Source organism: Haliotis asinina, chromosome 6 (genome assembly GCF_037392515.1).
Source record: "Haliotis asinina isolate JCU_RB_2024 chromosome 6, JCU_Hal_asi_v2, whole genome shotgun sequence".
NCBI lineage: Eukaryota > Metazoa > Mollusca > Gastropoda > Lepetellida > Haliotidae > Haliotis > Haliotis asinina.
The window spans coordinates 22,303,285-22,809,128 of record NC_090285.1 but is presented as its reverse complement, the minus strand read 5'-3'; the positions used below and the strand labels follow the sequence as shown (position 1 = coordinate 22,809,128).

Below are 505,844 nucleotides of genomic sequence, written 5' to 3'. Positions count from 1 at the left end.
ACCCCGTAAGCAAATGTGATAATTTCAACAAATGTTGTGTGAATTAGTTATTCATAGTGTTTATGAAACTCTGCGAGTTTTGCAATCACGTTACATGTACAGTTAGAATGTTTGAAATTTATTTGCTTGTACATTTTATCTAGCTGTTTTGAGTTTGCCAGTGGCAGTATTAGGATGTGGGAAATGTTTTATGCTGGAAGCTGGTGATGAAAGAATACGTGAATAGTGCCTGGATTGGGTGTCATTAAAAGTGCTAGTCATTAAGTGAGTGGTAGGACATAGTTGGAACGTTGCGTTGATCGTTTGAGTTGCATTTCGTTCCCTTATGTGCAATGTGATATGTAGACAGACATCTCTCTCGGTGCTCTGACTGACAGATGCTAAACTCCGCCTCCATACAATCTTGGCCAACCAACACAGAGAGCATAATCAACTAGTCACATGGTCACTGGCCATTGACCAATCGGAAGCGATCTCGCTGTCAATCTCTGGGAGTAAATGTAATCTTGTCAAACTGCTGACCCTTACCCATCATAGGGTCCCACTTGTGCCAAGGTCAGGATAATACAGACTAGTGAAAGACTGCTAGCTTGCCTCGTTCATGGCCATCTGACTTAATTCAACATAGAGCAAGCACCAAATAGCATGTAATATTTGCACCTTTTGAGATTAAGTTCTATTTAAGTCATTTAAGCATTGTTTATACTTCATATTTTGTATTCCTGAACATTTTTTTTTACCAATCTGTATATATTCATGCATTTGTAAATAATGTTGTACATTTTCATATGGAAATTATTTATTATATCAAAACCCCTTATACAAAGTATATTTTGTGATCACACAGATCTCAAAATGAGATTAAGATTTTATATGCAGCATATGTTCTATTTTTGTGTTGTCGTGAGTGGAAGAAGAGTGAAAGACAGTGTGCATGAGTTGAGTGACTATTTCGTCTTGATGAGTTCAAGGTACCGTCATGGCTGCTTTCTCCCTCTGTCTTACGAGGGAGTCACTTTAGTACTACTTACTACAATCAACTGAAGTGCTGTTTTGGGAGAAGGCATTCACTTGTATCAACCTTCCCAGCACTAGTCCACATAGATCAGGTAAGCAGTGACCTTGGCGAGCACAAACACTCGTACTTAAACTGGTGGTTTTGCCAGGTATTTTACACTCAAGGTCACTGCCGATTTCAAGCTCAGAGTTGTAGGCATGATATCTTGTTGGTGATTGGCTCCAATATTTGAGTTATGTGCACCAGCGCTATCATGAATGTCAACTGAGGTCAATGTCAGGTCAAGGTCACTCTTGGCTTGACCCTGCCCAACCCGATGACGTTAATGTTAAGCTTCCTTAGGTGACATGTTGGATCTAAGGCTTGCATATGGCTGGAATTTTTTTGCCGGACCACAAGATAGCTTGCAGACAACTCACATATCAGGAGCCAGACTCTGCAAATAAAGGTCCTTCAGGATGCCTCTTTTGGTGATGTCTTCAGTGGAATCAGCTAAAGATTGTGTCTGGGCAGCTAGTTCCAGAATCTGGCCCTTGTGTCTGCTGTCTGCCGTGATTGTTGTGATAAACTGGCATGCACAATAGTTGACGTCTGCTGTCTCAACGATGTTTAGGTGATGTTGTGATGGTGGCAACAACACCCAATCATCGATGTGACTCTGACCATCATGCTCCCCGCAGTGACATGTTGGACTGCGGGTCTGCATGCCACGCTCACTAACAAGCATGGCCATTTCAGTCATACAGCACAATGATGTATTTTATGCATTTTATAGCACTAACTCTGTACAGACTTGTCTATTAACTCTGTAACGCTTTTTCTTAGAAATGTGCTACTTTAGAGCCATAGACCTGGTTGTGCAGAGTGATAATATGTACTTTGCATAAGGGTTTTGATATGATCAATCCCATATGCTTATGTACATGTTATTTCTTGCATGTGATTTGAGACCAAATTACTAAGCAGTGTTGCTCAGCATAGCCTTTGCCCAATTAATTTTATTTTGCACTACTGATTCATTAACAAGACTACATTCAGAGTAGCTTCTGCATACTGGAAACTCCGGCCTCAAATCTTCGCGATTCAGGAGTTAGTGAGCTGCTGTACATCACGTGATACTTGGTGTTGATCTTGAGGACGGTTGATGTCAACCCAACTACAAACGCAACTCCCAGTATTCTTCCTTGAATGACACGTTGGATCCAAGGCTTGTATAGTGCACTACTCATGAACTCACAAGATAACAGTCCGAGTTTACGGCATGCCTCAAATGTTTTTACCATAATGATGTTCTTTCAACCAATCTGCATGTGTCGCTCCTGCTTCTTGTTTGCATTGACCAAGTGGCTTTGTTGCTATGACAATAATGGATCCAACTGGCCGAGTGAACCTTAGGCAGTGATGGGCCTCGGGGTGACATGCTGGACCTCGAGCTTGCAAATGAGTTGAAGAACGTCTGTGGCAGTTTCGGTCAATGAATATTTTTTTAAAATCAAATTTGTCCAGAGGACTTTCTTTGAATGTTACCTTTACCTGATCTTGAGAGAATGTATCTTTTAGGACTCTTCATTTGAAACAAGAGGCAAATTTGTGGAAATTTTCATTGAAATTGTACCATATTTCAAACAAAGTCCACTGCCTTTTGAGTTTCTGTTAGACGCTTCCCACAAAGGTTATGCTGATCTTCACAGTTTGGGCTTTTGTTTTGTTGACATTTGTCAACAAATATGCTCAGAAGATTGGGAACATGACTTTCCATCCAATTGGTGCTCTTTGCTTGATAACATACTGGCTCTATGTAAAAGAGCAGTTCAAAAGTTCTAGTGGCACCCTATCTGCATTTGCTTGAGAGCATCAAGGCAGCTAGCTAATCCTTAGTTGAAACTGTACAGAAGTGGGTCAGTGAGGAGTTTTGGAGGTGTGCCTTGAGGTGACCCAACAGGTGGTCTTGAAAAAAAATCTCCATTGGTCCCCATTTAAGACATAAGGATCTGTAATGGATCCTTTTAATTACATTGCCTACATTTAGCCAGATTTTAAACATAACCTGGGAAAATGAGGCTGATCTGTGTAATGAAAACATCAATGATCTTGGTGGTAGTGGATGATATTTGGATCATCAATGATATCTAAGGCCTTATTGTACAGCTGATGTGGCTGGATCATTTTTTGGTGGTCTTCAAAGTGACTGGCGCTGCTCTTATTGGTCCAGCTGATGATCTCGGCTCTCACAGTACAGGGTACAGTACTCAGCACATAGATAGCTGGCAGTAGGGAAATAGGTTATGTGGCCTGTCAAATAGTGATACCATAGTGATTGGGGGGTTTATCCAGTTGCTGTTACTCCTATGATGGATTAAATATTTATGAAGTTCGAGGACAAGACTCATTTTCAGGCTCTTTGGTTCTTGTATTTGGAGTGTTAATTTATTGAAAGTTTCATCTAGTGCTACACATGACATAGTGCTAATGCTTGTTATCTGATGGAATGGAGGAGTTGGTTGAAGAGCCTGGGGAGATATGTTCCTTGAAGACTTGGTCATGTTGTGCCCTCTCATCTCAGTCTGTGATTTGTTTGATTTAGGAGAAGACAGGCCACTACAAGATCAAGGCTTTCATCTTAAGACAAATGTAGGTTACACATTACAGTCAATCCAGTTAAGATATCAATCTTCAGATTTTCAGTATACCACATCAATAATACAGTTTAGTTAGATGTGAGAGTTTCCAAGAGGCATAGAATTCTCTGACAGAGCAGGGAAGACATTCTTAACACTGGCAGTGGAAGATTGTCTGTCCTGAGCTGGGAGTACTGTAGATCATAGACTGAGACTTGTGATGGCAAGTGTAGCTGCTGACACTTCTGGTGTCCAGAGAGTAGAATTGACACTATCAGTGTCAGATGTGTAGTTAATATAGCTAAAGACTGCCTTACTTGCAAAATAACACAGAAGAAGCTTAGAAACTGTGATGTATCTTATCAGAAACATGGGACCTATGTAGAAGTGTTGCTATGGAGACTTGCATAATTATTCGGGGTTGCTAGAGATGTTGGTTGTGGGGGTTCAGATGGTGGTTACAGAGAGAGGTTGTCTTGCACCATAATATGATGTCTGCACACAGACTTGACCTAACTGTCGGAGGATGTTGTGATGTTGTATGCGGTCAGTCAGAGACCGCTCCCTCATTCACCATTTTGTGAATATGTGTTAATTTTGCATCAGTAATGATTGTAACATTAGGAATGTATAGCACTAAGATTACCTACCCACTTAAATAAATTTGTTTGGGGTTTCCCTAATTAATCTGACTGTGTCTTTTGTGTTTTGTTTATAGAAGAGAATCTCAAGGAACACCTGCTTATGTGTTAACACATCATGTTTACAAAACCAGTATGTTGACATATTGTTTCTTTTGGGCAACCAGCATGAAGAATAGACCTAGCTTGTCCAGCCGCCAGACAATGATGACTGAGTAAGGACTGAGTAAGAGGAAGGTTTGGCATGGGAGATTGCTTGCACATACTGTAAGTCTGATACAGAGTCACTGCAATAAAATGATACTGTGAGAATTGAAGCAGAATAGTTCATGGGGTAGCTAATGAGGATTGCTCATGTGACATGGATGGCAGTGTGTCGCTGTGGCCAGTGATGTGATTGTTGCCTTTGTTTTCAACCACTGATTTGCCTCCTTGCCCAACAGCTGTCTGACTGTGAGGATTAGGTTAGGCATGGGCTTTCATGGTGTTGGTTTGATCCCTTGTCTGTCATACCAGAGGTCAATAAAAGACATATGCTGTATGTATCCTGTATTCAGGAGACTGAACAAGTGTTGCAGGACACACAAACAACATGTGCATAGAAGGGGAACCAGTATTGTACTGGAGTCCAACAGAATGCAAGAATATTTGCTTTGTGGATTGAAGCCTTTCTAAATCACTTCGAGGACAAATGTGGCACTTGAGACAGAAATCAACTTCGAGAAGATTGCATGTGTGCTTCTATGAATGCTTGACCCCCTCAAATAATCTCGTCTCCTGATCACTGATCATCATGTCGAACATATAGTTAAGGATACTGTTGTTTGGTGTTAGTTTAAGGTCACGAAAGCAACGAAAACGGTCAACCATAACGGGCAAATTATGGATTCGAAGTAACATCCATCGGTTTCTTGCTCATGCACGGGTGACAAATCTGCCCAGTGACTAGGGAGCCTCAAGCCACTAAGACATTCATGACACCCATGGATCGTACCCATTGGTGGATCCAGAGGTGGGGATTCAAACCCCTAACCTCCACCCCCACCCCACGCTCTCATGATCACATTGAAGGGGGTTTTTTTCTTAGGCGTTGGCGGAGCCAATGGAGGCTTCATGGGATTCGAAACCCCTGAAACTCTTCCTTTCAATATTCCTGGATCCGCCCATGGTTGTACTAAGTGATACCTCAAAGGGGATAGGCACATGGGCGATTATTTTGTTTCTTACGGATGAGATGCGTCGTTTGTCAGACTTGTAATGCATGAACCAAGGGTAAACTACAAGCACCATGATAATTCACCCGTCCCTTTTCGACGCATGCTTTTACACCACTGAGTACGATTATTATAGGGGAATTTGGTCTGGACAATCATCTTTTCTGGATTAGAGATTCTCCTACATTCAATACATCTCAACTGAGGGTTACATTATGTCAAAGTACAGGTCCCATCTCATCGTTGTGGGAATCGACGCGTATCCGCGCACAACGGTAAGGAAAGTAGATATACCATGAAAAGAGAGGTCGCCGTCTCACGACCTCACTAGGAAACGTAAGCAATATAGCACGCCCGTTGACTTCATTAAGTGGCGGTAGGAGTTACTCGGGCATTCAGGATGAGATAGTTTGTGTATTTTGTGTCATCTCGGACACAACTGGGAATTGCTTCAGTTTGTCAGTTCCTCCAGGAGTCGGGATGGAAATGGGATGACAGACATATTTCGAATAGAAATAGGCAATGTGTTTTTGTGTCTTAGATGGCTGGTGAAATGTCTATTTTAATGTTGTAAATAAAGTATTTTATCTCCGATGACCTTAATCATCTTGGGCAAACTCAATGTCAAATAACATCAGGGCTGAGGGGAAGGTTTATGTTTTGCGTTGCTTTGAAATATTTCTTCAATACATGAGTGTTGAGCTGGTCTTATTCGTCAAACGGGACTAACACTTGCGTGACTCACGAGGTGAGGACTAGATGCTTGTCAGAGGCAGATTATTGCGTATGTAAGCTATATATTATATTAACTTTTATCTGAATTTCAAACATTTAACATGATCTTTATTCAGATCAATTTATTTTTACAAATTAAATACATATTATCGTTTAAGATATTTAACATTTTGGAATACGAGTTCTAATGTTCCACATTTTAACAATAACAGAGGGTAAATGCGGTCGTTGAAGTCATACACCGTTGTGTCGAACATACCCTTGTCTCGAAGTAAAACTGCGCATCCTGCTTGTTCCTCCTTTTGCACTCGGATACCTCGCATTATCGACACTATGATATTAGACTGCAGTTAAATGCGACGTAAGAGAGTACAAATTAATACCGACCAATCCGTAATATACATAGTATGGTATGAAGTTGTCAACATTCCTCCATTTCAGAATTTGCTCTGGTGACATCTATTTGTTCACTTGGTATAAGGCTTCTTGGTATCGAAAGGTCAGAACATTACACCACCAGTAAAGGGACAAGTCCCATCAGGACAATCCCCAATCAAATATGGACAATTCCCCCTTCACGCATTTTTCCACAAGGGCATCTCTCCACGAAAGAGGACAATATTGCCTCATCACACGTTATCTCAACAGGTCATCTTATGTGGCATATAATATAGTGACGATTCATCGCGCTGACATTTCACCATCAGTGACGAAAAACCTCGTCACATGTCCCCACCAATAAAATGACAATTCCCAAATGATTCCCACGCTGACATTTCCCCATCAGTGACGAGAAACCTCGTCACAAGTCACAACCAATAAAACGACAATTCCCAAAAGAAATGCCCCAGTAATTAAAGCGAAATTCCCCTTCTCACATTTCCCAACAGGACAATTCACCACAAGAACATTCCCCTACCAAAAGTAACCGTGAAGATCCAGGTTAGAACTGATCTTCACTAACCCGTGCTTGTTTTAAGATGCGTCTAACGGGATCTGATGGTGAGGCTTACTGACTTGGTTGACACGTCATCGTATCCCAATTGTGTAGGTTGATGTTCGTGCTGTTGATCACTGGTTGTTTAGTCCACATCGCCGCAATATAGTTGTTATGTTAGTTAGTGCGGTGTTAACAAACCAACCAAACCAATCCCACCAAAAGGACAATGTCCTACACCAAACTCCCAACTTGCCCTAACAAAGAGGGGAAATGTATCCAGCCAGACACCATCAGGTGAATGACATGTATGTTCTATCACATAGTGTATATATAGAGCTGGTGTAATGTCTGACGCACCTTCCATGACAGCTCCGTGCACGTCCACCAAGCGAGGAGAGCCCTCGGGGCAGACAGTGCACGTCAGATGTTGGTGTCAGACATTAACACGTGATTCGGACACCTGTGGCGCTCCAGCCATAGCAACCAGATAAACACTGCATGCAGACATGCTCAAGAAAGGAGAGGGTTTGTCAGTTTCGCTGTCATATTTACTGCTTACATTCACCTCTTTTGTTAATCCTCGTATGGATAATAGTTTATTGCTCAGAAAAAACCCAGACTTTGTGCAACCTACTCTCTATAATGATTTTAATATGCAGGTGTCACGATTACACCAGGTATAAGAAATGTGTGTCTGTTGTCTTACCTTTTACTGGTAATAATCTTTTTGTCTGTTTGCTGATTTAAATTCGCGTGGTCTTAGAAGGAGCTCTTCTGGAAGTCCTGTCAAATACTCGTTTACAGCATATTTGAGCTCGTCATTACCGGCATAGCGTTTTCCACAGAGATAGTTTTGGAAATAGGTGAAAGTCGCTTGGGTCAGGTAAGGTGAATATGGAGGATGAGGAAGTTCTTCGAAGCCACATTGATTTACTGCAGACTTGACCAATCGAGATGTGTGAAACGAAACGTTGTCATGCAAAGTCAGAATTCCAGCCCACAACAAACCCCGGCGCTTTTCTTTGATAGATGCTCTCTATCTGTGGCATAGATCAGCGTAGTAGACACCAGTGATAGTCTTTGACTCTCCGGGTAGTCAACATGAATGATGCCCTTCGCATCCCAGAAGACTGTGGCCATAACTTTCTTAACTGACCTTGAAGACTTGAACGTCATGGGTGGACGACAAGTCGGGTGGTGCCACTCCATGGATTGACGTCTTGACTCCGGGCCCTAGTGATAAATACATGTTTCATATCCTGTTGCTAATCTACTTTTAAAATTTTCAAAATCATGCTCCATCAATTCAAAATTTTCCTTTGAAATATCACTTCTCTTTTTCTTCAAATCAGCATTGGGAAACTTTGGGACCCATGGCGCCGATACTTTATTCATGCCCAAATGATCATGGATACTTCTTTGAATGGATCCATGGCTTAAGCCCATTTCTCGTTCAGCTTCAGCGATAGTCACACTTCTGTCTGCAAGAATACATTTCTCCACAGCCTCTACTGTTTCTTCATTAATGGCTGTAGACGGCAGTCCACACCGTGGGTCATCAGCTAGACTTGAATAAAGCAGCCCATCTCTTAACTGTGGGGTGTGAAGGACAATCATCCCCCTTACACCTTCAACACAAGACCATGCACTTCTGATGGCTGAATGCCTTCCGGTGTCAAAAACGTTATAACAGCATGTTACGTTGAAGCAGATATGTATACCCCAGTAGGCTTCAAGGACATGTTGCTTTCGAATTAGTTGATCTTCTTGAGTATAATGACTGGAAATAGTGAAGACGAACACTGTCCAACAACACTCCTAAAATTAGTTGGTGTCACCAGTCTAGAAGTTATGTAGGCTTAGAACTTTTTGACCAACACTCGCAAATACACAGTGTACAAGTGAGTGAGTTTACACCGTTTTAGTCATATTCCAGCAACAGAAATGGTCTTCACATATTGTGCCCATGGGGGGATTGAACTCGGGTCTTCGGCGTGATGAGCGAACGCTTTGACCCTTAAACTATCCCACCGTCCCACCTAATGTAAGAACTGAGCAAAGCATAGCAACTGACGCCCCTGTGTTATAACACGTGCACTGGATGATAATCCATCGGGTTTCGGTTTTAAGGGGTCCAAAATATATTTATATACCTAATACAGCTCAAGTCTACAATACGTGGCAAGACTAGAGTACCACCAAAGTCAATTAGTTCCTTCGATGATACATTTTATGAATATAATTTAGGAACTCTTTCCCTGCAACATATGTAAAGGCCAGAGCCTAGATATTAGTCTGGAAAACCGAAGTTTGACTGTATACAGTTTACATAAGCTTCTCTCTTCAAAATGTGAACAATACCAATGTTTTGTTTCGAGTGACCGCGTTGTGTTTTCAGAGAACAAAGCCCAATACACTTGTCAACACGATGTTTAAAGGATTAAGGTGTCTGGACAGAATTATTCTGTTAAATGTCTGACCACAAACCATACACTTTCGTTACAAAAACGAGACAAGAGTCACGAGTAGGCGCTCCCGTGTGTAGACGTTTTAGTGGAGGTCAGTCTACGGAGATCACGTCTCCGTGTTGTCACAACGTGTCCCAGCACCACAAACGCACCGGACTGTGCGCGGATGGGGGACTTCACTTCACTCAACAGATGCGACAGTCTTGCAGCACCAACTGGTAAACATGGCGGCACGCGTTGGATATTAATGTATCGTTTTCGGGTCGCTCGTTCATGAAATAATCTGTACCCGCTAAAAACGCCAGAGTCTCCCGTAGCGTAAAGATGACAAAGTGATTATAACCCCGACCAAATGAGCATTCATCGTCGACGATAGACATTTCACCTCCGGATGTTAACACCGTCACACCTGCTGGCTAAGCCCTTGCACACACTTCGTGAATGTAGCGGCTACTCACTCCACAGGCCTCTGTGACCTTCAGACAAGTACACAACGTTCATATTTATTTACCGAACGTTCATATTACTTACCCAACAGATTATCGTTTATATATATTTAAATAAACAATTTTAAATCGTTCCCAAAGCTGAAAATATATACTACTCAAAACACCCAGCCCGGTCTTCTGGGGGAAAATATATATACTACTGAAACACCCAGCCCGGTCTTCTGGGGAAAAAAAAATATATACTACTCAAAACACCCAGCCCGGTCTTCTGGGGGAAAAAATATATACTACACAAAACACCCAGCCCGGTATTCTAGGGGAAGAAATATATACTACTCAAAACACCCAGCCCGGTCTTCTGGGGGAAAAAAATATATACTACTCAAAACACCCAGCCCGGTATTCTAGGGGAAGAAATATATACTACTCAAAACACCCAGCCCGGTCTTCTGGGGGGAAAAATATATACTACACAAAACACCCAGCCCGGTCTTCTGAGGGAAAAAATATATACTACTGAAACACCCAGCCCGGTCTTCTGGGGAAAAAAAATATATACTACACAAAACACCCAGCCCGGTCTTCTGGGAAAAAAAAAATATACTACTCAAAACACCCAGCCCGGTCTTCTGGGGGAAAATATATATACTACTCAAAACACCCAGCCCGGTCTTCTGGGGGAAAAAATATATACTACTCAAAACACCCAGCCCGGTCTTCTGGGGGAAAAATATATATATACTACTCAAAACAGGTTTAGGAGCATCCGGCATTTCGCCGTCTGACTATGATACTTACCTTGCCAGGGCTTTAACGGACTCACGTTTGTTGTTTCTTAAATTCTTTTGAGCGGTATAAAAACGACGGCATACAAAATACCACCTCTCTGCAGGTTGCCTTATTCAAATAACTGTAAACTACTCTAGAGACTGTTGTGTGTGTTGCATTCACTCACAGATGATACTTCCGGCAAGATCATCAACTGACTGCTTTCCTAACGCGAGTAATCAACTGATAATAATGATATAATGAGCTATGTAATTTAATTTGGTCATCAAACCAACAATATCTTCCATTGTATGAATTTTGATAAATTATGTGACTGTTTTTTAATTGGGGCGTACAAAATACAGATACATTAGGCAGGGGATATTCCATCCATCTGTTTCCATCCATACGCTTGTTCAGGGCAACAGCATTTGTTACGCAACGTCGCGCTCGGCATTGTTAGGTTTTATGATGGCGGGCTGTAAATAGAGTCTGGACCAGTCAATCCAGTGATATTGCAAGCAACGTCCATCGTACCACGCAATCAATCATGTGAAAAAGCCAGGTCATCCGATATCCTTCTCTGCCTAACTCTTCCGCCACCTAAGACATCCTGCACTTACAAACACCGTCCGCATTCCGATCATGTAACGGGTCGTGGTGACCTTTAACCCCAGAGTCCACCGGTCAGGTCACACCTACATGTCAGAAGCCGGTCTGAAATGCAAATGGGCCAGGTGAGAAACCAGGTGAGCGGCCACACGAGTTCCTTCAATCTGTGCTGTGTCGTAACGAGAGCCCGTGACTCATCCGTTCTCCAATGCATTGTATGTATCGGAGTACATGCGTAACAGTCATATCGAGTGTCCATACTTAAATTGTCAACACGGTATTATTTACAAGGTTTGATTGTATTGTTTGCTTTCACGAATTTCAGACTATCCACTTATGTAACATAAGCAGTCATTTATTTGAAGGTAGGGAGGACTAGTACTTTTGGGACAGCATATATTAGTCAGAAATGTGATGTAATCGTTTTATGTTCCAGGGACCTAATGCTCCTCTTCGTCAAAAGACATTTATGAAAGTGCACCCTCCCCATTTAATGCACTACTCAGACTCATATTCATGAGATCCCGTGAAGATCCGGGTCAGAACTGGTCTTCATCAACCTGTGCTTTTCATGAGAGGTGACAAACTTGGTAACACTGATGTTTGTCATCGTATCCCAACTGCGTAGGTCGACGTTCATGCTGTCAATCACTGGATTATCTGGCCCAGGCTCGATTACTTACAAACTGCCTTTGGAACCGATCAGCACGTGCATGCTGCTGATAAACCTGGAACAATTATCACGTCAAACCGGGATTCGAACCCAACTTCACGTCAGTCTACGACACAGCAACTTGCAGCGCCCAAGAAGGCTTCACACCTAAGTAATATGACAAAGAATATCTATGTTGTATCATAACTAACACCCAGTTAGGACTGATCAGTCAAAACGTTTTACATAGGAACCATATGTCATTTTGTATCAAGATTAAATCAACCTTTTTATGAGGATTGTCAACGATCGTTTTGTTTCAGTCACAAATAACGAGAGATGTTGTCTCGGTATATGAAAACTGACATTATCATCATAATGTCTTGGTATAGGTGAGTGAGTGAGTGAGTTTAGCTTGATGTCGCACTCGGCAAATTTCCAGCTATATGGCGTCGGTCCGTAAACAATCGAGTCTGGACCATACAATCCTGTGATCAGTTTCATGAGCACAGATCTACGCTATTGCGATATGACGACATGCGTCAACCAACACAGGAAGCCTGAATATCCGATCTCGTTAGACGCCTCTTACGATAAAATGGGTTACTGAAGATCATTTCTAACCCGGATCCTCGCGGGTTTCGAGGTATAGGTTTAGGTATAAATAATCGAAGGAAAATCAGAATAAGGTTGACAATATATGGACTGCATCATAATGAAATATATAGATGGGATATGAGGACATTCTAAAAGTACGTTTCCGAATGTTCACGGAAAATAAATAAGATACATGAAAATACTTTCTGTGTGCTTTTAAGATGAAACTTAACAAATAATCACCCTACAAGATAAAGGTGAGCTTTCGTATCTCATGTGCTCCTTTGCGTGTTGCTATTGAAATGTTCTCTTTCCGTGTGGAGGGATGAACAGATCAAGGCCAGGATATCAAATACAGAGGTGGGTTCATTAGGCATTCTTGCTTTTCGTGTGCTTTCATTTTTTATCTTGTAGGTGTTATATTCTCCATTAATATTCTAAGATTTTTAGCCCACAGACAGTAATGCTTGTACTTTGAACAGAGTAGAAATAAACTATTCAGATTGTTTCTGAAAACGTGCACATGTACTGACACATACGTAACGTGTATGTATGGCGGTTGGTTTAAGTTGTTTTACGCCATACTCAGCACTATTCCATTAATTGTTGGGGCAGTCAGTAAACAATCGAGTCTGGACCAGAGAGACCAGTGATCAGCAGCGTGAGCATCGATCTACGACATTGGGATACGATGACGTGTCAACGAAGTCAAGGGGCCAGACCACCCAACCCCGTTAGTCGACTCTTACGACAAGCATGGGTTTCTGAAGACCAAGTTTAACCCACATCTCCACGGCAGACTGTGTTTGTATGTATGTACCGTGTGTGTGTGTGTGTGTGTGTGTGTGTGTGTGTGTGTGTGTGTGTGTGTGTGTGTGTGTGTGTGTGTGTGTGTGACAGAGAGAGAGTGTGTGGAGGTGCGTGTATGGATGAAAGAATTAATGTCACAACACTGACACAACAATGAAATTCAGTATGCTAACTCAGTTTTGTCTCCATAATACGCCGGCCGCCAGAGTAACATCAAGTACCATACTTTAAAATCTTTTTGAATGGTGCGGGCAGGAACCTTACCTTCTACTGACCGGGCGAACACCTCATCCACACCACCATAGAGCTAACGGAAAACAGTAACTATACTTCGCACAAAGTTTACGAAAAATAAGTCTATTCGGAATTTAATTAATGCATTGTTCAAGGTATACTAGGTATACTTGTAAACATATTCGTACATCATGTAAACTGTCTTATGTCACCATCTCTTGTCAACATAAAACTGATCACCAAACGCATGTGGCCGGGAGAATAGTTGTATAAATCTAGCACAAGTGTGCATGGTTTTGTGATCACACAGCCTTTAATTGCATTACATCAATTCAGAAGTTATAACTGCATTACGTCATTGCTGGGTTTTGTTCGGTGATCAACCTGTCAACTCCATGACTGATCTAACCGAGCTGCCATGTACATTGTCATCAGCGCGTGATATCTATGACCATATAAGGTTAATTACATAAACAGCTACACACAGTTGCTACAAGTGGCAATGGGCCAGTCATCAGGTGCTCTTTGTGGTTATCTAGCAAGCCTGTCACCTGTCGCTGAATCTGTTTTACTCACCCCATTAACGATACATCAATCTATTGGATCCCACAGACATGCCAGCCCAGCGTGTTGCACTAAACTAAATATCAAAAACACCATTGTTTGAGTAATATGCTACGTCGTACTTTTTCTGGTTGTTACATAGTTTCAGAGTTTATTACATAGTCCAACAAGCGAGCGAGCAAAACAAGCATTTTTCCGACTGAGATTCTTTTCATATATTCACTTGACATGATTTCCAAACATGTGTCCCAGCTATAAATCTGTAATTTTTTTAATCTCGGGCATTTCATTTACAATGGATTTACCTGAGGTCCTCGAACGTGTCCCTAGCCTTGTTCTCTTTTATGAAAGTCGACTGTAGCTGTCCTCAAACAAAAACAACCTTTTCCGATCGAATAACAAAAAAAAAAAAAAAAAAAAAAAAAAAAATGATTGACACGATTTTCAAAATATTTGTTTTAACTGCAATGTGTGTGTGTGTGTGTGTGTGTGTGTGTGTGTGTGTGAGAGAGAGAGAGAGAGAGGGAGAGGTAGGATGAGTGTGTGGATGTGTCTCTTGATGCATGCATGAACGTTCTTTTGTGTGCAAGAATTGGGATGTAAGTGCAAAATATATTTGTTATTTATCTTAATTGTTTAGCTGTGATATATGGTAACATGTGTCTCAAAGGCCAAATGGCCGGATACGATGTAATTCTTTTTTAAGCGTGTCATGCACCGAATACTAGCATCTGACACATTAATAAAATATTTTTTTATCCTTCTGTAATCCCCGTCTTCTAATCTCTGACAACCTGCACGTATACAATGCACTTACCTGAAGTGCGTCATTACTATCTCATACACTATGAAAATATACACCTGTGTTTGATCACTTCAAGACATGCTTTTTCGTTGGTACTTTATCTGGCACGGGTGTTACAGATTTGTTTCTGAGCTCATGTCTGTAGTATTTCGGTATTCATCACAGTGTCTTTTTGATAACGGTTGTAAACCTTTTTTAATCAAATCCAATTTTACTTTCGACCGAACTTTTATGCTTGCCCCTTATTCGCATTTTTCTGTGCAGCATATGGTACGATTTTCCCGTTCTATACCTGATCATATTTACACACCCTAGTCGGTTAAATTGTTTGATCGGCATTGCAGAAATAAATAGACAATAATAAAGCATACAACCTTTACCATGAAAACGGCGTAAGAATCTACACGAAAGCGTCGCTCAGTGCATTAAACAAGTTATTACCCACAAGCAGTTATCAAAAAAAAGTTCTTTATTATTCTGTTCAACCTCACTTCGAAAATATCCTGAAAAAATATTATATAAATAATTGTTAAAAGATTTGATCTGTAACTTGTAACTTGATTAACTGTCTCCGCATAAAAAAAAACAACATGCTCGTCTGTTCATTACCTCGAGCTAAAGAATGTGTCCGTTGCAATTGAAATATAATCCATCAATCACATGTCACTCATTAGCGTGTCTACCTGTCATGTCACTGACGATGCACATGGGGTGTACCACCTCAGCGGCAACCCTGGTCCAGTCCTTATATGTCGGGGAGTGCTTGGTATTCATGCTGAATATGTTAATATTCCATTATGAAGACGCTCAACGTATGAAATAAACAGGCACCGTCATTTTGATTTCGCGCGAATGTAATATATGTAAGTAGGTATTTACCTAATAGTTTGACACACTGCACGTGACTAATCGCCTTATGTTAGGGTGGAGCTAATACTTACCGATCTTGTGGTAACGCCCGAATCACGCATTTAATAATTTGTTTAGGCATGTATATGTGGAATGTGTGTGTTTTAATGGTTTCTAAATTTGAACACACTTTGAGTGGAAACATACTTATATGATGAAACATACAGCCCACATGTGTAACATAATTATATGTTACAACCGCAAGCTTCAACACACGCTTGTACTTTCATTCATCGTGTAGGTATTTCTCACATCTGTATTCCCAAGAAAGAGAATGGCTATTTATGCGAGTGTGCGTGCATGCATGCATGCGTGCTGAGATTAGGAGGGGTAATTGTAGTGAAAATGACACAGCGAAAGCGGATTGAAGTTAGTGTCGGTAAAAGTTGGAGGGGTGATGGGGGGTGAATTAAAGAGTGTTTAATTTTTTTCGAATAAACTCACTCTAAAAATTTGTTTATTTTTGTCGAATAAACACATTGCTATAATAAACGTAATTCATATTTCTAGAGAGGAGCACAGGCCATAGTGAATGTTACAGATAAGACGGGGTGGGGTGCTTGGGGTAGGAGTCGGGATAAATGGAACACAAACCCATGGGACCACTTACAGCGAATCGACATGTCTAAAGCGACAAGTTTACTTGAGCAATATTATGCGGTTTAAAAGAGGTTCGTAGTTTCATATCATGTTTCCAACTGAAACCAGGCGTTTTCGATTGACCTGTACAACGGTATGTTATTTTTCTTATATGTGAAAGTAGTAAGTATGTTTTTTGTTGTTTAGACAATAATCATTCACAAAACGTGTGTATATTTTTACTTGTTGAATATACATATTATAAGTATCCCAAATCGAACTAATTATCATAATGCTATTCCTTACTAATCAAAATGCGCATCACTCTGAAAAGTGTGAAACAAGTGTCGACATGATGTCATCATCATATATCACAAGAGGAATAATGATGTCTGTCTTTCAGTTCATCAAGGGGGTGTTACCTGAAGCGAGACGTTGGGAAATTGTCGCAACATTTCTCGTACCTTGCAATATGACGTTGAAATGGTGACGTCATGTTGAAGGCAGGTGCAAGTGAAAACGAGGCAGATTACGGGAAGCATTATTTTGTTTGATCGTCTATTTACCGAGAACTTGTGGGCTACAATCGATAAGCAACGCAAATTCATTGAGCGGACTGGATTCCTGATGAATAGTTGTACACGGTGCTTCATTTTCAGCTGGCTATGATGACGGAGTGAATTTATCTTGTATTTTATTGAAGTCGAATTTGTACATTTGCTTGTCAACATGGCGTCCAGTTCAGTGAGTCAAGAGAGCCTAGACATGGAGGACTTTGAAACGACGCGACAAAGAAACAGGATAAGGACACACCGAGGGAGAGGAATGTTTTACAGGGGGGACAGGGACGGAGGGGATCATTTGGATCGTGAGGGTCGGGACCAAAACGGGGAGGGAGGGGAAGGCCATCCAACCTCGTTCAGTCAAGACCACGATTCGCCCACGCGTACTGTTGGCAGAAGCAAAGATAAAAGAAGCCGACCAAATCACTTACATAAAGGGAAATTACCGAAAGACAAGAGAAAGTTGAGGGAGAAAAGGAGGAGTACCGGCGTCGTCCACCTGCCGTCAACTGAGGTATGTTTTTTGGCAGATAGCCACCGCCACATTTGAATGTTTTCCTCAGTACTGTGACGGGTACCAGCTGATGACCAGCTACATTGTAAGCATTCCGATGACATCATACTAACTTAGGATTATATAATTGTTGTTACAGCGTTGCTAATGTTGTGCATCAATTGTCATTTTCCCGTATTCTGATTCTATTGGTGAAAGTGGTGTTGTTATATTATTTGTTAAACTTTTAATCACCTGTTCGTGTGACATTTTTGAGTCAGCTATGTCATCCCGGTGTTCACACCTATTTCCCTGACGAGGCATGCTTCTGTTTTCTCCTGTTTTACATATTTCTTAACAGTTTTGCTTCTTTGTTTTGTTTTTGTTGTTTATGTCTGTATGTCTCTTACAATTGTGTTTTTCTACAGCTGTCTGTAGCCGAAGTAGGGGTATGAAAATCGTACTTTACTGTATCTCTATCACTGCTAGAACATGTAACTATATATCCAACATTGTGACATGGCTGATTATTGTTGTTGGTACATGAATGGAGACTTAACTGTTTTTAATAAAATTATATATGTCCTGTTTCTATTTTCTAACCATAAACACCTGTCATGTAGATGGAATATTGCTGAAAGTGGCGGTAAACAAACACTGATACAAATTCTTTTCCAAATTTGTCTCTCTTGTTTTGATTGTTAGTCTCTCAGCCGTTTTAAGTTGTAGCAATATCTTCTTGTGAAGAGTGTAGATTACATTACTCAACATTATAAATGATTTCATGTGATATCAATTAACAGAAAAATGCCTCTTTCACTATCTCTCAAACCCACACCTTTTGCCATTTCTCTGAGTGTGGTAGATACTAATAGATCATTTGGCCACCAAATATTTCAACAAATTGAATTATGATTATTTAATACAAAAGGCATTGTAATTTTCGAGACCAGCCATGTCACTGCATACCTAATATTATCCTCTCATTTGTAGTCTTTCCAACCCAGACGTTAACTTTCATTATGACATATTCATGTTAACATGTTTCCATCAGCTTGTGTCTCTTACTAAATATGTTCCTCTATTATCAGTGCAGAATATAATTTAGGCTTCAAAAACCTATACTCCATCATTCAGTATGAAATGTATTTTATTGCTTGTGTGTTTAACAATGTTTCCACCATCAAATGATTAACAAAGTTACATCAGTTAATAGAAAGAAAATTGTGAAGTTGACCTACCTTAATTTTCTGCTGCACATGGTTATTTACTGAAGAGTTGAAACTAATGAAATAAAAACATATCCCCATCCATTTCATGCTTTTAGATAAACTGCAAGAGAGATACATAAGTATTTTATGCTGTTTGGGTTAAGTGACTTTCAGTCATTTGTTCTGTAGGATCTTCACAGTAATGATATCACAGTTATGTCTGCCATGTGATTCATTTCTTAACATGCTTTGAAGTAATGCTTCTTGCTTCACCTCTAACATTTTAAATATGTCTAGTGTATATCTCTACAACTAAATAATGTTGACATGACTATCTTGTATCAATTTACTGCCTGGTATTTGTAGGGGTTGTGATGGATTCTGGGGTATGGTCACTTAAGGCAAACAGCTGGTTGCTTGTTATCTACTAGGGTGCTGTTGTACCACCCAACCTTAGTGCTAAGCCTACCTGGTATGGGAGTTATGGTCACCTTAGCGCTGACATCACTTAGTACAGTAGCCAGGATGTTTAGAACTAGATTGAGCTTTGTAATGATTCGAAGTAACTTGTACAGTCACGTGGTACACTTCAGTACGCAATGCCATGGTCTTAATGATACAAGTACTGTCAGGTCACTTATTAATACTAAGGTTGGATAATGAGCTGATTACAGTGGCATCACTCTACAGTGAAATGTGACTGTATTACCTGTCTTGTACAAGACACTGGTAGTCTTGTTATCATTAACTCAAACCTACTCAAGGTTTCTTTGTTTGGCTTCAATGCATCATCACAGATGATGATGGCACTAATCTCCTCATGACCTGTTTGTTGATGTCATGTCTGTTGGTATGTGTTGTGGTATGACAGTCTGCCACAGCACAACCTCTGCTGATACATGTCATGTTATGAAGAAGTGTATCACAGCACAACCTCTATTGATACGTGTTGTGGCATGAAGAAGTGTATCACAACACAACCTCTACTGATACGTGTCATGTTATGAAGAAGTGTATCACAGCACAACCTCTACTGATACGTGTCATGTTATGAAGAAGTGTATCACAACACAACCTCTACTGATACGTGTCGTGGCATGAAGAAGTGTATCACAGCACAACCTCTACTGATACGTGTCGTGGCATGAAGAAGTGTATCACAGCACAACCTCTACTGATACGTGTCATGGCATGAAGAAGTGTATCACAGCACAACCTCTGCTGATACGTGTCGTGGCATGAAGAAGTGTATCACAGCACAACCTCTGCTGATACGTGTCATGGCACGAAAAAGTGTATCACAGCACAACCTCTACTGATACGTGTCATGGCATGAAGAAGTGTATCACAGCACAACCTCTACTGATATGTGTCATGGCATGAAGAAGTGTATCACAACACAACCTCTACTGATACGTGTCATGGCACGAAAAAGTGTATCACAACACAACCTCTATTGATATGTGTCATGGCATGAAAAAGTGTATCAGCACAACCTTACGGTTAATTTGTTGTGGCATGACAAAGAGTTTCGCAGCACAATGTCTGTTGATATGTGCTGTGGCATGACAAAAGCATATCAGCACAACCTCTCTGTACATGTCATGGCACAAGCTCTGTAATGTGTTGTGGCATGACTAAGTGTCACAGTACAACTTCTCTGTTGATACATGTCATGCCATGACAAAGTATATCAGCACAACCTCTCTGTTTGTATGTGTCATGGCATGACGAAGAGTCACTCTGTTGATATGTGTTTTTTCAAGATGAGGTGTATCACAGCACAACCTCTGTTGATATGTGTTTTGTCAAGATGAGGTGTATCACAGCACAACCTCTGTTGATATGTGTTTTGTCAAGATGAGGTGTATCACAGCACAACCTCTCTGTTTATGCATGTCATATGACATGTATTATTACATCCCTACTCGTGCTTTTTATTAGGAGTTGATCTTGGCTGTTACCATGTTTCATCGAATCATCATTATTATTAAGAATTAGAATGATTTCTAATCATTTTCATAATACCTTAGCATTTATGTAATTTGTAATCCAGTGGCTATATGTTATCTTTGACTAGTTCATATAGTGTTAGAGAGCTATATTTGAAGAATCCAAGCAAACAGTCAGCAGGCTCAGAGCTTTGGCATTGGAATGATTTGTGGGCTTCATTGCTATAATTGGGCAGTGCATTTGTTTACAAATGTAGAAGCATTTGTGACAAGTGTACTCTCAACATGGCAGGAGTTTTACAAATATTTTCTAAGCATAACTTGCTTGTACCAATAACAATGTTTAGCAACAGTCCTGAACAATATGGCTAATTCATATGAAAATATTCCAATGTAAATATTGATTTCTTCTATTCCATTATAAAGCTTATTCCTAATTGACATGCCTGACATGGCTTGAACAAGTTAATGACGAAGAGAGTATTTATTATTAACCAAAGCCCAATCAGCGGGAACTGTGTAATTGTGATGGACCGAAGAGCTGTTGTGTGGATGTATATTGTGTACCGTGTACCATGTACCGTGTACCGTGTACCATATGTTGTTCATGAGGATGCAGCTGGTCAATTATTTTGTTAGTATTTTTGCATTTATTCTCCGTTAGGTTGCATGGCACAGTGAAGTTAAGCATGCCAAGCATTTTTATTTTTAACGTATTCTTTGTTTATGCTTCATTAAGAAAACGTATAGACAGAATACAGGGTAGGTCAATGGTTAAGGTGTTTGCTTGCTTCTGGAAGACTCTGGTTTGTTGCCTTCATGGTCACTGAGATTCATGTTCGCTTGTCACATCAAAGACCAGGAGCCCGTTTCACGAAACTCTCGTAAGCCTAAGATCTCGTAACTTTTCTCGTAGCATCCATAGCTCCTGTGTTACAGTATAGGAGGTACAATTTCTACGAGAAAACTTACGAGATCTTAGGCTATGAGCGTTTTGTGAAACGGGCCCCTGGGTTTGATTCCCCACATGGGTACGTTAAGTATGAAGCCCATTTCTGGTCCCCCTCGCTGTGATATTGCTGGAATAATTCTAACACATTCATGAAACAGGGAAACATGTAATATAGCATCACTAATGCATAACATCTATCTAAACACGATGTTGTAAGTTAATTTGGGTAGGTTTGAAATTCAGTGTTGACTGAAATGGAAATGTTTTTATCAAGATAACAAACTGCTTGCCAGCTACTTCATCAATTTGAAATGAAATTTAACCTCCAGGGATGTTAGGCTTACACGTGTCACAACAGTTTTTCAATTGAAAGAATATATTATCTTCGAAATGTATTTTATTAGCTGAACTCAGAGTTCAGAGGTGTTGCAGTTGTGGATCATATACGATTGTATGCAACCACGTCTATTGTTCAGTGCCTTTTGAAGTCATTGATGACAGTTTTCAAGGCTTTTATTATGTCATGTTGTAGTTGTCTGTATTTGCCACAGGTGGTGCCATTCTATCAATGCCGACTTAATCAACTTGGAGACTTATCTGCAGTAATGTTTTTGGCTCCTGTTACTGATAATGAAAATGAACATACCAGTCTATGTTATATTTCTTTTGTATAGAGATCTTTCAACAAAAAAACCCCCAGACAACACCTTTGAATTGCCTCATGATTAATATGAACAACCTTTACAAGAATACACGTGAAATTGTACTTGTCTGCTTGTGACAGTAGCTGTAGCATCCAGTTGGGATGATTATTAAAGGGGAAACAGCTAATGTGATAGTGCTAGTCTTCTTGCCATCAACTATTGAAGTCCTATTTCAGTAGTTTTAGCTCCTTTATTCTCCCATTTGAAGCCATTTCCCAAATTAATATGAAGTTTATATAAAATAAAAAGATGAAGTAGTTTGTCTCTTTTGATAACTGACAAGACACATGAAATCCTGATCTAATGAACAATTAGACCTTAAACTCAGGGAAGCTGCAAGTCTGCACCAAGGTAATATAAAAGTATTAAACAAATACGTGAAGGTCCCGGGGTGGAATAGGCCTTCAGTAACCCATGTTTGCCATAAAAGGCGACTATGCATGTCGTAAGATGTGACTCACGGGATCGGTTGGTCAGGCATGCTGAGTTGGTTGACACATGTCATTGGTTCACAATTGTGCAGATCGATGCTCGTGATCTTGATCACTGGATTGTCTTACCTGCCGCCATATAGCTGGAATAGTGCTGAGTGCGGCGTAAAACTAAACTCACTCACTCATTCACAAAACAACATAAATATTTGTCACCAAAAGTCAGTTACTAAACTATCAATGGTCACACATGCTGTTGATAGATTTTCATTTCTACCACTGATTCTTTGATTTTAGAGCTTCAACAGTAGACATTGTATCCAGGCAATACATTTGCTGGGTCATCAAGACAAAGACAGTATTCATAGCACTACAACAACTGGAAGTGCAGGTCCATAAACTTGACATCCCTAATCTCCTTCAAACAGATCCAGATTTATATTGTTTTTCATTAACTCATGCTTGTCGTAAGAGGCGATAAAGGCTTAGACTGATGCTCATGCTGTTAATCACTGGATTGTCTGGTCCAGATTTGATTATTAGATGCTGCCATATAGCTGGAATATTGCAACCACCATGTGGCTGGAATATTGCAGCGTAAAACTAAACTCATTCTCGCACAACTTCAAGTTAAATCAATTTCACAAAGTTTCCATACCATTATCATGATTATATCAAGAATAAAGAGCCAAACTTTGCTCATTTGTTCGGCTACCATGTTTAACAATGGTTGAATGTAGGGCCATGTCATGTGTACCTCATCCAGTGAACATGGTGAACCACCATGGTGCTTTGTTGCTGTCTGGTATTTGTCTGGGAGATCAGCATATTTGTTTCATCAATAATCAATATCATTCATCTGTGTGGATGGTGTAGGAACAATATATATGATGTTCATGTGTAGGCCTGGCCAAAACATAGACTTGTGCTTCATGCCTCCACAAAAGTGAGTTAAGGTGGGAAAACAAATTGTATTTATAAATAATTTGTTAGCATTATTTAGTAATTATATATATCTATATGACTTGGTTTGGTATGGCCCCAAAAGAGGTGTGGGGATGAAATTTTTGTGATGTCATAAAAGTGATGTGTTTGTTTATCTGATATAACAGTCTTAGTGTCATGGATACAGTGATGTGTTTGTTTATCTAATATAACAGTTTTAGTGTCATGGATACAGTGATGTGTTTGTTTATCTAATATAACAGTTTTAGTGTCATGGATACAGTGATGTGTTTGTTTATCTGATATAACAGTCTTAGTGTCATGAAAGTGATGTGTTTGTTTATCGGATATAACAGTTTTAGTGTCATGGATACAGTGATGTGTTTGTTTATCTAATATAACAGTCTTAGTGTCATGGATATGGTGATGTGTTTGTTTATCTAATATGACAGTCTTAGTGTCATGGATACAGTGATGTGTTTGTACATTTCAGAGTACCGGAGACTCTTTGGATGAAGATGACGATGATGACAAAGTTGCCATGGAAACCAAGAAAAACACAGCATTTAATGAAATCACAGATAAAAACAAACCAGTTCATGAGAGACATGATGTAAGTAGGGACAGCAGTCGATAGTATGTATGCTGTTGTTTGTGCTCAATGCCATGGTCAGTAAAATTACAGGTTTAGTATAACCAAATCTGGATGAGACAATCCAGTGAATAACATAGATTTATATTTTTGAGTAAGAATTGTCGCAAGCATCATTCAGTATACCATTACATCATATAACAGTATTTAAGAAAATCAGTGTATACTCTTTACATGTTTTAGGGCCTGGAAATTCATTTCAGTGTTGTTCTGAATTTGGCCAGGCTATTAACACCATAATTCAAGGAATTTCTGGCCCATTGCTTAAGGTACTCCAAAAGACGTGCAACTGATACCATTTAGATTAGAAGACATCAGTAGTATTGTGTTAACAGAATTCTCGAAATATAGAAGAATGATAAATGTTGCACTCTGCCTGAACAAAGGAACTTTGAATAGGACCTGTATGTAATGCTAAGTATTCCCATAAACCACCAAGGCAAATCCTCAGGTTGTCACAGCCATCAGTGTTATGAGACCGTGAGCGATCCTTGTGATCAATGCTAGCCTTGTTGTTTCCCAACATTCCATTCTGCCGCTTGTATATCAGCTGCATGTTATGTACATATTGTACTTAATGGGCCTATTTATGGTGTTATCAGACCTCAAGCTGCTACAATGTATGGCTGTTAACAACATTGTTGTACTTGAGACCCAGGCTATCTGAAGTGGTGCTTGAGTCAATGGATAGCGAAGTATTGTTAGTAACCACTTCAATAGATATAGCATCACACTGTAAGTGTCGCCCACCATCAGGATGGGAAGAGATTATATTTAGTTATACATTTCATGTACACGATTCATTACAAGTGTTTTCGATATGGAAAATAGGTCTTACTTCAGGCTTGGCAAATACAGAGCAACAAAAGGAGGCTGTTTCCATTATTAAAGAAGCATGTGTGTCATTTTCATGCAAGAGTTTCCCTTTTATGAGGGAGCGGTACGGTAGCCAAGTGGCTGCCTTAAGCGTTCACTCTGCACGTTGAAGACCCAGGTTTGATTCATGGGTATGTGTGAAGTTCATTTCTGGTTTCCCCAGTCTTGATATTCTGGAATATTGTTAAGTAGCATAAAACCAAGGTCCCTCACTCCCTCCCTTTTATGAAATAAATGCCTCAAAATTAACTCTAGAAACATCTAGATATATATTGTTTGCAGTGATGCATGTTTTCCATTCTGCTGTGAACCAAATTACACAGTCATTTAACTCCTTTTTGGCATGTTCATTCACCAAGAAAGAAGTTCCCCAGATTAAGTTAGAAATGCTTCACTTGTACCTGAAACAATGCTGTATCATGGGAAAAACAATATTGCCTGATGTCCTAGTCCAGTGGATTTTTCAGTCGGGCAAGCAAATTTGCGTATCATGCTGTTCCAGTGTCCACTGTCCAGTTGACTTTGAAAAGTTAATTGTGTTGTTTATTTAAAAAATGACTAAGAAGATTGTCTGGGTAGTGGAAAAATTGTCAGGTCAATCAATTTTTCAGTACACTAGCACTTTTAAAGTTATTTCCTCCCCTGTTATATCTCTGATATAATTTCACTGCTGTTTCAGTTCTGGTTAACTAGTCTGTATGTATAATTTGCATACATGTGTCATAGACTTTCATGGATAAATGCTTTAGGTAAATGATAAATGCTGACTCAGGTTTTAGTCATGACATAATTCTTGAGGTGATGTTTACCACTGCCTGGTTCTCAATTAACAGGATGTAAGATGAGTCAGATATTTTCACCTGTGAATTTGCTCACCTGTAAAGCACTAATATAATGGCAGCCCCACAAACTGTAGAGGTCAAGTCTAGTGGGTGACTTAAACTGGTGTTAGGCATACTGACTCTGGCAAGTGTCATGGTGTAAATGAGATGTGCTCATGCATACATACCAGTCACAATATCATCTATCGCACCTATGATATACATGATACATGATATGATAAAATCTTGGTTACCATGGTTACCGTTGTCATATTTCCAGTTGCTGGTTGTTTCTGCAATCAAATATACAATTAGTTTATTGTTTGCTCATGATACTGTTACATTTGTTTGATGCTACAGTGTTAGGTTATGTCAATATCAGTGGTTATTGGACAGCCTGTGGCAATGGGTAACCTTGGTAACATATGTTGGTGTCTCCCACTCACTCATTCACTCAAACCCACTCACTCACATGTCATCATATCCCATCAGTGTAGACCAATGCACATAATATTGATCACTGGATTATCTGGTCCATACTTGATTACTTACAGAGTGGTGCCATACAGTTGGAATATTGCTGAGTGTGCTAAACATCAAACAAACACCCACACACCAGCTGAGTCAGTGATGTGACTTCCGTACTCAGCTACATCTGTTTACAAGGGACTTAAGTGATTACCAGTGGTTGTAGTAATAAATGTAGGTGTTCCATTCAGAGTTCTGTAACCATGGTAACCCTGACTGTTCAGTGTGTCATTACAACATCCTCAATCAGTCTCCCCATCATCATCTCAGGATTCAGCACTACAGTCCAAATCCACAATTTTCTGTGATTATCACTCTTGTCCATCATTCCAGCAGGTAAGACGTTTACAGATTTCCTATGTCATTAGAAATCATTTTCATGCCTCGTCTTAACCAAACCTATTCCTCTTGTTCCAGGGCCATGGTCACCATTCAAGCACATTCACAACAAGGAGAAACAAGAGGTAAGATTGTGCACAGGTTTGTAGCCACCGGACTGACTGGTGCTCCTTGCCTCACCTGTTGCAGGAATTACCATCTCAGAGCCAAATGTTCTGCTTTGCAGTTTGCAATTATGGAAATATTACCCCAGAAAAGCTCGATCAGAATTGGTCTTCAGTAACCCATTTACAAAGTTTAAACTAATTATATCAAGTAAATTCGTGTTTATTGTAGGCAGGTAATATGTGAAGTCGATTCAGCACCTTGGTATTGCTGAAATATTGCTAATAGCAGTGTAGGACTCACTCACTGACTCAACATGTTAAAACTCAATCACTTGTATGCTATTGAAGGCTGACTAATGATACAGATGTGGTCATATTTTTATTTCCAGTCCATCTGATCTCGAGGCTGATCTGGAGGACAACCAAGATTACGACAGTACTGTCAGCCATTCAGAGACAAATCTCACCCTGATTGGTCGATCCGAGTCATCTGACACCCACATGTCCCAATCTCTCCTGGACAGGCCTGTAGGAATTTCCAAATTTACTCGGTGTTCACCAGAATCTACCAAGTCTTTCACTTCAACGCATATGGCCAATATTAGTGATCAGGAGGCCAAGGGCTCAGTCTCATCCATGAACAGTTCCTCTGTTTTGTCTCGGTACAGGGAATCAGAAGCCCCACTAAGAGACATTGATCAAAACAGATCCAATATTTCTAAGATGAGAGACAATAAAACTGAATCTTCATACGGCTATTTATCATCTCGGTTCCGTGATAAGGATCAGTCTCATGGTTCGTCTCGCCTCAACTACCACGTCCCACGACCGTTCATGACGCAGAACAATGACAATGCTGCTTCTTTGGACAAGGTGAAACAGGTGACTCATTTACTTATTTGCAGGGTGGGTGCAGAATGTTCCTGTCTCTCCAGGGTGAAGGACCATCTGACTTCAAGGCACAGTAGTCGTCCATCTGTCTGTCACCATATTTCAGAGGATGTCTGTCCCCACAATCTAAAGTTTGTTAATAATTTGATGTTTGTACATACATAATGGGACTTTTGATATGAAAACCTTATTGATAGATTGATATCTGTATAATTAAATTAACAATCTTGGACAATTGTGGAGTCTCAAGTATTGACACAGTGGCATTCTGATGTATCCAGAATGTGAGAAAATGCAAAACCGGTTATCAGAAACATTCCTTCAAGGCTTAGATATTAGCTAAAGGAATATGAACACATAATCACATGTAAGAACCCTTTGATTGTGAAAGGTGATTAATTGATGACAAAGGTTGTTATCTTGGTGTTCTCCTTGTTAACTTGGTGTTTGCTATCACTGGGTAATGTCTTTATTAGTGGAGAGTTTGCTTTGTTAAATTATTAACTGAGTGTTATTGCTGTTATTTCACTCTCTACAGATGGGTCTTCCCATCTGAGTGTTCTCTTTGGCAATCTTGTGGGATATTGCTTTCATATGGGTTAACAATTAATTACCAGTCATAATTACCCTACAGAAACTGGGTGTTCTGACTGGTAATAAGATGTTCTTTGTTAGCTTGATTCCCCATATTAAATTGGTGTTTCATTCTTGGTGGTTGCTGGTGGTCCAGTGCTGTGGTCACTGTATGCTGACTAGGTTGTTGCTGTTGCAGCTGCTGGAGAAGGAGAAGGAGGAGAACAAGAGGCTGCAGCAGTTGCTTGACGACAAGGACCGCAGGATAGCGGAACTGGAGAAGGAGGTGTCCCTCCTAAATAAGGTAGGATATTAGCCTTCCTCATCGTACCTTGGTTCAGTGATAGACAAGGAAGGTGGCGGATTATAGCAAGCATCAGCCAATGAGAGGTCTTGATTTGACCACACCCCTTTATGCGGCCAATTGTCCTTGCAATCATCTGCCATTTGTGTCCAGATTGTGTAGTTGAGGGTTAAAATCGGCTTTCAATTGACTTGTAGAAGTAACAACAAAGAACTGGTAGATGTCATGAGTGGTGATCAATAGGCCAGTCATCCATGATTATGTTTAGATGAAGTTTTAATTGATCGCATGCGATGGTAGCGTAGCTATCAGCTAAGCAGGCAAGTGGGGTACACCAAAGTGTTGGGGGTCATCTAAAAATTGTCATGTTTGAAAAAAGACTTTAATCCTGGCAATGACACCAGCGCCTGTGGACTCCATATGATGTATTCATGTGTAAGGATTGTATGTATACTGACCAGCCAAAGAAACGAGCTGAACTAAGTGATATTGGAGAAAAATTAACTCATTATTTCCCAATCAAGTATTGCAAGAAGTTAACTGTTTCACTATCTTTAAAGTCACTGCCAGATTGTTTCCTTTAGTGATGTTGACAGGAGCTATTTTTCAAATGCAAAAGTTATTATGTAAGTAAGTTCTTCATAGCAGAAATTAAGGCAGTTACGACTCTCTCAGGATGATTAAAGATTAGATGAAAAAAAACCCAATGTATTCAGCAATATTTAATTAACATTGGAACAATGCATGCTGTCAGTGCTGTGGGATGTGTATTACATGTGACCTCTCCTATTGCAGTGTTACCATTGAGGAATAGGAAAACAGGGTAATGATCAGTGATATAGCATGGTTGTTATTGATTCGTATCTCCCCTTTCTGTTGGCATGTCATCTTCAAACATTTGTTGTCAAGCTTTCATTTTCTTGTATGGAAGTCATAGAAACAGCTTCACAGACACTCATCAAAGTTATCAAACGTTCTGTTAAATACAATGAAAAATCATGAAAGAAATTGAGTGAGTGAGTTTAATTTTATGCCATACTGAGCAGTATTCAGGCTAATGGTGACAGTAGCAGTTGAAGATTTTCTCGGAGGATATATGCTTAGAGTAATGTCTGAATGTGTAGATCTCGAAAGAAATATCATTCTTGACATTATAGAGTTTTAACAAATGAGAGCATTTTATGACATTTTTCTTTTGGCGTAATTCCTGAGCTTGATTGTGTCTATTGTGATTTCATTTGTTGTTGTAATGCAAAATTCTAGTCACCTCAGAACCCTTTGCATGGAAGCTCTGTGTGTTTGTAACCTGTGATTATCATCTCCCTTTTACTTATCATAACAGCTTTTGGATTTGCATTTATTGGAATATTTCTTAATGGAAGCCACCCATCTGTAATACTGTCTCAGGCAAAGGCCACTGACCATCAGCAACCTATGATGCATGTAGGAAATGCAGTCTGTTAGAAAAAAGAAGCCTGAAAGATGCTGCAAATGGTGATATTCAAAACATACCTTTAATCAACTTTATGATTGCACACAAGTTTGCACAATTACAGACATCTGAACAATTTCCCTACACTGCTAAGTTTATTTCTGCTGGTTTCTCCACTACTCAGGTGTACATCGTGATTTTAATGCATCTTTGCTCCCTCAAGTTAGGCATTTTATCGAACTTTGTAGCCACATAAATTTTGTATGCTACAAACCTTCCTACAATAAAGGATGGACCCAACACATGACAACCTACAGCTGAATGTGATAACCAAATTATGATTGTGAAAGGTTTTTGTGGCTTAACTACAAACTCGCTGCAACAGCGTGAAGTCAATTCTATATTTCTGTGAATGTCACTGTCACTGACTGTGAGCTACAGTGCTGCAGAATCTCCTTCAGCTTAAATTGAAAACTAACACTATTATTTGCCTTGTATTTTTGTAGTAGATGCATCTACATAGATATGTTTTTGAATTTTGTGCATTTTGAATGTGTGTAAGTGTCGTAGGCTCCACCTTGAGTAGAAGTAAAAGGGAGATAAGCAGTGGTGTCATTGACTCAACATGATACTCAGGAATTGATGGATTGTTCCTATGTATTTGAGGAGATATGATATGATTTAATTCTTTAGTGTACTGTACACTGTATTTTTCTCTAAGTGGGTATTATGAATGTTGAGTGGGTATTTCATTTTGTGTTACCTACTGCTTTCAAATATGTGGGTATTTCAGTGATTTTAATCACTTAAGTATATATCATATAGAAAGTTTACTAAGCAGGTATGTACTATGTTATGTCAGAACTATTCAAAACCAACTTAAATATAATGGAAATGATTTCATAAAAAAAACACACTCATCCCATAATGACAGTACAACGTTAGTCCTATACTAGCAGTACAACATCTTGATACCAATGATAGCATTCAGTGTCTATTATTTTGGGCAAACGAGTTTTGTAAATCTATTCTGTATGCATATGTTTTAAAGTTTTTGCGCATTTAACTTTTTAAATGTGTAATTGGTACCTAACAATTATTTTTCAATGTATAATTGGAAATTTTCTATGCATATTTTATCTGGATACACATCTTATAATGGGCATCTGACATGATAGTTTCACTATCTGGTTAGTTTTTATCTTTGAGTTACTGCAGCTTATCAGACATCACCTTCCAACTGACAGAGAAAACTGGGTACAAAACAATCCAGATTTTGTAAGTCATGACCTGAATAAAAACAATACATCATGTGTAGCAGTGAAGCTAGTAGCACTCACGGTGATATTGTAGGGACCATTTCATCTACTTTTGACACCAGTTTAGGTTGTGAGTTCTGTATGACTTGTATGTCAACAGGACTAAAGGGAACTATTCATTCTAGGTTTTGTTTGTACTTGATAAGAACAAATGCAAACCCACAAACCAAGACAAAACAAAACAAAAAAGAAACCAGAGAGTTTGGAAAGGGAGATAACTCTTTTGCTTCATATCACTGCATTGGTGTGATAGGATGTTCTTTGATAACATTGCCAAATTTGAAATATTTTTATAGTCAAGACGCTGCCAGGAATTCACTTGTTATTTGAAAGAACCAGGTCCACATTCCAAAATTTATACACCATGTGGTAAATGTGAGTTTCAGACAGATTCATCTGTGCCAGTTGTTGTTGACAGACTGTAATTCAGTCACAGTTCAAGTTACTATTATGGCCATATTGAACTTGGAAGTTTTTCCTGCACTAATTTACTGTCTTCTTCTTTTCAGGAACTTGATGAAGTTGAAGATGAAAACATTAAACTGGAGGAAGACAAGAGTGCTTTAATCAAAGCCATGTCTCAGCTTAGTACCAATGTCTAGTGATCATCATCTGTGTTACCATGGTTACTGAGGTTTAGCTGAGGGATGGTGTGAGACCACCTCAACAGGGCCTCCTGGCCATAAAGTGTTGTAAATAACCCCAAAAGGGCCCCATGTGTCAAGTTACACACATGTTTATTGTGTTCATGTGCTGTGCCATTTAACCTGTCACTTCAAAGATGAAATAGATCAATGCCAAGACAATGTTTTATCACTTTAGTTTATTAGTTCAATGTGATTCATCTAAGGACATTACAAAATTATGCTAACAGTTCCATATTGAACCAAAGACCATCACTAAGACTGTATATTTCATTTAACTCACAGATTGGAAAAACATTTTCTCTTCATTTTCATACGACATCTGACTTCTTCACAAGGTGGCCATTGAAATCATGGCACCATCTCATTTTCATGTAAAAGATATTGTTAGAAAAAGACATATTTGCTGTTTTGAAGTCACAGGTTAAAACCGCAATTGCCATTAGATGCTTGTGCAGTTCAAGCGATATATCCAACTTGTGCCAGTTAGAACCAGTGTCTACTGGTAGTGGTCCAGTTACTAGCGTCCATGTTTACTGCTATGGCTCAATGTTTCAGATTATCTTGGATTTGTTCCAGTTCTAGATATTACAGTTTGTTTTTATCATGGGATGCCAGTTGATACCGTTCTGTTGACAGCTTGATGTTAAGCCCAAGGACGTAAGGACATCATTGTTTGGATCAGAGTCCTTTGAAAGGAAATTGTTTTACCCTGTTTCTTGTGACAATATCACATACTGTTATTTCAATCATATTTATATTTATGAAGCACGTCTTTACAAATGCTAGGATTTCTGAGAAGGTATTTTCATTTATTTTCTGAGTTTGATCACTTTGACTAGTTGTAGGTAAATGTCTTCCTATACTTGAATGAGGGGCAACAAGTGTAGTTGTGATACAGATTTAGCTATTGATATGTATCTGTGATCTTTTGTATGTGAAGTTTAGCAGTGTCTTGTGTGGCACGTTTTTGAAGATATTTGTCCCATGACCATTGTGAAGATTAATCTGCCTTATTTCTTATCACCAGTTGACATAAAGCTGAATATTGCGGAGTTTGGTGTTAAAACTAGACTCACTCATTCTTGTCACCAGCAGGATCAGTGTGTATTACTAGCGTGTGGTAATCAGTCAGGTGCTGGTGACAGCCTGCAGCACTGAGACCCTCTCTCGGTCTGAAATTATTAATTCATAGTTGGGCACTACTGAAAGATTTGAAACAACACTGTAATTCGGAGTATACTAGTAAGTTGTGCTGATGAAGTTCAAGCAGGTATGTTAGAAAACCCATACTTCACAGGCCTAATTTATTCTCTTCCTCTTTCCTTCTTTAAATATTGTTAAGATAAAGTACATCACCCTTTTCATATTTTCTTTTATAAAGAAATGCTTCAAATGTTTTCAAAGTGGTAGGTTTAAGAATAGGTGATGATTTGAATATGAAACAACATTTAAATTACGTGTCAGTGGCGTGAGTTGTAGGAAAAGTATATTGCTAAAATCAACATAATCCCCACCCGTATGAAATAGCAATCAAAACATACCTTTTACCTTACAACAATTCCATTGCCTTCTGTAGGTCACACCATGCTATTTCTTGGCATGATAGATTAATGATAATAGTATGGATAAATGATAGGATCCTTGTTTTGAAAGGTAGATAACTGGTGTGGAGTGCTTTTACCGCCTGGTGATGCTGCACCTTACAGTACCGTCAATAGTAGGATCTTTCCAGGTTCCCTTCAATAAATATGATTGAAAATGCATTTAAAAGTTATTAATTTAGTTTCTTTTACATTTTTTGTTTGTTTATCAGGCTTATATTGTGCTTTATTTGCTTGCTATTTTTCTGTTTCCATGTCAAGTGTTCAGTAGGATACAAGCACAACACAGCCAAATGTAATTGATCAACATTAGCATGAATGTTTTTGGTTTGTATGGGCATTGCATTGCTCCGGGGAAAATCTGATCATCTTCGGCCTCACTCCTTCTTTTTGTTGCACATCAAGTGCATTCTGCAAACTACAAGCCAAAGAAATTTTAAAATAACTTTTGCTCAACTATGCATGGTTGTGAAAGATAACTCCTGACGTTTGTGGTGTACATCTTGTTTTGTGGTTTGTGTAATTTAGGACTGCTCCCAAGTTTGCATAGTGGTACAAAGTTCAGTACACCTTCCCATGTTATTTTTGCCAACATCTTCTCTAATGCCGTGATATGTCTAAGACGCTTCTATGACTTTGTGACATTATGGTTAAAGTTGACTTGTCACACTAAGACCCAGGTCTGATGTCCCACATGGGGTACAATGTGTGAAGCCCATTTCTGGTGCCCCCTGCTGTCATAATGCTGAATTATTGGTACAAGTGACGTAAACTAAACACAGCATTTCACTTACGTCATGGTGTGTCAGCTTGATGTGGAAGTGGGTGGGGGTCATGGTGGGGATGATGCAGGGTCTATACCCGAAGATGAAACCGTGAGCAGGGGCTAGAAACATGTGGATTAATTTGTGACCAATAGTCAGAGATATTGCTGGAATTGCTGGAATATTGCTAAAAGTGGTCTAAAAACCAAACTCACTCTGTGGCAATTGCTTGTCATGTTGGGGCACAAGAGGTCGAGTCCTGGAATACCGAGGAATGCGCTTCCATAAATGCATCACTCACATGTGTTTGAAATCTGTAACTGTGGGTTAGAATTTTGGTTTGCAGTGATTATATTTCTAGGGTTATCAACCCTGCACACATGCTCGTATATGATACATTGTAACCAGCATAAAACTAAACTCACCAATGCAACATAGTACCCCAGTGATGATAGGCTTGATGACAATGATCAGGCTCGCTGACTTGGTTGACACATGTCTTCTTATCCCAGCAGTGTATATCAATCTCATGCTGTTGGTCACTGGAATGTTTGGTCCAGACTCAGTTATTTCTAAGAGTGGCATTAATAATAAACAAACAAACAAACTGAGGATGTGTTCTATTCTCTGTGTGGGAATGTTGTGTGCTGATCTTAGTAAAGGAGTGTCACGCGTCGTAAGGTCCCTGGAACACCTGTGTTGGCTGTTGCTAGTTTTATACCATCATCATGACCTCTTTTTCTTATGGTATTTTGTCAACCACCGACATTACAGTCTTTCAAAACAAAGAAACAAACCTTTAGTAATCATAACATCCCATTTTTTAAAAAGTTATTATTGATGGATTTAATGTTATTTGTTTAACATTTGTCTTGTAATGAAACTGCATTTTTAAATGTGATAAGTTGCTGCCTGTCATTATAGAAGATGAATCATTATATTTTGCACAATGTTTGTTACCTTTTCCTGTGATTGATTCTGTCTGTTTACAAGATTGCCCTGTGTTCACTCTTTGTATATGTCATCCCTGAAAAGTTAATGCTTTTACTTATACAGATATAATCAGTTTACTGAATCTAATGAAGTTGAGAAAACATTTTACAGTTATATTTTCCTGTCTCTCTTGAAGCAGCTAGAGAGCAAACAACTTTGTGTTGGATTGTGAGTTTGGTTGTGATTTTATTGTTTTGTTTATATTTTTCATTTCTAATGTGCCATTTACTTTATGAATCTAATACAGTATATTAATACTTTACATATCGTCTCTGCAGTGATTAAAGATTACATTGCATGCACCTTAATAATAGACCTGTTTAACGAGTTCTTGACTTTGTAATTTACTCAGTGTATTGGTTCGAGTAAATGGTTTCAAACACTATGTGTAAGATTATTTGGCATGTGTGATTAAGAATTTCATGTCAAGGTGTTTGAGTTATTGATTAATATGGGATGAATACAAGGGGACATACAGATATCTGTATAATTATTGTTACATCTATTTATTGAACTTCGAGATTTTTTTAGGATGTTATGAAACAGGATGAATGGAGAAAGAAAATTTTACAGTGTTAAGCTTTTTATCAATTTTTTCAAAATACATGATTTTATTTCATATTTAGAATATTGTTTTGTGGAGTTGACAGATTCTGGAACAGACCCTTGGATGTGTCTTGAAAGTAGCCTGTTGGATGGAGATAGATTTCAGACCCATCATGAATATTTTGATGAAAATTATGTCAAAGATTCAGAATTGCAGCATTGTGTGAAAAATTGTTAATACACTCTTCCAAAAAAGTAGAGGGACAACTTTCAATGCATGATTGTCAAAAATGGGAGATATATGTGATTGAATCAATGTTGATACAATAATAATGGATGTTTTGAGAATGCATCACCACTTGGATTTCATTCAGTGCAAAGCTGTTCGTTCAGTTATCCCCCTTGTTAGGTCACTGAAGTATGACATGAAAATTTCAGGTTTACAATTTGCCATCAGTAGTGTGTGATTTGACCCTGAAGACCCTGACCATGCACAAATGCAAGAAAATCATCGGAAAAAATGGTCTACAGTGATTTATTGACCTGCCTAAAAAACGTCAAGATTCATAATGAGAGCCCATGCATGTGTAGGAGACTCCCACGTTGTGCATGTGCTTCCCATGCATTGTGTTTGCGTGTGGTGATAACGTGAAATGATTCTGCAGACACAAGATGAATGTCATTGTAACGTTCGTCAATGGGTTCTCTTTCTACCAGACTTCAAAGTTCAGGTTCCCCTACTTCTTTTGAAGAGTATAGAAAAAATATATATGTGTTTAAGATTTTCATAAGTGACAGTTTTCTAGGTGGGTTGTTCAAAGACAATCACATACTTTATGCTTGAACCCAAATGGTATAGAGATAACTTAGAGTAAAGAGGATCATTAGTAGTGCATGTTTTGCAATAATATGTGATATTCTTTTTTATTTGTGTTACTTGAGTTTCTCTTTTTGAGCTCTGAATCAAACTGAGATTGATGAGAACCTGTAATATTCATAGTTATATAATGGTTGCTCATTAGAAAGTATCCATATTCTGGCAGTCTGAGGAATCGAAGTATGGGTCAATATGTTAATCACAATATACAGCAAACTAGTGTGGAAGGCACTGCAATGTGTGCACGGTCTCAGTTGTCATGGAAGAATCTCTTATTTTACACTTCAGTTTATGAATAACAATATGTCTGAAGCTGCATCTAGTCTTGAACAAAAATGCATATTCAAGTCACTTATATGTTTTGCAAAATTTGAATTGCAGATTTTGAAAAATGGATGATTAAAGTTACATGGTAAATATATGAATGTTACTTTCTGGAAATCTGGGACATGGAAGGGAAGGTAGGTCAAAGGTCAAGGATACTTTGACATTCATCTCAGTATATGGATGATTGTGTAGCAGTTCATGTTAGCAGCTCTTGTCATTGAATTCTAGAGATTTTGACATTTTTAAGTCCATTTTTAATGTTTGTAGTAAAACATACACTTGCAAAACACCGGATATAGTAAACTGTCATACCCATCAAGAGGTGCAATCTTAGGTCTGTAAATAAGGGTTTTTTCGCTTTATGAGCATTGTAGTGTTTATCAAGATACTATAGAGAGCTCGATGAATAATAATTATCATTCTCATAGCAGTCACGAAGATGCTATTTATATCAGTCTTTACAATGCAGTCCATGCTATTGTGTGACGATTAATATGCATGTTCAGGGTACTCCTGTTATACTCATAAGCCCTGACAGTGGCTAGTACAGCTGTTATGTACACAGGGTATGAATCGGAAAGGACTGAGTAGTTTGTACAATACCTGAAGATGCTATTTAATGTATTTATGTTGTATAGTCTGAACTATTTTGGATAATATAAGCTGCTGTACATCTGCAATAATGTAAATCCATGCTGATATTTACAAATGTATTCCAACAGTATATTAACATATCAGATTTAGAGATGTGCTACAGAACAATGCTTGCCAGTACTGAAGACCTAAATCAAAGGAGGAGGATAACACCTAGTCTATATTCTAGTCTCGGCTCAGGGACGAACCATTTTTGTTTGGGGTATGGATAGGAGAAACCTTCAGACATTAGTTCTGATAAAATAATATTTTGTATCGAATCTATTCGTGCAATTTGAAATGAAAGAATATTTTCAGACATTCCCAAATTGGTCGAATGCACTTGGAATGCCCCCTTGCCCTAAAATAGAATGGTTTGCCCTGACTGTTTTATATCACAGGAGTCTGATATGGATTGAATAATTCCAAAAATTTTGACTAGTTACAAATATGTATGACGATGTTTAAGCTGCATCAAGTTATTTATGCTGCAGTTTATATCCTTTGTGCAAGACACTGATACATTCACCATTCTGTCTGCCTGTGTTACAAGTACATCACAGCTATTACGAGTTTTATACACTAGGACGTTTTGTTCTATATTGTCATTCATCTTTTGAAACATCTTGTACCAAATATTATGAATGATGAAAGTTATGTGAATCATTAGGTGAGGGTTTGATGAATGACTAATTAGTATTTTCTGCAACCAAAGAACTAGAAATGAGTGTGTGAGATTGGACAGAACGTGATGACGACTGAGTATAGCATGGTGCCAAGCGTAATCAACCATGTGTCCATGTGGTGTTCAAGAGGTTCATGAGGTGAATTTTGTACAGTTACTATGGTTACAGTTTCCAATCATCCCAGGTATGTTTACTGAATCATTATTTCTCAATGTCCAAATGTTTTTACTCAGTGAAAGATATTTGAGTACTCAAACAGCATTAGATATGGTGGGGATACCTAGTCGTCAACCCATACACTTATCACTGGAAAGGCCTGGGTTCAATTCCCAATATGTTTGAGGAGATAATTTTTGGCATCCCCTCCTTTGATAATCGAGACAGTGGGGTAGCCCAGTGATTAAAGTGTTTGTTATACCCATAACCTAGGTTCGATTCCCCACATGGGTGCAATGTGTGAGACCCATTTCTGGTGCCCCCACGTCTTGGTATTGCTGGAATATTGCTAAGAACAGTGTAAACCACAACTCGCTAACCCTGTGATATTGCTGGAATACTGCTAAAGGGTCATAAAACAGAGTTCGCTCCCAGACACAAAAGGACATTTGGATAGCCTAGTGGTTGATGTGTTCCAGTTGTACACTGAAGGTCCTGGAATTGATTAGAATGAATGTTTTCAGTCCTGCTGATCCTTCCTATCAAGTCTTGTGAAATGTGATGGGTTAATGATTTTTAAGTATTAAAGTCCAATAAATAGTAAATAAACTAGTAAATTTTGAAAGTTGTATACCAGACATCAGATGAATTAGCCTGGGGGATGATGGAGGAATTGTAATTTGCCTGGGGGATGATTGAGGAATTGTAGACATGGAAACTTGATGACAAGAATGAAGTGAAACCCTGCAGTCACCAAATGGATGCACAGAAGATTCTGCTAGAAGTGCGAAACATTCTGTTGACTGTGATTAGTAGTAAGTTTTGTGGATTCTGAAGGTTTTGTGGTTAGTAGTATGATTTGTGATGATTAGATGAATTTTTGATCAGTAGACTGATTTGTAAGTAGGACAGTTTTTTGTGCAGATTTGTGGTTACAAATTATCAAACAGGTAGATATTTGTTTTAATATTAGTTGTTGTGAAGTTCTTTTTCGCTGGGAGTTTGTAGGGCGCCTTAGATTTGAGCAAGCCCGTGTATGTGTAGTACATATGGTCGTGTTGTCGTCAGTGATATTATATTTCTTGCTGTCAGTGAGGGTAACAAAACTAAGAGATGCTGTACAGCTTTGGAGATATATTTACATTTTGGAGATAATTTATCCTGTAGAAGTAATATGTTGATACTGTAAATATGTAAGTATTTGAAAACTTTGTACATTTCTGAACACATATGTGGGTATGAAACACATTTTTATTGAAAATTTGACTCAAAATTTTCTGAAGGTGTATCATATCTTTCGAGTTCTTGTAATTTTGGTAATTTGAAGGCATAGATTGTATTTATTTGTTGAAGACACTGTAAATTCCACTCTCTGATCTCACTGCTATAACCACTGGAGTGACTATGTTTGTCCTGCATAATGTGTCTCTGGTCTTTCTGCTCCATGCACTGTGCTTACACAGTATTGATTTGTGCTTAGGTTGTGTTTGGGATAGTTTAATGGTTAAAGTGTTGGCTCATCACACAGAAGTTCTAAGTTCGATTCCACACATGGGTACAATGTGTGAGGTCCATTTCTGGAGTCCCCTGCCTTGTCATTGCTGGAATATTGCTAGAAGTGTCATAAAACCATACTCACTTACCATGTTTGGGCAGGGTATACACACAGGAACGTTCATATCTTGAAATAGTTAGGGCCCTCATTCTAGAAACGTTCTTAGCCCTATGAATTCTTAACTTTGATTGTAGTCAGTGTGTTAGGAAAGGGCGAAAGTTCATAGGGCTATGAATGTTTGGAGAATAGCTTGCCAGCTTTGTTTCTTTCTTTCCTGTCTCTCATAGATGCACAACCAAACACAACCTGAATGTCATACTGTTTCTTTATTTAGAGCTAAGATATAATGAACCTAGACATTGTGTAGAGAGCACCATATGGAAACCATTTGTCAGAGGCATCATGAACACCGCTGTCACATATATTTGACAGATGTCAGCTTATGATTTATAATATATTTTTATAGTGTCTGATATCCAACTAAAAGCTGGTCGGAGACACTTTGATTTAACCTGACTGAGACATCCTCAGGATCTGGTTTCTGAGAATGTCATCAGACAGGATGAGCCTGCCATATTGATGTCACAGTGACCATTAACCACAGCTCCCAGCTTGGATGTCATTGGTCAAATGACTGGTTTGAGCCACTCGAGTGATTCAACTGACAGTTGGCCTTAGTTCATAGATTTCAGCTAGCTACTGTGATTGATCATGCTGAAACCTTTGTTTACGTGTTGGACAGCAATAGTGACAGTCATGGTGGCTGTAGGCTTGCATTGGCCACAGTGTTATTGATCAATGAATATGTCAGTTTATCTGTTATTCATTGTGAATTGCACTAGGTATCACAGCTACATGGTTAGTGTGTTTGCTTGTCACACTCAAAACCTTGTTTCAAATCCCAACAAGTTTATTACATGTGTACAGACTGTTTGGCAAAGAGAGGCAATGGGTTTGCCTTGTGGTTGAAGCATACACTTGTCACACTGGAGATCTGCGTTTGATTCCCCTCATGGGTACAATGTGCGAAGCCATCTCTGGTGTTCCCTGCCCTGTTATTGCTGGAATACTAGTGAAAATGTGTTAAGCTCATTGTATCGGATTGTGTCTACTGTTTGCATGATCCAAGAATTTGTTATATTTCATGAGAAAGATTAACTGTGTATGATAATCTTCTATAAATGGTTTCCATTGTGTGTTTATGAATTCTTTAGTATAGATATAAAACTTACCACCCTAGACCATAATAATCCAACATGGATGGGTATAATTCAATTCTTCAAACATAGATGTGTGATATTTAGCAATGAATAATATTTCTATTTATTGAGGATATAGCCAGTTATTTAAGACCCAAAGTGTTCTATTTTTTGTTCCTTGGTTATAGTGTAATATGTCTAGCGTCTACTACAGAAGGGCTAAACTCATCATTCCAACAGTATGTTAAATAGGATAGCTATTTAGGGAGGACTATAGGTTACTACACATTTCAAATCTGACACATATTTTGGGGGATAGCATGAAGAGTAACTTTTGAAATGGGATATTTTGTACATGATAAAATGCTTTTGAAATATGCACTACCCGGGTTGTGATCCACAAAGCTTTTGTAATGTTACAACCTGTCATAACTCTATAGTTTACTATAGGCTTACGAATGACGTCATACTGTGAACGCTCAGAGGGCCAGTGGAAACTTTTATAATCAAATTACTAAAGACTCCTTATCTACGTGTCTTGGTTATAATAGGTAGCTCCAATGGGATTCTAAGCATTGCACCCATCCTGTAAGTGATGAGACTGTTAGGATATGTCAATCTTAGGCTGCATAAAAAATTAAATGTTTCTTGGGCACATTTCTTTCAAAGTGAAGAGGGTGGTAGTACTTTTATTTAAATTTTTGATAGAAAAATGTGATGAGGGAGGAACACACTTTTATTTTTTATCTCTCAGAAATACAATGTTGGAAGTTTAGCAGATGTTAATCAGTTGCAGATTCAGTCTCACCCGTACAGACACTCATTCTTAAAGTGGACAAATGGATGATCGGGACGCAGCCAAGTCAAAATTACTTTTTTTAAATGGCAATAAAAAAATGTTGCGCACACAAATAAAAGTGACACATGGATGCCCGAGACACCTTTCACTTTCCTAATTTAGCCGTACCGCAGTCACCAGTCTAAGTCTGCTAGAGGCTACAGGACTTCCAGACCTACAAATACTGTTAAAGTGTCAAGACATTCTTAGAACTGCATCTGCTTGTAAAGCTGTTGACATTGATTTAGCTTGACATTATGTAAATCATAGGGCTCCTACTCTTGTGTGCTGACAGTCATCATTGTGGGAGTGCTGTGTGACAGGAAGACGTGTGATGTTACACTTCAAAGGTATGCCTAGGCTGTAGTGCTTAGTGTAGAAGCATTACCTGTCAGATATTGCATTGTTATCATGGCTCATCTCAAAATGTTATATATATTTTAAGTCTGTGTTATAGTAGATAAGCTGTTTGTCATTTGTTATTTTCTTGTTGCATTTCTTTGTGCATTTGAGGAAAGCAGGTACATGTCATCATGTAAAACATGGTGGATAAATTTTAGAAGCATATGATCCTTCGATCATGAAATAGAAAATTGCAAAGCTACTTTTGTGTGGTAACTTCCAAAGTACCTTAACTGATAGACACTGCAGATGTCAACTAAGACTACTTGAGTTGTCTCCCCTAATGCACAGTGAGATTTGAAACTGTTTTATTGTCCATTCCTTGCCAGAACTGACTAAGATTAGCGACTCCACATTGCAGAGTAGATCTGAATTGTTCAAGTGTCAAGTTATGTACAGCAAGAGAATATTTACTTTTTTGCCATATTTCAAACTAGACGACAATAAAATTATGTAAGCCTAAATGTTTGTTATTATTATCAGTGTGAATGCATCCCCAGTCAGCCATGTGGGTTGAAAGAGGTTATGGTTGATTGCATGTCATGTAATCTGGCAGCATGGAATGTTGATCACAGAAACCGGATGGCATGGTTGAGGTTTCAGTATAAAAATCAGCTCCCCAGCTACCTCTGCTGGTCATACAAGGCTATGGTTGATTCTGTGACCATGGTGATGAGAGGCCACATGACCCAGGTGGAGTGGATTATTGCCCATGTCGGCCCCTTGATTCTTTTGTTTGGACTTGATTATGTATGACAGATTTCCCAAACCCGATGGTTGTGTACCAAAACTGAGAAGTGCTGTCTCTCACATATATCCCGTCAATAATGATGGATAATTACAATGTAGATGATCACTTAATGAAGCTACATAACAATAACTGATGCACATGTAAAATCAATTTAATCAACTATAAGACAATAATTTAACCCCACTACCTTTGTTGGCAAGGTTGCCGTGCAGTAGGGTGTCTGCCTACTATTCTGAGAGTTGCAGTTTCCATTCTCGCTAAGGAAAACTTTTGTCCTTTGAGCATAATCTTGAATGACATTTTTCATTTGACTTCGAACACTCATATCATTTGAATATTGATGTCCCTATAAAGTCAGGAAAGTAAAACCTGGGAAGAGATCTTACTTACGAAAAGCAAAACCTGGGAAGAGGTCTTTCTAGCGAAAAGTAAAACCTGTCCCTTCAAAACAACCTAAAATGCGGTTATTCTGGGAAAACGAGATGACGTAATATATAGTACGAAGCACACTTCAGGTTTATATACATGGGCCATTGTTATCTTGGCAGGTTCAGCCAACATAAATTATACACACTACGACCCGTGAAGGTTCCGGGGTAGAATAGGTCTTCACCAACCCATGCTTCCCATAAAAGGCGACTATGCTTGTCATAAGAGGCGACTAACGGGATCAGGTGGTCAGGCTCGTTGACTTGGTTGACACGTCATCGGTTCCCAGTTGTGCAGATTGATGCTCATGTTGTTGATCACTGGATTGTCTGGTCCAGACTTGATTATTTACAGACTGCCGCCATATAGCTGGAATATTGCTGAGTGACGTGTAAAACTAAACTCACTCGCTCAATATACACACTACTGCGTGACAGATGTGGAAAAAGTACATATGGTGAAGGAACAAATGAAATGTGAATTTGTACATGTGCAGTGTTCTAAGACAAAATAAATGTTAATAAGCAATAATAAACGCATAAAAACATGTCATAAAACAAACTTTATTCCACATTACTATTTATGTATCATTATCACATACATATATCTGGATAATCTTGTGACCCATAAAATAACAATGAGAATTGCAATATTTGAGTTTGTATGATGATAATGACTTGTGTTCAATGCAGAAGCAGCATGCTTGTGTAAATTTGCACTTTTTCTCCTGCAAAACACCGTTCAGGTATGAACTTACCCTCAAGTTTCAAAATAGTGTGAAAATGAAGCACATTTTTTCTTAGCACCACAAACACTGCAGAATAAATGCATTGCTGATAATATGACTTTAAAGGAACATTATTTTCAACAGGCACATATTTCAAAACAATACTGTCTACACAAAAGGAAGAATATGTATTGCACATCTTAAAAACATTAAAACAGAAAAAACAATTACCATGTTTGCAGTTGCACCTTAATAATTATTACACTTGGTGAAACAGTCCTGAAAACCTAAGATATAGCAAGATGGCTTGAAGATGTGTACTGGAAAACTGGAAACTAGCTGTGCAGACCCTGTTCATCCAGAAACCTGACAATTACCACAGGACCCAGTCTCGACATTCGTTAATCAGGAAGACATCTGAGGAGATGCTACATCCACATTCACAAGGCTCCTTTGTATTCAAGGCAAATGCCACTCTTTGCAGTATGTTATGTAGAAGTCAATCCTGCACATCTTAGTCTTGTTGTATGAAGTTACTACAAGCCTATGTATGAGAGTTCCCTTAGAACTTTGTTGCAAGTCTATATTAAAGTATGAAAGTTAAGATCATCTTAGTGCCGTGCCTACTTTGTGAATGTGGCCCAGTTCAGCTCTTGTAAACCAGTAGTGTATAGTAATAGGTCTGATTTTCATGGATTTGGCTAGCATAATGATCCTCAATCACATATACACAATTCCAAAGTTTACTGATTTTTTCTAATCATCACACAGTTAAAATCCTGTGACAGCATGATAATTAGATGATAGATTCATTGAAAATTGTTATCAATATATACACCAGCTTCATGTTAAAAAGAGATTTTGTATAGTAGTAGACTGTAAAACCAAAGTATAAAAGAGTAAACAATTCACTACACTTAAAACAGTCTGAAGTCAAAATAGATTGTTCTGAATATGGAAAATATGGAACGTTTTCAGCGTCCAAACTGGAAGTCTAGCTCCTTAAAATAACCCTAAAATATTGCTCACTGTATTGGTAGAATTGAGACAGCATAGGTGGAAAGTCAACAAAGGGAGAACTGTGAATAGAATGGAAGCCATGTCGTTTAATATTAGTTTTGGCAATAATGTTTTGGCAAATTACACTGCACCAATGTAAGTTGTAACAGGATATAAAACTTCAATGTTGACATCACTGACATGATGCAAAAAGACCATTTGTGTTTAATATCATGATTAACAGTATGACTAGTATAACATGTATTTAAAGTGTGACTTCCTGAGGCCTGACAGGCTGTCATAACATGAAATCCATGTTGACGGTGGTTCCCTCTCGGACGTGGACAACATGCTTCTGCTGGTTCTGGGTGCCCCATGCTCCAGCTGACACAGCGTACGCTCCTGGCTCTACCAAGATGTGGACATCTTCTGTCCGTTGAAGCTGACAAAAAGCAAATGAGTTAACTTTAACACTGCTTTCATTACTATCAAAAAATTGAAATGTTTCTCTGGCTTTGGCGTGTCACTTACATTTATGCGCGTAACATTTTTTATTGCCATTGAAAAAAAATAGTTTTGACTTGGCCACGTCCTGATCATCCCATTTGTCCACTATAAGAATGAGTGTCTGTAAGAACTGACTATGACTGAATCTACTACTCATAACATTCTAAACTTCCCAAGCTGTATTTCTGAGAGAACAAAATAAAAACGTGTTCCTCTCGCATCACTTTTTGTACAAAATATTTTTAAAAAAAAGTTTTTCTGCCCTCATCACTTTTGAAAAAAATGTGCCTGAGAAACATTTAATATTTTTCATGCAGCGTTACAGGTACCAAGGGTATCTCTGCTTAATAGCTGAGAGAGTTGTAACACTGGTTTGAACAGTATTTCTACTATGTGACTGTGTGTTAGATAACACTGGGAAGAAGGCCAGATGTAACAAAGGACTGAGGCACTGACCATACTGGTGGATCCCATGGACATTTGAATGGTCAGGGATTTATGGGATGCGAATTCCTGCATCCTATACACGTAAATATTAACAATGGATGCAACAATATTTATTAGCACCTTCACAAGGACACAGAAAAAGTCCAAATACTTTTTGTAAAAATTTCGATCAAAGTAACAATAAGTTATCACCCAGTCTGCTACTAGTCGGGTTATAGTATCATTTGCAATTTATTTGCTCTCACAATGTGGTTATCACGTTACACTTGCACAATAATAGCAACTGCAAGACAACTATATCATATCATTGCACTGATAATATTATTTCAAGAGCCTGGGACCCAATTTTGTAGCCCAGGGGCTCCTTTCACAAAGCAACCTTAACTAAGGTTAACCTTAACTCCCGTTCTTTAACACTGCACTATGGTTACCTAAGTCTAAGGGAAATTCCTTATTTAAATCCTCGATCATATGGTTCTGAGTGCTCAACAGAGAGAACTCTACACAGCAACTTTCAGTGCCTTAGATGACTGGGCTATCCATTCCTACTAATAATTTGACAGAAACCTTCAGTGATGCAGGTTTCAAACGATTCATTAAAACTAATCAAATCGTTAATGCCACTATTATTTCTATGGGTTCTTCATTTCTAATGCCACAATCAGCAGTACAACAGTTGTATGATGGCTGCAGGTGAATAATCAAGTCTCCAGTGTGATTATCACTGAAGAGATATTCCACATCTACACATATCAACGACCTGCGACTGACAAGTGCCATGCGCATCATCACAAAATATCCTGCAGCACATTACAGGATAGCCTCGCTTTCTCTTTTTAACAATTTGGGATGAATGACTTATTTATCTGGAACATTACTGGCCCACATTTGGGTTTTTAATAACATGAAAATAATAATAATGTATTTATAATGTGCCTAAAATCCACCATAGAGATGCTCAGTGGCGCAGTGACTACATTAACATTAACGTAAACTTCATGAAAGGAAGACATGTAAGATGTTAATCAACAGTGAGTGAGTGAGTGAGTGAGTTTAGTTTTACGCCGCACTCAGCAATATTCCAGCTATATGGCGGCGGTCTGTAAATAATCGAGTCTGGACCAGACAATCCAGTGATCAACAACATGAGCATCGATCTGCACAATTGGGAACCGATGACGTGTCAACCAAGTCAGCAAGTCTGACCACCCGATCCCGTTAGTCGCCTCTTACGACAAGCATAGTCGCCTTTTATGGCCAGCATGGGTTGCTGAAGGCCTATTCTACCCCAGGACCTTCACGGGTCATCAATAGATGAGACATAATCAGTGTTATTATGATATTATTATGGCATCTAACTTCAAATAATCTTTCATTAAAATCATTGCTGTACAAATATGTATCATGTTAGTAGTGAAATTCCTGTAAGTATGGCATAGTGACGTTTGTGCACCAGTTCATCCCAGTGACCTACTGGGTTTGTCTTGTGTGTTGCAGCGTACGCTGGGGCGTGGAATCTGTTGCAGTGGATGTTGTCTGAAGCACTCCGTTGAGATTCACCAATGCTGTTGTAGTAACGCTGTAACAAAATACAAGCAGCCTCAATAAGAACAAGAGTCATAAGAAGATGACACCCCGGTCCTCACATATTTGAAAGGACAAATGATATGATAGTTACTTAATGTTAAAATTGTTTCCATGGCAACTGAATAAAATAGAAATGACAAAAATCAGCAAGTAGCTAAAAAGCATCACTTTAGGTACATCTAACAATTTTTGTGAAAAAGAATATTGAACAGTTCTTGAGTTATGTTCCGGAAACAAAAAAATTGTAGACAGACAGGGGCCTGGTTCACAGAACTCTCATAAGCCTAAGATCTCGTAACTTTTCTCATAGCATATGTACCTGGTATACTGTAACATAAGAGGTGAAAATGCTACGAGGAAAGTTAAGAGATCTTATGCTTGCGAGAGTTTTGTGAAATGGGATCCAGACCCATATTTCCCCCTACATTAGATCCCTGGGAATATAGTCAAATCCTGCTCTTGTCATTATTTGTTTGATTGACATTGAAACCTACACGTATTGTCATTAAAACAAATTTACAAATGGAATAATTAGGCCACAGCAGTGTTTTCAATATAAACTAGGTTCCCTGTCAATCTGAGACCAATAAACATATTCAGGATGAGGTCTAGTAGAGCACTTTCTTTTAACCTTCTTTACAGTGTTAAAATAGCAGTAAATTGATACAATAGTTTGGTCACTGAATTTCTATGTTTGAGCTCACCTTGCAGTTCTTTGTTGTCACTGACATATAGTGCAGTATACTGGCCAATGCATCATCTAGCGATGTGTGTACATGAGGATCCTGTGAGACACAAGAGTGAGCGAGTTTAGTTTTATGCAACTTTTAGCAATATTCCAGCAATATAATGGCGGGAACACCAGAAATGGGCTTCTTTACACTATACCCATGTGGGAATCAAACCTGGGTTATCGGTGTGACAAGCTAACATGTTAACCACAAGACTACCCACTGCCCCGTGAGGCACAAGAAGGTGACCAGCGAGTTGTAGGGCACACTGAACACTATTTACTTATTAGGGCTAGTGGTGTTAATTGATTTCATCGATAACTGATTGGTAGAAAATAGTAATCAAAGTATATATATCATAATATTTATGGTCTGTGTCTTTTCAGTTTGGCCAGTTCACAAGTGAACAAAAAAAACCCAAACTAATCTCAGCTTTGAAGCCTTAGCATGTCGACAAGATGATTTTCCTAAAAACAAGCGACAGCTGTTGCTAGTCAACACTTGTGTTTAACATTTTACTCCAACAAATGTTGCTAGCTGTGTTGAAAATTTCTTGGAAATATTAATACCTCTTGTGTTGAAAATGCTCAATGTAAACAATAACTGCCTCATTTAACTGGCTGATATTAAGGTTTAAGGAAACATGCTGATGGCTGACTGTGGTTGTGCTAAAAAGTTCAGTGAAAACAGTTGCTTGTTGTGCTGGCTGTCCGATAGTTCATGTCGTACTTGTGGTTGTTTGCAAAACACAATATAACAAAACAAGTGCTGTGACTAGTGTGAGAATGTGTATTTATTTTGCTTTTACAAACATGTTTGGCTGAAGTTAATCAGTGATTGATCATGTTGATAATCAAATAACCTGGGCATGTCACCTCTATGTGGGAGGAATGATCAAAGTAATGCAAGTCTTGGATCAGTATTGTACTGACAAACCTTGGATTCCGACCTAGGATGACGGGAGGTCAGGAAACACCACTCTCAGAACAACCACGGCACACATAGTGACAACATTCACATGATGACTTTAATGAGACGTGTACTTCTTTGTCAATATGACTCAAGGTCTTCAGGCTATATGTTCTGATAAATCTCTACTAGGACCTTGGATGCATGCTATGGCATATAGGAATAATTTCATTACCTCCCTTTGCTGGCTTTCTATCCAATCTAGGAAGTTGAGCATACCAATCACAAGGCTTATATCTCACTTGTGTTTCTTTCATAAACAGTGCTGGTGGTGGTGTCATCTTGCTTCAACATAGAAAACTTGACTCCCGTTCTAGTAAAAGAGCAAACCTTTATCACTCCAGCTGCAATTTCAGCTCATTTATCTGACTGGCCATTGTGAGAGGGCAAAGCCAGAAAAGGGAGGTACAAATATTATCGAGCTGAGCTTTTGCAGAATATTTTCCCTTAAAATATAAACATTGTTTAACAAACCATCATTAAAATATTGACACAGTTCACTAATTGGTATGAGTGATACGTGCCGAGGAAGGGACAGCCAGGTGTGCAAAAAAGCATGGAGATAGCACAGCACAGGTTAATGCATAAGTAACTTTCTTGGCACTTGTGCACGTGCTTCTCGACCACCTGGCTGTGCCTTTCTCTCCACTCCTAACTCGTAATAAACAGTGAACTGTATCAATACTTTAATGATAGTTTTTTTGAACAACTTTTTTTTTTATTTGGACAAAAATTCTGCAAAAACGTCACAGAGTGGGTATTATGTTTTGATTATGATCAGCGTTTTATTGAGTATGTTACACTTATTTGTTTTTGAGTTACATTGCAATTCATTGGTCTGCTTTTGAGCCAAACAGACTATCATGTATCACAAAATGAATGCGAGTACCAGTGTCTTGCCTAAAATGCATCACGAAATTAATTCGAGGTCAGGAATCTGTGTTGATGCTAAAATGTGACATCCTGAATCTTTAAAGTTCCTTTTCTTTTCACACTTGTTATTTACCATTTAACCTGAAGTGAATCTTGTTAAGCAATGAATGGAAGTGAGCTGCTGGTGTTGTCATTATGCTGCATGTTTAATCCCACAATTGCTTACTAATACATGTCTAAATAGTAATAACAACATTCATAAACATAATCCAAAAGGTCAACACTGCTGCTACATATTAGTGATCTGATGATGAATAAATTCAAAGGACAGCAATTAGTGTCATGGAAAATATTGTTTGTGAATTAAGTTTGAGAGATGTCTAAATTGTTGTTATATTCTGTATTGCTATGATAAATACTAACCTGAAGATAATAAAGATGACATGGGTTCTAAATATTCTGAATTGGTCAGACTGAAATGCATCATTATAATAATGCATGAAGAGTACAAACGCATTTTTCATAGTAATAAAATGCTCGCATTAATTTCATGTTTTACAGTATTTATAACAATAATAAAAACATGTGCCATGTGCTGGGTGTTACATAATAGGCCTCCGCCACTTCCGGAAAATATGCAAATGACTGCATAGTTATCACAGTGTTTCTCTTGATAAATTAGGTTTATTTTTTCATTCATGCAAGATGCAATGGCAACAGGGGTGATACTAGTTTCAAAATGTCCCAGAACTTATTGCAAAGCTGAATATGTTGATATTTTTACCAGTAGTACATTCAAATGAAATGAATCACTATTTCATATGCCATGAACTGTTACATGAACTGTACATTAATTTGCATATGTACACAGCCCACTCACGGCGTGGTGTTTCTGCTTTCCTGATGCTTTCACGTGCCGCCAAAAAGTCCCAGTATACATGCACCTAGGATAAGTTTTAAATATTCTGTCAGACAAAATATCTATCGACTGATCAAGCTAATGTTAAACAGAAATAATCAAGAAACCTGTTTATACACGACTGTCAATTAACCACCATGCTTGGGGATTTTGCAGGACCCTTCAATTACCCCACTCCGTGTTCGCACTCAATGGAATTGGTGATTGAATTAATTTGGGTGAAGCATTCAGTTAGTACTGCGGAGCGCACAGTCTCGTGAACAACAGACAATAAACTGTCTCGTGTACACGTTACGTCTCAGACTGATAAGTGGCATCAGGATTGGGACACTTGTCAAGCATGTGTCTACACTGAAACCCAGTTCTAGTTTCCTCACCTGTACAGGGTTGTGGCCATACTGCTTGTGTGAGGGCCAATCCACCTTCCTTGCCCTGGTTCTTTCGAGTACTTCCTGCCCTACCCGTGACGCTCGCTCTAATGTGTTCTCAGCCCACATGTCTCCCAAACATGGCTGAAAAATAAAAGAAAGTTGTAGGTACTACACTGAAACATTATGTTAATAGTAGATAGTATTAGTAGACTGTAAAGGATGAGCATACATACAAATAATCCATTCCAACATATATGCACTAATAAATGCTATTGAAAATGTAGCTAAAATAAAACACTAGTAATTTTTCAAGAGAGTGCACTCAAATGATGCCTTAATATTACCATTACCATTACCATTACCAAACCCTGCAAATAGAGACTCTTAATATATAGGAAGGGAGCACATGCTGCTAGCACCCTTTGTGTATTCATACAGACTTCCAGAGTATAATGTTAATAATTCTGCTGGAAGAAATTTCCTTATGTTGGTTTAAAAAAAGTAAACAAGCCACTGATGTCAGGCTGTTGATTTACGTACAAAATCACCTCTAAAAGGTGTGTCTGGCATGTAAAACCGGAAATACTGATTTGCCATGATACCCTGAATGCTGCAATACAACGATTTCCGAGTATACATTGCCAAGTGCCATTCTGGGTGATGAGTGGTAGTTAGTGCAACCACTCACTGCTGATCCTACCCCGATCAGTACATCAAACATTTGAACTAAAAAACAACAGGTAAAAGTTCCTCTCGATCTGCAATCCCAAATATTATTTATAAAATTATATATATTATGGGTATACATGGGAATGGTTAAAGGGGCACTGATGCAGAGCGAATAATGTTTCTCACAAACGATCTAAGTGAGTTTAATTTTACGCCGCACTCAGCAGAATTCCAGCTACATGGCGGCTGTTTGTAAATAATCAAGTCTGGACCAGACAATCCAGTGATCAACAACATGAGCATCGATCTGCGCAATTGGGAACCGATGACTTATGTCAACCAAGTCAGCAAGTCTGACCACCCGATCCCGTTAGTCGCCTCTTACGACAAGCTTAGTCGCCTTTTATGGCAAGCATGGCTTGCTGAAGGCCTATTCTACCCCGGGACCTTCACGGGTCTCTAATATTATGAAACCAAGCAGCAATTTGGTCAGCACTCACTCCCTCGACCATGACGGACAAAGGGACTGGGCTCCTGTCCACATTAGCAGAATTTCTTCACCCTAAAACATCGGATGACCATTTGTTTCACATAAGTCAGAAAGATTGCAAAGCTTTATATTTAGATAGTTTTGAGGGTTGGTCCAGCTGTCATAGCAAACATCATACGTAAATTTTGGTAGCTACGACCCTGGTTTATTATCTATGATAATAAACAACACACAGTTGATTTATCTGAATTCGTAAATAATAACAATGACTTTGCCATTGGTAGAGAAATCTGAAAATGTTCTTAGGTTTCAAAAAACTGATTATACCCATTTACCCAAGAACACAGCAAACACCTATGTGCATTTTTTATGTAACAACGAAGTTCCGTTGGTATCCTCAAAACAGTTTTGGCCCAAAGGTGTTTTCAGGCTGCATGCGACACAGAGATTACATCTTCCTTGCTGTAACTCGCGTTACAGTTAATGAATTTATAACAGGTATAAATAGTGATAACACCACTAAAATTACTTGACATAGGTTCCCATTTGGCATTTCTCCTGTCTGGAGTAAATACTCAACATTATAAATTAAGGTCTGTAGTGGCAAATGTATTGCATGTTATGTAATATGTACATGCAAGTGATGCCAGAGGGTTTATCAGCTGAGTTACAAAAAGAAACATCGATCACAGGATTAACCGATAACACACTGATTGATTAATTACTTCCACAGTGGATTTGTCAAAAAGGCAATGTTTATGAGTGTAGATTTTAGGTAATCTATACTGAATGCACCCTGTCGTAAAGTATGAGTGTAAAACCAACATCCTTCCTACAAAGAATTAACCGCCATTGCCTTGACTGATTGATTGATGTTCATTATTGGCTAACTAATGGCGGACATCATACAGTTCGTTGCCAGGTGTGCCAGGTGGATGACCTGTGAGTTTATGTATACACCAGTGTGAAAAATTCTCAAACGGTGTGTCACCTTTTCGCATGTTAGACTGTTGAAAGACACAAGACATAGAGCAGGATTATTTAGCAGCTGCAGATGAATGGAATATTGTTCTTTTATAAGGATTTTGATGGATACATTCCTGAACCAGGTAATAGCATGACATTGTTGCTATAACTTTCGTCTGTCTTAAATTTAATATTTGCATTTTGTTTTAATTTACTTCTTGTAACATTCAGCCAGAGACCATATTATATGGTCTCTGATTCAGCATAATGTATATTACAAAAAACATGAACTAGGTCGCGAATAGGGTGTGTGTGAAATATGATTCACGTTGGCAATCTATACGATGTTTAGATATTAAAATCATGTGAGAAATTCACTGTAAGTATAAGCAGACAGTGTGGGTTTTTTAATTAACTTTCACAATGCATACAAATGTGACATGGAACTAAATATAAAGACATACACTGACTTCGTTATTTTTCAGTCCTAACGTTGTTTTTTTTCCATATCACTGGCAGATGAGTAAACTTCAAGGTGTTTGATTTGTTTTCATAATAACGACTTCATCTTTGTTGATCAGTCTACACATAAACTATGAATTGCGCATATGGGAGGCGCAGCAGAGATCACAAACCAGTCACAAATTCTGGGATATCATCCGGGTACTCACGGGAGAAAAACAATAGCAAAAGAAACCACCAGTCCACGGAAATTGTTCCGCATCTGTGCCCCTTTAATAAAACCTAACGCAACACTTATTAGACTGGACTCACACAAACAATTTAACGTCCAAAAATTAAGAACAGTATATAGGCTTTTTTCAATTAATGTTAGCTCTGTAATTCTACGGAAGAAAGAAAATGGGGGAACGGAGGGAACTTGTTTCAAACAACTATAACTGACAAAGTCGTATCTGAGATGCTTGAAGTTGAAATCGAATCAAATTTGCCGCGGCTGCCAAACTCCCAAAGTTTCCATAACTTATTTCAGTCATAACATGCTTACCGACCAAATGAAACAAAATGAAAGATATATGTAATTATCCCAAAGAGTGGAAAAACATCAATAACCTTGAAAGACATTTTAGAAAAGCGATTTTGTCCTGGTTTCGTTGTCAACTCTTCTTCTGACTTCCCAACTTCGTCAACGGTTTGGAACTTGTTTACCTCCCTTCTTTCAAGGGAGGTAATTATCACAAACTATGTATTGGCCAGCCACACATAAGAACACATGTTTTAAAAAAACAGGTTCAGTTGATCAAAAAGGAACACGAAATAAAACTCAGTTTTCTTGATTTTTTATTTTATTAACACAACCAGAAAAGAACACAGTACAGATATAGAAAGTTGATACATGGTTTGTAAGTACGCTTCAATATCTGGAGGCATCTTCATTTCTCAATGCGTAGGAAATACCGTTTCAAGTATAGCTTTGAACTCCGCGTGACGGAGGCATGCTCTAACTGCACACAACATAATGCACACGGGACTTCAGTTCTGCCCTACAATGAAGCACACGTACGTAGCATCAACATTGCACCTCTGTTCTCCCAGCAGAAAATAGGTGGAATTGGTCAGGTGACAATAACCTTCTAGAGCCTCAAAGCGGCTATCCGAGGTAATAATGAACTATATATGCTATGAACATGTTGCCTGTGTTGACTAATTAAATAAATTACATTCAACATGCAAGAAAGGAAAAACCGTACATTCAAGACCGCAGGAGACAACAGCTCCATACTGAATAAGAGGAACTGGATTGAATGTCAATCTCTTTATGCAGTAGCGGGTGTGATATTTTCCAGTATTTGAAAACATTGGATGGGCACTGGAATCATTGGTTCCAAACGACTCTAGATTCGTTAAATGTACGGTAAGACAGTGACCTTGAAGCAGGGAGCCTGTTGTAGAGCATCCCTGCTTAAACTGAATTCTGACGGCGTGACGGCTTACTTTGAAAATAACGCCCACATACATGGATATAAATAATTTCGTCGTGCCAGAAGGACTCCCACTGCTCAGGTTTATATGTATGTATATAGATTACACTGGAGAGTGAGTCATCGTACTATGTATGACAAAAATACCCGCAGTGGAATAAAGGTGGCGAGTAATCAAACAAGACAATTCATATTTACACCTGGACGAAGGATTGGAATTACAACACGATGAGTAGGTGCCGTGAAGGCTTCTCAAGTCGTAGATGTACTGGTCAGAATCTTATAAACGTTCGTCGGATGGTCTGTAAATAATCGAACCTGGGCCAATCCAGTGATGAAACAACATTCAGTGTAATTTACAGTCGTGGGTAGGATACAGTCTTATACACCTGCTAGCTGCACTTGTCGTGGTAGGGAAGCTTGAAGATCCGGGTTAGAATTGATCTTCAGTAACCCACAAAAGGCGACTAGCGCTTGTCGTAAAAGGCGACTAACGAGATCGGGTGGTCAGGGTCGCTGACTTTGCTCACATAAGTTATCGATTCCCAAATCCGTAGATCGATGCTCATGATGTTGATCACTGGATTATCATGTCCGGGCTCGATAACTTACAGACCGCCGCCGAAACATTGCCGAACAAAGCAACCATCCATCCATCTTCAATGTAATTCACTGCAGTGAAGGTACCAGCTGGACTTGTCTCAACAAAGTTGAGGACCGTCCTCAGTGTATGTCTACTAGGGCAGTCTATGGAAACTGCTCAGTCTCAGTCAATAGTGGAGTGTAACCCAAAGAACTGAGACTAAGTCTACTTAGACTGGCTAGTAGGGGTGATGACGATTGTTATGGAGGCGCATTACAATGTGAATGTCCGTACTCACTGTCCCCACCTCCGAACGCGCGCCATAAATTATGACCGGTACCAGAATCCTAAGACTGAGATTTTCGATCCGGCATCTCACTAATCATGCTTCCTCGTCTGGCAGAACTCGGGCTCGTGGATTAAGCCAAAGATCCGCACAAGGCTGGACTTTCATCCTACAAGCTGTCATGTCGGCAACCATGGTCATTATGTATCACACGTAAAAACAGCCTAGCATCGTCTGTCGTGACTAAAATGTTCCCGACTCCATCATCAACGGCAGGAATAAATGTGTAATAATAAATTCACTGACAGCGCGTAATCAGCAACAAATGGCGTGAGGACACTCAAGGACACATGCACCAAATGGGACATTTTTGATTAAATGTTATTTTTTGTATACTTACCTGGTTGAAAGCCAACATTTGCCCTAGCCCTCTCCGATGCGCTCCATCTCTCTACTTATACCACAGAGAAGAGAGACGACCCCGTACGCAGCTGGGTCGCGACCCCCACAGGTCACGTGACCCCTTGACACGTCATTCCCTGGCGGCGACAGAGGCCACCCACCTGAGAGGGGAGGAGGGAGGAAAATCGCTATTTGTTGGCTTTCAACAAGGTAAGTATAAAAAATAACATTTAATAAAAAAATGTCCAATTTTCTTACATACTTATCATAGTTGAAAACCAACAATTGCGCAGGATTCCACAGTAGGAGGAGGGCTAGAGGGGGTTAAGACCCAGATCGTCTCTCAATCTGTAGTAGTGTAAGTGGTTCTGATGAGGGAGACTGAAAGTCGGAAGGAAGAGCGACCCGTTCCTTTCACCCCTGTATGTGACCCCATCTGTGGTGAGGATCCCGCATAAGGAGGAACCATTTAGGAGGGAACTAAAAGTCCAACCGAAAGGATAACAGAGAACGAGGAAAGATTCGAACGTTTATAAACAAAGAATCTCAGATTGCCCTGCACCACTAGGAGACCTATGTAGGTCTTACTGTGTTTCGTCAGTGACCCCGAAGTTCTCTGCTGTGTAAAGACCTGGGGTCCTAACCAGGACACTCCCACCAATCTTCATGCGATAGTTCCCTCAAATAGTGGTCGACAAAGACTGACCTTGACCTCCAGAAACACCCGCCGAGGATGTTTGTCACAGCAATATTGCTGTAGTATGCCAAGGTAGCCGATGCCGCCCTGATTGTATGTGGGTTGGCTTTCGTAGGCTTCTATCGCCGCTGAGCGGAGGTAAACACCCAGTGCCCTTTTGTCAATTTCCCTTTTGCTCCTTTGGGAATGAAGAGGAAAAAACCTGCGTCGACCCCGTCTCAGGGTGCGGGTGCAGTCCGTGTATATGCGCAGCAGCCTGACCGGACACAATGCATTCTCACTGGGGTCCACCAGTGGAGTCAAAGAGGCGATGTGGAAAGTGCGGTCGAGTTCATCCGCCTCTTGATTTTTACACACAAAAGTGGGATCGAGCCCTAGAATAGCCAATCCACCATCCGCCAGTTCGAACCTGAAGAGGTCCGCATGAAGTGCATGAATCTCGCTGATCCTAGCGGCTGAAGCCATAGCTACCAGAAAGGCAGTCTTGACCATCATCCTAAGGATGGGGGCTTGCTGGGGACTCATAAAAGTCCGACTTAAGGTGGTTAAGGACTAGGCTCAGGTCCCACTCGGGGGCCCTGGGTTTGCATCTGCCATGTGCCTGCCTGAAGCTCTTAATGAGCTCCTTGAGTACCGACACATCCAACCCTGGGGACCGTTTCCTGATGACGGACACGATGCCTGCCAGGTTGATGTTGATGGAAGAGGTCTCTTGCGGTACGTAGATGGACCAGATAGTCCGCTACCTGGGGAAGGGAAGCAGTGTCAGCACAAAACCCCTGACCCTCGCACAAGGAAGCAAACGCTTCCCACTGGAAATCATACAGTTTCATAGTTGTCACCCCCTGCGAGCCTGCTATGGCAGAAGCGATCCAGTTGGCGTCCACAAAGAGATTGAGTGACGAGGTTAGAGGACGGAGGGGGACACCCCTGAACACATTCTCATCTTGGTTCCACCATTTGAGCAAGTGGAGAAGATGATCCGGGAGTCCTATGGGGTGGGTACAGATGTGATGGTTCAGGATGATCTGAAGAGGTCGGAGGACGAGTCGCCTCCTGACCGTTAAGTCTTGTGCGGATGTCAGAAGACCCAGTAGCTTCTGCCACTGATGGAAGGACAGAGGTCCGTTCAGAGCTTGGGTCCACAGACACTTTAGTCTCGTCATTCGCTCGTGTGGCACGAAGGCTCTGAACCCTGCTGTGTCTAGGATGGCCCCGAGAAACTGTAGAGATTTTGTAGGCACTAGGTCCGACTTGTCCAAGTTTACAAGCCCTCCTAACCGCCAGAGGAGAAGAATAACAAAGGCCCGTTGTGCTTCCAGAACAGCTGGCGAATGGTCGTGATCAAACCCATCGTCCAGATACATGTTTGTGAAGGAAGTGGACAATTTGTTGAGTTACTCGCATGAACAGCCGTGGGGTGGAGGAAATCCCGAACGGAAGAACCTTCCACTGAAAGTCTGGACCTCTCATGATGAAACAGAGGTACCTGCGATCGGATGTGTGTATAGATCGGAATGTGCAGGTACACATCCTGAAGGTCGAGGGATATCATGCAGTCCGAGGGCTCCAGCGATTGCATGGCTGATCCAAATGTCAAGAGTCGAAAATGTGGTGGCTGTACGAGGAAGGAGGAGCTGAACTCCTTCAAATCGTGAATCAGAGTAATAGCCGGGAGTCAGATTCTCGAGAGGGAGTTCCTCCACTGAGAGTTTCCACCTGTTCGGATCGGGAAGCTGTTCGACTAGTTGGCAGGTGAGAGGTGGAGGGGAGGAGACAGGGATGTGGAAGCCCGACTCCAGAATCTGACATTCAAACTTGTCTAAAGTCCGAGCTGACCCCAGGTTGGTACATATTTCGAGAGGCGACCAACTACAGGCCCTATGGAATGATCTACTATCGAAGGGGGGAGGACAGGAGGGACCCACCAGTCAATTGTGCTCCGGGATTCGGGCAGGTTTGCCTCCGCGCTTGGGCCCACCAAGTTTCTTCCCGGGAGTGGAGGAAGGGGTGGAACCCCTGTGGCCTTCCTTCCCTTCCCCTTCCCAAAGGACACTTGGCCTGTCCATTTTTGGGGAGTAGACTGGGGGGTTCGGTTGGATCACTCCAGTGGCTGCGAACGACATCTCCCTCTGGTCGAGGCGAGTCTGTTAGTCAACTCCTGTTGCTGAAACTCATGCCTCGAACGAAGGGCCTTCAGAATCTCTCCTGCAAAGAGAGTTCCCGCGGAGGGGGAGGCTTGGTGGAGAGAATCCCTGATCTCTGCCGGGAGATTCGTTCTTCCCAAGAACCCCTCATGTCGGAGATTAGTGATGCCTGCCGAAATACGTTCTGCAGACAGGCAGATTTGGGCTATGCTTCAGGCCACGGAACTGAATGCACGGTATAGAGGCTCTGCACCATCTTCCATGCCTGCTTCCCCGGCAAAAGGCCTGACTGGCATGGGCTAAGTAATTGGCCGAACCTAAGATAGACCGAGCCTCCTTGTCAGGGTGTGATAAGTGTGCATCGGAAACCTTATGAGGTACCTGCCAGGTACCTTATGATGCCCTGGTCCAACGTGGCGGGGTCTAGTGGTAGTGGGGAGTTAGTCAAGGGGATGTTGCTACATTGTCTTTCCTCTGTAATGGAGGAAGGAGACGACCAGGTCCTGCGGCGGCCATCTCCGATTGAAAGTCACTTCCCGCCTCCTGAAGGAGACGATGGGGTGGGAGGGCCTTCTGAGGGGAACGGAGGGAATCCTCGCCAAAAAAGGAAGCTACCCTAGCCTTCTTAGTGGAGGGTGGGTGGTCCTAAAGTTCCACCAGAGGTACCCCTGAAAATTCCGCCACAGGCGCCCTCCCGTAGGTGGAGGGGTAGCGTCCTCAGCCTCCGGAAGGATGCGAATGAGGGGAGGGTTATACATATCCACCTCATCTGGAGGGTTAGGCTGTCTGATTCGGGAAACCAACCATACCATCCTCCAGGGTGAATGGGAAGAGTCCCGTAGAGGGGAGAGGGACCTTGGCTTAGGGTTCGGAGGACCCAGCTGTTACTCTAGAAGGCTCGAGACGTCTTCACTGAGTTGAGTACCTTAGTGGTCAGAGAAACTTCATTCAACCTACTCCTTTTTGGATTCCGGGTCAGATAGATCCTTACATTCCGAACAACGGGAATTAGCCGCACACGTTGGTTTGCACCCCTTGCAGACCGCATGAGGGTTTTCCCGCATCTCCCACAGTAGGGGTGTAGACCCGATCCATAATAGGCTGAGTTGCGGACATCCGTGGTGCAACTACCCGTGCGAGTACGGACCCTTAATACCCCGAAGGATTCGTCCACACACAAGGAAATAAACCCGCAGGGTTCAGTACCCGAACGTTCGGTTCACGGAGGGCTCGTTGCACGGAGGGTTCGGTGCACGGAGGGTTTGCTCACACCAGCCCGTGCAATCCGGGACGGTAGCTACCTGTCGAACAGGTGAAAAAGTGGGTCACAGCTACCTGAGACTAATGAAGGTTAATTAGTCAATAATACAAAGTCGTAACACCAATCCTAGTAAACCTACCTAAAGTAGGGGGTAACAGCCACGTGCTGGAACCCCAAAAGAGGACAAAACCCTTATTAATAAGCAGATAGAGAGCGAATTTTACAGGCTGAGACAAAATGGCCTGTCGCCACCAATCTCTAAAAAAGGAATGACGTGTCAAGGGGTCACGTGACCTGTGGGGGTCGCGACCCAGCTGCATACGGGGCCGTCTCTCTTCTCTGTGGTATAAGTAGAAAGATGGAGCGCATCCGAGAGCGCAAGGGCAAATGTTGGCTTTCAACTATGATAAGTATGTAAAAAAATGGAATTATCAACGAGGCTTTGGTTTTACTGACAGCGTCAACGTGGTCGACTGGAGGAGCACTGCCGATAGGATTTTACCATATATAATTAACGTAAAAAGCCTCAGGCTGAGATCGTATACTGTCCAGATTATCTCTTCAACACGTAATGAAACGACATAACAGGCCCTGATTTGTCTTGGCATTGTATTACCAATTACCAAACTCCAAAATAAATTCCATAACCAAACCCAAAAATAAATACTATTACCAAACCCAAAAATAAATTCTGTCACGACGTGAACCGACATCCTGAGGAATATACAACATTCATATACAATTGGACGACAGTACGGTAGCCCAGTGGTTAAAGCTACGCTTAAAAGGCGAGTTCTATTCTCCCACACGGATACAATATTTGAAGCGAGTTTCTGGCGTTTCTCATCCGATCCTGCTAAAAGCGGTGGAAAAACAATTTCTGTCAGTAGAAAATGACCTCATAGTATATTCACTCATGAGCAAAGATTTACCCGAGTATGTGGTTAGATATATCTAGAGCTGTCGTTAATGTGGTGGTATATGCTCCTGTGCGTCTGTATCAGCTGAAGATAAGGTTCGCTGGACGCGGAGAGTATTTGGATGGGTGACCGTGTTTGGCAGTTTGACGCTTGACACTTTCTTGGACTTCACTCCTGCCCCCACGACGAAGCACATGCATTATATGCAGTACTGTAAGGAAGCGAGCTGTTCAAAGTTGTCTAGGTCAACCCTGCAGGAACTTGGGCACATGGTATAACAAAAAAGGTGGTGAGAAGTTGAACCTTGAGCGTCTCACAGGAGACAGGATGTATTCTCCACAGGGTGTGTTCTGTACTCGTTGACCAAGGGTAATATGTCAGCTCTTTGATAAATGCACACTATAAATGGATTGTTAATATTGTACACCACGCAAATACGGTACATGCCTACTTATTGTGTCAGGTGCATCTATAGAGCTGTAGAGGATGCGCAAGCCAAATACTTTGCAAAACTTAAGTTTAAGTATTGAGGGCTTGCCCAACCTTTTTAGTAAACAATCATTTGTAAGCCCTTTTTTTGTACTTGAGCTACGCCCCTGGGTACAGTTCTTCCCTCTTGCCGTGCTAAGTGATTCCCTGATTAGCATGGATTATCATTGTCATAATTATCACCCTTCACGAAAGACATCACAATTACCAGCTCAGTCGTACAAGAGTCGTACCAGAGAGTTACGGCGACATGAAACAAGACATATAGCGCATGACACATATTGTTATATACTCTACCTCATACAATAGCATCTGAAATATATGACTGAATATTTACGAACATTTTATGCCGCTTTAAGCAATATTCCAGCGATATCATGGTGGGGAACACTAGAAATGGGCTTCACACATTGTGCCCATGTGTAGAATCAAACCCGGCTTATCGGCGTTGCGGGCGAACGTTTTAACTACTATGCTACCACACCATCCGAGCGAAACAGGTGACCATGAAAACGAAGGAAATCACCACAAACTGGAAAGATGGAATGATTGAACCTGATATACGCTGGGGTACTATGTCCCTATAGATCTTGTTTCATGGATGGGATGGCACAATGGTTAAACTGTTCGCTCGTCACACCCCGGTTGGACCCCCAACATGGTTGCAATATGTGCAGTCAATGTTTATGCATGAGATTACACTTATTGATGGAATATTGCTAAACAGGGATTGAGCCGACTGGATGTAAAGACTTTGCAGTCAAGACAATACACAACCGTTACACTTAAAAGAACCCACGAATCCATTGAGAAATGACCAGATGGTGGCCGCATGAATACATGCAAACATTTAAATTAGTTGTAGGTACAGCATCGTGCTGTAAACATGGACAAAGTACTGTGACTATGTGTCCCAGTCCACCCAGCTGTGAATTGATATCTCGTAAGGATGGCAAAGCCACTTTAACTCGGTACGCCTAATGACTGCAAGAGATGAGTGATCCCCAGGGTGAGTGAGTTGAGTTTTACGCCACACTCAGCAATATTCTAGCTTTATGGCGGCGGTCTGTAAACATTAGAGACTGGACCAGAAAATCCAGTGATCAACAACACGAGCATCGATCTGCGCAAATGGGAACCGATGACATGTGTCAACCTTGTCAGCGAGCCTGACCACCCGATCCCTTTAGTCGCCTCTTGCGACAAGCATAGTCGCCTTGTATGGCAAGCATGGGATGCTGCGGGACATTTCTACCTCAGACCTTCACGAGTCTGTTCCCCAGGGAGTTGAGACTGAAAATACGACGTGCCGTTCAGTATGACATCTAGTGATGGAGGAGAAAAACAAAGCTCCTTTAGGCAGCTGATCTGGATATCGGCGCTATACAAATGTTAGTACAGTAATAATTTTATTATAGATAATGAAAACATCAGTGGGATAAAAAATGAACAAATATCAACTAGAATATTGTCAAATGAAGGAAAACAGAAATCTGAAGACGGTGAATGGGCGACAAATAACAGTCAGGGTACACGAGGTTTATTAAAAAAGACCTATTTCATCCAAATTAGCGATGTCACGTTTCGATTAGTTAAATATAATTGCGAAATGAGAGTTGTAAATCATGTCCGATGTCCTGGAGAAAAACTGCGATCAGAACAATGTGCATTTGGTAAGGGAAGATAATAATTCACGTTGTCATGCATAGAGCTGAGCAAACCCATTAATCAGAGTTAACGCGGAACTGTGCTTTGTCGAAGATGATCTATTGCTTCTGTCGTACTTGGGCGGATATGAATTTCCTTTTGGAATTATTTTTACCATCTCCGTTTGTGGCATAAGATTATCTTCATGAGGTGAATTACAGATTCTACGATCTTTTGAGAGTCAAGCTAAATGTTCTTGCGACTGTTTTGGTTTGAAGCTGGGGAAGAAAAAAGTTCACAATTTCTTGTCTGAAAAAACTTGAACACATGAGCAGTCATTCCAAAAGGAACTGTATGTGAGTGAGTGAGGTATTAGTCCTTCGGAGCTTGTATTTAAGCATATCATAGCAGTTGACACAGGAAGGGGTATGCTACGAATGCGGGCTGGAAACTAAACTCGAACCTTTGACGTGTAGGGCAAAGTTCTTTAACCACGAGGCTACCAAGACACCCCTTACTTGCCCAGGGTGTGAATTCTCATCATTATTATTTAATAATTATAATAATCAATATTTCATAAATCCATGAAATACGGAGAGTCGCCTCAGCTGTCCCCTCTTTCTAAGAAAGATTTCATTAGTAATGCGAGGCATAGACAGAAATATATCGTTGACTAAGATTCATAAACTAACGCGCACATATGACTTAAAGTAAAGTCACTCCAGGCATGTTCTTTCTCTTTTCATCAGATATGGCCGTTGCTCATATCTTTGTGAGGAATCGAACCCGGGCATTCAGTGTGGCGAACGAAGTCTTTAACCACTGCAGTACTCCACCGCCCTTCATTTGTAATATAACTGACGTTTAGCGCCTTGCTCAACGGCTCCGTTCCTTGAAGCGATCGTAACTCCTATACATAAACTTACGACAGTCATAGGGCTACGAGGAACAAGGTCACTAAGCCGATCGTAACTCCTATACATAAACTTACGACAGTCATAGGGCTACGAGGAACAAGGTCACTAAGACGATCGTAACTCCTATACATAAACTTACGACAGTCATAGGGCTACGAGGAACAAGGTCACTAAGCCGATCGTAACTCCTATACATAAACTTACGACAGTCATAGGGCTACGAGGAACAAGGTCACTAAGACGATCGTAACTCCTATACATAAACTTACGACAGTCATAGGGCTACGAGGAACGAGGTCACTAAGACGATCGTAACTCCTATACATAAACTTACGACAGTCATAGGACTACGAGGAACAAGGTCACTAAGACGATCGTAACTCCTATACATAAACTTACGACAGTCATAGGGCTACGAGGAACGAGGTCACTAAGCCGATCGTAACTCCTATACATAAACTTACGACAGTCATAGGGCTACGAGGAACGAGGCCAGTAAGACGATCGTAACTCCTATACATAAACTTACGACAGTCATAGGGCTACGAGGAACGAGGCCACTAAGACGATCGTAACTCCTATACATAAACTTACGACAGTCATAGGGCTACGAGGAACAAGGTCACTAAGACGATCGTAACTCCTATACATAAACTTACGACAGTCATAGGGCTACGAGGAACGAGGCCACTAAGACGATCGTAACTCCTATACATAAACTTACGACAGTCATAGGGCTACGAGGAACAAGGTCACTAAGACGATCGTAACTCCTATACATAAACTTACGACAGTCATAGGGCTACGAGGAACAAGGTCACTAAGCCGATCGTAACTCCTATACATAAACTTACGACAGTCATAGGGCTACGAGGAACAAGGTCACTAAGACGATCGTAACTCCTATACATAAACTTACGACAGTCATAGGGCTACGAGGAACGAGGCCACTAAGACGATCGTAACTCCTATACATAAACTTACGACAGTCATAGGGCTACGAGGAACAAGGTCACTAAGACGATCGTAACTCCTATACATAAACTTACGACAGTCATAGGGCTACGAGGAACAAGGTCACTAAGCCGATCGTAACTCCTATACATAAACTTACGACAGTCATAGGGCTACGAGGAACAAGGTCACTAAGACGATCGTAACTCCTATACATAAACTTACGACAGTCATAGGGCTATGAGGAACGAGGTCACTAAAGAGGTCGTAATTTTAAGCCCATGCTTTAACGTACAATTAGAGGAACAATCGTTCCCACTAATCGGGCCCAACGTGAGCCTATGATAAATACCTGAGTTACAACAGGTCGTACCGTTACCAATTTCTTGGTCGGGATCCTATCACAGAATCTATCATAATTTTTATGCTGGAATATGAAATTTCCCCCCAAAAAACTTGATTTAAAATTTCATTTGAAATTGTGTCAGATCAACGGATACAGTGTACGTTGTTGGTGTACTCTAACTGAATAAACACTCAGTCTTCACATGCTGTTGAAAGATCATTATTCAAAGTGGTACAGCCCCTATACACGTTTATGCTATTGAATGAGTGTGTGACTTTTTTTCTGTGGCGTGGATATTGGGATTTATACACACACTATAACATGCATCAGTAAATATTAATAGCAGATTCGTGTTCTTGGACCTAATGAATGTTGACGTTGGTTAGACGCAGGCCGATAACGTCATTGCCCGTTCTCGCCTGTAATGAATTGCAAACAAAGTGAAATAAGGCTTATAGCGGTTCTTGTCAGCCTTTAGTGGACTGTCTGGCATAGGTACATACCACTCTTGCAATTGTATTTACACAGTGACAGGATTGTAAATATACAGTTTGTTAAAGTCTAACGCCATATTTAGATGCCACCTGGCTTCCTATTTACAAACCTACATGTTCCTACAAACCTACATGCTTTAAACCTCGGAGCACTGCAGGTGGTTTTGTCGTTTTAGGCACAGCAGGTGGACACCAGTGGTTGTGGTTTCGAAACCTGGATCCGTCCGGTTATGTTTCTAGGTATTTCAGGACCAGACCTATTCTTTTGTGTTCGACCAATATTCAAGGATCGGTACAATTCGTTGTGGATATTTTTAGCAATATTCTATCTCCTGATGTCCACATGTCCAGACTCAAAAGGTACACTCAAGCATGTTCTGATCAAGGTTACAACAAGCCAAGGTTACAACATGCCTTGGCTCGGACAGCTTGTTCCAGTATTTGTTCAGGTGGACACTTTCCGTGCCTCTGTATGCGTTTGTGCCATCAGTGGAGCATGACACACTCACCAAGAACGTAAACCTTCTAAACCCCCAGCATCAAGTGAGTGAGTGAGTTAATATTTATCGTCACATCGGCAATATTGCAGTCATATCGTGACGAGAAGAAGTAACGACACTGTAGATCAAGAATATAAGAAACTAAAACCCTGTTGACGAAGAACAGTAAAACCACTAGTATATATCAGAGATATCCATTTAAGACTAGCATTTAAATCTAAAACATTTTAACTACAGAGGATAATAAAATATAAAAATGGGCTATAGACTGCTAACAGCTCAAGGCAGATCACCACACTAGGGACCAAGGGGGACGTACATTACTTTTGCTACCTGCATGTACCCTAGCTGGATTTCCAACCTTATCTCAGTCGTTAGCTAATTTAGGCACATCTAGCCATACATTTAAAAGGATACATATACTACGATTAAAATAGCGGAGAGTTTGAATTTACTTTAAATGTTTGTGGACTTACGTACCCTCTCCTCCAGCATCAACCCGAGAATAATCAAACATTGTCAAGGAATTCCGCTCGTGCGCATACACAACTAGCCTTGAAGTAGCCAGTGGCTACAGCTGTTGCTGGTCACACCAAAGGTTCTATTTACAGTTTATAGCAATTATTCTAACCTGTGGGGCCGCAATAATGTGCATTCACACTATTTAGTCACATCCTATGTCCAATTAATCATTGAGCTTCGAACAGTTCGGAGGAGGAACCGGGCACTTTGTTGAACGTGTTCTTGTTATTTCCCAAGGCGTATGTGTTTTACACGCTTCAGATCCCACGCTCTGTCAGTGTCATGTTACAAGGCGACCTCATCCGTCAGGTGTGTACATACAAAGTTCCATTTGCGTCTGATTCACTCTAGCATGGGGATGGATCCCAGTCATAATTACGGCTAATCAGAGACCATGTACCGATGCATGATCTCTGTTTTAATGCAGGTTTCACGCACAGGCGATCGATGCATAGGGTATATGTCCTTATACTACCATAAGAACAAGGTAATTCACCCGCCATATTGGATACTTCGATAAACTTCGATTCTCTCTAATTTCTCGCTTGACATGGATCAACATTGATATAATCCGTGACGTAAATATTCCTTTTGCTCTACAACTATGGCTCACCTTCATAAACACTTTTACTTTGCCTTATTACGCCGTTTCGACCGCTTATTGACCGGTGTCGCATCTCTGTAAGACAGAAGTTTCCCTTATGAGAAGAGATTGTCCAGTGCCAGCCTGTCCTAAAACAACTACATTTTGACCTTTTCTTATCAATTCACATGTAAGTGTCTGTTCAGCGTTTAAAGAATACATTTCCAAGAATATGACATCGATAAGTACCTATGTGCGTTGTGATCGTAATCTGGACCAATCAGAGATTTCGGTTGCATTCGGTGCGGAGTCCCCGATCGTGTAACGTAAACTTCCGTCTTACAGAAATGCGATACCGGTCTATAACCGGTCAAACCGGCGTAATAAGCCAAAATAAAAGGTTTTTATGAAGGTGAGCCATAGTTGTAGAGCAAAAGGAATATTTACGTCACGGATTATATCAATGTTTATCCATGTCAAGCGAGAAATTAGCGAGAATCGAAGTTTATCGAAGTATCCCATATAGCGGGTGAATTACCTTGTTCTTATGGTAGTATAGGGGCATACCCTATGCATCGATCGCCTGTGGTTTCACTTGGTAAAAAAAGAATACATGGAATGAATGCGGTATATTGAATGTCCCTGTAACAGTATTTCAGATGACGAGTCATCTTCGTGTTTGAGTAAGGCCGCATTCCAGTCTATTTATAGAGGCACAACGAAAGTGATTTCAAAGGCAGAAATAAAATGAAGACGGATCTGGAATTCACCGGTATGAATTAATTTCAGCGATCTGATATCATTCAGTAGAATAAACGATTAAAAACTATGCATCCAATGAAACAACCGCCTTTGTTACTTACACTACTCAAAAGTAAAACGTAGTGGAGAACAGCCCTAGGGTCATTGCCTTGAAGCGGTCGTAACAAAAATCGTAACTATGTGATATAGCGTAGACCTACGACCATCGTAGTGCTACGACAGGCTTTGTGAAAAAGGACATAGATTTTCGAAGTTCTCTTAGAGCTAACATAGTCGTAAGTTAACGTTAAAGTATGGCACTTACGACTATCTTAGCCCTAAGCGAACTCCGAAAATCTAGGCCTTGCTCCGTGGTCCGTCAAAACGACGTGAGCTTATTTCCCGAAATAACGAGACATTACTTCCCGTTGTGTCCTTTTCCTTAGGGATCTGTTCAAGTTAATTATGAAATGACTGAAATAAACGACCCGAGTCATTAAATTATCAAATCCTTCTCCTTACCCTTCATTACTAGCGGAAACAGAACACAGCCGACATACGCTGACTTCACCATTTAAATGAAATCAAACGATTTCTATCTCCACTCCATCATCCCACTGGACCTTAATGAAGTCGTAATGAAACGTAAAGATCATTCGTGACAATAAGCATTGTCAGCTGTCAACGTCTTGAAAAGCTGTTCTAATGGAAGATAATCCCTTGTTTCAGGCAGTGATTCCTACGTGTGTGTGTGAGTGGAGTCAAACAGCTCATCTCAAACATCAGCAGCGTCCATTAAATCACAAATGAAATGAACCAAAGCTATTATCCTCACGACTTACCAAATTGGACACCCATATTATTGGTTTGAACTGCGGGTTAATCCACTTTGGAGTCCTGTTATGCCATACACCAACAACGACGTGCAACCTGTTTCTATCGTCTATGGTCTGCAGAGGGGTACGGAAAAAGAGTACGGTCGGTCATGGAGACAGACGTGACGGACTGATTACATAGAGTGAAAAAGTGTGACACACAACAATCACGTGCAATAAGCCACGTGATGGCCCTAGGGATTGCACGAGCACTGGCAAGGTATCACATACATTGTTAAAGATGAAAACGCATCGAAACTGCAAGCTGAAAGAAGAACCGAGCAAACCACGTCTAAGAAAGTAACCATATCAAGGGCAGGCGTGATACGTGACAATTCATTGCAGTAGATGTGGGCCCGGTTTCCCAAGACGATCGTAGCGCTAGGGTGATCGTAACTCCCAAACTTTAGTATAAACGTAAGACAATCGTAGCGCTAGGGTGATCGTAACTCCCAAACTTTAGTATAAACTTAAGACAATCGTAGCGCTAGGGTCGCTTGAAGGAACGAGCCACATGCCCTCATGTCTTTGCGAAGATTACTGTTTAATTCGATAGTTATTAAGATCATAATTTGTGTCTGTATTAAAAAAGCGCAGTCTATATTGCATCATCTATTGAATTATGTAAGAACTTTGGGGCTGAATTATCTGCCCTTGGTTGGAGACTGACATGTAGACTGCCATAGTCAAAATGACCCAATATGGATTTCGTCATATTTATAGGTGTAAGAAAATGATCACATGTCCGTTCTAGACCAATCAAATTACGAGAAACAACGTCCGTTCGGTCCTGTTTTATTTGAGGGAACTTTCACAACATAAAATCACTGAAATGAAGACGAATTATCTCGGGAGGTAAACAGGAAGGAAAGTAACTATTTTTACCAATCAGTTAATTTGATCAAATTGATTTGATTAATTGCCTCCCAATACAATAAGATCAACAACTGCGTCTAACTACGTTTTGGTACGTCCTTGCTGTCTCAAAGGACGTAATGCAACAAGCAACATCAGTTGGGAATTATGACGGACAATTCAAAGAAAAAAAATTACAGATGTCTTTATAAACAGTACTTCACATATAACGCGTGACCTGCGTTGCCAGACTGCATCAGACAGAACACATTAACAATGAGCCGAAAATACAAGTGCTACAGAGGATGAATCAAACCTACATCCTGCAAGGACGAAGACTAGCATGTGTGAACTTCTAGTTCGAGTGTACGAGGAGACGTATGCTATGCACATGCTACGTTACTGACGTCTTCTGTTGCAATAGTTTTTCCAACAAATGGGAAATTGGAACGAAATGTACTGTATTCCCAAAGGTCGGACTTCCTGGACTGTATGTAGAAGCACAAGGTGACAATTTCAGAACTCGACATCCAGGATTGCAAAGTGGTGAGGTGAATGAAAAAGGCAGTTCCTGTCTGTTAACAACAAACCATTAGAGTTGGGGAATCTACTCGCTTGGCAAGAGATCTGACCACACCAACCAACACACAGCGCATGAGTAGATACACGATTTGTTACATAAGCATGCAAGGATAGGATGGTTTACAATATATCATTACAGAATGTTCTCAATGCAATCAGGGACCGTTTCACAAAACTCTCGTAAGCCGAACATATCGTAACCGTTCTCGAACATTTGCACCTTATGTGTTTCAGTGTACCAGGTGTTACGAGGTCTTAGGCTTACGAGAGTGTGAAACAGGCCCCTGGTATCAAAGAAAAAAAACATCATATGTAGATGTTTTGCACATGCTACATTGACATAGTTGTTCCGAAGATAATGTTTCCCTCGTGTCAGGTGGGTCCTTAGAAGACCACCAGACCCCAGAGTCGGCTTCCTTGCACACATCACCCGATTGTGTGAAGGATTCCTCAGTAGCGGCTACATCGCCTGATAGCATCTCGCTCCCAGGTTCCGTTACCGTTGATGCGACTTTCCAGTCGAATTTCAGTGGTACCGGAAGATGATATCGTCTATCCCATCAAGATCTCCTCCGTTGGACCTCCTATAGCTCCTACCCAAATCGACAGTTCTAGGTCGGGAAGGCCTACCAGACAGAGGACATGTCCTGCTACGGTGAGGAATGAGGAGTGGGTTACCAACTGCAACTTTGCAATTGCAGTAAACAATCCAGCCACCAGCCACGTTTTTGTATAGTACCATGGTATTATGCTGCATCGTGAGTGAGTGAGTGAGTTTAGTTCTACGCCGCAGTCAGCAATGTTCCAGCTATATGGCGGCGGTCCGTAATTAATCGAGTCTGGAGCGGATAATCCAGTGATCAACAGCATGAGCATCGATCTGTACAACTGGGAACCGAAGACATGTATCAACCAAGTCAGTGAACCTGACCACCCGATCCCTTTAGTCACCTGTTACGACAAGCACTGAGTCACCGTTTATCGCAAGTATGGGTTCATGAAGACCTATTTTACCCCGGACCTTCACGGGTCTATTATGTTATATATAACTTTCAGTAATTTCAGTCGTGAGTTGCTCAGGGTGTCTGCCTGTTTTCATTCAATGATATCAGCGTCATTGATAGTTGTGATGTCCTTTGTTGAATTTTGAGTGTATCAGTTCCTTTGATTTGTTGTCTTGGAATTATTACCAAGTGTTCCGTTATTTCTAATAATGACTTCTTCTCACTTCTTCTCACATGTTCAATGTTGGGGGAACATCATTTGCTGAAGGGAGAAATATGTCGCCAATAGCCGTATTTTTTCTTTCTTCTTTCCTACGGATGCCTCTCAACAATAAATCAGACGAACAGGTAATTCCTGGGCTTTTGCTTTTGACGACAGGACAATCTTAATTCAATTGCCAGCTATCAGTCTCGGACGACGGCAGACAGATGTCAATATTTCATGATGTTGACGCTTCTAATTACAGGAAAACAAACAGCTTTTAAAACACCTCCGCCTCCTAATATTTGTCTCCGATAATAAGAGACCAAAACGCGACATACGGTAAACATTCAAAAAGATACAATGTAATGCAATTGTTCAATACTCGACACACCACCCCGTAGACATTCACACATTATTAATTCTTCATTCAAAAGAGAATAATATTCACAACCTAATACAATAGTTAAAATACCGGATACACTCTATACATTCCATAACAGTCACAAAACAGATTAATGGTAACCAGTATTGAATAAACATTCCTGAACAGTAATGCAGAATTTTCGGGGGATATTTAAGGATGTCTCGTTCCTCATGAATCTGAAGGAAGTGCCAAGTTTAAGAAACAGTAAAGCCGTAAGACTAAAGTTGACACAGAACCGTAATGGTAAAGATTTATTCAACTTGAAGAAAGTAAATACGTTATGTAAGTGAATTTACTAGACAGCCATCCTGTGATTTGTGACTGTCGTCCGTATGTAATACCTTCTCAAGCTATCGCAGATAATCGCGTTTACAGATAAAACTACAACAACGTTGTAGTTGTGAACGTGAGATTATGTCATCTAGTTGGACCAAAAGCAACGATGGCCAGAGGTGAGAATGCTACGAAGGTGTATGAGGCTCACACGTGTGTGTATACACGTGATTTGACCGGTGTGAACTACAAAAGGCCGTAAAGACAGATAAAGCATTGCTCCTCTATTAGCGTATTGTCATAGACTAAATCATTTCAATAAGTTTCCTTAAAACTTCATTTATTCAAACAATCTATTTGTTTCAATCTAAGTCCAAAGTGCACCGAAATTCTATCCCCTTTGTCTATGTAATGCATTCGGCAAACATTCGGTGTATCCCCTCTTATCATAAACCCCCCTCCGGGCAGGACCCTTAATTCTCAAACGCTATCAATACATGTCAATTAACACCTCCCTACGTCGGCGAATCTTACGTATGTACATGTGCATGGGCCAGTGACCTTGCACAATGTGACGTAAGGGCCCTGTGTATAAAAACCTGACTGATATGGTCAGTCGACAGACCATCCAGCGAGACCATCCAGGAGACCAACCGGCAAGACCAACCATGGAGACTAGATCATCGACAGAAGTGGACGGATTGTGCGTCTAGTCGGGGTGTCGGCCAAGGCCGTCGCCCACCTACGACTACGTCGACGATGAAGAATCGCCGTCGGACTTCTAATATGTGTGTAAGTGACAGAGCGGGTCTCCACATCGGGATCATTGGCCATTCAGTCCTGATGTGCGTTCTGTCACATGTTTACCACTGTATTTACCATTTTGACCATCCTTCGACCAAACAGTAATAAAACATGGCTGCTGCTGTCTTCATCTCTACCGCTGAATTTTGTCTACCGTTATTCTTGTCCACCATCCTAAACTACCACCCGAGAGCGACCACGACGATCGCTCTTGGACAGTATTATGAAATACTAGTCTAGGATTATGTGCAAAGCTAGTATTCAATGTGGCCCCTGGTAGGTTTCAAGTTGAAGAAAGTGGTCAGTTAGCCAGTAACATTTCCAGTTTTACACATATCGTTACAAAACATTACATTTCTTTGCATGACATACTGTGCATTGTATTTTTACTGCATCGTACCGTAACACATATCCGGGATCTATATACTCAAAAGGCAAAGGCTATAGTGTCACTGATAATGGTGTGAAAAATTTTTTGGTCGAAAAACGTCGAACAAACGCAGGTAAGCAGTTGTTGTTCCAACTGCACAAAGTTTGAAAGACGCATCGTATATTCGAGAAAAATGGTCATCAATGTAAACAAACAACCAGATGCTTAGCATTCCCTCTCCATGCAATCCTACAAAGATGGTGTAGGCAAGTTTAGTTTTACGTCTCTCTCAGCAACATTTCAACTATGTGGCGGCGGTCTGAACATAATCGAATCTGAACCATAAAGTCCAGTGATCAACAGCATGAGCATCGATTTACGCAACTGAAATAAGATGACGTGTCAACTAGGTCAGCGAGCCTGACCACTCACCCCCACCAGTCGTGTCGTATGACAAGCATGGCTTACTGACGATCACTTCTAATCCGGCTTTTCACTGGTCCAATCTTGGAAAGTGCTGCATGGTACCACGCCAAAATGGCAGATTTAGGTACGCTAGCGACTGGTACATTGCAGCGTGACGTTGCCAGTCAATAACAACACCATTTGGCACGTATGGCAACGTAAAACAGTGAAGTTATCGACCGTTCCCCCGTTCCACCACGTATAGACCGATGGATTCGAACACCGCACCCGTTCCGGCAGTTCTCCCAAACATACCCAGCAGCATTAATGCACCTGTGAGGACATTACGACGACTGAGTGAATTTAGTTTTACACCGCACTCAGTAATATTCCAGCGATATGGCGGAGGTTTGAAAATATGGAGACCCGACAATAAAGTGATCACAGCATTAGCATCGCTATACGCAACTGGGATGCGATGACATGTCAGCCAAGTCAGCGAGTCTGACCACTCGAACCCCTCAGTCGTCTTAGTCGACAAGCATGACTTACTGAAGATCCATTCTAACGCGATCTTCACGAGTTTTGTCACCCATTGAACACGTCTGGAATGAAATTGCAGCGACGCCACCAGAATCCTCCGACGCTAGAGGACGTCCACATCGTTCTTGGGTTCGGAATGACCTTCTACGGGACTTTCTTTCATTTTTAGTGACTTTTGAATGCTGCAACCTTGCTCACAAAACGTCTGAGGAAGAGTATAGTAGAACAGTCTTTGAAATCTTCAAATGGAAATAAATATCTTTGCAAAGAGGCCTGCATTAACGCACAAGGTGGGCACACTCGTTACTGACCATCTAAAAGTTCTTGTGAACCCCTCTTGTGTTTGGTTCCTATGCATACACGAGCTAGGTGTGTTTTTAGCTGATGGAGTGTTGATCGTCACCATACCTTGAAAGATATGTTTTGCCATGTATAATATAATATTTCATTTGCAGCAGAAACTGTGATTGTCAGTCAAGAAATATACATGATGCGCTTTACTGAATTTCTGTGTTAAGGATTACCTTACCGTCGTTAGTACAAAAATAGCGATTAAATAGCGAGTAAATTAAGTGAAAACCTCAGTATCTCTGTAACAAAACAACAGTTCGGACATACGCGTACACTAATGCGTGTTAAAAGCTTTTATTAATAGTCAAATGACAATCGGATAATTAATGTCACCAGAGTTGTTTTCTGTGTACAGAGTGTTACAACCCTCCAATTTGTCACTGAAAAATGCGTTATGCCAACATATAATGGACAATTTTCAGCTTTTCGATGCAGGGACAACATAATCTGACGTGTTAAAAAACTTGACGCCGCTTTATATCGGCGTTGGTTTACGAATCACATAAGGTGTGTATGACGTCATCTGTTTGTGTGCAGATCGATATTCGTGTCTTCAACCCGCGAGGCAGCAGACGACAGCAGGTATTGTTCAGATTAATTATAGTATGCGATTCTCTCGACAGTAAATGGATACCTGATACATGCTTCGTGACAACAACTTACAGGAGAGAGAGACCTTCCAATGTCTTGCATGCAGTCAGCAGCGAGGGAGGCTCCTCAGAGAGGCAGCGAGCGATTGTCTAAGCGGGATTTCACGTTGAAGGTATTCAAACAATTGTTATGCTTTCAGAGAAATGAAAGTGACTTGTTTCTACAGTTAACTCATGTTTAGACCATCGTTGAAGATTAACTCAAAAGTACTACGCCAGACATATGAAAGGAATTTCGAAATTTGACTCATCACGGGCGAAAATGATGTCGGATGCAAATCCCTATTTTTTTACTTGTACCATGTGTTCCCCGTTCGATTTTGTTTAAGGTAACTGATTGATTAAGATGTGATTATGACGGGTGCTGCAATGTGGTCCGCATACGCTCACCTGTTCGCAGACGCCTTGCATTATCCCTGTTTGAAAACGATTCATAAATACTCACTACTGTTAGATACGAAATCCTACAATCGAGGTTTTACCTGAAATTTCTTGTGAATGGTGAAATGGTATTGTCGCGTTTGTTGAAAGAAATTGTTGTATAGTTGCATATAAAACTTCATGTTGTGACTAGGAACTTAACTTCTTACTTCTGATTGAATGTGTTTGTCATTTTCATTTTCATGGTTTAACTAACGGGTGCGACAGGCCGTATTTCTAAAGTAATATTTGGGACAAAGTTGAACCACAAACTTGATTTAAACCGCAATACGAATTTGGGCAAAAAATGTAAGCGAAAGGATGTGGTTTTGTAGGCGTGTTCACGAAACGTCACAATAGCCTGTTTATGAAAACTGTATAAATATCGGATTCGTTTCTATGAATTCTTCTCTAGTATTAACAATGACGCTTAAAACTGAGGCAAAATGCCACCGCCTCTATTTCGCAGTCGTTATTATATGGAGTCTGTTATCAGTCTCTTTCACTGTATGACATGGATAGTAGTATAAAAATGTATTCCATGGCATTCACCGTAACTGCTTCATATGAAAAAGGCAACAGCAAAGAATGGATATCTTTGTCGTGCTGCTAATTGCCAAACTCTTACTGTTGATTATCGATATATTAACAGAAGGGTGTATGGATTGTGTTTGATGTAATTACCCAATTTTGATTTGTCCTTTTTGTCTCATTTATTTTCAGAACAGTTGACTTTTCTTTGCATGTATTTAAACGGGTGCCACCGGCGTTACGTTCACCTGGTATCATCACTATTTCACATGGTTCCTAAACAGCGTTAGGACAGACTCGCTTCTGATTTCGTTTGTTTGTCTATGGAAAGGGTTTTGTCGCTTTTATCATTAATGAGTCCATTGAGTTGGGTCGATAAAAGTAATTTACCATAAAATGTTTATCAGATCGGATACGATACTCTGTTAGGACAGATACTGAAGTTGGTGTACAAACACGACGCTAGATAAGCTGACTCTATTTACCAGATTTTAACGCCGCTCCTATTGTCATGACAATACGGTGTAGAAACATTAACTCTGAAAACTAGAAGCAAATTTGCAGTAGGTACATTAATCTGAATATTTTAGTGTGTTACCTGGATCGATTTTAGTGACTGGCTGCTCAGCAGTAATTACAACACTGGAGTTATTTGGTTTCACTAGTACTTGGTCTATTGGCAGGCTTCACTGTGAGGGGTGGTATCTGTTGATAGAGAAATATCAACCATAGGCGGATAATGACGGCTCTTCCTCGTGTGGTGAATAAATAGCAAACTTTAAGACTCAGGTTATATTTAATTTGATACTACTTGGTTGTGATTTATGATGGAAGTAAGGTTTATTGACGATATAAGGTAGATGTAGGTGCACCAATAAGCTCATTAAGCCCCTGTGGTGATTGATGTAGCGTGTAATCAAACTTGACTTCTACCAGATATCAGTATCCAGGGCAAGTGTAGTAGGTCGTGTTGTATGAGGCGCCGCATCCACCTAAGAGCCACCAGGATCCGCTCGTTGCAGCGTACGATATTCAGTTATGACCCTTCGCTAGTCAGTATCTCGGGAACTCGGTGGCAAACCAAGGGGGTCGACTAAATGGAGTAGGTGTCATCTATTGAGTAGTGAGGTGCTCACTACATCGATCAGTTGATTGGTCCAGACTAAATTATTTACAGGCCTCTGTCATATACTGGACTATAGATGACTGACACGCTAGACAGCAAATACAACAGCGTACGTAACTCACCAGTGAAGACAAGACCATGTGTGTTACAATGCTCTGTGTAAGTTAGCATGATATTACGCCGCTGAAAATTGTCCATTATATGTTGTATCTTTAGTTTCTTTCATCTTTCATCTTTAATTTAGTCAGTGCAAATCAGTGAAATCAAAGTGAAAATCGCTATTTTTGTACTAACGACGGTAAGATAATAATTAGCACAGAAATTCAGTAAAGCACATTATGTATTTTTCTTGCCTTTCTTTCTTTCTTTTGTTAAAAAAAAAGAATTCTCATGTCCCAAATCCGTAGCAAGAAATTAATCAGTGAATGAGTGAGTGAGTTGAGTTTAGGTCGCTTTTAGCAATATTCCAGCAATATCGCGGTGGGGGACACCAGAAACGGGTTTCACACATTGTGCCAATGTGCCGAATCGAACCCGGATCATCAGCGTGCCGACCTGCTGTATGTAAACAGCATGTGGTGCGTCAGTATGGATATATCTCCAAAATGAGCTGAAACGCCACGAACCTGTAATGTGTCATCATTTTATCGTTCTGGAACAACCCGGCATAAATCAAAAACACAACGTGGGCATATGCTCAGAATAATACATTCAGAGGATATGTGGCCAGTGTTGTGAAAGTTATCTTGATCTGAAGATGTCAAAGTTTCATAACTTTCACGAAACAGGTGCATCAAATGCTATTTGACAAGAAAATCCAAATGGCCTCAGACTGTTCTTTTCCTTTTTAATCCCGGAGAGACTAAAGTTGTATCGGAATATCTCGTATGTCACTCGAGCATGAAAATTTGACTGAATATATTTAGATAACGAAAACATTCTTATACAGAAACTATTGTGGAAGTGACATGTACATGATAGCTGACGCAATAGATGCTGAAATGTCTCTGGCGCCTCTGAAAGGTTGTCCGTTTGTTTTTCTGTTTCCACCAGCGCTATTGTGATCTATTTCCTGATGTGATAGAAAATATTCTTATACAAGCACATTCAGGTCAGGTCAGCTTGATCCTTCTTCATCTGTCCTTATGAAAAAACGTTTCCCAAAGCATAGCTACTCGTTCTACATCATAAAGACTAAATTGTAAAAATGTATAAGCTTAAATACATAATTAGCGAAATGTATATTTATTTATTTTATTTTATTTATTAAGTTTTTTTAACCTACACGCTCACCTGCTTGCTAGTTTCAGATGAGCCAATACAGATAGGATGGGCAAATTCCGAGCCATTATCACGTAGATGATCCACTTTTCATCGCTCCCTTGCCCTTTCAGGAAATATACCCACATATGCACATTTGATCACAGCTGTAATCAATACATACACTATCGATGTGGATATATAGGGAGATATACAACAGAATGTATTTAATATACAAATGCTTCATGTAAACATTCGCAACATCGTGTCGTCAACTGACAAACACTACAGCTGCAAGCCTACATTTTGTCTAGCGGGATTTATAAACACCCTTTTAACTGCCAATGTAATGTCAATATTCTCTAGCGGGATTTATAAAACACCCTTTTAACTGTCTATTTAATGTCAATATCCTCTAGCAAGATTTATAAAACACCCCTTTAACTGTCTATGTAATGTCAACATTCCCTAGTGGGATTTATAAAACACCCTTTTAACTGTCTATTTAATGTCAATATTCTCTAGCGGGATTTATAAAACATCCTTTTAACTGTCTATTTAATGTCAATATTCTCTAGTGGGATTTATAAAACATCCTTTTAACTGTCTATGTAATGTCAATATTCTCTAGTGGGATTTATAAAACACCCTTTTAACTGTCTATGTAATGTCAATAGTCTCTAGCAAGATTTATAAAACACCCTTTTAACTGTCTTTTTAATGTCCATATTCTCTAGTGGGATTTATAAAACACCCTTTTAACTGTTTATCTAATGTCCATATTCTCTAGTGGGATTTATAAAACACCCTTTTAACTGTCTATTTAATGTCAACATTCCCTAGTAGGATTTATAAAACACCCTTTTAACTGTCTATTTAATGTCAACATTCCCTAGTGGGATTTATAAAACACCCTTTTAACTGTCTATTTAATGTCAATAGTCTCTAGCAAGATTTATAAAACACCCCTTTAACTGTCTATTTAATGTTAATATTCTCTAGTGGGATTTATAAAACACCCTTTTAACTGTTTATTTAATGTCCATATTCTCTAGTGGGATTTATAAAACACCCTTTTAACTGTCTATTTAATGTCAACATTCCCTAGTAGGATTTATAAAACACCCTTTTAACTGTCTATTTAATGTCAACATTCCCTAGTGGGATTTATAAAACACCCTTTTAACTGTCTATTTAATGTCAATATTCTCTAGCGGGATTTATAAAACATCCTTTTAACTGTCTATTTAATGTCAATAGTCTCTAGCAAGATTTATAAAACACCCTTTTAACTGTCTATGTAATGTCAACATTCCCTAGTAGGATTTACAAAACACCCTTTTAACTGTCTATTTAATGTCAACATTCCCTAGTGGGATTTATAAAACACCCTTTCAATTGTCTATTTAATGCCAATTTTGTCTGGCAAGATTGATAAAACACCCTTTTCACTGTATTTAATGTCAGTATTCTCTAGCAAGATTTATAAAACACCCTTTTAACTGTCTATTCAATACTAGCCAATAAGGTGTAAGCGTGAAATAACGGCATTTTTCGCAAACAAAGAGATTCTTTCAATCAAGTAAGAGTAACGAGTTAAATATAAATACAGGTAACCAATAAATCGATTGGCAGAAATACTTCAGCGAGTGTTGCGTTGCGTTCAGATACAGGAATAGAAATGTTATAGAAGGTTAGAAAATGTAGTGCAAGGCAACGCGTGTTCCAAATGTAGAACAGCAGTTGAACGATCCTTGTAGCAAGTGACAGGAGATATTTTATGTGCCAAGTGAATTAGGATGTATTTGTCATTGAGTGACGTATAAGACGTGATATTTTCGAGTCACGACTAATGCTCTTGATTCGTCACATGGAATAATCCTATTCATATACTTCAAAATTGTGGTTAACTATATTTAAACAGTAACAATCGGCGGAAATTTCGATTAACGACATACAAATTCCCCGGACTGTCAAATGAAGGCTGTTTACTTGTTTGTTTAGGCACACACATGAGATTGAATCGGTATTAGAACAGAACATACACATCGCCAGCATTTTATTGGCAACCTATGAATGGAATCAGAGCTTATAATGATATCCGTCACACAAGCCTTTTGGTCATAGCATAAACGTCAAAACACCAGGAATGGGATTCACATTTGTGGACTCGAACCCGAATCAAACCCGAATCGAATGCTTAAACCACGAGGCCAACCCCACAGCCCTCACACGAATACTGCGAACAAGGCGCACTTGGAGTAGGGAATATGGTGCGATTGAGAAACAAAATGTGTTACTGTGTCACTTAGCATAAATACAGGTAATGACCTTTGCAAATCGAATGAAGTAAAGTCACATAAAATGTAAATTTTGAACTTGCCAGGTTTTCACTAAGCGAAGCCTGGACTTGACACAGCGACACAGCATAGCCTCAGTATAAATTCAATGGGCGACTCGGCGATCAGCTGATGTATGTGTGTGTGTGTGTGTGTGTGTGTGTGTGTGTGTGTGTGTGTGTGTGTGTGTGTGTGTGTGTGTGTGTGTTTCTTTACTGTCCAACTATGCATCTGTTTACATTGTGGTTATGTGACATGTGTGTATGTACAGGAAGCCAGATAGTTGTGATATATATGGTATGTACAGGAAACCAGAGAGTTATGGTATATATGGTATAAACAGCAAACCAGACAGTTGTGGTATATGTGACATGTACAGGAAGCCAGACAGTCGTGATATATATGGTATTACAGGAATGCAGACAGTTATGGTATATATGGTATGTACAGGAAGCCAGACAGTTGTATATAATGTATGTAGAGGAAGCCAGACAGGTGTGTTATATATGGTATTGCACTAAGTCAGAGAGTTGTGGTATATACAGTATGTACAGAAATGGTATGTACAGGAAGCCAGAGAGTTGTTTATAAATTGGATTAGTGAGGGAACTATATTAGTGAGTGTTACCCTACTAACTCCTAAATGAGTATCAAACGTCACTGACCTCGTTTAACCTGTGCACTGTTTGTACTCTGCATATGATATTCACGCGCGGGTTACTTGACCAAAAAGCCAATATTGCTGTATTATTCATGCCATATTAAGCATAATTTCCTAAAGTAGAATGTAAGAGGTAATCGATGTCACAGAAAAACTCTTGATTGGATACGATACAACAGTTACCGTTACTCACAATGTCAAGCTTACAATTCGTAGTTATTTGCGGGCTGCACCGAGGTGAATGGCTCCTAATATGAGAAATAGATGAGGTGTTAGTGAATGTAGGAGAGGGGTGTATTCCGGGTTCTACTTAGAGAATGCCGAGGAGGGTGATGAAAATGACACCAAACATCAAATAACGATCACCATAGCCGTAGATCGCTTTATACAACTGCACCCGGAACGAAATGCATCTGAACGAAAGAACATATATGACGTATAATCTGAACGAACAAGCATATGTGACGTGTACATATAACATTAAATGTTTGGAGACAGTATACATTATTTTTCTGAGAACGCCCGATGTAAGGAGGTATCAAATATAGTTACCTCAGGTGACCTCATTTGCATATGTATTGCATTGGACAGCATTGATGATGGTAAAACTGATTACCGACTGTTCTTTTTCAGAGGGCCCGGTTCACCGATAATCCGGAACTTGAGTCAAAGAGTTGCAGTCAGAAGAATTTCCACTGAAAGGACAACGTCATGTGAAGTGGAAACACGACTGAATTCTGTGAAGGGTTATGATAAACGGCCATGGCAGATGAAGGGGAATTTCACGTTGCCTTTGTTGTCTTGGCTTCAATGCTATTAATATTAGAATTTCTCTTAGGACTTTCGTTTAATATCATCGTACTTGTTATCAGTCTGAAGTCTTTGAAAAATACTGACGAACGTGGAAACACGTTCATATCGAATCTGAACGTCGTCGATGTAGTGATATGTCTGACGGCTGTTCCGATGACACTGACAATGGTTCTGACGTCCCGCTTCAAGGGTGCTCTGTTTTGTTTCTTCATGGAGGGTATAATATCACTTGTGTGTGTGGCGAGCTCCATGACATTGCTGATGATATGTCTAGACCGTTATTATGCTGTCGTGACGCCAACCAAACGACAGGTCTTCACAACGAAAGTGACTATTGTCATTGCCCTTATTTGGAGTCTGGCGCTGTTTGCATTCTGTACACCCTTTATCGGCTTTGACCAATCAACGATTAATAGTCTGAGCACAAATAAGTCTTTCAGCTGCAACCAACTAATGTCCTCCTTAGGACCCTATTATTTCTACGAATTGTTCTACGTATTAACCTTTGCCATCACAACCATCGGCATGATTATGTTTTTCGTCGCCATCTTGCGCGTTGCTCGAAAACGCGTTGCAATTCAGGCTGCCATTGTTGTTGTATCGTTATCAAGCCAGGGCCAGTCTAGACGGGAATTGGCGCGTGATCAAGAACGAAAATTACTACGCCTGTCATTGGTGGTTGTCGTGACGTTCATGTGCCTATGGGGACCTCACGTGGTCGTCACTGTGCTTGAGATGGTCTTAGAAGGAAACCTAAGTTTGGAAACTGCACAGTTGTGTTGTCAGGTCGTTGCATACTCGACCACCATCGCCCATCCTCTGCTGTACGCCTTTATGCGCAAGAAGGTCAGGAAGGCGTTGCGTCAGAAGTTGACGCGAGAGGCCACCATCGTGCAAAGTACGGGTTCCGCTGTGAACCATAACGCAAGGGACAAACAGTCTCAGTGACGAACGTTGTCGCTATGTGTTTATTGTGGTTATTTGTCTATATTAATATTTTCATGGTCCGTGATATGCCTTCAGGAAATCAGTGTCTTGAATTATGGTCCCAAAGAATTCAAAGTCCGTCAGATGCCAACCGTTGTAGTTCCCTGCCGTGCGTGTTTGTATATATGTAATTGTTTATTCACTGAAATCCTTCTCAAGGGTTAACATGTTGACAATGTATACCTGTTCCTGGTTGAATTCAAAACTAATTAAAGTAGGTTTTCACAAAGTATAGACTTCACAATTATTGTTCGAGTCTATAGCTATATGCTGCTTGTTATACAACTGACGTCAGGTGTAAAAGAAACATTCTTCCACGACAAAACAATGACACATTAATAAGGGTACCAGAAAAGACTGCTTACAAATGATTTTTACATAGTCTTTGGTTAATCGTTTTCTATTCACAGTTAGTTATTCAAAATCTAATTTCATTCTCGTTTGTGTCCCAATATGCTGTTCTTTTTTATCTTTAGAGATTCCATTATATGGCAGCAAGACAGCGTTCCCGGAGGTGCTTAGCCGATGTACATATATTGGGGGTCCTTTGTCCTTCATTGATGAATCCATCTGTTGTACTTTTTGATATCGAATAAACGTAGACTGGTGACTGGCAGACTGGCAGATGCGTTAAAACAGTTCACTGTCCTTCAGTGAGCATTAATTCTAAGCTTTTCAGCCAGCCTACTGTGATGCGACCTAACAGGACAGGTTGATGTATAATGCCACGATGGGTTTTCCGCTACATCACTAACGATGTATCAGGTGTAACTACATCTTCAAGGCGGATTTATCGCTGACTTTAATAGTGACCGTATCCAATGACAAATACTGGCCAAAATGTACAATGAAGGTAGGACAAACAGTTTAATTAACTGTTCCTTAAACTGGTTTGATGACGATCCTTAGTGCCAAATATGTTCTGAATATACATGTATGCATTGTAGGATAGTTTAATGAAACGAAACAGATGAACCACTCAACCCTTCCTTTCTCTGCGAAACCGGTTTGCGGATCTGGACAGAGATTTTCAATTACCAACACCACAAATCACACACTAATGTACCCAACTCACCTCACAGCGACCACGCTCGACGCGTGTAATGCTATATAATGTTATTTTTGTGACATCGGGTAAATGTGTTTTGCTTAATGAAAGTGTAATATATGACTGCCTGTAATGACGCCTGGACCACAAATCAGTTGTTGATGCAGGTGATCATGACACGACAGCCGTCCAATCCCCAAATCAATCTGTTCCTGTAATATACACGCATGCAATATACGCCGAGGTCAGTACTCACACCTTGGGATTGCATTGGTATGGTGGTGGGTTTGAATCTTGAAACTGATGATGATCAATGGACTGCCAGCATCGAGTCATTGCTCACGGTGCCACGTTGAAAGGACTCATGCTTCATGTGATGTTAGCGATATGATAAAACGAGGAAACTCCAAGGTAATTAAGGTAACATTAAGGTATTGATGTATAAGAAAATCACAGGGCTTTTCTGTCTGCAAACGTTTATTTCTCGATCGCCCTTCGATGATCATCACAAAAGGGTTTGCCCCGAGGCTCGTAAAAGATAATAGGTAAATACCATGCCAGTGAACACACCTGTCGCATCGCCCTTATGTACAGCAGGCTAATCAATGTGAGAATTGTATGCTTTCAAGGACACTCTAACATCCTGGCTGTCCTCACAACGACCAGTACATCTTTGCGTGATTACGCATACGGTAACATTCCGCCATTGGATACGGGGAAAGTTGTAGATGAAATAAAGCCAGGCAGCATATACGTATGTTTACTGACCTGTTTTGGGTTCGACGGCAACACGTATCCCTTAATTTTGTGATTTATATGACATGAACTGATTGTTCAAAATGTGCAGGGAAATCAATATTTGTTGACAGGTTTATCAATAAATACGGTATGTTATGGTAAATAATAGATACGAAATCATTGCGCTACTTCAAGCGCAATGGAGAACGCAGCTGAGTCTATGTGACGACCTCTTTGCGATTTCGATCTCAAACGTGACACACGAAATAACCTCGTTTACTGAGACATGAAATCTGTTTGTGTTAACTATTCAGTAGTATTACAAAACTGAGTTGGTTTGCAAACTCTCCGTGCATGAATACCTCAGATGGTAGATGAGACGTACGATGGTCATCTGGGACTCAAGCCTCGATCAAGCATATACCAGAGGTCATACTTTGAGGTTAACATCAGTCAGGTGTAATGGTCGTTGTTGCATGAGTAAAATTAGATTTGAATATATGAACGAGAAGGTTTGAGACAACAACCTCAAATAAGTGACGCCTGTCTATTCTTTGCATATTTATATTAATGACCCTTTGGTTCAAGACGACTCAAGAGCGGAGTTGCATCTAAAAGCAGTGACAGCTCGTACGTTCGAATCTATCATTCTCCCGGTTGAGATTCTGCATCTGTTCGAGTGAGTGAGTTGGATTTTCCGCCGGTTTTGGCAATATTGCTACAATATCACTACGGGAACGGGCTTCACACATTGTGCCCATTTGGGGAAACGAACCGGGAACGAGCGAAAGCTTGAGCCATGTGTATCGTCCATACCGAAGTTGTAGTGTTGTACTTGCCCACATAGCTGCTCAGAGGTAGCCACCAACACACGGGAAACTCACACGAGCGCCCAAGTCTTTGTTTTAACCCTCTTCTCTACTATTAACAACCGTGAAAATCAGGGTTAAAACTGATCTTCAGTAACCCATGCTTGTCATCGTATTCCAACTGCGTAGATCGATGCTCATGCTGTTGATCATTGGTTTGTCTCGTCCAGACTCGATTATTTTCAGACCACCACCATATTGATGGACTGTTGTGCGGGGTACAACTAAACTCACTCATTGTGTACCGTAAAGGCTGAGCGCTGTTGAATTTACCTGGTTCCATTTAGCGTAGTTTGGCAGGAAGCGACCAGGGACCAAAACACAGACCTTCCGCTCAGGGCGCATACTATCCATGGCATCACGACAACAGTATCTGAAGTTATCTTGCTGTGACATGTATCATTCATCGCAACCGGTTTTAATCAATACCTATCTAATGTTTCTTGATTCCCCGTATTTAGACGTATTTCAAGACAAAGTCGATAACTGAAGCATAGATCCCATATAATCCTAAGATTTGTGGACTCTCTCAATTATTCTGCATAACCAAAACATACGGACAAAAGACTGCGGCATTATATAGCCATCTACATCGATACTATCGATTTCCTAGCTGTCTGTTAGTCGTCTCCGTCAAGCAAAACCAGATAAGCCCCTTTCCTCGTGTCAGTATTCAGTATTGTTCCAAGTCTTGCAGATCGATAGTTCGTATCCAACTCCACTCGGGTGATCATTATATTATTTGTCTCCGGAGAAGTACATGGGAGCAATAGACTCTAGAGCTCGGGTTGTTGATTAATGAGCAAAAACCGAACCCACATGCAGTGATTTATATGAACACGCATGCAGGTCTTGCGAAAAGCTCCTGTTTGTGACGTCTGTAGATATATTGCTTCCGTGTCCTCGGCTTTGATCACATTCGTCTTGTAACTGAAAAACACGTGAATTCCATGTTGTTCTGACTATCATGTTGCACTTGCTCGCACTGGCTTTATATTTTTAAAATATCCAGATATAATTACATCTTTGTTGTTAATTTGGTTCCTTATATATCATTTCACCATAGATTTGTATTTGTCAGTGTATTATGAGACTATCTGTGTACCGGTTCTGGCTTGCCAGGTATTACGGTGGGTTAATGGCTTTAGTTTTGCGCCGATTCTAAACAACATTCCACCAATATGACGGCGCGGAAGAACAGAAATTGCCTTCACACATTGCACCAATGGCTGTAATCGAACCTTCGGTGTGACGAGAACCTTACAGTTGCAAGGGACAACTAGGTCCCTTGGCTGGTTGGTTGGTGTGCCACGGGGACATATATGTCCTTCCTCTTCAACCCTCACGTGCAAGTCCAATAAAATTCTAAATATATTTTGTACATTAATATACTTCACAGTTTTGAAATCTACGGGAAATTTCCTGCTTCTTGATAGCATCCACTATTAATCTCAGAAAGCTAAAGCGATTAAAATAGCCTCTCAAAATTGGCTTCATCGTAAATGTCGCCATTTTTACCACGATACAAAATCGCGATTCACCGGGCTATTTGCTGTATGTTTGGAAATATGTAAATAGGATAATTAATGGGAGTACTTAGCTTCAAAAATAGCACATTAGTGATCACTGGTATCAAGTTTTCATGTAACCATGATAATTCTGAAACGTCGCCCTTGAATCCAGAATCGGTTAGGATGTCATCGAAAACACACACGAACGCCGAAGTACCCTTTCCGCCATATATATTGAATAGTGTTTACAAAATCACGTTTCGAGAAGGCCGGTATTGAGACGTCTATAACAACACTCATACTTCATAGTCAGCTGCAATAAATGCATCGTTGAATTCCCCATACATCTTCGAATCAAATTACAAATTGTCTTTGTCACCAATGCCAACTGTCTTGATAAAACAAAACGAAAGATACTGGGTGTTAAAACAAAAAAAATCCGATCTTACACTGTGTAGCATTTACGGAAATTTTCCGACATCCACCCGTCTAATCACTGCTTACAACAGTTCGATACGTTTTAGTCCAGGAAGAGGCAGCTGAAAAATCTGATGTCGTAGCCTCCCCAGTACTGATTTGGTTTGACACTATTTTCAGTTAGTATGACGTCCTGGGCTCATGAAAGGGCCTGTAATACTCTCAGATTGTGGTATCAGTTTTATTTTCCCAGGCCATTTTATGTGATGGGGGTCTGTGAGCATTTTCATGTCATTTGGTCTTGCTACCCGACAACATCTCAAAGTTAATCATGGATAGTTTTACTACTATCAATCTGATCACTTTCATTTTGACTTTTGTGTATTGGTAAAGGATGTATAACTTTTTTTCACATATTTTTGCTTTTAGAAATAATCAAAATGGCCTCCATCTTGAATTATCGTGTGTTGCCTTCTCGGCAGTTAAATTTACATAAAAATTAACACCGAATGTGTCCTTTTACATTCAATGTCCACTTGTCTCTTCTAGAGTGGTGGCTTGAGCACAGAACAGGTAATTTTGTATGGTCATGTCGTGGTAATATAATGCTTATTCAGCTTATATAATATACAGCTTATTCTTCGAGACGGGATTTTAGCGATTCTCCGACTTTCATGGAAATGTGTGGTGGTGATTTATTTATTGAAAGTTTACATTATTCTTGCAACTAGAATCAGTTGCTTTTGTTTCCTGTTTACTTCTAGAGTGACAGCATGTTATATGGAATTATTTCATATTATCCAGAATTCAAAATGGCTCCCAAGATGGCCGTCATTGTAGTTTTACTAGTTGTAAAATAGCAGAGGACTAAATTTGTACTGATCTATAAAACAATCAATTCATTTGGTGTCACATGTTTAACACAGTATAGAAAAAAAATCAAAGTTATAGTTAATAAAAGTTTCACATTCATAAAATATTTGACGAAATAACATTATCCAAGGTATTAGAAAACTATATGCTTCATGGTCGATAACTGCGTCTAAGCTGTTGTTGTAGCTATTCAAATGGTCTGTCAGATAACTCTTAATCACTTTTGATACATTCAGAAGATTACAATTAACTCTTCTCTTCACTTTCTTTCATATCATAAGTTACACCATGTCATCTACAAGCAAAATCTGTTCGGACAACAATCATTTTCCATACAAAAAGACATGTCTCTGTGCACAATAAGTCAGTTCATCTGCATTGACATAGATCTCTCTGTTGGCATACTGATTTTATTGCATTTACTCTATGTCAGTTCAACCAATCCACGGGGAGCAGAATCTCTCGACATCAGAACACCAGAAAGGGATAAGCTGACCATCACAAATGCTCCAACCATGGTCAAGTGGTGAAGGAATATGATTGGCTGCAGATACTGTTTCCAAACATGCACTTGGTAGTTTACTTGCTCAATGTGACATTCTAGACTGTTTGTGGAAGCTTTTCATTTAATGTCTTGTCTCATCTACAGACATCACTGGATTGTTTGGTACATGCATTGAACTAAAGGTCTGTGCGATGTAATCTGGTAATGTTGATAGGCTTTTGTATTGTAAGTTCTGGTTTGTAGATATTATAATACGCCCGTGTACTGATGTATTTTTCTTTTAACGCTGGACTTGTTTCTTGATGTGTTTCTGTGTTGGCAGTGTATGGCAAAAACAAGCACTCATACGCGGCGATAAAGTTGGGCACATGCGATTGCAATGGACAGTTCTTCTCGAGTTCACAACTTTCCAAAACAAAACAACAAAACAAACAAGTACAATTGGACCATCTGTGTGGATTACTTTTTGTAATGTCATCATTCCCAACATGGAACAGTACCAAATCCTCGAACACAAACACCAAAATTGTTGCCAGAGAATGTGTGTCTAAACTGACCTTGTTCAAATTTGAGATTTGAACAGGGTCAAAGGTACCTGAAGCCCGACACGTAAAACCACAGATAAAAAAAAAACTTTTATGAGAACCGTGTTCCCGAAAACGTATGCAACGCTACTTATTCTCCTGGAGGGTTTACAGTATAGACACGCATAGTACATTGTCATAAAATGTACGAGGGGATGTCAATAAGTTTTGAGCCTTGAGTATTTTTCATACCCAGGTGTCACAGCCTATGGTACGACATTGAACCTTGGGGTGTAGCTGATGTGATATATAAGTTTTGGTATCCTACTCTCAGAAGTTATTGAACAGCTCACATTGACAGAAAGAGACCCCCCTCACGGCAGTGAAAATGAATAAAATGGAGTATAGAGCAGTAAGCAAGTGTTTAGTTTTTGAAGGAAACTCGGCGAAGAACATTGAAGAAAGGCTTTCAGCAGTTTATGGGAAGTCTTCCCCTTCATCTGCTACCATCAAACGATGGGTCAATGAATTTAAGCATGGCAGAGAGAGTCTTGAAGATGACCCCTGTCCAGATCGCCAACAACAAGCACTAGTCAGGAAAACATTGACAGAGTGCATAGACATGTGATGGAAAATCGTCGAATCACACTCCACGACTTAGAGGAGACCACAGGCATTTCACATGGATCCATCGACACAATTCTTCATGAACATCTCGTCATGTCTAAGGTGTGCGCAAGATGGGTGCCAAGAATGCTTACAGATGAAATGAAGCAAACAAGGGTCACCATAAGCAACTCCATGCTAACCAGATACAACAAGAATCCAGAAGATTTTCACTTTAGGCTAGTAACCTGTGATGAAACCTGGATCCACCACTATGAGAGCAAACAAGAATCCATGGAATGGAAACATGTCACTTCTCCCAGGACCAAAAAATTCAAAGCCTCCAGATCAGTGCAGAAGGTAATGGCGACAGTCTTCTGGGATAGCAAATGCATCATCCACATAGATTACTGACCAAAAGGAAGAACAATGAATGGGGAATATTACACCAAGTGATTACCATCTGTTCCCAAATCTCAAGAAACACTTGCGTGGTCGTAGATTTCAGGATGAAAATGAACTTATTGCTGCTACTGAGGCTTGGTTTGAGGAACAAAATGGCGCCTTCTACAGAGATGGCATCAGCGCCTGGCAGAAAAGATGGAAGAAGTGTCTTGACTCACAAGGGGACTATGTTGAAAAATAAATGTGGTTCATACCAATATTTTGTGTTTTTCTATGCAAGGCTCAAAATGTATTGACATCCCCTGGTACGAACAGTAAAACATCCACATCCTGCTCCAGAAGAATCCTTGATCCACTTCTGTCCATGGAATGTCTTCTTGGCAGTCGCTCTGCCTCTGGGGGGACTTCAGGGTCCAATGTTGCTTCCAGGACGATGGTATCCACGTTCCTAACAGTGAAGATAACGAATAGGTTAATGTTTCATATCACTGATACTTACTCCATAGATAATGAATATCAAAAGTATATGCTTTTTCATGAGAAAAACGCTGTAACCTGAAACACAAGTTGTAACTTGCTCATGACGTCATAGTTTTCTTCCAAATAGAGTTGGAAACACCTGCCTGTCTGGTCCTCTGTCGCCCTTCCGACGAATCCTTGGTCCACGTCTGTCCATGGAATGTCTTCTTGGCAGTCGTCCTGCCTCTGGGGGACTTCAGGGTCCATTTCCGCCCCAAGAACGATGGTATCCCTGGTAAAGTGAATATATTGGTACTTACTGTGCGTATAAATGCAAGTTATATTCCTACACGTGAAAAAATCTCAAACATGAAACTCAAGTTGTAACTTTGCAGTAGACGTCATGGTAAACAAGTATGCATTGCATTTTGTTTTCTTCAAAAGATTGTTTGAAAGAAACAGTTGCTTGCACAAGCTACGGGCGGTTCTACCAAAAAGAGCAAAGAACACCTTACATAATTTATGCTTCCCACACAGATTATGACTGCGTACCTTTTACACCGCCTTTAGCAATATACCAGCTTTTTCACGGTGAGAAACAACAAATACATGCTTCGCACATCATTTCCACATGAGAAATCGAATTAGGGTTGTTTGGAGCGTCCTGAGCGTCCTGAGCATCCTGAGCGAACGCTTTAACCATTCGGTTATTCGACGATCCCCATAGATTTAAAAGCAAAACAAATGTCGGGACTTGAAAACAAAATTTAATGTAAATATTAAACTGAAATATTGAAATGCTTTTTACCAGCAGGTGGCCGCGCAGTCGGCTAGTACACTGACTCTCAAAATGACCATCCGGGACTTGCTTTGTCTCGAGCTACCTACTGAAGGACAGAATGGTGGGTTAACACTAAGTTATGTCATCAAAAGATACCATCTTACAGGGCATGCACGAAAGGGGGCCTATCTACACTACCACCTAAATCTACCAGTCAAGTTCAGTCAGCATTGGGCCTACTGGGGATACTGAAAAGACTGGGGCCACAGAGTGCGCCACCCCTAAACTAGCTGGGTTGCTCTAACAAACGTCCTGACTGTACAATCAGGCCCTAGCACCGAACCTTCTCCATGTACAGTCAGCGAGTGCGGACATGCTATGAAGCCACCATGGGACAAAAGCTCATCCCATCGGTCCCTCGGAAAGCCAGGTGGAAGGGTTTAGAGGGACACAACACCAAATCCAGAATGTGCCAGGGTTCCTGCGTCTGAAAGAAATGAGTCATGCATAAGCATCAGGAATCACATTTCTCGCGTATGTAGATTGGTTCAACAACAGCGAGTAAGTGTGGTTTTATGCCGCTTTGGCAATATTCCAACTACGGGCCTCAGAAGTAGACGTGAGCCATGGTATTTAAGTGGGGACTCGAACAATGGCACTGAACGTGGCGTGCCAAGACTTGAACAATTACGCTATACTACCACTCCGTTTACATGCAGAAACCAGTATCAACCTTTCCTGTCTATACCGTAATGGCTGTATACTATGAGAGAATGTGTGTGCACTGTATATTAAACAAACATTCATGAAGACGCATATTTTCTTCCAAATACATTTGGAAACACCTGCCTGTCTGGTCCTCTGTCGCCCTTCCAAAGAATACTTGAAGTCGTCCTACCTCTACAGGATCTCAAGACTTTCTGTCCCCCAACGAATCTTTCACATCATTGTAAGTCGGTGCTCAGACCGAGTGAGTGAGTGAGTGAGTTTAGTTTTACGCCGCTTTTAGCAATATTCCAGCAATATCACGGCGGGGGACACCAGAAAATGGGCTTCACACAGTGTACCCATGTGGGGAATCGAACCCGTGTCTTCGGCGTGACGAGCGAATGCTTTAACCACTAGGCTATCCTAACTTGAATAAAATTCTATGACTTAAATTTTCATTTGGCAAGATAAAATTACGTGGATTCGAAATATTAACTCCACTATGTCTGGTTTACGTTTAGTGTAAAGTGAGAAATCATCTCAACATCGGACACCACCATACATGTACATGAGACACCACCGTCACATTCACCAATACATGGCGCACCACCACCTGCATTACATGGGTACACCACAACATCTACCAATGCATAGGGCACCAACACATGCACCCCTACATGTAGACACTATAGCCACAGATACAACATGGGACGCAACACAGCCACCACTAATTACGACAGAACTACATCCACCACTACACCACTGCCAACACAAAAACCACATCTATTACTGTATGCATGTCATCATAAAGATGTGGTGCTATGGTGGACACTGAAGTATTTTTAGCCCACCATGTTTAGTGGTGGGTTTGTTCATCCTTTCCTTGTGCAAACTAGTTCTAAAGATGTGCTCTGGTGCGACATGCATCCTAGAAAGGCATGGTAGGATCATACCTTTTCAGTGATTTAAATCTCTCGATATGAATGAATTTGACGTTAAAGGAATATGCATTTGAAACCACAATATTGGCACCTAGGTGATTTACAAAGTACATATGACATCCTCTCAGTTTTGCGATATTCCAAAAACAATAACAATATAACTTTACACACATTATACGTTTTATTGATAACAGTACTTCTTTTTATTCTTCACACGACGTTTCAGAGCTAATTCTTGCTCCTAGTCAGCTATTTTTTCCAGGTGATAAGATGTTATATTTACTAGCCAGTGTTTAGAATACCTCTTGGCTACATTTTCAGGTACATGCTCTTTTGCTGAATCAGCTGTCACGTAGATACAAGTCATGGTGTGGATACATCTTCCAGTCATCGTACATTGTAGGTTAAACATTTGTGGATTTAGATCTGGTTTTAAATGATCGTAAGATTCTACATCTGTTTATTCAAATTTGCATCTAAATGATCGTAGATTGTACATTTATGGATTAAATCTGGTTTTGAATAATCGTAATTGCCTATGCGCGTATTAAGATCTGGTTGCAGACAATAAAACATATAAATTAATACATGTTTTATATGATTGTATCGAATTCCGATTTATTCCCTTACAATGTAAAGATATTCTTGTGAAATTCCGATGTTTTAATGACTTTTTTGTGTCTTGTTTCAGGGAAGGGCATATTCGGTAGATTGAATCAACTGCACAAAATGAGGACATAATAATATAGGACTTCACTAAACTTGAGAATCCTTGAGAATGGCTTTAAAACTAACATTTGGGGGATCGAACCTACACTAATTGTCAAAACGCTTCACTCACTCACTCAATCACTAAGCTATTCTGGACGTTAGGATTTGATGGCCACGTTGTAAGCGTATACAATCTGGAGCTTTCTCTGACATTGTCTGATATTACACTGAAGTGTTTTGACCCGTTTCCAAGGTTTTGACCTGTCAGGTGTAATGAAGATACGATTTGGGACGGTGACGAACGGAATCGCCGTACTTAAACTTAATGGGGATGTGTGCAGACGCAGTATACGAGGGGATATCAATAAGTTTTGAGTCTTGCTTAGAAAAACACAAAATATTGGTATGAACCACATTTATTTTTCAACATAGTCCCCTTGTGAGTCAAGACACGTGTTCCATCTTTTCTGCCAGGCGCTGATGCCATTTCTGTAGAAAGGCGCCATTTTGGTCTTCAAACCAAGCCTCAGTAGCAGCAATAAGCTCATTATTATCCTGAAATCTACGACCACGCAAGTGTTTCTTGAGATTTGGGAACAGATGGTAATCACTTGGTGTCAGGTCTGGAGAGTAGGGGGGATGCGGCAAGATTTCGTACCCGCATTCCTGGACAGCAGCGGCTGCAGCGCGAGAGGTGTGTACTGGAGCATTGTCTTGATGTAGAAGAATACCACGCCTGATCTTGCCCCGGCGCTTCTCCTTAATTGACTGTCGCACTTGCCTCAACAAGTTAGCGTAATATTCCCCATTCATTGTTCTTCCTTTTGGTCAGTAATCTATGTGGATGATGCATTTGCTATCCCAGAAGACTGTCGCCATTACCTTCTGCACTGATCTGGAGGCTTTGAACTTTTTGGTCCTGGGAGAAGTGACATGTTTCCATTCCATGGATTCTTGTTTGCTCTCAGGATCATAGTGGTGGATCCAGGTTTCATCACAGGTTACTAGCCTAAAGTGAAAATCTTCTGGATTCTTGTTGTATCTGGTTAGCATGGAGTTGCTTATGGTGACCCTTGTTTGCTTCATTTCATCTGTAAGCATTCTTGGCACCCATCTTGCGCACACCTTAGACATGACGAGATGTTCATGAAGAATTGTGTCGATGGATCCGTGTGAAATGCCTGAGGTCTCCTTTAACTCGTGGAGTGTGATTCGACGATTTTCCATCACAAGTCTATGCACTCTGTCAATGTTTCTTCAATGTTCTTCGCCGAGTTTCCTTCAAAAACTAAACACTTGCTTACTGCTCTATACTCCATTTTATTCATTTTCACTGCCGTGAGAGGGGTCTCTTTCTGTCAATGTGAGCTGTTCAATAACTTCTGAGAGTAGGATACCAAAACTTATATATCACATCAGCTACACCCCAAGGTTCAATGTCGTACCATAGGCTGTGACACCTGGGAATGAAAAATGCACAAGGTTCAAAACTTATTGGCATCCCCTCGTATGTCAACACTGTGTGCATTACGATATGACACGGTAGGGTACACAGACATGCTTTTTTAACATGTTCTCCATTTCTGCCTGTGAAACATGAACAAATTTGCAGCTGTCAACATGCTGAATGTTTATTTGCTGGAATTTTTATTGGAAGCAGAAGAAGAGTACAATGGGTTGGTAGAGCAAGAAAGGAGGAAACGAACAAGAACTTGTTGGGTGAGAAAGTGGCTTTAACCTGAGAGGCCAACAGCTGTGGAACATTTCATCAACTGACACAGGATCTCCGCCTGGAAGATCATGAGGCCTACAATTTCTAGAGAATCACCCCACCCATGTTTGATGAAATTCTTAAATGCATCACCCCTTCATTAAATAAGATGTCTTTCTCGGTCCACCCTCATTTTTCTGTGGAGGCATGGTGATGTCGACGTTTCCACCTTGAAACTGATAACGGAAATAAGAATGGGCTGGGTACTTACAGAAATGAAACCAAGACATGTCTACCATTACCACTCCACACCCTCAGAGTGAGAATGTGGTGCGAACGGGAAGAGGTGTCCGAGTACGAGCTGTGTAGTGCATGTTAAGAACGTGGTAGGTCTAATTCAGAACGGATATAAACGCTTGAAAACGTTGTTCACACCGGGTGAAGGCGCATGTCTTCCCAGTGTATACGTAATACCAACTGTCTGGGAATTGGGCACAGATGAGGTAGACAAAATGACAACTGTTTATGATCAAACAAGTATCGTAATTTATATGATCATTCCACGTTCAATCCCGTTCAATCTCTTTTCACAGTCATCGTCAATACAGGTCAGGACGTCCTAAGAACTACAAATGTACCTGGGTGTGCCGCGGGCCTACTAACAGGTAAGCATGGCCGGACCAACAGAAGTCCATCGTTCAAGACTAGACTTGTTGAGAGGACCGCTGATTTGCCCTAATGTCATGTTAGTGGTGTGTTTTTACAAACAATGTTGACTTCTTGTGCAGTTGACGATCACCTTTGATTCGCTCCCCTACTTCGACCGACTCTTGCTTGGCATACCTGACCCAAACTGCATCAGCCCTAATACAGTCAGTTCTATTCCGAACTTATCTCAATGCATGTCAGCCAAGTCTCCAAAATTTAAAGCAGTTCCCTTTCTGCACACTTGCAATTTTGCCATTCCATTAACTAAATGAAGAGCCAGCATTCTCTCCCCTGCAAGTAGGCAATGGAGGACCAAACACTCCCGTTTGAAGTTTCCCTTATTGTAAAAGGAACACCAGAAACGTCAATGTGCTAATCAGGATTGATGGGAAATCCATTCTGTCTTCCAAATTAATGACGTGTCATGTCTGCATCTTATGAACATTGCAAGTGAAGTTGTTGTCCTAAAGGATATAATTCACAGCTTCTTGCACGTTCAACAGAGCAAAAGGATTAATATCATATGTAGTCTGCTGAACTCTTCCAAGACAAACTTTTGGTCACCTTTACATCTACTGAACCTGAAACTGAAAATCTACTCTTCTGCATTGATTCCCAAAAAGTGTATAGAGCCCAGGGATGAGAAGCTCAACACAACAAATGGGTCACAATTTTGGAGTTCACGACGCAGTTACCGACCTTGAAGCTTGGTTTTCTAACACTTTGGATGGTGTTATTACTTCAACTATTTTAGGTAAATGACGCTTTCATAAACCACACCATTGCAATTTTGTTCTTTTTCGATACTGTATAAAACATTTGACATCAAATGAATTGTTTGTTTACATATCAGTACAAACTTAGTCCTCTGCAATGCATAAATGGCGGTCAAATTTGATTACAGTGGAAGCTGTCTAATTCGGACTCGACTGGGACCGACTTTTGTGTCCCAATTACGGGGAGTCCGAATTGGACTGGTGAGAGTCAAGAGTTAGCTCCCTTGACCAGGAGATACGCATGCACGGTACTTTTACCATGGTGTAGCGTGTTTTTGGGGCAATAGCGCAAAAGATGATCATGGACATTATTGCGTATCAGTAGATTATCAAAACTGTAATTCCGTCAATAAATATCACGTCATCTTTTTAAAATAATTTATTGTTAGAATTGTCCGGTGGTTTCCAATGCAACACTCATTTCGTGTCTTGTCCGTAAGCACGAGCGCTAGAAGTGACGTACCAATGTAGTTTCAAAAGCAGAAATAAGTATAAAAAAGTTACACATCCTTTACCAATACACAAAAGTCAAAATGAAAGTGATCAGATTGATAGTAGTAAAACTATCCATGATTAATTTTGAGATGTTGTCTGGTAGCAAGACCAAATGACATGAAAATGCTCACAGACCCCCATCACATAAAATGGCCTGTGAAAAAAAAAACAATACCACAATCTGAGAGTATTACAGGCCATTCCATGAAGCGTCCAAATATTTCTTCTTGCAAAAACTCCTTCATATCTTACACAAGATCTTTCGCCGTTCAACGGCTCTTTAGGTAGTAATGGTTAATGGTCGTTATAGGCGACGCACAACTGTATTAGATATGTCGTCATCATGTTGTGACGTCATAGTTAGAAACAATAGAGGTGAATACGTATGCGTTATGGTTTCAGTGGACAGCGTGAGGTTTTAAATACAAAATTTAGAGCTATTATAATTTTGTTATATACCAACACAATACGTTTATCTCCATTCTACCATTACCGTGTTATTCAGACTTTAAACAAATACTTAACATGTTAGGAAATCAGAGGTATATAACGTGATTATATACCTCTGGATGACTTTGATTAACCAATGACAATCCAGTATTTACTGAAGTCATGGTAGAATGAGTTACATTAGGAAGGTTACAAAATCATACTTTTGAATTGAGCTTAGGGTTAAACAGAATTATGAACATTTTGTCCTTTTATCATCCGTAGTTGTTTATAATTTTTAAGCAGTTGATAAAACGGAAAGTTAGAAAACCGGTCATTTCTGCATTCATCAATGTGTTTGCTTATATTTATACATCGCACATTAGGATCTCGAAGTGGCTGTCTGTGTACAGCGACTCGGTCCTTTAGTTGTATTCCAGGTTCTCCAATATAATGTTCACCACATCCCGCACATTTTAAAACATATACAACATTTTTGCTGCTGCAGTGTTTGTTTTGACAGTAAATAGTTTGTCTTCACAAAATGCATATCTGCAGTCTTCGGTTATGATGGAACAAGTTCAACGTTGAGGTGTGTGACATTTTGTTACAATGACAGTGTTTGTACCTTGTGAATGTTTAGACAGACACAGGATTTGTTTTAGATTTTTAGGCTGCCTAGTGCTACGTATAAATTTAGTCTAGGATAAAACTTCTTTCATCGTATCACTTTGATACAAAATTGGAAGGTTTGCTTTTTTTAATGGGCATAATTGTACAGTCATTAAGGTTGTAAGTGGAACAAATGGAAGAATGTCCATCTCTGTATTTGTTTCTTTTGTTTTCAAAAGTGTCTCTTGGAATTTTTCTTGCTTTATGAACAGCATTTTAAACTACCTCACGTGGAGATCCTTGTAGTTGATGATATGTCTTCAATTCTTCTAATCTCACATTTCTTGTGTCCACATTCGAAACAAAAGTGCGATTGTTTCGAATGTGGGCTCAAGAAATGTACTATAGTACTATTGTTTCGAATTCGAAGCTGTGAGGGGAAAGAGGTAAATAATTCTAATTTAGTTCCCTCAGATTGATTATTGCTTACACATATTTCCCCGAGGCTGGAAAACTGAGTAGAAAACCTAAACAGTGTCTGAAGTCGGATTCCTCTAACGAGGTCAGCTCCAAAGTCACGAACCTTATGATTGGCAAAGTTTATGGTGAATTACCTGTCAGATGAAATATTGTTTCTCCTTACGGCGAGTATGTGAGGACTTGAAAGCAGAGGTGTTTGTACTTTCATTCTGTTACTTCGAGTAGCCATCTTTGGGTGTGTATTAACCTTGAAGATCCGTGTTAGAATAGGTCTACAGTAACTCATGCTTGTTCTTAAGGCCTGTTATTGTATCCCGACTGTGTAGATCAGTTTTCATGCTGTTGATCACGGGATTGTCTGTCTTGTAGCTGGAATATTACTGAGTGCGGGGCGTATTGTGCACAAAGTCTGGTTGGCGATGTGTGGTGATTTGTATAATTAGTCCAGCAGAAAGGTCGACAGGACTGAGAGACGTCAAACATCTGCTTGGCGTCAACTGCAGCTGGGGCCTCCTGTGAATGCTAATCTGAACTCACGCCTTGTTTGTTTAAACACAAAGATCTTTAGTAAAAGTCTAAATATTAAAGTTCCAACTGGTGTTCCAATACAGAACAAATCAGCATGTACCTCTATATCTTTAAAAACTGTTGTACACCTAAAAAGAACTGTTTAAAACACATAGTAACACTGCTTGTGTAGTCTTGCAATTTGTTTTCATCTGGAAGAAACACTAGAGGCTGTTCCAACTGTTGGGCGAAGACAGTTGCCAGAGGGCAATTATTCAAGACTTTCTCAATCAATTAACGTGCAGTGTTGATCAATATTGCTTGTGGATCTTCAAACATTTCTGAAGCTTGTAGATGTTGAAATCATTGTGACGTTTAAACGCTGGTCAATAAAATTGGCTACTAAATTGGATTTCATTTGCTTGTGTTTACAGGCATCCATTAACATTGATCCATGAGGCAGTTTTACCACGAAAAATACAGATATCAAACATGACGAAGAAGAGTTGAGATTCCGTAATTCCACATACACCACTGCTATCTGTAGGGCTAGCACGCAGATGTGTCTACATCAGTCAGGGTCTCACCATCAGCTTTATAGGAGCTCCGTGGAAAGGGTGCGGGGCCTAAGCTTTAACTCCAATATTTGAACCTCATATCACAACTCAACTTTCCTTGAATCCTGAGCGAGTGAGCTGAGGTCTACACTACACTTACCCAATATGTTTGGGGGCACCAGAAATTGGTGTCACACGTTGTGGCAATGTGGTGAATCAAACTTGGGTCTCTGGTGTGACGAGCGAACTCAGTAACCACTAGACATCCCAACCACCTTCTTGAAGTTGAATCCTGAAGTTGGAGTATGTGTCACACATGTCAAAAATAATATGACCCTTATATCTACTTATGCACTTACAGCTACATTACGTGTTGTGTGTGGTTTGTTGCCAGTTATGTATCAGCTTCACACAGTAAGAAAACAGTGACACTGGTCAGATAACGGAGAAGAGTTAAAGTTGGAGAAATGGAGAAAGTTGGAGAAATGACGGGAGAGCAATAACAGTAGGACCTCCTGAAAAATCAGGCAGCCAGTCACCAGGTGACGTTCAGAAAATGTATTTGAAACTAATACCACACGACATACAAATAAACCTTTGGTAAAGGATGAGACAATGAGGTGTAGCTAGGGAGGATGACAATATATGGATGAACAACTACTTTATTGCTATGACAGCGACCTTTCAGTGTAGGTTGTAACACCGTTATCAAGCAAGTGATGAACAGTATGAGGAAGGGGAGCTTATATACAGATTAGTGGATATGTGTGTACAGGTTGACTGGGGTAGGAAGTCAGACAGATTAACACCACATGGGCTCTGATAGGGTGTTGACAAACGAAGCCTGTAAAGACTAATAGGGGTAGTGAAGCCTGTAGTATACATAAGCGGGAGTTGATAATATGCAGGAGGTATGTAATAACCCTGGTCACGGTTGATTGGTGGCTGAAGTCTTTTGATGTGGATGGCTTCTTGGAGTTTCCTGAACTTGAAGTCTTTGAGGTTGCTTGCAAGAGTTTGGGTTCTGTCCCACTGGATAATAAAGTCGTGATTGTCTTTGATGTGATCTGTTAGGGCTGATTTTGAGTCAAATTTAGATACGGAAGTTTGGTGGTCTTTGATTCGGGTTTTGGGGAGTCTTGATGTTTTTCCTACGTATGTTTGTCCGACATCGCATGGGACGTGGTAAACTGTTCCAAGTGATTGTTGTTTCTGGCTGGTAGGTGGTTTGCCATTCGCTTTGATGGTGTTCACGATGGTATTGTTCTTTCTTTTGAAGACGACATCTACATTGGCCTGTGGTTTTAGGGGTCTCTGGACTTTGTGGTTCAGCACGTCCGCAGGATCTGAAGCTGATGACAAAGGGTGCAGTCTGTTGACGGGTGGTTTCCTCTGTTTTGTTGTTGAAGTTCTGTATAGATTGTTGCACAAGCTTTTCGGGGTAGTTGTTGTACTGTATGAAGACTTGTTTTAGGTGCTGCTTGGTAGAACAGACGTTGTAGGCTCGTCGTACTAGGGTGGAGGTGATTCCTTTCTTGACTTGGGCTGGATGGTTGGAAGCGTAGTGAAGGTACTGGTCTGTGTGGGTTGGCTCACGGTATACTGTCGTAGTTAGTTTGTTGCTATTGTGTCTCAGGACCAGTACATCAAGGAAGGGCAATTGACGGTTGGACTCTTCTTCCATGGTGAACTGGATACGTGGGTTTTGAGAGTTGGGGCCACTGTCAGGCTTAAGGACGACAAAGGTATCGTTCACTTTGCGGAACCAGCAGAGGGGTGTTATGGGCAATGTTTCCAGGGCTTTTTCTTCCAGGTAGGTCAAGAAGATATCCGTGATTAAGGGCGATAGTGGGGAACCCATGGGGAGGCCGTGGGTTTGCTGGTATACTAGTATGTTGTCTAGCCAGGTGAATGCATGTTGGTGATTTTAGTTTTACACCGCACTCAGCAATATTCCAGTTATATGGCGGTCTGTAAATAATCGAGTCTGGACCTGACAATGCAGTGATCAACAACATGAGCATCAATCTGTGCAATTGGGAACCGATGACGTGCCAACCAAGTCAGCGGGCCTGATACCCGATCCCGTTAGTTGCCTCTTATGACAAGCATAGTCGGAATGTATGTGGAGGTGATACAGGAGTGTATCAGTTGGATGATACTGTCGGTTGTTATATGGGTTTCTTGGGATGGGCGGAATTCATCAATGCGGCCTCTGATGACTTCAATGGCTTAGTCACATGGCACATTAGTAAACAGACCCACTGCGACATACATAGCACATTAATTTTCCAGGTTGGTTGATGTCATGGATTTTCTTGCAGAAATAGGATAAAACTGAGATGAATGATGGCAGTTTTTCCGAGGGTGCTAGCAGGCGGGAGAGGTATTGGGCTGTATTGTAGTGGACAGTATCCCTGCTACAGACTAGGAGACGGGCTTTCACTGGGTCCTTATGGATTTTAATGGTGACTTGGGGTGGAGTGTGATGAGCTTTTTTTAGGGTCAGGCCGGTTTTGTTGTTAAGACGTTTGTTGAGTAATGTCTTGTGCTCTTTTTGTAGAGCTTAGGTGGGGGCCCTCTTTAGTTTCTAGTAGGTAGTCTGGTCTTGAGGGATGGTGTCAGTCAGGCTGTTGAAATGAGCTGTGTCCATAATGACCGTTGCCTTGCCTTTGTCTGCAGGGATTATGGTGAGAGAGAGATACATAATCAAGTGAAGAAGGTGGGCTTTACACCAATTTTTGCTATTTCTCATAGGCAAACTCCAGAAATGGGTTTCAAACATGTATGCATGAGGAAAATTAAACCCATTCTTCAGGTAAGATAATCAAAATGAAACCATGAGGCCACCTAACCACCCCTGTGAGTTGTGTGAGTCAATAAAAAAGGAAACATGTTTGTAACTGTTTTACATTTTTGTATTTACAATTTACAAGGAATAGCAGTGAATATATACATAGCTGATATACACAACTTAAGAACATTTACAAGAAATCACTAACATCACCTGGAAATGTGGAATTCTAAGTACAGTATATACATTAATCCACATATATAATAAATAAGCTAAAACCAGGTGCCTTTTCATTTAATGGTTCTCATGAGAACTATAAATTTGCCATTTCCAATCTCAATTCACTGGACTGTGATCTACAAAAAAAGCCTGAGTCCTTGACACTGGCATCATTTGTGGGTGAAAGGTCAACTCACAACATGCCCTTCCACAAATGACACTCAGTAGGTAATCTACTCTTCCATGTTAACCAAAGTGACTATGTCAGATGGATCTACTTCCCATACAACAATATTTCCCTTACATCACAGCCTGTTACCTTCAAGTGAGTGAATAGTATTCAGCTGGTTGTAGACTCAGAGCTCCAGACAATATTTCAGGCAATTGAGTCTACAAAGGTCTTCTGAAGTCCCATGGGGAAAAGACGTTCAAGTCCAAGATTGAAGGTCATCTATCCCTCAAGGAGGTGCACTTCAAATCCTTCCATCTCAATGTGGACAAGGTCAAAGACTTCAGTTGATAGACTGAAGGTCATCTACCTTCAACCAGGGGCATCTTGACATCTTACACACCAAACATAGGGTAAACATGACCAACAAGGTCAAATACTTCAAGTCACAGTTTGAAGGACATCTACCCTTCTACCAGAGAAACCTCCACATCTTTGCCTCCCATCTCAGGGTAGACATGAACTTGCTGAGCCAAGCTACTGTTGTACACTTCTCCCCTGGAGAACTTGACAAATTCAGGAGGATCAGCTGATATATCATTACCATTCTCCTCGATATTTGATTGGTCTGAAAGACAATGTTGCAATACTGTAAAAAAAAAAAAAAGGTTTTCACAAATCCCAATCTATTACTGAAAAATTGCATGCCTACATTTCATTATACTCCACTGTCATTCTAACAACCACAAAAAGCATACTTAAACTGAGCCAGTGTTGTTTAATGCTGCAGTCAGCAACATGAATATTCCATCTGTTGTCATTCAGTAGTGGCAGCAAGGAAACATGAACTGTGGCATCTTACATAAATATGAAAAAGTTGATGTGTATTGTTTTTGTTTGATTTAGAAAAAAACATTCTGCTAGATCAATGCATCATCACATCATGTCTCTGACTTGGGGAATACAACCTTAATTGGGACTGATAAAACCCTGTTTTTCCCTGGACACAATCTGATAACTTCTCATGAATGTTAATATCTGACTCACCAGCTCGGTACTTGTGTATGTGGACCAAAGGGAGATGAACGAAGCCTGCTTTCAAAGCCACGACATCCAGGACAGTCTCATAGTAGTCATCCTTGAGGGAAAATATCCCTGTACACGAACAAGGCTGATAGTTAGATATGCAGGTATGTTTACACAGACCGTCAACATGAATTACCCAGATGTAAGTCATCTGTATGTATACCCTTCCCACTGATGTAAAGTCACACCAACACACATAACACAGGACCCTGGTCTTTGGCGTGATGAGCAAAAGCTTCAACTATTGGGCTACCCCACTGCCCCAAATGAGTGAGTGAGCTCCATCTACTTCCTGCATACAGTATTGCAATAATTCATCCAGACCTTGATTCGATTTTCTATAGAGGCCCCCGATTCCATCATTTTTCAGTCAGCTTTCTTGGTATGAAATCCATTATGAAGCTGGCAATGTCTACTAACAATAATTGATACTAGATAATTAAATCAGTATCAACCAAACACATTTCGCCCGGTGCAGTGAAAACTATTCTCGCTCACTGTAATGTGTACAATAAAAATCATTACTCAGCAAGGAAATATGAATCAACAAACCAAATGACCTAGTTGTCCCTTGTATCTGACGTGGCATTCGCTCTTCATGCCAAAGATCTGATTCCACACATGGGCATAGTGCGTGTAGCCCATTTCTGGTCTCCTCCGTCATCATATTGATGGAATATTGCTAACAGAGGCATGAAACTAAACTCACTCTTTCAAGGGAGACAGTAGTAAAATAAAAAAATAGAAACTGACAATATTTTATGTTTGAATTTTTCATATTTGGGGAACCCTGATCCCTCTATCTCGTAATGTCTGGTGACTCACTCTGCTACAGACAATCATTATGATGTATGACAGGATCTAGAACCCTACACTGCTCATCACTCACCTGTAGACTTGCCAACAAGTGCCCAGGTGTCTGTGTCAGACTTCACATCATAGACCAGAATCTCGTCAGGGTTGTTGTGACCATTACATTTCTTCACCTGAAGCTTGAGAGCCACAGTCTTCCCTGTCTTGCACTGCTTATCCTCCTCGCGGGATGACACATTGTAGCTCAGGATGTACTTGGTCTGGAAACATTTAGCTTCATTCATTAAATCTAGACTACACTGACCTAAGTAATAGGTTACAAGTGTGAGACACAGAATGAAGATAGAGCCTCAGTGCCAAATACTCTACAGGTGTACAGGTATTGGCCTGTCTGGAAGTTCTCCACACTACAGGTGTGCAGGTATTGGCCTACATGGAAGTTCTCCACACTACAGGTGTACAGGTATTGGCCTGTCTGGAAGTTCTCCACACTACAGGTGTACAGGTATTGGCCTGTCTGGAAGTTCTCCACACTACAGGTGTACAGGTATTGGCCTGTCTGGAAGTTCTCCACACTACAGGTGTACAGGTTTTGGCCTGTCTGGAAGTTCTCCACACTACAGGTATACAGGAATTTGTTTACCTGGAGGTGGCGGTTCTCCACACTACAGGTGTACAGGTATTGGCCTATCTGGAAGTTCTCCACACTACAGGTGTACAGGTATTTGTTTACTGTTACGATAGTCTATTTTCTGGAATTTGTATTATTTTTGATTAAGTTAAAGTTGCTATTGGGTCACAATGTTCAGAGTTCTGAGTGATAGTTATTATGGCTCATATTTCTTATCACAGTAATAGAGTTTTAGCGATACTCCTTTAAGGCTGTGTTTTAGATTTGCCTCCCTTTGGTGTGTAAACATGAGCCGATCTCGAAGATTCCATACTATGCTGGAATGCTCAAGAATCAGTGACTGTGTATATATAAGGCTGGTTGTTGTGTTGACGACACACAGACGGATTCACACATGGACTTATACAGGAGTTGTGTCACCATTTGACCTATCTACATCTGCCTCATCGCCAAGTCTAGCCTACAGTCAAGATCACTTGCTAAAGATTTAGTAGAACTCTTTCTCACTGAAAACCAAGACTTCGGTGAGTTGATGTTATATTTGTGACCCATTACTTTACATTTGATTCTGCTGCATAGCAATAAAAACCTCTATTGTGAATCTTTGTATCTTGCTCTTTGGTCAATACATAATACTGAATACTTAAGACTGAGGGGGTTTCTCATACTATTTGTCACAGCACATTATTAACTGTAACATTATCCAGAGGTTCTCCACATTACAGGTGTACAGGTATTTGTTTACCTGAATTTCTCCTCATTAAAGGTGTACAGGTATTTGTTTACCTGAATTTCTCCACATTACAGGTGTACAGGTATTTGTTTAAATGAATTTCTCCACATTACAGGTGTACAGGTATTTGTTTACCTGAATTTCTCCACATTACAGGTGTACAGGTATTTGTTTAAATGAATTTCTCCACATTACAGGTGTACAGGTATTTGTTTACCTGAATTTCTCCACATTACAGGTGTACAGGTATTTGTTTACCTGAATTTCTCCACATTACAGGTGTACAGGTATTTGTTTACCTGAAAGTTCTCCAAATTACTTTTGTACAGGTATTTGTTTACCTGGAAGTTCTCCACACCACATGTGTACAGGTATTTGTTACCTTGAAGTTTTCAACACTACAGGGGTACTGGTATTTGCTTACCTGGAACTTCTCAACACTACAGGGGTACGGGTATTTGTTATCTTGGAAGTTCTCAACACTACAGGGATACTGGTATTTGTTTACCTGGAAGTTCTCTACTCAACAGGGGTACAGGTATTTGTTTACTTTGAAGCTCTCCACACCACACGGGTACAGGTATTTGTTTAGGTTCAAGTTCTCCCCACCACAGGAGTACATGCATTTTTCACCTTGAACTTCTCTATGTTACAGTTGTACAGTTATTGCCTACCTGGAAGTTCTCCACATAACAGGTGTACAGGTATTTGCGGGGTGTAGTCTGCAGATCAAGTGGACAGGTGTAGAGAAAGCTGAACTCTGTCTCCAGTCGGGGAATGTTTGGAATGTTGCAGCGGATCTGCCACAAGATGGAGGCTGTCTGGCTGCTATTCACTTTCTGGAAAGCAGATTACTAAATGTCATATTTTTGTATTTGTGTGAAGTAGACACATTATAAGTTGTTAAGAAAAAGATAAATGCTTCTAGATAAAGTCATAAATACATTGACAAAGTCTTTAACATGATTGATTTTTATTGAAACTCTGGCATGATAAAAACCATTCTTCAGTCAAACTATCCCCTGCTGATTAATTACTATTCTGTATCTGGATGGATAAAACTGAGCTTAATAAGCCATTCCACAAATCATACTTCTTCTCCAACAAGACATGTACTGGCATGTTGCTACCATGGTGACACAGCAGTGTTCTCTTACCATCTGCTGTCCTGGTTTGTTCATCAGCTGCAACTCCACATCATTGGAATTGAGGGCAGATAACTCTGGTTGACTGACTAGGAATTCTGTTTTGGTATTGCCTTTGATGGTGATTTGAAGATATTTTCTGTAAGACACAGCTACAATATATGAGCCGTTCTTGGTGTACCTTATGATTATATCAATGCATAAAAAGTGTTTGATGACAACAAACAGCCAAGCCTTACACACACATGTTGTCGTATCAAGACTGCTTTGAAAACTAATTTTGCTTTGATCATTTCTTTACCAATGGCAGCAGAATATAGACACACTGATAGTAATTTAAATTATAGGTTTTAGGTGCTGAAACTTAAATTAAGACTTGTGAAATGCTGGTAAGAATGAGTACTAGTGCTTTTATATAAAGACGGCATATTTCCCAGATATATCATGTAATATGTAACCTGTGAAGATCTGGGTTAGACCTGATCTTCAGTAACCCATGCTTGTCATAAGAGGTGACTAACAGCATCAGGTGTGCTGATTTGCAGTACTGCTGAGTGCAGCATAACACTAATCTCACTCACTGTAATAAGTAAGAAAGCATTCATCATCTAGGTAACATGAAATAAAAAGCTTACTTTTCCTTGCATGTATGTAAAACATGTTCCACTTTGAAGGGATGGATAAAGGTGAGATGAACGTCAAGTTTCTTGTCCCATACATCAACATGGCATGTCAGCTGAAACAACAGATCACAGTGAGTGAGTGAGTTGCTTGGTTGGTGGGTGTTAACCCTGATTTCTCCAAAGTTATGAAAAGCCAACTCTTGCACCACTTGGCTAAAATACAAAGCAGATTCATAAAAGTACAATGGTGACAGCTTTAGATAATATGTAACATTCATGATTAAGACAATTACCTTAGTATCTGTAGAACCATCAAACGTTTGTCGAGTGTGATGGAGGACAGTTGTACAAAAGTCTGACGATTGATCAGCTTCCAGTGGTGAAAGCTTGAGGACTGAGTTACCTTCCCTTGTAAAGACTTCCAGGTTCTCGGCAGTCTTGAACTGAGCACTGCAGCCTTGCGGGAGTGCAAAGCTTCCTGTCAGCAAGGTCAAGGTTGCCTCTTGCTTTATACCAGCAATGAAGTGATCTAAGAAATTGAAGTGAAATGAACTGATCAAATTGATCACTTAAAACTTTCATCTGTTTTCTCCTGAATGAAATCTCTGAACAGCTAATCTGTGCAAATTCTCTTCTTTGGAAGATCATAGAAAAACAGTTCAGGAACATTACCCGCTTTGCACTGGCAGACATTTCTTGCCATCTGGGGTTTTAGTATGCAGATATTTTATAGTAACCAGGGTCAGCACAACAGACTAATGGGAACAGATGGTGAGGCTTGTTGACTTGTTTGACACATGTCATTATATCCAAATTGCGTAGATCTATGCTTGTGACGTTGGTCACAGGACTGTCATGTCCAGACTCGATTAGATACAGACCACTGCCAAATGGCTGGAATATTGCTAAGTGGGGTGGTAAACAACAAACCATCAAGTACAACAGCAACAACAACATCAGTACATTATATATAGGCATGGATGATGTGCCATTCAGAAGGTGGTGTTGTCACATGACATCAGTGTCGTACCTGACTTGACAGGCTTCAGCTCCACTCTTGGTTGGTCACAGACGACCTTGAAGAACAGGTCCCAGCCACTGAGAGACTTGAGGAAATCTAGATGCTTCACCTCGTAGCACAGCTGACTTAGGTAGAACACGCCCTTCTCCACTGTCTGTAGGAATATGGTTCACTTATGACTTTCATAACATTTTTATATATGCTCAACAGCAAAAGAAATGTAACTCTAACTTTTCCTCAAGTTTTTAAATAGAAGACACAAACATCTTGCTGTTCAGTATATATTCTCATTTGACAACAGCACTGAACTGATCAAGTGAAACATGAAATACTTAAGTAAAACTTTGTCTGTGTTGATAATTCAGATTCTTCATTGGAAAAGTACACAAGTATTAATACTGTCCATGGCCTCATAATATGCTCTGGTTGTCTGGCTGTCCAGAGCCAGTAATGGAGTGAGTGAAAGAATGCTGGTCAATAAACTGGTGATACTAATCTTGTAATATTTTTTATTATCTTTCTCAAACTGTATGTTGTAGAAGATATTATATTCAAAACACATTTTTGTCTTAAGACTAGAAAAACTTGGAGAATGAAAAATCTGTTCAAAGTAGCACACTTTGTCTATAAACCAACAAAACAACATGATGTGGTGTGAAATAAAATATCCCAAACTCTCAAACCCCTCAAAAAGTTACACTTTTGCTGCCAAATTGTTGAGTACCATATACTTATACTGGAACAGATATACAAAAAAAACCGTTGACAGAATATTTCAATGATATAAACTCTTCACCATTCTAAAATGATATGGAAAATCACACTCAAATATATTAAAAGACACCCAATTCTAACATACTGTAGTATACATAAGTAGGAGCTACACCCACCTTCATCTTGAGCTGTACATTATTCTCGCCTGGCTTCAGCTCAACGTCCTCTGCTAGAAGGCTCACTGTGAAGTCTCCCTTCATTGTGTGGTCCACATCACTCCCTGCTCCTGGTCCACTGTCTGTCCTCTTTAACAATTCATGAGCATTCTTACAAGTCAGACCCGCCCCCACAATCTTCCCCTGCCTTTTCTCATAGGTGGCCACAGTGTCAATCATTGCAGGCAGCTGCTTTCTGATTGGCTGAAAGTTTGCTATGTGTTCAGGCTTGTGAATGGTCAAGCTGGGGGTTCGAGTGTGGGAGATTTTCTTCTTGGAGAAATGAGAGGAGTTTGGCTGTTTCTCTGGTGGGCAGTGAGAGACAGACATGTTGATCTTACTGCATGTGATGGATCTTGGGAAGTGGTTGTAGATCTTTGTGTCTATGACAAAGTCTTCATGAAGGATCACAGTTGGTGTCAGAACTGCTGCACTCTCCAGACTAAGAATCTTGGAGGCTTTCAGGATGCACATTTCTATGTTACAGACAAAACAACATGACAAGAAACTTACAGACTAGACTACATACTTCTAGTGTTACTGCCATACAAAACAATCTGAATGATTTAATCAATACAATCAACTAGATACATAATTACTTTGTGGCAGGTTGGGACCAGGCAAACAGCATGAACATCTATTTCTGGGTTCACCACAGTCTCAGGGAGTCATGGCCTGGTATAGGGTTCGTTAGAAGGTGACGGCACTTTGCGAGACCTTATTACTCCCGATGGCAAACAGCATACACTTGGTATGGTCTAGTTGAGTCATATTTAGTGGTCATGCAATTTGGAACCAGAATTGGTTGTTGAATATATGCTTGTCACTGGAAATCTGGCTTTGGAAGTATGCTGGGCCCCCTCTTGCTCATCACAAGTTTGCGCACACAAAGATAACAAGGGGCCAGCTCAGTACTGGAAGTCAATCCTCACGAGACTTACAGGCCCTGTTCACACAGAGTTGATTCTGCTGAGACTGCCTCTGTCTGAAACCTTACTCACCATCTTTGTCTTCAGCTATTCTCATCACTTCACTGAAGTAGTGCTCCCTGTCGGCCATCTTGAGGTGAGGGCTGCAGGCAATGTGGCAGGCTGTCTTCAGAAATCTCACTTAGTCAAGGAACTGAGTGAGTGTGTTTAGTTTTACTCTGCTCTTAGCAACATTCCAGCAATATCATGTCGCGGGACTCTAGAAATGGGCTTCACACATTGTATGCATGTGGGGTATCAAACCCAGGTCTTAAACATGATGGGAGAGTGTTTTAACCTCTAGGCTCCACCAACGACCATCAAAGAACTGAGAATACCTATTACTGACATATGAAACTAGGTGTAAAGGACTACTGTTTCGTCCACAACTCCTAAAGGAAACAAATAACAGGACCAATTACCTTCCATATCCTTCCTTTTCTAGAATTCAATAATAACTAGCAAAATTACTTTTTAAAGCCATTACATATAGTACACAGAACCAAATAGTCCATAATGAACGGTTCTCGGGTTGTGCTCCAGAAATTAAGATCTTTCTTCCCTTTAGACCAAGTTCCATGGAAACCAAGACAAAAAATGCCAAAAATCTGTAAGTATCAAAATATCACCACTTTAGGTTATGTTTGATACATCTGCCAAGTCTTGAAGAAAGATATTGAACATTTTTCGAGTTGTGCTCTGGAAACAAAGGTCACTCCTCCCTTTTTGGACCAAGTTCAAATTGATTCCATGGAAACCAAGAAATACAAAAATCACAAAAATCTGTAAATAGCAAAAGGTACCACCTTTAGGTCCTGTTTGATATAGCTACCATGTTCTGTCGAAAAACAATGAACAGTTTTTCAGTTATACTTCTGAAACAAAATGATTACCAGCAGACACATAGATGAGGTGTTGACTATATATCCCAACATCACATGCTGGTGGGGAAAAAAAGAGGACAATTAGCATTTGACAACTCTATACCCCTATTAATCTAGAACTGTTTTGAGAAACATTGTCCAGCTGGGAATATAGCTAAGGGGAGTTAGATTATTGTTTATGTGTAATCAGTTATTTTGATGTCTGTCTGGTGACATTATCACTCCAGTCGAACAGATAAACATGTTCATAGCTCTGAAGCAAGTATCATATTCCACCTGCATGGATATGGTGCTGACAAATCCAGAAATGGTATTCATATGTATCAAGATTTGAACCTAAAAGATTTGCACAACAAAGGGACACAACCCTTCTCACAGAGGATACTTGGCATTGTCATCCATCTTGGCCTGGCAGACGGCAAGCTCCAGCATGGTGCCATCTGCCAAGTGTTCCCAGTGCTCCTGTCGGTACATCTTGATGGCATCCAGCAAGAAACCCTCAGCCTTCTGGGGCTCCCCCAGCAGCCTGCCAAACAGAGGGGGTGAATGTTAATTATTGCCAGCATACAAAGTTTAATCACTGCTTGAAAGTCAACAAAACTATGACAGAAAATTACATTATGGACACTATTCTGTAAGAATATTTACTTACATATAGAAGTCAGCTAGGTCTCTGCCTATTATGCGTGCTGATCGGAACCGACAGATGTGTTTGTATGTTCCCATGGCCAGTTCACACATTTCCTGTCATTGAGAAAATGATTACTGAAATCCTTAATGCAAAGAGAGGGCTGGAAAAACATTTCAAGCATTTTCAAAACATCTTAATTTCTCAATATAGGCAGCTAATTATTTCCCATGTATGTTATGTTATGCTAGCCTACAAACCAGTTGCTGTGTTGTGCATACTATGTAATTGAGAGAATTCAATGTAATTCATGAGAAAGTTTTGTCACATTGATTCTTTATCTTTTTTGAGCTGAGGTGGTGTTAGGTTGTGAGGTACCTTGGTGTGGTGCGGTGTGGTGTGGTGTGGTGTGGTACTGGCATATAGCATAATACAAGTGCATTTTGTAACATCTTTCAGTAAGAAACAGATTGGGAATTGAACCACTGACTTCAGTGTTCTTTGGGAAGTTTCTTTTGGTCACTCTATCCATTACACCAAAGGCAGTGCATGAGTACATGAACTTACCAGGTAGTGTTTCTTGTAGGACTCATCAGAAGACAGGGCTTGCCGCAGTCTGTCTAGAGGTGTGATCTTGTCAGTAGGTGCTACAATTTGAAACTACTTATTATTTTTTAAATATTTATCTATCATTTTCAGTTTTCAAAATCAGAACATCAACAAAGCTTCAGAAATATAGAAATAATTCCTGTTCTTGCAAAAGTGTACTGAAACAAGGGGTACCTAACAGAACAACAATGTTCTATCAAATGTAAAAACATCTGTAAATATGAGTCACAAGTAACTGACCCAACAACTGATCTTTGTCTTGAGTGTTCAACAGAAAGAAGCTCCAACAGTAACCATGGTTACACAGACACTTCTACTGACCTGTCTCTTCACTGTCCAGTGTGACCATGCCTGAGGTGAGATCCACTCGACAACTCAGCTGCTTGGATGTTGGCATGGTCCCAGGAATCAGGCCACAAACGCTTCCTAGTTCCCTCAACTGAAACATTCACTCAGTTGCTTTACACATCCCAGCAGTACAGGTTATCAAAATTGATGAGACAATTTTAGTAATCTAGTCAACATGTGGTTGCAACAATGAAAATCCAGTTTGCTAGCACTGCCATTTTGTATGGGATAGTAGGTCAAGAGATAGGGGTCCTTGCATGTTATTAATGCTTTGGCGAGTACAGAACAATGCTAAGAAGAATTTCTAAGGCATCTTGGTAACTGCTATTTGCTGGCCAGAAAGTGTAAATACCTTGGTAATTTGCCTTAATCCTTTAGGATGCACCTTAACTTGTGTCCACGACTGACTCACCTTCCTCCTGGCATAGTCCCATAGACTGGCAGTACACAGGGAATTCTTGCTGATTCGTGATGACTCACTGTACCGCTCACATGCCTCCAGCACTGCTAGGCTGCTGAGGAACACCCAACACCAGAGGGCGCCTTCCGGAACCTCCACCTGTTGACACAACAGTAGAGATTGAAACACTAACACTACTGCAAATTACTGTACATATCTTTGAACACCTGTATTTGATTGCATAAAGGACATAAGGACCATATAGCTGGAATTTTGTACCTTAGGAATAGTGAGAACAAACTTTTGGCTTCAATCAAGTTGTTGGTAGCAGAGGGCAGCATTCAAAATACCTGCCTCACTGCCCGGGACAGGTTATTTTCAACGCAGACTGCCAGATTCTCAAATTCACCTGCAGGATGGTTGGATTAAAATTTAGACATGTATATGACAATATTTTGTGGGAAGGTAGGTTTTGGTTTGGTCAGGACTGGCAATTTCACATCTAACCAGCCCTGTGGTCTGGCAGATTGTTTTTGAGTTTCATACCCTGCTAGGTGTGTCAGTGTCATCAAAGTCGTGTACTAATTGCATGTGGCATCACATCATACCACGTTGCAACTGCATGACCACCAGGAAGTCAAGGAGAGGAAGCATGTGGCATCACATCATACCATGTTGCAACTGCATGACCACCAGGAAGTCAAGGAGAGGAAGCATGTTGGTGTCTGACTGAATGAATGAGCATCATAATTCCAACGGTCCAGCATAGGACACCAAGAATAGGCTTTGACACTGTCAATGTGTGTTATACAATTGTACACTATGACAGGGGGTGGTTTGGTAGCCTAGTGGTTAAGTCATCTGCTTAAGACCCAGGTTTGATTCTTCACATGGGTGATATGTGTGAAGCCCATTTCTGGTGTCCCATGCTGTGATATTGCTGGAATATTGCAAAACGTTGCATAAAACCAAACTCACTAACCCACTGACAGGCAAATTCTTAAATCACAACCCCCAAATCCAATTTAGTAAAGAAATCTACAAGTCAGGATAATAATTTCCCACATAACATTATAAAGATGAAACATCTAACCGTACAAGCTACAAATGAGACTAACCTCAAGTGCAATCATCTCCTGTACTGTGTAATGGAGGTAGTCAAGAGCTCTCTGGGCCACATCCCCGGGGCGCTTCATCAAGAACAACAGAGCACACTGGCGAGAGAAGAGGTAGTTTCGGAACTCCAACACGCTGGCCTTGTTCATCTTGATGGTGTCCCGGAGCTGGTGGTTCAAGGCCTTGGTGAGGGACAGACCACTCCAGTTGCTACATGGCTTTATGAGAGGGGCCAGCCATTTCACATGAGCTGTGGAAAACAATATGACAGAGTCATATTCTCTAAAAGTGTGACACAACCCACCAGTGTGAGACAATGCCTACCCTAGTTTCTCCCACAGCCAACATTAGTCTGTGACACAGCTCACAGCCTACTCCAGTGTGTGACACAGCCTACTTCAGTGTGACAGCCTTCTCCAGTGTGACACAACCTACCCCTGTGGGACACAGCCTACCCCAGTGTGGGACACGGCCTACCCCAGTGTGGGACATGGCCTGCTCCAGTGTGTGACACAGCCGACTCCTGTGTGTGACATAGCCTACCCAGTGTGACACAGCCTATTCCCATGTGTTAAACAACCTACCCCAGTGTGTGACACAGTGAGGAGTGAGTGAGTTTAGTTTTACGCTGCACTCAGCAATATTCCAGCTATATAGCGGCAGTCTGTAAATAATCGAGTCTGGACCAGACAATTCAGTGATCAACAACATAAGCATCGATCTGCGCAATTGGGAACCTGTGACATGTGTCAACCAAGTCAGTGAGCCTGACCACCTGATCCTGTTAGTCGCCTTTTGTGGCAAGTATGGGTTGCTGAAGGCCGATTTTACCCCGGACCTTCACGGGTCATGTGTGACACAGCCTACCCCAGTGTGTGACACAGCCTACCCCAATGTGTGACACAGCAGACCCCAGTGTGCGACACAGCCTACTCCTGTGTGTGACTAGTCCCATGTGTTAAACGACCTACCCCAGTGTGTGACACAGTGAGGAGTGAGTGAGTTTAGTTTTACACCGCACTCAACAATATTCCAGCTATATAGCGGCAGTCTGTAAATAATCGAGTCTGGACCAGACAATCCAGTGATCAACAACATAAGCATCGATTTGTGCAACTGGGAACCGATGACATGTATCAACCAAGTCAGCGAGCCTGACCACCCGATCCTGTTAGTCGCCTTTTGTGCCAAGCATGGGTTGCTGAAGGCCTATTCTACCCCGGACCTTCACGGGTCGTGTGTGACACAGCCTACCCCAATGTGTGACACAGCATACCCCAGTGTGCGACACAGCCTAGCCCTAGAGTGTCATACAGCCTACTTTGACACTGCCTACCCCGAGTGTGTGATACAGCCTACTCCAGTGTGCGACACAGCCTACCCCCAGTGTGTGACACAGCCTACCCCCAGAGTGTGACACAGCCTACCCCCAAAGTGTGACACAGCCTACAGCCTACCCCCAGAGTGTGACACAGCCTACCCCTAGAGTGTGACACAGCCTACCCCCAGAGTGTGACACAGCCTACCCCAGAGTGTGACACAGCCTACCCCCAGAGTGTGACACAGCCTACCAACAGTGTGCGACACAGCCTACCCCAGGGTGTGACACAGCCTACCCCAGAGTGACATACCTCCTGCTGCATGGTTCTCGGCAAACTGTGTAAACAGAGCATCCAGCTCGTCATACTGCAGCAGTGCATCATCGTACACACCCAGGATCTCAAACATAAAGGCCAGCTCCTCCTGCAAACAAACACCACACAAACACTTCTTGTATACAGCTGCACTTCAAACTATGATAATGTCTTGTTAAGATATGACAGGATCAGACAATCCAGTGACTAACATCATCAGCATGAACAACATAGTGATATAGTGACACACAGTCTACCAAGTCAGCAAGACTGACCATCTGTTCCATTAAGTCCCTTCAGTACTAATACAGCAATAGAAAAGTTCATCTTGCATGTAACATATACTGAACAGCAAAAGAAACATAGGTCTCTTTTAGTCAAGTTGTTCAATAGAACACATAAACATGAACGCTTACTGTTATGAGATTTAATTTCTTTAAACTTGTGTTTCCTTTGCTGTTCAATATAGGTATTGTACCATAAAACACACTGATCATAGATGTAATAACTTATTCAGTATAAAACCTATAGATATAATGACTTATTCAGTATAAAACCTATAGATATAATGACTGAGTCTGAGTGAACTCATGGTGTCTGGTCTGTTAAATCCATTTTGAGCTGGTAACATTTTGAAGTTACCAGCACTGATGTCTGACTGGGTTTTGGGCTTATTTCATACTTCATATTACACACTGGGAAAAACTAAAAATGATAAATATGTCACCTGCACAACAAAATATTCCATGTAGTTCCACCCTGGTTCATTTCGTTTCTCTCTCAGTGCCCGCATGTTGTCCTCAAAACGACCCAACTGCCGATTATATGCGGTCAACAGTAAGGGTCGGAGCTTGGTGAAGAAGTTATACCAGGATTCAGCACTCTTAGCGTCAGTCTTCATTGGCTCTGTCAGCACCAGACATCTGCAAACAAGGTCACTCACAAGTGGGTCAAGGTCAACAGGTCAAGAAGCGCCACCTTCCAGTGAAGAAAAGTGTCATCTGGATCAGTGAAGTTGACAAACAGTCTGATATAACCATGATATATATGAAATACTGTGTTAAGTAGACCTAATGTCACTCACTGTTTGATGTATTCCACTATCAGAAATCTCACCTTTCCTGTGCCTTGCTGCAGAAATCACTCTTGACTTTGTCTATCACAGATGACCTTGGCAGAATTTTGGATTTGAGTTTGCTTTCATCCATGACTACCACTACAATCAACCAGTCTGGGATGTTCTTTCCCTTCAGTGCAGCCTGCCATTCAGCAATATCTTCTTTCACAGTCTGCTTGTAGCCTTCTAAGTCCTACACAATACAAGATATTACATCAGAAAACATGGCAGACTGATACTATGTATCACCACCCACTGGTGTTTAAGGAACAGGGCCTTGATTTTCGAAGCTCTCTTAGCGCTGCGATAGTTGTAAGTGCCATACATTAACTTAACCTTACAACTATCTTAGCGCTAAGAGAACTTCGAAAATCTAGGCCCAGCACTCATGCGACCATGATACTGTACCTAAGGAGAAATACAGAAAGAAAACTAAACTGGTCATGTTTCTTTACTATTTGTCAAAAGGGGAATAACTCAATATCAAAGTAATAAGTTACCGGTTTGGTTACATTACGGTTAGAACCCAGGTACCCTGAGTGTGTATATGTGAGTTATGCACCCAGCAACACTGAACATTTATAATGGCAGCCTATACATTATCAAGCTTAGACATGATAATCCAGTGACAAATAATGAAAGAAATGATTCATCCTGTTGGGGTAAAATGACAAGCAATGAACCAAGACAGCAAGCCTGACTACCTGAAACATTAAGTCTCCTATTCTCATCAAACTTATGTTGCTGGGAATATACATCTCAATCTATTATGAATGCAAGAGACTTTCAGAGGATAATAGTACTTCCCCTGGCAATAATCACATTTCCAAGCTTACCTCATTACATGCACTTACACAGTCTGTCCAGTAGATATGGAAGTATGGTCTACTGATGAGGACTCTGTCATCTTCTTCAGGGAGGATGTCAGCATCATAGGGAACAAAACTTGCTTCAAGTTGTAAAGTGCGAGGTGCTCGGCCATATGACCTAAAATATTTAATTATTATTATGTTAACATTAGTATAGTGTCGATATCCAGTTCATCTGCTCAAAGGCACTTTGATTTTCCCTAAATCAATGGATGTATATTCAATCTCAACTCCCTGGCAACCAAACAACATTCATATGATTAAAATAACCATGAGTACACAACATATACTTGGTTCAAGTTTGAGAATGCCTTTATTACTGTATAATGCTGTATAGTTTACTTGTAACTAAATGGTAAGGAGGGGTGGAACTTGACACTGTGTTAAAGATTTTGCAATTACAATTACTATCAGCATAATCATTTGTCATAAGAGATACCTTTTCCATTCACATGATTCTTTTGGCAAACCACTGAGAACCATGGGATGCAGTTGGGAAAACAAGCTTTGGTCTCCATGGCCTGCAAAAACAAAACCTGGGAGATTAGAACAGTTCTGGCACCACACAAGTTAATTTCTGAGTGTGTCCTTTGCAATCGCACCCTATCCATTACTTGTTGCAAAAAATCATGTTACTGGTTTCCCTCAAATTATACGTGATTAAATCTTTGGGAGTCGTGCACTTTACCGGGCAATTTTTCAGATTTTTTGGGGGATGGATATAATTGCACCAAAGGTAAGCAAACCCTAACCTTTATTCTTTAACCCTAAGGATCTAGAAGGAGGGGGGTGCCCAAGGGCTAAGGATCTAGAACTTGTAGAAGGGGGTGCCCAAAGGCTAAGGATAGAGTAGCGCGCTCATTAGCAAGTGCTCAGTAGTCCCCAGGTAGCGCGCCGGGTAAACTGCACCTAGCCAATCTTTAACACTGTTTAAAAGAGGGAGATTGAGACCAACACCATTTCTCTCCAATCTCAAAACAAACTGGATCCTAACCAATCCTTAACTGACTCAAAGAGTAACGAATACAAGACATTCATATTAGTTCTGTGAAGCAAGAACCACAGTGGAAGATAGTAGCACCTGCAGTTTTAACCACCTATCAATGTTAACAGTACAGATGACAGCCCCTTGCCTGATCAACACTGACAACAATCTGGTCTAGACTAAAGAGTAGAGTGCAACCAGTCGTAGCGTTTACATGTGTCGCTATAACACAAACATAATTCTACAACAATTTCAGCACAGCTTAAATTCGAATAGATTTCGGGGCGTGCTACGTACATGTCACAATGGGCTTAGCCTCCATATTAAGTGTGAAGTGAGAAAACACCTCAATTCGTCCGACTTCCTCCCATTTTGGATGCACAGAACTATGTCCTTCACCTTGCTTTTGCACTAAGTAAAGCTAATGTAACGGAGAGATAGAATCGACTTGGAAACTTGAACATTTTAGCAATAACAAACCACAAAGATAATGCAAAGTGAATTTTAAAGTTTAAAATAACAATTAAAACCCCAAACAAATTTTTCTGACAATTGACGGAGTTGTATTGGGGAGCCAGCTTCAATGTAAAATGCGGCTGTCAGAGAGAACTTAAAATGGCGGATGATTTAGGTGACGAGTGGTGGTTGAAAGGCGATAATGCACCACGTGGTTAGTGTTTTTGCACTATTTGCTCTAAATGTCGCAGAATGTGTTTATGATGCCCTAGTCATAAAAACAGGTATCACACGTGTAAGATATGGGTTTATTCTCTCCAGGTTTTACTCGGGTGACTATCTTTGTATACACATGTTTTGCGTTTTCGGACACTTAAAGGGGCACTGATGCGGAGCAATTTCCGTGGACTGGTGTAAACTTTTGTTATTGTTTTTCTCCCGTGAGTACCCGGATGATATCCCAGAATTCGTGACTGGTTCGTGACGTCTGCTGCGCAGTCCGTGAGCGCAATTGATAGTTTAATTATAGACAGATCAACTGAGGTGAAGTCATTTTTACTTCATTCCAAATGTATTATGAAAACAAATGAAACACTTTGAAGGTTAATCATCTGCCCGTGGCAGAAATGGTAAAAAACTATTAGGACGGAAAACGTCTCTATATTTTGTCTCATAACCCTAGTTAGTTTATTGTCATACTTGTATGATTCTGAAAATTAATAAAAGAACACACGATCTGCTTATACTCATAGTAAATTTCTAACATAACAGCAACATTTATACATTGTATAGAATGCCAATGTGGATCCTATTTCACACACATACGCGATCTAGTGTGTTTTTTTCTGTCATACAGATTCTGCTGAATGCTACAACAAATAAATTAAAACAAAATGCAAAAAAATGAATGTAAAACAGACTAATTTTATAGCAACGATGTCAGGCTACTACCTTGTTCAGGAATGTATCCATCAATATCCACGTAAAAGAAATCGTATTCCATTCATCTGCAGCTGGTAAGTAATCCTGCTCTGTGTCGCGTGCCTTACAACTGTCTCATTTGCGAAAAAGTAACACATCGTTTCACGTCTTTCGTTGGTGAAAACCAGATAAACCTCTGATTGGTCTCCCAAGATAGCACACCTGGCAACTAATTGTATGATGTCCACTATTCTAAGTAATTTAGTTAACCAATAATGAGCAATCAATCAATCAACGCAAGGGTGGTTAATTCTTTGAAGGGAGGATGTTGTTTTTGCACTCACACTTTACGACAGGGTGTAGTCATCTACACACACTGCCTTTTGACAAATCCGCTAAAAGAAAAAAGTAATTAATCAATCAGTGAGTTATCAGTTAATCCTTTGATCGATGTTTGTTTTTGTAACTTAGTTGATAAACCCTCTTGCATCACTTACATGCACATACTACATAACATACAATACATTTGCCATTACAGACCTTAATTTATAATGTATTTACTAAAGACAGGAGAAATGCCAAATGGGAACCTTTGTTGAGTAACCGAAGTTGTGTTACTACTAATTATACCTGTTATAAATTCATGAATTGACCATAAAGAGAATGATGACAAATAACACGTGTAGGTTTACACCATCAAACGCGAGTTACAGCAAGGAAGATGTAATCTCTGTGTCGCATGCAGCCTGAAAACACTATTGGGCCGAAACTGTTTTGAGGATACCAACAGAATTTCGTTACATAAGGAATACACACGGGCATTTGCTGTGTACTTGGGTAAATAGGTGAAATAAGGGTTTTTTACGTAAGAAAATGTTCAGATTTCTCTACCAAAGGCAAAGTCATCGTTTTTTGTTTACGAATTCAAATAAATCAACTATGTGTTTTTATTATCATAAATAATAAACCATTGTAGCTACCATAGCTACCAAAATTTTCGTAAGATATTTGCTATCACAGCTGAACCAACACTCAGAATTACCTAAATATAAAGCTTTGCAATCTTCCGTACTGAAACAAATGGCTACGTGCCTGTAGACATCATATTTTCATGTAACATGATTAAATATCAGGTTAAAAACACTGAAATAGGATCAAATTGGATCAGTAACTATACCATCCAAGCATCCGAAAAGAACTACACTGCTGGGATATTTGGTTACGATCAAACAAGGAATACCATGGATATTTTTAAAGAAATGGCATATGATGGGCATCCGGCCTCCCGACTGTTTAGGTGAAGAAATTCTGCTAATATGGACAGGAGCCCAGTTCCTTTGTCCGTCACGGTCGAAGGCGCGGGCGCTGACCAATTTGCGGTTTGATTTCGTAATTAGACCGTTGGCGAGAAACATTATTCGCTCCGCATCAGTGCCCCTTTAAGAACGAATTGCTGTCACAATTATCGGGTAAGAGTTCCACCCGTACCCCCAACCCCCTCCAAAAATCAAAATTACAAGCTGACATGCATACCTCATCTTAATATGCATTCAATAAATTAGAATATAAACAGTCAGTGAACTAATTTCAGAAATTCAGTGCTGGAATATCACACAGAAGAGGAATCCCCCTTGAGGAAATTTACTATGTAAAAAGAGTGGGATACGAGAGAAACTTTCCCAATTATCGCATGTCACTTATTGCTGATAACTCACAACTGTGACTGTGTCATTCAGTGTGTAAGAGTTCCGCCCATAACCCCACTAAAATGTATTCCAATTATACTGGCGTCTCCTATTCTCGCGGTACTTACTGATGTTGGCTGAAAAAATAATGCAAACAGTTTTTTTCGTATGTATGCTTGTTTTTAAATGAAGAGATTCCCCCTCTAACATCTGCAACTATCAACTGCTTGATCCATCAGGTGTATTATCGCACTTGAGCTCGATGAAAAACATGGTTGTCTGCCCCTGACTTTTCTAGGCGTCTCCCATTCTTGCGGCATAACAAGAAAATAATGTTATTAGGTGTAAGGAAGGGGAATCCTGTCGGAAAGGGTTGGGAAAAGATACTATTTTTCCAAGTTGGTTAAAACTCATGAATATTCGTTACATTGCAAAATTTTGATAATTCACAGGCTTGGGCCACTTCCCAGTTCCCAGTCAGTGATGTAAACAACTGCTAAGTATCACGCATCGGCAGTCTAGGCAGAAAATGTGTTTACTGCGAGAATAGGACATGGCCTGTATTATGATTATTTCTAAGGGTTAGGGTTTAGGTTTAAGATTTAGTGTTATGTTGGTTAAGATTAGGATGGATTTAGGGTTAGGGTAGGTTTTCTGAGAAACACAACTGCTCTTAAGGCACAAAGTGGTAAAAGAAACAGGGGTTACAGGCGGAAATCTTTTCATTCAATGATGCCCATATTAAAATGTATGAATCTGATCCTGCCCAAGCATATAAGAGAAAAACACACGTTTTGATTGATTTCCTGACCATGCTCACCATTAGATAAAGAGTATCTCTCTCACTAGCACTGCCATAGTAATGCTGTCTATAGATGTTCAGGACATAGAATATGTATGGTATGTAAGTGTTGTGGTTGTAAAATGTCCTTTTTTGTCAAAATCGATCTCTCTCCCAGAGATACAGTGGGGGATACAGCCAATGCAATACTCTGCATCAAGTGTGTGAGATGCAGTTTAAATCCTGATACACTCACAACCTTGGCTTGGGACACAGTAGGGCATTGTATTGCTAATGTGGCCCATTTTTGATATGTTTGTTTTCAGGCCCACATTGAAATAAGTCATAAATTTTTCAGACGAAAAGTCCAGTGATTCAGCTGATGAAACTCCAAGGACCCCTGACAAGAACATTCAGGATGTAAAGAGGAAAAAGGCAAAGAAAAGAAAAGCCAATGATCAGGATGGCAAAAAAGATGAAGTAAATGGAAAGAAAAAGCAAAAAACATTTGCTAAAGTTGAAGAAGCTCTCGTAAAATCTGATGAGGAGAAACCAAAGAAGAAAAAGAAGAAAAAGCGTGTTCGGGTAATGAAGTGTTATTTACCACCTTTGTAGCAGACACCAACATTAAACAAGCTAGCAAAACAATGATTTCGCCAGCATTTCTTCAAAGAGTGTGTCACTTTTATTCGTATTCGTATTTGTTTCGTATTGCTGTTAATTCTTCCCTCCCAGTCCATTATTGTCATTATCCATATGGAACTGTATTAGATCTCCTTGTACTAGCAGACGATGTTTTATCGTCCATTCACAGGAAATGACAAATTGTGTCAAGTATCAAACATCGGAAGCAGTAATGTTATACTTATGTGCATGCACACTGAGTTGACTGGTTCTTTGTCACAATTTTAGTGACGAACAAAAGCTGTGATGAGCATTTTGGGGAAGGTAAAATACTAGTATGGGTAAGTTTACGAGTGAAAGTGCTCAAGTGGAGATCTGTCTTTTGAAAATGGTGACTAATAAATGAACGTAAGCAGTTTCACGGAAAGAATATCAAGTAGCAAATTGTTGCTTCTGTTCTGGTTTCTGTAGGTAGCATAATATGACTTTGAATGGCAAATTTGCTACCCCAAAGTGTTAATTTCGAACCCAATGATCTCAGAAACAACTGAAACAAACCCATATTCCAAAAGCAAAGATCTTATTCAGGTTATACCCACATTTGGCAGTGGGTATGAGTGTAACCAGTCATTAGGAAAATACAGTTAAATATCACCCTGATGTATGGATAAAACAAATGAAACAAGACTTTCCCTTTTCAGAAAAGGATCTCTGAAGAAATATCAGGCAAAACATTGACTCCAGCTGTTAAAGATGACTTTCTACAGTTACTAAAGTCAACATATGAGGGAAAACTATCAGCAGTTGAATGGGATGAAATCCAGTTGGAAGGTAACAGAATGGTCATGCTTGTCAGCTAACTGGTTGCAATAAGTGGTGGTTTTAACTGATATGCGAGTGTAATTTTGTGCTGACCAATATCGCTAATTGTTATAACAGTCTGTTAAAAAGTAGGCTTTCATGAAATACGAGAATGAGTGCCTTGTGGAGAATTTCGAGGACAAATTTTGTCCTATATGCTTCTTACCAGGGGAACTGACAAGTAGGCTGGGTTGATTGCATGTCACCAATGTCACTGTCAGTTCAATACTCAATCTGCCAGCCGCCATAGAATTGGATCCCTTGCCCTGACTGCTGCTTCAGCGTCACCATGTGAGCTACTGAAATCCTTCCTGAATCTGCTGACTGCCATATCTTAGTGTTTGATGTCACTACTCATCAGCATGATCAAGCTATCTGCTGGGAGAGTTGCTCAAACGTTCAGCTATCAGATCCATGTTATGCTTGTCCTGACTGCTGTTTGTATTTTGTGTGTTTCATCTTGGTTGTGTTACCTAATACCATGGCAACATAGATCTTTGCTCCTATAGTATCAACTCACTTGTCAGGTTCAGACTTGATTTCAGTTCTCTTTGCGTTTTGCAGTGGTATTAAAATGCACCCTGTCTGTCCGTGCACAATATCTTTTCCGGAGCAGAACTCTAAAACCGTTCAGTATTTCTTTACCAAACTTGACACATAGATTGGTCTAGTGGTATACTGGCGCCTTTTGATAGTTTTGGAATTCTTAGTAAAATATTTTTGGTGTTTCCATGACAACAAGTTTGACTTCAACTGAAATTGGAGGTAATGCGGGGGATATTGATGACTTTGTCTTCTTGTTTAAATTTTGGTTTGTTCAAATGAAAATAATTATTTAGCTTTCTGATGTGTAGATGGATGTTTATGATGGGAATGTTCTTAAGTGGAATCTCCAGGCATTTGTCAAAAGTTTCATATGTATATTTATTCTTCAGCTGCCGACTTTCTTGTGAGCAACCCATCCTCAGACGGGACAGCGCCATGTAATTACCTGGAGTCTGTGGTGCCGAAATGGCCCAGTATGGTGGCAAGTACCAACCAGAAGCCAGGGACTCCATTCATGTTGATTATTGCCAGCTCAGGGGCGAGAGCTGTTGAACTCAACAGGTATATCATTTCATCAGCATTTGTAGGTCTGTATACTTCATTTGTAATGAATTTACTCACGTGTACAGGTTGTATGTTCCCATATCTTAATCTTTACTGAATTTCACTCGGATAGATGTGATTAGATTCGGGTAAGCAATACCATATAGTTGTGTGTGGATGACATCTTTTCTTTTGGTATAACCAACACTGCCCTACACACCCAGTGTGAGAAGGTCTTTGATGTTTATTGTGTACTGTTTCAGGGATATTCAGAAATTCAAGGGCAAAGACTGTAAATGTGCAAAACTGTTTGCCAAGCATTTTAAGGTAAATGGAAGTGTATATATGATGCTACAGGTTGTCCTGATTGATACCAGTTTCTATATTGCATGAAAGTAAATACATGTGCACTATTTCTTAAGCCAGGTACATTTGACATGCTCATTCTAAAAACAAACATCCTATGTATCAATGTCAGCCCATTCAGAATTGGTTATAGTTTTGAACCAAGATGTGTATCACTGTTTGATAATGATAATAATTCACTTATATAGCGCCTAGTATCCATCTGACCAGTTGCTCACTGGATGCTGTAATCAGAATCTGATTATCATTACCCCGGATAACCCAAGCTGCCCTCTTAAGCGCTAGAAGGTTATAGTCACAAGACTCTATCACCGGGTACCCATTTTCTGCTGGGTGAACAGAGGCAAATTTGAACAAACTCACTTGCCTAAGGTGAGACCACATGTTTCCCATGTGCTTCGTTGTGGGGCAGGACTGAAGTCCTAGAAACTCTCAGGAGTTAAACTGCCAAACACGGCCACCCATCCAAGGACTGTCCGAGCTCGACGGTGCTTAACTTCAACTGATGGTGACCTGAGCACTACGCACAAGACCACTCGCCACCACACAATAGGACGGGATGTAGGCCAGAGTGGGGAAACTAGATATCATGATTCATTTTGTATTTTCTGATTACGTAAACACATTGACATTTTACCACCATATATGAGGTTATTTTATTCAAGGATTCATTGTCAAATATTTTCGATTTCCAGTTAGCTGAACAAGCAGAGTTTTTGACGAAGAAAGTCTGTCATCTCGGCATCGGCACACCAAACAGAATTGGAGCATTGATAAAGTCAGGTGCTGAGTTAGTTTTCTTATTTATAGAGTAGAACAGCATCCATGAGTTTTGAGAAGTGGGTGATACACATAATCATGTCCAACAGATAGCAAAAAAGACTCCTCAGGCAATTTTCTTGGTTGGGGGGAGGGGTGCATTGAGAAAGTGGGGATGTACAGCTGCCCTCTCCTGTCCCTTCCCCTCTTTTCTCTCTCCGCCTCATCCATCTTTCATTTCGACTCCTCAATGGGTGGAACAAAATGTTTGTGTTGTTTGTTTTGACATGTTTTTTTTATGGTGTAAACTGTATCTCGTCTCAGAATGAATTGACTTCAAATTCCTCATTAAGATGTTTTATGAGGCCAGACCCTGTTAGTATACATTCCTAGTTACGAAACCTTTTGCAAAACTTGTGAGAGATACAAACTAGAATGCTGTGTTTAATTTTGAACTTTATTTCCAGGCTCATTAAAACTGGACAATTTGAGGTATGTTATAGTAGACTGGAACTGGCGAGACATCAAGTTTAAGAGAATTACTGATATTCCTGAAGTGAAGAAAGACTTTCTGGAACTGTGCAAGAGTCACCTGATTCCACACATACGAGACAGTTCTTGTAAGATTGGGATACTCTGATGAAACCGCCATAATGGACTTGCTCTTGTTGAAGAAACCAATGTTTATAAGGAAATGATCACAGAATCTCCCTTTCTTCAAGTGGCACTGAAATAACGACCTTATCAGTGATGTTTTGTACAGAAGTATAAGATGAATGAGACCTTAGTTGAAATGGAGGAGAATTTGAAAATTTGTTTTGAAGAAAATGAAGCTCCACAGACAGTGTGAGCATTTCAGAGCTCTCTTCAAGATTTCCACAGACATTGTGAGCATTTTAGAGCTCTCTTCAAGACTTCCACAGATGTCATGATGTTGTTTTGTTACCCTCTTACCCTCTTGTTTTTGGAAGTATGAGAATGTTTTTCATCATATCATAATGTTTTAGTGGTTATATTTGTGTATATTCAAAAACTGTATGAATATTCAACACGACTTAAGTGACTCATGATCATGATTATAATTTACTGCAAATAAGTATTTTGCCTTTTAGAACTTGAGCCATTTATGCTTGGTTTTCAAATATATTTTCACTGGAAAAGATATATATTTCACATATGGTGCCATATGGTGCAGTATTGCATTCCATGTTCTACTTCATGTGTCATAAGCCAATATATGCAAATTAGTTTTCGATATTACAATCAATTTAAATTCGATTAAAACATATTGTTATGGCAGGATATCTAACTCAAACAATATTTATACGAAAATTGTTCAAATAAAGAGATCCGTTTAAACAAAGTACGATTGTTATGAAAGTTCATTAAAATTCAACGAAGTTCACACTAAGAATATCAGCTTTGTGTGATACCATAAACATTTTCTTTCATTTCCGTCGTTGGTTGGGGCGGTGGGGTAGCCTAGTGGTTAAAGCATTCGCTTGTCACGCTGACGACCCGGGTTCGATTCCCCAGATGGGTACAATCTGTGAAGCCCATTTGCTGGTGTCCCCCGCCGTGATATTGCTGGAATATTGCTGAAAGCGGCGTAAAACTAAACTCACTCACTCACCCCTTCGTTGGTCAGTCTGTCAAGGATCATTGGCATTTCCGTGTGTGATAAAACGGAGAAGCAAGTGCAACCTGAATGTGAAAGACCCCGCCTAAAAGTTATGTACAAAGTAATTAATTTGTAAAATATATCACGTGATAGGAAGTGACTGTGTCATCAGTGCACAGGATCGTTGCACCACGCAAAATGTCACGATTCTGAAAATGAGATTCACCTGTAGAACGCAAGTAGGGAATCGAGTGCACGACATGAAGATGCCTTAGACAGAGAGCTAACTCACTAGTACGCTGACGTTTTGACGATAGGCCTCACACTCTAGTTAAGTTAAGTGAGCAATATTCCAGCTATATGGGGCGACCTGTAAGTAATCGAGTCTGGACGAGACAATCCAGTGATCAACTGCATGAGCATCTATTTGCACCATTTGGAAGCGATGACATATGTCAACCAAATCAAGTGAGCTTGATCCCCCCGATCCTGTTAGTCGCCTCTTATGACAAGCATAGTCGCCCTTCGTGGCAAGCATGGGTTCCTGAAGAACCTATTCCACCTTGGATCTTCACGTTTGTTAAGTTAGTGTACTACAGCCGTATCATGAAAAACACCTGCCTATCTTTGTACACGTGGAAATCGTATTGGAACGCAAGATATCATTGCTATGCACATGCATGCATGACATGGGGTAAGTGTGGAGGTATACTGTAGAGCTAATGTTCGGACTGATGCCAAACAGATTGTGCATTAACACACCTCATTACGACCCTGTGAAACGTCGAATTCAATAGGCTGATGCAAAGAAAGGACCATCTCTTTGACTGAACATTTCTGAAGGTTTGACTGACTGACGGGCGACAGACAACGCCAAGTTTGACCTCAGTGTACGAGGACGTCTTCACGTGGTTATGTAATAGTCACTTACACAGAACAAGAAGCTGTTTCTCACGGTCAGCAAGCACAGGGTGGACTGTTACAGGTGAGAGAGTTTAGTTCTGCGCCCCATTTAGCAATATTCCAGCAATATCACGGCTGGGGGTCCCAGAAATGGGCTTTACAAGTTGTAGCCATGCGGGGAATGGAACCCCACCGCTGGACTGTAATGAGCAAGTGAGTGAGTACAGTCTTGTGCCGCTTTTGACAATATACCAGCAATATCAAGGCGAGGCTTCACACTTTGTACCCATGTACAAAGCGGGTTAAGCGTTCGCTCGTCGCGCTGAAGACCCGAGCTCGATTCCCTCCATGGACACGGTGTGTGAAGCCCATTTCTGGTGTCCTCCGTCGTGATATTGCTGAAATATTGGTAAAAGCGGCACAGAACCAAACTCTCTCTCTCTTTCTGTAATTGGTTGAACGCGTTTGTAAACTTAAAGGAAGGGGTTAGCTAGATGTTCAGAGCTTTGTGTTGAAAAAATAGACAGAATAAGTTCGTTTCTTGGGGAATTCTAAGATGCTTCAGTGAAAGATCAAGGGCGTCGATTATACTTTATCAAACGATAATGTGGACTTTTTGCATTTCGTCACAATGCGTTGGCGTCCCTGCGCCATTCTAGTCTGCCCCCTCGTAATCGAATACTTTTGCAACCTCACTATGCAACCGACGTCATATCAGTAGCCATCGCGTGGTACAACCTCCTACAGTATACTTCTCCGTTGCATTCCGTTTCTTGGTTTGCATTGACGTTAATGTTAGCGTCATTGTATTGGAGGGAAACACGTGCGCATATACACACAGACGCTTGCATTTCACCTGTACCGCCACCATCATCCAGTGAAGGTAGACTACCGTCCTCGTCCTTCAATTATAATAGTTCAGGGCAAAACTATACTTTATTACAAAATACATTGGGGTGGAGCGAACTTTATTTCCTAATTACATTATAAACCACAGCGTAATTAGCGAGAGTTGGTTTACTTTTACGCCGCACTCAGCAATACAGCCTGGTTCCCTGGGTCTGTTGCGCCTGCGCTAACTCCCCGACACTGAGTATGGGAGCTTTAGCGCAGGCGCAACAGACCCAGGGAACCAGGCTGTCAGCAATATTCCAGTTACACGGTGGGGTCTATAAATAACCGAGCCTTGACTAGACAACCCAGTGATTAACAGCATGAACATCGATCTACGCAACTGAGTGAGTGAGTTTAGTTTTACGCCTCACTCAGCAATATTCCTGCTATATGGCGGCGGTCCAGCTATCAACAACATTAGCATCGATCTGCGCAATTGGGAACCGATGACCTGTGTCAAGCAGGTCAGCGAGCCTGACCACCCGATCCCGTTAGTCGCCTCTTACGACACGCATAGTCGCCTTGTATGGCATGCATGGTTTGGTGAAGACCTTATACCCCGGGACCTTCACGGGTTTTTACGCAATTGAGATACGCTGCCATTTATCAACCAAGTCAGGGAACCCGACCCCGTTAGTCGCCTTAATATTGACTTATTTTGCGTGACGTCAATGCCTCTTGTTCAGGCATTGTAAAATCTTTTGTTAGACAGTAATTTGACAACCTGGATATGAGTATCTGAAAGTAATAGCCCAACCATGTAAATGAAATCAATTTCAGGATATCAATTTCATAGAACAATGTCGACTCAGAATGGCAATTTATATCCACATTTCTGTAATGGTAACCATTTGGACGTTATCGCTAGTTCCATGTAACAGCTTGGCCACACGTAAGATTGTAAATGGTTACGCATGGAAATGATTTTGAATCGACATGACTGAGTCCACATAATTCACCCTTGACCCCTACTGACACTGTACCTATGATTCGGATGTCATTCATTTAAAGGAGCAGTAACGTCACAGATTGGCAGCTGATGTCGCTAATTGTTAGTGGCATGTTGTTTGGTTCATAATAACAGACAAAAGGTTGCCAAGTTCAAATTAAGTACAAATTCAACTGGCCAATAGGTGTGGACAAAAGATTTGTTCCAGGTGTGTTTTTGTTACAGTTTAGTCTCGGCTCAACAGTGTTATTATACTTCATAGAGGTAAATATTAATCCGCAAATTGTAATTTAGTCAGAACTGTACTTATCTGTACTTCCGATGAATTGATGTTATTATATACTAGAGTGCAATGTATACATGTGTATGGAATAATAAATAAATATCTATTTCAGAAAAAAACCCAATGATGTCATTTTCCATAGTTACCTTTACGTAACCTAGTTATATATTCAAATGCGTAACAACGTGTTCCATGAGAGTAACAAGAGAGCCTGCATATTTATCTGAATTCCTTGTAACTCCAACATCGGATAACTCCAAGTTTTTGTCAGTCCCTTGAACTTCTAGTTAACGAGGTTTCAATGTACTTTATTAAGTTGTCGTGAACGTGGTCTATATGCATTCGTAACTGCTCGTGTCATTCCGGCAACCCGGATGGCGTCTCGTACCCATCTCTTGGCCATGTTTACGACTGAGTCCTGTGTAAGCGCAAACGGGCATAGAGATGAACATAGTCAAGTACTATTATCAAGGGAAGATAACTCTCAATTTCCTAACATGGCTCTCAGAGGTTACACAATACCAAATGTTTTCACATAGACTTCTATAGTAACCTTATATCTTTTAAAAAAATATCCAGGATATCAACAGCCAATCCATATACATAGGGGTACAGGCTGGCCTTTAAACAACAATAGAACACATTCTGTCCAACTTGTCCTGCGCTTTTTCCCAGCATAGGAAGCAGAAGACATCAACCCTCCATTGGGCACCAAATGTCACCTACTTGAAAATATCGGTGCACACATACGCATAAGTCATGATGATAAAAAATGACAGCACTGAATACTTAAAATTGTGGTCAGTTTTAATTACTGGATGGATGTGCTTTTAAAACACAGACATCTTACACTATTTCTTCCAATCACAGCTGTGACAGGCCTCTGTCTGAGTTGTTTCCATACGGTCCTCGCTCGGACTGCATGTGATGTTGATATAGTGCAGTGGAACGTAGAATATCCTACATTCGGTATGCAAAACAGCAGTACAATCTCATTCCCTTTGCAAATATGTTTCAGTGCCGAAAGTTGTTCATCATTTAGTTCAAAGTTTATGTTTAAATTGTGCTTTGTATAGTTTAGCGAAGTTTCAAAGTTCAACGGTTCCGCCATTTTCATGTTTTGAAATGCGTTTTACCACACGCGATTTGATTGATTTGCCACGATTCTTGGCAATGATGGCGTACAAGAGTGGTACGAGTCTTCTTGTAGGTCACGGAAAGAGAAGAGTAGTTACGAATGGGTCTATGTGGTCCTCGACCAAGCGCCCACTTCCGACTGCATTTTAGACATCATGGTGAATAAATATTGTGTGAAGCTTTGATAAATACAAAGAGACCCCCAGACCCCACCTCCATCTCACACAGGTCTACCTTCACTGGATGATGGTGGCGGTACAGGTGAAATGCAAGCGTCTGTGTGTATATGCGCACGTGTTTCCCTCCAATACAATGACGCTAACATTAACGTCAATGCAAGCATGAACGTCAACTGATATTATTCGACATTTACAGTAAGAACATTCTTTAGATTTAGGTAAGTGTTCATTTGTTCTATAATCCCGAAAATTCGTTTTCGTGTACATCCTATCCTTTTCAGTACATCCAAACTTTATACAAGTTACTACTCTTTCAAAAATATTTCTGTTCCAAAGAAAAAGGGTGATTTTAGTGTGGTTGGCACGACTCCCAACCTGAACTGAAAGGAAGAAGGGTACACGACAGCTGTGCCATGTGAAAACAATAAAGCTTGGAATTTGATCAAGAAATATACCGAGAATAAAAAGTTAAAGTTTTTAATCATGCTTTCTCCTTGATTTCAAAACCAAGATGTGAAGCTGTGGAAATGTTAAACTGAACTAATTGGGAAGACCAATCCATATTTAGAGAAGGTTCATCTGGTAACTGATTTAGGGATGCCATAATCATTTGTATTTACAAACAAAGGAAATGATGACAATGCTTTTTGAATCAAAATATCTATTCCTAGGCCTGTTGTGCTTATACAAGACTATTAAACTTCAGGTTTCACTTGTTAAAAGTGACAATCCTGTGACCATACAACAGTTATTCCTGATTTTCACTAACCTTTTTGAGGAAAACAACATGCATGTTTTCCAAAAGCGTATGCATCCTGTTGAAAGTAAAAGATAATTTCCATTATGGCTTTGTTTTTAAACTAAAAGTACTAAACCAAATTATGATAGCTCGTTTTTCTTCTGACAGATTTCCTATGTGCCAACCTTTTTTTTGGAAAAGATACTGGGTGGCGCTTAACTTTTTCACGGTATACGTTTATTGTCAGTTCATTGTATTGACATTTCACACCGTTTGCTGACAAGTGACTTTCCTAAATGAAAATGAAAGGGTGTCATGCTTTCTCCTTGATGTACACCTGAGACGAAAAGTATGAAAATTAGTTTGTACTTGTCCGTCACTACGGTAAGAATTTTTCATTAAAATCTAGGGCTTAATTTTTAAAAATATTTTTTGTTTGGTTGTTTTTCTGAAAAAATGGACAGTGACATAGAAGTACTCGTATTTGAGTGAGCAGTATTTTACTGTATACTACTGCAGAAAAGTTCTCAGTGAATGAGGTCAGCGCTGGTGAATAATTACGGGAAGTAATATTGTATATCATTGTATATTAATTTAAATGATTAACAAATACATTGTGATGCATCATCGCGTTTGAGTTTACTTATAAATGAAAGATTGTTTATGCTAGCGCTGGGACTGATTTTAGCAATCGGATTTTGACCAACTGTCAGATGAGTACTTTAAAATTGTGGAGAGGAAAGCACCCCCGTCACAAAATCGACGCAACCCCTTGTCACGAGATAAGTAACCTGAACATCGACTCGCAAGATAACGTGTCGGAAAAGTTTTAACCTCCTGAGACATTCTAATTCAACTGCATATTTATAATTCTAAAAATAGCAATCATTACGGAGATAGCTGACGTTCATTTTCAAACACTAATATTCGCGGAAGTCACGTGACCCGAGCAGACGACAACAGACTCGTTGTAATCAGCCGAGAAAGTATCACTGTCGTTCCGTAACCGAAACACAGACACATGTGCTTATTCCACGCCTTTTGGATTTACTGTATCTGCTGAATACGGAATCACTGTAGATTCTGTTGCTGGGGCTATAAATATTCAGCATTATAAACATCGATTACGGAGAGGTGGCGTGTGAGAAATACCGACGTGAGTAGCTAAACGCTTTGGCTTCATCTTCAACGGACCGTGTCGTTGTTGTGTGAAGTTGAACCTTTGACCTATGGAGGGGAAACGTACTGCGTTTGCTGGTAAATTTAGGAGGTACTCTTGATGAGACTGTCTTAGTGTTTCAGTGGATCTCTGCTAGTCAGTCATTGACTTCGTGCTGTAATGAATGTGGCCTGATATGCCTCTATCGCGTGAGACTGAGCGTTAACATACCGGGCGGGAATAGATAACAGTGTTTTTCTGTCTTCGTTTTCGGAAAACATGGCGAACTTCGACGATATTTTACGACATCTAGGGGAGTTCGGCAGGTATCAGAAATGGGTATATTTTCTGTTGTGCCTCCCGGCTATTCCCCATGGAGTCCGGATGATGATCAATGTTTACCTTCTCAATGTCCCCGATCACAGGTAAGGGGTTTTCTCAGTGTAATTGTGTATGTTTGTAACAGTGAATTCCACCTTGTATTCGTTTGACAGTATCAGTTTATACGTACTTCATATTGTATTTGTGTCAAGCTCGGGATCATTACTTTGGAGAATGGTGGGTGTATGCGTATGCGTGCGTGCGTACGTGCATGCGCGTGTCTGCATACTGCAAACAGTATATTTTTTATCATGAAAACCTGCCACCCACTTAGCTTGTGCGAGATCAACAACTGTATTGTCACAATGGTTTAAAAACTTCAGTTAATGAGCTCACAATGATTTGACATAGCTAAGATTACAGCTGACAGTGCTATGACGTCACAAAGTTGATGTCACCACAGTGCCATGACGCCACAGTGCTGTGACCTCACTGAGATCACTGCTCAAGAAGCCTATAATTAGGAGATAAACATACTGTGTTGGAAAATCAGAGGTATACTAGTATAACGAAATTGTAATAGCTCTAAATTTCATTTATAATATCATTATAATAGCTCTAAGTTCTCTATTTAAAACCTCACGTTACGGTTTTAAATCAGATTTAGAGCTATCATAATCTCGTTATATACGTCTGATTTTCCAACACTGTATGTTTATCTCCTAATTATATACCTATGAATGACTCTGATTAACCAATCACAATCCAGTATTTACTAAAGTCATGGTAGAATTACAGTTTTGTGTTGAGATAAATTCATTCTTTTAATGACAACTGATGAAGAATGATTTTGGATGATAAAGAAAACATGATCCTTGTGTTTCCTGATTTTAAAGTATCAATACTCGTTGATTAAAATAAAATAAATTTATAACTTTAATCAAGGGATGGGATTAATTCTGTATGTATTTCACAAAACAAGTTGGGTTTGCAAACAGTGTGAATTCTTTAGGAAAAATAATATTATGACCAGTGTTCTTGTGTGCACACTTAACCTCTCACGCAAATCCCTTCCTTGAACTCATCCGCATGCTGAATCCCGAAAGATAAAGGGTATCAGCATTCGCTCAGTCAGGTCAGTGAGGACTTTCCCCTAATTAAAATATATGTTATGTGACGTGGTAAAACGTGTCTCGATACATGTAAAAAAAAGACATGTAAAAACGTAGGCATGTTTAAATACAAATCAGTGATTCCTCTTTACATAACACAGCATGCCAAACGAGCACTGAAACACCTGCGCTCCGTTGCTTGAGCAACTCTCCATTCCTTAAAAATAATGAAGTGCAAAAACAATAGAATGGCCCTACAAATGTAATTTAATCATCGTTATGCTCGCTATGCTATGTCCAATATGTACCAGCTAACTTTCACTGAGATCACCTTCTCAATCACTATAGCACATTTCCGTTACACCTGAGCGATTACAAGCTGATGGCGACAGATGTCAGTCAGCACATGTATTGTATATTACTGATGCAGACGTCGTTTTTTAACTCGGATGCGGACGTTATATGAAATAGGTTTACAAAGTTATGGTCGATATGAAGCGTAGAATAATGCTCAATATCAGGAGCCGAGGCCATCTTCACTAGTTCAAGGATTGCAAACTTTAGTATAAATATATTCTTTGGGGTTTGGGGGTTCAGCCCACCCCACCTCACCAAGTGACCGAGAATATTAAAACATAAAACCCAACCACGTGCAAATTTTGTTAGTTTCTTTTCCCCCTCTGTTCATATTTGCGAAGGAAATAATTCCTGACAAGCCTACACTACGTGTCTAATGATATATCGGTGTAGATATTTCAGAATTATAATAAAATCCTGTTCCGGACGCGTGACATTCGTGTCGGCAAATATTTCCCGTCTCCGTTCTTGTTGTGTAATCCCCGACGCTTATTCTTAAATAGATCCCACATTAAGCTCTCCTGCACGGTAACAGCGACTATAGGTCCTTCGGTTAGAGGACGGTTGTGGTAACCTAGTGCTAAAGGTGGGTTGGTCGTCACACTGAAGACCCGGGTTAATGAAGTAAAAACACTTTTTTCCATCAACATATGTTCAAATGTTGCAATGTAATAACAGGTTGGACGGTGTTTGATTCCGGACATTGGTACGGTGGAACCGGATTGCCACGTTAATATTTCAAGTCAGCACCATTCTTGTATTGGGGGGTTTCACAAAAGTTGTAAACTGTAGGTAAACGATCTGCACCACTTTCGGCTTGCCATGTGAAACTAACACTCCTAGACGTAACCGGAATACCAGGAAGGAAGGCTAACAATATATGGATGAACAGCTCGGTTATTATTACAGCGAAAGCTATTTTTCGGTGTGTGGGGCATTTAGGTAGCCTAGTGGTTAAGGCGTTCACTCGTCATGCCGAAGACACGGGTGATATTCCTCACATGGGTACAATGTGTGAAGCCCATTTCTGGGGTCCCCCGCAGTGATATGGCTGGAATATTGCTGAAAGCGGCGTAAAACTAAACTCACTCACTCTCTCGTCAAGTGGTCTTACATTGGTCTTAAATCGGATAAATTCATGTGTGATTAGTCATGTATTGTTATTAATGCAACAAACCTATCCCATGAGCTTTCTGTCAAGATAACCTGATTCATGTCGATCCGATAAAAGACAAGTAATTCACCTTGTCACTGTAAGCGTTACATGTTACAACATGCATGAACTACTACCGCTCAACATCATGCAATAATTGCCCTCTAGTGAGGCCGATCGACCTTGGACATGTGATATTCACCGAACTGACGTCTTGGTTTGTTATATCAACCTGTCGCTACGTGGTGAGGTTGCCATCACATATCGTCAAAGGACAAGCGTTATGGATGACCAAAGCTGATAAGGACAAGCGTTATGGATGACCAAAGCTGATAAGGACAAGCGTTATGGATGACCAAAGCTGATAAGGACAAACTTTATACATGAACAATTTCTTTATTCAGGTGAAGCGAAGTTTCGATACAGATTCTTGTATCGTTGTCAAGCAAGAACCGGTATCGAAACGTCGCTTCACCCGAATATAGAAGTTGCCCATCCATAAAGTTTGTCCTTATCTGCTTTACCAACATCTAAACATGCCACTAAAAATGTAGATAGGCGTTTCTCGTGTGGGAAGGCTTATGTGACAAATGAGTCTGAACTGGTCACATTCACTGTATCGCCGAATCACAACACAGCGTAGTAATTTGGACGGTTCACCAACCACTGTATTGTTAATTTGTCTGGTGTTTGTCAGTTAACTTTATTATGTCATGCCCATATTATTTTAGAATTACTGCCCAAACCTGCATCGATGAATTAGATTTTCAAAACTTACCTCTATATTCCCTTTAAGCTTTTATAGGTATTTTCCCTGTTACTAATGTGTATATATTTATTGCATATTTTATGTGCATCGTTTTACGTTTTATAGTCTCTGATAACCCGTAGGGGGGTAGCTAGCTCATCATATGCACATTATCATGTGACCTTATTTTATTTGTATTTTTGTGTATCATATCATAAATGTTTATATTTTATTTGTATGAGGTGAGACTTGAATAAAATACATGTCTGTCTCTATTCCTAACCAAGCGAGCCTGGCTTTCGCTCTGTAAAGGTTCGCACTCCACTGAATAGATGTGAGGGATTTAGCCATTGTAAGCATAATATACACGGGCGGTTCGGTCGAGCGCTCTATACCAAAGCTGTTTCTAAAGACGCTGTTGTCAATGAAGCATGTCTTAACTTCAGTGATTTTAAACATCATATCCCGGAGTGTTGCTGTCTCGTAAATATCTCGCATATATTCTGATGAACACGTCATTTTGCCCCAGACATTTCAATAGCCTATGCATGACACACACAATACGAAAACGTTCGAGTCCATATTTTGTATCGCCCCCATGCCCAGGGACCATTGTGTGTGTAATTTGAATGTTGAGTACTGGAAGAACAACTCGGCAACATGTGATACAATCGTTATATGCAGATGTTACATGTACACGTACTTATATGCACCAACCTATATAGAAGTTATCTAGGAATATTCTCTGCTATTAGTCATTGGTTGGTTCATGTATGTGTGAAAAATAATCTTCGTCCATATGGACTTTGTATACCTCAGGTAATTATATTTTGGGTGTGTTTTTGTATGGGTAGACACCCATTTCCCTTCCTCTTAATGGAAACGGAATACCATTATCTAACGCATGCCATAGAAACAGCCACTGGGGATACAACCACTGTGTAGACAATAATTTCTAAAAATAAACAGACAATAAATAAATCTACATCTTGGCAATCAAATGTTGTTTTTATATCTTATGATTAACATCAGTTTCAAATTTGAACAAAATCGGCGAAGAAATAAAATCCTACCACTATATTAATTTAATAAAATACACGTGTATTTCATGTAGTGATTGTAACAGTAGGATTTGTGTCCAAACAGTTATTCGAACCTCAGTGGAAACAACCCTGTTTCCGAAGTATCTGAGAGAAAATAGTTAGTCTCTACGTTTTGCGAAAACAGTTTTATTTCTCATTGCAGTCAAAATGTTTTTGAGTACTGCCTATAAACAGATTCCGTTACATCTATGCGTGCATCTATCGGTTATGTTTCCAGCGTTAACTGGATGGCACAGATGTGCCCTGAAACATATTTCCATACCCTGCTTTACTAGGCACACACTGCGGATTCTATCAACAAAAGCTACAGGGCAAGAGGTAGTTTACAAACCTCAATTGGACTTGTTTCAATAATTCCAAAATATCATGGAAACATTACCAGATTGAAAACAGGCAACAAAACACGAATGGTACCTGTAATAAATACCTTATACTTTATTCCAAAACAGTTTTATGTTTGTATTTAGCCACCATCAAACACAGTTTCGTTACTCGGCAGTAAATGAGGCTTGACCGTTCTGGCTGACAGGACAAGCCCCTGATGGGGCATGAATGGCAATTCTTCCAGAACCCCAAAAGAAAAAGAGCTTGAAATGCCTTAGCGGCAAACCTCCAGTGCACGCACAAATGCACAATTTGTAACATCCCGTGTCTGTAACTGATAACGACGTATTCAGACCTATTTTTGTGACCTTAACGAATATGTATTGTTATTTTCATAAGAGCCCAGATTTGCGTGAGATAAATAAATTTTCTGCGACATAAGTAATTAGTATAACAAAGGCGTAGGTCTCATGTCTAAAGGCATTTAATGCGCAGACACGTATGGGTGAATACAAGTAATTAGTTGTTATTATGCAACAGCTGCATTCCGGAGTCAAACATATTTCTTGTTGCAGTCCACCTGTGCATGTTAGCTGTGGCTAACTATACAGTTGGAAATTAATTGAGCAACACCAATTTCTAAGACCTGTAAATCGGAAAATTAAGAAAGAAGACAATAGCCCAATAGCCCAGTGCGCCGCACGAGGTTTAAACGTGAAAATCAATGCAGGACCAGAAGACGAGTTAAGTGCACTATGGTTCCACGACACATCCAGGAGACGGTTCCTTTTGGCGAAGGTTCAGTAATGGTGTGGGGACGCATTTCCTTACGTTGTAAGTTGGACTTCATCACCGTTCGAGGTACCCTTACTGGGCCTCGGTATCAATAAGACGTTCTTGAGAGAACAGTTGATATTTCAGCATGGCCAATGAAAGTTAAATTCGTATTGTTTTGGAATTAAATGCTGCTGCTTCAAATCTCTGTCATCATGATGTTACAAACAACGTAACGTCACCACATTCACATTACTATTCACACTATGGACATGCTTCCCACAATAGACGTGGAAGTTGCTCGATGGGGACAACTAACTAACTAACTAACTAACTAACTAACTAACTAACTAACTAGGAGTTTGACCTTTAATTACATGAAAGATTAGAATCGATTAGATGTATTGATGGAAAAAGTGTTAGCTCCACATAACCTCACTGTCATGCATACATTTGCTTATGGATCTTATCTTGCTTACCTATGAGACATCCACAAGTGAGAAGGTGGTCATCCGTTGCCTTTGTGCCAGTGATACAAAACACATCAGTTTAGTAACTCCTTGTAGAGGCAAGACTAGTGCAGGAACTTTAAATATCACAACTAACTTACTTATAACATTCTCCTGAAATGGCATGAAACGTAAGTTTACCTTCCCAGATATACATTTTTCGATTTTTGTGAGTGACTTGAATGCTACGCCGACTTTAGTAATATTACTGCAATATCACGGCGGAGGACACCAGAAATGGGCTTCACACACAGTACCCATGGAGGGAATCGAAACCGGGTCTTCGGCGAGACGAGCGAACGCTTTAAGCACTAATGTACCCCACCGCCCCTAGTTATGCGACAATGAGGTAGTGTACTAGCTAAATTGTTCCACTGTAATCCCGAAGACTCGATATCCGACATGCGGAAATAGAAGTCCATTTCCGATGTCCATGTCATGTTGCTTGCTGGAATATAGCTAAGAGCAACGTAAAACACTCATTTCAGTTGATTCACGACTCAGAAGCGCGAGTCATTAATTTAGGTTCGGAGAAGACATGTTTCTGTCGACACAATTCGTTTAAGGCGCTGCGATTAGTGACGAAGAGATAAGTATCGGTACCCAAAGTTCGAATTTCAAATCTCAGGTTCCAAACTTGTATTAAACCCAACCATCCCTTTCTCGTTTAAATGTTCGAACTGAAGGTTCGAGGTTGTCCACTCAATAAATTCTTGATCCAATGTTCGAACTGAACGTTCGAAAACAGTGTCAAACCCAATAAATTCTTCATCCAATGTTCGGAAAGCTATTCCATCACTTTTGATCAAAATGTCGAACTTCAGGTGTCAAAACCAAACACCTTAGTCTTGATCCAATGTTCGAACCTTAGTATCGAAAACCGTGTCAACCCAACAAAGTCCCCCATGCTCAAATGTTCGAACTTCAGTCTCGGCAACTGTGTAAAGCTAACAAACTCTCCCTTGATGACATGTTCGAACTTTAGGTTCGAAAGGTTTCTGTTGATTTAGAGGGTTTCATTTATCCCATGAATATGAACGATAAGTTGAGTGATACCATAATTGTTTCAGATGCGCGATCCCCGGCTACAACAACGACACTTACGCCGTCCAGTCAAAGTACCACGCCGAGCTCATCAACAAGACCATACCCTTTGTGGAACGTGACGGGAAGCTCCAGTACGACCAGTGTCACTTGTACTTCTCCAGTCCTGGCTCCATCAACAGGACCATCATAGGATGCAACAAATGGGTGTACGATAAGTCCGAGTTCCAGTCAACCGCCGCCACGGAGGTAAGCTCTGCATATGACCGTGACGCTCCAAGCTACAACCAAGTTACGTTCGCCTCGTTACAGAGCTGGAGGATTTGCGTAATGGGATAAGGTCTTCCTGTAATACTGATGCTGGTCTTGAACCCAACCTGACAAGGTCGATGATTACGATCTGTGACCAGGGCCCCTTTTCACGAGGCTATCGTAGCGCTACAACTGTCATAAATCTTCTTCTGTAACACTTACAGAAGAAGACTTACGGCAGTCGTAGCACGATAGCTTTGTGAAACGAGGCCCTGTCTGGGTGTGACCTTTGTGACCAACTGTGCAGATCTCTGCCAACCATTGGTTTGCCTAACCTAGATTCGCCATTCACCAGTAACTGTGCTTGAATACTGCTGAAATTTGGCTAAAAGCTGAATTTACTTCTTATTTTCTCTCTTTGTATTGAACTACATCAACCCATGCTTGTCGTAAGAGGCGACTAACAGGATCGGGTGTTCAGACTCACTGACTTGGTTGACACATGTCATCGTATCCCAAATTCCGTAGATCGATGCTCATGCTGTTTATCACCGAATTGTCTGGTCCAGACTTTATTATGTGCCGATGTACCGACCGCAGCCAGAAAGCTGGAACGCGCTGAGTGGGTTGTTAAGCATACAAAACATGAAACAACGCTAAATGAATATAACCCCTCATCGTTGTTTCCATACAGCTGAACATGGTCTGCAAGAATGAACTGCAGCCTTCCAACGCACAGATGATCTTCATGGGGGGATATTTTGCGGGGGCATTTATATTCGGTGCCTTGGGAGACAGGTAATTAACGCTTAGTTTCACAGGTAAATTATTCCGACATGACAATATGTGACTTCTGTTTCCGACACATGACAAATTTAGAGACATGAATGAATTCATTTAATATAACATTTAATGCCCTGCACACTGGCAAACGAACCCGACAGGCCACATCAGTAATTGCCCCTGGTTCAAAATATGTGACTGAAATAAATTTGAATGTACTTGCGAAGTAGATTTATTTTGGATTTTTCCTAACCTATTTACCGTTAAACAACTTTTAAATTCATTACTGACTTCGTTATTGTAGCCCATCGACCAGAAAGAGGAACATCTATTTCATCTTATTTTGACACTTGATATACATTAGATTTATTTCGGCAATTGGCCACATGGTTTTGGTAAAGGAATGGAAATAGAAAGCAGGTGGTGTTTCCCTCCTCGCATAAATATAGACACTATCGACTGCATTAGTTCATGACTGTCAGACATCCTCTGTTCTCAGATTCGGACGCCGGAAAGCGCTGTTCCTGTCTATTGTGATTCTGTTTGCTGGTGGCCTTGCGTTGAACTGGGCTAACAGCTACGCCCTCTTTGTTGTAATCCGCTTCATCAACGGCGCCAGTACTGCGGGAATGTTCACAACCTGCTTCGTGATTGGTGTGTTTTACTTGCCGGTGCTTGCACCCCGTGACGATCGGGGTTAGAATTGATCTTTAGTTAAACATGCTTGTCGTAAGAGGCGACTGACGGGTGGAGAAACTCGCTGACTTGGTTTACACATGTCATCCGTTTATTAAATTATTGTGATGATGTCAATGTAACTTAATCTACAATGTTTTCACCGCGGAGCGAATGTTCCAACCTGTGAAGGTCCGGGGTAGCTTGTCGTAATGGACGACTAACGGGATCTGTTGGTCAGTTTCGCTCACTTGGTTGACACATGTCATCGGTTCCTAATTGCGTAGACCGATGCTCATGTTGGTTATCACTGGATTGTCTGGTCCAGACTGGAATATTTCCAGACGGCCGCCATATATCTGGCCTTATACATTTTGTATCTATGAATTTTGTTGGTCAAGTCCTTCACCTTCGCCTGTGTACGTCTCACGCCGCTTTTAGCAATATACCAGCAAGATCATCTCTCGTGTGCATGCATGCGTGCGTGCGTGCGCGCGTGTGTGTGTGTTATTGTGGGGTGGGTGAGGGTAGGGGTGGGGACAGTTTTAATGAGCTTCACACATTATATCCGTGCGGGCAATCGAACTCGGTGTGACTAACGAACGCTATAGCCATTTGACTACCTCACCGCCCAAACAGGGAAATCTATGTTGGACATTAACAACTACGTCTGTTTACTTTGTAGGGATGGAATTTGTTGGTCCTTCCAAACGAGTATGGGCCGGCATCATCAGCAGCTTTTTCTTCACCAGTGGCTACCTCTTCTTGACGGGAGTCGCCTTCTTCATCCGAGACTGGCACACCCTGGAGCTGGTCATGGCGACACCTGTAGCAGTCTTCCTGATATACTGGTGGTAGGTCGGTTTCCTATTCAAATGTAATAAGACAGATTGCTTCAAGTGCCTTACCTTAATGCCGCATGATCGTAATTTCAGTTATACCAAGGCTTCAAGTATAGGAAATGTGTGAGTGCCCTAAAGTAAGAACCTCTATGCAAGGGATTTCAGTTGCCATCACGTGATGTGACTTGACGTCCTTTAAACACCAAGGCGGTGAAAAGGATGATCTGAATGAGGTAGTAATGAGCTTTCAGACAAAAATCGTGGTATTACCTGATTAGCTGCTACTAGATTGTCATTTAGCCTGATTTATATACTGGTGGTAGGTCGGTTTAACATTCAAATGTAATAAAGGATGTTAATGCCCCATGACATGATTTCAGTTATAACAAAACTTCTGGTTTTCAAATTGACAAAGCCAACGCAATGTAGATCTTATACCTAAACCATTTACCTACAAATGTTGTGGCTTAGCTTTTGGCCCCAAGATCACTAGTCACTTGTGGCTATGTGGTATTGGTGACAAGAAGGCATTTTGGGTCCTGTAACCTTTGAAGACTTGGCGAAAGCAAGGACGCGAGTCCAAGTGAACAATGTTGCAAAACACTTTCAGCCAAAACTTGTCTTTTTGTGTTCTGTGTTTTACTTGTTTATCAACGCCTATTGTTCATTTGGGTAATTTAAATTGTTTTAACATAAGTGAATGGTTTCGGTATTAAATTGTAAATGCAAAGTTGATAATCCCTAATGTGAACCTAATATCTCTACTTCGATCAGGATTATTCCAGAGTCGCCAAGATGGCTGCTCAACGTCTTCCGGTTGGAGGAGGCGGAAATTATCATACGTCACGCTGCACGTGTCAACAAGGTCACAATCCCCGACAGTGCCATGCAGTTTGAAAAAGAAGACATGGATGCCAAACTGAAAATGCCAAAGACCAGCATCGTCCAGTTATTCACACACAGGACTTTATTCTTCAGAACAGTCGTTCTGTTTTATTCCTGGTAAGAAATTGCATAATTTTCAGTATTGGTTAGTTTGGATGAACACCTCTTCATATGAAAATTTGGCACCGTAGTATATTAAAGCTCCTGGTAAAGTGGGCGAAACTTCAGATTCTACGAGTGAGTTCAGTATTCTAGTTATACCAAGGCATGTCAGATAATTATGGGAGGAAATCCCGATGTGATGCTGATCTTTGTGACGCCCACAATCAATGGCATTAAAGGCTTTGGTCCGATCCCATTCCCTTATGGCTGGTTAAGATTCGGGGCACTACTCTCTGCGAACGATGACTTGTTTCCATGCTTGTCATCGCATGCCAATTGCTAAGATCGATGCTCATGATGTTCTGCCCAGATAATCCCTCACAAACCACCCTCATGCACTGGAGTGCGTTGTTAACAGACAAAGACAGAAACAAACAATTGACAGTTTGTTGGGTCATGGTTTGTTTCAGGATGACAGTGAGTCTTGCCTACTTCGGCCTATCGTCCAACACTGACAACCTCGGTGCCGGCAGTCTGCACCTCAACTCCATGTTGGCCTGTCTAGTGGAGTACCCAGCTAACATCCTCTGTCTGCTTCTCTTGGACAGACTCGGGAGAAAAGCACTGCTGTGTGCCTTCATGACGCTAGGGGGCGCTGCCTGTATGCTTTCAGTCGTCACTATTTTATATGTGGACGATGGTATGACATATGATTCTTGTGTTTCATTTGGTTAAGGCTACGGAATATGGCTACGTAATATGGCTACGTATGTAAGCCTGATGTTTGTTGACCTTTATATTTACAGTCGTAATAGCTGGGTAATTTGGGGATGGCTACATAAGAAATTTGTTATTCCTGCTAGGACTGACCATCATGAGACCATTTGAAAAGGTATGAAACGTTCCTTGTCACCGGAAGTATTAAGGTCTCGCGAAGTGCCGAGACCCACTTACAGGTCCTCTACAAACAATATTTCAGATACAGTAGCATAGTTTTGCACTTTTAGCAAAATATCGATTTTACATATTCACTCGTTTTTGTTTTCACAGCCAACCAGTGGAGCACAGTCACACTGTCAATGATTGGGAAGTTGTGTGTCGCGGGCGCATTTAGTGTGGTGTATGTGTACTCAACGGAGATCTTCCCTACTGTTGTACGGAGTTCAGCACTTGGGCTGAGCTCGTCTTTTGCCAGGATAGGCGGCATGGTGGCCCCTTACTTCATAGACCTGGTAAGTTAGTACATGCATGAGTGAGTAAACATGTTCTATGTTTGAGATCAACACATCACATCCTGCTCTTATCCCCAAAACAAGCATTCAGTTGTATGTTTGATGTTTAAAGCCGCGCTAAGAAATACTGCTGTTTTATCACTTTGATCTATAAATAATCTAGTTTCAACCAGACAATCCAATAATTGACCTCATCAGCATCAGTCTGAGCATTTGAAAAACGATGGCTGGTATGAACTAAATCAGCAAGCTTGACCACCCGATCTGTTAGTCGCCTCTTACGACAAGCATATGATACTGGAGACTGCTTCCGTCCCCGATCTTCATAGCTGTATTCTGTTTGAAGTAATGTTCACATGATACCCCATCCAGACGATGTATCTTCGTGAATGTTACTCTCGGAACATTGCATTCGAAGAGAAAATCAGTAGGATGAGTACAGTCCTGATAGAAGGTTTTGTGAGTGTGTTTACGAACGTTTTGTAAATTGATATTTCTATCGCAGTTTCCTTGTGCAAGGAACCCGTTAATCCAGACATAATCCTTCATCATCATGGCTTACCTTCCAGGGCAAAGAGGTGGAGGGCAAGTGGGGGCGGGCGCTGCCTCTTCTCCTGTTCGGGGTTCTGTCTGTTATAGCGGGTCTCCTCGATCTTGCTCTACCAGAAACTCTAAACAGAGATCTGCCAGAGACTATTGAAGATGCCAAGAACTTTAGCAGGTTGGTGAATAAATATATCAATCATATCTCCGGTAATAACACGTGGGTGACAGCAGGGATCGAATACATGTGATTGGGACGGGATCATATGATATCAATTAAAGTATCACAATATCATTAATATAATGATATTATTTGACTATTTGTCACGCACCAATTTGCAATTAGCAAATCGATACTCTTGTCATGTGTTTTTATCTTCATGATGCTGGGCCCGTAACTAGGTCACCCCACTTCGCGAGTACTTCTGGTGACAACGTGTCATGCCATTTCGAATGGTTGTCAGATGACAGTAAGGAACCGGTAACATATTTACGACCATCTCCTAATTAGCCAACCATTACGACTGTCAACAACTGTGACAGCTAAGCATGGTTGTACTACTTGGTCCGGTCTAGTAAAGTCATATTTGGCGGTCGCGCAGTTTGGAAGCAGGACTCTTTCTTAAATTTATTATGCTTGTCACTGGAATTCTGGTACCGGAAGTAAGCTGGGTCCAGTCTCGCATTTCGCAACTTGCGCGCGCAAGGAGGCAGGAACAACCAAATATCGGAAGTAGCGCCACGCGGAGCTCACGGGCGAATACACATTACAACAGCTTCAAATCTAAACTGAAAATGAACAAATGCCTCATACATGAGGCTTCGACAAAGCTTTACGAATATTCCACAAACAGATTTCGTTCATAACAGTTTCTACAGTCTAGAGGGGTCTGTAGCAATGTACTGAATTGATGTTGTATGAGTATGGTCATATTTACGCTGAGACGTGGGATAAAGTTAGCGAGTGTGTCAGTACGTCTTTATCCCGCTTTTAGTAATATTCCATCAATATCATGGCGGGGACATCAGAAATGGGCGTTATACAGTACACCCACAAGAGGGATAGAACCGAGTCTCGGGCTTGTTGAGCGAGAGTTGTGGTGAGGGCAGAGGGATGAGTGGGTTTAGTTTTAAGCCGCCTTTAGTAATATTCCAGCAACATCACGGCGGGGGACAAAAGGAATGGGTCTCACACGTACCCATGTAGAGAATCGAACCCGGGTCATCAGCGTGACGAACCAACGCTTTACACAGTAGGCAACCCCACCGCCCCTGAGGACAGAGTATCCCCCCACCCCGATGCTGTATCAAATAGTTATTGTTGAATGCCATCGAATTAAACTTAACATAACGTGTTTGAACTATGGATTCAAACATTCATTCTTTTCAAAACAATGTTTATGATATGTAAATAAGGTAGCAGGGCACGGTTTGCCAGTGAAGTAAATCTATCTGAGGTCAGCTACCGGTATGGTAACCTGACTCATATTGAGAAGTAAAGTGACGTTATGATGTCTCAAGGGTTGGTCACACATATGCTGAACAGTAGATATGATACAGAAATAGTTCATTAACCGCTGCCTCTCTTTGATCTACAAATCCATACAAAGAGGTGAGCAGTGATCTGTTTCAAATTAACAACAGACTGTCGAGAGGTCGGTCCCCCCGGATCCGCCACTGAATAATGTCAGAAACCTAAACTATACAACAAGATTTAGGATTTAGACCTCAATTTTCAGTGACTTCGAGGGAATACGCCATGTGCTTGTTTATGGCTAACATCTGGGGTCATTTTATGAATGGTGGTTTAATATCGCGGGTACAAGAGCACTGATGCCTTTTGGTGCATTTCCTCTATTGATAGTCATTACATAATCATTGAGCTGTCCTCAGGGGCGGTGGGGTTGCCTAGTGAGTAAAGCGTTGTTTCGTCACGCTGATGACCCAGGTTCGATTCTCTGCATGGGTACGTGTGAAGCCCATTCCTTTTGTCCCCCACCGTGATGTTGCTGGAATATTGCTAAAGGCGGCTTAAAACTAACCCCCACACTGCCCTCACCACAACTCTCGCTCCAACTCTCACTCCCATCCTCACCCCTGCAGCATATCAACGAGACAAAAATTGAATTTCGGACAATGGGGAGTCTGTGCATGAATTATACCCTGGACTTTATCCAGTCTATGTTAAATACTTGAATTAAGTCGTTGTAGTATATCATCAGATGGTGCATGTTATTACCGGGTATACCTATTCTTGTGTCTAAAACACGTCGGCTTAGGCCTCTCTAACAACGGGTGCCCTTGGTTGCAACAATTTTGTACGGGTGGGTTTTCAATGAATATTCGTCATCTTCATCGCAAAGTTTGTGTTTTGAGCGTTGAACCTGACATAGTGTTGACACCTCAACATGAGGTCTTCTTGCTTGTAAGGTTTTCCAAGTGTACATAGTATGCTGGTGGCATTCATAATCTGTTTTCAGGAAAAATCCTTATTCCCGCCTGAAGAACGATGGCCAAGACGGACCAGAATCATGTAGTGCAACCCGGCCTCTCCTCTCTAAGGATGGAACTACGTCGTCACCTACAGTCCAAATGTGATCACGTCAACTGTGGATGGATTACCCTATCTGATGAACAACGGTTGCTTTTTAATGGCCGTCTGCTTCGTTCACAACAGCCTCTCCTGGAAATGTGGTGCTGGCAAACGAGCTGTGAACACGCCTTTACCAAACGGTAAACAACAGTGGTACACTTCATGTATTTACACTGCATTGGCATTGGACACAAGACAGTTGAATTATTATGAGACAAAGACACATCATAACGTTATTCGATGGAGGATTCGCCTCAGTCAACCTCAGTCAGCTTTGATACGAACGATTGGAGCAGTTATATGACATGAAGTATCTGCGCAATTATCTCTACTTGTGCATATTGTCAGAAACTGCAAAGTTGTTGTGTTCTCCATTACCAATAGTTCTGCCAAGGATTATGAAAGGACAAGTGGACTCACAGGAAAGGGGCACTCTGAATTTCAAAATGGCATTCAGCAAACAAAAAAGGCACAACAATTAAGGGTACACCAATTCATTCCAAATATGCCCTTGGAAACACTGACTAGTGTATTTAACTGTGATCTCTAACACTGGACAATGCTCAGGTAGAATATGTGGTCATGTGGCTGTGATTTCCAGAATGTGTATTATGACGTATGGACGCTGTGGTGTTTTCATCATATGACTTCACACATGAATTATATCGAAGATCATAGCGAATGTAATTCGTTGATCAGATCTTTTAAACATACCTCATTGTCTTTGGGACAAATTTTTCCGATACATTGTACTTGGCTACTTTGGGTGAATACACGTTTCATTAATATAGCACTTCGCACCTGCTATGCATATAATCAACTCAGGTCTATCTGCTTATGAAACGTTACACAATAGTGTCAGACTACATGATGCATTCGCTATGGCGAACAAGATACAACCACGAACTTTTAATTAATGCTTTATTAACACTGAAAAAAAGACGTGGTTTGTCGCATTGCAGTCTATCATGTAATATTTATGTATTATACTCATATACATAGTCCGCTCCCTTAAACATATAGACCTTGTCCCTATGGCTGGTCATTAGAATAGAAAGTTTTAAAGGTTAGGTAGATAGGTTCTTGAAGTTAGACAGGAAAACACTACTACGTAGGGATGATGCGGAACGTGTTAAGCTACAAAGTCTTTTGTTCTGTCTGATTCAGTTTGTTACATGAAATAATATCACAATGCAAGACTGACTACAAGAGTCAAGCCTATATAGGCATTGGCAAAATAATTCCACGGTTCTAGTAATACCGCATTATTTAGTTATTTTACATAGCTGTCATACATATGCATTAACGACGACCGGTAAAATGTAAGATATATCAACGATCCCTCTGCTAGTATCTGTTGAACCATTACCTGGAATTTCTTTTTTTTTGAAGGTGAAATGTGTTAGTGCGCGTGAAAAAGTTCTATCTTTCGTGTATGTGCGTGCTAGAAAGGGCTTGGTTTTAAAGGTATTCCCATACTGTTATGTTCGAGGAAGGACCAAAGTAAATCTTATGTTCACTCTGTCTCAAATATGTTTTTACAGGTTCAACAGTAGTAATTCTACCAATCCTTATATTTTCTTTCTTGAAGAATGTAAATCATGTCTCGTTTTAGGAGTGTATCTCGAGAAAGGTTGTGTATATTTTGTTTCATTAAACCTTCATGGTATGTAAATCTGATGTTTTGTATTGGTGAATGAACAGTAGTAGCTGGTGCTTGCCGTGAGAAACAACTGAAATGTGCCATTGCATATAATTGTGGATGAGTTTAGTTTTACGCCGCACTCAACAATATTTCAGTTATATGGCGTTTGGTTTGTAAATAATCGAGTGATCAGGCAATCCAGTGATCAATGTGTCAATCAAGTCAGCGAGCCTTACCACCCGATCCCTTTAGTTGCCTCATACTACAAACTTTTTCCTTTTATGACAAGCCCGGGTGGCTGAAGGCCTGTTCTAACTATTCTACCTCGGACCTTCACGGGTCGTATAGAATTGTGAGTGTGTTTGGTTTAACACCACTTCAAGCAATATTCCAGCAATATCTTAGCAGGGTAATCACACTTTGTACCCTGGCGTGACGACCACTAATCTACCCCACCGCCACTTTTAACTGTGAGTATAGATGCCACATTACTGATTGTCGTTTTAAGTGAGTTTAGGTTTACGCCGCAAGACTCTTGACCTGATAATTCAGTAATCAACCCCATGAGTATCGATCTGTAAAACTGTAAATCGATGACATATGTCAACCCAGTCAGCGCGCCTGACCACCCGATGCAGTTAATCACCTCTTACGACAAACAGCGATTATTGAAGATCAACTCTAAACCTGACCTTCACGGGTTTTACCTACTTATGTACGAGTGGTTCTTCAGTTTCACATTGCCGGACAATTCTGAATTTGTCCCTTCGAAACAGCAAGGTCTGGTCAAGAGGCTTAAACCTGTTCTTTGACGAGGTTCATACTTACGATTACCCTTTGAGATCAGTAGCATGTGTCTATGAATATTGCTGTGCATATAACTGAATGGAGCTAATGGGGTGGTGGGGTAGCCCAGTGGCTGGTCGTCACGCCGAAGATCCGGGTTCAGTTTCCCACGCGGGAATTTACGCCACATTAAGCAATATTCCAGCAATATCATGGCGAGGAACACGAGAAATGGGCTTCACACGTCGTACCCATGTGGGCATGACGAGAGAACGCTTTTACCCACTGGGCTACCCGGCCACCCGCCTCCCTAAAATTGTAAAGCTTAGAAGCTTTACTGAGGTCTGGTAGTCCGTGTATGTGATCAAACAACATTTTGAGCAAGAGTCGTTTGTGGCTGTTTCATGAACATAGAAATGGTTTGCTTGATCTCAAAGTAGACGCCAAGGCGTGGACAACTAGAATAGGTCAAGCTGTCGTCGTTACTCCCTATCAAAACATGAACTGAGCAATCACTTAATAACATTGATAATGGACATGTATGAAGTGCCTGAATCCACGCACTAGTGCATGCTCAAAGCGTTATGACATCATTACCCTGGTAAACCCAAACTACTTCTGAGGTGCTACAAGGTTAAGACGAATATATGACCTATCCCACCAGGTACCCATTTACTGCTTGGTAAACAGAAACACTTTTGAATAAGCTCACTTGCCTGAGACCACATGAGTCACGTGTGTTTCGTTGCGGTGCAGGACCGAAGTCCTAGAAAGTGTGCTGAAGATCAATTTTGATGACCCCCAAAGGAAAGTTTGAAATACACAACACAACGATTAGATAACCCATACAGGACCTCAGTTCAGAACCTGGGCATCTTGTTACCAGCACGCTGTGCACGGATTGTTTGGTTATACCGTGATTGGCACGTTGCATGTCATTATCAGCGAGTACAGCTTCGAAGAGAATACATTCAGTTAATTCTTCGTATTCTTGTTGGCATGGGCAAAATTACTATGCTTCTGAAAATGTAAGCTTACTGCAGCTCGCATCTCAGGAACATACCTTTCGAAACGAACTGAAGGCGAAGAGTGTGTTCCTGTTGTCATCTCAAAACCGTAGATCTATTATTGTGATGACTGCGAATCAAATAACCACATTGTTAGAAGAAAGTACCATGTTAATATTGGTGAAGGCACAAGGAAGTGGTTGCAGTCTTGGTGCAACGTCTGTGGGTATCACTGTGTCAGTGTGTGTAGTACTGGTCGATGTCATTCAGTTAATAACGAATCTCACCCAGTGTGTGAATAACCTCAGCAACGAAAGTATAACGTGAAATGCGTCTGTGTTGTGGACATTTACATATCGTGATCTCATAAACCAGTTTCTTACCTTCTCTCACTTTCGGAGAACATGGGCAACTTCGACGATATTTTACAACATCTTGGAGACTGCGGCAGGTACCAGAAATGGGTGTACTTAATGTTGTGTCACCCTGCTATTCCCCATGGAACTCGGATGATGATCAATGTTTACCTTCTCAATGTCCACGACCATAGGTGAGCGGCTTTCTCAAAGACAAAATACAGGGACTTGTAACGCTAAAAACAGCCATCAAGGTATGTATACTGTCACAAACAGGGTTTTAGAACTAAATTATAGGAATGGGGTGCAACGAGGTCAACACACCAAGTTAGATTCAGGGCGAATTCAACAATTGTCACCGTAAGTATGATGGTTTCCTGTTAAGAGTATTAGCAATGTCAAGCTAATAGATTCAGCAGTATTTGGGAGCTAGGGTCTTCGGAAGCACGAAAACTCGTGATTTCACGATTCCAAGCCCAAATCCCTGCTCAGAATTTGTAGCGGTAACTCGCCTGCTTTCTTGTTTATTTCACAGTATACACAAATGACGTGCACATAAACATGTTGAATTGACGGCTCCTGTCAGCACGCCTAATGCCATCCTTTCGGAGAATCTCATACCTTACAGTCAGAATGAGTTTACGTACATTTATTCATCGCGAACAGGATTGTGTCTTGCCATTGACGACTTAGGCCTTCTAACATACGTTATATTTGGGATAACACTTTCTCAGTAAAGTACAAATTCTTATACTTTTTTCATTTGAGTCCAATCCGGGGTTCCTACCCACACTCTCCGTATAAAGAATGGTGCAGTTCATTCTTCTGTATCTAAACATAATTGTGTGAATGGAACCAGGCATCAAATTCAATTATTTCCAGCATGACGTCATCTCATGCAGAGATTACTATCCTAGTGTATTTCTATCTACTAAGTAAAAACATCCGAAATGTAAAGGTGTTTTTCTCCAACCAGGCTGGTTAAACGTATTATGTTTCTGATATATGATATTAATGATATGGAAATACATTATACACATCTCTTCATATTTTCAATACTCTCAGTACATGGTTATGCTGTTCGCATATGGGGCTATTACGAGTCTGATGACACGTGCACAAGGCATGATGAAATGGTTATCTGCAGATGTTACCAAATTACGTCAAATTATACATTGCCATTGACGTCAAACTATACATTGAAACCAGATGTTACTGAACATGTTTCCAATTCTGCATACCGGTCAGCAAAGCCTTCGTAACGTTGTGACCTGTCGTAACTCAGTGACATATCACAAGCCTTCGTAACGTTGTGACCTGTCGTAACTCAGTGATATATCACAAGCCTTCGTAACTCAGTGATATATCACAAGCCTTCGTAACGTTGTGACCTGTCGTAACTCAGTGATATATATATCACAAGCCTTCGTAACGTTGTGACCTGTCGTAACTCAGTGATATATCACAAGCCTTCGAATGTCATTACAGACAGACAGTTTGAATGCCAATGCGCAACTAACACTTTGTGGATTCCTGATTTCTCTTGTTTACATCTTATTTGAGCAAAGAATATTTGGTAGGCACATGGAAACGTTAAACTGATTATGTTTTACGTTGCTGTTGTTAGTGTGCAAATCTTTACCCATCTTAATGGAGAAAACATGTAGCCTAACACACTGAAAATAATCCAATTTGTACCCGAAAATACCGGAAGAAAGTAATTCGTCTTTGACAGTGAGTAGTAGGACATGGTCGATAATCGAAGTTGTTCGGTTTTAGTAAAAAAAATGTCGTATTTAACAATGGAAAGTCTTTTTGTTTCTCGTATGTTTTTCCCTCTGCTTCTGCGAATGAAATAGGCCATTAGGCTGCAGTGTTACCAGCGTAAGCGTTACAGAGATGTCACTGTGGTCTTTCTATACTGAATACCCATGTCTAACGTCCGGACCAAGCGGAAAACATACCCCTCATAACTTGATTTTACCAAACAAGTACGAAAGATATGAAAACGTTACTTGGCTAAAAAGTCATCGAACCTCTGAAACTTCTGACCCCAAACACAGTTGTGATTGTCATATACAACAACTCAATGGCTTTTGTGTTTATAGTTCACTTTAATCCGCACTAAACATCAAACTTGGATTTTACCAAACACGTACAAATGATATGAAAACATGACATTCGCCGAAACACATGTATGATACCTATATAAACTGACCCGTGAAGGTCCCGGGGTAGAATAGGCCTTCAGCAACTCATACTTGCCATAAATGGTGACTATGCTTGTCGTAAGAGGCGACTAACGGGATCGGGTGGTCAGACTAGCTGACTTGGTTGACACATGTCATCGGTTCCCAATTGCGCAGATCGATGCTCATGTTGTTGATCACTGGATTGTCTGGTCCAGACTCGATTATTTACAGACCGTCGCCATATAGCTGGAATATTGCTAAGTGCGACGTAAAACTAAACTCACTCACTCACTCACTCCCTATATAAACTACCTTACTATTTAGGTTTTGAGGTGTATGCAGCCACTATCTTCAAGCAAAATGCAACGCAAAGAGTTAAAAGGTACTGCTCTTCCTGATGTGGGCCTCAATTGAGGGCAACAAAGTCTGTGCACCCCGGCGCTCTAACGGGACCAAGAACTCTCTGGTTTCCCTTCAACTGCCCCCAAAACCCAAGTCCCCTCCACAAATGGTCCCCGAATATATTTTCGCCCAAACTTTGCCTCGTCAATTTCCACAGTACAGTCCACACCTCCTATCTGTGGCACACCGGATTCCTCTATAGCATTAATGCACACCTCTCGGCAATAATTGTAATAATCAGCTATTGTCTCTCTACCAGTTCCTTTAGCCTCTTATGGAATGCTATTTTCCTGAGCACACAGTGTGAGTGTATAAGGAATAATTTTGGCAAAAGAATATAATGTAAGTTTTACGGACACTTAAATTGCTTGCCTCGACCACGTCCCTTTTCAACACAATTGCGTCCACCTTTTTGCACCTATTTTTATTACACTGAAATCTGTTTTGGGGATAGGCATGAGATTTAGCACATATTTTCTGGAGTTTGGTAATTGTGCACGAACAGTTACGACATATACCCCTCGTAGGAAGTAATCCCTTATTCTGGCAATTTTTAATCGCTGACTGTTCTTGGCATAATGAAAACAATACTTTCTCCTTTAGTTACAATGTCTGTAGTATCGGGGAATCGGGATGTGCTTGGGACGGGACAAAATTACTATTACTCAAGCCGAACCGCCCCCTGGATATTTAGCCCAAACTGGCCCCTGGATATTTAACCCAAACTGGCCTCTGGATATTTAAACCGACCAAACCGACCCCGCACCCGAACCGGTCCCTGTGACAATTAACGGTGACGATGGTTCGTTAATTATCTGAAAAGAAACTGTAATCCATCACTGACAACACAGGCAGATAAATATTTCAATTAATTCATTATATTTATACAAACACAGACATAATGATTTCATTTAATTCATTATATATTTACAGACACAATTTCATTTAATTCATTATATATTTACAGACACAATTTCATTTAATTCGTTATATATACAGATAGATCAAGATTTCAATTTATTCATTACATGTACAGAAATAACGATTTCAAATAAATTCTTATATATGTAGATATGCAGGATAAAACATACAGATTACAAGTATGTACTAGACAGGAGAGGTGGGGGACATACATGGGATCACCTACAGTGGACATAGCTACTTCTAAGTTAGGAGAGAGGTAACCAGAATAAGGGTCTGGGGTGGAGTTTTAATGCCTTGGGAATACTCTGTCCAGATGTCTTGTACTTGCTTATTAAATATCCTAGTCTTTTGCGATTGGTGGCGTGACAGTTGACTCCAGGCCAGCAACTGTGGTACTTGGGGTACGTACAAGCCTATTTGTGAAAGAGGTTCACCAAAAGGAAGAACTGAAGATTCCTTTTGCCGGCCGCCTGATTGATCTTCTTGTGCCGCCACCCTGGAACAGAGAAATAAAAAATTAAACTCACATAACATCAGAAAATGTTGCACGGCAAACTGTGTAAAACTCAGTGTTAAAATTTGGAAATTCAAATTTTTTGTAAGGGAACTTACCTTCACAATCGTTGTTGGTCCTGAACGTCATTCCATACACAGAACAGCTGATGATTGGCAAAATATTTGAAAAAGTCCAGGTATTCTCTGCGTACGTGAAAAGGGGATACAGCATAGTGTCTTCTGGCGTAGATTTGACGGTGGCAATGTGGAATGTTCAGGAATGTGGCTGAACATTCCTGAAGTAGGGCAATGCCACCAGCTTCGTTATTGTTCTGTGGGATTCTTGTCGTCGGTGGAATTTGTTCTGCAAATAAACAGAATAATGTATAATAAAATGTATAATAACCTGATATGATATTTATTATGAATATGCTGATTATTGTTTTACTAATAACGCACTGGAATATACTTACATCAAGACCAAGGACTTGCACGTTTCTGCGGATGGCCTGCTCCCAGTGAAATTGACATCCCCTGATCTCAACCATGGGTAGCAGTCCTCGGACAGCCTGCCACACACCGCGCTCGAAGTCAGCCATCACTCGCTTGACGAATAGAAATTCTAGCCCTCCCATCTCTTCTACAAGGGTAGAGAACACATGAAAAAAGACATTTGTTAACTAAATATATCTAAATATCAAACTTTGATCCACAAAGTTTTAATTGAACGTTTTAAAATTCAATTAATACGAAATTGTCGTAGGGTAGAAAATGTCCCCAAGAACTTACCTTCCTGTAATCGTTTTCCTGACGACGGGACATGAAAGCATATGCCATTGGAACTTGATTCATCTCTCCGTTTTCACCTAGGATGAAGACATAGATGGTGTATAGCTTTTTAAAAGGTTACCTAACAACTCTGAAAGTCCGATCCATATACCATGTTTTGGCTTTCTTCATCAATTCGAGTCCCGGGGTAGAATAGGCTTTCAGCAACCCATGCTTGCCATAAGAGCCGACTATGTTTGTCGTAAGAGACGACTAACGGGATCGGGTGGTCAGACTCGCTGACTTGGTTGACACATGTCATCGGTTCCCAATTGCGCAAATCGATGCTCATGTTGTTGATCACTGGATTGTCTGGTCCAGACTCGATTAATTTACAGACGGCCGCCATAGCTGGAATATTGCTGAGTGCGGCGTAAAACTAAGCTCACTCACATTCACACTCATCGATTCGAGTTGCTCCGTTGTAGCGAAGATGAGACATCTTGCTCCTTGACAACTCACACTTCCCCGTCAAAATGTCGCTCGTGAAGTGGTGGTGCTGAAACTGTAGAAATAACAATAAATAAATAAGTAAATAATACAAACAGCCAATAATATACGATATCTACATGCATATGTAAATTGATTGCAGGGCCCATTTCACTCCTACGTAATAGTAAAATAATTAATGGTGGGATAACACGAATGAATTTGGAATGAATTTGGACTTACTATTATAACTTTTATTTAGATTGTAAATGTTTCATGTTTTTATAATGAATGAATGAATTAATTACATCAACAGTTACTTTTGTGACTTCACCAATACCCAGTTCAGCATCATGAGTATAGACATGCTTCCCAGGTGTGAAGACGTCCCCCTCTCTGTAGGCATGTGGCCGTGCACATGAAGGATTTGGAACGCCGGGAGGCATCTCCAAACCACAACCTCACCTTTTTGTTGCAGATATTAGAGAAGCAAAACATATATAACAGAACCCATATGGAAAAAAGTAGGAAAATGAAAATGGTTGTGAGTTCAGAAATATTTATACTTAATATTACATTGAAATACAGATATTACAAAGTATGTATATGAAACATATATTTCATACCTTCTTAGTGTACTAATAACCGTGGTTCTCCACATGCCGACTCTTATTCAGCTGCGTACCAAAAGGAAAGATCGCGAGAGTCAAAAGGTTCGTTACTAATGATATCAGGAACAGGCCTAAAGTTATGCTCTCATCTAAGCGACGTGGTCGGGGAAAAAGATCCTCTGTTGATGTGTCAAGAAGGCGCTGAGGAGTCTGAAAGTTTGGACATGCGGATGCAGGAGATGCTGCGGATGATGGACGCAGTGATGGGAAACAGGGTGGTCGATGTATCCGGAGAACGGATCTTGTTGACCTGTTGAGGAGCCTCTTCATCCACAATGGCATTCTCTGGTGTCACCATCAGACGACATCCATGGCAGGCCCATTCACTCAGTGTTTCGAAACCTTTACACAGACGGCGATAAAAGGTTTGAGATATGCCTGAAATAGAAGAACTGATACATAATGAGTCAAAAACTGCTATATGTATTGCTCTTTCATCTTTAGCATTGCACAAACTGAAAAGTATTACTCCTCACAGTATTTGTCATAAAAATACGCCATCAATGAAAATGTACTCTCACATTTCCAACCCCAAGCTGAACAATTGTATTCAACATTTTAAGCGCAACTCGTGGTATATCAGACCGTTCTTCGCCTCCATTCCCCCTTCCAGTTTCCGGTTCAACGGAGTGAAGGAACAGGAGGGTATTATTCTATGTGGAATACTTACAGTTACCTCCCCTGCTCCATTCGCCCATTACGCCAAAATTGTTTTTATGTAGAATAATTGTTACGAAAATTCTACCAATAGCAACGACAGATAACACAAATAAACCCCGACAGGTTCATGATGAAATTAGGCAATGTGGTATTTCTTTCTAATTTCTGCTTATTCTCGATCCGTCACTCCGTTCAACCGGAAGCTGACAGGGATAATGGAGGCGAAGAACGATCAGAATACCACAAGTGACTGTTGAATAAAACATATTTCATGAGAGTAATTACTAAACATGGGGTAGGATATGTGAGAGTACAGCCAAGCGAGGAAATGGAAGTGTACTTTTGATGGTGGCGATATTTTATTTTGACATATTTTTCGATCCGAAGCGAGAAAAATACGTTTCCAGCCTTTGCTCGATTCGCTCGCACACAAGAAGACTTTTCATATTCTCTATGTTGCGCAACCTCATTTGCGCTACAGTTTGCCTGTGCATGGAAACTACGAAAATACGAAGGATGACATTATTTGTGAATTCGTTACAGGAAACATACTGGCATAACAAAGGTGAAACCTGAATTCATTATATTGGATTTACGTGCTAGTCTTACACTGAATGAATGTGTCAATTCTGTGGATACGATACAACGAAATTTTAAGTACACGATTTATTTCAGTTTTACATAGTATCGTTTTGAGGATTTATCTTTTAGATTTTTAAAAACGATTACATAAAATGTCTTCTACCACGGGATCTCCGTGATCAGTAGCACTTGCCTGATCACTCGCTTCTCATTGACACTAACATTCGCAAATATATTTCCATATGTCCTTGTAGAAATATGTACTTCTCAGGGCTGGTTTGGGTCAAATATCTGGGGCCGGTTCGAGGGTAATTCGTCTCTTGACGTTTGGTTTGAGCACACAATATTGGAGAGTCACTGTCTGTGTCGAATAAGTGGCGTGATCCGTCGTTTTTTTCTCTCGTCTTATACATACTCCTAAAGATACAGAATGTGCTGGCATGGCAACATTCAATTTATATACATCATGAAAAAATTACACTACGTGCAAAACGAAACTTACATGCCATGCCATTTCATGTTGGTGTTTTGGCCGCCATGTCGTTATAGAATGTCAAAACATTGACACCGTCTCGTTTCTTGCTGACTGGGTTCCGTCCTATTGCGCAACTTAGTGTAATAACGATTCCAAAATTTTGAGACCAACTCATTCAGCTAGATATATAAATATTAATCAGTGTTATTTAATGCATCTAATTACTTGTATATTGCAACACCACGCCCCTTCCAGTGAGCCAAATGAACTGTGAATTATTTTACGACCTCATCAAACAGGATCAGTCTGTGACGGGTTGGTTTAGGTCTAAACCTCGCCATAAAATATAGAAATATGATTTCATTAGAGTTTAGAATGTAAATTCATTAGTAAATACCATTTTCTTATAAAACAAGGAATTTGAATTTCGTCTAACCACAGTTGAGTGTAGAGTGTCTTTTCACCTTCACACGACAAAATTCAGATCGGTGAAAAGTTGGTCATTGTCCAAATTGGTTAATGAAACTCGTGGTCGGCTTGTTGCGTTTTCCCGACATTTTGGAATTTTTTTACCGTGCTTTATTCATCTCATACAAATTTCTTCTGGTGCATGCAGACATGAGAAATTCATGCTTTATTCATATCAGCAAACAAATACACTTTGAACGATGTTGCATCTATTCTTGAATTTCTAGTATTGTCGGTTCACTTCTAATGTGGTCGGTTCACTTCTAATGTGGTCGGTTCACTTCTAATGTGGTCGGTTCACTTCTAGTATGGTCGGTTCACAGCTTTACTTACAGGGACTAGTCTGGACAATTTCCTTCAACACCACAGGCTTCAATATTTAGATGGAAAGCCAAAGTGTGTAGCAAACTGAAGATAGTTTTGTCACTATATCTTTCCACATGAATGAAATATCGATGTTTCATATTTCAAGGGATACAGCATTCCATCGCTTAATTATACTGACACAGAAAACTGTAATCTAATATCACGCCCTGCATGATCGCTGCCATGTTTGATTAGTCATTTGAATAGTCAGGTAAAATTACAGGGTTATAATTACTGGATGTGTTCCCTACTTGTGTTGGGATATGTACACCGGAATATTAATTTATCTCTCTTAAAATATTTATTTAATATGTCTGTTAATAAAGACTGATAGGTAATTTGTTGACAATTAACTAAAATGCGTATCTGGTGAGTGTTACATTACATTAGTGATGGTTTTCTGTTATCACAAAGGAATGGATGTATATCAGACAACGCGTTTTATTCCACAGCCAACCAGTGGAGCACAGTCACGCTGTCAAAGATTGGGATATTGTGTGTGGATTCGGTGTGGTGTATGTGTACTCAGAGATCTTCCCTACTGTTGTACGGAGGTAAGCACCAGGTCTCAGCTCGTCTTTTGCCAGATTAGGAGGGACGTTGGCCTCTTACGTCATAGACCTGGTAAATGCGTCTGTGCGTGTGCGTGTGCTTGTGTGTTTGGTGGTACTTTCTTTCATAGACCTGGTAAGTGTAAACTATCATCTCAAAACAATATTTCCAATTATCACTGTTGAAGGGCGGTTGGGTAGCCTAGTGGTTAAAGCGTTCGCTCTTTACGCCGAAGACCAGGTTGGATTCCCCTCATGGATATAATGTGTGGAGCCCATTTGTCCTCTCTGACATAGTGCTGGAATACTGCTGAAGCGGCGTTAAACTAACTCACTCACTGAAACGTGTCGATCGGGGCAACATCAGTCAAGGGGACAACATCAAGGACGAATTACTTCCCTTAGGCCTCGAAAGACTCATGAGATTATTTACAGTTTAAACGGGTTTCACCAAACGTGTAGACTTCTCAGCCCCGTATCACTTGTGACTTCTTAACACAAAAAGCTGTCGTATAGTGGTGTTGGCGTAGAAATAAGAAGAAAGGGATAACAACAGAGCACACCGAACAAGAAGCATTGTGCTCTGACCTCGATATCCCGTTTGTCCACACTTCAGAATCTTCTACTTTTTGGTAAGTTCGCGAAAAGACGATTCGTCACTGGTAAGATTACAATCGTATTTAACGGATTCCTTTGAGTTTGAAAACTCATAGGGGCGGGTGCTGCCTCTGTTTGGAAGTCTCTCTGTTATTGCGGGTCTCCTCGATCTTACTTTCCCAGAAATGCTCAACGGAGATCTACCAGAGACTATAGAAGATGCCAATAACTTCAGCAGGTTGGTGAATTAATAAATCAATAATCCTATACACAGTAATACCAAGTGCAGAGACAGCAAGGATCAAATACATGTGTTTGGGGCTCGGTCATGTGATATCTGTCAAAAATGTCTTTTTCTAGAATTGAAGTTTTGGCTATTTGCCATAGACCAAATGTAAATGTCCAAGTCGATACTTGCTGAAAGGGTGTCCTGCAATTTCGAAAGGTTCATTTTCTGTATGGAACGTTGAAACAGTGTTGTTGACCCGTGAAGGTCTACCCGGGGTAGAATAGGCCTTCAGCAACCCATGCTTGCCATAAAAGGTGACTATGCTTGTCGTAAGAGGCGACTAACGGGATCGGGTGGTCAGACAGCTGACTTGGTTGGCACATGTCATCGGTTCCCAATTGCGCAGATCGATGCTCATGTTGTTGATCACTGGATTGTCTGGTCCAGACTCGATTATTTACAGACCGTCGCCATATAGCTGGAATATTGCTAAGTGCGACGTAAAACTAAACTCACTCACTCACTCACTCACTGAAACAGTGTTGATCTATCTGTCGCACAGCGTCTAAAACATGCAATGCTTTCAATAGAGGTACTCCGCATTGACGTATGTATTATTACAATAAATAATTATGCGGTGTCATAGTCAAGTGTATGGTGATGAATTACTGCTAGTGGTATTAGTGTCAAGGTGTGCACAGTGCTAATGACGGCACCTACCTCAGATCCGTTAGGTAACATGGCTGAGGTATCTGAGTAAGGTGATACGTTTGAGGTTTGTCAGCAAGTAGTATAACTGAAATCTGTCAGATCTGTCCGGATGCGCATAGCAAAATCCAGTTAGTTAGACAGTGTGGAAGAGGTTTTAGTACAGTAACCTGCATCAAAGCGAGGTTGAGGTGGTGGGGTAGCCCAGTGGTTAAAGTGTTGGTGGTCACCCTGAAGGCCCGGGTTCGATTCCTCACATGGGTACAATGACTGAAGCCCATTTCTGGTTTCCCCCGCCGTGGTATGGCTGAAGAAATGCTAAACGCGACGTAAAACTAAACTGACTCACTCACTCATTCTCTTTTGGAATAGTACAATTCCAAGGAAATATCAATAATGAAAATGTGACTCAGTGGTACAGATAAGTTGCGTATTTATTTGAAAACTCAATTTCTATTTAGTCTTTTGCGCAGTATAAGTACACTAGAACTGCTTGTAAATGCTAAAAAAATTGATCTTGCATGCATCCACACAAAAATGTTAAATTTTCACTTGCGTACCCGTGGTTAGATACAATATTTGAGGTACACTGAGAGGTTGTGTTTCAACCTCATGTGATCTTGTTAACTTGTTAGCAGTTTTTCTTATCGTTTGTCATATTACCGATGAAGTATAGATAGTAAACACGTAACCCAACATTTAAATCTTATTTCTATTTTTACAATTGTTTGAAAATTGCAAAGCACCTAGTTGAGTTTGAGTGACGTTTGTAAATGCTGAATATATATGGTAACTGTATTTGTGAAATAAGAATATGAAAAGGAAAGACTACTTTAAAAAAAATTAAATAATAACTAAATAATTAAAAAGAACCCATATTACCATGATCCGTGGTAGGATGTTAATTAGGTGCACTTGATTGTAACGGGGGTTTTTATTCGGTGTTTTTCGACAGTGTTTCGGCATGTGCAACGCAAGGATTCTCTTTTTACTATTGACGCATGAGCACTGGGGACGCCGTAGACCGCGTTCGAGTGCCCGCATGGGTACAATGTGTGAAACCCATTTCTGGTGTCCCCGGTTTTGATATTGCTGAAATATTGCTGAATCCATACTCAGCGCAGTGTTGATGCCCCGATTTGCTTGTACTTTTTTTAAATGTATGTAATATGTTGGTGATATGCACAGATTGCTTTCAGGGAAAGTCCTTATTCTCGCCTGAAGAACGATGAACCAGATCATGACAAAATCATCGAATGTCAACCAGCCTCTGCTCTCAAACTAAAGACGGAGATGTGTCGTCGTGGCCAGTCCCAGAGCAGTGTGACAAAATCTACTGAATATAGGCCACACATGATCCTTGCATTCATCCCCACTTGTACTACGGTAGCCTACTGGTTAAAGCGGTCGCTCGTCGCACTGAAGACCCGGTTTGATTCCCCACATGGGTATAATTCCTGGTGTCTGAGCTGTGATGTGGCTGCGATATTGCTAAAAGCGGTGTGAAAACCATACTCACTCACAAACTGCAAAGTTGTCGAGTTCTTCATTCGCAATCATATTCTGTATTGTGACATAAGAATGTTACAAGAACGTTCAACTTCGACACAGCAGTATTTGACGGTTTTATATGTTAATTTTAACATTTCTTCTTTAACCCAGCGTGCCTGTGTGTCAGTGACACGTTTATGTTGTTAATGAATTTACAAATGAATTATATACACTGATTCTAATTGTTGATGTTAAACATGTTTATGTGAGACAAGCGTTAGTGGCATTAAAAGAATGTTTTTTCACACAGTTTCATCTGTTGAAGGTTTTCAACCCAACATTTAAATCTTATTCTACTTTTTACATTTGTTTGAAAATTGCTAAGCACCCAATTGAGTTTGAGTGAGGTTTGTATAATATATTTGTTTACTTGCAGGAATACCCAAATGAGACGAACCCAAGGACCGCAAAAATTGTCTGTAGCTCTGGAGTCACACTGGCCACTGAGTTTAACGCTACGTGATTGAGAATGTAAGGTCAGCTAGATTGAAACTTTAGTGGAAGATGCAGGGCATATTTACAAATTTCTTGTGGTGTTTCAGCTGAAACCTCTAAAGAAAATTTGTAATACCACGTTTTTTTTACAATACTGAAATCTTACTTTATCTCTACACAAATCTCTACAATAAACAGTCCTAAAGACGACTGTTGGGCCGTCTCTGCTAATTCTAAAGTCTCTACAAACAGATAATCAAAGCTTCATTTGTAAATGGTTTTATGTTGAATAAATATCGCAAATGTATTTGTGAAATAAGGATATGAAAATGAAAGACTACTTTTAAAAAATAAATAATAAATAATTAATTTTTAAAAAATTATATTACCATGATCTGTGGTAGGATGTTAATAGATGCATTTGATTGTAACGTGTTTTCGACAATATTTCGGCATGTGCAACGCAAGGATTCAAGAACGATGAACCAGATGTGACAAAATCACCGAATGTCAACCAGCCACGGACCCGTGCATCAGAGACAAGGCGCGTGTTGGCACTTCAGAATATTACGTTTGTTCCTTCGAGAGGGTTCATTCAGGAGATCTCCACAAGTTCTTGAACAAGGTTAAATACTTACACTTACCCTGCAGATTGACACGACAACGTTGTATCTAACATACCCATTCATATTTCGAAGGAATATTACAAAACAGGATTCAATAGATAACATAAATCATGAGACAAGACCGCGAGTCAGACATGACGACTTTAAAGCTGTGGTTTCAAAATGAATGAAGAGTTTTATGTTAGTTTTACTTGTTTCCCTGCTTATCCTGTTTTCATGTAACGTTAACGACTCAACGCACACTGATACACTGCAGTGTGAGTTGTTCTGTTATAACCTTCATGGAAACCTATCGAATGTACAACCTGTCAGAATATACAAGCTCTCAGAATATACAACCGTTCACAACAAAAGATCGGAATGAATTGTACTCGACCGCAAATAGCGCAATAACGCAGAGACCAAAAATACACATAGGTGTCAAGAAATGTTTACCGAAAACACTGAACCTCTAGACAACTCCAGGATTGAACACGGATGTTTCAGTCTAACCACTGTCTGGTTTGCCCACCAGTTTCCGTAGCCGCCACGGTAACATGTAGCTTCCTCCAAGAAGCTGTCCACCCGGACAAAGGCATTCATGAAAGAGCTGCCATGATGACCATGGCCATTTCAAGGTGCACCTCCAGTTCACACATTGCACCTATGTGGGGAATCGAACTCGGATCTTCGGTCTGACGAGCGAACCACTACAACACTGACAATCTAACGGCGTTGATCAATCACGGCATTGTCTGGTTCGGTCAACAGTCGTGGATTATTGCTGAGTGCGGAGTTACAATGACGAATATACACATCATTGTGGTCATTCCATGCTTCAGTACACACACACACACACACACACACACACACACACACATACACACACACACATATACATACATACATACATACATACATACATACATACATACATACATACATACATACATACATACATACATACATACATATTGGTGATGCGGTCTTTAATGCAAGCTGTCTTATCCAAGTTGTGTGGATCCATGGTCATGCTATCAACAACAGTCCGTTTGGTTCAACAGCGGACCGGCAATGTAACTCGAAAACTAATAAACATGTAATACTCAATGAAACGCTGATCATGATCAAAACATCAGACCAGCCATGCGCGATTTTTGAAGATTTTATGTCCTAGAAACACCAAAGTTTAACAAACTATCATGATATTATGTATAGGGTAAAGTCCGTGTAACTCTCCATTCCTTAAAAACAATGCTCCTGAGGGGGGAAAGACTTATTGTGTTATGAAAATGTTGAGTTACGAGGATATTGCCCTACTTAAATTACTTTCTAGTTATTGGGAGTATTTCTGTTATCAAAAGTACATGACAAAATGAAGTCTTTAATTTGAAACTGGTTCACATCGCTCCATTCCTGAAAAGTAATGGAGCAAGCAGACAATGGAATGTAACAAATGTAATTTAATGACAAGTCGCCATTTGTGAGGTGACAAATGCAATGTGAAGATGGACAACCAGGTGTACGAAATGGAAATGGCCACAGTCGTTTAGGCTGTTTCAAAAGTCATCACGTCACACAGAAACTAAAAAAGAAATTTTGCATATGTGAAATGTACACCGACATCAGCCAATGATGAACAAAAACAGAGGACGTCCCGTTGAAGCTAAATAATTACCGGATATCAGTTCGCCGTGGTTTTCCTAATTCATTAATTCCCTTCAGAGAGGCTGTGTGATGTTTCACTCTCACAGTACCCAGTCTCCCCAGCCAGGCGACCTGCTCGGCTCGACACTGACTGATTAAAGTGACCTGGTAAGGCCTCATTTCCTTCATAAACACCGTTGTGTCGAACATTGATGTGTCGAACGTAGATCTCCCTTGAGCTAGAACCTGTCTCCCCGCGTATATCTAATTTAGTCATAAATTTTCAGTTATCTCGAACTTCGGATAGCTCGAAGTATTTGCATAAGAACCTTCAACATCGACACAGCAGTATTTGACGGTTTTATATGTTAATTTTAACATTTCTTCTTTACCCCAGCGTGCCTGTAATCGGTGTGTCAGTGACACGTTTTATGTCTGTTATCGAACAATGAATGGATATGTGTGAGTGTGTGAGTGAATTTAGTTTTCCGCCGCCTTTAGCAATATTCCACCAGTATCATGGCAAGAGACATTGGAAATGGGATTCTCAGATGGGGAATCGAACAAAGGTATTCGGTGACAGGAAAACGGTTTAACATATATATATATATATATATATATATATATATATATATATATATATATATATATATATATATATATATCACGTGAGCAGTCATTCTTGAAAGCAGTTGGAATATTGCTCGTCAATGAATGTTGACGTCTAGAGTTGAAGGAATCTCTCTTGTCAAACATTCCTATTTTGTTTTGTTTGATTGTGCTTTAACGCCCCTTTCACCAATATTCCAGCTACACACCTGTGGTTTGTAAATAATGTAATCTGCATCAGGCAATCCCGTGATTGACAAAATTAACATCAATCTGCGCAATTTGAATAATTATGATATGCATCAAAGACGTAAACGTGCTGACCACCTGATCCCGTCATTCAAATATTTCAAAGACACTTGGAACTCCTAAACTGTAACACGTGCTTGAGAACCTGGAAAACGTCTCACTAGCTGAACGGGCGCTAACCTGAATTTGTTTCAGGTTGCAGACGTGTTTGTGAATGTTACAGTGGCTCTAGTTCATCACAAACATTGCTATGTACAAAATAAGGGATCACATAAAACCACTAGTGTTCCTTTCTTTTTACCAGGTTTCTTCACAAGTTGTGGGATACAAAGCTTGTGAGGGAACCTGGAAAAAATAAAGGAACACTTGTGCTTTCGTGTGCTGCAATATTTTCCACCTCATTATGTAACTTGTGGATACTGTAATGAAACAGTTAACACGAAATACGTTTACTACACATTATAAAAATAATCTGGGGATTGGCAGCATGAACACCGATGTACGCAAACTGCGTCACCAGATCTTTTGCTGTGGTATGCCAGAAAAACAGTTCTGACACAGATTTCTCCGGGGAAACGTTGCGTGAATCAAGTTGATTGTGCATGAGTAACCTTTCTAAATCTGGGTGATGTAAACATTCAGTAAGGCACAATGAATGCTATGTATATATGTATATATATGTATATAACAAGAATATGTAAGAGTTGCTGTTGTGTTGCTTGATGTAAACAGGAGTATATCAGATTTAGTGAGTATATCAGATTTAGTGTTGGGTTGCGTGATGTAAACAAGAAGATGTAACAGCTGTTGTTGTGTTGCTTGATGTAAACAGGAGTATATCAGATTTAGTGAGTATATCAGATTTAGTGTTGGGTTGCGTGATGTAAACAAGAAGATGTAAGAGTCGGTGTTGTGTTGCTTGATGTAAACAGGAGTATATCAGATTCAGTGTTGGATTTCTTGATGTAAACAAGAAGATATAAGAGTTGGTATTGTGTTGCTTGTTGTACGCAGGAAGATGTCAGAGTTGGTGCTGTGTTGCTTGATGTAAACAGGAGTATATCAGATTAGGTGTTGTGTTGCTTGATGTAAACAAGACTTTATAACAGTTCCTGTCGTATTGATGTAAGCAGGAAGATATCGGAGTTAGTGTTGCGCTCATTGATGTAAAGATGGGGGAATCAGGGGGGTCTACACCAGTTTGTGAGAACTCCCATTTGTGAGACAGTGGAATAGATAATTAGTAAAGAAAACACAACATACTCCAGTATCTGATGGAATGGATAAACCCTGTCTAGTTATGTAACTGGACCTTGTGAACAGTATAAAACGGACATTATATTCTGAAAAATCACATAGAAGGACACAGAGAACATACAGCATATTGATACCTATTAAACCACTGAACATAGTCCACTTTTAAGAAATTTCGCAACTTAAGAATATTGCGTTAAATAATCACAATCAGGATGTTTACAGAAATACTGGGGAAGACATTGGGCATGTAGGGCTTCTAAGGGCATGTAGTGCTGGATAGTTTAATAACATCGTCCGGTTTCAATGGTCAACCTGTGCTTTGAAGTTCTAAATTTAGTTAACTAGCGTCTATAGTAATTAAGTAATTGTAACAAATGAGGTTCTAAAAATAGTGAATGTCTGTACATTATGCACTAATAACCTTTCGATGAGTCAGCAGCAGAGCGCCACAATAACCACTTGAACTGATCGTCCACACATAATACAATTCAAGGAAGGAGTGAAGGATACCCTTGACACTTGATAACAATGGAAAATTAAGATCAACATTTGACTCATATAAATTGTACGCAACATTATAACAATATTTAATTTGCCATTACAGCATACCATTTTGCTCAGTTTGATAACTTTTACGGATATACTGATTTGGTATCTGCTTCATCGGAAATAATAAAAACTGACTGCTTCACATTCTTCGACTGGGTACACTTCGATGCCCTGGGCTGGGGGTAACGTAATGAAACTTTAAAAGATAAATTAACTAACCTTATTTAAGTAAATGTCTTAAAAGATCAACACTTTGTGTAGGTAACTTCGTGATCATCGTTTGAAAGAAAAATTGATGCACCTACACAGATTTACGTGTTTAAATTATTTAACTGTAACTGTTTTATTTACTATAAATATATTTATCAACCTTTGACTGCTTTATTCTATTACCGTTAAATGACAGGCTTCAACTAGTACCGATGCCGATCTTACTGATTCTTATCTTTGATAATCTACTTCATTATTTCTGTATCTATCGATGTTCTTTATTGCAAACAATAAATGCTATGCCTCCTGTGCTTACTCTTCAGCAACTGGGCTGTCCCCACTTTCACTGTAGGGGTGTGGAGACACCACCTGAGTGCACCTAGCCATTACTGAATGCGTCTCACAACTGGGAGTTCTCACAAATGGGAGGGCAACATCAGGATGGTAGTTGTGATGGTTAATGTAAATGTCCGAGAGCGTCCGTGGTGGTCGCTCTCGGGTGGTAGTTTAGGATGGTGGACAAGAGATAGGGAAGACGTGAGTCAGTGGTAGAGATGAAGACAGCAGCAGCCATGTTTTATTATTGTTTGGTTGAATGATGGTCGAAATGGTATACACAGTGGTAAACATGTGACAGAACGCACATCGGGACTGAGTGGCCAATGATCCCGATGTGGAGACCCGCTCTGTCACTTACACACAATCAGAAGTCTGACGGCGATTCTTCATCGTCGACGTAGTCGTAAGTGGGGCGACGGCCTTGGCCGGCACCCCGACTAGACGCACAATCCGTTCACTTCTGTCGATGATCTAGTCTCCATGGCTGGTCTTGCTGGTTGGTCTTGCTGGATGGTCCCTGCGACTGACCACATCAGTCAGGTTTTTATACACAGGGCCATTACGCCACATTGTGCAAGGTCACTGGCCCATGCACATGTACACACGTCCGATTAGGCGACTTAGGGAGGTTTTAATTGACATGTATTCATAGCGTTTGAGAATTAAGGGTCCTTCCGGAGGGGGTTTTATGATAAGATACACCGAATGTTTACTGAATACATTACATAGACAAAGGGGATAGAATTTCGGTGCACTTTGGACTTAAATTGAAACAAATAGATGGTTTGAATAAATGAAGTTTTAAGGAAACTTGTTGAAATGATTTAGTGACTGACATAAACATGGTAAGGTGAGAGTTGATGTCAAGACGAAAGTTATCAGCCAGAATGGAGAGAATCAGGCTGGAGGAGAATCAGGATTCATTTTCCTTTGAGACATTAAAACACAAGCTTACTTACAGTTGCTTACAAATCAAACTTACAGGTTGAACTTATATTTAACTGGGATTAAACCTGAAACCCTTCGTATTTCCATTTATAGTGTGTGAACCACTTGGATTCAGTGGCGCTTTCAAACCAAATTCCGATGACAATTTCTGTATCAAGTACATGTGCGTCTGCAAAAGATGATGTATGCCTATTTTATAAAGGCGAAAACTTAAAACTGTGAGTATGTGTTATGTAGGATTGATTTTCGGTTAAATGTTTGCATAAATATAACACTTTTATATATCGGGTTTGGGTAAAAGTGTAAACACTAACGGTCCGGGCAAACCCTCTCCTCCATGTTTACATTTCCATCCAACACCCGGCGCCTATTTTATCCTTTGAATAAACAGTAACTAATGTATAGTAGAAGTTTTCGACGTAAAGCTGGAACAAAGCAATTTGATTCAGATGCTCCAAGTCTTAAAGTAAAACAGATTTGAACCTGGTGTTTTGAAGTAACGAACCAACGCTTTACCCACTAGGAGTTACGCCAGCATTCACTGTTAACCTGGTACATGGTCCTGACACCCTTTAAATTCATTCTAAAACATGCCTATGTTCAGCCATTGTATTGAAGATGTGTATGCTTCAAACTTCAAGCGTTAATCCGCAGATAACTTTTCCATAGTGGTTCCACTGCAGCCTACGAAATTGTTCGGGCAGCGAATTAGAGTAAACTTATTTTGATGAAGGCCAGTTATCCACACTAATGTCCTTGTTATGGTCAAGGTATAAATACCTAACTGGACAGTGATCTATCAGTGTTTTCACAAGGACACGGACGTTAACGTTTGTTCACACTCTCTGACCTTGGACACAGGCTCGCTGATGACTTGGATAGTGTGGTAAGTTCTATGTTCTACTACAGTTTCCAAACGTTTCCTTGAGGTGTTTTTCATACTGTAAGTAATGTAACCTACCTCCATGAATGGAATATTTTGTAAGAAAGGTCAGACGCTGGCATATGTTCATTGCGTTTGTTAGCAATAGCTAGATGTTGATCTGTGATGGCAGCTACTGAAAACAACTATCTGTATAGTGTATGGGACAGCATTCAAATCTTTAGATCTTTTAGATTAATTGAACCAAATCACATTTATGTGCCCGTGAAGAGGTATATACAGATATAAACATATACCTAACTGTTTCTCATTTTGACCTAAAATCAGAGTTAAATGCGCACCAGTACACAATTGCAGCTCGTTCTGAACGAATTATTCAGTCGACGAAAGTTAACCAACGCTGATGTATGACTGAGCACGCCCAACCTGTTCCGTATTTGTTCATTAACATTTCATTAACTCTCAATGAAATATTTGAAGGGGGTAAGAAAACAAACAAAGTTTTAGCAAATGCTTGAAGGGCACTTAGAAAAGGAATGCATAAAAAAGCAAGATTTATGGATGTCAACTGCTTTGTTGTGAATAATTCGCAGTGTTCGCTTGCTCCTTCATCGGACGGATTATCTTTAAACAGCAACTCAAATGTTGATGCGCATTATGTTGTTGTAAACAACGAAGTATCATCATGAATATACGTCATCCTCAACCAGCTCGATCCAGGCTAAAACGTTCAAGATATGCACAGTCATATGTCCATTTATATGTGTTTCCGTAGCGCCCTTGTCGGAAATCACCACAGCGTTTAATCATGGCGAAGAGTGTAATACTCTACAGCACAACAGAAAAGTAACATTACCCACACAAGGTGCTTGTCACCAGCGTTTGTATGTGTGAAAAGAAGAAACTGGGGTGGAGCCTGAAGCACACAGACTATTTGGAGGGAGGTACGTGAAAGGTAAAATGCAAGAGCAATATTCTGTTATTTACCTCGTGATTTGTCTTGAACTTCTGTTTCCGGCGATGAACCTTTTTGAACGTTTTGTATTTCCCGCAAGGACGTCTTCTGTTTTCCACACATGAACCTTTTTGAACGTTTTGTATTTCCCGCAAGGACGTCTTCTGTTTTCCACTCATGAACCTTTTTGAACGTTTTGTATTTCCCGCAAGGACGTCTTCTGTTTTCCACACATGAACCTTTTTGATCGTGTTCTATTTACACTTACGAGGTATGAAACTTTGATTTACACTTTCCGCTTACGTCCATATTTGAATTTAAAGGCAGTACACTTTCAAACTACTGACCGTGATAGATAACTACCAGGAGACAAATTTGTTACTCGTTCATCATCGGCATAGGTTGAGATGGGACAGTCCAGACGTTACGAGGTACGACATTGGTGTAGGCTCTTGGTCTGTTCTCTGTGTTTCCCATGTTATGCGACTAGAACGTTGTTGGAGTGGTCGTCAATGCAGACGTCGTCATTGCTCACACATCGTGATCACTATCAATGACAACCTCTTCACCACTGAACAAATTCTTCAACAACCTATTCTAATCGTAAAAGTAGACTATCGGGATCGGGTGTTCAGGATCGCTGACTTTTCAATAATAGCTGCGTAGACCGATGCTCATGATGTCAATCACTGGGTTGTCGGGACTCAATTATTTACAGATCGCTGCCATATAAATGGAATATTGCTGTGTGCAAACAAACAATAAATAAATAACAACCAAACAAGAAAGATGTTTCAACCACAGGGACTTGTATCGCTTAGAAACAGCGCTCGAAAGACATATATGTGTATAGACCATACCCTAGTACTATATAAAAGGAAAGGGATGTAACGAAGAAACCACCCCCTGTTCGATCAAAGTTACATGTCACCGCGTAAAATATTTTTAAGGCAACGTCGAGGCCAACGGATCGAACGCTAGATGATTTCCCTACAAAACGAGCCATAAATGGCCACAATCGGATCATTATTTCAAAAGTTATACTCCACGAATCATCGAAAACAGCTACCTCCGCAATTTCACGCCAAAATCATGGATCACCAAATACGGCGAAAACTCACCTTTTAAATTAGTTTATTAATTCCAGACACGTTGACAGCACCAGCGCTGGGCTGGATTCGATCGGCTGCGGCATTCCGTGGGTCGGAAAACTTATTGCAACACCTACATGTCATTTTCTCGACAGTAAGCAAACATTTTCACCAAAATCGCTGGCAAACCTACTCACTTGTCGGCCATACGTGACCTTGACATTCATTGAACTGAGCAGATCCGCGCAAACAGACTCGGGCCATCCGATTGGTGGGAAATAAAATATACAGTGGCAGTGGCCAGTCGGATGGCCCGAGTCTGTTTGCGCGGATTTGGTGATCCATGATTTTGGCGTGAAATTGCGGAGGTAGCTGTTTTCGATGATTCGTGGAGTATAACTTTTGAAATAATGATCCGATTGTGGCCATTTATGGCTCGTTTTGTAGGGAAATCATCTAGCGTTCGATCCGTTGGCCTCGACGTTGCCTTAAAAATATTTTACGCGGTGACATGTAACTTTGATCGAACAGGGGGTGGTTTCTTCGTTACATCCCTTTCCTTTTATATAGTACTAGGGTATGGTCTATACACATATATGTCTTTCGAGCGCTGTTTCTAAGCGATACAAGTCCCTGTGGTTTCAACATGGAAGGAAGGCAAAAAACCCCCAAACGCTTCAATTATCATTAATCCTCCAAACCAGAACAGGGTTAAAGTTACCCGGATGATGCTAAGCTGTCGTGCTCCATAATGTGTTCTGTTTTGGGTCTGATCGTGACCGTGTTTTATTTTGACGAAAATTACTACAATGTACTTACTTTACTATAAATGACAATTTAACCAGACCTATTCTACTTTAATCAGCACACACACTAACTAAAACAATCAGAAAAATATGGTAAAAAAATCAACTGAAAGTGGGAGTTTTAGAGAAATCAGAAAAAGCAGTATCTTATTTTATGTTTTTCAAATGCATCGCCCTAGAATTACCATTTAATTTACAATTTCTTGTTTATTTATTTTATTGTACAGCAGCCATCAAATACTGGTGCATACTTTCTTTTGCGTACCAGTATAATAATGATACTTTGATCAGTAGAAAATGTTCAAGAATAAATGTAATAATTATTTTCAAATTAAAACTGAAGCATACATAAAACACTACGTATGACGATGCACAATAAGTGTTCTAAAATATGCAATTAGGTTGAGAGTGATATATAGGGTTGTGATTACACATTGACCTGGGGACTTTCCCTGTCAGCAGCGTTCCCAGACAGAATCTTCCACTCACACACGCCACCCCTGTGTGAAAGGTGATAGTGTTATCAGGGTCCGTTCTCGTGTGATACGCACATCGGTGGATCTACCCGTCCCTTCTCGCAATTGGCTGGAGATATATCAAGTGGCACGGTATATATCAATTGGTTCCAACGCCTTGAATTAAAGACACCAGCCTCTACCTAATCATTAAAGTCAACACCAGCAACAACAGTGGCCATCGGCATTTGGACATTATTTTATCATCTTTAAATGCTCTGGGTATTGTGTGGACGGAGGGCGCGGGTGCGATACGAATATAAAGATGAGACTGAACTTCGACGATGTTCTGCGGCACCTGGGGGAGTTTGGACGCTACCAGAAATGGGTATACTTTCTTCTGTGTCTTCCTGGCATCGCCCACGGTATTAGGATGATGATCAGCGTCTTCCTCCTCAACATCCCAAACCACAGGTGAGTGGACAGACACGGATAAGTTCAATTATTGCATATATTTGACGAATGAACTCTTCTGTAACACTTCAAGGTTATGGATGCTCTTAATGGTATGTTCTATGCATGCTCTGTAACATGTCAGATATATGCTAGGATGCTCTTAATGGTATGTTCTATGCATGCTCTGTAACATGTCAGATATATGCTCTATTCATTTATAAACGCAACCCGATCCATGTTTATAAATATTTTAGTCTGTTTACAGTAAACATTGTAAACATTATTCTTCCACCTCCTTCTGCGACCAACGTATGATAACTGCCAATCTCATGGTTGTAAGTTTACTAAAAAATGAAATGGAATGTGTGTTAGTTTGGGTACAACAAATGAGGTTCCGACAGGTTTCAAGTGTAACAAGTAAGAGTAACTGCATGTTCTGACTGAATCAGTTAGTACATGGAATTTGTCGGCATGTAGTCTTGGCAAGGCCTTGTAATGTTCCTCCGCGACCTCTTCACCTTGAGAGTTGCGTTTGCGTGATCTTGACTTTGTATAGGCTCAGTATTTGAGTTTTACTGTAGCGTTTCAGCTGTATATAGGAAGCGAGTCAGAGTGAAGAAAGTTTCAACTTTGGCGAAACCGTCAAATATTGTCATGGTAACTCTTTAAAAACGAGAGCACCAAAGATAAACGTTCTATTGTGATGGAATCGACATTTTTTTATAAAATCTTATCAAGAATGACTGAAACCAAAGCAGCATGAAAGCTTATGAAATAATAATGTATTCTATGTAAATTTACTTTTTTCGATGCTAGTTCACCCGGGATGATATAGCTAGAATACCTATATCACTAGCAGTCGGTAGACTGACATACATAATTATGACACCGTACATCGGTCTCTGCCTTTTGAGATTTGTTACGATTATGATAATTATTATGGTTTTAAAAATGATTTTGTCGTTTATGAGTATGTAAACCTATAATATTCAATGGGCTGTGTTATAATTGGCTGTGAACCGATGGACATTAAAATGGCAGGCATTCATGCCACAATCCTAGCATACAGTCTGGTCACAAGTGAATGCTTTTTCGAAAGATAAATCTGAGGTATACCATTTATCTGAGGTATTCCATAAATCTGAGGTATGTCATTAATCTGAGGTATACCATTAATCTGAGGTATACCATAAATCTGAGGTATACCATAAATCTGAGGTATACCATTAATCTGAGCTGTACAATGGATCGTAGTCTCTCCATGTAGTCTTACAGTGTGTTTGAGCGAGAGCATGCGTGTGTGTTTTTCAGAATATATGCCCTCTTCAGTAAATCTCATCAACCAGTGGTATCATGTTTCCGTTACACAGTTTTGGAGACACAAGATCCCCTGTAATGTCCCCGTCCTCCAATATACATGAGTTTAGGGGATAAGAGTTGTATGACTTGATTCCGGGCGATGTTTGCCATGGGTATCGTTAGTGGACAAGTCTGACATGTGTGTCTTGAAGGTGAACAAGCGTCAACACGTGTTTATTCTTGACCCCGGGGAAATGTGCAATTTTGCGTGAAGTACAGTCGCCTCATCATGACCCCTGTGACATTCTTAAAGAAATAAAATTGTAACTGGGGTCTGCCTGCGAGCCGTGATAAAGCTGTATCAATCCTACATATGTCGTTCACTCACCCATCCACGTAAACATCTACATCGAACATCGACATCGCCCCAACGCCCACTCAAACATGTCTCTTATCTTCCGTTACCTCCGACACGTGGTCCATCCATCGACCAACTCACCTGCCTTTCTCCCTTACTTCCCACACGTGGTCCATCCATCGACCAACTCACCTGCCTTTCCCCCTTACCTCTGACACGTGGTTCATCCATTGACCAACTCACCTGCATTTCTCCCTTACTTCCGACACATGGTCCATCCATCGTCCAACTCACCTGCCTTTCCCCCTTACCTCCGACACGTGGTCCATCCATCGAAAAACTCACCTGCCTTTCCCTTTTATTTCCGACATGTGGTCTATCCATCGATCATTTCACCTGCTTTTCCCCCTTACTTCCGACACGTGGTCCATCAATCGACCATCACTAATGGTTTGAGAGAGTGAGTACAGTTTCACGCCGCTTTTAGAAATATTCCAGCAATATCATTTCAGGGGACACCAGAAAAGGGAGTTCACACCTTGTACCCATGTGGGCAACTGAACCTGGGTTTTCGGCGTTGAGAGCGAACGCTTTAACAAGAGGTAGCCAAGGAATAGTCATGACACGTCACGATGTAGACACGAAGTCACAGACATAATTAAGCACTAATTAGGCACAGTACACACCCACTACGTGCGTAAGTGAACATTGACCATCCAACTTCGGCACGCTTCATATATAATCTCTCATTTAATGGTTAATCTTCCATCTCGCTGAGAACGAAACGTGCCTCATTTGTACAGACGATGGCCCTTATTCTAGAATCGTCCGTAGCCCTTGGAATTTTTACTTTTGATCGTTGCCAGTGTGTTGAAATCGGATTAAGAAGCACTACGAACGTTTCGAGAATAGCCACCCAGTTTCTTTGTGGGGAACCGGGCGCTAGGGAAGCCGAAGACCCGGGTTCTATTCACATCGTCGGTACAATGTGTGAAGACCATTTCTGGCTACCCCAGCCGTGATGTTGCTGGAATATTTCTATAAGCGACATTCATACACTCATTCACGCACTCACTTTGAAGGGAACCAGTATAAATGCCTTAGTTTGATCGTTCAAACCATTTGAAGAAAACTGGTAATTCATCGGTGTTTAAGAGGTTAAGGATATATTGGAGTTCGAGGAAATATTTAAATAAGTTCTTTGAAGGACAGTGTACTCATGGCCGTTGAACTCTTGATCTTGTAACCAATACATGATCCTGTTTACAGCAGAGATTAGACGAACCCGCTGAAGGAGGTCCGTGTAACACCAAAGGTTTGATGTTCCAACTTAAACTATGACATTCATAAATGGCCACATCTAGCAAAGACTAAGAAGGTGAACTTTAGTAGGGTAGCTTGTAAGAAGGCGTTGAATCTCATTGCAATGTAAATCCGACACACAGAAGGACGGACCGCATTTAAGGTTCGGTTAAACAGGTATTGACCAGCAGCGTCCCAAGGGCATCTGTTTGTGTTGCTCCTTTGTCCACTACTCAAACAGCTTAGGCTGTAAACACCCGTCTTCTTGAACAGGATTACCTTGGACAAAGATCTCCTTAGTTTACTCTTGAACCCAGGTGATATTTGGATGTATACAGACCGTGAAGCTATCTGTTTATAGTTAATGTTTCCAAAGTAACCACAAAAGGGATATTCATGTCGAGCAATCATGGTATCCAGTTAACATTCACTGATAAATTTACTAAATTCAAAGGTTTTCTAGAATTAGATCTTTATTTCCATGTTTTGATATTCACACAATTATAACATTGGTTAGATTAGGGTTTGCATATCCGGTATAAAGACATATACGCGCGTATATAATAGCATGTCAGCGCCTTGAGCATGTGTCTCGTGCACGGAAAAGGCGCGTTACAAAAGAACATTTATTATTTTTAATCATAACGACATTGACAAACCATGAACAATACAGAGTTACGTATCTGGGCATAATTGTTCTCGATGCAAACAATCCCACTTCTGAACGACACTGACTAATATTGTTGTGTGTATAGTATTATTTGAAAGGATAGGTGGGTTTGCGTTTGCAGTTTGCAGTTGTCATCGACGGGCTGGGAAACGCTTACATCTTCGCGAACGCCTGATATCAGCATTAGTTCACAGTGATTCTTAAACACAGGCTATTGTCGACTTTGCCTTCCACTATTTACATATTATAACTTCCAACAACTAATCTTCAAAATATATGCCATGACAGAGTTCATAGTGAGTAAGTTTGGTTTTACGCCGCTTCTAGCAATATTCCAGCAACATCACGGCGGGGGACACCAGAAATGGGGTTCACACATTGTACCTAAAGTTGGGAACAGAACGTAGGTCTTGGGCGTGGCGAGGGAACGCTTTAACCACTAGGCCACCCTACCTCCCCGCCAGGGTTAAACAACAATCAATGAGAATATGCCATGGAACGTAATCAAACACTGTTACTATTTTTGAGTCAAAATGTTTGACGTACACCTCAGGAATATCACACTTGAACATGACTATCTACCAAGCATATTTAAAGTAAGGTAGAAAGGCGTCCATCTGAAGTGATCTCCCACCATTCGTGTTATTCCGGGATAAGCCGAATAGCGAAGGTAACTGAAAGAGGTGAATGGTGACGAATGATCAGGCACCTGATATTTGCACACGTCCATACGTTTACAAGTGGTGAAAGTATGATCATGTGATAAAAAAGTCTGCTGTAGTGGTGTAAAGTTACGTCATAGTCAGGAGTGACAGTACACATAAGTGGAAACATTGAAGTAGGCTTAACATCTAAATGACTGCGTAAAATGTTTAATGACGTCATAATAGTTGTGACGTCACGGATTATCGCAATTGTGGAAATACGGCGTCTGAAAAATAACACCTCTCACTCATCCCAGATCGTCGGTAGGACAGGCTTTTGGTTAAAGTGTTCACTCGTCATGGCGAATGTCAGGGTTGGATTCCCAACATGGGTACAACATTGCTATGTCCATTTCTACTGTCCACCGAGTTGATATTTATGGAATACTGCCAAAATACCGCGTGAAACTAAACACATTCCCTTACCTGATCATCACTGTATTGTCCTACAGGTGTGCCATCCCCGGCTACGACAACGACACCTACGATGTACAGTCTGAATTCCACGCTCATCTTATCAACGCTACAATCCCTTTCGTTACAAGGGACGGCGAACTGCAACGTGACCGATGCCACATCTACGTCAACGGTAAAAACAGCACCAAAGATGGCGTCAACCGTACCGTGGTGGGGTGTCAGAAATGGGTGTACGACAAGTCTGTTTTTGAGTCCACCGTTTCAACAGAGGTAAGTGTTCAGTCTCTAATATTTAAACCTGGAACTATTATATACTTGAAACTTTGACTTCAAAGCAGACTGACAATTCAGTCTAAACAGAAACATACTGATGCTTTCATTCAACTGAATTCAGGGGAGTCCAGGGACGTTTAGCACATTTCGTTCAATTACATATATTACCAGATCGAGGTGATGATCTAAGCGTGATGCTAGTGTTAAAAACGTGAGTGAGTATGCTTTTACGCCGCTTTTGCCAATAGTTCAGCAATATCACTGCGGGGAACATAAGAAATGAGCTTCACACGGTTTACCCATGTTCGGAATCGAACCCGGATCTAAGGCGTGACGAGCCAAAGCTTCAACAACTAGGCTACACCACCGCAACGTTAGCAGTATCGAGAATGAATACTTTTAGTAGTTTCTGTAAAGTGTGGTTGTTTCAGTCGACCTGTTGCTGTAATAGAGCTCATAACACGCGAAGTACCCACACTGCTTTAAAATGTTTTCACTTACATCGATACAACTTTCAGCTCAATTTCGTGTGTGACGACGCCATTCTTGCCACACATTCCCAGATGATCTTCATGGGAGGATACTTCTTTGGAGCATTTGCAGCTGGGGCCCTGGGGGACAAGTAAGTCCCAATATGATACCTTCTTCAGAAAACATTGCTCGTACAATCGTAAACACAAGCACAGTATTAAACGTGTCAAGCAGAATAGTTAACACAACAGTAAAAGATTAAACACGGTCCGTAAAATTGTAGATTTTACTCTAAATATATTTAGTAAAAACGGCCCTTACAGTCGTAATGAAACCTAGTCTGATCGTAAAATATAGTTTTCATGTTTTGTACAAATGTTAAAACGTATGGTATTGTAGTGTTTATTGCACTATAGTAAACATAAGCACAATACTATACATGTCAAGCAGAATAGTAAACACAACAGCAAAAGATTAAACACGGTCAGTAAAATTGTAGATTTTAATTTTGATAGTAAACGTGACAAATACAATCATAATGAATCAGATTTCGGTAGCAAAGTTACACTCTGAACCCTTAGTAACATATTTTTCATGTTTATTTTACAAATGCGAAGATAGATAGATGGTCAGGCTCGCTGACTTGGTTCCCATATCGTATCCCATTTGCGTAGCTCGATGCACAAGCTGGACTGTCTGGTTCAGACTCAATAATTTACAGACCGCCGCCATATAGCTGGAATATTGCTGAGTACGACATGAAGCTAACACACCCACTCAATCATCTATACATTTCCTTTACTTGTATTTGTGTTTTGTACCAGGATCGGGCGGAAGAAGGCACTTTACCTGTGCATTCTGTTCCTCATCACTGGTGGCATAACACTCAACTGGTCCAACAACTTCGTCATGTTCGTCATTCTCCGCTTCATCAACGGCGCCGCTACTGCCGGGGTGTTCACCACGTGTTTCGTCATAGGTAAATAGCAATCCCTCGCAAATGTACGTCTACGATGTCCGGCACAACAACAAGTAACGGTATCAATATTCAAATCCTGAAAGCTATGATATCACCACCTCCACAACCCTTCCTCTAGCTCTTCATGTTAGAAGCGGCGTAAAATCCCACTCAATCCCTATCTCGCCCTCAACAACTACCTAACCTATCACTCAGTCTCACATGTAATCCACAATTACTACACCCCGCCAAAATAATAACCAATCTACTACAACAATTACAACCATCTCGTTCAACCTACCCGGTTCACTCAAACTACCCGATAGCCAACCAACAAACCAACCAGGAAACACTAGTCATCAACCCAACTTTACCACCCAGTATACTTTTCAGTATTAATATGCCAGTCAATACACTACTCAATCAATAATCAATATACCATTCCATATACTATCACCCTACCACACAATCAGTCTATCCCTAAATCTATCAATCAGTCTACCAATTAATGAAATAAGAGCCCTCTTAATTGGTCCTATGTGTAGAGTTCAAATCACAATCAGCTGAAGTTCAGCAACTTTGGGCGCGGGGTGTCGAGGGTGACCGTGTTTGGCACCTCGACTCCTGAGACTTTCTAAGGCTTCGTGTGATAGGTGTGATCTCACCTCAGGCAAATGGTATTGTTCAAAATTGTCTCACAGCAGTATACTGGATACCTGGTATGATACGATGGTAGTTTCAATTTGAACATTTAGCAATGTGCATGAATAAATGCAAAGTATTAATGGACATTATAATCTCTACTACTTAACCATTGCTTCCATTCACTGACACTAACACTGACCATCACTGAGTAAGGTATGCGTTTAGTTAATGCTCCTTGTTTACATTGGTAGGAAAATGTTAAGTTTACACTGGTTACTAACACATATATTGAGAATTGATGTGATGTTTCAACAACATAACCTTATGTCTTCACTACTTCACTACTTCATTACGGAATAACGGCGATTATAATAAATCCAAAAGTGACCACAAAATTCAGTTAGTTATTACCTGAGGTCAGACATTTTGATGAAATATATACAGCAATTACCGGATAAAAACAACGTTCGGTAAATCCGTCAGCTCCGTTTAAGTGTGTTCGTTATAAAACTTGTTTACTGTTAATGATTAGAGAAAGATGACAACCCAAGGCATTCTGTCGAATGAGTCTCGATTGCTCAGCCTTAATGGGGCACTTAACAGTTTGCAAAGTGTGTTTTCAGTGGTCAATCAAATTACAGTTAGTTATAATCTAAGTACACAATTCGTACATGTATTTTGTTGAAAATATCAACCGTTCGATATATCCCTCAGTTCGGTATATGCGTGTTCCTCACAAAACTTGTTTACTGTATTTTAAAAGGTAATTCTGGCACACAGTCTTAAACAATCTTAAATTCTTTAAATGGTATGAAACTTTTCAGTCCAATACTCCACTTAACTCTGTTTCACAGGCATGGAGATAGTTGGTCCTTCTAAGCGTGTCTGGACGGGTATAATGATAGAGGTGTTCTTCGCTATCGGTATGACGTTGTTGTCTGGGGTTGCCTATTTCATCCGAGACTGGCATACCCTGGAGCTAGCCATGGCAGTTCCTGTTGCTCTATTCCTTATTTACTGGTGGTAAGTCAAATACATATGTTGCTGGGATAATGAATTTAGCCCTGTCACGATGAAACTTGAAGAAAACAGCAACATAATTTCCTTGAACAACTTCGTTCTTGTCCTTTATTGTAGCAGTTTGAAGGGGATCATTTATTAAACAATCATACTTCAAGCGTCTCAAAACAAATTAATACGTTAAGAAAGAACAAACGTGCCCGACATTAATTCTGAGATTCAAATTAATTAAATAACAAATAAAAATCAAGTTTACAAATGCAAGAGTTAAACGTTTTTAACTTATATATCAGTAAGCAGTACCAAAAGATATATTTTGTCTTCTTGGCAGGGTCATTCCAGAATCTCCAAGATGGCTGCTGAACGAGTTCCGGGATCAGGAAGCGGAAGTGATCATACGCCGCGCAGCAGACGTGAACAAAGTCACGTTACCTGACAAACTGTTCGATAATCAGACTTCAGGGATTGATGCCGACGATGACAAGCTCAAGGGCAGTTTCTTCGATCTCTTCACCAATCCAGTCATGTGTATACGAACTGTTATAATATTTTTTAATTGGTAAGATGACTTTGTGTCCTTAAGTAATATTTCTCACACGATAACGCTTTGATTACTGCCATATTTTGGGTCAAAGATGATATGTCAGTGAGAAGGCTTCAGACTAAATGACTGCTCTGTAGAAATTAGTACCTTAAGTGCTTTAAGCAAAAAAAAAAACCAAAAAAAACTACAACTGGACGCTATCGCTGTCTCACTTCTAGCTGCAAAATTCAAATGTACAGGGTATGCATTATTCGTGATACTGTGAATCATTCTAACGCGTTTTACACGGTCATACACACAAGCTGCAATGATACAAATCATTATTTCTTTGACAAACATATGACTTAATTAACCCATATCCTGAACTATATTGTCACAGCAAAATGACTCAATATATATTATCTACAGTATACCTTTCGGTATTGGCATAGCCCAAGTTTTCCATAAGGGTACTTGGGGAAATTTCAGATATAGGAGCCATTCGTGTTATATGTTCTTATGTTGAGCATATGTTTTGAAATATGCTGCTTATAAACTTATGTATTCCTGACGTATGTAAATGGTTAAGATAGACAAACGTATTGTAGAGTCTATGCAGTGATGCTGGTAACCTAATCTCTCGGCAAATCTACCTATTTCGATATAGTATATATTGCCTTCTAAAACGGCGGTGGGGTGACCTAGTGGTTAACGCGTTCGCCGAAGATCCGGGCTCGATTCCCCACATGGGTACAATGTGTGAAGCCCTTTCCTGGTGTCCCTCGCCGTGATATCGCTGGAGTATTACTGAAAGCGGAGTTGTTCACTCACTTAAACGGCCACTTACGCCAAGTATGCCTAGATTCTGAAATGTTGACTATTTTATCCCTTCTTCATTGTCATATATTTGATACCAAAACACATCAGAAAATTGTGGTCTTTATTCAGTAGAATTCGTCAGCATTATTTGTAAAATAAATTCTCGTTGTTTAGCATGGGTAAAGTCGTTAAAACTATTTTTGAGACCATCTACACATGCACTCTTAAACAAATTGTTTGAATTGGCATCTAGGCTGGTGGTCAGCATGGTGTACTATGGCCTGTCCCTCAACTCGGACAACCTAGGAGCTGGCAGCCTCCACCTCAACTTCCTGCTGGTGGGGCTGGTGGAGTTCCCGGCCTATGCTCTCTCAATAGGGCTTCTCGATAGACTAGGAAGGAAGATCATGCACTGTGCAATGATGATCATAGGAGGCGTGTCGTGCATCCTCACCATCTTCACTATACTGTATGCGGAACAGTGTAAGTAGACTTTGCCCTAACGTCTTGTATACTGACCAGTAGAGAAGTTGCTCGATTGTGGTGGTGGGTGGTCAGTTTAGTTTGTCCGTTGTGTACGTGTCATATGTTTTACCATGGATAAACATGACGTGAGTATAGTCTGAAGAAATTTCCAATGTTTTCCTCGACAGCATTGCAGTGGATAACGGTTCTACTCGCCATGATAGGGAAGCTGGGGGCAGCAGCAGGTTTTGCCATCATCTATGTCTTCTCGTCAGAACTGTTCCCTACTGTCATCCGGCATTCCGCTACTGGGGCCAGTTCCTCCTGGGCCCGTGTTGGGGGCATGATAGCCCCTTACATAGTAGACTGGGTATGCATACCAAACTGGTTTAGGTGTAGTGTCCATATTCCAAATCATTCTAGTGCCTCTAATCAGATCTGTGTTAGTTGTGTTTGCTGCTTGATTATTGAACTGACTCAGATGTCTGATTGTGAGGGAAACATAGAACGGGCAATGAAAGATGAGGGCAAGGTTTGGGTCAAGGTACTTCCGGTATTTTTATAAATTGTCTATCAAGACGCAGATGAAACAATATACGAAGATACATCGTCTGTGGGCAGTTGATCATAGTGTCAGATTCAAGGGAATAGATTCTATACATATGGAAATTAATTAAGCAACACCAAATTCAAAGACACATAAAAACTTAACAAAGTTTAACGAAGTAATTTTGATGATTGATTATTCAATTTTGATGTATTGACATACAGCATGAGCTTTTCATGGGTTGATATGACGCGCGTGAAGCTTGCACAGCGCACGTGCATTGCTTTAACCTCAACTTTCGAAAAATGCACTTTTTCCCTGGGGTGTTTACAAGCGCAGGTTGTCGATTGCATTCGGTTTTTCATTCATTTCAATGTCATGGCACGTAGGAAATTATCAGAGGCCACTCGTTGGCAAATAATCGGCATGAGGAATGCTGGTATGTCTCTAAGACAAATCGGGACTCAAATCGGACGACATCATTCCATAATTTCAAAACTTTTGAAAAAATACCGGGCCACTAATGAAGTTAAAGACCTGCCTAGACCAGGAAGACCCAGGAAGACCACAGTCCGGGAGGACAGAGCTTTACTGAGACTTGTACGGCGCAGGTCCTTCGACTCGAGCTCTCGGTTGAGACAGGAGTGGCTTCCAGGGAGACCCATCTCGAACAGGACTGTTCGGAATCGTCTGAAAGCTGCAGGATACCGGGCAAGGAGGCCAATCAAGCGACCCAGACTGTCTCCAGCCCATAAGGCAGCCCGACTGGCCTGGTGTAATGACCGTTTGCACTGGAACATTGCCTCTTGGAGGAAGGTCCATTTCTCAGATGAGAGCCGGTTCTTGCTGCACATGGTGGACGGTCGTACTCGGGTCTGGAGGCAGAGGAACACAGCAATGGCTCCACGGAACATCCAGGAGACTGTGGCCTTTTGGGGAGGTTCCGTTATGGTATGGGGGTGCATTTCCATGAACTGCAAGTTGGATATCATTACCATCCGTGGCAACCTTAACGGTGTTCGTTACCAACAGGAGGTTCTTGACAGGGCTGTGGTACCTCATTTTGAGAACCATCCTCTGGCAACGAGACCCATATTTATGGACGACAATGCTAGACCTCACAGGGCGCATGCTGTAAATGATTTTTTGCGGCAAAATGCAATTGACAGAATTCCATGGCCTGCCATGAGCCCTGACCTCAACCCCATTGAACATTTGTGGGACTTTATTGGCCGTCGTGTGAGGCAGAGAGACCCACCAGTCCATAATCTCAACGAATTGACGGCTGCCCTGCATGAGGAGTGGAACAGGATCCCCCAGAATCAGATCCGGAGACTCATCCAAGGAATGAGGAGGCGTCTGGAATCGGTGGTGCGTGCGCAGGGAGGACACACTAGATATTGATGAAAGTCGGTGTGCAGACTCTCAGATGACTGTTCTTTCTTTCCATGTGACATTTGTGTTAATACACCTGACAACAACGTCTGTGGATGAATAGTAAATTGTGTCCATTTTTTCATGAATTTAAGACAGTTTTAAGAATTTGGATTTCGTTGCAATAAAGCAAAGTCTTGATACTTTTTCCCTTTAAGTTGTTTGTCAGAGATCGTCTGTTGAATAAAAAAGTGTCAAACTATATCAACCCGGCATATTTTGATTGTCAGAACACTTCAAAGTTGCTCCAATAGAAAAAATTGGGGTGTTGCTTGATTAATTTCCAGGTGTATATATCAAGTTCTCCGGTGATGAAACGATATGAATAAGACGTTAAAAGCTGCCAAGAAGCGCTGGTAACGTATCTGAATGTCCTTTATGTGTATTAATAACATATGAATTATATGATGTTCACCAAATAGTTCGAACTGTTCTCATACTTGGAAATGTCAAAAATATGTCTCACATTGGAATTCAAAGTTGAATTTAACAATTATCCTTCCATTCATATTATGATATTCTTAACAGGGCAAGTTTATAGGCGGTGACTTCGGCCGCGCCCTGCCTTTGTTGGTGTTCGGCAGTCTGTCCGTCCTGGCAGGTCTGTTGGCTCTCCTCCTGCCGGAAACACTCAACCGAGACCTTCCGGAGACCATCGAAGACGGAATCAAATTCGGCAGGTAAACATATCGGAACGCAGGAGCATTCAACACTTCCGTTGACCTTGAACTCCCTGTTAACCCACAGTCGCAACAGACGTATTATTTTCGCTTGAAAGTACCTGAGCATCAAGATCTTAAATGTACATCATGCTAGTACTCAATGAAAGAAGATAAAAAAATTAGTTGTCGGAAAGTAAACAAGATTGTGTATGCTGAAACAGAGAATTCTTTTCATCAAAATACACCCATGTTCGTGTTCGATATTTATAGGGAACCAGTCCGTCACAGATCCACAGACGACGAAGGTAAGCTTCTGCGTCTTACAGGGACGGTTCCAGGATTTTTTAGAAGGTGGTGGATGGTAGGTGGGTGCATATCTATCACGAAATCCAGAGGCAAGGGGGATACGTCCTCAGGGAAATGTTTTCGAGGGAGAAGGGGTGCACAGCCCCGCTCTTGATCAGTCTCGATGGTAAAGGACGTTTCCTTGTAATTTCTTACAATAATGCTTGTAGCTCACCTTTACATTTCGGTGCCATTTACAATCCAACTCTATGGCGTGGAAGAGAGTTTTTATGGATGCCAACTTCTTGATTACGACAAAATCAACGTTCGCAGCGTATAGTCCTCCGAAATTAGTCCTCCGAAATTAGTGTTCCTCATGATGATGAAGCTGACATCAATCTCCTCCTTGTGTGTATCATATCGACATGCCTTTCAAAGACTCGGCTTAATGGTTTTTATGTCAGATCGGAAACGTATGTTCCTAAATCTTATTCTCAACTACTGTCATTTCTGGATTATGTTAAGCTTAAACTCTGTTGTATTAACAAAACCTTTCTGTCCATGAACCCGGGTCTGTTTTTCCCCCAGAAAACCAACGAAGTGTCCCGTTGCTGCCTATGCCGAACGACAACCACATTGACGAGAATCAATCACCTATATACAGAAAGCCAACAGCTCCTGATCATCCGTGACCTTAACACTGAAGGATAATGTGTCTTCTTGTAGTGACCAATGTGTAGTGGATGTCAAATGAATTCATCTCTCATTCGAAGTTCTATGTGTGGATATAGGCGTTGCCGTTGAAATATGATGTAGCCACTTATTCATTCAGCATTCTAGTCGAAAAGGAAGTTGGTAAATTGATCTATGAACAGTGTGCGAAATAGTTTCCAAATTTTGTTTGCCAGGCGGGTTATATAAGCCTGAAAATTACTAGCCCACAATTCTTTAACCCGAAGACACGCGTTTCATCATTCAAGTTATATATTATGAGTGCTTCTACCAGGTCATAATTTTGCATTATTTAGAAGTGTTTTAATTGATCAAGTCGGAGAGAGTGATATATATTTACAAAAAAAACCCGTAAAAATTCACTAGCCAGTCGGACTAGTTTACTGGCCCTACTGGACTTTTACTAGCCCCTACCTAGAGGACCAGTTACTATTTCGCACACTGAATGTGAAATTCAAATATATGAACAGCTTGTAATTTCTACTTCTGTATCCGTGTTTTATCCGTATATTCATTATCCCAACAGAACCACCAAATATTCATTGGTAATATGTTTGTGTAATTGTAGTCCGTCAGACTTTGTCTTCACATACAATCTCATACCTTGTCATACTCCGTGCCATCAGATAATCCTGGCTATTGTAGGCCTTTAAAACGACCGCTGATTCACATCTGTTCTGTCTATTCATCTGTCACACTGCCAGCGTATCCAGCGTAAACTGGTCGTCACATACAATCTTATACTTTGTCATACCCCGTGCAATTAAAAAATCTTGGCTAAATTGTAGGCCTTTAAAACGACCGCTGATTCACATATATTCATCTGTCTATTCATCTGTCACACTGCCACCGTATCCAGTGTAAACTGGTCGGTGGTATATATTAGACTTGATATAATCAGTCATTATTCGGATACTTCTTTGTTTTGGTCCGAGTAATTTGTACATCAAACAAGCATCACGCGTTTCAGCACTGAACACTTGCTGACTCCCTCGTATTCATACAGCATTGTACATTTCATGATCTGTCGATGGATTTTAAAGTATGACAAGCATTGTGGACAATTTACTACGAGCATTGCAATCCACGAACACGGCTTCCCACAAGGACAACCTGACCCCGGGACGGTGGGATAGCATGGTGGATAAAGCGTTCCCTCGTCACGCCGACTCGTCACGAAGGCGTCGTTATATTCCCCACATGGATACATTGTGAAATCTTGGAAAAAACGGCAAAAAGCAAAATCGACACTGTCACCTCATCCCAATGCGAAATTGAACACCACACGCCCGATGCTGCTTGTTTAAGGCGAATAGATCTGAATGGCAATAAACGATAGCGAACATTTCATTGACCCAAGATACCTACCATTCCATTCATTCATTCATTCATTCATTCATGATAGTTCGCATGGAAATGATCATTACTACATGGTAAGAAAACAAGGCGGGTATCAAAGAATTTCATTTTATGTTATGCCTAGGAAACTCACAATCTTCATCCCAATATAAATTAAAACACTGCAACCCCCAATGGTGCCTTATTGAGGCGAATAGTTCTGAATGGCGATAAACGATGCCAAATTATTTTAATACATTCAATTAATGACTGAAAATAGCCACAGCGTCATTCATTAATTCATTCATTCATGTACACATGGTGATAATGTTCATACAAATGATCTTTATTACATGGTACACCAAGGCGGGTATGAAAGACTTTCATTTTCATTTCATGTTATGTTATGCCTCGGGAAAAGTATGTTATTAGTTCTGATAAAACGCTTTTGGAAAGTGCCATTTCAGCTGCTGTTGTTACCCTATTTCTTGATAGATCAAGGTCATCATCTTATTTCGTGTCGAAACATTGAGAAACAGTCCAAAAATGCAATACATATGCAGCTATAGGCAACTAGTATTTGGCTTACTATCTGGACATTTTCCCGTTCCTTTATTAGAATAATGAATTATTATTTCCAGTTGTACACATAGTCTATTCGCACTTGTTAATAAACTGCAAACAGCTAATTTAGCTTCCTCTTCAGGTCAATCGTTGGCCTCCATTGAAGTAGTTGACGCCAAACTAGTAGTGACGAACTGCTGGACTGTTTGATATAGACATGTTTTATACAATGTTAACATGTAGGGGATATTCAATAAAAAAAGTTGTTCCAATTATTGATTTTTTACTTTTTAATGAGATAAAAGGTTTACGGTATAATGCGCACATATCACTAAGATATGTCTTAATTGTTGGCGTCAGATAGATGATCTTTACTGTCCATCAGTTCATCAACCATGAAAAGTCAGACTCACAAGACAGCCCCGGATTCGAATGGGCATCCTCCTAATCAAATGTCCAATGTGAGTTTGGTTCATGCAGTGGTTGGCGGTTGTGAACGATGACGTAAACGTCGACCAGTGATATCGATGGATGACAAGTCTAGACGGTTTGCTGACCATCACAAGGTGATTGTGTTGCTGGAGTTACAATAACAGTCACTGCATTGCCACCCTGACACAAAACGACTTTCGTGTCGGCCGCATTTTGCACAGCGTGTGAATCCAGAATGTTGTGAAGGTAGCACTGCCCAAAGATTTGTCCGTAATCATTGTATAACAATATCTTCTGCCACTACCAATCATCCCACCTCACACCTTACTTAGCACCTCAAAAACGATCGTTCTGCCTAACGTCAACGGCACAAAAACGCCCGTTCCGCCTACGCCACACGTTGTCAATGACGTCCGGAGTAAACCTTGTTTCATCTAGGCCATAATGGCCAACGACAATTTGTTAAGTGCTGTCGTTCTTGGCAGGACGTCTTGCAGTAATATCAGTCGTGGGATAACACGTGGACGAGGAGGCGCAGCTAATATTTGTGTAGTCGCTTCTGATCGAATCGTCTGTCCACTTACTCTAACGCCTGCAGCTCTGAAAAGCTAATCTTTGATTTGAGAGTCTCTTTGACCACGGTTTCGTAATATTGTCGTTCTGATGGGCGGTGAAACGTTAAGAGTTCGTGCCTAAGAGCTCAGCCTTGTTCCAACTTCCAACTTCCAACTTCCAACATCCAATTACACGTATCAACTCCTCACGTGGCATATACTGCATGTACCAAACCAGGTTATGAAACGTGAAAAGCTGACAAAACCCATTACAACCAAATGGTTCATGTTTCTTAAATGTACAGCAACACATTCGCACGTACAGTGGATCGCTCTAAATAATCATCTTCATGATTGCATCGTGAAAACAGCGTGCATGAAATTGGCATGTTTGCACGAAATTCATAACACATTGTGAATGGATAAATTACTGTCTAAATCTAAATATAATCCCAAATCATATCACCCGAAAATGGAATATCCCCCACTATTCAACACATTCAACGTACCAACTGCTCAGCTCCCCGAGGTGGACTGTTTCAATTAACAGCATGAACATCGCTCTACGAAATTTGCGATATGTGTCAACTATGTCAACGAGCCTGACCACCCGATCCCTTTCGTCGCCTCCTACGACAAGCGTTGGTTACTTGCTGAAGATCAGTTCTAGTTGATTGTTAGACGTTGTGGTTAAGATGAAGTCGTGTTTAAGATGAAGTCGTGTTTAAGATGAAGTCGTGTTTAAGATGAAGTTGTGTTTAAGATGAAGTCGTGTTTAAGCAAAGACGTATCAACCATAAGAGGAGGAGGAGAACATGGTGTACCGAATTCAGAGTGAGCAAAACTTTACGCCGCACTCATTAATGCTGCCATATGTCGGAGGCCTGTAAATAATCGAATCTGGACCAATATACATTCCAGTAATCATCAGCCTGAGCATCGATCTGCAGAAATGGGATGACATATGACAACCCTGTCAGCGAGTCTGACCACCCGATCACTCTTGGCGTACTAAAATATACGTATATGCATTTAATATGTATCATCTCATGTCACATTTGGTTTACTTGTTTTAAAAATGCACGTTACGTTTTTCATTGTTCAAGAACGACCCAAATGGCCACTAACTCTATTGGTAGTGGGCACATAACTTTACACTTAAAGAACCAGGCAAGCAACAACAATACTGACTGAAACATCTTTATTGGCGAGATGAAGAAGAAGATGCTATTTGATGAACATATTTCTGTTTCTGGGTTTCATCTTTCTATTCTTGAGTACAACATTTCCAGACTTGTTCTGACCCCGTCATCAGGTAAAACAGTTTGGAACATGTTTTACGGTCATTTTTGGGATTTCGCTTCGTATACATGTTAGCAGAACAGTTTCGGTATACAGCATTGCCGTGATCAAGGTCAGTATAGATAGCTTGATCGCTGATATTCTTTACTCAGTTCATATGACTGACATTGCCATATTTCCTTCTCCGCTTGCGGAACGGTTTCGTTAGATGATCAAGACCTGCCCTTGTTTATTCACCGGCTGTGGAACGTAGCTGACACAAATACTGATGATAATTTTAGCAAAGCCGAATCAGACCTGGGTCAACTCCGCACACATTATACTGTTCATAGCGCTGCATATTTGATCAGTGTGATGGCTAAAAATATAATGACTCAAAAGTTTAAAATAGAACAGTTGAGTAGCAAACAACAATTTCAAGTGTTTCAAAGCTCCAAGCAAAGAGTGAAATCCATTTGTAACATCCAGACCTTAGACCGACGTTTGTTTTTCCGTTTCTTATATATAATGATTGTTCAATTCTCTTGTTTTTCAGTCATCTTTTAGGCGGTAACAAAATACTTTGACCTATACTGTATGACCTAGATGCGCAAAACCTCCATCATATCATGATTGTTTCTAACGTTTGTTAGATGAAATGGTTATCTAGTACAGACAGTTAAGAAACAGGGTCAGTAGACTCACCGGTAATTGCTATACAACCGGGCAGTACGGTTCGCCTATAATTAGTTTTTACGGTCGTGTCTCTCTCCTATAATTGACCTATACGGACGTGTTCGCCCACCCTGGCGCAAGATCCAAGACAATTGTGCAATTTGGAGGCAACGTATACCTTCGTTACATTCTCTCTCTCTCTCTCTCTCTCACACACACACATATACAGAGAGAGAGATAGAGAGAGATTGAGAGAGAAGCCTTTCGGGGGCTTCTGTTCAGACATTAAGACCTCTTTGCTATGAAATCGCTGAAAGTATTGTGCAATATAGTTACAATGCAGGGTAATGAAATCTTACCACGTCAGCTAAATTGTTCAATTAAAGATACGTGATCGTCTCGGGCTTTCATTAACACCGTGACATAGCACATGTGAAATGAGCAGCTGACAGTGCATGTGATTACATCTCTCAGTCCCTTATCAGTCATCTTCTCAGTCCCTAGATACCATTGGAACTACTGGTGTTTTTCAACAATCGACCGTTTTGGCTCCAACGTAGTTTGATAAAAATACCGGAAGAATCTGTTATTTGTCTTCTGAATGGCTAGGATCATTGTTTTTAATATCGCGTCGAGATAACATTTCACAAGCAGAAGACCTTTTGCCTGTTTCAGGAATCGATAAAGTGAATACTGGGTGGTTACAATGACTGAACTATTCAATTGCCTGTCCTTGGTCCTGACCCCGCGAAAGGTTCTTTGACACACACGCTTATATAGTTAGAAGGTCCTTATGGCATGTAGCACTTTTTTGTAGATTCGTAAGAAAAGAAGAAATTAAAAAATAGTTTTATTTGTATCTTTTAAGAAGCTCTAATATTTCATCTACTATTTCAAGCGTTCACAAAACATCATTCCTTACATCTTGAGACAGTGCTGAAATACATGGTTCACATTTATTCACTTCAAGAGTGAGAACTACGTTTTTGTATTGAGCATAACATTTAGTACAAAACAACGGAACGTCTTCGAAGCAAATCTAAATAAATAAAAACACGGACAGGCGGTCTGTGGCAAGGAGGTCAACTTCGCCTCACTGTTTGTACGTTGATTGTACGTTTGTTGATTGACACCGATATCAGGAATAACCACTTACTCGACGGCCGTCATTGCCAATAGTGAGTGATATCATGAGCAACATCCGTTGTCATGACAATACCACTGGCAACTGACTGCTTTCAAGAAAGTATCTGAAACGTTCTGAAAAAATACACTTCCTTTTCTTTATCTTTCTTCACACCTTTGTGCACGTTAATACTGAATACATACAAACTTATCTGTGATGAAAAGTTTAAAATGTACATGAAAAGGAACGCCCAGTATTGACTGGTGTCAGTATCTAATAATAGCTGTTATCATTGTTGAGTTTGGTGATTTTCATCCAGGTCTGTGCAGCCAGTTATTGGAAGCAACGAAAGACCGTCTTGCTTTTCTGGAAAAGATAACATAGTTCATGGTCACTGCTAGTCTTTCGATATGTATATGTAGTATGTGAACTTTCGTGATAGACACATGTCTGATGTATAGTAGTACACCACAAAATACATACATCCTTGAATGAAACGATATTTTGTGTACGTGATATCTTGATGTTAAGGTGGGCATGATTTACTGGTCATTGAAACGAGATTATAGAACATGACTGAATGTATTTATGCATTAACATCCCTTTGGAACTCTACCATCACACAGGATACTTATTTGAAAGAGAGTAAGCAAACCTTTGCCTTCTGTAGATCTCGCACGAATGGGTTGTCTGTAAACATAGAAATAACGACAACTTAAATATCAATGGAAGTGATGATTCAAAGCTTTCGAATTTCAACAACCAATAAAGCCCACTCATGTTCATAGTCTGTCATACATGCAAATATACACAAGAAAGCCAACGCAAGTCTAGAAAATGTGGCATCTCTAGTTTTCCACAGCTCATGAAGAAAGTCTCTGGTCTCCTTTTCATTATATGATTTTTTTTACTATGGACAGTTTTTCGGTAACATATATTCATTTCAGAGTGTACTCTGGTGTCATCTCAATCTTTCAATAATTTTCTCTCATGTCATTTACGTAGAGATAACTTGTGAAAATCTGTGCAAGAGTAATGTCATTTCGAGAACTGGATGTCTGGTTTCATCTGGGGCCCAGATTGCGTCATATGTTATCATATCAAATGGTATCATGCATTATTGTAGACTTTTTGTCTCAGTGGTTTTGTGAATTGTTGTAGATCTTTGGCCTAAATGGTATCATGAATTATTGTAGACCTTTGGTCTCAACAGCATCATTGATGAAGTAGTGTCTGACTTTATCTCGAACTGCAAGATTGTTACCTTCCAAAGTTGATGCCGTCCTCGATGGTCTCCGGAAGGTCTCTGTTGAGTGTTTCCGGCAGGAGGAGGGCCAACAGACCTGCCAGGACGGACAGACTGCCGAACATCAACAGAGGCAGGGCACGGCCGAAGTCACCGCCAACAAACTTGCCCTGTGAATTGAGTACTTATTATTATCAAACAAAATAGCCAACAAGAAAACTGAATATCTACTCAACAGTATTGACATGCTAATTTCAAGGAAGCTTTATCCTCGTTTACGTCGTCAAAAGTAATCACCATTTTGTAGTAGGCGACATTCGTCTACCATGATTGAAACGATTGCCCTTATTTCGATACGTATAGCAAGGACATATCTGTTTGCCAAACATACCCAGTCTGCTATATACGGTGCTATCATGCCTCCTACCCGAGCCAAGGAACAACTTGCCCCGACTGCGGAGTGGCGAATGACGGTTGGGAACAGCTCTGAGGAGAATATGTAAATGACGACGAAACCCGTTGTGGTCCAAAGCTTCCCTACCATAGCCAACAGGACGGTTACCCACTGCAGTGCTGCAATGCAAACACTTGGTAAATATATCTTCACTTACATTAATGCATATTTCTTCACATTAATGCATATTTCTTCACAGTTTATTTGTTACTGTTTTCTAAACTATGAATGACAATATTACCAAGACTTCACGATGGCTTCTGTGAAAAATGAAAATTAGGATATTGGTATGATCCTGACAGAATCTGAGAACACTGTTTGTGTTCATGACATAACAGAGTGAAAGAATGAGGCTTTAGTGCCACGGGTTTGACAAAGAGCGGAAGAGTTAACACTTAGTATGCGCACACTGTTCAGCATATAAGATAGTGAAGATGGTGAGGATACAGGAAACCCCTCCTATTAGCATAGAAGCACAGTGCAAGATCTTCCTCCCTAGTCTGTTAAGGAGTAGCAGGACGAGAGCACAGGCGGGGAACTCCACCAGCCCCACCAGCAGGAAGTTGAGGTGGAGGCTGCCAGCTCCAAGGTTGTCCGAGTTGAGGGACAGGCCATAGTATACCATACTGACCACCAACCTTCATGCAAGAATCAAATATACACACGTATTTCATCTGATACTAATCTCATTGATATTACGTCAGTCTTGGTTATGTCAGTTCAGCATAATGAATGTCTTTCGTTTTGGTTCATCCACTGAAGAGTTAATATTAAGATAATAATAATCCTTCATATTTCTTATATTACATATTACAGTTTCATATTTTCTTCATATCAGCTATAGAGATTCGAATTGGTTGCAGGATGACTGTAACGAGAATTAGTTATAAAGATACAGCAATATGTTTTATTAGGATATGAAATAATACCACATTACCAGTTAAAGAATATAATAAGAGTCCGTATACACATGGCTGAAGTGGTAAAGAGATGGATGAAGCTGCCCTTGGGCTTGTCATCATCATCAGTTTCATCATCTGTTGTCTCTTGCGGTTCGAACATGTTGTCAGGTAGCGTCACTCTGTTCACGTCCGCTGCGCGGCGTATGATCACTTCCGCTTCCTGATAGCGAAACTCGTTCATCAGCCATCTTGGAGATTCGGGAATGAGCCTGGCATGAAGAATAACACTCTTTTGAGATAAATCAAATATGAGGCATGAAGGTAAATCATTTGATTGATTAGTTGTAGGAAAATTTATATGTTCATTTTTCATGCGGACAATACTGACTGATTCTAAATCTCCAAATTTAATCGTTTACATTCAGGGTAGCAATTTGTGGAAGATGAACCCAGCGTTTGTTACTTTTATCATGGCATAATATTCAGCACTGACCACCAGTATACGAGGAAGATGCCGACAGGGACGGCCGTGGCTAGCTCCAGGGTATGCCAGTCTCGGATGAAATAGGCAACTCCACACAATATCGTCTCACCAAGTGCGAAGGACACTGCAATCATTATTCCCGTCCAGACCCGTTTAGAAGGCCCCACTATCTCCATACCTATTAATGGGATTAAACAAGATTGAAAGTCCAATGTTTCTATTTGTCTGAAGGAATTGTCATACGACTTGGTTGTTCCACATGCGTGATCTTTAGGACGGCGAATGGGACTTCTTTGAGGAAGGCTAGACGAGAGCGCCACGACACAGACTGCGGCCTTCTGTGTCAGATGAGCTGTATTCATGGGAGCAAACCTGGGTGCTAGTCAAGACATTTGGGCGTACTAAACAAATACCTAAAATAAAACCTTTCTAACAGAAATGGGTTCTTAAGTCTTCAACTGACCCTGCAGTTCATTTCAAATGGAGTTGACTAGCAATTTATTGAGTACTCGGTGGATGGGTTAAATGAGCAGGAAGTGTTCAAAAATGGAATTGCGGAATCGAATCATAGCAGTCAATCCAACACATGGAGGGGTTAGTCCTCCCAATATAAAAATCCAATCAGTACTACAATTATGCGTGTTTACAGGAGTCGTGGCACGAAAGACTTTCGGAAATGTTTTGAGCACGTACATGGCAGACATGAATGATATGCAAAATATACGCATATGGCAAGCTGACGGTGAGCATGTTTAGCAAATCCTATAATGACTCGAGTTTGCTCTTTATTGACCAAGTATAGACCCGCTGGGTCAGTCAAAAAATAGCTTTGACATTCGAATGTATTTCGACAATGGTGGGAACAGGTTTAATTCCCTGGCATCCGGAACACATGGAATTACGAACGTAGGTTGTAAAGGTACATTCCATTCAAGACTGCGTTGTATCTTTAACTGCATATTAGGTAATGTCATAATGTCTTACCCATAACGAAGCAGGTAGCGTAGATTCCAGTTGCCGAGGCACCATTGATGAAACGGAGGATGACGAACATGACGAAGTTGCTGGACCAGTTGAGAATGATTCCACCAGTGGTTAGAAGCACAACACACAAATAAAGGGCCTTCTTCCTCCCAATTCTGGCAAAAGCCAACAAACACGACAGAGTGTTGTGATACACACTTGATATTAGAACATGCACTAATTGATCACGTTAATGCAATTTGTACCGTACCTAGATCTATTCTGAGAGTTAATTCATCAGGGGACCAGGTGAAGTGGTGGAACATTGATATCGGTTATAACCGACCAAGAAAACCTGATGGGCGGGACGTAAGTCAAAATACTGCTCGTATTAGCCAGACATTAACAATGAAAGGAAACATTTCCTAAATGCGAGTCTCAGGGTCTTAGGGCAACAGCTGAGGTCAATAGTTTCTTCTTTTCCAGTCAGAGATAACATCTGATTGTCAAGCAACGTGTGAAACCAGGATAGTTCTATCAGTTGAGGAAAGAGGGAATTAGTCGTATAGAAGGTCCTTAACAGCCTCGTCAACATGCTGTAATTATCAGAAATCCTTGGGTCTTAGGCGAAGTGATTGTTAATAAACACATTCTTTCAAAATGGTTATCTTTGATTCATTTGGGAACACCTGATTATCATTTCAATTACTTTGGGGGAGAACGCCTCACTACGTCCGTTGTACCTTTCCAAAGTGAGGAGTATAAATTTAAAGTCAGAAGTGATTTTACCAAAAGTGCAAGTGAAGGTGTGTCCCAGCTGACCAATGGGCGATACATCCTTTCAAGGAAAAATGTATAGTGTGTTCAACTACATCACCACATTTCTGCTATGTGAGGCCTAAGTTATCTGTTATTTTAGATAATTATACTGACTTTACTTTAGTTATTGCTATTATTGGACTGTACACTACGGACTCACCTGTCTCCAATGGCTCCAGAGGCGAATGCTCCAAAGAAGCACCCAAACATAAACAGCATCGTAGAATGAGTTGCTAGTATGGCGTCGTCACACACAAAGTTGAACTGAATGAAAAGAATGTGTGAACAGTTTATCATTGAACCGCTCTTGAGAGTAGATGCATTAAATTCAAATTGTTGCCGGATACCGTAGGATCTTTTAAAAATATTAATCCTTAAGGACAGGACAATGAAATCGTCCTTTGGCAAGTTTAACTCAGATAAACGGTTGGGTCTTTTTGGTACATTTGAGTATTGTATAAATTTATCCCAACATGAACGTTTACCTCCATTGAAGCAGTGACCTCGAAGACTGACTTGTCATACACCCACTTTTTACAGCTGAGGAACGCACGAGAGGCGCTTACATTGTTCATATCATAACTGTCAGAGTAGATGTGACAACGATCAGGCTGCTGTTTGCCGTCCCTCATGACGAAGGGGATGGTAGCGTTGATCATTTTGGCGTGGCTGTCAGACTGTACATCGTAGGTGTCGTTGTCGTAGCCGGGGATGGCGCACCTGTAGGACGGTACACAGTGTACATAACTTCAACTGGACACACTATGAAATTAACGATGTCGTTGCAGTTGTAGGTATCAGGTAATACAGACAGGCAAAATCTGCATATGATATCGTAGTAAGAAATGCAGGAAGATAGGCCTAATGCATTCTGTTTCTTGGCTGATGAAAGTTCCACCAAAACTAAGTCATTATTCTGAATTGTTGCCCAGTATTTAAACTGACCCTAAACATCCAACGTCAAATTCAAAACTGTAGTCCGTAGTTTTAAAATGGGATATTTAATATTAGTTTGCAGGACATTAAAATGGTTTAGCTTCAAACTACTGTTTAACCAGAACAATTTAACAAAATTGCTAAGATTTTGGTATGAATGCTAGGAACACCAAATATGTTATATTTTTTAGAAATGTTATAATACAATGCTCATTGTAGAATATATTCAGAATTGCAGGAAATGTATCGCTATGGCGTGAATACATATTCACGTATAAGCTTTAGATGGTGATGTGCACATTCACGATTTGACCTTATTCACTGTAATTAACTTTGCAAACTTGCCCAACTCACCTGTGTTCAGGTACTTTGAGGAGAAACACACTGATCATCATCCTGACACCATAGCTGAGTCCAGGAAGACACAGAAGAAAGTAAATCCATTTCTGGTAGCGTCCCAACTGCCCCAGGTGCCGCAGAACATCATCGAAGTTGGGTCTCATCACTGCTGTCTAGCTCGTGTTATAAGGAAAGGCATCAAATACAACTAACACACATTCATGACAAAAGCTGTGTATCACAGCTTCCATGTCATTGGTTAGACTGAAAAGCACGCAACGGCATGACTTGAATGAATACCATTCCAAATATGGACGATGAACGCACTGCTTGACCTGTGAGACAAGCAGGATAACTATAGAACATACATACCATTACTAGGACAATTTCATTGTGTTATTGTTTTCTGGAAAAGCTGAGTTTGAGTATTACTCTATAAAATCTATCTATCTATCAAAAGTAGCATAATGGTAGATGCTGCAAACCTTCTCATATCAACACGAAATTTAGTGGTTGTGCATGACAATTCCCAGTACACAGTGGACATGTGTATGTCTACCTCCCATCAAAAGTTTAGCTTAAATAGCGTAACTTACTTCAGGCAACTGTTCTGAATTACATTTTGCAAAATATTCCATACTGTTAAAAGCTTCTGCGTACATGTTTACACATGAATTGTTGTATTGTAAAACAAATTCGTAGCCTTGAAAACATTTTGGTATGAGTTCAGCAAATGATATAAATTAGTGAAAATTGACGTATTCTTAACAAACCTTTTCACCGAAACACGTGCAAGCCATTTGCACATGCTTCTTTAACGTTTTGATAGGAAGTATAAACAAAGGTGATCGTGTCCTGCTCAGCTGGTAGCATACGTCAGAATTACTTCACAAGCCAAGTGTTCACCTGAACATACACGCGAACACATGCTACAACTCCAAATTTGGATTTAGAGTGGGAGAGGGTTTGGGGACGAATATCTTAAAGCATATCTACCATAACAGCCTTGAACCACTGATCAAACACCCGTTTAGCAAGAGTAGTAAGACATTTATGTAGAAATGACAAGCTGCTCAAAAGTGCTGTGACATTATACAACCAAGGCCTAGAGGCTGTGGAATATACTGACTGCAGTGTCAGTGATATGGTAAGGGCGTATACATATATATATATATATATATATATATATATATATATATATATATATATATATATATATATATATATATATATATATTAAGACTAAATAAACTAAATTATATTTCACAGTTATCTGAATAAGATTCCATGGATTCATCCGGGTTTTTTTTGTTTCAAAATGGTGCCAGATTTCTCTCTGTTGCCAACAAATATGTGTACTGGTAGATGATAAAACACGAATTGACTTTATGAGGTTTAAATGTGCAAGGTTTAGTCCACTACATATAGCGATCTTAACACGACAGCTAATTCTGTGTGTTGGGTGTTTTGCATTTCTGCCAATATACATTTATATGTGAATGTTGTTAAATGTGTAACAAAGTTTTAGTGGTATTGTCCTTTATATCCTCTTGCGTTTGGTACGATTGCCTTGTTTAGATTACGACTGTCCTTATAGTTTTTGACAATTTCTGAATGGCAATTTTTATTCAGTCTTTAGGTCGCGTCAGCTGGACCAATTTGCACTTGTCAGAGGGGTACATGTACAAAATTCGTAATCTATGAGTCCTGACGACTAGGTACCTGACTCTGAGAGTGAGGCTTCGAATGCCGAATGGCACAAACCTAACAAAACTTCCAGCATATGTACATTACAATACAACACATATGTGACCATATTCTAAACATACATATTGTGTTCATGATAGAAAACCAATGATGCTTCTAAGTTTTCCATTTAATGCATGACAGATCTCTGACCAGATAATGAAGTTGTGGTATATTCTTAAAATTATAAAGATATATTTTTTATAAAACACGGTGTTTCAAATTGACTGTGCTACACATTAATGAACCATCACAGCTGTTTAATTACAAATTAAACTAATGACAGCGCCATAGAACACAGTTAACACGATGATATGAGGCAATGCTTCTTTGTAATGTCTTCAGAATGATGAGCAAGAGGTAGCTATGTTAGAATATTTTTAATCTCACATCGTGATACAGATCATCCAATTATGTCATGCCGGGCAAAATAGGCAGAATAGGTTTTCTATTTCCCATGCATGAGTGAAGAGTCTTCAAATGAATATTAGATGATTGGTTGAGCCTCCCGATGCCGCGAGGGGGTTTTCCAGGTGTGGCCTCAAGATTTAAAATGTTTGGATACTACAAGTAGAACGAAAGAGAGTGAATCCTTAACAGACACACACAGAGACACACACACACACACACACACACACACACTTCTCTGAGAACAGTCATCGTAAACTAAACTTCCTTTTCATATCTTTTCCACCTTTCATACTGACAATTGTGCTCACATACAAAAAGCATAAGTGCGGCTCCACATTAAGTGAGTTAGATAGATTTAACGTCACACCATCGGTATTTCAGCCATATTGTGACAATAAAAAAGTGGTTTAACTACAAGAATTATCTGTCACAAAAGGAAGTCGTAACAATTTGAGAATAAAAACTAACCATTTCAAATGATAACAGACTTTATTCTCACACAAAGACAATATTCCATGAAATGTTATTAAAATACGAGGTATCGATCACCAGACAGCAAAATTTTGACCTGCACATTAAGACAAACACCAACTATTGGTTTTATCCAGTGCCTGTTGTCTTTGCGTCCAGGTCTGTCGAATCAGGTATTGCAAGCAAAGAAAGACGATGTTCCCCTTCTGAAAGGTAAAATACCTTGTGTTCAACATCGTTATGGTTATCGATCAGTATCAATATAAAAAATTTAAAGTGCATCTGAACGTGCCCATTTTATTGCTAATAATACTAGTATTCCTTTTTAGATTATGAAAAACTGTCCTTTGTCCTCTGCAACATGAAATTTTCATTCCTGATTCTTATTGAAAAGAACTTACCTTCATCATCTATGGATCTATGACTAATGCGTTTTCTGTAAATATAAACACAGTTTTCAATTGCAAATACCAAAGACAACGTACATTGTAGGACAGATTATTTCATATGTTGAAGTGTGACAGGCACATATATGTGTATTCCTAATCTTGTACGTCTTTAAAAGTAGGTTTAGGATTGAGCAGGATTTCACAGTCAAACATTCGAATTGTTATTCCTTGCATTGTAATCTGTTTCACTGACATTGGGGAAAAATGACTAAGTATCGCCTTTGATGAATTCAGGTATGAACAATAATTGCCCGAGGTCACCATCGTCTCAAATGTTCCTGATTACACCATGTTTAAAAGCAAAATACATTTCTTTCTCAACACGAATGTCAAACCCTGAAAATAAATGACATGCGGCTGTACTGTTGCAACACACATTTATGTTCATTTATCTTGCTACGACACTAACAAAGCGTATTGGATACCGCTGGTCCCCTTATTATAACAGATAACGATTGATTGGTTTGAGAATGTCATCTGGTGTATATTATATTGTGAACCATTGTCACCTGCCGAACTTGATTCCGTCCTCGATGGTCTCCGGAAGGTCTCTGTTGAGTGTTTCCGGCAGGAGGAGAGCCAACAGACCTGCCAGGACAGACAGGCTGCCAAACATCAACAGAGGCAGGGCACGTCCGATGTCACCGCCAACAAACTTGCCCTTTCAAATCAGTATGTGCTGAGGTATACATGAATGAAATGCATTCACATTCAAACATCTGCCATTCGCTTTCACAACAGCAATTATTTTTTTTCTTTCGTGCTGTTCACGGAAAGTCCATGCCCTTTATCTAAAAAAATGACTATGTAGTCCAGACAAACCGTCGCCATATGGCTGGTTGCAAACAACAAACCGACAAAGTAGTAACTCGATCATGAGGGAAACATGTATTTTCACCTGGATAGCCGATATCTGTTTGCCAAACATACCCAGTCTGCTATATACGGTGCTATCATGCCTCCCAATCGGGCTAAAGAAGAACTTGCCCCGAAAGCAGAGTGGCGAATGACGGTTGGGAAGAGTTCTGAGGAAAAGATGTAGATGACAGCAAAGCCTGCTGCTGTCCCAAGCTTTCCTATCATAGCGAGCAGAACTGTGACCCACTGCAATGCTGCAATGCAAAACATTTCCGATACACATATCGCCTTTACTTGGTTTCCTTCATTAGCCTGAAGGTGACAAAGTTAAGTTTCAGACATGAACTATGCAATCAGCAATATTCCAGCTATATGGCGACGATCTGGAAATAGTCGAATGTGGACCAGAAAATCCAGTGATCAATAGCATTAACATCGATCTGTGCAATTGGGAACCGATTATATGTGTCAGCGGGCCTGACCACCCGATTCCGTTAGTTGACTCATACGACAAGCATGGGTTACTGAAGATCAATCTTCAAGCCAGGACCTTCACGGGTACATTAACTATAGTGGGAAAGAATAGTTCATGCACATGGTGAGGATCTCCAGGACTCACTCCCCGCATGACAAAGGACAGAATAAGGCTCGGTGTTCAATGCTCAAACAGGAGAAGAAAGGTTCTTTGACAATGAACAAGGAAAGGGTTTGACAGAGGAAGAAGTAGAGTCATGTTTACGTACACTGGTCAGCATACAGGATTGTGAAGATGGTGAGGATACAAGAGACTCCTCCTAATAACATAGAACCACAGTGCAAGATCTTCCTCCCTAGTCTGTTGAGCAGCACCAGGACGAGAGCACAGGCGGGGAACTCCACCAGCCCCACCAGCAGGAAGTTGAGGTGGAGGCTGCCAGCTCCCAGGTTGTCCGAGTTGAGGGACAGGCCATAGTACACCATACTGACCACCATCCTTCATGCAAGGTTTAAACATATATTTCACAGGATCCCTACTGAAAGTATGTTGCTGTTAATGACAGTTCCAGCCGAAGGTATCGTGTCCCTAGTATAACCATTAACGTGAACATAAATATGAAGACCTTTCGATTTTTCAGAAAAGATTCCTTTAGACTCGAAAGGACAATAGATGACACATGCACGTTGTCCGACGTAAGCAATCGCAACATACTTGCACGATGGCTGTAAAATGTATTATTTTTAATAAAAGAGTGGTAGTGTTATAATGTGACAATGATTGCCACAGTGCCAAATTACCAGTTAAAGAATATAATAAGAGTTCGTATACACATGACTGTGGTGGTGAAGAGCTGAAAGAAGTTGGCCTTGGGTGTGTCAATAGTTTCGTTCTCTGTCTTGTCTGGTTCTTCAAAGAGATTATCAGGTAGCTCGACTTTGTTCACATTCGCTGTGCGGCGTATGATCACTTCCGCTTCCTGATAGCGGAACTTGTTTAACAGCCATCTTGGAGATTCGGGAATGAGCCTGTAGTAAAGATACATTTTCGAAAGATCAAATACGGAACATGATCCACCTCCTTGTGCAAGTGAGCATATAAAAAAAGAAAGAACGAATAGTCAGGTATATTTATAGTGCCAATGGTTGTGCGGTTGTCAATGCAAGGTTAACGATTTCATTTTGTGCTTTTGGAAATTTATATATTCATTCTTTTCCGGGAGTGATCGGATTCTCAAAATTTGGCTAATTACCAACATGGAAACGTGATTTATTTCATGCAAGGAAAAATTATTTCAATTCACTCACTGGCTGCATATTTCAAAGCAGATGATGTCTCTGCACAAAGTGTTTCGAAAAATGAAATCTCAAAGTAAGCGTGCTTTTCTTTTGCTGTTCAGTATATTATCAATGGGTTACATTTAGTTTAGAAGTTGTTACAAGCTCAACCTTTGCTGAAAAACAACCCAGCATAATATTCATCACTGACCACCAGTATGCGAGGAAGATGCCCACTGGGACGGCCATGACCAGCTCCAGAGTGTGCCAGTCTCGGATGAAGAAAGCAACTCCCGACAGGATCGTCATACCGAGGGCAAAGAATATTGGGACAAATGCTCCTGTAAAGACGCGCTTTGATGGACCTATCACCTCCATACCTGTAAATGTATTGAAACGAAATGTAGTTTTGTACTAATTCATTGTTCCACATTTACCAAATTTTAATTCCTATTTAGTAACATATCTTCTACACTAACACTTCCCTGTCATTTTGGGATAGTGAAGGAATATACGGCCCTGATATGTAACGTTAGTTACAAGTGTAATGTGGTGGGTGTAGTAAAGACAGGTAGAGTGGTTTAAGCATCTTAAAGGCACACTATCACGCGACACTACTCTAAAAATATTGTATTTCTCTCGCTTATATTCCATATATGGTAAGTGTAATCTGCGTCGAGGTTGATCGCCTCGAACTATATGAGTCTAATAAGACTAATATGTCTTTCATTGTATAAACATCAAACTAGTGTGAGTGCGTATATCCCAGTTATGTATCACAGACCAAAATATTATCGAAAAAGCGTGGCATTATGCCTTTAAGAAGGTTCTCAGCATTCTTGGATCTGGACTCGTGGATATAGCCAAGCTGGCACATTGGAAGATTTGTATCAGGACACGTCATTCAAGAGTCAAGCGTATCTTTGAGTGTATTCAGATATTTTAATCACTTTATCACTTACCAATTACGAAAGAGGTGGAATAGACCCCGGTTGCAGAGGCACCATTGATAAAACGGAGGATGACGAACATGACGAAATTGCTGGACCAGTTCAGGATGATGCCGCCAGCAGTTAGCAGCACGATACACAGATATAAAGCCTTTTTCCGACCGATTCTAGCATGCCGTAAAGAAACATGATACTTGTATACACGTAAATGAATGTATTTATCTTACCGAACACCTCAATTTTATTTTTGAATTGTTTAAAGCACTGGTACAATACTGTAGCCATCGCCACACTTTGCAAACAAACCAAAAAAAAAAGATGTAGAGTTATCTCCCTTTCATCGATTTGCATTCGTGAAACACTGGTAATTTCCGTACACCATACGTCATCCAGTGTTATTCGAAGTACCAAATGAGTTCGGCATTCCAAGCGGGCTACATTGAAATAGAAGAGCGCCAATCACAAAGGATATTTATGTGCCAGGTAAGATAACAATACATGTATGTACAAATAGATGATATATCAGAAATCCAAATATTTTACGTATCTACAAATTTATTACACATATTCATTATTTTGGGCTAGATATTTTATGGACTCACCTGTCTCCAAGGGTTCCAGCAGCAAAAGCCCCGAAGAAACATCCAAACATGTAGATCATCTTACAATGCGTTGCAAGTATGGCGTCGTCACACACAAAACTAAACTAAATGAAGTGAGAGAGTGAGTTTAGTTTTACGCTGCAATAAGCAAATTGTAGCTATAAGGCGGTGGTCTGTAAATGATCGAGTCTGGACCAGACAATCCAGTGATCGACAGCAAGAGGTCGATCAGGCAAATCAGCGAACGAGACCACCCGGTCCTGCTCGTCACCTCTGACAACAAGCATGGTTTGCTGAAAATCGACTATAACCAAGATCTGCACCGATCAAAACTGAATGAAACAGTGACAGTTTATTTGTTTTAAAGAAGAATTTAGGAGTTGGATAAAAAAATCCAGTGTGTGGCTTAGAAAATGAACGTTTACCTCCATTGAAGCAGTGAACTCGAACACTGACTTGTCATACACCCACTTTTTACAGCCGAGGACTGCCCGACTGGCGCTTGCATTGAGCAAATCATAATTGTCAGCGTAGATGTGGCAACGATCAGGCTGCTGTTTGCCGTCCCTCGTGACGTAGGGGATGGTAGCGTTAATCAGGTAGGCATGGTGGTCAGACTGTATATCGTAGGTGTCGTTGTCGTAGCCGGGGATGGCGCACCTGTCGCACATCGAAAAATGATCACCATAAATGGTTCCTACATTCAACCTCTGCTCAGCGACGTGAGCCTTTGCAACAATGTGGGTACGAATGTCATTAAACCCAAAGATTCCAGATGACACAAACCAAAGGTAGGTAGACGTTTACAAGGATTTAACAGTTTGAGAAGTTTTGAGATCTGAATCTTTATCGTGATATCGTGGATCTTCAACTTAAATATCAATTTATATTTAGCACGGTCACATAGTCTCTGGGGGTCTACGAATAAACAGAGTCTGCTGATGTGTAACAAATTAAATGATCAGAATCCGAGTGGTACAAAGTGTCTTGAATAATAATAACTCATGTGTATCAAGTAAAGTTGTTTTAACACCGGTTGTAAATGCAAGATTGCATGTTTCAATATTCCATTAAATGTTATGTTTTAACATTGTTTAAAGTTTAAACTTAATCTTAAAGGTCACATGCAACGTAAAACACAACTTTGCAGATCCTTGTACCTTTCGGTATGCATTTACCGAAACAAATCATAAAAAATGCCAATTCAGCCTATAAAGTTAAAAAAACGCGATGAACAAAAAGCCCGCGAAATCGGAGTTCAAACGTTTCACTAAATTCCCCCAGGGCTCGGGGGAAAACTGGTTCCAACAGATGTGCTACGCAGCGCCCGTGACGCATGCGCAGTGAATAGGTTCGCGGAGCTTGAAACAGTATGTATGCCCAGCGTCTGAGGTTGTGAGCAGTAGTCAATTTTGGTTGTGTTCACAAACAAGTAAATAATCTACTCGTTACGTCAAAAAACTTGTTGATTGTGGTAAGCAGTCTCTGTCACAGAGAAAGCTCAGTGTCTGGTTTATTCACACCTATATGTCTACCTGCCTGTCTGCTAAAGACAACATGCAACACACAGCTTCGATCATTGACCACGTGAATTTGAATTTAACACCTATCAGACTATACGACATAAAGAAAATAAGTTGATTTATGACTCGTGCACCCGAGTCCCGTGTCTGCCACATTATGTAATTAGGCACGTGTGATACACATGTCATGTTTTTATGTCTGTGGGTTGCAAACATACTACTTTCATTTTTTTCGGATGACTGGATCTGACGGAAACTGGTGCAAACTCTTGTCAGTTTCAAGTCCTGATTTGTACTTGGACGAATGACAGATTCCAGTAGTTTATCATCTCTACTGAAATGATTTTTGATTGGATCGAGCGCAAATTCGGAGAACATGTATTTTCAAACTCAACATCTCTACATTCTTCATGGATAACGGCTTCTTTTAGTGTATATGATTTTGTTTGACAACAGTAGATGAATCCATACTGAAACGACGCATCAAGTACACAAAAAGAAGTTGTTATCCATACAGAATCTTACTTTCTTGTGACTGGCTATACTTCTAAAATGCCCATCAAGCAGATCATCTTTCTGTACACACAATGAACCCGTAGCATATCAGCAAATGAAACAGCCAATCGGAAGCCGTCGTTACACTTGAGTGCATATCCACCAGCTATGACTGGGTTCGGTCTCCCGAGGGCTTTGTTTCGGGGGAAGTAAGCCCAAGTACAAAATATTGCACTTTTGAATCGCGATTGTACTCTTATAATTTTGTTTATTTCTATTTTTAAAAGCAGCAATGTATATTGTATGTCATGAATAAGTGATAAATGTGTTTTAATTATGTTTGATTTTTTGGTTGCATGTGACCTTTAAACTCAGGATTACTGAAACTTCAGATTCAAATATCTAACTCGTTGGTCTAATGTTTGTGGATGTGGATTTATAATCCTAAACATACAGGTTCAAACCCCACTTGCACCTGCCAAAACTTTTGTAACTAATTTAGCTAACATTCATAATGTATTTAAATTAGCCTCGTTTCCAGCACTTGTTTATCACATGACATCCCTAAGGTAGCACATGGTCTAAAAAAGCATGCACTTCAGTCTGTGCCTGACCACCATGCGGGAAAGTTTCTCACCTCACTGTCTGCTAATTACTGCATGTTAAGGAACAATTTTTTAAAAATCTTATCAGATCTGAAAAGATTTCTTCATGCCCCTGATTCGTGAAACGTCTATCCTGACGTATTATTCAAGCATCCATCTATCAGTCAACGTCAACGAATGTTTTCAAGGATATATTGTAGCTGAATATGAATGTAATAACCTCTGATGCGAGTGTCGAATATTTTGTTCTTGCTTTTACACCGGTATTGTTTGCTCAAAGCACATCAGGACCGTGGAACTAGGCATAGTTGAACCTGTTTATAGGTGCGTCTATCTCAAATGGTACGATTGTGGTATATGTTCGGGGCGATGGGGGTAGGCTGCGAGTTAAAGCGTCCGCTGAAGAGCCTAGGTCAGTTCCCTATCTGGGTACATCGTGTGAAATCCGTCTCTGGTGTCATTAAATTCAACCTGTTTATAAGTGCTCTATCTCTCTCATATGGTTCGATGTTGATATATTTTCAGGGTGGTGGGGGTAGCCCAGAGGTTAAAGCGTTCGCTCGTCACGCCGAAGACCCGGGTTCGGTGCCCCACGTGGGAAACAATGTGTAACTCCTATACCTAGTGTCCCGTTCGTCCAAATATGTCCAAAAGCTTCGAAAAACCTCACTCACTCAGTCAAATTCATAAGCGGTAGACATGGGTATGTTGCTTCTAGAGTGAACGCTGTAGTTTCTATAAGGTCAATAATGTTTCCCGGCGTAAACGGCGAAGACATATTACAGCCCCCCACTTGATGCGAAAATATGTTCTTGAAATATAAATCTTGCTATCATACAAAATTCTTCAAACTGTTTAAAACGTCATCATGCTGCTAATTAAAAACAAAACAAAACAAAAACAAAAAACAAACTACGGGGCAGTTGCATGAATAATCCCGATGTAATTGAGTCACCATACCTTCAAGTACAACATCTATATGGTGATACAATTTAACATAATTTTTCAAGGCCGCTGAATAAAACTTGCTGTTTACCAACACACATTAATATGCTGATACTATTTCACATACATTTCCACTGATTTAAATCTGCCGTTGACCAACACACCTGTGTTCTGGAACGTTGAGGAGGAACACACTGATCATCATCCGGACACCATAGCTGAGTCCAGGAAGACACAGAAGAAAACACATCCATTTCTGGTAGCGTCCAAACTCCCCTAAGTGCCGAAGGACATCATCAAAGTTTGGTCTCATCTTCTTAAGTCTTGTCTTGACTCTCGCCTCTCCTTCCCACAGTTACAGCGACCACTGCATTTCGTGGACAGATAAAATTGTATCGTACAATGGCCTTCTTTATTCCATTCGTGCATTAACGCTACTGACTGTTTCGTATTAAAGACTGAATCGGTGAATGTTTGTATGGATAGAATTTACAGCATATCTATCTAAATCCGTGACCAAACCACGAAAATCTGGAGATTGAATGCGACTCAAGAAACAAATGAAGTCCCGACGTGATCCAGCGTGTGACTTCAAGTTACATTTAATATGTATAACATATGACGATCACGGAGAGATATGCCCTGAATATATATCAATCAAAACATGAGTCATCGTACAATTACGCGTGCAAATGGGCTACGGGTATTAGGATGTGAGGGAACACACACATTCACGATCCCGCAAGCTCCTGAAGACCGATTCTAACCCGGGGCTTCTTTGACTGAGTAGCTGACTATTGGAAAGTTGACGTCATAGATCTTGTCTTTCTGGTTAGATGTTCTTCTTTGTTCTTTCCCTTTTCTTTCTGGATCTTTATGCCCAGATTTTGTCTGTTGTGTTACTGAAGACCAACTCAAATCCGGTTCTTTATGGGTTGAATTGTCTTTTGAAAGTTGACGTCATGCCTCTTGTGTGTTTTGTGAAGTGTATTTCTCTCCCTTTTGTTCTGTCTGAACCTTTATGGGTACATTTTAATGTGAAAACGAGCCGTGTCTGTTTTATTGCTTGCTTTGTAATCTAATTCAGTGGACGTGAATTGGCTTTCTGATCATCATTGAATGATGTCAGATCATACCCATACCTGCAGCTTAAGCTAAACATCCAGGCCAATTGATATGTATGACAAAACAGATCAGATACATGGGGATAACTACTTCATCACTAAATGACTTATCACCAAATTCCACCTGGATGTTTTAATAAGGAAGTCAAATATTGCACATACTGTTTTCTTATGTGATGTTTTCATCATCAACAATTTGCTCTGGATCTCAGAGGATAGAGATATTACTACAATTACAGTCACCAGGTTTAATAAAATGTTTGATACTAAATCCTTAACGAGTTTAAAGAAAATGGTATTTCACGGACGCGAGTTTAGTATTCTGTTTATTACTCGCCAACATAAATTGACAGAAACTGCGGCGAAATTGCCTATAGTGTGAGGACTCTCAGCTTTCAAGTCAAGCAAGGTCTAGTAAAATCTCAACATTAGCATTGTGACGTCACAACTTTGAACCATTTTGACGTCATACGTCAAGCGATATTACACTAGTGTAATACTGAAGTGAAAATATTACACTGCAGTATCTTCAACGGGCGAGTAATAAAATGTCCTATTTTCATTAACCTTATCGCATGGATATCCCATCTGATGTGACTGGTTTTCATTGCGGTATTATGGGATGCTTGTTGTATGCCATTGTTGGAATATGGGAATACACGCAGCATTATTTTAGTGACCAGGTGCTGTAGCCCGTGCTACAATGAAACAAGTCATCATATCATAGTCGAGTGTAAGAACACTTCGAGAAACTTTGGAACTTTAACACCAAAATGAACAATCGGATGCCAATACTTCTTTTGGAACAAATATCGATATGATATTACATCTATTCATGTTTCTTCTGCTGGCAAAACAATCACACTAGACACTGAGCCTTAGATAACAATTCATGATGCTTTTGTGTTAATGTCAAGAAATTTAGAGATATCTTTAGCTCGTTTCTGTTGTTGATCTCACGATCTGTATATTGAAAATCGTAGCTTCTTGAACAACAAAAAAGAAAATCAGTAGATACTGTGATAATAATGTTGTAGAGGACGAAAAAAAGACTGACTGAGATAAAAACAAGCCTCTTTTAAAAACATTGTTTGAAATGCGTAAGATACAGGAAAAACAACGACTTTTCGATATAAGACATATATTTGCATAAATCACCCATACACACAATCATATTACTTAAATAGGAATCGTAAAAAATTAGAATGTTTCACCACATTAAGTAACATCCAGGACATACATAGTGTAGTGAAAATGTTTGGTGAAAAGCTGTTGTGTTAAAAACTGTTAACAGTTATCGTGTGTGACGAGACATATTGCATGACTCAGTGACTTTATTGTGTTAGCACTCTTTCTCTCGATTTTTATTTAACCATGACATTTGTTGATATTCAAACACCCACTCAATTAACTGGTCTGAAAACAGAGAAAAAAAATCAATAATGGATCATAAACATAATTGTTATTGTATATAAATACTTCACCGTTTGTTTCTTAGACACCAGGTGGATGACTGACGTAACACAGTAAACATTATGAAAACTGAGTCATAGAGGATCAGCTGATCACAAGCTAGATCAGTTTTACATTTTCAAAGCTATGAAATTGCTACTTTATCTGAACTATTTTGTACATAAATGTGTTTCGCTATTACAGTTACAAAAGCAAAAGTAAGGTTTATTTGCATGTCATCATTCATGTATTCTCTCCTGTTTCCTTCAATGTTACGACGTCACTACATAAATAGACACACAACATGGAATGCACCGTCACACAGAGACAGACACCATCATTGACGACATATAACTGTGTTGTTAAAATGCGCAAATAACAAAACATTAGTGACTTCAGTTACTGGGAAATGGACAAATACACCTTTCAGAACAATACTTCGTATTGTTCCGGGAAGAATATTGACAAAGCTTTCAAAAGTTCGGCAAACAAATGCATTAGGTATCACACATATAGATGTGTCTTTTTCACTGTCGCAGTCACGCTAAGAATGCTGCCTTCAAATACACCTCATAATAAGTGTTCACAAAATATCTTACATTGAAATCAAAATCAATATGTACATAAGAACTTTATTGCAGAGCTAGATCAGACACTAGTGTGTACATGAGTGACTTATGAAGAACAGGGAGTGAGTGAGTGTAGCTTTACGTCGCTTTCAACAATATCCCAGCAATATCCCAGCAGTATCACGGCAGGAGACGTAACGAGCTAACGCTTTAACCACTGGGCTAACACCACCTCCCCGTATTGTTTAAAGAACGTATGAGAGTACTAATGAATGATGTCTCATTCAATAAAAGTAATACTCAGTACTGGAGACTCATGTATCTGTTTGTTAAGCAAATATAGTTTACACTTCCTCAAGCACTTAAGAAGATCCGGGTCACTCCTGTCGTACTAATGGGATCGGGTGGCCACACTCACTGGCTTGGTTGACCAATATCATCGTATCCCAGTTGCGTTGATCGATGATTATAAATAATGTTGATCACTGGATTGTCTGGTCCAGACTTGATTATTTACAGTCATATTGATGGAATATTGCTGATTGCGGCGTCAAGCGACACACAAACAAAAACTCTTCCTAGGGATTATACGTTTTGGACTTCTCTATAAGGTCTAAGATGATAACATCGACAACATACACAAGAAATTATGTTGATGATTCCAACACACGAGTCTGTTGAGGTTATAACAGATGATGTAATCTTTAACCTTAAATTTCATGTACCAGTTAGCATTTAGACGTTTCAAGAGGGCAAGACTATGTGAACATGGTCTATGGGGGCTGCTAGAAATGTCACAGATGGGGACAATAACAGTAAATGAGGAAGTCACATCACGGTATGTAAGTAGGTTATTGCATTTGGAATGGCCAGAAATAGGTTAACAAATAATTCTTAAAAACACATCCATAAACCCAAATAATGCAAGATGGGGCATAATTTCTGAGGATCATTAGCTAACAAAATGACAACACTTTTGTACGGAAGCGTTTCAGGGACATTCTGTGTATTTTTTTCTGGAACTTTCAAGATACTACCTTGAATTTTCAAGTTGCTATTTTGAAATTTCATGATACTAAGTATACAGTTTATGATGCGAAGTTTACATTTCAAGGTACATATAAAGTTGAAATTGTTCAAGTTGATGATCTTGATATTTCAAAATGATATGTTGCAGTTTAAAGTTACGACCGCGATACGTCATGATAATTACTTTGATATTTCAAGAAAAACCGAAAAATACACAGATGGCCCTAAAAGGCGTCCATACTATTGGAATTCATTCATATATGTGTCACGTGCGTTGCCTCGTCACGCAGGTCCGTCCGCCTGATAACTCACAACCATAATTAACACAGACGGATAGCTGGAGAACCTTAAGCTAACCAACTCGAAATGTGCAGGTCTCTCATTAACGTCACATCACGACGTTAATTGTCATAGTACAATATTTCATCAGGAAATATTAGCTGCAATCGAGGAATTCTTCTATGGTTATCACAACCACAAACGATGAAAACGTATCATTTCGAATTACTGTCGATTACTTTAAACTGAATTTGCGATGACAATGGACTGCTAATACACTACATCGACACTAAGGTCAAGCCGTAACCGGAGCTGATGGTTTTCGGTATATAGGCGAATGGTTCTCGTCATAGTCTGTTGTTTCACGTATCGATAGCAATGGCAGACCTCGTTGTTTCTCTGCAGAAAAAAAGTATGTGGAATAAATTGCAAATTGTAACTTTGGTTCTTGATTTTTCGAGATAAATATCATTTTGAACTCCATTTTCTGGTAATACGTAAGTTTATCAATGGTTAATGCATACTCTACGCCATAACAAAACCATACAAATGGTATCACTGTCTCTAGTCTGGCGGCGAGGTTATGTTCATCCAATATTTGTCAAATCCATTTTAGAAAGTCACTTTTTTATATTGTTCCTTTTTTCATGTTTGCAAATTATGTTTGATAAAATAGAACATGTGCTACATACCTTCTTCATGTGTGGGTGCATGGTGGACGGGTTCCCTGTAAATATCAGGCAAAAGTAGGAAAACAGTTAGGTTCTCGTTCGTTTGCATAAATATGTTTTAACACATTTTGTGTTTACCACCTCATTATACAGTAAAATACAGTAAAATAAAGTAACTTTGATTATTGATAAGGAAACCTTTCCATAAAATGTATTCCAATTGAAAAGGAAATCCCAGTGAAGCGGGCAATTTAAAGCAGAGCATCTATTACCAGTAACGGACCGGGTTAGAAAATGTCTTGTGTAATCCATACTTGGTGACTGTATTTGTCGTAGGACGGGGCTAACGGGATCGAGTAGTGTGGCCCCTGACTGGGCAGATACATGGCATCGTATCCAATTTGCTTCGATCGTTGCCCGTGATGTCTTCCACCAGAGTCGAGTATTTACGTAGTGCTATCATGTAATCCGAACATCGCGTGAAACAACAAAGAAACAAAATATATGTTGCGTATACCTGCCGAACTTGATCCCGTCCTCGATGGTCTCCGGAAGGTCCCTGTTGAGTGTTTCCGGCAGGAGGAGAGCCAACAGACCTGCCAGGACGGACAGGCTACCAAACATCAACAGAGGCAGGGCGCGGCCAAAGTCACCGCCAACAAACTTGCCCTGTAAGATTTTAACTATTTATGTAAGAACGATCACCAGCGTGAATATTAACATAATCTGTAGACGACGGCAAGAAAAGTCATCAATTATTATTTTCAAACACATCTCTGGACGTCAAAGTAATATATTCTTGACTTAATTGTGGATAATATTCCTTTACAGCTGAACATAATCTCAAAAGGGCGTAAAACCAGGAATGTCCTCACAGCATATGCAATATCCAACTGCATTAAGCTAAGGAAGGAAGACAACATATGAATGACTTCTTTTGGAGGCATTTTGCATTTGGGTCAGTGAGGAAGGATGGATAATAGCTTAGTTTCCGTCATGGGTTGGTACATCTTACAGAACTGAATGAACCGTTATTGCAAACAATAAATTAAAAAATCCATCGCGTCACTAACAAAAAGAATAATTTCAAAAGTCTCGGACCGATTTCAGGAATATCATCAGTACATTTTCAACGATTGTTCATATTTTTCCTTGACCCTTATTAAACAGCTATAGGATGTTGCAAATTCTAATTTCGATTGCATGTTGGAGATTCTCATTTCGATTTACATATACACTTATTTAGGAAATATCACAGCAGTAACCGAATTTGTCCAAACACCCCCGGACCAATATTTCAAGAAGATTAAAATTCAGCAAGATTTCATACAAGCTGGTGAACTTATCAAGGGGAGCTGAAGGAATGCGTACCCAGTCTACGATATAAGGGGCTATCATGCCCCCAACACGGGCCCAGGAGGAACTGGCCCCAGTAGCGGAATGCCGGATGACAGTAGGAAACAGTTCTGACGAGAAGACATAGATGATGGCAAAACCTGCTGCTGCCCCCAGCTTCCCTATCATGGCGAGTAGAACCGTTATCCACTGTAATGCTGAAGTACAAAGAATATTGTGTAAATTACTGAAAAGACATTCTAGGATAATGAATAATATATTCATATTTGACAGTGAGGGGGACGTTTACGGCAGGTGTTGCAGAACAGAGCCCAGATATTCAGCCTATTACCATTATCAAAGACGAAGTCATTTCGCCAGTGTCATTAATTTGTCAAATACATATTTATGAGAAATAAGATTGGTCTACGAGGTTCAAGAAACAGTTTTCCGTGTGTCATATTCAAGATGATTACGTATCTAGCAAGATTATCATATCCAATTAATATATTCTTGGCCTACTTTGGATAACATTCCTTTACAGCTGAACATTATGGTGACGAATAGGTATTGTTCCTAATTTGGGAAACACAATTTTATGTCGAAACATAACTTCTTTGAGAAGTTGGAGTAGTTTGGAATGATAACAGTTTATGGAAGAGCAACGTCTTTACTACGGTGACGGCGACCTTTCTGTGCAGGTTCCAACACCGTTATGAAGCAACTCATCTGCTTGTAATAAAGAAATAGTTCATTCTACATCGTTACCCTTCCCTCTGTAAAAACATACTGAAAGAACAAGACTTCGTGGACAAATGGCATAAACTTATTTTGCCAGAAGACGTGGTACAGTATGGTTTCTTACACTGGTCAGCATACAGTATAGTGAAGATGGTTAGGATACAGGACCCGCCTCCTATGATCATCATCGCACAGTGTATGAACTTCCTTCCTAATCTGTTGACCAGTAGTATTGAGAGAGCATAAGCCGGGAACTCCACCAGCCCCACCAGCAGGAAGTTGAGGTGGAGGCTGCCAGCTCCAAGGTTGTCCGAGTTGAGGGACAGGCCATAGTACACCATACTGACTACTAACCTAAATGTAATTTTCATACATAGTAAATGGGATTTGTGAATACCTACATAGTGAAACGAAATGCACAGAACAGGTAAACTGTTATGTTTTTTTAATTTCCTGTCAAAAATTATGTATCGTTATTTAGATCTCAGGTTAGTCTCCAGAATAGTCTTTTGGTTCAATAAAATGACGTATGGAATGAATGATGAACAAAATGTCATCAATAGGGGAAACATGTTTTACCTTTACAGAATGTGCTTTTGAAAACGTCTTATTCCTGTTTGTCGAAAACAGAGAAGTTGAAGAGATACAAATTAACATTTTGGATGTGAAACAAAACCGCTGGTTTCAGACGCACGTACCAGTTGAAAAATATAATGAGAGTCCGTATACACATGACTGGATGTGTGAAGAGATGAAAAAAGTTCCCCTTCGGCTTGTCATCATCTGTTTCAATCTCTGGCGTCTGGTTATCGAACAGTTTGTCGGGTAACGTGACTTTGTTCACGTCTGCTGCGCGGCGTATGATCACTTCCGCCTCCTGATCCCGGAACTCGTTCAGCAGCCATCTTGGAGATTCTGGAATGACCCTATCAAGAACGTGTGCTCCTTAGATTATGCAGAATAAACAAACCTAAAAAGTTATACGGCTTTGTTGTTCAAAAGATTCAAACTGAGGCACTTCTGTACACATGCACAACAGGGGTTAGCACTATTGTACATAATACTTTAGATACTATGCATTCAGATATGGAAGGGGGAGGCATCAATTTTGTACATGGTATACATACACTCATATACTTTGAAACTCTGCACATACATTGGAGGAGGGGACCGGTGTGATGGGTGATGATAATTTTTATGGAGTTGTATATACGGCTCTTTTCGGACATATAGATGAGGTTCATTTCATTCTTTCCAAAGGTATATTCCCAGTTAGCTGCGTATGGACACCCATCAACTACACCATATTCAGCACTGACCACCAGTATACGAGGAAGATGCCGACAGGGACGGCCATGGCTAACTCCAGGGTGTGCCAGTCTCGGATGAAGTAGGCAGCTCCAGATAAGATCGTCATACCGATAGCAAAGAACACCTGCACCATCACTCCAGTCCACACACGTTTAGAGGGCCCCACTATCTCCAGCGCTAGTGTGAAGGGAAACAGATCTCACTGAATAATTCAAATAATTTTCAAAGTAATGATCATTTAATTCACAATGATACTTGAAATTTCAAATTCTTTCCTTGAAATTGCAGCTTATGATCTCGAAATTTCAAAATACGGAATATATTTAATTGTGTACATATTTTGTTAGTTTATTACATTAACTTGAGATTACAGGTAACAATACAACTTATTACATTAATATATAAAAAGATGTCGCTAAAAGGTTTCCGTATATAACTATTGATTTTTTACCATTATCTATGCTTTTTTAAAATAACAAAACCAGGATGTCTATCTGCCACATCTGTACTGAGAATACGATTATCCTAATCAACTGCCTGTTGCCTTAAATTGCCTTAGGTTCAGTTAGTCACATAAACAGGAAACGCTGAGAATATTCTAAATTATGCCAGATACTTGAATGAAAGGATGTGTCACCGACATCCTTGTACAACGGTCGGCTGGGTAGCCTAATGGTTAAAGCGTTCGCTTGTCACGCCGAAGACTCGTTTCGATTCCCCGCATGGGTACAATGTGTGAAGCTAATTCCCGGTGTCCACTGCTGTGATATTGCTGACAGATTGCTAAAACGTCGTAAAACTATACTCACTCACTCACTCACTGTAGACAGTTGACTTAGTCTTTAACTCTATAATGATTAGGTACATGGCAACCATCAAATGTTCGGTGTCGATGAGATGGTTAATTCATGAAACTGAAGGGTTGTATTAGAACGTTTTGCTTTCATGTAATGACAACCTGACAATCTTCCAACACACACGTGATTGTACACACCGCCGTGGGCGTAGTTGTGACAACTGAATTAATTTGTGTTGTCATATTCACTAGATCATCAGTATAGGAAGTCAAATTTCAAACAAAATCTGATATGGCATAACAAGCATGTGGCCCGCTTATGTGTCACAGTAAACATCACGCCATGAGGTTCGGACAGCGAGTGAGTGATTTTAGTTTTACACCGCACTCAACAATATTCCAGCTATACGTCGACGGTCTGTAAACAATCGAGCCTGGACCAATCCAGTGATCAATAGCATGAACGTCGCACTAATCAACTGGGAACCGATGACATGTGTCAACAAAGTCAGCGATCCTGACAACCCGATCCCGTTAGTCGCCTGTTACAACATGCATCGGTTTTGAAGATCAATTCTAATCCGGATCTTCAAGGCTGATATTCATACAGTTCAACAGCACTGCGATATTGACTAAAGCGACATAAACCGAACTCACAAACTACTAGCATTACTACCAGAATTTGTGCTATTTCCAGCTCAACCTTGGTGGATTGTTTAATCATTTGACCTCGACCTTGGCATTGAGAAGCCATTGTTCTTGCCGCTGGTGAATGTCTAACACATGTTCTGTGCTCGTTGACCGGATTTCCAAAGCTAGTACTGTTTAATGCGTTTTTCGCTAGGCCCAAGACATTGTCAACGTGATCATATACGGTCGGTGCGTCGACTGTGGATCGGCTCATGGATAGGATGACTGGAGAACTAGTTCATGATTTTGCGGAAGACAAATGAATACGTTCATGAAGACGAAGGCATAGATTAATTGTTCAAACTTCTTTAGTTGGTTTCACAAGACATGACAAACATGAATTACATGAATGAGGTGAACGGACTTCCAGCTCAACCTCATGGCCTTTCCTGCGAGCGGCATAATCCTGCTCGCAGTTGTCCCTACAAAGACAGTCGGAATGCCGGTCCCCACACTCACATCTCACATAGATGTGAGCATCCATCCATCCATCCATACATACATACATACATACATACATACATACATACATACATACATACATACATACATACATACATACATACATACATACATACATACATACATACATACATACATACATACATACATACATACATACATACAGTTTTCGTCAACAATGGACAGGCAAAGATTCAACACTGGACAGAGAGAAAAACAATAGCACTTCCTTGTACAGCTTGTGTGGTGATCGACACGGCCAAGGGGGGTGACCAATAAAGGCCATAAATGTCATATGCAATAATTAGTGGAAGTGACAAAGAGGAACAAGGTAGCCGACAAGACAATGTACGCTGTGGTAGTGATAAAAATTAAGAATGCAGATTAAATAACAACAAATGGTTATCATATGGCCTGGCTACATAGTTTTGGGGGTTTTTTTTAGAAATATTTGGATGATGGCTGCCCTGAATTTGACACTATTACAACTTTAAAGTATTGCATCTTTTATTCGATTTGATACAAGGTAGAACATGTCATCATGCACAATATGGCACACGTCATGTCATGATTCCAGGTAATGCACCGGTGAAGATCCGGGTTGGAATAGTTCTTCAGCGCTAACATGAGAGGCGACTGACGGATATGGTGGTCCGACTCGCTGTGTAGTCCAGACTCAATTATTTATAGACCGCCACCATATACCTATACTTTAATTATATACGGCGTCAAAACAACAAATAATGACATGCCCAATTTGTACAGCTGATACGTTGCTGTTTGCAGCGGCGTTGAACAATTAATACATAAACATGTCAAAAAGTGGTAAGCGCACGAACATAAATGCCGGACGTGTAAGAGAGGGATGTCGTTATCATGGCTTACCTATGACGAAGCACGTGGTGAAGACCCCTGCTGTAGAAGTTGCGTTGATGAAGCGGATGATGACGAACATGATGAAGTTGCTGGACCAGTTGAGGATAATTCCGCCAATGGTGAGGGAAATGATACAAAGATAAAGAGCTTTCTTCCTTCCGATCCTGCAAGAACATCGTGAACGAGTGAAGGAGGGAGGTGCGACTTTTCGCCACAATTTGAAATATCCCGCCAGGGAACTCTAGAAATGGGCTTGACACTTTTACCACATGTGGGGAATCGAACCCGGAACGTACAACGCTATAACTACTGGGCTATATGGGGCGGTGGGGTAGCCGAGTATTGCCTGGTCAAACCCGGGTTTCATTGTGTATAGCCCATTCCTGGTGTGTCCCGTCTCAATATAGCTGGAATATTGTTAAAAGCTAAGAACTAAACTCACTCACTCACAAACTGATAATATGTCAGATGCAGACTACCGCATGTCAGTTGACGATGCTGACATGTAGCAATGTTGGCACAATACACGTCAGGGAATTACACAAATGGATAAAGTAAGTGAATATGCTTACCACATAGTTTTCGGCAAGTCATAGCGGCAACGAAGGATTGTGTTTCTTGTTTACAGAAATATATCCTTGTCCTTGGTTCTTACCAAAACAAATCAGAGTGGCCTTACCCCATATTCACTCACGGGCCATGTTTACTGTTGTGTCGTCCATGTGCTTGTGGTGTGTACATTTGTTGTACTATTTACCATTACTATTGTCAGTTATTGTTCTTGTCGTGTGTACTATTGTCTTACTCTTCACCTTACCATGTTCCTATTGTGGTTGACGTGGCTATTATTGAGCGCTAGTGTTTACAACCATGCTGGTCAGATATACAGTGGAGCTATACATGATAAATTGTGTGTTAATTCTTTTTATTCAAATCACCGGCCGTTGGAAAGCCTAGTGGTTAAAGCGTTCGCTCGTCTCGCAGAAGACCCGGGTTCGATTTCAAATAGGGATAAGATGTTGGGAGCCCATTTCTGGTCTCGTCCGCCCTGATAGTGCTGGAATATTGCTAACAGCGGCGTAAAAGCATACTCACTCACTCACACTCACTCAAATCTCTGCATTCGAGTACTTATATCTGTGTAAGAAGGGCGAACAAAATTGTTACTCACCCTCACTTTTGTGAGCGTTCGTTACACGATTTCATTTGCTTTTGGTGTTTAATTTTGTGTGCTTATGTCTGGTCAGATACAGTTGTGCTGGTCATGTCTACTACAATGCGTTTGTGCCTACTATTATTCTGATCAGCTATAGCGTTGTGATTTGTAACTACACGCGCTATCACTTGATGTGGTAGGGTGGCCTAATGGTTAAAGCATTCGCTCGTCACACCTAAGACTCTGGTTCGATGTCAAACATACGTAGAATGCGTAAAGGTCATTTCTGATGTCCCTTGCCGGGACATGTCTGGAATATTGATAAAAGCGGCGTAAACGTACACTCACTCACTCACTCACTCACTCACTCACTCAGTTCTCTTGACCTACGCTTACTTGTCCCCCAGGGCCCCAGCTGCAAATGCTCCAAAGAAATATCCTCCCATGAAGATCATCTGGGAATGTGTGGCAAGGATGGCGTCGTCACACACGAAGTTGAGCTGAAAGAAAAATACATAAACATATTGACGTCTTTTGTTTTGATTATTTGTTGTTTAATGCCAAGCTCATAAATATGCCAGCTGTGTGGACGGAGCTTTTCGACATTCAAACCCGGAGATTGATAGTATGAACACCAGTCCACACCGTCGGGGTACTATGACATGCATTTGCCCAAGAGATCGATCTGTTCCCAAGGAATGAATATCGGATACGGGGGTTCATTTTGAAGTTTGTGAATATCGAAAACAAAACTGAACGTCAGTGGATTGTTAATATCGGATACAGGATTCATTTTTAACAGATTATTTGGCCAAATTCTTTATTCTATTGTATATAATTCCATAAATATTTGAACAGTGCTGTATTTATTTGTTTGGGGGTTTCTTGAAACGTTTCAACAAATAATACGCAGACGTGTCCCACGAAAGTTATTGGTCACCTCCGTTGAGACAGTGGATTCGAACACAGACTTGTCGTAAACCCACTTCTGACAGCCGACAACTGTACGGTTGGCGACTTCACTTGTGCCGTTGCCAGGGTCGTGGTAAATGTGACAGCGGTCAAGCTGCATTTTACCGTCCCGTGTGACGTAAGGGATGGTAGCGTTGATAAAATGAGCGTGGCTGTCAGACTGTACATCGTAGGTGTCGTTGTCGTAGCCGGGGATGGCGCACCTGTACAACAAAAAGAAGGTGATGCATCATAAACGTACAGAGCTATCCTCTGTCGCAGCTTCAAACCAACAGGTCACCTTTTGGGGTGAATTACGCGAAAGGGATTGCGGTCATTTGCCAGAGGGTCAGACCTGGGTGTCATTCATTTTGTCCACAGAATATAGGTTGGGGGCAGCTGTTTCGTAGAGATATTTTACATTATTAATACATATATTGGGGGGTGGGGTGGGGGGCGCTATTCAGAAAAAATATATAAATCCTCATCGCCCCCTAGTGATAAATTATGAACGGTCCCTTAGTTGTCTTTTCTTAGCAAGCATGGGTTGCTGAAGGCCAATTCTAACTATCCCAGAGTAGTGTGCATTTGTGTATTTATTTTTTTTGCTCTTGTTAGTGGTAGTGGTGATGTGTGTGTTTGCTGTTAGCGATGGTGGGCTTGCGTGAGTGCGTACGAGCGTGTGCGCATGTGCGCGCGCGTATGTGTAGGAGGCACGGTACAGCAAAGTGTATTTACTCTCAGATAATTTTCCCAAATTATTTAGTCAATACTTGTTTATAACAGTCTTAGCAATATTGTTCTTTCGTGCATTTCTTGTATTACACATTCGGCGTTGTTTTTGACAATGCAGTTACTTCCCCTTAAATACTGAACGTGATACACAATGTTTTTTTCCACCAGGCGCAGTACCATTGTCAGGCCGTGAACCTGCACGTGAGCACCGTCTGCCACACAATATACCGTCCTTAAAGGAAAAATAACGTTCTAAAAACAATATAAGACGAACACGTAACACATGCTCCGAAAATGGTTTTCACTGACTGTTGTACAAACAGCACACATGACGCCCTCTCCCTCATCCCCCATCGCTAATCCCGACTTGGAAAAAAACAACCTACAAATAGAACACACGATGCCAGGATTGCACTGAAGTAAGGAAGAAGATACAACACACGTTTACGCATTCCACTCAAACAAATGAACAAACAAACAAGTAAATAAGTCTCAAATATAAAGTTTAACATATTTTTTTCACCTTTTCAGCTACACTTTATGGATTCATGATGAAGTCCAGCTTTTAAAAAAACTAGGATTTCTATGAAATAAGTATCCATTGATATTGTAAGGAGTACTTTAAAAATGAAAGTGCTTATAAAAGTTTAGGTTAGTACTTGAACAAAGCTAAAACAGGTAAGTGCGATATTTTTGATAAACACGTGTGTGAAGAATACATCATGGCTTGTTTGCTGACCTTAAACAACAAACTCTGTTCTATCTGGAGCTTTAAAAAAGCTCCCTGAATTAGGTCTAACTTCCCGAAACGTCTACTTCCCACAGCACTAATGTCAAATGACACAGTTCACTTTAGGTACACTTTAAGTACAATGTCACTGCTTGCTAATAGTAATATTGTATTTTTGTCATAGCATGTCTACATATGGGTGGCGAAATGAGTGTTTTAATTCTTCAAACGTTTTATTTAGCCTTGTTGCAGTTTTATCCTTGCGGGCGTTGGGCAGACTAGTGGTTAAAGCGTTCGCTCGCCCGAGGCCCAGGGTTTGATTCCCCACATGGGCACTTTTGAGTGAAGCCCATTCCTGGTGTCCTGATATTGCTGGAAAATTGCTAAAGGCGGCATAAAACCCCACTCACACACTCACTCACTCACTCTATCTCCGCAGTGGGTTAATATTCTATGGCCTCATTTGCCTCTATGAACTCTGAAGTTTGAACCCCAACAAGATGATCAAGTGACATTCCTTTACATATATTTGTACACTTTTTCGAATGATTCGTTATAACAGGCTTTCAATTTGGTGGGATTCTAACTATGGGACCTGTTTGGATAGTGCGAATCAGAAATTTCAAAACCTCAAGAGCCAACTCTAACTACAATGTGGCATTCCCTTGTACTAGTGAACAAATGTTGGGATTTCGATTCCTGGCTAAAAGATGTCTGTAATGTTTTGTACATGACAACAACGTTTAACAAAATTAACACTACTCTCCCAGTAATCTGGTTCACCGACTGGCCCACTCAGGTGTACACTGGTATATCCACTACAGACCAACATGAAATCGGACATTTTTACTGTGCGTTGTCAAGATTACATTATACAGATCTAGGTTGTCCGGAGATAAGGGGTTGACATATTTTGATATAGGACTTAAGTTAATGGAAAGTTACTGCCTGAAGTGACCAACAGTCACACACAAAACACATGACTGCTCGACTTCGACGAAAATTGCAGGCATTTTGCTATGAATCACAATCCGGCGGAGATACCAGGTGATCGTGGGAAGGTGTATTTTTCAAAAGCATGCCATCTGTCACAGAAACATGCAAAGAAAAAGCAAGAGTTCACTCACAAAGAGGGGACATATCTTTTAACAGGGACACTTGGATCAGATAATACTGATACGTCAAAATTGGAAATTGTTCTTAATAAGTCTTGATCAAAAGTTGTTATGCAAGTGTCGTGTCAGGTGATCGCGAAAAGGCATTTGCTTATGGTGTATTTGTTTGCCGTTAAAAGTAGCAATCAGAAATAAACAGTTGTGTGACAGGCTCTGCAAATACGTCATTTCTTACCAGTCATTGCCAACAATTGGGAAACGATGGCCACCTAAACACGCTGGTCACACTTACCGAAGTTAACGTAATACATCCAATATAAGTATTCAGGGCGAAACGGGTTTTGTAAAAAGGCAATGACATGCGATTCCCGTATGTTTTTTTTTACACACTGGAGCCCATTTTAAAAACAGAAGATATCGCAGCGCTACGGTTGTCGTAAGTCTAGGTTAAAGTATGGGAGTTACGATCACTTCAGCGACACGATCGCTTTGTGAAGCGGGGCCAAGATTTTCGAATCTGACCTAGATTTTCGAATCTGTCTTAGCGCTAAGACAGTCGTAAGTTAATGTTAATGTATGGCACTAGTCGTAAGTTAATGTTAATGTATGGCACTAGTCGTAAGTTAATGTTAATGTATGGCACTTATGACTATCTCAGCACTATCGGGGCGATATCCTACCAACCTTTATCTTAACAGGTCTAGATGAAACGAAGCTCTTATTAATGAACGTTTGTGTGAGTAAAATATACATCGTTCAGAAAAAAAGTCACCACGAAGATATGGTACCGATATTCTTGCATCAGGCACAATAAAAATAAATATGAGGAAAGATTGAACTGGTGCTGTCAGTGTTCGGTATCGGCTTTCTAAGTAGCACAGGTATGAATGGACGAAACCGTTATCCAGTTGAAATGCAGTTTGGTCCTGTTATGAAAACAAGCCCGAACTAGTTTGAATAAAAAATATACGTAATGATCAAGTCGATGTAATGAAATCCCTTTGTCTTCTATATCGAAATATTACTGTTTGCAAAGTGCAAGGAACACACTTGAAATGCTAAAGACTAAATGCAACAAAGAGCAGTGTTGTAGCATGAATCGTATTATTTTACTAGACGCCATTTCTGTCCAATTTGTATGTCTTCAATACCCTTGACCGAATAAAATCAAAACATGTTTCCTTCTTGAGAGCATTTAAATGTTGTTGAGAGCACTTAATGTTAATGCACTCATAATGGTCAATGTACCTTAAAATGCCTCTCAGAGGTCTGCAATTGATGACACAAAACTGAACTGTCCATACGCATTCAAAAGCAAAAGTTTCAATGTCCGATCGTTAACGTTTTCTGCAGGTTCACTCACCTATGGTTTGGGATGTTGAGGAGGAAGACGCTGATCATCATCCTGATGCCATGGGCGATGCCAGGAAGACACAAGACAAAGACCATCCATTTCTGGTAAGGTCCGAACTCCCCCAGGTGCCGCAGAACATCATCAAAGGTGAGTCTCATCTTTTATGTAATAACTGTGTCCTAGACGTCTCTCAATATAGCAGGTCGTTTTAAATGTTGATAAGATAGTCGCTTGTGCCGGCCATGCACTGTCATTGGTCTTGGCTTGAAGGTGTCACTTTTGGCGTCCCTGGCTCGTTCCACTTTGGTAACGTTGAGACGTAATTTGTATCCTGTCAGTTATCTGTAGCGACTTGCCCTCTGTGGGAAACAAATGTTGATAGCATTATCACGTATTTGTCTGGTGTGTGTTCGTGCGTGTTTGTGTGTGTGACTCTGCAGTGCATGTGTGTATGTCAGGTTGTGCGAGTGCCAATGTGTGTGTGCGCGCGCACATGCGTGTTTGTGATGCGAGAGTGTGCCTGTTGGTGAAGTGTTCATGCGTATTTGTGGTGTAGTGGGTGTGCGTGTTTGTGGCGTGTATGTGTACCAGAAGATTGTATGCTGATGTTAACATCGATGGGACATACGGAACAATGAATACTTGTAATATTGTTTATGTATCAATATGAAAATGATAAGCTGACAGCTTGTAGAATCTCAGAGGTGTAATCAGATAACAAACCGATAGATATTGAACTTTGCCCTGGAATTGTCAGAGAGCTCCATAAAGAACAAACCGCTCCATTCAAAGAAACAGTTGATAATATTGTCGCCGTCTACCTAGGGAAGTGAGATATTGGAAAGTTAAAGCCTCCAAAGATTGTTTGATATATAACCAGTGGCAATTAAAAAATCTCTCAAAATATACAGTATATCATGGTGATTATCAACATATATCCGCTCCTATATGTTCAAGATCTAGAATTATACAGTTTCACTGATGGACAAAACAAGTCACATCACTGAAATGAAACCATTCCAAGTATGAAATTAAGAATCGCCTATGAACTTCCTAACAATTTATTATGTTAATTTATTTTTCTGTGCTCATACTCGAAGCATTTGCACTGAAATTAGTATAAAATTCTATATTTTGATTAGTAAGTCAAGATTTATTTTAGTCAACATTTTAAGCGCCACTCGTGGCAAGTCAGATAGTTCTTCGCTTCCATTCCCCGTACCAGGTTCCGGTTCAACGGGGTGACGGAAAAAGAATAAGCAAAAATTTAAAAGAAATACCATATTGCTTAATTTTATCATAAAACTGTTGTGTTTATTATTCTTATCTGTCATCGTTATTGTTTGATTTTTCGTAACATTTATTAACAAAAACAAAACAAACAAAAAAAAACAACCAAAAAAACCCACTTCTGGCGTAATGGGCGAATGGCGCAGAGGAGGTAACCCCGTAAGTATTCCATATGGCGGACACGTCCACGTATACTTAGATTTAACTCTCCTGTTCCTTCACTCCGTTGATTCGGAAGCTGGCATTGGGCATGGAAGCGAAGAACGATCTGATATACCACGAGTGGCGATTAAAATGTTGAATAAAATATATTTCACGTGAGTAATAATATTATTGTTAAGTATGGGGTTGGAAATCTGACAGCAAATCCCAGCGAGGAAATGGGCGTGTACCTTTGATGGTGGAGATATTGTATTTTGACATGTGAAATAATTTTCGACCCGAAACGAGGGAAGTACTTTGCCAACCTTTGCTCGCTTCACTCCCATATAAGAAGACTGGTCATTTTCAACCCTGTTGCGCTACAGTTTGCCTGTGGCCAAGTACTGTAGTTGTATGCGCAAGACTGACTTTTCTTGACAAGACAAATACTTTAATTCCATCTTTTATATTGTGTGGAAAGTTTTCATCACTATGTTCACACCAAAAACAGGGAGATAAGAAAGGAAAGCCATATTTAGAAATACTGCAGTCTTTGTCCATGTGATCAAAAGACTTAAGGCAAGGACACCAAGACAATGGACACTTACTCGGAAGGGAGTGTAGAACATTACGAGTTGTGTCGTTGTGTTGATATGTGTGTGCGTTGATGTGTGTGTTGATGTGTGTGTATGTTGATGTGTTTATGTGTGTGTGTGGAGGTGTGTGTGTGGAGGTGTGTGGAGGTGTGTGGATGTGTGTGTGTGTGTGTGTGTGTGTGTGTGTGTGCTTGCTTAGTTAGACCACTCTGTCCACGGGTGTAGAACATTACGAGTTGTGTCGTTGTGTTGATATGTGTGTGCGTTGATGTGTGTGTTGATGTGTGTGTATGTTGATGTGTTTATGTGTGTGTGTGGATGTGTGTGTGTGTGGAGGTGTGTGGATGTGTGTGTGTGTTGATGTGTGTGTCTGTCCACGGGTGGATAATGATAATATCATACTAGATAGTTCATAATGAAATCGATCGACTCAGCTGAGACTTGGAGACAGCCAATAACAGGGGAAAGTGAGTTACTTCTTGGCGTAAAAGGGAACATAGAGGAACACATCCTATTTTCATTGCTGGACAAATTCTTCAAAATACGAAAGTGTGATATCAAAGAATTTACCTGTCACAAAGAATGGCGAAAGTCAACCACACGGCGTTCGGACACTACCTCAGTTCATTTGGTCCTGACACGAAGGGCAATTGCTACTGAGACATGTATTTGTACAGAGAGTACCCATTGTGTGCACGTTGAGCACCTGGCATATGTCATGTTTCTTTTGTGTGGTGTTTTTATTTAATGTATATTTTGTGTTTTTGTTTCTTTTGTTTGTATGACACGAAATGAATTCTTAATTCAGTGTAACGTTATATGTTGAATTAATGTATATGATTTCTTGCACAACAGAAAAGTGGAATATAAAACAAAGCCCCTTATTCTTATACTGGATTAGGCTGAATATATTTGTTTTATACCTTAGCTACAACTTCAAATCTCCTTATTCTATATGATGAATTCAACTCTCGACTTTTTTGTTCTTTTTAGAATTGATTCTGTCTGGAGAACAGAACACAATATATTTTCCTTAATGTCTCAAAACTATCGAATCAAGGGCCTTTAATGTGCTATTAAATAACCACGTTAGATAAGATACACTGGAGTTGGGGGGAGAAATCGAAACAGCATTTCTTTTGTATTTTTTGTTGTCATAACATTTTTGTACTCTCATACATTTTGTTTATTGTACACTCAAAATACTGACAGCTACAGCTCTCTTACAAGATATAGTTTCAGAGTTCAGATATATGTCAATAACATTTGGTTTATCTCAGCATCTTTTGTTAAACGTTCTTCACAAAGTTCGTCATAAAATATCCAAGAAGGATGTCAACCCTAGCGATGTACATGTCACAAGCTACTGTAATCTAAAGTTAATGCCGGTCACCATGGATTTGCTTCTGTTTGGAGTCAGTTCATGAGATCGTACAACACGTTGACAGTTTTATCACAGGCTTGAGTAGTTTATATTTGGCCCCGTGTATAAACGAGCGCTGGAGTGCCCGCAAGATATCACATGTACTCGTGGATTGTACAATGGTACGTCCTATTTATATACGCTTTCTCTGCAGATTCCAAACCCATAATTTCCTGTCATGTGTGATGTTGTAGCAGATGCGTGAACTGTAAGCAGACGCCAGGAAAGACTACAAGCATGTACCAGATGACCTTGTTCTGTGGATAATTTATTAATACATTTAAATATAATGTTTCAAAGATGAAATAAAAAATATAATAATATCATCAGATTTCAATTCCTTGTCGAAATGCCTGCGCTTTCACTTCTAATAGTAAATGCACTAAACTGGCGACCTTATCTTGTAACGCTTCTTCCATCAATCAAACGAAGAACTCTTACTTTACTTAACATTATACTTGGCTTGTTGGAGAACATTTGTTTTTACTCCTATTTACAAGACGAACACATGTAGCGCCCTATTTCCCCTGATGTTGCCCCACACCTTCCGAGAGACGCTGAAACTGGTTTGGGCGCGTATTGCATAAACCATATTTTAGCTACAGGGAGATATTGGTCTCTCTTACTTTTGGTGTTTAACGATTGTTTTTCATGACGTCATAATTGGTTTTCATATATGTTCCACAACCTTGAACAGATGTGTTCTGTATTCATTATTTTTTATTGATATACAACCTGTAATATCAAGATATAAATATAACAACATACATTCAATTATTACATCACACATTTTGTATGTTCTATTTCAGATACACATTTCATATTAAGTAGAGCTAGCTAGTTTGGCTTGTCTTGGTTTTGATACATTTCAAAGCAGATATATGATAGCGAATCACTAGCAAATAATCTCTTCTACTCACCACCTTAAGAGTCATGGTCACTGATACCGCCAGGGGTCGCTGTATATCACCGGAAGGTAGGCTGACCAGGTTCCGTGCGTGGAACACGTGTTTTTGTTTAGGACTTTTACAGCTCTATTGTAACACGGCGCAGTACTACAGTCAATGTAGGTTACAGCGCATATTTCCGACACAGAGGGGATATATTTACGAGCCTGGTTGTACAACGATAGCACTCCTTGCCTGCTCCCGGGAGACAGATAGCAAATCTGTCATGACACCTCCGGGATAACATTGTATAATAAACGTGTGTCTGTTCGTTGTTCTCTGCCGGGGTCTGTGGGGTTTAGCACCTGACGGTGCCTTCCAAGTATGGAATGGTTTCATTATCATGTTTGTTTTGCATCTTTCTTGGTTAACGCATCCCTTAGCAATATTCCAGGTGTACAGCGGAGGTCTGTGACCTGGACCTGATAATCAAGTGATAATGAATAATGAGAACCAATTTACGCAAATGAGAAACGATCACATCGCTCAGGAAGTCTGACCACCTGATCCGGTAAGTCGCACCCAACGATACGCCTGGGTAGCTGAACATCAGGGGCGGTATTCACAAAGCTTCTGAGAATTTTCTTAGTTTTTCACTTACTTACTTCACTAATTCTTAAGTTTAAGAAAAATTCTTAGTTTCTCTTATAACCCAAACTAAGAAAAATGTCATAGTTAAAAACGTTCTTTCAACTTCAACTTTCTGAGAAGAAATCATACTTTTAGCTTGATATGTACCAGTATTAACGGTGCCCGAATGACGTTTCGTTTCCATGAATAACTAAGAACTTTGTTAACTAGTGTCCTCATGATGTTTCGTACAGGTAAGAACTAAACTAAGAACAAAATGACTTTAGTAAGTGTTTTCTTACAAGTTAAGAACATCGATATGGAAATTTAGAATTCTTTTCTTAAGAAAATTCTTAGAATCTTTATGAATACCGCCCCTCTTCTTACCCGGATATATCCAACAGCAGCAGCAGCAGCACTAGTGGTACTTTACTATCGACAAATGTATAGGCATCACAGAGAGTTGTACCATGATGTACTCAGAAAGACTGGTGTAGAGACTCTCTCTCTCTCTCTCTCTCTCTCTCTCTCTCTCTATCTATCCATCCATCAATCTAAAGCACACTCACAAGGAGAGAGAGACAGAGAGAGAGAGAGAGAGATGGTTATGTGGTCAATTTAATATCCGTGACACATACACATACGATCATTTTATATCAACCCGTCACAGATGCGATTAATTATATCCATAACTGTCTCCATAAGTATGTAATATGATACAATCTCCACGACTCCACTTATATTCATAGCACACAAGGTACCATTTATATCCACGACTTAAAAGGTACCATTAAGATACATAACACAAGGTACCTGAGAGAGCGCGAGCACCAATCTTAACCAAGCTAACAATACCAATAAAAGGACACCTCAGCACCAAAAGAAACAGATACATACCAGGCGCGTACTGTCGAGAAGAATATCTGATTTTCTCAAAAGAAGGTTCACAATCTCGCTGCAGCGGTCGTTCAGCTCTACCTTGAAAAAAACCTACTCTGTCGGTTTCGCATGAAACGCTCACCTTTTGTACCGCACAGCAGTCAAACCAAAATGTATGCAAGAGGTGAGAGTCTTTAAAAGGGAGGTCCCCCACGCTGTAAGAATTAACAGGTTTGGCACCGTCCAGCAGTACTGAACCATAAACAGAATCATGTTTGCAAAAATCCTACAAAGAGGTTTGTCTTAAATCCAACATAAATGCAACCATCAAGTCACTTAAAGATTTAAATAAAACGATGGAAAAGGTGAAAACGTGGCTGGTTGCCTCTGTTGCTTGACGTTACTCTTCGTGTGTTGTGTCTGGACGAAATAAGAAGACTAAGTAGTGCAAACGGTTGACCCTCAAGAAGAACCTGTGAAGATCCAGGTTAGATTTGGTCTTCAGCAATTGGTCTTCAGCAATTGGTCTTCAGCAATTGGTCTTCAGCAACCCATGTTAGATGTTACTCTTCATCCATCTGCAAGTAAATATGTTACTCATGTTTTGTATATTTTCGTTGATCGTATTTTCACCCTTTCCATAAAAGATCATTCTGGAACACCACACTACCTTATATTGGGTTCTGTTTACATTCATCCAGTAAAGTCATCAGTGCAGTGTGATTCAAGTATGTTGAAAGGATATGACTGTTTGGTACACTTATAGTCGTGTTTATCCGACATTGATATCTCGGACGTGCGATATATCATCATCGGTGATCTGAATGCAAGGACTGGGAACCTGATAGGCAATATTCTACGTGATAAACACATCCCCATTTACGAAGATAGGGAATACATCTCTGACAGTTTTTAAACACGTAGGAAAAGCAAAGCTTGTAAACTCTTATGGAACAGATGTAATAGACCACTGTTGTTCGTTAAATGTACACATGGTGAATAACCGATGTGAATCTGATCCTAATGGTGATGACATGTTATATATTGCCAGTGGCACCAACCTTGTTGATTATTGCTTGTTTTCCACGTGTCAGTGTGATCAAGGCAAACTGTAGCGCAAATGGGTTACGCAGCATAGAGAAAATGACCATTCTTCTTATATGCGAGCGAAGCGCAAAAAGGTTGGCAATGTACTTCCCTCGCTTCGGATCGTGGTATCGTGGTATCTCAGACCGTTCTTCGCCTCCATTCCGCTCCAGCTTCCGGTTCAGCGGAGTGAAGGAACAGGAGGGTGGAATACTTACAGTTACCTCCCTGCTTCATTCGCCCATTACGCCAGAGGAGTTTTTCATTCGTGACTACTCATCTCTTTCCTTGACCTACAAGAAGAAGCCATCGCCGGAATGAAAATTAGGAATGAAGTGTTTTTATGTTTAATAATTGTTACGAAAATTCTAACAATAGCGACGACAGATAAGGCAAATAAACTCTAACAGTGTCATGATAAGATTAGGCAATACGGTATTTCTTTGTAATTTCTGCTTATTCTTGTTCCGTCACTCCGTTCAACCGGAAGGTGGCAGGGGTAATGGAGACGAAGAAGGATCTGAATACCACGAGTATCGCTTAAAATATTGAATAAAACATATTTCACGTGAGTAATTATAAACCATGGGGTAGGGAATCTGAGCTTCGATCCGAAGCGAGGGAAGTACATTGCCAACCTTTTTGCGCTTCGCTCGCATATAAGAAGACTTGTCATTTTCTCTATGCTGCGCAACCCCATTTGCGCTACAGTTTGCCTGTGGTGTGATATAGATCATGACTTCCTGTGGAATGGACCAAGGGATTAGTGGTACCATTACACACACAAAGAAGGAAAAGCCTCAGAAGATACTTAAAAGAGATAATTATAGAGGCATAACACTTACATTATGAGTAAAGTATTTACATTTATTTTGAATAAGAGATTAACACTGTTTTGGCCTTTGTCTGAACGGTTACCTGAATCACATACAGGTTTTAGAGCTGGTTACAGCACTTTGGACAACATTTATGTTTTACGATCTTACAAAGATTTGCTGACTAGACCGGCAATCATTGGGACTGAAGGAATAATCCGGAAGAGACAAGGTACTGGATTGTAGAGCTGATGGTAAATGTACAAGCCATGGATGGGACTGAGATTGTACACTGGTGTCGACAACCTGCCGGATTGGACAAATGCCGGTTTTGACAGCTTCCACTGTATATTCAAATGTAAAATATGTTAAAATAACAACTTTGTCAATATCCAATTATTTTGATACACTGAGTGGCGTGAAACAGGGATGAGTACTTAGCTCTTTGCTGTTCTCATTATTTGTGGGAGAACTTGAAAATATGTTGTATGAATCCAATGTTGGGGTGTTTTTGTACGTCAAGTATTCATGGATATATTGTTGATATTTTATGCAGATGATGTGTGTGTGTTTGATGACAGTGTTGTTGGTTTGCAGGGAAGACAGAGATATTAGCGTTTAGAAACGGAACGGGGAACAGAAGGGGAACAGAAGAATGTATGTTTGGAAGTGACCAGGTTAAAACATCAACATATCAATAATATCTGGAAATTGTATTTTGTAATAGATTATGCTCGTCTAAAGCAATTAATGTGCTTGTTCAGGAAGCCAATAAAGTTTTGTCTTCAGTTGGACGCCTATAGTAGAAGCTGAAGAATATGTCTCTCGTTTCGTTTAAAACTTTTGACACACAGATTAAAACCAATTTTACTTTATTCCACTGAGATATGGGGATTTTCCAGAATTTGTTGAACGTTTTCACATTAAAGTTTGTAAGTATGCTATAGGCGTGAAGTATTATGTCTCAGCTGCTGCTGCTTTGAGTGCATGTGGTAGACGTGGTGTGTTTATTGATTATAAACGGTGTGTTACATTTTGGTTAATATTGTTAAATATCCAAACCAAAGGTATTTGTTATGTAAATCATTAGACGAATGTAATTGTATAATTTGGGCATCTAGGGTAAACCACCTACTATTTATTTGTAGCTCTGTGGCTTTCGTGTGGATCACACATGAAAAGGGTGATGAAAATACCTTTCTACCTTTGTAGAGACGTAAAGATTGTAATAAAACATTTGAGATTCAAGTAAACTAAGTACTTATTGTACTCATACTATTATTTTGTATCATGTTGTACATGGGCCGTTGGCCTTTATACCGAATAAAAAAACTGAAGTGAAATTGAATTGAATCAACAGCCCACGATTGTCGTAAGTAAAAGACAATTATCGGGATCGGGTGGTCAGTCTCGCTGTCTTGGTTGACACGTCATCGTATCCCAGTTGCTGAGATCGATGCTCTTGATCACTAGATTTTCTGGTCCAGACTCCTATTTACAGACCGCCGTCATATAGGTGGAACATTGCTGAGGGCGGCGTTAGAGAACAAACAAAAAACACAACTTCGTTTCAATTTTTGGTTCAGCCATAAATTTTCAAACATCTATTATCATGTAACATCAGAGAGATATAGAAGAGCCTTGAAGCGGGATCAAGTGCTAAGATCACGTTAAGAAGATCCTTGAATGTCTTGCCTTTCTCCATATAATCCTCCTCACCTCAGCAAAAGGCGGTATCTGAATGACACCACCATATGACAACATTCATCCATCCATTCATCTTTCAATGCACCTTCTTGACTACACAAAATACCTGGAGCTTGTCTTTCTACGATACTATAGGCTAACTAACTCACAGTCAGTGAGTGAGCGAGTTTAGTTTTACGACGATTTATTAATATTCCAGCAATGTCACGGCGGGAGACACCAGACATGGGTTTCACATTTGGGGAATCGAATCTGTCTCTTCGTCGTGACTGCGAACAAAAGCGTTAAGCACTGTTTTGGGTTTTTGTTTTGGGTTGTACTTTGGGTTTGTATTGTATTGTATTGTATTGTATTGTATTGTATTGTATTTTGTTTTTCTTTTAAGATCCACTACAATCAAATTAAAGTACTAACGGCAATTTCATTGCATTGTACAATGGTAATTGGAATGCGTTGTTGTTTATGCCTCGAACCACTAAAGCAGCTTCACAAAAATGATCTCTTATATTCCTTAGAAACATGCTTTAGTACACAAAGTCTGTGGTCACAAGCTAATATTTAGTGACATATGAAATGTTCATGTGTGATTATCTTATCTCAATCATAAATGTCGTTTTGGCTAAGTGCTTTTCGAATATTTTCAATGTACCCCACTTACAAGCAAGGTACATTGCAATGTACTCCGCAACTCAGTAGCAACTCATTCGGTACTTCGTGCAAGTACTTCTTTATCTCTTTACATTGAATAAGGCATTACGGAAATTTCCGATGTTTTGCGAATGCAATTCAATGGAGGAAACTTTAAATTTGTATTTCTTATGGCGTCTGCAGAAGCTAGAGATAGCTAAAAGATGTCCCTCGCCTCCCAATTAATAAAGCGTTCACATGTAGTCCCTGCAGACATTAAGAAGTGGCATTACACCGCGGCAATAGTACTAAGACAATGCCAATAGAAGATGCAAGGTTCGAAACGTTTGATTCACACAGGTTGACCGAAGTGTACGATCAGAAGTGTACAAGCTTCAAACAGTTCAAAATTAAGACTGTGTTATTTGGTAAGGTAAATGCATTGTTCACAGGCCCCTCGGGGCCCATGTGTTGATGTACCCTCAAGCAAACTGTAGCGCAAATGGGGTTGCGCAGCATAGAGAATATGACAGGTCTTCGTATACGCGAGCGAAGCGAGCGTATTTTGGCAACATACTTCCCTCGCTTCGGATCGAAAAATATTTTTCGTGTCAATATAAAATATCGCCACCATCAAAGGTACACTTCCATTTCCTCATTTGGCTGTGCTCTCACATTTCTTACCTTATGTTTAGCAATTACTCACGTGAAAAATGTTTTATTCAACATTTTAAGCGCCACTCGTATTCAAACCGTTCTTCGCCTCCATTACCCCTGCTTTGCACTAGTTTGCCTGTGATGTACCCTTCGGGCTTAGGGAACATAAACAAACATCGAGGGTACATCAACCCATGGCCCTCTCGTGACCAGTGAACAACTTACAATGTCTTGCAAGTTTGAAACTTAACAAACTGCCCCTGATTTGTTCAACACAACAAACACATTCCCCTACAAAGGTTTAGATATTGCAGGTGCCTTTGAGACCATGATTTTACGCCGCTTCGGGTAGTATTGTGTGGTTGTGGCAATTAACCAAAGGACCCGTATAAGCCGTCTAATTTCGATGATTGTGATCCAAACACGACATAACAACTTATCCAAGGTAGATCCGATTTAAAGAACATGTCTACGTCATCAGTGATGCCATGGCTACGTCACCATTGATGTCATGACTACGTCATCATCCATGGCCACAAAGGGCATAAAGGAATAACACCATTTCTCATTTACACTCCTGAAACCAAAAGGTACTTTCTGTTTTGACTAAGGTAATATGCATTTAGTGAAGAATTTAGCATTTAGTCACGCGTTTGAATTTTCTAGTCACGATAACAATATGCATGGTATTGAATGGCGAAACAAAATTATAAATTAGTTGATGAAAACAGCCATAGAGTGACTAACAAATAAAACATGCGACATGATTTAACAGCAGGTTAACCAATGGAATCTTCAAACTATATTTCTTACAGCAGGTAAAAAACAGCAAAACAATGAAAAATCGATAAATAGCTTCTACATAACAAAGTTTTACATGGCAAAGGACATATTCGTCAATAACTGAATAATAGATAAATGACCTTTGACCACTTAAATCCATATGTAATAGACAACGTGTGCTCTTTTTAATCGAAACTCTTTTGTGGGGGCTTCAAACCAGTATTTCGAACATGTGGAGTGCACATCAAGTAAGAAATTACTCTATTGCATTAAATATTCTTTGCTACTAATCCATTTGCTACTGTTTACTCCAATCTGATAAATATGTGCACGTACAATTGCCGTGAAACTAAAACGCATACCTAAATCAATGAAACCGAAGGTGACGGTCACACAATAATATACAGATGTTTAGCATATTAAGATTGGTAAATTGTATTTCACACATTCATATATTATCAAGAAACATCAGTGTGATCATTTGAATACATTACGTACTCAATAAAAGTTTTGCCACTTGTACATGCATTTGGGAGAACTGGCTCCCAAACTGTAATCTCTATCCTGGAGAGTTGCAAAACACTAACATTCGGAAAAGAAAAGAAGCGTAAGTAAAATGTGAAAAAGAACAGAATGGGCAACGGATTACAAGCATTGCATTGCCTTTCGTTATTAAGAGAAACCTTATGAAGATAGACAGTTTCGTTAAATGGTAATCCGAAGAAGAGGAGGTCAAATTTCCAGGCTTAATATTTTAGCAACATGTAGCATTATTACAACACATAAAAGTTTCAAAGGTAAAGTGCTTTAAGACTCAACCTGGTCACTGTGCCACTATTTACTGTGAAGCCTGCAAAGCAAATAGTACCTTGAACTGTACACAACAAGGATGTTCAGTCATCAGGTAAAATGTCTTCATGGGTATCCAGTGCTTCCGGTAGAAGAATACTGAGTGAGGGATTTTTTTTTACTTTTACGCCGCATTTAACAATATTCCAGCAATATCATTTCGGAGCACGCCAGAAATGGGCTTCACACATTGTACCCATGTGGGGAAACGAACCCAGGATTTCGGCGTGACGAGCGAACACTTTAACCACTAGGCTACTCTACCCCAGGTAGATGAATACACAACACAGATACACAGGGATCGTAAACCTTAGTTTGAAGGAAAGTATGGTATATCGCTAAGCGACATGTGCCTGGACAGTAGTCTTGTGGACATCACAGCTTATAGTAAAGTGAGTGGGCAAGTTAAGTCTTACGCTGTATTCAGCAATATTCCAAATATATGGCGGCAGACTGTAAATCAAAGGGCCATGGCCAGATAATCTAGTAACCAACGGCATGAGTACCGATCTACACATTTGGGATATAATGACATGTGTCAATCACGTCGACAAGTTTGACCACCCGATCCCGTTAGTCGCCTTTTACGACAAGCATTGGATGCTGAAGATCAGTTCAGACCCGGGTCTTCATGGGTGCCAAAGGTAAGGTCATACGTAGCCAATGAATGCTGTCTCGTCTTCTCAGTACTCTTCTGACCACATCGACGACATAACTCACCCAATGGATGCTGTGAAACCCGAGTACAGCAACGCTCTTTTCTACCACAGACTCTTGATTTTGAATCTGGACTCCCTGATATGATGTCTCGTAGCAGGTTTATGGCAATAAGTAGTATAGACCAACCTGCAACAACTTCACTGGCTATGTGTTTGGGATGACTGTTTCCTGAATTGTGGAATACTATCGACATTCAAGATCTTCTAATGGAATTGTTCTAAATTTTGGCAGAATGTATATAATTCTTATGTCCTGTAACGTTTGCATGTGAGACGTTTCGACGTGAGGATCAGAAAATGACGAGCTAGACCCAAAATTATAGACCATTTGTCAGGTGGTGTCAGGCCGTTGCTGGCAATAATACAAACAAAACTTGTTGGTAGGATGTGTATTTTAGATATTTAGGATGATGAAATACTCATTTAAGATATCACGATTTGAGGAAAGGTTTATTTTATATATTTGGATTCAGACTGAAAAATCTTCATTTGCGGATATTCAGTCTCCTCACAAAATTCCAACCGCTGCTGTTTGTCACTTAAAAACTATTTGTATATATAAAAAAAGTTTGAATGCAATAGGAAAACAGTCGCCCAAAAGCAGGTGTCGTTTTGTACGAATCTTGCATTTTTCAAAACGTGAAAAACGTAATTGTATGACAGTGGTCCAAATGCACGTGCATTTGTGGCATAAATAACGATGTGGGACAGAACATGTGTGCAGTAATAAAAATAACACAACGGATGTTCCTAGACTACGTAAGTGCAGAGATTAGTATGGCCAGTATAGGGGTAGTCATAACGTCAGGTGGCAATAACCTCCCACTACAGCCAGGCCAACAATCAACAAATTGATAAACTACTTCCAGGAAACAGGGCAGACTCAAATCCACCCAAGATCCTAAAGAACCCAGTAGATCCACCTCCGGACTGACGGTGAGAGCACTAGGACAGACCACGAGCAGACGAAGAGTCCTTCGACGAGTGCTTTTTACAGACGAAAGTCAGTTCAAAAACGATAGCAAAGTTTTCGTAAAGTAGCGAGACTGGCGCCAAACTGCGTTGGTATGGAGCTTCATTTGTGGTCAGAGAACAAGACCGGTCACCAAAAGAGGAAATCTGAATCTGATACAGGACTGAAGTGCTGAGACGGTTGGTGATGCCCTTTGCTACAACGGCCAAGAGGAGTCATTTTTCAGTACGCCATCGAACGCCATCGAACACTCCACCAGAAAGCGAGCACAACGATAACGTTGGCCATCGCGTAGCACCTCCAGCGAACCGACAAGAACTTGAACAGACTCTTGGATTTATGGAACAGGATTCCTGGTGACTTTTTCCAATGACTGACGACGTTGATGTGAAGACGTGTGTTGGCGTGTATGGATGGTCAGATCGGTCACACTCGCTATTGACGACGCGCCTCTTGACTCCTATCTCATTATGTGACTATTCATCCACTTTATAAATGAACTCTGATTTGTGTATTTTATATTTTGACCCATTGACTCCCTGTTAAGACCATCACTACAGTGTATGTTCAGTCAAATTATTGGACATTAGTTTCTGTATCATAAATCTCACATACGTCTCAGATTCTAGGTTTTGGTCAAGTGATTTTGGCGATAACTTTCTTCTGCTCGGTAATGTATGCACCAGCTGCCATACATCGAATATAAAGTGAACTGCAGATTCAGATGGAATCATTGATGGGTACCAACGTGTGAATGTTCAGTGTCATTGCTCTGTTGGGTCTATGCACTATTTTGCTGTTTGAGAGGATTAAAAAGTTTGTTTTGGGTGTTATAGTTCAACAGATGTACGTTTAAAATGCCGGAAAAGCGAAATATGAGTTCGTGTGCGTGTGCGTGTGCGTGTGCGTGTGCATGTGCGAGGTTTGATTGTAACAACGTTTCAGTGAGAGTTCGATATTCCCCAGAACTAGGGGAGGGTGAGGTAGCCTAGTTAAAGTGTTCGTATGTCACGCCGAAAACGCCAGTTCATTCACGACATGGGTACAATGTGTGAATCCCATTTCTGGTGTCCCCTGCCGTGATATTGACACCGATACAGAACGACAGATCCAGCGACGGGATAACAAGACGATGTCCAACATGTTGTCATTTTCCCGTTAAATCTATATATACGATTTGTGGTGTCTCATTCACTACCCATTAGAACCCAGTATACTCTTTCCACGAAAGGATTCAAGCTGAAGTCCCGAGTTCGATTCCCCACATGGGCACTTAGTGTGATATTAAACGGTGATGTTAAACTATATCTTACAGCATTGGACCAAAGTTCGTTTAATTAGGGTAACAAGATTCCACGTCCATTTCACATTGGAAACAGAAATTCCAGACATAAGAACGATTCCAAAATTGATGCAACAGTCATCGGAACTGCACAATTGTTTTGAATAAATTTGTTATGAATAATTTATAATAAACTGTTTTGCCGTATTTATTGATTTTCTTTCCTTTGGTAGGTTCCATTAGCAATCTGTGGACGCATCCATGTCCTCTTATTCATGTGGTGATGTCAGCCATGATTCTCACACAGTGGATTCAGGCCCTAATACTTTGAGAAGAAATCTCATTTTAAAATGTGACAGTTCATTACTTACCAAACGAAAAAGACAGCTTTTTGCTTCCAACGATCCGCGTTAAGGTAGCCTTATCATAGGTCGTCCGTTTCAAACACACGTAGACAGTGATGGCATGTCATCATGTGTTCGACAAATTGTTTTCAAGTATACTGAGTAGGAAAAGAAACGCAATTTACGAAAAAAGAACTCTCATAAAAATAAGCGTTCATGTTTATGTTTTCTATTTTAAAACTTGACAAAAAGCCAGAGTTGCGTTTCTTTTCCTGTTCAGTATATATGTTTGTGAACTAATGACAGCATTTTATTCCCAAATCGTATTGCTGAAACAATGTCGATGCGGGCTGAAGAGTTACTTCCCTACAGCCGACCGTTGAAGGAGCGTCAGACGAGCCTTACACAGCAATACATCAGTACCATATGGGTGTAAAAAATATGGAAAAAAGTCAGAAGAAAAGGTAACGCCAATGTAATTTGTAAGGGCGACAAGGCACCCATAGTCACTGTAAGGACCTAACTATGACGAACTGCCTCCTGCCAGTTGGGATTACAACTTTAAAATCACTTTTGATGCTGACGAAGCATATGAATGGTCCAAAGGAGAAGAGGAACCTAAAGAATGTCGTCGTTGGTAGAATGCACAAACTGAAAAAGAATAAACCTATTCTGTCCCTGTCATCTGTCATCCAAAGTCTAACTGCACGGAGGATATCTGCCAAAACCATTTGTCGGGTGTATAAACGTTTGTCTTGAAACATTAAGACATGTTTATTAGTTTTTGTACGGGATTCCAAAGCTACATAAAATCGGCACAAACAAAGATATATGGCCGGGTCCGGCAAATGTGCCGCCGAAACCCTGCCTAAAAGATTAAACCAGAATCCGTAATACTATCAAGGAATAACTTCAAAGAGGAAGTATTTGAGAAATGCGGCATTGATACCACGCGGATTCTTAAAAAAGTAAATTTTTACTATCTCAGAAACGCTCTGTCAAAAACATTTGACCTTTTCAACTTTGTATAACACTATCACAAATGGCAAACGAAACAAAAAAACAACAACGAATCCCTTGATCCATGCGGCTGTTGAAAATATACATGGTAAACAAATATATTTACACATCTTTCTTCAGAGGTTCAGAGTTTATCAAAAGTGAAAACAAAAGTCACGTAAGGTTTCCCGAGTAAATAATGGGTGAAATGCTGCAATTTCTCAATGATAACATCAAGCTAATATTGGGGGCTGAAACATTTCGACTAGAGGTAAGCATAACAATATTGACTTACCGATTCATGATGTAATTAGCCATAGTAAAAGTAAGTCTACAAAAGATGAGGTTTTGAATCACAGTTTCTGCTCAGGTTGGCAAAATCAAAACGAGTTAATATCGCTCAATAATCATCAAACAGGCAAATAATTCCCTTCCATCGAATTACCCACCTGAAGCTGAAATTTAAGGCCGGGGTTGAGACATATACACAAATATTTATGGTATTGCATTGTTAAAGCTGTCTTTTAAAGCAAGGCAGAACAGTACCTAAGTGCATTCTATTAAGTATAACAAAATTGACTTTCCGATTCATGATGTAATTAAGCCATAGTAAAATGAAGTAAGTTATGAACACTCACTGCAAAACGTATTGATGCAAGGTTTTGAAAATACATTTCAGTTCTTGAAATTCAGATTTGAATATCCCATTGTGTCAGTCAGGTGGCTAGAGAGATTTTCCAGATTACACATATATGTTACAGTCAGATTGTGAAATCTTGAAATGATTAAGAGGGTCGTTTTGCGTAACGATAATCAATATACTTCAGTCATTTCACGCGGTCATTTCATAACTTAATCTACAGAAGTGGATCCCAATTTCAACATCACTTCTTGTCACTAATAGTTAAAACTATTGTTGCAGAGACATGTTCACTTCAGCTTGGCCTTGAAGTATTTACAACTCTTTGTTCGACACTTTCTGTGTCCAGAGCTGCCAACGTATTTTGATTGTTGTTACGCAAAAAGACGCAAAATGGCTCATCCTCTTAGTCATTTTATGAAATGACCGACATTTCTAGTCATTTCACGAAATGACTGATTTTGGAATCTAACTCTAACACATATATAGGCCTTGAACTGTCGATTTGAGAACTGCAGAGCTTGCGATTGGACATCTCACCATACCTCCAAGAAAGTAGGCCAAAACCCAAAGAGTGCCTCAAAAATAACAGAAAACACTGGAGAAAAGGAAGAAGTTACACACAGCAGAAACCTAAGAACTTTCCGTTAATATCTGTCATGAAATCGGAACCGAATCTAACACTGATTCAGAAATGTTTGAATCTGCAGCAACGAACAAAAGGTGAAAATGAGAGACGAGTTTTACAGTAGAAGAGGAAAGCGAAGTTAAATGACTAAAGCATCATGCTCGTATGAAACTACTGACAACTGAAAACCATTTCTAAATTAAGGTTAAATGTATTTCCAGTTCTGTACGCTTCTGAGATATATTCAGTTTTCAAGTAACTACAGTAGAATGTATCACTCCGTTCTCCGTTAGCGTATGGTAACTTTTTCGTCCGGAAGGGTTTAGAGGGACACAACACCAAATCCAGAATGTGCCAGGGTTCCTGCGTCTGACTGGTTCTCTGTCGCCCTTCCGAAGAATCCTTGAAGTCGTCCTACCTCTACAGGATTTCAAGACTTCAATGTGTTGAGGGCAGCATCGTCTGGCACGTGCAGTGTGTTGAGAGCAGCAGCGAAAGGAGACGTCCTCGAGGTGGCTTCCTCGTCTTGTCGTCTCAAAGCTCTTTTGTTCATCACAAGATGGACTGCTTAATTAATGGCAGCTACACGATCTATGGGCAAAGATCCTCTATCATTCAATAATGTTTCACATTGCAGTATGCGTCTGATATTGTATTTAAAATCATAACGCTTTGCATCTAGTTAATGTCAATATCAATGCATTATATTATTGAAGTTCTTGAGAAGTTAGACGAATAACTTTTCTATGGATAAGAACTTCTTTCTATTTTTATACGACGTTTGATACATATTTCTTGCTCGTTCATTAGCTGTTTGAGCACAGCCGGTACCATTTTCAGTTACCAAAACATGTTTTTGTTTCATTTGTGTTTGAATGTTAATCACGATAAAATAATTTATTACAGATATATTTCAAATGCTGTCATGGTGGTATCATTAAAGTTACGAAATGTAAATGTTTGCCCGATTAATTTCTCTAATAACTTATGTTCAAGCTATGATATCTTATTCAAACAAAATCAGGTAGCGATAACTAACATTTTGTCAGACAACAGCTGTGGTTGATTAAAATAGCTGTGGTTGATTTGTTTTGCAAAAGGTGAGAAATTAATTCAGAGGGCATTTTGTAAATGAACTACTCTAAAGGAAACGTGGCATAAATATCGTTACGTTTATAAACTTGAATATATAGTAAACAGTAATTGTTTCTGACAGAAGAGTTGACAGCTGCCTCCATGACAGGTTTGCAGATGCGTGCTGCAGGAATCTCTTGCAGTCAGCCAAAACAATAACAATATCTTCATGTGACGCACTTTCAGGAACTGAAACGGAGACCAGCAAAATCTGTATGAAACTCTATTACCTCGCGGTTGTAGTGACAAAAGTGACCCACGAGTCATGTCCAGGTAAAGTAAAAAAAGAAGAGTCTTAAGAATCGAAAGATTAATTGTAATTCCAGACCATTCAGTGTTACAGAACATACAGGACACTTGGTGCCACCGGTGATATGTAAAGATGAGGCTGAGTTTCGACGATGTTCTGCGACACCTGGGGGAGTTTGGACGCTATCAGAAATGGATCTCCCTTTTCCTGTCGCTCTCTGGCATCACCTTTGGTATCAGGATGATGATCAGTGTGTTCCTTCTGAACATACCTAGGCACAGGTGAGAGGTTCTGATATTGACTGAATACATGACTGTGAAATAGACAGATTTCTTGACAGAACAGTAGTGTGACTTTCCATCACTCCTTTGGTACACTAGGGTGATGGGAGAATAGAACAACAATTTTAAGCTGACTGCCCTTCACCTCTTTTTGCAAGGGGCATTATACGTTGTTCACCGGTCACGAGGAGAGCATTGGTTGATGTACCCTCGATGTTTGTTTATGCTCCCTGAGTCAGAAGGGTCAAGGGAACATAAACAAACATCGAGGGGACATTAACTATGGGCCCCCGGGGACCAGTGAACAACATATTTATCTTACAGAACACCTCAATGTTAATTTTGAACTGTTTGAAGCATGGCTATCGGATCACACACTTCAATCAACCCGTGTGAATCAAACGATCCTAACCTTGCATCTTGTTGTTTTCCCCGCAGGCTTTGCCTTAGTAAAGTCGCCGATGTTCAGTTCCCCTTCTTAATATTCACATTTGAACGTTTTGTCAAAATATATTTCTTGGAATGAGAGACAAATCTTTTCGTAGCCTCGCTAGATTTTGCAGTCGACACAAGAAAAAACAGATTTCCTTCACTTCTTTTCACATTGTTGCAAGGGACATAAAATATCACTCTAAGCTGGCTTTCCTTTATTTCTTTCTACATTGTTCCAATGGACGTATAAAAATATCGTTTCTAAACAGCCCTACTGTCAGTTCTTTTTACGTTGGTGTAAGAGTAAAATAGAACAAGGATCTTAAAGCTAACTTTCCTTCTGTTCCTTGAAAGTGTGGCAATGGATGTATAAAAACTACACTGCAAACTGACTTTCCTTCACTTCATTTTACACTGGTGCAATGGATGTATAAAAACAACACTGTAAACTGACTTTCCTTCACTTCGTTTTACACTGGTGCAAGGGAAACATGGAACAACAACTTAAAGATGACTTTCCTTCATGTTTTTGTACATTTGTGGAACGGATATATAAGGAACACTATAAGCTGACTTCCTTCACTTCCTGTACATTACGGGAAAATGAAGCGAACTCATACGGATTATCCCGCTGTGATCGGAACCGAACTGATCGCATGTCTTTTATTCTGTAGGTGTGCCATCCCTGGCTACGACAACGACACCAACGATGTACAGTCTACCAACCACGCCCATCTTATTAACGCTACCATCCCCTACGTCATCAGGAACGGCAAACGGCAGCTCGATCGTTGTCACATCTACTTCGACGTTGCCACCAACGACATCGCAAATCGCACAGTAGTCGCCTGTACGAAGTGGGTTTACGACAAGACTGTGTTCGAGTCCACGGTGTCATCAGAGGTTACGTATGTTCATCACTGTAGTTATAGGACCTGTTTGCCCTGAAAATCCTTTGCCCCAAACAGAAAAAAAAATTTATCGACACATCTTAACTTGTTCTATTTCGACTGTTGTTTAAAACTACTGTTTGGTCACATCGTGCGGACGGTACTGTACCCTAGTTGTTAGATGTACAATGTCAGTGTCTCAGAGAACAATCATTTTTTTACCTACAGGCTGATCCCACAGATGTTTTAAAAGTTAATTCATGTGGCTAGAGATATCTGAAATGATACAGACTTGATCATATTTTTGGAATGCATTTCCATATTTTAACATTTGTAACATAGATTCGCTTCATTACAATTAAAAGGAATCTATATTTCTAATTAATGTGCGTTTAGTATGTCTTTCTCTATCGTTACATACACAGATATTAATTAATTCATTAATTCATGCCGTTATTTGTACATTCAGTTGGACTTTGTGTGTGACAACGCAATACTGGCAACGCATTCAAAGGTGATCTACATGGGGGGATGCTTGTTTGGATCCTTCGCAGCCGGAACCCTTGGGGACAGGTGTGTCGTGACCATGTGAAATAAAGACACGTCTTTTATGATCTTTTTTATGTCCGGTATACTCCGGTGTTACGTCACTTGATGCCACTATGCATATGCCTATCTATACATATACAGTCGAACCCCGTTTACCCGGACCCCACATATCCGGAAATCCCGCCTTCCGGACGATTTTTATGTGAAACGAAACTTGCGTGCATTGATTGTACTCGCTTAACCGGACCCTGCGCTTCCGGACGCGGACGGCAAATTTTCACACCATTCCCATAGATTTCCATTGAAAAATTATCCAGTTATCCGGACGGATATGTATGTATCTGTCTGTGTGTGTGTGTGTGTGTGTGTGTGTGTGTGTGTGTGTGTGTGTGTGTGCGCGCGCACGCGTGCATGTATGAATATATGTTTGTATGGTTTATATCATGTTGAGTTTAAATCTTTCATGATCATTTTCAAGTAGTATGGGACATTAAATAGATGTATAAATCACTTGAAGCAATCAGCAAAGTCACAGAGACTGACCTTTAATCACCTTCAGTTACAAAAAACGTTATCGTACTTTATAAGACACAGTGACACATCCTTTTGTATTTCCCAAGGATCGGGAGGAAGAAGGCTCTGTACCTATGTCTCCTTGTCCTCATCACTGGCGGCATCCTCCTCAACTGGTCCAGCAACTTCGTCATGTTCGCCATCCTCCGCTTCATCAACGGAGCCTCTGCAACCGGGGTCTTTGTTTCGTGCTTTGTAATTGGTAAAATGACGTTCATGTCATATTTGGAGATTTTATCTTTGCATTCCTTTGTGTTCACGCTGTTGACCACTGGACTGTCTGGTCCAGATTCAGTTGATTTCAGACCACCGCCATATAGCTGAGATATTGCTTGGTGCTCCGTTTTAACAACAAACCAACGTCACCAAAGACAATATTTTCTCAAATTAAACGACCGGCATTGACATTGAAACATGCTTTTGAAATTTTTTAGATACTGAAGTCTTAAAAGTGGTGTGTGTGTGTGTGTGTGTGTGTGTGTGTGTGTGTGTGTGTGTGTGTGTGTGTGTGTGTGTGTGTGTGTGTGTGTGTGTGTGTGTGTGTGTGTGTGTGTGTGTGTGTGTGTGTGTGTGTGTGTGTGTGTGTGTGTGTTGGGTGAACCCCCCTTTGGATCCGCCAATGTTATTTGTCGTTTGTGATCATTTTTTGTAATAAATCCTTAATACACGATAACACTGTTTCCGCTAATATTCAGGCATTGAAATAACCGGCCCTACAAAACGTGTTTGTTTTGGAGTGATGCTGGAGACATTCTTCGCCACTGGTATGGTGGTGTTGTCTGGACTGGCCTTCATCATCCGGGACTGGCACACGCTGGAGCTGGCCACGGCCGTTCCTGTTGCAGTGTGTCTTGTGTACTGGTGGTCAGTTGGGAACTCCGTTACACTAAACTTCAGTTATATACAGTGTGCGAAATAGTTTCCAAATTTTGCAAGGCATTTGGGCTAGTTATGCACGAAAGCCACGAAATCACAAAAATACGTTATAATCTTGCATGATTTCAAAGTGTATAATAAGTCAACAAGTAGGAGAGAGTGATATATTTACAAAATGACCCTGTGAAAATTCACTGGCCAGTCGGGCCAGTGATTCTTACTAGCCACATTCCCATTTCTGTTATTATAAATAGGCTACTATAGCATCAACAACTTCATGCCTTCTTCATTAGTAATAGTACAAAATTCAAAATATGCCATGTCACTGAATTCCTAAAAAAATGTCCTATAATTCCTGTTATTTTGCATGTATCTTTAGAAGACAACATATGGTTTACAGGATCATTCCAGAATCTCCAAGATGGCTGCTGAAGCAGGGCCGGCAAAAGGAAGCGGAAGTAATAATGCGGCGCATAGCAGATGTGAACCAAGTCACGTTACCTGACAACCTGTCACAACACGTGACTGAGACTGACGACAATCCCAAGGGCAGTTTCGTAGATCTGTTCACCACCCCAGTCATGTGTACACGGACTCTCATCATATTCTTCAACTGGTTAGTGACTAGGACTGTGTAATGACTCGGTCTTCAGCACCAGGGCGAATTCTCATCAGAGTAGTAGAGTGTGTAATGTCGGCGACGAAATTATTTGGTTTGGTTGGTCAGGTTCAGACTTCGTTGTTTACGACGGTGCTCGTCGTATCGCCGGACCAGATGTCGAGTCTGGATGTTACATTCCAGTGATTGACATCATGAGGGCCGATCTACCCAACCGGGATACATCAACTAAGCCTGCGAGCCTTACCACGCGATCCCGTAAGTCGCCTCTTAAGACAATCACGGGATGCTGAAGATGAGTTTGAACTCATAAAGATCGCTAGGCGATATGTTTCAGACTGGGTCATTCACAGTCCGCTGGGCCATCTCACTGGGGTGGATTGTAGTCAACAAAACAAAGAAACCAAAAGACCAGTTTCAAAACTACTTTAACAAGGAGATCCGCCACCCTGTATTGTCGATTTGGGTTTGAGATCAGCGTTGTGTGTGACACAGCTGGGGGTCAATACGAAACATCTTATTGGTTTGTGGTCAGCGATGTGTCCTTCGTGTCTCAGGTTAGTGGTCAGTATGGTGTACTATGGCCTGTCTCTTCACTCCGACAACCTGGGTGCTGGCAGCCTCCACCTCAACTTCCTGCTGGTAGGGCTGGTGGAGTTCCCGGCTTTCGTCCTCGTCATAACGCTCCTCAACAAACTGGGCAGGAAGACCATGTACTGTGCATCACTGTTCACAGGGGGAGTGTCCTGCATCCTCACCATTTTCCCAATCCTCTTTGCAGACCAGCGTGAGTATTCACAACCAGTCACTCATGACGAATTAACATTATAGCCACTAAGTCACCACACCGAACACTACTTTGAGGCTTCAGGACTTCAAATCCACAGTCAAACTTACTTTCAGTATAATTTCTAAAAGTCCAGCTTGCGTTGGAATGCAGTGAAAGGAGCGTCAGCCACCTACAAATCGATATTTGCACTGTTCAGCAGAAGATAAGATTAACCAGTGAAAAATCAAACGTATATTTGTAATCATATCAGAAAAGGGTGTCTTGTAAAAACATCTATCCTAAACAAAAACCTTAATAAATATAACTAAACTGGTGTAACAAATTATTAATTCATTCAGGCAGTCAAGCAGGATGCACGATTATACTATAAACTATTTGAGCAGAAAGTAGCTAATCACAGCTGGAGATATAATAACCAACCATATTTTACGTGTGAAAGGGCAGAAAGTTAAAACAGTGTTTGCATTACCAACATGAAGGATCTACTGACAGTGTACATGTAAAATATCAATCAAGTGATAGATATTGGTTAGTTTGTGTGAATATATATCTTATCAATGATTATTCACGTTAAAAATATCTTGAAGATGCCTGTGTATTCATGTATGTGTGTTGAACGCATTGAGATGCAATAACAACACTTTACATGATAATCAAACTTAGAAAAGTGCATTCTTTATGTGTATCCCTTCTACCGACGACACTGTTGTTCACTTGCATTCGTAGATAACTGTTATTAAGGGTATTCAAATATCTACAGCATAAATATCGAGGGTTACCCGATAAAGAGTAAATAGTAAATACACCATCGGATCATCAAGTCAGCAGAAAAGAAGAGAAAAGTACGAGAAAAAGTACAAATGTCTGTTTAATAACAAATACCACTAACTATGTTTGTACCTTGACACCAAATGAAGCTGTATAGAGGGGGAAATGCAAAATATAGATGTCGAATCGAGGAAAAATACCACCGACTATATCTGTACCTTGACACCAAATGAAGCTGTATAGAGGGGAAAATGCAAAATATAGATGTCGAATCGAGGAAAAATACCACCAACTATATCTGTACCTTGACACCAAATGAAGCAGTATAGAGGGGAAAATGCAAAATATAGATGTCGAATCGAGGAAAAATACCACCAACTATATCTGTACCTTGACACCAAATGACGCAGTATCGAGGGCAAAGTGCAAAAGATCGATGTCGAATCGGTGACAAATACCAACGAGTGTATGTGTACCATAATCAAATGAAGTTGTATAGAGGGCAAAGTGCAAAATGCAGATGTCTAATCGAGGACAAATGCAAACATTTATATTTCGCATTTCGCTCTTATCAGAAAAAATATTATACGTACCTTGACGTCAACCGATTAATGTAAAAAGAGACATATTTCTTCTTTAGCATTACAGTGGTTCACCGTTCTACTCGCTATGATAGGAAAGCTTGGATCCACCGGAGGCTTTTTAATCATGTACATCTTCTCCTCGGAGCTGTTCCCCACTGTCATCCGGCACTCTGCCACTGGTGCCAGCTCCTCTTGTGCACGGACAGGGGCCATGATTGCTCCTTACATTGTTGACGTGGTAACAAGATTTTCGATTATTAGGGGAGTTTGGGTCTTAAGGATTGATGACGTCTTGCTTATACATCATCTTGTGTTCTCGATGTAAACCTAGGTTTCGAGATGTGATTATGTTGAAATATGGTATATGTGTTATACACTGGGTGGAGAGGTTAGGGGTCTTTGGAAGAAGGGTTGCAACTAGCAACGATTTTCACTCAGCTGGATATCACGGGTGTTCAGGTCAGGATAATCACGAGCACAATAGCAACATACTGCCTTTTTGTATTCACGCACTGGGGCTTTCCCTTCACATGTATTCGCGCACTGGGACTTTCCCTTCACATGTATTCACGCACTGGGGCTTTCCCTTCACATGGCACCTGATAGAACTGAAACAACACTTGTGATAAGAGCGGTGTTATGTCAAATCCATTGCTTTCCAATTGACACACGTAATACCTGATAAGGTTTTCTTTCAAAGGGTAAGTTTGTCGATGGGGACTTCAGCCGCGCTTTGCCTCTGTTGATGTTTGGCAGTCTGGCTGTCCTGGCAGGTCTGTTGGCTCTCCTCCTGCCGGAAACACTCAACAGAGACCTTCCGGAGACCATCGAGGACGGAATCAAGTTTGGCAGGTATACAACAGCCAAGGTATCCCCAGTGTTCAGCCCTCGTTATGACGTCTAGGAATCCTCGTTGACATATGGATTGCTTTCGGTTATTTTGATTTTGAACAGACTACTGTCGCTATGGTAACACAGGGCTATATAAACAAGTGAATAGTGCATTAGTCGCTTGCATTTTTAATAAGGAATATGAATTTTTTTTTTTTGAAAGGCATTTTAGAAGAAACCAAGTTCAATGAATAGTGAACTTCTTCATTGCAATGAATGCGACGAGTTATGTGTATATATGAACAGCGTTATCAAGCAAGTTATCACCAGTTGCTGGATAACGGTGTTCGTACATACACCAGAAAGTCGCTAGCATTTCAAAAAAGAAGTTGACTATCCACAGAACTGTGTTTTTACTTAATATGAAATTCCCACTGCCGGGGAATTCTCGTTCTGAATTTATACACATCTCAATGACATTAATTCTTAATTGTACCTTGGAATATGATATGTTGTGAATGATGATAAGTGAATTGCTTCTGTACATTCAACACTGATATACCCGAGAAGATCCGGAGTAGAATAGGTCGTCAGCAACATATGCTTGCCCCAAAAGGTGACGGACACATGTCATCAGTTCCCAATTGGGCGGATCCATTTGGCTTGGATATTGCTTAGTGCTTCTTAAATATAAACTCACTCACTCACTCACTCCGATACTGATAATGAATAATACCACGTTGATATGGAAAACTGATTAACTGATCATGTTTTCTGTTTACAGACTGCCTTCTCGACCTACATCCGTAGGTGAAGTTTCGGAAGGTAAGTTGTTATGTCCAGATGTTTCTAAGACAGTAAATCGCATGTGAACCGTTGAGGGCGTGGACCGGACTTCGATTCCACTGCAGGATACAAGAACTTCCCAGATCGTGCATTAAATCTTCTCACTATAAATAGTCAATGTATTATATTTTTGTGTTTTTCAGGAAACCAGAAAGGTCTTCCATTACTACTGACAGAGGACTCAAGAAAACGTAAAGCCCCAACAACTGAACCGTCTACAAATTCTGCGCTGACTGCCCACGTTTGGTCGTAACTGTATATATAGTATGACCAGAAGTTAGTAAGAATTTTAGAAATCTGTTGAATTGGTTTTCTATTTTAAACAACATTGACCAGCTATCAAGTGCTTGTTTAGTCCTTTTTCATTACTTTGCGAAGAGTCCCCCCCCCCCCCCTTGTTTATTTACTAGCCGACGTCATTTTCTGTGATCCTCAGTATAGATGATTTAGAGAACCGGAAGTTGATTTTTTTAGAGTATTATAACAAGGACATCATGCATTGCTGCATTGCTGCCCATGGTACTTGACAAAATACTAACTAATACTCACCTGTCTTTGAATCTGGAGTTACGTTCTGTTCATATTCACATTTAATACGAATGATGCGAGTAATGAGTTAAAGATATTTACAGTCTTTAAACTCTCAATAATTTCTGGTCATATTATAAACTTAACTGTTCGGGTTTCTCAAAATTTCATCAAGTCTGAAAGTCATATTTGGTATATAGTTGGGCTTGGGCTTGTTTCCAGTTAATACTGAGTAGTCCGTCACAATCTTAGAACAATGCATTGTCTTTATTATCATTATACGGACTGCGTTCCATTGAGATGTGTTTTTGTTGTTGTTATTTTGTTGTTGTTGTTACAAAATGTTTCCAAAATGTTAACCAGACTAAGTAAACTTAGTCTCGGTACTTTTCGTTACACTCCACTACTGAGAGTCAGGTATGTGTGTACAGAAACAGTACTTTGGAAAACGCGGTGGCTGAGTAGGTTAAATCTGCGTGCTGGGCGATTGAGTCCTCAGAGATTATGGGTTCGCATCTCGTATGGAGTGGTAAGAAGATTGGGTAGGGGTTGTGGGTGCGTGTGTGTGTCTAGGGTGTAGGGGTGGGTGTACAAAAATATCAGGAAGTTGCAGTAGATGTGACTGACATCTCTCACTCATATTCACATTTCATTTGCTGACGCGTAGCACAAGCTTACAATGTGCATAGCTGTCCGTCAAAGAAAGTAGGTAGCACCACGTCCAACGGAGAAAGAAACATACATGAACCAAGAATCCCACCCATGGTTTATTTCACGGCGAGTCCGCCAAATCTGAAAGAAACTCTTGAATCGGTGCAGGTATTGGTGCAGTATTGGCAGACCCAGAAACGTAGTACGAGTAGATCTAGGATTTGAACCCACGACTGTAGGTTTCAGTGCGGCACAATATTGCCACGCTTGCCATACTTCTGCATCGTACAATGACTCTGACTACAATGACGCTTACTGGCATAATCTTTTCTATTTATTTACATCATCAAGATATTTACAAATTGGAATATTTCTACCCACAGACGCTCTGTATTTACAGTAATAACATTCACACATAACATATTGTCCATCGCATTCATCCTTTGCATAGAACTGTCACTACATGTAACAACCAGAGAACATCAGAGATCACCAATGTGAAGGTGCAAAATACAACAAAGGCAACATAATTTCTGAACATACTATGAGTGAGTCAGTTTGGTTTTGTGCCGTTTTTAGCAATATTTCAGCGATATCACGGCGGGGTACCCAAAAAATTGTACACAAATTCACAAACTGTACCCATATGGGGAATGGAACTCGGGTCTTCGGCGTGACGAGCGAACGCTTTAACCACTAAGTTACCAAATTGCTCCTCCTTATAATGAAAAGATGTGGTAGTGAGTGAGTGAGTATGGTTTTACGCTGCTTTTAGCAATATTCCAGCAATATCATAGCGATGGACACCAGATACGGGCTTCACACATTGTACTCATGAGAGGAATCGAACCCGGATCTTCGGCGTGACGAGCGAACGCTTTAACCACAAGTCAACCCCTCGTTATAATGAAATTATGTAGTGTGAAAACACAGGAGGGAAACATAAAGAACCATAACTATACCTAAATAGTCAAAGGAAGACACGCCAGTCAAAATCCAGCTTTGAATGATTTAAAGTCAATGTGGAAGGTCACTATGGTCGCTGTTGTTTAAACGGTCAACATCATATGTTGGAAGGACTGAGAAAGCCTTATCAATGAGCAGGTGTAACTGTGCGTTGTAGCACACAGACAGAGTGCATTTGTTCTGAACATGTGCCAGTGTTGATTGTTACAGATGTTCTTTAATGATGTCCGCAGCTTTCTCGGCAATCATGACGGTTGCAGCGTGCGTGTTGCCGGATACGATGGTGGGCATGATGGAAGCGTCCACGACCCTGAGACCAGACACGCCCTTCACCCTGCAAACAGTCAGTTGGGGTTTAGTATTTGTCGTACATCGACACATATGGCAAAATTCCAAGGATAATGACAGCGGTCTGTAAATATCGAGTCTGGGCTGTACAGTCAAATATATCTATATTGAATTCACTGTTTTCTGGGCGTGGAGATATACTTGTCCCAGAGAGTTTAATGAAGATAAATAATTCCGAAGATTTTATTTCATAAGTCTGCAATGTCCGAACTTAACATTATTGTTTCGTCTTTAGATGATTCGTCGAATTTGTTGAACATACTGGGAGCTGGTAGCAGTGGAGACAAACTGTATGCTACGACCACTGCGACAGTGGGGGCTATGACAAGATACATTTTCACATGAAAATGAACGTATCGCTAACTACTCATACCATTTCCATTTCAACAGCACAGCCTATGGAATAAGCATTCCAGGTGTAGGATATTTCCTGCATGAAAATTAATCATGACTCGTGGTTATCAAAATCTGTATAGGTCTCAAAAATACATCACAAATCGATGACCTTTTGCAAAGGATGACACCGGTTGTGTCGAAGTTAATGGACTCAGCTAATTAGTTACCCGTGATGCCACACAACAGGAAAATGATGAAATGGGCTGTACAGTCAAATATATCTATATTGAATTCACTGTTTTCTGGGCGTGGAGATATACTTGTCCCAGAGAGTTTAATGAAGATAAATAATTCCGAAGATTTTATTTCATAAGTCTGCAATGTCCGAACTTAACATAATTGTGTCGTCTTTAGATGATTCGTCGAATTTGTAGAACATACTGGGAGCTGGTAGCAGTGGAGACAAACTGTACGCTACGACCACCGCGACAAGATACATTTTCACATGAAAATGAACGTATCGCTAACTATTCATACCATTTCCATTTCAACAGCACAGCCTATGAAATAAGCTTTCCAGGTGTAGGATATTTCCTGCATGAAAATTAATCATGACTCGTGGTTATCAAAATCTGTATAGGTCTCAAAAATACATCACAAATCGATGACCTTTTGCAAAGGATGACACCGGTTGTGTCGAAGTTAATGGACTCAGCTAATTAGTTACCCGTGATGCCACACAACAGGAAAATGATGAAATAAAGAAAGTATAGGAAGGGGACCAGAAAAATGTAGGTTTGATACATCACAGTTCGACATGACACAGTTCGATACGACACAGTTCAACAAAATACAGTTGGACACGACATATTTCGATACAACACATTTCAACATAGCACATTTTGACACGACACAGTTCGACACAACGATTTTTGACTGCAGACCAAAATATGGTTCCTCGAACAAAAACAAGACACAATACTTGTCTTCAGAAAGAGTCTTCCCTATATGAGGAAATACTGCATTTCTGTGATCGACAATGGCGCTTGTTTTCTGTTGTTATAAATACATTTTCTCACCTCAGCAGCGGATCTAGCACAGACGTTGGGTCGTCTACTGTGCCCATCTTGCACGTACCGCTCGGGTGTGAGGATGGCACCGTCAGGCCCCGGATGTAGCACTCCCAGTACGCATCAGAATCGTACTTGAGATGCGTGCAGACAGACAAAGGAGCGTTCTCCAGCTTGGCGCCAATTTTACGGAGTGGGTTTGTCTTCAGGAGTTTTTGGATGGTACGAATTCCTGAAAAGATTTCCGAGACATGTATGCAAAACTGCTGCAAACAAACGTTTGCATGAGTTTAGTTTTAGCACGATTACAACAAAATAGTGCTCGTGTGAGGACTCGAACCCGGGTGTCTTCAGCGTAACGAGGGAACACCTTATCCACTAACCTACTCCGCTCTTCATTCAAAGTACAATTATATTACAAACAATCCTAAAAGAGAAAAAGGTATGCTTTTATGTCGCTATCGGAAATAATCAAGAAAGAACAACATGCAAGGAGACCCTCACACACTATCAGTAACTATAAATAAAGAACTTACTCAAGCACCCCCTGACATGTCTCACGATTGAATGAGCCCAGATCATACCAATTGGGAGTATATCTGGAACAGGACTAGTTGTGTTCAACAAAGTGATCAATCACTACAGAACCTGGCCCAACTGAAAGATGATTTACATGGGGAATGTCGTAGACTGCCCCTTCAGAGGATCAGGAGGCTGACAGGGGGTATGAGGAGGAAAGTGCATGTACAGTGGAGGTTACACTCGGTAAGAAACACCATTGAAGCTTTGCAGCCAGGAGGCCCAACAACAAAGGAACTATCCACTCATTCGTATACGTTTCATAGCACGAGTCTATACTAATCATTCACAGACAAACGGTCTCACCTTTAATGAGAATCTTTATTTCTTCTGGGTGTGACAGGTAGTTTGGGTCTATCAGTTGGTATTCAAGGGGGTTCGAGTCACGGAGTCGTACACTGCCCACACTTTGTGGTTTCAGTAACATCGGAAACATCAGAAATCCGTCTCCTTTCCTCCACTTCGTTTCCCGGATTACCTGTTTAAATATAATACTTGTAGTTGGATAGTTCGTCTGTATTAAAGGAACATTTGGACAGTCCTGATTCTTTCTCTCAGCATATATGGCTAAACTGTTAAGGCTGGTTGGTTTGTTGTTAGACGCCGCACTCGGCAGTATTCCAGCTATACGGCGTTGGTCTGGACCAGATAATAGAGTGATCAACACAATGAGCAGAGATCAACGGAATGACTTTCGTTTACGCCGCTTTCGGCAATATTCCAGCAACATCACGGTGGGGGACACCAGAAATAGGCTTCACACATTGTACTCAAGTGGGGAAGAAAGCGGGTCTTCCGCGAGGCGAGCAAATACACTAGTCACTATATAACTGGTAAGGACCTGACTAATCATTTGATTGACAACGTCCAGCGCTGATCAGGTCCCCATGACTGGCCATCAAACCGAAGCTGACCTCCCGACTCACTGGGGGGTGGTGTGATGATTTTAAAGGGGGTGGGATTGGGGTGTCACCCATTTTGTTCTTGGGGAGGTAGGAGGGTCAGGGGGTCTTCAGTTTTGTACACATGCTCTGGAGTGGGTTCATTGATATTGTTCATGACAAGCATGGGGGGTCACTTACTTTGTACATTAATGTTAGTGGGGGTGGGGGTGGGTGGGAGTAATTCATATTGTACATGTAACTCCATAAAATCATCATCACCCCATAGCCATAAATTATGAACGGCCTCTAGGTTGCTGACGTCCTGTTTCAACCATGAAGCACACCGGACATGTAACTTTACCTGATCATCAACGTTGAACAAAGTCTTCATCGTGGACGGCTGAAGCCACATCACCGACATTTCAATACCAAGATCAGGGACAGACAGTTCAGGACTAGTCCGCAGAAATGCCGCTGCTTCTACGCCATTTGCCGTCATATAACCTACAAATATACGTTTTGAGGGGTTTTAACGCCATTATGAACGATCAAAGACGTTGGGTCAAGATCCCGCAAGTCACACATTGTAACAATCTGGGTCTCGTTCCAAAAAAACACTCCTAAACGTTACTCCCTCATCTTGATATCTAATTACGATAGTTGCTGCGCTGAAATCACGGTGCTGACCTCATGGCGCTCAGTTGATCATAACTGACATACGACTTACGAGTAACTGAGCGCTAAGACTGTTTTGTGGAACGGGACCCAGGCCTTGTAGCTGTTAGTAGAACACAAACTTACTGCTTGACAAATATTAGATGAACCACGACCTGACAAATGCAATTTGCATGTATGGCAACGCCCTCCAGAACATTCCATTTGAAACAGGAGGGAAACAGGGTTGTCGTCTAAATATTGAAAAGTTCATTTTCCTCATGCGAATCATGTCATGATGGTGTTTTGCTGAACTAAATCGCTCTACGAGACACGTGTTAAACAGTAGCAGTATTGATTTCTCGCCACGGTCAGCATGTATTGCACGCGCTTAATTGCCAATCTGCCTGTAGCAACCAAGTAACCAGATTCCTTGCCCCGCCTGCTTGTGACAAACGCGTTTGCTGCGCTGGCTCATCTAATACCTGTCAAGCAGTAGCGCTAATACTGCCTCAGGTGAATGTAACGATATGGGAGTAACGATATCTCAGCGCAAAGGTCGTACAGAAGAACGGCATCCAGATTATCATTAATAGGGTACTGAGGCCTAATTTGAGCCTGTCTGAAAACGAGGCTCCTATTATTAATCGAACCTCTAAGTTTTGACTTGTTTTCGAATGTGGATGCATGTATTGAATCTAACGGATGAACTATGATACACACAAATAAAGTTCAAGTCTTGAAGTGAACAAAACACACAACTGGGATCATGTCAGGTGTCACAGCTCAGAGGGCGTAACTCCAACAACGTGCTATGTTAAGTGGACTCATAAACGCAGTAAATGAGACTGGAAAACTTACCTGTTTTGAAAATGAAATATTTCATCCACGTCAATATTGAGTCGGTTTGAGCTTGTGAGATCGACACTTTACTCTTCGTTAATATCCTGAGCGGAATGGTAACATGATCCTGTAGGTTGGCTCCAACCGGGAGGTCGACGTGTACCTGAATCTAAAAAGTGGTGACGAATTCTACAGTGCTACCTAGAATACCGACAGTTGGTCTATTCAACGTGGGTGATGCTATTGGGGCAATATTGACTTCATTCGCTATAAATATCTGATGCTGTGGAAAGCATTAATGAACTTTAAAACCTGCAAACATTTCCATTAACATATCGTTTTAGATGGCACATAGTGAATAGTGATACTCTACCGCGACGGTGATGGTCTTTAAATAATCAGGTCTGGATCAGCACATCCTGTGACTGATATCACTACCATCGATCTCCCTGCCTTGGCATTAATGGGTACAACAAAGACTGCTCAATTCGGACTCAGTATACTGTGTCTGAGTGGGGTCTTCATGCTTAACTACGGCACGGTATCTCAGTGGGCTACCACTATAAAACCAGCTTAAATCTGGGCTAGTACAAGCAGGCACACATACACGCTCACCCGCGTCGTCTTATGAGCGAAACATTCTTAAGTGCGACATTCAACGCCTCTCACCTCACCTCACCATCGATCTACGCATCGATGCAAGTAATCGAATCTGGATCTGACTATCAAGTCACTGGGATCATAAGATCCGACCTACCATAGAATCTACTAATCATGTCGGCGATCTTGGTTCCTGATCAAAAAAGTGTTCGTAGCATTACGACCTGTCGTAACTCTGTGGCCGTAGCACTACGAACGCTTTGTGGATCGCGACTCAGACCATCCGATTCAGTCCTTACGACATAGGTTCTTGAAGACGAATTCTTCCCCGCATTATCAGCGATATTTTAATTTTGTTGTTACATGCAGATTTCTCCTGAATTTAAGTGTGACACACTCGGAGTACCTTCTTTGCTTCCAGGTGTTTACGGGGGCCTATTCCTGAGAGCATCAGTAGATGCGGGGACCCCACTGCTCCAGCAGTGAGTATGACCTCCTTTCTGGCCCTCACTGTCTTCATGCTGTCCGCCTGGATGTACTGTACACCAACGGCCCGGCCGTCCTCAAGCAACACCTGCAACGACGAGTCGAGTCCACATCATGCTTATAATCAGTGAGATCAGCCAAAGTCTTGGTCACAAAACGATATTTGCACTATTATTGTTTTCACATACGTTAACTTAGATCTGCGATCTGCAACCCTATTCGTCACTAAGTAACATTTCCAGAATTCACAGACAACGTGCTTTTTCGTTTAAAATTGAATAACAATCATTGATTTTTAATGACGATTTCCACATGGTTCATTACGTCGTGAGTCGGATACAGGCAACATACAGACAGCCATAACGTAGGTGTAAGATATAAAAGACTTCAGTGACATGCATTCTTACAGTTCCTTCATCACAGAAGATTTAAAATGATTGTTACTCATGACATCACGCATTTCCTTCAAGGAAAAAGGGACCATTAGGTGAGTGAGTTTAGTTTTATGCCGCACTCAGCAATACTATATGAAGGCGGCTTGTAATAGTTGAGTTTGGACCAGACAATCCAGTGATGAAACAGCATGAGCGTCGATCGGCGCAATTGGGGACCGATGACATGTGTCAACCAAGTCAGCGAGCTTGACCGTTAGTCGCCTCTTACGACAAGCATAGTCACCTTTTATGGCAAGCATGGGTTGCTGAAGGCCTATTCTACCCCGAACCTGGGTTGGAACATTCGGTCCTGGGTGAAAGCATTGTAGATAAAGTTACTTTGACATTACCAATTATTTAAAGTTGGTTACCTTGGTAACATGCGCGTTGACGATGACGTGGAGCTTTGGTCGTGTCATGGCCGGCCACAAGTAGGCCCTGGACGTACTCATCCTTCTACCGTCCATGACCGTCGACTGCCCATAGCCGAACCCTGCAAGCGGGAACACGCATCACAGAATGGTGGAGCGATATATGGGGGTGCGTTCAACAGACTTACAGTCCTACGTGCATAATATATGACACTGAATCCGCATGGGTACGTGCCTGCTAGCGTGCCCCACGTACGTCGTCCGCCGGTTATCTAGTATTTGTACGTGTTCGTGTAGTTTGCTGGTGCTAGCTCGTAAATGATGAAAATTTATCATGAACATCCGGCTTAGACACATTTTACTCAAAATAGGCCATCCCTTTCATGCTGAACGCCGATTAAAACAAATGTTATCATAAAACATTTTGTGTACGACGACGCGGTCCAACCACAGACCTCTCTCTGACAGAATAACCACACAAGTAGAAGGTAATAAATAGCACAAGATTATTTCCTTTCTCTTGCATTGTCAAAACAGGGAGCTCAGAGAATATGATAATCATACGGCACACCTGTACCAGCATCCGAAATGTCTTTGATTTGGGGCGGCGGGACAATCTAGTGGTTGAAGCGCTGGCTCGTCACGCCGAGGCCCAGGTACGAATTCCCAGAGAAGTACAAGATGTTAAGTCCATTTCTGTTGTTTCCCGCAGTGATATTGCTGGAATATTGCTAAAAGCGGCGTAAAACCAGTCAGTCAGCCAGTATTTGATTTAGTCAGTGAGTGAGTTTAGTTTTACGCCGCTTTTCGGACTGTCCCAGCAATTTCACGACGTGACACACTAGAAATGGGATTCACACAGTGTACTTATGTAGGGAATCGAACCAGGGTCACCATAAGGATATCCCACCTCCCCAGTGTGACCAGCGAACGGTCTGACCACTAAGCTACCACAGCCCAGTTTAGTTAGAAATGAAATCACCGTGAAGAATTTCTGTGGGTATCCTGTATGTTCTTTTACTTTGTTTTACATTTGGGCACCACTGACTTACCTTCTTGGTTTCCATCATTGGTGTCAGTATGGCTGTATCCCAGATCCTGCCCCGCCTTCACGAACACCTCCCCTAGGGGTGTGAACCGGTCAGTTCTCACAGCCAGGGGTCCACGTCTCCCATGGTGTACTGGGAAAAACAACAAACACGTGAAGAGGGGGACACATTTTCCGTAAACATAGTTCTAAAGACGTATGCCTGTTATGTAGGAATGACATGTTTATGCAAATGTCACAATGTCAGTGTCATGTACATACTTGCAGGGTATTTCCCTCATACATAACAAACAAACTGGAGGGTGACGAAAAAAAAACTGACGTTAATGTTCTCACTACTACCAAAAATTTAACTTCGGATAAGGACAAACTCCTCTGGGGCACAATCTCACAAAAAGATCCGGTTGCGTGTACAAATACAGCATCAGTTTCATACACAGCGGCGTTCGAAAGACCTGCCTGCCCAACCACCCGGGGCGGGTTATTTTCAACATGGACTGCCAGATTTTCAAAATTAGACATGTATATGAAGATTTTCATCATATTACGGGATGATAAATCGTTATTAATTCACTCTTAACAATAATAATGAATTCCAATTAGATGATAAACTACGTTGCTTGTCAAACATAAAATATTTGCAAGCAGGCAAGTTTTGGTCAGGGCTGGCAAGTTTTACCTGTGGTCTGGCTGAAATCTGTGGGAGTTTATAACCTTAATATAGCCACGTGACTGACTCGTTTTGACGAAGTTGCATGTTCCTATTTTTATAGGTTTCACAGTACTTATAAAGTTGTCAAAGAACGGTGCGAGATAATATTCAAACCCCGGAACACCTACTGAGCTAGTCTGAAAAAACGCAAAACACACCCTTGAACAACTTTTCGAACCTGAGGTCCGTTCCTCAAAGTGATCGTAACGATATGATAGTTGTAATTAAGTCTATGTTAAAGTATGGGAGTTGTGATCATCTTAACGCTACGAGCGCCTTGAGGAACAGGCCTCAGGAATAGTCTTGTAACATTTACCAAAGCGACTATTTGCCTTTAATGATCCTCACAGTGTTGTCTTGTTGAAAGGTCCAAATGACATTGACCGGATTCCATGTTCAGTAAGAGGGTGTGAATAATCACCTGGGTGATTACTTCATTCTTCCGCGTTGTTCCGACCATTTGATACTCAGTATCGTAAGAAGAAATTAATTATTAAAGTGTTAATAATGCAAAATATTATCGAAATTAACGTACTCAGTCTCGCCAGGTCTGGATCTTGCATACTCTCTGACTTCTTGAAATACGGCAAGACATCCTTATAGCTCCAGCCTGAACAACCATTGGCTGCCCAGCTGTCGTAGTCATGGCGATGACCTCTGGCATACACCATATTATTCACCTGGCTGGTTCCACCAAGGACCTTTCCGGATACCAAACGAACTCTCTGGAACGGACTTCGGGATTTGAAAGTGTACATGACATGTATGTTTCTGCAGTGATATTTGCAATAATGTTTCTGACTGGAAACCTATCTATACACAGTTATTTGCATATTTGAAAATGAACACCCAACTAATCTTATGGTAGAAAGGTTCTTAAGCACATTCAAGGAACGGGTGGCCCAGCTGTAAAGAGCACCACAATTCACTGTGTAGGGTTGCGTCCCTTGTGTATGCAAAACACGAGTGTTCTGGGTTTGATTTCGGGCCCTTCGCGTAGATAATGTTTTAAGGTTATCAGCGCCATACACACGCTTGTGGGTGTCATCACACTGGCAAACGTCTGAGGACTAGATCACTTAAATTATACTATGGTGAGATATTGTTGAAAACCATCACAAGTTGTCAATCCAAGTTCCCGTGGACACATTTGCATATTCAAAGTAGTATACATGTTAACTGTATACATGTTAACTGTCTTAACATACTGCTACAGTGGCCGTTACAAATTCTGTCTCGGCTTTGCCGTCAGAAACATACAACGCTGAAAAAAATATTTGCATATTCTTTTACGAGGTGTTAGCGCTAAAAAGAGGAACAGACAAGAAATTAAGTATTTGCTGGTGGTGTATTTTCATCAAATCCAACTTCTTCACCATTGGATAACCATTTCTTGATAATTATTCGTATGATTAATCCCTTGAAAACTGGGGAAAAGCTTGACAAAACCTAATGGTTGCAAAGTGCTCTTTGAGAGACGTGTTCAAGCTCATCACTGTTCTAAGTTTGCATTTACATACCTGATCCTCCAGGGCCTTGCAGGAATGTCTCTGAGTCTCAGTGAAATACTCCCAGGTGACGTCAGACTTCCTAGTTTGATACGAAGCAGCTATAGGGATGTCTAATATCGGGCTGTTCTCATCTGAAGGACCCGCCTCCAAAACTAGTACCGTCACGTGACTCTTCTCTGACAAACGATTGGCTAAGACGGAACCTGCTGTCCCAGCTCCAACTACAAGAAAAAGAGTTGCAGTGGATCTTTTAAGTAAGTTGGTGAGTGAGTCTGGTTATATGACGCTCCTGCAGTGTCACTTCGGTCAGGGCAATGGGGTAAGAACGTGGATAAGAAAGTGTGTGAAGAGGAGGGCGGTGAGTCGAGGGACACAGACGTTTGAGCGAGTGAGACATATTACGGACGTATGAGTTTAGTTTAATGCCGCTTTTAGCAACATTCCAACAATATGACGGAGGGGGACATTAGTAATGGGCTTCAGACATTGTACTCAAGTTGGGAATCGAACACGGGTCTTCGACATGAAGAGCGAAAGCTTTAACCACTAGGCTACCACTAGATTCATGAATTTGCAGCAGCAGGAAATGGATTTGCCGTAGGAAGCACAACGGTTGAAGTGTACAACGACCAAAACTAATGGTTAATCTGTTCCTCGACCAGAATGTGATGATCAGCAGACATATTATGCAAGACAAAACTGTGACTCCCCGCCGTGACATAGCAGGAACACAGCACGAAACGCCAGCCATCCATATTCAACCGTTTCGTTCTGAACGAGTGAGTCAGTGTGGTTTTATGCCACTGTCAACAAAATTCCCGGAATATTACACACGTCCGTTGGTCATTGAGGACTGGGGTCCCCTCCAACAAAGCAACATAAAGGAGATGGTAAATCTGATACATTAAATAGCGTAGGCTTACAATCGTAGCACTAAGACTTCCTACGGGGCCGGGCACGAGGTAAGCCTAGGATCGACAACATCTGCAACACGCTACGTCCTCGATGTACGAGGTGAGCTGGGCCAACAACTATACGTACTAGTAAGGTCCAATATGACGACCTTAGGGTATTAGAGACATTCTGTCATGAATACTACTTAGGGCTGACGAACAGTGACGTTCGAAAGTAGTTTAGGTTACCCTGGTGGAGCAAAGCCTTTATCTACAGTCATGTGCTTTGCTTTGGATATCAGTCCAGATGTGAAGGCGTTGGCACGTCCAGGTTGTATTCCCAATGTTAAGTAGCAAATTGTGCGAAGCCTATTTCTGGTGTCCCCAGCTGTGATATTGCTGGAATATTGAAAAGCAGCGTACAATTAAACTCACTCGCTTACTCCACTACTCCACTGCAACTTTCAGTACGAATCATAACACTTAATGATGCTTAGTAGAATGTGGTTCACCAATGATATAGTCGTATGAGTCGTTGGCGTAGGCTGTGATTCTGGGTGAAGGACCACCAAAATCGAAAGCGCTATCTTCGTCGGGAAAGAAGTACACCCGTAGGAACGCTGCAATGACGACAGCTTGTGCGATGATCAGTATCGTTGGAGGACTGAGCGCCATCTTGGATCTGTTCCCCGGATGTAACAGTCATGAGGTGGGGCTTGTCTCCTGAAATAATGACGTCAAGATGATTCAAACTGAGGGGGTGGATGTTGTTTCACGCCATACAATTGAGTAAACATGTAAACAAACCAGGACACCCATGCAGTGACTGAAACGTTAAGCTTTTTCGATTTTACATCCGCACACTCACACTCTCTCTCTCACACAGGCACGCACGAACGCACGCACACCTCACTGTCAGTGTTAACCCATATTACACGGTGCAGGACGTTAATTACATGTGGAACTGCAACAGTTTGGGACCTGGGGCTGTTGGGTGGGTTGGTGTGGTGTGGTGATGATGATTTTTATGGAGTTTCATATATAAAGTGAATGACACCCCCAAGCCGTTAAAATCAATGTACAAAGTAAGTAACCCCCTTACTTGTCATGTACGGATCAAAGACATCAAGACATATTGATGGAACCTCGCCATATCCTACCTCACACACACACCTCCCCAGAACAAAATGGGTGTAAATTACTGTCAGAGTCCGATCTTTTCCGATTTTGAGGCGAATGGCCCTGGCTGGATCGGCATTTGTTAGTTTGTTTTGTTTGTGATTTAACGCGGCACCCAGCAACATTGCACCTATAAGGCGGAAATCTGTAAATAATTGGGTCAGGTCAGACCAATACAGTGATCAACAGCTTGAGCATATATTTAAGCAATTGGGAGTGAGTGAGTGAGTGAGTTTAGTTTTACGCCGCACTCAGCAATATTCCAGCTATATGGCGGCGGTCTGTGAATAATCGAATCTGGACCAGACAATCCAGTGACCAACAACATGAGCAGCGATCTTCGCAATTGGGAACCGATGACATGTGTCAACCAAGTGAGCGAGCCTGACCACCCGATCCCGTTGAAGTACGGTTTGCTGAGGACCAAATCAAACTTCACGGGCTTCACGCACATATATTACGGGGAATCGAAACACACCTACCGGCACAACTGTATGCGGGGAGGTGGGGTAGCCTAGTGGTTGTGGCGCTCGCTCCTCACGCCGACGTCCTGGCTTCGAAACCCATTTCTGGTGTCCCTTGCCGTGACATTGCCGAATATTGCTAAAAGTGGCGTAAAATTTAACTCACTCACTCACAAGTGTATACAGCATGCAAGCTGGGGAACACTATTGTGAACTCTCAGCATGACTTCGACTGTCGACAACCATCTACCTCGAGGCATTACATAGGGTCACAGCGTGCTGCAGGTGAGTCTACATTTTCTTATGCGTGGTTGCAAGAAGCGCCGACGGGTAGGATAAGTTCATTATGTTACGGGGAGGCCAGGTTCGAAACACATGAACTTAATTACCACAGTGGTCACTTGCGCATGTGATATCTCCAGATCATTATCATCAGGATCATCATGATTCAAGTATTTGAATCTAGTCACGGTGACTGAATTAAATGTATGTGACGTTGGTCCCATAACGCCTTCGGTTTCAAACTCTCCTCCTCCGCCCTACCCTCAGAATTTTTGTCATCCTTGAACTTGGACATGACTCACAAAACGAAGACAAATATTACATATTGCAGGGAATGCGCGAGCAACAGTGCATTTCTCCGTAGAATTAATCATGAAATAACCCCCGGGTTTCGTAAAAAACTCGGAAACAGAATGTATTTCATCGACGCTGGTGAACAAAATACATGTAAATATGTTCAATTGTTTTCCGAGTTACTTATATGACGGCGGTGGGTAATTAGATTCTTATCCAATCTGGACCAGACAATATCACCACTGACCAACGATACCCGTATGCATAAATCATGTCTGACCATTGGGTCCCCATTGTCGCCACTTGTGACAAGCATTTGGGTGCCCAAGACCAATTCTATCAGTACATTTACAGGGGTGACCGAAGTCCGACTAATGTCCGCTTTGAATAAACGATGAATCCAGGGGTCATAAATAAGTAAACAGTGAGTGAGTTTAGGTTTACGTCGCACTCAGGGATATTCCAGCTGTATGGCAGTGGTCTGTAAATAATCGGATCTGGGTCAGACAATCATGCAGCGATCAACATCATGAACATCGATCTACGCAAGTACGATATATGATGACGGCGTCAGCCTAATCAGCGAGCCTGACCGCCCGAACAAGTTAATGAACTCCGGTCATTTACATAACGACATATGTGATTTTCGAATACGGTATCTTGCGACATAAATGACGCTAGATTTTGCCAGGAGCAAAAACGCCCTCTGCTTTTACAGTCAAGGTATTATAGTCACGTGACGTGCTGCTATAAATAGCCTACAGACACCGGCTGCACTGCGGCGATATCGTCACAATGGTTGCAATCTGCATAATGAAGTCGCCGATCGATAACTGCTTCTACAAATGGCGTCGATCGGGACAGCATTATTTAGCTGAGTTTCACAGGACAGAATATGTGCCATCATTTGTGCATATCATCCAAATGACAAAGCTTGTCTTTATGTGTGAGAGAAGAGAAAAATGGTCTTATATTGAAAGTCATATATATCTCGTGGGAGACATTTATTAAATATCACTTCCAAATGGCAGTGTCGTTGTCCGACTTGTCCTTAACCGCAAAACACAACATACACAACGTTACTAATACATATACATCCATTGCATGCATAAACACTTGTAAGTGTCATAATAACAGTGTGCATACCTCTCTATAACGACTAGTCTTGCAGGGATGTACCAATGATCACAGCATTATGAACCGCGCGTCTCCTCGCTCACAGAAATCCAGTTGGAAACCATTCGCGGTGGTGGCGCGTTTTAACGGGGACCGGCTGGCATCCGCGATAATTACGCGTGCCGGACAAATACCTGTATTTCAGTTATAAAGAGGTGTTAATTACAAATTGTGCGTCAACAGCCCTGCAAGATGTGTGTATTTATCATACACACACATGGATAATGTACTCTATACATACGTATGTATATACTATAAACATGACAATTCACAATTCACAGATAATTGACTAATCAGAGGCCTGGAGTATGGTTGGGTTTTGTTGGGGTTTTTTTTCGTAATCTTTTGGAGGGAGGAGGTAGATTTCTCTTCTCAGTCGACTATTAAGGGAATAGTCTGTTTTCTATAATGCTGCCAGTCAATATTAACTCACCACTTAAGTAATTGTTACTTACCATGTGTATTTCAGTCTATTCAGGACAATCGTATGTGACAGGGTAATGGCTGTACCATAGCTTATGCACGTCCGTCAGCCCAGAGTCGTCAAGCTGCTGCGGATGTTGGCTTGGGACTGAGTGGGATGTTTCAATCGCTACAATACATCATTATTTAATAACTACAACGCATTGCCTGATGGAAGATGAAGTAATGATATAATTGTAACAGAAACCACAGCTGCGTTATAGAAGTGAATGTCAGGCAGGTGGTCATTCGCTTACCCCAAAGTTGTGACGGTCATTTTCCATATGGATACAATGTGTGAAACCGGTTTTGGTCTCCCCTGCAGTGGTATTGTCGGATGATTACCTAACGCTGTATACAGCCATAGGTAATCTGACTGACTGACTGACGCACTCACTCACTCACTCAGTGATTGACTCACCACAGCTGATTTCAGTCAGCCATTACTGTTGTTAAGGATGAACGTCATCATGCACATGGTGTGAGGGGCATTATTTGTAGGCATAGAGCCAGATAAAAAGCACACCGTGGTGGATATATAGAGTGTCTTGGATGGCACAGATATAGGGATTATAAGAGCTCTCAGGTGTCACGGATATAAAGAGTTCTTAGGTGACACGGATATAAAGAGTTCTTAGGTGTGATGGATAAAAGGGGTCTGATGGATATTGTGGATATAAAGAATATAAAGGGCGTCTTAGGTTGTGAGGACATATAAAGGATAATGTGCGTGTCGTGGATATAAAGGGTACCTTAGTTATGGGTATAAAAAGTACCTCAGGTGTCGTGGATGTAACGGATAATGTAGGTATCATGGATATCGAGGGTATGTAGGTGTTATAAAGGGCACGTTAGTGTCGTGGATATAAGAGTACCGTAGGTGTGGATGTAAAAGATAATGTAGATGTTGTGGATATAAAGGGTACCTTAGGTATTATAAAGGGTACGTAGGTGCCATGGATGTAAGGAATAACACAGGTGTCCAGGACATAAAGGATACCTTAGGCGTTATAAATGGTACTTTAGTGTCTTGGATATAAAGGATATTGTAGGTGATGTGGATTTAAAGGGTACCTTAGGCGCCATGGACATAAAGGGTACCTCAGGTGATGTGGATACAAATGATATGTATGTGTCATATAAATGGTATCTTTTGTGTCATAAATGAAGGAAAATATATGTGTCCTGGACATAAAGGGTACCTTAGGTATCGTGGATATAAAGGATAATATATGTGTCCTGGACATAAAGGGTACCTTAGGTGTCGTGGATATAAAGGATAATATATGTGTCCTGGACATAAAGGGTACCTTAGGTATCGTGGATATTAACGGTACCTTAGGTGGCGTGGTTATAAATAATACTTTGTGTGTCGTGGGTATAAATGGTACCTTAGGTGCTGTGGATGTAGGTGTCTTGGATATAAATGGTACTTTGTGCATCGTGGATATATATGGTACCGTAGGTGTCGTGGAGATAGATGGTACCTTAGGTGTTATTGATATAAATGGTACCTTGAGTTATGTATCTTAATGGTACCTTTTAAGTCGTGGATATAAATGGTACCTTGTGTGCTATGGATATAAGTGGAGTCGTGGAGATTGTGTCATATTACATACTTATGGAGACAGTTATGGGTATAATTAATTGCATCTGTGGTTGATATAAAATGACCATGGACCACATGACCATCTCTCTCTCTCTCTCTCTCTCTCTCACACACACACACACACACACACACACACACACGCGCGCGCGCAAATGATATCACAATCAAAAAGTAAAAAACAGAAATAATAGATCGATTTATTCAATAACCCAAGGTAGCATAATAACAATATGGAGTTTACATCAAGAGGTATGCGCACAGTATGATACAAACATCGCAGCTAACTAGCCAAGAGGAAGCTATACTGCATCATGTCAAAGTTTAGGTGTTTTGTTTCTTGTTTGTTTGTATGGGGTGTTTTTGCTATTACCAAATGATAATTTCATGAAACGTTTCTATTTTCCACACGGTCAAAACGTCCCATGTCCAGTTTAATTGGCACTAAAAAGACATGAACGCGACATTCCAGTGTGTGAATGACAGAGAAATGCTTTAGGGATGAATGATAAACAGAAACAATGAAGAGTAAAAATATGCTAAAACTCTCCAGCTACATCCTACAATACGTAAGTCGAAACCGCAAAACTAGTAAACTATGCATGAATGTAAAGGCTAAAATGTTTTGCAAAACTGTGTGACTCGACAGTCAGGAGTACTGTTTTGTAACTTAAACATTGATGATACGACATTGAATGTGCGATCTAAGACACGTGGTTAAATATATTCAACATAAGGCACTCATTGTGGCATGCTTGCGAAAAAAGATATCTTTGTACTCTAAACACAGAACTAAGATGTATAACGTATCGATACAATTTGTAATAAAGTCATGTTAAACACAATTTAATCAAAACACAAATGTCATCATCAGTTTGTGTATGTGCGCAATTACGACATTACTACCTGAAATTAAGTGTCAAATTATGAACAAGGTATGCTTGTATTACCTAACAAAAAAATTACAAACTAGTGTAAATGTAGCCAGTCACTTCATTCAACTGTTCTAAACTGTTTGCCAAATAGTCCATATTGTTTAAAGGAATGATTTACACATGTACTGATGTATTGTAAAACAAATTCGCAAAAAGATTATTGTCATGGGTTTAATAAACGATCAAAATTTGGCGAATTTGTTCTTAATAAAACCTTACCACCAAAACACAGCTGTTCGTATGCACAATATTTGAAGATACTTTCCAGCAAGTTGATGCTTGTTCCTTGTGCAATTCATTTGCATGAGGTTTGCAGTTGGTTCCCGTACGTTTTGGGGAGAAATCTGTTTTCAAAAAACTCCATTTTCGATGTAACCATAATTATGTATATACATAACATACAGTGAGCGCTTTAAGTGAGTGTAAACTTTTGATGGGTAGTATATAACATAAGCATGTTTAACTTTCATACAAAAAAGCTTCACATGTATATGAAAGTGGATTTAACTACAGTCAAACCCCGTTGTGTCGAACTCGTCGGGTCCAAGGGGAAAGTATATACGTTGATGCCATTACTATGAAACTCCTCTCCTCTGGAAAGTGCTACGATACAATGTTTCCTGTGTCCCTTAAACGACATGTAACTTGGCCCGAATTTTGTATTGGCATTGTTTGTGGTACTGACAGCAGTTGCAAATCCGAAAATGTAATTTGAAATATTTTCTGTTGCAATAGCCTTTCAGCACCTTCCACCTTCCCCGGTCTAAACCTTCCCAGGAATTTCACATACATGTAATTAGTCCCACATCTACCAGTCCGCAAGTCTGACGCCCTAACTGCCAATGTTCAGACAGATAGATCCACATCACTACGACAACCCACAAATATCCTGTCAGAATTGGTCTTCAGCAACCCATGCTTGTCGTAAGGTCGACTAACGGGATCGGAGGGTCATGCTCCTGACTTGGTTGACACATGTCAATGTACCCTTATTGCGTAGATAGACGCTCATGCTGTTGAGCACTGGACGCGATTATTTACTGACCACCGCCATATAGATGGAATATCGCCAATCAGCAACACGTCACTGAAACATTTCACAATGGATAGCTGGTATGAAATTATGTTACACGTATGCGTACATGTTACACATGTGTGTACAAAGCATGCTGCGTTTGTGCGAGCGTCATAAGTGATGGCTTACAACAGACAGTCCTGTCAGCAACAGTCAGTATATAACACACGAGTAATCCTCCCATAGAGGGTCAAGGTCTATCAGTTTTCAGTGAAAACGAGCACAATCCAAGAGAACTCTCAGTTTTGTAAAAATCACGTGGCTTTGGTGTAATTGCTCTCAACAGTTGAACCAGTGAACATTACTTTCCTCCTTATTCGCGAAACCTAAACATCACTCTCAGTTCTTAAAAGTTGATTTGACATTGTCGAAGTTGATCATTGGCGTGATGTAGCTCATGACACCGATCATACTCAGGATGACGATGATCAAGAACAGCCAGAAGAAGAGCATGTCGAAAGCTCTACTCACCCTCTTCCAGTTCATCTCAATCCTCTCCGGAATACGTCTGACCGGAAGTGGTCTCTTGGTCCCAAATTCCATCTCTCTCCCATTATGGGAGCACGGTTCATCTGCAGGAGAAACTTCAACGGTGGATGAGCTGGACGGTCTCTTTTTGCAGCATCTACAGAGGAAGATCTTCTCCATGTTCTCCACTACAGACGCCAGGGTTGGTGAGATGCCGTGGCGGAAGTCCTCGCGGGCGTAGATGGTGGCGGAAAGGATGCTGAGGAGGATGTAGATGATGCAGAACACCTCAAGGACAAGGAAGTAGTTGCCAATGGTGGAGGATGTGTTCCAACTTTGAGGCAACGTCTCCGCGGAATAGCTCATGAAAATGGCGTATGCCAGAAGGACCAAGATGCCAAACTGGATCTTCTCTCCGCTCTGGGAGGGGATGAGGAAGACGAAGACATTCAGGAGAGCGATTGCAAAGATGGGGGCCACGACATTTGTGATGTAGGTGCGGGGCAGACGTCTCAAGGTGAAAGTCAGTCTCACGAAGGGGTAGGATTTAGTATTGTTGATTCTCTCGGCCTTCTGATCTACAAGTTGCCAAAGATTATTCTCCACAAATTCGTCCATATTAAATTTCATACCACTTGAGAGCAGGAGATCTACCTCCGTTGGTGTTGAACGCCACAGGGTCAAGTCTATGTTGCAAACATGGGTGTCAAATGGGAACTTCGAGACGTCCATTTCACAAACAGTCTGGAACACGTCGCCGGGGTACCACAACACTTCCCCGTTTGCCGTTACCGTGGTGTACATGAAGTCGGCACGGAATGGCGTCGCTTTCTCAATGGAGTTTTTCACGGCAAGGGTCGGACGCCATATTTTGTTGGGATTTGGATAGAGGCTGCTTACACCGCTGTAATTACCTGCAGGCCAGTTCAGGAACTCATCAAGCCAGGTGACACCAAGATACCCGGATGAAGACATCGTCTGCGTGACGTCATCGAGGGAGATGGACGACAGTGAAAAGAAAATGATTGATACCTTTGTTGGGAGGTTGCTGTTTAGAGCAGGGCGTAGCCAGGGGTTGTTGACGTCAATCACTTCGTTGTACAGACGTCGAAGGTCGTCCACATAGGCAGCGTTGACAGACTGTATCATGAAAATACTGAGAAAGATAACTACGCGCATTTTAACAATCCAGATTAACACCGTTCACCACGACACAACTGACAATGATCGTCCCTGTTATTCTTGTAGAAGTACCAAGAACCAGGTCAGTAAGATACTGGCGCGAACAATGCCCAATGTCTTCGGACGGTTTCCCTCGATCAAAGTAGTGATGACTTTGATGTCGAAACGTTGTTGCTTAATAAATCTTGGTTAAAACCACACAAATCCCTACACAGCTTGTCATATCCAATCGAAGAACAGTTTGTATAGCCAAACACCCGTACGTCATATATATATATGGTTTGAAACCAAGGATACGAAACAAATAGACTGACATGTCCTATGGTAACGTAGCCTGGGGCGGATGGGAGAGCTCTCGGTGATAAGTATGAAGACTGGGAAATCGTTACAAACATGCCGATTCTTGAAACCGGGTATTTACCCAGACAGCGGAGGATGTGTGCATAATTTATTATACATTTTCTCCTTCGCACATAGTACAAAGATACTTCATGTGAGTCAAAATGAGAAAGTATTTACACAGTTTTGTTTCTTTTCGCGTGATTATGCGTTGCCATGGTACCGATTGATTCTGAAAAGTTTACTGTCATCTTTTTCTTGCTATGTGTTTGCTCTGGGTTGGTGTTAGTACCATGTTCGCAGGGAACGGGGTGAGGGTAGAACAAGTGTTTGACAAACGAAAACGGGGTGTGTCAAAGACATGGCCAACAGACGCCCTATTGAAATATTGACAGCAGTGCACTTCGAGGGTACATCCGTTGTCGGCAACGCGTTTGGTTTTAAGTTTCAAATTGTAAATAGAAGCTTAAGCATATACACTCTTCTTCATTGGAAATCGATGTCTTGACCTGTCTCTAGTGATGGTGGAGGTGTCAATCTAACCTTTTGCTGAGAGGAAAAGGATCCAAAACGTTAGCGTTTGTTTGGGTTGCTGATTGATTTAGCTCTGGTATATTCCAGCTATAGGGAGGCGGTTCGTAAATCATCGAGTCCGGCGCAGACATTTCAGTGATCAACAGCAAGAGCATGGGTCTACGCAAATGTGATTGCGATGATATGAGTCAGCCAAGTCAGCGATTCTGATCACCGGATCTCATTCGTCGTCTCTTATGAGTGAGTGAGTGAGTGAGTGAGTGAGTGAGTGAGTGAGTGAGTGAGTGAGTTTGGTTTTACTCTGCTGTTATAAGTATTCCAGCAACATCACGGCTGGAGTTGCCTCTTCAGACAAACATGGGTTGCTGAAAACCAATTCTAACCTATGTCTTTTACGGGTTGGACGTTAGAATATCATGTGATTTGTAAAACTTAAGAACTTTTGAAGGTTGATTTGGTTTGTTGATTTCCATATTGGTTACTGTTGTTGTTTATTTAACAGATCATGGAAAACAATAACCGATTGTTCTCTTTGTAGGTTCGTATTTCGGATTCACTCCAGTTTCGGCAATGCATCAATTATTCATCAATGAATGTGCGAGTTTAGTTTTTTGTCGTTCTTGGCAATATTCCAGCATATCATAGTGTTAGAGCGTTCGCTCGTCAAACCGAAGACGGATTCCCACATGGGTGCAACATGTGATGCCTATTTCTGGTGTCCCCAGCCGTGATGTTGTTGGAATATTGCCAAGAACGACAAAAAACTAAACTAAGGCGGCGTGAAACTTAACTCACTCACTCACCATTATATACAGTATCATTTCTATAACCACGTGCAACCCATTTGCGGTGTCCCCAGCTGTGATATTGCTGGAATATTTGCAAAGGCAAACTCACTCTAACACCATGTATAAATGTTTTAGTGTGAGATCGATCCATATCATAAACACAGCCACGCCAATGTTGACTGACTCTAACCTAGCACTAAACCTAACATCTAAGTGTTAAGAGGATCCTCCGGTTGTAATAGTCGATCAATATTATGACCGATTGTTTGCAAACTTCAGCTTTCGCTACATGCTTGATGAATGAGCGTTCAACATATTTCATTGTGTGTAAAACATGATACAGCATAAATTCTAGCATATAGAATCAGCATATCAGAATCGATAAACAGATCAGTTGATTTTATATGGTTATACACAATAGATTTCTCGAAGGACAGGTGTCTTGGCATGTATACACTCCCCAGTAGTGTAACTCATACATACATGCATGGGTGAAGCTCATTTCTGGTGTTGCTGGAATATTGCTAAAAGTGGCGTAAAACTAAACTCACTCACCCATATTTAGAATTGTACTGTCGCCGTTGTATGAAGTGTGTGTATGTATTGACATCTTGAGGAGTTAGGTTGCTTTGGTTTGTTTTCTGGGGTTTGGAATAACAACAGCGGGATAATTCAAATAAATTACGTACTAATCGTCTTTTTAAAGATGTTTTTTACACGCTGAACATTATATTGAAATGCTTCTACCTATAGCGTATTACCTTCTGTCAGTTTGGTTATGGCACATTTCTTTCTGACTATTTCTTGTCCAAACTCGACTGGGTGAGTGAGTGAGTTTAGTTTTTTTCTATTCCCGTCTGTGTCAGCAGTAGACAAAATGGTATTTTTATTTTGTTGATAATCAGTTTACACAAGTCACTTGCCGCACTCCATTATACATACTTTGTTTTTGAGAGCCGAAATATCTCGGCAGAATCGTTTATTCTGTTACAATTAATACTGTCAGCATTCATTTATCACCATGTTTGCTGTGTATATACATTGTTTGTATTAATGTAAGAACGCGTATGTTGTGTATGTGTGCGTCTGTGTGTTTGGGTTTTCGTATGTGTTGGTGTACACTTATTATCAATGTTTTGATATAACTGTGATAGTTATGTTTCATAGGCCATAGACCCGTGAAAGTGGACTAGGGTGGACTAGGTCTACAGCAACCCATGCTTGCTGTAAAAGGCGACTCAGCTTGTTGTAAGAAGCGACTAACGGGATTGGGTGGTCAGGCTCGCTGACTTGGTAGGCACATGTCATCAGTTCCCAATTGCGCAGATCGATGCTCATGTTGTTGGTCACTGGATTGTCTGGCCCTTCTCGATTATTTACAGACCGATGCCATATGGCTGCAATAATGCTGAGTGCGGCGTAAAACTAAACTCACTCATTCACTCATAGGCCATACGGAGGGATGCTGCTTCTTAAACCCGGGGAATAATACATTTTATTATAATTTAGCATTAACACAGCGATAACTTCATCTATGAGTATGCGCACGCGCGTGTGGGGGTGGGGTGGGTGGTGGCGGTCTTTAGTTAAAATATTTCTTAGATATATTCTATTTATATGAAATTTGGATCGGATGAGGCTAATCAATCAATACTTTCTTTGTACGGCATTTACAAGTGATGCACGTAAGGGCTAGAATTATTATTTGGATCTCAGCTTTTTAAAGGAACCCGATGAATTCTTTGTCACCCTTTAAAGTCATCTTTTTTATGATGAACACGGCATTTCGAAGTACATTTTATGTTTTTATTCAAGTAAAGGATTTTGACACTTTGACATACCGTTTATCCATTGACTGGGGTGGGACAGCGGTCTGAGCACCCTCGTTCATCCAGGCAGGGATACTCTACGACTCTGTATAGTGTCCCTGATCGAGGGTATGGATGTATTATGAACGTCGACTCTGCTTGGTGGAAAGAGAAAATACTATCCTTGTCCAAAGTGAACATGTAAAGAATGGATTCAAAATGCAAGTAAGACAGAGAATGTATTTAGCAAGTGTCATGTAGACACAGTATAGGAAATGCTGATTTTTAAAACTCCTTCAAGCTAATGTGTTATTTCAAGTTTAAAACGTTCGCTCGTCATGCCGAAATCTCGGTTCGTTTCCCCAAATTGTGTGAAGCCCATTTCTGCTGTCCACCGCCGTGATACTGCTGGATTGTTGCTAAAAGCGGCGTAAAATTAAAAGCTCTCACTCAAGGAGTGTATTATTGCAATCATGGCGGTTGAACAAATTCATGTTTAGAATATATCTTTCGGATTGCATTAAAATATTGCATATATATATATATATATATATATATATATATATATATATAGAGAGAGAGAGAGAGAGAGAGAGAGAGAGAGAGAGAGAGAGAGATAAATAGATAGATATTTCAGTGATACATTTCAGTATAATTAGCTGTAAAAGGTTTGTGTGGAATATATCCTGTACATATTTGTGAGATTAGGGAGCCTATATAGAGTTGTAGATTATCCCTGGTGAGACTAAGGTATATATCATTTACCACTAACGGGGCATGTGTTAAAAACCTAGTTCTCGATATAATCGTTATCAACTCAAGTTTTTCTGTGATGGAATGGGATTGAAGGTTGACACACGCCTATGTGTGTGAGTCTTTTATTCCATATAACAGCGAATGACTGTTCGTATTTTTTTTCTAATTAGATATTGTGCTTCAGGTTGTATCGGACATAGAGCAAAAAGGAAAGTCCATGTATAAGGCTGAATCATTCAAGGGAAGTAACTACACACGACCGGATGTAGGTGGCGTTAAATTTGAGCCGGCCACGTCCTTATTTGCGTGCATCAGAAGTGACTCTTTCACGTAGTGAGGTTATTACAGTCTTCATATTGTTAAGTCGTAAGTATATTTACTGTTATTTAACTTATCAGTGGTTTTACTTTTCTTGTGCAAGGCTGAGATGTGTTCGTGTTTTGCCAATAAATTAAAAGCAAGACTGGCAAATGTCATTCTGTTTATTCCTAATAGTCGTGTCACCACTGTTCAGGTTATGGTATTTCCCTTTAGTGTGTCAGTGAAAACTAAGACAAGACTTTCTTTTCTGGAACTTGATTTCATTGATTGACAGATAGGAAAGGAATAGAAAAAGACACTGTGTAGAATTCTCTATAGAAGCTCTGTCATGTGCCATTGGTGTACAGAATGTTGCCTCGCTCTTAAGAACAACTTACACGTTGAAGCATATGTGTTTATCATCATGATCATGTTTATGAATAAAATGATATTCTTTTGTCAATTTTAACAGGTTTAGTGGACGATTTGAAAAGTGTGCTATATGGGAGTTCTGCTCTTTACGAGCCACACATTTTCAGATTCCACTTATTGTTGCAGGAATATTTAAAACTGACAAATTCCATCCTCATTTGGACTTACGTATAGAATTTGCCCGTTTTAAAGCATGCAACCGTAAAAATCACACAAAATCAGTGCATTTTCATGATTATTGTTTGCAGTTTTGATAATTTATCCCTCCATATTATTTCACATATCCTACAAGGCTAAAATTGTATCAACTGTTGATGTCTGTCAATCTCAAACACATAAAAACCTGCCCATATACTTGAAAAGGAATCTATCAACTTGAGCTGTAGCACGTGAAATGCTTGAATGTACTTTCATGTGCTTTTGGCCATGAAGCCTTTATCACTGAATAGACTTCTTGTCGCTTTTTGTGTCATATGAAAAAAGTGTTTTTTGATGTGAATGTATAAATGTCTAATTTTTCATTCCTGTAATGGCTGTGAATTTATACATGATAGGCAGTGATAGATGAAGGCCCTCGAATCATGATTATAATTTGCAATTTTGGGATGTTTCATGTGTGTACATGTATGTGTAAATGCAGACATGGTATAGGTTACTGTAACAGTGATGATCATGAAAATACTTGATATTTCACATTAAAGTTGTATATGTATCTTCATTTTTATGTCCAGTATCAAGATACTATATACAACAACAAAATGTCGACATCAGGGGTAAGATAAAGAAAGCTGTATAGCCAATAGACACACCATTGCTCATGAATATGATACTAGCACCTTGGGCCTTGGTCTTCCTTCAGTATATAGAAGTAGAAGGATCATCCCTCGCACACATATGAAGCACCATGGATTTTTAGAATAATGTACACTTGATGAGATATTTAAGCTTTCTTAAAGTTTGATCACTTTTCTTACTTCATTTCTGTACCATGATGATTATCAACAATGTATGAAAAACTATGGTAGTCTAAATATTCATTTACCACAGTAGAGGTTAATTATTTTTTGTGCCAAACATAACCAGTGTACTCTTAACTTTGTGAAAAAATTGAACAGTCATGTATTTTGGGGCTTCTTTGAAACGTGGCATTTCAGCATAACTGTACTTGCTGTGAATATTCTCGTAACTGTATAATAAAATTATGGGAACTTTTCCACATTGATAAAGGTTATCTTGTACAAAATATGACATGTTTGCAATATTGAAGAATATTGTTACAAATGTTTAGCTGTTTCTTCCTTTAAACAATCACCCTGGAAAGAAATTGTAAAGCAGTACATATTTGCATTTTGTGATGACTGCATGAAATTCTGTTATCATCATGGCTACATATATATCCAATATACTAAGCATGTATATGATTCCTGAACAAAAGTAGACTGAGTATTCTAATGGTGCTACATATGTATAGAATGATATGAATGGTGGAATGGGTGATGGTGGTTGTGTGTTTTTGAATAATTCCCTTTTCAGCATGGGAATGATGTGAAGTGGTATTTCATGCCCGCAGGTCTGTGTTGATGTGTCAATGCCATGGACCTGGGTTTTCTGTTACCCTTGCCTGTCGTAACAGGCAACTAACAGGACTGGGTTATCAGACTGACTGACTTCATTGACACATTATCATCTACTGATTGTGTAGGTCTATGCTCATGCTAATGATTGTCTGGTCCAGACTCAATTATTTACAGACTGCTGTCATACAGCTGGAATATTGCTGAGTGCAGCATTAAGAATCAAACCAACCAACTGCTTGCTAAAACTTACACCATGAACATATGGAGCAGCAGGGTGCGCACGGGCCTGGAAAAGGCCTTAAATTTGACAGTTGCCTTGAAAAGACCTTAAATTTAGCATTGGCTTAAAAAGACCTTGAATATTTAAAGGTTGCCTTGAAAAGGCCTTAACTTTGATCTTAAAGATATTTTAAAAAATAGATCTATTACAATGTTATCGAAACGTAAAAGATCGGAAGTTGAACAAGAAAACCATAGTCTACATCCTACATCAGCATAAGTAAACTCGTGTCACAGTTTACATGTATGCATTGACTAATCACAGTTTGCCTCATCACAGTTCGGAAAACCACGAACATTCACGGAAATACTTTATTCAAAATGCTCACGCACAACCGCCAATCATCGTTGGTGACCTTCTTATCAACCAGTCAGATGTAGGTCATTGCAAAAAATAGACGCTCACATTGCATATTCATGGCCAAGTAAGCTCGAGGGTAAATGTTGGTTCCTGGCATATAAAACCTGTCTGTTTATGAAAATACTGTCAGTGTTTTCAAATTAGAAGATTCATGCAGACTTACACAGCCTTTAAGCTACATTTTTAAAATAAATTTTGATAGATTTCATTCACTGAAAGGATGGTGTTGAGAAACATTAGCATTTGTGTGCCACGAAACCGTCATGAAATTATGTTATGCATGTTTGGGGCTAATGGGATTTTTGAACAGGGATGTTGTATTTACATACCAAAGTATTGGTATTACCTGTCAAGAACATGGGCCATTCCATTTTTTGACTTCATGAAAAGTATCGGATCAATCTATTGCTGAATATAGGTAAGATGGGCAGCTTATGTACAAATTAAGAAAATATCTTGTAGTTAAATAATAATTCAATTAAATAAAAGGGAGTTGTTTTAAGTTGAACATTATGTATCCACAAAATGATTCCAGCAGAAAATTTTGATCTTTTAATTCAAGAATATACATATTGGGAATACTTATTAATCCAGTGCTCTATAACGGCAGCTCTAACACTTGTCTCGTATCCAGCTGGCATTGTCGGGCACTGTCATGTACAGGGGTCATAGGTTAACGCCACTGCTTTCAAACAAGTAGGAATTTCAGTCATTTTACTCAGCTAAGTATATGTCATTGAGTAAGTTTGCTAAACAGGTATTATTATTATGGTTTATACCTATCTGACAGGACAACGCTAGTCCTATACTAACAGTACAACTACATGAGAACCAGTGACTTGTATCAATGTATTTCATAATTAATCTTTTAAATCTTTTTTGTATCTATCATTTTAATTGTGTGTTTGGTACACAACAAATTTTTTTAATGCGTAATGCATATTTTACCAACATATGAAGCTTATCTCTAAAGCCTGGTTTGCTTTTTCTGTACCTGATCTTCAACTGTACATATTTTTGGACTACAACATAAAACCAACTGTTTATGTTGATACATATGGTCAAGTGAGATATTACTGTACCAAATTGTTGTTCAGTGGAATCAACACAATGTAATGTGTTGTTTGATTGACATTATCTTGCTAGGACTGCACATTTGATCTTACCAAGACACCCACGCCATAAGTTACATTTACACTATGTACACTGTGCACACTTCTCAAATACAAGACTCTGAATCAGCATGGTCAGCACATTTGCATAAAACCTGCAAAATTCTATTGCCATTATCCAGTTTGTTTTTGCTCGTATACAATACACATTTAACTATAACATTCTATAACTATATATTCTTTCAGCACATGTATCATGGATGAAGAATGTCAAACGTGCTGGAATAAGAATGTGTTTAAAGGCTGCTTTGTTCATGTTGCCAATGATATTTTGCTGCATGAATACGATGAATTCTTATTGTTAGTGCTGAGGAGTCATCATTTCTTTGGTGCATTGACAGCTGAGATGATTGCTATGCCATCCAACCATTTTTTATCAGAGATAGGTCAATGGAGTCATCATTTCTTTAATTTTCATATTCCTCATTTGATTGTGATTTTAAGGATTATTGTTTCGTTATTTGAGTTAATTGATTACCCAGTGTTGATTTTGTTTTGATTAGTAGTTTTCACAAAAAATATAATGTATCAGTCATCTTATAGTCTCCCTAGTTTTGTTAGTTTTGTGGAGAACAATGCTATACAAATTATGCTTGTGTCTAAAACTTAATGAAAACCGTTAATTAAGGTAATGAACATACTTTTTGTAGTAATCCTGACTTAGTGTTGACTGTGATGTGATGTATGTGTGGTTAAAGTTGTATAATATTCCCCTCTGCCATTCCAGGAACAGTCAGGCAAGATGTCCGACCAGGGCTGCTACACCCTTATCAACATCCCCACAGATGCAGAACCTCCAACAGAGCTGCAGCTCAAGCAGGACTTAGGTACTGTAGCTCAAGACACTTTTTGAACATTTATGGGAAAATATGAAAGTCGTTTACAATCACACAAAATTTCATGTTGTTGGAAGCGTTTTGAACCATTGTTATGGTGCACTTTACGTTGAGTTTTACTTCTGTGTCATTCCATTAAACTGGTTATTGTTTTGATTGATTGTGTTCTTTCTGTCTGTGTGTTAGGCGTGCTTGGCTTTTAAATGTTGGACTGGGATAAATGTTACCATTATGTCCAACACATAACTACACAAACAAGACATTCAGAAGTAGGCTCAGTTCTCACCTGTTAGGCTGTAATGAAAGAAATGAGTATTTAAATACTCTCAATTTTACAGAAAAGGGGGACACAAAGACCAAAGTTGAAGCATTGAAGAAGACAATTCAGCAGATCCTCAATGGGGAGAAGATGCCATCTCTCTTGATGACCATCATCCGCTTTGTGATGCCGATGCAGGACCACATGGTGAAGAAGATGCTGCTCATCTTCTGGGAGGTGGTGCCCAAGTACACCCCTGATGGCAAGCTGATGCAGGAGATGATCCTTGTCTGTGATGCTTACAGAAAGGTGAGCACATGATCAAACAATTACCTTATCTAAATGTTTATGCATAGTGACTACATATTGTTCCTTTCTCTGTGTGGGGCATTGGAATAGCCTAGTACTCGTAGTTAAAAGCGTTTACTCATATGACTTGATCAGCAGACCCAGGTTTGATTCTGAAAAGGTCAGGTAGCTTTATGGCAAAAGCGTTTTCTTTGTCATTCCGAAGACCTGAGTTCAGTACCTCACATGGGTACAATGTGTGAAGTTCATGTCTGGTTTATTCTGCCATGATATTGCTGGAATATTATTAAAGGCAACATAAAGCTAAAATGTCTTTCGCTGACTCACTTCATTTCCCACCTTGGTACAAAGAGTGACACCCATTTCTGGTGCAATATCTGACTTAAAACCATGCCTACTTACTCTTTTCTTTGCCTCCTATACAGGACCTGCAACATCCCAATGAGTTCATTCGTGGCTCCACCCTTCGTTTCCTGTGCAAGCTGAAGGAGCCTGAGTTGGTGGAACCTCTGATGCCTGCTATCAGACAGTGTCTGGAGCATAGGCACTCGTATGTCCGACGGAATGCTGTCCTTGCTATCTACACCATCTACAGGTAGGTCAATGGTTATGTCAAATGCAGAACATAAGCCTGAAACTGGTGGTGTACAACACTCACAATTCCTGGTATGTTCCCTGGTTTCTGGTTTTAGAATAGGTCACAACCATCAAGAGACAAATGAATAGGTTAAGTGGTCTGGTTCTGTTCCTTGTGTGATTATCCACTTGATTGCCAGGGCCCTGTTTCTAAAAGCGATCATAGCCGTAAGCGCTATGATTGTAGTATCTCTGATACTTTAACATAGACACAACAGTTGTAATGCTAAGATCACTTTGTTAAACAAATCCTTGAAATCTCCAGGGTATACATTCCGACATGTCTCCACTATACCCAGGATGCATCTACGCGGCTCAACCGGGTGAATTCATTACCTCCCTTGGTTGGCTTTTTAGCCAATCAGGTGTTTACCCTGGGTAGTTGAGTGTAGCAATCACAACTCACTTTCGCTTTGTAAGTTATCTAACCGATTCAATTTGGCAACACAAGTTATGCAGAGGTTCTGTGAAAGAGGTAGAGGGTGTTCTTGCATATATGTTTTGAAGTTTTGGACATGTCAATTTGTCTATGTGATTCCAAATCTGACTTGCACTGTGAAGACCATTCACAGCTGCAACCGCTACCTTTGTTGATTCTGGCAGGCTCGATTGTAAGTGCAGTTGAGCTGATTGGCTACCATGAGAATGCAGAGCCTGCAAAGGGAGGTAGTAAAATTATCAGGCTGAGCTATAGATGCATCCAGGGTATAGTGGAGATTCATCAGATCTATGCCCTGGAGATATTGAGGATGTGTTAAACAGGGCCCTGGTCCAACCTTGATTATTGCATATGGTAAGAATATTGCTGAATCTGGGTTGCCGTTTAGTATACCAAGAAAAAGAAGATTATTTATTATGTTCCTGAAGACTCCCATTACATGACAAACCTTGCTCAGGTTACCACAGTGTATGGTGACATCATACAGATACATCATGAAGATTTTTCATTGATTATTTAAGTAGTGGTTATTTCAAAGAAATCATTGTGTATTCTTTGATGTGTATTGCCTGGAAGACAATTTGCCAGTTACACAGCTGAAAACATTGGAACCCAATCATATTGATTCATATTTCCAGAAACTCAAATAAATACTTTTTCAATTGCTTCTTTAACAGCTGGGTTGTTCATCATGTACATAAAGTATGCCTAGCTTGCCTGACCTGTGAAAATAAAGGACAGACAATGGGTAAAACATCATTTAGCTACCCTCAGGCATAAGTTGTAACCTATATCATGTGCTTGAAAAATATTTTGTGTTTTTTGTTTAATTGAAATGTCAAGACCATAAATAAAACAACAGCTATGACTGTCCAGAATGAAAGTGTATGTTTAGTGAAGGACTGTGCATGTTTTTGTGATTTTATGTTGATGAAAGTGTTGTTCTTTTTCTTTCGCATCAGGATATGACAAATGTGAGCAAAATATATTCTGTGATACCTAATGTGAGTAAACAATAATGATGTTGCCAGTCTATCAAGCCAGCAAGGATCAGTTTCCATGGTAACTGACCTGCCCTGTTGATTACATATATTAATGTGAAAGGGCATACCATGTATTTATGGGTTATGATTTTATTTGTGACATGGACCCATGAAGATACGGGTTAGAATTGACCCATGCTTGCCGTAAGAGGGAGACTAACAGGATCAGGTGGTCAGACTTGTTGACACATGTCATCGATCAATGCTCATGCTGTTGATCCTTAGATTGTCTGGTACAGACACGAATGTTTACAGAACGCCACCATATAGGTGGAATATTGCAGAGTGCAGTGTAAACTCACTTGAATGGCTGCAACAGTGCAGAGTGTCTTCACATTTCTTGTTATCTATAATAACATTAACAATCTACTAATAGGCATCATACAAATACAAACTACATCACAATGTGTATTTTTTTAATTTGACTTTCAATACTTTGAATACTCATCAATCAGTTCATTAGTTATTGGTGACCTCGAGCCACCTTACGCACATTTACACCAGAATCGTATCCAGCTGATCCGTTCTCAAATCATGTATTTTACAGATGAACTCTAACTGTCCAGTCAAACTGAATAATCAATTTCACAATATGCACTGGTTTGTGTATGTAGTGTTCTCTGTAATCAATTCTAGTGTGCCATTCAGAACCTGAAACAAATATATCCATGAAAGCATATGCAAGTCTAGATTATGTGACAATTAGTTTGTAAAAATAAGAAAGTAATGGGCCCCCTTTCATTATATTCAATGATTTTATTTATGAACCATTTTTTTCTGTGAAATATGTTCATTTCAGAGTCTAGATGTACACAGATGTACACAGATTAAACCTTTCATGGCTTGTTAGAGAACCTGACTTGCTTAAAGGATGAATACTCAATGCAGTTTAGCAATAAGGGTGAAGCAATATGTCTCTGTGTTTGTAGACCCGTGGTATTTGGCCTTCATTTCGCTAAACCATAATTCAATCCAAAAATTCGATATTGTCAATTTTCATAGCATTATTTTGTTAACCTTTTCAAACCTTTTCTGAAATGTCTAGAAATACAGTGGAAACAGTCTAAAACTGCACTCATCGGGACTGAAGAAACAATCTGGTTCAGACAATTTGCCAGATAGTAGAGCTGATGATAAATGTACAAGCCATAGATGGGAATGGGATTTTATGCCGGTGTTGACAACTTCCCTGATTTGACGGATGCTGGTTTTGACAGTTTCCGCTCCAGATTCATTTTATCAAAATTTGTGCATTTCTTTGCTAGACCTCTGTTCTTGATTTTCTATTGCAATACATACTGTGCCATGGTAAGAGTCCCTGTGTAGAAAGTGGCCAGATGTAACACTACATTTGTGAGAACACTTTCTACTGTTCATTGGTTTCTGTAACTACAGCATCTGTTTGTGGTGAGCACTATCAAATCAGTAACAGTGAAATAAAACACTGTATGCAGTGTTACAAATCTCCATGAATCAACACTGGGCAGTGTCAAATCAGTAACAGTGAAATAAAACACTGTATGCAGTGTTACAAATCTCTATGAATCAACACTGGGCAGTGTCAAATCAGTAACAATGAAATAAAACACTGTATGCAGTGTTACAAATCTCTATGAATCAACACTGGGCAGTGTCAAATCAGTAACAATGAAATAAAACACTGTATGCAGTGTTACAAATCTCTATGAATCAACACTGGGCAGTGTCAAATCAGCAACAATGAAATAAAACACTGTATGCAGTGTTACAAATCTCTATGAATCAACACTGGGTAGTGTCAAATCAGTAACAATGAAATAAAACACTGTATGCAGTGTTATAAATCTCTATGAATCAACACTGGGCAGTGTCAAATCAGCAACAATGAAATAAAACACTGTATGCAGTGTTACAAATCTCTATGAATCAACACTGGGTAGTGTCAAATCAGTAACAATGAAATAAAACACTGCATGCAGTGAATAATCTCTATGGATCAATACTGAGGAATGAAATGATGTTTTGACTATTACCATGACATACTTAGTACATGTTTTAAAGCTTTAGTCCATATATTAAACATTAAAAGTTGTGGATAAAATACAGAAGTACCATTACACATTTGTAATTTTAAACCCTGCTGCCTTCATGCTCAGTTCTGTTGATGTTTCATTTCAGATTGCATATTTTACAATTTGCATTTTTTGGTATTCCACTGGGTTTGCTTTTACCAGCCCCCATTGGCTGTACATCTCTGAAGAACACATCCCTGGGCATTGCCTTGATCATTGCCCCGATGTTGACATGTTCTGTGTAGAAGACCTCCACATGTAGCTTATTAGTCACATAGATCTGGGATGGGGACAGAGGGAGAAGTTTGGTGTTTTTGTAGAGGAATGGGTTGTTGTAGGGATCAAGCTTCAACAAACGATTTTGGCAGAAAACATCAGCTGGTGACCCAGGCAGAGTGAGGACTAGAGTGACATAATGCACCTCATAGTGGCAGTAGAAGTCTGCGAAGTAGAGATTGGTTGCATCATGAAAGATAACATGAGCTGGAATGTGGAGACGCTGTCTGCCATAGTAGGAGAAGGCAGGAGGTAGTAGTGTTTTAGGATCAAGACCTGTCCCGAAGAACAAACCATCTATGTTGCCATTTATGGGTGAACCTCTATCACCATTGTAGTCTTTGCGATATGTTTCCATAACACCACCACGGTTCTTAAAGATGTTAGCATAGTATTCAGGGGGTTTGTTCCTGTAGAAATAGGGGATGGCAAAGTGACAATCGTTCTTTTTGTTCCTGGGTACCAATGACGTGGCTCTTTTCAGAAGCGTGCTCATTTCTTCCAAGGATAAATCTGAAAAAAGATAAAGTGCATTGATTTACTTGTCCTGGGGAATAAGATTTTGATGGTCACAGTCAGTACTTGCCCATCACAACCCCTCCTAGTACCCCAGGAATTCTAAGTTTCATATGGTAATGCTTATTACATCAACCATTGGTCTGCTGGACCCAATCCAACTATTTAATGCATGCTTTAAAAGTAGCCATAATTGTCCAACCTTACAAGCACTTAATCTTCTGATACACTCAATCAAAACCCCTTTTATCTGGACGTATTGGTTTCACTCGAAAATTGTCTGGATAGTGAGACGTCCGGATCAAACAAGCTAAACGTGAAAATTAAGAGAAGACAAAAAATGTTCATGTACGTATATCAATAAGTCAACAGTCAATAGTAGTAACAGTGAATCATCATAACATATAAGTGTACTGATAATATGTGGAAGGAGGAGCACAGGTTACAAGTTGTCTTGGATGAATCTTCAGGTGGTAAGTTAAATAAAAAAAACCCGAATATTTTTTTTTAATTTTTTTTTTTAATTTTTGAAGATGCATTTCTTGCCCTGAAAACAATTGACATTGCGTCAAACTTAGGCTGTCTGCAGAAAATAAACTTCTGGACTGGATCACATGACTGGATCATGTAGCAGGCTATTTTTGACTTGCATCGCGACAGGTAGTAGGGGTCAATTTAAAGGTGTAGTACAATACAACGTAGCTAACCATAATCCTACTTAACACGTGTTTTCATTTCTGACGAGATGTTCTCACACCCACCAAGTCCTAATAAACACCCCGAGTGACATGCGTCCCTAGTGTTTTGATGGCTAATTAATCAATTCACATTAAGTGCCTTCTGATTGATTAAGAATGAAATCACAGTCATGCGGTAAACAGTATTGACTTGACACATACACATGCACATGTGCACAGACCTTTCCATTCAGATAACAGGATAATTTTTCAGAAGCAAGAATCAAAGGTGATGAAATATACAATCCTTGTTGCTGTTGAATGCAAGTGTATTTGAGAGTGGTGATGTACTCACATGTTCGGAAATCAATTGTGTCTGATCTTCTGAAGACTGTGTACAATGTGTACTGGTCTGTCTGTAGCACTGACTTCATCCAGTACACTTTGGTGGAGAAGTCAGTCAAAGATGGCAGTGCAGAAGGAATCAGGACCCTAGGGCTGGAGGTTGATCGCAGGATCAGTGATTCTTCAAACGGTTCTCGCTGCTGAATCACTATCAGATACTGGTGCACGGCTGCCTTTTGTTTGCCTCCCGTTGTTGGCAGGTTGGATACATAGTACCAAGATGGTGGCTGCTGTTTGATGCCAATTTGAAACTCCTCCTGTGGGACAGCAACATGACCACAATCTCTTGCAGGGGATACTATTTCAGTAGGTGATGATGAATATTGTTTATTGCAGTGTTCATTAGTAATGTTTTTTGGGGTGTATACAAAGAAAACAGTGTACACGTGATAAGTATTTAATTTCAACTGAACACATTACTCATTTATTCATCATAAGTAAAATACCTTTTAGCGAGTAACACAAAAACAGTAATGGCACAACACAATCAAATACAATTTAATTACTTGCCAGTCATTTATATCATAAGATTATTTAAATGAAGCGTGTGACATACTGCTTCAACAGTTAACATGAAGAATCTCTCAAGTTATTGAGCAATGAAATTATTGAACTCTGTTCTCCTTCCCTTTTCATTAGTATGAAATTGTGTGCATGTGGGTCTGTTTATTTAGATAAAGTAATTACCACTTTTTCCTGGAGTTTAATACACGTGGCATCTTCAGTGTGCCTTGGAGATAACTGAACGATTACATTTCCCTCTAGTGTTTCTGAAACATTAAATATTTGTGCAAAACCTCATGATACACAAAAAATATTGTTCTATTAGAATGAAGTTGCAGAAGTATATGATACAGTTTTTAGTTTATTGTACTCAATTTTTCATAAGGATACTTTCTATGTTCCATGATGTTTCACAGTGATTATTAAATGTTTATATGATTGGTGTCATATCTCTAGATCTGTCAAAGTGGGACAGAGTGCATAACCAGTTTACATTTTATTTCAAGTGAAAGTCAAGGCAGCTTCAGTCACAAAAGTCATTTGATGGGAAAATATTTTACCATTGCATCCCTAGAAGCTTTCTTAAGCCAGAAGTCCGGGAAATAATAAGATTTTGTCCCAAAACTTTCCAAAGAATTTAGGTTTAACCTACCTGCAATAGCATTGGTAAGTCGTTTGGTACAACTCCCTGCAATGGTGTAATACTGACTTTGTCCTGAGTCCCTCTCAGCCAGTCCGTACACTACAAGCCTGACTGTGCCTGCTTCAGTATCTAGTTGAAGTGGCAGGTCCACAGTTGTCTCCCCTGGGTTCAAGGTCACGAACATGAGGACAACTTCTCCTGTTGTCACTGTACACATTGACACACACAGGCGGCAGATCTTCACTTTCTTCTTGCTCCACTCCACAGTGATATGTTTCATATGTGTTTTGGAGGTTGCACTAGTAAAGTTGAGCACAGCTCTCCTTGTCTGTAATTATGAGTTGGATTACTTTTTTCTTATTGATATGATAGAATCATGATACATTTAGAGAGAAGAACTGATATGATAGACTGTAGAATTTTATATTTTACCATAAAAACTATCAACACTCATATGAATTCAGATAAACCTTTCCAATTTTTTTGTTTATGGAACCTCCCGTAAATGAAACTAAATATTTTTTGTGATAGGGATCAAATATTTCTTTAGACAGAGGGAACGTTTGGAAAGTTTCAAGTTCCTTTTCAATAACAAAATAACTCTGATAAGCCCTTAACTATACTGTGCAAACATGTTGCAGAAGTATCCTGTATGTTCAGGAGTACAATAGGTTTGGCTTAGATGCACTGTGTAAGTGCACACATAATTCAAGCACTAAATGTGGTTGAGTGGATGAGAAGCATTTGATCCCGTCTCTAATATTTGAACACAAATGTCTAAATATCATTTTTCAACAACTACTGTCTAGTTTAGTCAAGTTTTACTCACTGTTTTGGATGTGGCCATAATTTCACCAAACAGGGTCTCCTTTACATTGAAGTGAGCTGTCCAGTGTATCTATCTTATATCAAGACTGTAATCCTTCCTGGAAACATCTGTATTGTAATATCATGTGTCAAGATCCCTTAATATTGGATAAGATAACCATTTCATATGTAGTCACTCCTTCTTGATAGCCTTTTACGTGGCAATTGTCCAGCAAACTCAAAAGTGAAAATAGATTCTAGCAGGAAAAACCCCTAATCTTAGAAATCTAAAAATAGCCATGCCAGTTAGGTTGAAGTCACATGACTGGTATTGATTCAGTCACTTAGTGGTAGTGTTATACGATGTTGTGCAGGGCTGGCTGACAGCTGAACTTGAAGTGATCTTCTTGTAGGTGATTTGTAAACAAACTTGGTTTAAATATGTCAGTATATCATTAAAATAATCTTATTTCTTACTGCTTTTGAGTTTTAGTTATATTTTTAATTTTAGGACCTATTTGTTATCTCAAAAGAAAATATTTTTTTTACATTTTTTTATTTTCAGGTTTCAATTGGTAAACATTCAATTATTTATTTACATTCAGTAACACAGTCTGACACATATTCTTCCTCTGTCCATGCATTACATACTGGGGTAGTTTTGGGTTTCACATTATAATATGTGTTTTTGCATTTCCTTGGCAACAAATTTAGCTTAGGCTGAACTTGATGTTGGTGCTCTTTTCTAGGGCTAAATATTGCTAAGTATTTCTGTACCAAACTTGTTTCAGATAGATAGATCTAGCGATGAACTGTTGCCTTGTGATTGTTTTTAATTTCTGAATAAAATATATTCAGTCTTTGACTGAAATTGATGGTGCTGCTCTTTTCTGGAACAAAACTTTAAAATCGTTCAATATTTCTTTACCAAACCTGGCACATAGGTAGGTCTGGTGGCGTACTGGTGCTTTTTGGTACTTTTGGATTCATAAATACAATATATTTTTCATTTCCTTGGCAGAAGGTTGTCATAGACTGAAATTGGTGTTGGTGTGCTTTTCTGGAGCATAACTTAAAAACCCTTCAATATTTCTTCATCAAACTTAGCACAGAGATAGGCCTTGTGATTTACTGGTGCCTTTTGGTAATTGTGGTTTTCTGAATAAAGCATATTTGTCATTTCTATGGCAAAAAGTGTGACCTCGAGGAAAATTGGTGCTAGTGTTGTTTGGTTTTTTTTCAAAACAGAACTTAAAAACTTTTCAATATTCTCCTTCCATGTACAATCACCGACTTGTTTGACAGATATCATTGTATCCCAACTGCATAGATCAATGATCATACTGTAAATCACTGGATTATCTGGTCCAAATTCTATTATTTACACACCACTGATATGACATGGCTCAAAATATTGCTTAGTGTTTCTTAGAACTGAACTCACTCGGACACTTCTTTATACACCAAAACATGTGACTTGGTCATAACTAGCTGACATATTCGTGAAGATTATTTTACCATTGCGGGGGATATTGACAACTTTGTCTTTTTGTTTGATTTGAAGATGACATGCACTTTCAGAATGTCATTATTTTTCAGAAGGGGAACAGCATCTGCCAACCCTACATAATTGAAAGGCATTTTGTATATCCAGAGAACATGAACACTTCAGTTATCTGTGATGCTGTTATATACATATATTATATATGATGCATGTAATATGTTTCTTTGTTTCTTTTTCATCTTCACACTTCACACTCAATAATTCATTTTCACCTGTTTTCATAAGAGTTTCAGTGATCATTTGGTAAACTGCCAAAGGCCAGACTTCAATTGTGAAACATGAACACAATGTGTTGGGCTAAGTCCTGGCTTATTCATGGTGTGCCCCCGTGTGACATTGCTGGAATATTGCTAAGAGTGTCTTTCTGTGCACGCAGACACACACACAGAAGAGCCATCATGTTTGTCACTTTCTCAGTCATGGCCCATCCTGTGCCATTACATACCCAGGTTTCACCTTGGTTACACAATAAGTTGACTGGCCACGTCACTGAACTGTAGCTGAAACTGGTGCATACACAACTCACTCTCAATCTCTCTCTCTTTTCCAGAAATTTTGACTTCTTGATCCCCGATGCCCCGGAACTGATTGCTAACTTCCTGGAGGGGGAACAGGACATGTCCTGCAAGAGGAATGCTTTCATGATGCTCATCCATGCTGATCAGGTCAGTTCAGTTTAATGAAGATAGGATCTGTTTGTAAATTATCTGGTATGTGGGCATGTATTTTTGTTTGCAAATGCTGACAGAGGTCTGTGATGTGAGGTAGTTAGGCTCTGAGTTAGATCATAAGTCCCATCATTACTGTGTTTCTTTCCCCAGGAGCGAGCCCTAAACTACCTGAGCAGCTGTATTGACCAGGTGACCTCCTTTGGAGACATCCTGCAGTTGGTCATCGTGGAACTCATCTACAAGGTAATACCTGGAGTCAACTTCCCCAATATGGTCAACCAGTGAAGATCCCTGTTAGAATCGATCTCCTGTAATCCATGCTTGTCGTAAGAAGCAACTTACGCAATATGGTGATCAGATGCATAGATCCATTTTCATGCTGTTGATAAGTAGATTGTCTGGTCCAGACTTGGTAATTTATAGAGTGCCACCAGCTGGAATATTGTGAATGAGGCGTTTAACAATAAACCAGACAACCAATAATGGAAGTTCTAGAGCTTGTCCCTTGTGGTAGCGTCCAGGGTAACTTGGGCACTGGCATGTTTTCCCAGCAACTATCCACTATCCAGCCTGTAGTTGAATAAACAATAGCTGAAACGATGTTTGCTAACAAAATGAATTCCTGACAAATTTTCTGAGTCCTTCGACAGACTTTCTGTAAATATGTGGGTTTTTTTGTAGGTGTGCCATGCCAATCCATCTGAGCGTGCCCGTTTCATTCGATGCATCTACAACCTCCTCAACTCCTCCAGCCCTGCCGTCAGGTATGAGGCCGCGGGCACCCTCGTCACACTGTCCAGTGCTCCCACAGCTATCAAGGTGAATATTTTAACTTGCCTCCTGTGCAATGTTAATTACAATTTTGTCGTTTATTGTTTCAAATCCATGAAAAAGATTGTCTTAGGTTTAGTTTCACTGTTTCATTCATACATAAGGAACATAATTTCATTATGAACTAAATGTACACCCTTATTTTAAACTGACTGTTGTGCATGTTTGTCATTTGATGGTTTCATTTCAAGAATATCAACATTTCCTTTGTGTAATGTTTGCTGTAATAGAAGTTGCTGTCAGAGTCAATGTAATGGAATTTCTTGGCGATGTTGTGTACATTAACACCTTACTTCAAAGAATTATGAGGTTATGTAAAATGTTTGTACTGTGGCTTCCCCATTTAGGCTGCAGCCAGTTGCTACATCGAGCTGATTGTGAAAGAGAGTGACAACAATGTCAAGCTGATTGTCCTGGACAGACTCATCAACCTGAAGGAGGTCGCTGCACATGAGAAAGTCCTGCAGGTCAGTGTCACTGCCACAATGCACAAATATATGTACAAGTGTCTTGTAACAAGAAACCTGTGACGATGCAGGTGAAAATTGATCCAGCAACCCGTGCTTGTCATAAAAAGTGACTAATGGAATCAGGTGGTCATGTCTGCTGGTTGACTCATGTCATCCTATCCCAATATGATGGTCGGTGCTGTTGATCACTTGATTCTCTGGTCCAGACTCGGTTCTTCATAGACTGCCTTCATATATTTGGAATATTGCAGAATGTGGCGTTAAAAAACAATTAAACTTCCACCAGAATGACCAATTCATGTTTTGTCTTTAGTTTTGTATGACACAAGACTACATAACAATTTTCCCTTGACATACTCATAGATACATGATTCCTTATGTGTGTCTACCCATGGCTGTTTCAGGAGCTGGTGATGGACGTGCTGCGTGTTCTGAACGCCCCTGACCAGGAGGTCCGGAAGAAGACCCTCGGACTCGCCCTTGACCTTGTCACCTCCAGATCCATCGAGGAGGTCAGTTCATGAGTCTCTCTTCCGCGTGGTTGTAAACTGTTAGAGGTGATGAGAAAAGGATGTTTATCAGTGCAAATTTGTTTCAGTCAGTCTTTCAACAGCATTGTCAGTAGATTTTCATGTTATTATGAGACCTTTTAACTGGGCTTTGTAGAACTTGTCCTTCGGACAGAATTTGGCAAAAGTAATTAACTATTTATTTAGAACTATTCTTTTTAGAAAATGTTTAGATGATACCCAGAAGAGAATGTTCAGCTATTACATGTTTATGTAACAAGGCATGTTCTCTGGCAAGCTAACTCAAGGTGCATATTTTAGTGTTTGAGTTTATTAATCAGACCTTTAACTGAATAAAAATATCCTTAAACACCTCTAACACCAACTGCAGGGCTGTGGTAATTGCAAGTCCATGTTGTTATAGTCCTACGCTCACAGCAGGTACTCTTCATGTACTTGCCACTGTTTGTGCAACATGGATAGAGTGAATGGTGTTGCTGCACAGACGCTGTCACAGCAGGATGTCTCAGTGTAGAGGTTGTAACATTCTGTGTTGTGTCTGTCAGATGGTGTTGGTGTTGAAGAAGGAGGTGGTAAAGACGAACAACGTTGAGCATGAGGATACAGGGAAGTATCGACAGCTCCTTGTCCGCACTCTGCATCAGTGCAGCGTCAAGTTCCCTGATGTCGCTCCAGTCATCATTCCAGTGGTGAGACACAAGCATCATCTCATTCAATCTCCATTCTCTTTACTAAGTATTAATGAGTGTACGTAGTTATGAACTATTCACTTGGAAATCATCAGTTACATTACTGCTGAGCATGGCTAAAAAGTGTTTCGTTGCCATGCAAAAGACCCATGTTTGAATCCGCGCATGGGTACAGCGTGTACAGCACATTTCTGATGTTTCCTGCCATGATATTGCTAATATATTGCTAAGAGAGAAATAAAACCTTACACACTCACTACTGCTATGCACATTGTCAGTTCTGTCATTCAGACAACCGTCACTTTGCACGTCTTATTGACCTCATATCTTTAATCTGTTTCCTAAGTTTAGGGTAATGTTAATCTGTCATGAGGACTTAGAAAGGGAAAACAGACTCGATGGCATTAAGTTTTTAAATGTTGTAAACACATATATATTTGTATGTGGTGTCATGAGATTACTATGAATGGTTTTTTGGTGTTTTAAACATTATATTTGATTTAGAAAATGCAAGAAATGCCTTTTGCACTAATATGAATCTTGTTTAGCTGATGGAGTTCCTGGGTGACCAGAATGAGCTAGCTGCCGCTGATGTGCTAGTGTTTGTACGAGAGGCTGTCCAGCGTTTCGAGCAGCTTCGTACCCTCATCATCAGCAAGCTGCTGGAGGTGTTCCCCACCATCAAGGCTATGAAGTGAGTCAATCTTGTAACCATTACTTCCACAAAATGATGAAACTCCAGCATTTCTGTTTACTATAAGTACCATGGCAGTGTGATAGAAAGACTTCTGTTTATGGTTGCATGTAAACATTTGTTGCAGGTGTTAACATGTATTACATAAGAAGTAGCTAAATATCTTAGATATGAATGAATTCATTGTAAACTATATTCCCTGCACAATGTAAAACATCTCTCACAATCTGTCCTGTCTAATCCATCTTTTTGACCTGAACATTGACATGTCTATGAAATATGTCAGTTTCATGGACCTAGTTCCCATGTGAGATTGCTTTGTGTCGGGTTCAGCCAAGTGGTTAAAGTATTAGCTCATCGTGCCAAATATCAGGGTTTGATTCCCAACATGGGTACAATCTGTGAAACCCATTCCTGCTGAACCCTGCCTTAGTATTGCTGGAATATTGCTAAAAGCAGTGTTAAACTAAAGTCACTCTCTCACCTTAGTGCTGCAACTGTTGTGATGTGCTGAATGTACAGCCAGGCCATGAATGAGATGTATGTGTGTTTACAGGATTCACCGGGCTGCATTGTGGATCCTGGGCGAGTACTGTACCAGCTCCGAGGACATCCAGCTGGTCATGACACTCATCAGACAGGCCTTGGGAGATGTACGTACACACAGCTGGCATCCCTGCAGTATATTTGGAACATTTCTGTATGGTATTCTCAGTCAGATTAATCATGGAAGACTCCCTAGTCCTTGTACATATCTCTCACTTTCCACTTCTATGTAGTGACCTTAGAATGTAGGACCAGCTCACAGTGCTCCTGTGCTGCTGTGATGTCATGTTGCAGCAAGGAGGGCATGAGCACATTGGAACTTTGGGTGAGATCTTGAGTAGGGAAACCGTGGTGGCAGATCTTGTTGGTTGTAGTTCATTTTCAGAATTTCTAAATTCACCCAATATCCAGTAGAGATGATAATTTTTTAATGTGCTGTTAATACTGCTGATTGTTTTGTAGATCCCAATCGTGGATGATGAGATCAAGAAGGCTGCAGGGGAAGTGAAGGAGGAAGGTGAGGAAAGTTCTCATCTCTATATTGAAACAGATTATAACTGTACCTAGCGCAGATTATGTAACATGGAGAGTGGGTAGCCTGGTTATTTAACATGACCAAGGTACTGAATGATGCTGTGCAGAGTTCTAGAAATCTTTCTACATCGACTGTTATCCTGGGTCACTCTGATAATGTCAGCACCATAACTGTAGGTTCCATCTGATTGGGAAACATAGAGGTCAGCATAATGTCAGGGCCACCTGCATCAAGTTGACTTACCATGACAAAACTCGAATACTGTTGAAGGTGTCGTCATGATGGTAATGTAGGACAACATCATTGCTGTGGGCTTCACAGTGCTAAATGTCTAACATCCTTGATCGATCACATCATAATATATGGAAATACTGCTGACAACAGCATCAGTTTCAAATCTTTATCCTTCCTGTGGTAGAGATGCAGACTGGTAGTGGAGTCCAGAGACTGGTGACAGCTGACGGGACGTATGCCACACAGAGTGCTTTCAGCACCACATCCAGCTCCAAGAAGGACGAGAGGTAACCAGGGTTATAACTTACTTAAAGCAACGGAAGTATATGTAACAGCTTTCATCATTAAACTGAACTACTTATTGCTGTCTTAGTAATCTCAATGTTGATATTGAACTCCTTGAGGGGAGGAGAGTAGCATCATTATACCAGCATTGGCTGATGATGCTAATAAACCAGGTTTGATTCCCACATACTGTTTTTGAGATGAAAGGTAGGACTGATGCATCTTTAGCAGTAATGCTGTAAGAATTATGACTGTGGTTGTTAAAGATTTTATGTGTTGAGGAACCATACATTTAATGTAACTAGCAATTTGAGGACATTTTGACATGCATGGTTAGTTGTAATGCAGATAGTATAAACATGATAATAGTTAATACCATTAATGTTACCATTATGCCAGCACAAGTTGTTACAGAGGACCACAGCAGTTTGTGGGTTTTGCTTAATGTGTTAAAGATGCACAGTCTGAACCTGTTTATGTGTTCCTAGGCCCACTATGCGACAGTTCCTGATGGACGGAGAGTTTTTCACTGGCGCTGCCCTTGCCACCACTCTCACCAAACTGTGTCTCCGATACATCAACATCACCAAGGATGTCAAGAGACAAAATGTGAGAACATTTACTTAACAGAAAGGAATGGTAGAGTAGCTTCGTGCATAGCGTGTATTCAAGTGCCCAGCAAACAGTGAGTGTCCACCCACTGAGCACACAAATTACCACACTCAAGTTGGACTATACTGAACAGCAAAAGAAACTCAGGATTTTTTTGTCAAGTTTTTGGATGGAAGACGTCAACCTAAATTCTTACTTGTATGGTATTTCATTTTTTCAAAAATTGGATTTCTTTTGGTGTTCAGTATATTTCTGAAACTTCTCATGCCATGAGAAGTTTTAAACACAGACCAGGGCTTTATATCATTTCCGTGCTTTTCAAAAGGATATAAAAATCCACTCAAAAGTTAGATTTCACACATACATTGTTTAACTACCATTCATCCCTTTCAGTTGTTGGTGTGCCTTAAATTGTTTGAGCAGTATAAAGTCAGTGTTAATGGAGCATCAGTGTGTAGAAACATATGAGGTATTGACAGTGATGTACAGGTGATAATGTACCCAATGACAAACCTTCCAGCAGCCTGACTCCACTTCTCTCTCTGTAGGCTTTTGTGGCCGAGTCCATGCTTATCATGGCGACCATCATCCATCTGGGGAAATCTGGACTTCCCACCAAGGTTAGTACTTCTACGAAAATATTGTACACTCTTACTTTTTTACGTCCATAGACATCACATAAATTTCAGTCAGAGTTTGTGAACGATCTTCCCTAGTCACTGTGTGTTCCCACATGGGTACAATGTGTGAAGGCCATTTCTGGTGCACCCTGCCCTGATATTGCAGTAATATTGCTAAAAGTTGTATAAAACCATACTCATTCAACCCCTGGCTCATATATTTAGTGATGATCTGCTGTCAAGGTGACATTTTACTTGAGTGAATGACATCAGTCCAGTCCGACTCAAGCTTTGTCTTCTCATGTTATTAACATTATCTTGTCTTGTACTGAGAGTTGATGTTTTCAGTCATAGCTCATGACAATATCAGTTTCATAATAACAAATGTGCTCTTGGTATTGAACTATGACATGAAAAGTTATCTGATGGCCAGTCAGTGTATGTGTTTGTCTCTCACAGCCCATCACGGATGATGACGTTGATCGTATTGCGATGTGCCTGCGTGTGCTGGCAGAGAAGTCCGAGCTCATGAATGACATCTTCAACAATCAGTGTCGTGGGTCATTGTCTTTGATGCTGGCAGCCAAGATTGAAGAGGAGAGGGAACAACAAGAGGTAATACATGTAGCTGAATACATCCAGAATACACTAAACATCGTTACACTGCTGGGCAACCACTGCCAACTTGGAATTGGAATAACTGAATAACATCTATAATATGTGACACATATTTACATAGGAAATGTTGTAGTCACTAGTGGAGTTCATGTTTCAGGCTGCACAGAAGAAAGTGGTGAAGGTCCAAGCTGATGACCCTATTGCCTTCACACAGCTCATCAACAGGGCTGACCTTGGCACAGGGGAGGTAAGTTTAACCTTACAGATGTCAAGCTACCCTACTCTAGGTACAGTCAAACCCCATTTAACCGGATGTTTTGGTTTCACTCAAAAAACGTCCGGATAGTGAGATGTCCGGTTAACTGGGTCAAACAAGCAAAACATGAAAATTAAGTGAAAGCAAAAAATTTTCATATACGTATATAAATTAATCAACAGTCACAAGTGTAATAACAGTGAATCATCATTAACATATAAGTGTACCGATAATACATGGAAGGCGGAACACAGGTTACCATTTGTCAGGTTTTCTCGGACGTAATCATGTAGCTTCAGGTGGTAAGTTGGATGAAATAAGTAAATCAATGATGAAAAATCTCTTTTTTGCCAATTGCATATTCTTTTAATAAAAAAAACATGGCATCGCCTCGAACTTATGCTGTTTGCAGAAAATAAACTTCCGGACGGGATCAGATGACTTAGATCATGTGGCAGATTGTTTTTAACTTGCATCGCGACAGATAGCAGGGGTCGATTTACAAGTGTTATATACACTACAATTACAGTGTAGTTTACCTTGATCCTATTTAACATGTGTTTTCATTACTAATGAGATGTTCTCACACCCGCCAAATCCTAATGCACAACAATCCTAATGAACAACAATCCTAATGAACAACCCGAGTGACACATGTCCCGAGTGTTTTGAAGGCTAATTAATCAATTCACATCAAATGCCGTCCGATAGATTAAGAATGAAATCACATAGTCATGCGGTAAACGGTATTGACATGACACATACACATGCACGTTGCACAGACCTTTCCGTCCGGATAACTGGATCATTTTTCAATGGAAATCTATGGGAATGTTTTGAAAATTTGTCGTCAGGGTCCAGAAGCGCAGGGTCTGTTTAAGGGAGTACAATTAATGAACGTAAGGAAGGCGGGGTTTCCGGATACATGGAGTCCGAGTAAACAGGGTTCGACTGTATTTGGATATTTTGCTCCGTCATTGTCTCTGATTGTGGACTTTTCTGTATGTTTGTGGACATGAAAGTTTGTTTCAACATTTTTCTTTTGTATTTTTTAGAACATGTTTGAGTTGACCCTGTCCCAGGCTCTTGGGATGAGCAGCAAGAAGGACGCCGACCCTGCTGGTGCATCAAAACTGAACAAGGTGAGGCTACACTTGGGTTACTTCAGTAAGATGGGCATAGATGGCACGGTTGTCTGTGGTGCCGAAAGTCATTATACACCAGGGGCAGTGGGGTAACCTAGTGGTTAAAGCATTAGCTTGTTATGCCAAAGAACAAGATTTGATTTCCCACATGGGTGCAATGTATGAAGCCAGTTCTGGTGTCCCCCGATTTGATATTGCTGTGATATTGCTGTAAACATTGTAAAACTAAGCGGGTGTGGGTTCCTGATTGTGCTTGTTAGTTTGTTCATGACTTGTCTCAGTGTGGGCATTAAGCACTCTGGCCATGATGTTACCTAAGCACTGTTTAAATAGCTTACTTGATCTGCTCAGTTTGGTTAGGACATGCTGTAGCTGAAGCATTCATTGTGTCAGTTTCTGCTGGTATGTTTTCACCATTTGTCAAATAAGAACAAAGAGGTACAATATGTCTTACACATGTATTGGTGTCTTCAAGGTGACCCAGCTTACTGGCTTCTCTGACCCTGTGTATGCAGAGGCGTACGTAAACGTGAACCAGTACGACATCGTTCTGGATGTCCTCATTGTCAACCAGACGTCGGACACCCTGCAGAATCTCACTCTGGAGCTGGCTACTCTTGGTAAGATCAACAGAATCCAGATGGCAATGTCTTGTTCATGTCTGTTCTGTATGTGCTGTGGTTTGATGCCCCACGGAGCATAGCCAAGAGTGTCCTCTGGATTATTTCAAGGAATAGTTTCCACCTTTGCCATTTCAAGCTTACTTTTCTTTGAGACAGAGAACATAACTTGTATACATTGTGTTGCGGCCCAAATTCCCACATTGCAGGCCCCATGCACTCAACATTACTGACCCTACCACCACAATGCAGGGCCTCATCTCCTGTACCTTCTGTGCGCCTGTCTCAGTATGTAATTACTGCACCACATTGCAGGTGATCTGAAACTGGTGGAGAAACCTCAGCCTCTTACCATGGCTCCTCACGACTTCTGTAACATCAAGGCTAATGTCAAGGTCGCCTCGACAGAGAATGGAATCATATTTGGAAACATTGGTAAGACAAGTTACAGGTGTTGTTTTGTGCATACTGTTTTGAACAGCATTTTCCTGTTGATGTATTTTGGCTATGTTGGTGTTTAGTTTCCTTGCTGATATGTATGGTACCATGAAGATTCGGGTGAGAACTGATCTTTATTAATGCATGTTAGTTTTAGGGGACTAACATGATTCAGACTCACGGGCTTGGTTGAAATAGGTTGATACTCATTTTGTTGATCACTTCATTGTCTGGTCCAGACTCGGTTAATTAGAGATTGCTGCCATATAGCTGGAATATTGCCAACTGTGGCATAAAACTAACCATGTAATGCCAGATTCTTCTTGTTGTTGTTGTTGTTCTTTTCTCGTGTTTTCGTTTTCTAATGTCCTGTATATGCAACATATTTGCTATATTTATAATCTGTTAATGACACATGTCTTGATATGTGGAAATCTTGAATGTTAGTTTTCTGGGGACAAATTTGATTTCACCTAGTATCTCTCCACTGACAGTGACAAGTGATTTAATCTGTCTGCCACATTCCTCCTTTCTGTCCTTAGTGTATGATGTGACTGGTGCAGCAAGTGACCGCAACTGTGTCGTCCTCAACGACATCCACATCGACATCATGGACTACATCGTCCCTGCTAGCTGCACCGACTCCGAGTTCCGGCAGATGTGGGCCGAGTTTGAGTGGGAGAACAAAGTGGCAGTCAACACCAACATCCTGGACCTCCACGAGTTCCTGCAACATGTCATGAGGACTACCAACATGAAGTGCCTCACCCCAGAGAAGGTACCGGTGCCAAATGCAAGTGGAAATCTTTTATTAAGCACGTGGGTCTTGTTCCCGGCAGCATGGTGCATGGCTGTTTCCTGTTCCTGCACTGTGGTGATGCTGCTGCATCATTTCTTCTCCTCCCATCAACAAGGTGGTATGGTGAACTCCTGTACTCATGAGTAGTAGCCATATGAGTCATTTATCTAGACTCCTCAAATTCTGGTATTCTGGTCTGCAGTAAATCTTGGTAAAAATCCTGAATTGGAATTACAAAGTTTTCAAGTTATGGTATAGAGTAACTATGTTATGACTTTGTAGAAGTGACTTCTTTTTCACTCATCTTTTTGACACCATAATTTTATTTCTGCAAATTGTCTGCTGGGTAGTTAGTTTACAAAGCTGGGTATCTCCCTGCAGAATGTGTTACATACAAACAAATATAGTGGGATGTATCCTTGTTCATTAAATGCACCATTGTCTGGTACCATGGTAGATGAATGAGTGGCTGTTTTTCCTGCCTTGCCACTCTAGCGATGTGGATCTTAACTCCAATATGCACTGACATGAGCATCATAGTAATGGTGCTGGGTTAAAAAAGCTTTGAAAATCCTGCCCCCAGAGTACTCATGACAATACTTTGAAAAAAGTGATTGAATATGTGGAAGTGGAATAGAAACAATTGCAAGCATTTTTGTCAGTGCATGAGATGTAGTCTTTAAATGGCCTTTAGAGTTTTGTTATCATACTGCTTGTGTGTACTGATGCTGCTTCTTGCCCATTCATCTGGTGTATGATTGAACTAGTATACAGAGTGATATACTGTCTGCATGACATTCTGTCATTCACCTGATAAGTGGACAAGAAGTAGTCTTGATATGAGAAACAGTCAGGGAGATGTTACCAGTGCAAGTCTTTATGTATAGGATCATTTAAAGACATCACAAATGAATTCATTTCTATGTTTTGAGGTGTAGATTTGTTCTCTGTAGGGTACTCTCTAGATTTGTTGAGTTGCCTTTGTTATGTTTTTTTGCTGCACTGAAACCACCTTTCACTCCTTTAGCTTACACAGTTACAGCTCTGCTTATGTCTTTCGCTATTACTTGTCCCGCACACCTTAAACCGAATATTGTAAGTTTAGGGTAAGCACATGGTGTCTCACTATAGATGTCCCTGTCATGGTCAGACATGATTTAACCTGTGAAGCTCTGGTTTGATTTTCAGTAACCCTTACTTATCATACGAGGTAACTAACAGGCTTGGATGGTCAACTCCCTGACTTGGCTCACACATCATCTCTTTCCATGTGTGTAGATTGATGTTGATGCTGTTGATCACTGTATTGTCTGGTCCAGACTCAGTTTTGTACGGACCATTTATCGTTGGGTGCGGCCTAAAACTGAACTCACTCACCCATTCAAACTTGATTTAAACAAATGAAATGAAAATGTATTTAGATTGTTGACATTTTTTAGGTGAAAGTCTTTGCAGTTGGACAGTGAGACTAATCATGATAAGATTTGTTGTTTTCTTATTTTCAATCCCGTTGGCTAAAGATTCTCTGAATAATCATCAAATGTCTCCCCCAGAAACTCAAAAATATCTGGTTAACTGTAATGTTCAACTGTAGAACATTAACATAATTGTACTGTAGTAATGCCTATATGTGTTGTGTGCATGAATTATTGTGTTATTTGATACTATGGCATTGTGTTTTGTTAATTGTCACATCTTTAACAGCTAACAAATATCTATTGTAGGTTGTGTTATCATATCAGATTGAGCTGTGGGCCCAACTGACTTGGCATTTTCAAGGGCCTGGACATTTCAAATATCTTTTCATTATTTTTCTTTTTCACCTTCAGCTTATTCAAATTTTGACTCCACCTGTAAATCTACTGGTATCGCAATAGAAATATGATCATGAATGTATTTTTCATTATTGGATGTATTTATGGAAGATATGGAAATATTGAAACATTATCCATTTTGAGTGGTCTTCACTGAAAACAGAATTATGTATTGAAGAACCTAATGATGAGACCAACATGGTACTGTTATATAATGTTATGTTTTTGAGAATAATCTGTATGTGATGTTAGTTTAATGAAATGATTGATAGCATGTTTACTCAGATCAACATGGACCTGGTGTCCGTTTTCACACTGTCAGCCATGAATCTTATCATGTATGAAAGATAGTTTCTGCAGAGTATAGACTGTGACTTTTTCCTTCTTTCCCTATACAGGCTATATCAGGCAGCTGTGGTTTCATGGCGGCCAACCTGTACGCTAGGTCAATCTTTGGGGAGGACGTGCTGGCTAACCTGAGCATCGAGAAACCAGGTCACCTGGGCAAGGATGCCTCTGTACAAGGTCACATCCGAATCAGAGCCAAGAGTCAGGTGGGTAGTTCTGAACTTCCATGTTCTGGTAGATACAGCCTCTGTTGGGAGATCAGGGATTCAAAAGGTTTTGAAATTTGGAACCTTCTGATGCTGTCTACAAAGTAACCCCATGTACCAATTGACATTGTCAGTGGCAATTTAAGTTATAAAGCTAGAGGAAAATGTGATATCTACTCCTTGATGCAAAGGAGACATCACCGCCATCACCTCTTCCATCCCCTCCAAAAGAAATATTCTCGACACTGTGGTATACAGAACTTGTGGGTAGATGCTGGGGTTAAAGCATTCACTTGTCACAACAAAGGCCTGGGTTTGATTCCCAGCATGGGTACAATGTGTGAGGCCCATTTCTGGTGTCCCCTGCCATGATATTGCTGGAATTTTGCTAAAAGCAGAGTAAAACTAAACTCACTTAAGTTTGCAGTCCATGTTTACATGAGGCATGGTATGTCAAGGCTCCTACATCTCTTGATAGATAACCTTGTATGTTAGCAAGTTCAGTAATGTGGCTGCTCTGTTCATTTCAGGGTATGGCTTTGAGCATGGGAGACAAGATCAACCTGTCCCAGAAGAAATCTCTCAAACCAATGGCTGCATAAACAAAGCAGTCACATCTCTGTATGTTGCTGAACATCATGGAACCTTAAGGTTTTTGTCATTTAGAATGGGCAACTATACTTTTTGAAATGTACAAGACATTATTCAACTATTAAATAGTTATTCAAATATTTAATCTTGATTTCAGCATGTTCTGTGAATGCACTAACATTCACAGGTGAAGTTGTGATTACTTGTAACTTGTATAGTATGTGATGTGATGTAGAACAGACATATATTGTCTGAGTTCAGGCTCTGGATTAGAAATAATCCCTAGCACTTTATCTATTAGAAAACAGGCAAATATGTGGAATACATGGTTAGAATCTATCCCCATTAATATGAATGACTTTGTTTATATTTCAACATGTGTTGATTGAATTCAAGTTCTGGGTTAGAAATAATCCTGCCTGAGAGAAGAAGGGCATGTGGATTTCTCAGTCAGAATTTACCCCCATTGAATGACTTTGTTGTTTAGATTGTACCATCCGACTGACGTATCAATGACTTGTCTGGTTGATTATTTACTCCCATACAGCTTGAAAACTGCTTGTGCAGCAATGAGAAACAAACACATTTGACTTTTCATCCTAGCTTGATATGTACATGTACACAGGAGTCATGTTTATCATTCCACTGAGACTTCCTATTTAGTTCATGGCAGTGTAATACAAACATTTGTAAATATTTTGTTTCTTCTTTGCCAATCTTTATTTAGGTTTCTCCATTCTGTCTTTGAAGAGCTGATTGCTTATTTCTTTAAAGTAATAAAACAAAATGTACATAAGGAGATTTATGTTGTTTTTTCCTTCTCCATCAATAAACAGGTGGACAGTAGTAGTCCAACTTCACACAGCAGGATTCTGGGTGAAAATAGCATCCATGTTCATCATAAACAGATTAGTTGGTCAGGAAATCATTGTGATTACACAGTGCCATTTAAAAACTAAGACGACTATGCTTGTCGTTAGAGGCGACTAACGGGATCAGGTGGTTCCCAATTGCGGAGATCGATGCTCATGTTGTTGATCACTGGATTGTCTGGTCCAGACTCGATTATTTACAGACCGCCACCATATAGCTGGAATATTGCTGAGTAAAACTAAACTCACTCACTCACTCACTTAAAAACTAAGAGAGTGGTCAAATGTAACCGGTCATATTTGGGATTACACTTTCTTAGTACATGTAGTCATGAAAGTCATGGTGACTGAGCGGGTTAGGTGCCTGACTCTGAGGGTGTGGGTTTGAATCCTGGATGGGACTCAACCTAAAAAGTACTAGAATTGTACTTTACTATGAAAGTGTAATCTCCAATATGACATGTTATAGGAAATCACTGGTTTGAATATTGCTGACATACATCTCAAAATGTCTGCTGTATTATTTCCCACAGATGCAAAGTTATGAAAACCTTACAGCAAGTGAAGATTCTTATTAAAAGTAGTCGTCCATGCTTGTTGCAAGACATGTTTAGGTGGATCAAGTGTGGAGTGATGTGGGTGTAAACTGACCTCAGGTGCACTGTAAAAAATTGCTAGTGCTAAACAACCCATAACACTATCTCAGATGGATACAGAATAGATCCATAAAAAACAGATCTTGTGAGTTGCTGAGGTTCTGTCTTTGTTGAGCTCTGGTCATGTTCATGAAAATACACAAGTTCCCATAGTGCCTGATACACCTTCAAATATGTTATACTGTGGCTGAAGATATTCAGCCATTCTTGATCAATAACAAACATATTTTAGTTCCAAATTCTGCAAAAGGTCAGAAATAAATGTGTTTATCAAGAAAATGTGTATATACATTTCCTTCATTTGTCGGGATGCTCATTTGGGACAAAATGTCATGTCTTCTTCATGTGGCATTTAAAAGCTGTTATGAAGAGGAACAAGGAAATTATTCTTGATAACTGGACCTACACCATAACGTCGCTAAAAGTGGCATAAAACACCGAACTCTCTTGAAGTGTAACATTTATTGCATTAAGGATGTTAATCCATAAAAAATGTTCTTCTTCAAAATGCCATGTACCAATCACAACAAGAAGCAATGAACATGTTTACTGTCTGTAGCTTTTATTTACAAAATTCATGTCATAAACAAGATAAATTTTCAAAATAATAATGCTTAATTACACATTTAATTACAATATGAAGAAAATATCACTGTAACGTAGATGTTGGTAGTGTAAACGAGTGTAATTATTCCAACATCTCCCTTAATATCCTCTCCAACCTTGGTTATCATTCCTATAGTGTTCCAAACTCCGACATACAAACTGGGGGAATACTTTATATATAGACAAATAGTATGATTCACTACCACCAGTCTTTTCCCGTTGTACAGATGATCCTGCCAAAGGTGCAAAGTGAAAGCCAAAATATGATACCCAATTTTGATAAAACTTTTGTAACTTATTTCAACATGGACAGGCTAATAATCCACATAATATTCACTCAGATATCCTGAAATACATACTTAATTCAAGATACGAAAATATTTTTGGATGCTACTTCTAAAAACCTATAAATAACTTATCATTCACCTTGTCTCTACTCAATCATCTCTATGTTTTGTCTCTTGCAGCTTGGTCAAGACTATCTGTAGAACACAGATTTTTGACTGGCGTGGCCTTAGGACACTACTGAAAGACTTCCGAAACTCATAATTACAGGGTAGCCTGCCCAGACTTGCTCATGTCACTTAACATACAATATTTAGGGCACTGATAAACAACATGCTCCAAATAACCATTGTTTATAAAGCTTTCATAAAAATTAAAATTCAAAATCTAAAGAGTGCAAAACTACGACATTTCACCCAAAACTCAAAACTGAAAAGAAAGTTATGTCTTGTTTCCACAGTTATCTATGGGATGCTATTAAACCTAAAAAATCAATACATAAAATCAATACTATCATGGTGTCAACAATTCCATTCACACTGTTTAAATTTTCATGTTGCAATGAACTTAAGTTATTTTGATTTATAGAGATCATAACAGTTATTTCTGAAAACATTTAGTTATTACTTTACAATATTCATGGTCAGTATGGGCTAGGGCGAAAAATGTATGAAAAAATAATGTTAGCGTGGGTATTTACAGTGATTTGCTTTAACAACAATCTCTAAATTTAAGGTGTAAAAAGCAACATAAATCAGTGCTTTTTCATGGTTTTGTTTGCTCTTTGATCAAAGTATGTACTTGTACTACTATGAGGATAAAGCAGATCAGTTTGTCTGTAATAACAAAATGTGAATTAGTCTTATTAAAGTTACTGAAGAATGTAGAACAAAGAATTCCATAGAAAAATATTGTAGAAGAAAACCATGTTCCTCAAATGATTTGTAAGATGCATATCCAACATGGACATAAAGCAAATGAATTACCAAAAACCAATATGTCGTACAAGATCTTTAAAACAAGTTATTGGCAATATATTTTGTGTATTGCTAAAATATGCATATGGTCTGTTAAAAATTTAACAAATAGTAAATTGGAAAATAATTATAGATTGAAAATTGTTATTTAAGTCAATATGTCATACAATTCATACAGTACAGATATCTAATTCTTCCTTTTAAGACCAGCATATTAGAAAGTAGTGAACGTGATAACTGATTATTCCTCAAATAAAGGAATTATGAAACAAAAAATGACTGCATGCATTCTGGAGTCTCCACAGGTTACAACCACACTATATGCCATGCGCAGCAATGTCTACTGGCAGAACAGGCTAGCTATTCTGAAAACATTCATAGTTCTAAGAACTTCACAAGCCCATTGTTAACATACCGGCTACAATCAAAGTTAAGAATTCTCAGGGCTACGAACATTTAGAGAATAACGACCAAAGTTATTACAGGCAAATAAAACAGCTGATGACCTTAATACATAAGTAGTTTTGGGTGTGTAGTATCATTAGCAAATACTGTCATAAGCAAAACTAGTTTACACTGAAAAGCTGAGATACATGATTGTTGTTGCAAATTAAATACTCGCTTGTATATACAGTATTTATGGTGGAGCACGTCAAAAGATGATGAAGCTGAAAAAAATAAGTTAAATTCTTAATCCTATTACCCACAAAAAGTGGAAACATTTCAAAGCAAACTAAATGGACATTGTTCAGACTGAATAAATGATGAATCCTGAAAGAGATTTTGAAAATAAAAATTGTGAATAATTTCTATTGTCAGATATATCTCCAAGAGAAACAAAAGAGTTCCTACAAGCTCTAATTATTTTTTTCAGCTACATCAGTGTTTTGACCAAACCCTCATGACTAGATGCATTATTTATTGACAAAATAACTACTTAAAGCCAATGTTTAAAAGCTGACCAAGGTAACCGTTAAGGTAGGTTCATATTATGAGTTGTCAAGAAACGTGTTTGCATAATCCGATGTCTTGATAGGACATGCTAACTACATTTACTGAAATTCACTGAAGCTACTTCTACTTCAAACAGTCTTTGGTTCTTTCCACTGGTCAAAAGGATTTCTTTGACTTGTGAGTTTCAAAAGCCTACGCATGATTCAAGTTTTCTCCCTCATTATTACACATACCAAGTGTTTTTCTCCCTGTTTTTTTTCAAACACTGTTGCATCCTTTAAACATCAACAACTAATGTCACTCAAAACCTAGACATTAGTTATAGCTTCATGAAACATGAAAAACAGATAAAAATGGGAAATCATTTAGCTACACCACTCAATTCTCCAGTGCTCAATATCAAATTTCAGTTCAAAATTCTGGCCACATCTTCCATCCAGAAGTGTGAGTGAGTATGTGAGTGTCTCTACAATATCATGGAGGGCACCAGAAATGAGCTTCACACACTGTACCCATGTTGAGAATCAAACCTAAGTCTTAGGTGTGATAAGTGAACGCTTTAATCACCCAAGTACCCCACCTCCCTTTCATTTCGGAATAAATGTCTTCTTGAAACAGAATTTCTGCTAAGGATAGCTATTTCAGGCTCAGAATGAACCAGTGATGGTTAAAAAAAAGAAAAAAATCAGTATCACAGTAGCAGAAGACACAAAGCACTAGAAAATTATGAATGTTGTTACTCCACAGAACTGCTTTTGGAGTAAATCTAACATCAATGAGAATTATTCATTTCATTTCTTTCAGTTTCATCCAATTGTAAAGTAGCTAGATAGTAAAACAAGTCTAAAGTTAGGGTGATAGTGCACGTACAGTTTAATGCCTAATGTATGCTACTTAGAGTCTGATCACACAACACAACAGAATGGTTAGGTTTCTTGCCTTTGAACAGCATAAAATCCTATGATATAACATAAGCTTACCAAAAGGCTGGATATTTTCAGCATACATACATCTAGTGATATTACACAGTAGTGACAGAGACATACTAAAATCTATTTATCAGTCAATCTGTTATTTAAAATCATTCAATAATTATCAAAGATACAAAATATCAGTTTAGTTTATATCATTGTATAAATCTCATGTCCAGTAATATAAAAGAGTTTTATCACAATATCTAGTCACGTGTTCCCACAATGAAGTGTCACCAGCAAATTCACACTTGCATGTATATTTGGCATAGCAGGTACTTTCAACACTGACACAAACACAGACACTTTTCCCACCCAAGTAAAGACAGGGTTATCTCCCTTGCATCACGAGTCTTATCATCACCTCATTTCCTTTCCTTTTTACAGCATCTTGAACCGACATGAGTCTATAAATCAGATCAGTCATCTTGGTGAAAAGATTTTTCATGATACTATTGACTGCTTCTACCAAGTAATGCAGTTCAGGTAAGTGTATAAACAGGCTATATGTGTACAAACAATCTAATTCATTGAGGTGAATCAGTTTGGTAAAAACACTTGGAACGGTTCATGGACATTTATTTACCACTTTGTTGAATCTGACAAGAAAGGCTAAATATGTCGACAGACCAAGGATCAAGATCAGGGCAAATCTCACATCAGCAGTGCCTGATGGGACAAAGGGACAGAACTCTGCACAGCGTGAAACCACATGGCCAACCAAGAATCACCTGAGAGGCAAGGTCCAATCAATAATATATACGTCAGTTTAGCCCATGAGGAAATTCAAATTATTTTGTGTTAGGAAGAGCAGTCAGTACTTTTGCAACCTCAAGTACATGTACTAATTATTTAAACATGCACAGACCAACAACAAGTGAATGGATTAGAATCAAGAACAGCATATCCCATTACACTTAAAGGTTTCAAACAGGCCTTTTTCTTCTTGAATAAAGAAATTTCATGCTAGAGACTAAGCACATGAACATTATTCTGCTTTCATAAAATATGTCAATAATTATTCAATACCAATTTTCTTTACTGTCTGTTTGGTTAAGCTTAATCTCAAATGTAATACACATGGTATAACGAGCAGGCAGATCTCAGTACAACTGAACTAAGTTACATAAAGCCATAAAAATGGTTCTCATCCTATAAATCAGGTCCATTCAAAACAGTGTTTTGATCTCATTTCCACCATGTCGTTCCACTTCCCATAAAATATTTCTTCATGTTGTCATAACATAGACATTACTATTTGTTTGTCTATCAATATGATGAGCAATAGCTAAGCTGTATAACAGAGCCGTTAGGTCTGGACCAGACAATCCAGTGATTGATACAATGAGCAACAATCCACTGTGTGGGTATGAATAACAACGTTCCTGATCCACCCAATTGTATAAAGCAATTCTAAGCTGGAATCACACCAGGCAAATTCACAATCAGATGAATCCAGTAGTGTCAGGTAAGTCAAGTATTTCAGAATTATGGAAAAAAAAAGATTGTGAGAGGGACTTTGACTTGTCAATAACATTTATCCTGCATTTCATTATAAAAAAAATTTAATACTTTCAAAAAATCACTTTCCTTACATTATGGTGAAAAATTAATCTTGGGACAAATTTGTTACTGAACCATTTCATGAGCTCCAGCTTAGGGTTGGGCAGATTTAGTTCAAGCAGAAATGAGAAACACAACACAAGAAATGTTTTGCTTGGCCTTAGGACAAATTTGCCACCAAACCATTTCACGAGCTCCATCTCAGGGGTTGAGTGGCATCATCAGAAACGAGAAACACAACATTTGTTTTGCTGGGCCTCATGACAATGACATGTGGCAGATGAGCTGTTCAACCATATGCAAGCCCACATGTGTAGTGCCTTATCATTTTTTCCCAATATATGCTAGCTCACACTCATCTCTGCTCAGAATACAGTAGCTGTTCACTGTTGACCCAGGCTAAGTGTTTAACACAATCTATTTGGAGCAAACAGGATTACCTTTAAATGTCCATATCTTCTCTCTTTTCTGTCACTTTGGTATAGAACAAGTTTTAAGGAAACCCTTGTCAAAATCTCAAAATGTATCAATGTCTCATTCATTACAATACAAAAGAATGCGATCCTTTGCAAAATTGACATAGTATTTAGCAACTTTTAATCACATTGTCCAGGGTTGACTACATCAATTAATAACCACAAAAATGTGTATTAATTAAAAGAATATGACAATTCTATGAGACGGCAAACAAAACATACGGAGTATGCGTATTTCTGAGAGATTAAGTAGCACTGATTATCGTACAGCCTTTTGATTTCCTTAGTGATGTTTCTACCTGCCAGCCTCCTCTGTACAGTATAACACACCAACATAAATTCTACTGGAATACTATCACAGGACCAGTGTGTTATGGAAATGTATTGAGTAATAGTTCATGTCTGCTATAATCAACAGCATGTTCACTAGCTATATTCCTGACTGGTGACGTCTTCCTACCACGATGTCATTACTGACAGTTAATTCAAAACTTTGAACACAATATTGCTGTTCTAGAAGCAGGAATTTCACTCTGAAACCTAAGAGCATAAGTATGGTGGTGGCAAAACATTCAGTGGATCCCGGTGCAGGTAAGGGAGGGAACTCTATATAATGGTCTGAAGTCAAGCTGTTGCATAAAGGGATCTTGGCAGTACAGTCATCGTAAGTAGCATATCTTAATCTTTTGACAGTCATGGTGCTAAGGTTGAATCGCACAATGACACCCAGGAGTAGAAACAGACCTCACAACTAGATACATGTACATCAGTAAGAGATCAACCATCAGTATCTTGAAGGAAGAGCAAGTTCTATGGATAGTCAACTCCTCTACTGCAATGCATGTGATGTTTTGCTTTAGGTACAAGTGAGGTCAAGCAAGTGAGGCACAGGCACTAACAACGTTAGTAGACTATGCTAGTATCTATGCCGAAACATCAGAGTCATTGCAGTATAGAAGTTGACTATCCATAAACATGGTCATCCTTCATCTTTACAATTTCTCATTACTGAGGCCATCAGCCTCTCATTGAGACAACCTCACCAACTCTCCCAGACAAATCATTGACAGACTAAAAGATTCTGTTAGATGACCCATCAACCTATAGCCACTGTTATTTCCTACACCCAGACTCAAGATGGTGACAAGTATTTGTAATAAACAAGTTCAGGTGAGTAAACGAAGGATCAGGTCCTCAAGGCATTGCTCCAGATACATCACGAGAGATCAACTATCAGCATCTTAGCCTCTCATTGGGTTTGCTCAACCCATCATGAATATTTTCTGTAAGCGGACCAGTGTTCAGATCTGACTCCAGAAACCCACTTTTATTTTCAGCCCTCTGACCCAGGATGATGACCAGTATTTTCAATAAACATGAAAAACCAAGGGATCAGGGTCTTCTGTCTTCATTACAGAATCTTACAGGACAAACACCCAATCTACTTCACACTGAATTCCAACATACTATTTGCTTCATCTTAATTTCAAACAGTGCTAAAAGGACTCAGTTTAACACTGCAGTCAATGGGTGGATTCAATTCTGGACCAGCATGTTCATAGAGAAGGTTACAGGAAGCATTAACTCACTGGGACTCATCATCAGTCTTCCTAACCAATTATGCATACTGAACATACATCAAAGCAATGTGTGACTCATCGTTCACTAAAACCAACTAATATAAATTGATACTTCCCTATTAAAAGTGACATCATCAAATGGCATTGTCTATTATGTGTCCTCATCAAACCTGTATATACCTGGGCAAACTGCCACAACTGACTCTGTATTCAATATTTCACTGCTCTTTCTACCCCATAAACTCTCTTATCCATCTTTACACAACTCTCTTAACACGTCACTTTCCCTCCCTCAAATCTGATCATCATAATCATAGGAATATTTTTTCCCCAGTCTGAAGTACAGCCATTGCCTGACAAAAAAGTTTCTATTCTTATATGGCCTTTCAGTCACATATGAACATCAACAACTTCAACCATTCTGAAAGGCAGCAAAGCATACTGTATGTTCCATTTCCATATCAAGAGCACTGCATAAGCCAATATGGACGTATCCATGCTTGAACTGTCTATCATAGCTTCAGTGAGTATAAGGAAAGAATATGAGGGTGATTCACATGATAAAGCATTTTATTTTGCAACAATACCCTAATCAGGTCATGAATTATTCATGTAGGGTTCCTTTTCTGGAAATATATTTATTAGAGAATCATATCATATCCCTGCATAGATCTTGCTTAATGCCTCACTCATTTTCATATTTTGATCAAAACTGTCTTCAAAACTGTACAGTCGCTGTCATACCCTTAAACTGAATTGAAAAATCAATGACATGAATCAGAACAGATTTTCTAAAAACAACAAACGAAACTAAACTGCAGAATTGGCACTTCCTGTAAAATAAACAGTTTAGCAAGAAAACCACTGATGTATAATCCCCCCAAAAGGTACAGGTTTCCTTGTACATGCCTGATATTTTGAATACCATATGAATATTTTCAGTGAAGTCATTTTATCATAATAATAGATATAAACATTCAACTGTCCTAAAGAACTGGTCATTTACCTGCTGGAGAAGAGTCTTGGAATTACTGATAATTAACAGGAGTAAAGTTTCTGACTTTTCTAGTAACAATAACTAACCCTGAAACAGCCCTGATAACCAAAATTGTCATGTACTCTCTCATCAACCAACTATGTCGTCTGGGATGAGACCATAATTTTTACCAGAGAGTCTCGAAAAAAAGAATGTTCTTGGGTCTAATTTTTGGGTCAGTTCGTTGATGAAAAAACTCCCTTGCCCAATTAGTAAAGGACCAGTTCCTGAGTAGGACCTGTAGACAAATATTTGCAGCCACCCATCACTTAACCCCAGATAGCCTCTGTTAGGTAAAACAATAAATCATCACAAGCCACAGAAACACAGTTTCACTCAGAACATACAATTACATTGCAGTATATTATAGTTTCATGCATATGGATTCACATGCTTTGGAAGCAGTCAGTAACTAAACACTATGTACTCAACTCACTTCAAATAGACACTGGATGCGTCACAGACACACCTAGTGAGGAGGCACGATCTTTCAGCACACTCGTACAAAATATCATTTCTACACGCAGGTCAGAAATGAAGACCAGGTAAAACAAATCATGGAAATGAACACCAAAATTATGCATCTGTCAATCTGCCAAATGTCCCATACTCAGCTGATCTTTCATTCTCCACATGTATTATAGATCTCAGAATCATTCAGTAACAAAATACACCATCTTTACATATTGACCTTAGTATCATTTATATAGAAGTAATGGAATGACAAATTACTTTTTCCCTTGCATACCAACTTAAGAAAGTACAAAATATGCCTTGAATATAGCAACCTGATTTCGGGGGAAAATGAAAACATACAAGCACAAATTTGGGGTCAATCCCACGGTTGGTCAACGGAGGTCGAGTGGAAGCGTAGTCTCAGTCAGTGGATGTCTGCTGCTCTCGACCCTGGCTCAAGCACCACAAGCATTCAGAGTTACCGTGGCGACTGTTACCATGACAACGGGGAATCAAATGCATCCATGATGTCCATCAGTGTAATATTATTGTTTAGCTGCTCATGACAAGACATCTATCACAGTATTGAACATCGCCTCTTTTTCTTGCCAGGGGGTTTCACAGGAGGTCGTTCCTCAGCCTGAAATTTCCTGAAATACAAAAAAGTCTCTAAAATCTCTCACTTTGTACTTAAACAATATTTTAATGACAGTTTGTTAAACAACTGTCTTATTATTAGGACAAAATTTTTCAAAAACCTGACAGAGTTGGTATGATGTTTTCATTATGATCAGCGTTTCATTGAGTATGTTATGATTATTAGTTTTTGATTGACATTGCAATTCATCGGTCTGCATTTGAGCCAAACGGACTTTAAGAGTGATGATTGTAATCCCACCTCATTTTACATTTTAAGGATTATAATCCTGCCTCACCTTTTTAAATAAACTTCATGAATAAGACCTTCTTGTGATCATGTATAATGAACTGAATTGGTGATGGGATACAGTTTCAGGGTCGTACTACCATTATGAAAAAAGTTTAGGCTTACTCATGAATGTTGTCAAAAAGGTTGGGCAAGCCCTCAATACTATCCAAATATAAAGCTTTGCAACCTATAGGGCTTACACGAAACAAATGCTGCGGCTAGCTTGCTAGGTTGGATCCACCAAACAAACAAGTGAATGGGAACAGTCCCCGTCAAAACACACATCCAGTATCTCTAATTAGTTGTAGAAGCAGTAGTATCAATGAAGATTGAACTTGCTCAAAAAAAGGTACCAGCACCTGCACCAATGTAGCACTGAAATAATATACGAGTTGAAGTCTGTACTTCAACAGTGCTTCAGCCACACATTCAAGACCGTTCAGCTGTTGAACTACTTTATTCCCTGTAATCAACACTGGATGAAATTAACACTATCCTATTTAACCTAGAATGTAACATGTTTCCTAAACCTGATCATGCTGAACCTAAATACAAGCTGCTACCATGAGCCCTACTACCATGAGGGCTGAAACAATCCACTTGCATTATTCGGTGAATCAAACTTTCATGAATGATATCAATTATTTATTATCACAAGACTAGAATACTGATGTTTTTACTAAAAAAGAGTGTTTTTACCTGATCTTGGATGTTATTTATCAAAATGAGATATGCCAAATGGGACCTGTCTAAGCCAGGCAGAATAATATCCTGCACTTGAACCAAGGGTGGTCCAACTAATTGAAATAATCGAAGATTGGTCTAAATGACTAAATGACCAAACCATCAATCATGTTTCGTCATTACCAAACACACCGTGACAAGCAACTCTGGAAGTTATGGAACACATGTCAGCATAAACAACATATTTTCACCAGGTTGGTTTTGTCCGGTACATTTCAGGAGCACTACAATGTTCCAAGTCATGATTGAACTTATGTTATACACTCCAGGAAACTTACCTTCTTAACATACTAGTCATTTGTTGTCTACATGAAATTTGAAAATGCATTTTGTGCAATTTGGAAGAAAACCTCAAAAGAATGGCAAAGTCTGTTTGCTTATTTATTGTGCATTAACAAACATAAGCAGGAACATTTTATAAATGATGCTTACCATTTCTTTGTGATGATTGATCAGTTAGGAAGAGATTCTAACCAACTCCCAAACTAAGTCATACATATATGATGTAACAATAATGAGGTCATTGTCATCATAAATTAATACTGTCAACAGGATGAAAACTTGAGACCGAATACTTTGTTATTGAATACTGAATACTGGGTGAGTGTTATTTGTCATTTGTTATTGTACTCTTAACCAAACATTCAGGATATCTGTTATAGTTGATCTGCTGCAAGAGCAATGAGTGAGTGAGCGAGTGAAAGAGTGAGTTTATGCCACACTCAGCAATATTCCAGCTATATGGTGGTGGTCTGTATACAGTCATATCTGGAACAGACAATTCAATGATCAACAGAACGAGCATCAACGTGTGTCAACCACGTCAGAGGAGTCCACCTAATCCATCAGTCACTTTTATGACAAGCATGGTTTACTGAAGATCTCATCTAACCTGGATCTTCATCGCTGTATGAATGATGAACAAATACTATTTACATCTTCATCAACTACTCACCTGATAATTCTAACCAATTCGTAAAATGCCTGGTCCACATTTGTTCTATTTTTGGCACTTGCTTCGATATAACTTATTTTCAAACTGCGGGCCAGCTCAATACCTTTATCCTGGGATACCTGAAAGAGAGGTAACCATGCAGTCTTGAGAATACATCAAGTCAGTGAGTGGGGGAGCTTAGTGTGATAGTACATTTACCGGTGCAGTGGTAAGACTCAAGTATTTTAGTATGGTCTTTTTTTTTGTGGTACCATGGAAGATTCCAAGGCCCAGATTTTCTAAGGTCTCTTAGCCCTAAGATATTCGTAAGTGCCATCCATTTACACTATCTTCGCGCTATGACAGCTTTGAAAATCTAAGCCCTGGGCCCACTTGCACAGAGCAATCTTAGTTACAATCAATCTTGAGCCCCTACAATCAACTTTACAATCACCATACAACTGCCCTAATCCACTTGCACAAAGACGATCTTAAGACAGCATGGATTTAAAATTGCGATCTTAACTAAGAGCGAACTCTTCAACATTGGAGGTAGAAATTTCTTAAACTTGACTCCTGTCTACAGGAAACGTTGTCTGCAGGTGCGCATAGCATGCTTCACAAATAAACACAGACACTGCACACAACTGACATACCTTCCTTAATCGCACTTTGAAGAATTTTCTTGAAAACCACACATGCATGCACGCACGCACGCACAATTTGAAGGCAATGATAACATGGAAAATAACATATACAATCACTCGTGGGTTATTCTCTTATTTTTCTACATTCTAATTTGATTTATGAAAAAAGAATGTGACACTGCAACCACAGAAATATGTTTTATGAAAATATTAAAATACATTAACGAATTTGGGTCCTCAGGTTTTGACCTAAATAATCATGAAATTTTGTTTATATGTTAACACCTAAATGTACCATGATTTGTCAATGCCTGTCAATGAAACATAGTTTGGCATCTGGTCAGTGTTATTTGGAGTAAAATCCCAATATATCCCACAAAGTTTAGATTTGTAAAGACTTGAAAGGGTGAGTGAGTTTAGTTTTACGTCGCACTCAGCAATATTCCAGCTATATGGCGGTGGTCTGTAAATAATCGAGTCTGGAACAGACAATCCAGTGATCAACAACATGAGCATCGATCTGTGCAATTGGGAACCGATGAAATGTGTCAACCAAGTCAGCGAGCCTGACCACCTGATCCTGTTAGTCGCCTCTTCTGACAAGCATAGTCACCTTTTGTGGCAAAAAGATTTGAAAGGGTGACATGACTGTGGGAGTGTTCTGGAAAATGCATGACCGGGAAAAATGAAAAGGATATTATTCTGTGTGTGTTGTATGTGTTGTTAAATACGTATGCACGGTATGTTAATTACTTTATGCCATTTTGTTGATAATTATTTTTTCTTCTCCTTAAAACACGTTTTACGCAAATTTCAGATGCCTCAGCAAGGGTATTTTCCTGTTTGAAAAAACTTGATTTATATTTAAAATGCATAGATTATAACTCTTGTCTCTCGGCTGAATTAATCTTAGAATCAGAGAAAAAAAAAAATCTGTACGTTGTCCAACTGCAGATTATTTTAATGATAAACTATGACAAAATCATAAACTAAGACAAATATATGGAGAGATCTGCGATGTCACAACATAACATGCATTGTATTTGGGTATTTTTACAGCCTAATACGCAAAGGGAAACCACTCCCTTCTTGCGTAAAAAGTAAGATTTGCTGCCCTTGAGTTATTGAAAAGGTCATGGCCACTGCTTATCGCATGCAGACACCTTTCGTTACTATCCTTTTTTTGATTATCAAAAAGGCATAGTGTTCATACTTTTTCCAACACTGATTCGGGTGAGAATTGTACTTTATGATATCGACTCAATAATGATTTTGTTCACTACCATATATTTCTGACATTACATCTATGTTGCATTCTCCAAGTGTCGAGGCGAATCATACAGTTGTATGCAATATAAAAGCAATCTCTAAACGTAAGGCTATTTATTTGATTGTAACTTACAATGATCTTAGCCTACAATTGTAGCCGAAGTATAAGATCGCGATCTTAAGGATTTACAATAATTGTTGTTCTAAGACTGTTTTGTACAAGTGGGCCCTGGTCCTTACATTTAGAGACACTATGTAGTCCCTTGATGCCATAATATTGAAGACTGCTGTATCATATTACATGATGAATTTTCATTCAAATACAAAAATTTTCATATAAAATTGCCTTCAACCAAGATGTATGTACAAAAAAAAATTCTGTCACATGTTCTGTGAGAAGTATCCACTGATGGAGTCCTAAAAATAGAAATATTTCCTCTCCCATCTGTCTTGCACATTTGGTAGAGCATTACATTACTACAGGTGAGCTCATTGCTGTGTGAACAAAGGTGACCTAGACTAAATGAATGTGTCTGATGAAGACGTGAGGCCAAAAGCTTCATACATTGCATATTTACGCACTGGAATTCTTACATGCGAATGAACACAAAAGAGTTAGTGAGTGAGTTCCATTTTACGCTGGGCTCAGCAATATTCCAGCCATATGGTAGCATTCTGTAAATAAACAAGTCTGGGCCAGACAATTGAGCATGAACATTGATCTGCACAACTGGGGTACGATGACGTGTCAACCAAATCAGAGTGCCTGGTCACTTTATCCCTTTCGTTCCCTTACAACAAGCACTGGTTACTGAATATCAATCTTAACCCAGATCTCCATGGGTCAAACACAAAAGATGGTGTAAAATAAGAACTGTTCCTCATCTTATGATGGCAGTCTGAAATAATCAGTCTCAACAAGACAAAATAGTAACTGCTTCTTGGGCAATGTTCAGAGGTATATAAAATGCATAACTCTTCAATGCTTGTAAGTTACAGTTAATGTGTATCAGAAGGCAGGTTACTGTCTCTACCAGACTGTAACACCAGACTATAACACCTGACTGTAACACCTATCTACAACACCTGACTATAAGACTTTACTGTAACACCTATCTATAACACCTTACTGTAATACTGTAATACCAGACTATAGCCTAGACTGTAACACCTGACTAAAACAGCAGACTGTAACACCTGACTAAAACAGCAGACTGTAATGTCAGACTGCAAACCCTCACTACAACCCCAGGCTGTAACACCTGACTGAAACATCAGGCTGTTAACACCTGATTGGCAGTAACACCTGAGTATAAAACCACAGGCTATAACACCAAGCTGTAATTCTTGACTGTAACACTATACAATTGACCAAAACATGGCTTCCAGAATGGTGTTATCCTGTGAGACTTACATCCCTCTGATGCTCTAAGTCAGACTTGTTTGCTACAAGGATCATGGGAAATTCATCTCGGTCTTTCACGCGCAATATCTGCTTGTGGAACTTGTAAATCTCTTCAAAACTGAAACATTAAAAAAAACAGTCTTCATTATCAAATATTTAATATTTTAAATATCTTGATAGGAGGAACTCATGACAAACTATAGTATGTTTCAATTACAATTATAGCATTATCACTAAATATAGCACATAAGAGGACATGGTACAGTAGTACAGGAAGATCCCCTCCAATTCACTAGGACAACCAATATAAGAATACCTACTACCTATCATCTGTGACAGTGAACACAAGCAGGAAAACCTACCTGCTGATGGCCATGACAGAGTACACAAGACAGACGGCAAACTTCCTGAAGTCTGTGATGGAGTACACAAAAAGGAAGACCTACCTGCTGATTTTTGTGACTGAGTACACAAAAAGAAAGACCTACCTGCTGATGTCTGTGACTGAGTACATAAAAAGGAAGACCTACCTGCTGATGTCTGTGACGGAGTACACAAGAAGGAAGCCCTCTCCGGACCTCATGTACTGCTCTCTCATGGCACTGAACTCCTCCTGGCCTGCTGTGTCCAGAACTGCAAGCAATCACAACAATATGGTCAGTCACTAATTCACAAATCAACAAACAATAGTGCATAACCTGAATATCATTCCGATAAGTCTCCACTATACCCTGGACGCATCTACGGCTCTGCCCGATAAATTTATTACCTCCCTTGACTGTCTTTTGATCCAGTCAGGTGTCTACGATGTGAAGTTGAGCGAACCAATCACAACTCACTTTCGAGTTCACGTTTTTTTAATTATCTAACCGATTATACTTGTCAACAGAAACCATCCAGAGGTTCTCTGGAAGAGGTAGAAGGCTTTCTTGCATATGTTATTTTAAAGTTTCGGACCTGTCAATGTGTTTGTATGATTTCCCTAAAATCTGGGGCGCACTGCGAGCAAACCTTTGCAGTTGCGACCGCTACCTTTGTTGACACTGGCAAGCTCAGTTATAACGGCGGCCTAGCTGATTGGCTACTGTGAGAAGGCGGAGTCAGCAAAGGGAGGTAATAAATTTATCGGGCAGAGCAGTAGATGCGTCCAGGGTAAAGTGGAGACTTATCGGAACGTATACCCTGGAGATATCGAGGATGCCTGAATATATGAGGTGTTAGAAAGTAAGGAGCATTTACAAGTCCTTACTATGGAACCAGAACCTGGGAACACTATGCTAAGTCAAGGACCAACATATCTTACACCTTCGCATAGCTTGACATCTGCATGTAGATAGCCACACACCTGCAGGAAGGTGAATAAATAGACACCTGCAGAAATATAGACACAGCTGCTAGAGGATAGGCACACACCTGCCGGATGTCAGTAGGATCTTCTCAGTATTCTATCTCCAGTACACATCATCTGATCTTACAGACCAAACTGTGAGCATTACATCCCCTACTCGGGACAGAAAATTAACATGAAAGTCCATATTCTCGGTACATACTACAGATTCTTCTTCTGAAAAAAGACGTGTAACATATGTTATATTTGGGATTACACATTTGCTCAGTAAAGTAGAGATTCTTGTAATGTGGCTGCATAGAGTCCCATCCAGGATTCAAACCCACACCCTCAGGGCCCATTGTGCAACTTCCATTTTTGTGGAAGTCGCGATGGCGGAGCATGTTAGGCATCTGACTGGGTGTGCTTGCAATTAAGCAATTAGAGTTCGAATTCTGGATGAGACTCAACCCAACAAAAGTTACACCTGACCACTTTCTAAATGGCATTGTGTAATAACAGCAGTGTTAATGAAAAAAATGAAGTTTTTTTACGTGTTGCTTGATATCTGATCAAAATTGTAACTTTTGTATGATTTTTATAAGCTTCAACAATGTGGTGGTAGTGTTACAAGTGTTGCAAATATACGTTACAGCTAGAATATGAAAGTTACAATCCTCCTTGCAATGACTTAACTTTGTAGAACAGTGACCTGAATATTTTGAAAGTCCCTCTGATCCCTAAAGACTAGCCATTGTTTTATTGGTTAAATCTATTTAACCGTCTCACGTTTGATAGGACAGTCATTGGTCATTCAAGGGTTACCTGACGCGACCTTCTACTAGGTTTTGTGAGACTCAGTTGTGGAGTGTAACGAAATACACTGAGACTAAGTTTATTTAGGCTTGGCACATCTAGATATAAACTTAAGCACATTGCACATATGCAGATCAAGCCATACCATGTGATTGGCTGACCCAGACAGTCGCACACTGCCTCGTCCCGTTATTTATTTATAGCCATAGCCACGTGGTAATCATTGTGTACATAGTGAAAAAAATTCCAGTAGTGAAAAGGAACAGTGTACAGACAGGGTTCTTTTCAGGAACAAATAAGATGCAAAATAAACGTGAAACATCTAATCCAGTGGTTAAGGGTATGGAAAAATATGGCAATGTTTTTTTCCAATTGTGACATGTCATAACAGCCCCGCCTTTTATTTTGTCATATTTACGTAATCAGAAATTTATCATAAAAAGATATCTTAAATAGTATATATAGTCGCCCATTTCCCATTATGCTATAGGGATTGCGATTGGCCAAACATAGGCATGTGACCCAAGGCAGTCAATCATATTATAGTAATGTTGTCCTCGTAAACAAAAACTCTTAGATTTAGACAAACGTTTTGGGTTAAATAATGGTATTTTCGCATTTAGCAAGAAATAGCTATTAATATGTAAATTATGGATCCTACTGGATGTATCATGCTGCGTTATGACCTGTGACAAATATACTTCAAGCATGTTTTCTTTATTACTCATCGTGTCTGAGCGTAAAGACTGAGGTGGCTAAAGCCGAGATGTCACTTGTCAGTGACTAGACTTGCATTACATGATTGTACACAAGGATGAACAGGGTATTTTATAAGTACGTTTGACAACTTTTATGAATGCTGTTGTTGATTTTATTCATCAGTGTATTCAATTTATTGAATGACATTCTGAACACATTTATTGAATGTAGTTGGACCGCTTGAAATCACTTTCTGATTGTCTCAGCATGGCATCGAATCCATAATTGTAGTTACTGTAGGTCTAGTGAACATATTCTCAAACAACAAGCAACACACAGCACACCCTGCAACACATTTATTGACAGTATTTCATTATAAATACTGATTACTTTCTCTTCGCATAAAAACTGGTTCTGAAAACTGTATTTTCAGACCCTGTTGGCATAAGCCAGCGGCAATTTTCAAAACCACTGGGAACACTGCATTAATACCTTAAGAAGACAGCAAACACAACGAAGTTTGACCATCGTTACCCAATTCCTGACCCTGACAGACAATGCTTCTTAAACACAATAAACTTCAGTACAACATACCACTCCATTTCAAACAGATAATGAATTCCTGAGGAATAACCTGGCAGATCATGAAATAGTCCTGGAGACTATATATAAAGCTGAAACAGGAAATCCTAAAACACTTGGATGGTCACTCTTGTATCAAGAACATTCAACGGTGCGGAACTAACATAGTATGTGTGCCAAACGACACTGTCAGCTTGTGTCAGTGCGATAAGTAGAAAGTGACACCTTTAGGAGAGTTTGTCATTTTTTGTGTGCTCAAACACTGATGGACTTGTCAAACATGGTGACCCGACTCCAATCAAATATACTCTTCCTTAGGCTGGTTTACTGTGGTCTGCTACAGGAAATGTCACTGATATACCATGTACTTGAGAGGACAAATATATACACATTCCTCACCTGGCTCACTTCCTCACATGCTGGATGTGGGGCTTTTTATGCTGTTGATCCACTGGGACCAGTAGCTTTAACCTAAAACTTCTCTTGTGATTCACTGTATTACACTGAACTGAAGTCATGGTTCATAACTAAGCTAAGTATGTCTGTGGCGGTGGTTTTACCTATGGACTACAATACTTATATCATCAGGAAACCCAGAACCCAACATAACATGAGCTACTGAGACATTTCTAATATGTACTACAAATACTGTTTCATGGAAGAAAATGCCCTATATTCTGCAATATGTTTGTTCATATCAGCTTCTATCCAAACATACCTTCACAAAATTTGTAAGATGAGCATTTGTAAGATGTAAGATTTGTAAGATGAGACATTTCTACCATGGTTCAGCAAGACTGACTGAGTAATTATCCTTATCATGCTGATGTAAGTACAGCACCTTAACCACGTTGAGGAACTGTCACTTCTCTAAGCTTGTATTGACAACCTGTACAAAAAATACTGTGGGACAACCTGCATGTTTCCATTCTGTAAACATGAAGAAAACATTTCTCCATGTTGAGAATCAACTGAGTGAGTGTGTGAGTGAGAGTGAGAGTGAAAGTGAGTGAGTGAATGAGTGAGTGAGTGAGTGAGCGAGCGAATATGGTTTTACATCACTTTAAAGGTCACATGCAACATAAAACACACCTTTGCAGATTCTGATACCTTTCGGTATGCACTCAAAGAAACAAATCACCAAAAATGCCAATTCAACCTACAAAGTTGAAAAAAAATGCGATGAAAAAAAGCCCATGAAATTGGACTTCAAACGATTCACTAAATTTCACCCAGCGCTGGGGGAAAACGTGGTTTCAACAGCTGTGCTGCGCCCATAACGCATGCGCTGTGGATAGGTTTGCGGAGCTTGAAACAGTATGCCCTGCCTGGAATATGAGGTCGTGAACAGTAGTCTAATCTTGGTTGTGTACACAAACAAGTAAATAATCGACTCCCTACATAAAAAAAATTGTTGATTGTGGTAAGCAACCTCTGTCACAGAGAAATTTCAATGTTTGGTGTTTTTACACCTATATGTCTGCCTGCCTGTCTGCTAAAGACAGTATGAAATACACAGCTTTCATCACTGACCACATGCAATTTGAACTTAACACCTATCAGGCTATATGCCATAAACAAAATAAATTGTTTTTTGACTCGCGCACCTGAGTCCTGTCTCTGCCACATTTTGTAATTAGGTAGGTGTGATACTTGTATACATGACATGTTTTTATGTCTGTGGGTTGCAAACTACATCCATTTTTTTCGGATGACTGGATCTGATGGAAACTGGTGCAAACCTGTCAGTTTCAAGTCTTGCTTTCTACTTGGACGAATGACAATTTCCAGCCATGCAGTAGTTCACCATCTCCACTGATATGATTTTTGATTGGGTTCAACGCAAATTCAAAGAACATGTCTTTACAAAACCCAACATCTCTATCTACATTCTTCATGTATTACAACTTCTTCTAGTCTATACGAATTTCTTTGACAACCTTATATGAATCCATACTGAAAAAACGCATCAAGTACAATAAAAGAAGTTGTTATCAATAAAGAATCTTACTTTCTTGTGACTCGCCATACTTCTAAAATGCCCATCAAACAGATCATCTTTCTGTACACACAAAGTGCCCTCAGCATATCAGCAAATGAACCAGCCAATCGGAAGCCGCCGTTACCCTTGAGTGCACATCCACTGGGTTCGTTTCAAGGGTAGTAAGCCCGAGGACAAATCTTGCACTTCTGAATTGCGATTGTACGCCTATAATTTTGTTTATTTGTTTTTTCACAAGCAGCAGTGTATATTATATGTCATGAATAAGTGATAATCATGTTTCAATTATGTTTGATTTTTTTTGTTGCATGTGACCTTTAAGCAATAATCCAACAATATCACAGCAGGGGATACAGAAATTGGGGAGCACATTATACCAATGTCGGAAATCTTTGGGGAGACTAACTATTAGGCTACCCCACCATCCCTTAAGTGAGTGAGTGAGTGAGTTTAGTTTTACGTTGCACTCAGCAATATTCCAGCTATATGGCGGCGGCCTGGAAATAATCGAGTCTGGACCAGACAATCCAGTGATTATCAACAATAGCATCGATCTGAACAATTGGGAACCAATGACGTGTGTCAAGCAAGTCAGCAAGCCTGACCACCCATTCCTGCCAGTCGCCTCTTATGACAAGCATAGTCACCTTTCATGGCAAGCCTGGGTTGCTGAAGGCCTATTCTACCCCGGGACCTTCACGGGTCCCATCCCTTAATAATCAACTGAACACAACAATGCCTACAATGTTACCCTCGGTTTTATATTTGTTTATCTTAGGCACATATGTTATTAAAACATATATTAAAGTATATGTACACTATGCACCTTGAAAAAGACTAGTGTATTCTCTAAAACTTTAATAGTGTTTGAAAGTTTTACAGACAACACCAATGACTAAACACAATTATCAAAGCAGACAATACCTTAAGTCAATAATGTTTGTGTGATGGGCCAGGAATGACAGTGGTGGGCAAAATCCAACCAAAATTCTGTACACAGTCAAGGGAGTTCTGGGGTGCTTATGGTCGCCAGTGCTAGCGACATCCCATGGCAGAGTTTCACATCCTGCACATTTCTCTTTCTTCTCAAAGTAGGTGGGTTCAGGAGACACTAGCTATGGGTTTACCCCTGAGGGACTTAAGCGGGATTTCACTTCATGAGCAAACACTTCATACACTACACCATCATCCTTCATACAGCCTGCTTCAAACCAGTTGCAAATACTGGTGCAAGCAAAGCCCAAAACCTAATATTGAATTCCCACATGATTATATAAGTGAGATCTACTTACGTAGAGGTGACATGGCATACTGTGGTATCAATAAAACCACAGAATTTCGTCTTCAGTACAATCAAAAAATTTGGTATCTTTGGTTTCGTACCATCATTTTACCAACCTTTTCAAACCTTTTCTAAAATCAAATTCATTTTGATAAAATCTATGCATTTCTTTGCTAGACAGTTGTTATTTTCAGAATCAAAGGCCTTGCACCACAACAAGGCACCATGCAACAGCATGAATGTACTGGTGTCAACAATCTATTAAATTCCTGGAATATTACCTAAATTATTTTACCAATCACTGAAACGATTCATTTTCACCACCATAGAAGTAATCATGGTGAGCTTATGAAGCAGAGGAATCTGACTCCACTAGTAGCTCCTACATAATGGAACTTCCAAACTGGTAAAACTGCCACTGCCAGGTTGACCATATCACCTTTTCCCATTTACCAGAACAGAAATTAGTTGTATGATAACATACATAACATTCATCCTGTCCAACAGATGCTATGATGTCGATCTCATGTTAAGCTTAGAAGACGCCCTTACTTCTCCAAGCCTAAAGGAGATCAATGTGGAATACAGCCTGACCTTCCTGCCCTCTCCAGCAGCTGACTGCATGCCCAGACCCAAGCAGGACACAGAGACATGACAGCTTAAACTTGCAGTGCCTGGTAGATTTGCTGTCATAAAATATTTATATCAACCATTCTAGGGCTAATTCTTCTTGCCACTTGTGGTCTATTTTTGAGATTGTCGGTTTTGCTCATCAACTCTCAGTCTTCTGTTACTTTCACCAAAAACTTCATTCATCTTTAGCATCAACAGTGGTAGGTTTAGTTAAGTTTAAATAACTATTCTTAAGTGGCAATTGGAAAACCTTCGCTTCTGAAAAACAGAATAATTCTAGCTTTGATACTGAGTGAGTTTAATGCTGCTTGTAGCAATATTAAAGTAATATCACTGCAGGGGATGCCAGAAATGGACTTCTCACACTGAACCCATATGGGGAATCAAACCCGGGTCTTCGGTCTTCGGCATGAAGAAACTGACAGGCTCTATGAATATGTACAGGACAGGAGTCTACCTTGTCCTCTGTGCATGTGAGGGAAAAGATAAGTCATTAACATTCAGCCAAATTTTTATACTATATCCTGCTTAGGCCAGTAAAGGAAGAGAATAAAACATATTTACTGGTTTTACATTAACTGGATGCCATTAAAAAATAATTTACATTACTAACCTTGCCTGAGGAAGTGAATTAACGGATGTTAATTTAATGGCATTAAAGGAAGGCAATTCTCCACTGCTTCCCTACATAAACATTCTGAAAACCATATACAAATATGTACTATACAGGGGCCCGTTTCACAAAACTCTCGTAAGCCTAAGATCTCGTAACTTTCCTGGTAGCATTCCTTCTGCCTATGTTTCAGTATAGGAGGTAACGATGCTACGAGAAAAGTTACGAGACCTTAGGCTTACGAGAGTTTTGTGAAACGGGGCCCTGATATATATCATGTCCTGATACTGTGTGGATGTTTCTTCCTTCTTGTTCACTTTACCTGTACATTGAAGCATATCTATAGAACTACATAACAAAATAAGAGGGATGCTGGCTAAAACAAATAATGATAGTAATATGATCAAGTATCAAAAATTATGTCAATGAATTAACAAATTATTATTTAGATTTTAAAAATGTTTCTTTCCAAAACACTATGTTCTACAGAGCTTTAGCTCTTAATTTCTAATGTGTTGGTGAATAAATAGAAAAGCAAAATGTTTTCAAGGAGCTGCAGATTTTAAGTCAGGACAAGTCAGGTTGGAAGTAAGCCTGTATGTTTCATTTAGGCTGACTTATCGTGCTGCTAGGTAGCCAGTACTCCATCAACCCTTCATGGTGACACTTCAGCTGAAATCTAACATGATCCCTTCCTGCTAGTCCACTTGTTCAGTGGGGTGCTAGCCTCAGTGGAATAAACAACAACCACTACAGCGATAAGCTCAAGCAATGATATAGTCCCTTATCACACCAGGAACCATGTCATTCAGTATTCAAGTATATCAAAATACTTCCTTTCTCGAGTTCCGATTTGGTGCACAAATACATGGATTGCTAGCCAAGCTTGGTGTACAGCACATGGGTGGAAGCATGCAGTGGTTTGCCATCAGTTTGATGTGACACTGAGGGAACTCAAGACATTTATGTTTGCAGCATCCTATGATTGTTACCCCATGGGAATTTCTAGGCAATGTTTGTCGAAAGCATACAATATTGGAATTTCAGGGCAGTGTTTGTCTAAAGCATACAATATTGGAATTTCAGGGCAGTGTTTGTCTAAAGCATACAATATTGGAATTTCAGGGCAGTGTTTGTCTAAAGCATACAATATTGGAATTTCAGGGCAGTGTTTGTCTAAAGCATACAATATTGGAATTTCAGGGCAGTGTTTGTCGAAAGCAGTCAATATTGGGATCAGGGCAATGTTGTCTAAAGCATACAATATTGGAATTTCAGGGCAGTGTTTGTCTAAAGCATACAATATTGGAATTTCAGGGCAGTGTTTGTCTAAAACATACAATATTGGAATTTCAGGGCAGTGTTTGTCTAAAGCATACAATATTGGAATTTCAGGGCAGTGTTTGTCGAAAGCAGTCAATATTGGGATCAGGGCAATGTTGTCTAAAGCATACAATATTGGAATTTCAGGGCAGTGTTTGTCTAAAGCATACAATATTGGAATTTCAGGGCAGTGTTTGTCTAAAGCATACAATATTGGAATTTCAGGGCAGTGTTTGTCTAAAGCATACAATATTGGAATTTCAGGGCAGTGTTTGTCTAAAGCATACAATATTGGAATTTCAGGGCAGTGTTTGTCGAAAGCAGTCAATATTGGGATCAGGGCAATGTTGTCTAAAGCAGACAATATTGCATTCAGGGCAAAATATGTCTAAAGCACCCAATAGGCAGTTCTGTGCAGTGTTTGTCTAAAGCAGCAATTCTTGCCTCCCTACAGGGATCTTGGCAAAATATGTCTATAGCAACCAATATTGGGATATCATGACAAAATATGTCTAAAGTACCCAATATTGGGATGTCATGACAAAATATGTCTAAAGCACCTAATATAGGGATTTCATGACAAAATATGTCTAAAGCAACCAATATTGGGATTTCATGACAAAATATGTCTAGAGCACCCAATATTGGGATTTCATGACAAAATATATCTAGAGCACCCAATATTGGGATTTCATGACAAAATATGTCTAGAGCACCCAGTGTTGGGATTTCATGACAAAATATGTCTAGAGCACCCAATATTGGGATTTCATGACAAAATATATCTAGAGCACCCAATATTGGGATTTCATGACAAAATATGTCTAATGCAACAATTCTTGCCTCCCTGAGGATTTCATGGAAGATGATACCAACAGCACTCAGGCTGTCTTTATATTCATAGGGAATAAATTCAATGATATGACGGCTCTGCAACATCTCATACCTGTCTCCTTGTAGCAATACGGAACCAGATATGTCTACAATTACAGATTTGTGTCCTTTAGGCCTTCCAGGAGCCTGGGTGTGGTGGTTCAATTACCAGAACCACTTCAAACAGCACCATCCTGATGATCTTCAATTGCATCTGGCTGCTGACACGTCATGATATACTAGTAACTGATATAACTGACACACAGGACACAAGACGTCAAACCAAATTACTCAATCACACATACAACACCGCCACAGCAACCCAGTTTGGACAACCTCTGCCTGAATGAACATGTACTTCCACACACTAACTACCCTGTAGTCATGATATGGCCCTCAACTAACTGCTGCAGCTATGTCCCATCTCATTATTACTGTTAATTATTAATGACCTTATCCATGTCTGGTGATATTAGACATATCACTATATGCCCTGGTCCAGAGGCAAGCAATAAAATGGTCTCACCCTTAGCATAAGCTTGCTAGGGTAAGATTTTGTGCTCCAGGGCCTCGTTCCACAAAGCTGTTGTAATGGTATGACTGCCATTTGTCTATGTTGAAGCATGAGAGTTATGATCATCTTCAGCGGCCTTCATATGGCAAACTTAAGTTTGATGGCACATGTTGTCAAACTCAAGTTTGAGAGTGTGAAAATTCCCAAACTACCAACACCAAATTCAGGGTTGTCAAACTGTTGTTGTGAAATAGTATCGGTCTCTATTCTTGCCAACTTTTCCATCAATCTTTCAGTGTTGTTAAACTCAAGTTTGACACATGAAGTATTCTTTCAAAACCAATTACAGTCAACGAAAACTGTCATGTGACCACACAGATACAGTCAATTGGTGTTCAAATGACACAAAAGTTCAATAACATGTTTCTGACATGAGAGAACATGACTTTAACAACTTTTGAAATTTCAACAACATGGATTGTGCTGTCAAATTTTATTTTGCAAGGTGAAGGCCACTTTTGGGTTATGTTAGTTCTGAGGAACAGGGCACTGGACATTGACAGAACAATCACTTCCACATATTGCTGACCTGGCACTTCTTCTGTACAGCCACTTGTATGGTAGGAAGTGGCTGGAGAGTCAAGCTTTTTACTGATAGACATCCATAAGTTCCAAACATCAAAGTTTGACAACACATGATGTTCATGCAAATATATCTACAAATATTGCTCTAGCAGTCTCTTCAGTCCTCTTCAACCTGGCTCTTCTTAATCATCATACATTTAATATGTTTTCATCATGAACCTCTCTCACCATGTTAACACTGTGCGGATGGTTTAGACTCAAGAAAATGTATAGATTCAAGAGTTTACCATCATAATGAAACCCATTTGTGCTGCCCCATTGTTTTTTTTTTGTAAATTTGTGTTGATGGAATACAGAAAAAGTAACAGGTATTCAGAAATATAAGGCATTTTTGGTTTTAGTTTTTTCTTGTTAAGTAAATGGGGCAGCAGGGTACACTGCTGGTTAAAGTGTTCGCACTTCAGGTTTGATTTCCTACAATTAGTGCAATGTGAGAAGCCCATTTCAGGTGGCGTAAAACCATACTCGCTCACTCACTCCCTGACGGTGTCACTGAACTATTGCTAAAACTGGCGTTAAAACATACTCACTCTCACACATCACAGTCAAGCAGATGCATGTTAAGAGGGACAGTTTGGGTTAGCATTTACAATCAGGTTGGTCCACATTAAACTGGAGTAAAGGGCAGCATTAGGATGAGACCGCAGCTTGGTAAGTAGACTAGTAGACAGGAGACTAGTCTGTCTCAAAGACCCTGAACCACATTATTTTCCCTACTGCTAAGCCATTCCTGTAGTGTGAAAGCCTAAACTGAAGCAAGTCTAGATTTCCTCAAGTTCTGAATTTCTGGTCTCCCTAGGTCTCCTTTTCAATTGAAACAGATTTGATTAAGTTCAAAATTATATATATACAGAGTCTAAGCGTTACACTAGATAACCACATACTTGGAAGCTGAGTGGACAGTGCTAATTGATGACTGATAACCCAGTCTCCTGGCAACTGTACATCATATGACACACTTCACACTCTCACACCTTCCGTGTCAAACTTTCCACGACTGGAATCACTGATCAGTTGAAGCCTGACTTCAAATTATGACATGTTTACCAACTGGATGGGTTGTTGGGTAGCCTAGCAGTTAAAGCATTCACTCATCACAACTGAAGGCCTGGGTTCAATTCTCCACATGGGTACTGTGTGTAAAGCCCATTTCTGGGTGTGTTCTCTAGAGTGCTGGACAACATACAAAAACACTGACAATACTTGCAACAAATAATGCTGTAACTTTTGAAAAATGAGGACAAGTTAAGGTTTTCTCATTTGGGTCAGTCAAGAAACAAGAAGCACATATCTTCACTTGGCCTGCTGCTCATCCTTTGGTATTACAGAACTTGCACATGAGAGCTCCCAGTTAAAGTAGAATCAGCAGATGAACCTGACTGCAATGTGTGTAGGATAAACATCAGCTAACTACTTGACTAGCACTCAATGTTACCAAGGTAAACAACCCCAGGCTACAGATTCATGATAATTTGTCTTAAAGCTAGGTTGATGTCTTATTCCTCCATCTATCAGACACATCTTTTCTACAATGCTTCCTGAATCAGCAAGCATCATCCTGGTGGCATGTGGTTCTACTTACCAGCCCATGAATGCCCATTTGTTCAGTCTATCTATTCTTCATGCTAGTAACATGAGAACTGATCATCCCAGGAAAATTCTATGCGACATCTTTCTATAAACACTTAAACAGTAATTCAGTAAATTAGTCAAAGTGAATGTGCCATACCAAGCTTATGTTCATTTTCATGGATTCACCAAGTAACATGTATTACCCATTAATAAAATACCAAACTACACTTACAGACAACATATGTAAGCAAGTTAACTCCTACTATTGATTGCCTAAAGAAACATGTTATATGACACTTTACATTATGACGTAGCAAAGTGAACATGTTATAGAACATTGATGGATGGTATGGAACACCCCTATAGATTACTCAAAGAAACATGTCGTACCCCACTTACACACAATCAATATTTCATATACTTCACAAACAAACATCTTATACCTCACTAACAAGGCTTATGGAAAAATAAAGTAAGCATGTCCCACTTATAAACTACCCAAGTAACCACATAATACTCCACTAATGAACTGTGTCAATAAAGTAACCACATAATACTCCAATAATGAACTGTGTCAATAAAGACAAAAGTCTCCTTTTGTGAGCTACCCAAGTAACCACACAATACTCCAATAATGAACTGTGTCAATAAAGACGAAATTCTCCTTTTGCGAGCTACCCAAGTAACCACATAATACTCCAATAATGAACTGTGTCAATAAAGACGAAATTCTCCTTTAGTGAGCTACCCAAGTAACCACATAATACTCCAATAATGAACTGTGTCAATAAAGACGTAATTCTCCTTTTGTGAGCTACCCAAGTAACCACATAATACTCCAATAATGAACTGTGTCAATAAAGACGAAAGTCTCCTTTTGTGAGCTACCCAAGTAACCACACAATACTCCAATAATGAACTGTGTCAATAAAGAAGTAATTCTCCTTTTGTGAGCTACCCAAGTAACCACACAATGTTCCAATAATGAACTGTGTCAATAAAGAAGTAATTCTCCTTTTGTGAGCTACCCAAGTAACCACACAATGCTCCAATAATGAACTGTGTCAATAAAGACGTAATTCTCCTTTTGTGAGCTACCCAAGTAACCACACAATACTCCAATAATGAACTGTGTCAATAAAGACGTAATTCTCCTTTTGTGAGCTACCCAAGTAACCACACAATACTCCAATAATGAACTGTGTCAATAAAGACGTAATTCTCCTTTTGTGAGCTACCCAAGTAACCACACAATGCTCCAATAATGAACTGTGTCAATAAAGACGTAATTCTCCTTTTGTGAGCTACCCAAGTAACCACACAATACTCCAATAATGAACTGTGTCAATAAAGACGTAATTCTCCTTTTGTGAGCTACCCAAGTAACCACACAATACTCCAATAATGAACTGTGTCAATAAAGACGTAATTCTCCTTTTGTGAGCTACCCAAGTAACCACACAATACTCCAATAATGAACTGTGTCAATAAAGAAGTAATTCTCCTTTTGTGAGCTACCCAAGTAACCACACAATACTCCAATAATGAACTGTGTCAATAAAGACGTAATTCTCCTTTTGTGAGCTACCCAAGTAACCACACAATACTCCAATAATGAACTGTGTCAATAAAGACGTAATTCTCCTTTTGTGAGCTACCCAAGTAACCACACAATACTCCAATAATGAACTGTGTCAATAAAGACGTAATTCTCCTTTTGTGAGCTACCCAAGTAACCACACAATACTCCAATAATGAACTGTGTCAATAAAGACGTAATTCTCCTTTTGTGAGCTACCCAAGTAACCACACAATACTCCAATAATGAACTGTGTCAATAAAGACGTAATTCTCCTTTTGTCAGCTACCCAAGTAACCACATAATACTCCAATAATGAACTGTGTCAATAAAGACGTAATTCTCCTTTTGTGAATTACCCAAGTAACCACATAATAATCCCTCTGTCCCCCCAAAATGACATTGTGCAGCAATATTGCAGCTATATGGTGGTGGTCTGTAAATAATCCATTAATCAACAGCATGAGTATCGATCTGCGAAATTGGGAACTGATGATATGTCTCAACCAAGTCAGCGAGTCTGACCACCCGATCCCACAAAAAGAAGACATAATTCAACATTTATGAACTACTCAAGTGATCAGATACTACTCTATTTAATTAACTAACCCTAGAATTATGACCTACCCAAGTAACCACATAACCTTTTAATTAATCAACTAACCCAACAAACATGCAACATGCCATTTATGAGTGAGTGAGTGTGTGAGTGGGTGGGTGAATTTAGTGAGTATAATTTTACACCACTTTCAGTAATATTCCAACAGTATCACAGAGGGGCTTCACACAGTGTACCCGTGTGACCCCATTTAAGAACTACCCAAGTAACCACATTAACTACTCCAGTAATGAACTAACCAAACAACTTTTTATGTCCCTTCTTCTGGTGTACCAAGTTAAGATTTTATGACCATCTTGCTGACTCTGTACACAGCATGACATGTGTCTTATGAGTTCCTCCTCAACAGGAGCAGGCACACCACACTCCCTGGCTGTAATGATCGGGATTGCAATAAAACGCCATCAAGAGTGTCCATCTGTGGAACAATGGTCCTTCAAGGTCACAGTGAACATCTTGGATGATGGCACTTTGCTTACTCCACTTGTGGATATTTCAGTTGAGAATGGGCGCCATGAATGGGCCTCGCCTGGTTCCTATCACCGTTTCACACAGTTACATGTGCCTATTTCCTGTGCTGTAAACACTCCAACTTTCTCCATGCTGTGTGTGATAGAGGGGACTGAAGTAGGTCAAGGTCACATATTACAATCAGTCACCGCCTGGGTGGCTTTGGTTCCGGATTAGGACAAACCAGAAAATGCAAAATGAAATTTTTATTACCTTTAATCTGGACATGAATTAAATAAGGATTGACCCAAGAAATCCTGAAATTATAGTCCTCTGGATCCCTTCAACATTAGTCAAAAGAGAATACAGTGACAATCTCCATCACTAGTAGGGAGTTTGCCAGACAAGTCAAGGAATACTTACACAGTTCTCAAATCAAAGGTCAAAAAGAGCATCTACACTTATCAACTGATATATTTATATTTCACCTAAATGTAATTCAGCAATTCAAAAAAAACCTTCGTTAACAGACTTGATTTAAAGTATTCACTTTTTTATTAGTTGTGCAAAGCGCCACTGTTTCAAACAAACATCTTGGTAAGTCTGAACCAGACAATCCAGTGACTGATATTATGAGTAATAGCCTACATATTTCAGATCCACTGCCAGCCATGAGAATGATGACCAGGCCCCAAGTCACTTAAGCCTTAAAATCTCATAACGTTTCTTGGAGCATATCTTCTATACTGTAACATAGGAAGTACAAATGCTGTGCTAAAAGTTACTAAATCTTTGACTTACAAGAGCCTTGTGAAACGTGACCCTGGTCCATAAGTCAGCCCTCATCACCAGTGTAAATTGCAAGGGGTCCATTTTAATCTTGAGTCCCTCAAAACAAATAACTCTTTCAGAATAAAGTAGGTCCAAACTACCTTAATGTACACTATCATTGCTGTTTAGCATTAGTGGCCAGCAGCAGTCACCTCAGAGACATACCACATCATTTATCCCATACTGACTGACCGTAAGGAGCTTGACTCAAACTCGTAAGCTCAAAATAAACAAGATTATTCCAAAGAATATTTTAATCTTTTTCTTCAATTTCAGTCCCTGTATAAGGAAAGTGTCACATAGGAGATATGAGATGTCTCGTACCTCACAAATATTTTGCATGTTGGGGTTTATGACTCAGAATAGCATGTAGTACTTCACAGCTAGTTGTATGTGGGATTTACAGGATGAGGGATGGCAACAGGTGAAAGCAATTTCAGCTGAAAATCACCTGGGTATCTGGGGGCCATAGGCCTCCAACCAGGTCCAAGATCGATTGTTTTGCATATAAATTTGCGGATTTCCATGGATTCAAGAAAAATGTGCCATCCATGCTGGATAGACCTGATTCTGTGTTCATAAACCTTCAGTGACACCACTTGTCTCATCAGGTCCTCTTTTCACTGTGTGAGCCTCTTCAAGCAGTTTCATAGGCATTTTCCAAGAAATTCCAGAGATTTTCTACAGAACTTCCCAAAACATTTGTGAGGGCCCTCAAAAATTGGAGAAAAAGTAAGCTTGTGGCAGAAGAAATTTAAGGAACGTCCTTCCCAATTTTCTTCTGCCACAGGCTTACTTTTTCAAACCAAACGTCTCAGTCAGTTTTGATCCTTCATGTTACATTTGACTTTATGAAACTGTTGGTCTTCTCTGGCTACCTGATGACAGTGATCGTCTTTATGGCCCTCCCTCTCTTCCAAACTCAAACACTGCTTCCCTCTTCTTTCGAACTGCTCAGAAAGGAGCATCCTTTTCTACGTTGTGTACTTCATGGATGATTTGTGGTGTTAAACTGTTTTTATCCAAGCTGCACCATCTTCAAGTTTGTTCACTTTCCCAAGGGCACTCCCCCAATATTTTCCGAGTCGTCTACGTCAACCAGTTTGCTCAGTTTGTTCAAGTCTTTGCGGGAATATCTCTAAGGCAGTACAATAAAACTATTACGCAATTCACTCTATGTGACGCTCAGAACTTTGACGCTCCTATCACAATACATTCTCCATTGTAGGACTACACTCACATCAAACAACATGTATTATGATCCCGTCATCTATCCGCGATCAGAGCCACACCTCACCCTGAGTCATGTTTTAACAGTTTTACAATCCCAGCAGTAAGAAAACAAAGAAAGTGGCCTTACATGTCTCTAACAACAAAGACAACATGGCGGTGATCTGGTGATCCGTTTCAATACTTACACCACCACTGCTTCCATCTCCAACTTCAACATTCAACAATGTTTACATTTCAAATAATCCCAGCATGCAAGGACCAACACCTGCAGGTGCCAACCCGAACAACGAACAACGCACAACGCCAGTACAATCACACTGAATGATGAGCAGTTGTCTGAATCTCACACAATCCTTGTACATGAACAAAACACTTGTTTAAATTAGGAAAGAACTGAAGTAAACTAGCTTAGCATTGCTTATAGAATCTTGATTTCTTTTAAACATTTATTCATAGTTCTTTGGCTTGTTGAGATCCATGTAATTTGTTCCTCAAATTAAGTTTGAGTGTTTTAAGTGAACATTTACCTGTATGATTGGACCTGAGTCGGACACCATCCTTAGGCCATAATATACTAACTATTAAGATTTTCATCCCCACATGCCTTAAGTAGCAGAAACTGTCCAAATACATTGCCTGATTTCTTAGTATTTCACACATGACTCGATTAAAAGTCAAACCAAATATTCAAGCTTCACATGAACCATGGCTGATAACAAATAATGCAAGTTAATTATTATTTGTGACACATCTGCAGCCACTAGTAAACTTTGTGGTCCAAATGAGTATCATTTGATTCCCTCAGAGATCACTCACTTATAATTGCACACGCTTGTTAATTTCAACCTCATCTGTCTAGAAATGTCTGTATGATCCTTTTGACAAAACAATAAAATGATTCATGACTGACATTGTTGAAATTCTCTACTCTGAAAGAAGTGGCAATATTTAAATGCTCCCAACTTGAATTCCCCTAACCTTCAGCTATCAGCAGAAGTTGGCTCCAAGTCCCTCAACCATACTGTCTTCCCTTCTACCTTATTCCATTCTGTAACCAAGAGAAGCAAATCTGGACTTTTAACATGATCATCAGTTTGATCATGCACCTTATGGATAGTTACAGCGCTTTATAAATACTCATTATTATCATTATTACTTTTATCATTAGCTCTCTCTAGCCACCAACATTAATTCTAAAAATTTTGGAGCAGATAAGAAAAACAATGCCTCATATTCTGTTTTGCAATATGAAAAATTATTTTTCCAATTAATAAGAGATTCTTTTGCTATCTACCTTAACTACCTGAACTCAAGGCCTGTAACTCTGGACTGTCACAAACATACATTTCACACGTAAATGCTAAACCTCATAATAATGAAACAGTAGACAAACTAAATCATTTCTGGCTAGATATCTAAATCTGATTGCATTTACTACCCTCAGCAGATAGCATCTATGTGCTGGCTTATACCCAAATACCAGCATGACAACCTTCTACAGATCCAGGCTACAAAGTAACACAAGCCAGACTCAAGCAGCCTAATGTTAAAGGGGGCATGCATTCTGTGGAATGCCATTCACCATCTCTATCCTGTTTCATGAAGTAGTCATGCAGGAAGACCCTGTCATCTCTGCAGTAACAGACACTAAATGGTAGGGTCCCATTTCACAAAGCTCTAGTAAGCCTAAGATCTCGTAACTATTCTCGTAACATTCGTACCTCCTATACTGTAACAAAGGATGTAGGAAAGCTACGAGAAAAGTTGCGAGACCTTAGGCTTATGAGAGATTTGTGAAAGAGGCCCCAGGTTAATTACAGTTCCTAGTCAAATGACCAGGGCTCTATGACTATGACTACTAGTCCAAAATCTTAGTTTATCAAACATCATTTAGATCATGTTAGCGATCATGGCACTACAACTGTTGCAATTGTTTTACGAAAGGAGGTTGTACTGCCCTTAGGGTCATGGATGTCTCTTTAAAGAGAGACTAGGTATGGTGAAGATCAGCTTTTCGTTCATATACTTCATATACCGTACACAGGGACATTTTCAAGGTACTAAAATTTTGAGGTTTGAGGCCCCAGAGCTTTCGAGGTGATTTAAATTTCAAGGGTTGGGTACCTAAAATATATAAACATCTTTGATCATTATAATTTCAAGGTTTGAAATTTAGTGACATCACTTACCAGACCAATACTCACTGAGCTATTGACAAAACTCCTAATAGCCAGTGAAAACTGCCATCTGGCTGTTATAGCTACAGGTAGTCATGACAACAAACTTTTGATCCTTTGTTGTGATAAATGATCCATGAAACACTCCGTCAGCAGAGTTCAAACATGACGCCAATTTTTTCTCAGACAATATTGTTTTCTCTCAACTAACTATCTCTAATACAGTCCATTTGGCCAGAGATATCAAGTGTATTGACAGTTGGTTTGACTTTGCATGTAAGACACTGACTGAATCACCTGATTTTTGTAATGTGTTACACTGGACCAACAATTACAATTAAATAGTCTTGACACTGCATTTCTGTTGTTTGTTTATTCAGACTGTCAAGGGTAACTGAACATTTAGATTACTTGTATACAGGCAGTACAGAGTTAAAGTGCATATCAGGAAGTCATTGCCAGCAGTTGAAATGCTTATCGATAGGAAATCTTGCTCAAAGATTTAAAGTTCAGAAAAAATCATGGATATAATATTTCCGAGGTTGCATTTCTACAGTGGAAAAACTCGAAAATCAGATACCTCAAAAATGGATAGCACATTAACCTCTTCTGAAAAAATAAGTCTCCGATTAACAATGAAAACACTGGCATCACTTGAGTTAGTTTAACTCTGAACCTTAGGCTTTAGTGTCTAACGTTAAGAAAAGAAATCTGGTCACTACCCTTCAAAACAAAGTGTTGTTTGAAAAGCTCAAACCAAACAGGCTAGGATTGCCTCAAAATCTCAATCGAGTCCCCTTCAAAGCAGATGGAATAAGTAGGTGCACCTTCAAAAGCATTTTAGTAACAATTATACCCACTATGTCACTTTATACCTAGGGAAAGGGTGGAGGGTTAGCTTAGTTGTCAAAGCATCACACATAAGACCTGGCTTTCATTCATGTATGTTGACAAACAACCTCTACAGCCAAGGTAGACCACAAATCAGACTCTCAGATCATCAACAAAAATTCCTGACTCATCAAATCAAGTTTGACATATTCGAAGTCCTGTCAACCAAAAATCAGGACTAACCTAATATACTTCCTAGGTAACACAATTCAACAATGAGCAAATGAGGTAATCTAGAAGGAGCAACTTCTGGTATGGTCTGAATACTGATGAGATTCCTCCAAAACCCATCAACATAACTGTTTCAAACTTTTTCTGATCTGTGTGAATACACTGATGCAATCATTACTGTACACCGAATGCCAATAAACAACAAAGGGAACAGTTACAGGTTTTCCAAATGAAAGACACAAGAAAATACAATATGTCTTCAACTTCGGTTATTTTAAATTTAACATAAGCCAAGGACTATCATAATAGAATTAATATGACTGGTTGGTTTGTTATTTAACACCAAACTCAGTAATATTTCAGCTATATGGAAGTGGTTTGTAAATGACTGAGTGTGGACCAGACATCAATTAATATATTATATTATAATATTTACAACTTATCTGTAAATACTCAGTCACAATATATGTACAAAGTCTTTATTGTGAACCATGCACAATACATCAACATTCTATAATGTCAGTCAATCTAATCATATCAAATTAACACCCAATAACTGAGGTCCTTGAGAGGGATAAGTTGGTACTGAATATTGTGCATGTCAGCTCTTCTTTATTGTATGCAAAACATTTCAGGGCTTTTCCTTGCCCCTTCATCAGGTGCATGTGTATGCAATAAAGGAGCAGCTGACATAATAATACATAATTTTTTTGTATCATACTAAGCCAATAACTGCTTTTACGTATATACCGGATATTTCAAGACAGGACATATCCTGTTTCTCTCACATAAATTGAAACATATCTAATCTTGCAACCCTGAACTATGATTCAATAAACACATGAAATTATTTGGCATACAGATGTCAGTGTAGTGTTTGACATCAACCTATATATAGCTGTTTTTCAGTAGTCACATTTGAGAGATCATACACAATGGCAAAGAACACTTTATCAAACGTGCAGGAAAGTTTTTCAGACAATCTCAGTTTATCGCATCTAGTTTCATGTCTAAAAATACTCTCCACTGATTTAAATAATTCCCGTTTCCTCTTCCTGAAGTAAACAATTTCCTGTCTCCTCACTTTCTTTCTATAAGCAACCAATGCCAGTACGTTGCAGTAAGTAAGTACAATGACATACAATCAACCAAGACACTCAGTCTGAATACCTGATCTACTTCGTAACCCTTATGTTACATAGGATCCATTCTTGATACACAGAACTAACACCAGTGTTGGCTCAAGAGAGGGGTTTGGAGTGTTTTGGAGTGTTTTGACTCATCAAATTCAGTGAAGACCCCCTCTATTTTACATCTGCCCATCTATTTAACATTAGAGGGGGTCCAGAAACATTATTTTCATCAATTTGGACCCACTCAAAATTTCACCCACTGTAACACCTTTTGGTGAGTTGGAACACCTGGTCATCTGTTAACCCTTACTACACCTGTTGTTGTGTTGGAACACCTGGTCGCTTGTTAAGCCTTACTACACCAGTTGTTGAGTCATAACACCTGGTCACTTGTTAACCGTTACTACACCAGTTGTTGAGTCGGAACACCTGGTCCACTTCTTAACCCTTACACAAGACATGTTACTTAGGATCCATTCTAGATACAAAGAACTAACACCAGTTGTTGAGTTGGAACACCTGGTCGCTTGTTAAGCCTTACTACACCAGTTGTTGAGTCAGAACACCTGGTCACTTGTTAACCGTTACTACACCAGTTGTTGAGTCAGAACACCTGGTCACTTGTTAACCCTTACTACACCAGTTGTTGAATCGGAACACCTGGTCACTTGTTAACCCTTACTACACCAGTTGTTGAGTCGGAACACCTGGTCCACTTCTTAACCCTTACACAAGACAGGATCCATTACTTAGGATCCATTCTAGATACAAAGAACTAACACCAGTTGTTGAGTTGGAACACCTGGTCACTTGTTAACCCTTACTACACCCATTGTTGAGTAATAACACCTGGTCACTTGTTAACCCTTACTACACCCATTGTTGAGTCGGAACACCTGGTCCACTTGCTAACCCTTACTACACCCATTGTTGAGTAATAACACCTGGTGACTTGTTAACCCTTACTACACCCATTGTTGAGTCGGCACACCTGGTCCACTTGCTAACCCTTACTACACCCATTGTTGAGTAATAACACCTGGTGACTTGTTAACCCTTACTACACCCATTGTTGAGTCGGAACACCTGGTCCACTTGCTAACCCTTACACAAGGCAGGATCCATTACTTACGATCCATTCTAGATACAAAGAACTAACATCAGTTGTTGAATCAGAACACCTGGTCCACTTCTTAACCCTGTTACAAAAAAGCTACATAAGGGAGAGCTTGTGATGTCAGCTGATCATGATGCACACCATGCTAACCAATGACATAAAAATGGTCTGTGAAGAAAATTCACTGCAGCACTTGAAAGCCAGCTGTTCAAAACTAAACACATTAAATTTCTGCTCCCCAACTTCGGACATGGGGCAGACAGTCTTAGGCAAAGTATAGGTATATTTCCTATGGCACCCAATGACCAGTCAAAAAAAGAGCCGCTTTTTATTCTAATTGATGCAGTTCATCTGAAACTTTACATTAGCAAGTACTGATCAGTAGATCCACAATGGTTCTCCACAGAAAACTTGATGTTGATCATAAGTAAACCTTACAGCTCAAACTGTGACCACATGTCTTACCACATTTGCAAAAAGACTTGAGAACACACAGAAAGATCTCTCACATCCAACTTCCTGTGCTGGGAAAGCTAATTGGTAATTCATACAGTTGGCTCGTCTACAATAAATACCGCAATGTAAGCTGCTTGGTTCACATCTACACTCGCCATCAACAGACACAGCAAATCTGACACACTAACTAGGTGCCATAATTGCCTCAGAAATATAGTGTTTATTTATCACACTAGCATAAAAAGCTTTTTCAATTTTTTCTATGTGGAAGGCTAACTGGTATGGAAAATAAGTAGATAGATTTAGATATGGGAGTTTAGGACTAAACATGGTACAGTATAAATTTTCTGTTAAATCACAACTATCATTCACCTTGTCTGCACAAATTATTTTTCCTGAACATATCTGCTGAATGCCAAATATGATTATCATTATATAGATAAAATTCCGCCAGTTCATGTGGTTCAGGTTCAGGTTCTTATTCCTGAAAGTCATTTAGGATTCTCGAGAACAGCTTACTGAATTAATGACTTAGATAGCAGCAGGTCCACTGATATTTCAACTGGACATATACCAAAAGACCAGCAGCCTCAGCATTCAAGATTAAAACAGAGAGTCCAGGGATCTTTTCATATCCCTGAAGTCCGACTTATGAGATTATGGAGTTCCTCAGGTATATTGTTTTTTCCAGCAATCCAGCAATCCAGCAATCCAGCACTCATAAGGGAAGAAACTCTGCTAAGTGAATTGCAGCATCTACAATGATCAGCACACTTGTGACTCTGTCTACTGCTGCAAGTTTGAGGTAGACATAGCATCCTAAGACTCAAAAGTAAAGGAAGTTTCAAAATACTGAAATCACAAACCCTTTTCAGTAAATAGTTATATCACCCATAGGGCAAGCACAAAAACTACCGCTATCATGACCCAAGATTGTCTGAGAGAAAGAACATCAGTTATTTCCACCATCATTATTATTTGAGATCTATTCCACACCTGTAGACACAAACAACACTCTTAGCTATACCATACCATTTCACACCATAATAAAGGGTAAGAGTTGCACTACTTAATCACAACTGTGTTGGCAGACCTTAACCAGTGATCCAACAGACTGGACAACAAGTGGTATAAGATATACTTGGTGTCTACCACTGGCAACACAGCCATTAGTAATATGTTGTGATTATGACCCAGCAGAATCGCCCAACTAGGTTGGTTGGTTGGCTGGCTGGTTTGTTGTTTAATGCTGCACTCAGCATTATATGGCAGTTGTCTGCATATGATCAAGTGATCAACAACATGAGCATCAATCTACACAACTGGGATACTATGGCAAGTCATCAGTCAGCCTGACCACTTGATCCCGGTTAGTCGCCTCTTGCTATAAGCATGGGTTGCTGAGGACTTGGATCTTCACTGGTAGGATCAAAAAAGTGGTATAAGCTATACTCGGTGTGTAAAACTGGCCACTCACATCATACCACATTGTTTAATAGTTTTGCTGCATGCAATACTTACTGTCTAGTCTGGCCACAACTTCATCTATAACGCATTGTTTGGTATAGGAATCTTCTATCGTGGGGTCATAGTCCGTCACAAAGTAGGACTGAAACATATCAAATAGAGAGAGCATAAAATCAAGGAGACAAATTAAAATGTAACAATTTGTTTGAATTTAGGAATGGTCCTGACATCCTGGAGGTTTGCTGGTGTGGTGAATCTGCAGACAGATTTTCATTTTACGCTCTGTTATATTCAAGGATTGTAATAGGTGAAACTGATTTCAGCTGAAAATCAGCTTGAGGTATGGGAGTCAATTGATTTGCATTTAAATCTGCTGATTTCAGACAATTCGTGGAAAGTTGCCATCACTGTATTTTATTAAAATTGCAGCAACATATTCCTTTTTGGAAATACTTTACCCTCTGTCATTAAGCTCCAAAGGTAACAACTGGCAGAATTCTGTGCATAAAATTTACCCTTCTTTTGACCTGGCATCAGGTCTCCAGCTTTAACATCATGACATTCTTGATCTCATACAATGAATTTGCATGAATCATAATTAGCAGCATGGTGACTATGTAGCACTAGGTATTATTCTGCAGACAAATCAGTGATCAATAATATGAGCACCTCTTTCCAGGTACATACCTAATCAGGCCTGGACATACTTTATTTTAGCTTATTATTATGGGATATTTCCTATTTCCTGCTTACATATCCAAGTAACTGGTACATTCTCAAATTGCAAGTATTTCTTCACCTTGATCATTGGCTGTAAATCTAATGATGATCATAAAATCAATCTCAACTCCCTGGGGATCATACAACACTTGCAGCCATGAGGCTGAATGATTTGTTGATAAACAATGTCTCTTTCAAAACTAAACATGAAGGTGATTATGATACACATGAATACTGGCAAACATTTATGAATGTTGGGTTATGAATACGAAAACATGCCCGCCCTGGATGTATACTCCAAATATTCAGTGAAACAATGAGAAAATAAATTTTTGGACATATTTTGACCATTGTTACAGAATTAATTTTTCATGATGACCCGTGACTAAATTATCATCAAATTATATCTTTTTGAAAAATTAAGAACATTTCATTCCACTGACTGCAATATAACCAACCGAATTCATGTTTATAGTTTGATTCACTGAATACATGAGTGAACTGTAACAGCCCTACTTAACACCAATATTTTTGATGTCTCACTAAAAAATAAAGCAGGTGAAATCCATAAAATATCTTGAACTGTACACCACTATTTTTGACATAACTTCTGGATAAATACTACTCTAGCTTAAGCACAAAGCAATCAACTATCAGTTAAAATTAGCATGGTAATAACAGGGATTGACTTGGGTCGCGATGTCAAGATTTTCTCATTTATGTGCAAGCTGTACAGAGTTTGCGTTTGGAAGTTGTGTTCTGCAACATCATGGCTCCCAAAACGAAAAAAAACCAACTGAAATCATTGACCTTAATGAAATCTGGAAAACAGACACCAATGGTGATGGTAGTAGATCTAAAGATTCAATTACAAACCAAGTTCTGAAACTGAAATTTCAAAATATGTGGAAAACTAAATTTGGTGAGTAGTTGAAGTATTGCAATTCATGATTGGTTGACTTGAAGTTGATTAAATACATATGACAATGTCATATTTATCGTTTATTCCCTTTCTTGTGAACAATCATGAACAGTTTAATCTAACAAGATTTGAAAAAATCTCATGTTTTTGGTCCCATGTGAGATTAATCTCATATGTTTTCTGAGCCAGGTTTATCCCTGTTGGTACATTAAGCAAACTCAGACTTCAAGTATTTCTCAAGAAGTAAGCTCCCGCATAAAGTTGCTAGTCCACTGATTAAAGCTCACTATAAACTGTACAGAGATTCTACCTATACCGATTCATTAGATCATGTACAGATGTAGTGCAGATTGTAAACGCATGCAGTAGAAACGCTTTAGTGACTACAATCAAACTGGTAATTTGACACATCTGTGTTCCTGAAAAAAACCCCCATATTTTCAGATACCAGATCTGCCATTTGATTAAAAAATATGCAACGTGACATCATAAATTTCGGAACTTCCACCTAGACACTGACTATTTTTTTAAACACCATATTCCACAACTTCTATAATTTATATAACTAAAACACCAGAGCAGCAGTTGCCAGGGAAATACTAGCAACAGAAGTAATTTATTATGTCAGTATTTGATGGCAAAACTAATCATCTACACAACACCAGGATATACAGTTGTTAAAAAATAGCATGACTAAATCTGCAAGTAATATTTAACAGACTGTTACCCAGATTTTTATCTTTGGAGTGTAAGTCTATCTTATCATTTCTTAGGTCATACCACCATGGAGAAAAAACATACGTATACATGACCATTCTTCCTGGTTCTTTTGATTCTAGCCCAGATAAGTGATATATTGCATGGTACGCATACACAGAATTGTTAAGGTGGGGCATTACGTATTGTTTTACACTCCATTGTAACACGCGCTCCAGTGCTGGAAGTCACAGTTAACCAATTAGCACATACTCAAACTCAATCCTGTATGTGCTAGATGAAGTCATATACTGCGTAGCATACTGGGAACAAGTATGAAGCCTGCCTTGTATTTACTAATCAACTGATTAAAAAATATAAAGGTCTTTCATTTCGCAAAAGGCAAAATTTTAAGCTGTTTGTGATTTGGGATTACCGTAATGCCCCTTAAAAAGGACTTTTTCTAAGATTCCTAACTATAAACACCTGGCAGGAATATTTCAGAAAAGTAATGTTAGGTTCAAACTGGATGAAAGTTAATATTTTGTATTTTGGGTATTTCAATAATGCGTTGAGTGTAATAATATAACATTAAGCTTAGGAATTTCTAATGGCAACTACTGGAGACTTACATACAACTACTGTAAATTCTTGTAAGTGGCAACCGACGGATGACATTTCTGCCATTTGCCTAATTCTCAAAAATAAATTGCACCTGAAAGTTCTACCTAAAGAAAATCCAATCACATATTAAAGGTTGCAGCTAACCTTGAACTCAGCTCAGCAGAGTATTTCTGTGTGTATGCAGTCAGCAGTATTTGCTAAAAACAAACACACACACACACTGTATAGGTCAGACATGAAAAACCAATAAGCAGAAAGAAAGATAGGAAATCACCCAAGATGTTGATCTCCGGATAAGTGTGATGAAACCTGTACAAGCCCATTGGATGGTGTCAGCCTATCAAATGATCTTTAAAAACTGTCGGGACTATCAGGCACTGATCAGTTACTGATCGAGTAACTTTTGTTTGAGTATCCCTTGCTTGACATGTGACATGTGAGTGCTAGTAATCCTAGTAATTAGTCTTACTACAAGTTAGTTTCATTGCTTAATTGAATCTACGTTACTCTGGCTGTCAGTCATATCACAACGCAATAGCTTGCTCTGGGAGGACAGGTGAAATGTTGAGGGTCTCTGACACTCAATACATTGGAGAAACACATGAGCAAGGTGCTGCTGAACCTAGAAACATGATCATTGTAAATTTGGATTCGAACCAATAGTCATAGGCCTCTGCCACACTAAGGGAGGCTATTCTGTGCTGCAATTTAAGGCAGCATAGACAATAGGGCCATCATACCCTGATATATGTAAACATATATGGGAAGCATGATATCTTCTTCAACTGTGAGAAATTTGATTTGCAGCCAACTTTCAGACTACAGGCTTCTGAGGAAACATACTTAATAACTAGAATCTAAAGCAGTGTCTTAAATGAAGACGGCTGCTGCTACTCACATCAAATTGTTTTGAAACGCTTTTCCTTTAACAAGAAATACTGCAATCTAAAAAGCCACCACCAACTGACATCTATATGCATTTTTAACATTTTCACATAAAAGTGAGTAAGTTTAGTTTCATGTCACTCTTAGTCACATAGGGAATTGAACCAGGGTGTTTTGCAAAATGAGCGAATGCTTTAACAACTGCATTTTACAAAAATAATACCATAGGGGATTTTAAAGAATGAGTCAAGGCAAACAATTTGTCCCAACACAAGACATTTATACTCAGTCCTACTCCTTTCCAAATTCAACATTCTCTCTCTTTTAACAGACTGCATCAGAGGCAAATTCCCCTCTTTCTATTATGTATACAGTAAAAATGACAGATATGCTGTCACTGTCAGATGACCTCTATCGTGTCTACACATCTATCACAGTCTGTCAGTCATTCCTGTCAGAGGTATGTAACTGCCAAAACATAAAATACCCATCAACAGATAGTCTCATATAGGATTTCAGAGACGACAATTTCTTCAAATGGTACTAAGTGAGTGAGTGAGTGAGCCTAGTTTTGCATCACACAGAGAAATATTTCTGCCACATGGAGGTCTGTAAATAATTGAGTCTGTACCAGACAATCCAGTGATCAACAGCATAGGCATTGATCAACGCAATTGGGATACAACAAAGTCAACGAGACTGACCACCCGATCCTGTTAGTCACCTCTTAGGACAAGCACAAGTCAATTCTAACCTGGATCTTTACAGGTTTGGTCATATTGTCTAAAGACTTTACAGCATTGTACATTCATACCCTAATAGTAAACGACAGATCCTAAGAATTAAAGATTTCAACCTGAATAATATTGATGCTATCATATTTCTTCATCAATAGAAATTTATTCTGATATGATCCATGTGTACACAACCTCAGAAACATAACCTTTGCTGCTGTCATATTTAATACCCTATTAATTATCAACAGAGGGCATAAGGTTGAACATTTGTATGTGTATCATTACAGACTGTGAAACTGTGTAGAAACAAATAATAAGACTTTTCCACAGTTTCTAAGTTTAATAATTGTATTTGTATCAATTTTCTCAATATGTACAGTCGAACCCCGTTTACCCAGACGTTTTGGTTTCACTCGAAAATCGTCCGGATAGTGAGACGTCCAGTTAACTGGATCCAAACCGTGAAAATTAAGTGAAAGTAAAAAATGTTCACGTACGTATATCAATAAATCAACAGTCAGTAGTAATAACAGTGAATCATCATAATATATAAGTGTACCAATAATACATGGAAGGCGGAAAGTAGGTTACCATTTGTCAAGTTGTCTCAGACGTAATCGTGTAGCGTGTGGAGCTTCAGATGTTAAGTTAGATGAAAAACATAAATCGATGACACAAAGTTTCTATTTTGCCAATTGCATATTCTTTTGTTAATTTTAAATGCCCTAAAACATACGACATCGTATCGAATTCATGCTGTCTGCAGAAAGTAAACTTACGGACGGGATCACATGACTTAGATCATGTGGCAGGGTATTTTTAACTTGCATCGCGACAGATAGCAGGGGTCGATTTATATACAGTACAGTTAGAGTGTAGTTTCCCTAAATCCTACTTAACATGTGTTTTCGTTAGTGATGAGATGTTCTCACACGCGCCAAAACCTAATGAACAACCCGAGTGACACGCGTCACTAGTGTTTTGATGGTTAATTAATCAATTCGCACCAAATGCCTTCTGATAGATTAAGATATCACATACTCGTGCGGTAAACGGTACTGACGTGACAAATACGCATGCACGTTGCACAGATCTCTCCGTCCAGATAACTGGATCATTTTTCAATGGAAATGCATGGGAACGGTTTGAAAATTCACTGTCCGGGTCTGGAAGCGCGGGGTCCGGTTAAGCAAGTACAATTCATGAACATAAGTTTCGTTTCACATAAAAATTGTCCGGAAGGCGGGGTTTCCGGATATGTGGGGTCCGGGTAAACAGGGTTCGACTGTATATGATGTTAATACAATAAAACATAATACTTAAGCCATTTGCTGCACATAAAAATCATGATTATTAATTTCATTAAAGGTCACATGCAACAAAAAAATCAAACATAATTAAAACACAATTATCACTTATTCATGACATATAATATTCACTGCTGCTTGTAAAAAAAAACATAAATAAACAATATTATAAGCATACTGTCGTGATTCAAAAGTGCAATATTTTGTACTTGGGCCATCGGGAGACCAGTCATAGCAGGTGGGTGTGCACTCAAGTGTAATGACGGCTTCCGATTGGCTGGTTCATGTGCTGATACGCTGAGGGTTCATTGTGTGTACAGAAAGATGATCTGTTGGATGAGCATTCTAGAAGTATGGCAAGTCACAAGAAAGTAAGATTCTTTGTCGATGGTATGTATGGATTCATATATAGTTGTCAAATAAAATCATATACACTAGAAAAGGTTGTTATCCATAAAGAATGTATATAGAGATGTTGGCTTTTGTAAATAAATGTTCTCTTGAAACTGACAAGAGTTTGCACCAGTATCCATCAGATCCAGCCATCCGAAAAAAATGGATGTAGTTTGTTTGCAACCAACAGACATAAAAACATGTCATGTGTACAAGTACCACACCTGCCTAATTACATAATTTGGCAGAGACAAGACTCGAGTGCACGAGTCATAAAGCAATTTATTTTGTTTATGGTGTATAGTCTGATAGGTGTTATGTTCAAATTGCATGTGGTCAGTGATTGAAGCTGTGTGTTGCACATTGTCTTTAGCAGGCAGGCAGACATACAGGTGTCAAGCTCAAGCTGGACGAATTTATTCACTGCGCATGCGTTATGGGTACAGCTCAGCGCATCACAGCTGCTGAAACCACTTTTTCCCTCAGTGCTGGGGGAAATTTAGTGAATGGTTTGAATTCTGATTTCACGGGCTTTTTTTTCCATTGCATTTTTTTTCAAGTCTAGAGGTTGAATTGGCATTTTTGATGATTTTTTTCAGTAAGTGCATACCAAAAGGTATCAGAATCTGCAAAGTTGTATTTTATGTTGCATGTGACCTTTAATATTATTCTTATTTTGCATAGCAGTCTGATTATGTTGATGCAGAATCATGAAACGCTGCATCAAAACATCTTGAATTTCTATTCAGTTCAAATTCCATATTTACACCAGTATGAATTGAGCACTTGTCTTGCAACTGATGATATTAATCCTGTCTATGACACGTAAGTAAAAGCTGTGATTGTACAACGCCCCAGCATGACTGAACAACCACTCAGTAATCACAATCACCAGCAGGCGTAGATAAGCTAATCTCAGTCAAGTTGAACAAGGTAAACAAGGTAAACGGATATGTTTGCGGTAGTACTGCAAACTACCTGCATGATACATGGCAGGTGTGGCAAATATCGCAAGTGAATACTATTTAGCACTGCATGAGCTATTCTGCAGATCTGCCCTGTGATACTTGCACACCTCATCCCATCATCCTTTTTATCAACATTTTCATTATTTTAAATAAGCAAATTCCCGGCAGAAAAGTGACAAATTCTGCACGGATTCTGCACGAAAATGTGTTTTCTGCGGACCAGACGTTTTTCTGCATGGAAAGGAAAATTCTGTGATTTTTTCTGCAACCGCAGAATCGCGGAATCCAGGAGGGACTGATTTTAAATCTTGTATGACTAGTGAAAACTGACCATGAAGATCTGGCTTAGAATTGATTTTCAGTAAACCATGCGTAAGAGGTATTTAACAGGAAAGGATGGTCAGGCTCACTGACTTGATTGACAGATGACATATAAAAGGAGAAAAAGATTTAAAACATATATATAATGAACATCATTTGGTTGATGTTGATTTTTGCATTAAGAACACGATTTCATTAAAACATTCTCAAAAATATTCATGTTCCTTTGCTTCGTGTATCCAGTATGTGTACCTCATTAAACAACTGGTTAAAAAAAATATATAAAGTCTAGTATTAAGTATAGTGGGTTCCTTTCCCCAACAGTGAGCTCAAACACTCACACACCTCGCATGAGATACCACCCCTTGAAATAAACACAACAGTTCGTGTTTTCTTGAGTGTATTACTTATTTCTTTAACAAAATGAGCACAAGAAGAATATTTCAATATAACATTTATCAAATCACTTCCATAGAGGTTCAGAAAGAGGTTTTGTGCACTCCCATATGATGTCTGACAACATGTTGTACTTACTGCAAATGGCATTTATAAGCTTCAACCTGGTAACTTCTTGCAGTGAACAATATGACTGTAACAATGCATTGAACTATCAATGGATTGCAGTTGTTGAGTTTCCCAAGGCAATTCATCAATGGTAGAAACAAAAACTATCAATGCATTGATAGTATGTGTGGCTACTGATAGTTCTGTTACTGACTTCTGTTGATAAATGCACAGCAGACTTGCAGCTTCACTGAGTTTATGTTTTGACGGTTTACTTGATCTAGGTTTCAAGCTTCTTGTCAGTTATTGAAAAAACTTGCAACTACTTCAGATTGTTCTTTCTTGATAAGAAAAAAAACTATTGCAATAGTGTTGTAATGGTTGGTCGCAATACACTACTGCTATTCAGTGCTCACGAATAGTGTCTGACCCCCTGACAAATCTGGCAGTTTTGCCAACGGTCAGACAGAAGTCCCCAACCTACTGGCCCCAGTGTCTGACTGAATATATCACAGTGACTTTGTCTGAAGTTGTTAATTGTGGCATGTGACACTTGTTCACTGTTTATATGAAAAAAATTATGTTTATAATGTTTGTCATTATATAATGTTAATAATTTCAATGCCAATTACAAGAAATGTTAAATCTGAAATGTGTGTTTAATTTTATTCCGTGGGTCCTGTGAATTTTCAGTGGGTCAGGCAGAAATCTGACACTTACAGGGCCCAACGTCCTGTTACTTTGAAACACCATTCGTGAACACTGGCTATTACAATCAAGCATGTCGCAACACACTATCGCTATCGCTATAGTTGTTTTACTTCCTATCATAATAGAAAATAGGAAAGAAAAATTGGTTTTCCCTTCAATAATCAGCCTTAGTGAATATGGCACACATAAAGGCAGATCTAACCATATTTGTTTAATACTCATGGCATCCTTGAAGAGACATCTATTTTAGCAAGTAAACAGTGGGTGGGTGGGTGGGTGGGTGGGTGAGTGAGTGAGTGAGTGAGTGATTGAGTGAGAAAGTGAGTGAGAAAATGAGTTAGAGAAAGAGGGAGATGAGTGAGTGAGTGAGAGAAAGAGAGCAGAAATGGGCTTCATAGTCATAGTCATGACACTGCATAGTCATTTCCTTAACTCAAAAAATTCCTGAGCAATCAGTTTTAATTATTCAGTGGCAGAAACTTTAATAATTTAAAGGTAGCAAAGCTCAGTTCTCACAACAAAGTAACTGACATACAGAACACTGGAATAAAATTGTGCACTCTTATTCAGTCTTGACAGACGGAAAGCAACTATGTCGTAAATATTGGAGTGAATATTTTGTGAACTCATGTTTTGAATTATTCAGTCAGAAAGGAAATGTGTGTACAGATTGTTTAGCATGCTTAGGCAAAGTCTTTGTATAGAAATTATTGTGGATGCCACATTAGTTGAGTGGGTTAGGTGGTTGATTTTATGTGATGCTAGGGATTAGGTGCCTGACTCTGAAGGTGTGGGTTTGAATCCTAGATGGGACTCAACACAACAAAAGTACTAGAATCTGTACTTCAATGAGGAAATAAAATCCCAAATATAACATATGTTACATATGACCACTTTCTAAATTGCATTGTGTATTCATGACTAGAGGGGGCAGTGATGTAGCCTAGGGGGTCGTTCATCAAGACTTGGTTCGATTCCCCACATGAGCACATTGTGTGAAAACCATTTCCAGTGTCCCTCACTGTGATATCACACACTCTCACTCACTCACTCACTCACATGATAATATTTACACCAAAAACTGTAGATATTTTAAGGTAACAGAAGAAAACAAACTGCGCTAACCTACTATGGTCAATTTTTGGTTGAAGGAATGATCTCAATCACTGATGCCATAGATGGTGACTGATATGTAAACATGAATCAATCTCCCTAAAAAGCACATCTTTTCCTAGTAATTGCTGGTCTCACTAGGTTAAAGAAGAGATTACAAGACTTGGCCATTTGTTACTGGTTGTGATTAAAGCTTTGGATCAAGTAAATATGGCTGTAGGGAGTGAGCTTGCAAGCTAATAATAAGGTATACATCCCTCTTGTTTCTGTCTACAACACTCTTTGTCTGAAGCAGCATACATGTATTTACATTCAGAGTGGTCATATTTCTTCATGATTTAGGTTCACACCTTTCCTGGTGTATCTTATCACACAAATGGGCAGTAAATATTGACAGATCATAGCTGGGGCAAATCTGCTCCTGTTCAATGAAGAAATTGTATGTGAAGACTGTCCCAAAAATCACACCAGTGGTCAGCAGAACACAAGACAGTCTTCTACTCTGACATGCATGTAATACTATAGACTAGGCTAAGTCCCCGAATACATATAATTTTTATGGAAACAAATATACACATTAAAATTAAAAAGGAGCCTCAGTGAACTGATAGATTCAGGAGAAATCTAGCGTTGCTTTATTTAGGGGTTCAGCGAGAACTCGTCAACAGGGAAAATAATGGCGCTAAAGACAATGTAAGAATGTGCATTCTACGATGCGTCGGTGAAAGATGCTGACAATACTTTTTCAGACGATAATGTGCACTTTTTACGTCACAATGTGTTGACGTCAATGCGCCATTCCAGTCTGCCCCCTCGTAATCGAACTTTTTTGCATTATGTCACAATGTAACCGACGTCACGATGGATGTCAGTTGCCATCGCCTCGTACAGCCTCCAACAGTAAACTGCTTCGTCGCATCCCGTTTCTCGGTTTCCACTTGTATCACACAGCTAGCATCACCGGTGGAAACATTATGTTTATGTTTTCCGAAGGATAAAATGCCTCATGGTTCGACTCAAAACTTTACAGAGACACGGTCATGTTTGCAATGTTTACATTCCCACAATGCAATCGTAGAATGTCGCATGACTAGTCAGCTTCAATGGAATGTACTGATCTAAACTTTCGTTGGTAGTAGAAATGAGACTCATTTTGCCTTGTATGATTTAAGCGAATCATAGATTTAATTAAAATGATCTAGAGCAGATATTTAACGCGAACATAAACCTTCACCAAAAAGTTCATCATTTGTTTTTCCAGTAACGTTTGTCTTAACGTAGGGGGCTGACACGTCAAAAGAACAGCGCGTCAGGATTCTTGATTTAGGTCACTGACATCATCGTTTGTTTTCTGCCATAGATTAATCGAAATTAGGCTTAGAAATTATTCAATACGGCATCTTAGAAAAGAAATACAGTTCGCTCTACCACCATGTATAGTGTAATAAAGCACACTTTCGCCCTGAACTATTATATCATTAAAGCACTCGGACGCAAGTGTTGTCATGCTTTAACTATAATAGTTCAGGGCGAAAGTGTGCTTTATTAACACTATACAAGGTGGAAGAACAAAGCATATTTCTTAATTATTATTACACCTTCATAGGTGCTTGGTGGGTGTCAGGTGAACGAACACTAAATTGTATTTTACTGTCCAGTCTAAACAAAGGGTTTACCCATTCCTGAGCCAATCAAATCTAACATTTCTTCATTGTTTTGATTTTGTTTCTTCACTGTGGGAGTTTAAATAAAACAGAAATTTTTTATCTTAGCACATGAAAATACTACAAATTTACCCCCAATAGTGCACATTTGGGAAATGAATACAATGTACACAAAATAAAAAATACTGAAAGCAAGATACAGAAAGCAGATACGATGTAATGAAAATGCTGAATGCTACTTATAATCGTGCCCCTTCAAAGTTTACATGCTGACTGGCTAATCAGAAAGTTAACATGAAACAATCTTCTACTGAGATGTCTTCAGATCCTGCAGTGATGCAGAGATATCGTAAAATGAAAGATCTAATTTCTATCAGATTCAGTTCTTGCAGAGAATTTCACATGGGCAAATGAACACAAAATGTATAATACCCAGTTGGCAAATATACCAATACATAGAGATCATCATGAGCATGTAACACAAGAAATAAAGGGTCAGCAAAACTTCACTGATATATACACAATCTAACCCTGTTATAGCACTATCTAGTCACAAAATGTGGTCATTAGCAGAATTCACAGGTATTTTCCCCCAAATACAGTCCAAATAAATGCTCTGTCAAGAAAGGTCAAATAAGAAAAGTCCAGGTCTTAAAGGTAAAATCTAAAGGTAGCATTTAGGCTAGTAGATTCAAATGTTCGATCCACAGGCTAATGTTCAGTATTTGTGTTAACGCAAAAACACTCATTTTCCACGCAAAAACATAATAAAACCACACAAAAAATATGCAACACACAGACTTTGTAGACAAACAATAAAATTTAACATGATTCAGGATTCTACTGAAAATTTCACTTGCAAAAGATTTGGACTACATATTTTTAATCTTATTTCTGCACGATCTTGTAAAAAACCTACTGTAATCACTGATGCTGTAATTCTAAAAAAGCCTACATTGTCAGAATCATATTTCTATATTATTAAAAACACTGAACCACTATCTACCTTCCAGTCAAAGCTGAAAACTTTCCTCTTCCAAAAATGTTACCCTGATGTCTAGACTAACTGTCTTATCAAAAGCGCCGCGAGCAATCACTTGGTGTTTGGACACTGTGCGCTACAAAAGACGACTTATTATCATTGTTGTTGTTGTTGTTAGTATTATTATCATAATAATAAACAGACAGAGCCATGTGCAAACTTGGTATGCATACTGGCACAAACAACATAATGTAACCTATTACTGTTAATCACAACAGGCAGTGTTGATCTTCGTGTAGTGATAATGCATAACTGAATAAAACTAAAACATCACATTACAAGCTTTTAATGGCCTTTTGTCCAACCCTGTTATCCATAAGTAAAGCAGTAGTCACAAGGTGGTACATCGGAAAACTATTTACTAGCTGAATACTGCCAGCTTGCACATAACTGGGTGAGTGACCTTAGTTTTATGTCATATTCAGCAATATTCAAGATATATGGCAGAGTTTGTAAATAATACAAACTAGACCAGACAATCCAGTGAGCAACAGTACGAGCATCAATCTACAGCAAGATGCAGAAATCAACTCTCAGTGTGTCCAGCCTCATGTTATATCGTTACAGAATGGCTGAAATATTGCCAGTGTGATGCTAAATAGTTATTCTTTCAAGCTATGACAGTGTTAAAAGTTAATCAGAACATGATTATGACAATGTCAAAATTATCAAGAACATAAAAGGCTTCTAGATTCAAAATCCACTCAAGCAAATCTTATGACTCGTCTTAATTTGGACCCTCTACTGTACTGTACTGTATATCTACAGTCATGTATTTCATGACATATTTATAACACCTCTAACCTAGAACCTGGTCCCTGTGCTTAGTAATATCAACTGAAATAATCCTTAAAGGACCACTAATCTCAATTGTTTGGTACTCTTTTTATCACTGCATATGAAAGACTTTTGGTTAGTCATAAACGAAACACCATTTTTTTTATAATAAAAACTTGTGGTTAATTAACACCAAGCGCTTAAAAGTTGCTAAAAAGTCTGCTTCTCTCTCGCCTCCAAATGAAACCGCAGACAGGTTACGTAAATTTGTCGCCACAGCCCTACAGTGACATAGGGGTCGAAGTGAAAATACTGCGTGATAAATTTCTTCACTTGCTAAATTTACTTGGTTTGTAACATTCACTCACCGGTATGTAGACACTTGTCAATATACATCTTTATACTTGGTCTCATAATCCTAATTACTTTATAATCATACTTGTATGCATTTTGAAACGTAATAAAAAATCTAGCGATCTGCGAATGTATAACAGGAATGTAACATGTAGACATTTCATAGTTTTCCTATATGAATCATAATTCGCACGCACGCCCTAGTGTATGTCATCTGCATCATTACACTTCACGACAAAAACAATGATTCTGTTGAAAGCTATGACAACTTATTAAAAACAAAAATGCAAATATTAAAATTAAAGTTACAGGAGCAATGTCAGGCTATTACCTTCTTCGAGGAATGTATCCATCAATATCCACAAAAACAAGTGATATATAATTCATCTGCAGATTTCCCAAGTGATGTGTCTTTTAAAAGTCTAATATACGAAAACGTGATGTATTCAGGTTTTTCACTTTGCTGAAAAATTTCATTGGTTACCCAAGATAGCACACCTGGCAACTAATTGCATAATGTGCGTCATTCGTTTTAAAAAGTTATTTAGTTAGCCAATAATGAGCAATCAATCAATGTATTGGCAGTTAATCCTTTGAAAGAAGGGCGTTGTTTTACACAGACACAGACACGACAGAGTGTATTCAGTATAGATTAGTAAATGTACATACATAAACACTAACTTTTGACAAATCCCCCATTTAAATCCCCATAAAACTAATTAATCAATCAGCGTGTTATCGGTTAATCCTTTGATCGATCCAGACAAAAGAAATGCCAAATGGGGGCCTTTGTCAGGTAATCTAAGTGGCGTTACCACTAATAACACCTGTTATAAATTCATTAACTGAGCATCAAGTGAATGATGACAAATAACGTGTAGGCTTATACCACCTAACATGGATTACAACCTAGCGACACCAAGTGATTTTGACAGAATCGTCTATGAAAACAAGGGTTGTAACTCGAAAACTAGGCAAAAGCAGGAGACAAAACTAAATGATAGTAGACTGTGAGAACATATAGCTTTCATTTTTCTCAACAGCTTTCACGATTTCAGGTTTGTACAAACCTGTAAAGGAAATAGTTTAACCCCTGAAATGTAGATGAATACTGCACAGACCCTCATTTCTACACCCACTATTACGTCACTGAGACACGCCGCTCTGATTGGTTGAAATTTCGTCTGCGGCTGAGAATTGTGCACTGTTGTAAAAAAGGTCGATTTAAGGTAATTAAAGATCGAAATGAGTTTTAATGACGGGGTTTCATTTCTAACGATGTCAGCAAGTGATTTTGCATTTGTACCCTATTAGAGTATATGTGACCTTTAAATGTGTAACTATGGCATCATGTTTCCATGAGGCCAGTTAATGGATTACATTGAAGCTCATCACATTCATTAATTGATAACATATATTCCTTAGAACACTTTAAATTTCATAATACAACTCTTACAGAATGTGTACATAATTTGTTGTAAAACAGGTTAAACTACAACTCTAGGATACCAGGATGAAGAAATGTATGCAAGGTGGCAAGACTGCAATGACACACGGTAAAGGTGTCAAATACGTTTCCAACGAACCAGTCTCACACTGAACAGTTGTTTCTGAAATCCCGGCAATCTGTAGAAAATGCAAGAGTGACAAGCACATCAATTTACAAAGTACACATTGTGTGAATACTGATTGTTGTCGGTACTCCTATATGTACTCATTGTAACAACTTTCTCATTAGTGAATAAACGTGCCTTTGGCGTTGCCACTCTCTCCTTATTCAATCGGAAACCTTGAGATGATAGCAAAGAATCACGAGAAGCATCTCATTTGGCACATTAGCTGGATGAATTGCCAAAGCGAGGGATCTCCCTCAGACGTAAACAACATCCATGCTGAACCAAGACCAGCCCGACCTCGATTTGTCGGCATCGTGAAAATCATGCTAGAAATGCACAATGAGAAACTTACCTGTATAAATTGTATAGTTAAGGCACTTTTTCCCACTCCACCGCCGCCGACAACAACTAATTTATAACTCTGGCTGTATCCCCCAGAATCCGGATTGCGGGACATTGTGTACCCACCCAATGACACTGACCTTACAATCCTTTGCGGATGTTTTCATGAATAGATTGCATTTTCCTCACAACTATTTTTAATGTGTTCACGGCATGCGCCCGTCTGTTGGCTACGAGCCGATGTTTACATTTCGGGAAAATATTCAGACCCACTTTTGCTGATCTTCAATACGAATGCACAGGGTACTGCATATATCTAGGAATTTTGTATGAGATGTATAACTATCAGTTCCATTCAAACGACTTCTATTTTCATATTAATGAAATTACACTGTTGTGCGCGTATGGCATCGGCTCATGCGAACTTGTTTTAACAAAATTCCAACAGGACACGGTTAACAAAGACCAGAGAATACACAATACACAAGGCTGCGTAAACGGTTATTAATTGCACAAAGCCATCTTCTATTTCATTCAACCATCACTGATTTGGTACATCCGTATATTTGCTTATGCTTTCAAATCGTGGAAATCTCTTCGGAAAACTATGAGTCCACCAAACAAACATAATAAAATGTAGCCGTTCCAATTTAAATCCGTGATTTCGTGACTAATGCAAGGAAACAAAATCTTTCATTTGCGAAAACGAGTGACAGAATTAAACACGGATATTTGCCATCAGATATAATGAGAAGTCCATGCAAAGAATAGAGGTAGTCTCTAAATGTAATACGGCATACCCCATCATCCAGTGGAGCCTTGCTAGGGAAGCAATGTCCAGAATAACGAGGGGCTTATGCAGCAAGTATGCTTCCCGTGGAAAGAGCATGATAAGTTTTGAAAGCACTGATAAATGTAATCAGTTTTGCATATGGATTCAGAAAAAAACATGGTTCCATTTTTTCTGACGATTGTAAGTGTCATTCTAGGGTAACTGAATATCGGAACCCATAATTGAGCTGTGACGCCAATGTGAGAAAAACATATATTTTATAAAACTATGACAACATAGGCATGTAGTATATCAAAATGTACCTAGTGATGGCTGTTTTACAACTACCATATATATCACGAATCTCAATAATTTATGTATGTATAATAGTTAATATGATCATAATCGTCTCTGTCAAAACCAAAGGTTTGTTACGGAGGGTATGTATTCAACCCTGTTTGTGTGTGTTGTGCGTGCTGTGTGCATTTATATTATCTTAGCAACTTTGATAAAAAAAAACAAAAAAAACCCAAAAAAACACACCAGAAACAAAAAACAAAAAACCATCACTTTTATTGAAAAAGTCTACTTTCTAGGGTATGTCCCCAGATCAAAAACTATTCGATGTTGTAAAAATTAAAGAAAATACACTCTTCGAACAAAAGAAACGCAAAAGCAAAATATCATTGAAAACTGCCCGAACTGCAAGACAGCTCCTTGACACAGATCGAATCAGTTGTTGGATGTTTCGTTACGGAATCCTTTACCATTCCTCCCGCAGCATGTTGAACAACTGTTCAAGGGGCAATGGCGGATTATGACTTTGACATACGCGTTTATCGATCTGATTCAACACATAATCAATTGATCCGGGGATCTCGGGGGTCAGAGGAGGACATTGTTGTTATTATTGGCCAGGGCGCCTATTCTCGAAAGTGTCCCAGCTAAGGCAGATCCTAACTAGTTAGGACAGGAGTTATGACATCCTACTGTTAAGATAAGACCCATTCTCGAAACGATCTTATCTTTGTCCTAAGGTGAGTAACAGATCCTAGCTAGGATAGCGAGCTCTTCAGTAGGTGAAACAGAAAAAAACCTTCATCAAGTTCACCTAAATATTATCTATAATTCATTGCATGAAAAACACATATGTAAGGGCAGCTACGATCTCGTTTACAAGACAAATGGTGAGACTAGAAATCGAAGTAAACGGTTTGAAAGTGGTGAAATTCAGCTTTTGGTGAACTTATTTGATCTAGAAGAAATTGTAATTAATTACATTTATAATAAAAACTCTTACCTTGTATAAAAAAAACAAACAAAACAAACAAACAATAGAGTGAACTTGTACTCGAATAGATCTAAACTATTTTATCAGATCTAAGTATTGTTACATGGTAACATATTCAATGTTTTCATCACACCAAAATCATTTATTAAACTAGGACATGACATTTGTCATCAGATTTTTAAAGTCTGCCAAAATGAGAATTAAGGCGTGTAAAAAATAGTTTCGTTGGATTTTCTTAATGATTATCATGACTTGAACATTCTTTATGCGTCATCTCACAAAGTGAAAATAAACAGAAGTTACTTCCCTTATAGAGTTGGCCTTGACATTGACATTTCAGAGGAATGTGACAGAAAAGAGCGATTTGCGAATAAAAAGGGATAGAATAGGTAAGAATAAAAATACAGTGGTGAGTGAGCATATATTTACGCAGCGTTTAGAAATAGTCCAGCAATATCACCAGAGAGACACCAGAAATGGGCTTCACATGTGGGGAATCGAACACGGTCTTCGGAGTGACGAGCGAACGCTTTAACTACCGAACTACCTCCCCTCCAACTGCAAAAGCAGTTGTATGGTTTCAGTCTGTCACACAGACCCTGAAAGAAAGCCCACTCAAGTCTAGAAAATGAGACAAGTCTACATTTCTGCAGCTCACGGAGAAAGTCTAATGGCTCCTCTTCATTATATTTTATCTTTTAACTGCAAACTTTTTTTCTGTAAAATATGTTCACTTCAGAGACTAGTTGCTTGTCTTAACTTGTATTCGAAGTCGTACATCTGGGAACGAGGTCCATACATTTCATCAGATTCTGAGAGAGCATAATTACCGTCACATTGTCGCACTGACGCAAGAACAGAGCTTACTAATTCACACCTTTGTCTGGGAAAACAATAGAAAGTGGTTCAGGAAATACTAGACACACATATCACATGACGAAAGACATTTCACTAAAATGGTCGACACTACTGCTGTGATGCCCCCTGCAAACGCACCAAAACGCTGTCGTCTTTGTGCCTGGGACTTCGTTGTTCTAAAATTAGCGATGACGAAATTGACCCCAGCAGATCTGGTAGACGGAAACCGCAAAATGCAGTTAGGAGAAAACTTGTACAAAATACATATGAGAAAGAAATAATCATTCAGGTTACATCCCAAGAGTTGATTTTGAAATTCTGCGAGTTGCAAAATAAATATATGATACCAAACATTGACACTAGACGTATTTTTTAAACTGTCAGTTCAGCCTGTGTACTAAAACCTATTTCAAACATACTTATAACATGACCCCAGTGTATCTAAGTTTCATTGTTATAGTAATCTTCTATTAGACAAAAGAATGTTATCAAGATAGTATTTACACAATTATTAGTTGTACATGTAATAACATATGCTAGCTCTACGCACCGCCGTCAACAAACAAAATCATAAAATGTCGCCGAAAGAGAAAAAGACATTTCTCGTGTTTTAAAATTGTATTGGTCATTTGGCTTTTATTTTCAAAACATCATTTTCATTTATATCAACTATACAAATAATACGAAAACATTATCAGTAGTACAGCTTTGTATTCTTTACATGACGTAGACCAATATGAACGAATCTGATTGGCTAAACTTCGCGCAGCGAATTTGAAGTTGCGGTGTGTGTTTCGGTAAGTTGAAAGATTACTTTACATGTATTATCATCGTTTTAGCAAATATTCGCAATCTGATCGACGTAGAATTTTGCAAAACAAGGCAAGGAACGTGCCTGACCATAGTACTCACCCCTGATCGCTTTATCAATTGTGCGTTTACATAAAACAGTCACGACAACTTATGAAGGCCGTGGCGGGGATGTGTATTTTGCTGTCTGCGTGATGATGTAAACACAACATGCTACTGTTCTGAAAAGTCAGGCGCGGGGTTCAGGACATAAGTGGTAAACAAAAATTAGATCTTGCAACACTGTAGTAAACTGACTGGTAATATAGATCTACAACCCCTGCGTCTTTATTGTTATATTATTCGTAGATAAGAGGGATTCCATAAACAAGTTTCGACAGTTTATGTTTAAATAATGAAGGACTCCGAATCTATTATCCCCGTATTTCATTTTGTATGAGATACTGTCCGAGATACAAATTTGTCGTACTACCGGACTGATGTCTGTTTGGGATTTTAGAAAATTCGTCATTTCTTTTGGGGCAGGATGTTCCTGTTAAACAAGTTCTTACCGTTGTTAGATCTGAAACAGACTGAATTTGATGTGAGAAAGTGGATTGATCACAGAATTACCCAAATCTGTTATTCATATTCATATTCAACTTGTCAGCTGTGAAAAGACTCCCCCCATCCGTTAATCCTACATTTAACCCAGATATTTTAATGTCTGTATGCACAATGTCGTATTCGAACTTATTTTATGGCTTCTAGACATATCCTGAATATATGTACTGTATATATTTTCCTTTATCACTAAAATTTAGTTGTGGGTGGGCATACTGGCAGAAGTCTTACCTCAGTTGCTCTAGTTACCGGTAGGTTTCTTGAAGCATTTGGTCAATGACAACCAGATTATGGTGATGCTGATGTGTATGGGCAATTTGCTTTTGAATTTAAATAACTTGCATTCAACCTTGGCAATAGTCAGGATATGCCATAATTTTTGTTGTAGGCCATTGGAACCGCCAAGATGGCCAGACCACCACATAATGCACCCCACACACTGGGGCTGAATGTAGCCATGGATATGGCTGAAACTCTTCGAAGAACCTTTGAAGATCAATTCACTTGGTTAGATGAAATATTGGCAGTGTGCAAACAATCTTTTGCAAGGTACAGTCTATATTTACTTGCTTTACAAATGGTAAATAAGATGCATCTTTCCTATGACATTGCTTTCAGGTTTCTTAAAGTCAGTTGCTCTGTGGCAAGTGGCCTTTTTTTTGTCAAAAAAAATAAAAGAACAGTATTGTATTAGCTATGAATTATTGATGGGACTATGCCTCAATTAATATACAGCGTATTACAAATTTACATAAGGTTGACCAAAACGATGGTTAATAGATTATATTCTTGGTTATAAGAATTAGTAATGATTACTAGTAAACTCCCAACAGACTCACAGAAAAAATACTGCCCTGTTTCCTCCTTCCCATGTGGGTAATAAAAAATATATATTCATTCATATCCTGCAGACCTGAAGTTGAGCTTTTGCCCAAAACACCATCAGCAAAGAGACGAAGAAAGCCCCGCAAAAAGATTGTTGAAGAAGAAGAGGATGAGGAAGAGGAGTGTAACACAAGGAAAACCATGTATGTTGGCATAGGTTAAACTCTCAACATTGATCAATGACTTTCACAAAATGTTTCAATGCCTGGGTTAGTTAAATAGGAATATGTAAAGAGTGCATATTGTAAAAATATTTGTCAGAATGTTATGTTTATGAAAATGAATTGCTTAGTTTAACATGTGGTTCATGTTTATGTACATAACACAAATTAGCATGATTTGAATTTGCAAATGAAAGCTTATTTGAAAGTTTGAGGTTACAGCGAAATAGATACTCTGTTTGGACCTTTGCACTTGCAACAGCTTTGAAGCTTTGTACTTAGCTTTGTCATTCATATTCATTATATGTTTGTCACATCTATGGGTATTTAGAAAAATTAATTTCTTAGTGTTATAGTGAGACTGAGCCATTGATGACAGAAATACGAAATTGGTTGATTAAAATGTCATCATTATTGGAAATGATTTGGCTTGAGAATAGAATTCAGTGCTAGTGAATGTTTCGAAACATGTAAGAAAATCTGTAAAAGGATTTCAAAATATTTCAGCAAAGCTCGGGATCAAGATGATATGGATGACTTTGAAGAAACATCTGCAAAACCCACTCGCAAAGGTCGATCTACCAGAGCAACTAGAGCCAAGAAGGCTGCACCTGAGGTCAGTGTAGGGTCACAGAGGTCAACCAGGAGCACAAGGTCAAGGAAGAAAGATGTCAGTATGACAGAATCCCCTGTATACAGCATGGTGGCAGCCATGAAAGAGAGGAATGGGGGACGACTGCTTGGAGACCTACGTCAACTTGATGAATCAGACATTGATAAAACACCTGTTGCTCACCAGGTGACAAGCATCCGAAGTCCATCTCCCAGCACCCCGAGGATCCAATCTCCAAGCACCGTCAAAAACAAGATCACTCGCAAATTCAGTGTGAAGGACAAAGCAAATGCATATGAAGAAATGTTAGCAAAGCGAACAAGCCAAAGTCCTGCCAGTCCACGCTCGCCATTAAGCCCTCGAAAATGCAGAACGCCAAGCACCCCTCCCACCCCAAATACTGTTACCCAGAAAGCTAGAACTACTGCACTAAGACTGGAGGGTGACCGTCGGTCGGGGAGCCGTAGATCATCTAGACAGTCACTAAAGGTGTTGGCGTCAAAAGCTCGACTGTCCAGCGCCAGAGGAAGGCCAAGCTTGGTTGGAGCTAAAGTTGTATCAGCAGAGAAGGAGGAAGAGTCATTACAGACTGCTGCTGAAACAGAGGAAGTGGAGGTAAGGATGTTTTGAAGACATAATTCGTGGACTGTGTCGTATTACCAGTATATCTCAAGAGGACTTGCATTAGTTTTAATCGATGCATATTGCAGTGTTTTTTGGTCAAAATACGTATTTTGCTTAATACAAAAAGTATATGAAGTTTTTTGATTATTTTTATAGTTTAAGTAAAATTCTACATAGATTTTCATTCACACTAGTACTGCAGTTTTCCACTGTAATTAATTGACAGAACAGCATACTTTACATAAAATAATTATTATATGAAAGATGTTACATTCCCTCAAAGCCAAATGTAAATAAGAACTTTAGTTATTAAACCCTGCCATTTATTTTAATTTTAGGGTTTTAGTATGTAGAAATACATTATATATTTCCCTGTGAACATTCTTGCCTGGTGTGAGTACTGGACATACGCATCTGCATTGCTTAAACCCTTCAGTTGTAAGTTCAGCTGAAGTCCACAAATGCATGCCAAAATCTACTGAAAAAGATGCTACAATACAGGTTTGGGGATTTGAATACTTAAGGAATTTCTGATGTTCACATCTCAGTTGAGAGAATTATATAGGGCTGTTTATTGGCAAATGAATTTTATTGCAGTTTTGTGCAACTCTTGTAATTGTATTTCGATACATATTGCAATATATTGGGAGCTTCTGTGTTTAAGAGTGGGTGACACTGTCTTGAAATGCAGGGCCTATAGTTGTATCCCAACCGACGTGCAATACTGTATGTTTTTGGCATACAGTGCCAATGCATTACATTTTTCCAATAATTTCCAGGGCTCACATTTACCATGTTTACTGTAAGCAACCCTGAAATTAGAAATTAGGGCAGTACTGAGCCCCGAGTTTTAAGATTATTTTGCTAATATTGGGTGAGTAATCAACAAAATACTAACACCATATTTATGAAACTCGTGAATGGTATCAGTGTCTAACTAACTTTTGCTCATTAGATACCAAACCATTCACTCATTTCATAAATATGGTATTACACAGGGACATAGTTTAGCATTCTCTCTTTACAAGGGGCCAAGGGTATGTATGTTTGATTACAAGGGGTGATATAATGCAAAAATAGTACTTTGTCACTTTAGCAAAGCATTATAGAATGCCCAATTTTGGACATTTAGGACAAAATAATTGTGTTTGTTTTGGTTTTGGTTTTGTTTTGGTTTTTTATTTGGCTGCCAGGCTCAGTCTGAATCCTAGTAATTGATACGATTGTACAAATCTTTTGCAGTTTGTTGCCTGTACATGTTACCTGTAAACCAATTACATGTACTATGTTCTGTCTGTGAACATTAGTATTATTGAGAGTTTATCTCAGCCCTCTATTCTCCCAGATGGAAACGGTTGATGATACAGATGAACAACCCAAGAAGAGTGCTAGAACCAGGTTACGGCTGAAGAAAAAGACAGAAATTGTAAGAAAATAGTTGCTAGGGAATATGATTTAGATTTCAAGTTGTTAAGAGTTTTATCAGAAAAAGAAATGATCCATTTCTATCATTTGCATTTCAGAATGGAACAAGTGCAATTTTATGTGATTATTAGCAGCTGATTTTTGCATGTAGTGATTATTTTTCCTTATTCTGACTCCTGCTTATTGTGCTTATCTGTCCCCTTATGCAAAGATAGTGGAACACTTGAAATCCCTTGAAGTTCCCTTCTAATTGAAGTGGATGTACAATACACTCACCTATCAGGATCCTCCCTTTCCCACCAATATGGTCAAATTTACTTGTGTTTTGGTCACGGGGTATTTGTTTGCGTCAACTTAGACTTGCTCTAAAAGTTGATGAAATCACATTCTCAGTGTAAATTATGGCTGTCAGCAGTTGATCCGCATGTGGTATGTCCGTCATGCGAACCACTGATTGCGTCGATATCTACCATCCTGGAAACTTTGTCTACAGCCTTTCGGATGGCAACTAAGTATCAGCAACAGTGCTCAGCGCTCATCATTTTCCACTTCATCATATGGAGCCCTTTATGAAAATACCCAAAGTAGACAAATCATGCAAGCTCATCAGTGAGGCAATATATCCTACAATGTTGAGGATAAGCCATTAATTCAGCTGGATACAACCACTGGACGAACCTTCTTCGGATTCGCCCAATCAAGGGCTATTAACGAGGCCCTCATCTCCAAGTTCAACAACCCAGAGTATGAAGAGGAAAGGATGATCCTCTCTGCACTTATCACCCAGGGGCCCGTTTCACAAAACTCTCGTAAGCCTAAGGTCTCGTAACTTTTCTCGTAGCATTGGTACCTCCTATACTGAAACTTAGGAAGCAGGAATGCTACGAGGAAAGTTACGAGATCTTAGGCTTACAAGAGTTTTGTGAAACAGGCCCCAGAAGAAGGATCAACAATTCATTTCAGAGCATCTAGCCTCAACGTCTGCGGGACTGAATTTACTATGCCGACAAGGTCTGTTATCAGCATCATCTTGGGGTGACTGCTTTACTAAGTCCTCCTTAAAGCTCCCTGGTCAGCATCCCTGGTATTCAACGGCAGAATTGAGAACATCGCCAAGGAACTCCAAGGAAGTAATGATGATAAAGTCAATCAACGCTTTGACAACTGCCCTCAAGCAGAATACTTAACTTTATTCCTTCAACTCAAAGTTCTACGGGGTTCAGAGAGCCAGAGACAAGAAGTACAACACTTGCGATAGGATGGGTTGACAGCATTGAGGAACAAACTACTGATGGTTCACACAGACAACTCCACAGTAGCGTTCTACATTGACATGCAAGGATTAGCACAATATCACACACTGCTACAGCTGACATTTCAACTCTTTGACATCGTCAACAACTTGAACCTCCACATAAAGACTTGTTGCATCCCAGGTGCACACACAGTGTCATAGCCGATGCCTTGTCACACCCTCTACAACCATTTCCAACGGAATGGATGCTACATCAAGAGGCATTTCGACCCAGACATTCAGATCCCTGCAAATAGACCTATTTGCCACAAGGTTCAACAAGCAGATACCAACATTCGTATCTCCAGTGCCGGATCCGTTAAAGACGCTTTCAGCACCTTGTGGGAAGGACTAAACGCTTATGCATTCCCCCTCCAGTAGCACTACCGAAAGTCATCAGGAAGATAAAACAGACAATGCTGATACGACTGATTTTGGTCACGCCTTACTGGCCAGGAAGAGATTGGTTTCCAGTACTCGAGGAACTAGGACAACCAACACTGCAACTACCACCAGAGTGGAAGAACCTACTCATCCGACCGCCCACCAAACAAGCACATGGCAATCCAACATTGTTCCAACTTCACATGTGGATTGTATCGAAGCCTGCTTGAAACACTGAGGATATTCTACTAGAGCAGTGAAGGCAGTCACCTAGCTCTGGGTAGATCTACCCGCACATTATACGGTGATAAATGGATGCAGTTTGAAATATATACCTGCTTATGTCATCTACGAGGACTGAACACATACCAGAGGACTGAAAGATTCTGCACTCTCGACATACTTGGCAGCGCTCAGCTCTGTTCTCACCATGAAAACTGGGATCAAGCTGACTAAAGTATCTGAACTACTCACCTTACTGTGTTCATTCAAGCTGGAAGACCAACAATGCAGATTTAAGGGCTTGAATGTTGTACTGCAACACCTCACGAGTGATGTCTCTGAGCCACTAGACCAGACATCACTTGAATTACTGACACAGAAAATGCTGTTCCTACTCTCTCTAACAACATTGGCAGGGATGTCAGAAATATGTGCTTTGGACTTCCATTTGTACATTTAGGACAGAGATGGGATTTTATCGCCAAAACTCAACTGCCTACACAATTGGACAGACAATTCCACATCCTGGCATTATCTACAGTCTTCGGGGCAACACAGGATGCACAGGATTTATCATGATGCCCAGTTGAAAATACCTCCAACGTACTAAGACAAGGAGACAAAGTTTCAAGCGCCTGTTCATCCCAATATCTACTGAGACACCTACAGAAGTATCCCGCAACACTATCTTGTGGATGACAGCTGGTATACTGAGGGCCTACAAAGCAGCAGGACTCCAGACTCCAATCCACACCAAATGAGAGCCTTGGTGTCAACACAGCTCTACATACTGTACAGGATGTACTTACGACAGTCAACAAAATTCAGCGTGGCCTGACCCACTGCATTTCTATTTCTGTGGGATTCAGTAAACATAATCAGCCTGAGTCAGGATAAGCAAAAATATGTAATTTTCAGAATGAAATTCATATTTTATACTTATCCTGACTCATGGAGTCATGCCCTCCCAACCGCCCCTTTCAGGCATGCTGAATTCACAATAATTCTGTCAGGATTATGAGATTCAGTGAGAGTGGCAAGCATGGTGGGTCATGTGACTGTACCAGCGGGAAAGGGTGGCTCCCGAAGGGTGAGTGTATTGTACATTCGCTTCAGTTGGAGGGAACTTCAAGTGTTCCACTATCTTTGCATAGAGGGAGGAGATAAGCATAATAAGCATGAGTCAGAATAAGTATGAAATATCAATTTTATTCAGAAAATCCATTAATATTTCTTTAGTAATTTCTGTAGTAATTAGTATGAAAACAAATATGACAGAATTCCTAGTTACCCTTGAAAAACCACATTAAGGGAACAGAATGCAGAGACATACATTGGCTTATACATTTGATGATGAATCCTGCCATATTTGTGACCGTTTGATTTGGTCTTTGATTCTCTGCTGCACCACTTTATATTTGCGAAAGTCTGGGGCTCCTTTCACCAAGTTTATCTTAACTCCCATCTTTTAACATTGCACTAATGACCTTAATGACTTATGATCACCTTAGCGCTTTGTGAAAGGAGGCCCTGACCTACATGTTTAGTTGCTGCCTACAGGAGATTCTGGCATCATTTTGTGTGATTTCTCTTTACTAGGACTCAAGTGACACAGGTAAAGAAGTGGAAGCTGTGGTAGTCCCACCATCCTCTTCCTCATCTTCCTCTGCAGAGTCTGATACTGAAAACCAACCTGTCAAGAAGATTTGTCGTGAAACTGATAGAGTCGTGGCGACAGAGCCGCGATTGTCATATGACAGACTGTACAAAGAGGACAAGGACCATCCAGATGTTACTTCTGACTCCGACAATGATGGTGGCAGGAAGAGAACAAAAGCAAGAAAGATGAAAAAGTCTCAGGTAGAAAGTTCAGAGAAGGAAGCAAATGCTGCTGATAAAGAGTCAGAATCTGAAGCTGATGCTCCTGTTAGGCAGAGCACACGGACTAAGACACGAAAGAATGCTGAAGCAAAGGAAAAGTTGCGTCCTGCCTGTAGTGAGTCGGAGTCAGAGTGTGACAGGCCGGTACGGCAGAGCACAAGAACCAAAACCAGAAAAGCTAAGACAGCAGTTGTAGCGTCGGAAAGTGAGTTTTCTGGATCTGTGTCATCCGACAAGGAGCATGTTGAGTCCGAAGTGTCCCAGTCTGAGGCAAGGAGGGAGACTGCAATGGATGTCACTGAGGAAGTCCATGTGACGGAGGAGGACCATGGTGACCACGACCAGGACTCGGGCATCATGAGTGCTCAGTCCAGTGAGATCAATATCAATTTATCGGTCAAACCTGTGGAGGCTGATATAATTGAGGAAGAAGAAGAGGAGAAACCGCCGACACGGTCTACCCGGACAAAGACACGAAGAGCACAGAAGAGTGACAGTAGTGACTGTGAAGAAGTATTTGTTGCCCCCGAGTCTCCTGCTCCTAGAACACGGTACAGTACATATAGACTACCACTAGGGCTGAAACGATTCACCCACACCTTGATTCGACTCGATTTTTTATATTGGACCACCGATTGAATTATTTTCGATTCTTTTTGTCATACATGTAAAAACATCAGATGTCATTTAAGTCTGAGATTTGGGGGTTTTTTTAAGCGTCAAATTCATCGTCAACTTGGCAATGTCTGCTGAGAACAATTCTCAGTGGATAATTAGATAATTAACCTGGCAACCACCAATATGTTTCTCCTCATTTCAGCCCTCGAAACTGCTCGAGTTGGAGTCAAAATTACATTCTAAATAGGTATTCAAACATCAGATCAAATTAGTACCATCTTAGTCTTGATTTTCGATGAATCAAACAGAGTTGTTGCAGCCCTAATTACTACATCAGCATCTGTCAGATACAATGTATCTTTTTACAATGGGGTGTGCTTGTGTGGATGAGAAATATTTTACACCACTTTTCCAATATTGCAGTATACCTGAAAGGTAGGGGTACAGGAACCTTTTTGCTATGCTTCAATTGGCATGTATTTTGTCTGTTCTCATAAATGCAGTGGTTCATTCATTCATTCATTCATTCATTCCTTCATTCATTCATTCACAGCTTGTAGTTGTGTTATGTTTAATATAGACAATATATGTGTATTCGGTGGTGAATGGTGCAATTTTAGGGTGTGTAAGAAACAAATTTATCAAATACCATTTTACTTACATGTTTCACAATTTATCTAAAGTGTAACAGCTCAGATGTATCATGGTGTCACATCTTCCAAATTATTATGTATCTTCAGAATTTGGGATTGCACATGTTAGCTGTTGTAATATTCTGTTGCATAAAAAACAAGGCAGTTAGGTAACCTAGAGGTTTAAGTGTTGCAAAAGGCTTGGGTTCAGTTCCCCACATAGGCACAATGTTTCCAGCCCAAATCTGGTGTTTCTGGTCATGATATGATGGAATATGGGTAAAGTGGTGTAAAACGTTTCTCGCTCCCTCAGCCACTCAACCACTCAGCCACTTAACCACCCGGCCACAAGAAACAGTTCTAGTGTATTTTGCTAAAATGTTGTATAATTTTGTACCTGATTTTACATTTCTAGAACTAAAACACGGAAGCGTCAAGCTGAGGAAGAAGGAATTCGAGAAGCTCCGAAACCGAAGAGATCCTGCACCAACTCTGTGTCTTCACCTGATCAGGTAGGCATTCATGATCTATCCACTGTGGTCATCTTGTCGATAAAATGCTTAAGCTGAATGTGAAGAAGTAAGCTTAGTTCTGGGTCAAATATTAGATAAAGACAGGAACTCAGTTGAAATCATTCAGCCTCTGGCTTTCTTTGTTATGTTTATGACTTGTTATATTTGAACAATTTATGAATTATTGAATATGAGCATGTTCCATTTTACAGCCTAACAAACATGCTGCTACAGATTCGGACAGGTGAGTTGCTTCCCTTGAGTTTGTTTTTCATGGAAATTCTCCTTCCATTTAGAGACAAATGACATTAAATGTTTGTTTTGTTTGAATTGTTATATACTGATTATTACAAGTTGTGTAAATGTTTAAGGACTGCTATAAGTGACTTACAATGAGATCTGATGAGTAAATGTCTTCATGGTGCATGTCTCTATGTTGAACACTGTTGTGTTTTCTCCAGTGTGGCCAGTAGTGAGGAGGACATCACTGACCGCTCCCCATCACCCACGTGTCCCCGAGACAAGGTGAGAGCTACAGACCTACAGTGGTGTTCCTGGGATGTTGTTGTTAAACTGTTACATATCTCTCTGAGCTGGCTTTACAACAGCAGTTGTTGTCAGGCTTGAACGGACATGCTTGTTGCTTTACAAGTACAAAAAGTTTTAAGTCAATGTTAAAACACCACCCTTACAATAACATTGCTTACTAATGCTACTTTTGTTTGCTTTTGTTTATTTGAAGTACTCTTTTGGTCACAAGACCTTTGAAGGTTCGGGTTTAAAAAGGTCTTCGGCAACCCCTGCTTGTCATATTAAGCGACTAATGGGTGGTCAGGCTCGCTGACACATGTTGTATCCAAATTGCGTAGATAGTGCTCATGATGTCAATTACTTTATTGTCTGGTTCAGACTCGATTATTTACAAACTGCCGCCATATGGCTGGGATATTGCTGAGCGTGTTGTAACAGAATACTAACCTAATCGGGTCACAAGACTAAGTTTCCATGGTTATTTACAAAGCTGTAGAGTAAAAATATTATTCAGCTAGTTACTGATTCACTACAAACATTACACAAACACAGGTCTAATGAAAGATCTGTTTGAGTTGGAAGACAGTAAGTGCATATTTTTTGCTGTAATTATTCATATATTAATAATAATTATATATATATAGCGAATTTTTGGATATCTGAAACATGTGCCATATGTACAAAGAAATGTACGAAAAAACGAACATAGTAGGCATCAGGCATAATCTTTATTGATTACACAGAAACAAATATCAGTGCATACATAAAGTGTCTCATACCCATGTCTTGTGGGTCCTCATTTGATTGGATAATATCCACACGACAAAAGCAGTTTGATCATGCAGGCTTGCTTCATCATCCAGATTAATTAATTAAAGTGACCCACAAATTGACATACATCAAAATTAACTCAGTGTCGCCTTTGCTACTCATAGGTAGTTAATCTTCTCACGCTTCAAAGACCGGCGACTTCTTTCATGTTACGGCACGTGAGGCCCTCGGTAATTGTGTGTGTACACATACAGGTGATCAGCCATCCAGATATACGAGACAAAAAATACACACAATTTAGTGTTTTGTATGTGAAAATGACCGTACGGTTACGGAAACTTGATTTCCAAAAATTGGTGAGTAATTTTACAACATGAATTTGTTTTAAGGAATTTTTGTTTGGAAGGCGAGTTTTCCGAATATCCGAGTTTTCAGAAATCCGGAAAACTCTGTTATACCACCTTCTGTTCCCTGAGTATGTGTTATTTACATGCTTTTGTTTACCATGGTTTCAGGTGGTCCGTCCTCCTGCTTCGTCTTTCCTAAACAGTTTACGTAAACCCTCATCACTAGCCATTGGCACTCCATCAAATCTCATGACTGGCATGACATCCTTCATAAAGAAAACACAGATTACTCCTAACAAGGCCTCACAGCAGGTAAATATCAGCATAAACTAGCAGTTCTGTAGAAAATCCCACTAAACTTCTTCTAGAGGTTTACTCAGTGAAAGGAGAACCAGATGAGACAATGAAGTGGCGTCACTGGAGGTTTATAATGTATGTTCTAACATTGTGCATGTTTGTGTGACAGGCTCTGCAGGAAATGAGGAAGAAGGAGCTTGAGGAGAAGCAGAAGAAGGATCGAGAGAGGATACAGAAGCGGGAAGAGAACCTCAAAATCAGAATGGAGGAACAAAGAAGGTGAGGTGTTATATACTTCTGTACATATCACTTCAGCACCGCATGCTTCTTATAGGAGGCAACTAACCGGATCAGGTGGTCGTGCTTGCTGACTTGGTGGAGATGTTGTTCTGACCCAAATGCTCATGCTGTTGGCCATTGGATTATAGCTGGAATCTTGCTGAATATGGCATTAAACAAAAACGACCTCCCCCAAAATGAAGCCCCCAAAAGACCTTATCACTCACCAATAGGCAAAAAGTGTAAGGATCACCAGAGGAAGTGTGAGGTTCACTAGGGCACATCCTATGTATAGCATGACATTCCGTGTTGCAGGAAGCGTGAGGAGCGGATGAGGAAGGTGCTGGAATACCGGGAGCAGCGAGAGAAGCAAGAACGGCAGATTAAGGACACACTGGCCAAGAAGATGGAGGAGAAGATGCAGGTGTCAGATAAACTGAAAGAGGAAAAACTGAAGGAGGAGAAGGAACTGAAGGCAAAGATCAGGTGTGTGACTGGAGCTTGGCTCACTGACCACTACTGCAGTAGGATATTACAGACTAGTTATGTAACGCTTGTCAGTTATTGGCAGTGGAATCTGGGTCAACCAGTAGACCTTTGACTCTTCTCAGTCACTGTCAGTGTTGGACCTAAGGTTCTGGGCCCCATTTGACAAAGATTTCGTAGCACTATACCTCCTTTTCAGTATCATAGACTTTTGACAGTTGTAGCACTGTGATCACTTTGTGGAACGGGATCCTTATTTACTATGTTCATGTATCAAGCGCAATGTTTCTAATCTTGGATCTAGTTAGGCAATAAACATCATGTGTTGGCCAATTTCCGGGTGTTATTGAGTAATTGAAACACCGGAATACATTTGGAACTGACAGCGTCAACCGGAGGTTTCAAATGAAATATTCCCATGCTTTAAATACTCAATAACACCCAGAAATTGACCAACACATGATGCTTATCGACATTGTAAACAAAAAGTAAACCAAAGGGTTTTACTGTCTGCACATCAGGTGAAGGTGAAGTATCATCAGCTGGCCATTTCACCTGGTTCCCATGGTAGCATCTGGAGCTGCTCATTTGTGATGTCATTCAGACTTTACATCATAATATGATTTAAATGACGTCAGCACTTTTAATGACACAACAAAACAATACACAGCAAATGGTGTTACAATTTCCGGGAATCAAATCCCAATTGATCATGTTTTTCAACCAATCAGATTACAGACATTTGGTTTACAATTTACAAAGCTGTCATAGTGCTGGGACTGTTGTAGTGCCTATGTTTTGCCCATGTAACTTCAAGCCCCCAAAGGGGAATTATTTACAGTCGAACCCCGTTTACCCAGACGTTTTGGTTTCACTCGAAAATTGTCCGGATAGCGAGACGTCCGGTTAACTGGATCAAACATCCAAAATGTGAAAATTAAGTGAAAGCAAAAAATGTTCACGTACGTATATCAATAAATCAACAGTCAGTAGTAATAACAGTGAATCATCATAATATATAAGTGTACCAATATTACATGGAGGGCAGAAAGTAGGTTACCATTTGTCAAGTTGTCTCGGACAAAATCGTGTAGTGTGTGGAGCTTCAGATGGTAAGTTAGATGAAAAACAAAAATCGATGACAAAATGTTTCTATTTTTCCAATTGCATATTCTTTTGTTAATTTTAAATGCCCTAAAAACATACGACATCGTATCAAATTTATGCTGTCTGCAGAAAGTAAACTTCGGTCGGGATCACATGACTTGATCATGTGGCAGGGTATTTTTAACTTGCATCGCGACAGATAGCAGGGGTCGATTTATAAGTGTAGTTTCCCTTAATCCTACTTAACATGTGTTTTCGTTAGTGATGAGATGTTCTCACATGCGCCAAATCCTAATGAACAAGCCGAGTGACGCATCACGAGCGTTTTGATAGCTAATTAATCAATTCACACCAAATGCTTTGTGATAGATTAAGAAATCACATAGTCGTGTGGTAAACGGTATTGACATGACACATGCACATTGCACAGATCTCTCCGTCCAGATAACTGGATCATTTTTCAATGGAAATGTATGGGAATGGTCTGAAAATTGGCCGTCTGGGTCCGGAAGCGCGGAGTCTGGTTAAGCGGGTACAATTAATGAACGTAAGTTTCGTTTCACATAAAAATCGTCTGGAAGGCGGGGTTTCCGGATATGTGGGGTCCGGGTAAACAGGGTTTGACTGTATATAATATTAGACAACAATTCTGACATTAAAGTCTGTTTATCTTGTGACATGTACATCAGTTTTGTTTCAATGAAGGATGAAGAAGCAGCAGGAGGCTGAAGAGCGGCGGAAACAGGATGAGGAGGAGAAACTACGCAAGAAGCAGGAACTGGTGAGTATCAGGACAAATCTTGTGTGTTACAACTTGTTTTGATTTGGGTGTTCTCTATTGCAACTGTGTCTACATGCTACACGTTGGTGTACTGTGAGAACGCACCTTTAGGAATATTTTAAAAAAGGACTGGCATGCTCAGAGTCAGTTGGTATGCATTGTAAGAATATGTATCCATGTTCAGTCACTGTGTGGTATCTTAGGACACTAGTGCTATCATCCACACTGGTATTGCAATAAACAGTGAAAACAGCAACACTCAAATGTTTTGCCTCTGTTTGTTAGTGAAAAAATCTTTAAAATGACTTTCCTCTTGAATCACTACCAACATGAAAAGCTAATGTCTCCTTAACCTACCAGTATCATTATCCATATTGTTGAAAGGAGGAAGAAAATAGGAGGTACCAAGAGTTGATGCAGAGGAAGAGGGAATATGAGGAACAGGAACGTCAAAAGAAGATTGCTGATGAGAGGAAAAGGCATGAAGAGAGAATGGCAGAGGTGGAGCGAGAGAGGGAACTGGAGAAACAAAGAATCAGGCAGATGGAGGAGGAACGAGAGAGAGAACGAATAAAAGCCAAGGAAGAGAGGTAAAATGCTGATGTCAACAAGCTATGCACCAATCTTAAAATCCTTAGCACAATTTTAGAAATCAAAATGATTCCAGTCTTGCCAATGAAACTACTTGATACACAGATCAATACACTTCATTGATTGCAGCAGTGGTTGAAGTCACCATATGGATGGAACTTGATTGTGAGAAGCAATTTAGTGGATCGGGTGGTCCAGCTAGGTGACTTATTGGTTGTGTGTCATTGTACCCTTCTTGATTGTGCTATCATACTATCAAAACATGGATTTTCTTGTGCAAGGATTGTTTTGACCAAGCTTACAGTCAGCTGTCATGTCTCTGGACTCCGCTCTGTAAAATGAAGCACTAGTTATCATAAGCCCATGGAGTTCTGAAATATTGCTGAAAAAATCTGACAATGCATTGATATTTGATTTTAAGACAGTTTTCTCACATTTTGGCCGAACTTTAATGTGTTTTTAGAAAACTTTTCAAATATCAGAGGATTTTCTTGATATCAGACTTCCCATACTTCTCAGATTACTAGTCTTTGTTTTGACTTTTCCCAGTATTGAATATTGTGTGTACTTGATAGAACTGTTCAGTAATATCACCATGATTCCAGGTTAGAATTTCTCCACAGAAACCTGTGCCAATTGTATAAAGTAATTACACAGATCACATAGTGATACTTGGCGACTCAACTGATAGTATGTGATCATTCCGTGATGACGTCTTTGACAATAGCCCTGTGAAGGTCTGGGGTAGAATAGGCCTTCAGTAACCCATGATTGCCATAAAGAGGCGACTGATGGGATCGGGTGGTCTGGCTCGCTACTTGGTTCACAAATGTCATCCTCGGTTCCCAATTGCTCAGATCGATGCTCATGCTGTTGATCACTGGATTTTCTGATCCAAACTCAGTTATTTACGGCATAAAACTCAGCTCACTAACTCACTCTTTGATAATATCAGTCACTGGATTGCCAAGTCTCACATGGATTATTCAGAGGCTGCTGGCATAAAGCTGGAGGATGTCTGTGTTTGCATTAACCATCATACAAAGTTTGTAATACATATATGGCATAAAATGAGAAATGTTTAATTGAAGGGAGAAGGCAGCAGCACGAGAGAAAGCAGAAAGAGAGAGACACGAGATGGAGAAAAAGAAGGAGAGAGAAATGGCCTTGAAGAGAGAAATAGACAAACTGAGAGAGTTGGTGGGTATATTGGTTTACTGATAACATTTACTTGCACACCCGTGGATGAGACACCCATGTGAGAAAACTGGTACCACACGTATGTGTGAGATCAATTTCTAATCCTGTGATTGGCTACTCCATGATGATGACTTAGGGTCAGGTTATGACAGACTATTTACGTGATTAAAATTTATTGATAAGTTACTAATGCCACAATCGAACAGGAACTGAATTTTAAAATACTTCAATCAGTGATACCTGTCTAAACAATTATGGCCCAGGATTCTTTTTCAAATATGTACAACATTGTTACTTTTACTGAAGAGATGCAACAGGTGTCATGATCGCAACTCACATTCCTTATTATTATCTTACAATAGTCTTTTAACGCAGGGTTGCGCTGTGCAACCAGCACTTTAAATCTAGAAAGTTTGGGGACCAGGAAAGAACTGTAAAACTGTGTGACAGTTATTTAAGACCAACCACAAAATGCAATTTCAGAAAGAAACATCTGGACATGCAACGATTATCTAAACCTTCCCAGAGACCCGAAATTTGCATCCTTGGTTTTCCCTTATGAGAGTCAAGTATTTTGGGGGTTTTTTTTGTTTGTTTGTTGTTAAAAATAAGCTTAGGAATGTTTGAAAGTGGTCAGTGGGACATGTATTTTTGGCAGAAAATAGAACTCAATATTATTGCACTGAATTTAATTTTAGAATACAATTTTAAATGCCTCTGAAAAAAATATTTTCAAAACAATTCACCATTGAGAGATGTTTTTGTGTAGAATGTACTCTCAGTTTAAAATACTGGAGAAATCCCATTTGTCTGTTTTCATGTGGGAATATGTTCAGGTATCAGACATTGAACTGCTTATCATTTTGGTATGGATAGATATGAACTGGTTTTTTTTCAAGATTCATGACTGCTGACAGATGCAAAATAAATTGTAACTTGAACCTTGTGGTGTTTGCTGTTTGAAGGAGAAACAGCGAATTCAGAAGGAGGCGGAGCTCCGGGAACATGAGCAGCGTAAGGAGGAACAGATGCGTCAGATGATCAAACAACACAACCAGCATCTGGCTTCTTTGCAGCATAACATTCAACATCCACCAAAGCCCAACCTCAACTCCACTGTTACACTCAATAAATCAGTAGAGAGTTACACATCGTAAGTGTTAACATCAAAAGTCTTTGCACTGCAGTGTTTCATATAGTAAGTCCTACTCTATTGCTGTGGTATCTTATGTTCTGCAGATTTTCACATTGTAAATCCTTCTTTTACCATGGTAATAGAAAATGTTCACATCTTTAGTCTTCCCTGAAAGGAGACCAGACAAGTGTTGCTTTAATCTGTATTGGATGGTATCTGCATCACAGCATACATACATTGGTTTGGCATATCTAAATGCTGAGAGATGTCTATTGTCTTCAGATTGATGTGGCAAGTGATGTAGACAGCAACTCTACTTACAACGTGTTTGTTACAGGTATGAAATCACCCCTGCTAAGAAGAAGAAGAACAGCAGCTCAGAGAATTACAATATAGAGGACCTCAACTCTGAGGATTCCACTGATGATGAAGACCAGCCCAAGAAGAAGTTACCTCTTTGGGCACAAGGTAGGATCTCAGCATAAACCAAATTTGGGGGGCATCAGTCACCTACAAAGATCGTAGGTTAAGTACAGAACTAATTGTATCAAGTTCCTTTTACATCAAAGGGTACCTTCAATGCAAAACAGGATTTTATGGTTATTTTCAAAAGTATTTATTTTTTTATTTTTTTATATGTTTTTTAAAACCTTTTGTTGTTGAATAGCCGGTTTGTATAAGATCATTGTACATGGGTTCATTTTGAATGATGATAAACTTAAGATAATGATATTCTTTTTCACAGACCGGAATCTGAGGGCTGCTCTCATAAACCAACACTATCATCCACCAAACACAGAGGGAATCTTTGGCACTATCGATCCACCTGATCTCAATGTCCTGTTCAAGAAAATCAAGCCAAGGTTCAACAAGCGCACAAGTTCAGCCATCTGGGATTCACCCTTGTACAAACCTCATGGGGCACCTGTTTCATGATCATATCACTCAGTTATCAAGCAATCTCTTTTAACTCTGTTCCCTCCATCTGACTGTGATCTCTCAGTTCAATGCTTGTACCTCCACCATCACAGGCAGGTGTCCTTTTTAGTTACTTGGTTCATAGATCCATCAACCCTTTAAAAAAAACAGGAAACAAAGGAGGGGAAGAATTCCTGTATAAGAACTGTTTTAGTAGTGCCAAGTCTGATGACACTTATGTTGAAAATTGCAAATTATTTTCTGCACTGGCGAAGTGAAAAATACAGGCTTGTACTGGTATGCTGCAATATATTTCATAGCTCAAGTGTAACAGTTCCTAAGTGAACACAATATGTACTGAAGGAAACAAGTAAGGGAACATCACTTCATGGCAGTGTTGCTTTATTCTCAGATTTCCTCCTGTGCTAATTGATGTTGGTGATAAAAACTGGAAAATATTAAAAGAATTCCATTTTGTAGTTCCTTTATTTGTTTCTCTCAGTATATTAACATTCCCGTCAGACTTCACAAAAATGCAGAAAGTTACACAGGTTTAGTTATATATTTTATTTCTCACATTCTGACCATTTAATTTAACAGAGTTTGTGTATTTCAGCAATAAGCTTTGAGAAACAGCCGTAAACCATTTGAAAAAATGATGTTTGAGTGGCATTGTCAACATCAAAGCCTCTCTCAGGTAGATATAAGGGTACTGTAACAACCATGAACCAAAGTAATGAAAAATAGCAGAAGCCACTAATGTTTGAGGGGCACTATCTGACCTTAAACCTTGCATCTGGTAGATGTGAGGATACTGTGCCTGTGACTTATGCCCTGGAAGATAAACCGCTGGCCAGAACATACATATGCATATTTGTATCAATACTACTTGTTCTTATTAATTGTATTTGTTGTTTAACTTGATCGATAGCCTGTACATTTGTAAAGATGTATTAAATTATGCATCGCAAGATTATTTTATTGAGAAATAGGATCATTTATACTCATTTACTATCTTCAGTTTTTAACTTTGGCACTTCTTGTCTTTCTTTCCCTAATTCTTGAATCATCCAATCTTCTTCAGTGATTTCCTCGTGTTGTGTCTCGGAACAATAACGTATTGATATAGTATGGCTGTCAGTTGTAACTTCATGATATGATACAGATTTTCTGTGAGTTAGTTTATTTCAGTCATTATATTTACATGTATGAATCAGGGTTTGACAAAAACTGTGGTTGTGTAAAAAACAGGGCAGTGGGGAGTATTGTGGTAAACCGTTAACTCATCATAACCCAGGTTTGATTCCCCACATGGGTACTAGGGGTGGTACAGTACATATTGCAGTACAAGACCTTCGGTTAGGTCCATTTCTGTCTGGTAAACGAGATATGATCATAATGCAGAAAATTGATAACAAGGGCCAATCCTTACGATGTTTAATAACATGGGAAAATAATCATAATCTTTGTTATTTTGAATGCGCAAAGTTGTCATTTTATGACTAGATAGAAATTACAGTTCAAGAGCTGAAATTACTGAATTTTTGCATTGTATTACGGTATACTGAGCCAAAGGCAAAACACGGCAGTATACCGTTTCACCCCTATTGTGTAAAGTCGTTTTCTGATGGGTCCCTCTAGCATGATACTGTTGGAATGTTGCTGAGAGCAGTATACCGTTTCATCCGTCAGGCCTGTCGTGCAAGTTCCGTCTTGATTAAGTGATGTCATGCCTTAGGAAAGTGAATAAAAGCGTTTGCTCATACAAATCATACATTAGTATTAAATATTTTAAAAAATGACAGTTACCATATTTGCTCCAATAATATTACCTCAAACATGCGCTGGGATAAGTTAGCAGTTTAAGACACAAGTACTTGGCTCTGATAAGAGCTGGGTATGTTTGTTTTGTCATAAATGCATTTTTCCTTGATCCGAAAATAGATTTATTAAGGAATGGTACCAACTTTGATGTAACGTGCACTAACAATGAATTACGGTATACCCAGTTAGTGCAATAAGCGCCAGGTCTTGCAGTCCGTTGCAAAAATCTGGGCACTTATTAAAGGAGGTATGGTATTTTGTATCATATCATGGAGTGATGATGCCTCAGTGAACTGTTCACCTCATGTATTTTGTGAAACTGTCCACTCTTCCATGTGTATATTACTTTCCTACTGTGTTGTAAATATGTAAACATGTACATAGGTCATCCATCTTATTGATAGCGTCTCATATCTCTCAATACACACAGACCATTCATCCATCAAGTGAATGTACATTTCTCTTCATTTACAACACTGTCATTTTAAGGAAAGCTCAATTTCTTTTTGATTGTTCTGTGCCATAACAGTAATAAATTTTTAGCGGTGAATTTAGTAAATCTCATTCATGTTTTTATTAATGTTTATGTTTTAGACAATGTATCCATTTTGTATTTTTGATAGTCCATAGAGCACAGACATCAAACAAACATTCAATCTGTCATAACCAATGCTTATTGTAGGCACTTATAACATTTTCTGCCCTTTCAATAGTGGTATGTTTGAATGAATGTCATCTTGGCAGTATTTATTTAAAGGACACACGTCTTATGCTAAGTATGTGTTGTTAGGATCCGTCATACAGGTATGGTGAATATACTAGCCCTGCTTTGTCCCAATTTATCAATGATCAGCAATAGTCACTGCGATACAGTGGATGTCCGTACACTCAACTATCCTCTTTCATCAAGTGTTGCTGTCTGGTACTGTGTACGAAGGCTTTTACAGAGTGTATCTTGGTATCTGCATTTTCAGATAAATGTGAATAAATTCTGAAATGTAACAATAATTTTGTTGTTGTGCTCATCATTTCATGATTTATTTAACCCGTGAGGAAGCTATCTGTGTTTATCATTAATTTGTGGATTTATTTATGTTTCCATTTCCATTCTTTACTGCTCAGGACATGGTGCTACGTAGCTCACATGCTTTCTAAAGGCCTTGATGTGCGTGTGTTTACTTTTGTGTATTATTGTTTGAAAATTAAACATACCATGCATCAGTTTGATGCCTAAATTGTATATTTGTACAACTACTCCAGAGGTCAGATTTACCTCCCAACAGAATTTCTGTAACGGCTGTTCAATGGCGTATTATATACTCTTAAAAAAAGTAGAGGAACCTGAACTTTGAAGTCTGGTGGAAAGAAATCCCATTGAGGAACGTTACAATGACATTCATCTAGTGTCTGCAGCATCATTTCAAGTTATCTGCACATGCAAACACAATGAATGGGAAGCATGTGCACAACGTGGGAGCCTCCTACACGTGCATGAGGTGTCATTATGAATCTTGATGTTTTTCAGGCATGACAATAAATCACTAGATATTTTTTTCGATAATTTTCTTGTATCCGTGCATGGTTGATCTAGCTTAAAAAGTCTACACACTACTCACTGAAAATTGGAAACCTGAAATTTTCATGTCAAACACCAGTCACCTAACAAAGGGGATAACTGAACGAACAACTTCGCTTTGAATGAAATTGATGTCTCTCAAAACATCCATTATTATTGTATCAACATCAATCCCATATATCTCCCAATTTCGACAATCGTACATTGAAAGTACAGTTCCTCTATTTTTTTGTTAAGAGTATATATGCTATGGAAACATCCTTCCAACCAGTATAATATCGCTCCAGATCAATACAGTGGCAATATCACATACTCTCCTTGTTGCACTCCAACTTAAATATTATTAGGATGGAACAGTGACATTACTTCTCTTATCTGCACGTAAATCGTGAGTTTATTTATACTCTGCAATATTCCAGCTACCTACATTGCGGTGGTCTGTAAATAATTGAGTCTGCACCAGACAATCAAGTGATCAGCAACGTCAGCATCGATGTACCCAATTGGGATACGATGATGTGTCAACCATGTCGGCAAGTCTGACCACCCGATCCTCTTTCACACCTGAAGGCAATGAACGATGTTGCTATCCCAGGTATATTACAGTAAACTTAACTGAAGATTCCACATGCTACAGGTAAATGGGAAAAATAGAGAAATCTTCAAAAAAATAAATAAATAAAGTAAGTAATCAATATACTTTCTTTTTCACTCACAAATATGAAAAAAAATATCAGCTATCTCCATAAATATACGCAACTCTGAGAAACCTCAAGGCACTCAGGAACAAGGTTAATACATATATCACCAAGTCTATCTTCCACAGACGAATCTACTTTCCTAGGTTTTAATCCTCGATCCAACCATCTCTGACCATGATACATTGTGGACATTGCGATATGGAACTGTAATACTGGACTTTCCAGTGAAGTTTGTACGTTCCTCGCTTATTTCATCCACCGGAATGCTGGCTTCGGGTGTTGTTTTCAAGCTGTATGAAAGAGGTCTCGTTGACACGATGGATCCAGAGACTAACGGCGATGAACGTAATGACATGCACCAACCAAGTCAAAGACCATCAGACCTTTTATGGGTTACTTAGGAACGATCTCAAACCAGATCTTCACTGATCTCATGTCATGGATTTACTAGAGCCTAGTCGATGTAGCGTAAAAATTAAACCGGAATCTAAGTCAAGTGCATAATGATTGCGTAAGCGTGGAATTATTCAGACCTTGACCTTCGTTTCAAGGTCACAAAGGGATCTGAATGTTTTACACTTGTCAGCGAGTTATCGCAAGAACCATTCACAGGATTTTCTTTCCGGCGCAGGGCCTCGGGCTGAGTCTATTTTGATGACCTTCACGCAATTTTCAATGTCATGGCGACACTTTGAAGATTTCAGCATATTAAATTCCATGTTAAGATCGTCTCTAGAGCGGTTCACTGCATTTTCTTCATTGCTTTTCAAAAGTTCTCTTGGATGTTGTTTTCATAAGCAATTTGTTTATTACTGTTTTAGCATATTTCTTACACTAAGACATTCATGTCAAGGTCAAAGTGAGTCTTGAAAATTGTTGTTTGTTTGAACAACTACAAAGTAAGATCAAAAGGGAGGTTGACTGGACATGTTTTTGTTGGCATTTAACTTCATCTTAAATTACGAAATTCACTTTCATTACTTTTTAAGTTTGGTTTCATAATTTGCGGCGGGGGCTATGTCACCTTAGTGGCAATGCTGCATGGTTCTGTGTATGTTTTAATATGAGAGTGGGTATGGTTTTACGCCGCGTCTAGCAGTATCACAGCGAGAGACACAAGATGTCGTTTATTCAAACATGCAACAATGTTAAATAATGTCTTAAAAATTGTTGTATATTCAAACTAATGTCATCCCGCATGTAAGGTATGTTTGTGTAAGCTGTTGTGTACTTTGTTTACCCGTTAACTTTAAAATGTGGAACGGCGGTTCAATGCAATAAACCCACTTTCATCTTCTTCTCGCACCGGTGATCTGAAAAGCATCGTGCCTAGACCAGACAATCCAGTGACTGATGTCATGAGCATAGACCCAGTTATGAACTGAGACAGCAAGCCTGACCACACGACCTTATTCCTCGCTTCTTACGACAGGGATGGGTTACTGACGATGAATTCTAACCCTTACTTTCACGGGAGGGTATTGGTAAAATGTTAAATTGTTCGACCATGGCCTTCAAAAGACATTCACTCACTCGAAGGGTTTCTTGAAAGAATGCGTTTGTTACATTTCCGGTTTAACTGTGCGAGTTGTTTTTACTCTGGCCTTCCCATACAATCAGTCTACCCTTGCAGATCCGGATTAGAACTGATCTTTAGTAACCCATGCTTGTCGTAAGAGGCGACTTAAGGGATCGGGTGGCCAGGCACGCTGACACGTCATCGTATCCCAGTTGCGTATGTTGATGCTCATTCTGTTGATAACTGGACTGTCTGGTCCGGATTCGATTATTTACAGATTGCAGTCATATAGCTGTAATATTGCTGGAATAAAACTAAACGCACTTAGCGCTCACATATATTAATAGCAAACGATACGTGAAATGAAAACGTTTTACTCTGGCAGACATATTGTGAACTATGGAAATACATCGACCGTAGTGTATGAATGTGTGTCGTGTCGACCTGCCGTACATATCACACACCGACTTTCTTCTTTAGCCCAGAGATAGACAAGCCTTGTGTATATGTTGAGTAGAAGATATCGCTTGTCATCCTTATCGTGTCACTGTTTGTGGGTTTGTACTAGCTGATTATCACATTTGCATCCTATCTTCAAGACACTCTCTGCCCAAACACAGTCGGACTTTGGGTGAGTATGTCTTCTTCCTTCATTTATAGGTAAGTTTTAATGTTGTTTCGAAACCGTGTATTTTGGGACATTTCAGCCTGCTGACACCGTGCAGCACCAATGCGACTGCAATTTAATTTGGGCAACTAATCCTGGCATATTGAACCTACACAAAACATGACCTTGAGGAAAGCAGGGAGAGTCGCGCCCAGCGATACTGACAGACATTGCGAACTCTGGGTAACATCGCTGATGCGCTAACGTTTTTACTGCAGGAAATAATCCGTCACCTCTTTAGCTTTAATTCCTTACTTTCATGACATGTAACGGAACGTAACGCTAAATCAAAATAAGAATACCAAATACTTGTTGCTACATCGACATGAAGTGTCGTAAAATCACTTTTCAGCCGTTGTTGATCCTGCTACCGCTGAAAATACATAAAACATTGCTTCCAGGATATTGATTGATGTGTTTAATTCACCAGCGCCGATAATTTTAAACAACGACTAAAAAAAACAACACAAAACAAACGAACTGGTATATATGTAACGAATGTTTTTGTATGGCCGGTATTGAGGTCACGCTCCAGAGCTCGGTATCGTATCTTTGTTAACATATATTACCAAGTTTATGAACGACATGACAAGACAAACTTTATTTATTTATTTATTTATTTATTTATTTATTTATTTATTTATTTATTTATTTATTTATTTATTTATTTATTTATTTATTTATTTATTTATTTATTTATTTATTTATTTATTTATTTATTGCGTCATCCAAGTTAGCGAACCCGGGCCTTGATTTTCGGAGCTGTCTTATCACTAAGATAAGTTAATGTTAATGTATGGCAGTTACAACTACCTTAACGCTAAGGGAGCTTCGAAAATCTAGGCCCTGATCACGACCCATTAGTCCCCTTACGACAGGCTAGGGTTACTGAGGTCATTTCTAATAATGATCCTCACGGGTCATGATGACAAGAGACCTGTATCATTTCCTCCCTGACCAAACTGACACACACGCCATTCTCTAACCACTCGTACGTCAGCTTGTACACCAAACACCCCTAGTGTCGTGAACTTGGTGATATGTAAATCTGATGTTAATCTGTTGCTCCCTTCCTACAGGTCACGATGACCGACACCAACCTATCGGCAGTGTTGTACAAGGTCCAGGACCTCAGGCTGGTAAGAGCATAGGCATGGCATATAGCATATGGCATATAAAGAGCAGAGATTGTCTGTGCAGAGTTAAGTCCCTTATATGGATCCGAAGGTTGAGGTTCGAATCCCATTTTCGCCTGAATTATGTTACTATGTTTACGAAACTGGGTACCAAGGGTTAAGTCATTACCCACCCGTACCGGGTATCCGGTTTTGATGTCTCAGCCCTAACTCAGTGGCATACAAGATATTTTCTTCAAAACCTTGATTCAATCAATACAAAGAAAACACAACCTGTCTTAGTTAACGCTTTCTCTTACATGTCTGTTCAACTTTAAACGTGATGTTATGTTACTTTAATTACATTTATAAATCAATATATCATTAATTATGCTGTCAGAAGACATGATCAATGACAATATTTCTATCGGTGTATTTCAGGTTGACCGGCCTATCCCAGAACCTAAACAAGGAGGTAAGTTGTAAGTCTGGCTACAGTGGCGAAAACTTGTCCAGTACAGACATATCCAGACAGGGTCGCCCATTTCCAAATTAGCAATTACCCTGAACCTAGACGGGAAAACCCCAAGCGTTCTGTATTGGTTTCACATTCAATACAAGGACGTCACATTGCTTAGTATGCAAGAAGATATAAATGCTGTTCTGGGCGCTCATCCACTTATTAAAATGCATCCAAAGAAACACACACGCACGCACGCACGCACGCACGCACGCACAGACATGTATGCAACGCATGTATGTCACATAACGCTTCACGCATATATCAATGCATTGTGCGGATCCCCTTAAGTCCATATAGTAAGCATGGGTCTAAAACAGGTAGTCAGTGACCAGTTACAGTTTCAAGGTATATGATTTACATTTTTCAGTTGATATACAAAACCTTCTACATGTAATAATTTCACTTCTCTGATTTTCAGAGGTGCAGATATCCATGCGGACAGTTGGGATATGTGGTTCTGATGTCCACTATTGGCACAGTGGGGCTATTGGGCACTTCGTGGTCAAGGCCCCGATGCTTCTCGGCCACGAGTGTGCTGGTGTGGTCAGCAAGGTGGGGGATGGCGTCACCCATCTTAAGGAGGGTAAGGGGATACACTTAACCATTCGCGTTCACGAAACATCATTCATGAAACCACAGGTAAATCTGTGCCGACTGCCCTTTTGAATCACGAATCTTTATTAACAAGTAATACTAACGTTTCAGAACTTATTCTGAATCAAATCTGAGAAATTGCCTTACATCCATTCACAGTTTCACATATTCATAAGAATAGCCAACAGACTCCAGAGACCCATTGACCTAGAAACCATGACGTAATGACAGACAATTGCATTCAAATCAGATCTAAGATTTGGTACCTCTATGCTTCAATATCTGCTGAGACCTCCATAGGAGTGAGTGCGCTCAACATTCCAACATTATCAAGGCGGACATAGAACCCAGTTGGGGAATCGATCCCGGGCCTTCCAAATGACGTGCGAACGCTTTAACAACAACTCTATCCTAAGGCTTTAACAACAAGGGAATCTCACCTCCTAGAACACATAGGAGAGGGTATTGATTTAGAGGTAACTGAATTTATGAGACTGAGCAGCAGACTTACTATCGGTTATAATATGTCTCTTTCTGATTGGGGTAAGAGGCGACTAACGGGATCGGGTGGTCAGGCTCGCTGACTTGGTTAACACATGTCATCGATTCCCAATTGCACAGATCGATGCTCATGTTGTTGATCACTGGATTGTATGGTCCAGACTCGATTATTTACAGACCGCCGCCATATATCTAGAATATTGCCAGGTCTGATTGGGGTCGTATCAAGAGAACGCCGTCGTTGACTTTGAGTGTTGCTGACTGCCGCGTAAAACATTATTGCCTTCGTTATTTGCACATGTTCAGACACGTGTATATGTATGTTTGTACATACAACACACCCATCATGTCTGATGTATCCGTTTGCAGGAGACCGCGTCGCCATCGAGCCCGGCGTCCCGTGTCGTCAGTGCGACCTGTGCAAAGATGGCCGCTACAACCTCTGTCCAGATGTCTTCTTCCTTGCCACCCCGCCGGACAGTGGCGCTCTCGCTCGATACCACACTCACGCCGCCGACTTCGTCTTTAAGTGAGTACAGCAGAGACACCTAAACATAGATTGCTGTTATATGACTGGTATGGCATTGGTGTCAAGATATTCAACCAAAGGAGATTCGGGTTAGACTTTGTCTTCAGCAGCCCATGACCCATGAAGTTCCCAGTGTAGAATAGGCCATCAGCAACCTATGCTTGCCATAAAAGGCGACTCAGCTTGTCGTAAGAGGTGACCGGGATCGGGTGGTCAGGCTCGCTGACTTGGTTGACACATGTCATCGGTTCCCAAATACGCAGATCAATGCTCATGTTGTTGATCACTGGATTGTCTGGTCCAGACTCGATTATTCACAGACCTCCGCCATATAGCTGGAATATTGCCGTGTGCGGCGTAAAACTACACTCGCTCACTCAGCAGCCGATACTTGTCGTAAGAGGCGACTGACGGGTTCGAGTGATCTGGCTCGCTGACTGGTTGACACATGTTATCATATCACAGTTGCTCATGCTTTTGATCACTGGGTTGTCTGCTCGAAACTCGATTATTCACAGACTGCCATATAGCTGGAATATTGGTAAGAGCGGAACAAGAAACAACCATCACCCCCTCCAAGTGTATAAATGCTGATAATATCCGTATTTTTGAGTCTTTAGAAAATTATTTCAACCGCAAGTTATTGGAGATTCTGTTATATTTTCTACATCTCTGAAACTATTATGCGTTTATATGTCGTCGACAGGATTACGCTCAACGTTTTCTAGTTTTAACATCCACAGATCATTTACCAAAAGGTAATATGTTCTTGTTTTCACCTGTTATCCAGACTGCCGGACAACGTGAGCTTCGAGGAAGGGTCTATGATTGAGCCCCTGTCTGTAGGACTGCACGCATGCAGAAGAGCTGGCGTGAAGCTGGGTGGACGGGTGATGGTCTGCGGGGCAGGTGCGTGCGAGTTGTCGCGAGATTTACTGAATCGTTTATTAAATATATGTGTAGAGTATCTTCTAGAGACTTCGCTGGTATTTACATTCTCGATTACCCAACACATTTGATGTCCTTTCTGTCATTATACAGAACCCGAATCCATAGCTTGGTTTCAGAAATGACGTCATTGCATTTGTCCCCCAATCTTTAACTCCTCCAAAGTGTCTTTGGGAGTAATTAGATTGGGCTTCTAGATTTTTATTGGACTGGAATTGTGATCAAATGTGGCGAATGGATCTATGGATCTATTTATCATCACAGAATAAATGCTGTAGTATACAATTATTGAAAGAAATTGTATCTGTAACATTTTGTTTCAGGACCTATTGGTCTGTGTGCCATGTTGAGTGCCAAGGCCATGGGTGCTGCCGGGGTGTGCATTACAGGTGCGTGGTCGACATCGATATCTGCTCATCTCTTTAGTTGGTATTAACTCTGTAAAATCTACTACAGAATTAATTCAAATATGAGATGATACATTTTTGGAGCAACGTGAATGTGAAAGTATATACGTGATAACAAGAGTATTTGTGGCTCACCAGCAATTCATGTTCTGTGCACACTTCAGACATTGACGCTAAGCGCCTGGAGTTCGCCCGAAAGGTCGGTGCGACATCTACTGTTCTGGTCGACACGAAGGACGTGGACGACGTCGCAGCCAGAGTTCGCGAAGCACTGGGAGGCGCGCCCGATTTCTCCATCGAAGCCAGCGGTGCCCAGTTTTGTGTAGAGCTGGGTGTAGTGGTAAGTATGGTCGAACATAATGAGTGAGTGAGTGAATGGATGCAATAGGTGGTTTAATGCCAATTTGACGATATTTCAGTCGTATTTAACCGAGTGTCGCCTTGGGTAAGAGCAAGCGCTGCGTCACTCTGGACGTCACATTATATGAACAATGATCAAAGACATGACGCTGACATACATACAAGATCATGACATGAACTGAAATTTAGTTCTTTCCACAATGGTAAGAAATTCCTGCTGCAAGGAGTCCACTCCGACTTTATCACGAACACCCCTCCAGGCTCAGATGTGTCTCCAATATATCTTTGGAGGTCTTTGGTTACACGTTACCAGTTTCCGCCATAAAGGGTCATCGGGGCCTTATATTAACACCTGTCGTAGGACAGTAGATCGAGGTATCGGTTGATCCAGCTGATGGACTTGGTTCACTACAATGTCATCGTGCCCGAATATGCGTAACGTGCTATTGACAGCGTATTGGACACACGTGGCGACGATCGTCAACCTGGGCTGTGCATCTTTGTTGCTTTTCGGTAGAACATGTTTTTGAATACATAATGGAAATTTTCTTCAACTGCGTAACTTGAGTTTGCAAGCCTCAACATAGTTTGATCCTCGATTATCCATTGTTTGATAGCTTAACCTATGAGATGGAACGATGATATATACAGGATGACGGAGTACTGAGGCAGTCTGAATCGTCCATCTTCCATAGTGGCATACCTGAAAGGACACTTCACGTCAGAGTATGGCTAAACAGGTATGTCTGTGTGTTGTAGGCCACCAAGACAGGCGGCACCTTCGTGGTAGTCGGCCACGGACCCACCCACGTCCAGATTCCCATCGTCAACACTGTGGCGAGGGAGATCGCCATCAAGGGATCCTTCAGATACGTAAACACGTCAGTATCACTGAAATCTAGTTTTCTAGTCATTCTTCTGTGCATAGTGACTGCTATCATTACTACAATAGATGTGAGACTCCTCAGCTTACTCTATAGTGATATATATTACCACAGTGGCAGCTGAAGGTGAACAAAATAACGTTCACCAATTTGATGAAACAGGGTGATGGTATTCACAGATGATATTTATGGCAAATCAACCCTTAATGCGTGCCATGATCGCAAAGGGGCATAACTCTGCTTGGTAGTTTGCGACACGTCGGCTTGGCATTTGCAACTGAGAGAAATAAGTATTAATTCTTAATCAGTCTCAGTCAAGGATTAATTGCACTATTACACATTGCCATCAGTGATGTTCCTTTCGGACAGCCTAGCACGGTTTCAGGCATATGATTTGTAAACAGTAACAGTGACCGATACAGCTTTTTGAGAAAGTGCGTGCGTGCGTGCGTGCGTGTGCACTTCATTTTCGCCCGAGTTTCGGTGGAGAAGAATCTGGATCCGCCTAGCGTAAGTACATCTTTAGAAGACTGACCAAAGTCAGACATATGTCCACATCTCAGTACTAATAAATCAAGTTCATATGATTATTTAATGTGTTACAGCTGGCCAGCTGCCATATCCATGATATCCTCTGGCAAGATCAACGTGAAACCGCTGGTCACACATCACTTTCAGCTGGAGGAGACCCTAGATGCCTTCAAAACAGCCAAGTCTGGTGTGGGGGTCAAGATCATGATAAACTGCCAAAGACAATAAACAAATGCGCCGAGTACATATGTAGCTACAGGCTTGGCTTGCAAGGTCATGGATCATTCGCATTATTTGGCGCTGGACTGTTATACTTGACAGTTGTATTGCTTCCATATTCATAAGCCACGTGTCAGTTTGGATTTGTCTTGTTGTAACATGTATCATGATCAAGCAGTTGTTTTGTCTGGAACTTATATAATCAGCAATAATGGAATTGCTGAACTGTGAGCTTGTCATATCAGTGTTGATACAAAACATGAAAATACATGAAGACTATGAAAGTTTTCATTCTGCACTGTTAACACCACACTGCATGATGTTGTACAGTATCACCATTGAGTATCAACAGCATCAACACATTAATACCTACGGTTTTTAAAATGCTATTGAAGCAAAACATGTCGAAATCCACTCTGCTCTGCCAAGTACACACAAATCTGACATGGAGTTATTGAGGTAGTTTCCAGGAACAAAGCGCCCCCTTGTATTTACAGTGTATGGGCAGCTAAATAAAAATATTCAAATCAACATTTTCCGCTCCTAACTCTCTAGCAGTCAAGTTTAGACTGGGTTTAACTGTAGAACATGTTCCTTACAAACTGAACAGCAAAAGAAATGCAATTTTGGAAAAAAAAGTCTCATGAAAGTAAGCGTTTATGTTTATGTATTCTATTAAAAAAATTGACAAAAAGCCACTGCTGCGTTTCTTTTGCTGTTCATGCAATGGTAAAAGTTACCCCTAAAACAAGCCTGAAAGAAACCAGAGATTTACCCCATGAATGTGCAACAGATATTGTGGGCATGAAATGGCTCATGCCATTATAGTTCACGTACAAGATGTGATGTTTCATCTTTTAGTAACCTCAACAAAAATAAAAACTTTATACTCGTTTCAAAGTCAATAATTTGAACATTTTGGAAAATGGGTTTGAAATAACGATTGTATTAAATTCTCTTGTCATTAAAGATGCTATAGCATACAAAGATCATGTTTGTCATGGAATCGGTTCCACCGGAAATGCGACTACAATGTCCATGATCAAAATCTGTGAGTCACAACTTAATGAAATCATGTCAATATCGGGTGTGTCCTCCATGGGCGTTCACAACTGCGATACAACGCCTCCTCATGGATTGGATGATGCGTCTGAACACAGCTTGGGGAATGCACCGCCATATTTGTACCAACATGGCACCAAGCTCCTGCATGTTCTGTGGAGGGTTCCTTACTTGACGGAGCCGCCTGCCTAACATCCCACACATGCTCGATGAGACTGACGTCGGGAGATCTTGATGGCCACTCCATGATATTGATGCCAGCGTTCCTGAGGAAATTCGTTCTTAAATTGGCCGTATGAGGTCTGGCGTTATCCTGTTGGAAAGCCAGACTTGGGCCATGAGCTGCCATGAATGGCAAAAGCTCTGGAACGAGCACCTGATCCCTGTATGCTGCCGCATTAAGGTTTCCCTGGATGACAATGAGTCGGGATCGAACATGACCGTTGATAGCACCCCAAACCATAACGTTATCTCCCTCAAATCGATCCACTTCCTGTACGCAACACTGGACATTGCGTTCTCATCGTCTTCTCCAAACTCTAACCCTTCCATCAGCAAAGGTTAATGTGAACCTTGATTCATCACTAAACACAACCCTATTCCAATCTCGCTGGGTCCATCTGAGGTGCCGTCGTGCCCAGAGGAAACGTTGGCGTCGATGGAAACGGGTTAGAATTGGTCCACGGATATAATCGCCATGCATGGAGACGAGCAGAGCGCAGGCGATTTCGAATGGTGTGGGCAGTCACTCGACCTCCAAACAATACATTCCCAGTGACAAACCGATTACGCAAATGACGTAAGACAATCTGTCGGTCTTCTGCGTGTGACGTCACACGTGGTCGACCAGGACGGGGGCGGTCAGCTGTCGTGCCAGTTCGAAGGACGTGTGTGGAGATTATGGATGGTCTGTCGACTGCATAACCCTCGCAACATCTGTCACGGACGTTCCCGTATTCAGCATGCCAATGGCACGTTCACGCTGAATGTTTGACAGTCGTGGCATTGCAGATTAACGAATAATTACCCATAAAACCGTGTTTTTCTGAGATGACACTCAGTCTAAGTAAACTTATCCTCATTACTTTTCGTTACACTCCATCATTGAGTCTGACTTTTTTAACCTTATGGAAGGTCGCGTCAGGTAACCTTTGAGATTGACCAATCAGAACACAGCTTACCAAATCGCGAAAGTGCACATTCGCACATCCCTTATGAACTTTTTATCTCGAAAAGGTTCGTACCCGAACGATTCCGAATGCTATTTACAGTACGATCGCTTCCGAGTGATGCACACGGCGTACCTACTGCCATGACAACAGTCGCTGAAAATAGTGCTCTCGTATGTGCTACGTAGGCCCGACCAGTAGAATGAATGTGTGACGTAATGCCCTTGACAATGCATTTAATCATAATCACAACAAGAACTCTTTCAAGAAAAGTTTCAAAACACTATTTGAAAAAAATGAGTGTTAAGTTTTTTATTTTTGCTTAGTATATGTACTGAAGTATAATCTGAGTGTCCTTGCTAAGTGATGATTATCAGGTTATTCTCAGCCCTTTGTGAGGGTCAAAGACAATCTGACTCAGTCCTTGTTAACATATATCAACACATAATTATCTTATTTCTTGACAACAAAAGCAACAAAACACAACAAATAAGACATGAATAGTTTTTATTTTTTCATGTTTTGTAAGGTAACAATTCCCTAGTGTAGTGTTTTATAATTTACAACTAGTCAGAGCAAGATTGATGTTTGTACAAGGCTTCAGTCAACTCGACAACATATTCACTTCACACTAAACAGAAGGTGATGGTTATGCCTTGGCCAGTCCCCGTAAATCAGCAATGCATTTTGAAATACTCTCCTTCTCCTGCAAAAGAACAAAACAAACATTTCCTGAGAAAGATCACAGAAAAATCAGATGAATATACCTTCAGATCACATGACAATTTCTTCTCAAAACATACCATTCTAGTGGTTTCATATATACTATAATCCTGATGCATGATTCATATTACATTGTTATACCAACTAGCACACCCTTCCTCTGACAGGTATTGGGTAATCACTGGGTAAGTAACTGGCGAAACATTAAGTACAGTGTAGCCAAATCTCTGAAGTTTGAATAAGAATCAATCCACCATGGCCAATCAGTCCAACATGTGCTTTTAACACTATATTTGACTGACCTGATCATTTCTCACTGATATGGGTCATTATGGTAGTTTAGTGGTTAAAGTGTATGCGTGTCATGTTTTGGTTCAATTTCCCACATGGATAAAATATGTGAAGTTTATTTCTGTTACCGTGTCATGGAAAGTTGCTAAAAGTGGCATCAAAAGCAGCTCACTCAACTTAATTGATGGAAGAAAACTGGACTGACCTGCTGAGGTGTGATACTCTTTGTGACATTCTCTACAATCCAGCGGACCATGTGCTCTTGTTCAAACCTCCTCTTGGTCGACTGCAACTCCAACTGGTAGTCCTTTAACAAAACAAAAGGACTTTGCTCAAGACTGAATGCAACGCCACCTACTTACTGGTCTGGGCAATGGACAAAAAAATTGTGTGCATTTCATCTACTTATATCATGATAGGATCCAAACCTGCTGGATATCAGCGAGTGAATGTGGGACATGGAAAACAATGGTTGACAGCATGAGCAGATAATACAGCATCAGTCAGGTTACTAACAACCTGATCTTCATGCATGAGGTACTGGGGAATGTACATGCCCTGGAATGTGAGTTGTGATGCCGAATTGACAGGGAAGACTCACCAGCCTCTTCTTGACCTCATCGTAGACTGTCTTCAGTCTCTGTCTGTAAATGGATTCAAGCTGGAGGTCAACATTCTCCTGAAAATAGAAATAAACAGACCTTGTAAAAAGTCTTGAAGAATGACATTCTTAAATAATTTTGTCAGCATAGGTTGATCAAGGATTCATAAATAGGAGGTGCCTTACTTTTACCTTTGTGCAATGTATACAAAACAAAAAACATTAAGCATCATGACCATAATGGGGATATTTTAAGTTTTAAGTTAAGACTGAGCAAAACGTAAGAACACAACGAGGTAGATTTGGGGGTCACATAGCTTTCATCCACACACACAAGACCTCGGTCATATCTTCACAAATGTCAATAGACATTTACTGAAGAAAGTTATGCATCAAATTATCTTCACTGAATGGGATCATGGAAATGGGCATACAGCTACTCCAGGTTTCAAGAAATACAGTCCATTTTCACCATATTAAATTATAGAAAATATTTTCAGTTTCAAGGATGGCAAGGTCAGAAGGGTACTTGAACTGAACTGCAGTAGGATTTGTCTGTTTACAGAAATGCCACGTTCAATCTGCAAAATAACCCATATCATTGCTTTCCTTGTGCAAACAAAGCTGTGTAAATATCATACCCGTTTAGCCTGGAAGATGTACTTCTGTCCCTCTTCCTGCCAGATGGTCTTCTCACTGGCATTGATGACATCTTCGTACACCTTCTTTGCTTCTGTGATGGGCTTGACGAAACGTTCCTCAGCAGCTGCCTGTGGACATCACACAAACATTTCAGTCCTAGTGGAAGAGATCCTGTTTGAGTGATCCATCATGAACCCTACTTTTCCCCCATCACAGATTATCTGAACCCAAGTTTGTGGATCAATGCTCATGTCGGTCAAGGGACTGTCTGGTAAAGACTTACTGGTTACAAACCACCATCACAATGCTAGAATAGTACATCAGTGTAGCAACAAAACCTTGCAAATACTATGTTTATCAAGACATGAAAGAGCCAAAGATCACGTCAGGCAAAAGTTTTGAAAGCCTCATTATTGTTCAACCATAATATTGCCTGAATTTCAAAATTAAATAACTAAATAGAACAAGATTTAATCAATCTACTTTCACATACAAGGGACAAGTATTAATGGTTTGAAATATTTTTAAAAAAACTTGTAACAGGACTCAATTATTCACGTTCATTTATGAAGGGAACATAACAGTCATGGCCATACATGCGTCATGATTTATCTATACACATAGATTAATTCAGACATAACAATGACAAATTGTGAAAAACACTGAAAAATCAAGTCGGGGGTCAAGGGGGCCTCTTAGACGAGTCAATGTCTTTCAGTCAATCATTTTCACCTCGCATGATAATGGTAACCATTTTCCAGCAAAAATCGTGGATTCGCGAAAAATTCTCATGTCTGTTAATTACACATTAACTTTATAGCACATAAATATAACTTGGGTTTAGATAGTTTATATAGTTGTCCTGTGTGATATTTCACGCTCAACATCTTTAAGAAGGTTGATCATGATCGAATAGGCACAGGTCTCGAAATCATGCACCCTGTCAAAATCTTGTTAATGTTAACAGGCATTTGTTCATCAAGGCCATGCATGTAATATTTGTAAGTAGGTTTATAATTTGCAGCCATTGCAGTACCCACCGCATTTCTCTCATCAATGTATTTGCCAAGTCTTGGTCCTAGTTTCCTGTTTAGGATGTAGAATGCTGCCCAGAATCCAAGAACCTCTGAGAAGTTGTGGTCAACAACCCATATTTCCTTTGAAAGTAAGTAGGCAATCAAACCAGTGCCGAAAAGGTAGGGTCCTGAAAATAAGAGAGCATAGGAACTGTAGGGAAATCTGTCTATGATCTCCTACATGTTGGAATTTACCACACAGGCTACTTACCACAGTATTATTACAGTTAGATCAAGATGATGACTTTAAATACGTGAAAGTGTATGATATTGAGGTTCTCAAGGTTTCATCACCTGGTATCTTGGTACTTCCTAAATTAATGATCTTAATAACAACATCACAATAGTATTGACAAAGACCCTATCAAACAGTGTTGTTTAGCGAGAGTAACACATGCGATTTTAACATGTGACATCATTTTTTCTATTCTCACTCAAAGACATCACAAACATTCCATTAGACCAAGACTAGTGAAAATCTAGCAGGATGAGTTGTTTATATCCCATAATATACAAACAAGCAAGCAAAAGGAAACTGCCAACAAGTTTGGTTTGACAGCTGGTGGTGACACTTTCAGATAGCTGCTCCCTTCATATTTAGCAACTGAAACATTTGAACACATCGTCTTCGATCATCAATATTGTATCGGTATAACACACTATAGAAATTACCTGTAACACCAGTCTTGGGGTAGAAGAACTGGAAGAATCCTTCTGGGATGAAGCCTAACCTAACCTTGGCACTAACTTCTGGCTGGACTGGGTGGGGGAAATTGACCTTATCTCTCTCTGGCCCATAGAAAATTTCATTAGCTTTGTCCCAGTCTTCTATCTGTTTAGTGGCACTGCTCTGCTGTCTGCTCTGAACACCTGCTACCAGTGTCCTGAAAAACCATTAATACACAGTCAAGACTAACAGTAATAAAGGAATTTACTATCATTCTTGCTCTCAAATATTCCTTGCTGGACTGTTGTGGCATGCCTGAGTAAATAAGGAATATTCCAGAAATATCACGGTGAGAAAATGGATTTCACACATTGTACCCATGTGGGTAATTGAACACAAGTCTTTTTTGCGACGAGTGCATACTTTCACTACTGTAAAATCATTTATTTTCGCGCAGCTTAATTTTCGCGGAAACAGAAAAATTGACTAATTCGCGCGGTTTAATTTTCGCGCATCGTCAAAGTACAGAAATCATGAGAGTATAACACAGGTAACAGTAAACTGTAAAGAAAACACTGACCCTAGCTGTCGTCCTGTCACCTGCCTAATTAGTTGGGGAAACATGGGCCTTCCGCTACGTTGAGACACGCAATGGAGCACTGAAGAATCCATGTTGAGATTTGCGTAAGAAATCATTGACCTATGTGACCTCGACCCGTGACGCGCTCGGCCAATCAGCTACTCAGAAAGCTCTGTGCACGTGTACCAGTATATTGTCAAACTACTACATGCGCAATGGATTATCCAGACCTACGACAACATATCCAAGAGGAAGGATTTAATCCAAAGCAGATTTCGCCAAGCTGAACTTTCGGACTAATTCACTAGTAGCAGGTGACCTGACATTTTTAATTTAGTAAAGTCGTGTGCATCGTGTCAATCAGAGACACTGAAAATGACATGTGCTGAATCAACTATTTAATTTGTTTTTATGTATCTTTTTGTTTCACTGAGTCATGAATGAATGACGTGTACTTGTAGTCAAATTACTAGCAATACAAAACTAAAACTCAAAGCTCTTTGTTTGTTTTTATTTCCACAATTTATCATAATTATTCGTGGAGGTTTTATTTTCGCGGATAATGTTTTTGCACGAAAAGCGCAAAAATTAACCCCCCGCGAATAATAATGATTTTACAGTATTAGGCAACCCCACCGCCTTGTGGTAGCATGACAAAAATGTACAAATGTGACAAAGGTGTATTTGTCATGTTGGTTAAATTGATAATGAACAAGACCAACTTTTTAACAGACGTTTGATCACGTTCTTGGTTTTACAAACATAATGAGGCTGGCTATAACAGGGATGGAAATAATTCTTGAACTGCTAATTATTTAAAAATCACTTTCCCTGATAAGTTTTCCACTATACTTGCCAATTTTCTAGCTGATTATTTAAATAAACAACATAATTAACACTGGAAAGTCCACCGGTGATATATATATAAGCTTGCCCGACAGAAAAAAAACACTAGACAGGGACGTCGGGCAATGGGTCATTTCCACCCCAGTTAACAGCACACTAGAGTTCTCTGAAGTCTGCTCTTTCCAAAATACTGTTTACCTTGGTAGAATGTGCTCCAACCCTCTCGGCCCCTGCTACAAGCTACTTATTACAACCTCTAGCTTGGCTGTTCTGTTAACTGTACTTACTCCCATGTACCGACACACTAGTAGCATGATTAGTTAACTTGTTAGGTCAGGTTGTGAGTAGGTGACTACTGGTACTTTACATAGGTGAAAGTGTAGAAATAGAAATAGACAGAAAATCACAGCTCAGTGATCATTATTGATCAGTAGATGATCACTGTTGATAATAATTGACAAAACAAATATGAAGATTCTATATTTATTTACATTCACAAATATATTTATTCAGATCTTGACACAATGTCTGACACAGTGTTCAAAGACTGCTACCTTGAGCACCTTTGAAAAACTCCACTTTCTCATCCATGTTACACTTACAGAATCATACTGTATTTCTGGTGACGTGGCTTGTTCAAAAGAACAATCCATCCTACATCACCCCTGGAATAGTTAAAAAAACAACCTTCTCCTCCTGAGCATTTCCTTCTCAAAACCATCAGCTGCTTAATGAACATTTCCTCCTGATCATTGTTCTATGGTTTTCTATCATCTCCCCAAGAAATGGTTACAGGGGAGTCAGTACACATATCAGAAAAGCCAAACGAGGGGCTAGAGGTACTGATTAGTGGCTAGTAACAACAGGCAGACTTGGGGAAAAGGGTCTAGGGGAATGATGTCGGAGAAATACGTCTAAAAATACGTCTATCAAGTACAACACAAGAACTCCATTGAGAAAGTAATATTACCTGGGTGACTGAAGTCTGATGATGGTGCTGAAAGCACCTGCAAAATAAAATAAAATCATCATTAGAAATACACAATCAATGTCATTGTGTGTTCATATTTGCTTGGTTGGTTTGTTATTTGATGGCTCACTCAGTATTATTCCAGTTACATGGCAACACTCTGTAAATAATCTAGTTCTGGACCAGACAATCTAGTGATCAACAGCATGAGCATCAATCTAGGCATGTTGGAAGCAGACAGTGATTGTGTAACACCGAACCTGAAGGCACTGACTGATGTTTTCAATAAAACTAAATTGAATAGTACAGATTTTACACATGAAAAGTAACCACCTTTTGTGAAATCTGTTGACTTGAACTCTAAACATTCAGCAAACAAGCTAACATGATCATTACTGGTTACAATTAACATTGTTAATGTTTCTTAAAAAACTGAATGCAGACTCATTAAATGCATTGCTGGGATTCTCTCAACCCCCAGTAATACATTTTAGGAGTAATTGTGAAAGCTTTTCAAAGCCCCAGGAAAGTAAGGTGACACTGCTCCCTTAAGGCACATTCAATAAAATCATGGTTCACCTTTTAATTGAGAACATACTCAGTATTCATAAATGATCTTATAATGGAAACAGTGTTGTGCACAAAAATTATGCTGCTGCAGAAACTGAGAAAGAGTGACTTGTGCTTTTCAAAGACAGAAGAACTACTGCATGCCAAACATACTCAGCAACCGTGTTACTATGATGACACACAGGAACATTTTACTGATATTCCATATTACCTATAAACTTGCAGATGTTGCCTGTCAATGAGCATTAGTTAAAACTTTTAACAGTCCTGTGTAGTCTACCAACAAAATTAGCTAACTGTCCATTACCAGGCATTCTCATTCAGCAAATCCAATGTGACCATTAAGACTCATTTCACATGGACGTTTTTCAACTGTATCAATGTGATATATTTTGCTTATTTGTGTACGTTTTCTTTTTGGAAGACTTAAGATAGGTTTACTCAACCACATTTGACATGGCGTCATTCAGATGTCATTGGTCGACTTTCTCCTCACAAACATTAAATAATAACAACAAATGGCACATATGAATCTGGAGCGTCTTAACGACATGCGTAGGGGCCCATGAATAAACTGTTTTTTTTGCAAATAGATTATGGGTTGATTTTGATAATTTTGCATTTCGTGATAGCAAAACGTCCATGCCGGTTTCTCCCTACTTCTGAAATTACTGTTAACAGGAATAATTAACAGTAACTTAGTCTCGAAAATATCTACCAGAAGTGTATGCAGTGATTTTATGCAAATGTACGGCTTAGGATATCTTAATTACCCGATCTAACCGCAAGTGAGGACAACATCTCTACTTCGGTTTGTGTTGTCCTTCGTGCAACATGGAGGGCAGAGGCCCGGATGATCATTTCAAGGGAGGCAACCGCGACTTGAATTTGCTTTAGTTTACGTCCACACGGTTTTCATTCACAACAAATGACAGTATTTAAGTATGACATAATTGTCACATTCGTAACTTTAAAAAAGCAAATATATACATATCCTGTCAGTGCGAATTTCTGTCAAAATATTATATGATTCTGTTACTTTTTCTTGTTTTACTTTTATTACTTTTTCTGTTTCAACCCAAGAAGTGGTCGACACGGTGACAGCTCAGGTTCGATTCCTCACGTGGGTACAATGTGTGAAGTGAAGCCCATTTCTTGTGTGCCCTGGCGTGACATTGCTGGAATATTGCAGCCCAAAATCAAAACTCACTAACTCACTCACTCAAGAGGTGGACACTTTTTCTGAGGTATTAGTTCAATATATTAATTTTACCACTTTTTAAAAAAAATCATTATCAACATGATATTATGATTTAACCCCACACCCCTAGATTTCTGGTTCACCTGTGTGCAGCAGATTTCTGCACCTCAGATGAACCTTGACACTCATGGCCTTGAATCATTACATACATTTTTCAAGATGTCTGCAGATGTCAGAGCTCGCTGCCATACCATATAATCATGGGAACTGAATGAAATAGAAACTTGATTCATGACAGGTTAATTAATGGGCAGAAGGGCAGACTAGTGGGTAAAGTATTTGCTCATAATGTTCATTTTCCCCACATCATCAGGGTACATTCTACTACATTGTGTGATTTTAGTCCATTTCAGCTGTTCCTGGCTGTGATATTGCTGGAATATTGCAAGAAGCCAAATTGTAAAACTACTAGTATATTCACTCACCTGACAGGTTATCGAGCTCAAAACATACTGTGTGTAAGACATACTAAATTACACATAAAAAGGTTGTGAGGCTATGCATGCTTGTCATCATCGTTGAATGCTGCTCGTAATATTGATCACTGGTTCGTCTGGTCTAAACAGGATTATTTATAGGCCATTGTCACATACTGCTGTGATTGCTTACATTGTAGGTAGTCTGTCAAATGTTTCCATGTGTTAATAAGATCTGAGCCTGCATCGTCATACTGGAATAAGGAACATGCTATGAATGTGGAATTTGTAATGTTCTCCTTGTCTGGAACAAGCTGACCCTGCACAGTTATAAAAGTCCAACTGATCTGATGACATATAAACCTGATACCGTAAGTCAATGTCTGTTAATGTCCAGTCATACATTTCTTTCAGACTCTAATTTTACCACTTTCAGGAATTTTTTAGGCATGGCATCAATATTCAATACCTACCCTTTATAATTTCAATTTCTGACAAATGATTCATTGTCCCCTGTTTCACTTAAAAAGTTCACTAAATTCTTCTGTTTAGCGGAAAATCTGTGTATGTATATGGACAGCATTTATTCATGAAATTCAGGAACTCATTGGTTTTATTTGCATGCATTTATAGCATGACACATTCTGACAAACATTATGACAGTGGTTTCAACCAGCTATACTGCGCTGCCATGATAACGCATGTGCAGTGAGTAGGTTCACAGAGCTTGAAACAGTATGCCTGCCCGGGATATGCGGTCATGAGCAGTAGTCTAATCTTGGTTGTGTCCACAAACAAGTAAATAATCTACTCGTTACATAATAAAAACCAGAAACACATTTTGATTGTGATAAGCAGCCTCTGTCACAGGGAAAACTCAACATCTGGGTTATTGACACCTATGAGTTCGTCTGACAATATGCAATGCACAACTTCAGCCACTGACCACATGCAGTTTGAAATTTACACTATCAGGCTTATCCGCCATAAACATTTAGGAGCCAGATAAGCCTTATAATCGGCAAATGAACCAATGGCCAATGAAAAGGCTTTGTTACACTTGAGTGCACAACCACCGGCTCTAACTCATGTTAGCTGGTTTGCTGACTGGTGCTTTGTTTCGAGGGAGGTTGTACACAAGTACAATTTAATATTTAAATATTGCACTTTTGATTTGCGATTATGCGCTTATAATTCTGTTTATTTGTTTTTTCTTAATCAGCAATGCATTTTATATAATCATGAATAAGTGATAAATGTGTTTTAATTATGTTTGATCTTTTGGTTGCATGTGGCCTTTAAGTAAGGCAATTCATGCTAAAGCAAAAGTTCACTTTTCTGTGGTGGCCTTATGAAAGGGAGGTAACTCTGTTATACTTGCTGATGTGTTTCATTTGTAGACAGCTTGTAGCATGAAGTGTTGCAGTGTTCAGTAACGTTCACATGAACATTTTCTTACTCTTAACTCATCAGAATGATGCTCTTTTGATCTTTTATTGTGTTATGCTTGGTTTTATACAAACCTCACAATACAAACCAAACAATGGAAAAAAAGACTGTAAAAGAATGAGAATGAAGATTTTATGGATATCAACTTCTTTATATGAGAACACAACGTTTAGGACTTAATGCTTACTCCTTCATCAGGTGAATACTTGTTTAGCAATTTCCATGACAAGTACTCAGTATCAGACGATATGTCACCTGATGAAGGAGTAAGCATTAACTCCGAAACGTTGTCTTCTCATATAAAGAAGTTGATATCCATAAAATCTTCATTCTTATGCATTTCACTTCTAAATGCCCTTCAAAGACTTGTAAAAGAATGCTTTGAAATCATGAACTTGCTGTTTGGTCTCGTGGTAACAACAACTGTCACTCACACCTAATACACACAGTATTGTTTGGGGACTTTAACTGGCGTCTGCACCTTTACCTCAGGGTTGTTTCATGAAATCCTTGGTCTGCACAGACACATGCTCACTGACTTTGCATCTACATCACATAACTGGGATGGTTCTGACCTGTACCGTTGGTACTGGTATAATGTACAATAGTACTGAAACAGTACTGGACCAATGTTTGGTACCAGACTGTTAGTTACAGGTCCATTCCAGGCTAAACTGTACTGGGCCACATATGGGTAGTTACCGTAGATAGTGCACAGCAATACTTAAATTACAGGCCCAGGACAGACGGTGCACTTCCTGTCTGGTGAATTGTGGGGGATTATCTCAAGACCATGTCATCTGCTCTCTCTATCGAGAGAGGTGGCAAAAAGGTAGAGTGAGACATTTTTTCCATTTCTGTATATAAATTGACTTAATGTGACACTAAAAAGTAACAGAATTTTTTTGTTAATCACTTATTGAGACGGAAGTGAAGTGTTGAGCTAAATTTTGAACAAAAACATTCAGTTTGAATTCCGCTGGGACAAAGCTAATTTGAAACATTCAGTATCTATGTCGTGCCTGTTGTTATATTCCTGGATAACCTCATCCAAAAACCTAAATTTAATATGTGACCTAGATTACAGTATTGTTTGATAATCATGTCATACTGAAAAAAGCATTGAAAGACTGAATCAAAAGCAAATGAAAATTTGTAGATAGTTCAAAATGAGACTATCATGTGATTTGAATTTCAAACTTCTTTGAACATGATCAACAAAATAGAATGGGTTGTTCACATATGTTGCCGGGAATTTGTAAAAAAATAATTAACTAGATGACAAGGTGCATGATGGCACAACTGAAATTGCTTGATCTGTTAATCTCCCCGTGAGTTGTTATGCTATACATGTATATGACAGTAATGATGATTATTATTATGATGCTAATGATGCTATTGTACTTGACGACAACACCGACGGTGACGACGATGATGGTGGTGGTGGTGAGAATGAAGATGAAAATGAATTAGTTGATGGATGTGATGGTAAATTATTCCATTTTTCCAGGAACAGAACAGTTTGAGGCCGAGAATATTGCATCATGTTTTCATCTTGTTTCATGAAATAAATTTTTGTGGATAAACTTGTGTTGTCTTCTATTTTAGAGTTTGTTTGGGTATCAGGTTGTTTTAAATACTAGAAACTGTGCCAGTCAAACTATAAAGGGCGAATTCCAGAATGCCTTACTATAGCCTTGTTTCTGACTTCATGTGGCCAGTATTGACCCAATTATGTGATGTTAGCTGGGTTCAACAAGTGGAATTCATTTCATATCCATCCTTTTTGTATGAGGTCATAATGAACTTAATATGGATAAGTTTTAAGTACAGAAATTGTTTTAAAGTATCACTCACTCACTCACTCACTCACTCACTCACTCACTCACTCACTCACTCACTCACTCACTCACTCACTCACTCACTCACTCACTCAGCCTTTGGTGATTCTGATGGAGTTAGGTATTCATGAAACTCCTAATACTGTGCAATGTCCCAGGTTTAAGTAGGATCACTTCAGAATATTTCCCAGTTACATTCATACCGAAATGTCAGGCACGATCCCAGATCATGTGACTGCTATATATGGTGTCCATGAAAGTAATCCCACCGGAAGTGCTATTAAACAATAGTAAAATGAACAAAGCTAATAACTGGCATTGACACTCCAACTTTGACAATATTTCCTTACTTCTAGCAGTAACATCGTGTAGGCTAATCTGGAAGACTTCAACCCCCTGACCAATGGCGCTATTGAGATATTGTAGCCAAGTGGAGTGAGAGATTATTGATTTACTCCCCCTGGGTGAAGTAGGACCTAATTGTGTGTCGTGAACCGATGCTGTGCTTTAGCTTACAGCTCTCTCCCATACCAACCAATAGCTCGACTGACTGTTGGCTGGAGACTAAAATCTCCATTAATACAGGAAGATGTGGCTCGAGTGGAATATACAGAATTATGGTATCACAGCTCATTCCTGGAGCTCTCAATGCTGCAATGTTAGAACCAAGACTTTTTCACTTTTGCTGAGTATAGTGAGTCTGCTATTAGTGGTATTGTTTACTGGCAGTGTTTGGGTGCATGTGCACTGGAAGCTGAATATCGATTGAAAAAATAATGTAAAACCTTTGAAACCTTGAGACATATTTTTTCTCTTCCCTGGTGTGTCCTGTATGTAAAACAAATCTCTAGAGACAACTTTTTGAATATTGCAGTTTTACGAAAAAAACATTTTTTTTGCGCTAATCAGTAATTTTTTCTTCAGATGTCATGAATTTGGCATGTGAGTAATCAGTGTTGGGAATATACTTCCATTTCCCAGTTTTTAATGGTCTAAAGTTCTACCTCAGTTCAAGCTGAACTTTGTATCGGAATTTTTTCCTTGAGGCTACATTGTGATGATAGTTTTTGTCAGCATTTGTGCAGACAATATTGATGATCAATTCTGTCAAAAACTTTGAAAAAGTTTGAATAGATCATGATTTGTTATGAAAATCACTTCCTTTCAATTTTACTTCAACAGGTATTTTTTTACTTTTGGGAAATCAACTTTAACCATGGTAAAAAGTAAGGTGGTATTTTGCTTCTTTTACAAATATTGTCTGTTGTTATTAAATGAATCAGGCCAGGATTGCAAACAATGCCTGATTAAGGATGGGAAATTAATTTGTCAAACACAAGAAACACCATGACTGTGGGAGATTATGTAAGACATTGCATACTGCAGTCAGTATGTGATGTATATTTAAAACTGAACCTGTATTCATGTGAAACATCTGTGCATTCTGCCCCATTAAGAATGATATATTGTGTATATAGAATGGCTTGAAATATTGTACTTCCACTGATGTTTAGATTCCAACTAGTATACAATTATGTATCTTTCTAATTATCACCTCTACATGCATTCATTCTCTACACTCACAATGTTACCTCTCCAGGCCCAGTTCCACACCTGACTTGCTGTACACCCACACTGCTACTGTGTTACCCCACACCCACACCCACACCCACACCCACACCCACACCCACACCCACACCCACACCCATAACCCTGATGGCTCACACCCACATCCCTCTTCCAACTCACATCCTCACCCCTACTGTCACATCACACACCCTCCTGGCTCACATGCACAGCCTTCCATACTCACATCTTTACCTCTCCTTCCTTACACCACCGACTATCTTGGCTCACACCCACTTCACTCCTGGTTTACGCCCTCACCCCTTGTCTTACACCCTTACCCCTCCTGGCCAACACCCTCACCACTCCTGGCTCACACCCGCTAAACTCCTGGCTAACACCCTCATCCTTCATCCTACACCCTCACTCCTCCTGGTGAACACCTACACCACTCCTGGCCCATACCCACTACACTCCAGGTTTACGCCCTCACCCCTTGTCTTACACCCTCACCCCTCCTGGCTAAAACCCACACCACTCCTGGCTCACACCCACTACCCTCCTGGCTTATGCCCTCACCCCTTGTCTTACACCCCCACCACTCCTTGCCAAAACCCTCACCCCTCCTGACCAACACCCACACCACTCCTGGCTCACACACGCTAAACACCTGGCTAACACCCTCATCCCTCATCTTATACCCTCATAGCTGCTGACTCACACCCGCTACACTCCTGGCTCACACCCGCTACACTCCTGGCTAACACCCTCATCCTTCATCTTACATCCTCACTCCTGGCTAACATCCACACCACTCCTGGCTCACACCCACTACACTCCTGGCTTGCGCCCTCACCCCTTGTCTTACACCCTCGCCGCTCCTTGCCAACACCCACACCACTCCTGACTCACACCCACTACACTCCTGGCTAACACCCTCGTCCTTCATCTTACATCCTCACTCCTGGCTAACACCCACACCACTCCTGGCTCACACCCACTACCCTCATCTTACACCCTCACCCCTCCTGGCTAACACTCACAACGCTCCTGGCTCACACCCACTAAACTCCTGGCTAACACCCTCATCTTACACCCACACCACCCCTTTCTCACACCGACTACCCTCATCTTAAACCCTCACCCCTCCTGACTAACACCCACACCACTCCTGGCTCACACCCACTACCCTCATCTTACACCCTCACCCTTCCTGACTAACACTCACACCACTCCTGGCTCACAACCGCTACACTCCTGGCTCACACCCACTACCCTCCTGGCTAACACCCTCATCCCTCGTCTACACCCTCACTCCTCCTGGCTAACACCCTTACCCCTCATTGTGGTTTGTTCTTTAAGAAGAGTAGGTCTGCTCACAATGTAGGTTTTGCAAAACACAACAACATCAGCACTGTTTGTTTTTACTTAGAATGTTGTTTTGTGATGATGTAAGAGACCACAGAAGAGAATGGTACAGTGGCATCCTGTTAGTCTGAACCCCAGAACCTGTGGAACAATATCTACTTGTTTTAGTACCAATTAAATCCATAACACATTAACAGGCTTTTCTAAATGGAACATACATAGTCTCTATTTGTGATATATACAAAAGGTGATTTAATATTATGACTGGATGAGGTGAAATGGGAACTACCAAATTCCCTGAAGAACAGTATTGAGTCCCCCTCATCTTGTGTTGTCATGGTGTTAGGTCGTCTTCCATCCCTCAGGAATGCATAATGAGTTTGTGTATGGCATTGACATGTGTTCGTTTTCTGTGAAATTAGGTCGTGTATAATACATGGAAGACAAATGAGCCCTACTCTATACTCTGCGTAAACTCTACCATTACCTGACATTGAAAGATTGTCAGCAGGGATTTTGTGCTGCACTTGTGAATTTGGTTAATTGAGCCATATCTATTCGTGAACGTGCTGTCACTAGAATCAACTATACAGGAATTATACAAAATTATACAATTATCATAAAATTATGTAAAGTGTTTTCACTTGAGTTTGGATGTTGTTTGTCAAAGTGACATATGCAAAATAACTTTTATTTAAGCCAGGCAAGATAATCCTGAAATAGTCAACATTGTCATTTATTTATGTGAGTCAGTGGTGATTGTCATGGTCAGCAGGGTCAAACTTGGTCAAATATTTTAACATCATATAACAGTTATATGGATATCTTTGTGGTTCTTGTCGCAGAAGTTGAATTCAATATTTGATTATGTGGATTAGAGATGTGCATGGGATATCGCCATGTTTCTCCAAGAATAACTTTATTAGCTGCAAACTTCCCAACTCCTATAAAACGCTTGAAATATGCTGCATGTAATTTATCTATAGAATCCTGGTAAACAGAGCCCTTTATCTCCGACAAGTACAGCAGTATTGGAGACACTTTAGAGTCAAACAGTTTGCATGCAGTTGAGAAAGATAAGTCTTTGCACTTATTGAACAACTGATACAGAGGTGTAACAGCCTTTCCCTCTTGTGAGGCAAATGTTTGACATGCTTTTGTCCACTTTAAAACACAGGAGAACACTAACCCGCGATATTTATAGTAAGACACAATCTAAACAGGTTTTCCACATAATGTCCAGGATTCATGTTTTGACAGGATTCCACCCCAAAATATGATAAGTATAGTACAGATCTCATAGTGGATTTGTTGCACCACTAGTGTATAATGGATGTCTGCTTGTCTGTTGTAGGCATTGCAGTGTAGCCGGGAGTGGAGACATCTTATAGCCTCATGTTGTCTTGATGCTGTGGTTAACATCTATGGTCATGAGGACAAGTCATCCAACTTTGGATCAGAAGTGCAGTTTTCTGGCCACAACTCAGTGTAGTCTGAATGTTAGTTGCTCCAAGAATTGTCTGGTTCACCCTCACTAAAACCAGGTCTTGGCCTGCAATTCTCCAAAGCAGCTGGGTCCATTTATGAGTCATAGTTAAAAGATGTTTTACTAATTCATGGAGCACAGATGTTTATCTGTATCTAAATGATCTGAAGATTTTTTGCAAATGAACATATATGTGTTCCTCCCTGGAATCAAATATATTTGTAGCATTAAATGAATAAATCACAAGTGATTCCATGGCAATCATTGGATAACCAAGCAATGTTTTTGTGTTTATGTGCATCCAGAAGCAGAAAAAGAATTTTACAATGCCTTGGAAAGAAGAGGGCCAGGATTGTGATGCAATTAGGGGCAGAACATTAGCCGTAGTGTCCTTGGTTCGTTATAGTGTGACGTGGTAGTGATGGCATAATCAGCCTTAGTGATTATTCTTTTGTTTTTATTTTGAGAATTTACTTCAATATATTTTGCATTTATTGAAGTATTAAAATATGGTGTTCAGACAATTGGGTAAGATGGTGTAGATACAACCTCATAGGCATGATTGAAGATATGTGGATTGATGTTATTGGATGTTGCTGTTCAGAGAAACTTTGCTAATGATACTTTTGTGTTCCATTTTGTCCCACTTGGATCCTCATTTGAGGTAATGACTTGATCAACAGATATGGTGATGTGTTATTGACTGCCATTTTGAGGAATGAGTCTCAACTGTGTCCTTGTTTCTGTGACTATCTTGTGACTATTAGTTATGGACCATGTTGTATTGTGTTGATGGGGCATGGAATTCTGCGGGAGACAATGTTTTCTTGGTTACTCCTTTTTCAAAAACCCATTGTGTTTTCTGTTGTTATGGGTAGGGCCAAACATTCAGAGTTTTTGCAGTTCATGTTTCTTTAGGTCAATAACCAGGTTCAACAAAGAACACCAGCACATAGACTGGTGGTTTACAGATTAAATCTATGTACTCTAGCTGACCATTGCCCGCATTAGGTTGTCTACAGAGGAAGTCAATGTGCTGCAGTTGACTGCCCTAATTGATCACCACTTGGGTCTTCAGAGGAAGTGAATGTGATGCAGTTTGACTGGTACCATTGCTCACCTGGTGATCTACAGAAGTCAATGTGTTGCTTTTGACTGGTACCATTGCTCACAAAGTTGTCTACAGAGGAAGTGGATTTTACTTAGACATGCTTTACAAAACAAATCACCAGACCATTGACATTTCACACATCCTTATTCTGCTATGATCCACTTCTTATTACAGTGTTCCCAGAAATTATTGAGAAAATCTTTGTTTTTTTTCTAATGATGCTAAGATTGGAAAAAGGGCTTTCACTATGCACTAAGCATACTAAATAAGGGAGACAACTCTTGAAGGTTTAGAAGGCAGCTCATTACGTCAAGAGTTATCTCCCTTGTCTGAGCAGACGGCTTCCTGTGTTGACATGGCAGAATTTACAGCAAGAGAGAAAAGAAAGCTCATTCTAGATGATTTTGAAAGGGGTGAGGCTGATGCTACAGTGTTAGTTTGTAGACATGGTATTCCTCTGTCTACAGTATACAGAACTTTGAAGAATATTCAAACAGGAACTGGGATAGAGCACAAAGCAGGGGCAGGTCGGCCTAGGAAATTCAGTGTTGTGGATCGCCGAAGACTTGGGCAGATTGTGAGTAGGGGCAAATTGAAAAGTGTTGAGAACATCAGAAATAAAATGATTAGCAGAGGAAGTCCTCAGGTATGCAATGAAACAGTTAGGCAGGAATTACAGAGACTTAATTGGGTGAAAAAATGTGGAATTCCCTCGCCGTTGATGAAAGATGTACAAAAGGAAAAACGTTTAAACTGGTGTCGGGCTCGTGAAAATCAAGATTGGGATAATGTTTTCTTTTCGGATGAAAGTTCTGTTTGGCTTTTCCCTAAGTGTGTGAACATTTGGACCAAAGATACTGTCAAACCTATCTACCAGCGACCAAAACATAGCCCGAAGTTTCACATGTGGGGTGGCATATCGGCTCGCGGAGTGACGCCATTGTGTGTTTTCACGGGAAACTTGACAAAAGAAAGATACGTTGACATTCTAAATGGTCACCTTCTTCCGACAGCACAAACACTGTATGAAGATGATTGGATTTTCCAGCATGATAATGACCCAAAACACACTGCGAGCTACACAAAACAGTGGTTGTCGGGCGAAAATGTTCAAGTTTTAGACTGGCCCAGTTACAGCCCAGACCTAAACCCAATTGAGAATGTGTGGGGAGTCATGAAGGACAGAATAAACCAAAAGGGACTGAGAAATATTGAAGATATGAAGGCCGAGGTGGTCCAATATTGGGATACCCTGTCACACGATTACCTACAAACTTTGATGGGTAGTGTGCCTAGGCGTATTCAGGCATGCATTGCTGAGCGAGGAGGTCTAACAAAGTACTAAAACAAGACTGAGGCTGTAAAAGGATGATGTTTTAACATGTTTATGTAAGTAAAACGCCAGAAGTTAATAAACGTAATGAGTTACATGACGCAACATGATTCTCAATAATTTCTGGGAATACTATAGGAGCCTTACAGTCAATAGAAAGACTAACATGCATCTGGATATGATCACAATTTTTTCAAATGTTCAAAAGGCAGAATTATTACACCACCCATGCCAAGATATTGTACATGTGATCATTGCAGGGAAGAATATCTTAACAAAAATGGAAGCAACAGATGTGCCATCAGCACAATGTCTGTAATGGGAGGATCAGGCCTATACCTGATCCCAGACAATAATGATGGCTGGATAATTGAAATGGTGTTTACCAGGGAGGTGGCACAGAGGGTTGTTTGTAATTGCAGCACATTCTGTAAACAGTGCCCAGCTGGCCTCACTGAGCAATAAGGTAATGGCCTCTCTACTGGGTATTTTTGACCGAGAGAAACTCCCTGGTGGTTTCAGTCTAAGCATGGTTCTGGAAAGGCGTGTGTAACAAACTAGAGCAGAGATAAATACTGGAAGACTGTCTCAGATTAGGAACTTTAGATATTGATTATTGTAGTGAGGTATTGGGTGATAAAACCCATTGCGTGTTGAGTCCAGTTTCACATGGCATATCTCAGTGTGGTAACTGTATGTAGACAGAAGGTAAGGTATATTGTAGAAAATCATGTTTATTGTTAAGTTTAGTTGGTGATTTTAGTAATCTGCAGATCCTGGATAGACTAAGGAAGGCAACTCTTCATAGTGAACACTCATGGAAGTAAACAGACCCTTACAAAGAAGTGGTCATATAAATACTGATGATTTTCCATAGTTGGTAAAACTGATTTGTGACTGTAAAATCTCAATTGTCTTCATTTCAACATCCCATGTTAACGTAGCATGTACCACATAGCAACATGATCCCGGACAAATCCACAGGCAGTAATTTAGTCAAAAAATTATAGTAATTGAAAAACAACTCACCATTATGCAATAATAGACAAATATTGCAAATAGGGTATTAAAATGTTACATTCAAGGTCATTATTTGGATAGGAATATTCTATTCAAAATATGAATCAATATCAGCCTAAGCTCCAGACAGGTTCTATGTTTTTATACAGTGTAAGTTCAGGTTGTAAAGAAAAGACTGCTTTTGTTGGAATTTGTTTTAAGTGGAGGAAGAAATTCCATCATCTTTTATCTTAAAGTTGGAAATAAAGCATAAATGAAGACTGGGTTTTATAAATTTCAACTTCTGACATTTTGATAGAGGCTGATAAAGTACTAACATCTGCACCCATATGTCTTTCAGGATGAATAAAAAGTTGAATAGTTGAAATCCATTATTCAAACCTTTTCTCACAGAAATTCTAGTGTTTAAAGAAATGGAAAAGGAAATATCGCCAGATAAGTGACTGAGCCTGCAGTCCAAGATAGCAGCCTCCCAGGAACCTGTTTCCTGGCAACAAGCTGAGATCCATCAAAATACCCATAATATCTTACATTTCATCAAACCCACTCTGTCAATACACATAAAACATTAGTCTGGGAATAAACCAGGCATAGAAGAAAGACTTAGGCAAACGTCATAACATGATGGCTTGAGCATGAGAGCAGGATTAATTTGTTCCTGTTTATAAAGGTAGATAAAACACCCTTCTTCCCAGGAAGCTGATAAACTGAAACCGTCAATAAACTTTTATGAGCAATTGTGATGAAAATGAATTTAAAATATGAACTCCATTGTTATTGTATATTGAAATCATTTTGAATGTAATAAAAAATAATGATTGCAATGTTATTTTGAACTCTGAAAAGCAAACTTCAATATTTCTTTTATGACATGTTTATCCCAAGTATGGCTGACGTGCTCGCAGGCTGTACTATTAAAACATTTCAGGTGAAAATGTTATCCCGCATCACTACATTGGTTCAATGCGCACATTAGATTCTCTTCAGAGTTATCAGATGAACTCAAAACACTTCAGGCACCATGAATGTCTTTACTTGAGCCATGATAGATGGACTGGTGACTAAAATATGCAGTGAGCCTCAGAAGTTTCAGACTTATATTCCTAACTACAGTACTTGGCTATAAGTGAATCATCATTAGTGAATTTTATGTAAACTTACATATTCATTAACTTTTGCAAGAATATTTTTCATAAATTGAGTAGAAGTCATTTTATATTTTGACATTTTGCAAACATTCTGGAAATCATCTTCAGCTACATATACATAGTTTTCTTTCATCTTCTGTCTATTAGTTTTTGAATGACACCTGAATAAGCATCATAAGTACAACTTAATTTTAATCTATCCCATAGACAGTCATGTTAAATCTGATTGGTATGTCTAATATATGTTGTTTAAATAGCTGCAGTTGTCAAGATCATTGGAAAAAAATGGAAAAACTGAATGGAAATTTTGTGTGTGTAGCTGAGATGATTTTCCAGCTGGCAGATAAGTATTGAAAGCATTTCGACCGAAACTAAATTTATGTAATTTTTCACTAATGGCCAACTACTGTATAATGGCCACCACTCCCCCATGCCCACCACTCCCACCACTTCTAACATCCCCACCACTCCCAACATCCCCACCACTCCCACCATGCCCACCACTCCCATTGCTCTCTCCATGCCCACCACTCCCACCATGCCCACTATTCCCCCATGCCCACTAGTCCCACCATGCCCACTGCTCCCACCATGCCCACCATGCCCACTGCTCACACCACTCCCATCATGCCCACTGCTCCCATCATGCCCACCATGCCCACTACTCCCACCATGCCCACCACTCCCACCGCTCCCACCATGCACACCACTCCCATCATGCCCACTGCTCCCACCACTCCCCCCCATGTCCACCTCTCCCACCACACCCACCACTTCCACCATGCCCACCACACCCACCAGTCCCACCATGCCCACTGCTCACACCACTCCCATCATGCCCACCACTCACACCACTTCCATCATGCCCACTGCTCCCACCATGCCAACCGCTCCCACCATGCCCACTACTTCCACCACTCCCACCATGCCCACCACTACCTTCATGCCCACCTCTCCCACCATGCCCACCATGCCCACCTCTCCCATGATACTATGCTTTCAGGTAGTACTATTTCAGCTGTGTATTCACAAAGGTTGCTCTTACTCACAATTAAGTGACTTTCATGCCAAAGTCTGAATTAGAATTGTCTGTGTCAGTCGAAAAGATTGACTTTCTGTCTCTGTGACCAGGTTGATGTTTGTTGCAGCTTAACAGCATAGTTTGTTGGTTATGATATTGATCACTGGATTGTCTGTCCAGACTCAACTGTTAACAGCATTAGTGATATGACTGCATAGCAAATTAGCATGGAGGGAGGGAGCTGGGATTTACACCACTTTAAGCAATATTCCAGCAATACTGGGTAGGTGGGTCCCAGAAATGGGCTTCACTCATCGTACCTATCTGGGGAATTGTCCACATGATGAGTGGACACTTTAAATACTAGACTACCCCATTGCCTCCTAGTTAACATGGAGGCCAGGGGCTCTTTGAATTTGATTGGGTTTGGCAAAAATGTCACTCTTGCCATTTACTTTGCATCAATTTGTAATTTTGTGGGACATCAAACTGCATTTCATGATGTTATGTCAATGTACTAACCAAACAGACTCTGAATAAATGTAGAGTAGCTTCCCTTTTATTATGTCAATGTACTTACCAGACAGACTCTAAATAAATCTAGAGTAGCTTCCCTTTAAAAAAGGCCAATAACTCTAGCTGGTGGTCTAACAGTGGGCATGTTAAGCAATGACAGATCTGATATGTGATATCACAAGAGACTAATTACTATTATATGAACTTTAACTAAATTAAAGTTTCTTACATATAGCTGGAAATGCCATAGAGAGTCAGTACAACAAAAGTAGATCAATTCAATTTGTTATCCCCCCAGCATGTAATGCAGGGGATATAGTCGATGCCTTGTCCATCCGTAATCATTTTGTTTCCGGAGCATAATTCAGAAAGCATTCAATATTGTTAGACCAAACTTGATAGATATAATAATCTGAACCTATGGTTGTGCCTTTTGCTTTTTACAGATATTTGGCCATTTTATTTTTTTTGTTTTTCTATGGAACATTTTGGTGTTAGTCTAAAGGTGGGGTGGGCTTCGTTTCCGGAGCAGAACTCAAACACTGTTCAATATTTTTCTGCAAAACTTGGTAGATATATCAATCAGAAGCTAAAGTGGTGCCTTTTGCTAAGTACAGGTCTTTGTGATTTCTTATTTTCTCATTTTCAATTGAAACCTTTCGAACTTAGTCTCAAAGTGGAGGGATGGTCATCGTTTCCGGAGCAGAACTCGAAAACCATTTGACATCTCTCAGCAGATCTTGGCAGATATATTGGGCAGATCTAGAAGTAGTGCCTTTTGCTGTTTACAGATATATGGCATTTATATTTTTGATGATTTCCATATATAAAATATAGACATAACATTTATGTTCTTAACTTGTGATGCCACAATGGGTTGTCAGTATCTTAGGCTATTATATATTTAGAACCATTTTTCAAACTATGATGACATAACATGTCCTTTGTGGATGGTGTCTATTTTCTTCAGCTGACAATTATCTACAACCTAATACTGAATATGATGAATTTAATATAGGTTTAAATATTCTTGATATTCCAAGCCAAATGTATCTCTTATTGAGATAACTGATTGAATTTGTATCAATGTTACTCTGTTGTAATATTAGTCTGTTGAGATGTGGCTTAGAATTAATCTTCAGGAACATGCTTTTTATAAGATGTGACTAGAGGATCGAATGGTCAGGTTTGCTGTCTTGGTTGTGCCATATGTCATCATATCCCAAATGTGGAGAACGATGCTAATGCTGTTGAACACTTGAATGTTTCGTCCAGACCTGATTATTTACAGACTGCTGGCATATTACTGGAATAATGTTGAGTGTGGTGTTAAACAACAGACCAACCTACCAACCATCATGATATTCCTGATATGTTGTTCAATGTTGATGTTGTTATTGTTGTTGCTGTTATTGTAGTTAAGTTTTAAGGCTGCAGTTTTCCTCTGATGTACACAGATAGTTTATGGCTTATCAAGAGACTTGTGTCTATTGATTATCCATACCCTCTCATTTAGGGTCTGCGTACAGGGACAGGCTGTAACATATAACCAACCCAACACTGAACAGCCGTAGTGAGATGGGGCTATCCAGTTTCACATTGTGCCTTTTCTTTGTGTTTACAAACTGGTTCTTATCAACATATTCATCCATATTTATATGTGCATTCTATGAATATTTCATTGACCTCCCTATCAAAGCAATTATTTGCTATTCATGCTTTTTGGCTGAAATTCCCTTCCCATCAGTTACTGAAGATTTCATGACATCCTTTTGAAGAATTATATTTTTTTCAGTTCATGTCAAAACAGAGCTAAAAACATAGAATTCTTATACAGCAGTATATGAAGAACCATAACATTAAATAACCTTAACCCAGTTTTCTAGACATAATGAACCAAACGTTATCACAAACTGATTAAACCCATGTATTTTGAATGTCAATTCTTTGGATTTAACCCTCTCAAAATATAAAATATCAAAACAAATTTCTGTATCTATTTTTGATGGCTATTTAGACATAGCCCTAAATGTTTTGCAGACAAACTTAATCATGTCTCCCTATAATGTACGCTATGATGAACTGTGATGTATTTATTGCATTACTGAATTTTGTAAATTCTGAATTTCTCTGCAGAAGTTGAATGTGAATGCAATCAAATGATACAAGGATGCTGAAACAAGGATTGAGTGTCCACAATATAGTGATTTGAGAATCAATTATTTAAGATTTCTCGATCGCAAGCCCGTATGTAAACACCAACTAATAAATTTGTGGAATTCAAAAAATAGATGTACTTTGAAAGCAATAGCCAAATTTCTAAAGTGTGTATTCTTCAAGAATGTTTGAAACAGTGTTTGGATATATTTTTTCTATTTTCTTACCTTGTGACAACAAAGATGTTGTAACAATGATTGTAGCATGGGTCAGATGGCCAATATTACTGAATAAAATATGTCTGTCTGTCTGTCTGTCTGTCTGTCTGTCTGTCTGTCTGTCTGTCTGTCTGTCTGTCTGTCTGTCTGTCTGTCAAGCTTTAAACAACACCCAAAATACAAGACAACAAAACTTAGTTCCTTGGGAAAACAGAGCACCACAACTCTTAATTTGTAGGGTCAAATGTAATATAAAGTCTTGACCTTATCATCAATTGACTTGCTGTCATTTTTTCCATTTCAAGAATCCTGCACTATGACCTTTGGTGCCACCAGACAGCCACATAGACATTCGCTGTGAGGTTTTATGATCTTACTCCAAGCTAATAAATATAGCATACACCCCAGGCCATAATAGACTTCTTACCAGCCAGCATAACTGGAACCTGTTAGTGGTTCATGTCTGTGGATTTAATTTCAGCAGATAGAATTTGTCTTGAAACTATGATAATATTCCTCTTGCAGCTTGGGTCATGATGAATTAGATTTTCATCTTGCCGCTCTATCAAACATTCCTGCCATTGTTTCATAATTCACTGATGAAGACATTGGCTTCATATGTTGCCTTCGTCCTTTCCTTCATGATGGGGTAGCCTATTGGTTTAAGTGTTGGCTTGTCACGCTGAAGACCTGGGTTCAATTCCTCAATTCCTTTCACAATATGTGAAACCCATTTCTGGTGTCCCCCATGATATTGCTAGAATTATGCTAAAATAGGCATAAAACCATGCTTTCTCACTCCTTTAAGTGAGGAAATCTCAATGTTTTTCTTCAAGAGTTTCTGTACACAGACTTGACAGCTATTGTACACAGATGCCTTGAACGGTTGTTTATGAAAAAGTAAAATGACACAAGAACAATTTAAAATTAAATAATTATTTTATTGTGGTTGGAAGATCGGTATTGTGAATGATATACAATCATGCAAATGCACCGTGATGTTTGGTTCTGAAATATGTATTTAATTGTAAAGTTTGATACACATTTAATGCATATTACTTCGCAGATGAGTATATTGTCTGTACATTTTCTTCTGGTTTCATTTTCCCGTTGATTGTATCAAAACTTAAGAAAGGGATGCATGTAATATTTTAGTCTGTCTAAAAACATATAGTCTGAATATAACCTGAATATAGATCTATGATTAAAAGCCATTTGCCCTTGAGTATGCCAGTTATGTTTCAATACCAAATATGCTTCTAGATTCTTTGAAGGCAGCAAAACCTTTTTGACAGAGCAGTAATGCTGCTGTTATCTTGAAGCTCTGGATTTCTGAATCCTTCAAGAACATGACAGATGGTGTGTGAAAGAACTGATTAAATTGATAAATCTCGAAATCTTGGACTATCTTTGATGTATTCACGTAATGGTGAAACGAGACTGACAGCCACATCCTGTTATGTCTTCAGATCTATTTATTTCCCTGGGATGTTAACGATGTCAGTTGTAGTGTAGTTCTACATCCTCTATTACTGGTGTAGACTCTGCCTGGTGCTAGTTATTACAGACACAATTGCGGTAATTTCAGTAAATATCCGCACTTCTATAAGGTCAACAACCAGATCCACCAAATCTCTTGGATCAATGGATGGAAGTGATGGTTTTTCATGGCCCACTTATTGTGCAAGTACAATCCTGTCTGCTGTGCTGGCTGTTTTTCCTTCTCATTTGCAACTTCCTGTCACTGCTGGGCTCCATCAGTGTTGAGTCTGTCGTCCGAGGGAGGCCTCATTACAAGGAAATTGATGTGAATTGTGCGCTGAAACATATACCGAACAGATCGAGTTATTCATGAATAGGACCAAAACATATCACTTGTGCCTTTGTAATATACTGTACTGCATAGACTATGAATGGTGGTGGGACAGTTTAATTGTTCTCTTGTCACTTGGAAGACCCGGGTTTGATTGCCAATGGTGGCACAGTGTCTGAAGTGTCAATTGTTTGTTGTTCCCTACCATGATATTCCTGACAAAATTGCTGAAAGTGGTGTTAAGGTAGCTAGATTTCTCTCTCGCTCGCTTGCTCATAAGCTTATGTTTAGATCTTGGAGTTACAACCACCACTACTTTCGCGCTAAGACATTCACAAGTCTATGTTAAGGTATGGACATTACAACCACCTTATTGCTAAGACATTCACAAGCCTATCTTAACATATGGGTATTACATCCACCTTAGCACCATGACAGTCGCAAGCCTAATGTTAATGTGTTGGCATTGCAACTATCTTATTGCCAAGACCGTCACAAGCCTATGTTAACTTGTGTGCATTGCAACTACCTTAGCGCTAAAACTGTCACAAGCCTATGTTAACGTATGGGCGTTACAACTACTTTATTGCCAAGACAGTCACAAGCCTGTGTTAACGTGTGGGCATTACAACTACCGTATCACTAAGACAGTCACAAGCCTATGTTAACTTGTTGGCATTGCAACTACCTTAGCGCTAAGACAGTCACAAGTCTATGTTAACTTGTGGGCATTGCAACTACCTTAGTGCTAAGACCGTCACAAGCCTTGTAACTACCTTGGCGCTAAGACAGTCACAAACCTATGTTTATGTATGGGTGTTACAACGATCTTAGTGCTAAGATTGCTGCATGGAACAGGTACATGTACCTTGTCCATGTACTGATACCATCTAGGGCCTCATTTAACAAAGCTATCACAGCACTATGACTGTCAAACCTCCTGTACTGTAACATACACCTGCGACAGTCTTAGTGCCAGAATAGCTTTGTAAAATAGGGCCCTGGTACAATGAACCATGATCAGTGTGGTTCTTAAGTGAAGTTTATGTGTTCTAATCTTAGGAAAGTCACTTCACTTACTGAAAAGTCATGACTGAATATTTCTTGAAGAGTCCAGGCGGTTTATGTTCATCACTTAGTCATTACTTAAACTTTCAAAGTGCATCATGTAAAATTTATATCAAAAAGTCAAGAAGGGTGGTAATTGTCCTCTCTGTTACGTCAAAATAAATGGGTGGCTTTTGCCCAAAGTGGCATTTGTCCTAGGTTCCATTTGTACTCAGTGGCAATATTCTTTGTTGGTATTTGTCCTAGGTGGCAATTGTCAGGTGGCAGTTGTCCTGGGTGGCTTTTGTCTCAGGTGGTATTTGTCCCAGGTGACTTTTGACCAAGTGGCTTTTTGTCCAAGTGGCTTTTGTCCTGCTCCCCCTATGGTATACCTGAGGTTTATTTTATAATTTCATTATAGATTAATCAGCACTAAAATTTGAGTTAGAGAACAAAGAAAGGCTGAGGCTGGAGATTCATGCATAGTCAGTAATGACATCGGAGATGACTGCAGGAACGGACTTTGAGGCATGGCAATATGCTTTTCTGAATACAAATTAGTTATTGATCAAAGAAGAATTTGATATAACAAAAGATATATGTTAATTAATTCCTTCATGAAAAGGCGCACAGAGAGAACAGTGGAGGCTCAACAGATATCTGTTACTTGGAAACATGCTTAATAATTATAGTCTGTTGAAACAGTATCCCCATCGATCATTATGATTTGATGAGATTACAGGTAGTGATGTGGAATTCATTTCACAGCTTGATGTGTATCTATCATGTCCATAGACTTATAACATAAAGGGACATGCCATTGTCTGAGTTGGGGCCGTAAATTAACATAACACATTTTACATGCCCATGGAGCTACATTGTGTATTATGAAGGAGCATGCCATATGCTGTGTTCAGGTCATAACACATTTATGTGTCCATACACAAATGTTATAAATGGGCATGCCATGTACGAGTTAGTTTCTGCAAAACATAGCACAGTTTACACATCCATAGACTTATAATATGAAGGAGCATGCTATATACTCAGTGGACTCTGAAAAACATCACACATTTTATGAAAAGTGAGTTAAAGCAAGTGGTTGAAGTTAATGTGTGTCACTTGTGTATGCTTGTATGGAGCGGATGCAACGTAGTTTTTAAACAGTTAAATTCATAAACTCAAAGCAGATATACAAATTTTCAGGCAATGAAATATGTATTGTGCAATAGTCATGTGTCAGTGTCAGTGCCTTAATGTTCTGTTAAAGACGTTATTACAGGTATGTTAATGGTAGCACCACTAAGTGCCTAAGATCAACTGAGAAAGAATTGTTCTCAAAAAATATATTCACATGACTTAATCAGTAATTTATTACAACTTTTTAAAGGTGTGTTAATTTCTGTATGTCAGTTGTTTGTATAGTCTTACCTTTCATGGTTGTATTCATCTGTAAATCTTATGCATGTGTTTATTCATACTCTTATGCATGTGTTTATCACTACTGTTATTCATGTGCTTATTCCAACTGTTATGCATATGTTTATTCCTACAGTTTTGCATGTGTTTGTTCCTACTGTTATTCATGTGTTCATTCCTACTGTTATGCATGTGTTCATTCCTACTGTTATGCATGTGTTTATTCCTACAGTTATGCATGTGATTATTCCTACTGTTATTCATGTGTTCATTCCTACTGTTATGCATGTGTTCATTCCTACTGTTATGCATGTGTTTATTCCTACTGTTATGCATGTGATTATTCCTACTGTTATTCATGTGCTCATTCCTACTGTTATGCATGTGTTCATTCCTACTGTTATGCATGTGTTTATTCCTACTGTTATGCATGTGTTCATTCCTACTGTTATGCATGTGTTCATTCCTACTGTTATGCATGTGTTTATTCCTACTGCTATCCATGTGTTCATTCCTACTGTTATCCATGTGTTCATTCCTACTGTTATCCATGTGTTCATTCCTACTGTTATGCATGTGTTCATTCCTACTGTTATCCATGTGTTCATTCCTACTGTTATGCATGTGTTTATTCCTACAGTTATGCATGTGATTATTCCTACTGTTATTCATGTGTTCATTCCTACTGTTATGCATGTGTTCATTCCTACTGTTATGCATGTGTTCATTCCTACTGTTATGCATGTGTTTATTCCTACTGTTATCCATGTGTTCATTCCTACTGTTATCCATGTGTTCATTCCTACTGTTATCCATGTGTTCATTCCTACTGTTATGCATGTGTTCATTCCTACTGTTATGCATGTGTTTTTTCCTACTGTTATGCATGTGTTTATTCCTACTGTTATGCATGTGTTTATTCCTACTGTTATGCATGTGATTATTCCTACTGTTATTCATGTGCTCATTCCTACTGTTATGCATGTGCTTATTCCTACTGTTATGCATGTGCTTATTCCTACTGCTATTCATGTGCTTGTTCCTACTGCTATGCATGTGATTATTCCTACTGTTATTCATGTGCTCATTCCTACTGTTATGCATGTGTTTATTCCTACTGTTATGCATGTGATTATTCCTACTGTTATTCATGTGCTCATTCCTACTGTTATGCATGTGTTTATTCCTACTGTTATGCATGTGCTCATTCCTACTGTTATTCATGTGCTCATTCCTACTGTTATGCATGTGTTTATTCCTACTGTTATGCATGTGATTATTCCTACTGTTATTCATGTGCTCATTCCTACTGTTATGCATGTGCTTATTCCTACTGTTATGCATGTGCTCATTCCTACTGTTATTCATGTGCTCATTCCTACTGTTATGCATGTGCTTATTCCTACTGCTATTCATGTGCTTGTTCCTACTGCTATTCATGTGCTTATTCCTACTTTTATTCATGTGCTTATTCCTACTGTTATTCATGTGTTTATTCCTACCTCATATGCATATATTCAATCCTAGCTCTTATGCGTTTATTCCAGCTGTTATGCATGTTTATTCCTTCTGTTATGCATTTTCCCCTACCTCTTATGCATACATTCCATCCTACCTCTTATGTGTCTGTTTATTCCTATTAGTATGCATATGTGTTTTTCTACCTCTTATGTATGTGTTTAATCTTACTTCACATCCATGTGTTTATTCCTACACTTGTGCCTGTGTTATTCTGAACTCTTATGCATGCATATGTGTTTATTCAGATAATGGCATATGTGATATGTAGACCAATCAATGTAGAGACTATCATTTGTCCCATTCCCAGGCTGGAGTTGTTATTCAGTCTAATATGAATATCACACATTATGTAACACGCTGCACCAAGAGAGTGTCTGATCATATGAGTTGTAAAAAGCATTGATCAAAGGATTATCCCATAGTGAATAGATTGATTATCCTTGTCATCTTATGCAGTGTAGGGTAGTCAATTCAAGTGTTGACATAAGCAGTTTACTAAAACAGATGGGATACGCCCATGTCTGGGTGACAGTGTTTAGAGGATTAGCAGGTGACATGTAGGTTGACTGATCTCCATCTTAATGCATTGATTAGCTAATATGGACTTTAGAAAACAGTTGTCACTACTGCTTCGGTTGACCATCTCTGTATTCTGGCGCAGTGGGTTAGCCAGGTGGTCAAGTGTTCGAATCTTGTTATGAATGAAATGGGGTGAGTATATTTTTTATTTTTGAAACAGTGGCCATCACTCGCTCACTCACTCACCCACCCACCCACTCACCCTCTCACTCACCCACTCACCCTCTCATTCATCCACTCACTCACCCTCTCACTCACTCACCTTCTCACTCACTCACCTTCTCACTCACTCACTCACTCACTCACTCACTCTGCAAACATTGCTGATGCAATCCTGATCACTCAGTTTTGTAGTTAAATACCAGCAAAAGTTTATGTTCATCTAAAACAAAAATGGGAAAGGAGGCTTATGTCATTTTTGGTCAACACTTTTTTTTCACCAGGTCTTCCTGTGTGTTCCAGCAGTTTGGGGGATGCAGCCATCAACTGATGTGTATTTGTAATTAACAGTGGGTGCACTCCACTCTACATGAAAAACTCATCAATAAAATGCTGGATTTCACCATCTGCAACAAATAAAATGAAAATGCCAGCCTTCCGCTTCCAGCAAGACACTTCTGCAAAATGTACCCACTTCATTTCACAAAATTTCCATATGGGTGATCCTCAGTTATGAAGTATAGAATTTACAAGTAAAATCTATAAAATAAGATTTCAGGTGATATTCAAAGCTTCAAAGGACTACTTGCTTTATTGTCCTCAAATGCGTCTTAATTTATACTCTCTAAGACCAAACTAATATAACCCTTTTTCATGTTTTTATGTTTCTATCAATTTTGATGGTTTAGTGTTTAAGATCCCAGTGAGTAATATTCCAACTGTATGCCAAGAGCCTGTAAATATCCAAGTCTTGTCTGACTGACTAAGTTTGGTTTTATGTTGCTTTTACCAATGTGTTCACACATTGTGAACCCCCCTCTCCCCTAGTGTGGACCAGACAATCCGCTGATTGATATCATGAGCACCAGTCCATGCTGTCTGGGTAAAATGATGGAAGTCATCCACAGTTCAGCATAAGGAAATTTCACCAATATGTTTAAAATGTAGGGACAAAAATAATGACCATATCATCCAACAGGTGTTATCAGTAAAATAAACAAGAAAATGATATTGTAAAGTCAACAACAAACTGTGATTTCTCATTTCCAAATGTATCTACTTTGGAATTGTTTTTCTTTATAGAAATTAGGTAAATGAATCTACAGGAAACACAATGCCGATATATAACTTTTCAAATATATTTTTCAGTCAGTGTATTCAGAGAGCAAGTAATAATATAATACGATGGAAGCTGTCTAAACTGGCCATCAACGGCACTGAAGAAATAATCCAGTTTAGACAATGTGCTGGATTATAGAGTTGATGATACATGTACCAGCCACGAATTGGACTGAGAATACATGCCAGTGTTGACAACTTGCCGGATTGGACAGATGCTGGTTTTGACAGCTTCCACTGCAGTGATAATAACATATTATATATTTAATGTAAGTTTTAAAGTGTATTTAAGTAAATATTTAAAACCCAATATCTTTTTCTTCAGCCTCATAGTGAATCGAAGACAAAGACAAAGTGATATTTGTCAACATGGCCACATGTCATCAGGGAGATTTTGATGGCATCAGGGAGATTTTAATGGCTTTGTGCCATAAAAATCTCACACAAGTAATGAAAAAGTTAATTTCCCACAATTATGCTTACATATGTGAAATACAGAATGGTTATGCTATGCAAATGTATTTCCATAAACAAATGTATATGCAGAATGTTATCTTAAATGTCATACCTTATTTCTGATCAATGCTCTATATTCAGCATAGTTCTATACTCTTACACATGAAAACCCTTCATTAGCCTCTTTAGGACTTAACTATCTTAAGTTATCATATTGCTTGTCACTTTTGTCAGTGTCCTGACAAAGGGCTAATGCTGTAATGTCCAAAATAGTGAGTGTTTCTGTCTACATGGATATTTGGTTTGACCGTCAACCAGTTTCCAATTTTCTTCTCATTTCTCCATGAAGCATTTCTTAAAATAAAGTTGCAAACGTCTCCTGTCACTTTCAGTTTGACTTAATCAATCGTAAAAATCTGACATCTCTTTTACTTGATGGGAGGGGGTTTCAGAGCTGTTATTCCCATTTTTCCTCATTATAATGCCAATCAATATTTATGATTATTTTATTTTTCAGAATTCAATTTTTCTAGATTTTACACTGAAAATGTTGAATGTAATAGAAAAATAAAGTAAAATTGAATATATTTACTGGTAAAGAGCATGTATGCCATTATTGTGTTATAGTGAGGAAATCTGAGTATTGATTTGGTCCAAGTAATTACATTTCCAAAAGGCTAAATACCCCTTACTGTGAAAGGTTGTGTCTTACTTACAACTAATGATATTCTGTAGAGGCTCAGACAGACACTACTTTATTTGTTTCAGGTCATGTAACTTGATGTGACAGGAAATGTCATCACGTGGTTACGTGGTTACCATTGAACAGCTTGGTGTTAAGTGGAGTTAAATGCATATCAGCACGTGGTATAACTTTGTTGCATAAATGGCAAATAAGATCATAAAATCAATTTTAAGGGTTGATTTGTACTTTAACTTCTACGGTGTTTTGAAACAAAAAATGTATTCATTTCTGGAAGATATTCATTAGTTCCATATTTACTTTGCTAATTTGCAATTTTTAAATTATATCATTTATGAGTGAAACACTTCACCTTGAATATAATCCAGCCCAGTTTCCACCAATGCAATAATGTTCTGGCCAGTTTCCATGTGTCCCTCCAACAGACCAATCAGATTTCAAGTATCATGTCACTAGCATATGCTTTAGACAAAATGGTGCCACTGACAATCTGATTTAAATAATATGTTCTGATTGTGGTCAAATCACTTGAGGATGTTGGTAGAAACCCCTGAAAAGTTTTGAGAAATATCTGCTTATACCCATGTGGCAATGCTCATACTCTGCAGATACAGCAGTTGACCAAAGTCTCCATCACAGTCAACATTTTGGTAATGAACCAGATTTTGAGCTCATTACTCAAATTTTGATTAAACTATGCTTAGACTGAGCTTGTAAATAATGATGTCAGGACCAGACAACCCAGTGGTCAACTGCATGAGCTTCATCTACGCAATTTTGATATGATGATGTGCCTGAACCAAGTGAGTGAGCCTGACCACCTGATCTTGTCAGCTGCCTTTTACAACAAGCATGGGTTGCTGAAGACCAATTCTAAACCATGTTTTCACAGGTTCTTTTGCCTTTGTTAGATGCCCATCATTCTTATAGAGACCCATTGTGCTCAGACATTATACGAAACAGGTAAACTCTTCAAACTGTATTTGTTATTGGTAAAAAAGATGGTGGCAACAAAGAAAACCACAGATATATTTTTTCAATCTGGAGTCCTTATTCCAAGTTCATGAAATAGTTTACAACTTTTGAGGGTTCATTGATTAAGGAAGAGATTTGCAGCCTTTGGGAATGAAGAAATGTATGTTGTGTTGTACAGTTGTCAAAGTTGTCTTTAGCTGCCCAAAGATGGCACAAAATGTTGGTTTGTTCTACTGGTAGACAAATCATTGTGTCTGGCTACAGTTTGTTCTGATGCAGGGTCAGCATTGATACACTTAGAACAATGTTTGTCACTGGCCACGGACTTTCTTCATTTAGTAGTATTCTACACGGCCTTAGCTATGCCAATACCCTCAGCCTGGTGTTTAACTGTTGATGTCTGCTGCCTGTAGTTCAGTCCACCTAGTCAGCTGTGGGCATCTTCTGGCTGTAGTCTAGTTCTCCTTGTCAGTAGTCTAACTCAATGTTCGTACTACTCCCTTAAGTGGACTATGCTGCTTCTTTTTGGTTTATTTTAATGTAGCAGTTTCTTAATTATTATCACCCTTACTGAGTGATGATTTATTCTTTAAATTTTTGTTCAAGGAATCTAACAAAAAACAAAAACATTTCATTCCACAAATTGTAACCCTCATAAATTTGCCCATGCTTGTGGTGCAAAGTAAAGATATTTTGTATGTTATTCCAATAGATGTTGACTGGACATTTGAAACAATGTTAATAAAATAACATTAATATTGGATGGATGATCAATTGATATTTCAAGGGAGGGGAACATGGGTGGACAATCTAACCTGTGCCTCAACCTGTAACAGGCTTGAAATGATTACTACTTGTGTTTCAAATCCAGGATATTTGTCGCTGTATGAACACTTTTATTGATGAGTATATGTTATTTTTCACTTTAATCTCAGATTTTGAGAAAAATGTTGTTCATTTTGGAATTCCATGTAAAAAGATGGTTCATTGTCAAGTGCCTTAAAAACACCTATGTTTCACAGCGTTGATGGTGCTAATACTGTAGTTACAAATAAAATCCAAATTTTTTCACCTCATTAATCATCCAGCCCAGTACATCAACCATCTAGCCCATACTAGATCAAATCTGCAAGATCTGTGCTGAGCTGAGTGGAAAAAAAGATTACGAGAGTATACAATTCTCCCAATCCATCTTCACTGACAGCCATCCATACAGCCTCAGTGATAACCTGTCAATGTAATGACCTTGTGCCTGATTACAGAAAAATATTTCATCGCTCATGTTTCTCTAAATGAGGACAAATCTATCCACATGTCCATGCATTTGTTTGTTCATTTAGTTAAAGCACACTGTGTAAAACTGAGAAATCTTCAGGTGTAATTAAGGCAATATTTTACTGTTGGTTACATTTTTTGGTCGTCAAAATTTGGCTTATACACGGTAATATACGGTATGTTGATTAACATAATATTATTGAACGTAGTAAACAACAAAGTGGGCCTTGGAAGACCCTCACTGAAATTGTTTGGAATGTCAGATAACTTGAGCATAGCCCACTTATGCATATGCTCTTTACTACCTTTACAATGTAACACTATTTCCTCACGCTGACTATGGGAATCAGTGCCACCAGGACAATGGTGATGAATTCCTGCAGAATTTCTGCCTGTGAATAGGTATCTTCCACTCCATGTATAAGGAGTATCCTTTCTCAGACCCCTCAATTAAGGTATGAAAAGCATATACGTCATAGGTGGATTTTACGGTAGATCTCATCAGAGACTCTAACACAAATGCATTCAAAACTTCTAACTAAACGCATCCGTAAAGGTCCCGGGTTAGAGTTAGCCTTCAGCAACCCAGGTTTGCCATGAAAGGCAACTATGCTTGTCATAAGAGGCAACCAAAGGCATCTGGTTGTCAGGCTTGCTGACTTGGTTGACACATGTCATTGGTTCCCAATTGTGCAGATCGATGCTCATATTGTTGATCACTGGACTGCCTGGTCCAGACTTGATTATTTACTGACCGCTGCCATATAGCTGGAATATTGCTGAGTGCAAGGTAAATCTTAACTCACTCACTCACTCTAACTAAACATCAATATATTTGAATATTTTTCATTCAAAAAGCCTACAGAGTCATGAGTCTTGTTACATTTACACCCAGCCAGATTAACATTACACTAAATCTTCTCATTGATCCAAGTGCAAGCTCCTAAACACTTATGTAAGGCCAAACCAATTTTAGTTCTTGTTTTACAGATCTGCCAGTTGTACTTTTTCAACAATATGAAAAAAACTACGACATGTAGGTGCATGACCATTGGGCTGTTATAAAATAAACACTTTTGCGAAGTGATCTAACAACAAATTAATGTAATTGATTTCAGAATTAATGCTTTTTAATTAGGTGTTAGAGCAATGAAAATAGAATGTGATTGAACCATGCTAATCCAGATTAGCACATGATTGAGGAATGACACCTGTATTGTTTTTGTGTCTTTGACTTACCTGAATAGAGTCTGTGATATATCTATATTACTACATGTTTTTATTCTTGCGTCGTGAAGTTCGCGGAAATTAAACAGTCACAAAAATTTGGCTGTTTACAGTAACCGATGTCCTAATATCCAACCAATATCGACTGCAGTCTAAAAATAGGCCTGTTTCAAACCTTCAACTGTTGTAAGGAACTGTAACATTCCTTGTCAGGACAATGAGCGTGCTGCTATGGATTTGGTGCCATATAAGTGGCATTATTATTACGTGGACAGAGGAGGCTTATGATAGTACAGGGAGGTGTGTTGCACTTCGATGTATTGTTCTTATAAGTAGTTTGGCATTGTCATAAAGAAAATGAAGTACAGAGACTGGTTTCAATGAGTAAAGTTTTCACTTTACTGTTGTAACCAAACAAAAACAAGTGAACTGTATTTGTACTACAAGGCAAAGATATTTTCATATTTTTTCTGGTAGAGGTAGACTGGACAAAAATGTGGATAAAAATACTGCTGTTGATAAATTACCTGTTAATATTAAATAGGATAGGGGTTGAAGGTCAGGTTGTGATTCAGTCTGACTTGGTGGAAAACATTAATAAGTGTGCTACGTCTTTCAACATATTTAACCAAAATTCAGATAACTAACTTAATCATATCGGCCCATTTTCTCTGTGCAGTAAATTCCCACACACCTTTGAATGCATTCCTTTCATACAAGCAGAATGTAAATTTGTGGTTATAAGGTATTAAATACCTGCAGTGACCTAATTGTCTACCTTACCTTGCAGATATTGATTCAACTGAACTGAAATCATAAATCTTTATGTCTGTACCTGGTTATTTGATATTCATAACTCATGAAATGTTTTTGCTGTCATGAAAGAAAATCATAGGTTAAAAAAACCATTGATGTTTTCTTCATATTTATGAATTATATTTGAATTTGAATTAATATTGTTTTGATGAGAATAATGCATGTGCACTTCATGACTGAGGTTGTACTTTGAAATATATAGATTGATACATACTTTTATTAAAGTATTGATCATGGTATACAGAGTTTGTAAACCTATCACTCGTTCTTGTAATTATCTCACTAGTTGAGTCATTATAGTCAGGTTGACATAAATAGTTCTGACACTGACACAAGCTCAAGTTATTATTCCTATCCTGACCCCCCTCATGTATGGACTCATCCATAGATATAGGCTCTTCCACAGACTGGCATGATTATTGATTATTGAGTCGAGACTAGCTATTGGATGTCTGAGTTTGGAGGCCAACAGTAGCTTCCATGGAACTGCCTTTCTTGTAGCGGAAGAGCGTCACTGTGACCCACGTGACGTCACGCCAAACCTACACAAGCCACATAATTTATGTGGCCATTCACAACATGCTAGCTAGCTCTGGTTCTATTGGATTTCTAGCAGACAAGATGGCTGACAAAATGGACTAACGAAGGATTCTCTTTCAGAGGGATTATTGTTGTTTCAACATCCAGGATGTTGAAAGTGTACAGGCCAATTTGTCCTGATACATTCAGGTATGGGTATATCATACTACTGATTATTCCAACTCAGTTTGATTAAGCTTTTTCATTTTTAATATATGAGAATATTTAACATACACACAATGCCTTTATATGAGATAGCTTATTCAAATCATTCCATGACAGTTTTAAATCATCATGTTGATGTTGGAATTTCTGGTTTGTTGTGTTCAACATGTATTCATCCTCAACAGGTCTTGTCTGGCGAAATGTAGACATTTCTGGGGAGTCCTTCCATATTGAACTTTTCATTAAATTCACACTTCCTCACAGAATCAGTCTCAAGTAGGGTATGGTTTGTTAAAACACATGGTTTATATTGAATACATCAAGCTAACGCAGTTGCCATAGTTGAATCTGTGTATGAATACAGCCCAAGCTGTGTCAATTAATTCTTAATGGTGAAGATGGTTATTTAAATGTTCAGTCACTGGTGTCAAAAGAGAACAGCAGCATGACTGTATTGTCGTTCATCAATTATGAACAATACATGGTCATTATTGGATGGCTTGATGTGTTTTTGGTTTGGGATTTTGATGGTATGTCAATAACCAAACATGTAATTCAGCATGACATTTGTTTGATGAAATGTCAAATGAATGTGTCATCATTTACCTCTTCAGCTTTCTCTTGAACAGATCATAGAACAATGTAACTGAGACTCTACACAAAATCTCATCTGTTATTCTGAATAGGATATTAGTTTACATGGTCCTTTGTAAACACTAAATCTTTCACAGGAAATGAAGAACATTTGATTATTAATGTTAGTGATATTGTAGTAGTTCCGCTTGTATAACTGAATGAAATAACTCCATAGAATCATTCACCTGATGAAGGACCAAGAATTAACTCTGAGACATTGTATAAATACGTGAATAAGTTGTTTTCCTTAAATATGTGTTATGTATTCATGAACATCCTATCATTTCGGATGTGTAAATGAAGCTGTTTTGTTTCCATGACAACACTCATGTGTATATGATATTAGGTGTAAAACCATGTCTTATTTGAATGCTTGGCTGTGAATGTCATCAAGCACTGAAATCCTTGCAAGGATCAGTTATTTGGAACTGTTGCAGTGCTTTACATTTAATCGTGTGACACATGATGGAGAATGCAGTGCTTTACATAAAATCGTGTGACACATGATGGAGAATGAAGCAGAATTGTTCCAGAGAGATCACCATATTGTCTGTGTGGCAGGTGTTGAGAGAGTAAAAGCTCTGATGGTGTATAAGTAGATCTAGGTCAGTCTCGCAGGTGGAGGATATCTGTATCCAGACAAGCAGCTGCATATTGGTCACATCAACAGGTAATGGTTTGTTGAAGGATGTGTTTGATAAATGATTGTAAAGGTATTTTCATTTTATTTGTGCTAAATGATAAGAAATGTTGTATATTTTGAGCAGTTGTATGTAACTGGATGCTTTGAAGATTTTGAAAAAATGCAGGAAAATGTCATGTGTGATTAATTGAGTGTCGAAGCGACAGGGCGACCTGTATGATTCACCAGATTGATTGCATAGCCATGCTGCACAATCTGCCCTCCATGACACGCTGGTAGGGGCCTGTGCTATACTACTCAATGTTTGACAGGAATCTACTTACATCTGCCCTCCATGACACACTGACATGGTTACTACTGAAGTGTGTGCTATACTACTCAATGTTTGACAGGAATCTACTTACATCTGCCCCCCCTGACACACTGACAAGGTTACTACTGAAGTGTGTGCTATACTACTCAATGTTTGACAGGAATCTACTTACATCTGCCCCCCCTGACACACTGACAAGGTTACTACTGAAGTGTGTGCTATACTACTCAATGTTTGACAGGAATCTACTTACATCTACCCTCCATGACACACTGACATGGTTACTACTGAAGTGTGTGCAATACTACTCAATGTTTGACAGGAATCTACTTACATCTGCCCCCCCTGACACACTGACAAGGTTACTACTGAAGTGTGTGCTATACTACTCAATGTTTGACAGGAATCTACTTACATCTGCCCCCCCTGACACACTGACAAGGTTACTACTGAAGTGTGTGCTATACTACTCAATGTTTGACAGGAATCTACTTACATCTACCCTCCATGACACACTGACATGGTTACTACTGAAGTGTGTGCAATACTACTCAATGTTTGACAGGAATCTACTTACATTTGCCCTCCATGACACACTGACATGGTTACTACTGAAGTGTGTGCAATACTACTCAATGTTTAGCAGGAATCTACTTACATCTGCCCTCCATGACACATTGACATGGTTACTACTGAAGTGTGTGCAATACTACTCAATGTTTAGCAGGAATCTACTTACATCTGCCTTCCATGACACACTGACATGGTTACTACTGAAGTGTGTGCTATACTACTCAATGTTTAGCAGGAATCTACTTACATTTGCCCTCCATGACACACTGACACGTTTGCTACTGAAGTGTGTGCTATACTACTCAATGTTTAGCAGGAATCTACTTACATTTGCCCTCCATGACACACTGACATGGTTACTACTGAAGTGTGTGCTATACTACTCAATGTTTAGCAGGAATCTACTTACATTTGCCCTCCATGACACAGTGACATGGTTACCGCTGAAGTCTTTGCTATACTACTCAGTGTTCGATATGGATATTTATTACTCGCCCGTTGAAGATACTGCAGTGTAATATTTTCACTTCAATATTACACTAGTGTAATACCGCTTGACGTATGACGTCAAAATCGTTCAAAGTTGTGATGTCACAACGGTAATGTTGATGTCGCAATTTTACTAGACCTTGTTTGACTTGAAAGCTTAGAGTCCTCACACTGTAGGCAATTTTGCCGCAGTTTCTGTCTATTTATGTTGGCGAGTAATAAACAAAATACTAAACTCGCTTCCGTGAAATACCGTTTTCATTAAACTCGTTAAAGAGTTAGTATCAAACTCGCTTTCACTCGTTTGATACCAAATCATTAACTTGTTTAATAAAAATGGTATTACACGGAAGCGAGTTTAGTATCCTCTATGCATATACCTGACATACTTTAGGTTGTAGAGGTCAGAGGTATACTACTGTGTTTGTTCTGGGTGTACTTCATCTGGTCTCCATAACAAAGAATGTTTAGCTGCAATGACTGGTGATATACTGCCCATTATATGATAAGGATGTACTTTGTGTACCGGCCACTGCCACATAGCAGGAGTGCTGCATCAGTCCAGCATCAGTCTTTAATTGCTTACTTGGGCCAGGCCAGTTGTAGTTTTGTTTTACGAATTCTCCAGTTGTAGTTATTCAAGTATAAGAATAAAAATGAAGATCAATTTTCCCAACTTAAAAAATAAAATACTATTGTTTTTATTGGCCGAAAATGTAAATTTATGAGAAAATTGCTTTAAGATTATTTTTTGCCTCATATACACTCCATAAATTGCCAACAGTAAAATACTTAAAGCATTTAGAAGGAACATTACTTTGACCAGTGATTTTATGTTTAGTTTCTTTCCCCTCCTGCCTTTAGGTTTTCTGAGGACAAAATCCATAAAACAAGAAATAAAATTGGTCTTACTTTATGGGGAAAACTGGGTGAAGTAGGGTACTGCATAGAAGGAGACAGCATGCTGACCCCTTTCCCAAACATTTCTTACCGTTTTTCAATGGCCCATCATGTGCTTTTTGACCCATGAATTGACTGAAATATCTTTAAAACAAATCATTTAACATGATTAGACTAAACTGCTTTGACTCATGTTAACTTATGAATCTGTGGAATTGGCACAGTTTCAATCAGTTTTGACCTGAAAAGATCCGGGATAGAATTGATCTTTTGTAGCGCATGCTTGTTGTAAGAGACAACTGATGTGATCAGGTGGCTAGACTTGTTGACTTACTTGACATGTCATCATATCCCAACTACATAGATCAATGCTCATACTGTTGATCACTGGTTTGTCTGGTTCAGACTCGATTATTTACAGGCCGCCTTTATATAGCTGGAATATTGCTGAGTGTGACATACAACTAAACTCACTCACTCATATGATTTTTACAGTTAGTTTGTCCTTCACGTTAAATGGAAACTGTCTGAGTATAGTCATGATTGGTATGATGATTCATCAATGCTCATCGATCTATGGGCCGCTGATACACTGAATCGATACAAAGTTTTCCATCGTCATATACTTTGATACAGTACAGGTGAGTCTCAATACATTGATGTCTAAGTTTGACTATTCCTGGATCGTGATATCTGTCAAGAGAAAAGACTTACTGTTGTTTAATGATTGTGAAAATTATGCTTTCTAATTTTCCTTTCATAAATGTTTTGTAGTAAATTCTTGCATCAGGAACTGTGTCAGACAGAGTGCTCACATGTTATTGACATTCACAAAGTCTATGTAGAAACATAATTATCTCGATTCTGAATGAAGATTGAACAACACTGACAGAATTTGATGATATACTTTAAACTTTATAATTGGTTTTATTTTGATCTTAAGGTGTTTTATAGTTGGTGTTAGAATTAAAGGTTTTAGTATTGTAATACATATTATATCTCCACCCTTATATTGGGATTCATATCGTATTAAGCTTCAATGTACACAATACTTTGGTAATATATGGCCATGATTCATGTTTCATGATATATTGAATCGCAGATGGTATGCCAATACCAGCACTAGTCATGACTGGGTATTCTTATGCACTTACAATATCATTTCACAACATATGTACAGACTTTCGTTGATATGCTTGGCATATAATTTACAAATTCTTTTGACATCTAGAGTTCATCAAGTGTATGCATACCGAGTTTAGTTTTACATCACACTCAGCAGTATTCCAGCTATATGGCGGCAGTCTGTTAATAATCGAGTCTGGACCAGACAATTCAGTGATCAATAGCACGAGCATAGATCTGCACAATTGGGAACCGATGACATGAGTCAACCTAGTCAGCGAGCCTGACCAACCGATCCCATTAGTCACCTCTTACGACAAGCATAGTTGCATTTCATGGCAAACACGGGTTCTTCCCTGGACCTTCACGGGTCAAGAGTCCTTGAACTAGACCAGACTGGCATATTGTAATGCAACTAAAACACAGTTCAGCACAGGGTGAAACTAGCACTGATGTGTTTCTTTGCAAACCTGTAGCACTGAATGAATAGTTATTTCAAAATCACATGTGGACTGTAATTAGAAGTTTTTTATCATCTATTCTATAGCTTCAGTCAGCAGTCCTTGGGTTGGTTCAAATTTCAACAAATGTGATTTGCAGGTGTTAAATTAGTCACTTGGTTTTTTTTAAAATATTGCACTCTGCAGTATTTCACCAATATGGAGGCGGTCTAGAAATAATCAAGTCTAAACCAGGCAATCTAGTGATCAACAGCATGAGTATCAATCTATGCAATGGAGATACAATGACATGTGTCGACCACCTCAGTGAGCATGGGTTACTGAAGTCAAATTCTAGGCTGGATCTTACAGGTCAGCAAGTGTTAGAATTTTCATCTTTTGTTCAACTGAAAGTAGTAGAATGTGCAGTCCAAATGGTTTCAAATGAAAATGAAGCACAACCATATCCTGACTAGTAGGGGGTATGCTGAATTACACCCGGAAATTGGCCAACACATGATATTTATCTCCTAAGTGGAAGGTGTCAAAACTGGCATCTGTCCAATCCGGCAAGTTCTCTACATAGGCAGAAAATGTCTGTTTAGTCCATGGCTTGTACATTTTTCATCAGCTCTATAATCCGGCACGTTGTCTAAACTGGATTAATTCTTCAGTCCCACTAAGTGCCAGTTTAGACAGCTTCCACTCTAATATACTGACTATTCCTGACTAATACCTTATTAACTCAGTGTGGTATTATCAGTATCCACTTGTTGATGGATACGGCAGCATACATAGGGTGCTGAACTTGGAATGAACTCCATACAATGTTACAATGTGTCTTGTTGGTCATTTGGATGTCAGGAAAACAGACACCCAGAAACAAGACGTGGTATGAAGCCATATTAGTCTCACTGTACTGGATGAGCTGCCCGATGTCTATGGCAGGTGTTATTGTTCTTGCTATACACCTCAATCAAAAGCTGCATGTGCGTGGGTTGGGCTGAGAGTGGGATGAGTGGATCAATGACCTTCAGTGTTGGGGAACTGACCGATGAGCCATCAGGGCCACTGACCGTCTGACTCTTGACCCCACGTCTGGTAAAGCACTGGAGTCTGGTAGGGCTTGATGTTGTTTATAAATATGGTAGTTTGTAAGATGTGATAACTCGAAAGGAATTTCATTTGAATGTACTTTGTCTGGGGTTATAAATAATGAAATAGTGTCCATGAAATGTAATTCAAATTATCAAGGATTGGACACATGAATAAATATCATTATTCTTTCTAATGGAGGAAGTTTCTTGAGATGATGTTAGTTCTGTTAAATAGATAAAATAAGAGAGAGAGAGAGAGAGAGAAAGAGGAGAGTGAGGGAGAGAGAGAGAGAGAAATTAGTCTCCAGACATTGTCTTTATGTGGTACTGAAACTCAAACCACATGTGAGCCACTGGTAGTGAATCGGTTAGCCTGTCGTCCTCTTTTGAGTTCTACTCCTAGTAACTCTTCTATGCACTGACCAACTGAACCTTTAGAGCTGGTGTTAAGGAATGTTCTGTCATTCTCTCTGTGCTGTAATGCCTGTAAAGTTCATGCAGGGTCTGGGGGTGAACATGGAGACTTCCAATAATGGCCCAAGCATGTTCAGTGGGATCAGATCAGGTGAACTTGCAGGTCTGTCCATATGTGTGATGCTGTTGATCTGAAAACATCATTAACAACTCTTTCTCGGGCATTATCATCCATTAAGATGAGCTAGAACCCACTTGTTGTACCAGAGGAACGATTACAGGTAGGTTTTAACTGATCAGACTGCATGTTTGAAATATGGAACACATTCATGCCATACATTTTGCATGTTATTTCTTGAGACAGTTGTGTTCATGTGGTGCTGTCAATATTATCAGATAAATAAGTTAAAAAGGGTTATGTATTCTTTGAATATTTACATTTCAGTAACATGCAGGTAACAATTACTATCGAGATATCACACTGAAATACTTGTTGCTTAATTTTTGTGAGGTGTATAAATAAACTTTAGATGCAGGAGATTATCTCCTGAAGGATAGCTCTTCAGTGAAGGATAGCTCTAGCTAATGAGAGGGCTAGATGTTGTGCAACTATGAACCAGACATACTTGACCTTTTGTCATAAGTCTGACATAAGTCATCTACACCCCTAAGCAACAGTGGTTGCAGATTACGACAGGGGTGAAGTGTGTCAACAACCACTGTTTTGTCTGATCCATCTACAGGATGCGGATACACATATAATATGGCTGACTATGATTTGAAGCAGCATTCAGTCCATCAACTACTTCATCTTAAAATAACTTCAAATATCACAGGATGAAGTGGGATGCAAGTTCACAGCTATTAACTAGGAACAGTAACAGAACTATATTATCACAGATTTTAATTGAAAACTAGATCTAGAACTATAAAGGACAATACAAGGTAAATAACTGCTGGTACTTTTTTTGGTTGAGTCCCATCCGGAATTCGAACCTGTACCCTCAGGCACCTAATTGCCAGCACACAATGTCAGCCGCCTAGCCTGCTCAGCCACCGCGACTTCCAAATATGAAATCCCAAATATGACATATGTTGCATTTGACCACTTTCTGAATGGCATTGTGTAATCACAGTCAGGGATATGGTGTTGATATACCCATAAGGTGTTACCCTATGGTCTTACTACAAGCTGGCAATGTTTGTCTTTCATTCTGACAGTGCAGCATTCCTTTTGACTTCTTGGTGTTTGACTAAAGACAAAGATGTTGAACTTGTAAGATTATTTAATGAATGAAGAAATAGTTTAGTCAGTCCTTAGGAAATAACAGTTTGCATCTTGTTCTTGGTACCTACAGCATTCACATAACACTGGGCAGTAGGGGGGTCTGATACACCAGTCGGACATTTGGAGTTGACCTTGCAACTGCCCCAATGCTTTCTTAAGCATGAAATCACAGTGACTGTGTTTTATTCCAGGTGAAATATTTTATTCAGGGAATCGCTGTGAAAAACATGTCCTTGAAATTGGTTATAACTGGTATTCTGCAGCCCATGCTAAAAAACATACGAAAAGTTGGTGGTCTGGCTTACTGACCAAACTGATGCATGTCACTGTGTCATTGTTGTGTTGATTGTTGCATATGATTCCTATCACTGGATTGTCCAGTTTAAACTTGATTGTTTACAGGCTACCATCATATAGAGGTAATGATCATTTCTGGTCTCCCCTGCTGTGATGTTCCTGGAATATTGCTAAAACTGTAACGTAAAACTATATTCACTCAAAAAGAGGGATTACCGAGTATGACTTCTTTGAGTAATATTTTAGAAGTACAATAATGGTAAACTTTGTGGATAATAACTTGTTTATTTTATAAATGCAATAAATAAAAGAAGTTATTACCCATAAAGGTTGTCACTAATGCTTAGGATGGTGTTAGACAACAAACAAACAAAACCATGTGTAAAAATTACGCAAGTTTGACCTCCAGCCTGACAGAACTAAGGTCACATGATGCTCTCTAGTCTATGAAACTCCGCTACTGATCTCATCATTGATCAAGGTCAGTTCTGGGACAGACAATCCATGACACATGACAGGTTATGTTTGATTGCCAGACTGATCAATGAGCCACCAGTGAAAAATCATGTGACCAGGAATCATTCCGGCCAAATCCAAGGAGGTCAGTTCCATCATTCTGGCAGCTACGGAATATTTGGAATTCAAGCGAGGCATCTGTAAACCTCTGAAGAAATGTCCGCCTTAAATCTAAGTTTATTGCATCTTATCCCTTAATATGTGTCTAGAATATAAATTTCCTTACACAAATAGCTGCATGTACCTTTTTTGTAATAATGTCAACCATGAATGTTTTTGAATACTATTAATGATAGTACATAATCAAAATGCACTCATAATAATGTCAAATTTGAATGTTGTCTTATTGCCAAGATGACTGCTTCGAATGAAATATCCCCTGATTTGGTGTTTCATATCAGTGACTCTTCACTAGCTGCCTTGAGACAATTGCAGGCAAATGCTGCAGAGGGTTAGAAGGACTGGCCTACTGTCTGTCTCTTATTAAAAGTAAACTTGGAGACACTATGCGTTTGCAAAGACTGATTGGTTACAAATAGCTGAAAAGATTTTGATTTTGCAAATGTCATGTGTCAGTCAGTTTTGTCAACCTGAATATGCAGAAAAAATGAATGATGGAAGTTTGTCAATATAGTGTCACATGGAACTACTCCTGATGATAACAGGTTCGTTTGTTAACAAAAAGTAACATGTCTGCCCCAATGAAAATAGAACATCCTGTTTCATGGTATGAACCTGCACCTGTGTTGCTAGTTATGTTCATTCATTTCATGTTCAGGTAATGACTTTATCATAGGTCCCAATTGTGGTAGCACTTTTCAGATTCCCTGACTAAGGTTCCCATTTAACATTTCTTGTGTCTGGGTTAATTATTAAATTGACAAAGAAATTAACCCCAAGGCTGACGTGGAGAACGTATCACATATTATGCAATAGGATGGGTCAGCTTAGGTATATGGAATGATGTGTGGTGTTTCATGTAAGCTACTGATCAATGGATCAACCAAAATGTGCTGAATGATTAATTGTTGGTATCTTGCATATTGGATTTGTCAAAGGAGGATTTGTAGATAGCTGTGTTTTTTAAAGTACAAGTGATATTGAAAATAGTTGTTACATCTATATCTGTTAACCAGTGAGATTCTAACACCTTTGTGGCATCAACATGTGTCATAATATCAGAGCTTGCAAAGATCCGGGTTAGAATTGATCTTCAGTAACCCATGCTTGTCGTAAGAGGCGACTAACAGGATTAGGTGGTGAAACTCTTTGACTTGGTTGACACATTTCATCATATCTCAATTGCATAGATCGATGATCACTGGATTGTCTGGTAGAGACTTTATTGTTTATAGACTGCTGCCATATAGCTGGAATATTGCTTAGTGTGGTATAAAACTGAACTCACTCAAATTATCAAGGGCAATGTGTATATAAACAGAAGCAGTGATTAGATTACTACGCGTGACATGAAACCTTTTTGAAAATTGACATCAGTCTGTGGAGTCAATAAGATTATTGAACAAAAATGGCACTGTGTCCAGGAATGCAGTTACACATGAGGAAAACAATGTGCCATATCTTTTGTTTCCTTTTAATGCTATCATTTGTCAGTCATATTTTTAATCTTTTTGTCATAATAAAATGGACTGACATGTTTTAAGTACAGATGTTTTATGACTATCAATTTCTGTCATTTGGCTCAGTGGCATATATACGTGGTAACCAATGTTCAGGTGAGAGTAGTAATTTACTAGTCAAGATAGTGAAACATCACAGAATACAGAGCATTGAACAAGGAAACCTTTGCCTCCGTTTAATAAACCATCCTGAGACAAATCTATACTAGTATTTCATTTCGTTATGATGGTGACAAATGAGCTTACAGCCTGTGAACTTGCCAGTTCTTCTAGAATATTATCTTGATAACCACATTAATAAAAAATAACAAGGGCAACAGCCTTTCATAACATTCTTGTCAAATTGTCAGAGATCAGAGTCCCTTTAAATGTCTACCTTAAATTTTAGCTCTTTGAAAGAAGAACTGACTTGAATATTAGCTTATAGAAAGAAGTACTAACTTGAATGACATTTCCCTTGATCACATGTTCACCTTGATGGAAAGGTATGGTTTTGATGGAATCAGTCTTCATTCTCATGATTGTAGGCCTTGGCAAACATTGAATATCTCCAGGTTCAATAGTGCACAACCGAGATGAAGCCTAAAATAGAAAAATATCTAGTGGAAAGTCTAGACTTATTTTCACTGGTGAACAGGCCAGGAAACAATTTGCCTTCAAGAAATACTACTGCTAAGAAGCTTCAGATTATATAATCACAGACTTCCTATGTTGTGGATGTCAGTATTCACATTTCAAATCTTTGGATGATCAGTTGAGTTCAAAGTAAGTTGTTTTTATAGGTAAGTGAGATGTTTTACACTTGTTCATGTAATTAGTGAGAGAACAGTAAATATTTCTTAAAGGCCTGAAAACCTATAATACGACGACAGTAGAAATAAAATATATTGTTTTGAAAGGCTGTTCTTCAAATGACATGTTATTACTCAGGCAGCTAGTCAATGATATATGCTGACACCAACAAAAGTTGTTGAATATATTAACATTCCCATCTTGATGGAATTGATTGTTATTCCCCAGATTCTTGGAAAAGTCATGTACCATTGTTCCTCGTGCTTCAGGAATCAATTCCAAAACAGCTCTTTTTCCAAACAATTGTGTCAAGCAATATTGATTTCTCGAAACTTAAAGCATTAATACTTTATCTCTTACCTCATCTCCAAGAAAATGTGGTTGCTGTTGCAGGACTTGCAGATTCAACAGTCTATCATGATGCATTCACATAATTATTGCCACAATGAAATAAACAGATGTAATATTGCCGACTATCGCCCACCATGATACATACAGATCTATTATTGCCGACTTCAGTCCCTCATGATATATACAGATGTAATATTGCGGAGTGCAGACGATGATGATATGTACAGATGTAATGTTGCCACTATGACAGATGATGCAGATGCAATACATGTTACCATGATATATACAGGTGTAATATTGCTACCATATATTGCAACCATGCTATGCACAGATGCAATATTGTCACCATGATATATTGCCACTATGGTATACCCAGATGTACCGGTACTATTGCCACTATGATATATACAGATGTAATATTGCCACTATGATATATACAGATGTAATATTGCCACTATGATATATACAGATGTAATATTGCCACTATGATATATACAGATGTAATATTGCCATCATGATATATACAACAGATGCAATATTGACACTATGATATATACAGATGCAATATTGCCACTATGATATACATGTATACAGATGTAACATTGCTGACTTAAGTCCACTATGATGTATGGCTGGCTCCAGGCCAGTATTATTCAGGTGCAGTGAATTGTTGGCCAACACATAAAACATGATTCACTTTGTATTTTGGTCTGTGTGGTAGTTGTATGACCCAATGTTTATTTCCCGAGCACAACTGCTGTCATTATTCATTGTATTGATGTTGTGTGCCATGTTGTATTTATTCTGCCATGCAGCACGAAGTCGGCAGAGATGCTATTGATGTGGTCTGGGGTAGTGCAAGTTTGTGAAGCTCATACCTTCCATCAGGATTATGTTACTGGAATATTTGCAGTAGAATCAATAGTGCCCTGGCAAATACATGTCGTCCATGATTTGTGAAAGCATTATACCATACTGAGATTAAGCAGTCATAAGATCTTCGTGATATTTCTTATGCCCGACGCTTGTCATAAAGTTGAATGATGTGGATATGGAGCAGGAGTGGTGTATAAATGGGGGAACACTTGTTGCCTGTGTTACCAACATGGCCTAACACTGTGTGAGTGAGTATGGTTTCATGCCACTTTTTGTAATATTCCAACAATATCATAGCTGTGGACAACAGAAATGGACCTCAGACATTGTACCCATGTGGGCAATCAAACCTGGATCTTTGGCATGATGAGCAAATGCTTTAATCACTAGGCTGCCCCACTGTCCCAGAATGTCTGTGATAAAACCCAGCCATCAAGAATACCGTCATGCAAGGATGTCATGTTAATCCTTACAATATGGCTATCATGGAGGCAATTTTGAACATTTAAGTTTAAACTATTATTCAGTCCTTTCAGACTAATTTAACATTTGTACATTATTGTATTGTTAAGAGTTTATTTTTTACCATGCAATGGTCAGTTGTTATGAAATATTGATGTTTTTACATTGCACTGAAACTTTAAATATTATGTAGCAAATATTCCAAAAAATGGTTATATATTATCCAGCCTATCTGTCCACAATGCTGGTCTCAATATTTTAGCTTTTAAACAGAGGTGAAAAGAAATGGTTGCCTTGTTAATACATCAGATTAACATTTCCAATTCTCTTTGCAGGCTCGCACATGACATAAGCCCTGATATACTAGGGGATGATGACTGTGAGACAGACTTCAAGATAAAAGAGTTCATCTCAGAAACCTATGGTTGCTGGTATGGGAAAGACAACTCTAGCCTCTCGGATAATGACACAGCCAAGGATAGCTCCACAGAAAAAGACAGTACTGCAGAAAAGAATGCCAAAAACTTGTTACATATAAAAGGTCAGACACCTGAATATATCAATCCTTTACCAACTAGGATCGAAGATGTTGAGGAATTACCTTCAAAAGAACTGTCTCCCAAGAAGACATTGTCACCACAAACTGCTGCAGTTATTCAGGATGATTATGAGGAAGACACTGTACCCAGCTGTATTAGCTATACCTCAGACGTACATATATATTCATCAAACGTAAGTATATTCAATCCATTACTTCATAGCCAAAATAATGGAAGCAACAAAACTCTGTTTATTATCGTAAAGAGTCTCTACTAAAGCCGGAGTCTGTTGTAGGATTCTGACTATGTCAAAAGCATGTATTTATGAATCTCCAGGCAGCACAAATGAACACATGCAAAGTCACAGCAAGGTTTTCCTGAAAAGTATATGGGAACATATGGTACAAGTCAAAATGGGAAAATGAATCAGATATAATTTGGCAAATGTGGAAATTTGAATCTTAAAACATTATTTAAAAAAGTGTCACATGAATGTTTTTTAATATCGTTAAAAGAAATCTTTAAAAATCTGATTCAATCTGAGGCATTTGAGGGTGAAATTAAGTGATATACAAATTGAAATGAAATGTTAATCCAGAAATATCTGCTTATAGAACTAAATTGTGAAATCAATAAATGACCGCAAAAGTTCACAGAATAATCAACATATTCTTTTGAAACACACTTGTATGTTTTTATTACAAAAATGACAATACAGTCAGTCAAATACTTGGCAGTAGCAGTAATTAAATTTCTCTTTGATACATGGCTCGCTCTCACAAATGTTCAGAATTTGTCACTGTCAAACATCTTAAAAGAAGCCTGGGCTCCATTCTGGAATATTGTTGAAAGCTGGCAGAAATTCAGTGTTAGGAATCATGAAGGAGACAGGAATTGGGCAAGTACTGTAGTTAAAGCTACAGTTTACGGTTTTCAGAGCAAGAAGGCCACAAACTTCACTCGTGCTCTTATGTGGACGAAGTTAGCATTTCTGTACTTTTGGTTGTTATACCAACCAGATAATTTATTATAACTGAATTCAAATAAAACCTGTATGCAAAAACGCTTGACATTTTCCAAATGCTTCAGTCCTTTGCTGCCACGAACAACCACTATAAATAAACATGCAGCAAGCTCTTTGTTCAACACACGGGGCGATGAGGTAACTCAGTGTTCAAAGCATTTGCTCATCACTGAGAAGACTTGGGCTTGATTCCCTCTTGGGTATTAATGTATCTTTTTCTACTGTGGTCAAAGCATTTGCTCATCACTCTGAAGACTTGGGCTTGATTCCCTCTTGGGTATTAATGTATCTTTTTCTACTGTGGTCAAAGCATTTGCTCATCACTGAGAAGACTTGGGCTTGATTCCCTCTTGGGTATTAATGTATCTTTTTCTACTGTGGTCAAAGCATTTGCTCATCACTGAGAAGACTTGGGCTTGATTCCCTCTTGGGTATTAATGTATCTTTTTCTACTGTGGTCAAAGCATTTGCTCATCACTGAGAAGACTTGGGCTTGATTCCCTCTTGGGTATTAATGTATCTTTTTCTACTGTGGTCAAAGCATTTGCTCATCACTGAGAAGACTTGGGCTTGATTCCCTCTTGGGTATTAATGTATCTTTTTCTACCGTGCTCCAGCCATGATATTTAGAATATTGCTAAAACTCACTCACTCACTCACTCACTCACTCACTCACTCACTCACTCAAGCGCTCACTCACTTACTCACTCACTCACTCACCCACATACCCACTCACTCACACACTCACCCACTCACTTTCTTCCACATTACAAGGACATCTGTATTTATGTCCTGATCAGTAGAAAATGTGAACCTTAAAATGAAGGCTTATATAGTTGAGCTGTTGTCATTCTTAGACTGACACCTGAGCTTCCTGTCATTAGCTGCTTTAAGTAGTGCTACTCAGTGTGGCCGTTATTGTAGTTTGCAGGGATCTGTGCACTTGCCTTTGAGGGTTTACGTTGTCATATACCTTGGCATTTCGGTAGACCTTTTTCTGAAAGCACATGCTGTGTTGACTCATACAGGATCTTGTCAAAGCTAATGGACCATAAGAATTTTATCTTGGGGATGAATACAGTTTGGTTTGTAACAGCTTTATATTGCTTTTTGGGATCTATAATTACTTTTTAATTATGGAAAAAAATGTATCAACATGTTTTTTTCGCAAATTCAAAGTGAAATATGTAATTTTGAGGAAACTATTGAAATGAAAGGACTTAACAAATATGGTGATTCTGATGATCACAATTTCATTTATGACTTGAAATGTAATCCCATAATCTTCAACAGTATGAGACAAATTGTGTTTTTGTGCTCAAGACCATCTTGAAACACATAAAAGGATATTTAACGCCATACTGAAATATACTTGTGTTTGATTATCTAATACCGAAATTTCACAAAACAAATTGATTTGACTTTTGAAGCCATTTTGCCCCAGATCATAACATTTCATAAAAGTATTTGAAGTATGCTGGCAAATTGTTCATTGTGTTAAAAAAAAGAGAAATGTCTCTTTTCATACCCATAGTTAATGGGGAAATGGCTAACCAAGAGGTAAAGCCCTAGCTCATCACACAAATAGGGCCAATTCTCACCTGCCATTGTTATTATATTTCAGAAACATTTCTGTTCAGTTATTGCAAATGAACATGGTTGATACAAATATTTGCTCTTTTTGTCATCGGAACCAGAAAATCTCCAGCATGTGTATGTAAAATATAATCATGCACACAAATTTTGGAGAAATGTTTATGAATCATCGTTGTCCCAGATGATATTTTTATGTCTGACTCTGTCATTCTTTTTTGCAATAATTAACATCACACATTGTCCTACTAGTCAAAAATATATTCATATCTCCAGTATCAAACCAAATATGTTACCCTTTGAAGGTTTTGTTAATATTGTCAAGGATGTTTTTAAAGTTGAAAAAGATATTGCACATGAGAATAACACTATACCTTCATTTCATGCCCAGCGGAAACTGTTAAGCAGTGTAGTGCAGTCCCAAATGTGTCATCATGTACATTATATGTGTACGCTACACCTTCTGAACTGAACCGAATAAAAATATTGAAAAAAAATTCACTGCAGACCAATTCATGGCAGCTACTGCCCTGATGTGGCAGAAACATTTCGTCAGTGGAACTAAACTCCACTCTCTATCAGTAGAAATTGCCGAAAAACAGTATCCTGATATCAATAAATTTGCTTTGCCTTTCTTCACTTTTACAAAGAATTTCCATGTAGGTAATAAGATTTATTAGTGTAGTGCAATGGTGACTTGGTCAGAATGTCGATACAAAACCTGAAATCCACTGTGATTCATTTATCCTGGTTGTGCTGTCTAATGCTAATTTCTCCAAGGAATTCCTCCACTTCAAGTAGTTCCTGTCAAAGTTGGACATTTACTTCATGCTATTTGATTATATATGTGGGATGAGTGAAGTCATCTCTTTAACCAATGTTAATTTGAGAACATTTAAATTGGTTAAAGAACCTAGTTTCAATTGTTTTGTAAAATGCAATTACAAGGTATGGTAGGTGGCTGAGAGCCTGTTTTTATGGACTCTGACAAGAAGTCATTAAGCCACTTGAGCTGTGGCAGCACAGGTGGCACTGATGTCTCAAGGGCCAAAATGAGCTGTGCATTTTGAGTTACATCCTTAGGCTTGCCAGAAAGCTGTTATCATGGGCTTAAATGACAATGGTTATGTTTGTAAGTCTGTCAGCTTGTGGGGTGCATTGATGTGGTGAATGTCAGACATGTTCATCACTCTCCCCATCACATCAGGCTGCCATGTTGTGGTACAACCCCAAGACACTTCAGATCTGCATTAACTGCAATTCAGTCACTCAGTTTCTAAGTTACAATGTATAGATTGTTCGTATTCAAATTCACATTCACCTCTTTTCTCATTCATGGAATGGTGAAGTATTCATAAGTTGAATAATAATGTATTTCAGTCATTAATTCAAAGTAGGGTTTACAAATGAAGCTTTTGAAATTGAGTACTTCCCATCCATATAATATTTTCATAAAAATGGCAGAAATATGTAGTAATTCATTAGCTATTTGCTATATATCATCATCCTACACTAAGACAGCCATCTTCAACTGCAGCCTCTGATAAGCTGGGTATGAGTTGCCTGTAATCCTGTAGCTCATTTGATTAATTATTTACTTTCCACACATTGCTGACCTAAATACCTACAGAAAATCACTATTTATGTTACCATCTATTATCACTGAATGAAATGTACAGTACCATAAAAGCCCATGCATGTCACAGACCTGCCACCAATGATACACCTATCTAAAATATCAACCAAAGCCCATGCAGGACACAGACCTGCCACCAATGATACCCCTATCTAAAATATCAACCAAAGCCCATGCAGAACACAGACCTGTCACCTGATTATGATACCCCTATCTAAAATATCAACCAAAGTCCATGCAGGACACAGACCTGTCACCAATGATACACCTATTTGAAATATCAACAAAAGCCCATGCAGGACACAGACCTGCCACCAATGATACCCCTATCTAAAATATCAACCAAAGCCCATGCAGAACACAGACCTGTCACCAGTGATACCCGGCTATCTAAAATGTCAACCAAAGCCCATGCAGAACACAGACCTGCCACCAATGATACCCCTATCTAAAATATCAACAAAAGCCCATGCAGGACACAGACCTGTCACCAATGATACACCTATCTAAAATATCAACCAAAGTCCATGCAGGACACAGACCTGTCACCAGTGATACCCGGCTATCTAAAATATCAACCAAAGCCCATGCAGAACACAGACCTGCCACCAATGATACACCTATCTAAAATATCAACCAAAGCCCATGCAGGACACAGACCTGCCACCAGTGATACCCCTATCTAAAATATCAACCAAAGTCCATGCAGGACACAGACCTGTCACCAATGATACACCTATTTAAAATATCAACAAAAGCCCATGCAGGACACAGACCTGCCACCAATGATACCCCTATCTAAAATATCAACCAAAGTCCATGCAGAACACAGACCTGTCACTAATGATACACCTATTTGAAATATCAACAAAAGCCCATGCAGAACACAGACCTGCCACCAATGATACCCCTATCTAAAATATCAACAAAAGCCCATGCAGGACACAGACCTGTCACCAATGATACACCTATCTAAAATATCAACCAAAGCCCATGCAGAACACAGACCTGTCACCAGTGATACCCGGCTATCTAAAATATCAACCAAAGCCCATGCAGAACACAGACCTGCCACCAATGATACCCCTATCTAAAATATCAACCAAAGCCCATGCAGGACACAGACCTGCCACCAATGATACCCCTATCTAAAATATCAACCAAAGCCCATGCAGGACACAGACCTGCCACCAATGATACCCCTATCTAAAATATCAACCAAAGCCCATGCAGAACACAGACCTGCCACCAATGATACCCCTATCTAAAATATCAACCAAAGCCCATGCAGGACACAGACCTGCCACCAATGATACCCCAATCTAAAATTTCAACAAAATTGCTGACGAAATTTTGGGATGGTTGTTTAGTGAAATAAGATAAGTTGGTTCAAATGTTTTGATACTGAAAAATCAAAGCTGACATGGCTTGTTTGATTCATGAAATTTCACCATTAACAGACTCTTTAGTAGGGTCGGAGTAGTGCTGATATGACATGTTCCTGTATTTGCTGAGAACTTGGCAGTCAGCTGGTATTAACCTTCAATCCTGTCCTCATAAGAGCAAACATTCACTCTGCAGAGTAGCATGATTTAGGCATGCTAGAAAACTATGATCCTGGGTTTGTACCCTGTTTAACTCTGATTATGTTTCTAGGTGCGTTGAAAGGTTAAACTAAAGTGATAAACTTCTAAGACCTGCATCATTTTCACTCACTCACCCACTCACCCACTCACTCACTCACTCACTCACTCGCTGCACAGTGTCTAGTCCATCCCATTTCCAGGGTGCTAAGACTTATTGCTAAAGCTGATGTTAAAATGCACCCACTCATTGCCTTATGTATAGTCAATACAATACCACAAGCTAGTCTGATGTGGTTAGCAGTGCCAGACACCCACCCACAAACCTGGTAGAACTTTATTGATTCTCTCATCAGATCTCCTCTGTCATCTTAAATGATTCATCAACGTCACAAATGGTCTCTGGAAGATATAGTTTCATATGTATATGTTTAACATGTTTGTTCACTGCCCTTTAGTCATTGCAGCGTGCATCAGCGGAACATTTTTGTCAAAATATGGCTACCGTCTGCCAAACAGTTATCACCATATTTTAGTGGCATTTACAAACTTACTCTGCTGTTTGTTGAATGAATGAAACAGAATTAATTATGATGTGTCTAGCAAGTTCACTGCCACCGATCATGTATTCATATAATGCGGCAGAAGGGAATCTGTACAAGAGTGAGGCTGTACAAAGAAGTGTTTTCTCACAACTAACTGTAACAGTTATCGCCATTTCAGAAATTCACCGACTATGCTTGTTGTAAGAAGCGACTAATGGGATCGGGTGGTCAGGCTCGCTGACTTGGTTGACACATGTAATCGGTTCCCGATTAAGATCGAGGTTAAAGCATTGGCTTGTCACACCAAAGACCTGGGTTTGATTTCCCACATGGGTACAGTGTGTGAAGCCCATTTTTGGTCTTCCTCACCATGATCTTTCTGGAATATTGCTAAAAGTGCTGTAAAACTAAATTCAGTCATTTCCTCACTCATTGTATTGCAATGTGTGACTTACGGGAGTATGACCGCTTGCAAGTGCATATGCATGTATGTTCAACTAGCAATTTTTGCAATGAATATAAAGAGGTGTATCCAAAATGAGGTTAAAAAATATTCTCTTAGGGTTTATCAACAAATTTAAAATATTGTGCTCACTTTTTGGATGTCTTGAAATAACAAATGGTATAATTACTCTCTAGAGAGGTGCTCTGTGACAGTTTGGCCAAAGGCCTTTGGTTGGAATGACCTCATGGGTGTTATATGTGAAGCCCATTTCTGTTGTCCACTGCTGTGAGATTGCTGGAGTACTGACAAAAGCGGCATAAAGCCATACTCGCTCACTCATGACAGTTTGTATAATGGTCATCTTTAACTTGAACACATTTAGTAAACTATATGATCTGAGAAAAGAACTATTGTGGCCGTGATTTTCTTAAAGTTGATATCTCTCTTTACTTCCAAGGTTGGAAATGAAACGAGATGCAGCTAATTTGACCTTTAGGACAAATATCACAGGCTTTTGAATCTTCCATATGCCGGTTACATGTAATCGTCTCTGAGTATGGTTGCCATGGCAATGTCAGAACTTATTTTTTTGCTGTCTTACACAGCATAATATTGACATTTTGAAAGATTAAAAACCTTTCAATGTTTAATTAATATTTCAAAACGAGTTTTCAATGTAATTCCAGGCTTTGGTCTTTTATCAAACTTTGAGGTTTTTGGAATGAATTGATTTCCTAAATGTGTCCATTTGTCCTCCATACATGAAAGATATTAGTTGGTATTGACATTGCTACATCAAGAGGTTACTGGTTGAGACAAAACTAAAACAAAGCATAATAATATACTGTCTTTGTGGTACTTGAAATTATTTCAACTGTTTTTCTGAGAGTGAATGATAGTGTACACAAGCAGTTTAATCATTGTTGAAACTGAAGATTTTTGGAAAATACAAACGTATGAACCTTTTTAACAACTTCTATAGAGAAATGTCAATTTCTCATGTTCTTCTTGTTCAGACATAACGTCTTTCATGAGCTTCTTTTTGATAATAGTTACAAGGCAATCCTAGTTTTTGTGCTCTGACTTTCTGTGAAACACTCACGAAACTACACCAGAAAATTTGGTATTTCATAGCATTGTTGGAAGATTTCATCCAGAATGTTTGCAAGATGCATGTTTTGAGGGTGGTTATTATGGTAAATATGGTAAAGTGTTCAACATAAACACATTCCCACAATCAATTTATCCTCCACTGCTATGATATAATGCCAGTACATGTTTCTTTTGGATGGAGAGCCATAGATTGTGTTGATGAACACCAGATAGCTTCTAGACTCAGGCAACACTCCTGGGGAGTGTTATGCCATGCTTGGAATTACTGTGTAGAACAAACATCATGGAATCAATAGGATACATAGCTCAAGGCATGGTGTCTACTAATCGTTGACAGCAGAGCTTCACGACTGGTGTGTGGTGTCAAAGATGGTTAAAAACTGTGACTGTTCTTGTTGCAGGAATCTATCAGAAAGCTCTCAGATTCGGAAGGAACTCCTGCACCTGAAGCACAGAGTGGCAGATGGCCGGCTAGACGGCCACGGAAGCTTCCAGAAATACCTAAGAAACATCGGGGAGGTGAGATGATGAAGGTGGTGATGATGATGATGACAATGATGATGATGACAATGACGATGATGACGACGACGGTGACAATGATGGTGATAGTAGTGGTGGTGGTGGTCGTGGTGGTGATGGCAGTAGTATTTATAGTAGTAGTAGTGATGACAAAGATTACAATAATTCCTTTGACAGACATGACAACAATGATGATGAAAATATTGATGAAGATAACTAAGAGACATCAACGACAGCAAAAACCATTATAATGGTGCCGAACAACCAGGATTTCTCTTGCGTTGAAATCAATATTTAATAAGGTACCTACACTTAAAGTGCACTCACACAGGGCGCACAAGACTAATAAAACAAATTGATTATTACACATGGGTCTAGCTTCTATTATGGTCCTGGAGTCTCCGGAACACACTGACCTGACATGGGAGATAGTTGATTGTACTGAGCATCCTCAGACAAATATTGGCACAGCCGTAATAACGTTTACAGGGCTTCTGTGAGAAACGGCAATCTGTTTTCCATCAATTCTAAATTTAAGAAGGTAATTTCTTTACTGATCTGAATTGATCTGGTGATTTTGTAAAACCCATTTATAATGCATTGGAATTAAATGACAACTTTTCTTAGAAATATGGAGACTCTAGTTTTGTAAGGAGTGTGAACATTTCAGGAATCTTATTGTCAAACTGCGTACCAAAGTGTCATATTTATGCATTCTTGAACAGAGAGAGAAGAAATGAAGTTAGAAATGGTAATACTGACATAAGAAAATAATGTGCTCTATTTCATGAACAAGCATGCTTTGGCAGCAACAACTAAGAAATTTTCAATAGAGATCTTCTGGCAGCTGTGCTCCACACTTCTTAAAGCAAAATGTAATGGCATTATAATGAATGTCTCCGTTAGGTCTGTATGAACATAAGGAGGAATGATGTGTTTAACTTGATGTTCATTATGGCTAAGTCATAAAACATCTTACATAAGGTTATGTTAGACTAAATGACATCCTCAGCTGAGATCAAACATTCTGCTGCATGGAAACAGATGGCAAATTGTATGAGTTCTATCAGACAACGTGTATGGAACATACTTCCAGAGAAAATGATATACTTTTTACTGAAAGTATTTTAAAAGAAATTTAGTTTCAATCACTTTAAGACATCAGCCTTAGCAAGCCATCTGGACTGTTTTAAAGTACAGGCTGCTAGCTGCCTGTGTAATCTTATCAAAGAGCACCATAATGGGTTTGGACTGGTGAGAAATTGAGTCAGTGGGTGAGTGCTTGAGTTTGGAAGTGACTGGTTGAGTCAGTGAGTGAGTGGTAGAGTTGGTAGGTGAGTGGTTGAGTTGATGAGTGAATGGTTCAATTTGTGAGTGAGTGGTTGACTGAGTGATTGAATGGATGAGTCAGTGAGTGAGTGGTAGAGTTGATGAGTGAGTGGGTAAGTGGGTGAGTTGATGAGTGTGTGAGAGGTTGAGTCAGTGTGTGAGTGTGAAGCCAAGTTCATTAATATATCTTTTCTTCATCCTTCAGTATACTGTTACGTAAAACCACACTCATTCACTTACAGCTATGCCTCAAAGTTGTGACAAATAATGATGCGTTTGCAGCCTATATTTCAGTTTTATGATCTATAAAATTGTGTCAGTCACATGAAAGCACCTTGTAAAAAGTGACATGCATGACTAAATTATTTGTGCTAAATAAACTGGATGACTTCAGTTCAAGAGCTAGAAAAAACATTTCAAGAAAAATCTAATGAACTCTCTTCATCGAATTGAGGTAGCTTGATATTCCGATGCAAGACTTTGCATATGTGACTGTTTGATTCACAGAAATCGTTCATGACACAGATGCAGCACAAATGACTAATTTATCTCCCAGAGTGATAAAACAGGCACATTATTATTTGAGCATTCTTTAATCAAATCATAAAATACCGACATAAAATCTTGATTTACCTTAATGGTAATGACTCAACTCACCTATTTTTAAGAATATTCACCGGTAATATTCAGAAACGATTTATTGTCCATGAAGGCCTTCTTCTTCATTGTATGACTGACATTTTCCAGTGATAATTTCATTAAATCTCAATGTTGTCAAGGCAACAAATTTTATACCACGGTGAGCAAGGAGAAGGATATCGATTGATCTAAATCAGGTCCTATAAGAGTAGATTTCATAACTGACAATTTCTTCAGTTTATGCGCAGTCAGCAATTTGTGTTTAGGCAAGTGGCTGTCTGAACTGGATACTGATTGGCTGACTGATATTTAATGTCTATATATGATGTAGATTTTATAACACAGTCTTTTTGGTATTCCTCAGTAAAACTGCTTTGTTTCCTTGTGTTTACCCATGGCTGGCAGTTGCCCTTGGTTTGCCAAGTACATTGGACTTAAACCCCTAGTGTGCACAGCTTTAGATAGCCATTGCATTTTAATGACAAAATGGATTTCTCCAGGGCTTCACGCATTTCTAGTCTTTCTTCTCCAGCTATTTTTTCTGGTGTATACATTTTAATAAAATGTAGAGAATGGATAATGTGTCTAGCACATAAATATACACAAATAATATTTCATTTACATATCCACAAATCATACTGTGGCCAAAAGTTTCAAAGAAATATATTTTTAGTGTGGAGCAATTGGATGACTTAGAAATTGACATTAAAACTGCTCATTGTGAAATATCCTGTATCCTCAAATATTTTAGGAATCACAAGAATATGATTTCTGAATGTGCCCTTCAGATACAGTAAAAAACAAGCGTTGACAACATCTAGTTGGACACTATTTCTATTAAATGTGTTGAAAGTATACTCTCAGAAACAAATAGGGGATGCTCAAATATATCTTAATATTTCCATAATTATAAGAGGTGTTAGTTTTCAGTAATAGTTTTATGATGACAGTGAAAGAAGTGGGGACATAGTACAAATGGAAGGGGTTGTGGCACACGTGATACTAATGTATTGGCGATAACTTTTACATGGCGATAGCTGTTCGGCAGCCAGTGTCCATGCATATGCCTGTATTTATGTGGAGGCAGAAGGATAGCCTAGTGCTTAAAGTGTTGGCTTGTCATATCGAACACCCGTGTTTGATACCTGACATTGCTAGTGGGTGAAACCCATTTCTGGTGTCTCCCGTCAAAATATTGCTGGAATGTTGCTAAAAGTGGCATAAAACTTAAAGGAAATTGGCACTATGTAAAAGCATCACGCACTAATGATGACCCAGTTTGTGTAAACCATGGATGTGATTGTTATGATTTGTAAAGAACATCACAATAAGTGGCTAGTGATCATGTGGGCAATTTCTGATCATGACATGACCTGTAACTCATCCTGTGCTGCAGTTAATACTTATAAACCAATGCACATGGACAGTTCTTTTTATGACAACAGCCCCTAGAGCAGCCCCTACACCCACCCATTGGCAACAGTCCCTGAGCCGTTACATTCCCCAGACAACAGTCCCTACACAACAGTCCCTCCACAACATGCTCTACACATCTGCCCATAGGCAACCAGAATCAGTGAGAAAGGCAGAAAATGATCCTGAAAGAATAACAGACACTCCTTAAAGAGTCCTAATTGGCCATGACACCATATGCATTTGTGTAGTGCTTCTGAATTCTGCAAACCATAATGAGTTTTTTGCTGCTCAGTGTTACAGACAAAAACATTTTGGGTTAGGATGTTCATCCTCAACACTCATGAGACAAAAGGTTGTGTATGGTACACATGCTCAGGTAGTATTTAAAAAATTGACAAAAATAATGTAGTAAAGTGCTGTTTTCCCCTTTACATATTATGAGTGCCATTTGTAGACATAATATAAGTGAACGGAATGTGTAAATGATGTTTTCCTGTCTACTGCTTACAAACATGTTGGTGACACAACAATGAAAATTAATGTTGTATATGCTAGTTTCCTGCCTACATGTTGTGACCCAAGGCAATAAAATAATAGAACAATGAGAAAAATGTTGTAAATGCTATTATCCTGTCAACAGGTTATGAGCCCCAGCCAGCAGAAATGGTACGCTCACTGGCCGATGAGCTGAAGGAGGCTATAGAGAAGGAGGAGAATGATGATGTGTTTACAACAGCCAAGAAACCTCGGGACAATATTCTGGAGAAATACCTTTATTTTAGTGCTGTGTCTAGGAATACCAGAACTTACACTGACTCGGATAATCAACTAATTATTGAGGATTCCTCGTCCCAGCGACGGAAGTCTCCGCTCTCCTCCAGTGGGCGAGGCAGGAAGAACAGTTCCGATGAAGATGGTAATGTGGAACATTCTCATTGATCACAGCATTTGTAAGAGGAATCAGAGTACTTGTATCCATTAGCTGATGTATTGAACGTTGTGTTGGGATGGAGCTGATTTGTCATATTGATCAGGAGAATTTTATTGAGCAGGTTGTTTGTGTTAACCAGGATATTGATATTAATCGGAAAATTGTATGGACACTTACACTTGATCTGAGCAGTTGCTTGTACAGTTTTATGAATTCAACTTCAGATCAGATGATGCCATGATCACATTAGGGATATTGGTGAGAAGATATCTCGATCAGTAGATATATTTCTCAGGATAGGCTTATCTTTCATAAGATGTATAGATCAAAATATAATATCGATTAGATTAAGATGTAGTGATCAAAATAGAGATATTGATAAGATGACTCAATAATCATACAAGTGATATCTATCAGATGATGTATTGATCAGCATAAAGATTTCGATTAGATCAAGATGTAGTGATCAGAATAGAGATATCGATCAGATCAAGATGTAGTGATCAGAATAGATATATCGATTAGATCAAGATGTAGTGATCAGAATAGAGATACTGATAATATGACTTACTAATCAGAATAGAGATATCAATAACATGACTTAATAATCAGAATAGAGATATCAATCAGATGTCTTATGATATAGATCAGGAGATGTTAGATCAGGAGATGTCTGGAACGAAAATACGGATATCGATCAGATGACTTATTAATCAGAATAGGGATATCAGTCAGATTTTATAATCAGAAAAGGGATGTAGGTCAGATGACTCATAGGTATATAGATCAGGAGATGTCAGAATAGGGATATAGCTCTGATGACGTAATTTCTCAGAACAGAGATATTTATCAGATGATGTCATGATCAGAAGATGTTTTGATCAGAATAGGGATAGCAGATTTTGTACTGGTAGATATGTCTGTACTTGGCACACTGATCACGTTGTTGAACATGTTGTATTGATCAAGCAGTATTGTAGGTCAGTCGATAAAACAAAATTTGTATTTCCTTGAAGATATGTGTATTGACTGATTGAACAAACACAGATCAGACATTAAACTGAATGTTATAATGTTCTACGTTTCTACTGTTTGACATAATGTTTCAGAGTAAAGAGTAAATTAGATGTGCTTGACTGAAAAAGTGTTCTTTCATGCTTTTGTTTGAATTTCCACCAAAGCAAACCAGAAAAAGCAAAACATTTCATGTATTTAGAGGGAATGATTATATGAAAACAATACACCCTGCCGGTGTGCTGGCCATTTTAGTTTACGAGTTTTATATGCATTAGGACATACTGACTAACATTTATAGAAACATATCATTGAGAACCAGTCTCTTAATGATACAAATGCTTTTTTCTCCATTTTCCCACTTGTTATTTTGCATATTTTGTTCTTTTGTGTCCATTTTCGTGTAAAATCAGATTCTATTGCATATGTAGGGGATTCAGTCGTGAAGCTAAGTACTGAATGAAAGAAAATCCATAACTGACAATGTTCCAATGTAGTGTACAAATATGTATGTATGTATGTATGTATGTATGTATGTATGTATGTATGTATGTATGTATGTATGTATGTATGTATGTATGTATGTATGTATGTATGTATGTATGTATGTATGTATGTATGTATGTATGTATGTATGTATGTATGTATGTATGTATGTATGTATGTATGTATGTATGTATGTATGTATGTATGTATGTATGTATGTATGTATGTATGTATGTATGTAGGCTGATATCAATTGTCTAAGTAAATTCCATAATTATTGGGACATTCATGGGGTTCATGTTTTATTTTTTTCACGTTCATGATCAGCACATATCAGTGAGAAAGAATTATTATTACTTAAGCCCACCACATCCTGTCCTGGTGACTTTCATGATTTACTGTAAACATGTATGCAAAAGTGACACATTGTAATGATTATTTGAAGGATCGAAGCGAGATTCCACATCTTCCACCAGTTTTGTTTCGACGTCTGTATTTCAAGAAATGGAGGTGACACATCGAGGGATGCATCGTTTTATTCCTCGGCACACTGACGAGATCACGATAGAGATCGGCGATCCAATTCATGTCATAAAGGAGTCGGATGACTTGTGGTGTGAAGGTATGGAAGAAAATTGATCTGACAGAATTGAGAATGATTAAAAAACATGTGAACATGCCAATCAATAATCAAAGCTGAGTAATTGATCAATAACTGATCGCAGTTGTTAATCTCATAACAAAACTCATGTTAGGAATGAAGGGACAAAAAACATTGTGCAAATTAAACAGGCACTGATAAGCACTACACACAAGCGTGTTGTTTACACACCAGTTTTGAGAGTCAGGTTGTGTTTAATTTGCTGTTTCATTTTAAATGAATATTGATTGATCTCCCAAACCCAGTGACAATTGCAGTGGCAAATGGGATCGAACAATTTACCGATTATTGGATCAATCGCTACTTGTGTAAATATTGGTATATTGTACATACATGCATGTGTCCTATATCACTGTTATTATTCTCGTCAGTTGAGAGTGTCAGAATGATCTTTCACTTTCAGATCAGGATTTTCTCATATATTTGTAAGTGTTGAAAGATTTCAAAAGGAAAATGTTTATTTCTGAACTGAATAAGGGTGATGCATATTCTCTGTGAGACATGGCTGATTGTGTGTATGGTATCCTCATGGCATAGATTGATGCTAATACTATCAGCCACTGGTTTGGTTGGTCCAGACTGAAAGGGATATTGCTGTATCTTAGAGCATAACATTGACTATTTCCAGGTGTGAACCTGCGGACAGGTCAGAAGGGCATCTTCCCCGCGATGTATGCCACAGATCTGACCTTCCTCGAGGAAGAATCAGGTATGTTCGGATGGAACATGGAAGCATGGAGTCACAGAAGTTCAGAAATACTGGATATCTGATAAATGATTTTAAAATTTCATATTTTTTTGTGTGAATTTTAGCCACAAATATATATGTGCTTTATCAAGCATGTTTTGTACAAGTATCAGTTTTCTTTATGAAGAGAGCTTTGGAAAAGCTTTCATCAAATTTTCAGTCTTCATAAAGTTCTCTGATTTGTCGCAGAAGTGAAGACAATGTTGCAGTAAAGACAGTATCACAGGAAGAAGGTTTTAAAGTATTATATTTCTTTGATTGCAGAAGAGGAGGATTTCTTGAAGTTCACAATCCGCTTCCTTGGCTCTGTGGAGGTCAACTACCACAAGGGAGACGAGGTCCTCAGCCAGGCCATCAACAAGGTCAGGTTCATGTCAGTTTTTGGGGTGATGGCTAAAATTGGACAAAAGTATGTTACAGAGTTTGGCCAAACATTTTGGTATTGTCATCAAAATCAATTACTGGCAAACAAGGATAAGTAAACTCAGCACAGAGAATGTGTTTACAAGAAGTAGGCAGTGCATGGCAATAAGCAAACCCATTTGGTTTGTGAAAGGTAGAGCAGGTATAAGTTAGTGCATGTGCAGTGCATGACAATGAAACTGATTTTGCAGTTGACTGCACATGCCTTGCTCATAAGACCCTTACATGGTCTCTGTAGCAAGTCGGTACAACCTGAGACCCCTTCGCACACAATGGCAACTGCCAGTATGCGTCACTCATGCATGCTAATACAGGTCATATTTGTCAGGTTGATACTCAACTTAGCCTTGTTTGCCAGTAGTAATATGAGATGAATATTATATTTAAAAACTGTCTTTCAAGCAAACTGTTCCAGGTGTATGTTTGTCAAGTTAGGTGCTAATGATATATTTTGCAGAAATACAAGAGTAATAAATGAAAAAGAGAGAAACACTTAATGATGGGTATGCAGAGGAGTCGACAGATCATCTTCATGAAAGATGTCATTCATAGGTTGTTAAGCTGATGTTTGTTATTGTTTTCAGGTTGCGATAGCACGCCGTACAACGATGAGTTCATCTCCCCCACCGATGTGTACAATGGAGATCAGCCAGTATGGTATCCGTATGATTGACAAGAGCAAAGAAGGGGTGAGTCTCAGGCATTAACTTATTGGTCATATTACAATAAAACCCCTTTTCACCATCAGATCTGTTGTCTCAAGTTGTTACCCTCTGTGTGATAACTAGCAATGGGACGACTTATTGAAATAATCGCAGATTGATCACACTGACTATATGACCAAGCAATCAATTAGGTTTTCTCATAATCGAACACAAGTTTGAACACTTGTTTGCATTAACAATATTTTCAAAATGTTGGATTTGTCTCTTACGTTTCATAAGCACTGTTTCTTAAATACTTCAGGAAATTCATGTTGCTGTCATTCTAGTCATCCTTTAAGATGTGAAATTTGTAAATGTATTTTGTGCAATTTGCAAAAAAACACGGAAGAACTGCATGTGTTTTCTATATCTTTGTACATTAGCCAACATATCCAGGTGAATTGGATAATGGCACAACCAATTATTTTTGATGATTGGTTGTAATGAACCCACAGCAAACTGACCAGGGAAATTGATGGATGCATGGGTTTCTGAGCCATTGATTTTGCTTCACCATGTTCTTAATGAATGTCAAATGGTTCATTTGTCAATCAATTTAAAATTTCATCCTTAGCAAAGAAAGCCTTCTGCAAGAAATATATAATACCTCGATAGGACTTCCTTTTGAATTTAACAATCATCATGCTCAGAAAAACAACCTGTTAAATTTTAAATAAAAAACATTCAGAAGTGCCTGGTAACACTCATTTTCAATGTACAGAACTCAGACAAGGTGATCCAAATACTTCAGGCACTCACACTCAGAAGTGTTCATCCTCCTTTCTGATTGGCTGATCAGAAAGTTCACCTTAAAGGTTTCCTTGGGGAGGATTTGTCAAATCACCATGCCGGGTGATATTGAATTAGATAAATTGTTTAAATGATATGATTGCTTTAAATGGTGCGGTATTGCTTCAAAAACAAATGTCTGTCTGAGTAGACAGACACATAGATCTTCAATAATGAATTAAGTATTAAACGAAATTACCAAATAAAAAAAAATGTAAATTTCAATTCTTATTTTTTCTTATTTCAGCATGAAAGTGATGCATTCTCCCACTTTTTTGCATTGAAAAATATTTCCTATTGTGGTACACATCCAAGAAATAACAAGTGAGTACTTGTAAATTGTTTCACATTCAGTAAAAACAAACAAAATGCTAAGAATCTTTGTTTTTAGTTTCTGACATATTACACTCATACCTTTCAAGCTAAAAGACAACAGTTTTATTTACATTTTTGTGGAATTATTTGTTTTTCAGGTATTTTGCATTTATCACAAAGCATCCCAAAGATTCGCGATATGCTTGCCATGTGTTTCTGGGAGAGAGGACAACCCACTCTATTACCGATGCATTAAGGTGAGGAATTGAAGCACTCTTTATTAACCACATGCTTGTTATAAGCAACCTTATGATATTCAGTTATGGAGTGTCATACTTTCTTCTCATTTGATGATAAAATCAAACGCTTTGACTTACATACAAGAAATATTTGTGACTGGTCCAGGTTGAAAATGAAATGGATGCTTTGTATGAGAATTGTTAAAGCACATGTGCAATGTCTGTCATATGAAAATATGTGCAGGATAAGTTTTTATACTAATTTTGAAACCAAAATGTGAAAATTTGGAATGTTTGAATATATTCAACACCGGTACTTTTTTTCATCCTCAGCAAATCCTTCAAGAGGTTCTACCAGGAGTACATGGCATTCTCCCACCCCACAGAGGACATCTACTTGGAATGACTAACCGACGAAGGGGACTATCCTACGCCTGAGTAGACTGATCCAACAACAAAAACGGGAAGATTCCATTTAGAATGTATGGGTTATATAACCACAGTCTTAATTCATCAAGTAAATGTAGCATTCAATCAAAACCTAATCAGTCCTGACCTTGGAAGATAAGTCATCTCTTGATTCTGATTTCGTAAATTTGAAGATGTAAGTCATGCCAAAATTGACCATACCCATCAATGAATACATCACTAAGCTGCTCAAAGGGTGTTTAGCTGAATTATTGAGAATCTCAGTTTCATTGGTAGATTATAGATTCTGACTGTGTATACACTCTGGCCATTTCTCCTGATGTAGAAGTAATTTGAGAAATGTATGTTGTACATTTGTATCATACGTTGCAAAAGTAGTCATTCATTTGAACGATCCTTGGCAAACAGGCTTCCTCATGTTAAGTGTTTAGCAATTTGATCTTAATTATGTACAGCATGTTATAACTAATGTTTTGTCTCTCATTTCATCGGTGCACTGTTTACAAGACATCAAGCAAAATGGTTTCAGTTTTTTCGAGGGAAAACCGAGGAAGGAATATTTGATTGTAATTGTCAACAGTAGTTACTACAGAGATTTGTAAACCTTGGCTGCGTTTCCCTGTCATGTCTGTACAGTCTGAGCAATATGCCTTGAATCCACTGTTTATCTGATTGAGAGTGTGATGATGGGACATTGACCATAAATTCGGTTCACTGGTATGTAAATTCCAACTTTCTGCTACCTGTTGACAACAATGCAAATCTGCAAGTAAATAAGGTGTTGTGAAAATGGAATCATCTCAACCTCAGCATTGTAATATCGCTGGTACCAACTGGCCTTGACCCCAACAGTTGAATTCTGAAACAGCATCATCAGCCCGAACAGTGTCATCAAATATACAAATTTTATCTTCAAGTAATATATTATCTAATGACATGTATGACCTATTTGGTGTTTTCCTCAAAATTCCTTTGGAATTGCTGAGCTGCAATTGCTGTCTATATCAGCTCAATGTTCTTTGTAACTCACAATGTGTTGATTTTCTTCTGTGATGATTTTGCTAATCACCCTGTCGACACTGTCACTGACATTCGCATATCCCATTATATGGTGTGATTTTAATTTTTCAAACACTAATATTTTGCAAAGAATTGATAATGTCTGAATTTCTCATAGTATTTATTTCATCATACAATCAATGGCAAGATATGTACCTCTTTTTTGCATATTGATTGACTTGGGTGATGTGGCAAATATTACTTGGGCCAGCTTGAATCAGTGATTATAGTACCATTCCCTTGCTACCAAAGCTCGCTCACCTCAGTGTGTTGGGTAGCTGTGTGGTTAAAGTGCTCACTTTAACGTCAACCGATCTGGGTTCTGGTGTGATTGGTTAAGACCATGTGTCTTCTTCCCTACCGTATTCTTTATTGCATTAAACAATACTCACCTTATTTGTTATTAATTTGGGAAATATTCTGTTTCAAGTCAGTATGCCAAAATGGCAAATATGGACATATATTCCTTTTATAAAAATGTTTTAAATATGTCCCTCTTCATTTCAAAACTGATTAATTTACATCAGCCTTGCAAACATAGCATGGCATGACACACTGGCAGTGTGATGTGATACGGTACAGGATGTGGTGCAATGTATACTGGACAAAATAAGTTAGGGATATTGGTATTTTAATGACTGATATTTTATCAGTGTGTCAATGAATAAATAAATCATTATTTAAAATTTATTTCAAAATTTGCATATATCCCTAACTAATTTTGTCCTGTATATGTTGAATTATGCCTGAAAATACAACACCAAACTGTTTGTAATGGCGGGTTTCAGATAACCTTTTGCTATTGGGCACTGTGTATCGTATCCTTGCCACTGTGTCATGACACTAGTGTGTTACATCAGTGTTGAGACACTGTGTGTGGCCATAGTCAACTCTGTCAGTGTTTACAGTTGTACAGTCCGTGTTAAATGTTATGAGAGTGTGAAACTTGAAGAATGTGTGAATTATTTATAGAACACATGTACCATTACAAAATAGTAGGGGATACTGGATTTGCAAGATTGATAAAATGCAAATGATGAAGCAAGGAGGAAACAGCTGATGAAGAGAAATTAAGGGAAAATATGACAATTTATTCCATTCCTTTGTAAATGTTTATCACAAAGATGCTTAGCTGAAGAGAATACCAGTTAAAGCTGTAAGGAATAACAGTTAAAGCTGTGTGGGATAGTAGTTAAAGTTGTAGGGGTACAAGTAATAGTTAAAAATATTAGTTAAAGCTGGAAGGGATAACAGTTAAAGCTGTGTGGGATAGTAGTTAAACCTGTAGGGATACAATTTACAGTTAAGAATATTAGTTAAAGCTGTAAGGGATAACAATTAACACCATGAGGCAGATCAAATTTGCTTCATCATGATTTCTGAGGAATATATCATACTTATCAGGAAAAAGGTTTTAAATATTTGAGATATATTGGTTTCCTGTTTCTTACAATCGTCCTTATGTTCCATGATCCTCTCACTTTCACTGTGTTCTTGTCAGTGTTTTCTGCATAGATACAAATGATGGTAAATTATACTCAACTTTTTGTTGAATCAGCAGTAATTCTAGCAATGTTTGTGTTGCAACATTTGTCAAGCAAATCAGCATTGTTTCATGAAATCCTACCATATCTGAATATGTCAGAGGTGAAAGAACCTCACATCTTTTACTTCGATGCAATACCTCTCCGTGTACAGGCTTTACAAGTTCTTCACAATGTGTCCTATCTGACACAAGCTCCTTGGGGATGTAATGTCAGTTGTATCTACTAACAGTCATCAAGGTTTCTGAACAAGCTTTCATACCAATGTATCAGGTGTTTATCTAAAAGATGGACTGAATGGAAACTGATAAAAACTCTGCTGCATGTATATTTTATACATCTTGATGTGTCTAAGACTGCTATAACTTCTGCACCCAAAAACAATGACTTTTTCATGAATATGTGTGATGTATTTTATTGAGATTTAAATAAAAATTAAGGAGGTTAACCAATAAAATCTGAAAAATATCCCTTCAATGAACAGTTTGGAACATTTTGAGGCGGATAGGTATCAACTCATTGTACGTGATCTCATTTGAATGAAGCTACAATTTACTTCTAGTTTTATGTCCTGTATTACCCGAGTCTCATCTTATCCTAAGTCTTATCTTGTCCTACATGTCTGTTTTCTGAATTACTTTGTAACATTGCTGCATTATTGTAAAAGGTAGCACAGATGTGCAGTTTCATTCTAGATGGGTCATATTTCATATTGGTGCTTTCTTATTATGAATTGTACATGCACCTGCTGATAGAAGTTGTTGTGGGACAACTATCAATGTAGGTATTTTGAGAAAGGTTCTAATATGGAATCTGTTTTTTCAAAATTGACAATTGTAACAGTTATTCTGGACAAGGATTCACATGTAGGGTTCAATCAAAGTGGGTATGGATAAGAAAGGTTCTAATGTAGAATTTTCATTTTGCAGACTTGAGATTGGAACAGTTATACTGAACAAGAATTCATGTATAAGGATTGATCAAATTAGGAGTTTATGAGAAAGGGTCTAATGTGGAATTTCATTTTTCAAAATCAAGATTGGAACTGTTATTCTGAACAAGGATTCACTTGATGATGTTAAGGTTACTACTGATGCATTCATCCCAGTATCATTAGATACCGTGTCATACCATATCATTTTTGTGAACAAACTCGTTCACCTGTCCTTTGTATTTATTTACTGACTTTGGTTGTTACGTTTCTTTCACTTGAAACATGTATTGAGCCCAGTGCTTTTCCTAAGATCTGGTAAAGTGTTCATCAAAGGTTAATAGTGATGTTTAGTACATGTTGCAAGGGACCTTGTTATTCCATATCTTATTTCCATGGTAACCTAACTGTCTTGTATAGTATAAACAGTCCATTCTGTATTTGTGTTTAGTTATTCTAGAAACCATTTTAGGCTACAGTGTGTTCTCATCTAGAGTTTCATAAATGTTTGGTTCAAAATTCAGAATGTTAAGTTTCTTTTACCCTTTGTTACCTTGCCTAACTGAAAGTGTCTTTCCAGGATAAATTTGGCCACCTTACCAGTTACCATGGTTACAGGATGGAATGGTGGGGTGAAAGGCCTATATTGTAAAAGTTTTATGGAGGTTTCTGCTTTGAGTCCAACATGGATATAAAGTTTATAGAAATGTTTGCACAATTTAGTTGGAAACTGAACTGTCAAGGTAGTATTCAGGTGACTATGATAAATGGTTGAAGACTGAGATGTTGGCTTCTTGTGTGATGATGATGATGATGATGATGATGATGATGATGATGATGATGATGATGATGAAAGAGAGACGTTTCATTGTGTAGATGTTGAGATGGATGCAGTCCTGATGTTCAGACAGTGAGATGTGAAATCATTCGATGTTGAGTTAAGACAAGATGTTGGTACGAGGCCGCGTCCTGATTTTTGCACTTGAATAGTCATGATGGATGGTTACAGATGTTAGATTATGCATTCAGCGTGATGTTGGATGCTGGAACAGAACAAACTCAGTTGATCTACTGATCTAATTTATTGACTTAATGTTACCCAGTGTATAATCTATTTAGGTTGCATTGGTTAACTAATCATCACCTGTTTGTTGGAATGTGTTTGAAGTTATTGAACTTTGCAGGTTCTTCATGGATTTGGTTATCAGTGAGAGACTCAGGCCAGACCAGTTGGTTCTATGTGTAACAGGAGCTCTAACCTTTGCCTATTTTGCCAGTATAAAAATGTGGCTCATAAATACAGAATTAGCACAGACCAAATTTATTTATTTTTTTAAGGATCCACCAGTCATATTTTTCAAGAATGACAACAACAAAAATTTCCCCGCTTAAAAAATACAATCCTAATGTTAATGTGAGATAAGTGAAATATTCTTGAAATCTATGTGAAACGTAAACTCACTCAACTTATTTTTAGTTGGTATGAACAAACCAAAAGTCTTATCATGGAAACTTAAAATGTTCATAGCTCTCTTGCATACACTAAAAGGCACACATTTGCACACAGACTAACAGTACATTCAATAAAGTAATGATGCTTGTGTATGTGGTTTAGGAAGAACTATTTAATTAGTCTGGCCTCATGAAGACATGAATGAGACATGTAAGTCTGTTTTTAACTCAGTTTGGATCACTTGTGTTTAGAGGTGTATCATATTCAGCTATGGCTTACTCTTCTGGGATCTGGCTTAAACATCATCATCACATTGGGTCATATGATACTCATACTATTTTACGTTCCATCAGATGTATGTTGTCATGTTGTCATGCATCGTGTGTCCCATGCCATGCTATTGTTACAAACATACTCTCGGTCATCATATTCGCTGTACAAACAGGAAGAGTTCTCACATATATACAGAGATTATGGGTTACTTAAAATGTATCATATTTTGGTAATATTTCCAAACAAATTTGATAAGAAACATGTACACGTATGTCTAAAATTGACTCCTTATAACATATCTATTCCACATAATGTGTGATGTTGACTGTAATTGTATACAAAGAGAGATAACTGTAAGTTTGTAGAAAGGGAGATAACTAAGTTTAACAAAGGCGTAACAGAATGATTCTTGTAAGGCGAGATACGATTACCTCTGTAAATCCTATACTGGAAAATATCTACAACTATATATTAAGCTTACTTTAAATGTGAAATGTATGGAATTTCTTCTAATTTGCATACAATGTTAAAATTTATTTTAATGGTGGTAAGATATTTACAATTTTGAGTTTTCAAAGTGAAAAGTACACTGCCTGTTGTATCTTGCTTAGAGCTTAACATGTCTATTATAATATATCATATAAATATTTCTACTATTCTTTGTCACAATTTGCTGAAAAAATCCTTGTTCAGCACTGAACCTTTTTCCTGAAAGAAACTTCACTGTATGTAAGTTAAGTGAATATTATGAAAGAAAAAAATATTAAGATTTTGCCACACATACTATTGATGATATTTTAATGAAGAAAATGAAATAAAAATAGAGTTTGTGTGAGAGCACAATTAGAGTCAGATATCTAAACTTTCACATTTGCACTGAGGGAAAACTCTCGTACAATCAGTCTTGCTAGTCACTCTCCCAACAAGACAGCTTCATGTTAGGTGTTGTAGAGAGAGGATAAATTGTGATAAGACTGGTTTGGTTGTATTATGTATATAAATATCGGCAATGTTGCATCTGTGATCTTCCTGGCTCTCAGTGTCAAAGATGAGGGCTATTGTCTACAGCCAGAATACACAAGGCTGTAATTCACTGTATGCAGATTCAGTGGTATCAGAAGTTGATGATACAGTATGCTTGATCAGGGGTGAGGAGTAATACTGTAAGGCCCCAACTGTGATTATGTAACATCATCTTCTGACAACACTGTTATGGTGGGGCATGCAGTACTGATTGTCTTTAGTAACACTTATGATTAAAAATATTCAGATGTTACAAATTTCTTGCCAAAATTCAAATGTTGTTCTCATATTGGTAAATTGATGACAGTTTAAAAAACAAATGATATTTTATGAAACTCAAAGCTGAAAATTCACCATTTAAACATTTTCATTCCGGACTAATGTTAGTTCACAGGACAGTGCATGCCCTACCTAATGCATATGCACGAGGTGTCACATGACCTTACTGTATATAGTTCTTTGTTTTCATTGGCTACTGCTTACTGTTTGTTGATGATGTATGTGTTAAAGCACAGTTGGTTATTTGTTAGTGCTCCATGTTATATCAGCTTAATCTCCACGCCTCACGTCCCTGTGTCGTTATCATTCCTAACCATAAGCCTACCATCAAGCATCACTACCAGTAATACAGATTGTTACAACCTTAACCTGTGGATCACTGGATTCTCATATTACCGGTTTGTCATGACCTTGACCTTCATACATATTGTGCCATGGCCTTAACTTTCATACAGGTGTCATGGCCTTGAGCTTGTGGACATGACCTTTTGGTGCCATGATGATAGTAATCATACCGTAAAATTTGTAGGTTGCCATTTAGTATTTACTAACTATATTTCATATTACTCATGTATTTTTGTATGCAGTATTTGTACACCATTCTGCTGAAAATATCTTCCTGATACAGTCATGTTATGCACTGATTTTAGATTTACGGAGAGATATCTATGAGAAAATGATTAAACCCTTTGACTAGGTCTAATATGGTACATATTTAAACTTTTGTTTGTCAGTGTTTGTTCTGTGTTAAACATGTTTGTAGTATTAAATGCACCCAGATTTGAAATCTTTGCTAAGGGTTATTTATTTGGAACTCTTTTATTGTACATTGTGTATCACACTGTTCAATTTATTCAACCATTGACATCAGTGTAGTCACAATTAATTACATCCCTTGGAAATGTTGACTTTTGTTAGTCCATCTAATGCTACTTGCTGACACACTTGCTGTATGTGTCCTCATTCAATATTGGAAGCAAAAGAATGTGAATGGTTAACTGTTTAGGATTTGGGAGAAACAATCTCACCAATACACCCTTGCAGTCATGTTCATGGAATACTATCATTCTGGAAAATATTGTTGAGAACTTTTTAGAACTAATTTGAGTCATTTAATCACTTTTTGCAACATATAGAAAAGTAGCAGGTGTGTAATGGCCTGTGAAGATACAATTACTGAGAAGGTGTTTCAGATGTTAGAATATGTCGTAAGAAATCAGTATTTCCAGCAGGATGAGGTTGTAGCAAGCTGACCTGTTTGTGGCCATCAAGTCATGTACATAATGGTAAGCATCATGTTGAATAAAGCATCCAAACTTAATCTGGTCTTAGTTGTTGTTGCCCATGAAGATCCTGTTTAGTATTGACCTCCAGTAACCCATGGTTGTCGCAAGAGGCAAGTAATGGGATTGGGTAGTCAGTCTCACAAACCTTTGTTGACACATGTCATCGTATCTTATTTGCGTAGATCAATGCTCAAGCTGTTGATCACTGGATGGTCTGGTCCAGACTCGATTATTTACAGCTGGAATATCGTTGAGTGTGGAGTAAAATGAAACACACTCAAATGACCAAATTTCTGCCACACTGGAAAGTAATTATATGGTTTAAAAACTGTATGATGGATTATGGATGACAGATGATTCACCACCACCTGGGTGTATAGGTGTGCCATCAGTCAGTCACAGATGGCAGTCCACAGCCTTCATCCATTGTGGCCACACAATCTCCAATCCACTCTTGCATCATGACTGGACTCCAATCCTGGGCCCACTTGCACAAAGCAACCTTAGTGATATGACTATCTTAAGCCTACATTGGAAAATTTGAGTTACAATCACTAAAAACACTTTGTGTAAGAGAGCCCAGAGAGCACCCTCTACTCATAAAGAAAACAGTCCTGACAAACCAATTATCTTAATACTGACATTTATTATACAATGAATGTTCGCATTATTACAAAACGTCTGACATTCAGATGACATAAGATACATTGTATGTACACAAACCACTATAGAAGAGTTCTGTTTTCAAACTTAACCACAGCTGGGGGTTACGCTTCTATAATGGTCCTCTGTCACCACCACTAATACACATTTAACACATGCTGTACAAGAATTCTGATTCAAATCATGACCCACGTTACTCACGAATCTCTGATGTATACACTCACGACAGATAAATATGATGCCTTTAAAGGTGCGAGAAAAATATTCCACATCATTAGTAAGGACTTCTTAAATTTTCAATAAAACATGAACTATTGCCTGATACCAAATATCAAATCTAGTTTTAAGAAGACTAAAATATGAAAAGCAAGATCAATGGATGTCAACATCATCATTGTGAATAACACGACATTTCGGAGCGATGTTTGCTCTGTTAGGAGAATGGTAGGGAGTATGTAGTACTCAAATATTTAAATCTCAGTTCTTTAAGTGGATATCAATTCTTGGATGTTAAATGTTAAGAAAAACCTTAACAACAATAAAATAAGTTAACTGAATCAATTATTTACAATTCTGTTTTGGCACCATAAACAGCACTTGCACACTTATGTCAATTTGTTTACTTGTTCTTACTATTTCATAACAGTTACAAACCATCTGCAAAAGTAGGAATTTCACATAGAATGGAAGTGGAAAAAGATTTGATGTTTCTCCTTTGGAATGTCACAACCAGCATGATCAAAGTACAAATCGGGAAAAACAATGTGTTTAGTAGCTCTCCACATATTTCCACCTGCGTATCTACAACATGATCTGGTTGCATGTCCAAGAATAGGCACATCAATCACATCAAAAGAACCTATGGTTAATATCATAAAGATATGATTCTAGTCTAGTCAGAAAATCAACTCAGATCTTGGCTGGGGTAATACAAACACAAGTCACCTAGTGAAGATGGTTACATGCTGCACATTTGATTTTAATGGAGTTTGTCTAACTGTTGCTAATCACAGACAAGTGGACTTGGGATCATGTCTAATGCTGTCAAACTGTGTAGTAGGGCTGTTATGAGTCATTTAAATTCTAGGAACCTGTGAATTGAAGCCGTTTTTCTGTGATCGCTATAATCAAACATTAAACCAGTGTTTAAACTTGTGTCGCTTGATTTGAATTTGGGAGTTATTTATGAAAAGAGAGATGCAAAATGGACTATATATCCAAGCCAGACAGGACTAGTCAACACTCTCATATACATGTATATGACAGTATTGTGGTCAGCAGACAATGTTGTGATGAATTAACGCTGTACACCTGGCCAAAAATTACACTTTTATTGTTTCATGTAACTTAACAAATAATAAATCAATATGTTGTTTCTCTTAATATGAGGAATAAGAGATCATCTGCTGACTTTCTATGGTATCCATTAGCAAATATCCCAATGTTACTCAATCTTAATGATAAGTGTCACAATTGGCTCAACTGCTGCAGCTCTACTGCCAGCATTTGAAATACCTGCCTGCCGACTGCGGACAGGTTATTGCCAGCATGGACTGCAAGATTCTCAAATTCACCTGCCGAACGAGTGGGTTAAAACTTATACATGTTCATGAAGATATTTTGTGGGCAGGTGAGTCTTGGTCAGGGCTGGCAAGTTTAACATCTAACCAACCAAATGGTCTGGCTGAAATTGTTGGGAGTTTCATACCCTGGTGTTGTTCGGAGAGCAGTACATTATTAATTAAACAATATAAAGAGAATGCAGATTCACAGTGCACAGTAGAAAGTGGGATACTTAAGCTTAGGTGTACATATAAACAAACAGATCTACAATGCACAGTCCATGTAGCATATTGTAAGCTGTGTGTTATCTTGCTTTTGACATCATTTGTATTAGTTGCACAACACGATACGATGGGTATAACTACCATTTATGACCAGGCAGATACTGAAAACATAAATACATATGTTCAACTGTTTGGATTTGTTGTAAGTGGTCGTGACCACTGTGACATCATAACAGAGCCAAGTATCCATAGCAACAGTTGTAATTTTATGTAACATCACAGTGGATCAAGGGTAAAGTATGTTTGTCGGTATGTGACAGGTAAACCTTGGTTTTATGAAAGTTTCTGATTTAACAAGACAATATGCAGAATAAGTAGTATTTTTCTCCCTTGTCAAAGAATTCGGCAAGTTCAGTCCAAGACAACTTATTTATCTGATTTACACCAGCCACAAGTGGCACAAATTTTTGTCCAAACATTCTGTCAGTAGGTTAAATAAACCAAAATCATATACTAATATTCAATTTGAGGGTTTGAGGAAATGGATTTCATCACAGTGGTATCTTGAAGTTTTAAGATTAAAAAATGTTTTACAATAATAGCGTAGTAGATGATTTATGGTAGTTGAAAGTTAAAAGCAACAGTAAGTGTGCTTGTTTTATACACATATTTTAATTCAGATTATAAACAGACTGCTTAGCATTTTTATTTATATTCTAAAGTCTTTTGACTCTTTGGTCTCAACAAACATTTCTTGGCATCACATCTGAAGTACAACAAGATCAGCTAGCTACAGACAATATCACAGACCCGCCGGTGACCCCAATCTCTACACATCTACTGGGGATTGTGTTTCAGAGTAAATGTTTTAATGGTTTTATCAGTTATGAACCTTCGGTCAGAGATAGAACATAGACCTGACAAGAAACTCTCAAGAACAAAGGTACCATAACATGAACGAACACTTCCCAAAGGGTCAGAAATTCTACAAGTCTTTAAGATACCTTTAATATTACTGAGACGAGCTTCGTACAGTGGGCTCGAGTGAATATCTATCCCTCAGAGCTAATATCTTTATGCTTACATACAGACAAGTGAAGGGAGGTAACTGGATAACAGCACTATATCGTGACTCATTCAGTCTTGCCAATAACATTGAAAAGTCCTGGTTCCCCTTCATATTATCCTCAGCAGTAAAAACATATTCAACTTCCTGACATAACCCAGGAATTTTAATCCTCAAACATCTCCAACTGTGAAGGATCTTGGACTTGTTATTACGCTTTCCTCAATGATAACTAACAGTAACAGTTTATTCAACTTTCAGAAATACTGAAGTTACCTTAACTACACCTAGCTTGATGGTAAATGATGTGGTGCTTGTTGAGATTCAGCTAATCAGGATTCATCTCCTTGCATGCTTCAGTTCAGCATGGAATGGCGGTCGTAAATGTGTTTCCTTTGTTCTTTCACAGTCCCCTTCCACTTCTTCTGTTCATCTGACACGCGGTTGAGGATCGACCTCTGTCGTGCTGATGCTGACGCTGCTGCTGCCGTGTCAAGCGGCGACATCCTGGGCATGCTCAGGTCATCCTGGAAATATACAGCCTTCCATCAGAAATAGGGCACACTGCAACATCGCCTACGACACATGCAGGGAAATAGGAGAATGATTGTTCCAGTGAACATAATGGACTACAACTCATAAGTGGTTGAAAGAAATAGGTAGGCAGCTTGGAACATAAATAAAGCTGTAACAAAAATCAGATGTAGCATGTACAAGGGTCAGCCTGCTGTGCCATGTATGCAAAACATATGGGCTGTTGTACCCTGTATTATGCTTGGAAATAGTGAATTCCATGAACCCAAAAGGCCTACTCAATAATATAAGTTTAATCTGATGACACACGTAGCAATATTCCAGCTATATGGCTGTAGTCTGTGAATAATCAAGTCTGGACACAACAAACCAGTGATCAACATCATGAACATCTATCTATGCAATTGATATACCATTACATGTGTGAACAAGAGTCAGAGAGCCTGACCAATCCTGTTAATAGATTTTTATGACAACCATGGATGACTGAAGTTCAATTCTAATCTGAATTCTTTTATTTATGGATAAAAGAATATTTGACTTCTGAAACTAAAGATGTATGTAATTTGTGCACTTGATAACAGCAACAGGGGTGGAAGGTCTGCTTGTAGGGTACAGTACATGTGTAAGTCAAATAAAATGGTGCATTGGTAAAAAAAACCACATTTCCACACTCAACCAGTTTTCCCTCCAATGAAGATGGATTCGTCCGTTTCATGTAGCAAACAAAATGTCCAAAGATGTGGTTTGTATTCTGATGTTTCTTAACCTTGTTTATCAGCAATCCTAGCAGCTAAGATACAACTTCACTTTGAAAATTAAATACACAAGAAAATATGGCAAGTCGTGCTTCTTCAAAATGATTAAAATTCTGATTGTGTCCCTTTGGAGGTAACACTATCGTGTTCTCCTGACAGATAATTTAAAACTATCCAAAGTAGTGTACATCTGAGTTATCTCATCCTGACATTTCTACCTTGTTTATGTTCTTTTTCAGATTTTTCAACGTGATCAAGTTTCAGTAACATCCAACTGTAACATTCATAATCTATAATTGCCAAACCAGGCTATGAGGTAACAAGTATGATCATCTGGTCTAAACATGTGGCTGTTGCCTAACTCTGGTACTCCTTGTTATGATCCACAACACAGGCAGTGATACAACAGACAGACCAACACCAACAATGTCAACACCCACATTAAAACTAAAGTTCTGCTGTGGAACACAATGAGATTGGACCATGGGGACACTGCCATCTTTAAACCTCTCTCATGGCTGCTCTGATTTTCATTTTCTTCATTGATCTGAATGGCAGACGTCTAATGAAAATGTCACACAAATCATTTCATGTGTTCTCTGAGCCTTTTTAAATGATAAAACTGAAACTATATATGGTCATGGACATGTTCAACAGAAAACGATATCAGGAAGAACAAATATTAATAAACCTTTTTTCTTGCTACGACCTATTTCAACAGTATTAAGAGATTTCCCAGTAAGTCAACAATCATAAAGTAAAGAGAGAAGCAGAGCTGGCACCTTAGATTACCAAAATACTAACTATTTGACAGGTATTCTACAATTCTACAAGAAAATAAAATTCAATTTTACAGACAATACTTCTGGTTTATTGTGTTCAGACATTTCAATCAAGATACTTTCATTGCTATGAATTTAACTCAATCAGTTAGCACTGAGCAGACTGGTTCACTTCATAACAGTGTAAGAATCTACACTGAACAATCCCTGTAGCCATTAAACCAGAAACCCACAAATTTGAACGATTTTCCTATCTACCAGTGACCTATTAAGTCTTTCAACAAGCACTGACAGGACTAGCCATCACACAAACCATGCAACAGTGAAATACTGATAATAACCAGACTATATGCCTTCATCTGACAGGGCATTGCTAACTCATGGGATATATCCCCAATTCCCACATATATAGCAGAATCCATCCACCTTCACACAATAATTACGCCAAACTCAATAACGGTGTTGATACGCTGACTTAGAAGTCTTTTCTTTCACTCCATCTTTGTCTTTGGTAATGGGATGTCTGTCCTCCATTTTCGCTCTCCAGCAGTAGGGCGGCCTACCTTTTTATTGTTTCAGCGAGCAAAAGAGCTACAAAGGGAAGGTAATTTTCATGGGAGATAAGAACCCTTTTTGAACTGGTCTATAACTGACAACACCATTCAGTGCAGGAGCCTCTCTCAACATGTATTGGACAAGTCTGTGACTCAGGTCAACTCTGTATGTTCTGCAGAAATGAAACAGCTATGAAGGTCCAGGTGTTCAGCTTCACCAGTAGCAGCTTTCGGGGAACACTGGTTCACTGATCAATCGATGCCTCAAAATCTATCCTTGATTACATTATGCCCAAGACTAACATTTAGTCACAGAAATAAGTCATCTTATGTAAAAATACATTTCTACAAGAATATCCAATTGTAAATATACACACATGTATCTGTAAATTTGAGTCTAACTGATTAATTCTACAGTATCTGGGAGACAGACAAACCGCTACCCATTTTTTAATTCATGTGTAGTTGATTTTCAAATAGCAATACTTACTAAGGTCCTAAATAAACCCCACCTGATAATTATATTCACTATATTGTCTGTTGTTTAACAGTTTAACACAGACCAGTTCATCATGTTCATAGCAGCCATCCCCATTTAGCCACATGGAACAAAATTCATGTAAAAACAACTCAGAATATATTCTGCAATACATGTTTTATTGTGAAAGATCGCACTGACACCTACATGCACACATACACACACACCTCTCCCTGTATAAAAGTATACATTTGCACTGAAAAGTAGTATCAAGAAATAGTTGACACTAGAGACAATGTTTATCTACTAAATAGAAGGCAAAATGTCATAGAATAGATTCTTGGCTAAAGCGTTATTCTAATGAAGCATGTAAAACAAGTCAGATACTTTTCCATCTTGCACAACATGCAGTGTGATGACCTTGACCTCGACCCTTGACCTCAATACATGACAACACCGAGCACAGACACACCATAAGTATTCCTCTAGCAAAACGTGCAGTGTAATGACCTTAACTTCAAACTTTGACCATGACCAACACGAAACACAAATACAGACTATTCCTGATCTGTCAACAGTGCAGCTAAAGGGAGAGCTACACATCTAACCGTTAGCTTCATTAGAGTGATATATGCGGACTGGTGTGAGATGAGGACATAGTGACTCACTACACTAGAAATACAATGATAAACATCATGCACTGAGAATGCATTAGAACATGTGATCAGCTGTTTTTAATAAATTGATATCTTTAAGACATCTTCATTAAACACCTTGACTTGCTAAAGGAAATGTTGTACTTTATGTCTGAAAGTGACAGCCTGTCTTAGACACGTTGAACTTCATATACCGATAACAAAATCAGTCTGGTAAATACTATATATTCAAAGCCTTTTATTAGCTCTTCAAACTTATCTAAGATATATGAATCTGGAAGGATTACAATATATCCTGATGGTCTCCAAGTCTACAGAGGTCGAAATTAACTTATTTAGCAAGTAGCAAGTATTTGCTACCTGCCTTAAAAATAGGTAGCAAAATACCTTAGCAGCTAGCAGCATTCTTTCGTTCTGTTGTTAATTCCTCCCTCCCAGACCCATTACTGTCATTGGCCATATGACTGTATCATGTCTCCTTGTACAAACAGACAATGTTTTATCGTCCTTACGCAGGAAATGCCGAACGCCCATTATCAAACGTTGGAAGCAGTACTGTTATACTTATGTGTATGTACACTGAGTTAACTGGTTCTCTGTCACGATTATTACTGACTAACAAAAAGTCTGATGGGCATTTAGGGGGAAAGCAAAATACCAGTATGGGTAAGTGTAAGAGTGAAAGTACAGTGGGGATCTATCCCTTGAAAATGTTGACCAACTGATGAACATACAGTTTCACTAAATAATACCAAGTAGCACGTTGTTGCTACTGTGTGTTTTTTTTCATGTAGCAAATTACAAATTTGAACAGCAAATTTGTGACCTCAAAATTTGAATTTCGAACCCTGATCTATATAATAATTAAAAACTCCATAAATCTGAAATACTGTATCACAGTAACTTCAACACTTTTATGATGAATACCTGTGACCAATTCCCAAAGACGCTTTGTTTTCAAATCTATCCAACACATATCCTGCAAATTTAACCAATGATATCCTCTCATAAGGAAGAAAAACTGTTTAACATGGAGGCGATGATGTCACTTCCTAAATTGCAAATGGGGCCATGGGACTGATCAAGACAAACAGAAGATATCAGTAAATGAGGAATGTCATCTTGTAATTATCCTTAAGCATAACAAGTCAGAATCGAGATTTCATTTTTGACCAGTATGTGTACCCTTCATAAATTATGAAATAAATATCCTTGATATTAACTGAAATTAATTATGCTGGATTAGGAAGGTTATTGAAGTTCAACACATCTCAAACAGGTGCAATGAGCACTGGATAAACACTCTTATGATACAACCCAAAACAATTTCATTCTGAACACATGTTCTGTTCAACCTAAGCATCAAACAGCAACCCTAACACCTAAACCATCATAACCCGTATCATAATTCCCATCAAACAAATTAATGATGATGCAGCTAATGGAGGTAAGGGAGGTTACTCTTAATAGACTTGTCCGCATTTGATTGACTTCATTTTTCAAATATTCCCTTCATCTGTAAGTGCATAAGCTGTAATTCATCACACAAATCTTTTCCATGATGATTTTGAATGAATATTAAGCACGTTCCTCAAATTTCAGCACCATGGTGAGAGACAACAGAAATGTACTTCACACATTGTGCCAGTGATGGGAATCAAACTCGGGTCTTCGGCATGACGAACAAATGCTTTACCCACTAGACAATCCCACCGCCCCTAACCAATAGGAGAATATGCTTAAAAGAACATAAGGCATTGTTGCCATTGTTGCAACAATAACAGGTGAGATGCTGTTTGATGCTTGAGGCTGAATGTTAGTGTGTTAAAGAAGCAAGGAACAGAGCCGCAGCCAAAACTTGTTACCAAATTCACCTCCTCGTCTGCATGTTCCTGATAATGTGCGGGTCGACGTGCAATCAGGGGGTCCAGGCACATCAGGAACAGCATGTACACCATCAGCAGCGACACCACGCAGATGATGAAGATGACCACTACCTGCAACACAGTGATGACAGGGTGATGATGATCTGCAGGAACTGGTGTTCGTTCACTGATTGTTCATCAGAAGCCTTGAAAGTTGCAAATTTCTATTCTTTTCTACTTCTATGTTATGCAGTTTGGCAAGGCAACAAGACTAGATTCCATTCACTGTACAGTGACAATTCATACAGGTCAATCTTCTATTTATTAATCTATAAGTATGTAAAAAGTCTTATTTAGGATACTTCAAAGTCATATCACTTTGCTCATCACATCTTATTGTCATGACACAATTTCTCAGTAAATGGTAACATGCATTTTGTTGTCAAAAATATAGTTATTTAGTCAAAACATGCATTTCTAAAAAACATTTCATGCTCAATGTCAACAAAATTGATTGTGCCTATGATCAACAGATGTTTCTGTTTTCTTTCTTTATCATATATATGTTTAGGAGTGAGTGAGTTTAGTTTTATGAGACATGGGCAATATTCCAACAACATCATGGCAGGTTACACCATAAATGGGTTTCACTCACTGTACCCATGTGGGGAATCGAACCTGGTCTTGAGCGTGACGAGCAACCGATTTAACCACTAGGCTACCCCTGTGCCCACATGTTTAGGAATGAAATTTGTTCGAATAGCAAGCCCTTGAAGCTATATCAGTGTATAGTCAATTACATGATGAACCTACCTTGATAGTGGTGGTGTTTCTACTCTCCTTGGAACATTCACATCGTGGACAAAATATTTCAGGATTCTTTGGGAGTGCCACAGTGTCACACTTGCTGCAAACATAAGCATTGCCTTGTCACTAGCTGTGACATGATATAGTTAGCTCTCGATAATCTAATACTCACTGATCTGGCAAAAAATTTGGGAACCATTTAAAACAGTGATAATTACTCTCACTAATCTAGCATTCTTGCATTCCAACTCTGACATACAATCTAGCAACTGATTATTGTAAATATACACATGAGCATTATTTAAGCACCACCATAAATAATTGTCGATTGTCACAAAAAGGGATCAAAACAGAGAGGTCAACCAGTTATATCTACATAAACATGCAGTTAGCATGAAATTCATGTGCATGCTTTTCATGTTAAAGTTCTGTCATGGTACAAGTGGCTGATGGGTATTGAAAGGTGAAATGAAGTACTCTCATTTGATTTCCAGCATGAGGAGGAGGGTGTCAGCAGTTATCCGTGTGCGGGGAGGATACACCAAATACTCATGTCACCATTACTGTTGGCTTAGGATTGAACAGTGAACGTTTTTTGAGAACTTTGTGTACGTTGGACCACAGACATTGTCTGTGTGACCATAGTTTTGGACATGATTATTGATGACGTTTTTAGTGCCCTCATATGACTGTCAATAAAATACAGTCGAAAGTAGCAGCAATGTTGGTAGTTGACGGATTGACACTTTCGATGGTTCAGTTAACAACATTATAACCATGTGTTTGGTTTCCATATCATGAATGACCAGTGTGTTGTGTTAAACAAAATCTCATAGCATGAAAATGGGTGGTGTTTAATTAATGCTTATGTGTATACATTGTAAAACATTCGTTAATCTGACAATCCACAAGCCAGTCAGATAAATCAGACCGTAAACAAACAATAACATATTTAGCGTGTGCCTTACTGGCTGCTTGTTGCCAACGTCGGTGAACATGTCACTTGTCAATTGGAAAGATAAGATAATTAGTTGAGACAATTTAATCAAGAATTAAATGTTATAATAACTGCCTGATTGTGCACTAGATGTCTACATATTAGTATGGAATTAGTTGTACGGAAACTTTAAGATATTCAACTTCCAGGTCATAATGGCTGCCAAAATGCATTAAAAACAAACATGAGTTTTGTGAAGATGTGGTATTAAATATATGAAACTGATTGATCATGTGATTATTATAAATGCTAACATGGATATATTCTTCTTATTTTTTCTTAATGTGAATATTGTTACATATGATGAAGATAACTTGATCTACCCTTTCTGATATGCATCAACAGTCTGAAGATCACAACATTTAATGAACTGGGATATTTTCACACAAATACATTAATCCGCCATTCTCATTAATCCAGCATATTTCTCTACAACCACTAAAGTCAGATTAATGAGAGTTGACTGTAGATCAAATAAGTGGTACAATGGTAGATCTGGAAACTCAAAATTAAGTCAAAATGATATCCTGCTGATATAGCAAATGTTGTCAAAAAGGCAATGTTGGCAATCACAGAATATAATCTCTACCCAAAATTTACTGAAAAAACAAACAGGTCTACTAACAGTACTATACAATGACACATGTCATATATGAACTGTTATTCACACACAAAACATGTTAATGATCACTGACAAGCCCGTTCATGGGTAATCTGGTTTTATAAACCCTTTTGTGGGCAGTCTCGTTAGTTATAAACTCTGTACTTCTGTAAGCTGAACTATGGCCCATGATTTGTCACTTTAGCTCATTTGTGCCTCTGTGACCAATTTCAACACTTCTTCCCTTGTCATTGCCCATTCAGTTTTGGTCAAAACAGGACTGACATACTAAAATGCTTAAATCACCCATCTCCACATGCTCAATATAAAGGTCTTGAAAAGTAATTTGCATGAGGTAATTCCCTTGCTGTGTACATGGCTTATACCTATTCAACAAATAAAAACTTCTCAAAGGTAAACTTACCATTCCTGATTTCCTACTGTTTGTACATAGACTGTCCGTTCTGGTTTTGTTCCATTTCTTTCTAAATCACAAACACATTTGCATCGTGCATCTTCATAACTAGCCTGCAACATAACAATATCATTGTTAGACAGAAATACTTGTTAAACCAATTGGAATATTTTCAAAAGTCAAAGGGTTTTATGAATGCCTTATAAATGCAGTCAAGCAGCTATTTACAGCTTGCTTTATTATCATGTTATACATACATGATTTGCTTGGAAACAAATTAATGGACATTTTCATCTACTAAAATGATGTCCAGCTTTTTCAGAAGATATTGTAGATCATGTGGTACAAAAGTAAAATCTTCTGAGCAATTTAAAAAAACTACAACCACCAGACAAATGAGGTTTGATTTCTAAATATCGGTATGCATAACACTAATTGCTGCAACTGCATGCTGTGGCTCTCACTTCACTGATCTCACAATCCTTAGGTTGGCTGTGCAAGGGATAGGGTAGTACCCTTGGCCCTTGGAGCACCCTTCCACCCTTCCACTTAAGGGCTTCATCAGGTCAGTTCTCTATGAATTGGGGTTATGGACCGCTTTCTTAAAAATTGGCTCTGGTAAAGTAGACCCCCCACCCACCAAACGTCTTAGAAGGTTGTGTGATTTTCTGAATATTTCGTTTGTCAGAGTAGATAGCAAAGTAAAGGACACCTTGATAGTAAATACGCATGTATTTCGGCTAATAATAAATCAGACATAAATAATTTGTATCTGTATAAGATTGTGATCCACTTTACGATCACATGATAGTACGGGGCACTTTCCGGGTGTACGCAATTGAGCTACATACGTTTGTTTGTGAAACACATTGAAGGACGATGATGATGGCAACAGTAATTTGAAGAAACCCTGAAACTGTTGGAAAGGTCGCCATTCCCGCTGTTCTGTTCTACTACGGTAAATATTTCCAATTATAATTTGTTTTCCCTCATCGTAATAATCAAATCGGAAGTATGGACATCACAACTTAATTGTTAAGAGAGTTCACAAGGGGAAACAACTCTCAGTTAGGTCCATACCTCCTTGAGATCAGAGTCGACAGATATGGGTTCGAGTAACTGATCGCTGCTATTATGACAACATACGTATTGCTTCTTATTTGGGATTTTCAAAGCTTAGACTAAACCATACACACAAATGTAGTTATATTTTACTTCAATTAGCTCTTTGAATGACGTTTTAAAAGATGGGGAATTACACACACACACACAGACACACAGAGAGCGTTACAAGAAGCTGTTTCGAATCATTGCACTCTCTCTCTCTCACCACACACACACACACACACACACTCTCTCTCTCTCTCTCTCTCTCTCTCTGTGTGTGTGTGTGCCTATATTATCAGTGATCGCTTCTCATATTTTGGAGTGTACACAAAAATCATATAACCACCATTAACGCTGTGTTTCGTAGGGATTTGTTCCCAGACCCGTGGAGAACCGGGTTAGAACTGGTCTTCACTAACCTATGCTTGTCGTAAGAGGCGACTAAGGGCATCGGGTGGTTAGACTTAGTGTCATGTCGTTGTATCGCAACTTCGTAGGTCGATGCTTATGATGTTGATCGCTGGATTGTCTGGCCCAGACTCGATTATTTACAGACCAACACCAAATAACTGGAATATTGCTGAGTGTGGCGTTAAACAACACACATATCGACCAAACCAACCAGTGTTTTCGAGGAAGGAAACTGCACTTACCAAGTAAAATAGGTTGTGGTTGTAGTTGCAGCTATAATAGAATTCTTTGAAAATGTTAAGGAAGTATGTAATATATGTAATGGAATATTTATAGGATATTAAACGAGCTTCCCCTTTCATATCAAGTTCATGTCCCGAGTGAAATAATTTTGGTCTGTCACGACCTTTAGATATGAAAGGGGAACGAGTTTTGTATCCTATTTATTACCCACGTCGTAAAAAGTGAAAATATCGTTAAAATAAAGCAATATTTTGCTTTCCTACATAGTTCTAACCATGTAACGCGGATTAATACATCATATTGGTGATTGGAATGTCAACCGCTTCACTCCGGGAAAACGTACGCTGCGTAGAGGCAATGTATTTCCTATGCGCCGCCTAATCACAAGAAAATAAACAAATTAAGACAAAATCAAGTCGTAATCAAAATTTAATTCTTTTCAGTTGAGGATTTGTTTTCAAAAGCAATGATATAATTCATCAAAACACTTGCGAAGTGTAAATATTTTGAACTTGACTACGTGACCTAAATCTTGCTTGAACGTCAGTCAGCCATCACTGTCGGGTTAGTCGTCATGTTGAAAAGTGTTCACAAAGAAGAAGATTCTAGGGAGCATTTAATTAGTCGCGGCAAACTCAACAGCAGAGATGAATGTGAATAACAGGGAACTGTATGTCCCATATAGTTGAGCTTAATGTTCTTCATCGGAGGACGAATTACTGTAAATAATTCGGCGACGCTTTGCACTGGATGCCAGTGACGCCTTCTCATCTCGGCTTGGAATTCCCACTTGTCGAGACTCGATGTTTATGTTGAAGACTTCACCGAAAATTGGGTCTGAAAACACAGCCTACAACCTCGAACGAAGACGATTTCAAGCTATTGTGTGCAGATTCTGGGAAGTGCTTTTGACCCCTACATAAGAAACCACGGGAGGTATAGCAGTGACAATATGTTTGTGCGGGAGGACGCGGATGGATGCGGCTGACAGTGGCAGAGGTAGAGATACAAGAGCGCCGCTCGTCTTTTGATGTTGTGTGTTACAGTGCAGTCCTGACAACATACACGCAGAAGGTATTCAATCCCTGATAACATTCACAACTCTTCCAACCAATTGTCCGTCAATATTTTGACGAAATCAATAACTTTTACGGGCGACGCCATATTTGTTTACTCTCACGAGAGACCTACTCGACGTATTTGTTTACGTATTTTTATAGATTGTTTTATTTTCGTTTTTATTACAGAAACTTCATAGAATCAGTATCATAGAATTGAAAATAATGCTAGTAACCACACTAAATGAAATATTTTTATCTAATTCCATAGAAGTGTTTTCGTTTTACATGCTCTCAAGTGTGAAAACTTGAATGAAAATCATGAATGGAATGAGTGATGAAAGTAGTACCAGTCATTAGCCAATCAAATTACTCGAAGGTGTTATGACACGTATGTGTCATAACACTTTCTTATGAAACACCTTTACGAAGTACCACGTGGGTAATAATAAGCTGATAGTGAATGAGTATGTGTTATGCATATGAGTGTGCAATTCCTGCTATATCAAACACTGTAGAATAACTTTTCTTTGAGTGGCACGTTTTAGAAATTGGAGAGTCAGGCTATGTCTTTCTCCAGTTCTATGGTACAAACCTTGAGGACGAACAGCTTGTTTATTCAAATGATGCAACGTTCCGACATTCTTACATTGATACAGGTATGTGTTTGACAACTATACAAGAATCTATAGGGTAGCGTCGCATCATAAAGGCTGTTCTTATCTGCTTGTGGATTCACATAATCTAAAAATGACCGAACTTTGGCCTTCATCGAGACGTCCTCCAGTCAGGGACGTGTTTTACTGGGTGTTTTATTGGGTGTTTTACGTAGTAGCAGGACTGGACCTTCAAATGATGTAAACCTCGTGGGATGAGTACAGCCGTGGCGTTTGCTTACTTACAGACACGTGTTGTATCAGATATAATTCCGTCAGCGTGACGTTCTACGAGTCTTTACTCTCTGGTCGGATCTGTACAGCACTCATCTGCATGCTGACATGCACATGTTGTACCAGGTGTCTTCTGGTAGCGTCAGGTTCTACATACAACGTATCTTTATTCCCACGTCGGACGTGTACAACAGTGTCATCTTCTTGTTTACATACACGTGTTCATGTTTCTCTGGCAGCCTCAGGTTCTACAGACCACGTACCTTAATTTACCCCCTCTTTGGAAGTGTACAACGTCATCTGCTTGCTTACATACACGTGATGTACTGGATGGTCTTCTTTCAGCGTCACGTTCTACAGACCACGTATATTTATTCCCCCTTTGGATGTGTACAAGGTCATCTGCTTGCTTACATACACGTGATGTACTGGATGGTCCTCTTTCAGCGTCACGTTCTACAGGCCACGTACCTTAATTTACCCCCTCTTTGGACGTGTACAGCGTCATCTGCTGGCTTACGTACGCGTGATGTACTGGATGGTCTTCCTTCAGCGTCACGTTCTACAGGCCACGTACCTTAATTTACCCCCTCTTTGGACGTGTACAGCGTCATCTGCTGGCTTACGTACGCGTGATGTACTGGATGGTCTTCCTTCAGCGTCACGTTCTACCGACCACGTACCTTAATTTACCCCCTCTTTGGACGTG

The 505,844-nt window shown here is 39.5% G+C and overlaps 22 protein-coding genes across 34 annotated transcripts; 10 read left to right on the top strand and 12 right to left on the bottom strand.

Moving 5' to 3' along the window:
• The first annotated feature begins 17,119 nt into the window (after positions 1-17,119).
• On the top strand, positions 17,120-36,259 carry LOC137286545 (PRKC apoptosis WT1 regulator protein-like). Of its 3 annotated transcripts, XM_067818469.1 has the most exons (8): positions 17,129-17,690; positions 18,098-18,118; positions 24,358-24,477; positions 27,159-27,205; positions 27,577-28,069; positions 28,851-28,955; positions 29,751-29,778; positions 32,216-32,645. In XM_067818469.1, exons 1-7 carry the CDS (start codon positions 17,343-17,345, stop codon positions 29,760-29,762), a joined length of 1,146 nt encoding a protein of 381 aa, XP_067674570.1. In that variant the 5' UTR covers positions 17,129-17,342; the 3' UTR covers positions 29,763-29,778; positions 32,216-32,645. The 3 variants fall into 3 exon arrangements, with proteins under 3 accessions (XP_067674569.1, XP_067674570.1, XP_067674568.1); XM_067818467.1 differs by lacking the exon at positions 29,751-29,778 and having other exon boundaries at positions 32,216-32,568; XM_067818468.1 differs by lacking the exons at positions 18,098-18,118; positions 29,751-29,778 and having other exon boundaries at positions 17,120-17,690; positions 32,216-36,259.
• An 8,394-nt stretch (positions 36,260-44,653) lies between these two features.
• Positions 44,654-70,834, bottom strand: LOC137286386 (A-kinase-interacting protein 1-like). 4 transcript variants are annotated; one of them, XM_067818223.1, is made up of 5 exons: positions 70,637-70,834; positions 52,247-52,381; positions 49,082-49,162; positions 48,265-48,369; positions 44,654-46,278 (listed from the first exon to the last, which is right to left on the bottom strand). In XM_067818223.1, the coding sequence occupies exons 2-5, from the start codon at positions 52,364-52,366 to the stop codon at positions 46,135-46,137; spliced, it is 450 nt and encodes a 149-aa protein (XP_067674324.1). In that variant the 5' UTR covers positions 52,367-52,381; positions 70,637-70,834; the 3' UTR covers positions 44,654-46,134. The 4 variants fall into 4 exon arrangements, with proteins under 4 accessions (XP_067674324.1, XP_067674322.1, XP_067674320.1 ...); XM_067818221.1 differs by lacking the exon at positions 70,637-70,834 and adding an exon at positions 69,084-69,149; XM_067818219.1 differs by lacking the exon at positions 70,637-70,834 and adding an exon at positions 57,575-57,647.
• Positions 70,835-84,234: 13,400 nt separating this feature from the next.
• Positions 84,235-85,292, top strand: LOC137288084 (G-protein coupled receptor 22-like). Its single transcript, XM_067820460.1, has one exon. It carries the CDS (start codon positions 84,235-84,237, stop codon positions 85,231-85,233), a length of 999 nt encoding a protein of 332 aa, XP_067676561.1. The 3' UTR covers positions 85,234-85,292.
• A 20,264-nt stretch (positions 85,293-105,556) lies between these two features.
• Positions 105,557-122,792, bottom strand: LOC137287318 (trafficking protein particle complex subunit 10-like). Its single transcript, XM_067819558.1, has 22 exons — positions 122,662-122,792; positions 121,819-121,900; positions 121,365-121,497; positions 120,510-120,703; positions 120,121-120,316; positions 119,391-119,502; positions 117,762-118,009; positions 116,656-116,802; positions 116,217-116,334; positions 115,854-115,933; positions 115,311-115,402; positions 115,044-115,184; positions 113,808-113,911; positions 112,768-113,282; positions 111,887-112,031; positions 111,150-111,385; positions 110,869-110,969; positions 110,246-110,372; positions 109,763-109,927; positions 107,801-107,984; positions 106,873-106,980; positions 105,557-106,453 (listed from the first exon to the last, which is right to left on the bottom strand). The coding sequence occupies exons 1-22, from the start codon at positions 122,684-122,686 to the stop codon at positions 106,290-106,292; spliced, it is 3,417 nt and encodes a 1,138-aa protein (XP_067675659.1). The 5' UTR covers positions 122,687-122,792; the 3' UTR covers positions 105,557-106,289.
• A 172-nt stretch (positions 122,793-122,964) lies between these two features.
• On the top strand, positions 122,965-131,317 carry LOC137286567 (protein CMSS1-like). The gene is made up of 7 exons (XM_067818492.1): positions 122,965-123,034; positions 126,566-126,792; positions 127,533-127,662; positions 128,628-128,799; positions 129,045-129,108; positions 129,843-129,930; positions 130,374-131,317. Exons 1-7 carry the CDS (start codon positions 122,980-122,982, stop codon positions 130,544-130,546), a joined length of 909 nt encoding a protein of 302 aa, XP_067674593.1. The 5' UTR covers positions 122,965-122,979; the 3' UTR covers positions 130,547-131,317.
• Positions 131,318-137,543: 6,226 nt separating this feature from the next.
• On the top strand, positions 137,544-154,797 carry LOC137287434 (organic cation transporter protein-like). Its single transcript, XM_067819704.1, has 10 exons — positions 137,544-138,195; positions 145,242-145,464; positions 146,162-146,265; positions 146,750-146,904; positions 147,611-147,779; positions 148,542-148,769; positions 149,225-149,454; positions 149,805-149,986; positions 150,556-150,707; positions 153,010-154,797. The coding sequence occupies exons 1-10, from the start codon at positions 138,050-138,052 to the stop codon at positions 153,125-153,127; spliced, it is 1,707 nt and encodes a 568-aa protein (XP_067675805.1). The 5' UTR covers positions 137,544-138,049; the 3' UTR covers positions 153,128-154,797.
• Positions 154,798-180,407: 25,610 nt separating this feature from the next.
• On the top strand, positions 180,408-194,082 carry LOC137287751 (organic cation transporter protein-like). The gene is made up of 11 exons (XM_067820141.1): positions 180,408-180,556; positions 185,324-185,558; positions 186,080-186,183; positions 186,857-187,011; positions 188,490-188,658; positions 188,987-189,214; positions 190,251-190,480; positions 190,651-190,832; positions 192,972-193,123; positions 193,376-193,410; positions 193,979-194,082. Exons 1-11 carry the CDS (start codon positions 180,408-180,410, stop codon positions 194,080-194,082), a joined length of 1,743 nt encoding a protein of 580 aa, XP_067676242.1.
• Positions 194,083-200,381: 6,299 nt separating this feature from the next.
• LOC137287750 (organic cation transporter protein-like) lies at positions 200,382-206,399 on the bottom strand. Its single transcript, XM_067820140.1, has 11 exons — positions 206,251-206,399; positions 205,446-205,680; positions 205,121-205,224; positions 204,163-204,317; positions 203,188-203,356; positions 202,730-202,963; positions 202,201-202,430; positions 201,730-201,911; positions 201,357-201,508; positions 200,748-200,782; positions 200,382-200,458 (listed from the first exon to the last, which is right to left on the bottom strand). The coding sequence occupies exons 1-11, from the start codon at positions 206,397-206,399 to the stop codon at positions 200,382-200,384; spliced, it is 1,722 nt and encodes a 573-aa protein (XP_067676241.1).
• A 3,418-nt stretch (positions 206,400-209,817) lies between these two features.
• Positions 209,818-217,355, bottom strand: LOC137287480 (organic cation transporter protein-like). Its single transcript, XM_067819812.1, has 9 exons — positions 217,207-217,355; positions 213,900-214,134; positions 213,475-213,578; positions 212,885-213,039; positions 212,134-212,302; positions 211,446-211,673; positions 210,914-211,143; positions 210,243-210,424; positions 209,818-209,973 (listed from the first exon to the last, which is right to left on the bottom strand). Exons 1-9 carry the CDS (start codon positions 217,353-217,355, stop codon positions 209,818-209,820), a joined length of 1,608 nt encoding a protein of 535 aa, XP_067675913.1.
• Positions 217,356-219,290: 1,935 nt separating this feature from the next.
• LOC137287153 (organic cation transporter protein-like) lies at positions 219,291-234,751 on the bottom strand. The gene is made up of 11 exons (XM_067819317.1): positions 234,428-234,751; positions 230,474-230,708; positions 229,930-230,033; positions 228,387-228,541; positions 225,562-225,730; positions 224,941-225,168; positions 224,367-224,596; positions 223,538-223,719; positions 222,684-222,835; positions 222,188-222,222; positions 219,291-221,894 (listed from the first exon to the last, which is right to left on the bottom strand). The coding sequence occupies exons 1-11, from the start codon at positions 234,574-234,576 to the stop codon at positions 221,791-221,793; spliced, it is 1,743 nt and encodes a 580-aa protein (XP_067675418.1). The 5' UTR covers positions 234,577-234,751; the 3' UTR covers positions 219,291-221,790.
• Positions 234,752-253,889: 19,138 nt separating this feature from the next.
• Positions 253,890-262,049, top strand: LOC137287749 (organic cation transporter protein-like). The gene is made up of 11 exons (XM_067820139.1): positions 253,890-254,038; positions 255,145-255,373; positions 255,830-255,933; positions 256,530-256,684; positions 257,178-257,346; positions 257,759-257,974; positions 258,535-258,764; positions 260,176-260,357; positions 260,820-260,971; positions 261,735-261,775; positions 261,940-262,049. The coding sequence occupies exons 1-11, from the start codon at positions 253,890-253,892 to the stop codon at positions 262,047-262,049; spliced, it is 1,737 nt and encodes a 578-aa protein (XP_067676240.1).
• A 1,242-nt stretch (positions 262,050-263,291) lies between these two features.
• Positions 263,292-278,678, bottom strand: LOC137287320 (alcohol dehydrogenase [acceptor]-like). Of its 4 annotated transcripts, XM_067819561.1 has the most exons (13): positions 278,561-278,678; positions 278,076-278,239; positions 275,223-275,433; positions 273,827-274,038; positions 272,842-273,031; positions 271,599-271,727; positions 270,547-270,668; positions 269,662-269,829; positions 268,674-268,824; positions 267,520-267,662; positions 266,581-266,752; positions 265,705-265,927; positions 263,292-264,275 (listed from the first exon to the last, which is right to left on the bottom strand). In XM_067819561.1, the coding sequence occupies exons 3-13, from the start codon at positions 275,383-275,385 to the stop codon at positions 264,146-264,148; spliced, it is 1,803 nt and encodes a 600-aa protein (XP_067675662.1). In that variant the 5' UTR covers positions 275,386-275,433; positions 278,076-278,239; positions 278,561-278,678; the 3' UTR covers positions 263,292-264,145. The 4 variants fall into 4 exon arrangements, with proteins under 4 accessions (XP_067675662.1, XP_067675664.1, XP_067675665.1 ...); XM_067819563.1 differs by lacking the exon at positions 278,076-278,239; XM_067819564.1 differs by lacking the exons at positions 278,076-278,239; positions 278,561-278,678 and adding an exon at positions 276,604-276,677.
• A 3,844-nt stretch (positions 278,679-282,522) lies between these two features.
• On the bottom strand, positions 282,523-283,800 carry LOC137287748 (neuronal acetylcholine receptor subunit beta-3-like). The gene has a single exon (XM_067820138.1). It carries the CDS (start codon positions 283,798-283,800, stop codon positions 282,523-282,525), a length of 1,278 nt encoding a protein of 425 aa, XP_067676239.1.
• A 4,511-nt stretch (positions 283,801-288,311) lies between these two features.
• Positions 288,312-317,492, top strand: LOC137287319 (coatomer subunit beta-like). Of its 2 annotated transcripts, none has more exons than XM_067819560.1 (24): positions 288,312-288,424; positions 292,907-293,006; positions 293,354-293,583; positions 294,009-294,178; positions 303,695-303,809; positions 303,966-304,058; positions 304,497-304,634; positions 304,994-305,113; positions 305,521-305,628; positions 306,192-306,335; positions 306,884-307,029; positions 307,586-307,682; positions 308,038-308,092; positions 308,529-308,631; positions 309,118-309,238; positions 309,790-309,861; positions 310,321-310,476; positions 310,637-310,726; positions 311,791-311,877; positions 312,356-312,500; positions 312,816-312,935; positions 313,481-313,716; positions 315,950-316,105; positions 316,636-317,492. In XM_067819560.1, the coding sequence occupies exons 2-24, from the start codon at positions 292,922-292,924 to the stop codon at positions 316,705-316,707; spliced, it is 2,859 nt and encodes a 952-aa protein (XP_067675661.1). In that variant the 5' UTR covers positions 288,312-288,424; positions 292,907-292,921; the 3' UTR covers positions 316,708-317,492. The 2 variants fall into 2 exon arrangements, with proteins under 2 accessions (XP_067675661.1, XP_067675660.1); XM_067819559.1 differs by having other exon boundaries at positions 288,317-288,424; positions 313,481-313,731.
• On the bottom strand, positions 296,104-301,820 carry LOC137287321 (phytanoyl-CoA hydroxylase-interacting protein-like). Its single transcript, XM_067819566.1, has 5 exons — positions 301,603-301,820; positions 300,783-301,101; positions 300,314-300,396; positions 299,577-299,883; positions 296,104-298,541 (listed from the first exon to the last, which is right to left on the bottom strand). Exons 1-5 carry the CDS (start codon positions 301,618-301,620, stop codon positions 297,850-297,852), a joined length of 1,419 nt encoding a protein of 472 aa, XP_067675667.1. The 5' UTR covers positions 301,621-301,820; the 3' UTR covers positions 296,104-297,849.
• A 6,552-nt stretch (positions 317,493-324,044) lies between the features above and the next one.
• Positions 324,045-373,927, bottom strand: LOC137286618 (ras-related protein R-Ras2-like). Its single transcript, XM_067818567.1, has 6 exons — positions 373,767-373,927; positions 358,115-358,202; positions 333,586-333,688; positions 333,065-333,173; positions 329,756-329,874; positions 324,045-327,778 (listed from the first exon to the last, which is right to left on the bottom strand). Exons 1-6 carry the CDS (start codon positions 373,869-373,871, stop codon positions 327,706-327,708), a joined length of 597 nt encoding a protein of 198 aa, XP_067674668.1. The 5' UTR covers positions 373,872-373,927; the 3' UTR covers positions 324,045-327,705.
• Positions 373,928-377,413: 3,486 nt separating this feature from the next.
• On the top strand, positions 377,414-398,610 carry LOC137287160 (inner centromere protein A-like). The gene is made up of 18 exons (XM_067819325.1): positions 377,414-377,474; positions 378,479-378,639; positions 379,002-379,118; positions 379,644-380,364; positions 381,719-381,799; positions 385,298-386,130; positions 387,245-387,341; positions 387,554-387,585; positions 387,803-387,866; positions 389,159-389,302; positions 389,457-389,566; positions 389,882-390,052; positions 391,865-391,940; positions 392,325-392,530; positions 393,623-393,731; positions 394,697-394,884; positions 395,204-395,334; positions 395,612-398,610. The coding sequence occupies exons 2-18, from the start codon at positions 378,497-378,499 to the stop codon at positions 395,800-395,802; spliced, it is 3,414 nt and encodes a 1,137-aa protein (XP_067675426.1). The 5' UTR covers positions 377,414-377,474; positions 378,479-378,496; the 3' UTR covers positions 395,803-398,610.
• A 3,120-nt stretch (positions 398,611-401,730) lies between these two features.
• On the top strand, positions 401,731-409,671 carry LOC137286422 (sorbitol dehydrogenase-like). 2 transcript variants are annotated; one of them, XM_067818277.1, is made up of 10 exons: positions 401,731-402,035; positions 403,151-403,210; positions 403,628-403,661; positions 404,128-404,292; positions 405,174-405,333; positions 406,124-406,242; positions 406,605-406,670; positions 406,853-407,028; positions 407,808-407,929; positions 408,538-409,671. In XM_067818277.1, exons 2-10 carry the CDS (start codon positions 403,157-403,159, stop codon positions 408,689-408,691), a joined length of 1,050 nt encoding a protein of 349 aa, XP_067674378.1. In that variant the 5' UTR covers positions 401,731-402,035; positions 403,151-403,156; the 3' UTR covers positions 408,692-409,671. The 2 variants fall into 2 exon arrangements, with proteins under 2 accessions (XP_067674378.1, XP_067674379.1); XM_067818278.1 differs by having other exon boundaries at positions 401,966-402,064; positions 408,538-409,669.
• A 1,732-nt stretch (positions 409,672-411,403) lies between these two features.
• Positions 411,404-418,757, bottom strand: LOC137286160 (ATP synthase subunit b, mitochondrial-like). 2 transcript variants are annotated; one of them, XM_067817837.1, is made up of 8 exons: positions 418,653-418,757; positions 417,310-417,346; positions 414,919-415,130; positions 414,211-414,374; positions 413,170-413,298; positions 412,529-412,606; positions 412,133-412,234; positions 411,404-411,619 (listed from the first exon to the last, which is right to left on the bottom strand). In XM_067817837.1, exons 1-8 carry the CDS (start codon positions 418,738-418,740, stop codon positions 411,563-411,565), a joined length of 867 nt encoding a protein of 288 aa, XP_067673938.1. In that variant the 5' UTR covers positions 418,741-418,757; the 3' UTR covers positions 411,404-411,562. The 2 variants fall into 2 exon arrangements, with proteins under 2 accessions (XP_067673938.1, XP_067673939.1); XM_067817838.1 differs by having other exon boundaries at positions 413,170-413,294; positions 414,207-414,374; positions 418,653-418,727.
• A 12,500-nt stretch (positions 418,758-431,257) lies between these two features.
• LOC137287747 (sericin-1-like) lies at positions 431,258-432,661 on the bottom strand. Its single transcript, XM_067820136.1, has 2 exons — positions 432,317-432,661; positions 431,258-431,278 (listed from the first exon to the last, which is right to left on the bottom strand). The coding sequence occupies exons 1-2, from the start codon at positions 432,659-432,661 to the stop codon at positions 431,258-431,260; spliced, it is 366 nt and encodes a 121-aa protein (XP_067676237.1).
• A 16,793-nt stretch (positions 432,662-449,454) lies between these two features.
• On the top strand, positions 449,455-489,498 carry LOC137287458 (JNK-interacting protein 1-like). The gene is made up of 11 exons (XM_067819767.1): positions 449,455-449,628; positions 462,831-463,227; positions 471,375-471,492; positions 475,517-475,792; positions 477,753-477,929; positions 478,597-478,677; positions 478,981-479,078; positions 479,724-479,828; positions 480,880-480,956; positions 481,106-481,204; positions 481,520-489,498. The coding sequence occupies exons 1-11, from the start codon at positions 449,588-449,590 to the stop codon at positions 481,590-481,592; spliced, it is 1,542 nt and encodes a 513-aa protein (XP_067675868.1). The 5' UTR covers positions 449,455-449,587; the 3' UTR covers positions 481,593-489,498.
• A 591-nt stretch (positions 489,499-490,089) lies between these two features.
• Positions 490,090-502,460, bottom strand: LOC137287216 (proton-transporting V-type ATPase complex assembly regulator TMEM9-like). 2 transcript variants are annotated; one of them, XM_067819403.1, is made up of 5 exons: positions 502,278-502,460; positions 501,436-501,539; positions 499,420-499,513; positions 498,616-498,738; positions 490,090-493,506 (listed from the first exon to the last, which is right to left on the bottom strand). In XM_067819403.1, exons 1-5 carry the CDS (start codon positions 502,359-502,361, stop codon positions 493,336-493,338), a joined length of 576 nt encoding a protein of 191 aa, XP_067675504.1. In that variant the 5' UTR covers positions 502,362-502,460; the 3' UTR covers positions 490,090-493,335. The 2 variants fall into 2 exon arrangements, with proteins under 2 accessions (XP_067675504.1, XP_067675503.1); XM_067819402.1 differs by having other exon boundaries at positions 498,607-498,738; positions 502,278-502,456.
• Between the last annotated feature and the right edge of the window lie 3,384 nt (positions 502,461-505,844).

Coding starts and splice junctions, on each gene's coding strand:
- LOC137286545 (XM_067818467.1), top strand. CDS start 17,343: ATGGCGTCCAGTTCAGTGAGTCAAGAGAGCCTAGACATGGAGGACTTT. Junction 17,691..18,097: donor TCCACCTGCCGTCAACTGAG/GTATGTTTTTTG, acceptor GTTTTTCTACAG/CTGTCTGTAGCCGAAGTAGG. Junction 18,119..24,357: donor TGTCTGTAGCCGAAGTAGGG/GTATGAAAATCG, acceptor TGTACATTTCAG/AGTACCGGAGACTCTTTGGA.
- LOC137286386 (XM_067818219.1), bottom strand. Junction 49,163..52,246: donor ATGGCCACAACCCTGTACAG/GTGAGGAAACTA, acceptor TGTGTCTCACAG/GATCCTCATGTACACACATC. Junction 48,370..49,081: donor TGACAACAAAGAACTGCAAG/GTGAGCTCAAAC, acceptor ATTTTGTTACAG/CGTTACTACAACAGCATTGG.
- LOC137288084 (XM_067820460.1), top strand. CDS start 84,235: ATGGCAGATGAAGGGGAATTTCACGTTGCCTTTGTTGTCTTGGCTTCA.
- LOC137287318 (XM_067819558.1), bottom strand. CDS start 122,686: ATGGAGGCTAAGCCCATTGTGACAT. Junction 113,912..115,043: donor AAGATGGATGACAATGCCAA/GTATCCTCTGTG, acceptor TGACTAAGTGAG/ATTTCTGAAGACAGCCTGCC. Junction 109,928..110,245: donor ACAAACCAGGACAGCAGATG/GTAAGAGAACAC, acceptor TCTGCTTTCCAG/AAAGTGAATAGCAGCCAGAC.
- LOC137286567 (XM_067818492.1), top strand. CDS start 122,980: ATGGCGGATGATTTAGGTGACGAGTGGTGGTTGAAAGGCGATAATGCA. Junction 123,035..126,565: donor AGGCGATAATGCACCACGTG/GTTAGTGTTTTT, acceptor TAAATTTTTCAG/ACGAAAAGTCCAGTGATTCA. Junction 127,663..128,627: donor GGATGAAATCCAGTTGGAAG/GTAACAGAATGG, acceptor TTTATTCTTCAG/CTGCCGACTTTCTTGTGAGC.
- LOC137287434 (XM_067819704.1), top strand. CDS start 138,050: ATGGCGAACTTCGACGATATTTTACGACATCTAGGGGAGTTCGGCAGG. Junction 147,780..148,541: donor GTCTTCCTGATATACTGGTG/GTAGGTCGGTTT, acceptor TACTTCGATCAG/GATTATTCCAGAGTCGCCAA. Junction 148,770..149,224: donor GTCGTTCTGTTTTATTCCTG/GTAAGAAATTGC, acceptor GGTTTGTTTCAG/GATGACAGTGAGTCTTGCCT.
- LOC137287751 (XM_067820141.1), top strand. CDS start 180,408: ATGAGACTGAACTTCGACGATGTTCTGCGGCACCTGGGGGAGTTTGGA. Junction 180,557..185,323: donor CTCAACATCCCAAACCACAG/GTGAGTGGACAG, acceptor ATTGTCCTACAG/GTGTGCCATCCCCGGCTACG. Junction 193,124..193,375: donor GACGGAATCAAATTCGGCAG/GTAAACATATCG, acceptor CGATATTTATAG/GGAACCAGTCCGTCACAGAT.
- LOC137287750 (XM_067820140.1), bottom strand. CDS start 206,399: ATGAGACCCAACTTCGATGATGTTCTGCGGCACCTGGGGCAGTTGGGA. Junction 205,681..206,250: donor CTCAAAGTACCTGAACACAG/GTGAGTTGGGCA, acceptor ACCGTCCTACAG/GTGCGCCATCCCCGGCTACG. Junction 203,357..204,162: donor CGCTACCTGCTTCGTTATGG/GTAAGACATTAT, acceptor TCCCATTAATAG/GTATGGAGATAGTGGGGCCT.
- LOC137287480 (XM_067819812.1), bottom strand. CDS start 217,355: ATGAGACCAAACTTTGATGATGTCCTTCGGCACTTAGGGGAGTTTGGA. Junction 214,135..217,206: donor CTCAACGTTCCAGAACACAG/GTGTGTTGGTCA, acceptor GATGTGCGACAG/GTGCGCCATCCCCGGCTACG. Junction 211,674..212,133: donor ATCTTCCTCGCATACTGGTG/GTCAGTGATGAA, acceptor TCTTTACTACAG/GCTCATTCCCGAATCTCCAA.
- LOC137287153 (XM_067819317.1), bottom strand. CDS start 234,576: ATGAGACTCACCTTTGATGATGTTCTGCGGCACCTGGGGGAGTTCGGA. Junction 225,731..228,386: donor CACCACGTGCTTCGTCATAG/GTAAGCCATGAT, acceptor CCTTCACACTAG/CGCTGGAGATAGTGGGGCCC. Junction 223,720..224,366: donor TATACTGTATGCTGACCAGT/GTAAGAAACCAT, acceptor TTTGTACTTCAG/CATTACAGTGGATAACGGTT.
- LOC137287749 (XM_067820139.1), top strand. CDS start 253,890: ATGAGGCTGAGTTTCGACGATGTTCTGCGACACCTGGGGGAGTTTGGA. Junction 260,358..260,819: donor CTCCTTACATTGTTGACGTG/GTAACAAGATTT, acceptor TTTCTTTCAAAG/GGTAAGTTTGTCGATGGGGA. Junction 260,972..261,734: donor GACGGAATCAAGTTTGGCAG/GTATACAACAGC, acceptor TTCTGTTTACAG/ACTGCCTTCTCGACCTACAT.
- LOC137287320 (XM_067819561.1), bottom strand. CDS start 275,385: ATGGCGCTCAGTCCTCCAACGATACTGATCATCGCACAAGCTGTCGTC. Junction 271,728..272,841: donor TCCAGACCTGGCGAGACTGA/GTACGTTAATTT, acceptor TGTTTTTCCCAG/TACACCATGGGAGACGTGGA. Junction 266,753..267,519: donor TGTTCAACGTTGATGATCAG/GTAAAGTTACAT, acceptor ATATTTAAACAG/GTAATCCGGGAAACGAAGTG.
- LOC137287748 (XM_067820138.1), bottom strand. CDS start 283,800: ATGATACAGTCTGTCAACGCTGCCTATGTGGACGACCTTCGACGTCTG.
- LOC137287319 (XM_067819559.1), top strand. CDS start 292,922: ATGTCCGACCAGGGCTGCTACACCCTTATCAACATCCCCACAGATGCA. Junction 308,632..309,117: donor AGCTCCAAGAAGGACGAGAG/GTAACCAGGGTT, acceptor ATGTGTTCCTAG/GCCCACTATGCGACAGTTCC. Junction 310,727..311,790: donor CTGACCTTGGCACAGGGGAG/GTAAGTTTAACC, acceptor TGTATTTTTTAG/AACATGTTTGAGTTGACCCT.
- LOC137287321 (XM_067819566.1), bottom strand. Junction 300,397..300,782: donor ACTTACCAATGCTATTGCAG/GTAGGTTAAACC, acceptor TTAATGTTTCAG/AAACACTAGAGGGAAATGTA. Junction 298,542..299,576: donor CACAATTGATTTCCGAACAT/GTGAGTACATCA, acceptor ATCTTTTTTCAG/ATTTATCCTTGGAAGAAATG.
- LOC137286618 (XM_067818567.1), bottom strand. CDS start 373,871: ATGTCCCGCAATCCGGATTCTGGGGGATACAGCCAGAGTTATAAATTA. Junction 333,689..358,114: donor AGTTGTGGCCAGACTAGACA/GTAAGTATTGCA, acceptor GATTGCTTGCAG/TTCTGGACACAGCAGGCCAG. Junction 329,875..333,064: donor ACTTAGAGCATCAGAGGGAT/GTAAGTCTCACA, acceptor CCTCTCTTTCAG/GTATCCCAGGATAAAGGTAT.
- LOC137287160 (XM_067819325.1), top strand. CDS start 378,497: ATGGCCAGACCACCACATAATGCACCCCACACACTGGGGCTGAATGTA. Junction 379,119..379,643: donor TGTAACACAAGGAAAACCAT/GTATGTTGGCAT, acceptor AAAATATTTCAG/CAAAGCTCGGGATCAAGATG. Junction 390,053..391,864: donor GAACTGAAGGCAAAGATCAG/GTGTGTGACTGG, acceptor GTTTCAATGAAG/GATGAAGAAGCAGCAGGAGG.
- LOC137286422 (XM_067818277.1), top strand. CDS start 403,157: ATGACCGACACCAACCTATCGGCAGTGTTGTACAAGGTCCAGGACCTC. Junction 406,243..406,604: donor GGTGATGGTCTGCGGGGCAG/GTGCGTGCGAGT, acceptor ATTTTGTTTCAG/GACCTATTGGTCTGTGTGCC. Junction 407,930..408,537: donor TCCTTCAGATACGTAAACAC/GTCAGTATCACT, acceptor AATGTGTTACAG/CTGGCCAGCTGCCATATCCA.
- LOC137286160 (XM_067817837.1), bottom strand. CDS start 418,740: ATGATCATCCGGGCCTCTGCCCTCCATGTTGCACGAAGGACAACACAA. Junction 417,347..418,652: donor CTCACTTGCGGTTAGATCGG/GTAATTAAGATA, acceptor TTTATTTTGCAG/GTGCTTTCAGCACCATCATC. Junction 412,235..412,528: donor ATGAGGTCAAGAAGAGGCTG/GTGAGTCTTCCC, acceptor GTTTTGTTAAAG/GACTACCAGTTGGAGTTGCA.
- LOC137287747 (XM_067820136.1), bottom strand. CDS start 432,661: ATGGTGGAAGTGGTGGGTGTGGTGGGAGAGGTGGACATGGGGGGGAGT. Junction 431,279..432,316: donor TGTTAGAAGTGGTGGGAGTG/GTGGGCATGGGG, acceptor GTGTATTGACAG/AGTGGGTTTGATGAAATGTA.
- LOC137287458 (XM_067819767.1), top strand. CDS start 449,588: ATGTTGAAAGTGTACAGGCCAATTTGTCCTGATACATTCAG. Junction 471,493..475,516: donor ACCTAAGAAACATCGGGGAG/GTGAGATGATGA, acceptor TCCTGTCAACAG/GTTATGAGCCCCAGCCAGCA. Junction 481,205..481,519: donor TCTATTACCGATGCATTAAG/GTGAGGAATTGA, acceptor TTTCATCCTCAG/CAAATCCTTCAAGAGGTTCT.
- LOC137287216 (XM_067819402.1), bottom strand. CDS start 502,361: ATGGCGACCTTTCCAACAGTTTCAGGGTTTCTTCAAATTACTGTTGCC. Junction 499,514..501,435: donor ACAGTAGGAAATCAGGAATG/GTAAGTTTACCT, acceptor TTATGTTTGCAG/CAAGTGTGACACTGTGGCAC. Junction 493,507..498,606: donor CAGACGAGGAGGTGAATTTG/GTAACAAGTTTT, acceptor GTATATTTCCAG/GATGACCTGAGCATGCCCAG.